Raw genomic sequence first — 576,716 nt, 5'->3', positions numbered from 1 at the left:
TTGTTGAACTATTGCTATATTGATTTAGAGTTGTTTAGTGATACATGTATTTAGTCTACATATTCATATGGTCTTATTTTTATTAATTACCTTATCTTTATCCCTCTGTCTTCACAGCTAGATTCCTCAGAAACTATACCTGAGGTTAAAAAAAAAAAAAAAAATCCTCATTCTGATGCCTTTAGATATAATTTAGTTGTTTTTTTTTTCTTCTTGAAATTGTTGGGTACTTAGATGCTTGGTTTCTCTTCATGAGTGTTTGTGCTCACAAATTTTTTTCAACAATCAATTATTTTGCATGTGATTTTGGAGGCATCTTTTAAAACTGAAGCCTAAGCATTCCATGATCAGCAGACTTGGATATGTATCATGAGGTGCAAATATTCCAGGAATTTCCTCAGCAAGACTGATGAACTTTCTGTTTGTGTACCTTTGCAGTTTTCAGTGCAATGATTTCTACTCCCTATTTACTGATTCTGGATATAGATTATCCTTATAATTGTCTTTTATTGGAAAAAACTCTGTTTTAATAGTCTCCATGAGAAAATGAAATCTTCTTGTGCAACTAGCCAAACGGCTCTTTGCTAGAATTGTGTCTATGCTATATCTGTGAGTCCACTGGGAAAAGCAGTTTTCTATCTTTCTCTCTTACCGCCTCAGTGCTGGCTTCTGGATTCGTGGCATGGAGATTTTTTTGTCTAAAAGGGGATTTTTTTTTTTTTTTTTTTTTTTTTTTTGTGGTTTGCAGAACTCTCATTCCAATTTGACACTTTCTGTGACAATTTCAAAGGGTAACTTTCTGGTTGTTTCTGGTATAGGAAAAGAGACTCTTCTTAAAGGGAAGGATGGTATGGATTTTCTCAATATTTTCTCAATATTTTCCCAAGCTTTACAAAATTCTTTCAACTTTTTAATCCCATTGATACTAATCAAAAATCAGGTTTCCCATTTCTTTTGTTATTTCCAAGTTAATTAAGAACCTTTTGTTCATGGACACCTTCTAGAACTGAGGCATACGGTTACTTTTTTAACTGATAAATGATACCCCAAGGCACATCTGGTTTAGAGCTTCTCTGCAGAGTTTAAAAGTGCACCCAGTTCTAAACTGGTTTTCAGAGCCTGCGGAGCTCTACTGAGCACACAGAAGTCTCCTGGCAAGTGCTTGTAAATGAAGAGCTTGCCTTGGACCTGGTTTCCTATTCAGGTCTCACTAAAGGCACTGGCAGTCTTTCTACGGACTTCAGCAAAATTGAAATGAGACAACAGTATTTTGTCTGTTGCTCACCTCCGATATACTACTTGTGGAATAAAATGTGTGACCGGGAACAAAACACAGAAACTTGGCTGGGTTCTGCCCTCTGTCCTCCATGGCTGAAATTGGTTGTCAGAATAAATTCAACAGAGAGAGAGATCAAATTTTAATCTCAATTAAGGCTTCAATATGCTGGTGTGTTAAGAAGTGTAAGTATCTCAGAGTGGTGGTGGTGAGCTAATTTAAGGGGAGGAGAGGGATGATTCACTTAATCTGTCATTAAAGAAGAAATCTCTGGTAGGAACTGCATGCAAAAGGAACTGTAAAGAGAATGGAGAAAACATGAACAACTTTTGTATCTCTCTTGCATGTACCAAAAAAGTAATGGGATGTGAAGTGTCAGCAGCATTTGAAGAACTAGCTTTTTTTCATATGTGGTTTTTTTTTTAAATCTTCTTTAATGCTTTATCTTAAAAAAGTGAGGAATGCATTTATCTGTTTCTAATATCAATGTTGCACATTTTTATTCACATCTGTGTAAACATTTGGATAATTGGCATCTTTCTGACCTGCTCACTTTCAGTATTGGCATCCAGAGCAGTTGTTGGGATCTCATATAAAGGAGAATTGCCCTAGACTAGCAACTAGACAGATTGAGTGAGGCACTTGGGTGGCGAGAAATATAAAACACTTTGCAAACAACAAAGCTTAAAAAATGGGGAGGGAGATGTGGGGGGGAATCACTCTTCAACAACTGACTTTGTGGGTGAAAGTCAGTCAAAAGAGATTTGTATGAACCTCAGCCATTCTTGGATTATTTGTCTGCTCTTATATGAGGGGGAAAAAAAAAAAAAGAAAGAAAATGTCCTGACGTTCATTCAATTAAAGCTGTAGAACTCAACAACGGAGCAATAATGATTCTCAACCGTACTTCCAGTACAGCTGAATATTGGTTGGTCTTTGACAGCCTTCATCATATGCTCTTTGTTATATTCTCTCTGCCTGTGTGACCATACTCTTTCCCGCTCCTCAGTGCCCTTCTGCATCCTCAGAGTTGTCTTATTAATCTCCTGTTGATTTCTTATTCCTTCTTATTATCTTTTTTGGTTTTAATCTCAATTCTTCCTTTTTTTTCCTCTGTTCTCTCTTTGCTAGGGATCAACTCTGCCTGGCAGTAACATGAAATGATATTCACCTCCCATTTTTCACTGCCCATGAGGAGAGCTAGGCCAGTTACTCCCAATGTGATAGACAAGTTGATGTGACTGACAGGATCAAGTCCCTATAGAACATCATCACAAGAGCATTGCAGTGCTATGCCTTGCTCAGTTTTGGCCTTTTAAAAGGGGATAGGAAAACTTTTGCTTTGTGGACATGATGGAAAGATTTTGTTATTCCTACCACTTTTTTCCCTACTGGTAGAGTAAATGTTGATATGTTCATTGAACAGGTATGCTGTGTAAAGAGGGGCTGAGGATTGGATAGACCCCAGATTTCATGAGAACAGCCATTCTAACAAATTTCCATGCGGAAGAAGGAAAATGGGCCATTCTTGGGTTTGTTTCCCAGGTGGAAGCAGGGCAGTCAGGACAGACTTGGATCTCAGACTGAGTCCAACCATTACTCTGTTCATGCCAACCCCACTGAAATGTGAAGAGGCTCCAAACCACTGTTTCACATTTGAATCTTCTTTTACATACACTTTTAAGTTGGTAGCTTCGAGAATGCGCATTGTGTACTTTTGTAGAACATAGCTGAACAAATGTGATGTGATCTAACTAACTTACTGCAACCCTCTAGTTTACAAACCCAGTCAAAAAATATGTAAAAACTTTTTTTATGCAGTAAGGTGTTGGAATGTAACAGGGCAGTTTCCTTATGTTCTGAAAATGGAAATATCTTTGAAGGCATTCATTTCTTTGTCTGCATGTCCCACTCTTTGCAGTCTCAAATGAAAGCTGTGTTCACTTGTTATCAGAAATGGACATTTGGCTGAGATTTGCAAACTGCTGCTTAAGTAAGATCAAACCAGATTCTTCTGTCTCCCTCCTTCTCACTAAGCTCTGCAATATTAATGATTTATATATTGATATTGTCATTTTCATAGGCTGATTTTTTTTCACCTTATAGCAGTTGTTTCTTTTCAGATTTATAGTGTTCTCTACAGAATAATAGTTTTCTTGATGGCCCATATCCAGCATGTGAAAGTCCTATATTGTAGTCCAAATTTAACATCAATTGTCAGATGAATCATAGAGTCATGGGACTGGAAGGGACTTCAGAAGGCCATCCAGTCTTTCCCATGTCCAAGGGTAAATCAATTGTACATGTCATTCCTGACAGACATTTGTATGGCTTCCAGCACTGAAGACTCCGCAGACTCCTTGAGCAATCCCTTCCAGGACTGCTTCAGTTCTTATTAAACTTTTTCCCTAATGTCTAAATTGTCCCTGGTACAATTAAAAGCTTTTGACTTCATATCGTGTTTCCTATGTACATTGAGAATGAATTTGTCTTCATTTTCTTTGCGGCAAGCTGTTAAGTGTTTGAATATAATTACCACCTTAACTTCTCCACCTAGTGGGGCCCATTTGGGGAATTATTCCATTTAAGAATTTATAAAAATGCTACCACTTTTCGTTTGCTTGTTTCCAAAGTCTCCAGCTGGTTCAGGCTTGGAGTGAAGTGTGCAGCACTGGATGTGGAACCTTACAAGCTGTGAGAAGAGCAGACGGATGGCTTCAGTGTTAGGAGTTGGTCTTGTTTGGTTACATCATTGCTAAAACCTGGACAGTAGAGGTAAAGTAGAAAAGAAGTCTCTAGCTCAAAGGATGCATGTAGGGATTCACATTTCATCGTCTGGAGACTGCTTTAATGTCTTGATGATCTCTGGTACAGCTCTCCTGGATGGCACTCTTAAAGCTATCACTTCTTTCTTTCTATGAATAGAGGCGGGAAGAAGGTCACAGGAAGCTGTCTGGTGTCAGATAGGTTATGTGGGGTTGAGGGTGTTGTGGGCCAGCCATAAGCTTGTTCTCTGTAGTAGACATTGCTTTATCCTGAAGCTTTGAGAGCTGTTACCCCTGGAGAAAAATTTCTTCTGCAATCTAATTGTAAATGTTCTTGTCAATGCTGTAACTGTCTGACTGTCTGGAGCATATTGCAGCAATAAGTTTTGCGTGCTATCTAGTGTTTTTTTGAAATAAAACCAACTCTTTGTTAATTAAGAAAAAAAGATATTGTCATTGTATAGCTCCATCTCGCATCTAGGTTATAACTTTTTCAATAAGGCGGTGTTTCTGTTTGCTTTACAGTGCCAAATACATTGTTAAGGATTGATGTATAACCAATGATTGTTGGAGTATGCTGTCTTGCATACATGAACAAAACTGCTGTTTCCAGAAAAAATAAACTTGCAGGAGAACTTATGAGCTAGGTTTTCTTCTGACAGTTAATGGGACTTCATAGAATGGAAGGCAGCACAGAATTTGGCCTTGTGCAGAGTATCTCAGCATGAAGAACCAGTGGCTCTTTCAAACGAAGAACCTAATTCCTTTAGTATTAAGTATTTGCAGTATAATTTGAAACTTAGTGATGTTTATCCATGCCCCAGTCTATCTCTGATGAAGTCAACAGGTTTCTTTCCAAAGTTACCCCAGGGTTCACACACCTCAGCCAGTAGAGTGCATGTGTTCATTTTCCCAAATGGCATAGGACTTGGCAGACTTGGGTCTCTCTTTGTTTTTTGAGTTCTGGCTATATTTGAAACTAAAGCACAAAGCAGAATTTAGAGGCTAAATATTCTGTGTTTTATGAACCACAAATCTTCCATGACTCACCTTTCATGCAATTTTATGGCCCTACTGGCTTGGAAATGGGCAATAGCAATTGGCCACCTGCAGCATCAAAATCAAGGGAAGTTAATGTTGTGGTTACTTTTTGAAATGTTGAACCTAAAAAAAGAAAAAAGTAAAATACAAAAAAAAAAAAAAAAACCCAACAGACAGCTTCACTGTAAACTGCTGATTTAGCATAATGTTCTACCACCACTGTGACATCGCAAAAATATGACTTTTTCCATAAAACTTTTTATTTAAATCAAATGGCAAGCAGACCTTTTAAAACTTGCCCCATGCTAACTTGCTCCAGAATTAAACTTGTTAGCTCTGCTAGAAGCCTTGCTGAAGCCTGCACTCAGATAAAAAGAATTACCTTACAAAATAAATAGGAAATAAGATTTTTCTTTCTTTTTAAAAGATTTATTTTTTTTTTTTATTCAGCTCTTGGATCTTTGACATCTTGATTTTACTTTTTTTCTTGTCTCCCAGCTCTATAGCCTTATACAAAATCATTGAAGCACTAAGTCATTCTTCCTCAATACTGAGAGAGTTAATACATATAAATGACTTTTAAGGGGCTTGGACGGAAGGTATTGTTTAAGTGCTAAGTACTGCTGCTAGCAAAGCAGTATTATTGGGCTTGTGATTGTTGAGTATTAAGGTCTGAAGCCAGAGCTGTACCTGCAAATTTGTGCTTGCGTACTTGAAATTTCATGCTTTTATCAGCTTATACTGATATGCTTCACCTCCACATGGTTGCTCCTGGCACTGAAAGTTATTCTAGAATTGCAAGTTACATTTCAAGGTTTCAAGAGTCTCTATTCCAAATGTTTCATCCAAGTCCTCTCAAATCCATGGTCAGCTGGGATTCCCAGGTGATCCTCAGGTATTCTGTGGTGTTCAGTCACTGATGCCACATGGATGTGAGTTGGAGAGAGGAAACAGGCTGGAAATTCTCACCTGCTGTCTGAAGATGACCTGAAACAAGTGTCTTCCTACAGGTTTCTCTGCTGCTTGCATCAGTGTATTTCCTGAAAGGCAGCACAGCACTGGGAAAATTGTTTTCCTTCCTGAAAAATAGGTTAGTAGTCCCGGTCCTCTTGTTCAGTGATCAAGGTCATACCCGCACGCAGAAGTCTCCCTGAATTTTGGATGATTTTTGACACATGCATGTTTCTATCATAAACACCACCTTCTACCAGTTATTTTCTGTACTTGTAAAGCATAAAACATAAGGTGCAAATTAAGTACAAAGGTTTATTGGTAAGATGAGGACTGTTACAATTTCTCTCTCTTCAGATATTATAAGTGCATGCTCTGCATATCCTGGAAATCCTTCTTTAAGGACTCTAAAAAAAAGGTATTATTAGATGTTTGTTCCTTTATGAGGCCAGCTGTCAATGATGAAATTCAGATTGAGATTTTTAGTCCAAACCTTCCCGAGACTAAGGTGTTTGGAGTTTGTTATATACTGAATACTAGAAATGATCCTTTAAAGGAGAACCAGTAGAATTTTATTGCCAGTGACGTGCTGCTTAGTATACTGAAAACCTTTCTGTAGGTCTTGCCTTTTTTTTTTTTTTTTAAATGTTGCTTATAAACTAGAATTGTAGCAGGTTTTGAAGTCAGATTGAATGACTCTCCCCAACGTGCTTCTATAGGAAGCCACTTTGGAATCGGCAGGAACAAGCCCAACTTGCATCCCGTTTGCCATCTGTGTTTCCCTCTGGCTTCAATTTGCTGCTATAAAATAATTCTTAGGTATGGATGCCGTACTGAACCTGCTTAATGCATGTCACATTTAGTCACTCATATTTCTTCGAAGATAACAGCTGCAAAGAAGCTGTGTTTCTTGTGGTCACTCCTGATTTACTGCTTCTTAATCTGACGTTTCAAATTAAACATGCAAGGTTTTGAGTCTTAAAATGTCATTGCATTCTTTTAAGACACATGTTCAGCTGCTTTGTAATGGGCATGTTTTTTCTTGAAGTTTAATGCTCAGTGGTTATGGAATAATTGAATAATGTAGCATGTCTGTTTATAATCAAGATGAGTATATGTTACCAAAAGTATACATCCATTTCTCTTTATATGTTTTTCCACATCCTTCCTTGTACCTGAAATACCCTTTGCAGCTACTTTAATATATCAATAAACCATTAAGGCGCGATTGTGCAAGGGTACATATCAGGGCTCATGTTAGATGTGTTCTCTTCCAGGAACATGACTACTGACAGTAGGTGAAGTTAGATATCTGTACAAATCCAGTGGGCCTGGTATCTTTAGTACCCTAAACAGCACTGTTAGATTGAGGATGTTAAATTAGAGGATGTTTCCAACTGTCTATATCTGCAAGAAAGTCACATCCTTGCTAGTGACTTCTTTGCTAGGCAGCACAGAAGGCTAGGGGGAAGGCATGATTTTCTTTTTTTCCTTGATAAGAACACATGGGAATTTTTTTTTCTTATATGATTTATATAAATAAAGGTTTTTGACTACCATCTTTCTTGTGCTCTAATAAACCTATGTTTATATAAATGTAGGTCACTTAGCACCATCTTGAGTTATTCTTTTATACAAGATCAGGATGAAATTCCTCACCCAGCTATGTGATTGTACCATGGAAACCATTTCAGGTTAAAGCCCATGCTGCATTAGTTATGCAAATATAATAAAAGCACCAAATTTGTTGATTAGACAAATAGATTCTCTTCTTATGTCTCTCTCTGATCTGCTAAAAGTAATTCAGTTCTGTGTCACACAAGCTGCATGACAACATCTTTTTTTTTCTCTTTTAGAGACTTGTCAGCTGAATCTTAATTATGAAGCTACTATACTTCATAGCTCAAACTATCACAGTCTCACATGCATACATCTCCTTTGGAGCTTGACACTATTTCAGTCTTTAAAGCAGCCTGGAGAACGTTATTGTGTCAGAATACAACATAGGTGGTGCAATAATACTTTGTTAAAATGAGAATCTGGAACAGTTTGAACCTGTTCTTTCCTTTTTCTGTGTGCAAACATGATTCTTGCTAATGCAAAGCCTCATGGCTGACTTGCTGAGTGTGAAATCCAAGGCACTGAAGTGATGGGATTTGAAGAACTTGCTTACTACTGGGAAAGTCTTTGACATGATGATCCCAAATGAAGTTGTAATTTAGTTTGGAATTTTTTTGCTCTCACCTTAGTAAGCCTAAGCTTTAGCACAAATTGCAAGTTGATCTGTAATTCCCATTTGTGTGGGACAGTTATGCAAATGCATATTGTGGGAACATACCCAAGGATTTTACACGCATGGTGTTGCCAAAACTTAAGCTTGCAAAATTTTTGTATCATGGAGTTGTGTGTGAAGATTTGGCATCTGATTCTGTTCCTACTGCCATGTGTAACAGTTGCTATCAAATTATACTGGGAAAAGGACAGGACATTTAGGGGTCTGGGTTGAAAACGCCTTGAAAATTTTTGTGATGAAAGGGCTTTTCTAGAAACTAGGTTTGTAGAGAACAAGTGAGATTATGATGATCATTTATGGATGAGATAACAGAGGAAGAAACCCCAGTCGAGTCAGGACTGATACAAAATCTCACTTGCTCCATAGTGTCAGAACACATTCTGAGGCTCTGCTTGACCACAACACTTGGCAAGACCTACAAATAGCAGAGCACAGGCACAACAAGATCTGAATGTCACAAAAGCATGATTTGTGGACAGCATCCTGTTGTTCCCTTAGAAAAATAAAAGATCTATTTCTCTTGTCTTAATAGCACGGCCAGTTCAAATTAGTCCTACTTGCAACAGCACAATCTTGTTGCTATTCCTTTACCAGAGGCCAATACCTGTTATAATTGTTGGGTCTGAAGGAGAAGCTGCCTGGAATAGTATGGCTACAACTGGTGGGGTTACAAGTCCCTCGCTTCCTGTTCTGGCTTCCAACTTCTTCACATCTGCTAAATCTATGCGACTTCATCACCTTTGCTGATCCTCTATGGTTTATTGTTCTCCCTACATGCTGTTTCTTGGGTACCAGCAGCTGATATGTGGCAGGATACTTCCTATTGTGGTCTTGTAGGGCAAGACTGAAAAGATAGTCACAAGTCACATGGCTGCAAAAGTTAATTTCTGTAGTTCTGCAGAGAATGCGTTCACTTTTATAGATTTGTATAGAAGTATGGTAACCACATGTTAGTCCTCATGGTAAAGAAAGAAGCTGTAGGACAGGAAATAAGGTGTGTGAAAAGGGGAAGCTGTCAAACAGGTTTAGAAATGAAAGAAACCCTTTTAAATACTGCAAGTTTTGAAGCATAATGGATAACATTTAGTTCCTAGCAAAACTCTGTTGAATTTGGTGATTTGTGTAAGGGAATATATTTTACATAGTGTTTTAAAATGTGTGCTTTTTGAAAACACCCCCGATTGATTCATAAGTAAAGAAATCTATAATGAGATCCAGTTTCCTTTAAGTTTATGGTAATTTTGTGCCTTTTGCTAGTTATGCTATTATGTGGTCCTATAACTGTAGCCTGACTCCCACCCTCTAATATAGTTATCCTCACAGCACTTCTTTGTGGTAACGAAGTACATTAATCCCCACTTTACAAATGGGGAGCCATGGCAAAAGAGAGGCTTAGTGACTTGCCTGAGGTCATGCAGGCAGCCCATTATGGAGCAGGCAATTCAACCAGGACTCCCAAACAGCAGACAAATGCTCCAACCCCTGGGCTGTCTGTCCTTTTAAAAATAGAGGCAAGAGCTCAAAAGGTTCTATCCAGATTTCAGAGATGATTGGGAGGTTATTGAAGGCAGTCTGGCTAAAATAACAAAATAGCTGGACCAAGTGAAAATGTGCTGCTTAGGTGTAGAGTTGCAATATCAGTATGTCAAATAAAAGTTTTTCAGCTGGCAGCTCTGATTTCCTCTCACTTGTGTGAGCTTGCTCTCTCATACACACACACATGCCCTCTCTGCAACTCATTTTTCTTCTGCCTCGGAGGAAGGACTTGGTGAAAGGAAATTAGTGTAATTAAATGGTTATGTAGGAAGCTGATGGTAAGTATTTACTTACATAAAATAAGTGGAAGAGAAAAAACTATGAGGTGGATTTCTTAGTATTTGCTTTTTTGGGTTTATTTTCGTGAGCAGAGTATTGAGTGACAGAGATTTGTTCCCAGTAGAAAATGCTTGAAACACATTAGTCTGCTTTGGTATTAGAAAGATTAGAGGGCACACTGTGAGAATTTGTAAGGATTTATGTGCTTTTTAGAAAGGATTAAGAATTTTAAAAAATCCAGATTAGAAATGCTGTCTAACCACATCACTAACCTAGAAGCCAACATTTGCATGGTGGTTTTCTACGTTTAATACCACAATGTTTGTATTACAACTTCAGCTACAGTTGGTTTTGTTTAAAGACCATAGTCTAGGTGCGCACAGCATGTGAAATGAAATGTTTTGAGTTCATGTAGCATCCTTGAAATCTTATTCAGCAGCAAGCTTGAAATACCTAAGAAAAAGGCTTTAGGGATACATTCATTCTAGAAAGTTGCTTAAATAAAAGAAAAAAAAAACAAACAGATACATTCCATAGCTTTTAAGTGTCTGCTTTCTTCCTGTCTATCAAATTTTAAGCTTGAACAAGATTTGTTCTCTGGAACATTATTTCTTTAAAATATTTGGACGTGGTAGTTTCATAGTAACACCAGACTGCACAACATGGGATTGTTTCTTTGTTTGGAAACAAAATCGTTAAACATCCTCTAAGCTGAAAAAAATGACTTCCTGATTATTTACTAGAAGCATCTTCAGCATACATAACTAATTAAAGTCACACTGCTAAATGTGGATGATTAGAAGCTTATGTTGCTAGAAAACTGCTTGTGCCGATTTGAGCTAATATTAATTTATAAATTCAGTCCCGTTTAGACACTTTATTTAGAAAAACATAAATCCGTGCAAGATGTGTGTATAGAAAAGACTAGCTATTACTTTATTTTATGCTTTACAGTCTCACTGTATTAGGTATTAATTTGTTGACAATTTTTGGCCTCTTACCAACATGAAATAGAAATGTAACCTGACCAGTAAGAGTGGCTTAGTGGTTCAGGACTTTTTTCTTTCTTTCTACTTCCCTCCCTCCTGTTTCTTTCTTTTCTTTTCTTACTTTTTTTTTTTTTTTTTTTTTTTTTTTAAATTTCATTTTGTGTAGAGCTTGATTGAATAGCCAGAGAAATCAGTGGAAAGCTGGTGTTGGGCTTTAGGTCAGTCTTTTCATTTTTCCTAGCCACAGGACTTTTTGTCCAATGCAGTCCCGACATAGCTGAGCCCTGTGATGCTTGGAGGATGAGCGTATGTTGAATACAGTCTGTTTTCCAAGCGTGCGCCGGTAGCTCTGTTTCAGGTACTTGGTGAGTTTGGTCTTGTAGCATACCCAGTGTGGAGGTTTCTATGTGTAAGCAGGTGTTGTGCCTAACAAGTTCCTTAAAGTCACCCTGCATAAGCAATGCGTTGTACCTAAGGACAGATACCTGAGCATTTGGTCCCTACAGAATAGTCCTGTGAGCATCTGCAGTGCACATCGTTTTCTCTCTTGCTTGTTTCAGCCATTATAATGGCATTGACCAAAATGGAGTGCCATTTGCATGGGTGAATATCAAGTTTGAATTGGGTTCTGGATGTTGGTTGTTGGGGGTTTTGTTTTGTTTTCAATTTTACTACTCTTACAATATTATTTTTAAAACAAAATTTAGGGTGTATATGCTTTTTTGGTGTTATTTTGGTTATGTAAACTCTCTGCAAAGTTGATACAGATGTATGTGGAAGAATAGGTTTTGTTACTGGCTTCTTATGGAATCAAATGCATTACAGTGTCTTCAGACTGGAGAAGATTTTCATAGCAGCTGTATTATACCTGGCACATTATTGTCACTACTGGTGGTCTGAAAATTTTATTGCAAGCTTGTATTGGCAGACTGATTTGTTAGTTAAGAATTTCACAGCTAGAGAGACATTGAGGATTTTGGCATTTATAGACTATGGAAAGTTGTAGCTTAGCAGAGGAGAAAAATGTGGGAAGAAAAACTGAAGACTGGGTTAGTTGAGCATGTAAAAAAGTGAAGATCATCTGTGGAAAAGAGAAATTCAAGGAAGCACTTTGAGAAAGAGGACAGAAAAAAAGAAAATTAGAAATAAACCTTAGACCAATTCAGAAAAGGTAAGCACATACAAAATTATCAACTTCATATACTAAAAGTGACAAAAGATCACAGTTGATATTTATGGCAATTTGAGATTTGAAAAATGTTTGTTCTTAATCTCTAAAGAAAAATAATTTTTTAAAATGTGCTGGCAAATATGGACTAAGTATGCATCAGTTTACAGCTGTGTAATTGATTGAAAGCCTGCTGGGATAAACTGCGGTTTTAGCTGAGAGGAGGACTGAGTTTGGAGTCTTGTCCTTAATGAAAGAACAATTAATTGAAAGAGCAATTCTCTCACTTTTTCAGGCAAACGGTTGTTCATTGCAGTGACTGTAGCTGTGAGAGACATTTGCCATTCTTTGTCTGTTAGGGTGCTAAGTCCATTTGTTAGAAAGAAGCAAGTCTTTGATTTCATCTCTTGTCTCTGGAATACAATAAATTTCTTCCTTATTTAAACTGTATTATGATTTCATATGGTTCTTTGATAAGTTAAGGTACAAAGATAATTTTTTTTCCTGTTTGTGTTTTAAAGAGTTGCTTATACTGGAAAAGGGAGACTTATGCTGTGCTCTCAAGTGACTGGGTGCCAATACAGAGATTCACTGCAAGACTAATTCTCATGCAAATGAAGGCAGAACTTCTCAGTTTAAAGCTTTGCGTCATGGTTAAGGACATCATCTTTATTCCATCTATATGTTTGTCTCAGCAATTCAATTGTTAGAAACGCCAGTGGATTTTCTTGGTTTTTTGCATGTCGATATACAGAAATGCTAACAGAACACCATTCCAGAAGAAATCCAAAGTCCACATCATCTGGATTCTTATGAATGAGGAAGGAGATTTCAAGCATTTTTTGAAAATCTGTGTGCATACATAATGTAACTGATGTCTTGGAAGGATTTACCTTCTAAACCATAGCTCCCGACAAGTGCATGCTGTGGAGCAGAAAGCTCTGTGGCTCCTGCACCTTAGAACAAAACACCCTCTGGAGGTGCCTCTCTCTCTGTGACTCTGAGGGAGCCAAAACTTCTAGTTCAGATTAAACATCTAACTTTTAGACTAATAACTTCCATGAGAGGAGCTGCCCTCTTAAACTGTTTCTGATCAATGTAGAGAAGATGTTTCTGTATGTTTATGGAGCATGTCAGGTATGCTATATGGAAAACTGTCTTCTCAGACTGGGTTTTCAGATGCAAACATGTGACATTTGAGTGTAAGTCCTGTTTGGAAATGAATGAGTTTTGTGTTCCCCTGCTCCCCATGTAACTGCAGCCTGTTCTAGGAAAAGTATCCTTCATACAGTCAGGAATAATGTGGCCCTGGTTTAATTGACTTTTCTCTTGTTCAAATTGAAGTTTCACTGGTTCGTCAAGTATTACTTATTGTAACTTTCATCAGAATCAGATGAATAAATACATAGTCTGTCATGGATTAGTGTGTATGGCAGAGGATTATGACTGTAGGCCCAGTGTTCTTCCTTGGTTCCACATGACCTATTGGTGGGTCGAGCCATTTCTCAGGTATTTTTCTTTTTAAACTTGTCTATTACATAGGCATTTTACCATGGGGCTTCTAATTTACATAGATGATTCAAGGAATTACAAGCTACTACTTTTTTTCTGGAAAACCTGACATTTTACTTTTCAAAAATACAATAATTTTTGCTTTCTGTTGGGAAGTATGAAATGTGTAGCAGAAGAATCACCTCTGAAGCACATATCTGTAATGAGGTCTCTAAAATGCCATTTTTGTAACATTATGAAATTTGGTCTCCATGCTATTTTACTAGTTATGTGCTGTAGAAGGTTCTGCAGTAAAGTAGAGACTTGGAATTTCTGCAAAAGTATTTGTTATGTACTAGCAGTACTTTGGAGAGAGATATCCAGATATTTCTTAAGATCTTGAAAGCATGGTATGAAAAATCAGATTTTCCACATTCCTGCTTGCAACTTAAATCCAGTGCAAACAGAGGTCCCTCTATTTCATAAGTACTTGTTTAACGCTGGCTCTACTTTTGAGACTTATTGATTTTGGTGTATTCCAGGCCAGGAAAATCAAAGTCACATTGTGAAAATATCCTCCTGAAATAAGTTATTACCTTTTAATGCAGTTGTAAAGGATGACTTTTTGGTTAAGGCTCTGGCCTGGGACTTGAGAGTTCAAAGTGAGTTCAGCTCAAGGCTGTGACCCTGACCACAACTGTAGGCACACCAGGCAATCTTCCTGGGTCTCAGTTCCCCACCCAGAAAATAGCACTTGTCACCTCAGGCTGAAGGCTCTTACTATGTATACGAATATAGTGTTCATATAGAACAATCGGCTCCTCATCTGATTCTTAGCTGTTACTGTAATGTAAATAATTAAGCATCATAACTTCTGTATTACCACTTGTTTCTCTTTTACAGTCCACATCATGGGGGATGTGAAACTGGTGACATCTACTCGAGTCTCCAAAACCTCCCTGACGCTCAGTCCCCCCGTCCCTGCTGAAGCACCAGCATTTACTCTTCCTCCTCGGAATATCCGAGTGCAGCTGGGAGCCACCGCAAGATTTGAGGGGAAGGTAAGAAACAGAGATGATGGAGGGCTTCTCTGTTTGGTTTTGCCCTTTCCTGAAGCTGCCTAGTAGGCTGCAAAGGTAGTGAAGTTGTTTCTGCAGAACAGGACGTTTACTCAAGAAGAATACACCAGGGTTTACCCTCCTGAGGAGGCAGGAGCATTACAGGTCTCTTTCTGAGTAGAGGAGAATGTTGCAAAACCTGAGTATGTGCTAAGTGTAACCTAGTTGAACATGGCAGGCACTGAGCTTAGTATCAGTGGAACGCTGCTTCAAGAACTGTCTCTAATCAGAGAGTACATATTCTCCTACTACATATGCATCTCCCTGCATCCCAAATCTGCCTGTTCGTCAAACTTCATGTGTAATGCACATCTAACCCTGCTATGGCATGTTCTTCCTAGTAGTCAAGCTAGGAATCTGTAGAGAGAGTTGTGACATTTTTGTATCTGCACCACCTGCCATACATGTTGTTAATCTGAAAGCAAAAAGAGCATTTTCAGAGGAAAGATTGATTTATTTAAGGAAAGTTGTTAACCCAAAGGGTTTAAAAGGGTGTGTAGTGGGGGGGTAGATCCCAAGTTCTTCCCTTCCCCTCATGCTTGGGACATTGAATTGTGCTTACTGGCATCCATATTTCTTTCATGCATCAGTCCTGGTATGATATCTTCCTTGTTCTAGCTGTCATCCTTTATCCTCCCTTGACCCAGATCTTCGTCCTGGAGCTGCCAGTTTTCCCCCTCAGCTCTTTCAGCTTCCTTCTGTCCATGTCACGCTCTGATTGCATGCTGACAGCTGTATCATCAAACTGACCGCACTTTTGATCTTTGAAGTGGTGGGACTTGTCTGACAGAGGCAGGAAACTGCAACTTTACTGTAACAAACCCAAGGGCTAGAAGGAATTTGGGAAATTCATAACTTCTGAAACTCTAACTTAAACAGAGGGCCGGTAGAGGGCATCTGATATTTATCTTATTTGTTTATGCAAGAGTAGGCCAGGAACTGGGATTTTTCAACAGGAACTGGGCAGAAAAACAATTTTTGGAGTATGGAAACTTTTAAGTGCAAAATCAAAACTCAGAAGTAGTTTGTGGATTTGACTTTTTGAAGAAAAGTTGGCATTTTTCAAAAAAGCAGATAATTTCAATGAAAGTGTTTAAAACAAAGAACAGTTTTTTTATCAAACCTTTAGAAAGATTTTATTTTTTAAAAATCAGCTTACTTTTATTGTGATTTTAAGGCACCAGTCAGAAGCCCTCTGTGTATATGACATTGGCCAGTCCCAGTCAGCATTCCCTTTCTTACTGTTTTTATCCTTTTCTTTTCCGTTCTTCCCCCCCCCATTATTTCACCTTGCTTTGTTGTGGACACAGTAGAAAAATGGCAACATGTTGCTACTTTATGCATGTGACACCTAAGCACAATACTATTCCAACTCTGACTGGTTCTTCCAGACAACACTGCAACTGGCAATAACAGTACAGTGAAATCAAAGTTGAAGCATGTGATGTTGCTAAGATTTGGGTTTACATTTCTCATGTTTCCTAATTAAAAGCTCGAGTGGGATATTTCCAATTTTTACTGCACTCTGCAGACTTTTTATTATTAATCAAATGGAAGCAATTGTAAAATATAATGACCTACAAGCTAGAGTGCCATCATTGCTTTGCATTTTTTTCAGATCTAGTTTTAATTTTTCAGGGATACTTATCCCCTTTTTAAAGTGGCTTTAAAGGCTGGAAGAGTAAAGTATGAGGGTTTTTTTAGTAGCTTGGAAAAAATACACAAATTCAATACTAATTAAACTGGCAGGCTTAAGTTTCTTGAAGGAACAAAGCTTTGATTGAAGTCCTGGATTGAACCTACTTGATGAAAATCTAAATTCCAGTTCTGACCATTTGGTATATGAGCGTGGCTGAAACCTCTAATTTTCCATCCGTAAAATGGGGATGATAATATACTAGTTGCATTGCATGTCGTATACTTGAAATAAACCTTTAGTGCTCAAAGTGCTTTTTTAAGTGCCAAACATTAAGAGCACAGCTTCACTGAAATACATGCGAGATCTGCAATTACTTCGTGGCAAGTAGCCTGCCTTAATGGTTTGTCAAACCAAGATGATGCAATTACAGCCACTGTCTTTGGAAATTCAGCCTCTTGCTATGCATGGAGCATTGCCTGGTTTCTGTTCAGTCCAGCTTGCTTCCCTGGAGGAGCTTTGTTTTACCTCTCTCAGCTAACACAGGTGAGAAGAAACATGTAACGCAGCTGAAGACATAAAACAGCCAATCTTTATCATTGTGAATTAGTTCCGAATTTCCTGGGATCCACTCTAGCTGGAGGCTGAGATAGATACAAACTTGCAATTTTTAATTTTTCTTTTTTTTTTTGGGGGGGGGGGGGGGGGGGGCGGGGGAGGAGGACGGGCGGGGAACAAGCTACATTATAGTAATTGGACATAGAGAGTAATGGAGCACAGCGTATTCTATTTATTATCTTATGCAAGAAAAATGAGGTTCTTAATTATAATACTGTCTATTAAAATAGAGCCTCCGTGATGTGTTGTTTATAATGTAGGATGGTTGGGGAGATTGTGCTTGGTTCTGTTGTTTATAACTGGTGGGCTTAAATTAGTATTTTGTTTGTGCTCCTAGTCTAGTAACATGGGCAGGGTGAGGGGGAACGCAGCAGTACAGTTTGAAAGCATACTGTCACTTAACAGCTGCAGCCACCTGCAGAGCTTGTATCATCTGGGTCCATCTTCAGCTGGCCAGTACAATGTTGCTTCTTCTATCACTTTAATGTTCCAGAGGTTCAGAAGGACAGTGGACCTGTTCAGAAGGACAGGTTCAGAAGGACAATCTTAATAAAAACAATTTATTAAGATTTAGTAATAAAGTAGCTACTGAACATACTTAGGATTTTCTATCCTGAAAAATAGGCTACAGATGTTACAATGGATTGTTGCTGATATTCTGCTTCATCACACAGTATAAATATTAAACTAGACTCAGGCTAAAGAAAAATAAAAAGTTTTAAAAATGGCTAGACAGGAGATTTTCTTCAAAGAGTTCCTCTTCAGTGGAATTTATCTTATCAGAAAGAACAAACATTTTGAGAATCCAAGACAGGATATAAATCTGATATTGTGATGATCCTGTGCTCTCATTAAGTGAACAAGGAAGAGAGGGACCCAGAGTCAAACTTGTTGCTTTTCTTTCCAGTGGCACGTAAGATAAGTTGTGTGAAATGGCAATTCAAGAGCAAGGAAAGTGCAGAAGTTGTGTGAAATGGCAATTCAAGAGCAAGGAAAGTGCAGAAATTGAGAAATAGCCCATAAATGTAGGAAATTGGAGGTAGAAAGGAACTGGAGTTGCCATTAACAGGAATTCTTTTTTTTTCTGTTCCTCCCACTACCACCGTGGTTTTCTTAATAAAATCGCAGCAAGTTTATCTATAGATGAGATCTCAGTTTTCCAATGTGTCCTCAGCGTAAAAAGCTAGCTCATCATCTTTCAAGTGTCATGAGCATGATTTTGGCCTGGATCACCGACTGAGGGGTGGAACCACTTAGTAAGGCAAAGGCAAGGTTACCTTCCCTAGATGTTCCCCAAACGTCTGCTGCATGGACATCTCAGTTGTTTATCAATCAATTGCTGAGGTGATTTTTAGGGAAACCATCCCAGATTACTGTGAAATTGTGTTGTGGGTTCCCAGCTTGTTAGGAATTGATTGATGTGCTGTTCTTCAATTGCACACCATGTGTGAGGTGAACAGCTCAGGGTAGTAATCTTCTGCCTTGTGCTAAGGCATTGTAGCTCGTCCGTCAGAGCCTTTAAGATACTCTTGGAAAAGAAGAGCAGGCCAAAATGTTACCAGGCTTTGTTTTAAGCTGTTTCTTTCTCTGTTGTATTAATCACCGGAATATTTCTCAGCGCTTTGCAACATTAAATTGTGATTGTATATCTTTATCTTTCTAATTCATCTGAACATCACTGGATTTTATAATATTCAATGGCGTACTAATGAAGGAGATTCCTTTCTTTGTAGCAAATACCATGGGGGTTTCTGTGGCAAGTGTCACATGAGAGGACAGGGAAATCCTTTTCAGCCATAGTACCTGAATAAGCATCTGTAAGTTATCAGGCAAGGTGGTATTTTGATGCTGCTGATAACATTTGATCAATTCATAATCCAAGCACAGTATCCTATCAAATTCTTTCAGATTTTGAGTGTTCCTAAATTTCACTTTCTGAAACTGTGCAGGGTACTTTAATTATGACACAGAGCACGTTACTATGCTGACCTACAAGTACAAGATCATTAGCCATATATCTAGTTTAAAATTTCATTTGTTTCAGTCTCTCTCGTTCTCTGAAACTCAGCTGCACTATTCTATAGCAAAGGTTCAAACCATCACAGTAAACCAAGATGGACGCAAAGAGTATAATGTTCCATACAGTCAAATGAAATAAAGCTTTTAAACATTTCCATAAATTTCACCAGCTTTTCTAACTCTCATGAGGATGGCAAGTATATATTGAGTGCTGGGCAGAAGCCCCTAGAAAGATTTCTCACTGGCATTTGCAAATCTGTACACATTTCCTTTTCTTGTGATGAGCAGAGGGTGGCCACAGATTTCCATAACTTTGCATGTTTTTGTGCCTACCTGATTTCTTAGTATCCTGTTTACTGGTCTTTCAGAGACTACAGGCTCAGTGACTTAAGACTGAAGCCTGTCTTACATCTCAAACTCCATCCTTTTTGAGAAGACCTCCTCCTTTATATTTAGAAATTTGACTTCTAAATATTGGAAACTTTATTTGTCCAGCTCTAAGTTCCCCCTGTGTAACTGTTTGGAGAGGAAGATATGTCTCCATTGTAGACCCTAGCAGTTATTTAAATGTCGCCCTGACTCCACTCTGCATCCACCTATACCCACAGTTTAAGCGTTGCTCAGCCTGAATTGGCCCATCCTGGTGTTAAAGGCTCACGTTCAGCTTTTGCTTGGGTTTGTGAGCCTTGCCATGTGTGTATAAGATGGCAAGCTAATCCTCTGTTTCCCTTTCTGCGTTTAGAAGCACTGGGAGGTTCTTTCATGACTGTCGAGGGAAGTCTTAGAAAGCAGGTTGGCTTTCTGCGGCAGAAAGAAAATACTGGGACCCTGAAGTCCTGGTGATGTGCGTAGGTGGACAGAGCAGCAGGATAGACTGACCGCAGCAGGGCTCCGCACTGTGACTGCCCACATAAGGAGGCAGTGAATGTTGCTGCTCTCATCCAGGTTTCCCTAGTCCATGTTAACTTCTGTACAGAAAGATACTTCAAGGCATAGAGAGATTTACTTAGGTTTCTGCAGCAAACTGATGGAGAACCTGAGAACAAAAAAATGAGAATCTTTACTGTTCTCTAACCACTCAACCACATTCTCTTGATCTTTCCCTCCCTATTTTAAGCTTTGGGTTCTGAGACCAATAAAATAGTCTGCAGCAAGGTTGTTGCTTTAAAAAAAATTAAGGTGGTTGCCCAAAACAAGCATTTTTAGTTGATAACTATGTGATTAGCTGCCCACACATAATTTTGCTGAACTTAAATAGCAATAGGCTCACTACATCATAAATACAACGTGAACACTTCTGGTTCTTTACTGTAATGTCACTGAGTGTCAAGCAGTAAAAAATGACAAGTCAAAGAACCGTCGGTTTCCAACAAACCTTTCCCTGTCCAGAGCGATATTAACCTCTGCATTTGATTGCGGCAAGCAGTTAACTCAACTGGCTTTGGCTGCACACATGTATAATTTTTGAGGGTAATATTGACGGTCATTAATTTTATGAGCATAAAGAATACTTGTGCTACAGCTCTGCTTGAGAGGAACAGCCAAATGTCATGCTACAGACCACAGACTGATTGCCTAGGGGTCAGGAAAGAATTTTTCTCCTTGGATAAAGCATTGCATAGTTGGCAACAGTACAACATGGGTTGTTTTTCTGCTTCATGTGAACCATCATATATGGTCCATTGCCAGAACCAAGATATCAAACTACTAAATCTAATCTGGTATTCTAATCCCAGGGAGCTAGATTTCACGTATCGACCGACACGTAGTTCATAGTTTGAGTAGATGTTGGGGTACTTAGTTCAGTTTGCTGCCCATTGAGTAGTTACTGTTCTGCTCTTCCCCTTCCGTCCCCCTCCAGGTAAGGGAGCCGGATGGTAAATTTTAAGGCAAGACAGGTCAATGTCAAATCCTGCCCCTTTTTAATGTGCTTTCTGGTTGTCCTTTTACCACCCTGCTGTTGCAACACCCTATCTGTATCTGTTCGAATCAGTTAAGTCCAATGATGTTCATCAGTTTGCCAACTTCTGAGCTGCTTTTGCTGCTGCTGCTTGCACAGGTACTCTTTGAAACATGCCTGAGAAAATAAACTGGCATCGGGCAATGAGAAAAAAGAGGCAATGCGAAGACTGACAGTGATTCTGCCATCTGTTCTGAGATAGAAGGGAGACCCATTTATGTGGTGTGTTAAGAGATAAAGAGTAGGGAAGCGTTAAAAGAAGCATTGAAGGGAAACACTCCCACAGCATTTGTAAATCCTTTCAACTACCTGCTAATGGAAAAACTGAGATCTAACCAATTTGTTTTACTGTGGCTGCTGCACCAGCTTTGCATGGCAAACCTTTGTTATCTTCCCTTTGCTTTGGACTTGAAGCAGCGATGTGTGCTCCATTGCCAAGCCTCAGTCAGCAGGCACTCCAGAAGTATGCCTCAATTACATCGTAAGTCTAGATTTGAGATGGCAGGATCTGAAATGAGAGAAGCCCGTATAATGACAGAGGATGATGACATGGCACAAAATCCTTTGCTGTCGGCATGAGATGTTTGCTGTTACAAAACGTACTGGGCAGCTAATTGCATGAAGCTGCCAATGGTTTTGGACCTACACTTTCTGGAGGGGTGCCTGTTCTGAGCCATATGAGGAAGAAACTCAGGAAAGATCCGTGTTTTCATGGGAGACAGTTGTCTGATGAAACTGAAGGCTGTGGGAGGACTTGTGCTGATCTGTAAAACTACCATGCACTGTGATACTCCCAGAAACCTGATACAAAACACTGAGGCATGTTTTTGGGAGCAAAGAATTGAAATAGTTATCGATTTTACTGGAGATTTTATTTGATCTTTCTTTCCACGTACCAGTGAGCGTTCTTGGGAAAAATGTGATGTGTTCAGAAGTTACTGAAACATTTTGTATCAAACAGACATTGGGGTATAGACAGCTGAAATAAAAAAGAAAAATAAACAAAAGTTAGGTGGCTGTGAACAGCTTACTGCACATCTTTTTTCTGTTTGGATCTTCTACTGCTGTTTCTTCTTCCTTGGTGTAATTGACCTCCCATTATATTCACTTACCACAGTGCTGTTTTTTACCTATTTACATGTTCTCATGAGTAATGCATGCATTATTTTATTTGGTTTTATTTTATTGTCTAACTCTGTATGGGCATATGGAAACAGTTGCTCAAAAGAGCTTCGGCTTTAGACGAGGGCAAAGTGGGAGTGGCTGCTCTGCTGGGAAGAGGTTAAGGTGGGATTCAGTCAAAATTGCTTCCCCACACAGTGTCATCTACACCCAGAATTATTCAAAGACACGTCCCTTCATCAACTGACGCAAGCACCCATATGTTGACCCCCATTTTCCCTGCCTTGCATATGATATGTCCTTTAGGAAAAACCGCAGGGGTGCAAGGTGCTGCTCGAGACATTTCTAGGCTTTAGACAGCAGTGGTGATCTGTGAGCCCCAGTTCTGTCTCTCAGTCTCTTTAACTCATAAATTCACTTCATACCTGTCTCCCTGTCACCTATAGCCACCATAGTTATACTTGGGACTTTCCAGGTAGAAGTATTTAAGCACTCCTTGCGTAGCCTGTGTGCAGTGTGTGTGATGACTTTCAAAAGTGCTGGATTTAGTACACCGTCCCATGCAACTGATCTGTGCATGCTCTGAGGCAACAGCCAAGATTTCTGGATGTTTGGCAGCAAAGTTTGGTCAGACCTTTTGCAGAGTTGCTCCAATCTGCCAGACGTTCAGAAATCCTAGACAATGCTGAATATCCTCAAATTCCCCCCAGACAAAATTTCTAAGCAGGAAAGAGGCCATGACTGGGGAAGACTGTCATTTCTTTACTTTTTCTTTAATGTGTTTCCAGTTATTTTGGATTTTGATACGGAAGCAATTAAAATCACATGAGGAATCTGACAATAAAATTCTGTGTGATTTAATTGCATCTACCTGCTCCTAGTTCGAGTTGGGGGAACCAACAAACTGTTGACTCTGAAAAGTTTATTGCAGATATCTGTTTTGTGATCACCCACTACTGTGATGTATCATCGTAAAGCATGGCTTTGTGTCAGCTGAAGAAGGCAAGTGTGTTTCTTTAAGGATTTATTCATAAGGATATCCCTAGAGTTGATTTTGAAGAAAATTTACTTCATTAGTAGGGATTTCTGGACTTGCTATTTTTCTATAATCCTTAAATAGAAATCAGAGAAAAATTTCTTATATTATGTATTGACAAATTTGCAGAGAAAAAGGAGATGCAAAATATTCATATTATGGTGCAAAGGAGGTTCAGTCTTTTTCAAAAGTAGTGATAGAATAAATACCATGACTAACCATAAAGTCCACCATTTAGGGATGATAAGATAAAAATGTCTGAAAAAGGAATAGAAGAAAATCTAGCTGTTTCCCAAGAGAAAAACAGCTGATCAGCATATCCTAAATAGCTGAACAAAGATATGTTCAGAAATTGAGTCAGTGTAAGGCAGGATAGAGGCGGTCAGTATAATTCTTCTTATTTTTCTTATCCCATGATGGTTAATCATGAATCTCTCAAATTTCAACAAAGTCTTATTAGATTCTTCAATTCTGCTTTTAATTTGAAAAATATCATCATCTTTTCCAGGCTAGTCTCCCTTGTTCCTCAGGGCCAGCGCGTAAGTCTTCGTTGTGGTCAATTCCACTGGTAATAAAACACATCACGTAGCATTGTGCTTTCTTATTTAAATAAATGTTCTTAGTAGTACATGAAACATGAATGCAACTTATCATTATGATGTTTTAAATTTGTTTTTTTGGGGAATTGTGCATTTGACTCCTTTCACAGTCATAATAGGTTTAAAGGTTAAAGATGACCTAGTAACTGGAACAGTGTGAGCAGTTAACTTTCTTTTCCTTCTGCTGCAATCACCTACAGTGGAGTGAGAGGGATGAAATGAGGAAAAGGTTTTTTTGTTGGGTTGTTGGTTTGTTTTGTTGTTTTTTTTTTTCTTGCAGAAATATGCCCCTAGCTGGAAAAACTTTAAATTTCCTTTTTCTAGCTGACCCAAAAGGTAGGATGGCATACTTATCATCAGACATGCATTTGGCTAACTAGTAATATATTTGCCTTCTCCCATCATAAGCAAGGCTTAAACTTTACTCCAGCACCTTGCCTTCATCTGGCTGATGAAACGACAAAGGTCAGGGAGGGGTTCAGTGCCATACGTAACTATGAGAGCACGTAAAATAGCAAAGTATGCATTTGACTGTCTATAAATGTGTCCCTGAGAGTTTGACCTAAATTACGCCAAATGACACCAAATCACACTTTTTGATATAATTCTACTTTTCCCCTGTAGGAAAAGAAAGTAGTCATTAATAGACAGCAAGCATGATGCATTCAGAATCTTTGCAGAAGGCCACATGTGGAGAAGGTTTATAATCAAAACACATCATTACTCATTGGGGTTTTGCTCAGTCCACACTCATTCTAGCACCTAGACTCCAAAGCTAAAAATTTCTGCTTTTGACATGTTACTTGGCTCTGTTCACTTATGGATACAGTATGGATTTTGGAAACCTACTGTGCAAAACCAGACAACATACTTTTTTTTTTACATGTAACATCTGGACTCCCTAGCATCTAAGTGCATGCTGAACAGAAAATAGCATTGCTGTGAATCGTGTACAATTCAACCCATTCATGAAGGAGAGAAACCAGTCTGTCTGACAGGCAGCAGCAAGGGCTGGCCGCTCCCCAAAGGAAAGCGAGCCAGGAGCCGAGGGTGAGCCGTGCATGGGCCGTGCCATCACCAGTGGGCCGCAGTCCCACAGGCTCTGAACACAGCAGGCAGTGCCGTGTGTTCTAACAGGGTCTACTGATGGTCTCAGACATGGCAAGCAATTAACCAGGTTTAGGATCCAACCAGAGGGTATGGTCAGGAGAAATAGTAGGCAACACCAGATTGTCCTTCCGTAGGTGCCCAGTTCAGTTTTTAATGTGCAGTCTGTAAGACATTATCACAATGTTACTGGAGGTTACTGAATCTCTAGCAAGTTAGTAACCTACCTGACCTCTGGGCAAGCCTTCCCGCATTAAGGATACGTTGTAATGAGATTCTAGAGATGATCCAAGCTCTTATGCCTTTTTTCTTCAGAGGAGTTTCAGGAATATACACCACTCTGCACGAGAGAGTGAAAACCTGGAAATGTTCCATTTTTAAAAAAACAAACAAACAACTTTTTTGAGGCTTTCTGATGATGAAGATGGCTTTATTCTCTGTAAATCAGTGCATTGCTGTAAACCTGCAGCCAGGCAGAACAAAGTAATCCTTGTCTTTTGAAAATACTGTGGCTAAAACTGGTACAAATTCCAAGTCAGCTTTGCATGTTTTTATTGCTTGTATAGAGACCTTTGTTATTCATGTGCAGAATGAGGTGAAACGGAAAAAGAAATTATTTTATCTTTCTTTTTGAATTTTCCTTGCTTTTCTGCACCTTTTCAAAATACTACGGTAGATGTTACTCTATGGAATATTTATTATAAATACAACAGCTGAGCCTACTGAAATACTAATTAAAAGTCATACTGTATGCCAATGTGTAATGTATACAAGAACTTTTCATTTAAAGATGACAAAAATCTGCACATGTAGCCCAAACAAAATGGAGAAGCAAAGACTGAGAAATTAAATAATACTGTTCATGGTTACTTGGCTTTTGGCGACAGAATATTGAGCTTATTTCATTCGGCTCTGTGCTCTCTCAACTCATGTTGAATCAGAACGGTAATTTTCCTCTAGCTGCACAGTAGAGTCAAATTGTAACTGTGTGGCTTGAGAGGTTGCCATTCTTTCCATGTGCCCCATAATGCACAAGCAAGCCTGTAGTTATGGTGCATGTATTATTTAAATTGTTTTTGCAAAGCTTAGAATATTAGTGTAATGCACTCTATTTTCTAAAAGCACCCCTCCCACACACACACAGTAGTATCTGGTATCTCATATCTGAAATCTAACTAACTCATTTATATTACATTCCCATACTCATCAGGCAAACAATGAATACAGAAGTTTGCTGTTCTGTGAACACCCTGGAACAAGAGTTCAATATACTTAAGCTTGATGTTTTTGTCTACATAAATTCTGGTGTTCCTTCATAAAAGAATAACTCAACAATTTGTCTCTACAGGGAGGCAAATATAAATATTTCAAGACAAAGTTATGTTAAAAGCCAGGGCACTGAAGAAAAATGATGATAAAATCTTGGAAGTACAGATTAAAGAACTATGGTAAATGGTATTGATTTTTGCTTATTTCGTGGTACCACTTAAACAGCTTAATTCAATTGGAGTCCTAGTGTATGTTTGCTGATAGTATTTAACACATATACAGGCCAGACTAGAGTTGGACCCTTCTCTGATGACCTTCCTAGCTAAAACAACAGAGGAATAGTCATCGTTACCCCCCTTGACATTCATGTGGACTACTGAGGCACAGTGAGATTTATTGGTTTGTGCAAGATCACACAGAAATACATGCCTGGGTTCAGAACTGAACTGCTGTCTTCCAGAAGTTCAGTTCCCATCCAGCACCTTAGACAGGAACCTATCCTTATTGGAGATAAATAGCTGCTGATTTTGGAAGAGAAAGTTAAAATTTGCAATAGGTGCAAATATCACGAATATCTAGGTGACTGCTGTTGGAGCATCACTTAATGAAAACACAATGCCAGCATTAGGTCCTCAGTGCCTTGACAAAAAAGATGGTTTGTTTGCCTGTTGGGATATGCTAATGGACAGAAGTGTAGACAAAGATTTGTCTGCTTGGGAGACTATTACACGGTCATAGGTTTAATGGAAAACATTATGCTGGATTTGTTCAGATCTCTCAATAGAAATGCCAGCAACTGCAGTTAAGTGGAGCTCTATTGAAAGCATATGCAGAGTAAGCACTTTTTCCACAACCTAAACAAATGTAGCTATTTTTGAGTGCACGTGTGTGTTGCTCTTACCAAGATCACAGCAATTTTACTTTTGAGAGAAAGCATTAGAAAGAAGAGGGAAGCCCACAAAATTTCTCTTGAACTCAGCATGTCTATAAATATTTATTCTGAACTGTTGAACTAGAAATTTATAGCCACATCAATTTATACTTAGTATTTCAGTTAGCGCTTTGAGGGTTTTTTCTTTTAAACAGTTGTTGCTCAGCCCTTGATTTTTATTTTTTATTTTAAACACAGCAGTTTGTATATTGCATTGTATGAGTTATCTCTGCTAAGCTGTTATTAGAAAGTATATGTGTGAAGCCCGGAAAGCTTATAGATTTTATAGATTATTACAGGATAAAACCATCACTGACAGTTGCTAATGAGCAGCTGATGTTTTGCAATAGGTTTATTATGGAAGTCTTAATTATTTAATGCATAGCAGTAAGTTGCATGTAGCGGAATAAACAATGCAATGAGAAATGCTAGATGTTTCGTTTAATGTATTCATATCTTCACAATCCAACTTTGCATTTCATACCTCTTTGTAATCACATCAGTTCTACTTTTTAATGAAATTTAAAACAAATGACATTTCAGCCCAGCGTGCTTGCCAGCCCTACCAAGTAGCGTTAACAACGAAGCAGTACACATAACTGGGGAGAATTTTTATAACCTATCCAGAGCACTGCCTTTGCCAGCAGCATTCGTCACTATCAGCAGACAGTATTTAAATGAACATAAAACTGTGCAGTCAACTCAGCAACAAAATCCAGTTTTAGCGTTTTCTGTGGCCACTGCCAGACTCCTAAATTGCAGGAAATAAACCTTGTCTGGCTGGAAATTGATAAAGTACGGGCATGTTCATTCAGAGTAAAGAGTTTCTGTTACCACCTTACATTCCAGATGTGAATTGTTGCCCTTAATTATGAATTTCATAGCTCCAAATATATTTTCCAGTAGCTATGTGTTTTGGGCACAGAAAGAAAGCACGTATTTTCTTTTATTATTGATTTTCCACAGTTGGTCACGCATAATGTGTTTGCTCATGTAAATTTATAGAGACTCCTTACCTCTTGATAGCATGTATCGATATTGAATTCATAAGAACAGCATCCTCAAGCTAGGAAAGTATGAAGCCCTTTTGGTCAGTGACCTAGCTCCTACAAGAAGACAGGCCCACTAGTATTCAGTGACATGTAAAATAAATTCACATCCTATTAAGACAGAAACTTTGCATCAGTAAGTAAAAAAAAAAAAAAAAAAAATCTTTCAGTCTTCCAGAAATAATATACAATGGAAAAATTAGGTTTTTGCAAGTGTTATTACAGTGAATGATGATCATTCTCCTGAGAAAGGAAAGAAACAGATCTGTCTTTAAAAACTGACTGCCAATTCAAACCCCAAATATTATTGTTATGAAGGGATTGTTGCTCTGAAAATAATTGACGGTGTTTAGTTTTGCTTCTTTCATGTGGTATCAGCAGAGTTTTTTGACCCGATGATGTCCCAGGCTCAAGCTGTGGCTCAGAGTGTCTGGTTTCTATGATCAGTTCTGTAAGCTAAAACAGCTAAATGTTTACAGTTTTCCTTCTAAGTGGGGACATACGCACATTTTGCTAATGAGAGAGTGAATTCTTGGTGTTAATGTGATCCTCTGCTTGTCAGGAGGCTTCCTAGTGCTTGTGCTTGGTCTAAACAATCTTTATCCACCTTTCTGAATTGTTACTGAATGAAGAATTCACAGCTGAAAGTAAAAATCTTTGTCAGGTGTTAAAAGCTAAGGTTTTTGTGGTGGGAAGAGGCAACACAGTTTCCCAACAATTTATTTTTATTTTGTTAAACTGTTTTATGCTTCAGCCTTTCTTCTAGTGCTGCCAAATAAAATTTATGAACAAAAGTAGTGGCAAACACAGTAAATCAGGCTGTCCTGTTGAAGTGGAAATGAATGAACTGCTCCTGTTCTGACAGCTCTCACAACACAGTGAAACTCTGGTCTGAGTTTTCAAAATCTTGTTTTCCGTAGTAAAGACTGCTGCTGCTCTGAAATGAACACTTGTCCTATCAGGAAACTTCTGCCATGCTCCTAAATGCATCGCTACTAACTTGAAGCAGCTGCTTCATTTAGTAATATTTGATAGATATCTTGATTCAGAATTACCAAAGATGGGGAGGAAGAGAAGGATAGGGAAAGAGAGCACATTTTAGGGGCTTACTGGGCTATGTGGAACAATTAGCAAGAGCCTTATTTCCATTCAGCAGCCACAATTGTTTCCCTTTGAACTTATTTACATTCTTACTGCATAATCCTAAATGACCCATAACCATGCATACCGATCAGCTATTTCTTTGCATTTTTTTGGCATTTTAAGCTATTCAAACTATTCAGCACCTCATAAAATTTAACACTTTTAAAAAGGCCTTAACATCAGTTGGTCCATGGGAAGAAAACTTCCTCTTTGCAGTTTGCCTTTTTTTTGTCTTGAAGGAGACACTCAGAAGCAGAGAAAATTCTCATTAAAATTGATGAGAGTTTCACCCAAGAGAGGGCTGCAAAGTTTATCTTCCCTGTTTTGTTGAGAGCTCTTGTGCTTCCCCTTGCCTTTGAAATCTTTTTGGCCCATTCTACAGACACTTCTATTCTGCAGAGCTGTATGGCGGTATTGAAGTTATTGAGAGCTGACAGAGTTGTTTCTTATGTTGCTCACATTATTCTATAGTGGTGAGTTAACATTCTCTTATTTGTAACGCTATTTTACATGCTTCTCATTTTGCTGCCAAGACTCTGGACCTATTCTGTCTGGACCCTCTTTACTGTTACTCAATACTATGCACTTTGATACCTGTATACAAACACACTAATATGATGTTGATGGCTTCAGTCATTATTCAGGGTAAGAAGAGCAGCTGCGCTCTGGTGCTGCAACTTCAGTTCAGTCTTTGCATTGATTGCTGCAATAGCAAATTTGTTGGCAAGGAGGAAATATGGTCAGATTATAACCTAACATTACTAAATATGGAAAGCTAATTTCCTTTTAGCGTGAGTTTGGCAAACTCTCTGAGTGTCTCCATGTCTCAGCTCCTCAGCTATGAAGTCAGAGTGACACTTTCCCACGTGACAGCTACCTATTTTGGAACTGAAATTGTCTTCAGTTTGTACATAACTCAGTATTCTGCACACTCCTCCTTTGACAAAGTGTCGGAATTTCACCACTTTGCAGAGGCCTTGTCATCTTTGTGTGCCAGTGTAACTCATAGAAATGTGCAACAACTACAAGGGAGTAGGAGGGAGCCAGGACAGCATCTGGGTGGCAATGGAGGAAACAAATAGCCTAAGGTTTCTTCTACACTTTATCCAAGGTTTATGGCATCTCACTGTTTTTGAATTGCCAAGCTAGATGAACTTTTTTAAAAAGGGGAAAAATTGAACAATGACTAAGTATAAATATAGATCTAAAGATGGACAGAGATTCAGTATACTTATAATCCCATCTTAAGTTCAGAAAACTTGTATTTACAGAAAAAAAAGGGTCCAGGTAAGCTACATGGGTGGTTTGCATAAAACTCTCCTCATGCGCTTAATGGCTACAGGTCAGCTAGCTACAATGCGGGGAAAGTAAAAAGGCAGATGTTGCTGCTGGTAGAATGATTTATTAAAGCTCCATCAAAAAACCACTGCCACTCAGACTGCAACGCCTGTGTGAAAATGCCCCCACTAGTGTAACAGAGGTTTACAACTTCTGATTCACTTGCTGATTGACATTATAGCTACACAGAAATGTGTTTCTCCATACAGTGTGTTCCCCTCACGCCCACTATGCTGGAAAGGGTAGAGTCCACCTTGGAAGTGTTCTGTATTTCACCTGAATGATGTTTCAGGTTATTTTGGGGCTGTCTGAAGACTCCTATAACAATGTTACTTTAAATGCAATAAATTTAAGCTTATTCTTTAAATGAAATAAAATCTAATTTAGGAAAAGCACCTATGCATGTCATTAATTCCAAGAGACACAAGTAGGGCTTAAGCATTTTCTTAAGAGCTGCATTAATTGGGGCTGGTGTTTGAACTTAGAAATTAAATAAACTCAAAGCAGCTTGACACCCAGTGCTGCTCTGAGATTGCACTTGAGTCCTTCAGAAATAATTTAGGACAAATGGACTTGTAGATGTTATGGTACCTGGGAAAGCACTGCTTTATTCAGACAGCTATACTCGGGTGACTGAGCACAAAGCCAGTACTCTGTGCACCTCTGGGAACTCTCCACACTGAATTTTACAAAAAAATATGATTAAATGTTGAAGACTGAAGAAGAAATGATCTGCAGCTGCTGTCTGCTTTTCAGTTAGCAGACCATGTCTTCCATGGATAAGTCATAAATTCTTCCCTGCTGGGAGTACCATAAATGCTGATTCCCCTAAAGAACTGTGGTAGTATGTGTAGTGTTCAGCACCTTTGCAATCTGCAAAAAGGGGTTGAATAGTGAGATAACAAAATTTGCAGAAAATGCAGAACTGCTTTAAAGAGTCAAAACTAAAATTGGTGGGGTGCCATCTGCAAAAGGATCTCATTCTGTTTAGTGCCTGGACTATAAAACATAAAATGCCATTTGGCATTGATGAGTACAAAGTAGAAAAATAAAATATACTTAGTTCAATTTTCATTAGCTATTACTATTCAAAAGAGAGATCTTGCCCTGAACAGCTCTCTGACTAATCAGCTCAAGGTGGGAAAAATAGCAAATAGTGTTAAAAACACATTTGGAAAGGAAAAAACTGCCAACGATCTGAGGTGTCAATCTAGAAATCTGTGGGTTCCCACCTTTTGGATGCTACATGCAGTTCTGATCTGTCCTTATCTCAGGCTAGAAAAGAGATGGAAAATTTGACAATGATTATCAGAGGTATTTCATGGCTCCTAGTACAAGCACAGATTAAACAACAAGGGCTCTTCAGCTTGAACAACACAAGCAGATGAGGATTTGAAACAAGTTTATACAACCATGAATGTCATGGAAGTGAATAAAAAAAATGTTTATTTGCTGTTTTTCAAAATATAAAGTGTAGGAAGCCACAGTAAAATGTCAAACAACAAAGTTAAAGCAGACAGTGCCTTGCACGCGGTGTGGGAGGGCTGCTGAAGCCTGCCCTAATGCTGTACTAAGGTACTGCACTTGCTCAGGCTTGTATGCCCCAGAGTGTAACTTCTGGCTGTTCTCTAAATTCCCACTGTATCCATGAAGTGAGTCTGGTTTTGTCACCGTCTCATAACTTGACATTTTCAGATGGAAAATCAAAACCAGCTTTATTTGTATCATTTCTGTAAAGCTTCACAGAAATGTAGGGTCCAAAGTGTTCTCCTTACAAAGAAGGCTGCTGTTTTTCATGAATTCTCCAGTGCATTACTGTTTTGAGCACCTTTCCTTTCTTGTAACATCTTTCGCCCATGACTACCATAATGGCTATGTTTGTGTATGCATTTTCTGTGTGCATGTTTCTTTATGCATTTTAAGATGAAAGTTTTGTCCTTGGGTACCTGAATTCCTACTTAGAAAGTTAGGAATTGTGAAGTGCACTAGCAGTTCGCTAGACCCGGTTATGTATGTTTCTTCTAGATTATCTAAGTAGCGTGCATGTAATGCCAGCTGTGGTTTATGATCTGAACTGAAAGCATGCTTCCAGCCAAATGGAGCATTGCAGAGTTAATGAAGCAAGATCTAATGAGTTTTCATCAGAGTCAAAGAATTTTGTATAAGATAAATTTTTGTCTTTTTGCTACAGAATTCTAGATTGTCAGTACTGGTGTCAGGGAGGGAATAAGCACAGAATCAGGGCAGAAAGTTATTCTTCCACGTGATCAAATCATTCCACACTTTCTAGGGTGAATGGACATTTTGCCAAGCTCCTGCAGAAACCCTTCCACATTGCCAGACAGCAAAGTAAAACTCTATGAAAGGGTCTCTCGTGTGAAAATTTAGAGAATTCTTCAACTCTTTACTTTCCCCTAGCTTCTGTCTTACCTGAATTCTGTAATTGTATCCTATGATCTACAGATTAGGTCCAGGATCCATAATCTGAGCTCGATCCATGTAGGTTTATGATATTGTGGGGGCTTTAGTGGACTTTTAAAAACAAATTAAAGTATACTGTTTTTCATTCATATCCCCATAGTTGGGTACAGCAGTCAAAATGAGCTAGAAGTGCTCAGCATTCACTACCATGTTTTAAGTCAGTGAAAACTAAACATTACTTGGATTGTTCTGAAACTGGGCCACAGGTTTTTCCATGGGACTAGGAAGAGGTAAACTTCATATGGCACACTAACAGTTGCATTGAAATAATAATTCTAAAGGAACAGCTTTTAATAAATAGGAGGAAAGTGCTAAGACTCTCTTTACCTTCTGGGTCTCCTTACCCTTGCATTGAATTCTATGAATTGCATCTCCAGATAATTCTTCTCTATCTCTCATCAGGGCAAACAGGACAATGACAAATCTTGCAGCCTTTCTATGTTAGTGCTGTGGCATGTGATCTTTCTACTCGAGGCTAAAAGAATATGAGATTTCCTTCACTCACAATGTTAACATTAGCAATATCAAGGAGTTCAATTTGGCAAAGGTTCGCTTTTCATTGCCACAAACGAGAATCAAGAAAAATGTGTATGGTTTGAAACTTTTATAGGTGAAACCTTGAGAAGGAGCTCAATGTAATTATGCATGGTCTCAGGTTGCCTAAGAACAGAATGCAGTGATTGCCAGGGATGGGTGCCTGAAGAATGAGTTGTAGCATTTGCTGGTGCTTTGCAGATGTTTGATTCTACTTTCGATTCTTTTTTTCATTGTTGCTCGTTTTGGTTGGTTTTCTGGTTTTGTTTTTTTTTGCAAGGCAACTGTCTGTTTGGAGGCCTGTATTGTCATTTTTCAATCCCTGCTCCACACCATTTGGGAGAAGAAACAGATAATTGCACGCACCAGTTGTGAAGACTTACGTCTTCAGAGTTGTGTTCCAGTTAAGGTTACGCCCAAAGAACTAATTTATGAGGACTGTGTGCATGTGGAACAAGAAACCTAAACACCAGATGTAGTGTACCAGAGTTCAGCACTTAAACAAAAACATACCCACATTTTACAGAAAGACCGTTATTGTTTCTTGTATGTGCAATAGGTAATGCTTTGAAGTGAGCTATGTTTAGTCCTAGTATGTATTCCATTTTTGCTTTAAATCAGGCAATGGTAGATTCTAGACTGCTCCGTAGAAGAGGCAGATTATTTGCTTTGTTTGCAAGGTCATAGCTAAGTCTCCTTATATTTAACATCTCCTAATATTTAACGTTTTCATGTTTGACCTTGCCAGGCAAGTTCTCTGTTTTAGAAGCAAGCTTTTAAAATGGATAAACTATTCTTGAGATATGGTTTGTGTGTGTTTAAAGTCTCAGAAGGAGCTTAACAATGTATCATCATGTCCACTTTCCCTTATCAAGAACATCTGCTGTTCATTTGTTAAAGCAAACTGCAGCTTGAGCCTAACAGAAGCTTTGTTACATGACTTATAAAAGAGCTGCACTGGCCAGAACCACGTTTCCCACCTGCACTAACCAAAAAATTTAAATTAAAATAAAAATCTTCCACATATTAGGTGGGGTTGTATTCACGATGTTCATGTTATAGTCTCCACAGTTTTGTAGTACTTTTTTCCTAAGACTGACATTAAGAGTTCACGTCAGTATGAACTATTACAACAAGATGTGGCTTTTTTTCTTGTTAGAGAGCAGAGCTCTGTCCACATGGATAGAGCATGTGTTATGGTGTATCCAGTTCTTAGCATCCTCTGCTAAGTTTACTCTCAAGTATTTCATTCCCCTCACAATTCTTTTGATCAAGGTCCAGGTCCAAAAACTCTTGGCTCTTGATTCAATTGAGGAAGATAGAGGACACTGGCTAGAGTCTGATGACTATGGGAAACACCTCTTTTTTTGTAGGACCTAGGATGAGCCACATCCACAGAACAGCTGTTACTGTCTGGATTGAAGCTCTTGGGGCTGCATGAGAGCCTTCAACTGTATGACCGTCAGATGAGCCCATCTAATACATAACTTGCAATAAAGTGAATAATATTCCATTTTTGCTGATACCTAGACATTGGAAGAAGAGGTACACTATACAATCTCTACCGCGTTTCGAGTGTAAGTGCTATACATTGTTTTTTCCCTATGTCTTCACTTCTTTGAGTAGAATTACACTTACTTACAAAATTTGTCATGCTACTTAATTGCACTTCTGCTGCTTTCTTGGTAAAATCTGATGGATCAATAATCTTTAAGTTTTGCAAAAGGTGCCAGCAGTTTACGCCCTGCTAGTAATGAGTATTTGCTAGGCCAAGTCCCTTCTTTTTTTGTGTCAGGCTTTTGTTTGCAGGCAGCAAAATAAAGGTCAAAGTTTGTCAGATATTCTGAATGGTTTTCCACATCTCCCTTGATGCCTCCTCCTGGTGTGACTTCTAATGATCTGCCCAAAGCATACACTTTGGAGCTCAATGGTAACATCTGGCAACTATAACTGAGGCTATTCTCTTTTTATTCCTTTGCAGCTTCTGATCTCTGTGGCCTTTTCTGAGTTGTAGTTCCCAGAAATGACTGGTTTCTGGTTGAAGGTGGGCATGGAACAGAGGATAGGCTACAAACCCTTCTCAAAAAGTTACCTCACTCTCTGGCATTCCTTAATGTTAAGATAGGCAGGCAGTCAAATGCGCAAAACACCTGCTGTTCTTAAGGAGGTCGCTGCTGTCAGACATCATCTACCAATCCACTGGCCAATTTCTCTTAAAAGTCTATTGCTTGTCCTATCCACTATGGATGTGGGAAAGAGTTTAAAAACTGAAGAAGTTTTAAGAATTTTTAAAACTCAAGAAGTTTAAAAACTACTTCTTTGCAGGTACCTTTATGCATTAGAAAACATTTCTCATTATTGCCATTCTTCTTGTAAGACTTGTTACCCAGGTCATGCAAACTTTGTTTTCATGTTGTTTTAATGCTTCCAGACACTACAGTCTAACTAGAAATGTGCTAGCTACACTACTAACCATGAGCGCTTTTAATAAGTTATTTCTCTGTGTTGCAATGAATGAGATACAGGCTAATAGCATCACTTTTAGTATCCTCAAGGGCTGCATATCCCTAAAAGTCTCAAGACAAGTGGAAATGTCTATTTTTGTATAACACTTTATCAGTGCATATGTTAATTAAAACAACAAAAACTTCCAGACATTTTCTCTAAGAAGTATATTCTGTATTTTTCTGTCTCAAACATAAATGGGCAGTTATGATACCAAGTTGTTCTCACTGAGAACCAGGTGTCGAAAAGCAGTGTCACTTAGCTGCAGGAACAGCAAACCTGCTTATTTTAGGATGTTAAATACTACCTACTATACCCTGTTATTCTTTAACAGCCTACAAAGGGAATAACTTTCCTCAAAAAGCAGCAAGGTATGCAAATTGGGTTGAAAGCCACATTTTAAATAGCATGTGAAGTATAAAAAGTTGAATAGAGAATATTTCTGTCTTTCAAAGGTAAATTCAAGATCAGTTTTCTTTACATGGACTGAACCACTCAAATACAACTGATTCTTCTCTTCAATGATTGAATACTTTACATACATAGGTCTTAATTCTGGATTTTGTGGAATTAAAGGCAAAGGTAGGCTACAGAAATAGCAGCACAACTGAACGCTGTGTGCTGACAGAATCTGGATGCTTTAAAATTCTGACTTCATTGGAAAAGGATTGTTTCTACAGGGGAATTTTACTCACTAGTGGAATTCATATTGCAGCATATGAAATCATCTCTGTGAGGGGAGTTATTTTGAATAGCAACTTCATAACAGTTGTTTCATTGCCAGTCTTAGTACAACTTTTGATGTGCCTGTCTATATACAACGTAATTTGGCGGGATTTTGCAAACCAAGACATCATTTTGACATCTGTTTTCTTCCTGATCTCAATGCTTGTGTGTTGATGTGACCTTGAGCAGCAACATGGGACATTTATGTAGTCCTTAACGTCAAGCACTGAACACCTCAGCCAGTATAATGAACGTAATGCTAGAACATGTAATGTAATGTTTACCATCATTTCCAATAGTCTTAAGGTGTTCCTGTCAAAGTGAGCAACACTCAGTAATAGTACACACCCCATCAGTGTTTCACAGTTACTTATGCTTCGGTTTATTGTCATTTATGGCTGATTCCTTTGGAGTGCTGTGGGTTTGCATTCATTGTTAACCTCACTGGAGCCAGCAACAGTTATTACAAAGCAGGATATGACTTTGGAGTTAAAAGCATGAGCCAAAGGAGTGCATCTCATTGCCCTAAACTGCTACTGCAACTGTGACGCATTTAAGTAGGCAAACTTATGGTTTTTTGAAATTGGTATATAAACAGCTCTTTGATGGAGCATAGATACAGGCCAAGTTTTAGAAAATCTTTCCTGCACTTTCAGACAAGAAAAAGAGTCACTGAATATATTTGGCATTGGTGGTCACTGATGCCTTTAGGTTTGTGACAATGGGGACTAGTTTGTAGCAGCACATTTTTTCATAATACTATCATTTAGAGTACAGTTTGAATAGATTTGTTGTATTTTTTCTGCTTATTTCTCTTCCTTAGGAACCTAGCACCATCCCTTTTCAATAGCATTCCCCCAGACCGAGATGCAGAACTGAATCTTAACTCTGGAAGTTCCACAGGCGACAGGTTCTCTCTCAGCTCTTTCCACTTGCTGTGTTGATGCATAGAGCAGAAGGCCTGTTTTACCGTAGCGGACTTTTCCAGGAAGACTTTAAGCAGTTGATGGGTCCAGACAAAAACTCAGAACTCGTGTTTGTGCTAATACAATGGTTATTTGCTGCTTGCTGTCAATTTTCCACTTGTTACTGTTGTAGAGCAGGTAAAGAAAAGCTGTAGCCTCACGGGGACTGGCAATACTCACACAGGCCAAGCTGTAAATAAAGGTTATAGCCTTCTCTGCTGGGCATTAAATAAGCAGATAAATTTCTCTTTGCTGTGGATTTATTCAAGGCAGATGTTTTTAGTGAGCTCTGGAAAGGTTAGGGAGGAATATAAAACCTGCTGCAGTTCTGGAATTGATCCATTAGGATCAAAACCTAGTAACCAGTGATTCGTTTAAGGGTCCCTGACACTTTTATGGCAAGACTATGTATTTCAGAGAGGGCTGGCTCAGTTTGAAACACATTCCAAACCCAAACCTGAAATAAATCCTTGGAACAGAGCAATTCTGTATCCCATCATGTAATTTTTGACAAAAAATGAAAGAAAAAAATACAAAATTTGGGAAGGGAATGACTCAACCTTTTGAAAGGAAATGGCATGCTGATTGCCTGTGTTTGTAATTTTCTGTGTGGCATTTCCTCAGTGTAGAGGTGTGGATGAACAAAATAATACAGACATAGCAAGCATAAAATAAACACATATGGAAGAAATGGAAAAACACTTAATGTAGGCTCAGCCATGTGATACTGGAAGGGCATGTATAATGGTCTACCAGAGCTTGAGGAGTCAGGTAAAAATGGCCTTGTGTGGTCCAAGAGGGACTTAAGAATATGATAAAACAGAAAGAAAAATGGAAGGAAGGTGTTTCCTGTTGCTTCAACTCCAGTTGTTCCCTGAGATAAGTGATGGAAGGTTTATGCTTGGGACCTTTGAAGCTGGGTTGAACAATACATAGAAGAAAACACCAGAAGGAATGATTGTGAACTGGAAAAAACGGTAAATATGTTAGGTGATGGGTAACTGATGACTTGTATTCACAGGCCAGAATCTCAGCAGCTGTAAACAGATGTGGCTAGACTAATGTTAGTAAAGAGGTTGTGATGTAATGCACTGAAAAGGTAGTTCTTTCTTCACACCAATTCAAGTGCTACTCTGTCATTTTACTGTATTGTATTACTTGAAATAGCAGTTTCAAAGCCATTTTGCCTCAAATATTTCAAAGTCAAGGAAATCTTAATATCCAGTGAAGCAAAAATGAGAGGTAGAAACTCCATTCTAACATACTCTCTGGCTTTGGGTAAGTCACTTAATCTCTCTGTTGGTTTCTTAAGCTAAAATGAAAAGATAGGTAGGAAGGTATAGACAAGTAGTAAGAAACTGTTCTTTGATACAAGTCATTTTCTGTACCAGTGAGCACATTATCAACTAACAAGAGTTACACTACTGTGAAAATCTCATATTGATGCTTCACAACTCCCTTTTTCTGAAAATGGGATGTGCTGAGAAAGATCTCCCTGCGAGCCTGCCCTCTGAGTAAGCACTAAACCAATATGCCGGAGTAGTGTTAAGGTGCATGGCTGAGCAGGAGCTGCCATTTTTCAGAAAGCACAGGAAAGAAAAGACATGGCAGCAAAGAGCTTCAGAAAGATGCTGTGGTATTTTTAAACAGCAATCGACTCCCCATTGTGCAGGATCCCACAATATATATTCTTCACAGAACGTGGCTCTTACTTAGGTAAACATAGACTCAGAAGGAACTTGAGAAGTTTGTACCAGAAGTGGAAAGTTTCTCCAGCTTATTCAGCATATTCATGCTCTTGGCAAACATTAATGTCCTCTCTATATATAGAGTAAGTAGTGCCAGGAGGAAGGGGTCACCACATCACTGGCAAAATTAATTTGTCTGAACTGATACCCAAAGAATTAAAGGAAAGAGAAAAATTTCTGACAGCTGTAGGTTAAGCTCCAACAGATGAGAAACCCAGCTGGAGTGAGGTGGGGCTGGATTAAAAATGAAAGGTTTTGAAAGAAGAGAACCTAAGAATGGGTAAGGTTGGTTGGCTAAAGATTGTAATTTGGAAAGTAAGTGCTGTGCAGTCAGAAGAAAGCAGAGCTGAAATGCGGGTTGGAAACTGAGAGGGGAATGTTGGGAGGAATTTGTGCAAGCCACAACCAAGCCTTCTTCAAGTCAAGACAGATCATCAATATTTTGCCCACCTGGAGGTTGAAGGGACTTCCTGTTCAGTTGCCAAGGTTTGATAACGTAGTTCAAAATGCAACATTGCTCCTTTCCCAGTGAGCAAACACAGCCACAACTATTACTCATCCCAGCTCATCTTGATCCACTCAGTTACTTCATGAGATGTAGGCAAAGGATCAAAGAGTCCGAAGATGGTGAGCTAACATATCAGAGTGGGGAATAGGAAAGAAGGGGGAAATACTGTAATCGGGAGTTGTTATGATGACTGGGGAAGTGTGCTAACAGTTAACACATACTAAAGTGACCTTCAAAGAGGAGGGCATCTTTCATAAAGCAGAGGAAGAACCTTTGCCTGAGGAGTTAATGCTTTGGTGGAAACTGGTGTATGTCTGCTTTTCCCATTTTTTAATGAAAGAAAGACACAGATCCTCAGCAGGTTTCAACAGCTCTATTGAAATCAATAACTCCATTCTCAGTTATACCAACTGAGAATCCGCCTTCAAATCTGAAGGTATCATTAATGCCATAGCAGGCAAGGACATATTAACATGGTTGCTATTTAATGAGCACAGGACTGGTTCATTTTGTTGAAAACTCTTCTTTGGGCTACCAGTAGACCACAAAGGTCTTTGGGCAGTGTGTTTATCTGAATACGTCTAGGTCTTTACAGTCCCCCTACCACCATAACATGAGAAACACCCTTAATGACACTTTCTCAAATTGCAACTCCTTATCTTCTGCTTTTAAAGATCAAGACAAAATTTGAATGTGTCTGCATTTCTTGCCTGTATATTGTCAGGAGCTACTATATCTCAGCACATTTGAAAACTCGATGGCTCCATACAGATTTACAATATAAGCCTAATCCTTGGCAACCATGCTAGAAATTTTTGGTCTGGATACCTTGCAGTCTTGCATACTTAGAGACAGAGTAGCACTACCGTCTCTGTCTCTGAACAGTGGGGACCCAGGTGTCAGGATTCTTCGTTGGCATCATCACTATGCTTCTGCAGGTAAACCATTCTAGTGGGAAACTTTTCTGTGTAGGTATCTATCTGCCTGACTAGTCTTATGATTTTAACAGTTTGACTCATCCAAGAGTTTTTTCGTTTCATTATGTTCTGCCATTTGGCTTGCAAACAGTATATGTTTAACAGCTCCTGTGTCAAGAACTTTCCACTGCATTGCTAAACGTCCAACATTTCTTCCTAATACCATCATCTGTTATGTTTGCCTTCTTTCTCCACTTTTTCCACATCTTTCCAGGTCAGAGGCTACCCCGAGCCTCAGATCACGTGGTACAGAAATGGGCATCCTGTCCCAGAGGGAGACCATTATGTCGTGGACCGCAGCATTCGGGGGATATTCAGTTTGGTAATCAAAGGTGTGCAGGAAGATGATGGTGGTAAATACACCTGCGAGGCTGCAAATGATGGTGGGGTTCGTCAAGTGACCGTTGAGCTGACAGTGGAAGGTGAGAGGATACTTACACTGTTATTGCAGTGATTATAGAGTTTAATTAAATGAACAAGCTGTGTTAAACTATCTGGTTCAAATCACAACTGTACACACATGCTTTCTCACTGGTGCAAGACTAAGATTCATTAATTGCATTTCACAGTTTAAGACATTTTGCAGGGAACTACATGTCTATAGCTAGATAAAGTTGTGTGTTCAGTTTCAGATGTGTATGATGATGCCCAGGTAACAAAAGACCTAGCTTTAAAGACTTTGCTATAAACTTTGTGATTTTCATGGAAGCCACCACTCAGGACAGAAACAAAGGCCTGGAAAGTTAGCATTTTCTCTCAGGCAGTAAAAACTGTGGCGATCTTGGTTGCTTCACAGCCTATCAGATAGATAGGCACACTGAGGCAATGGGTTTCTGGAGTTCTCCATGCATGCTTCCATTTGCTAAGCTGAACGCCTGGTTGTAATTGCATGCTTAATGTCACACAGGGAAACAGCCAAGATCAAACCCAGGAATTTTTAAGAGAACATCTGCATATTAGATAGTTGCAAACTGCCAAATTTAAAATGTAGAGAGTGACACAAAGCCAGGGAAGGATGGAAATCAATTGTACTGCTTCTCTCTTTGCAATTCGGTCATGTCAGAGACCTGTTGAATATCAAAGCTCCTCAGGTCACAACTTTGTGTTGAATTCTTGAAGCAAAGCAAAAATCTGCAGCAGTCCTGAAACAATCAGCATTTGGGTTTATTCAGAGTCAAAATCTCCAACAGATATCTTCAGAGTACATACTGAAATATGCATGGATCTAGCATGATTGTTACTGCCTTCTGTTGTAAAAATTATGCAAAATCTTTTTTTCCCCTAGTTTTAAGTTGTGACAACTTTTATGAGTGACAACTTGCATGGAGGTGGGGGATTTTTATATCAGCTATTTTTATATCAGTTTTTCTGACCTGGACTTTGCTGCAGTTTAAAAGCAATTCCATGGTGCCCAGTGACTGAATTTCTCAGAGTTTAAGAATTACATGGTCTTTATTCTAAAAATCCCTCTATGCATCAAGACAGCAAAGCGCAGATTTTTTCTGGTCTCAGCAAAGATATCTATGTGGGGCTGACTGCTACTTGAAAAAATGAGTAACTGAAACACAATCTAGTCTTTCCATCCTGAATGGCTGTGCTATCTGACAGTATTGTAAATTCTTATAAGGCTCTAGAACAAATTTTTTTTCACAGCCATGAGAGCTGTTTGTTTCGTGCTGCCCCTCTGGATCTACCCCAGGTCACTAGCCTTTTTTAATGTGCCAAAGCTACCAGGATTGCTGTGTGCAGTAGATGGCGCTCAGCTTACACGACTTCGTACGCATCTCCCTATTGCTCACACCAGCAAGCATGAGTTATTGTGCTTCAAAAAGAAAAAATAATATACATTTCAGTTTGTGTATATTTAGGACAGCCATAAACATAAACAGCAAGCATGATGAACTACTGTGCTTCAAAAAGAATCATTTTACAGAAAAGGTAGTCTGGGCTAGCACAGGACTAAAAACCAAACCAAGTAAAGTAAGATGTCTTTCAGAGTCCAAAACCCTTTTTTTGCTATCTTAATTTGAATTAGTGCTGCACTGTAGAAATTAGACACAGTGTTTCATTCAGTTGTTTAAAAATATTTTTGCATGAATAATCTGCAGTGTTGTTACTACTGAGGCCAGGGGTTAGATGGTAACGCTGCTAAAACTTGTTTTTGAAATTGGAGAGCCTAACTTCGGACTACAGATGATGTAATCTTATACTGCAGGTGTTGCATTCCTCCTTTATGTTTGAAACCTGGAGAAATGCATATTTTACATAGCCTTTAGTATCTGTAATTCCCAATAGTCTTGACAAAACTTCTGACTTTCTGTCCTATGCTTACAGGAAACTCCTTGAAGAAATACAGCCTGCCATCCAGTGCCAAAACCCCTGGGTAAGAATTCCACTGGCTTTGATATTGTTTAACAGACATCTAAATATGTTTTGGTAGAAAAACAAGTAAAATGACTCTTTCTAAAGAATAACCACTTCTCCCCATTTTAAGTGCCTCTTGCATTTTGTCTTTAGCTCTGATTTACTTTGAGGGCCAGTCAAAAAGGGTTGGATTCTTGTCCAGTTCTCAGTAATTCCTCACTGGAAATGTATCCCCAAGGCTCCTTACCTGTGCAAGATTCAGAGGGAATGGACGAAAGCAAAGCCTGGTGGTTAATGACTCAGTTCTGCGCAGCATTGCATCGGAATAGAGTAACAGCTTGGCATGATTTCTCACACTTGTGAGATGGGGATAGCAAGAATGGCTGGGCTCACAGAGGCAGGGCAGTGCCAGCTACAGCAACATCTGAAAACAAACACTTCAATATTTGTGAACGCAAATGCTCTAAGTCCAAATCTCCATTTATCCCAAGCAGAATAGCTTCTATGAGAGCTGCTGTGTTAGTAAAATGGTTGAGGCTGTCAGGAAAACATAAGTAGCTTGATACAGCTACTGCTCTCTCATACTGGCAGGAATTAATCTGGCTGAAAACAGAACATTCTGCTAGTATCTCCAATATTGCACCCTCTTCTGCTGCAATATTACACCCTCTTGTCTCTGCTCTCTGATATTCAGAAATCCTTCCCCACATATTCCATGACCTGACAGTCTCCTTAAAAAGCCAGAGCAAATACTGCTTTAAGAGTCATCAGTAAGAAATAAAAGCAACTGAAATCAGCATTCTCTCACATATAATTTTAGTATTTCCAAGCATCACAGTGGGTAGACTGTAGTCCAGAAGAAAGAATTGTTTCAGTTTGGAGTAACTGTTAGCAAGAATGGGTTGACAGAGTGATCTACACTGGCACACAGAAGAGCCTTCTTGCTGTCATGTACTTTCTGCACTTCAGTAAGCATTTACAATTAAGTGAATGCCACTGTTTTAAAAGCCCCAGGCCTAATCCTTCCAGCAGCTGAATTAATTTCTTTATAAGTAGCTTGAATTTAAGCAGAATTATTTCTGATTTATATCCCTGGGACTGAATCGCCCTGAATGTAGACAAAAATACATATTTCTGATTATGTTAGTGATCAGAATACAGATGGTTGAAACTGAAGATTTTAATTTCGTCATTAATATTAATATTAATATTATTAATGTATGTTTTGAATTTTAAAATTAACTGAGATTACAGCAGTAAAAATAGTAAGTGAAACTGAGTAATCAGGAAGGCTTTTACATGATAATGTCTGTATCGCAAATGTGCTACAGAAATACACACATGCTACATAATCAAAGCAAGAAAGGACAGTCAAGGTTGCTGTTAGGTTTTGTTATACATTCAGACTTTCCAAAGCACTATCCTAATCCATTGCATTGCATGGAGGTAGAGTGATTGTCCTCATTTTTCATTCTCGTGTTTTACTCCTATTCAGTATTAACAATTTTATGGTATGGAAAGTTTATGCCTTACATAAACAGGGAGGAGGGAAAAGAAAAAAAAAATATACATTTCAGTTTGTGTATATTTAGGAGACAGCCATAAAGCTGCAGGCTAGCTGGTAGTTGATTTTCTTTTAATGCATTAGTATATGTGTATAGATACATAAATACAGAAACACCACCTAAAGATGGTCACTAAAAGACTTCTTTAACAGACATTTATGCTCATCTTTAGTGCTAGCATGAGGAAGATGACATTAAAAGCTATCAGATATTTAATTATATGATGAAGTGTTTTCCATTTTAGCATATTACAGTCACCCTTCTCTCCCAAGACTTTTTGCTGGTCCTCTTGTCCATGTAAATCCTCTCATTATGATATTGTCTCTTACTTAGAAACCTCGAGCTGCCTATATGGCACCCATCATGTCTTGGCAGCACCTTGGACTATGGCAATGTGGTCTCTGTTAGTATCTGACACCTGGTAGAAATGGTGAGGTATTGACACATCTTACTTGCATGTGGTAAAAGGCCATCTGGAAAAAAAGGCCTTGTAAATGGTTCAGTTTGCTTGAAATTAAAGGTTAAAAAAAAAAAAAGTATCACCATCTGCCATCTGCTAATGTGTCTTTGTTGTACCAGGGCTTCCGAGCAAAGAGTGTGAGTGTTCCCTTTGACATTAACAGACCTGAAGTTGCACCTTTTTTTTTTTTTCTTGCTGTAATACTGCTTGATGGTTTATGTTTTATGGCTGTGTAACTTGAGGGGTTTGGACTGCAGTCACTGATGCCACTCTATTTCATTCCACGTGTCATTTCCCAGCTGTGCCATCCATGTAAGCAGAGCTGGGCATTTACACTTAACAGACATTCACCCGGGATGGGTGTACTTTGGTTTTGTGCCCTTTTCATGTTTGCTTTGCAAACATTGTAGTGAACGAGATTCCAAGCAGAAGCCTTCCCCAAACGAAAAATCTTTACCAGGACATGTCAGAAATGTTGCAAAAACAAGTTGCTGATTCATAAATCAGAAATTACTGTGTCATTGCACTCAATCTCAAAACAAATTACATGATAAAGAACTGTGAACAGTGAACAAGCATGCACAAATAATCTATTAGGAGGCAATTAGGAAACAGAAAACAGGAAAAACTAAATGCATGCAGTGTTTCCCATCATTTGGTTTGCCCAGCTCTGCTTATAAGCAACTGAAATTGTCCCCAAGATCTGTTATGTGAGTTATGTGTATGCTGGATGAGGGTGTGTAGCATCATACTATTCAGCTGCCTGAGGAGTCAAGAGCAGTCATCACCAGCATTTCCATTTCTTCCATTGGCCAAAAAAAATATTGTGGAATATTGTCTTGGTTACCACCGATTATATACCCTTGTTGGCAGACCACTGGTCTAAAACGCTTCCTGAAGTGTGCTCTAACCGCAACAGCTTCCAGTTCTTCTGTAAAACCAGGATGTCAATTGCCTTTTCAGGGGAAGACTGACTGTTCCATCTGTGGAGCACAGGCCAAGCATCTGGGGAGAGAGTCCACCCAAGTTTGCTACAAAACCCAATAGAGTTGTTGTGCGTGAAGGCCAAACAGGCAAATTCTCATGTAAAATAACAGGACGACCTCAGCCTCAAGTAACTTGGTTTAAGGTATGATTTCCCAAAAAATTGATGTTTTCTTTCTCTTTTAAAATTTGGTGACTTGAAAGGATGAAATGCACTTGCCACTGCAAATTATCATGGTGAGAATTTACGTACAAGGAGAGCCATATTCTTCCTTGTTTTTATGCTGAATAAACTCACAAAAGACAATAGCGTTCCTTCTCAGTATAAACTTCTCCCTTATCTGTCTCATTGTTGAAAATATTTGTACAAAAAAATCATCTGAAAGCACCAAACAAGATCCAGGTTCCATTATAAAAACAGCGAGTATGTGACATACTTGCCAAAGATAAGAGAAATAGACAAAGGATGGGAAATGTGAATATTATCATCATCTCTGTTTTATAGAGAAGGTCTGCAGGGATTTAATGCTTTGACTGTGGATACAGAGGAGTCTCTGACAGCTGTGAAAATTACAGCTGTATTTCCCAAGTTCCATGTCAGCGTCTCAGTCATAAACTACCTTTTCTGTATCACTCACATTGGGTTTTACCTGTACGTTAGAGCGAAGATGATGTTTGCAAAGAAATGAAATTGAATTGAAAAGAAAATTAACTGTTTATGAATTAACATTATAATTGTGTTTTGGCATGTACAATTGCTTTTTCCAAATAAAAAAAAAATTCAAGGCAGGTGAACAACAGTTCAATTGTTTCAGTCTGACCTCTGCTAAAACAGTGGTAGCAGAAAAGTGTCTGACATAAAATAAAGGAGACCTGAGCTGTCAACTTCAGATCTGCATTAAAATTGGGAATTGTGAGCATCTGTCATTTACAAAAAAGCTGTGTAAATGAGCAACATTTAAAATTTATTAGACTATTAAAAAAGCATTGAAGACTTAAGTCCTAGTGCCCCCTTTGGGCATACACAAGATATCCAACCACTTTTTTTGTTACTAAGGAGAGAGCTTTCAGGTGATAATTAAATATTACACTGATTAGGCCATTTTTACTGACACTATTTGTATTTTAGAGAATTACAATTTCTTTCATCTGGAAAAGCAAACGTATGACTGGTCTGTTGGCATCGTGCTCCCCTTCAGCCTTCAACAGACAGTTGCCTTATGTATAGTAAAAAAAAAAAAAAAAAAAGCTTTTTTCAGAGCTTTTATTTTCTTCTGGTGTCTCCAGGTCTTCGGGGGGGGGAGGGGGCAGGCGGGGAAGAAACCACAACAAAACACAGAAAACTGCTTGTAGAGCAGGGAAATGCTTCCAAGTCATTGACTGCTTTATTCCAGACTTACCCTTGTCTGTAATACCAGAATGCCAGGGTACCTCTCAGAAAACAAGCAGCCTCATGCTATGCAGGCACTCACTAAGACATCTCCTTCAGTTGGTGGCTCCATCGAGAGTCTACTTCTCCCTCCAGCTGCCATCAGTTCTTTTGGGCCTGCTGGCTCTCTAGGCAGTCTGCAATGCAGCCACTCCACAACAGCCTGCTTCCAGTCCTACCAGACTCGCTCAGGTTTTCCAGCCATGCAACTCAGTGCAGAACAGGATTTGTCATTCAGTTCTCTTTGTTCAGGGCTGCGTGGTAAACAGCAATCCAGCAGCTTGGATCTACACTTTGGTACTTCTTCATACATGTTTTTGCAGTTTATTAGAGGTTATATTATATATTTTGCTATTGATTGTCAACTTCTGTAATGTGTTATTCTATAATCTGGCATTCATTGTCTGATCAATTGAATGAAGTATGCAAAGTTCTTCTTATTAGCAGCTCCATGAGTTCTGTTCATGTTTATGTCCTTAAAAAACATGTTTCAACACTTGCGGGTCTGCATATATTATTCTGTAAAATACCACAGGTATGGTATTCAGAGGTTCAGTAGTCATACCATTGCTGGCCTGCAGACACCCAGTCCACTCTCTTGAACTTATCCTCAATCCATCACTTTTGGTTAAATTCGTTTTCTTTAGTCTTTCATAATATTATTTTAGCACCTATTTTGAGCACCATGAAGCTGTCTTTCAATAATTCATATGCTCTGTAAAGTGCAAATGTGTTGTTGCTCTTTATCAGAGTTTTATTGGCATGTTGTTGTTGTGGAGCATGTTTTTGCATCCCTATTCATAAGGCATGGATTAACAGGTAATCATGCATGTGCTTTGGCTAGCTGCAAACAAGCTCAGGCCCACAATGCTTCTGGTCATGTCAGGATGGCGCTGCGGGGTCCTGCTGAGTGGCAGGCATTTCAGCTCTGCCTCAGCGTCACGGAAATGAACTGACGTGGCTGCTGGACCACATCTGGCTAGTGCAGAGCCAACATATGACCACCTTCCATACAGCATGGAAGCTTTATAAACAATAAAAATTGCACTTTTCAGAACTAATTAATAAGCTTTTGTGTAAATGTCTTATTCTTTTCTTTCCCCTTTTTTTACTTGTTAAGTTGTAAAGAACAGAAGCTTCTCCTGTACCACCAAACCCCTAATGTGAATTAGCTTTTTTTATTCAAATAGGACTTACAGCACCTAGATAGCAGTAAGTTGATAGAGACTTCAGGAATGTCAGTGTCTGAAAACACTGTAGTGTTTCCCAAATGTTTACTGACCAAAGCCCTACAAATCATAGATTTGTATGCTTTCCCTTCCTAAACTTAGGGTAGGAAAAGCTGTGGTGCCTGATAGCCAGGGACTCCTCTTTAATGGCTGGTGCTGAAGCAGAAGCACTGATTTGCTCACAAATGAGGTGTTGGTCAATTATTTCATAGAATTTAAAAGCAAAAATTGTCATTCTGATCATCTAATCTGTGTAACAGAGAGCACAGAACTACATGCATTGTTCCTGCCTCAAAGCCATACCTGTTGATTTAACTCCAGTGTAGCACTGCAAAGGAGCTGTGTTGCTGCAATGCCCCTCTTAATGTATGCCTAGTGCCTTCTGCCACCCCCACCTAGCCATTGATGAGGTCCTCTTATGCAGAATTTTTTCCAGTTCCTGAAATGATACAGGACAAAGGAGCTATTGAGGGATAGAGAACTACTCCCCAACTTGGATGTTTTTGCTTAGAAAGGATGATGTATGAAAGTATGAAGTATGATGTTTGACTTCCTGGGACAAACATGAACGGAAAACTGGTTTGAGCTCACATACAGTGAAAATAAATTTTCCTAGGAATGTGGATATGGTAAATAATGAAAAGCCAAAAACAAACTGAGACGAGTGGGTGGCAAAATGCAGGGAAAAACAGCCTCCTGCAGATATGAATTATAGAACTTTTGGACACAGTTTTTTGTTTATACCATCTTAGTATTATTCATAGAAGGAATTTGGCTAAAAGATAGGAGGAAGGCATTTTGACCTGATGTTTTACCAAAAAATTTCTTGTGCCCCTTCTCTAACCAATAGCTAGGTGTCTCATGGTGTCTTGTGATATTTGCAGGGTGATATTCAGTTGCAGCAAAATGAGCATTTCAACATGTTTGAGAAAACAGGCATTCAATTCTTGGAAATCCAAAATGCTCAGCTTGCTGATTCAGGAATTTACACGTGCACAGTGATAAACAGCGCTGGGAAAGCATCTGTGTCTGCAGAGCTCACCGTTCAAGGTATGGCAAAAAGTTTACAGGAGAGAGCACAAGTGAACCACAGATGTTCCTTTAAAATATCTTTGGTTGTGTTCTCAGCATAAGCATTCACTTTTTCCCATTATCTTCCTCTCTCTGCATTAAATGATACTGTGATGGCTTGGAGCGTGCTACAGCTAAAAACATTGTGTTGGTTCAATGGGAAAAAGGCTATCCAAATGCTTTGTAGCAACTTTCTTTAAAACCAACTTTTCACTTTTCCTGTGATTTTGACCTCCATATGTTTTGAACGTAGATTTTAATTTCAGCAAATGGAAACATTGCACTTGTCATTATTATCAGTAATTAATTTTGTGTTTGTTGAGTACCAACACCAGATGCACATTTATACCAGCTCCCCGTTGGGAAAAAAAATTGTATCTGCAGGGTGACCTTTGCTGCTGTCTTTCAGTACTTAAAGGGGGCTTCTAAGAAAGATGGAGAGGGACTTTTTAGCAGGGCCTGCAGCGATAAGACAAGGGGTAGTGGTTTTAAACTAAAAGAGGGAAGATTCAGACTGGATATAAGGAAGAATTTTTTTACAATGAGGGTAGTGAAACACTGGAACAGGTTGCCCAGAGAGGTGGTAGATGCCCCATCCTTGGAAACATTCAAGGCCAGGCTGGATGGGACTCTGAGTAACCTGATCTAGTTGTTGATGACCCTGCCAATTGCAGGGGGGGATGGACTAGATGGCCTTTAAAGGTCCCTTTCATCCCAAAGCATTCTATGATTCTAGGATTCTATGATTCTATGATTTGTAGAACCAGCAAAGTAAAGGAGCATAACTCTAAACTGTAAGAGAGAAAAAAACAGCTTAATGAGATTAAAATTCAGGCTTCTCAACTCCCAACCCTGCCTTATTTCACTGCTGTTAAAGGAAATAAATGTCTTTATATAAATAATTTAGGATGCTCTATTCCATATATGCATTGCTATATACAGTTCATTTTGCAGTTTGATGCTTCTTAGGATACCCTTTGCATCAGCCTCAAAATCCTACAGCCTTCAGCAACCACACTAAAGAGGAAGTTTGTCAGTCAGTGGGTAAGCAGTCACTGGACCCAATTAAATAATTAACAGCTGCTGGCTTCAACAGCAGTCATAAGATCAGTGGGTTACATACGCACCCAGCAGTGAATTTTTTAATGCAAGAGTTTTAGGTTCACATCAATGCTGTCACTCTGTAAGATATCAAGAATATAAATAACAAGAGGATGTACATTTGGGATCAGAACCACAACTAGCCTTTGCCACTTAAAGCTGTACTTTTTATCTGTAAGTTCCAGTCTGATTAAGCCATTGTAGAAGGAGCTTCTACAGGTTGCCTATTCAACTGATGTTTTATAGAAAGGGCTATTTTGTTCAATAAGCCTTTTTTTAAAACAGGAAACTTGATCCTTACTTGCTCTCCCTGAAGTGGTGAGCTTTCTGTTGTGTAATGGGTACATCTGCCTTGAGAGATGATGCGGAACTGGGGTCACAAAGTCAGTTGTGGTATATGTTTGCCTCAGATGCTGATCACATCTCTGAATAATGTGAGCATTCTTTCTTGGATTAGTACAGGTCAGTAAAAAGGGCACTCTCTTGCAATGTACTTGACTAATCAGATGATTCCACTTACCTAACCACAATATATAATACCTAATTCTTTCATTATCAATTAAATCAGGTCATAGGACTTGCTGCAAGATGCTAGCAGACAATCAAGTGGCTCAGAATTACTACATTTTCTTTTAAATCCATGCAATCTCATATATAGATAATCTTGTTCCAAGAGCTACATTTTTTTCCCCAGGTTCCCATAGTGGAAAGTGGAGAGGGAGGGGGAAAATGTTTTAATTGACAGGGTTGCATGGTATTGTCTTGTCTGCAACCAGTAGTTGTTCAGCTTCCTTTTCTGCATTTATCCAGTCTCTTTTCATCTTTAATTTTTATGTGAAGAATTTCTGTTACTGTTTATTGACAGGTTTATTGTAGTGAGGTCAATGGGTTATTTCCCTCTCTCACTGCAACTTTTGTGTGTGTGTGTAAATAGATTCTTTTGGTCACTCTGAATGGTGTGGCAAGTCCAAGCATTTGGATGTGGATTTTTGCTTGCAAAACACAGTGGAAATCAGAGTATCATCCATCACATGTTTTTGTCTTTTCTCTGAGGCAAAGACTCTGAAAGCATTTTTATGGAGTATTTGTTGATGACTTGCTAAATTCATTATCTTGCAAATTCATTATTACATGTCTTTCTACCGTAGTTTGTAGTCTCACAACTGACAACAGCATAGATGCAACTTTGATCTGACCAGGAGAAAACAAGCTGCATCCTGTAGTGTTAACTAGGGAAAAGTGGAGAGATGTGGTTGGTACTTGATCTGGAGTGGTATTTCTCTCCTCCCAACTATTTATCATCTCATGTTGCCCCCTAAGAGAAACAAATACTGTCAAGGTTTGGGAGAATGCATAGAGGATTACATACATATGAACTAAGAGACTGACTATGGGCAAGTATGTGCTCAGTTATATCAATGCAGCTGATGAGGAACCTTGGCAAATCAATATAGCTCAGCCATGTTCCCAGATCTCCTGGTGGTGTTGCAAAGTGAAGAAATGTTGTATATTAGGTTTTGTTATTCATGTTAAACATGATAATACTTGCTGCACAGCAAATGAGTTGGTAAAAGTTTACAGGTGGGCTCAGGTTTTGGGAGTTTTTACTACTGTTAATTTGGTTTTGTGTTTTAGCCAGAGGACAGCTGCAGTTTCACTGTGGACATGCTCAGGTGTAGTAATGACGGTCTGTCTTTCTTCACTTCTACAAGCTCTGTGGAGTTCCCATAAGATTTGATGAGCTGCCTCCCAGTTGGAATCTCTTCCTTACTTCTCTCCCTCAACAAGGAGCCTTTGAGGCTCACAGAACCTTGAGAACTTAGTTGACCCAGCAATGTCTCAAAATGGACCAAGACCTCTTTGTGTTTCAGCTGAGCAGCTTGCTGTTGTCCATATCAAATTTCAGGTGTGGTGACAGTCAGTCTTGACTTCAATGGATTGAAAATATCAAGAGTGGAGGTTCTTAAGTATACTCTTCACTTAAAATCTTTCCAATGTATGCAATTGTGTGCAGTATTGTATGTGTAAGTAAGTTACCTGTTTTTTCTTTTTTTATTTCAGGTCCAGATAAGACTGACACATATGCTCAGCCACAATGGTATGTTTTTACTGGAATACTTTCTCAGAATATTTAATTGCAGTGCACTAGTTTTGACATTTACTGCATGCGCCTTCCTCACAAAGTGGTCAATCTTTTTGGATCAATCTGCATTTGGAAGTTAGAAAATGTTTACTTGGAATGAGATTCTCTCTTACTGCCAAATTCAGCTGTCCTGGTAGACTCCTGTGAAACAGCTGGTGGAACCGGTGGCAACACTATGAAGTACGGAGTTCTGGTCTGCTTCAGGAAAGCAAAATTCAGATGGCTTTATGTTCACTTTTCCCATGTAATCAAATAGTTACATAATCTGAACAAAAACTATGTGAGGAAAAATTATACTGTGTACCAATTGGTCAAACTTCCTTTTTGGAGTCAAAAACTTGCATGCGTCTTGTCAGTACTGAGCTGGTTATTCTTTGCTGTCATAAGCAAAATGTGGTATGGCCACTGTCTTTGCTGTTGTCTGAAAATATATACAAAAGTATGGGTAAAGTAACAAACAAAAAATTTCATATTTTTGGGCTTTATTAAGATTTTTAAAGTTAAATGACTATAATTTAAAAAAAAAATGTAAAATGGCTTTTCTTCTTGAATAGAAAATGCAGGAATGAAACGCTCTAAGCTGACTGTGTAAGACACTTCCATGAAAGCCAGTTATTTTACAGTCTTCAGGGTGTTTAATCTGTCCTCACATGCCCTGGATGGGATTTCAAAATGGCATGTTTACATTGTCCTAACTCCATGTCCACTGCAAAGTGGATCTGAAAAACGCTGTGCTACCCTGTTTTTCAGGTCTGTGTAATTTTTAGGAACATACTTTAAAATAAGTTTAGTGTAAATGTAACTGTGCAGCTCTACAGCCAGAACTCCCCATGTACTGGGTTCTCCAGAGCAGTTTTGCCTCCATCGTTTATTCACAAAAAAGGAGATATTTTGTAAAATGTAAAAATCTTACAGTTGTAACTGCAAACCCCATAGGCATTATTTCTCTAATACATATAACTCTGGCTGAAGAGAGTACCACAGTAAATATCCTGAATCTCCCTAAGAGAATAAGTCAATGGCACTAAGTATAGCAAAACAGAGCTGAGCTAGAAATTGCTTCCTGTATTTCAAATATGTTCCAGTTCTGCCTTGGAATCATACTTTGGAAGTGTGAGACACAGCCAGTGCTCTATGGGTAATAGCTTAGTGGTCAGGGCAGTCAACTTCAATGAAGGAAACATATCAAGTTAGTCAGCTACTCTTGTGCCCTCAAAGTACTGAGCAGCAGATCCATCATAGTTCTGAGAAACTCTTCCTAATAAAACCATGGCTGATATCAGTAGATCCAGTCAATAGATCTTTTATTTTTTTTGACAACACCCCTTCTCTCTCCCCTAAACTTTAGCCAAGTTTCCTGATCAGTCCTCTTTTGAAATCACCTAAATTACAAGACACCATAATTAGAAATAATACATTCACTGCACAATTTACATTTTCATTTCCCTTTAGGGAACTATTTTATTTGGCATTTTGAGCTATAATTATACGTGGCCTCAATTTATTAAAGCATGAAGTAGTGTTACATCATGGTCGTTCCAGGGTCTCGCATAATTGCTCTCTATCTAAAGCAGTGCAAGGTTAGTGTCTGACTCACAAAACAGAACCTGAGCCATGGATTTGTACCCAGAAACTCCTCAGCTGAGACAGTGTCTGAGCACTGGTCACATTTTATGAAGCTTTTCACTTCACCTCTTTCATCTGTGTTCTTAATCTGTGTGAAGGAAACTAAAGGCTAATTAGTTCACCTTCTGGCTAAGGTGTTGTAAATTTATATCATTGCTGATAATAATAATTAGTTTTTATACAGTGCCATATATCTGTAAACTTATCATTTTCCTTCAGCATGCCATCAAAACCAACACTTGCTGTTAAAGCTGTTGAAAATTCAGAATTCAAACAGGCAACTAGCAATGGGATTGCTAAAGAGCCGAAATCCAGCAGCACTGAACTCACAGTTGAAACCAAAGACAGGGTGTCAGCAAAGAAAGAGACCTTTTACATCACCAGAGAAGCCAAAGACAGTAAGCAGGGACAGCACCAAGAAGCCAATGCAGTGTCTCCTCAAGAACCTAAAGAAGGAAAAAAGGGATCTCAGGTGTTGCAGAAAACTTCAAGCACCATCACACTGCAAGCTGTCAAACTGCAGCCAGAACCAAAGGCAGAACCCCAGGCCGCTTTCATCAGACAGGGTGAAGACAGGAAAAGGGCTGTGCAGCCCCTGATGTCAGCTCAACAAACCCCATCTCTGACAGGGCAAGTCAGTCCAAGGAGTAGAGAAGCAGAAAACAGATCTGGAGCCCGGAAGGCTGTAATGGAGGAGAAGAGGGAGCCTCTGGGAATTCCCCCTCAGTTTGAGAGCCGTCCACAGAGCCTGGAAGCATCAGAAGGCCAGGAGATTAAATTCAAGAGCAAAGGTAAAGGGATGAAAGTTATCAGAGCCCTGGGGTTAGTCAGGTTCCTGTTCCGTGTGTGGAAGCGGGGAAGCAATTCCTTCATTGCAAGTTGTCCTCCTCCTAAAGCATTTTGGAAATAGATGCAGAATCTCATGCTGTTTCCACAATACTCTTCTCAATGAAATTTTCAAATCATTCCATACTGTAGTGTCCATCCCTTCTCTCATCTAGGGCTTCCCCAGATATAATCAATGCCACTCTTTCTAGGAGGTAGTTTTAGGGCCTCTTACATGAGGGTGCAAGAGAGAAAATGGATGGTACGCTTTCCAGAACTGTAATTAGCTATATTGCCCTTGAGCCAAAAAAAAATGATCAGATAAGAAAATACAGTCAGTCACTGCATTTCCCTTGCGGCATCTACTTTTACCCCTCATATCTGGTCAATCCAACTCAGATCAACTGAGCACTTCCTAATAGCTGAAATGATAGAGTCAGAATTAAAAGGGAGGTTTAGAGTTTGCTCCACAGAATTTAACTGAGTTTTAACCTCTCAGAAGAGTAATGAGAGCTGCATTTTGCTGAATCCAGGGAGTAGATTTGGAACACTTCTCTTTTTTTTTATTACAATTTTAGTAGAAAATAATTTTGAAGCATTTTTCTGCTATTTTTTTCAAATAACATTCACACTTTAAAGTGCTCCCACAAGTGAAAGAGAAATTGGGTTTTATGTCTCTGGAGGAAAAAAAATCACAACAAAACCATGGTAATTTATTTCATTTCTTGATAGTTCTTGCCCCATGAGTAAAAAGTACAATTTATATCACAAGCCTAGAGAGTAAGGAGGGGAGAAAATATTCCAAAGATCCTGGCACCTTTTGAATAGCTTATTTTTCAGGTATATTAGTACTAAGAACATGGATTGCTTTCCATCAGAGCATCTCAAAAACTTTGCAAGGTTTAACTAATTCATGGTCCTGTTTGGTAGCGAAATGTAGTCCCTATTGTACAGAAACCAAGGAGATCATTCAGTTCTTATTGAAGCCAGTGAATGCCTTTTCATTTGGCTTTGGACCCAAACCACAAACTCTTACATGCAAAAGCAAGGTGTCTGTAGGGAAGTTACAGTGCAATGTCCCTCCTGTGCTTTAACAAGTAATCTGAGAAACTCTCTTTCCTGAGAATCCACTCCGCAAAGGGTGACCAGGGTTGCTGTCGCAGGCACCTCTGCTTCCTGGTTGCAATGGACAATGGAAATGCTATCACACCCTTACGGAGGCTTCTACCTGCCAGGCTGTCAGCTCAGCATGCTTCTGGGTCTGCGCAGTTACTACAAAGCATCCAGGTTCTTTGACACTTCGGGGCTTGATTTTTTTTTTTTCTCTCCAGCTTTTGGAAGTTCTCCCACCTCCACTGTTCTTCACTAATTGTCTGTGGATTCCAATGTGCTCTTTCTCTGCTGAGCTGGAAAAAGAATCTTTTCTTAATAATAACTTCTAGTTTCTAGTGGAGAAAATCCACAGAAAAAGGACATTTCTTGCTTTCCAATGTATGCAACAGGCATTCCATTTTTTGTACCCATTTGTGGGTGTAATGGTAACCTGCTCCCTTCCAAATTTTTTATGGATTTGGAGCTGGATTTAGGGACTGCTCCCCCCCCCCGCCCAAGAAGGAGTTCCTTGTTTTCCTATTTCTAGTCACTTTTATCAGGTGGGGTCCTGCTTCTAGCGAAGGGTTCCTCTTCTTGTTTTCACTCCCCTATCCTTGTATTTTCTCCATTCCGAAGGGTTTCCTGCAGTATATCATACGTCTTTGTTGCAGATATTCCTGCCATCCTTTACTGTCTGTGCCTTCCTCTGGGGCTGAGCGCTCTTGCTATAATGAAATGGGTAGAGCTGGGAAGGAACATCAGCAAGGTGGAAGCCCAGAGGGCCTTGTTTGCTGAAAATAAGTGAAGGATGGGGTGGATGACCTTTTCTGGCATTCTTTCCTAACCTCTCCTCTTTGCTCATCATAGCAACTGCCCCATGAAGCCCAGACCTCCCTCAGCACTACTAGGAACCAAATCTGGTTTTCTAGAGCTCTGACACAGGCAAAGCAGGCAGTGAAGCCACAGCTGTTTTGCTTCTGCTCCCTGAAAGTTTACTGTCCTAGGAAGCTGTGTGCTTTGCCTACACCTGGACCCTAGTCTGGAAAAAAATAACCAGCATCACAGAATGTTTGAGGTTGGAAGGGACCTCTGGGGGTCATCTGGTTCAACATCCCTGCTCATGCATCGTCACCTAAAGCAGGTTGTCCAGGACTATGTTGAGGCGGCTTTTGAATATCTCTAGGCAGGGAGACTCCACAGCCTCTCTGGGCAACCTGTGCCAGTGCTTAGTAACCCTCACAGTAAAAAAGTGTTTAGGTTCAGACAGAACCTCCTGTGTTTCAGTTTGTGCTCATTGCCTCTGGTCCTGGCACTGGACACCACTGAAAAGAGCCTGGCTCTGTCTTCTTTATACCCTCCCTTCAGATATTTATGTACATTGATGAGGTCTCCCTTGAGCCTTCTCCAGGCTGAACAGTCCCAGAATAAACAACCTCAGTGGTAGGTACCGTGGATTGCAAAGTACTGCTAGGTGCTCATAGAAACCAGTTTAGCAGGGTAGGAAGGAATGGGGAGAAATTTCTTTCTTTCTCTTCTAATATCTCATCACATGCATTTTGTCTGTGACTTTTAGAGGAAAAATTTTCAGAAAGAAGTGCTTGGGATTTTTCAAGTTACCAAATATTTGTTACTTTAAATGATGGACCAGCCAAGAGGTTTTGAAAGATCAAAAATATCAAACCATCTTTTTGAAGATAGTTTTGTGTATTACTTGCTCATTAAGGTTTATGTAATTATGTATGTGTAAATTATACCTAATTTACACTAAAGCAAATAATGGAATTACACTAAGGGGAATACCTCTTCATAAAAATTCAAATACCTGATTGTCTAGTTTCAGGGAAACCAAAACCAGATGTGGAGTGGTTCAAAGAGGGTGAACCTATTAAAGCTGGAGAAGATGTCCAAATATATGAAGAAGATGGAATTCATTGCCTATGGTTAAAGAAAGCCTGCTTGGGCGACAGTGGATCTTATAGCTGTGTGGCTTTCAACCCCAAAGGCCAGACTTCCACCAGCTGGTTGTTAACTGTCCGAAGTAAGTATGTTCTTGTGAGCCCATCTGCACTTTGAAAACTGTGGCTGGGCTTTTCTAAGCTGTCAGAGGGTGGCGACTACAAAATTTCTGTTACAGCTTCTCAATGCAGGTTAATTCTGATTCCTAGCTCTGTGAATAATGTGGTGTGGGATAGCTGGCAAGCCACTTTCTGCATCAGTTTCCCTTCTGACCTTTTGTTTTTGTTGTTTGTAGAGCTGCAACCATCTCATTGAATGTTTTGTACACAGGAAGGCCTGTTCTCCACTGAGGTTTTCTATTCATGCTTGTATTTAATACAGGTTGCCAAAGATTTTATTGTTGTTCTGCATTCAGTTCTTTTGGAGTCACTTAGCATTTCTATAGGACACTGCATATCTGAAATGTTTTGTGAGCACAAACCAATCCTGTGCAGTAATGCAAATAAGAAGAAAAGTAAAGGAATGAGAATTGCATTCTGCTAAATTCAAGTACACTTCCCAGTGACAAATTACTTTGAGCTTGAAGGCACTGTCTCACTGGTCTGGTTGAGAGATTTGTTGGGCTCTTAGCAAACCCTGTCCTCAATTCTAACGTTTTCACCTGGTTTTAGGTTTTGTCCTGGAGCTATGATCATGTTTATGCAACATTTCTCTATCTGCTGAGCCTGAGGTTAAACCAGGATACCCAAGACACTCTCTGTCTCATGAGAGACCTGTAAACTGCATCCTTAAGTCACCCTGTTTCACTGCCAGCCAGGGGAAATTTGGGAGAGGGACTGGGAGAAGACAGACAAGAAGAATTATCTTTTCTGTTCTTTGCGCTGAGCTCTCTGGTAATATGTTGCATACAGTTCTAGTGGTTGACTGCAAATGGTGGATTCTGACATAGAAAACCACCACCTAAGATTGTCAGCTTGAGGGCTGACAATGCCTGCTTTGTAGATTATAGAAGAACCCCTTCTTTATACCAGTCCATTGCTCAAAATTATTTCTGTTTTGCAATAAAACATTTCACCATAGTTTTGATTTTATTTTTTGCCTGTTTGCATGGGATGAATCTGTTAGCCCAGCTATGTCACCTAAGCATACGTAGAAAAAGTCAGTAAGTGGTAAAGATAATTTTTTCAATTTGGGTTAAAGGAACTGTTTTCATTTTGGTTTTAAAGGGCCTAAAGTTCAAGAGGTTGCTCCATGCTTTTCCAGTGTCTTGAAAGGATGCACTGTGAGTGAAGGGCAAGACTTTGTGCTGCAGTGCTGTGTAGGAGGCGTACCTGTGCCTCAGATCACATGGCTTCTCAATGGTAAGGAATCCCCTGGTCTGCAATACATGCATGCACGCACTTACATCCACAGTCTCAAATGCCACTCTGATTAGTACATAGCAAGGCTGTGAATACTGCACAAAGCACTCTAAATCACCGTTATATAATCCACTAGAATATTTGAAGAAAATCAGTTTATATGCACACAATATGCACGAAGGGTGGTTTTCTTGAGTTTTCTGTCTTACTGCAGTTTTCCAGTATGTCCAGCAGGGGACTCTGGTGATAAGATTGTACGCGGGTGGGTGTCCTGGGTTTTGTTAAACACAGCTTTTCATCACGCTGCCACAAAGCCTGTGTTGCTACTGTATGCTGGATCCTGTGCTACTCCCACTCCTTTGGCAGTAGCCTCTGCTCTGAGAGTATCGGGTTGGCATCATGATCCTTCAGGGATAACAAGTTCTAAGCAAAATAAGTGCAGTACATCACTCTTTACGGTAGAAAGGAAACCCATGAGGGATTCTACCCTTCAATCAGCTGGGCAGGTCATAATTGGTATTAGCAACTATGTCCCCAAGATCTTAAAATCACAGCTTTTCTGGTTGCTTCTCTACTAGAAATATGTTCCTTGAGATTTTAACGCTTGCCCAAAGATGACTAAAAAAAAGGATAAGTAAAATATTTTTTCCTTTTATCAGACTGTACAATCTCCTACCCTGCCCTGATTACACAACTGAACGCGCGAGTTTCCTTGACAGTCCCCTGTTAATATCAGAGTTGGGCCCAAGCATCAGCATTTTGCTTAGATTCCAAATGATTTCAGAGATCCAGGGACCACATGCTTTGGCTAAGGGCTCTTTCCATTTAGAGCCATATCTATTGAACAGTAGGCAGATTTATTCAGCTTAATTCTTGATCACCTCTGTTACTCCTGAAGTGCAACTGATTTTTTTCCAGACTCTCCCAGGCTATCTGTCTCTGTCTGTGTGTGTGTGTGTGTGTGTGTGTGTGATTTAAAGCCAAGGAATAGCATACTTTGCCATAAAGATGTTCCCTCCAGGATTGTTTTAAAATTATTTGCACATGATCTCTGTTTTTTTCTTTAGCTATTCAGAGTAAAGGGGATAACTGAAAAAGGTGGCAGGGCAAATGAACCATGACCTTGAGATTGGTATGTTCCCACAACCTGGTCTGTTCCCCTTCCCAATAGCTCCATGTCTAGAATAGAAGGGCCACTGCTTTATTTACAACACGAAACATGTGAGTAAAGGCTCTGACAATCTCCCATTGGGAATAATTTGTTTCTCTGTCTGAAGGCTATTCTCCAGTTCTTCTTTTGCAGATGTGAGTAGAATCACTGTTTTGCTATGCAAGAATTGTGTCTTGCAGCACAGAAGGAGCAACTCCAACCCATAGGGTCAGTCATTTCATCTTCGTGTTCCAGGGGTACCCCCTGCTCATAAAGGGTTCCCTTAGTCATCAAATGATGTAGTTATACCCAGTTGTCTTCCACATACAGAGCATCTTCCTGTATCAGATGACTTTCTGTGTTTCAGTTCATCAGGCACACATACAGCATCTCCATTGATGTAACCAGACATCAATTTTTGATTGATCTTTGCTAACCAGAAAACCATTGTCTCCTGAAAAATACAGCCTAGAGATCAATAAGCAACATGTTTCTGTAGGCCTCCAGCATGCATTGCGCACCCCTGGCTTTTTTCAGGATATTTGTTCTGCAATGACCTTTCTTCTCACTAATCTTGGATGAGTCTGCCCCTGTTCAGGTACAACCATGTTTATATTGCATCCAAGCTTCTAACTGCAATTGGATCAATATCACAAGGAGGCAAAAGCAGGTGGGTTTTTTTCAGATGCTTGGATTTCAAACCATTAGGGTTCTGTAAGTGAAAGCCAGTGCATTAACTCTGCTCTTACATCAAAAGGCACTGATGAGTCTGAGTAACAGAAGCACAAGAAACTATCCTAATAATAAAAATTAGGGATATCATATATTATTCTAAAGACATAAGCACGCTACTTTCATTCCAGGCTCCTAAAACGTACTGCTATAGTTTAATGCTTTTCTGTCTTGCATCTGATTGTGATACATAACTGTTTATATACCATTTTGATATGAACTTGAATGGATTATAAACAGTAGTTTAATGCTGATAATTCCATGTGCGCTCCTGTCATTATTTTACCTAAGGATCAAATTGCCTATTGTGATATCCATTTGAATGCAAACATTTCCTTCCTGTCTACCAGCTAGCTAGATATTACAAACTTCTCATATTTATATCCATTATCAAATAATGGAGAAAGTTACTTTTCTGGTCCTGAAATATTACTCCAAGCAGACATAACAATGCTTTTAGCAAAATGACATGATGGAGTCTTTCAACAACTGGCCATATGAAGAAAACAGTATATTCACAGTATATAATTTGACACAGGCAGACAAATTTCATTTTAAAAAAAGGTGTGTTACAATCTGCTGTCCATGCTTGGAATTTAAAGCTTTTTATGTTCACAACTGATAGGCTGTGGCAGAGAAAAAAGCAATCTGCTGAGAGCAATCACGCTACTGTTCAAAATATAGCACTTTTGCAGAACTCCATAGAAATAAAAATCATATGGGGCAGGATGTGTAAAGTTCAGAAGAAAATATCAAATGCAAATTGTCTTCCAAGCATGACAATGATAACAAACTAGAATTAATTTTTGAAAGGAATAGTGAGAAAAATATGTATATCTCGGTGAAATAATGAATATAAAGTCCAAGTTATCAAATCATAAGAAACACGAACAGACGGCTGCTTTGAGAAACAAATAAAAAATACGAAAAAAGCAGAACAGTCTCACTCTTAGGCTGACCAGCCCTTGGTACTGAACAGCCTGTATGCTGCCCAGTCTGCCTTGCCATGATCTCCGAGGAATCCACACCACCTGGCAACTAAAAGACTTGCAATAACTTCTTGTACAATGTTACATACAGGTACTACTTTAGATACTGAGCATTTTTACCAGCTGTGACTACACACAAATTTAAAACATCTTCCAAGCCGCTATATAGATTGACCTCTCTTTCAGGTCAACCAAGACAAAAAATAGATGATGTATGCTGTGCATTGTCTATAATTACTTCTTAGCATCTGTGAGGATGAGTAGTTTTTTCCATATTCATAGAAACTGCACAGATAAGACCTACCTAACTGAACTATGGATTTTATTCAAGCTCTTACTCTTCTCTGCAACTCTACTGTCTTCAGTTTCTTTCGTATACTTTTTCCCTATTTTAATGATTTAAAGCTTTTTTCCAACTTTTTCAAGATGGTTCTTTTGTCTTGTTGCTCTCATTCTGCCCTTTAAGTTTCTTTTGGAATTTTCATTGACTTACTGGCAAATTCCCTGAAAGTAAACTTGTGTTTCAGTTCTAGCCTCACCAAAGCCTTATAAATAACTTTTTACATGTGCTCTCTGTGACAATACTTCAGTATGTAACTCCAATTTACTTTAGCTTCTTTAAATACTTTATTGGTAACTTCTTTTTAAATTGCAGGAATAAGGCCTATATGACTGTACTTTAAATATCTTCCTTTTCATATTGCTTTCCGTATGTTTTTTTTTCCCCAAAGTTGAATTCAACCTCTTTCTTCTGAATTTAAAAACAGTATGACCATGACGGTAGCATAACAATTCTCTGAGTAGTGTTTGGTTTTAGGATAGCTTTCTGATCTGTCCAGAAAGCTTTTAATAAATGGGCCAGGGGAAAATTTCCTTTCTTCTGGCATAACGTGCCAGCAGAAAGGTATTTTTTGTTATTGTTCCTGCTGCCAAGCTGTCATGGAGATTTGACTGTTCTGCCTCTGGAGAAGGGAACATTTCACTACTGGGAGAGTTGTTTTTATTAGATCAAAATATAAGTACAATAGACATAACTTAGAATGTTCCTGCAGGTTATTCCTCAGGGCTGATATACTTGTGTTTGTTTTCTGTGGTCTGATGAAAAGGCTATTCTGTAAGTGAACTCAGTATTCTGTGAATAGTGCTAAAAAATAGTCACAGTTTTGTTGGGAGCTGGAGTGAAAAAGAGGATGCCCTGACAAAATTTGAGGACATGGTGAAGGAGACCAAATTTTCTTTTTCCACATAGAACACTTACCCTATTAATTTGCTTAGTTACAACAGAAATAAAAAGGCATTGTTCTGTTTTTGATGATGCAGCTTTTACCCTGAGTGTATTTCTGATGTGGTTATCATCATAGCATCATTCGGCACCATTAACAGTTTCAATGTCAGAATCCCAGACAGCATCCCCGTCAGGTTAGATATCCTACAGTCAGACCAGGAAGGCAGTCCAGTGCCCCATGTCATAGAATCATAGAATCATAGAATCGTCAAGGTTGGAAAAGACCCTTAAGATCATCGAGTCCAACCATTAACCTATCACTGCCAAGTCCATCTATACCATGTCCTCGAGCACCACATCCGTCCGTTCTTTAAATACCTCCAGGGATGGAGACTCAACCACTTCCCTGGGCAGCCTGTGCCAATGCTTGACTGCCCTTTCGGGGAAGAAGTTTTTCCTAATATCCAACCTAAACCCCCCCTGGCGCAGCTTGAGGCCATTTCCTCTCGTCCTGTCACTTGTTACTAGGGAGAAGAGACTGACCCCCACCTGGCTACAGCCTCCTTTCAGGCAGCTGTAGAGAGCGATAAGGTCTCCCCTCAGCCTCCTCTTCTCCAGGCTAAACAGCCCCAGCTCCCTCAGCCGCTCCTCATAAGACTTGTGCTCCAGACCCTTCACCAGCTTCGTTGCCGTCCTCTGGACACGCTCCAGCACCTCCATGTCCTCCTTGTAGTGAGGGGCCCAAAACTGAACACAGGACTCGAGGTGCGGCCTCACCAGTGCCGATGTCCTCTCACTGAAAGCTTTGTCTGCTTGGGCTTTAGCTCTACATGTACATATTTGAATGTAATGTTATTCCCACATGCGAAAAATATGTGATTGGACCTAATAGTTACAACAGTCTGTGTGTAACTGAGTGAAAGGCAGCTCAGAGGAACCAGTAATAAGAATACGTGGCCTGTGAAGAAGGTGGAGAGAGCTTATTCTAAACTTGGAGTCTTCTGGGCAGTTGATTAAATGTTCATCCTATTTTTTCATGTGGTAGAAAATTTACTAACTTAACAAACAGATGACTTATAAGATAAGTAAAGGAACAAGACCATCTACCACATTTTATAATATATATAAGTATTGGATCATGCTGATTTTGGCACATGTTTGTATTTCAGAATGAAACTTCGTATGCAGATAGATAGTGCATAGATAATGACTGCCTTCTGAGTTTGCTAGTGTTAAAAATAAGAGATGAGAGAAAAATCTGTCCCATCAATTAAATTTTCCTGCTCATAGTGCAGAGCTGGTTCTTAGAAACCCCAGAGCTTTTGTCCTAAGCTTTTAAAATGATTTTAGCAATGAAATAAATTTTGATCTTTCCTTTTGACCATGATTTCCCAAGTGACAGATGTCTGCTTCAGTCCTGCACAATTTCTCTGCAATTTCACCCTCTTCTCTTAGATGACCCTAATTTCTTTTTCCAGCATGGTGTTTATGCACAGATATCAGGCCCTCTTAAGCATTGCGTACGCTGGGAAAGCAACCAATGATGAGTCAGTAGTGGAAACTATTTAATATTGGGAAAACAGATTGCAGAAGAATTTCAGAAAGTAAGGCTGAGATTGATGACAGTTCCTGAAACAATAGCAAGGCAACTTTAACCAGTCTACACAAATATTTAAGCATGTTCCAAACCAGTTCAAGGAACCAGTTTCTTAAAATGAACTTCTTTAATAGTCACATCACCACAGATCAGACTGTACCTGTCTGTTACCAGACTATACATACCGTAGTGTAGATTGACTGCTTGTGTAAATCAGCCTCTTGGCTCCATCGTAGATTTTGCTGTCTCTCTTGGAATGCCTTCCACTACAAAGTACTTGATGGAAGACTTCAAGTGCTTCTCCATGCCCAACAGTTTCTGCACATCTAGACAATATTGCTAATATCTAGTTTCAGGCAAAGTACAAGATGGAGACAATGTCTGAAGCAAACACACAAGACATTTCTTATCCACCTGAAAGAGAATCTATTCAAAATACAAAGATAAACCTTTCTCCTCTTGCTGCTACTCAAGGTAGCACCCAGTGAACCAAATGGCAAAATTTGTCTGACAACCATATTCTGCTTTGTGCTTGGGATGCTGCAGTTTGTTGTCACTAGAGAGCAGTGGCTGTGCACCAGAGAGCAGGATTTGGGTCTGCACTTTAGTATACTGGCTGGTGTTAGGCATCCAGATTTCACTGAAAACAAGAAGTGCTTTCAAAACTTGTGGCTTATGTATTAAGACAATTTTCTTCCTTTCTGTCTGCAGACCAGCCAATTCAGTATGCCCATTCCACTTTCGAAGATGGAGTTGCAAAACTGACTGTCCAAGATGCCCTACCAGAAGATGATGGCATTTATACCTGTCTGGCTGAAAACAACACAGGACAGGCGTCTTGCAGTGCTCAGGTCACAGTCAAAGGTGAATATCTCAGCCTGCTGTAATTACTGCAATGATATCAGCTATAATCTTTTTCAAAAAAAATCTTGTATCCTTAACAGAGGTGGTTGTAAGTGGATTCCCTGTTTTTTCTAAGCTGTTGTCAGCTGGGTACCTCTTCTCCCCCTTAGAGGCGTGTGCAACTTAAGGGCTTGAGGACTGTGAGATATAAAGCAACATGCGTGTTTCAGAAAAAGGTATTAAAGCTCTGACCTTACCAAGAAGGGCTTAGTGTGGTACAGAGCAGCGAGGCAAAGTTTTGGAAGAGGTGTACCACCATAGGAAAGGACTGTTGCTGCTGAAAGAAAAATAAGTGCGGTATCACCAGTACCACCCATCAGGCAGAGTGTTATGGTGAGGAGGCAGATGCTACCCCTTTCTCTTGAAAGGCAGAGCACAGAGACCAGTGCCAGGGACTGCAGTTATGATAGCAAATGCCAATATTCTTGTTCTGCCACCAGGATTTATCAGAGAGAATTCTGAAGAGGTATGTATCAGCTAATGGGGAGCAGTATATCTCTAAATAAGCAGAATTTTGGTAGTGAAAGTACCAGAAGAACATTGTAGTAAGCAATTGAGGTGATCTGTTGTCTCTGAAATCTAAGAGCACCCTCTTTGCAAATATCAATAATTTGATACCCTCAGTGCTGATTTGACATAGCTGATCTGTCCATGAAAGCCATAATTCTACACTAGGATCTGAACAAACACAGTGTAAAAGACCAAAGATTGCAACAAAGTCAAGAGATGACAGAATCCCATGGATAAATTGAACAGTGAGGTAGTATCAATCACTATTGTCGTCTTTATTCTTATAATCTCACCTGGCATCAGTTTATACAGGTGTTTCATTTTATGGCCTGGAGATGATCAGCCCCCTCCCTCTACACTCCGCCTCGCTCAGGCTCCTCCTCCCTCTACAATCAATTGTCATCTGCAAATGATTTTTTCCCAAAGTTATAATAGTTTGGCACTGCCTGTCCAACAGACTGCTGAGTGACAGCTGCCATTCCATTTGTCTATGGCCAAATACTACCTGCCCCAAATTTGTACACACAGCTTGGTGGGAAATGTACCCTGATCCCTGGGATCCCAAGATTTGTCTTTGTTTGCCAATGTTCTGTGGTGTTTGTCTACAGCACTTCAGTGATATGCCTGCCCCTATTCTGTCTGTATGAATCCACTTAAAAGCCTAGACAAGCTTAAAATTAAAATAAAGTAATTCTGGTAAACCTATGAGTTAATTTCTTGATTATCGAATTGGAAATGCAGTCATCCCTTCCCTGCCCTCTCCCTCTCCCCCTGAAAAAAGGCACAAAGTAGGAAAACATTGATTTAAAATAAGCCTGAAACTAATCTGTTCTCAGAGCTGTCATTTATAATTTTTCTGAAGCATTTCATCTGCATTAGCTAAGGGCCAATCAAGAGTGCTCCACCTCAAGGGATCTGTCTGTCTTTGACATGGGACCTGCTGATTCTTCACTGGGACACAGAAACCAAAAAGACAGCCCCTCTCTTACTAAGCATTTCTGAGTTATTTTAGGGTTAACATACAATGCTAACGTGGGAGCAACAGTGACCTAGCCTTTCCCTAGGCTTGTGTACTCTGCTGAGCTATTTCAAGCTACGTAGTCTCTGTTGCACTGAGTTGGATTCCTCCTGTACTTCAGCTTGTCTGGGGCTAGAAAGCTGCATTGCCACTATTATGGGGGGTTAGTTCCTCTGTTTTGCATCCCATTCTGTTTTCTGGGAGTCATGGATTGTGCGGGGAAGAACAAGAGCAGAATTAAGAACATGCGTGACAGGCTGAAAAGCCACGTGTTCAACATTTTTACAGCTTTAGCTGTCCCCTCCACTTCCTCCCTAAAACTCATTATGTCCCTGTTGCCATGAGGATTACAGTAACTTTCCTCAAGACTCAGATCAATGTGGATTTGCCTGCCAAAAATAGTACCAAATTTAAAATCATGATTTCCAAATCTCTTATCTGTTCATATATTTTTTCCATCAGACTCTCTAGCAAATGTTTATTGGCATTAGAGTTCTCTGAGACTCTGAATGCTGCTGCTAAGGCTTCCCTAAATGCTCAGCTTTTGCAGACAGATTACAGCAGGAAAGCAGTGTACGTGCAGAAAGAGAGAAAACTTCAAAAATCTTCTCCTGGCCAGACATTGATTTTTGGAATAAAGTCTGTAAAAACTGTTTCTGAATTGTAACCCATCTCTCTCCAGTTCCTTTTTGTCTCCAAGACGATTTAAGGTTTTCAGGTTTCATGCAGTGCTCAGTTTGTTCATTCATTGCTAGAGAAGTATTTTCCTTTTGTATGTGAAAAGTAATTTGTATTTAATCTAAGAAGGAATGGAAGTTCTTGGCATATCATCAGTATTGGACCAGTGTCAGAATTCAGCTTTTCCTTAACTTGCTGCTGTGGTCCTTGGACACATCCCTGAGTCTGCCTGGGTCTACATTTCACTTCATATTGCCAGTTTTGGCTTTCATGTTCTAATGCAGCAAGGGTCTCATGGAGGGGCATATCTGCTGTGATCACTGGGGAAACTTTACCTGGAGTGAATTGTCTGTCTTAACAGTAAAACTCAATTTTATTTTTCAAAGGCAAAAAGCTCCACCTTCTAAATTAAATTAAGCTCACAGATAACTCTGAAAAGTCCCATACTGGCAGCAAGGATAGTCAGTGACAAACTGTTCAAAGGAAAAAAAAACAACAACATAAGCCTCATGTTTGAATTATAGTACAAGATAAGACTTAAGCCTGCTAGTAGATTACAGGTGTTATCTGGCCACATGTTGTATTTTCTGATCATCTTCTGTGCATTCTTTGTCCTTTAAAAGATTTGTTGCTTTGTTTTTGTCAAAGGAAATTTTCTTTTGTGGGATTATTGCAGGAAACAACATTCTAAAGGCCCTTTGCCCCATAAAGGGCTACTGTTCCAAGTCCTGTTAAACACAAGGCGGAGGATTTTTTCCAGTACTTTCAGTATGCTTTGCATTGGGCCCTGGATAACTAGCTAGGCTTATTGTGGCATAGCATTCCTTCTAAGTCATCGGTCTCAGATTCATTTACGGTTGTCTTTTGCTTCCTTATTATGAAGCAGGATAAACTCTGCTTAGCACTGAGCAACCTCAGTCCTTCCTTGGTTTTGTATGAAAAACGCTGAAGGTACTTAGCTGTTTGCAGAATACTTTTGGCACTGTGTCAAAAAAGTCCCACACTTCATATGGGTGGGGCATAAGAAATGCAATGGTCTTAAAAAATTCAAACTAATCAGTCTTCTGCTTATTTAAGACAAGAAAATAACATCTTCAGATCACTTAAGTAAGTGATCTGAAAGCTGAGTAAATTGGGACAGATCCATTAGGTAGCCTGTGGAGAAAGTAAGTTAATCAAGGTGAAGCTAATTTTGGCCTTGTAAAAGACTAAGTAGACTAAATCGAATCCTGACAGCCGTCTTCCCTGTGACAGCAGTTTCTTACCGCTGAAATACAGGTAGAGATGAATTACAGAGAATGAGCAGCACTTCTTTGAAAAACGAGCCTAACAAATGTCTTCACCATGAGAACTTTTTCTAACTGAACTCTCCAGTGAGTGGGGTGCACTGGATAAAATGCTGGATTAATTATTCTAATGCAAGAAAACCTGAGAGGTGAGAAACATGGTCCAGGTTACTCAAACATTCAATGATAGATGTTCCTGAAATGGTACCATTTGCTGCTCTGCAAATGTTAGAATTTTTTTCCTTTAAACTTATGCATCATTTTCTACACACAGGAAAATCAGATTTTGGGAAGCTTTGGGGCTGATGTACAAATTTTTTTAAAAGTTTTTAAACAACACATGCATGACTGAGTTGTTTCTCTTATTTTATGTGCAAGCTAGGCAATTGGGTTGGCGTTCCCATTGAATATTGTTTTGTGATATGAAAATAAGTATATAAGCCATTTTTAAATACACCAGGCATCCCATTTGAAAAAAAAAAAACAAAAAAACCAAAAAAAAACCAAAAAACAAACAAACAAACAAACAAACAAAAAAAAAAAAAAAAAAAAAAACTAGCTCCTTAACAGGGATATGCAGGGTACATTCAGGTCATCTGAAATATACAGTGATTATATACTGATAGTGAGCGTAGATACTGAATATTAATATTAATCAGCTTTTTATCAGGATGGCTGAACATTTTAATCAGTTTTTTATTAATAGGAAACTGAGGTGAGGAGAAGTTAATTGACTCTGGAAGTACCTATATAGTGAGTCAGTGTTAGTGCATTGCTGTAGCTGTGACTACTGGTAATAACTGGTATAGTTGGAAGGTAAGGCCAGCTCCCAGGCATAGCAACTGTTTTTCAGGTCTGCCTCATACCTGAGATAAACCTTCTGATATGTGCTTGTCTCTGTCAGTTAACTAATCACTGACAAGGAATTATAGGTCAGATCCACCTGTAGAAACGATGTGTCAAAGGGATATTTAACCACCTGACATTCACACCAATACCTACACAAGATTACAGGCGGAAGGGGGAGTGGGAATAGGGATAGGACATATGATGGGCTCAATCTACTGTTGTGCCAAACCAAATTAATACTGTGTGTAGGAAGCTTTTGTTCGTTTGCAAACAGACTCTGCATGTAATAGAGGCAGGTAATTGCTTTTTTCCAGCTTTCTCTAGGTATGGTATCAAGCTGGAGTGCTTGTTACTTGAGGGCTGACTCCTTCTCGCTTGCAGTTCTGCAGTTGATGACAAACAAAACATCCGACCCACTGCAGGGCTCCTTGAGAGTTCTCCAGCCTCCTCCCACCAGGCAGCAGCATCACTGATTGATTTCAGGAGGGAGGGCATGAAGCGTGGGTAGTGATAGCAGCAGCACAGGCTTGCAGCCAGGGTACTTTTGTGGGCTCTAATGCTCTGCAGCCACCCATTTTGCTGATGCTTGTCTTCCACACACTGCTTTTTTGAATACAGTCCTAATGCTGCATCCCTTGGTGAGCAAACACTACTCAGCAAATACTGCTGCTCCTGCTCATTGGCTCTTGACCTCATTCCTCCCTCCCTGCCAGCAGTGCACTTTCCTGACTTAACATCTGTTCCCCTTTCTCCCCCACCACTTTCTGTTCACACCTTTGCTTTTTAGTGCAGCCTCCCCAGCATAAGTGTCTATGTTGGGAAGCCTGTAGCCCTTACAATCCGATTACTGTAGTCATTCATTGATCATTGGATGAGCAGATTAGAGTCACCTGAAAGCCTGTCAGAGTCCCTGCTGTAGTCAGTTTATCAGAGCAGTGAAGGGAGATGCTTTCTGGAAAACCAGTTCGTTTTGTTCCTGTCACTCTTCCATCTGGTGTGAGTGGGACCATAAAATATAACCAGGTGGAAGAAAGGCTTTCAGGTAGGAGTCTTTTTTTCCAGTCATGAGAGATGCTGTCTTTAGGTTGTGGGTTGGTTTTCTTTCTATTTCAGAATGACCTCTCTCAGACATTAATCTTTTAAAGAAGGTTATCACTACAATAAGCAGCCTCTCTTTGAAGACTTAACTGAGAGGCTACAGCTTTGTTTCTCTGAGAAATATATTTCTGCCTAAGGTAAACGAAGTATGTCTTGCCTACAGTGATGAAATATTTGTGACAGCTTTTCAAAGTCACTATTCATTTGAAAGCATTTTGCTGCATTTCAAGCGTAACATAAGTATAAAGGACTATAGAAGACTTTCCAAAATATACAAGTCTAGTCTTGTTAAATGTCCAAAAGGCATTCCAGACCAGTAGCCTGGTGGAACCACTTGGCTATGTAAGAATTGGTTTCAGAGCACTAAGGGAAAGGGAGAGGTTTTTTTGTTGCTGTACTGAAAGGTCAGAGGTAAGCTGTCGTGAGCATCAAAGAAACGCTGCTCCAGTGCTTTCAAGAGTGTCCCAGAGTTCCCAGTCCAGTACTCTGCATGGTCACTAACAGCTGTAATACTTCTAAGACTGAGCTTTTTTTTTTTTTTTTTTTGCCTTTTTTTTTTTCTTCTTTTTCAAAATTGCCTTTTTTCAGCACCTCAGGACCAAATGCGAAACACAATGCTGGCTAGAGACCAAAAATGAAGGACAAAAGCAAAACATGTGTGGAAGCTTTTAATGATATAGGAATTGTGCCATCAATATAAACAATGTTCTCTAAAGACAGCTTCTTGATACAAATCATTTCCAGGAAAAGGGGAACCAAGTTTGGATACAAATGAGGGATGAGTGTTTGCAGAATGAGCAGAAGTTAAATGGCAAGAATTGCATTAATATTTCTTATAAATGAAAAACAAAGATGTGATGCTGACAGAAAAAATCTTTAATTTAAAAAGAAAAGAAAGAGAAAACCCACCCCTACATGTGATGGTCTTCTTAACTGTGAAGCGATCAAATGCTGTGAACATTAAGCTATTATGTACCAGAATGACAGAAAACAGGTGGTTATTATAACAGTCTTGGGAATGGCCCTGCATTGGCCAAGCGGCAAACTGTCCCAACTTGGATTGCCAAATTCTATAATGCTCTAAGTTTCAGCTGAAAAGTGGAAGTCATCGAAATACATATAAAACCTGTTAACTGAATATATGCCTGAGTAATTCTGAAAGCATGGACATGATGTTACCCCAAAGAATGTTTCTGAGAGCAGCTGATGTGGATTAGCTAATGGGAACTCAAACAGCCATCAAACTGTCTCATAGGATTAGCTCAATTTATAAAACTCTCCAGAAATTACTCTTGTGCAGGTAGATTTGATGTAGGCAAGCTGTAGGATGGGAGGAAGCCCTAATCAGAATTAATCACTGAAAATCAGTCCCGAAGCATCTGAGAGTTGGATGTAGCGTGTGTTTTTCTGGAGGAAAATGGACTTGGTTTCTGACACTAAGCATCGTTTCTGTCTGTGTTCATTTTCTGGCCTTTTTCCAGCTTTTTGTGTGCAGTTATGAATTCCCCCAGCTTATGTTACTTCTATGAATTGACTTCCAACCTGGCTTCACTGAGCTTCCTTCCATGACTACTAGATTAACTTGAATTTATTAAAACACAGTCCTGTTGTGCAAATATTGCTAAACAAATGACAGAGAGCAAATGCATATGTTAGTCACTTGTGTACCATCAGTCATGATACATCAGATGGAGTAGGCACCAAAGAGAAATTTAATCTGTAGAATGGTTATGTAACAATTAAAAAACGTGACGTCACAGGTAAAATGGCTAACTAAGTGCTAGAAGTGACCCGTTTTAACATCTAAGTTTTTCATCTCTAGTGCCTCATACTTAGGCACAGTGAGAGTCACCAATGGAAGAGTAGCTGTAGGATTGATGTTTGCCTTTAAACTACAAATCAAAAGTTGAAATACATCTTTAAGCAAGTTGTTTCCAAATGTTAGAATTAAAATTATAGAGACAGCAAGACAGACTCTAAGGATATATCTGCGCCTACTTTTTTCACTTTTATTTTTAAAGATAATTAGCACTTCTGTTACTGTGAGTTCTGTCCCTTTCTATTAATTTCTCTTGGATTTGGGAGCATACATGTTGACAGTATTTAGAAGCCTGTTGAGTACCTTGCATTACCAGCTGATGTAAAACATAGACACAAACAAACATATATATGCTCCAGTGCAAAAATCTCATGGAAGCGTCACTTACAGAAGAAAGATTCTTGCATAAGCAGAGGAGCACGGACAGTGCTTACAGAAAAGCAGAGGATGTCAGGGTGTCACAAGTGGTTTGTCATGTGTTCAAGAAAATAATAATTAAAAAATGGCTTTTAATCAAAGGACTCAGTGAACTAAGGGGATTGGTTTGAGAGCAGGGTGATATGCATGTTTCTTCTCAGTATAAATATTTTTGTGAATACCACTATCAAAAGTATAGGGAAATGGGAGGACTATGGAGAAGAGTTGTGAGCGTATAAGCAAGAGATATTCAGCACCAGCAGAAAGACAAGAGCTGTAAAGGTGAGAATTAAAAAATTGCTTTATGAACAGCATATGCAGGAAGTAGGGTTGTAGGAAAGGAAAGTCCAAGTAAGGAAAAGAGGAGATGGTTTGCCTAAGGGAAGCATCTGTCTTTGAGTGAGGTGACTAAAGAGAAATCTGAAAATTTCAAACACATAATCTGGTGTATATAGAGCCAAGTAAGGATGGCAAGTTCTTAAAGGTATGTTTCTTCAGTTTAGTCTTAACAAATTTAACAGCATGTTTCTCAAGCATCTAACTGGGTTGTAGCATAGAGTCCCTAGGTTAGTGTGGCCAAGCATACTGAAAACAAAGCTGAAAAAACAAATACAGGGCCCCCATGCTGAAATGTAGCAGGTCTTGCCTTTTCCTTACTTCTGCAAGCCTATACAGTTGTTTTGCTCTAAAAGGCAAAAATGTTCACATAACAGAATTTGTAGTATGTACATTTAGGATAGAAAATATATCTAACTAGGCAGATATACCACTCTGACACCTGCTTTAGCATTTCTTTTTGAGATCTAATTTTGTCAAGCAGTGATACCTCACTTTTAGAAGAATAAGGTTTCTATTTTAAACAAAAAATTAAGACTGTATATGTGAAGGTGAAATTCTGCCTTAGCAGTATGCACATTTTCACTGCAGAGCTAACCTGGCTTGATCTAGCATGTATGAAGCACCTTTTCTGCTGTTCTCCATGTCAGGCTGGTATCTAATGCTGGGGAATTTGTTAGCAGTGAGCCAGCTGAGCTGCCTTATAAATGCATTTGGTAGGTAGACACGCTCTCAGGCCTTCCATGGAGTTGCTGCCTGTGGCAGTGACAAAAGAACAATTACTTGATGTAAATAACTTGCAAACAGCGTTAGTCATTAATAAGGCAGACAGTTCTGAAGGCAAAAGCAAACAGCACTTTGGCTGCACAAACTTCCAGTGAGGCTGTCGCTGAGGAATTCGGTCTGCTGACTGCAAAGTGATCTGCCTGAGCTCAGCTGGGTATTTTGTATCTATGTCCCCTGCACTCTAAATTGAGATGTTTCCCGAGGAGGGGACGTGGAGAGGGAGGTGCTGATCTCTTCTCCCTGAGATCCAGTGTCAGGACGTGTGGGAATGGTTCAAAGCTGCGCCAGGGGAGGTTCAGACTGGACATTAGGAAGCACTTCTTTACCGAGGGGGCGGTCAATTTGGACAATGCCCTTAACAACATGCTTTAACTTTTGGTCAGCCCTGAAGCGGTCAGGCCGTTGGACTAGGTGATCGTTGTAGGTTCCTTCCAACTGAAATAGTCTATTCTGTTTTGACTCCCAAATCATGATTCTTACTGGTATAGTCAGCCTTTCGATAGTGGTATTTCTGGGGTGGCATCTCTTTCAAATGCTGTGGGTTGCAGAACAAACTGAGTAGACAGAACAGAGGTTAAAATGCTGATGACCTGGTGATATCCCATACAGAGGGTAAGACTGGGGAAAGAAGGAGTGCACATGGAGCTGCAGGATAGGGCTGGAAGACTAGCCTGCAGTAAAATAAATAGACTGCCAGACTGGATAAAGTGGAACTCGGCTTCCTTTGTATATCCCTAACCACCTTGACTAGTATAGGTTTAGGGCATTGTCAGTCTTGGGTTAACAGTTCTTCTGTGTAATGCAAGGTACAACATCCAGACTACAACCTGGCCCAGCTCTACAGTGAAAGCATCTCCCAAGGGTTTTTAAATCTTGCCTTCCAGTTACAAAAACATATTATAACTGCAGAAATAAATGATGGGAGGTAGATGTGTAAAGAACACTGCTAGGCTGTTAAACGTCTAGTTCTCATGACCTAAGTTTGCAAAATGGCATACCAACCTGAGATCTTTAATAAAGCAGAAATGTCCCTACATTTCTCAAGAACATAGAGGTCTCATATTTTTTTATGCCAGTATAAATCAAGTTTGGGATTCTTGGAAAACTTGCAGAAAATATTTTGACCATATCACTTCAGGCCTGAGACAGAAAAATACTGTACAGGAAGAAAGACAGATGAGATGAGTGTCCTAATATCAATTTTCTGCCTTATAAAATTGTTATTTTTTGAGTTGATAGCATTGTTAATGTGAGATCTGGTAACAGCTGGATTTATTTACATTGAAAATATTTGGAGAGGTGAAACTCTTTTCAAGATCTGTGTGTGAACCTGAGTCTTGCTTTGAGAGATTTTAGTGCTCGTTCTCTCTCTGAGCTTGCTCACACAGAGAGCTTTTTGAGTTAAGCATTCTCCTCAGCTCAGTTGACTTATTAGCCTCTGAGCCAAAATGATATTTAAACACCATAAATGGTAAATGTTGCTGAGGCAGTCCTTTCGCACGGCTCAGACTAGGCATTATTTGGCAGTTAACCACATGATTCTGGCAAACAGATTCCTCGAGTATAATTAAATCTGTTATAAGACTAAACACTGTGAGTTGTTTGCACCGTTCTGAGCATAAGGCAGCAAACTCTCTATTCTTTGCATGTCCTTGACTTGTAACCAGTTGTAACCCTGATCTTGCGCAGCTGAGTTATTGCCCTGAAGGTGTATATGTGCAGTGCTGTAGCTGACCCTGCTTGAGCCGGCGGCTGGACTAGATGATCTCCAGAGGTCCCTTCCGAACTTAATTATTCTGGGATTCTCTGCAGTGTTGAGCATGCTGAAGTCCTGATACTTCAACAGGAGATGTCAGCATTCTGCAGCTCACATTAGAAAGTCTTCAGTACATCTGGGTGGGCAAATGAACAAAAAAATTTACTAGGATAGATGCTGTCCGTAAAATGTTAACTGTTTTGACTATAGGCCAGGTAAAACCTAGGTCCAGTCTTTGGAAACCTTCTTAAAGTTTGCATCCTGATCTGGATTTTCTTCTTCACTCCAGTTTCAACAGCAAATCTGGGAATGGAAATACCACAGTGCAGTTATTGATTCCTTTTTTCCTTCTCTCCGAGTGTATAATTTACCTATATCTTTTACCTTAGAAAGTAAATAGTTGGTTGCATACTTGCAGTTAAACTGGTACATGTGTATTTTACAATTGATTTGTAGTAGGTTAACTGTTCAGTGCAGCATTAATTTTCCGATTTTTCTTATACATATAAAACTTCAACACAATAACTCACTCTTGCTTATCAATATAAAGATGTTTACATTTGCGTTCAAGCACTGAGTTCTGATCCAGGTCTAGGTTCTCAAAAATTCAAGTGTATTTTGGCTTAGGCCCACAGCTAATATTAAGACTCCTCTTGCAATAATTTCCAGTCTGCAGATATGTGGAGGTAAATTTATGTAAGGACTCTCTAAATCCTGGATTGAGAAAGTCAAATAATAGGAAAGCATTTTTTATCACCTTAAATTTCTATTAATTCAGCTTAATAGATAAACAGATGTTTCATATGGTAGCTGTAGATGGATTAAATTACTATTGATTACACAAACACAGGAAAACAGAATAAGAGATTAATAGAAATAGTAGTGTATCAGAGGCAATATATCTCTTTTCCCATTGCCGTGCAAATATGCTGAGAATCTGTATTTTTCTAAGAAACTGGAAGAGTTTAAATTCTCCTTAATCTCTGTGGATTTAACGCACTAAGGGGCTTTTTTAAACATAGATTTGGATGCTTATTAGAGTGTATTTCTAATGAAAAAAAAAGGAATCCTTAGGGGTAAGGCAATGCTGTGGGAAAAGCCTATATTACTTTTGCTTTGTAGAAAACATATATGGGTATATAAGGTACCCTTTAAATACTTTGCTTACTGTTCCTGTTCTCCCACTGAGCTGTGCATCTTATTACTTGCTGTTTGCCGACATTCATGCATATTAAAGCCTGAGGAAAGGCAAAACCCATAGGAACCATATAAGTAGGGTCATTGTGGTGAACTTTTAAAACTATCACCCTGTGTAATGCCTTATCAAAAGCCTGTTGAAATAACAGAGACCGCTGCTCACCAGAGAATGCCCCAGCTAGGCTTATGTATTATGCCAGACCACAGCTCTGTGCAAAACTTGTTGAACTTCTTGATCTCATAATTTTATAAGAGCCTTTGAGAATTCAGTGCTCTATAAGCAGCCTTTGAGAAAATCATAGTATCTTCTATATTATCTTGCGTGGTTTGACCTGCAGGAAACCAACAGCTGTCTTTAAAAAATTGTGGCAGCTTTTAAAAACTACTGTAAAATAAAGTAGTTACACAATCTGAAAACAAGTTATTGAGATGTACCAGTGTTTTATCAAGCCCACCCTATGTAGTGCTTTCTGATGTTCCTCGTGAATTGCTTTGACATGATCCACCTGGGGGGAACTCAGTGCAGCAGCAGCAGTTGATTGGGGAAAGGAAAGGGAGGGAGAAAATTAACGGCCTGGGGTAGAATTTTTTTAGTCCCTGTGGCAGTACTGCTATGTGTTAACTCTTCCTTCTTTTCATTCTTAGAGGTGACCCTACTCCTACTTGAAAGTAATAAGAAGTAAGAGTGGTGAGGGAGATATTAAATGGCTATAGGCGATTAGAGCTCGTTAACATAACAGGAAGAGATCGGATCCCCTCTTTTTCACATCCAGTTGATTAAGCTTGAGGATGCGTAGATATATAACAAAGTCATGCCCTTATGCTAATGTCAGACAAAATTTTCCTTAGGTTCCAGATTTCCTTTCTGGTGCCAGATGTGCCATATTTTTATTGTCTGTAGTTTTGGCAGCAAAAATACCCTGCAGTGTTACGAAAGAGGTTGTTTCAGCCAGAAGCATAGTGACTTGCAGTATCTGAGCTGGAAGCTGTACCTATGCTTTCTTCTTTCTCTTCCTTCCCCCTGATTTGGGCTCTGAAGCCATCTGTCACTGAAAAGCATATGAATTTTGAACCCCAGCAGAGTTCATCTGGTGAAAGGGACTTTGGAGGAATGACGGAAAGCAAGCCCTAATACTGGCCTTTCGTTGTGTGCAGCTTGCTTATTTGTGCCCTGTTTTTCTTATCTCCTTGCCCTCCGTTTTTCTGGTGCAAGTGACAGATTTTGTTCCTGATGTGTGAGACTAGCTAGCACCTAGCTATGGCCAGGGAATGTGAACTTCTACAGTTGTTACACTTTCTGAAGCTACCCCTTTGCAAACAGCGCCTGATTTTTTGTGTATGGTTTTCCTTGTACTACTTTCCTGGCAAAATAATTAACCAAGTGTTTTCAAAAAGAAGTAGAATCACACAGTATCTCTTCACCATAAATGGGAACAGGAGTTATTTACGTAATCTTGAATGAGCAATGATGTCCCTTCTTTTCCCAAGTACCCTCCAAAATCAAATTGATTGCTGTTTTTTCAAGCAAGAGCTGTAAAGGCTAAAATTGAAGAAGCCCTTAGGTATATTAAAATAAGCTGTGGAAATGTACAGTGCTGCTATCTCATGGTAAAATTGTGAAATGTTAAGGCCTTCATCAGAGGAGCACTGAGTCACTGCATGGTGCTGTGTAATAAATAAACAAGTAAAAGCATTTACAAGCTTTGGAAGAATTTGAAAATAGTTAACATTCAGGCTTTGTAACTTGGCCTCTGCATGGCTGTATCAGTCCCTTCTGAGAAAATGCAGTGATTTTAGACTAAGACTAAATAAAACCAAATAACGCATCTAAAACTGGGTGTGTTGTCCTGTGTAAAACATCTGCGAGAAACTAAAGTTGTCAGTAAGTCAGTTTAATTTTTTTTTCTAAGTCTACAAGTCCACAGTATCAAATTCTAAGTAAAGGAAGAAATGTTACATGAAATGAGCCCCTATGGTTTCTTAGTGAACAAATAGCATTTATGGATTAGAACTTTAGTCTTTTTAATTGTTGCTGCCAAGTCAAGAAACATTAGACAATTTTCGTGATATTCTGCTTAAGTTGTTGGTACAGTAAACATATGCTACTGATCAACATATACTACTGAACAACAGTACCATAAGATTAGAGATCCCCTTTAAAAAAACCTTAAAAATTAGGGGAGAATGCCTGTGTTTTGAAGAAAGCCTGTTCAAGTTGCCATGGACTCAATCTTTTTAGCCATATATTTACTGTATCCTGGATGTCGCACATTTGAAAAGGAATACTGGTTGCCTTAGCCATGTTACCTTCTCATTTTTGAGCTCTTACGTACAACAGATTTCATATCTGTTGGTGAAGAAATGCCTTCACTGCCCCCGTGCTGCAAAGAACATCAGCAGTAGAAAAGGAGACGTTTCTACTCCTGCTTTGTAATAGGTATTGAGAAATCAGGTAATTCTTCAGGGACTAAATCAAAGTGTAGGTGCATTGGTATATGATTACAAGGACAGGAATGTCTTCAGAAAGGTTATGATATATAAAGTTGCCTTTGTTTCTGCCCCTGGAGTAATCCTCAAGCTTTCAATATTTCAGACTTAGTAATCCATCTTAATGTTCCTCTGCATGATTACATTCAGTTTCCCCTAATGAAATAACTCTTTGGTCTCTCCAGTAACTTTTCTTACTCTGTTGAAGCTGTACCCTTTAAAAAGTTTTCTGCTACTCGTGTACCACATAATTCTGGGTTTTGATACTTACTATCATGATTTTCTGTTTAAGCACAGAACTGGTCTTCATACAGAGATCAGCATAAACCTATGCAGTGCTTAAATTTAGTGTAAATGCTGCTTTTAAGATTTGTGCGATAGTGAGGCAGGTTCTGGCCCCTTCATTTCAATTTGACAGCTTCACTTACAAATAGTGAGCACTGATTGGTAACAATGGCAAGTTGTTCTTCATCCTTTAATCCTGCAGGTCACTCTTTTAGGGGTAGAGGCCTGCACCCCCAGTAAATCTTCTTAATGTCTCTCGTATCAGTAGGTCTCCTCACCAGCGCAGGATACATCTGCCTGAGATAACTTCAGAAACTGAGACTTAACTTTTTTGTAATGTTGTTGGGTTTGTGCTTCATATATGCAATTACCATGAATTATTTGCTTGCTTCCTTTTAATGTTTATGCAGCTCTGTGCAAGAAGGTGGTTTTATTTCCGTACATGAAACTTTCATTTCTGCAGCACATATTTTGGAGGAGTTAGCGTTGCTGAAAAATTCCTTTTGGGAAATGATTTTACTCTCTTCCTTCTGTAGTTGCTCACCCATTTCTTTTTAATAAGCTGAGGCTGTTACACTGTATTGTCTTCCTTGATTACAGAAATCTATTTATTTAGACTACATGGAGCAGGCACATCAGTCTAATAAAGAAAAGAGCCAGTTGCGAGGGGTGTAGAGTGCTGCTAGTACTTAATGCTGTTTGTACCAGGGCTCTGCTGGAGGCAGCTTGGTCTGTTCTGGGAGAATTGCTTTTAGAACCACTACTAGCAAATTTGTTTTCTGGTCACTGTTAACTCTCTTGTGGGAGCTGTTTCAGCTCTTTTTTTGTTATCTGTCCTTCTCTGAAGGCTTGAACTTCTCTGATCATACCCCAAGTCTGTTTCTTTGTTGGTCTAGAACTACACCTCTGCTTTTACTCTCCTTTCCCTGCTCTCCTTTTATTGCATATCACCTTCTCAATTTGCAACGTTATGAATTATTTCAATAAAAGGGATACCAGAAACTTTATCATTTCAGTGTCCTTTTCTGTTTTTTCTATGCCTCTTTGCTGTCTTATTATTTTCTTGGTTTTTTTTTCTTTTTCCTCCTTTCTTCTTCTTTTCCTCCTTTTTCCCATTATATGGATTTCTGCTTTCCCTCCCACATCTGTTTCAGTTTGAGGGACAAAGGGATTTTCTGCAAGGCATTAGAGCAGTGAAGGAGCATGTGCTGATATTGCTTAGTCCAGCAGTTGCTTGAAGCTGTTTCTCTGAGTAAACAGTACAGAACAGAGGAATATGGTGAACCATAGCTGTTTATTACTGTAGATGGGTTTGACCCAACTTCATGGCTATTTTCTATACAGCATTAGTCACGTACAAGCAGGTGCTATAGGAAACACCAAGACTGAACAATGTGGCCTGATGGTGAATCAGGCATTTCAGAGTAGTCCATAACGCCAAGCTGAGTGGGTCTCAGTCAGATCCCATATTTCCATTCTCACATGCATCAATGTCTCATTGCTCAGTGCCAAGAAAAGACCTAAGACATAAGCCAGCGAGACAAGATTTTGGCTAGAAAAAGCTTTGCTAGAGAAGAGGAAAAACTTCCTCTCCAGGCAGCTTCCAAATTTACATTGAGCTCAAATAACCCTGGGACAAGCTTAACTTTTTGCCTCCAAGAGGTTCAGTGGACATGCTCAGTGAGGTGTTTTCAGTTTTTCTAATGACCATCCTTTTATGAACAGTGAGTTTTTTCCAGCCTGGCACTTTGTGTTCCTGTAATGCTATTTTGTATGATCTTGATATACCTTTGAAAATTTTGAAGGTAGGAATAAGCAAAATGAAGCTATTTTCATGTATGGACAGAAAGAAGGGTTGGCATTTTAAAGGCAAGATGTAAGAGGACTGAACTCAATCTAAACAAAACAAAAAGTGTATCCAAGTGACCAATAAATATTTATGACTTCTTACATTTGGTCATGATCACTACTTTGGCTTCAGGAGTGTCATTGCTCAGGTTTTTAGAGCAGAAGTATCTTTCCTGGTCTAGTGTACCATACAGGTAGCAGTTAAATGATTTTACTTCATAGCCTCTGAATCCAAGACAGAGGAGACCACTGTGGATACTGGAAATTACACATCTGTCACAGATATATGTTATCTTTAAGAGTGATTAATTTAACTCCAGCACTCATCACTCAAAAAAAAAAAAAAAAAAAAGAAGCCCTAATCCAACAATTTGTTTTGTGATATATGTTGATAATCTCAGGTTTCAACCTTTCCCTCATCAATCAGTTGGCTAAGTGTAATACAGGAGAGGAGTATGGTGACTCAAACCCATTTGATATTGACCATCTAACAAGCTAAAGGGTTTGTAGTTTCATACAGAGTGGCGAATCCTATATTCCTGTGAGTTTACATTTTTAACTCATCAATCATGAGAATAGCAACCTGTAACATATCTTAAGATTTTTATGTGAATTTAGCAGTGATTAAAGGCATTGAATTGTTGGTTACAAGTTGTTGGGGTTTTTTTTTGCACCTGAGCATGTGTACTTGGGGAAAAGGAGTGTAAATTTCTGTGTGATACTCTATGATATCTGTTAACAATGATTTCAGAGGATCCCTGGAGGAAGGACAGTTTCATTCCCATTTCGTGCCTTTTTGCTTGGACTACTGGCAAGGCAAAACAGCTATATTGGGTGGTTTCAGTGATTTTTGCCTTCTGAGAGCTGAAACAATACCACTGACTTGAAATCAGTTTGAACTTAAGGTCAGTTAAAATTTGTCATGAAAATTCCAATAAGAGACCCCTTTTGTTCTCTTCTTGACTTCACAGAAAAGAAGAGCAGCAAAAAGGCAGAAAGTGCACAGGCTGCCAAGTTAAACAAGACTTTTGCACCCATCTTCCTTAAAGGCCTGACTGACCTCAAAGTAATGGATGGAAGTCAAGTGATAATGACTGTGGAGGTATCAGGTGCGTAGCTGTAGAACAGTATTGTTTAAAAATTTTAAGTCCTGCTTCAAAGTATATGCTTTTTTCCACTGTCCTTTTCTTTTAGCAGGTGTCTTTGCATTTGGAAATAATATTTCAAGGAACCACTGTTTAAAAGTTAAAGCTAGGTTTGTCTAATCTGATCTTCAGGGTGGATGAACATTGTCCAGTGTTAATGTGTTCAGACCTGTACAAGTGTTTCTTGATTGGAATAATAATAAGAATAAGGCTATTATTGGGTCCTGCTGTTGAACTAAAACTAAGTCTCAGTGGACTTGTTATAGCTTTTGTTGTGAACCAAACAAGATTGAATTCCTGTCAGCTGGGGTAAGATTAGTGCTGCAGAAAAGAGCAGTCCTGGTATGAACTTTGGTAACAGAAACCCTTGATAACCACCTTCGTGGGATCTAGAACTCATTCTCCCTCTCTATTGTATACATGCTTCCCTTATTCATTTGTATTTTAGCTGTAATAAGACAGACTTAGAACTATTCCACATTACACAGCATTGACAGAGTTAATGAAATTCCTGAATGTTTTGAAGATGAAATCGCAGAATCAGGTGGCAGAAAACAACCAACCTTGTTCATTTTCTTAATCAATATACGGTGGGGTTTTGTGTGTGTGTGTCTGATTTTTGTTGTTTCCTATTTTTCAGCTAACCCACCTCCTGAAATTATCTGGCTGCACAATGGGAAAGAAATCCAGGAGACAGAAGATTTCCACTTTGAGAAGAAAGGCAATGAGTACAGTCTGTACATCCAGGAAGTATTTCCTGAAGACACAGGCAAATACACCTGTGAAGCCTGGAATGAATTAGGAGAAACTCAAACCCAGGCTACCTTGACAGTACAAGGTATAAAGTTTTTCTCCACCTTAGGAAATGCTAAAAGAAAATAATTCTAATGTGCTGGAAGAGTGTCTATTTAAAGTACATTAGTGTTTATAAGGTCTGTTGTGAAGGATGCTAGGAGTTCTCAGTCTCTGCATCTGAATTAAAAAGGATATTGAGCAGAAGCAACTTTAAAAAAATCTTTTCACTCTGGAACATTATGTTACTATTTCAAAAATGCATTCCTGAGTCCTATTCCTAGGGACAGTGCAAAAATTCTGCTAAATGCAGCTTCAGATTATAACTATAAGGCTTACTTAGCTATGGATTTAATGTAAACCATTTAATGATGTTTTTCTTTCTAATTAAAGCCCTGAGTATTTGGAAAAGCTGTCTAGGAGCCAGGTATCCTGGCTTCAGTATTAGCATTGTAGTGGTAGCAGGTGAGGAACACATGATTTCTGCAATTTGAGAACTAGCTGCAAAAAATTTGGCTTTGAATCTCCACGTATGATGTAAATCCCACAGTAAACACTGAAGTACGTACAAACTTCCTGTGATTGGGCATTCACTACCTTCATGACAGGGGACTTCATCTAATCTTTCTGTATGCCAACATTTTCCCATAGTCATTAATGAGAATTATTGGAAATCAATGGGATTGTTTGTAATGTAAAGGATCTTAACCCCCGGATTTCAGAGAGCTGTGCCTCCAGGGGTGGGTCTGTAGTCTGTTCTCACTGTCTGCTCTGAATTCAGACCTTCCTTTATTCTCTAAGCTCCCCTGAGATCTAGCCTCAGGGTCAGTCTTCTATATTAAATGCAATTTTATGCAATTGTTAATGATGATTTATTACATGAGCTCTCAACTGCACAGCAGTCATAGTACTGTCACTTGCCCTTAAAGCTATTCCTACCCGTATTCTCTAAGGACAAATCTTCAAGATTCCTTTTAGGGCAGCTTTAAAGTCCCTTTGTTTTGCTCTTAATATAAGCCTGGATCAAGCCAGTAAAGTGCTAAGTAAATGATTAATTTTAGTACCAACACAAGTTACTTCCAAAATTAAAGCCTGACCTATTTTCAGATTAAAAACTCACACCCTGCATGTTCAAAATGACTTTGCTTCTCTGTGATTGCTTCCCCTGAAATTAGTTAGCTTATTAGTTACATTGAAGGTTGGCATTTTCTCCTGATTTGTAAACTGTGTTTGTAAACTACAGAACCTCAGGATGGTATTCAGCCTTGGTTCATTAGCAAACCGAGATCAGTGACAGCAGCTCCTGGGCAAAATGTCCTTATATCCTGTGCCATTGCTGGAGATCCTTTCCCCACTGTTCACTGGTTTAAAGATGGGCAAGAAATAATGCCGGGAACAGCATGTGAAATCCTGCAAAATGAAGACATCTTCACACTGATCCTGAGGAATGTGCAGTCTCGTCATGCAGGGCAATATGAAATTCAGCTCAGGTATGTTTGCCATGAAAAGAGCGTTTTCCCTTGGAACAATTAGTTATATTTACCCGCAAGTTGAAATTCCTGCCTGAAGAAGACAAGACTTCCCACCTATTCGCACAAAACACTAGGGTACTAAAGGAACAAAATACTTCTGAAGGATGAAAAGAACTAATAAGACTCAAAGAGGAAAGAGGAAACACAAGAAGAGTCAGAAAGAAGGACAAAGCAGTACAGAGTTTCTTTTTGGGATCCTGAAAAACAAAGCTTTGTGGTAGCAGTATGGAAAGTAATTTGGGTTTCTAGCATGGGAAACCACAATTATTGTCTTGATTTTGGAGCTATTGTTTATGTTTGGCATCTCTCTGGATATTTGTAAGGATGCCTGCTTTCCATGGGAACAACCTGACCAGGAAGGGCCGTTCCACAAGATTATGATCCATACCTTTAAGGGGAGAAAGTGTTTCCTGGCCATGTTTGAAATGTCTGAGTTTTATATGGAAGTTGTAGTCTCCTTTTTCTGATCTGTCTTTGAAATGAGGCATCCTGATGCTCTGAACTTCTTGTCATTCCTACAAAATTTGGAAGAGCTGTTTTGAATTCTTTTTTTTCCTGGTAAAATAACTGTCCTTTAAATGAAGAATCAGATTTGCTAGTTCTTTACCTTGTAGAAAGTGCCACAGCATTTTCCACCTCCAATGGTGAAAATTGGGTGTAATTACATATCCCCTACGTGGCTATAGAAAACTTAGTGTACAACTTTAAACTGATGTTATCATTCTATGCTATTTACTGCGCATAGATGTATTGCCTTACTTGGCTAATATTTGTGACTTTCTTTATTAACATTTATTTAACCATCATGGACATTTGAATCCATTACACTGGAAAAAAATTAACTGCTCTGCTCCACACGCTAGCTTTTTAGTCCAGAAGGACTAGTCCAGTAGGCAGTTTAGACAGATACTGCCCAGTATTATGAAGTGTTAGCGTTGCAGTTCTGCACCGCTTGCACTTGCCTGGTTTACAGTGTTTTTTGTCTTTTTTCATGCTATAAACAAGTTATTTTTGTTTCATATACTTCAGTCTAGTACAAAATTTTAAAACTGAGTGTCCTTTGTCTGCTTGTAAATAAATCGCTCGCATCTTCCTAACTCAAGGAGGGATGGTATTTCTTAATAAATTTAAACCATTTAGCCTCTAAACAGTGAGTTTAATTTTTTATAGTTATAGTTCCAACCAGCGTTGCCCAAATGATGGAAATCTCACTGTGTAGATGCCTAGTTCTAACGTATGTTTCCATAGACTATCACAGGCAGCCACAAACTGCTGTATATTTTAGTATTTAAAGTCAGACGAGCCATTCACTTTTCACCAGAAAAGGGTGCTTTAGAAAATTATAGCTGTTGTATATCGATTTCTACACTTTATTTCAAGTCTTATTACTAATATTTATGTGGGTAGAGCCATACGTGCCATGACCTTTTTGCAAATAAGCTCTTCAGTAGGCTTAGACCCTTTGTACTCTGCAATAAATTGTGAACTGACTAATTTCAGAACAATTGGCTTGTTCACAATCAGCCCAGGTCATCTAGGGCATTCATAATGCTGATTCGTGCACGCCATGTCTACATACATCCTTGCACCTAAGAAAAGTCTCTTTGGGGATCAGTGGCGTTTCTAACACTCAGTACCTCTGCCGCGATTAGAAATGGCAGTTCAATTTCATTAAGGTCACTGACCTCTACATGAGAGAGCAGGCCAAACTGTGAGAATTGCTACCTTCTACTGGTACATTTCCACACTTTGGTTTGTGTGCCCTGGACATGGGCATCTTCTCTTACGATATGCTGGTGGTTTCACTTGAACTGAAGGAGAATGAGATATTTCAGCAAAACTTCAGGGATGGAGGAAGGAAACAGAAAAGGAACAATAAAGGAGAGCCAAGAGGGCTTTGTGGAAGACCTTGTTGTGGCTGACTTGAGCAAGTTGATGTTAATGATCAGGTGTAGTTGGTGATCACCCAGGCCCAATTAACCACTGAAGACATTTGTCAAAGTGGAAGCCTGACAATATCAAGACTCTAGAACATAACAGAATGTACACTTATAAAATTAATTATTTCAGAAAATTAGCGGAGGAGAACAATTTTGGGGAGGGGGTAAGAAGAAGTAAAGTTGTAGCTAGAAAACAACACAGCAGATTACATGCTAGTTTCAGTTATTCCCTAATCCTTTTACTGGAGAAATAGCTGAGGATCCCACAAACATCAGTGCATTCATGTTGGCTTTTTCTAATCCATAATGAGTAAGGCTATGCTGCAATTAGAGAAAGGGGAATGCTGACACCTCTTTTTACCCTGCTGTCATTTGTAAAATTTCAGTTACTGTTTGGGGAACAGAAAGCCATATGCTTTTAGGCAATTGCTTATATACTATGAATAACAGAATAACTGCCTCAGGAATATCCAAGGAGCCAAATGTCAGCTGTATAACTTCAAGATTGCAATAGAGCTAAAATAATTTTCAGCAGCAAATAGTCTTGTCTAAATAGCTTTTGAACTGCCTGCATTTGTCTTGAGTACTTGATTGAGAATTGTTTATATATTCAGAAACAGTCTTAACAGTACCTGAGAGGAGGAGAGCTGCGTTTAGTGTCTTTCTCTCAAAAACTCCTACAAAGTCCATTAAAAATATGGAATAACTGAGAAACCACAAGTCAATTCACTGAAGAGTTTATAGAGAAGTTGACAGTGGGCTATTTTTAAACGTAATCATTTTCTTTTCAAATAAAATGTGCAGCTCCTTTTCATGTATTAATTTTAGAAGCATGTTGCATAGCTGCTTTTAGGGAGTCATTCCTTCTCCAACTCCCTTAATTTAGTCTGGGCATGGTTTCCTACCAGTGTTAATTATTTTCCAATTTTCTTCTCCATTATTCTTAAGCTCTAAATTCTGTCCTAATACCTCCACAATTCTCCTTTTGTGTTGGCTGCTCAGAAATTGAAACTCTGGTCTTAAAAATTTGGGTTTAACAAAAGACCTATTTGTCTCTTCCTAATTCTTTCTCCTTTCATCAGACTGAGCTGACAAGAGTGTGTGGCCCAGTGTGATCCTAGTGTGATCCATCAATGATTGCTGGTTGGCTTTCTGTCTTTCCCTCCCTCAACATTATTTAGAATAAGTGTTTGCTTTGCCTTTTACTATATAGCAGACTACTAAGCCTGACTTTTAACAGGGTAGTCATTGCAGCCTCTCCTGGTCCTTGTTTTAAACCTACTCAGACCCGATTCCTCTACACTTGCATTCTTCATTTTAATTGTCCTAATAATGTTCCATTGAGCCTGTTACTGCTCAGACCTCAAGGAATGGTGTTGCAAAAATATACAAAGAACAACAGATTCACCCACTACTGCAGTTCATCTATTGAAGTTTGAACATTTTACAGCCTGCAAAATGCCAACCCGTGCAGTTGAGGGATAAGAAATGAGTCAGAGTCTCTGTGAAACTGTTGTGATTGAAATTGGAAATAACAATCCTTTTTTGACTCAGAAAACTGGACATCTTTTTCTCCTCCTGTCCTTTGCACCCTCCCAGTGATGCAAGCACTGGTATCTTTTTTTATCTCAGTATGACTTTCCCATGTTCTTTCAGTCAGTATGCACATCGTAAACGAAGAGCTAGGCAAAGAAATTGGGAGTACTGGACAGAGACTGTTGAGCAAGGCCTTTATCTTTATAACAGCACAGTCAACATGAGAGACCTCAGAAATCCTCCTGCAGTTCCTTAAACAAATCATCTGCTTTGTTAACCTTTGTCTTCTCAGACACTGAGTATTTCTCTTCTCCCCCACTCCACCTTCCATAAAAGATTGGTTAGTGTTGATTAATCTTATTTAGAGATTTTGATAATCTGATTAAAATCAGAAGTAAACATTCGTCTTATAGATCAGTGGTACCTCGAATACTCTGCAATTCAGGTTATATAAAAAGTAGTTGTAAGATTACATTCCATTAAACCAGGCAAAAAATATAGTTCTGTCTTTCTGTAAAATACAGTTTGCAAACCTTGCTTTCTGCTGTCAACACATTGTCTATTTTTAGGAAAGAAAACCATGACCCCTTCCCGTTCCATTCTCCCACTCAATGCTGTAAAATGCAAATAAAATGATTGGTCTTTCAGGTATAAAAAGCTTTTGGCCAAACCCTCAAGTGAGGTAAATCAGTGCATCCTCTTTGAAGCCAGTAGAACTGCTCTGCTTTATGTCAGCTAAAGTTGTGATCCAGTAGATTAGTTGCTTTCTTTGGGGTTAGTGCTTCATGGAGTCTGGACTTTCTCTCCATTTAACTAACTCACAAAAGAGTTGCAAAACCTTACTCTGAGGCTTTGCAGTTACCTGCACCGAAGCACCAGCTATAGCTAGGGATCAACTTCTTTGCCCCTTTCAGTTCATTCTTAAAAATATGTAATTTACTCTGCAATACTTGTTTCACACTTGGTAGGCCAGTAGGAATTTTCGGTGTCCTCACACTATAATTAACAGTGCTTTTTTTCCTCTTCCTCCAGAGAGTGCTTCCTAGGGACACACACACAATAAGTCTCATCTAAGGTTCAGTGAAAATATTTGAGTAGATTCTGCCAAGAAACTAGTATTTCAAGACATTTCGAACATAAAAGCCATTCCCGGGAAAACTGATCCCACAATAGGACAGAGAGCTATTTTTAAAATTGCTTCAGGCTTTGCAGCTGGGGTTTTATTTGTTTTTGGTGGATTTTTTTTTATTATCATTCCTTGACATTTTAAAGATAAGTCCTGTGCATGGGCATTCTACAGAACAATCCTGCAAAAGTCAACACTTCCAGACGCTTTTTTACAGCATAGCTACAGCATAGCATAGTTTTATCCATGCCTATCATTATTCCACAATAACAGAGCCACTACGATCTGTCTTTGTCTGGAGTTTTGTTGATAAAATGCCAACCTCAAGTTGCAGAAGTAGAACCTCAAGTTGCAGAAGTAATATTGTTATTGCCAAGACATTGTTCAAAACAGCAGAGATGTGAAAGACTTGAAGAAGTGCTTGTGTACTGCAAAGGTCTATTTTTTCTAACTGCCCCTACATATCTTGCCTTGCCTAGATTCTGAAATTGCGTAAATGTAAAAATATTTACAAAGTTTCCAGAATTATTCTTGATTGAATTTAGCATCTAAACCATCCAGTCCTTCTTAATTTTTCTTGGCCTGTTTCTCTTTTTCCATCTTGTGATCTCCAAGGTGGGTCAGTGTTATTAACTTCACCTTTTTAGACTCAGCAACTGAATTCAGAAGACAAATTTATGTTCTCCCTGCTCCTAAAATCATAACAAAACTCACTTTGATTTCATTGGGAGCAGGACTTGCCCTGAGAAGGTTGCACTTTTGAACGGGGGTATGTTGAATCAGACACAGACCCGAGGTTTGTATCCAGTGGTCTAGTTTTCAGCCATTCACTTGAATCAGAAATCATAATTAAGATCAAAAAACTACCTTGTGAATCATTTTTCCATCTAGGTACTTCTATGTCCCACTGTTGCCATAATTTATAAGTGCTTCCCAAGGTTTTAAAAATAGAAAGAACAAAATGCTCTCCTGCTTTCTTACCCCCTCCTTTATTTTCCAAACCCTGTGAAAAATAGCTTAGTTTAGAGAGGTTTACTTTGCGTTCCTTATTTGCTTCTTTGCATATGTGAAGAATTTGCAGAGGAAAGATGCATTGCAGAAATGCTATTATTCTTCACAGTGGTCAGGACCACATTTAGTATCCCTAGATCCCTCTCCTGGGAGAGTGCTGTCTCTGTTACTTTAACCTCTCCCACTGGTGACACAATTCTTATGGGCAAATATTTTTGCCATACAGTCATGACAGAAGCTGAGCTGTGGTGCCTCCCTATTTGATGTATGCTGTAAATTGTCTATACTTCAGCTTGCAAGGCTTCTCCTACTTTGTCAGCTTTGGATTGGTTTTAAGTCCTAAAGGAAGGGTAATTGAGCTCTAGGAGACTTATGGGAGGGATCTTCTGGTAAACCAACAGCCTGCTAACAGCCCTGTAGCACTGGTAAATGAGAAAGTACTTGAGCAGTTTCAGAGTGTGTCTGCTTTTCTTAAAAGCTGAGAAGCAGGAAGAAAATTCATGAGTTTCAATAGTGGCAAAAGGAGCCAGTTTGAAATGCATTGTTTGAAGACAACAGGTTTTCAGCAATGTTGGTACCCTGCCATCATTTGATGCCAATCAGTACATTGGGAGGAGGTGACATGCAATTCTTTCTATTTATCTTTCCATTTGTCTTTCCTTCTTTCTATTTTCTTGCTTCCAAATGGAGATCATACACAAGAGGAAGTAAGAATGGCAGGTCTCCAGTGCAGGACTGAGTTAAATACCCTCTGCATTGACTTGGATGCTCTCCTGCCATTTGGACAGTTTCTGTTGGGTACGCAGATGTTCTCTGGTCTTTTGTATTGAAGGAAATTAGGGTTGTGGCTTTCAGTGCTGTCCTTATGGATTGCCTTCAATAACAGTTTCTAGTGTACATATTCTGACTTGTGGGATATAAAATGTTGAAAACGTTTCTATGGCTTCTTGTTGTTAATGGTCTTAAAGTCACATAAGATGTGTTCCTACCAGCAAGGCCTTTACTTTGCAATCCAGTTACTTTGGTCAACCCCACCAATTTCTTCTTGGTGTTAAAGGCTTGATTTTCATATTAAGCTGATCCACTGTTTCATTTTCTAAAACAACAGAAAGCAAGGGAAATCCACCTGAAAAGATGATAGCACTAACTGCTATTATAAAGACACAACTTAGTGCTGCATCTGTGTTAATGATCTTGCCTACTGTGTGACTTCATTGCAAGTTGCAAAGGGGTGAAATTATAGTTTATTCATCCAAACAGAACCATATCTAGGAATGTATTTCCATGCACTATTTAAAAAACAGGCCAGACAATATGTTTATGGCAAACTAACAGAAAGGCATTCCTGAGTCTGTGTTTTAAACTTCAGGGCAAAGTGGACTTGAAGCTGCTCTTATCTAGCAAGTCTTTTGAAAGGAGAACATAGCTGGGAAAACTCACCTCTCTTTCCTTCCTCCCCGCAACGCATGTGTGTTTTGTTCATGTCCAGAAAATGTTTTCAGTAGCAAAAATTATTTTTGTTTGAAAAAGAAAAATCATGCAGGATTTTGTAGTCCATTTACGAGCTTATACTTAAACTGGAAAGGATGAAAGTGATTTCACTAATAAAAGATATCTCTAGTCCTTAATTCAAGTGTTTTCTTAATAGCAGTTCAGGGGAGTGGTGGCAACAGTTACACAACTGCTGCCCTGGGGGAGTTAAATTTTGCTTTTGGCATCTCCTGTGTTAAGTGGAGAAGAGCTGTTTGGGGCTAGAAGAATGATATATATCTGTGGGAGGGAGGGAGCACTGGGGGTGGGGAGAGCGCTTTAAATGAATTCTTTAATGGGAGCCCTTTCCAGAAGGCATCCATGGTATTCCTCTGCAAAAGGAAGAATAAGTACTCAGCACCATATATGGTGACACTTTTATGTTTTTTAATATAAACATGTACAGGCTGGAGCAATCCATGTAGATGGGTTTTGCTGATTGGTTGGGCTGGGGGGGAGGGAAGGAAACGAGACCCTGCTTTTAATATCTTAACATTAGAAAACTTAAGAGCTTGGGTTTGAATAAATAAACAGTAGGCAGAGTTGGAAAGATTTTCAACTTTGCAAAATAGCCCCTTCTTCTGCCTTGATTTTCCAGCTTTTGTATTTGTTTTCCTTTAGCTTGTTTGTTTGCAGCTGTTTCATTCTGTAAATTGCTTTGATTTTTCTTCAGGGAGTATGTTGTTCCCAGTGTAGACAGCAACAGATCAGTAAAAGCTATTTGAGATATCTTGGCTCCAAATATAAGGGGACCAAATCCACTCAGTCAACCACCACAATGCTGGGCATAGGAAAAGAGGATGCCACACTGGTTTTGAGCTACTTTAGTGCAACACACTATCACTTAGCTCAGGCAAGTTACAGTTTTGGAGGGAGAAACCTCTGCTTTTCTGATTTCACGTAAATATTTCAGGAACCAAGTTGGAGAATGCAGCTGCCAGGTGTCTCTGATGCTGCGGGAGAGTTCAGCTTCCAGAGCAGAAATGCTCAGAGAGTGAGTATTTTTCCCAGGGACTTGCATGGGTGGGTTCTATTTTTTGCTCCGTTAATTCCCTGCCCTTACAGACCCAGGCTGGCTGCTGTTCAACCTAATCCCCAAATGTGACCCAACAAATTGTTTTCATCATACAGGCTAAGCACGTTGTACCAAGCCAGAGTAGAGAAGATCTTTTTTGTTTGTGCCCTTATATGGCTCCTGAAGTCATCATTGATGCAATAAACTAATGGAGTGTGCTCCTCTAATCAACCTCCCCTTCTATAAACACATTTTGTTCCTGCTCTGAGATTGTTCCCTGACATTTTTAAACCAGCCCCTTTCCTGGCTCTCTCTTTCTTTTCTTTTTCGGATTGTAGTGGGAGGGAATCAGCCAGCTCTGGAGAGCGAAGAGATGGTGGAGATCATGGTAAACTAACATTTGGTAGAACAAGTGGCTTCAAAAAGAACAGCGGTGAAACCAGAGCAGCTGAGGAAGAGCAGGAAGACGTCCGAGGCGTGCTGAAGAGGCGAGTGGAAACTCGGGAACACACAGAGGAGAGCCTGAGGCAGCAGGAAGCTGAGCAACTTGATTTCCGTGACATTTTAGGCAAGAAAGTCAGCACCAAAAGTTTTTCTGAGGAGGAACTGAAAGAAATCCCAGCCGAGCAAATGGACTTCCGAGCAAACCTGCAGCGGCAGGTCAAACCCAAGACCTTGTCAGAGGAGGAAAGGAAAGTTCATGCTCCTCAGCAGGTGGACTTCCGCTCTGTGCTGGCCAAGAAAGGCACCCCAAAAACCCCATTGCCAGAGAAGGTGCCAGCTCCTAAACCAGCCATTACAGATTTCAGATCTGTGCTGGGCTCAAAGAAAAAGCCACCTGCAGAGAATGGTAGCGCTAGCACCCCAGCACCAAATGCCCGCACCAATTCTGAAGCCCAGAATGCAACCCCCAATTCTCAAGCCCCTGTTGCCAAACCAGCAGTGAAAAAAGAAGAGAAGAATGACAGAAACTGTGAACATGGGTGTGCAGTGGTGGATGGCGGAATAATTGGGAAAAAAGTTGAAAACAAGGCAACCGCAAGCAAACCACCGGCAAGCAAAGGAACAGCACCCTCCTTTACAGAGAAGCTTCAGGATGCTCAAGTAGTAGATGGTGAAAAATTGGTCTTACAATGTCGGATTTCCTCTGATCCCCCTGCAGCTGTCACCTGGACTCTAGACAGCAAAACCATCAAATCATCAAAGTCCATTGTCATCTCCCAAGAAGGTAAATTAATTGCATTACAAGCCAGCTGGATGGCACTGTTATATCCAGCTCTTGATTAATAATATTTAGCTCATTAAAGGTAATGCAATACTTTATTTAAGTCCTGTGCCAGTAAGTGTTTCCAGATGCAACTTTCTTGTTATTTCAGGGGAGTACACAAGGAAGAGTATTGTTTGACATTTCTTGCAGATTCTCCTTTAATAGCCTGCAGATGTAATTTTTATAAAGTTGAACTTCTTGCTTTTTTAAATGCTGTTTACATTGCTAACACTGCTTAAGGAGCTGGTACATGACGTTTGTTTAAGCTGAACTTTAAGGATTTAGAACATTGAAAACAGAATAATATTATTGCTGGTTTACAAATTCTAATTTAATTCTTCTGTATGTTTAATATTTCAGGCTTTTTGTTGCAATAAGAAACACAGAAGCAAAGAGGGGTTGTGTTATAGAAAGAAATTACTACAACTTCAAGTTCCATAGTTAAGATCAGAGTTGAAAATTTATTTCCAGTGTATTCAATGCCCCAGCACAGATGCTTCTGTTGCCTTTACAGACACTGAAATATTTGAACCCCACTGGCCTGATGACTTGTAACTCATTTCAAAACAGTACGGAGTTTGGTAAAAGTCCTCAGAGAGAACACTTACTGTTGTCAAATTGAGTGATTTCTTTACATCCCACACTCCGGATAATCAAACCCTACTAGACTGGTGTTGTATGAAAGTTACTATTATATCTAGACAAAATATTTTTTCCTTGGGACAAAAATAGGGAGGATAACTGATAATACAAAGAAACTTCTTTACTTCATATTTGTTTCATAAAACACTGGGGGAATTATATGGAGAATGCCACTGTCCTGCACATTGTAGTAAAAAAGTTCATGTTCACAGTAAGAATTATAGCTTGACACAGGGGTCTGCACTCTTAACTGTGAATCTTTCTTCATTTAATCCAGACTGTTTTCAGTGTTATTAAATCAGAACCAAATGAATACACACAATGGTTCACCACGAGTGAATCCTTGTGCAGTGTTCCAAGCACTGAAACATGAGTATTCCTTTAAAGTGGATGCAGTCAGAAACAACATTGTCTTCAGATAGGGTGGGGGGGGGAAAGGTACCCGAGTAGTACATTAAGGGGATACCAAAGTAAGTGGATGGAGAGAGGGAAATGGTAGCAGGTGCATTGTGTCTGGCATGTGTCTGGAGTAGCATAAAAATTTTATGAGTTCATGATGATTTTCACCAGAGGGGACTGTATAGAATAGGGATAACTGTCGTGTACATGAGACAAATTTGACCAGTGGAAATGCCATCCTTGTAAAAAGGACTGACAGGATCAGGAAGGTGGGAGAGTGCAATTTAATCAGCCTTACACAGAAGCAAGATTTCAAGGGTTTTCCTGGAGTTGCTCAGGGTGAAAAGAAGTTATGCATCTCAGTGTTTCATGCCTCCTATCAAAGTACATCAGATAGACAGCATCTCTGTATCAAAGCTTCTGAGCTATGATGGAGCCTCCTGAAGTCCTAAAGCATTAGTGTTGTGGTGCTGCAGAAACCTGTTTTCTTGACTTAAATAATCTGACTAATTGACTGTTACAATCCCCCAACTCATATTCACTTTATAAAATGGTACTGGGGAGATGAAAATCCAGTGTAGTTGTGTTTACAGTGAAGTGATCCTCATGTACAGAGAAGTTCTACCACCTGCCTGAGCAGGGCATGTGACTTATCCCATCCAGTTTGTCTGGGCTAGGTGACACTCTTGGTCAAAACACCCCAGAGCTGGCATTTTGTCAGGATGTCACACCTTAGCAGTGCTTTCCATTGAGGTAAGGAACAAAGGTCACCTCTGGATAAGGAATCCACTGTTTCAGGACAACTTCTTGCAGGGAGTGAAGAAACTGTCCTTATGTTTGAGTTGTACCTGCATTATTGCACTAGGATCATGCTTAGGTAGTCAGTATTATCGGTACTTCAAAGTTACACTTTCTTTTGCACATATTTGCAGAGGATCTTAGAAAGAACTATTACACAGGGAAGTAAATGCTACAGTTTTCTCCTTTAATGGAAAGAAATGGAATGATGATTAGAACTATCTTTTTTTAACCTTATCACATACCCTCTGGTACACTGAGGGGGATGCATTGCATGATGGTCAATTTAGGTTTTTCCTGACAGCACCTGCTAGCTTTGGCACTTGGAGAACAATGTGTTGCTGCTCTCCCACTGTGAGATGCTTTCATGCCAACTGTTAAGTAATTAAACAGGTATGCATGATACGTACTTTAAGTAAGTTCCAGTTTTCTTGGAGATTGAATTTTTTCCTCTAATTAGGAATACATAAATAGTTGAAGGAACCAAGGGAGGAGAAGGAATAATTAGAGCTGCAGACTACAACTGAGAAATAACAAATTCAGGATGAATATCAGGAAATACTGTTCAATAGAAAAACTGTATGGATTAGTCTCACAGCAAGTGTTTGGAGCAGCTTTAAACATAGAGAGCAGCAATAAAACTTGATGCAGTACTCAGCCGCCCAATGCCATCTTTTGCTCCAAACGCTGAAAAGGCAGCTTCGTCACGCCTGCAGGTGTCATGTCCTTCAGCAGCAGTGCCTTTGGCCAACCTTGGAGCAGCATTTAATGGGCTCTGGAGATAATCCCCTAGAGTCGTCCTCAGCTGAAAGAAGGTTGAGTCTGTGGGGAAGGAGAGGAATTCAGAGCGAACAGACTGAGCTCACATTAATGGGCTTAGATCTTGCAAAGCCATTTTTTATTTCTTCACTATGACCTTGCTCCTCTTGTGTTCAGCAACAAAATCCACTATGGAAGTAGATAAACTGGGTCTATTCTTAGCCATTTCACCAACTGGTTTTGTGCTGCCATCATGTTTGGTGGTGACCACTGTTTCTCACATGTGGAAAATCCTCCAGAGGTATCTCACAGAAGAATAACTTACTTGTTCTTAGTGAGTTGGATAGTGCAAAATCTTCTGTCTAGAGTGAGACATGTCCATCTGCTTCTTATCATACTATAAGCCCATCTTAGTATGGGCCACTGGCCCACAAACTGTTCAATGTAACACATGAACATGCAGAATGCCACATATTTGTCTTTTGGAAATTAAATTAACCCTCTCTGTCATTGCCAGAGAGCAAAAAGAGAGAGCAGTTTGCTGATCTCCTGGTGCCAAATATATTGTGAAGATAAATAAATAAAATCTGGTTTCAGGATCATGCCCACCAGATAAAACAAGTGGCATATTTGGCCAGGAAGGTCAGACTGAAAAGTATACTTGTGTGTAACAAGTTCACAGGACAGGCAAACTAACTAGTCCCTTTATGTAGTCACTCACTGAAAGTAGCTTTCCATGGCATATTTGTCCTAGCCGATAGTGAGGCCCTTTACCTGTTAGAAACAGCTCTATTCACACGTCTCCTCTGTGTTTGGAGAGGCTGACACTACATTGTCTGTCCAAGGCAGTTTAGCCATTAGCGTGCAAGAGAAGGGGGGATGTTAGCCCCACTTCTGGGCCATCGGAGAAGCCTGAATTCAGACACCAGGATCAGAATAATCACTGATTGGTAAGGTCTTTGGCAAAGGAAAAATTAAATCCTGCTCCAAAAAAGACCTTCCTCTTCAGGCATATTTATGCAGTATTTGTGCTGTGTTCTAGTACTTAATCTAGGGCTTGCAATGTATTCTGTTATTCCAGGCTTAAGTTTACATTAGCAATTAGAAGTCAGAATCTGGGCAGCACTATACTGACTGTCACAATCACAACATATCTAAGATCAATCTAATTCCTTCCATTTTACATTTCAACTATTAATACTGTTTTGTTTCCCTTTCAAATCGTGAATATCAGTACTTGTTTCTCTGTTTCTTTTAATAATTGCCCAAATAGTATTCTGCCAGTTGACTGGCGTGAGTGATTTGTTGTTTAAAGTATCATTTTTATGACAAAGTGAGCTCTTATACCGTTTTTCTTTTACGAACGTGTCTGACCTGGTAGGAGTTTATTAATGGTTTGATTTTCTATTTTTCTTCTTTTAAACACTTGTCACAGTGTGGTTATCTACATTCCTGGGATAGATATTAATGTGGTTTTTGCCTGTGAAATCTCAAAATAAATGGTAACTAACTGTAACAAACAAACAAAAGAGGATACTCATAGATTAGAGCGTTACGCATTTATATGGGCAAGTTAGATGGTGTATGGTTTAGAGGCAGTTGATTTTCATATGAGAGAGTTCTTTGTTTGAAGTTATGGGGGGCTTTTTGTTTGGAAAAGTTTTTAAGAAGGCTCTAGCAGACATTACAGTGGAGTTAGACATATAAGGACTGAGCAGAAGAAGCTTCCTCACACGGTGAACTCTTTAGAGCAGGAACCATTTTGTTTTACATTTGTATAGTACTTGGCACAGCAGTGCCCTGCGCTTGTGTCCCGCTATGTGACTCACTCTTGGATAGAAAATCCAGACAGAAAATTTTTGCATGGTTACAAAAGCTGTTCTAGAAGACAACAGTGAAAGGGGTTTGGAAGCTGACATCCTTACGAGACTGGAGAATTGAAGTGCACAGTGAATATAAGTCAAAACTGGCAAACTTGCCATTTTTTAAATCAGCTTGCTCGGCTTTTTTTTTTTTTGGCTAGATTTAGTACCATGTGACTATATAGATTGAAGAGGAACTACTTAATATAGGCTCAGGTAGAAGTGATGGTGTAGCTTAGAAAATGCCCAGAGTTTGTATTGCTTTGTGTAAGACAGCATTTTTTTCTTCCTGAGTGTCTTGGCAGCACAAAGAGTTGGTAATCTTGTTAGCAGTAATGCCTTAACAACTTTCTTGTGACTTAACATAAATCCTAAATCTTCCTATCAGTTGTGCAAGTCTGTGTCTGTCAGTCTAACTAGATCTGCCATGACTTTTTTTGATTTCTTTTTAACTAACTTTGAGCAAGAGTTTGGTGTGTAATTAACACAACTCTATGTACTGCTGAAAGCAGATAGATTCTGCAGCTCAAAAAAAGCTTGTTCAGAAAGTTTAAGGCTAGGGAGATCGTCTGAGCATCAGTTCTGACACAACTCCATGTTTGTCATATGCCACAAAATTTCCTTCTGTACTGCCATTTTTATCTGAATCTTCCTTCTTCCAGAAATGCATGTAGTGTAGGTTTAAATGTAGCAAAAGAGAGACATTTGCTATAATCACTGGTGATTTATTGCAATGTCTAATTATTCTTATAAGTGTTTTGTTTTTAAATAAAGAAACAAAGCAATGTCTTATTTCTAATTTGAATTTACCTGGTTTCTTCTTCCATACACTTGTTTCCTTTCCCTGCTAAGCAAAAGCGCCTATTTGTACTTGACAGAATGGCTTTGACTCTGTAATCAAGATACTTCTCTCTCTCTTTTTTTCGAAACTTCACAAGTCAAGCTCTTACTAGCTTTCTCTCCATAATGCACTTTATCCAGCCCTTGGAGACTTGGGGTTGTTTTGTTTTGTTTTTCTTTTGAATACCTTCTCTTCAGTTGCTGTTTGTTGGTTTATTATCCTATTTAGAAAATAAGCAGCAGAACCATATGTTGGTATCAGCATCAGTGAGATGGAGGTCACCTTCCTATTGCTGTGCTTCCTGGAGGTTGTTGGTCCTCTTTCTACCTCACAACAGTGGAGCTCATGTTTGTTACTTCTGTATTAAACCTTTAAACCTTCTGAAAATAGAGCATTCCTTGCTATTCATGGATGCTTGTCATTTCACTATCTTAAGCCCTGTTTTCTTTGAGTGAATAGGACTCAACGAGTAAATGAGATTGTTTATGAGGACTGCCCTGTTTTCTCTCTCTCTCTCTTGTCTTTTCCCTTTCCAACATTCTTTCTATCATCTGTAAGTTTATCAACATTAATTTATGAATACTTCTACATCACAGATTAAAATATTTAATAACTTTGCTCCTAGCCTGATCACAGAGGAAATCCACCAGAAACATCCCAAGTGATGATTTCCTATTGTCAGCTTCTTTATGAGATCTTTAGTTTGGCAGCTCTAACTCTTCCTAACATGAATGTCATTAATATAGTAATATAGCATTAATGGCAAGCAGAATAATGTGAGATAACACAAATATTTCAGTACAGACTAAGAAAATGACCTTTACACAGATACATTTGCCAGTTAAATGTGTAATCTCATGGATAATGAAAGTAGGTTTCTTACACTGTTTTCCTTAAAACTCTATCAATTATTAGCAACAATTAAATTTGACATTTTTTTCTTCTTTGAAACTCATGTGAGTTTTTTCAATACTTTGCCTGTTGTCATTGTAACTGTAGTCAATATTTTCCAGGTGAACCCACTTGCCATTTTTAAACACAACTGTGCCATTAGCACATATTTGCAGTTTCCCAGCCAGTTTGTGGTTTATTAGAAAACTAACACCAGTGGGACAACGAGTTTCTTAACAGATTTGTTATGACTCCTAGGCCCAATTTCTCATGGCCTAGTATTTATTAATATTGCTTAAATACTCCATAGTACTTCTTTGTCCCATGGGATACAAATGAGAAAGACATAAACTTCAGTCTGCATCACGGATAGGAGTCAGGAGGTTGGCCAGCTAGATGCCAGTGCGGGGAATTAGACTCAGGAGCTGGTTTTTGTTGGTTTGTATATTTGTTTTATACCTGAACTTGACTTTCTGTGGAGTTTCATGGAAAGAATGCAGAAGCCTAGAGATATTTTAAACTGGCTTGCGCTATTTTTGAGTAAGTCAGAAAATCCTTTAATAGCTCAAAATGCAAGGGAAAGGCTTTGTGTATCTAAACCAGAGCCTCCAGCCTCCACTGTCACCTTCTGTGGCTGTTAAGGTCTTTTCTAGAGCTGCACCAGTTCCCATGTCTAAGTGGAAGATCCCAGTATTCATGTTTACTCCAATCCTGCCCTTTCTTGACTGTGTTTTAAAGACTGTCTGTGGGCTGGTTCCTAAAAAAAAGTAGAGGGATGGGGGAACAAAACTGATAGCAAATTCTTTTAGTTGACTGGGATTTGTGAAGTGCCAGGATTCAGAATACCCAACTAGAGTTACCAGTCTGGGCTTTCTTGCAGTTATGAGAAAACAAGCTTGTTTCAGGTCATGAAGGGTTTTTGCAGAGGAAATACCAAATACTTCTTTGAAAGACATTTGGCCTTCTAGCCCCGGGAATTGACTGTAGCTCTAGATCACAGAACATAGGCCTATTGGGGAGTTTCCTGTCCTTAGGAAATCTCATCAAGTTTTGCCTGTTTGTTTGGTTTTTTTTTTCCTGGTTTTCTAAGAAAATGAGGTTTCTACAGCCATGTGCTCCCTCAGCCTTTCCTTACGCTCCTGACCCAGCCTGGCTAATACTTTTTTGAACCATTGGCCAATTTCACACTAAGTCCTAGTAGTCCACAATTTCATGAAAACTAGTGGCTAAATAAAGGAGAATGACCCAAATTATCTCCTTTCCCCTTCACCCCTCCACTGAGGGGAGAATACCTCCATTGCATCTGGTGGTAGCAACAAGCCCAGCAATCCTCATGTACTTTGTGTGGGCTGTTCCAGTGTAGTTCCTGGGGAGTATGGAGAAGTGGAGGGAAACAGGATACAGATTATTGATGCAGGGGCGTGGAAGTCAGGAGAAAAAGGATGCAGCCCTTGAAAAAACAGATTTCCTTCATCCTCCTTCTCACAAAATAACTTCATTAAAATTCAGCACATATAAATATTCTTTTGGAATGAGTAAGACTGACATTATTTCATGAGGACTCTGCTTCCAGTGGAACAAGCCAAATGCAGCTTCGATCAGACCCCTGCCATGCAGCCTGGCCAGGCCTAGATTCTAAAAGCAAAACTAACAGAGCACTGAATGCACATGGCAAGTTGAGGATTGTCATGAGAAAACCCTAGGATTTGCTTCTAAACTTTAGTATAAGTGTGGGGAATGACTTATTGTTCGGGTGAGATGTTTCTGTTTGTATGTGCTGCATAAGGAAGTGTTTCTCCAAAGGTGTTAGCTTATAATGCTGCAGTACGCTGTATGGACAACACTGCAACAGTGTGAGTGGTGAGGCACGACCCTATGTCACATTAGTCTTCAATGAGCTGCAGGTGAGGAAGGGCTTTTGAGCAGGTAGAAAACTCCAGCAAAAACTAAAGTAAATGCTGCTTTGTTCCAGTCTGTTAACAATCCAGTAATCCTCCCAAGCCAGACTCCTTCCCTGCAGTAAGGTGGCCAGAGATCTCCTTCATATGTACGTGTGTTTGTTCCACAGTTTATGTTGTTTTGCAATAGCATTTTTAGGTTCTAATGTGTGATCTTTTCTAATCATGTTATATAGTTTTATAGAAATTCTTAGACTGGAAGTTGTCTTTGGCTTGCTCTCCAGTTGTCTCTTTAAACAGCAGAGACATGTGAATTTATATTTGCCAGATGCCTGCAAGAATACTTTTCTAGTGTCCCTCCTCCATTTGGAATGGAACTGCAGCTCCTGACATTTTTGGCTCAGCCTGACTCATGGAGATGAGTTGCCTCAGGGAAGGCACGTGGCTTTTCTTTTCACCCTGTGGTTGGCTGAGCACAGCACATGTGACTGAGGGGTCAGATCTCTTCTGAGACAGTTTTCACATTGTTTCTCAGGGGGAAAATTGTCATTATTTAGAGCTTCTTGATTTTGTGGAGGATGAGAAGGTGGGAAAAATTTATTTTCTTCTAACCCTTGTGTGTGTCTGGCAAACCAAATTTGTTGGGAACCATTTGAGTGGTTTTTATACTATTTGTCTTGAATAATAACATCCAGCTTTACAATGAGGGAAAATCTGAATGCCAAAAGCATAATTGCCATGTCAGAACTGAGGTCTAGTCTCCAAGGGGAGCCAGTAAACTCTCAAAGTTCTTCTGATAGAGGGGTATTCTTTTCAAGGACCTTTCGAGGTCCTTTTCAAGGACCAGTGTCACCTGTGCCATCTCCCACATCACAAGGGATATATTTCATGGGGAGCCTGGGATCAGGCACTCTGGAAGGCAGAAGGCAGCCTCCAGTTAACATAGAGAGAAAAGTGGCAAATAGCGAGAGATGCTGGGAAATTTCCTTACGTCTCAGGACACGGGAAATTTCTAAAAAAGATCATCTATCCAATCTTGCCATTAATTAGGAGAGACTGTGAGAAAGGTAAATGGAGGAGGGGGAGAAGGTATTACTGCGGCTGAAATAAGTGGAGGGGGGAGGCATTCTGGACAAGCTACCGGCAATGGGTAGAAGTGCGCAATGTCTCAGGCTGTGTTTAGGGGACAGGCCAGGCTTTGCAGTGAGGAAGGAGAAAGTAAGCCCACACTTCACCCTCACTTAATGAGGGATATTTGGACGGGGACAGTCTGGAGTGTTTTAATTCAGATTCTCCCCGGGGAGCAAAGTACTTCGTTGTTCCAAGCAATGCAAGTGAGTGTAGGGGATTAGGTAAACCACAGTTCTCCTTCCTCATCCCCCAACTACTGGGAACAGCTTATGTTTTGGTTCACAGAGTTTTATTTTTTAAGAGGAAATGTATTTCCCTTGGGTCATACCAAGCTTCCCTTGGTAACTACAGAGCTTATGTCGCATCCTGTTTCTGCAAACTCAATGAAGTCAAATTTTGCTTTTTTGTTTGATAAGAAATGGATTTGTTGCAGTGACAAATTTGATTGCCGCTGATATATTGGACTTCCTAACAGATGTTTTACAATATCAGACACTTGTTCTCTGAGTAATTAAAGCAAAAAGAAAATGGCTCTCAGTGTCATTTTTAAACTTGAGCACTAAGCTGAAGTTCTACTTTTGCACGTGGATGCTCATCGGAGTGATAGAGATAAGGCTGAATCAAAATATTGCAGATGGACACTTGACAGAAGCCCTCTTATTTACAGTCCTACACTACTAGCACTTTTAGAAAAAGATCATCAGAGTGAGGACTTCTTAGCCCTGCTGTAAGACAAAGAACAGCAGCAGAAATTCTGCTCTGAGTCTACTTTACCCTCATCCATTAACCACTTTAGGGCTGCAGGGACAGCTTTGAATATACTAGGGAACAGCAATAAGACTCAATTTATCTATCAATGTGTTTTTATTTTATTTAGCATTAATAGGGTTCCAATTCTGATGTTGAATTTTTAAGGACAAAACATCTTTTTCTAGCAGTGAAGATCACCTGTTGTAAAGGATTGGATCATTCGATGCATTCTGTTTCTTAATAGCACTAAGGTTTTTGTGAACTGCAACATAACATCCATTTGGTCTCTCCTTCCTTTGTATTAGGGACACTGTGTTCACTTACCATTGAGAAGGCCATGCCTGAAGATGGGGGCGAATACAAATGCATAGCTGAGAATGCAGCAGGAAAAGCTGAATGTGCTTGCAAAGTGCTGGTAGAAGGTAAGTACGTTGCTGGATATGAGAAAACCCTTCCTTAGAACTTCCTCCTTCCCCCCTTTATTTCCCAATACCAGCCTTTATGAACCACATACACAAAAAAGAACTCTGCCCCCTTCCCTCCGGCACTTTTTGGTCAATACGTACTTCAACGTCTACCATAAAGGAGCATGAGCAGAGAGACAGCACAGAGCCAAAGGCTCTGGCTGCTTTGTGGAATAATCTATGTTCTCCTGCTGCCCACTGTATTTCTACAAGGATTTTAGAGCAGTAAGTTGAACCCATGAAGATTTGCTTCTGAGCTGTATGCATTCCTTAAGAGCATGTAAGAATTTGGTGTGTGAGCCTGGGTACCAGTCTGCCTCAGAACTATGTATGGCACATTTCTCAGTCTAGAACTTTTCAGTTCACTGCATTCAATGACATTTTGTCATTCTGTTTTTTCTACTGGAAGTGAGTAAAAAATAAACAAATTAGCAGCTCAACCACCCTTGTATGCCATAGTCTTAGAACAGGGACAATTTGCTGACTGAGGTACCCGTTTTCAGCCTCAGTCATTCTGATGGCACTGTACTCTTGCCAAGTAGTCTTGGCCTTGGGCAAATATTTTGTCATGAGGTTGAGAGCACAGACTTTTAAAACTGCTATGGACTTTAAGTTACTCAAGAGACTTTAAGTAACCAAATGTGCTTCCTATCAGCTCACCTTCTAGTGGGCTCATCCTTGAATACTCTGATACTTTCCACTGTAACTAAACACAAAACTAAACAACAACCCCAATAACATAGATCTTGGGTACTAAGCCTTCACAACTGTGTTGCAGATGTGGTATTTGGGGCAGGAGGTCTAGGAAAAACTATTATTTATTTTCCTAATATAGCATGACACAAGGTAAGAACATGATCCTGTAACTCCATCAGTAAGGGTCAGTCTTCATGTAGCCGGAAAAGGAATTAATTATACATATAATTACAATTAATGTAATGGGACCCTCCATGATACTATAGTCACAATGTAGGCTGGCTTAGATATTTGATAAGCTATTGTTTATATTTCTGTAATTTAAAGTAATACATTTTACCAGCACCGAAGTTCAAAGATGACTATGAAGAAGAGGCTTTAAGCAAAATCCAGTACTGTGTAACACCTTAACTACCACAGATGCAGAGGGTTAAAGGATCAGATCATTAAGTGCCTAGCACACAGTAGTTCTCCAGAGCCGCCCTAGCATCTTTTAAATGTCTCAGTCACTGATGTGTTTTTTCCTTTGTCTTCTGATCTCCTTCAAGTAGTTGCTTTTCTTCCTGAAGTCTCCCTTAGCGTATTTCCCACTTCCACTTTCCGGCTGGGTGATGCATGTTCTAGGAGGCTGGAGGTAGACTTTGGCTTTCAAAGTCTTCATCATGGGAGGTATGTCAGCTCATGACATACTCATTGTATGATGACATGAATGACATTACATCATCTGGCTGGCTCACCCTGGTAGTGGCACCCATGGTGTTAGGAGCTATCTGCTCATTTAAGATTGGACACCAGAATGACCACATTCTTTACCTTAATACTGGCTGCCTTATCTGTCTTTTCCATTCCCTACTAGCATGCTGCTTTGTATGGCTGAGAAGAGTTTTTTGAGGAATGGCACTATGGCAAACTCTAGCTATTTAGGAGAGACGCCATTTGATATCCCGTGTCTGTGACCGGCAGAGGGGATGGCTGTTATTTTTAAATTAGAATTGTAATCTAAAACAACAATTAAAATTGCTCCCTTCTACTCAGTCTGCTCTCAGCATCCCAGATGCTGATTTTTAGACTCAACAAGTAACCATAAATATCATTATATTCCTTTTGGCCCCATGGACTCAAATCAGATTGGAGGAGTATTTTACTTCAGTTGTCAAATTAGCTCAGGGACAAATCTGTAGAATATGAGTGTCTGAACTCAGATCTAGCACAGCCTTCTGCTCTGAATTGTTTTCTAGGAGATTCTGTCTTCCCCTGTTAACTTTTTAGGAAACTTAGAGAGACCAACTTTCATGCTCTGGCACCTAGAAGTAGGTGACTGAAATAGGTGGTTCCATAACATTTATGTTATCTTTTCTCTGGTAACTAAATTTCAAACAGCTATCTCATGCACAAATCCTCTGAAAGCTGAATATTTGAAAGCTATAAATTGATACAGCTGTTGCTGAGATCATAATCCAGATTTGGGATCTTTCCTCCAAAGAGAAATGTCAGGATCAAACAGTCTAACACTTAGAGCTTGTTAAGATTTGCATTATATGACGTGCTCGACCTGGGATAACCTTGCTGAAAAAAGGTTGCACCTTCAAGTTATATGTGTCTATATGATATGGGATGCACATGGAAGAGAGCTTATATTGACTCTCAGCTGTCGGTGGAGCCTGCAGTGCTGAGTAGTTGCTGGATATGAGCTGTGCAATCTTGAGAATAATGAAATCCATCCAACTTGGGTCCTGCGGTGGCCCTTTTGCCATTTTTCTTTAGGAATGAACCAACGTGTAATAATATCTTCTTGGAAAGATTTAAACATACAGAGGAAATACTACTTTTCAAAATGTGTTTATCTATATAGATCACATAGACAATGGAATAGAAGAATGACATGGCAAGAGATTCTTTTGGACAAAGTGATGCTTCAAATATACCTTTGTTTCTCTCTTCCATGCACTGCCTAAAGCAGCTTTGTGCACATTGTATTTTGTTCTATTCAGTTAAAATAGACCTATCAGCTCAGATGGTGCCTCTTGTCTGGTTCTTTCTCAGGTTCTCAGTGCAGCTGCTTTCACAGAGGGCTTCTCGCTCTTCCTTTTAGAACGTGACATTCTCTAGCACGTCTGTGCAGAAGATCTTTCTGAAAAAACAGAAGGACAGCAATTTCCTCTAACTTTGCAGAAAGATCCAAAACAAACCGATGTTAATAGGCAGCTTTTTCATTATTGGTTTTTAAATAGGATTTGTATTTTATTATTCGTTTTGATTGCAGATGCCTCATCCACAAAGACCTCAAAGCCTACCGAGAAGAAGACCAAGAAGCCTAAGACCACACTTCCCCCTGTGCTGCCAACAGAGAGTAAGTGATGGTGATTTTGATTACTTCCTTTTCACTGGAAACAAGAGTGCTTTGGGATTCTGTGGTCATTCCCCTCTGTGTGCAGGCATAGTATCAGAAGCTTGTACTGTTCCTTTAACCCTTGCACATAAGTCAGGTGAAATGAGTTTTTGCCTTGTGGGGATTGGAAGTGCGTGCTGAAACTGTGAATTCAGACCTAGCCCACTCTATTCCCAGTTTTCCATAATGGGGCAAGAAACAACACAGATTTATTTTTGGCTGCCTCCCAAAGAGCACAGGAATTCTCAAGTAGTTTGTTTCAAGTCGTGTTGTGTCCTGTGTAGACAATATACTGTCTTACCATTGGTAGGCAAGGTATCTTGACTGAAATGTCCTTTTTGAAAATTGTCCTTTTTTCCATGACCGTGGGGAGTGCTTTGGTGAATTTTACATTCCTTGTTTTAAGCCTAAATGCTTTACTTGCTTTTAATGCTTTCTGAAATAACAAATCAGCTATAAATTCCCATGTTTGCTACCCTGCATACATGCATTTGATTAAGAGGAAACTTTAAATGGTAAAGGCAGCACAATAATGTCAATTTAGAAATTCCTAATACCACTACTACTACCACTACTACTTTTGAAATTCAGTGTCCATACAAATATCTCTTAAATGAAACACTGGACTTTAGATCTAAGGGTCCACCACGTCAGTTCCTAAAAAAGATGTAAAGACACGGTTCTAATGGAAACATGAATTATTTTACCCAGCTCTCTCTCAAAAAAAAAAAAAAAAAGAAAAAAAAAAAGAAAAAAAAAAAAAAAGAAAAAAAAACTATAATCTGATTTTCCAGCATGGAACATTTTCAGCTGCTTTCAGCAGGACTCAGTGCAGTTTTGATGATCAGATTGATGATCACAGGTAATAATTGTGCTTCTGGAATTGCTGACTTCCATAGAGCTATGCCCTGCGCTACAGCTATTTCTGAGTTGCTGGCTGAGCATTATAACTTTCCCTCCAGCCAGTCATTTGGGGGTGTGGGAAGGGTCACACCAACATGCTCCACGTCTGCACCTGAGCTTCAAAGGCTGTAAATAATAGCAATTAAGAACAATCATTTTGTTCTTGAACATCAATAGAAAAGAAAGTTTTAAAGCCGTTTAAAGCTCCACGGGATAGTGTTTTGAATAGTGTTTTCTATGCACACAAACGCATACATTTCCTCTGATCCTCCCAGCAGCGTTATCAATTGCAGGTTTCCCAGGAGAAAGTGTGAGCTGGGAACTAAGTCTAAATATGCGGATACATGAGCTGATCCACATCCTGCTGAAATCACTGCTTGTCTTGCTGTTGAATTTGGTAAAAATTGGATACACGTAGCAAAACAGAAGCTAGCAACTCTGGATTCAGAAATCATTGGGAAAAGAAGGTTGAAATAATGGTGAATGGTTTTCTTAAGGTTGCTCCATGGCATATCATATCAGTGTTTAAAGTTCTTGAACTTCTCATAAGCTCTTTTTTCAAAATACCTTTAAAACATCTTTCCTGTTGCACTGAAAACATCAAGGTAACCAGAGAGAATGTTAGGGAGCTGGGCTTTGGAAGAGCTTTTGGAAAACTTTAGGAAAATACATATTTAATTTTAAAAGTATTTGGCTGCAGAGATTCCACAGGTGGTTTTTAACATCTCAGCCTCAGTCTCTGAGGACTGTGGGTATTTGTCTGCCTGAAATGAGTGTTATATTTGTATGTTTGTCACGGGCAAAATATACAAAACTGATCCAGTAGACTTCACAGTTTCAATTTAAACTGAAATCCCTTTCAGATGTAGAGATTTTAAAGTTCCTTTCCTGAAAGAGAATGGGCTTAACAAATCAGATATTTGTGCATCTTTACGGTATTTCTCTCGAAAAGGTTAATAAAGAATGACTATGAAGTAAGATGTCCCAATCTAATAAGGAGATAAATTTTTACTCTGATCTCTTCTAGTCTTTGCTGCCATATCAACTCAACAACAGTCCTAATGGCAAGTAGAGTGTAAGGAATGATATTGAAGAAATAGAGAACAAAAATTCCTAATAATCCCACTGAATAAATTCTGAATTTTGAATAGTGAATTCAGTCACAACGGTATATACTGTATGGGGTACAGAAGCTATATACTCTCTGTCATTTTTAGAAATACTTCTCAGGGGAAAAAAATCCATATTTTTCATTTTCTGTAAGAAAGTGCAAGTCAAATTTCATGATTAGCAGCTATGTCAACCTTTTCTCTCTTCAGATAAATTATAAGTGACACTTGTTTTTTTGCCCTAGTAGAAATCTTCCAGAAAGTAATTAACTTTTAGTTCCCGAAAGCAAAGAAAGATCAATATTTTTTTTTTTTTTTTTGTGAAAGAGAATGCATGTTGTCAGTATGTTAATCTGTAGAATTTGTCTCACTGTGAGAACAGTTGCTGACCCGGGTAATTTGACTGCTCATTCTGACAACGTTATTACTGGAAGCTTGGGTTTTGTAAGCTACAGAAATCCAATAGTAAATAAAATTTGGGGCATTACCTCTTTTGAAATGCAATGCATACTAGACTCTGGTTTAGAATAAGCAGTTATTCTCAGAAAAACATCTATGAAGGCAGCTTTGTAGCATTCAACGTTTAACAATATCTCTGAATGGATGCTTGCAGTGTTTACATGCAGAAAGATTGTTCCCATGCTAGCAAATTAGGAAAATTATGATGTATTTCTTTTTGCTTACAATTAATATTCTGTCACCAGAATTTAGTAATAATTATGACTCTGCAGAATGCAACTCTGTAATGATAAATAGAATAAATAATAATGTTTCTGAGAATAACAAACAGATCCAGCTTTGAATCTGAGTGAAATCGATCCTGAAGAAGAATGGAGGAAGGACACTTCTTTTTTTAATGTTGGAATTGGTTCATTCTTCACTGACTGTACTGACTTAGGCTTTGTCACTTGTTTCTTTGTTAGGTGGATGTGAAATGCTACTGAGTTAGAATAATAAAGTGTTACGTTTCTTCTGCACAGATAAAAAAGACTAGAAGAGGCAGTGGAAAATTGGACCCTTTCATTATTTATCATACTGTATACTCCATGCCAGAACAATCAGTGGATAATATAAGGGTCTTCTAGTTTGACATAACCCTGCAGCAGAGGCACTAAGCTAAAAATTCTCACTACTTGAATGTTTCTCTAGGGACCTTTGAAAGCATTGAAATTAGAAGTTACTTTAAATTAGGCTTAAAGGGAATTGCTTATTGAAATTAACAAGGCCACCTGCAAAATCTTCGGTCGCTATTAAATAAATGTTTTTGGCCCAACAAACTGTGGAAAAAATCAAAGTGCTGCTTGAAAATTTTAAGAGTAAATAAGGATTTGATGGTTTATAAAGAAATATTCTCTTTTTTAAAAAAATCCATTACTACTCCGCACTTCCTCCTTAATGTGTGTTACACTGAGGACCAAAACAGCAGTAAATCATAGCTTGAGTAATTAGCCCAAGTTCACACATTCGTTTGCAGACCTAGAACCCAACTTTCTTGATCCTCAGTCTTGTGAGTAGTTTGCACGCCACATACAAATTACTATTGATTTTTTTAAATTGACATCTCAAAAATTTACATTAAACATGAGTTTTCCAAAAGGCAGATTTTTTTTCAAAGTTTTTTTTTCAAGATGTACTGGGGGAAAAGGCATACTACCACAGTTAAATGCTATTTCTTAAAATTCACCAGGGCTGAGCAGAGCAATATAACTTTACTATAGTAGGAAGAAACTTTATCCCAGTCGTTGCTACTGAGAAAAGAATTGGCTTTAATGCTTTAGAAAATAACCCTCCTAAATCTAAGCATTGGATTAAAGTGTTTGGAAAGAAACGCCCAGTGTTTTTTGTAGGGCTAATTCACAGCACTGCTTCCAGTAAATATTAAGAAATGGCAACTATCACCTGTCATAATCAGTGGTATGAAAACCTAACAGGATATCCTGGATTCCCTCATCTGAGTAATACACTTGTTAAACCCACTGTTCTCATATCCAGACCACATGCATTGAAGGGATGACCCAGCACAGAGTTTGATTGCACAAATATAAGTTCTTCTGCTCCATTAAAAATAAAGTTATGTCAAAGAAAAAAACTTCCTCCACACACCTTCAAGTAAAGGGGCCCAAAATACATTACTTAGCAATATTTGGTATCTTGCTAATATAAATCTTTTATATCTGCTACCATAGAAAATCTGTTTGATTTCCTGTCAAACACATTTTTGGTTAAGTAACGATGCATTCTCTTGCTGACAGTTGTTAACAAAATGTTACCACTGACACTGTCCAGATCAAATCCTCTGGAAGGCTGCACTGTTATCTTCCCAGATCTGATTTCTCAACATTGTTGGAACTTGAATGCAAGGCTGAGCAGTGGCATCTCTGAAGCAGCATGTCACAAATGTAAATATGTCAGACAGGACTCCTTATCATTTTATACATAGTGGGTGGGATTCTAAGCATTTTAATTACCATGGAAAAATTACGAGTCAGTGGCCAAGTGATTAGCATGCAGTTCTGTTATTTACTGTTCAATAAACAATCTTGTCAGAGAATCCAAGTCTACAAGCACCATTTTAAGAAAATGTCATTAAAACATTAAACTTGATGTGTCCAGTTTAGATAACATATAACTAAATCAGTAAACACTTCAAGTTTTTTCTTTATTTCCATTCTATCAATATAATATGAAACACAGCACTGATGAGCATAAAATGTTTCAAAACTGTCCTTTTATGTCAGATTGTTTTTTCCTCACTATAAAACTTGCCACTTTCTAAGGGAAGAATTCAGTTATTAAGGAAGTAAATAATCAGGTCAGAGATATTCTTTTAATTGCAGAAATAAGAGCACTGTATAGCAGCTGTGATCTGGTGACAGTACTGCTGCAGTCCTCTTTGGTCCCTGGGATAGTCTGAGATGCTTTTGAGGGTCAATGAGGCTATTCCAACCTGTTCTCTCAGTCCCATTCATTTCCCAGAAGGTCCATGCTGCTCTACTCCTGGCTGTTGCAAGAAGAACCAAGACATTTTTCTGCACAGGGAGTGCAAGTAGTTACTGTGTTGGAACAATATGAGTTGCATTGCCAGGGAAGCCTCTGACCAAACTTTATCAGGGAAAAAAATTTAACCTTTTTTCTTAAGAGAAGCTGAAAGTTCCTCTTTTAGTATATGTAAATAAAATTGCCATGAGCTATTTTTAAGACCTAATATGATTTCTCTGAAACTCTGAATAATGAAAGGTGCTGACTTCATTCCTCAGGACTGAGGTCCAAGGTTAAATAGCTGTGGCACAAAGCCAACCAAACTAGCTGAAGTAAAAAGGCAATGGAAGGTTTAACTTGGTGACTCTGAAGGTTGGTTGCCTCCACAGGTGAAAAGAAAATTCAGTTACTGTACGTATAAAGAGAGAAATGGAGAAACACTAATTTGTTATATAAATCACTTCTCCTTGATGCCCAGTTCAGCACCGTTTAGCTAATTGCAAGTACGCGTTTTGAATCTCTGCCAGGTTACTTTACAGCTCACACCACACTGACATTTTCTGAGTTAATGTTGGCACAGAACAGTATTTTCCATGTGTTTTTCATACAGTTCATCCTACATAGCTGTGTGTTGACAGAAGAAGACAGAAATGTTTATTGACTGTCTCATGCAGAGAAAAATGAGTACAGTTTTTGCAACATGGCCTTGAACTGAAGAGGTGCCACGAACCATTAATTCCCAGTTAAGTTATTGACTAGAGATTGTGGATCTGAGGCATGTAATAGAAGCATTGACCAAAGTTTCTTTTCTATAAAACAGGGACGTAAATCCTTTGGTTTAATTAATGTGCAAAAGCACATAACACCTAGCTTTTCCCGCTGAAATAATTTGGAGCTCCTGAATGTCCAAATGACCTGACAGTATTTTCCTACTTAATAGACTGGGTAGCAGGCTAGTAACCTCGTTTAGATTGCTGTTCTACACACTTGGGCACAGCATTTTAACATCTAATTGTAGCTATTCTCGCAGGACATGAGAAATATGAAAATTAAATCTATATTTAAGAAATGAACATTGTTGTCTTGCTCCCACCAGAGCTTTTAGGGGAATTCACATGACCTGGGTTGTTTGTGAGCTCTATTTGATACTGCATCTCTTCTGCGCTGCTCAGAATTGCTTTAATTGCAGAAATTGCTCAAGCACGGTGCTACTAAACTGCTATGGGATTGTTTCTTTCTCCAGCTGAGCTTTTTTAAAATACCGAGTTACTTTTGGTGTACTATGTGGCATTATTGAAGCTCTGAGTGTGCTAGTATATGCTAGCTCTCTCTTGACTGGAATGCAAGAGTGAGTATTTCCTGCATTTTTATTTTTATTTTGAGAAGGAGGAGGCTGGATTTTTTCAATTAGTGGACAATCTCTGCACGATTTAGAAACTAAATATGGGATGTTGCAACAAAATGACGGTTGTTTTTAATGAAAAAAATAAAAGCTATTAAAAACTGCCCTGAAACACGCAAACTCAAATAACTGACTTGTATGGCATTTAGTTTTCTAATTTCTGCTTGTCATCAAATTTAAGCCAGAGTTGCTTTCTATTTTATTGTATTTAGATAATAAACAGTTATTTGGAAACAGTATGAGGAATTTGCTCTTTGAGAAGCAATGAAGCAGAACTGTTTAAGCTTTCAAACCTTGATGAAGTGTTGAGGCTACTGGTGCTAGTGCATTGTCACTGTCATTTTTCTCTGTAGCAATTAGCATAGGTTCATGAATGTATGAATAAATTGGTAAGTAATGATGTGTTGTCTTTTTCTACTACAAATGTAGCCATCACCTTTCTCCTATTTCACCTTATCTGTGCTAAATAATACCTGTAATAAGTTTTTGTACCATCAAGGAAGTCTGTGACAGAAACAAGGATAGAACTGAATAATTCATTGCCTTGACCACAAGGCCAAGTGTTTTATTTTTTTTGTACTTCTAGGTCTCAGTCACTCCATGCTTTTCAGTATAGCAGTGAGTAGTAAAGGTTTACGGACAACAGTCACCTTTGATTCAGACCCTGATATCCATCCCCAGAAGGGTCCGAAGCAGGTTAGACTGTGATTCATTTACATGTGGGAGAGAGAGACTTCAGAATGTCACATCCCACATGTCTGAAACATTCAAGTGAGATGGGGAAGAAGGAGCAGGGACTTGAATCTGGGTTCTGCATCTCCTGTATAAATATTCTTGTTACCATGATATCTGACATGTTACGGATATGACTTCTTTTTTCAGTTTCTCTTAAAGGAAACTCTGAGAAAAACAATTTAGTTCCTCTCAGAAGATGAAATCTTGAAAAGTTTTGCATGAGGGGAAAATGGTTTCCTATGTGACTGTAGTATTAGAGTATGTCATTAGCCCTTCTCCTATCCTGAGCTCAAATGAGGCTGTTCCATAAGCAGACAGAAGCAGGAAAATATCTTGCTCTTTATGTTAAGGGAGTTAGGTACTTATTCTGCTTGTTTACCAGGTGCTGAAATCCATCACTATAGAAGACATGCACATAATTTTAGGCATGTCCTTCACGGAAGACAGTAGGAATTATCGACTGGTTGGAGATGTTATCTTGAATACTGATGTTTTTTTCAGACTGTAAGAGTTTTACTTCATACTTTATGAAAGCAAGTTGTGCAGAGAGCCATTTCAGGGGAGGGCTATGCCTATTTTTAGTAAAATTCCAAAAAAGGGAAACAAAAAAGAAAGACAGAGGCTTCTGAACATATCTGCTCTCACAAATTCAACATCAGGGCAAAGAACGGCACAACCAAATGTCCCACAGCTATCAGCCTGTATGGGATCTTTCCCTTTTTTAGTTTATGTCCCCCCACCCCAGACACAAGCTGTCTAAGAGGTAAACCTGCCTATAAAGTTACATAAATACCAGCCTTGTAATGTTTACATTAAGTTGTTTCTAGAAGGCAGATTCATTTAAGGAGGGAATATTATGTCCTTTTTCTTCCAGGCTGGTTTTCAGCTTCAGCCTGTTTCAATGTAAGTATCAAAAGAGAGACAAACTGTCTTTTTTAAAAAAAGCGGCAGAGGCAGACTTGAACTAACATTTCCAAGAGGCTCAAATATGTTAATGAAAACAATCATTTGACCTTGTCAACTTTGGGTAATCTTATTAGATTTTTTTCACTAACTGTCTCCAGTAGCTTTTGAAACAACAGCTGCATTTCAAAAAGATGCAGGAGATGAGCTGGTATTCCTAAGGAAGATCTAAGAACAGTGGAGTGTACGCCATTAGCCAAAGAAGTCAGCTTCACAGACCCAGAGACACATCCTTGTTCTTAGCCCCTTCCACACTGCCCCTTCCGTTCATTTCGGCTCAGGGCTATTTGTGTCTGCAAAACAGGATATTCAGCCAGCCCTTCCAGCAACCCTTGGCAATCTGCATGGTTTGATGAAGTCCAGTGACAATCTGTATATCCTCAGTCAAGTGAATGTCATGTCCTGGTGGGTAAAAAATAAAAATTAAACAAAAATTTTGTATTTACATATAAAAAGCAGCACCCTAGCTGAATGAGGTGATGGGTTCATGTTCTTTGCTTTGCTGCTATGGAAATCCTCATTGAGGTGAGAGCCTTTTAAACCGCCTTAAGCATAGCCCTTAGTTATTCCAGGGCTAGGAGGGACACCATGCATTTTTTCCACTGACAGGATAAATGTAATACCTGGTGGTTCATTATACACCCTAGCCTGTATAGAAACATTGTTCTTCAACAGCGATGAATTGAATGTCACTGACTGTAGTTGTGAGTGAACAAATTATGTTATTGGGGTCCCTTCTGTGACGAACTGAGAGTGGCTGACAGCAGGCAGAGAAAAGTGAGAGAGGTATCTGACTATATAGATACCCATTCTGTGCGTGTATTGCGCAAAGGCAGAGAATGACATTGTCAGCCAGGAGGAAAAAAATCTTGAGATATTAAGAGTCAGAGTGAAACATGAACATTTGGAGAATGGGATGATGCCACCACCACCTTGCTTGTTAACTAAGATACTGCAACAAATATACAACATAGGCCAAGAGGTGATAGCTGAGTGAAAATCATGCTGGATTAAGGAATTTGCTTTTCCTGCTATTTGTCTGCAGTGACATTTCTGAAAAACAGCAATAGTGTCTGCAACCCAAGATGGCACTTGACAAATGGTGCTTTTTCCTCATTGTTGGTGCTCTTTGTTCATATCAGGCTTAACGGAGTGTGAAAGTAATCAAATTCATGTCATTGCTTTAGTTTGTATTAAAAGCCCTTATAGTTCTGAGGAGATACCCAACAGCTATTTCATTCTCAGTTTAGAGCTAAGAGCAGAGAAGCTGACATCAAATACAGCATGCGCACACACACACACAAATATTTACATGTTTTAAAATCACATAACTGAGTTAGTTTGCATGGGATTATGCATCTAATGAATAACTAATGGATTACTTCCATTAATAGGGATGTTTCACAGCAGATGATAGGCCAGACTCTACAGCCCTTCCAGCTGGCACCTAATCATATAAGTAGTTTCATCCCTGTAACTGTGACTACAGCCTGAAATAAATGAGTTTCAGCTCAGGGTGTGACTATACAATGACAAAGAGAAAAGCTGCTTTGAAAACACAACTTGTTGCTCATACAGCTTGGGCAGGAAAAAGGAGCTGGAAATATATTTGCTGTCACTTACTACAGCAGCCAGGGTACATGGCAGTCTGTTCGTGACCTGAAAAGTAATGGGTCCCTTTAATGAGCAGTAGTGTTCTCTGAAGGTCTCCATTTAAATAGGGTTACGCCCACATGGAAGACACGGCAGGACAGATACCTAGATCATGTCCAGTTACACTAGGATAAACACCTCACAAGTACTAATCTAAACCTTCAGTTCTGCTGAGCTGACAGTCATAGAAGAAAGGCTTCCTTGGGACATATCCAACTATTCTTTTTGACTCAGCCATAAGTACTGCAAGAATATCCTGCCTCTCCAGTATTGCGTTTCTGGTTCCAACAAAATCAATAAAGACAGAGCACATAAAAGCTAAGCATACCTCGAGAGAAAATTACTATGAAATGAAAGTTTACAAACAGAAGGTGGCAACAACTTCTGTATTCAGTGCATGGTGAAATATTCCCCAGAATGAACTGAATAAACACTGGTGTTAACAGCTAAACCATTATATATTTATTAAAGCATTTGGTATTTTAACAACTTATAGCATATCAGTTACTATCTCCAGTGATTCTAAAACTTAAAATCAATCTTCACATCTGTCTGTTGCTTGAGCTATAACATTAGACTCCCATGGTGGGTTCACAACTCATGGCTCCTTATTCATGCACAGCTTGTAGTTTGCTGTAGCAAAGGGGGTTAAAATAAAAGACTCTGTATTGGTTTGGTGGATTTTTGAGGATTTTTTTTTTGCTGCTCAGTGTCTTGCTACTTTGAAATAACTTAAGTAAACAATGAACCAAAAAACTCAAATCTTTGAGACTATTATGGCTATCACTAGGCACGTATGTATATGCTGCCAGATATTCAAAAGCACTCAGCAGATACTGCCTCTGTTGGAGGCAATAACATCTTAAAAGCCAGACTACTTCAATCAAGCTGCCTACCTGAGCGTAAGAAAATAAGAAATGTCCTTTCACAGCAGAGGCCATCCTCTGACAAGGATGCTTAGGACAGCAGATAAAAAGAGAGTGCTCTAAAAGGAATGAACCCCTGCGCTTCTGGAATTCAGTGGTTTGAAGGCATCCAGACTGTTACATTTAATGGCCACCACTAGACCTAACTCCTATGAATCTGTCCTTTTGAACCTGTTTATGTTTTTGTCTTACAAAACATTACTTGTCTGTGAACGTAGCTTATGCATGCTATATTTTAAAATACTTCTTTTGTTTCTTTTATGCTTGCTGCTCGATAATTTAATTGGGTGGCCCCTAGTTCTTGTTTTGTGAAAAACAGTTAAGAATCATTTTCTACCTTCCTCTCTTCTCTACTTTATTTCTACCTATTATTCACAATTTGTCTTCCCAGTATTTATATGCCCAGATTTCAAATTCTGTTTTGACCCTTTCTTTTGTGAATTTAGCAAAAAGTTGTCCCTGCCTAGGGAAGAGGATGAGGCAGATGGGCAATGCTAGTGTTTACTGCCTGTATATCGCTGTTTCTTTCCTAGCTCACAAGTGGTGTAAGAAGTAGTATGTGGTGTTAACTACCCTAGTTTTAGCTGACCTCATTCAGCACTGATTATACTGGAAATCTCACCAGAAATTCAGTATGAGATGGATCTTGGCCCAGTGTTTTCACCCCAGTTAAACTGCTATAAGGAATGAAGTATGACAGAGTATGGGAGATGTGTAGCAGATGATTGCTTTGATTCTTTTAAAAGTTCTGGCTTCAACTGTGAATATTCTGAGGATCATTCAGGATAATAAAAGTGTTTTTAAAAATTATTTTTAATTTTTTAGTTTAATATGCAGAAAGAACATATTAGATTTTCAACTGCCAACAAAGCATCGCTTTGTAGTTAAGCTGGTACCTTCCAAAGCTCACCATTGAATTAACTTTTTTTTTTTTTTAACCTAGGCGAAGCAACAGTGAAGAAGAAACCAGCTCCAAAGACTCCTCCAAAAGCAGGTAATTTGTTGCATGTGTCATCCTGTAGGAAAAAATAATAAACCAATACAGTTTTAAAGAACAGACACCACATTTCTAAGTACAGCTGCTTGCCTACTAAATTTGTTTGCATATGTGATTAAACATGAGTATGACGTTCTACAAGAAGAAAACTGGAAAGCAAAGTCCATTTTTCAGACTCGTTCATAAGGTTACATTGCGCTAAGACTTAAATTATGAGCATGCAAAAAGTTACTATTGAACAAACTATAGCAAGATCCTACCAAATGTCAGCAGTAGTGTTGGAACAACACACCTTAGCCTTCAGTGAAAGATTTTTCTATGCATCACAGAATGCCACCTCTGCAGGAGTAACTACCACAGAGAAGCTGATAGATTCTACGTTTCCTCATAACTGGCATTATGGTAACCTGTTCATGTATTTGCGTTCTCCTAGGCAAAGCTATCTATATTTAAAGTTACCCAGAATGTTACTTTATAGGAACCTGCTTTCAGTGTGTTAAAACTTTGTCACACTTTTAAACTGTTGAAGCTGTTTTCTTTGCCAGATATGTGCTTCAGCCTAGTTTCATTCAGATATTTCAAAACAAAAACACTTTTCAAAGAACAAGTCTAGGGGAATAAAAAAAACCCACTTTGTTTTAATTACATTGAAAAGAAAAAGAAAGCACTTTTTTCATGCCCAGTAGCCCTGTGCTTTGGACAGGAATGTTACATTTGGCAGTGAGGTCATTCTAATGTTAGAGAATGCCTTTTACTGTTTCTGTCAAAGTGTCCTCAAATCTGCACACATACACCCCACCTGCCCTCCCCCCCCCCCAGTATTTTACTGTGCTGCTCCTGTAAAGCAACAGAACAGGTTTCACCCTGGAGTTGTCCACGCTGTGATATTTCTGGCATCTGTCCCTATCAGCTACCAGGGGTCTGGCACGCTCCGCATCACACCAGAGTCAGGAAGTATCACTATTAGCAGAAGAGATGTTCTGCCATCTATTGATACCCAGGCAGTGAGAGGGAAGAGGAGGTGAAATACCTGACCCAGACATGGAGGAGTATGCATAGGACTGCAAGATTTAAAAGAAGCACTGTAATACACAAGCAAGAAGATCTGTCATTGCTTAGGGGAAAATTGAGTGTGTTGGAGAAAGACATCAATTTCCTTCCTTGTCTCTCTTAATAGATGTCCCACATGATGTTTACCTGGCTACTGAAGCTAGAATCTTCATAGGCAGGTGTTGAGTCAGACCCCTCAGCACACACAAATTGATATGAAGTTAGCTGGAGCCATTCTTCAAAAATAGGCAGTGCAAAAGAAAAAAGGAGTTTCTCTGAAAAACTCAACACAAAATTTCATAAGCTGTATATTTGGAATTAGTGGTATGTCTTAACACTTTTGGCCCTTGGATTTCTGCACCTTGGTCTTGCACGAGCAAACTTCTGACGGGTAGATTGTTATTGCTTCACTACAGTGGAATTAACAATGTCCACGGAATTGTTTCATTGCAAGCAACAGACAACTGCTAATCTGGATTTGAGATGCTGCTCTGAAACTGTTGAGCTGAGAGATGTATGTGTTTGGAATTTTAAGAAAAATAGAAAGTACAGTCACATTAAGAGAGATTTTTTTTTTTTTTTTCATCAGCTACTCCTCCTCAGATTACTCAGTTCCCAGAGGACAGAAAAGTCCGTGCGGGTGAATCAGTGGAACTGTTTGCCAAGGTGGTAGGAACGGCACCCATAACTTGCACCTGGATGAAATTCCGTAAGCAGGTAAATTGTTTTCTAGTCTGTTTTAACAGTCACTGAAAATGTAGAGCTGGAAAGGAATTCCAATGACCCATCTTGTCCATCTCCCTTCCCCAGGAACTGGCAGAGTCCATGTCATTCCTGCCAGATGTTTTCCTCACCTCTGCTGAAAACGTTCCAATGACAGATTTCACAACCTCCATTAGCAACCTATTGCAGTGCTTAAATATCCATAGAGTTAGAAATTTTTTCCTAATGACAAACCCAAATCTTTCTTGCTACAGTTTAAACCTGTTGCTGCCTGTCCCCTCCTATAACAAATGACTGTTCCTTTGAGAAAAGCCTTAGACCATGTAATTAAAGGATAGGTGATGTGAAAGATACAGGTATCTGAAAACTATCTGTCACAGGAAACGTTTCTCTCCTTCAAAAATAACCTCTTCCTCACTGATGCTTGGTCTAAAGTTATGTCAGAGGGGCAAAACGCCATATAAGAAGCTTGAGTGAAATGTCTTACAACACAAATGTCACCGTGCAGGGCACAACAGCAGTTATGCTGCCATGAGTGCCCTCACCCCCTCGGTTTAAAGTTCCTTCTGCTTGAATTAATTTCCTTGAACATGTGTCCATAAGGGCAGTTTCTAATGAGAGTTGCTTTAGCGAATAATAAAACCACTTTAAATCAAATAACCCAATATGCAAGTACAAACTGGAAAAAGAAGTGACATGTTAGGATAGAGCAAATATAAATATGTACTGTAGCTTCTATTCTGTTTATTTCATTCTGAACTCATTATGCACTCTATAGAACATAAATAAAAACATCTCCTCCTACAAGGAAGTTTAGACTCTAAATCCAGATGTGTCAGCATTTAATTGAAAGAATTCAAAACAGTTCGCTAGTGCAAAGGGTGTTCCAGAGTCCATCTTTGCTAACCCCAAATAACCTGTTACTTTAGGGGAAAGGATGTTTTTTCCTGAAATCCTATATTTGCTTAAAATTCTTTCATTTCAAGACTGGAGTTAAAAAGTGGCCTACTCATTTCTACAAAAATAGGTCTCAGAAGCTCCAGTGATATTCACTGTCCTGTTTTGCTGAGCTCTGTTTTAACACGTAGGTAAAATGTACCCCTCAAAACTGAGTTTCTGGTTTGTGCAGAATTCTGAGTTCATTGATGAATACAACAATCCTATTTACATAGATTTCAAGGCCATTTTTGTATACAAAATCTATGTGATAACAGAGACCAGCAACTCATAATACCCGTATCAGATCCATAATCTGTGATTCTACACCTTTTTTCCTTTGTAAAATGTTTTTTTTTACCATCTTTATACTTTCTTCTTTAGTTATTCACTATAAAACAATCTAAAAGGTTGCAAAATCGTACATTAAAATGACATAACTTTTTAAATGGTTCATTATGAATGAGGTAGAAAAGAAAAAAAAACGAGAAAGGTTAATAAACACTGTAGGAGGACAAGTGAGGGCAGCAGTCTTTCATTTATTAAATTAAATGGGGAACCAGTTACTATGTACTGTGCTGCACCATTATTTTGCTTTCTTTTTCACTTATACTTCACCACACATTGTTTTGTTTTTAGATTTCTTCCTCTTCTGTAAATGTGGTTGATTTCAACTCTGTTCCATTCACAGTCCTAAAAGTAAAAATCACCTAAGTGTTCTTACAATTTTCCGGGGGGGCTATTTGTAGTAGTTATTTGAGCAGATCCAGTAAGCGGTGAGTTGTGATGTCAGCCCTGCCGCTGTATGCTGCAGCATGCAGGAGGCACTTGTCATCTCCATGTTCCTTCCTCACATCCCCTCAGGTTCAAGAGAGCCACAGTGGCCTCTCACAGGTATATTCTGGACAAATACCTTTTGCTTGAAGAAAGGGAATGTCACAAAATTGTGACCCATGCTGTTGTACATGATGGCAGTCTACTGGAGGGATGCTGGAACTGTGCTCAGTTAAAAAGGAGAAAGCCTTTGAAAGCCTCTTCGTTAGCTGAGGAACAAAGTCCATAGGGGAAAGCCTTTGAAAGCCTCTTCATTAGTTGAGGAACAAAGTCCATCATTTAACATTGCCAATTGTTGGAGCTTCTTAACTATGACCAGTGACTTTCTTTTGGGAACACACGGATCCAGCTTCCTGTTCCCCACAACCACTGCAAGGGCTTTCCCTGCATACTTTCAGGGCTTTCCCTGCATAATGCAGATCTAGGGTTTTTTTTGATTTTTTTATTACTATTACTCTTTGACTAATTCTAATGAAGCAAAACATATAAGCCAGCGTAGAATTTCAGAAGAATAAAGTACGGGGGCAGAGGGGAACAACTTTCAGTATAATTTAAACTGTAATCCTACATAATCCCCTTTGCTAATTTTCTATTCAAGTTACTGTAGGAGCATCTTTCTCAAGTTACTTTTGGGCATGTAGCAATGCATGTGTTCTATCTCAGTTGAGGAGAAAGCAGAGAAAGTCCTGCTCTTAGCCTTGTAATTTCTTATTCTCTGAATACATGAGACAAGATAAGGCAAACTAAATAGCCTTCATTTTTAATGAAATTCTGAGAATGAGTTGGAAGCATCACTTATCTAAGAAGGAAGTGGTGGGAGGAAGAAGGGCATTGACATTATGTTGTCTGTTTCATAAGAACACAGTGTACAGCTTCTATAATTGCAGTGTAGTATTATGAGGTTTTTAAATAATCTGTCATGTCTCAAGCTAATACTGATTAAAATCTAAGTCTCCTTGCCATTTATGCTATGATAGCTTTGTTTCAATTAAAAACTAGTTCATAATATGCCTATGGTATTCAGCTGAGATTTTGATTTTTGCCTCTCCAGAAAATAAAAATGCTGTACGAAGGCTAAATCTGCTCTTTGTATGTCTTTCTGCACAGCTGTAGCATTACATCTCCATTTCAGGCAACATCATCTTCAGTTGTTCAAACCCAAGAAACTATTACCCTGATTTATGTGGAAGTACAGAATAAGGCTGGTTAAGGCGAGAGGGTAAAAGTCACAGCTATGGATGATTTGCACATTGGGCCTCTAAAGGAGAATGGCAAATGAATTAGGGTATTTAGAGCTAAACCCTTGTTCCACTGTGGTCGCTGTGAGATATGTGAGACCAAACTTTGTTCTTTTGCCAATTACACAGTTTGCACTTTCAGCCTGTCAAAGAGGGGTTAGAAAGTGAAACTCCTGCTCCTTTGGTGAAGTCCCAGCAACACCAATGCTCCCTGTTGCCTTTGCAGAACTGGAGCCATTATAACGTTCCGCTGCATTTCTAGATGTTTTGTGTTGATTACACTCTTTACCAGCTGCACATATTCACTGCTGTAATAGAGTTATCTGCAGATAACGCTCAATATGATAACCTTGGATTGTAATTTGAGCTCTTTCAGATACAAAGAAATTTATCGCATAAAATCTTTTCTTTTTTTCCTTTTGAATTTGGCAGATTGAAGAAAATGAATATATTAAAATTGAGAATGCTGAAAACAGCAGCAAGCTAACAATATCATCAACAAAGCAGGAACACTGTGGATGTTACACCCTAGTCGTAGAGAACAAGCTTGGCAGCAGACAAGCACAAGTCAACCTTACAGTTGTTGGTAAGTCCATAATAATGTTTTAGATATATACTCATTCTTTAGACATGACTCTACATCTGCCTTATATATGATGATGTGCAAAAAATTAAATAAAATAATCAGATAAGTTAAGAAGACTGAAATGAAAAACTAGTACTTTTGAAAATATCTGGACTGGACAGTGACATTGTAGTAAGGACTATAAGCAAATTCAGTAGGGCTATACTGTGTTTTATTTTGAAAAATCACTAATTACAGATGGAGGTACAAAATAGCTCAGACTTTAAAAAACCCACAATTTAAAAAACAGCTCATTTCTCCATTTTTTGGTTAGCTACCACTTCTTTTTCCCATTTAATGTTTGCAGTATCCAGATGTTTGCTAGACTGCAAATTTTAAAACTGTTCAGGAAGTATTGAGGTGGTTTCTATTAGACTGTAAATTTGAAAACATTCTGTTGCTCGGGGGAGGGAGATTTTATCCTTTTAATTGAAATACCTACCATTGTCTACTGTTTTACAGTGGCAGCAGTGAATAAAGGCAGCCTGTTTTGAATATGGAGCCCTTCGTATATGGGCTTTTACACACATGTATTTTAAAGCTTCAAACAGCCTTGTCAGATGACACGTTCAGGCCATCAAGTTTGTTGTAGCAGGCTGTGGACAGCTGCAGATAGTTGTAGACTGGTAGTTGCAGTATGTTTGCAGATAAAAGTGCAGCCTAGATCTAGACCAGCTAGCTTGAGCATCAGACAAAATCTAGAGCTGTGACATCTAGCTCTGAAATGGCTAGTGAACCCACCTTGGTGTGGATACACAGCAAATGGTTTCCAGGGAAATCTAGGGAAGTTCTATAAGCAAAGATGGTGATTTGGTTAAAACATTAGTCTGCAGGATGGGTCTGTTTCTAGGCTCTGTTACCTATGGCCTGCAGAAGGGTTTTGACACAAGGCAGGGGAGGGCAGAGCTTGCCCAGGCATTGGGATGAATTCTAGTTCAACCAGCAAGGCTGCATCCTATCACACACTCATAACAGATACGTGGCCTAGTGAGCAAATAAAGAAATGCGGGTATAAGGCCAAAGATGAAAATCTGACTCCAATGAAATCAATGGCAAAATACCATTAACCCAAGTTGGATGGAAATTTATTCCAGCAATACACTGAATAACATACAAAGTTTAATGAGTAGAATCACACCTTCAAGCACAATATCCACTGCTAAAGAGTGAATGTCCCTCCGTTGCATACTGCTGTACACATTGTCAATAGAGGCCTCCTGGTTATTTAAATGAATTTCTTTCATCTAATCTGTGGCTTTCGTTGCAGTTAAAAGGTAACTGAATGAATGAGTATAAATATCAAGTAGATTCCAGCAACGTGCCAGAGAATTCAAGAACAGAAGAAAATAGAATAAGTATTTTTCACATGATGCATAGATAAATTGTACTACCCCTTCCAACAGTGGGTTGTGCAGGTCAGCAGTATAGCTAGGGTAAAAACAAACACCATGAAAAATTGTTCCTTGAATAATGATCGTATACATTGTTCTGGGCACAGCTTTTGGCTCCAAAGCCCCAACTCAGCTGATTAGCAGCTAGAAGAATGGCAGGAGATTAATCGCTCTTTACATTTCCCTTTTTTCACTCTTTCCTAGGCAACTGCTGCAGGCTGCTAACTGTAGCAGGTTATTGGGCAAGGTGGAGTTTTTTTAGCTGAACTAGGCCGACAGTTCCCATTATCTCGTCACTGTGTGAGCCTTGACTCACTATTATATAAGTCACTGTTTTATATCCTTTGGAGTTAATTGGTTTGCAAGTCTTTGAATTGTATAACCTTATAAAGCTACATCTCAGCCTCCTGCATTGCTCTTCCATAAGAAATGTGCCAGAGAACAGTGGGATTCCCAGAGATGCTTTTGGGACAGTTGGGTGAAGAATCCTTACAATGTGCTGGAGTTTGCCATGCGTTTTGGCTGATGACAAGCTATCTGTTTCCAACTGAAAAGAATAAATTCCCTCTTGTAAAATTGCCAAGCTCTTCAGTGAGACATCTTGCTGATGTCAGCACTGCCAAAGGCATGAGAAAGCCTCGAGATTCCTAGTTTGCTACACATGTGCTTTAAGGCCAGATTCTTCTATCTGGGTACTCAAAAATGTGGGAAAAGGGACCAAAAATGCCTTCCTTCTAGGAAGTGGGTTAGAATCTCACTACTGAGATAAAATCCCTCACCCCATTTGCACCTTTGAAGGTGTTAAATGTTCATGCAAGTTGGAAGGTACTTTTCTCCAGAGCCTGCGCCAGTCACAATAGGGAAACTATGCATCTCTACATATGCAGAATGTGAGACCTCTTAGTCTACCAAAGCTCATCTTTAGCCCTTGATTCCCACTTGTCAATTCTCTGCTCCATCCAAAGTATTGGGAAGAAACTTGCCCTCCCTGCCCTGACCGTGCATTCATAACAGGCGTTTGTGGAGTAAGCCCTGGTCCTGAAGATCAGCTCTGTTTGCCTCAGCTATTTATAATAAGGCTCTAAACTCCATGTGAGCTGCGTCCCTATGAGTTTACCGGCAAGAGGCACATCTATGTGTATGCTGTGTGCTCAAAACACTGCTGACTGACCACAGCCCACAACTAAGTCTTGAATGTATTGAGGGAAACTACAAACAGAGAACATCTGCTCTCTGGAGGAGTGTGTCTGAGCCAACCTAGAGCTATGTTGCTCAAAAAGGTAGCTAACAAGCTTGTCTGTTCTGAATTCTAACAAATCAAAGGCATTTGTTAAAATATAAAATGAAATAAATAAGGAAATAAAGAAGTATTTCTTTTATTATTACTCCTTACAACCATGTGGGTTGCAAAGTCTTCATGCCGATGGGGAAGCTTCTCATGTGAAAGACTCCAATAAGCATTTCCCAAATTAAATTTGGACTGTAACACATGTGAGGGAGCAGGTTGCCCAGAAAAGTTGTGCAGTCTCCATCCTTGAAGGTGTTCAAGTTCAGACTGGATAAGCATCTGAGCAATCTGGTCTGACCTTATTGCTGATCCTGCTTTGACCAGGAGAGTATTTAAGATCTTGGTTTTATGCTTTCAGTTGTCAAAGACCTTTCTTCACAAAAAATAACATTACTGACTTACCTCCAACCGGAGGACAGAGGACAAAGGACAGAGCTTATTTGCCAGATTCAAATCAGAAATAATCCTGCTATGATTTAAACCCTGAGTCCTAGACTGTAAACTATAGCTGGGTATGATTATTATAAATGATTTTTAATAATTTTTAATTTTAATAATGACTTTTAGGGGAAAAAATCTACCCTGCATTCCTTTGAATTTGGCTCCTAAAGTCTTAAATTTAACTGCTCACACTGTCAGGCTCAGACTTTAAGTGCAAGCTTAACTGAACTGAGCAGGGGTTCTGACATTTAAAGAGTTTGAATAGTACATGATTCAATGCAGTCTGGGCCATGGGAAAAGATGCTCTTTAAAGAAACCCAACTTTATTCTAAGGATTTTGTTTCCTTTGCGATTTTAATGAATATCAATGAACAAAACGTCCATTACACTCAGCCTCCAGTGTGAGCTGTTTGCAGTCCACACCCCAGATGCACAGATATGTAGTCAAGTTAGAGGACGCTTGTGAATTGATTGGCAGTGCAGTGTGGTGATGAGTACACAGCACTGAGCCACAAGGACTGAGTCTTGAGTTTCACATTGATTCATTGTGTAACTTCGGTTGTATAAGCACTAATAATACTGGAAGACCTGCAGTAGAAGTAAGATATCCAAGTTAAGCAATGTCCTCTTTTAAAGGGTTGACTGGTCCCAAAATGTCCATGTGAGCTCTTCTCTATTGTTATGATTAGCTCTCTTAAATAAGCAATTTCATTAGCTAAGTGATCTCTCTAGGGAGATTTTGCAACATGTTTCTGCTCCAAAACCAAAATGGCCCAATGTGGGACTGAGCTAATGATTTACAGCAGATACTGTGTCAGACTGAAGTGGACTTCTGTTGCCAAAGCTATATTAAATGAGCCAGTGATGAGCTTAGTGTAAGACAGGACTGATTTAGGCAAAGTAGAGCCCTCACTCTACAGTGATAGCAAGGAATATTCATTCCTTTCATGCCATTTATTAGATGTATATGGGTAAATTTATCAAATTTCTGATTCTGAACATTTTAGCTATGTGACAGGAATACCCCAATCTGTAACCACTTTTGAAAAAGAAACTTGGTTTTCATACTGGCTAAAGCTGGATGCTATGACGAAGAGTCAAAACAATAATGGAGTATTCAACAAGGAGAATTTGGCACTAGAGAAATAATCTGTTCTGCAGCTATGCCACAAGCTTCCTTCATGATTTTGGGCAAACTGCTTCATGTTTCCATGCCTACTATACAGGGGTTTTGTGATGATCGGTGTTTGGTGAATGGATATTAGTGACATCTTTTCCTTTTGTTAATAAAGAAGTAAAAACACATGGGGACTGATTTTGATCAACTTTGTTTGTCTTCTATAAATCCTTTAGATTTGTCTTGTTCCTGGTGTGGTATTGTATTAAAAAAAAAAAAAATTATCATGGTGATTAGTGAGCTGTATGATAGATATATGCAGAAGAATAAGAGCAATATCATTATACCCTGAGAGGCCTAAAGATAATTGTTATGGTGTTTTTATACTCCAAGCATTTGTGCACATACTGTGTCCTGTGTGCTCATGCACTGTTGGACAGTGATAAACCAAGTACTTAAGGACACATATATAAGCATGTTGCACACAGGCATGCAAGGAGTATAACATGAATTCACTAATACCTGCTCCTCTGCATAAGGTTACGATTCCATACTTGAATTGGGACAGAGAAGTTAGTTACTTTCTGCGAGGAAGCGGTTACTTCTATGCCTTTAGCAGAATCTGTATGAGCAGAGTCTTTCCAAGCAAAAATGAGAAAATACACGTTTAGCTTGAGAACAAGATCTGATCATTACTAACTCCAACAGTCATTGAATATAATGGTAGGATTATTAATTGCTTATATGAAGGGCTTGGTCCTGGTTCAACAAGTGACATATATGCATGCTATGTTAGCATTAGTTCTGTGCCCTGAAACTCTTTTAGAAGGAAATGTGGTAGCATAACCAACAGTTCACAATGACACTATCAGCATGTTTTGTGAGTGCCTGAGAAGGCTGGCTCAGTGCTAGCCGCGCAGACTGAGCGGATCCAGCGGTGGTCAGAAATCGTGCGTTCTCCCTCTGGAAAAGCGAGTGCAGACATCTGTAAGCAGGTAATGAAGCAGAACAACCATAGACACTTGTACAGAGAATACTGCAGCTCAGAAGTGCTAATGTGAATGCTTCTGAAACTTCGTCTTCTTTTGAGAAGCATCAGATTATATCTTGTAGTATTCATGTGATTGCCTGTTTACAGTTAGGGTCGAGAATGCAGTGAATTTCCTAAGAATATGTGGGTGGACTCGGCCTCTAACCTTTAGCCTTTTAAATTCCTCTGGATTGCTGGAGGATTTTTGTCACCAGTTTTATGGTTAAAGGGCAACTAGACTGGTGGTTAAGGAAGAGATGTCTTACATTGCTGTTGTTGCTGCTGCTGTTGCAGTCAACAGTGTTGTAACCTCCGCTGTCAGCCTCCCAACTACTGCTCGGTGGCAAAACTCTGCAGCTGTACTAAAACTAAATTTTCACAGCAAGATCACAATGTATAGAGGAAAAACAGCTTACGTTGCCCTAGGCATCAGTGCCAGTACACTGATCTAGAATTATTCTTTGGAGGGCCATCTGGTTTCAATGTCATTTCTTTTAGGAGAAATTCCAGTAGAACTCCCTGCTTAGTTATTTTTCCTGAGACTTGCCTTCACCTTTCTTCTGATGAAGAAAAGGAAATGTAATGACAGTATTTCTCATAACAAAATTCCTGTATTTTACCTGCTGTTAAATGCTAGGAATGTCTTAGTTACTAAGAAATGATTCATCACGAATCCTGCACACAAACATGGGGTTCCTAGGCCCCAAACTCACCCCAGTGGAGACTTGGAATCTGCTGATAGTCTTACTGGGGAAAGTCCTAACATTTATTCTGCCTTTCAGTGGACAGGTATCGGAGCTCTAATTCAATCAGTTATCAAACCAGATGCCTAATGTGTAGCACATGAATAAGCCGAATAGCTTGTTGACTCAGGCACAGGAGCAGATGGTTTAGAAAAAGGGCTCCTGAGAATGCATTATATATTTGTTTGTTCCATTAGGCCTGTGGCAGAAGGAGATGTTCTTGTGCTGAGGGCATTTGCGTGGGAGTGGTGAGCTCTGGTTTCGTTCCCAGCTCCATTCTCCTGTGTGTCCTTGGGCAAGGTCATTTTACTCTTTTATGCCTCAGTTATCCCAACTGGCAAAGTGGGAACAGCAGCACGAAGAGGTGCTCTGGACCTCCAGTATTTGTGAGCTACTTTATCCACAGGTCTCAAAAGGGCAGTTTTTAAGTAGCTTAGTTTTATGTCAGAGTTGTCGGGAGGGGCACTGTGGTGAGGGATCCCACTTCGAGGAGGCTAGCAGCAGTCCGCAGTGTGTACTACCGGGAGGGGTGAATTTCAAACTCTGGTCCCCTGAGCTAACTTAACCTTGTCCTTGTGGTCCTCGGCTCTGCTGGGGAGGCTGTTTCATTAGGAGAAAATTTCTGTTCCTTTCAACTTCTCGTTTGTTGTTTTGCAGGAGAACGCAGGCAGTCTTTTCTAGTTTAATTTTATGCTAAACCTGTGGTACACTAACATCCAGAAGGGTGCTAATGGGAGTTACAGGGTGTTAAGGGCTAATAATATCTCTACTTATAGCACTCCTCTCCCTTGGAAAAAAAGCCGCAGGGCATAGTTTTCCGAGCAAAGCAGAGAGGTCTGCCATGACCCCGAGCCCTGTCAGCAATAATGCGGAGTTCAGTTATGGCCTTTTATGGTTTCGCTTTTCTCCTGCTGATGAATTTCAAACGAAGGCTTTGCCAGTGCTGTCGGCATGGACAGTGTTCAACTGGCTTTTGCAGCATATTAAATACCTTCTCTGGCTAAACAGTTTGTGGAATGGAATTAAATTGTTTCTTTCTGTCTGTTCTTTATCTGGCAGACAAATATCACAATAGCTAATAATAGTGTTATACAGTAATATGATAACTGGATTTAGAAAGAAACCAAACCAATTTTGAGACCAGATAAAGAAAACTACTTCAGAGACATTGCTTCAGTGCTGTCTCTGTTCGTAAAAGAGAAACAACTTTTTTTCAGAGGCTGTGGTTATACTGTTCTCAGTTTTCAGAGGCTTTCTACTGACTGGAACAGCATTGCTGCTTAAGAGCCCGCCAGAGCCCTGCAAGCTCTTAATGTGCAGCAAGCCCTATCGCCTTGCTTTGGCTCAGCCTGACCCTCACATCACGTAGCAGAACAATTTCCATTTCCCTGCGCTCAGAGTTAGATAAGGAGGTTGCTGCCTTTTTTGGTCTCCTGGAATGGTGCTTGCGTTCTGTGAACTCTGTAAACCGGGCCATGTGGAGAAGGCAGTGAGATCTGGATAGCACGGTTTCATGTTATGTGGGTGTCCGGTATGGGTTCACCACCTATGTATGCAGAAAGACAGAAAGTCCTTTCCTTATCAGGAGGAATTTTGGGTTACACACCACTGAAAAAAAGGCAAGGACCTCAAGTCAAATTTGTCTCATAAATAGCAATGATTTAAAGGCTGAGTATGCTTATGCTTTATGCTTCTCAGAGTGTACAAATACAAATTAATTGAAGGTTACTCCAGGCTGTATATCAAAACCTGTTTACCAAAATATTTCTGAGAATTTGTCTGAGGAAGGAGTGCAGCTGAATTCAATTTGGGAGTAAATAAGAAGTGCACATTTCAATCCTGGTAGGGTCTTAAATGTGGCTTATACATTTCATGTGAGGCCAGCTCGTGACCTTACCATCTGCCCTAAGGAACGCATGCCACAAAGAATAAACTGGAATCTGACCTCCTTGCTCTGGGGTAGTGGTAATTTATGTCTCCCTTTGTTGGGAAATAGGTTTTTTTTAATCTGTGCCTAGTTTGCTGGAGCACAAAGGGAGGAAAGAAGTAGAGCCCTCCTTCACATCACCTCCACTCCCTTCTTACTCCACTATGCATGGCATATACCACGTATGAGTTGCTGCTGCTGCTTCCTCGGTGCCACTAGCGTCAGTGACTTGATGCAGTCTCTGTGCTGCTGTCCAGAACAGTCCCTGAGGCAGGCTTGAGGCCAAATCAGCTGCTTGTCCATCTTTGCCTGCCACTAGGCTTTGGGAGCCAGCTCGGGGCAACCCTACTGATATTCCTAAAGAGATTATGTAGGGAGCTTTGTGCTTGAGACCCCCTTAGCATTTAACTGTCCAACCTCCAACTATCTTGTTAGCGTCTGCAGTCATACTATTAGACAAATGAGGTGATCACACATCCTAGTAAAAGAGGTGTAAATACTATTTGCTACAAAGGAGGTGGGGTTTTTAGGATTCTGACCAAGTTCAACAGGAATGTGTGGATACCGCCAATTTGACCGTGACAATCTAGAATATCATAAAACATAGCTAAGTCTTGATTTTGGTATTATATGCATGCTGTAAGTTAGCCAAGAGTGGAGTACATGTAGTTTCATATAGTTAAGACATCTCATGGTGCAGAATATATAGATGTTTTCTTTTGTTGCATATAATAGTGAAACTGAAGTTAGAGCTCAATATTTTAAATTCATTGTTTCCCCTATAGAAATGTTCACAAGGAGCAGTGTATTTTTGGATGCACTCCCCTTTCTTCTCGTTCACATGCTGGCTTGTGGCTACAGTTTGGTCCAGAACAGGAAGAACCAAATTGTGGTCCAGTGAAGCCTATGTAAAGCCCTCATAATATAAGCCTAAGTATGAAGTATGTTTGTGTGTGTGAAAGACCGCATGTGACATGCAAATAAAATATTGAAGATGGACAGCTCAGGGACATTAATGGTATACTGAACACTAAAACAGAAGGACAAAATAGCGAATTGTGCTTGACTTCCACACCCCTCCTCAACCCACTGGATATTTTTATTGGAAGCAGCTAATTGTGCTGATAGCGATTTCATATCCCAGAAGGGAATGTAGTTTGGCAAAATATCCTAGCTTTCAATACAGACAGATGAATAAAGGGTAACCTTTAAAATCCCCATAGAATAAACTGTTGAGAAAAAAAACAGACACATGGAGAGACCATCTGCAAATTCTCTGAATGAACAGAGCTGTAGAATACCATCCAGTCTGATAACAAATAATTTTTAAGCATGGTAAAATGGTACATATACATCTGTCATATTAAGAAAGAGGAAAGATTAGGCTTTCGTTCTTGTTTATGATCTCCCATAGCAGCTACTACCCCAGTATTTATACATTGAGCAGATCTGCAAGCAGCGGCACATGGACTTCAAACAAAAATGTGCATCTTTCTGGCTCAAGAGAATCCAGCCAGGGTTGCAGGTTTCCATCTTTGCCTACCCGGAAAAATTTATTAGGAAAGTAGAAATATTCTCAAGGCTGGCAGATATTAGACTAAAACCATGTTACATTTTCTTTACCGCTGATGTCCCCTTGGCCATGAATGTTTTCTCTCCAGTGCTCACATACCTAAGCCTTGCTTCTGTAAACTATGCTGGCCAAAGGGACTGCAGTTACCTAGGTGAGTCATGGAAAGAGAGGTCACTAAGGTAACTGTGGCCTAGGCAACTGATAAATCATGCCCAGAGTTTCATTTGGAAACAGAAGTGTATTGAAAGTCAGCGAAGAGAGACTGTATTTTCATGTCCTGCACGGGAAGCAGGCTACTGTGCTCTGCGAAGACCGAAGCATATGCATTCTTTCCTCCTTCAATGTAAAATTCAGTGCAGAGCATTAGAGCAAGCCAACACTTTCTTTTTATTTTTAAAACAAACACATACCATCCAGACTTAGCTGTGTGCATAGCAGATGTCAGAGAATCTGCACTACTTTGACAAACCCGAACAGATGCCTCTGTAAGGTGATAGACTACTGGCTTAGCTTTTTCTTCAAAGTATTTTCCTCTTGCTATCAGCAACTGCTCTGTTCTGTTTGGATTTAGGATAAGTCAGCTGTTACTTATCCATGTTCTTCTATCTGCATCTTGAGATGATGCAATGATGATTATATAGTTGGAAAACAAGAAACAGAGCTGAATATTCTTCTTCTGTACAGATTTTGAAGAGGACAGAGGTAGCATCATTCCTTACAATGTCTGCATGGATAAGAAGTTGTAGTGAAAAGAAGATGGCTATCGCTGCTGTTTGACTAAAACCATACAATCCATGTGTGTCACGCAACCAGCTCCCTGCTGGCTGCTGTATTATTGTACAAGGGTTCTGATATTGTGAGTGGCGCGAGCATTGAACTCTCGCTTCTTGCAGCTCCAAGGAGGCTGGGGCAGGACTAGTACAGGGAAGAGGGGTGCTGCTGTTTGGGCACCAGGAGATCAAGATTCAGTTCACATCTTTGTTACAATCTCTTTCTAATCTTGGACAAATCATTTAACTTCTCTGTGATTCAGTTCACGATATCTACACTATAAATTCATGCTTGTTAATAGTCCCTTTTATTCTGCCAGAAAATTAGGGGAGTAAAATGTGACAACTAAGCAGGGCAGTAAGCCATTCCAGAGCTTAAGGACATCTGGTCTCTGATACTTGTGTTCAACAAGAGATGTACTGTATAATGATGACTCCTAGTGGAATGGTGGTTTAAGTGTTGCCAAAATGAATAAAGATAACCTACGTTCTGGCAGTCTCTTTTTCTTCTTCTGGGCATTCTCATGCTGAATGCAGCAGCAAACCCTTGGTGTCCATCTCCCTTCCTCTCTCCCAGTCTTTTCCTTCATACTTAACAAGTTCTATTTATGTATCTTCTAATATGGTGTGGAGGGAGATGGATTTTCCATCACAACTGAACTAAAAGGAATTACAAAAGTCTTTTCAGGGAAATCATTGGTCAACGGAACTTGCACTCTTCCAAATAGTGAACTGATATTTAACTGTCTTGATCAGATCCCCCTGTCCAAGAACTAAAGGCATGTTTGTGGCAGACTGTGGCTATTCTGTCTGCTCAGTCATTTTCCTAGGAATGATAATTTGAGTATGGAGGGATAACTGATATAGTCTGCTACAGTAAGGCTTTGATCAAAGTCCACGGCAGTTTTCTCCAGCATTTGGATGTTTTTATTGCTGAGAAAGTGGCTGTATTTTTTGGCTGGTTTGCCAGCTCTGCCTTTCTTAAGGAGAAAGTGATAATGTCCATTAGCAGTTTTAACCAGCAATATGCGACAAGATTTTATCAGTCCATGTCCAGTGTAACCGCTGTTTGTAGCATCTCACGCTTTCTATCTTTTTCTTTTCATCTTCTGTCATTTTATCCCATCCTTTGATTTCTCATTCAACCTTTGGCCACTAGTTCATCCAGATCAACATCATCATTATTTTGTAGGTTTTGCTAGATTACTTCTGAGAGGATTATTCCCAAGGAAGATATTTGTTCCCTTTAAAGTCTTTTGAAGTGCTTAACTTCCATAATTATTTTCTTAATCAGTAATTTTTTTAAAAAGTCAACATTTTTCTGTCTTAGGAAAACATTCATTTCAATAACTATGTAATCATTAAACTTCATTTTGAAAAAGTCATATAAGTGCAAGGGTTTCGTGTTTTATCGGATGTTTGCATAGTTGGCTGCACATCTGCACACCAGGTTCTGGTAATAGTGGCTCTATTCATGCAAATAAGGACTACGGGAGCAAGCCTCTAACTGATGAAAACCAGAAGTTTCTATCGTCCACCTCCCCAGCGATTTCCAAGATGCACATGAGATTAAAAAAATCTCACTATTTAAATGATGTATTCTAAGTTGAATTCCTTTTTACCAAAAAGTGCACTAGGCTTCCAAAAACTGCACATAGGCAAAGTTGTTCACTAAATTGTTAGCAGACAAAGTTGTCACCCTTCAAGATCTGTGTTTCTGTGCCAACAAACTGGTTTTAGTATCTCAGCTACCCAGGTATAGTTGGATGAGTGGCACATTCTGAGGCGGTGAAGCGTCAGTAGTGGCCCTGAAGTATGGAAGCAGATGAAGGGAGCTGGAGAAAGAGCGTCACAGCTACGGTGACTGTAACAGGGGTAAACCTCTAAGGAAGTTCACCAAGGAGTGGTTTGCACTATTGTGGGAGATTTGATTTCAGTACTTGCAGGCATAGCTGTGACTGGTTTTAGTCTCCGTAGTTTCTGTAATGACAGCTGTGAAGGGCATTAGGCTTCAGCATGGTTTAGCAGGATGCCCAGGGAAGTGAACAACCCGTGCTTAGGCCCATGTGGGACTGGCGTCCATGTTAGCTAATTCAGGTACGTCTGTCTGTGCCGCAGTTGTTTCTTCTCCCTGTAGTACAAACCTCTAAAGCAGAGCAAAGGCATGAAAAGAAGAAGGCTGTTAGGTAGGGTCAGTAATACCCTAATGGAAGTCCTACCTCTTACCCTCATGATTTCATCTAATGTGCTTTGCATATGTTTTCGCAGATAAACCAGACCCACCTGCTGGAACACCTTGCGCTTCAGACATACGGAGTTCCTCCCTCACTCTCTCATGGTACGGCTCCTCTTATGATGGTGGAAGCGCGGTGCAGTCCTACACTGTGGAGATCTGGAACTCAGTGGATAACAAATGGACAGATCTCACTACCTGCCGCAGCACCTCTTTCAATGTGCAGGACCTGCAAGCTGACCGGGAGTACAAATTCCGTGTGCGAGCTGCTAACGTGTATGGCATCAGCGAGCCCAGCCAAGAATCTGAGCTGGTAAAAGTTGGAGAGAAACAAGAAGGTTAGTTTTTAAGAGGAAAAAAAAAATCTAAATTCCATTAAACAGTATTTTAGCAGTTCCCCAGTGAGGTCAGGCAGCTGTAGATACTCCTTCACATGTGCCTCTGTGCAATGAATGCTTATGCTGGCTGCAAGTGTGCTGAAGTCCCTTTGCAGACATCATGTGGGTGTCTGAGCATATAAGTTCTGCATGCATCCAGTGTGGAAACTTGGCTTCAGGGATCCCAAAACCCTACCTAGTGAAAGCAACCAATAATTCGACTTCTGGCTTGCTGTGTGAGTGCTGGCTGACAGACGTCTGTAGTTCAGTGCACAGGTAATGGGAGATGAAACCTTTTACACAGAGGTTACACATTCAGACCATGCCCAGTCGGCAAATGATGTTTGGTGGCTTACCTGAAACATACTGATGGATTCATGACAGTTTATACTGGACACACCATGGAAAAACAAGCCATAAACACTATCCCAAATTTGCTTTTGGAAAAAGTAAATATGCTTGCCGCTAGCCAAGCACTGAATATGCAGCAGAAACTGAATTAGCCTCTCATACCTACTTGTAGTTCCCATGCTTCAAATCCCAGCACAGTAGAGCACCTCAGTCCTGTTGCCCCTAGTACACCAATCATCTTGTGAATTCAAGGCTATCCTACTTAGCATGTTGGTTTTGCAGTGCTATGGGTGCTAAAAATATTTTTTAGGGTTTTTGATTGCAGTTGCACGTACTTGTAAAAATATTTTTCAGTATCTTTTGCCTCTTACTTTTTGCTTATGATCTTCTCAAAGGACTAATGGGAAGAGCTGGAGCATTTTAGAAATTATTCAGAAAGTGGTACCAAAATTTTAAACAAACACACACAAAAATCAGAATTATTTTTTAAATACAGATATTGAATGTGTATTTTTGTGTGCACCCACATCTACCTACTGTGCAAGGATCACTTCGATAGTCATATCACACCGAAAAGCCCAGACCAAGAATAATGTATTCTGCCATTTTTCCTGTCTTTGAGGAGTGGACTATATGTGTTGTATCTCTCCCTCCCTACTTATGCATGCAGGGCTTTGGAGTTTTAAGTGTCTCACATAATCCTTGTGATGTTATCTTTTATTGCCACAGCAAGACAAAATGATAGGAAAGTGGTGCAGCATCACACAACTGTGTAAGCCTCTCAACAGACATTCCAAACAAAAGTAAATCATATTTCTTTTCAAGTGCTAAATTGGATGCATTCTGAGAAATTACTTTTCTCTATTGTAAAGATTTAAAACCTGATCTAAATCAAGATACAGCTTCCCTTCAAAGGGGGGGAAATAACATTAAGAGTAGCAATAAAATTGAAAGGAAGCTAGATGGTATTGGTTCAAAATTGCTCAAAATTCCCTGGGCTTGAATGCCCTCTTTGTTTAGTTGCAGGATGAGCACCTTCTAGAGCTGGGGACCTGACTCTCCCCTATATTTTGTTTTCCTAGAGCAAGCGCTACTTGTACTGGACCAAAGCAAACAAGCTATTTTTCTTTTTAAGACTGAGAGTTTTCTTACATAGATTTAATTCAAAAAGGCTAGAAAGGGTATGAATCATTGTGATACATATAAAAACCAACAAAAATACCCTGTTTTGAGTGAAATGAAAATGCATTCCGTTTGCAGAAGGGTGGGTTGTCTTGGTGCTCTCAATGCCAGGGCTTTTTGATTTTAATTCTTGATACTGCGGCTGGCGTGGAGAAAGGGCAAGTCATATAAAGTACATTTTTTCAAGTGTGTGAATATAACTGGTGCTTTAACTAAAGGCAGTGGAAAATGCATGTGTTCAGCACCTCTCAAAGCCAGGACTTTAAGCTGCCATCTATGTAAACACTTAGCTGAGTAACTAGGGATTTTCCGTTGCTGCCAGAAAGACTGATTACTGATTTTCATACTGAGGTGGCCAGTGAAATCTCAATATAATCTTAGTGAAGAAAGGCATGGCTAACTTTTCACTTGCATTTAAAGAAAACAGCTACTAAAATAAGGTTGTAAGTCATAATAGGTTAAAGTAGGCATTGCCATGTTTGAGGAAAACTTGGTACCATTAACCCGCTTCTGAGAAAGGTTTTAGTGCAGCTACTCAGCGCTTACCAAGCTCAGATATGTTCCGCTTATCTAATTTAGGCTTCCACTGGCAGGCTAAAATGTTTCTAGTTCATGGCTTCAATATAGTGTCGCTGCAGAACTGGGAACTGACTTCTTTGTCTAATCAGTATTTGGCAGACATTAACTACTGGCGGTGTGGTTGGGATCAGCTCCCTTATGCAGCCCTTAAAAGGGGAGGAAAATGTGATGTGCTCTATGCAAGTGTGGTTTCTAGCCGAGGAAGATCTGAGGACAGCCACCCCTGAGTGGGGAGGGCTCGCTTCCCTCCCTGCTCTTCTGGTAAATCACTACAAACCAGCTTGTCTGTGCTGGGACATACAAGGGTTGCAAATCCAGAAAAAAGAGAGCAGGGCTTCAGTAACAGATTATATCTACTTGATTGGCTTTGCTACCAGAACACAGACACAGCATTATGTGTTGGATGTGAAAAGGTGATGCCCGTGCATCAGACCAGCTATCTGCTCACCCCACACCCTTTTTTTCTCTTGTTTTCTTCTCATCTGCTGCATATAACTCTATACTCTAAAGCACCTAACAGCGTCTACAGTACCACATTAATGTTTCATAACATAAATGTGTTGACACAGTGGGGATAAATCACTTGGTTAGGCTTGCACTCTATGATGGCCAAGTGCAGCTTCAGCAGCTAAAGGGAGAATTGTACAGGTCACTGTGCAACTGCCTTTGCCGTTTCTCAAATTACTGCTCATAGCCACAGGTCTTAGGAGCAAGCCCAAGCAGTGTCAGTAATATATAACAACATTCCAGCTACAACCCCTTTCCCCTCATACCTGTAGGCAATGTAGGGAACAACACACAAACCGGTGCTACTGACAGTTCACGCGCAGGAAAGTTAAAAATTAAAATCAAGACACTCAGGCCAGCTTTTACTTTGTCTTATGTCACCGGGCTTGCCAATGTCTCTGCCTGCCTTTGAGTATGCCTGCAGAACTGAGGCTCCACTTAGACCTCAATGATTTCAAAATTCAGCCATGCTCAGGAAAGTGCATGCTGTCCAAATTTTCTAGTCCTCTTGAGTCTGAAAAATTTGTCTGGATGCTTGCAGGAAATTTTTTAATGTACAAACTTGCTTTACTTTTGGCTTTGCAATCCAAAAAATGCATAGAAAAGCCAGAAAATGATTTGTCATTGAACCAGAAGTGTTATTGATTTTAATATTTTTAATTTATTTTCTATTTCACTAAGGCATTCCTAAAGCTATTCATTAGATGACTTTGAACTGATTCAGTATGCTGATATTTCTGGTAGGCAGGTATAATAGACGAGTACTGCAAAACACATGAATTTGATTTATTAAGAAATGGTGACCAGATTGTGATTGTGTAGTCAATAATCATGTAGAAGTGGTGAAGAGGTTTTAATTACGAAGTTAATGCACAAACTCCCTGACTGCTTTTTGCTGCTTAGCCATAGGGTCTACCAGTTGCCCATGTTACTGTGAATAATTTGACCATCTTATGTAAGTACCGTATGCTATATAATACGTTATTCATGTCTTTTTATTTTCATCATAGAACTTAAAGAGGACGAAGTGGAGCTATCTGATGATGGTAAGAAGTTCATATTTTAATCAGGACAAATGCAAATCTGTGGTTTTAATTCATGTTTTATGGAGGTTTTAATCATGGTCCTTAATACTTATTTGTAGAAGGGAAAGAAACAGAGGTCGACTATCGGACGGTTACTATCAACACGGAACAAAAAGTTTCAGATGTCTATAATATTGAAGAAAGACTGGGATCGTAAGTACTATATTGTGCTTTTGAAGACACGGAGTTTTCAAGGCTACCAGTCAATTATAAAGATCATGTGCATTCATTCTTCGACGGTGTCTTGCACTTTCAACATTCCAGCTGGGCTCCTCTGTTGCAGTAAAAATAGATTTTAACATATGTTGGCCTCCACTCCATAAAAATCCTTTATTCCTACTAATTGATAATTTTAAATAGGTACTACATGCATTTCTGGCAAGGAAAATGGAGCCCACAAATGAATAAAGCTAGAGGATTCATTCGTTGTTCAGTGTTCTAAAAGCTAGCTGAAAAAAAAGGTACACATTGTGTACTTGCATTTCCATTATATCCATTAGTGGTAATAAGATTATCCTGCCCGCGGGCTAGAATCTCTGTTGACAGCGGTCAGAATCCCAAGAGCATTAATAGTATTGCTGAGTGAAGGTCAGTGATTAGCCTGGCTGTGTTCCTCAGTGCTCAAACCCGTGGTTATGTGAATTGCGTGCCATGATAATCTTTCAGCGATTGCTGCTGCTGGTGGTGCTGAAGGCCAGGGGATCCTGTATGCTGCCATTAACAAATCTTGATAAGTGTATGATAGAGGTAGGATTGTACATATACAGCAATGTGAAATAATAGTACTGCAGCCTCTGCATTCAGATTCTGATTTCACCTATATCCTATATCTGAGACGATGTCTCCTATCTGCTGCCCTTGCAGAGGTATATGACCTATAGAAAACTGTGCAGAAGAACTTGAGTCACATGAATTAAAGCCTAGTAAGGGTCCATTTTTTTAACTGTCTTATATAAAACTTGCTAATTGGAATAGCGGGGTATCTCTAAATGTCATATTCATGCAAAAGTTCTTGCAGATTACTCTGCACAAAATCAGTACAGAACAGTACTTGATATGAAGACATTTTTATTTCAGAATGGAGTGGTTGGGCTGGAATATTTAGTAAAATGTTGCTATTCATTGTGGCCCATACATTGCAAAAACGTTTTATGGAAATAGTTATATATTTTCAGGGGGAAATTTGGACAAGTCTTTAGGCTTGTTGAAAAGAAGACTGGAAAAGTTTGGGCAGGAAAATTTTTCAAAGCATATTCTGCTAAGGAAAAAGAAAACATAAGGGATGAAATCAGCATCATGAACTGTCTCCATCATCCAAAACTTGTCCAATGTGTAGATGCCTTTGAAGAAAAAGCCAACATCGTTATGGTCTTGGAAATGTAAGTATAAAGCAGATCGCACTAACAAAGCTAATAATGTTGAAAATAATTGTGCATACAAAAGTAGCAACTTACCTAGACGTGGGACTGTCGAAAGCTTCAGCATCTGCAGGGCTTGGATGCTTTTCACATCTTGCAAGTTTTTCCAATTATTCATCCAACTTGTTTAAACTGTGTAAGTGAATTTGTGTTGTGTGAATCTGTGTTAAGTGAATCTGTGTCTCTTAAAAATCAGTGAAGATATGTTACAGTCTTTATTGTCTAGTTTGTTTGTTTTTAAATCAAGTACATGTGGTGTTTTTCTGCAGCTCACTCTTTTATTGCCAACTTGGGAGGGGACAGAAAAAAGTTCGCTGCAATTTGGGCTTGCATTTAGAACAAAAAAACATGTTTAAGGAGGAGAAAAAATATTTTTTCTTGAGGCAGTTCTAAACACGTATTGAAGAAGCTTATGTCAAATTTCACTTAAACACTGATCAGTTGTGTCATGCAGAGAATTGAATGTTAGTGCGCAACAGATAGTAGAAGAGAAAAATATGCTTGAGAATGCAAACATCTAAGGTACATTCTATCAAAATTGTTGAATTTCCATGGAAAATTCACCCACGCAAATTTATAGTTCCCAAGAGGTGTTGGGAACAATTTAGTTTTCATCAAGTGCTATATCCAGGTTTTATATTTTTAAGAGACCTTAAAGGATTAGTCTGATGTTTTTTTCCAGCAACAACATAAATACTCTGATTGCAAAACATTTATTTATAATAAAGGAGTGCTGTCTGAAAAGTCTCCACAGGTGAACACAGTGAATGTTCTAAATCTAGATCAGTAGATGCAGAAAGATGGATTACACCGACCGTTTCCCAAAAAAACTAATGTTGCTGTCTTGTTCTTGCTAAGACAGCAACACTTATTTTTACCTCCCAGGAAGTGTTCGCCTTGAGCTACTTACTCCACACCACTGTGGGAAATACCGGAAAAGCACCATAAAAGCAATGCTGTAAACCGTCTCACAGGGCTGTGACTTAAGCATCTTTGTATTTGAAGACAGTAGATATTTACTTCCAGAAAAGAGTAAGTTCAGAACACATTCATGCACCAGAATTCATTATAAGAAAAGAATCTGCACAACATGGGATGCAAAGTAACGGTCAGACTTCAAAAACAGTAAGAATGACCAACGTGACCAACGTTTGCATCATCCATAGGGGCCCTGCTTAGTGTGAATCCCATACTTGTGGCAGTAGCAGCTGGAAAGAAAATGAAATCCTCATCTGTGCTGATGTTTTTCCCAAAAGGTTGCATCAGTCACTGTTCTGCTGTCACATCTACTTCATGCGCAGTCTGCTGCAAGAAGGAGAAGCAGGTTTTTTGCTGGCTGGAAGCGGCAAACAAGATATAAATTGTTAGAAGCAAAAGAGACTATATGTCTATTTGCTTGCTTGGCACTTGCCTAGATTATGTGCAAACTACTATTGCACTAGCATGTTTCAGAGACTGGATCGCCATTATACAACCTTGGTACTTATGTGCAAGAAGGTGCTTCTATTTTTAGATTCAGCAGTTGAGCAAGCTGATGACAGTAAGGGAAGGGAGCCCTACTTAGCTTGGAATTGGGAGCTGGCAGACCTAATGGAAAACAAGGAAATGTATAAAGAGTTTTGAATAGCATATAGCTTTACACTCCATTAGTTCCTCCCTGCCAACAAAGGGGTTTTACTTTTTAAAAGTACAAAGAAGTGCAATCAAATTTAAAGTAGTTTTCTTAACCAGTCTAATTAGGATGTGATTTTAGTTTGAGGTGGCCACCTTTTCTGGCTTTTGAAACCCCACACTGAAATTCCCAGGGTCAAGAGCCATAGGATTTTTCTTCCTGATATTCATCCTAAATTTTTCATTTTAATTTTATTCCCGTATCTTTCTTAGAACTTTTTAAACTTTGCCCTCTCTCCTTCTAATATTTGTCATGCCACTATTTTATATGGTTTGATTTCATATTTATAATAAATTTAGACATTTTTATCATTCATTTAAAATCAAACACTATAAAGATTCAAATCATTTGATGTACCTGGAAACCCTCCCATCTACCATTTGCTGGAATTCAGAGGCAAATCTCAGGCATTTCATTTTCAAATATAGCGATGTACCTGTTCCACAATATGCATATCAGTGGAAAAAGAACATCTGGAAAATAGTAGCACGTTGTGAATGGCATTCAGCATTGTGAGCTAAGTGCCTTAAAGTTTTTACATACTTCAGATAGTCAGTTTATTTTGACGTAGATCAGAAGATTATTGTATTGCAAATTAAGATTATTAAGGCAAAATTTCAGCAGTAAACTCTGTGTTTCTCCATTCATTTGGTGTGATTTAAGTTGGCACATGTCACTAAGGTTGTCTCTTTGTTTTGAAGGGAGATTTATTAAAATACAGTGAGCATTTGCCTGGGCAACTCCAAGGTACATTCTTCTCACTGTTCCTCCGTGACCAAAAGCTTATAATAAAATATTTTAAAAATGTGTATTCTGTGACTCTATACACAGGAATATGTTCCTCTGTGACCCCATCCAGAGAAGACTGGAAAGAGGAGAATCAAGAAAACAATGAGACATTTAGATTCTGAAATAGTTGTGACTGTGTGAAGAAAGCGTACTTCTCCTTCTCTGTGTACTTAGAACCTAATCTGCATTGGTTCAGTTCAGCTTTCTAACCTCACAAAAATTAAACTGCATTTGGTTCAGGATATAAATGCAAAAACATGCATTCTATAAATGCAACTGCAGTTTAATCTGATGGTGTTACCAGTGTCTAGAGGTCCCAGGGTAAAAACAGCATGCAGATGTACTGACAGTAGTTAATTTCCAAAGAATATGCTAAAAAGCAGTGCTTGAGACAATGGTACGATTCCTGAAAATTTTTCACTTTAGGGATCTGAAAAGTATGGCACTTTTATACTAAAAATAAGTCGCCATTATCTGTGTTAAACAGTCAAAAAAAAAGGTACTTTTTATTGTTAGGGTGGTTATCATTTGGAATTGCAGAGTGCTCCAGATACAAACATTTTGCATGCAGATGTTTTCATAAACACCTCCACACTGGTTAATGTCTTACTGAAGTAACAAAGCACTAGATCCCCAGCTTACCAGAGCTGTTTATTCAGCAGCTCTAGCCATGTTATTGGCTTTATGTTACAAATGTGCTATAATCCAACGTATCCTCTCAGTTTGTCAAGCTTATGCTATTCTTACTATTTTCATGTTAATAGGAAACTGCAGTAGCATTTCTAATTATATATTTTCTGAAATCTTATAGCCAAAGCAACAAATGTGTCCAGAACTCCACATGTTTCAATTTCAGTTTAGTACCTGAGGGATATACCTTAAGGGTCTTTTCCAACCTTAACGATTCTATGATTCCATGATTCTATATATCAGGCAACCTGCAAACATTGCAAGGCCAGTTTTCAGTTGTGTGTTTTCTTTCTGTGACTGAAATGTGAAATTACATTTGGCAATACGCATGAATGCTGCAAAATATTAAGCCATATAAAGACCATGGAGCATTTAATTTAGAACAGATTTCTCAAAGCAAAGTTGCTGTTCACCATTTGCTCCTCAAACCACAACTTAAATTTTGCTGTATTAAATCTAGGTTAAAAATGTCCAATTAAGTTCCACAAACAGTTCAGTCCAGGAGATTCTACCCCGGAAAAACCAATTATTTCACATCTTAAATAAGCATAAAAATGGAATTGACCTACATGGAGTGTGATGATGGCTCAGCTAAAAATACCAGCACTGAAAAAGTTGTGCATTATATCCTTGTCCTGGAGGAAATTCCCTCTGAGCTCGCTTGCATCAGTAATTTACTCTTTGAGCTTTGTGTTCCAATTAACCATATCATTTGAATTCTTCCTTCTTCAGCCTTTCTTTGTCACTCTCAATCTCTCTTCTTCCCGAATTTTTGCTCACCTACTAGAAGTTTTGCCCTCTTTTCATGGGACCCATCCCATGCATTTTAGTTTTCTTTATTTCTAAATTATGTTATCTGCGCTTGTGTAGTGATGGAGCATAGGAGGGAAGGAAGCAGTGAGAAACGAGCTCAGAGTCTGGAGCGGTGTGATAAGCACATGTCAGCGGGGTGACAATCACACGGCACACGCTTTACTGCCAGCCGCAGGTGGCTGAATCCTAAAGGCAGGATGTAAATCCAGCTACATCCCTGCTGCCTGGGGTAACGGTATGAGCTAAAACAGTCCTAACCTGGGAAAGAGATACAGAATGGAAAAAATCTATTGATTTACACCACACACAAGAGGTGATTCTTCCTATCTTCCCTTGACCTATCTGTATTTCTGTAAAGGAAATCGTTTCATTACTCCCAAAATGAAAATGCTACAGAAGTCCTCTTTTTTATTCTGTCTTTCATAGGGTTTCTGGAGGAGAACTCTTTGAACGAATCATTGATGAAGACTTTGAACTGACAGAGAGAGAGTGCATTAAATATATGAAGCAGATTTCAGAAGGAGTTCAGTACATCCATAAGCAGGGTATTGTTCACTTGGATTTGAAGCCAGAAAATATTATGTGTGTCAACAAGACTGGTACAAGTATCAAACTCATTGACTTTGGACTTGCAAGAAGATTAGGTAATGACTTTTCTGCCTGTTTCAATATGACATGGGGAAAAGGGCAGGACAAGCAGTAATTCATACTTACTATCATATTCTTTCATGTATAAAGAGTAAATAGACATGTTTCCTACAAATAGTTCTGGTTTTAGGAAGAAATAGAACAGGGAAAAAGAAGACATTCAAGAATGAGAGTAGGGCACCTCATCTTCAAGAGGAGTTTGCAGTGAAGTGTATACAATCTACCTATCTGTTTCTATCACTAGGGTATCCCTGTAGATTACAAGGTAAAATACACAGTAGTAGTAATGTTAACAAATATTTACATTTGCTACAGGGAACCATAAAACACTAACTCTCTAACTGTAAAAAATAGAACAAAACTTGATCTTCATGAATACTTGAAACTTTTGCAGCAGCAGGAGTTAAGGTGATGTTCTAGAAGCCTTTCAGATAATGGATAATTGCATTCAATTTACATCTCCCCATTAGTTTTATCATTTTTTATCCTAAACAGCAGCACACTGTCATACATGTTAAACATGGGAGGAATTCTGTAAAGAGCTGTGTTTTGGTCATGATCAAAATGATTAATAAATAGCACTACTTAAAAATAATGCAATGGGATGGGGTGGGGGGGAAGTTCCATTTGACAAGCTCCTCCTCTTCCTAAGCTGTTTTTAGCTGCTTCCTATCATTCATTTTGGACTAAGCTTTCTAACATTCTCTGCAATTTGAAAGCCAAAGACCTTTGAGGATTCTTGTCTTCATATTGCTGAGCATTAATTCAGCTCTAAAAAGCAGCCCTCCAGTTGTATTTGCTAAACAATACCAACATCACACACTGATCTTTTTTAATCTTATATTTTCACAACAGAAAAAAAATCTAAACTAAAAGCTAAAATACTTTATGAACCTGTTATACTGGGAGAGCTGAGATTTGTGGCTCTTCTGCCATTAAATTGATTGGGACAACTCATATGAATTGCTACTCTAGATAAAAGGGCCCACAGCTACATTCTTAGTTGTAATCTTTTGCCTTCCCTCTTTAAACAAAATTGTATTTAATACTTATTAAAAAGTAGAACAATGAGTTTTGTAAGAGTACCGTTTGGAATTACAAGCTTCTGGTTTTTGTTATCTGCCTACATGCTGCTCATCCTACTTCTTTTGACACTTAAGTGACAGACTACTGCATACCCAAGAATATAATTTTACTAAAACAAACCAAAAATGGTATGTTGAATGAACAGGGGAAAAGAAATCTGCTTTTCAAATTTTTAGAGTATGTTCAACTCCAAAAGGGTATTAGTCACATGGACACTGTGAGCTCAGAGATAAGGTGTTTATTTCATTCATTAAAAAAAGAGATCACTGCCATTTATGTTCCTTCACCACTATGGAGCGAATAGTTTTCTGGGAGCATGAACTGGATTTTGTTCTTGTTGAGGAAACAGATGAACTGTTAAGTAAAGTCCAGTGCTGAAGTTTTTGTTATTGGAGGTGTGTGAAAGGCTTCATCCCATGACGTTCCAGCTGTCAGCCTGAAAACTATACATTTACTGCTGAGCTGAGCAGATTTCATCAACAAGAGATATAATGTAACCACAGAATGGCCTCTTTATAGAAAATTTCTTCAACTACCTTTTTAACTTCAAACCACAGTCAAACCTACGTTTAGCAAAAGGAAGATCCTATTTTCAGTAGCCTGTTCATATCCATCAGCTTCTCCATTTTTCTGTTAATCTTGTGGCATCACTGTATATTGCACGGCTGACATTAGCTTGTGAGCTGCTACAGTCATGCCATGTGTAGTAAATCTCTAACCTATGTATAACTTTTCTTGGTGTAGAAGGATGAGAGCTATGGGCACTGGCACTGATTTTGATCTTACAATCCTGTACATTCATCTAGCTTAATATGTTGCTAATTCTTGCAAAGTTACAGTGTGGGTATTTGCTGTTTCTTTCATCAGCCTGCCGTTCTGGTGTGTGTGGCATCTCCCTAGGAAGAGAAAGTGCCCTCCCGTTCCATGCCCATAAAGCAAAAGCACCGTGTTAATCATGAAGACGTTTGTAACATTTTGGCTGAAATGTTTTCCAGAAGTAGAAAACAATTTTTACTGTTTCATTTACTTACAAAAGTGGCTAAAACCACTTTTCACTAAGTGCGGCCTTCCTGCCAGGTGTCTTACGTGGCGCACTGAAGGCACGTTCCTCCACTTGTGTTCCTTCAAGCCTTGTGATTTTGAAATTGACTGTCAAATTGACTTTGGCTTTGATAGATGTGGGGTTGGAGCCCTCATACTATGGACCTGACCCTGCCTGAGCAGAAACCGTTCAACCAAGGGTCTGCTGAAGGGAAGTCTGACTTTGCACTTCAACTTCTGAGATTTACTTTTAACTTTTTGTAACTAGCACAAACTAATGCCTCTAAATATTCAATGTTTTGATGAGTTTTAAAGAAATTAGAATCAGCTCCTTCTGCAGTCATCTTCTGCAGCTAATTAGTTCTCTTACACTGTCAGGAAATACCAAAGCTGCAGTGGGATATTTTCCTGACCTTTTTTGGTGTGCTGAGGAAGACATGTAGAAAATTGTTTAAGATAAACTTCTTGAGGAGAAAAAGAGAATGGATTTTGAGTACTGTAAAGATTTTTTTTTTTTTAATCAGTTGATTATACACAGTGTCGGCAACAGTTTCCAGCTAGCTTGTCAGCTTTCTATCTGAACTAAGGGATATCCAAACACAGATCCTACTTGTGTACTAAGCTTGTAAACATCTGGGTAAAGATTTGACATATTATTGCATAGAAAAGGTCTTATTCTTTTCTTTTTCCTTTTATACACAGAAAATGCTGTATCAGTTGTTTCACACTGTATGCTTGCACTCAAGTGCCATGTTTTCGAAAAAACATTTCTCTGACCTATGGGCAGCACATTTCATACACCAGCCTTTTGCATACACAGTGGCTCGTGGTAGTTTACACAGTGCACAGAAAAGCCTCCAAACTTGGATGTGAAAATCTGAGCCTGAGATTTGGACGATCATGAAGAAGCTTCTAGAAAATAGGTTCTTTGTGACAAATTTCAGTGATTTTTCATAAGGACAGTTGGAAAAAAATGCAGGTGTTGACCTTACAACGAAGGCAAATGGGAAGATGGGATCTTAGGCTTCTCGTTTGTGCTTGGAAAAGGAGGGTGATCTCTTACTCCTCATGGCCACTGTGGAGAAGACATTGCCCTTGTTTTAGGCTATGTCAGTTTAGGTTGGATATTAAGAGAAGGATCCTACCTTTTGGGCTAAGAAAACTCTGGTTGTAAGAATATAGGGATGTTGTGGAATAGCTTTTGAATATGCTTTTTAAAGGCTAGTCAGACATCTGGCAGGAAGGTCTTGATGCTGGTGAACTATGAGGATCCATGTGATTTCTGGGGCTGCTCCCAGGCGTTCTTCTGTCTGTTTCTGTCTCTAGAAATGGGTACTCTCTGCATGGATGGGTCTCTGAAAGCAGGGATAACATGTGAAAATGAGGTTTCTGCAATTAATTTACTATCACCATACCTGAGCAGAGCAAAAAGGGTTTCACAGCATTTAAAATGGGAAACTGGCATGACTGTGAGTGAATTACTGTGGTAGTGCTTAAAAGTTGCCTCACACATGCTGTTCAATCCTTAAGCAAGTTATTAACCCCATATATCCTTCAATTTTCATTTGGTAAGTTGGGGATTTGCATACCTCAAAAGAGTGTTCACTAGGTGTATGATTACATTTTATGAAATGACTTAAGAGCTTTCAACGGAGGTATCTGTAGGTGTGGAGTCAGTACTGGGATCAGCATTTATGTTGCAAAACTTGGTAGTGGAAGCTCTGGTAAATAAAAATATTCTGTAGCGAGGTGGGGGTCGGTCTCTTCTCCCAGGAAGGGACCGTGAACTGAACGTGAGCCGGCAGTGTGCCCAGGTGGCCAAAGAGGGCCAATGGCATCCTGGCTTGTATCAGGAATAGCGTGGCCAGCAGGACCAGGGAGGTGATAGTGCCCCTGGACTCGGCACTGGTGAGGCCGCACCTGGAGCACTGTGTTCAGTTTTGGGCCCCTCACTCCAAGAAGGACATGGGGGTGCTGGAGCGTGGCCAGAGAAGGGCGATGAAGCTGGTGAAGGGTCTGGAGCACAAGTCTTATGGGGAGAGGCTGAGGGAGCTGGGGTTGTTCAGCCTGGAGAAGAGGAGGCTGAGGGGAGACCTTATCGCTCTCTACAACTGCCTGAAAGGAGGCTGTAGCGAGGTGGGTGTTGGTCTCTTCTGGCAAGTAACAAGCGTCAGGACGAGAGGAAACAGCCTCAGGTTGCACCAGGGGAGGTTTAGATTGGACACTAGAAAAAATTTCTTCACCGAAAGGGTGGTCAGGCAGTGGCACAGGCTGCCCAGGGAAGTGGTTGAGTCTCCATCCCTGAAGGTATTTAAGAGATGGGTAGATGTGGTGCTTAGGGACATGGTTTAGTGGTGGGCTTGGCAGTGCTAGGTTAACGGTTGGACATGATGATCTTAAAGCTCTTTTCCAACCTAAACGATTCCATGATTCTGTTCCTTACCTTCCTTCCTGGTTGCTTATTCTTTTCTTCTTCTTCCCATGCTATTTAGAATGAGTATCAATGAAAATGAGTGCATTGAGATTTGCCTAGTAAGTTCTATCTAAATGACTTGTGTTGTCTTTCACACTATGACCAGAAGTCAGACATATCACTCATAGCCACACACTGGCAGCATAAACCGGCAATACTAGCTTCTATACAGGTTGTTATTCTACCTTAATCCCTGTATTTTCCAGTAGAGTAATACTGGTGGGTCAGCACAAGAAAGATGAAGAGCGAGTTCATGCATCCCATGACCTCATTCTTTCAGTTCATATTGCTAGCAGTAGCTTCATTGTAGCTCATTTTAAAAGCATCCACATGGCGTTTAAGCAGAGCCAAATGTAGGACACCTGTGCTGCAGGGCAGCTGAATAAAAGTTTGGAGTGGCAGCTGATGACTAAGCATTTGTGGGCCCCCTTCGCCACTTTGGAGCTCCACAGATATGCTTGTAGGCAAGCCTGGTTTTGAGAGCAGCCTTAAACCCAGTTTTACTGACAAGGTAGTGATCTGACAGCTGCCCGTCATCTGCTGCTTTTCTTGTTTCACCACCGACCTATGCCACTTCCAGTTTCAGAGACATGCAACCTAGTATTGATTTTCTTTCCTGTTTAAACTATAAAAAATGTGTTGGATTAAAATAGATATTTCTTCTTATTATAATTTTATCATGACTGTTTCTCTTTACAGTAGAATCCCTGAGCAGATCCCTGAGCTTTGATAGATCTTAGATAATTTGTGAAAACTTCAACTTCTTTCTAACACTGGAATCCTGAAGTCCTCTTGCGCAACGGCTAAAGTGATGGAGGCTCAAACACTTTTGTACTTCAGGACATCCAAATCTGAATTAAACACTAAAAGTTCTGCTCTTTCTTAGACTTGGTCTTGTGGAAACCCCTCGCAATAGGAACCTTCTTATTATGTGCCTTGTACAGTGCTGTGTGCTTGAGGATGCTTAATAAATAATTCTTTACTGCTGTACGTGTATCAGATAAGAAAAGAGCAGTCCAGGCATTATTTATTTCTTCTGATAAGGATCTTTAACAGAATCACAAATATGAGGACAAAACTGGTTTTCCTATTACTGGGGAATAAATCTTTTTAAAAATCTGCATGCAGCAGTTAATGGTTTTATCTTTCATTCTTCACAGAAAATGCAGGTTCTCTGAAAGTTCTCTTTGGGACACCTGAGTTTGTGGCTCCAGAAGTTATCAACTATGAACCTATTGGATATGAAACAGATATGTGGAGTATAGGAGTTATCTGCTACATTTTGTGAGTACCTTTGCTGTTCTTAACACAAATCCTGACAGTTGCTGAACATATGAAATTTCCATCAACTTTTGAATTCTTCTCCAATTTTCAGGCCTTTTGTATTCTCATTAGCAGCTCCAGCTTGTTTAATAAAAATTCTCTGTTCTCTGAAGGGTGTAATTGGTAAACTGCAGAACTAGCAGTTCTGGAAATTCAGCCATTTAGTGCTGTACATCTTACATCATAAACCAGCAACACCTCATCTTATTTAAAAAGACAATGTGACAGAATTTTATTATTAACTTTAAACTATTTTTCCTTCCCAGATGTTAAAGAGAAATGTTTGGGCATGACTAATAACTGATAATTTCCATTCTTTTATTCCCAAGAGAGAAAATTTTTGTGAAATTTTGGGGTCTTCTTACTCAGATTGTATCCCTCGCGGGACAGACTAAAGTATCCCAGCATTCCTGCATCTGTTCACAGTGCATTTTAATTTATTACTAAACACAAATCACTGGATAGATACATTTTATAAGCAGCAGGGATCAAGCTCATGGAAATATTTTAGAGGATGGTTGGCTGCAGCTCTTCGTTACATATTTCGGTATTTGATTTGATCTTTATATGTAATTTGATAACACGTGATTACAAACTTCAATGGGTCTAGAGAAATGTATATGGAAATAGGATCTCCATGCCTAGAACAGCAAGCGATCTTCTTCCAACTGTGACTTTACACATTTGATGCCATATAAACAAATGAAAAGAGAAGCTCAGTTTCCAGCATGGTTCTTTCTCCCACGCTCCAGTTTCAACAGTAAGTAAATGGCAGGCCTGCTTTGCACTCATTCTTTTAAAAGGCTTCTCTCAATACGTTACTTTCTTTTGTAAGAGTCCCCTCCTCCCTGGCTACCCTCTTCCTTGACACCCGGCAATGCACAGTTGTGTGCCTCATCTTCACTCAGTCTTTCTGTGACTCTGCTTGCCTTGTCAGCCCGTATGTGTTCTCATAGTCTGCTCGTTTCCAAACTAAGCAACAACATTTTCTTTCTTGTCCTGTGCAACAGCTACTACATCAACTCTCTTACTCCCAGCAAAAATTCTGAATATTTCTGTTATCTTCTGTTTCTTATGTGAAGCATGCTACACTCTTCAAGGTCACTTTGCTCTGCCAGTTTATTTACAGGATCTTTATTTTCCATTCACTTCCAGCATTTCTTTCTAGATCTTGAAAGCTCGTTTGGATCATTCAGTAGTTCAAATAATGTAGACCACACACGCAGTACTCAGATGACAAATTCATTTATTCTCTAGCTTTTGAGGCCTCCTGAATTACAGAGCACTGGAAGAGCGGTATGGAGATCCCAGAGTGCCTGCACAGCAATGGAAAACCCAACCGTTACCTCAATGCTGCATTGCCCCCTAGAGGCCTCTCACACCTCGAGGAACACAACATTAACCACAGCCTGACACGCGCATTTCGGGGGGTTAACGTCTTTTGCTGTCATTTGTTACCGAAGGATATGTGAGTTTTTGTGTGTTTGCAGTATAAGCAGTGACATGTCAGCCAACCAAAGCAAAAATTGGTGACAGTAGTTGTGTGTGCTCCTAAGGCATGCAACCAGGGTTGCTGCTCCGATGCGGTACATGCAGAACACCGTCATCATCTAAGTAGACAAGGCAAAGGGAGCAGGTGAAACGGCTGGAGGAAAGGTGAAATGTCTTGCCAAAGACCAGTCTGCTGGCAGTGGCAGAACTGCTTCTTCCCAGTTTCTCTGTGCCACCAGAAGCAAGACGTTTGGATGCTGTAACATTCAGCTGATGGGATTGGGGTGCTGTTACACTCGATTCAATGACCCGATATGCCTCGTGAAATATATTATGAAATTACTTGTTTGCCAAGGTGTCTTTAAGCTCATTTAACTCCTCATGAGAGGAAAATTACATTACCCAAATGCAACAAAAATCTTCTTTTTGATGCATAGCTATTGCCACAATAATGACTAACAGTAATAATCAGCTTTTGTCTTCCTTGCGATAAGAATAAAGTAATAGAAGTTAGGGCAGACCTGTGAGTCATCGCTTGGACTTTCCCTCTCCACCCCAGAGTGACAGGCTCCCAATCTGTCTTCACCTCCTTAGACCCCAGCTATTTTTGCAGACTCACAACTGTGAGCCGTTATCCAAAATGGACCATCACATCATCATTACAGAATGCAAATAAAAGTCATTGAGAACTGCATCTCTCTTTAGTTGTAGCTCTGCTTTCCTGCTTTGATTATAAGCTCAGAACTGCCAAATCTCATGCACAAAATATAAGAGTCACTCATTTGGCATCTGTCTCACATACCACCACCATGCTTGTAACGTAGCATTTGCATCCCCTCTCCCCCTGACATGGTGAGTGGGGCCGTGAAGGAAGAGGTGAGCACTGCAGCAGCACTGGACTTAAGGACAGGTCTGCTACAGGCCAAAGCTGCTGTGCCCATCACATGTCCTAGGTGAAGCAGCAGGGAGCATGCTCTTGCATGACTTGACATAACACCTCTTTTAAGGTAGGATTCTAGAGTGTTGAGAGACCTGTAACCTGCCTAGAAAGAGACTGTAATTCCATTAGGTCCTGTACAACAACGAATACAAACCAGGTTTAGCAAAGAGCTGCTAAGGAGATCTCGGTGGGTGAAGGGTCTTACCCACAGAAGAACAAACGGGTGGGATGTAATCTCCAGTAGGAAACGGGGTAACAGCGCTCCTCCGAAACCCTGCAGCAAACCCTCTCTCCCAGCCTTCTGCTGTGCAGGCGTAAGCACAGATATCTCGCTCTCTGTTGGGATGCTGCATCTGCCTTCCTTATGGCGTGACTGACTTAATTCCATCCTACAGCTCATGGGTTCCCTTTCCACATTTCTAAGCTACACGTTAAATCCTTTTAATCTTTCTGGGTAACTTATTCAGCCCTGTCTCTTCATCAGCCTTTGTTCTTCCTTAAAATTTCCCTGTTTGTATTCTCCACCTCATGTTTTTTATCTTCCACTTTTATCTTGTTCTCTGTCCTGTTCTGCGTCACAGTACTGTCCCACATACTTAAGTTGATCTATTGCCTTTGAAGTAACAGGCCACAAATATTATAGCTTGTGTATATCATCTCCATTTATGTCTATTTCAGTGTTTCTTTTTGCATTTACAATAATCTTTATCTAAGTAAGGTTAAACCTCCTGAATTCTTTCCAGCTCTTTCTGTCCCATTTATTCTTCTGGGCATTGCTGAATTTATTTATTGTTCTTCCTATTTCTAGTTCTTTTCTGATGATTCATTTGGATAGTCAGTGGTTCCAATATTTAGTAATCTGAAACAATTTCTAAATTCTATTTTTATTTCAAACCAAGTTTCGGTCTAAGATTCCAGCGCTGCATGCCCATACATTGCAAGTGGATAGCCCTTCTCCTTCTGTCACCATAGAATCTGACCAGTTTCAGCGAGCAACTGGCTGTGGCCGATTCAAACCTCTGCTTGCTTTCCATTAGTTCTTCTTGCTTTACCCGTGCCAGGAAGTGCCTATCTTTTCAGAGTACTTGATTTCTGTCAATTAATAATTTCTTAATATGCTATATCTTAGGCTGGTTTTTAAGATCATATTTGATCTTGCTGTATACTCTTTTCCTTCAGCGCCTTCCTAATAACACGCACCCAAATTTTTCAAACGTTCCCTTTCCTTTTCATATCTTGTGTTATTCATCACTGCTGTTATTCCTCCCTTGTTTGGCAGTTTGGGTTGGCTGAAAGATCTTTCGGCATCGTTCATCTTTTGGGTGTGCTGACGTGGGACTTTGATAAGGCAAGACAGTCACGCTGCTGGCTTACACTTGGCTCCATGTCGTATTAAAAATTTAAGCCTCATTAATATAAAGATGAGAGAGCATTCCTTGTTCTTTCAATAAAGCAAGTTAGGAGGGCTTTAATGTCACTGGCAAATTGTGATTACTCTTTAATCCACTGGGCACATGAAACAAGGATGAGGACAGAGTAACACCCTTGCTTCAGCGATGAGCTGTCTTGCTTTACATGGGTCCAGTGGTCTGTTCCTTCCTTCAGACGACCTGTGTGGGAGTCAGTCAGCCCTCAGCAGAGGAAAAGGTGCTTTTGTCCAGTGGCTGCATGTCCCCACAAAGTAGCCTGAGACTGTTTATTTGTTTTATTTCACTTGTAAAAGAATTGAGGTGCAGGCATTATCGTGTGCTTATTTGACGTGACCTGCACAGGTTTATCAGGAGCAGATAGTACTCTTCATGCTGAGATCTGTTACTTTTTTTCCCTGCTAATGCAATGCAAAGACTGTAAGGAGGAGCTCAGTGTCATCAGCCCAAACCAGCTGCTGCTGCAAGCACTGCCTGCAGAGGAATGCTCAGAGTCAGAGCTGCAGGAATGCAAAAAGTCAGAACTTTTTGAGACATGCAGCAAACTTGTCTTTCCTGGATTAGTGGCAGTCTTCATGCAAAGATTCCCAAGTGAAATGCTATGGTGTTTGTTACATAGGCAGCGAGACTGGCGACCACGTTGGACCCTTTTGATCTGAACATTTCTAAATCTGCACTCAGAGCTTTGTTAGAACACACCAATAAATGTCAAGGAACTTCCAGAGGATAAAATCTCTTTCTTCTTTATTTAGAAGTGGAAACTGTGAAAGATTTTCTAAACAAATTGTTCTTAACGTGCCAGGGAGATGCCTGGTTAAGTAGCTGGAAAAATGTTTTCAGTAAACATCTTGCTGCTTGTCTAATAGTAACTTTGCAGTGTAAGCTCAGTATTAATTTTCTGGAGCGGTAGCTCATCTTTATCACTTAGCTTCAGCATTCCAAAAAGAAATTGTTTCCATAATCTGCCAAAAGAGTTGCTGGGCCATTATTACTTTAAATGGCTATTAAGAAATGAACAACCAAGACTTAGGTCAGTGAAATCTGTGCTAAAGATAAGAATGTCTGGTTATAATCTACACTAATTGCTGGATTTTGTTTTCTGACTATAAACAAGGATCTAGTTCCCCTTACAAGTATTTCCATGACAAGGCAACTGATTCACAGTGTAAAACTGTGGTAGAGAGAGAAAATTATTTTAGCCTTATACATTTGCAACAGCACATTCAGAAACACAAAAATAGTTTTACTGAAACGTTTGAATGGGTACTGTTACACTGGTGTTTGGAAATGACAAAGTGAGTGGAGGCTTAACCGATACCCATCTGGTAATTTACCAAATGCAAGGGATGGGGCCAATCCTACCACAGCATTTCAGATTTTATTAGATAATTCTGTATGCAATTCTTAAAAAAGAAAAAAAAAGAAAAAAAAAGCCAACCAAAACAACCAAAGGTTTTTTTCCTCTCTAATCTCCTTCTATTTATCCTCATCCCTCAAAAGCTGTGTGTGACATGCGGTATCCCTTTGCCCAGAAAGCTAGATGTCTTTATAAGCACTGCCTCTTACGGCAGTGTGGAGCAGTGGTGTTTCCACATGAAGCAATGCCTCTGTATCTGTAGCAGTCTTTTTAGCATGGAAATGATCTCTCAATACTGCAGCTTTAATCTCTGGAAATAGGCCAAAATATTATCTAACGTAGCACAAGAGCTGCACAATACTATTTGTGGTAATACTATGCAGAGGTCACCTTTGCCATACTTCGATCAAGTATTGAAGGGAAATGGGATTGTTATTGCTCCGGCTGCCCAAGTGTGTCCTCTGGAAGCTTGACTGGATGAAGAGAAGACGTGCATCTCCTATACTGACAGTGAACCAAAGAAATACTTCACAGACCCTTCATTCGTACAAAATGTGAGCCTTTTTAGCAGCCGCTGAATTGGCTGAGATATTATTGTACTTGCTGCATAGTCAAAAAAGAGACAACTTAGCAATCAGTATCCGGAACCCAAAACTTAGAACTGCAGTCTGGATGAGATTTTTTCACTTTCTAGAACATTATAGAGAACGATGACATTGTCATAAATAGGAAAATGCTTAAATATTGGAGTGGAGATAGGTTTAAGGCCCTGCAGGAGTGCTTTGCGGATTCCAGGGCAGAGATTTTGCTTCAACTGTCTACCTGGCCGGGACGGCTGATGTGCGTGAGGGCAGAACAGAGTCTCTCACTGCGCCGCAGCTATACCAGCTCCCCAGTGCTATCGGGCATAAACCTTGTCTCTTCCAGTAAAGAAGGTGCTAAAGACAGAGAACAGACGTGGCAAAGTTGTTTTATGTGAGCATTTTTTGTTACGTTAATCTTTCAGCTTTCTGTAACTCTTGCCTATTGTATGTTCATAAATGGGTTTATGCCACCTTATACATTTATAAAGTCATGCTTCACTGTTGCATTTGAATGCACCCCATATAACGGAAAGTAAGACAGCAGATACCTTCTGTTCTGATTCACCTCTTTCTGCCTGAGAAGAAACAAACCTTTTATCTTCAGCTCATGTATTATTACTAGCAAGTTTCTGAAGTACACACGTAAGATTCTAGACTCTGCTGTACTGCACACAACTCCAGAAATGGTAAAAGATTTAGAATCTGCTTTGTCTGAGGCTTCAAAGAGTGTGTGTTCTGCTTTGCTTATAGAAATATAATCCCGAGGAACAAATTCCAAATCAGATTTTGAATGTAATTAGTAACAAAAGAGTAGCAAAATAACTTTGGAGGAGGAGATTACACTAATATTATTTAATCTAGTAGCTCACTTTATTTGATCCCAATCTCTTTTTCTACCAGTCTGTTCTGTGATATTCAGTAGCATCACGATATTCATATAGTATTATATCCATGTAGTATTTTCAGAACCCTAGTAAGTTCCACTTATTTTTCCATATTTAAAAAAAAAAAAGTACTAGTCAAAATGTAACTGGTGGTTGTAACTGGGTAACATGACTGTACAGAGAAAGCAAATAAAGTCTGTAAAATTTCATGAGGAATAGGTTATTATGTAAATTGCATGCCAGGAAGAAGACCTGGAAAACTGAATAACTTGCAGTTCTAAAGAATAAGCAACCTTTCACATGAAAGATTTTACTGAAAGGGTGATATATACAAGAATCCAAAGTATCTGGATGCACAAAGGTACAGTATGATAAAGGACAACGCTCAGCCGGAGAAAGATACTCTGCAAAAATGACACCATGATGTTCTGTAATTGCCTTTCACTGGCAATGTATCAGTTATATTGAGTAAAAAGCCTTGGAAGCTCAACTTAGGTTATAAAAGAGTATTATTTCCATTTCATGCATCATCGTGACTGATTGAGAACATAAAGACCAAATTACTTTTGGATGCATCTGCATAACTCTACAGCCTGCAGTGATGTAGCACTGTTTTATCTGGCTACATAATTCAGGGTGGTTTTGTTTACCAAATAGCCCTGTGGATTTCATGATGAATCTTTCTTCTTGGGCTCTCTCTGCAGGAGTAAATGGAATAAAATGTACAAAACCCTTTGGTTTGACAGTAAAGGCAGCAAAGTCACTCTGAAAGCACCAGAAAAAAAAAAAAAAAAAGCTGTTCAACTGCATTTGGTGTGAAAATTGCAGTATTGTTTATGCAGAACTAGACATGTCATTTAGCAAATTTATGCTCCATTTTCACCTAATTCTAGTTCTCTCCTCAAAAATGTCTTGGGAAAACAGAAAGAAACAGCAAAAAAAAATTCTTTCAGTTTTGCAGTCAAAATTCTGGTTTCCTTCCTATAAGAGTATCTGTAGTTAGCTTTGAGACCTTTTCTTTTTTTTAAAGGGAGCTTTTACTGATAAAGATCTGCAGAGCATAGGAGATGCCACACACGATTTTAATTTGCTCCTCTGATAATTTGCAAATTGACACTGTTTGCTTTGCGCCTGTCCGTCTGTTCTGTCCCCAGGGTCAGCGGACTTTCTCCTTTCATGGGAGACAACGACAACGAAACCCTAGCCAATGTTACCTCAGCAACGTGGGACTTCGATGATGAGGCTTTTGATGAAATCTCTGATGATGCCAAGGACTTTATCAGCAATCTACTAAAGAAAGATATGAAGTAAAGCTGTTGGACTTGATACACTTTCTATGTTTGCATTTAGCTGAACTTGTCATTCTTGTTTCCCCACTGTGACTCTCCACGTAGATGCGGGCACCTCTGGCGATACTTCATAAGGAGCGCTGTGTGCCCATCTGTCTGTGTGCACCTCTTGCGTATTTTACCGTGCGGGGTCTGAATGGAGGCCTCCTCCTAATCGCCCGCTCATTCTGCTTTTCCCTTCCCTCGGGCAAGATGCACCCTGAGGTTTTGTGTGACTACTCTTATCTTCACTGTTGTGTGACACAGATTCCTGCATGACATGTTCTGTCTTGATCTGAATGAGTTGCAATTTTGCCAGATTTATTTCCTGTGTTGCTTTTTAAGCGCAGTACCTCTGAGTAGGCAGCTCTCCTATAAATGTAGTAATTCAGCAAGAAAGAAAAAAAAACAACAGAGCTGGAAGCCCTGTTTACAGCAGACTGAACAAACCAAGGAAAGAAAACGTACTTCTGCAGCTGGGTGGATGGAGAACAGAGGGTTATTTATCCATGTACCATGAACAAAGTGAAGAATGGGGGTGGCTCGATTAGAGATTTGGACATTTCTGTTTTGTTAAATGTTCGGTGCTGCAGGGAAGGAGGGTATGAAGTGCTGGGAAAGGGGAAATCTCTGGAAGTGAAGGAAAGATCTGGGACAGGGTTCTGCCAGCATGAGGTAGCTGAATCATTGCCATTGTGGCTCTGCTGTATGTGTTCCATGCCTAAAACATATGGCTTTTCGTGCTTTGTTTTTTAATGTTTTATTAACACTTAAAAATGCACAGTTTTCTCTCAAAAAAACCCACAGAAATTGTGAAAGTGAGTTTAAGAAGTAAGCACGGCTGAGAAAGCAGTGCCATGTGAGCTATGTTGCTAAATTTAGGAAACAGAGGAATCAGCTCTCAGAAAAAGAGAGCGCAAAATAATGTTAAAGCAGGTAGGTTCAACTATCATTAATGGTAACACTGACCAGTCTTTTTATATAAAAACAGGAGTCGCTTTAATTGTACTCAATGTCTTCAGCATCCTTGGCTGCAAAAAGACACCAAAACCATGGAAGCCAAAAAACTTTCCAAAGATAGGATGAAGAAATATATGGCCAGAAGAAAATGGCAGGTAATGAAGAGGACATAGAATTGGGCTAGTTATCCTAATAAGTCTCTTTATTTCTAATGTTTAGATTCTGAGAAACATGTCATGCCAGGTGGTTTCTGCTGCTGGTGAAAACTCCAGTGTGGCCAGTGTACGAATGCAGTAAAGCAGGTTTGGTTTCTACAGGCGAGCAGTAGGAGGGTGCACGGCTGCATAGAGATAACACGCGATGACTCCATTTCAGGCTACTAAAAGGCGTATGAGTTCAAGTACAGTTTTTCCTATTCCTTTGGGGGTATGACCATCTCTCATCCCTGCCCTCTCCATGCCTCTGAGGGCCAGGGGATTATGTTATCCTTAACAAACCTGAACAGCTAGGGAAAAGCTTATCTGCCTGGCCTCTCTAAAGAGCCCTCATTTTGTGGTAGTTTCATTCTCCTAAGCCAGCAGTTCTGTCCTGTTGGAGCACCAAGCTTCTCATGGATTCGGTCAGATCAGTTTAATAATTTTCTTTGACATATTTGTCTCCGTATCTTCTTTTTTCTTAATGCCGGAACTGTTGTAGCAGGTCCATCTGTGCCGTTCTGATAGCAAGGGGAGCTGATGTATAAAATCCTGGATCCAGCCTTTTGAGTAGCCTACAAAATATTCATTTATGTAAATCTACCTTATATTTCCTCTTACGTTCTACTGTACATGTTTCTTAGGAGCTCGTACAAGCTGTACAAAAATACAAGTGTCCGTACTAGAGGCAATGTAGTTTGAGCATATTTTAGTATCCTGGTGGTTGATTCTTGAGCCTGTCAGAGGTCTGCTGCCATCATGCAGATGGTACTTTCTCATTCATTTCATATTAGCTGGTTATTCATCCCTGATGAAACTCAGTCCAGCCCATATGGCTATCGAGAGAGCCGTCCGCCACCAGAGTTCAGTTCCAGTTAAACAGGACATAGCTTTTTTGCTGGCCCTCCTCTCGCACAGTGCTTTTTATCCGCAGCTAACAGAGACATTCATTTAGGTATGAGTTCATCAGGGGAAGTTTATATCTGCAACTAAATTTGGTAATTCAGACCAGCCTGCTCTGTCTCTCCTAAAACAACAGAACTATATATAAGCAGTTTTTGTGCAACAATTCCAGCGAGGTTTGCAGAGATCCCAGATAATTTGTCCGAAGCACGATTGTTACAGAAAATCACATGCCTGTTGGATTGGATTGATCAGAAGCCTTTTATGTTATGTCTTAGAAAACAGGCCATGCTGTCCGAGCAATAGGAAGACTGTCATCCATGGCAATGATTTCTGGTATGAGTGGGAGGAAGGCCTCTGGGAGCTCACCTACCAGCCCTATAAACGCAGACAAAGTAGAGAACGAAGGTAAGGAGTTTTGCTGCACCATATTTTTACCACTCTGTGAATCAGTCTTACTAAAACTTTTAGCAAAACGCTAGAGACCAGTCATCAAGTTGGTTATTCCTGCGCTCTCTCTCTCTCTGTTTTTATCTTCCTTTTTTTTTAAGAAATCTATAAAAAAATTGTTGTTTTCATATTGTTCTGCTACTCAAAATGCCCCAGTATAAGTACGGGCAGTAGAATCTTCTCTTTTTAAAGCCAAAGAATTAAGACAGATTTGTCAGTTGCGCTCTCTATCAGTTTGGGAATGCATGTTTATACAACGATTACAGTGATGTATTGCCTTCTCATGCAAGCGAGCAAGCAGTAAAGTATTAACACTTGCTGTAACCAAGACATGTACGCTGCATTAACCATGCTCCTCAGACAGCAGCATTTAAGAAAAAAAAATAATGTGTCTACATTATTCCCCTACATCCCCATTTGAAATGTGGATTTGTGGTGTGTAGCAATCAGAGGTGCAGATGTTTGACACTTCTGAAAATCAAGCAAGTCATTTTGACATATCCAGATAGACTGCGGGCCTGACACAAGTTGAACTGGTTTACCCCTCTGACTAGCAAAAGTCCAGGTTTGGTTAGAAACAAATTCAGGGAAAAAATAAAGATGATTTGTAGCGTGGTGGCCTGCACGTTGATTTCATTCTATTTATGGCCTGAATCTTTGTCCGGCTGCGAAAGACTGGCACAGAACTAAGCAGCTAACGTCCTCACTGTCCCATTAGCCTTACAGAATTAAGTGAAATAAAAGATGCTTTCATTACCATCTGTTAATTAAAAACTAAAATGCATCTTTTGAGAACATGCCCTGTAAAATAATTGACTATCTCTTCGCTCTCCTCCAGATGCTTTCCTTGAAGAAGTGGCTGAAGAAAAGCCCCATGTAAAGCCATATTTTACTAAAACAATCCTTGACATAGAGGTTGTGGAAGGAAGTGCTGCTAGATTTGACTGCAAAATTGAAGGTACTTTTTTAATTAGCCTATCTGTTTCTTTCCTCCCTTCCTTGCCAGCTTTCTGCACTGTGCTGTTGTTTAACTTTTTCATTTTTTTCTGTATTATTGTTGAGTTGGTGCCGTACCAGTATCTGCATGTCACAGCATGAATGTGTTGCAATAACAGCAATTATTTGGAGCTGCATGGGCTTGTTCTGTGCTTGCCATAGAACAGAAGTCTCCAAGAGTCAATGTGTGAATCACTAATTCAGAATAGCCAAGTGGGAACAGTAAGATGATTTTTGAGGGTAGAAACAGTAAAAACAAGACGCAATGTAGCATCACAAATTGCAAGAGTACGCTCTTAGAGACTGCTGACCAGAAACCAAGAATAAGTAGGAAGTCACTTGTCTGAAATGACAGACAAGTTTCAGGTGACCTCAAGATAACTTGAGGCCATACATACATTGTGTTAAAGGCAAAGAAGCGCCTAACAGCGTATTTGCATGAGAAGTAATGATAGTATCATTGCGCTGGTTACGAAAGTCACATCTAGAAAGTACTGTATTGTTTGTTTTTTTTAACTTAATGAGTTCAAGAAAGAAAACTCAGACTGGAATATGCAGATGGAAGGAAAAAGTTTATGAGAAAGCACTGAAGGAGCTCGGGCTTGGTCAGCCTAACAGCCTGAAGGCCAAGACCGCTAGCACTTCCGTTGCCGTGAGATTGAACCTTCTCTATCACAGCTGTTGAGGAAAGCTAGAAATGAGGAAGAGAAGAGCTGTTAAGACAAAATGGATAAGAGTCGGTACTGTACTGCATGTGTGTAAGTTAGACAATTTCTAATCTTAAGATGAAGTTCAGAAACTGCCTCACTGACCTTCTGCTTGTTTGTTTCTGTGCTCCTAATCTCTTTCACTGCCTGTGTTTCCTACCTCACAGCGGAGATGTGAGGATGGATTATTGTTGCTGATGGATGCTCAGCGTGAGGGGTATGTGCATAAGGACTGCATGCAATAAAATAGATGGATGTACCACAGCTGATGTTCCAAACTTTCCAGTGTATCGCTGTCGTGTTCGTTGTGTATTAGGGATTCCTGCACTTTATTTCTGCTCAGTGGGAAGTCATCCTCCCGTCACAGCCCAGAACTTGGCTGAGACAACAAGCCTTCAATTTGTTACAGCAGCCAAGAGTACTGTATAAGGGATTGTTCTCCAGCAAGCATCGTACAGCCCTGCTCTGGGTGCTTCCAGTATAGCAGAGCCATTTGCTTCACAAAAGGCTCCAAAACTCCTGTTGAGATGCATCATCAAAATGCTTTTCTTAGACTCCCTCGCTTATCCTAACAAACACAAATAGGAAACAGGAGTGCCGCTGTCACCATACGGGACAGGCTGGTGTCTAAGGAGCAGATTAGGAGGAGGAAGATTCAGAATAGCCACAACAAAGCAACCTGTGAAGGATATTAAACCATAGTTGTAGCAGTGTTGGGAACTGTGGTTTCCACAAAAGCTGCAAGGTAAGGTAAGCCTCAAATACACTATTGGGAGTCCCTCGCTGGCCGATGTCCGAGACACACAAACAGCTGTCGGCAGTCACTGCTCAAGTAGTGGAAAGCGGAACCTAGTGAGTACCTCAGTGCTAACTTCCAATTTTTTGGTATTGATGATAAAGTTGTTTCAGGTAAATGTGAAGTAAAAAAGCCTCAGATCATCTACATTTATTTTAAGAAGAATTCAATGAAATATTTGTATATCAACGTATCGGCATGTCCATAGACAGATGGGGAATTAAAGCTTAAAGTAATTACAGCTTCGTTAATACTCGTTTATTGCAATTGCCGTTCTCTCTCCCCTGTTGCAGGCTATCCTGACCCTGAGGTAATGTGGTACAAAGACGATCAGCCTGTCAAGGAGTCCCGTCACTTCCAGATAGATTACGATGAGGATGGGAACTGTTCTTTGACTATTTCTGAAGTATGTGGGGACGATGATGCCAAATACACCTGCAAAGCTGTTAACAGCCTTGGGGAAGCCACGTGCACCGCAGAACTCCTTGTGGAAACAATGGGAAAAGAAGGAGAAGATGAAGATGAGGAGGAGGAAGAATGAAACAAGGCTCAAAGAAAAAAAAATTGAAAAAAATATATTTAAAGACTCTCCTTATAAGGCTCAGAAAACCAAGTTATCAAAAGCACCTTGTGTGATATGTAGGTCTTTGGGGGGTTGTTTTTTCAGCATGATCAGTTGATACCTGTTTGCTTTATGTACGGGCATTAATTCAAATCGGCAGGCAATTTTAAGTTGCTAGGATGATTGGATTTACTTTAAGCAAGCCATCAACTAAGTTGCCCAGTCTATTTTTAAAATCAAATATATGGAAAACACGTCTACAGTTATATTCTGAACATCTTAAAGAAAAACGGTCTATTTACTGAGCTCATTGCTCTGTACCGGCACTGTCCTCAGCCAGAACTGCCGCTAAGTTGGCTCCCCAAGATCTACTTTACAAGGAATCGTTTGCCAGACACGCAGTGAATCTCTCCCGTCCTAAGAAACAAACAGGCGGCTCCCCGAGCAGTAGCTTCTATAAGGGAAGGTCCGACACAGCCAGCATTGCAATTTGTATGTTGGTACGGTTCATTTCTCATTTGTTGTAAACAGAGTTTCACGGCCCTAGCTGCAAAGCCCTGCCCTTTCCCAGTGCGCTGTTAGTGCCGCTGTAATACTGGCTGAAGTTGAACAGCCAGGTGGTTTCCTGCGATACTCCTGATCTTGCTTTTAACCAGCTGATCACGCCGTGTCACCTCGCCCTTATAGAGCCTGCCACTTCCGTGCAGTGACAGCTGCCTACTTAACAAACAGACTGAAAACACAAAGACTGAGAATATTTTCTGTTGTTCTGGTCAGTCTAATAATGACTTATAATTCATATATATGCTGCTGTGATAAAAACCAGGTTATTGCACAATCAATGACTTCTATGTGCATGTGCGTGAATGGAATCCCAAGTTAGTTAAAGTTTTACTTGCATTTGTTTGGTGATTGCAAAACAGATTTCAACTGATGATAAGCTGGAAACTCCCACAGATTTTTGGAGTAGCCAAAAAGATAGTAGCCTGGATTACAAACTCCTTTATACTTAGCAGTTTCCAAAGAATCTTAACCTATATAGGACCTGTTTCTACCTTATGAGCTTGACTGTCTTGTTTTTGTCTTGAACCTTCACCAGTAAGGCTGTTGCGTTTTTTAAAAATGCAGAAAAACAAAACAAAAAAAATCCAGAACCTGTTTGTTTTTTTTTTTCTCAGAAATGGTTAATGCACTCAGACTTAGTAACTTTGCTTTCCTTTCACAGTATTGGCACTTTTTAATTTTGTTGTTGTTGTTGTTCGGAGGTTATATCAGAGGCTGCAAGGTGATATGCATAATCCAAAACCAGCGTGTCTTATATCTATGTATCATTCCAAAAGTGATTCTTTTTCTTTTCCACTTTTTGTGTGTAAAGTGCAACCGTTTGCATTTCAAAGGTTACCTCTTTTAAAAAAAAAAAAAACATTACCTTAAATCCTCACCATTCAGTAGTCAGTGTACTTTAATACAGGTGTGTACAATATCAGCCTTAGGTTGTTTGATATTACCTAGTTGTGTATGTTTCATATGATTTGCTCTTCTACATTCAAAGCTCAACTGATGTGGGTGACACAATGGTTTTTAACTGCTTTACTCTTTGTTGCTAAGTTCAGATTGCCAGCATGTCTTTTCCTTTTCAATTGATAAAAACCTCTTGTTATACTAAACACAGTATTGCCACAATTCCTTATACAGAAAGGTTTTGAATCTGATTTAGAGCATACAGAGCTTTTCTCACTTTTTAAAAATGTTTTAGGCAACAACGGGGTGTATTTTGTACCTTAATAAAAATATGCTAATGTTCTCCCAGTTTGTTAAACCATCAGAATTGCAAAGATGAGAACGCTACGGCTGTAGTTACTCACAGTTCCTAAATAAATACTACCACAAAGCACGCTCCTTGTATACTCTGTTGCAGCCGTCACCGCGTTCACGTTGGCTAAGCGCATCAGTCACAGCGGTCTTCTCCTGTTCTGTCCCGAGACCTGCTTGGCACAAAAATGGATGAGGTGGCAACAGTGAAACCTCCTTGATCTTTGCGGCACTGCTGCACGCCTCCGACCCCGCCAGCGCAGGCGAGCGCGGCGCGGAGGCTGCTCTGCCCGAATGCCGTCAGGCGCAGCCTGGGGCTGACCCGAGCCGTAGCCGCGTGCTCTGCCGCACGTCTCCAGCCTCATCGCACCCTTCACCATGAACAGAAGCGTAAACGTGGATGGGGCACCATGACAGCTGTGGTTTTCTTTTACAGCTAACTCCCTTACGGTGGGGAAACGTAGAGTTCAGAAAGACCCTAAGGGCAAGAGAGAAAAAAATTCAGGGAAATCTAAACGTAGATGTGTAGTTCTACCAATGTTCCTCAACACTGTAAAGATGAAGATATTTAGCAAATACGCTTGCGTTGCCTTTGTGCAGACTTATTCTAACGTGCAGTCCAAGACACCACGGACCATGCAGCACCACGCAGAAACTCCCTAAAGCAAAGACTGAGAAACGTCCTGCTTGCAGCAACACATTTCGTGAACAAATCTTCAGCCCTTGAAATAGACATCTTTGCACGATGTGCTCTGCCCTCTTGTGAATGTACCTAACTTTACGTGTTGGCTGCTGTTTTCTGTTCAGGTAGGCAAATGCATAAAGCAATAAAACATCCGGCTCTGATGGCCTGGTCTGTGGGCACGGCAAGGTCTGTGGGTTCGTGTACCGGGTAGCAAAACCCACAGGCTCCATCTTGGTGTTCCTGCACAGATTTTCCCTTCCCTCTCCTTCTTTACTAGTCCTGCCATGTCCCACAGCCTATAAAGTGCCTATTTTTCTTTTTCCCCAAGGATGTAACCAGCTTACCATCTCCCTGTTGCCTCCCATTAACATCCCTTCTAGTCTGCAGGAAACAATGATCTCTACTTCAAAAATGATGCAATAGGTATCTAATTCAGCTCTGAGCAATCGACTCCAACCTATACTTGACCTTGAATCTTTTGTTCTGTTTGAAGAACAGAATTCTATTTCCACTGAAGAAGGATATTTTATGTACTTGAAATCCTGTCTCGTTTTGCCAGCCATCCGAATCGGTCTAGTAGAAGGTATTACTGCTTCCTATAAACCTTGTCTTGCTGTACAATGCTTGCGGAAAGCCGCTCTTGGGTGTGGTAGGGTTGAAACGATCCCCAATAGCAGAGGTTATGCAAGACATTGGTACTGCCCAAGATGGACCGCTTAATTCTTCCTGTATTTCTTTTGTATAAAATTCAGTCTTCTCAAGAGACGTGGATAATTTGGGACTGGCCACTGGTTTTCACTACTCAGGTTTCTGGATTTGCAGAAACTTAATTTACTTAATTACACAGGCCTGTCCAACCACCCAAGCATCCTGCGCGTATTTCTGGTTGATGAAGAGACCTTTGCGAATTGTATGCGTGGCACGCAAAGACTTCTGAATCGCCGTTTCTCTTTGCTGACAAGGAAGGCAGCACAGGACTTCATAGCTCTCTCCTCTGTCCTGAGTGTCAGGCTTTGAAAACGTAGAAAATTTTTTTAGCTGCATACATGAATAATGAATGATCTGTTTCCCTAAAATTTCTTGGAGTATTTATTAGAAAAGTCCAGAACATTGCACTAAAACACTGCTGTTTGAAATTCTCATAAAGCTTGGAATTTTGAGCCCTACTGACGGGAGGAGGTGCGCACGTACCGCCCCGCCTTCGCTAGGCGCACCAACGCTTCGGTGACAGCAGAATTAGCTGGGAGGGGGAGAGGCTTCTGCTGTTGCTCTGCACTGCTCGTAGCGGGACTGCGCCGCAGCCAGCGTGAACCATAAATGAGAATTCTTTCTGGAAGTTGAGAAGTGACTTCACTGAATATTTACAATTTCTGTAGGGAAAAAAGATTTGTTTTCATCCTTTCATTGTAGCTCTTCGAGAAGGTGGTTCTAGTTGTACCTCTCCCGAAGAGTATGCTTCCGTTTGTGCTGCTATCAAAGTAACGCTATCCAGGTTTTTGCTATTGTATAAAACTTCAGCAGAAAAGGAGTTACAGCTCCGGCCGCGCTTGGCTTCAGCAGCTTATTAAACTACAGAAGTGATGAAAACCTACTAAATGTTCCTAAAATAACCTCAACTTCAAAACTAAGGCTATTCATTTCTCTGAGGAAACGACAGACCTACTTCTCCCTGCAGGAGCGAGGCCGCAGAGGGGCATTTTTAGCCTGCTTTACGACGGGGAGGGCGGCCGGCCAGCGGGCCGGGAGCGCCAGGCCCGGCCTCCCCTCGGCCGCGCCGCGCACGAAGGGCAATTCCCCAGGAACCCGCCCCCGCTCCCGGCTCACGCTGCCGAGCCCCGCTCTGCGGGCACCGGGGCACCCGGCTGTGCCCCGCACCGCCCCGGGGCCCGGACCGGCGGCGGCGGCGGCTCCGCCCGAGGGCTCCCCCCGCGCCCGGGCCGCCGGGCGGGAGGGCCGGCACCTGCGCAGAGCGCCCCGCCCGCCTCCAAGATGGCGGCGCCGGCGCCGGGAGGCCCCGCCCCGCGGCCCCGCCGTACGCTGAGAGCGGGCGGAGGCCGCGGGAGCGCCGCAACATGGCGGCGTCTGGCAGCGGCGGCAGCCGGGCGGACAACGGCTACGGCAGCCAGCAGCCGCGGCGCAGGAAGGGCCCGGGCGCCCTGGCCACGGCCTACCTCGTTATCTACAACGTGGTGATGACGGCGGGGTAAGGAGGCGTGCGGGGCCGCCGGGCGCGGCCGTCGGCGGGGGCTCTCCCGGGCAGGGGCGCGTCGCCCGCCGGCGCCCAGGCTCCCCGCTCGCCTCCCTGGGGCGGGGGCCGCCGTCCTCTCTCTGGCCGCCGCCGCCGCCTTCCCCCGCACCGGGGAAACTTTCCCCGCAGCGGCTGCCCTCCGCCTGGCGGGGCTGGGGGGCGGCCGGGCGCCGCCGCCTCTTACGGCCCCTCTGCCTGCGGCGGCGGCGCTCCGGGCTCCCCCCGGCGCCCGCGGGCTCGGCGGAGCCCGTCCCGTCGGAGGCGGCGCGCCCGGGGGGCCCCGCTCGGGCGGGCCGCGGCCGTGGCTGTTCCTGTGCGGGTCCTTGCGCCTGCCCCGGTGCCGCGGCTCCGGCCCCGGCGCTGTCCCGGCGGGCGGGAGAGGAGCCGGGCTGGAGGGGCCGCTGCCGCCGCGCCCTCCCCTCGGGTGCAGGCAGCCTGAGCCGAGCCCGCCCGGGTGTCGGCGGGGACGCGGTGCCGGTCCCTCGTGCTGTCGCTGACGGTGCCTCGCACTTGCGATGACGCCAAAACGCCACAGCCAGCGCCCGCCCTTGCTGCCCCTCCTGCTGGAGAGGGGCTTCTCGCGCGCCTCCCTAGAGCCGCTGCGCTTGCTGTCGCGGTCCTCGCCGTCGTGTGCCGGGACGGTAACGCGCGGCGGTGGGGGCTCGGGCCTGGGGTTCCCCCGGAGCCGCTCCCCTGCCCGGGCCGGGCGCCGGCAGCTCCCGGGCGTGAGCCCGCCGGGCCCCGGCCGGGCGCCGCTGCGGCCTGTTCCCCTCCACCTGCCCGGCCGCAGCCAAGGAAGCGCAACAGCACAAGCGCGCGTTGTCCGGGAGCTGCTGTGTTTTATAATTGACACCATAATTTGCTCTGCAACTGTTTTCTCATCTAGGTGATTGTGCAGATCGCTGGTCTCGCCTCACCGCGTCCGTGGCGTGGGCTCCAGCGCTTTTCAGTAGAGGTGAACCTAAAGGCAGGGAATTTACCTGTGGTAGCAGTTAAGAAGGCAGAGCTGCCAGCCTCTAGAGCCCTGCGAGGTGTCCCCACAAACCCTTCCGCTGGCACGTACTTGGGGTGCAGCTGAGAGCTGCTGCTCGCAGCGTGTGCGCTCCTGGGCCCGCCCGATGCTCTGCCCTTGCCCTGGGTGGCAAAATGGAGACTTGGGCCGGTCGGTGCATGCTTGGGCGTTCTTAGGCACAAAAATGAAAATAGTGACTATTGGGGACTCTCAAATTCATGTAAAGGAGACTTTTTTTTTTTTTTAAAGGCTGTAGAGTCTGAGTGGAATCCAGATAAAAATAAAATCATCTTTTGAAAGACTGAGGATATTTGGGTGGGAGGAGAAAAGAGCTTTTTAAATGGATCCTGAATGAGCCTGTTTTCCGCTAGATAAATCCTGTCGGGTGAGGAGTCAGGCAAACAGACTAGTCTCAGTATTTTGGGGGAAAAGTAGGATAGAATTAAAATAGACACGGTTTATTTCATTAAGGCAATCGGACTTGATGATTCTCATCTTTGCTGGTGACAGCTGGTGCTATTTCAGCTTGTAAGATGGTTACACCTGTGTGGAGTGCTCAGTTCCTGTAAGGTGCTCCTTACGCCCATTACCCGATAGGCGTGTTACTGTGAAGTGGAACTGCTCAGCAGGTTTGTGCCTCTGGATGACATTTGCAGGGTGTTTCACTCAGAGGGGAATGATAATTACCCACCAGTTTGATAAAAATTAATCTCTTGTTTCAGAAATACTTAATTGCGTGAGCAATACAACACAGTACAGGCAGTCAGGATGTCTCTTCAGTTTTGTTGTGATGTCTCTGCACAACATTAAGAAGTTAACCTCTCTGAGCCCTTAGAAGTAAAAACATTGCCTGCTCGTTGAGCTGCTCATATTTAAATCACATTTTTAAAAGATCTCAAAAACCTGAGAGAGAAATTGTGGTAGAAATGGAGAGTTTCTTTAAAGGTCCTGAACTTTTTATCACGGCAGGCAAGTTCCTGAGCAGGTAGAATTTCTATTTCCTCAGAAGAAAAAATTAAAATAAATCCAAGTGTTAGAAACTCAGAAATAAATAGCATAAATCCGTATTTAGCTTCCCGTTGTCATGTAAATCTTGATCATGATGTTACCTGTTCTCCTGACTTACACCAAACCTCCTAGAAAATTCCAGTCTTGGGTGGGATGTGGCTTATGGTGCTTTAACGTGAGCTGCTTTTTTCTGGATGTGTTTGTGATAAGATGGTTTCTGCAATTTGGGGAGCTACCGTAGGAGTCCTGGGTTCAGGGTTCAGATCTCTGCGTTGTCACTCACTGCTGTTCTTTTGGGGTAGGTCACTGAGGGCTCTGACTGGTAACTGGTCTTCGAATGGATGAAGATTTTGCACTTCCCCTGGACACTGCTGCAATTCCACAATATACAATGTTGAGCTTAGGAACAAAAAAAAAAACCTCAGTCAGTTATTTTCTTCTTTTTAAAAGACTTTGTAATAAGGTAGTTTTTCAGGAGTTGGTTGGCAGAAGCTCAGTTGTTCATATGAAAAGACTGATACACAGTTGGTGGCAGTAATTAGTTACTGTCCCCGTGTCAGTCAGAGCACTCAGTTTCTCAGCGCTGCCTTGGAAAGAGTGAAAACACTAAAAATCTGAAGGTGCTCAGATGATGAAGTGATGCTGTAAAAGCACATGGGATTTTGAAATTTTTAAGTTGTTTTTTTGGTTTTGTTTTACAAAAAAGTGGCTTTTAAACTGAAGCACACAACAGCTTTGTCGTGCAATAAACAGGTAGTAGAGTAAATGTTTTAAAATCATAGTTGCATTAGCTATTGGCTTTATTTAAACTGGATCAAGTAACAATTGAAAAATCTTGGCATAATTATTATGTTTACTTGGCATTTATCTTGACTTAGCTAAAGAAAACTTACTGATTCTAAAAGTAATAGACCTTATTTCTAATTTTATGCTGCAGTGCATGTGGTATATGGATTCCTAGTAATACAATGGCTTTTGCAAGAGCAAAACAGTAGAAAAAGTATACGTACCTGTGGAACCCTAAATGAAGCTGTGTACACTTACTGTTTGGTTCACATGTTTGGGTGTTTTCTTTCAGAAAAGGGACTGACATGATGCAACAGGGATAACCAGTTCTGCAGCTGGTTCTCAGCTGTACTTGCTGAGGTTTTTTTGACCATGGTTCAAAGCATTATGGTGTAGAAAGCATTGCATCTTTCTTCTCTTGCATTCAGTCGAACTGTTATTTTCCCATCACAGCGTGAAGTCATGTAGCCATGCCTGACCTGGCATAGAAAGCTCATTCTGGAGGCATAGATGCAGCATAGAAATTATTTCCGAAAAGCTGGGGTTGACTGAAATCACTGGATAATGGGGGGCTGGGGGGCATGCTGTTAGAGCTGGATGTAAATGTTTGATAAGCTGCTTTAAAATGTGATTATGTTTCTTATTTTTAGTCAAGTGCTGTAATTGACTAGTACTTCTGGGTAGAAGTAGCTGAGGGTGGTATAAACAATGAATTTCAAAAGGATTTCACTCAACAAGATAGATCTTAATGTAATAGCTTTTGAATTCACAAGAGCTGGTGTTAGCAGTGTTGAGCGCAGAGTGTTCTGGGTTATAAGTTTCATTGTCCATGTCTTCAGTGACTCGTTGAGAGTCAAAGTACACTTGTCCCGTTTCAGGTTCATTCACTGCATCGCTTTGCTGTATTCTCTTGCATAAATGATGCAGAACCTCAGTAAACTCTGCTTAAGGAAACACCTTTTTATCATTTGTAAGAGAAATAAACAGAATTGAATTGAGGACCTGAGCGTTAACCTTGCTTATCAAGTCTGAGCAACTGAAAGTAAAAAAATTACATTGTGTGTATGCAGTATTTATTTTCCTTAGTTTGGCTTCATCAAAGAGTGTAAGAGTCTAGCTTAAAGTTTACATGCATGGCAGTGGTAATTTAATGAAACGTAACTCCAGCTGGTATGTCAGGGAGACTTTAGTGTCTTGGTCAGAGAAAGCTGGAAAAACTTACAGCTTAGCTTCCGTGTGACAGTGGTGCCTTTTGCTGCCCTTTTAAACTTTGCACCAAGTTTCTTTTTCAGTTGATCTTCCTTGCTTTCACCTACTCCTATTCCATTTTCTCTAATCGTAGAGGGTGAAGAACTATTTAAGAATCACAGAAGCAGGACAGAGGTACTAAAAGCTTCAACACAAAGTAGGCACAGCTTTTAATTTTGTGCAGATTAATACTTTGATCTGTATAAAATGCATTTTGAAGGACAATACTTTTATTAGTAAAAGAGAGATGTGGTCTTTGGCGATGGAAAGTACAGCCTTTCTGGAATCGGTGGTCTGGCAGGGAGGGTGGAGATGAGCAAGGGGCTGGAGCTCCTCTGGGAGCCATGTACTTTACCAGTCACTCGGTTAAGGTGAGAACAGTTTGCAGGCACAACCAAGAACTGGTATCTTGTGCAGCCTGAGAAATTGCTCAATTCAGCAAAGTTTCTCAACAAACACAGAAGATAAGGAGACACAGAGAAACTTGACAGATACAAACAGGACAGTGCCAACCTGCTCTGATTTACTGTTCTAAAAGAGAAGCAGTTAGTGTTGCAAGGGAGTGTCGTTAATACTATAGCACTTACTGGTTTATTCTACACGGAAGTCCAAATACCAAATATATCTGATTCTTTCTTTGTAAACAGCAATTACTTGGCAAATGTTTGCTGTTTGGTGTCACAAGACCATTTTAACTGAAATAACTTGTTACTATTGAAAAAAAGGGAGGGCTTGTTTCTCATTCCCCATTTCTCTTCCCCACTCCTGCTGCTCTTCTTTGGTGCTAGTCTTCTGAGAAGTCCAGGCAGAAATGAAATAGCTTTTTTTTCAGTTGTACTAACAAATGTTGTTATGACCACAAAGTTGCATGCCAGAGTTACTTATTATTGAAAAATCTGAACTTTACACTGTATTTCAAACAACTATTACATTTGGGACAGTATTTGTATATACTTCGTAATACCTAAGCTAATGTGGTACTTTTAAGCATCTAATATCCTGGAAATGAAGGGAATTTCTTCATCTTCCCTGTTACAAAACCACAGCTGCAGATTTTTTTCTGAAGGGTAAACAGCTGTTGCATAGTTAGGGGACTTCCTACATGTCTACACACACTTCCACTGAGGTGCACCATTGTTAGCGGAGACGCTTGGTGACTTAGCACAAGCTTTGTAGCAGCACTTCGAGGTTTGGAGGGAGGTGGAAGTAAAGCGGGGTGGCATTAAGAGTAGCTGAGGGCAAGACAGCCCAGATGAGCATGTTAGTGAAAAGTTTGGGAGCCTCTGGTAAGGATTCCCACTTCTTGTTGACCAACACCTTCTCCTCATGTTTGCCACAAGCAGTTGGAAACTAAAGTTAACTGTAGATACTAATTTCAAATTAAATTGAAATTTCATTTACTGGGGTGTAACTGGTAACCCAGTGTAACCCAGTTTTACCGGGGTGTAACCACCTTAGCTTTGTGGCTTGTCCTAGACCTCACTGAAGAATGTGTGAGGTTGTGGGCAAACACCGACTCTGGACAGCTGTGGTAGTGAAAGATGTTACTGCATCGGCCAGGACTGGAGGAAGATTTTTTTAGGGTTGATTCCTAAATTACCTGAGGGGAAAATCATCAAGGTTACCCGGTCACGTTGTTTATAGTATAATTGCAGTTATATAGGCACTACTTATATAGGCCTAGATATATCTGTTGCTTAAAAAGGAAAGCTGGTACAGGAATGGCCATCGCTGCCTTCGAGGCTTTAGCAGGCTCAGTTTTCTTGCAGTTACTTATCCGTAACTATTTCTCATAAAATATATGCTAGCAATTAAACTGGATGGTCTATCATAAAGACTAAGGGTTTACTCTGAACTGAAACATTAAAATGAATGCTTTCTGAATCTGAATTGTTTGTTATACTTCTTTAAGTTGTGGTATGGTAAGAGATCTTTGATGAGCAGTGAATAGTTTTCTGCTGAAACTAAACAAAATGTGATGCCAATCTTATTTAAGATGTCATGAATACCTTCCATAACTAAATTAAATACAGCTCACTGAAAAATGAGACATTAAAGATATTGGTATCATGCTGGTGCTGAAAGTTGTTTTAAAAATGCATATCTTTAACTTTCGTAAATTTGCAGGGAATCCAAATAGTTAATGTTTTCAGTGTTGCAGAGGGTAGGCAAAAAGTTAGTATCTTTCAGGACAGTTATATGCCTGTTGCTTTCTTGGATACCAAACTAAGGATTAAGGATTTGTTTGTGTTTATGCTCTGCTTAATGTTTCCTTATCTTAGACTTTTTTCTCTCTTTCAGATGGCTTGTTATTGCAGTTGGTCTAGTTCGAGCATACCTGGCTAAAGGTAGCTACCATAGCCTTTACTATTCAATAGAAAAACCCCTGAAATTCTTCCAAACTGGAGCTTTGCTTGAGGTAGGTGTAGTCTTCTTCCCTGGAGTTACTAATACTTGCATGAGTGTTTTCTGTAGGAGAAATAAGGCAGTCTTTGAACAGTGCTGTCTGGGTACCTGTTTTGTCATTAGCGTTTATAGAGTGATTTGAAGGTAAACATAAGAAATATGCCTTGCACAAATGCTGAGTTTTTCCTTTTAGCAAGTGGTAAGGGAGCTTACTGACTGCTATTTAACTTGGGGAGTAGAGCTAAATATTAAGCTTACTCTTTGAAATACAAATCCTGAATCTTAAGCTCTTGTGATAGAACTAAATGTGTTTCTGAATTGCTTCATTTAAAATGTGATTTGAATTTTTCTTTTTCTTCTAGATTCTGCACTGTGCATTTGGTAAGCTTGCAAATTTTCAGTTTTATTATTTTTATGGAAGACTGAAGTCTTAGCAATATATTAGCATTAAAAATGTTATGGTCTATGAATTGCCAGATTTAATTCTTGCATAACTCACTGATTTTTGCTTGGAGTACATTCCACTCTTTACTAAATAATTTGGCAAGCTAAATCACAAAAAGGAAAATAGTGTAACAGATTTTCAATTACTCGACATTCTATTTTTATCTAGATCCTTCCAATGCTACAAATCTTAGAGCAGTTTATAAATGTTTTACAGTAGATCATTACTCTCCATCTCTACATCCTATAATATTCTTTCTTTCCTCAAAAAAAAATCTCTAGCTGGAAGTAATGTAAATTTTAATAAAAATAATATTTCAAGCACTACAACTTTGCCCACATCCATAGAACATAGATACACATTGTAAAATTAGGAAGGGGTAACCGCTCTTTCTCTCAGATTCAGCTGTGCTTTAATGGAACTGTTTAGGAGAGTAAGAATTACTTAAGACTTCACTCGACAATTCTTGTTAGCCTGTGCTGTGAGGCTTGTTTGTTAGCTCGGTAGCAGGAACTCAGTTGTGTATACATGGCCTGGGGTCTGTAGCAGTGTCATGGTTCAGGCAGCCTGAAGAGTCTCAAGTCTGAGTGACAGGATTGCATCTTGTCTGGTTTGTTCGTCGTCATGAGTGGTGAACGGTTTGGCCTCAGCATTTGGATGGTTTGTTCATAGAATAGATGATGTGTCACAGTCTCTGCAAGATCAAAGCCGATGTGCTATAAAAGGAAGCAGTGCCTGTCTGCGTACCTTTGCTTAACCTTGATTTTTTCTAAACAATCCAGTCTTCACAAAGAGACTGTCTTATGTTCAGGTAGTTGGTCTTGTGACTTTAAATGTGTTTTTGCTCCTGTCTGAATGTTTGCTAGCTACTCTTTCAAGAGTAAGGTGGCATTAAGGTTCCTAAAGCTGCAGCTACAGACCTGTTATTTTTCATGTATCATACAAACAATCTATGTATTGGAGGGTGTATCGCTGTGGTGCAAGTAGGTTTGTGTTGAATTCCTGTGCCAAAGATTTTTTTTTTTAATAACCAAATGTGGTAGTTGGAAAACTTAAAAATCATATACATAAGTTTGTCAGCAGAGGGCAGTCTAATTCTGTAGTTGATAAAGTAGTTCTGACCTTCCTGAATAATTCATTTACTCTGAAAATGTTACCTTATAAAGGGCAGTTTGTAGACTGTGCACAGATCATCCCAAGAAATAAATGATCATATACTCCTCAAATTAATGTAAAGGCTTCTCAGAGTAAGCGATACGTATCATATAGTTGCCTGTGCTGCCAAGGCAATCCTTCCAATACTGTTTTATTTTCCTAAATATCAATTACTGTTTTTTACCAGAATAAACCATACTTCTAAAAAATTTGTCAAAAATTAATAATAAAATGTGAAATTTTTGAAGTCTTATTTAACAAGTGGCAAGAAGGACAAGTTAAATCTCAGAACACTGGGGAAAAAAAACCTTGCAAATAAAATGCTTTTTTACCATCCTAAATCTATAATGCTCTGCTGTTTTCTTAAGGTAACTTGTGTGCAGATGCCAATGTTTACTGGTACTAAATCTAAGAAAGAGTGTAAAAACTTAATTGGATTATCTTTTCCTCACACTTTAGAGAATATATGTCCACACAGATCGGTGAATAGCAGGAGAGAGTCCTGTGTTTCACCTTCCAGGCTGATGCAGAACAGCAAACAAGATGACTGTACCAGGCTGTCTGTGTGCAAAGCTAACAATCCTGACTCGGTTGATTTGAGGTGTGGATCCATTTAGCCCATGTTATCCTCAGTCACACAATTTAATATTAGTGAAGAGAGACATTAGTGGAATGTTGCAACATTTTATGCCATTATAACTCCATCTTTTTGCTTTCCCCAACAAAGATTTTTACAAAAAAACCCACTTACTTTGTAACTGCCCATAGATTTTTTTTTTCTTCTGTTAATGGCAGCATTTGTCAGCTAAATAAAATGAGGGTTTTTTGCACAGCTGGATATGCTGCTGTTGTCTGCTGTAGTCCTACTGACTCTGGTAAAAGTTTCTATGCAAGGAGAAACAGGAAATTTGCAGATTCCTTTGCCCCTGCTAAACTAATTGCTATTAACTAGAGCTGTAATTCTCTGTCAATAGAGGAGCTTATCTGTGACAGATGGCTGTGTGTATCAGCATAACTTTTCTCTCCACATCTTTTCAGTAGAATCTGAAATGTTAGCATCTGTGAGGCAAGTTCTTCAAAATATGAAGATTGATAGGGGAATGTCTCTGTCAAGCATGATTGAGAACAGAACTTTGGCATGTGTCAAAAATTTTAAAAATGAAGGAGAGCTCCACATGAAGAGAGGAGGTAACGTGTAGGCCGGAGACCAAGAGGAGAGACTGAAGGACAGGCAAATGGAAAGTGAACATGCAGTTCCTTGACTTGTGTAGCAGACAGAATCTACGTGTATGAATGGCATTGATAACGTGGAAGAGCTTCTGCCTGGAGAAACTTGGTATGGGAAGAGGTGATAGGAGCCACCAAAATGAAGAAGCAATAGTAGTACAGGGAGTTTGTGGAGGGAATGGAGAAGAAAAGTAAGGCGGCTTTGGTGAGTACAGGCCCAGCCTACAGAATCACTACAGTACCAGCCTTCCTACTGTAGCGATGCTTACCAGTAAACCTCGGGTAAGCCGAAGTCGGCACTGGTTGACGTTGCTTTAGTGTGCTGAGTTAGGAGGGGTACGAGGGCTCTGCTTGTAAGCTATGCATCCAGCCTGTTCTCAGTCGGGGACTCCCGGGGAGGGAGGAGGCACTCGCTGGGAGCTGGAGGGTTTCCTGCTGGAGGTGGGAGGCTTGGTCCAGGATCTGGAAGAGGTCTGGGCACGGCTTACTTACTGCTTGCTTCTGGACCTGAGCCCCCTGTCAAGCACTGCTCTAGTATGTGCAGTGCTGGATAAGCGGTGACAGATGTTTTTAAAAATACCAAGTTTAAAATTGTCTGTCAGGTACATTTTCAGTACCATGAGTAACTAATTAGAGGCAAGTAAAGTTTACATAAATTGTAGCTGGTGAGTCGCTTATTTGATCTCCCGTTTTCAGCATAGATTGGCATTGTCTTGGCTGCAGTGAAAAACCTTGTTTGTCTTACTTGTGAGAAAATCTTGGATGGTTGCTACACAGTCTTTTTGGCTTATTTATAGTGTCTTTGCAAGAACATTAGTTTATCTTGCTTAGGAAGGGATGATCTAAATTGTATAAAAGAAAAGGTCTGTTATATTGTAGGAGTGAGCCTTTAATGGGTACAGATTGTGGGATTTTATAGCACCCCCTTTTATGTTGTCTGAGTAACAGAAATTCTGCCCTGAGGTTTTACAACAGAAATTAGAGTATGAACAATACATGACAAAACTGAAGAGAGCTGTGTTTGTAGGATTTTTCCCTCTTTTTCCTCTGAAAGAAGACTAACATAATGACTGTGTGACTGAAAATAATGAAACTTGCTTTTGGCTTTTCTTATTCTTTCTTCCTCTTCCACTTTCCAGTTTGGTCTTTACATCTTTCTGAGGCTGTTGTGTTGCTTGCCGTGATTTGCGTTAGTTTTAGAAGCACTTTTTACTGTGTATTAGGAGCTGCAACTGCTCTTGCATTTGTCTTCATCATGCTAGTGGAAGAAAATAAAACTTTGTACTGTAAAGTTTAGAAATTTTGCGTAATCTTGCAGTCTAAAACTATCCTGCTCTGTCAGACCTGGCTCTGTAGGATCCTTTTAGTGGCAGTTTAATCAGCACCTCAGAACTTGCTTAGAAGAACCAGTGAAATCTGCTTCCTTGAGAAAAATCTTACAATTGTTTCTGTACCTACCAATGCATCAGCTATTTCTTGGGTTTTGTTTTGTATTTTCAAAAGGTTGTATTCCCAGGAAGGAATTATAAACTTTGCGTCTATCAGAATATGGGCTAGATCAGTGTTTCTTCAAAGTAGTTGTACTTCTTGCTTGCTGTTTTTAAAAATCTTTATTGTTTTTACTTTTTAAATCACAGTAATGAAGAGTATCTTGGATATTTTAATTAAACAGGGTTTATTTGAAAGACTGTATGCCAAAAGCTATTTGATTGAAGTTATCTCATATAATTCAGCTGTTTTGTGTATTAAAGAATGTGCTGTGATTGATTACTTTTATTTGCATTTTGATGCACAAAGTATTGCCAGGGGATTGCAGTGCATTAGGCTGTATAAACATACCACAGGACAGACTTCATACTCTCAAATTAAAAAAATTAAATTGTTTTCTTCCAAAAATTTCAAATAATTGGACTTTGGCTTAGCTGTGTTTTATTTCCCCACCCCCACCTCCCACCCCAATAGTCAGGAATATTTACTAATTGCAAAATATCTTCCAGGCATTGTTCCCTCTTCTGTTGTTCTGACTGCTTTCCAAGTGATGTCAAGGGTTTTCCTGACGTGGGCAGTAACGCATAGTGTAAAAGAGGTAAGTTAAGCTATAAAATAGATAGAAAAACTAATGACCCGTGGTGAAAAGCAAGTGTTGATCGCTGTCTTATTTTCCTTAAAATGACTTCTGTTTGTATCCCAGTGTCAAATTGTTTATGTGAATTTCTGTGAATCAAAAGAAATAAAAATAAATCTGAAATCATCTTTTCTTGACAATCAAATAGACTGAGGTCTGATTCTCTTACTGTAAGACATCCAGCTCCTGAATAGATTTTGCAGTCCTGACTGAAAGTTAGAGGTTCTGATGTGTGATGTGGAACCCAGAATTTGGGACACTGTTCTAGCATTGATCTCACTAGTGCCATAATTAATAGCAAAATCTCACTGTCCCCTCTTTCATACACAATTTGCTTTCTTTACCATGGGATGTGGAAGCTTCCCCTCAACTGTTTGTGCACAGCAATGCCTGGATGTTCTCTGTTATCACTTTCTAGGATAATCTTCCCTGTGTCCCTCATTCATTTTTTCTTACATTCAAGCATAGGTGTGTCTTTGGGCCTGCGTGTATTTTCTCATTGCTTACCACACCAAATATTGCTGTACTTTATACAAATCTCTGCAGAATCTTTTGGAAGCAATCTTATTTGAAAATTATTCCTGATAGTTATTTTAAAATCTCAACATGCTTTAATTGATACCGATCATGCTGACTGGCTCTTTCAGGTCATCTGAGTACCTTGTAGTAGCCCAGATATGCCGCATCTGTGCTGTTACTTTAGCCAACCAATCTTACTGGTTTTCTTCTTACTAAAGAAAGAAATTAAGTCTTGATGCCAGTGTTGGCATGGCTGCCTGAAATAACTGATGGTCATCTAGTGTCATCATATGCGTAAGATCTTTTGTGACTTGACATGGAGAATGTCTTAAGGAGCTTGTCTCATTATCAAAGTCTTCAGAGAAGCTGCTTTCTCTTCCTTACTCCAAACCTGTTATCAGAGCATCCATCCACATGTAGAGTAGCATAAGTCACTGTAGTTCCTAATAAATAACAGCCCTTTCTGATATTATGATGCTTGTTCATGTGGAGCCTTAGTTTCATGCTACTTTAAAGTGGAGGAATGTTATTTTTCTCAATAAACTCAAAATCTTGTAAATACGTATCTTCTGTAAGGATTTCACTTTTGGTGCAAATAAATGTACTCCAGTCTCTGTTAATTCACGGGAGATACATACTAGATTCTGACCAAAAAAAAGCTGTAATCCCAAGACATTAGATTTTAGATACATGTATAAAATATTTTTAAAGAAATATGCCTGTAGTTTTGCTTGTTACTTGTATAATGTTGGGGTATGTGGTGCTTCATAAAGAACAGCAATAACCTGTTTTTATGAATTGCCTCCTGATTTTGAAGTAACCCAAATGTTAAAGGTTGGATTGCATGGATTAGAATTATTCCATGTGTTGTCTGTTAGACATCAAAGGGAAGTCTGTAAAATGATTGTGGGTTAGGTTTTTTGAAACTTAGGCCCACATTCTCACCAGAGAAAGCCAGCAAAATCGGAGAAAATGCAAGCAACAAGTTCAGCCTAATATTCAATTTTCAACAGGATTTTTCTAACAAGGTTTAGTTGAACAATACTACACGCAGTTTTTTTTCCTCATGTTTGTGTGGTCTTTTGGTTAAAGTCTTGTGAGAGACTGTATTCTGTGTTACTTTCTTTTAATGTCTTAGAAAGTGGGCATAAGAATGGTAAGGATGAGGAATCCTGTGATGAGTTTTTCACCTGTGACTTAGAACAAATTATCAAATGAAGAGGCTGTATTCTGACCCCTCCCCTTCCCCCCAACCAGAGAGCATGCAGTCTCACCTGGGGAGATGTACTGAAAGTGTCACGAGTGTTCTACTTTTTCTAAAGGCTGTCTGCACAAGTGAGCTCCATGGTGAAGTCCAGGAATAAATTCTCACACAGCTTTATGGAACTTGTAAGCGATGCAGTTGCATGATGAGGTTCTTGTAAAATAAAATGCAGTTTTCCTCTTTAACTTCTTGAGTGAGACTTGTTCTTGCTTTTCCAGATGTTTTCATATGTAATACAGTTAAAAGAAGAAACATGTGTATTGCATCCCTCCTTTCTGTCAGAATACACTTCTAGATATGTGATGTGATTTGAAGCATGCTTGTTGCCACTAACATGTTTGTGCTTTTTGTTGAATTTAGTGCTGATGTGTTGTTAAATTCAATATGGAAGTATTTATAATAAATGTTAAAGCATGGCAAATGTTAAAGTGCTGCACACTTTGGGTAGCAATGAGATTCCCCTTACCTCCAGCACATGAGTAGCTGTTAGCTTAGTGGAGGAGGGCCTGGCATGTAATACAGTACTTGTAATCATTCTGTCATTGCATCAGAAAGGAATCGGTTTGGTGAATTTTACTGTTTCCCCTACAAAGGAGGGAAGAGAATGAGCAGACTGGTGTGAAGGGTTAGAAGAAAGTAGGCATAGGAGAACAGAAGGTGCCCTTCAGTTCAAAGTCGTCTTTTTGAATTTGTGTGAACAATGAGATCATCTGGTGACATCATGGCAGGCCTTCATAGAGTTCTGTTCTGATAGATTAATTCTGCACCCAGTTCTGATGGGTAATTAAAAAATGGTGTCAGCAGTGATTTAATGCTTATTCAATTGGGTGCAGTTACAGATAAGTTGCAGATAAATATAGTATATATTTAGAGGAAGCTTTTTAGAACAGTCAAAAGGGGTGGTGCGAAGATGACATGTACAGCATATTGAGCTGGTAATTAAGACTCCTGTATCTGCAGTTGTGAACTGACACCTTCAATCAGTAGTAAAGCATAATTATAGAGGGAAGAGCATCTTAATTTATGATATTTAAGACTAAGTTGTAGTAAAAGAAGTCCACACTGGAAAGTTCAGAACTCTAAATGGGTGAGTGCAGTTGAAAAGCCTGATTCATCACTGCTTTACATCTATGTAAAATCTGAGTAATACTGTATAACACAAATGTCTGTCAGGCCCTTTTTGCCTACTGTGAAGGGAGATGTGCTGTTCCATCATTACAGTTGCATAGTGCTGTTGGTTTTACTCTTCCGCACAGCATTGCTTAATTATGCGTTTAGATGAATTTTTCTGCAAATAATTTGTCAAACTGTTAACTCTTAACGTGGGGAAATCTATAGAATTTCCCTTTTCACACATAAGGAGAACAGTAAACACCTCTCAGGCTTTGTCAATTCCCAATTCTCATCTTTGCATCTTAAAAGGCTATGGATTCTCTTACGTTTTAACAAACATTGTCTGCTGTTCATAGTATTGAAGATAAGCTAAAATATAGTCAGGACCCTCCTTGATGATAAATTGGTTTGAAACACATGCCAAAAAATTATGCCTGTGGTATGATCGACCTTATTAAGGCAGTTGGACAGATGAGTTGTAAATAAAGTGTAAAATGTGCTTTGACTTTGTTTAACATCTCCTTCAAAGACTGGCATGAAAAAGTAGAAGAAGAGAAATTGAGTTCTGAGGGCAGCATTGGGCTTAGTGGTTTATTAAGGGTCTACTGTTTGTTGGCTCTACTACCCCCTTATCCTCAACCTGGAAGAGGAATGATACAAATGCAGCATTAGCAGTGCCTAAATAAATAAGACTCAAGAGACTGTTTTGTAAATCAGTTCCCAGGGGCTTGATAATGTGCATCTCAGACATCTTTATGTGAAGTATTGAAAAATTGTCAGTCCTCAAAGAGATGTTCTAGTGTGACAGACTTCTGACGGATCTGTTAGTGTGCAAGAAACATACTTTTTAATGATGAGCTGTGCAATGTAGTTAAAATATGATGATAAAATGCAGAGTAGTCTTCTGTTCCTTACTGCACAGAATGGAACTATTTACAAACTGTATAGGTCACTTTTGTATGAAAACTACCACCAATTTCCAGTGTTCTTTCTTCCTTAAATAGAATTACAAGCTATAAAGGCACAATCAGTAATTCTTTAAGTGGCCTTAACAGGGTTGTGTGTGTGTGTGTTACAATGGTGTGAACTGTTTTAATAATGTCTAAACATGGTTCTAAGGTTAAAGTTGATGGGAAAGACTAGACCTGAGAAGGCAGTGTTACAGAAGTCTTGTGATAGAAATGGATTCCAACTGCCAGATTTTCTACTTCTATGTGTATCATTCACTGTTAGCTTCACATTTTCTTGTCCTTGCCCATGTCCTTGGGTGCTACTTCAAGCTATAAATTTTTGATTGTTGGTTTTACTGACTTCCATAGTTAGGGAAAGTGGGGTTTCAGAGTACAGGTTGAAGGCTGTGGCACATAGGTTTAGATGAACTCACTGAGCTGCTACTCCTGATTTGACCAGAAGATGCAGCTCTGGAGTGCTTGTGAAGCATGTTGCTCCTTCAGAACAGCATCATCTGTGAAGTGCTGTTAACTTTTCCAGGTTGAGAACTAAGTCTTGCTTGTAAAGCAAACTCCAAACAAGATTAGGATCCTGTAGCAAAGTCAAAATAGATTTTGTTTCTTCTCTGAAAGTCTTCAAATAAATTTTGGATTTTGTTCGTTCTTGATGATGTAGGGGAGATTAGTATATAAGCAAATTGTCGGAGTTTCATATGGGAAAAGGACAAAGTGCATTTGCTGCAAAATGCAATGAAAGTGACTTGAAATGCTATATGTGGCAGAATATAGATTAACAGCAGCTCTACATTCCAGGATATCCCAAGATTTCTGTATAAATCTTTCTGGGTTTTGTAGTCTGTAACAGGAAGCTTTTCATGGGTAATCCTCATGACTGTTTTTACATGCAAATATATGATCAGTTCCCTCCTATTAAAAGGTTCTGATTGCCCATGTATTTTCTTGTTCCTTTTTTGTTTGTTCGTGTGCTTTGCCCAAATAGCGTGTACCACCCACACCTACGGACTACCTCTTCCCTTTTTTTCAAGAGCTGGAGGTAAAAAGAAAATGCGGGCCCCTGTGGTTGAGCTCTTTTTGTTCCCACGGTCTGCTGAATTTGGGCTCGAGGTACTCATACAGCTGAGAATTCTGTTGAAGGAGGGGGAGGGCTGCATAAAAATCATGTTTGCACTCTCAAGAGTTTGTAGCGTGGGTATGTGACCCCATATACTACTTCATCAGTGTTATTCCATCTGAAACTTAAACCTCGCAATTATGTTTCCAAATCTAATAAATCTAATAATTAATTTTAAAATACATGCTTTTGAAGATTAACCTTCAAAATACGAAGGGAGTAAAAGTTGGTTCAGTGATATGTGTCTGAAATAAAAGCTCGAAGAGGTGTAAAGCAGTGAAACGTAATGCCTTGAGTGTAACATTAGAGGAACTGTGCCGGATACAATAAGCACAAAAAGGAGCAAGGAACAGTGAAGCAGGTAGTTGTTAAGCTTACCTGAGGTGAGACAACCTGAGCTTCTGTTTCTTCTCTCCTCCCAGCCTGTGTCCTGGTGTTAGCTGTTTTGCTGCTGCTCAAAATTAGGACCCAGTTTCTCATCTGTAGAGAGAGGAAACCAGTGCTTCTACTCACAGGTAGCACAGACTAGGATTGTAATATAAAGTCTAAACCAAATATCAAGTGTTAGACTAATGTGTTAGCATCTTTTCTGCACTAGGAAGCAATCATAGGACTGAAATAGGAGCTGGTACTGTATAGGAATGGGAAGAGTTATAAGTTGTTCTCAGCGTTTCAGGGATTTCTTGTACTAATTTACCTTGCATACAACGGGAGATCTTAAGTTCTCTGATCACCAAGCAGAGCTGTTTTTAAGGAACTAGAAAAACATGGAGCATGATAAGAAGGGGTCTTTTTCTGTTGTTACTAATGTTGCTTTTAAGCTCATTCTTGGAGTGTGTTCTCTAAAATGATGCAGTAAAGCAATGTGTGGGACTTGATTTCTTTGAGGTTTTCTTGGGTCTGGTGAGTAATTAGTAACACTTGAATTCATATTGAGCATTTTTTTCTTTCTTACAGGTACAAACTGAAGATAGTGTCCTGTTGTTTGTGGTGGCCTGGACAATCACTGAGATAATCCGTTATTCTTTTTATACGTTTAGCTTGTTAAACCATCTCCCTTATCTCATCAAATGGGCCAGGTAGGTGGCGTAATACAAATCACAGCCTTAAAACACTGATTTGACGGGGGTATTTACCTTGTAATATAGTTGCAGTACAAAAATTTAGATTCTACCTAGAGGTAATTGTCCTGTTTGTGAATGTAACTTCCTAGCTTCTTTCCAGCAGATTTCTGGGTTAAAAAAATCTATTACATTGTAAGTTGAGAGAGTAGTTTGTCAGAACTCAGTCTCATTTACAAAGTGATTGTGTTTATCAGAAACTGACATTTGACAGTAAGAGGTAACAGTACGTAAACTGACATTTAACAGTAACCCTTGAATCCAGGGGTTGTATTTGAAACAGTCTGTAAGCTTATTGATTAATATCAACTGTGTTTGACCCCATTTAAAGTAATATAATGACCTCTACCAAAGAGTTCAGAAATCAAAGTAACAAAGGGGGAGGGGTGATGGGGAAGAATAGTTTTAAAGATACTTTTCAGATTCTCAAAGGTAATCTTTAAATAATTCAAACTGCTGGTTTGAGTACTTATCTTGCAATAATGTTCACACCTTGCCAGGCTCTAATCAAATAAGAACTAAGGGAAATAAATAGACTTGGGAATTTAAAATTTGAATACCCATAATAGCATTTAACAAATACTTTGTCAGAGTTTGTTGTAACTTTTAATCCTTTCCGTAAATGTTTTGTTCTAGGTACACTTTGTTTATAGTATTGTATCCAATGGGAGTCTCAGGCGAATTACTCACAATATATGCTGCATTACCCTTCGTCAGGCAGTCCGGCTTGTATTCCATTAGTTTACCTAACAAGTACAATTTTTCTTTTGACTACTATACATTCCTGATCCTGGTTATGATCTCTTACATTCCAAGTAAGTATGAGTTTATTAGTTCGTTTTTTTTAATATTAAAAGCTGTAACAGGAAAAACTAATAATTGTGGGATTAACATACATAAAACTAACTAATTTTGCAAAATTAATTTTGACAATTATCTAAAGAAAAAAAAAAGAGTTAAAACTGTAGAGATTGCTTTCTACCAACACCTGCAAAACTAATACATGTTTTTTCTCTTACACTTGGAATATTAAATAACTGTGGTTGTACTTGGCAAATGTTGATGTCTTCATATTTTTTTCCCCACACTTACAGACTTTTAGGAGAACAAAGTTCAAAACAGCTTCTAAAAATTTAGTTCTTTATCAGGATTAAGAATGTTGCTTTTGCATTAGTGGGCAGGGAACCATTTCTGAATTAACATGAATTGACAATCTCTGGTTGATGTTTCTATAGATGGAATGAAGATTTGGTTTTGCTGCTTTGAAATGGGGAATAGGAACACAAAAGCCTTTAGCAAGTTTAAATGTGCAAATAAAGTCTAACATGCAGAATAACGTAGTGATGATGTTGCTGCTGTTAGCTATCTCTGCAGCTGTCTTTATATGAACCTTGTTGTTTGTGCAGAATGATAAACCATATTCAAAGTTTAAATTTGAGTAGTGTGGCTGTCTCTGTAACAAGCACTTACACTTTCAGTGAACCATCTTGTAATTCTGACATCAAGGCTTATAAGTTTTTCCAGCTGTTCTTAAAAAAAAAAAAACCCACTTTTCATGCATTTGTTTCTTCTTGTCCCTCTCCTCCGAAAATGGTGATGTTGCTAAGTCCAAGCAGCCAGAATAATATCTTTTGTTTTAGTCAAAATAACCATGAGTATTAATTACTTCTTGTGCAGTAGCTAGGTCACAGTTGACAAGCCATGTGGAAGAGAACGCACATTGAACCCAAATAACAATTTTAACGTGCTTTCTCCATTAAAATTGCTGTCTGTTAAATGAGGTATTTTCTGTGATCTGTTACCATTTGCTGGATGTGTAACTTGAATGTAATTTTTTTTAAATTATTTTTTATAATTATTATTGTGAGTTGGTACATTAACTCTGACAACCAACTGCTAAGCAGTCTTAGGTGCCTTTTCACATGAAGTTTTTCCTGTGGTATTCCTGAGATACAAGAAAAGCAATGTTCATTGCAGTCATGGATTGCACCATAGTTCGGTTGTTCATTCATAAAAGCTACCTATGCAGGAGTTAAGCCTTCTGAACCCACTGAAGATCTTGGAAATTTTGGGAATGTTAATATCACAAGGAAAGCAAGCTTTGAAAACTTGTTAAAAATTGAGTTTTTACATTCTTGATACTTGCATCTTACCATTTACCTCAGTTTAAATCTAGAATTTAGTATTTGTCAAAATTGACATCTTGCTAGAAAAGATGTCATTAAATTCTGTGCATATAATGGATCCCCATAACTTAGAGTTCTAATGGAGAAACTACATGGCTCTGTATTCTGCTATGTCTCTGGACAGCTGTATTCACTCTTTAACACTGGTGGAGTGAATCAGGATGGGGGGACACCATCAGGAAATGAAATACAGGGTAAAGAAACCCAAAAGAAAAAATGCTCAGCAGAAAAAAAAAAATGTAGTACACAAATTAACTAGACCTTGGCCTATGTTTATGACAAACGCTTTGCATGTGTAACTGATAAAATTTAGGCTGATGTTGACCTTGTTTAATTTTCACATGGTTTACAAAGGTTTAGTGTCTCGTGGCAATTTTAGCTTTTGCTGTTTATGTATGTATGTTTTCCATCCCCTGCTTTGTTGTTCTGCAAACATACTGTGTAATGTAGTCTTAGAAATAGGAGGAGAAAAAGCTTTGCATGGACCATAAAGAGAGAAGAGATGAAAGAGTCACCAGTTCATATAAAGTCCCTTAGACCCTGAAAAAGTGACACTAGAATTATAAGAAATGAAACAAATCTGGAAGTTTCATTCTTTCAGAAGGATTTTTTTCCTCCCTGCAGTGTGTTTTCTTTCTATCGTGTGTGTGTAGTTCAGGAAACTTTTGTCATCCTGCTGGTACATGCAGAGTTAAATAAGGCATTTTGCATTTAATTAAAAATGTGATTGCTGTAGCAAAAAATAAATAGTACCTGAACCCTAAGGACAATATCACTTACTCTCTTTAAAGAATAAAAGGCAATAGATGAGCAGGAAGCGGATAAGCGTGTTTTCTTTTAATAGAGAATTGATGACCTTGAGCATGTGACTGCATCTTACATTGACATGTAAGCCTCACTTCAAACTTTATTTACTTAAGTCTGTTTTCTCTTCAGTCTTTCCTCAGCTGTATTTTCATATGCTACATCAGAGGCGAAAGGTACTCTCCCACACTGAAGAACACAAGAAGTCGGAGTAATTCCAACTCTTTTTCAGAACTTTTCAAACATCAAAATGCTGCAGATTTTCAATACCCAGCACATTTATAAAGAATGTACCAGGATAAAATAAGTCAGAGGTAAAAGACCAATAATTTAGCAAGAATAACCAATAAATCTGATTTCACTGAAATTCCACAATGTAAAACATGGAAATAATTTTCAGCTTGCAGTGCTTCAGAAAACTTTTAAACTTTATATGGCTTGGCAGTTAGCCTTTTCCTTTTCCTTGAATGATGTGCTAAATGGTTTTCATTTATTACTAAATGCCTGAAGGTTGCAGAATGAGTGATGAAGTTGTACCCACTAAATGCTTGAATTGGGATTATATTACTGATACCTCTTTTTTTAAATGCTTGACTGCATGCCAGAAACTGTATGTATTGCTGTGAAAGCAAACAATATGCTCTGGAATACTTTAGGATTTTGTCAGAGACTCCAGTGGACAATGTAATCCGGGCAGTGTTTGAACTTAGAAAGGTAGGTTGTGGATTTAAAAGGTGATGGGAACAAGGACAGGAAACGAATTATGGGAAATGAGGAGAATGTGGTTCTTTAGGAATTTAAACAGTAGGGTGTCTGACCAGAGCGTGTTCTCTGAAGATATTGCTTAAGCTGATTACTCAAATGCTAATGTTAATTCAGAGGCTATAATGCTTATCTGAAACATTAAAACTCCTCTAAGTACTGCATCCCTGGATACTTTTTTAAATATTAAAAAAAAAAATTAACTGTAATATTTCTAGTGATATCAGTAATGAATCTAAACAATATAAGGAGGCAGGTCACCCAGGAACAGGTGCAGTTCTCCCTTTTTTACTTTAAATTATCATCTCTAATCACTGTCCACTATCTCAGTGGTACTCATCTTTCAGTGTTGAGGACTATTTGGTCTACTGTGGAATCATTTGAGGGCCTTATTCCTCAACCTAACTCTTCTCAAGTGACTAATGCGTATCACTCTGGCATATCCAAGCAGGCAGTTCCAGGCACTCAGCTTTTGAAATGTTGCAAAGTCATAAGCTCCTTCTTTGAAAGCAGATTATCTCATGTGTTACGTGCTGCTTTTGCAGATTGGACAAGCCTTCCCTCATCTGCTCTTTTGAAAGAGCAGAAGACCATAGAAAGTTAAATTTTCCTAGGTGCTTTCTTTGGGTTCTCAGGCTAAGCCTTCCCTTGGGAAGGTAAAATGGGAAATGAAAGAACTGAGAAAACCTTGTGGCAAGGCAGAATGCACTAATGCTGTGTGAGCAGTGCCCCAAGTTATGAACAAACTGTGGATTGGCGGCAGAGGGGGGAGGAATGGAAGGGACAAAGGGAGCAGGGAAATGAACAGATATCCAAGCAAAGGCAAAAGGAAATGTAGGTTGTGGTCTTTGCTCTGTTAGAAATTGGTAGTCGAATAGTCGTGTCTTCACCCAGTCAGAGCCACTAGACAACAACACAAGGGCTTCTCTGGCTTCCTTCGTGTAACATCATGATTTAGTGCATAAATGAGGTGTGATCACTACCATGGTACCTGCAATACTAGTCTCCTGCTGTGCCTGCCAGCACCTCCCCCTGGATGTGGCCCATATCCGTGTCCCAGTTACTTGTGCTTGACGCATCGCAGCTCTCCCTAAACATAGCCAGTAAGTACTAAGGGCACAGGTTCTCTGTTCTTGCACTTGGAGAGCTGGATTTACAATTATTTTCGTTTGTTTGTCAGAGCTATATTTAAAAACCAAACCTTTGCATTCTTCAGTAATTTCCTTTGGCTCCATCAAAAAGTCTGACTGAATTTTCCTAGTGTTCAGTAACATGTATAACACCTTTCCTGTTCAACACAAACAGAACTATTGTAAACAGGGAGAGGGTAAGAGACAATAATGATATTTGCTTCTATTTCAGAGCTTTTCGAGACAGTTATTGGCTGTAATCAAAAACGCTATGGTCATGTACAACCTCAAAGTGGTTTTGCATTCAAAGATGCAACAATTTCAATTCATTTTTCCATTAGGTTATGTGGTGCTTTGTAGTGATCTGAGAAATGTTGCATTATATTGAACTCATTGTTCAAAAATATGAACTTCCACATCTGAACAAAACATCTCCTTTTGATTATACTTGCTATCAGAGGAGTTAGTGTCAGTATTTCTGAAGGATGTAATCTAAAAGAATTGATTTCCTGAGGTACTCAGGTTACTGGATATTGTCGATGCTCAGCTCCTGAACTTTTCTTGATTTGATTTCTGTGCCGAAATAAAAGATTTGGTTTCAAAGTTGTTGGTCCAGTTTGGAGGAAAAAAATGGCTGTGTAATATTCCTATATGAAACAAACTCATAGCTCTATTGATGAGAAAGATGTAGTACAGATCTATATTAGGTAGCATTGGCACTATGGAAAAGCAGAGAGAGCTGCCAGTAGAGAGGAGGCTTGTACAACCAACGTCTTTACTGAATAAGCTTTGTTACGGAATATTTACTTGAATTGAAAATATTAATTTACCATACACATGCAAATAAACTACAGCCTTTTAAAAGAAAATGGAGTTACTTTTGCTTTTAAAAGAAAAAGAAATTGCTTTGATAGTAAGAAATCTTATCAGCAAAGTTGATTTAAAACTTATATTCTGAAGTATGAACATGCAGTTAGTATGTACAAGAACTCCAGCACTTCAGCTTGCAGTGCTCTTTCAAGTTTAGCTTCCATGGAAATCACTGGAAGGTGATCTTGACTAAGAACTGTGGTGCGATGCCCTAGTACTGTTTGGGTTTTTCCCTAACACCGACTTTGGTCACATGTATGGGTTTTTTCCTCCTCGTAAAATAAGAACAAACTTCCCCTCATCTGTCACTGAAAATGTAATGTGGTTTATGTGAACTTTACAATAGAAGCTTTGGTTAGTACTCTTTGTCACAAATCTAGAGGGTTGGGTTTGTTTTCCCACAGACTCCTTTTCTGGCTTGCATTTTTTCCATCAGCATCACCAAACTTCTGCAGCAGGCCTCTTTCCTGCTTTGGTAGTCTTTATGTTGTGTGCACTGGTTCAGTCGACAATACTTTACGTTCTACCATGCTGGCTTTGTCCAAGTTAGTCATTAGCCTCTAAAGACCAAGGTTCTTACCAGTGTATAGTTTGCAGCTGGAATTGTAGAAATGTTCATATTGTAAATTACAGTAAGATGCAGGTTACAGTGCAGGTAAATTGTAATTTTTCACAATGTGATGTTTCTATCAGAGTTGTTTGGGTTTTTTTTATTTATCAGTAGAAAGGTTGGCATTTGTGTGGACCAATCTGCAGTGTCATCTTAAAACCTATCTTTCAGCTTAAAATTTTCATGAGTATACATCAAATCGTACATTTTGGTGTATATTTATGTCAGTGAAATTTGGGTGAAGACTATATACAGTCATTTTTGTATTTTTTTCTATGTTGTGAAGAATAAAATTGTAATTTTATAAGTCTGATTCACTAAGATTATTATAAGTTAAATGTATTTTTTGTATATTTAGGAATCTGGTATTACCTGGAGCTCTGAAAGATTAAGCATAGACTTTTTATGCATGTTTGGAAGATATTTCTACTTGATAATGCAGTGAAATGGTTTGTATGCTAAAACACTAGTCTGTGTTGTTGCCTTGTGAAATTGATTCTGTGCTCTCTGCCTGGATTTGGCCTACTGATCAGTGATACTAATTGCTATAATCCAAATAAAATAATTCTGAACAAAATATGTTGTATTGTTACTGTTTAAGGAACAAAAGCAGATACTTCATAAATGTGAATTAGGGCTGTATTTTTATTCATTTGTATATAAGATGTACCTTGCAATTTACAAGATTTTTTGGCATACCTAACTTTGAGCTCAAACAAAAGAATTAAGCAACTTGATACTGTTACAAATGCTCTGCTTTTCACTTTTAAAAGAGGTATTCATAACAATGTATTAACTGACTGTGTTAACATTCAAACTTAAAACTTCCTGAAGTAGAATGTGAGCTCTTTGTTCTCCTGTTCTTATCTGTACTCTAGATGGTGATGGTTTTCTCCAAAAACAAAATCATTTGAGTATTATATAGTGGAATGCTTAACTAATGCCACAGAATACTTAAGAGTTCATTTACTAAATATAGTATGTCTGCTACCACGGCAACGTTCTTAGCATTTTTAACACTTCCTGAGAGAGATTTAAATACTGTGTCTAGATGCTGTTAATGCTCATAAATAACAAGTTACAATCCTCTAATAGGAACTGAGGAGTAGTTGCAGAGTTAGTGCTGTTATTCTAGGCATATGTTTGTCGTAAGATAGCACAACTACAGTGATTTTTTTGTTTGATTGCAGATGAGATGAAATAATGTTGTCATGCCCAGCATCGGCACAAGTCCTACGCATGATAGCTGTGACTTACCACTACTGTGTAATTAAAAACTTCTCTTTGAAATGTTATGCTGTGAAGAGTGGTGCTGAGTTCCATTTGTGCCTTAGAACAACTATTACTGGTTGTTTGTGTTTCCTCTTTGCATTTTGAAAACAGTATGTGTGGAAACAATTTTAGCTACCTAGGGTAACATTAAAAAGTCTGAAAAGCATAAGGATTCCGTGTTTGTGAGTAAATTAATTTCACAATAGTATTTAAGGCTCATCTTAAAGAAAGCATTGGTAGTTCTTGACGTAAAACTCGAGGAAGGATCTGTGCTGGTGTGCTGAGTATAAAATAAAAAGGTGTGAATATCTGTGTGGTTTAGTTTCATTTGGTATGGACTCAGCATTTCTAGAGTTGGGATTGATTGATTCAAGCCACCTGACTGCCTAGAACTTCCATTCAATATCAAGTGGCTTTTAAATTCTGCTTCCCATCTCCTAAACAAATACTCTTCCACACTTGTTAGAAAACTTTTAATATTGTAGTGAGAGAATTAATAAAGCTTCTGTGGTGGTTTCTGAAGGCTACCTTGAAGCAGTTGGAATTAAAAATGTGGATGGACAATTTAAAACTCTTTTAATACTGTTGGTCACTGATTTCCAGAACAATACTGTCCTTTACAGATGTGAAAGATCCTAGAGCCCTTTTTATGTCTTCACAAATTAGCTGGGCATTAGCATGGTCAGAGGTGTTTTTCTCTTTGATGTAATGTGCTAATATTGGGGAAAGAGATGTTACTGTCAATATTATATCTTAATTTTTCTAGTGTTTTAAGTAGATGCATAGTATTTCAATCTTCCACTATAAAAGCATAATTCACAATATTTAGAAACATTTCCATGTCTAGTTATACTTGCACAAATTGTGTCACAGCAAACTGCCTCTCTGTAGATTAAATTAATTCCGTATAGTTTGTACATAGAAATTTTACATTATCTGGTACTACATGAGGATGTTGTTATTGGGAAATTCATTAGTGGAAGTTTTGCAGAGGCTTGTTCAGCTGAAGTGTGAACACTGAATTGTATTTTGTCCTGTCTTTTTGACTCCTGCTTCAGACAGTCTGCACAATCTTCTGCAAACCATCTGTAGCTGTCATTTAGGCACTGTTAAATATTATAGTCACCTTAAATATCACTTACAACAAGTATACATTAAAAACTAATACTGACATTTTCTAGTTTGAACACTTGAACTTGCAGAATCATATTTGCTGTGTAATCTACATTTAGCCTCTTGGGCACTACAGTGGGTTAGTCTCACTCTAAAAACAGTGAGTGATAATCTGAAGAATATATATATATATATAGGCATTTCAGGTATCTTCTTTAAAATTAGTTTTAAGTTGATGTCCATTTAAAGGTCAGCCCTTTGTTTTCTTCTGCATCTAGCATGCCTACAAAAAAATTAATTTGCGGAGAGGATCTAGGAAGTGAAGGGCCTTCCAGTCAGCCTAACACTAGGTTGCTTTTATGAAATCAGTTTGCCTTGTAGTTAAAGATTTCTTCAGGTAAAATACCACCTCTTCACTTACTGGATAAGAAAAAGATACTGAGTGCTGGTCTTCTCTATTGAATGACAGTCAATAAAATGATGAGATGGAAGAAGAGAAGTACTGGAGAATACAGAGCTACCATTGTGCTTCCCAAAGAATATTTGGGAATTGACAAAACATGAAACTTTCTTCCTTTTTTCCTTTTGGTATCCAGTAGTTGTTGGGGGGAGGGGGGGTGTGGTGTTGTATGTTTTTGGGTTTTGTTTTGTTTTGAGACAGAATAACAGCACTTAATGGAAATGCTGCAGTGCTTTGTCTGGTGTGCTGATGACATGAAGTTCCTTCCATTCTCCACCAGGTGTTTATTGCATGGTTATGGGGAACTGGATGCACTGGCTTAGGTGCTCTTCCTCTGTTCAGGTGTATAAACTACTTCTGGGAAAGTTACTGGTTTGAGTATTAAATATGTTTCCTTACTCAGCTCTTCGATGCAATTTTAAATTAAGTAAACAAAGCACTTTAAGCATTCTGACATTAGCAAACTGGAACAGTGGAAAAAGCTTTCTTGCATCAGCAAGAAAATGGATGTGAAATTGAAAGTAAGACATTGCTAGTTAGTTTACTTAGTGAGACTGGAAGTTAACAATTGATATTGTCAAAACCCTACCAGAAGTAAACTGCAATCTGAAGGTAATTGAATTATTCTTCAAAAAGTATTGTCAAATCAAAGGATATGTGGAAATCTGCTCTAGGCATACGGGTGTGTACAAACACGGGGCAGACATAAGCATTCATGGGCCAGTGTGCTCCAGGTTCCTGGTGGTATGTGACTGCAGATCAGGCCATAGCATGCCAGATTTTGACATAAACAAACTGCGGGTCGAAAGATGTAAAACGACTACGTACTGCTGGTGTTAAAAATCATATGATTTACTTACTATCAGTTATCAGTTATTATCAGTTATCAGTTACATATTTTAAACTAAAACTTGTTTGCATAATAAACTATCACTGGATCCTATTATATGAATTCTTAAAAATAAATGTGCTGTACAATGTATTGTTATCTGCCCATTGAAGCTGTGTAACTCAATAACTTTTAAATAAAAAAAATTGTATCGTTTTGTATATTTTTATTTAAGCTTGGCTTTCTTATGAAAACAGGGTAGGCAATATTTTTTTTTTTCTGGCCCTGTTCTTGACTGGGACTACAGTCACTAAAAAAGTACTAGCCAGATTTGAAAGAAGGCTAGAAGTCTCAGAAATTCCTACAACTTGTGTCTGTGCTTAGCTCCAGACCATCTACAGCATGTGCTAATATCATCTCAGGGTAAATAAGGAGGGGGGTGGACACAGAAAATAAGATAAAAACATTTGAGACTAGTTTTTGCTACTCTTGTGCACAGAATAATGGTTTTCCATGCACCCTCTTGTCGTTCCTTACATAATTAGGACAGTATCAGTCCAGCTTTTTCAGTGTAAATTTGATGTGCAAAACCACCTGACTCTGGGCCCCGTTTTCAGGTGTGCTGAAGCTAGGCTTCCTGGTAGTGACTGGTGTGCTTAGTGCTGTAATGACAAGGCCTATCACCCACTTCTGTTTTAGGTATGTGTGACCTTAACTGTTGGTGTCCCTTAACTATTTGTGCTTGTACTGCAGATAAGTATAGTAATTTTGTAGTGGAACCTAAGACTACAGCTTGTGTAACAGTATTTGATAAACTAGCTTAAAACTGTATGGCTGATGTGCCAGAAGCATAATTGTGCTGCTCTGAGCTTCATACAGGCTACAGGATTCCACTCGGGACAAATACTTCAGTCATGCTAACATTGCTTTGATGTTATCCATAGGTGAGCTAGCAAGGCTGAATACTGAGTAGGTATATATGGGCTACAGTTAACAAATGAGCTGCTGTGTTCATAATCTTTGTAAAGAACCGGAATCCTTGGCTACTTTTTTCTTAACGTGAGGATTAGGTGAAATGCCTGTGAATGACCACATGAATTATTTGCGTTATGGTGAATTTCATGATGCAATCCTCCTGTATTGCATACGTGCATATGCATGTGTTGCAAATCTGCATCCCAGCCCTAGCTTGTCCTAAACAGCATAGGAATGCAAATATTTTTAGTGCTGCATTTGGGGTGAAATTTTGTGGATGCTGCTGTGGAAACTGATAAACTTGATCAATAAGCACCTTGTCTTGCTAGGCTTTTAGGTACCCCTAAAAAAATATAAAAGTCAGTGATGAGTCAGGTTGGTTTGGGCTGGGCTTTTTGTTTTGTTTTGTGTTTTTTTTTTTTTTTTTTAAATGGCTGTGGTTTTGTATTTTCACAGTTTTGTACTCACTTTTGGTTCTATTCCTTGTGAATCATCGGGGGGGGGGGGGGGGGCAGGAGAATATATACTAGCAGCTTGTTCAGTTTCAGTATTTCATGCCCCCAAGTTGGATTCTTTTATTAGCTCTGGGTTTCAGAGGGCTGCTTTGGACTATGCAAAGATAGTTGGTGAAAGGACCAAGAACCTGTTTTATAAAAGCTTCGCTAATGTAGGGAGCAGAGATATTTTAGAGTTCTAGATTTAATACTTGCATGAATCTTGTAGTGTATGAAGGCCACGAAAAGTTACATGTGTGACGTGTGTTCTGAGGTCACTATCTAGATGTTATTCCCTGTTTTAAGTAAATAATGCAAAGAAAGAATGCGAATGTTTGTCTACTGCACCTGTTGTAATAATAATAAAGTAAAAAATGTTTTGATACAGATTTATGAGGCTACATCTGAAATCAGAATTTGTGTGAACTGATTGTGCATTGAAGAACTTTAGATCTGTGCTTCGCTTAGCTCTCTGACTATACTGCTAGTTTCTCTCATGGCTTCCTGAAGGATCTTGTGGAGTTGATATCATTCTAGTAATTTTGTGCTAGCGTTCTCTGAATCTTCCATGTGTCTACTTCCATTTAGGTATTATTTTAACCAGAGAAATACTATTTGAAAAAGAGAGAAGCCCAAAGAGGCAGGGTTCAATTTTAATCCAGAAGTTGATTAAATTATGATTGAAGGTACCTAACGGAAATTTGCTGCCCGCCCCCCCCCCGCCCCCCCCCCCCAAAAAAAAAAAAAAAAAAAAAAAAAGGAATAGCTTTTATGATTGGGTGAAGAGAATTTGGGAAGGCTAGGCTAGAGTGGAAGGTGGAACATTAGCCTTTCTGGGTAAGGAATAGTAAGTTTCTGTGTTCTGGCACTACACAGTCTTGTGATATTTGTTGATCTCTATGAACAGAGCAAATAAATGTTCTCATTTGACAGATTAGAATACAAAGAATAATTGTATTGGCTAAGGTCATAGTTTGTAAATAGCCGTTTTGGGACTGAGTTGTGGAAGCTCCTCACTTCTACAGTCATTCTTCAGAAATTGGCTGGACTAAGTTATGAAAGGAAAAGGTAACTGCTATCTATGTATAATTTATTAACAGAGAATAATTGCCTGACAGTTCTTAGAATAAATGTTAGACATTTTTAAATGACTTTACAGCCACTCAGGATATGCAGTTGTTTTGCTTTCTCGCATAACTCTTGGGTGAGACAAACGTAGTTCCTTATCTGCCATTTATAATCGGGTTCCTGAATTAGAAACAAGAGCCAGGGCTTGAAGAAACTGCGTGTTAGAATGAAAGTTGTAGGTAAGCTCTCTGTATTATAATCTGTATCCTTAATATTACAATATCCTACTCACTACCTTTCTTCTAATACTGTTCCAAGATACAAGATACAGTAATATGATCACCTAAAAGTAGGCATTAGTTTTAAGATTTTTAGTATCCGTGTGGAATCTTAGGTCGTCTTTGTCATAGCCCCATATGTCCTCATTGTGTGAAGTGCCCGATTATTTGGCACCACTCTTTGCTTCTAATGCAGCATCCTTATTGTTTTCACAAGTTACAGATTTCTTGCAGAATCTCTTCTAACTGCTCCTTTCCCTTTCTTTAAACTCGCCACCTCATATTTATTTACCTGTTTTTAAAGTTACAGACTTTTGGTTGAAGACTTGTTTTCCCCTCTAGCAAGGACAAAGCTTTTTTTCCCCTCTGGCTAAGGAATTTTAAAAAAAACAAACGACTTCGATGTCTTTAGCTTTAGCATCAATTATTGTAATATTAGAAAAAAGCAAAACTATTCATATGGCAAACAAAATGACATAGTGAAAAGAAACATGAATGATACTCTAGAATTGAAACCACTGGTTGCTGGTACCTGTATATGTAGACTTTCTGGAGAAGGGGCTATAGTGTACTGTACCGTGGAATTCTGCCTTGGATTCAGCCTTCCAGAGGCTATCATGATGCAAAAGCTAAGTAAGACCTGACTTAGTCCCAGTGGTGAAACATAAGAACCTTAAAATTATTTGGCCCATTACCTGAGCAATGCTGCTTTGATACCCAGAACTAAATGTAGTAAGATGTAGATGTGGGATCTGGAATGTGCCTCATTCTTACACATACCTACTTAGTAATTATCTGTCAAGCACAATTAATTTTAAACCTTAAGTTGTTGTGTGTCATCTTTCTCCCTTTACTTGGTTTTACAGTTGCATATTTTTTGTGAAAAAGTGAGATCTTTTTCTGCTGGCTTTGAGAGAAGAACTCCAAAATGGGACTTTGTGTACAAAACAAAAAGACCTGTCCCAATTTACAACTCACTGAAGAATCATTTCACTGTCTTTATCCCTAGAGTTCAGGCACTGTGCAGCTAGAGTAACCAACCACAGAATTCTTGAGTTTTGTTCTTCTCTAGTGTATGGATAGTGACAGCATTGTATAATATCCCAAGAAAAGATAAATTCCATCTGAAAGACAGTAATAGTTATATATAAATATGTCTCCTCATGAAAAGGGAACGGAATGCAATCCTGATCAGCTGCAGTATATAGCATCTGGCACAAAAACGCCACATAAGTGAGCACCACTGTAATAGTTGCATGCATTTTTTTAGTGAAAATCTTTAACTGTGTATTCGTGGTAAGTGAAAGATGCTCTGTGGAAGCAGCTGCTGAAAATTCAGCATATGATTTTTCAGACCTTCACCGAAATGCAGAAAGGCCTAAATTGCTGTAGTTTGTGGAGTTACTTGCAAGTGTAAAGGACACGGGAAAGGCTTGTGTTTGGAAGGTTATCTGTTTTTTCCAGCTGTATCCACCAGTGCTACCTCTCTACAAACCTTGCCTTATCTCTATCCCTTGATAACCACAGCTTCAGCACTACTACTACTAAGGGCTACTTGTGAGCAGGGATTTCTGATGTTTGGACAAACATCTAGACAATTATCAGTTTCAGCTATGTAAGCTAAGCAGTTCCCTGATTTGACAGTTTGTTTTTAATAAAACATGCTACAGAACATCAAGCGATAATATTATTCTTAGTACATATGATGCTTACCTTTAAAACAATGTAAATCATTAATTGGCTAACTCATATCTGCAGAAAGAGTGGATCATCTGAAAGAACATTGTAGAAGAGTCTCGTGTTTGAAACATGTTGGGAACTGCTGTGGTATCCTCCCTGTGCCCCCCCGACCAGTCTGGCTAACCAGGTTAGAGAATATACCCTCCAGTAAGACCATGTCACAACACTGTCAGATGAAAATGTGGGCTGTAGCTTAGGTGGTTGATTAAAAAAAAAAAAAAAAAAAAAAAGCCTGTATTTCTATTTTAGCTTTAATTGCTGTGTTAGTAGTAGGTCCAGTAATAGGTACTGAGGTTGGGAGAGGTTTCTTTGGGGCTTTACCTTCCTCTGTTCACCAGTGTTTTGGCCACTGGTGCTTGGTGTCAACATTTCTGTCATGTTTAGCAGGAGGCAGTTCCCCTTTCCCCCCATTCTCCAGGGAAAGTTACCACACACAAGCCCACAGCCTTGAAGATCACAGAATCGTTATGGTTGGAAAAGAGCTTTAAGATCATCAAGTCCAACCGTTAACCTAGCACTGCTAAGCCCACCACTAAACCATGTCCCTAAGCACCACATCTACCCATCTCTTAAATACCTTCAGGGATGGGGACTCAACCACTGCCCTGGGCAGCCTGTGCCACTGCCTGACCACCCTTTCGGTGAATAAATTTTTTCTAGTGTCCAATCTAAACCTCCCCTGGTGCAACCTGAGGCCGTTTCCTCTCGTCCTGACGCTTGTTACTTGGCAGAAGAGACCAACCCCCACCTCGCTACAGCCTCCTTTCAGGCAGTTGTAGAGAGCAATAAGGTCTCCCCTCAGCCTCCTCTTCTCCAGGATAAACAGCCCCAGCTCCCTCAGCCGCTCCTCATAAGACTTGTGCTCCAGACCCTTCACCAACTTCGTTGCCCTTCTCTGGCCACGCTCCAGCACCTCCATGTCCTTCTTGGAGTGAGGGGCCCAAAACTGAACACAGTGCTCCAGGTGCGGCCTCACTAGTGCCGAGTCCAGGGGCACTATCACCTCCCTGGTCCTGCTGGCCACACTATTCCTGATACAAGCCAGGATGCCATTGGCCCTCTTGGCCACCTGGGCACACTGCTGGCTCACGTTCAGATGAGGCAGAACACGGAGATAACCCCGTTTGCCTCCCGTTATGGCGGGACCGGCAGCCGGGGCTCTCCCCGGGGACGCCTCAGGGAGCGCCCTGGGGAGGCGCCAACGGCCGCCGCGGCGCGCGGGGCGCCGAAGGAGTTAAGGGCCGCTCGGCGGCGGCCCGCCCCTCGGCCGCGCGCATTGGCGGGCCGGGCGGCGGCGGCGCCCAATCCCGGCGAGCGGCGGCGGGGGGCGCGCCAATGGGGGCCGGCGGGGGGCGGTGGCGGGGGCCGGCGCGGCCGGCGCCCGGTTGAATGGGGAGTACAAAGAGGCGCGGGGCCGGGGCGGGCCGCTGCCGCCGTCCCTGACAGAGACGCGCGCGGGGCCGCTGCCGCCCGTAGCCCCGCGCGCCGTTGCCGCTGCTCCGTCCCTCTGACAGCGCGGGGGAGGGAGCGCCGAGCCCCCGCCTCTTTTTCTTTTTTTTTTTTTTTTTTTTTTTTTTTCCTTTTCCCTTCAGATTTGCTCGTTTCTCCCCTTCCCCGGTGCCCGTGGAAGAGGCGCTCCCGCCGCCCGAAGGCACCGCGGCGTAGCGGGAGCGGCAGGCGGAGCGGCGGCGGCCGTGTGCATGAGCAGCGCGGCTGCCGCCGGCTCTGCCTTGCCGCCGGGGCTCCGCCGCTGGGAGGCGAGGCGAGGCAGGGGCGCCGCCGCCGCAGCCCGGCCCGCCCCGGGCAGCCCCCCCGCCGCGCCCAGGGCCCCCCCGGCAGGGGATGCTCCCGCCGGCTGCCGCGGCCCTACGAGCCTGAGCCTCCGTGCCCTCCCCGCCGACCGGCCCGCGGCGAAGCCGCCCGCCTCCCCGCGGGGCGGCCGGTGCCGCCGCCCGCCCGCCCCGCACCCGGCCCCGAGCGGCGGGTGCCGGGCCGGCGCGGCGCGCTGCGATGCGGCTCCCCCGCGGCGCCCGGAGCCCCTGCGGCCGCCGCCGCGGCTCGGCTGAGGGCGAGCTGCCGTGAGGCGGGGGCGTCCCGGCCCCGGCGGTGCCGAGCTCGCTCGTGGGTGTCGAAGCACCGGGGCCGGCGATGGCGCCCGCCACCGCCGCGCTGCCCTGAGGGCCCCGCCGGGGAGACCCCGGCTCCGGAGACTTCGGGGGCGTTTGCGGGTTTTGCCTATTTTTTTTTTTTTCTTTTTTTTCCCTTCCCCCTGCTGTCTTTTGGGGTTTTCTCCCAGCTGCTCCTCCCCTCTGGCGGCGAGCCCCCCGCGCCTGCCCGGCGGTTGTCCCCTCGCCCGCTGCCCCTTCCCTCAGGGCATGTCCCGGTCCAACAGCGTCAGCCCCCCGGGCTTCGGCGGCCCCGCGCCCTGGGCAGGCACCGACCAGCACCGCTCGGCCTGGGGCGAAGCGGAGGCCCGGGCCAATGGCTACTCCTACCCGCCGCCTCCCAACAGGTCCTCGGGCAAGAAGGCCTCCCGCATGTCGAGCAGGTGGAGGAGCGAGGAAGACTACGAGCCCCAGGCGAGCAGGAGCCGTGGGGAGAGCGGCTGCAGGATGATGAGCTTCAGGTCCAAATCTGCCTGGCAGGAGCATGGTGACGACAGCCGACGTCACCGGTCCCGCCACCCGCCCGGCGGTGATTCCCCCGCTGCCCCCAACAATGCCAGCCCCCGGCAGCTGGGGGAGCAGGGGGAGGTACGGCCCCGGTCTGTGGAGCTGGGGCTGGAGGAGAAACGCATCAAGGCCAAGATTGAGGAGCTGGAGGAGGAGGACGGGGACGAGGGGGACTCCGAGGCAGCCTTCTCCATGGGCAGCTGTTGCAGCAGCCTGCTGCAAATCTTCAGGTCCAAGAAGTTCCAGTCGGAGAAACTGGAGCGCCTCTATCAGCGCTACTTCTTCCGACTCAACCAGAGCAGCCTCACCATGCTCATGGCCGTGCTGGTGCTGGTCTGTATGGTCATGCTGATCTTCCATGCCGCGCACGGCCACTATGAGGTATCCTACGTCGTGGTGCTCTCTCTGGCCATCCTGCTGATGGTGGTGCTGTGCATAGTGTGCAACCGCAACGACTTCCACCAGGACCATATGTGGTTGGCATGCTACTCTGTCATCCTGGTGATCCTGGCAGTGCAAGTGGTAGGGGTTCTGCTAGTGTGGCCCAGGAGCGCCTCGGAGGGCATCTGGTGGACCGTCTTCTTTATCTACAGCATCTACACACTGCTGCCGGTGCGGATGAGGGCCGCGGTCATCAGCGGGGTGGTGCTCTCTGCCATCCACCTGGCTGTCTCCCTCAAGATCAACGCGGAGGATAAGTTCCTCCTGAAGCAGGTAGGCGAGCCCCGAGCCGGTTCGGGTGTGTGCTCGGCAGCCCCCACCTGCCCGCTGCCTTGAAGGGCGAGGAAAGTGGGGCTGTCTGCCTTCCACAGGCCTGCCTGACGCTGGAAGGCTGACAGGGCTTTCTGTCGAACCCCTAAGTTACCTGCCACAAGATGGGATGTTTTACAATGTGGTGGCTAGCCTGTAATCTTGCTTCTTTTATAGCTGTGGTGTTTCCTCGTTGCTGCTTTTCATTAAGGCTCTAAATGTTTAAGAAATGTGCCTTACTGGTTTCCCGTGACCGCTGCTCTGGTGCTGTCAGCCAGCCCTGCTAATGCCCTTCACTTGTATTTAATGTAAACAGCTCTGTGCTAAGCACACCTGTGGAATGGTATCCATGTGTGCTGCCGTGTTACTGAGAAATGTGTGGAAAGTCTTGCCATTTTTATCGGCTAGAGGTTATCCTCGTGTGTCACTCTCGAGTCTGGGTTCGGTGTCAGCGCAGTGCTTGCTTAGGCATCGGAGAGCATGCTCCACAGGAATGTGGAATAAGCTTTTGGTTTAGCAGGAGGGTGTTTGCTCCGAGATGTGCTGGAAATATCTATGGTGAAGAAGCCCGGAGTTCATATACAGACAGAAGTAAAAGTTTAAAAAAAAACTATAAATGCAGATTATTATTTAGCTGTGATATCATGTTTAACTGGAGCAGCTCAATTCACGGGAACAATAAGACTATTATTGAATGCATTACAGTGCAATTTTTAATTACCATATCTGTATAAACAATGGCAATACAAGGTGTCACTCTTCTTTTCAAGTGAAGCAAGCAGCCTTGGGGCTCATGTGCTTTAAGCTTACCAAACACCTTTCCAGTTGGGAAACCATTGATTTAAAATGTCGTAGCTATGTGGTAATCACCACCCCTCTGATGAGCAGGACTCTGAACAAGGATGAGCCTGTCGCAGAGTCATCCCTGATGCTTGTATGTAACTGGGAATTGTTTATTAAAATCAGGTGTTTGGTAGCTTTACAGCCCTATCACATAAAAAAAAAAATAAAGCTTTGCGCTTGCAGTGGCTGCCTCGAGTCTTCCTTCTAAGTTGTTTTGAGTTCCACCTATTGCAGTGTCAGGAAAAGTTGTAGGGCTTAAATAAAGCTTCAGTAGGATGGGGCTGTTGCTGCTCTGCTCTACAAAATAGCCCATGAAATTACTCTTTCTTTGCTTCCTCTATTCTCGCCCCCCCCCCCCGTTAAGCCTGTTTGGACAGTTTCTGGCTTTGTTCTTAGTTTGTTACAGATATTTTTATAAACTGTACATGGCATATTTTTGTTATGCTTGATATAAATGGCTTTTTGTACATTTCCAGCAGAGCATACGCTGTAAGCGGGACAGTTGCTGTTTTTCTGCTTGACTTGGAAAAGTTTGCTAATGGCCTCAGCTCTTCCTTGCTGGGGCTCTGGTCCTGCAAAGCCTTGTGCGTGCTCTTAACTTCATAAACTGAGACTTGTCCTATTGAATTCACTGTATTTGGAAACTGTATTCTTACATATGAAGGCAAAGCTCATCATGATTATGGCCAGAAGACTTAGCATCTATTACGAGCAAAGTTGAGTTTGGAGGATACTAACGAGTGCATAAAATATTGTTATGTAGGAAAGTGTTGGTAACTGTATTTTAATGGAAAGGAGCCTAAATCACAAAGGCCAAATGATTGACTCCCTCAGTGGAGAACCTGGGATAACGATGGCTCCCTCACTTTCTAAATGCAGCAGGGTTATTTATAAGAGGTTGAGCTTGTGTATAAATGTGCACTTGTTGAAGGTAAAAGCAGGGGCAGTAGGTGATGGTACAGTACGCACAAATCTGTGCATTCCACAGTTGCTTTCCCTTTCATACTAGCTCTGGGTTTTCCTGCAGTTTGGCAATAAATGTTCAGTTAATGAGGAATGTCCTAGGAGTACTCTTACTTTGTTTTTAAAGGCAGAGTGTCTCTCCATATTGCATATTTATTTTTCCTACTAACACCAAATGCCGGTCTCTATCTTGCTGTCGTCTATGTTGGCGTAGCTCTGGCTGAATTCAGTGGGGTTGTACAAGGCCAAGAATCGGATTCCTTGCACGTTTGCGTATGAACATGAGCTGCTATCTCTGGCTGTCTGATAGAAAAATCTGTTTCTGCCGAGCACGTCGCCTCACAGCTATTAACAGGCCTTCCTTGCTGGGACTGTATCTCATTGCCATGGAAATGTGTTGTGTTCAGCTCTGCCCCACTGATGCACGCAAGCCCTATTTTCCCCCCTCAAACTAACAGGGGCAAAGGCAGACAAAGACCAGCTAAATCAAGAATAGGGGGTTAAGTTGTTTTTAGTGACTTCACGCTGGCAGTCACATCAGCCTGGGTTTTGTGGAGCAGGAGTGGATGTGAATGCATTTGTGACTACGTGACCAGATGGTTCTTTATCCACGGCAGTCACAGAAGAAAGACTGGTTAGGATGTGTATCCCCTTTCCTCTCTTTTTCATGGCATTTTCAACTATAATACTTAAATGAGTTCTTCTTTGTGTGGGCTTTTTTCTTTTAATCTTCTCCCAGTTGTTTCCAAGCCAGGAAAAATCATACATTCTTGTTATGATCCACTAACATTCAGCGCTGAGTGACTCTTGTGTAGACTCCTGAGCACTTTTGTGAGGCTCAGGAGCCTGTTAAAAACCTCGCTGCTCCTCTTTCTCAAGAGAGTGAAATTCTTGGTTGTAGGTCCCTTTCGGGAGAAAGGCAATTTGTTGAATTCCCTTGCTGAGGATGCATGATTTTATTGTCTGAATTACCTTCTTCTAGCACTACTGGGCTTCTGTCACCAAACTCTCTGGTCCGAGGCTATGCTAGTCAGGTTTCATGAAAGGGCTAAGGCAGTCTGCTGCTTCTGAATCGGTAAGGTGACAGGAGTAGAGGTAGTTGTGATTGTTCAGCCTTAACTGAGCTGCTTTTCACTGGACTTCAAAAGTAGGCTCTGACTTCTGTTTGCTACCTGGAGGAGTCTGGGGTCTGTCTTTCAAGAGCGCCCTGAGCACCCCTAGCAAAAGCAGCAGATATACTTGGTACCTCTGTGAGCCTGATCGGGTAGGGGCAATGATCTTGGCTTCTTGAATTCATGTTTGATTGGAACAAAAAAATGCTAATTAATACAAATTATTGCATTATATTCAAAAGCTATCCAATGCTGAGAGAGGGGAGAAAAAGAAATCGTGTGTTTGAGAATTTACTCGCATCCAAAGACTGCTGCTGGAAGCAGGGCACATTAAATGTATGAGACTCTGCCAACTACAAATCTTGATGGCTTAAAGGTTTTTCTTGTGTGCCTATGAAAAATTAATTCTAGAGAGACTGCTTTTGGATTTATTGGGGAGAGGATGACTGCATTTGTCTTCAAGTTTGTGTCCTTGTGTTATGCTGGGACAGTTTGGATTACAAGTGCGTTTCAATGCACACAAGTCTGTGTCGTCTTCTCTTTGTATATATAGTGCATCTCTTTTTAGGCCAGCCTCTTCCATGTGTTGGTTTTGATACGCTTTCGGGCTCTGAAAACACATTCAACTCCAGGATTCATATAAGAAGTACTTCGCGTGTGAATGAGATTACCTAATACTTGACTGAGAAAGAAATATACTATTTATCAATAAACTGTCTTGCATTCACAACAAACATGATCCTGAGATTTATTCTGTGTTCCGGTAGAAACAAACTATGTAGCTGACCCACAAACTTGTACAGGCGCATGGGAAGAACTTGCAGCGCACGGGTTGCAGATGCTTAACTGAAGTCATGTGAGTAGACCAGCTGCCCTCAGTGCAGATAGATAGTCTTGAGTAAGCACTGGCATTTTTGTAAGACTAGGGGCTAAGGGACAGGGAGTTTCACAACAGAGTTTATGGGGCTCTGAATCAGACTTAAAGAGGGATGGGGATTGTGTGTGGGAGCAGGTGGGGGACCGGGGTAAGGGATCAGAATGCCATATATAAACATCAAACAAACCCATGGACTGAGGTTAAATTTACTCCTGTTTTCCCATCCAAACCTGTTTTGTTGTAACTTTCTGAGGTTCCTTGTTCAAGGATACAGTTAAGCCTTTGTAGTTTATTAACTCAGTGCGAGTAGCTGACTGTTAAGGTACCACGAAAACAGAAGGCTGGGAAAGATAAATACTTTTTTTTTTTTTCTTGTGTCAGTAACCTCATCGAAAGAGAAACTGAAATGCTCTGATCTCTTGCCTTGCCAAATACTACTGCAAACCTTCTGCAAAGGATCTCTGATAGCACAGTTCTGAACAGCTGCCGCAGCACATGGCTCTTGTTTATGGCACTCTGATTCAAGGCTCCTGATGTTGAGCTCCTTCTTGCTCAGCCCCTTTCCATATGCCTCCATCATAACAACATTACATTAGTACTCCTCATCCTTCACTGCTGAGAACTGTGTATGTGTTGGCCTTTCTCCCTATCTGTCCATGTTAATGGTACATGATTGATCTGCAGCTGCGTGGTGGCTCTCTCGAAAGCGTAGCGTTTCAGTTTAACTATTTCTAGGAAGATGTTGGTATGAAAACATATGCAGTGTCTTTTTCCTTTCCCTAAATAAACTGTCACTTCAGCAGGGCTAAAGCCAACTTTTTACTGTAATAGCATATCGACTTGAGTCTTGTGGCTATCTTCTAGCATCTCATAAAGATGCTTTTTAGATGCAATTTAAATGGCATTCAACGAGGAACTAGTCACATAGCAGGAGAAATAGTACTGTATGTTCTCTCTCAGCCTCAGTGTGCTTAAGGTAAGTAGGTGATGACTGATTTTGAGACTAACAGATTCTCAGAAGTGTGTTACTCAAGTCACTGTATTGCACTTTCATTGTCTTCAAGTGGCCTTTATTCATAAAGAAGGAAAGATGAGCTACCTGAAATGCAGATAGATCTGTGTGTCACTTTTCTTATGGTTGTTTGCTGCCTGTTTTATTTTTGTCCACCTGGAAAATAAATTTGAGTAATGTTCATTTAGGATGTGATTTCTAAGGCACTCGGCCACATGGGGCCAAATACCATGTGCCTCAAACAGCACTTAATGCCCTGTTCTGCATAAACATTGATATCAGTAGAGCTGTCATACAGTAAGATGTGCTCCAGCACTGTTAACAACTGAAGAATCTGCCTGAGCAGCAGTTTGACTGAAGTTAGTAAAAATTGGCGATTTGCGGTCTTTTGTTCAGGGAAAAAATGGCAACTCGAAATATTCAGTAACTGTTGCGTTGACAGTTGCCTCCCTAGTGTAATTCTGTAACAGAGGTAATTAATTAAATCCCTGAGGTATTGTATATCAATTAGTCCTTAGTAGGAATATTATCTGTATCTCTTGGGAACGCATGTGTTGCTTGAGGTTTACAAAGGCGTATCTGTTTTTCTTATCTCCTAAATTACCCTATGATCCTGCCACCTCCTAATCTCCCCCACTTGCTTTATCCTCCTTCCCCCCACCCTGCATTAGATATTTCACTGTAATGTTCACTGGTATCAATAACTGTTAGTGTAATAGTGTTTGAGTGCTGTGTGTCTTATTTCTCCGCGTTCCTGGATTCTTAATAGGTTCGTTGTCTCAGTAAACTGACCCATTTGAACTCATTTCTCAGCCTTGCAGTAGCAATTGCAGTCTTATAGCTGGCTTGGATCTTGGTGAAGACAAAATGTGCTGGGGAAGATTTAGGTGCATTGCTTTGCCAGATGCACTAATTCTAGCAAAAGGCTTGTCCTTCTAGGCATTTTTATGACATGCCTGGAAAGGCAGAGTGTGCTAGTTCTGTTTATTTCTGGAGAGGTGAAGATATTTCAGCAAAATGTTGGGATTCATCAAGGTGTGTGAGGCAGAAGGATAGCTTCCCATGCCCTAATCTTACAAAGCAGTCATTGACTTTTCTTCAGTGTCCTGGGCTCGATGGCTTGGTTTGACACCGATGTGACCCCTATACTCTGTCAGAGACCTGTCCAAGGCAGGACATCTTATTTACATGGTCTTTTGTGATTAACTGCATTCAGATGATTTATAAACCTGAACAGCAGTGGAAACAAAATGCTGATTATCCTAGTGCTAAAGGCTCGCTGGAACTGGTTGTGCCCTCTCAGAGCCTGAATCGGCTCAGTGCTTCCTAAATGCCCTTTTGCTCCGAGTTCGCTGTTGCTTGGGCAGCGCTGCTGAGGTCTGGGGTGGAAGAGGACTGGGACTCTGCGCAGCTGGAACGTGAACTTTGGGCACTAGACTTCTCCAAATGCATTCAATTTGTGTTTGATTAGCTAATCTTTCAGTCATGCACCATAGCTCCCTCTCAGTCTTTTAAGAAAATTGGAACAATTGCTAACTTTTTGGCCATTGCAGTAGTTGGAATAGTTACAGTCTTTTGGGAATAGCTGGTTTTGTCTTCATATTTTGGTACTGGATATTACTCTCATTTTCTAATCAAACTAAAAGAACTTTCCTTCTGTCCTGGTAGAAGATGCAATGAAAAAATCTCCAGCAGCAGCTGAGACACCGAGAGGTAAAAATTGAAATTATTTTGACAGCAGCTTCCATGTGTGTGGTAAAGTGGTCCACCCTGTAGCTGGTAGTGGCTTCTGAGAACCTGTGCTTTGAAAAATTCCTGTCTTCCTCTTTTTTCTTTTTTTTTTTTTTATTCCCCCCTGTGCAGGTGGGTGCGGTTCAGAGAAAATTCCCGCTTTTGTTTGGGGAGGTAGAGGACAGGGCTCCAAGTTTTGCTAGCCTTGGGCAACCTTTATCTTCCCGTCTGCTTTATGTTGCAGGATTTACATGGCACCTTGCACAGATAATATATACCCAGAAAATGTAGTGCGGACGGAGCTGGAATGCACCAGAGTCTCCCGTGAGCCTTCCAGCTGCTACATGATTTCATGATGTGCTACATGTTTTTTTTTCTCATGGCCCAGAGGGATAGGACAGTGACAAGTGTGTGCAAGGAATGTGAAGATTCACAGCTTCTGGGAAGCGGGTGGGGTTCCTGTATAACTGCTATGTGACTTTTTTCATTTCCTGTGAGTCCTGTGTTTTGATGTGGGATATACTCAGTGTTAGTTCCTTCCCTCCTTCTGAAGTCTAGCCTAGTGATCTGAACTTGTGATATCTTGCATCCAAGGGATGCTCTTTCTTCTTTTTGTTTTGACATTGATGATACTTTAAAAAAAAATATTTTTTGTCTTTACCTGAGATGTATCCTGCTGCTGCCAGAAATTTAATTTGATTCATTATTATGGAGTCCTCAGGCTAGGTAAAAACCCAAGGGGAAATCTCATGTGAATGAAAAAACACAACCCCAAAGATATTAAAAAGGATAATCTAGTTATGAGGGGGTGTGAGAAACAGACAAGAATTTTAATATTTGTCTCCTGAACTCCAAAATGTTCTCACCTTATCATAGGAAAGCTTGAAGTTTCTAGCACTTAATAAGATCACACATAAAATGGCTGTCAGGCCAAGACAAGAGTCAAAATGCTTTTTAGCACCTGCAACTGGACCACTCCCAAGGAAATCTGTACTTGATGTTTTACAATGGTGATAAGTCTTGCCAGCTTCATTGCTGGCAGGTACAGGAATGGCATCGTTGAACAGATCTGCGGTAGAATTTAGCATGAGATGGTCTTGTTCTGACCCTCGGAGAAATGGAATGAACACAATTTAAAGCTCTGCCTTCTGCTTTCAACCTTGCGTTGGAACATTCAGGAAGCCCTTCTCCCATCAGAAGCCTGGTAGTTAGACAAGCTTGTGAACTCCTTCAGCCAGGCACAGTCAGTTTTGCACCACAAAATGGTGCATTTACAAGTGGTAAGAGACCCCACAGTTTAAGAATTATGGACAGTGTTGGCATCACCAACAATATTGCTTGTAGTAGGAGGCTGGCCTCACTGATGTTGAGTAGGATTTTCATTACAGGATTCACTACAGAAAGTTTCCTTGTACTTTCAGGCTTTGTTCGGCAAATAAAATATCTTTATATACTTTTTTCTTCATAATTATAAGTCACTAATGCAATTGTGATGTATCCTTACTCTCTTCCTCAGACATCAAGAACACAAATCATGTTTGTGTGTTTTAGATGTTATCCAGACTGTCTGCAGTAATAGCATCAGGCAAATCCAGTGTGCACTGTATGGTCATCATTTGTGGCTTCTCCTACTTCATAGTAGCAGAAATACCAGAAGAGAAATATATTTCAAAGCATCCTTAATCCTGCCCTGATTTTGTTTTTAACTCCTCTAGCTAGACTGCTTCTTCTGTAGTTTGTGATGAGTTTTCAGGTGAAATATTAAACTTCCTTTTCTCTTCATGAAAAGTTTTACACATCTGTGCAACACCTATAAAAATTTTTACTGTGAATTGGGCCTTTGTGGTACCTCTGTGCTTGGCTATGATCCTCCCTTTTTCTGGGCAACTTTGCTTTTGGGAGGTTGAGTTGGGGATTAAAGTTGCTCTACAAATTTAACATATGCATTCCACTAGTATCAGAGTGCATCTTTGCAGACAGTAAACAAAGGATTGTGCTCATGCAACAGAGGGGGAATATAAATGAAGAAAGGTTAGTGTTTTTTCTTTTTTCTTTTCCCCCCAGACATTAGAAATTGATCTCTCAAAGCAGCAACTTACACAAACTGTTTATTCCTTAAATGTGTTTGCAGCTTGTATAAGACATTCTGTCTCACTTCATAGTCAAAAGAAAAGGCTATGACATTGCTTGCAAGAATCTGTCATAAAACATTGCTAATGCAGACGGTTCCCTGGCTGTATTTTCCCCTCCAGAAAAAGCCATGGCTCCTTCCCTTTATTCCCTGCTGTAGACTAAATGCTACAAGCACTGATCTCTGTGTCCCTCAGACTCTGAAAACTGAATTCTTAGAGCTAGTGATGTGATAAGGGACTACTCAAATCAGTATTTTTAAAAACAGTAGTTTGCTGATCAGTCCACGGATGACAAGAGCTACTCAGACATGCTTGCTGAGTGATGAACTCTTTCTGTTTGCTGGGAGGTACCCAACAGCAGCTTTGCATGCACTCTTGCCTAATGTGTGGGTATTTATGCACAGAGTTGCACAAATGGGTGGACCAAGGGATACATTATTAATGAAGACGTTTCCAGCTGAATGGGATTTCTTTTTTTTTCAGGCAGGTGGTTACTAGCAATCTCATAGAGGAAAGGAAGACATGCTCTGCGGTACTAGGAAAGGAGGATACTCTGCAGTGTGGTGGGAGACTCTGTAATTAAAATGTCAGTCTCACTCATGCTAAAAGCTAACTGCAGTCTTTAAAACCATTAAAGATGAAGTAGGTTACTAGTGTGGGAACCACTATTGTGTGGTGAACTCTCTGGATCTTAGGGCCAGGAAGGACTACTGAGCTTGTTTAACACTACTCGCTGAACAATTCTTCTCTTACACTTAATGATTTCTTCTGTTCAGATGATATGGAGGAAAAAATAGTTGAAATGCTGAATTGCGCAGCATTTGTCAGTTGAAAAAGCAATCTGCAGTGATCTCTGAACTGAAGGTGAACTGAACCAGTACTTTTTTTCCTCTCCCCTCTTAGTAAGACAGGATTATAACACCCTGTGATGGAACATATTGGGGGTATTTTCCTGCTCAAGGTGGCGGCATCTACTTAAAACAGAACACTGATGGTCACGTTAGTTTGTGAAGGGTATCTGACATCATGCCCAGATTTTGTACTGGGTAATTGCATTCTTGCCTTCTTAATTGATGTTGAATATGGCATTTTTCTTTGCTCCATTTCTATTCTGCACTCTTTAGCGGTACACCACCAAATAGCTGCTGTGCGTATGTGGGTTTTACTATCATATCTGAGACATTTGAAAGGCTGTTGACAAGCCAGAAAAATGAGGGAATAGAGCTCAGGCTTGTATCTTCTTAGTCATGTTGGTGTGTTGGGGCAACTGTCACCCCCCTGGTATGACAGATGCACTGATAACTTTTGAAACCTACAAAACCAGAGATGATATGGTTGAAGGATACTTCTAGAGGTCAACTATGCCATCCCACTGCACCAAGACAAGATCAAGTCAGCATAAACCATTTGTGGAAGGTACTAATCACAGATACATCTGAAAAAAACCCTCCTTTCTATATGTGCTCTTTGGGGTCACAAAGGTACTGATGTGCTTTCTTGTTTGTTTGTTTTGTTGGCTTTTTTTAAGCAAACAAGCAAGCACAGGCCTGGATAGGAGCAGATAGGAAAGAAGAGATGTCCATGACTAGAGCTCTCTGGCTGCTCTTAAATGAAACTGGCTCGTAGTTTCCTTGTTTCACCTATCTGTAGTTCTCACCCAAAGCCTGCAGTTCTCTATTTGTCACAAACAGTGCATTTGTATGGCATCTGGCACAGCTGGGACTCATTCCTGAATGAGGCCTTCTTGAAAGCACTGCAGTATGAGCAATAAGCTTGAAGTTTGCGTCCTTTCACAGGTGACTTCCCTTTCAGTGCCTAGTCCTTCTCAGGTGTTACGATAGGTGTACTCAGTTAACTTGTTAGCACTCCAGGGCTGCTCTGGGGGCTCTGAAAAGTGTATGCTTTTTGCAACTGTGGTCAAAATGACTGTGAACAAATACTTAAGGAAGTATTTCCTGAAAATACTTTTCATCTCTCATTAGAGAAAGTTAGGAGACTGCATTTATTTTTTTGTTTTCCTTCTTCCCTAACGTAGATAATGAGTATGTGGCTGGAGTCATGACAGTAAAGATTTGTCCAAGTAATGATGTCTAGGAAAGGTAACCCCGGGTGGATTAGTTAAACCACAATATAGAGCCCACTATATAGAGACTGTAATCCGCTGCTGAAATCACCTTACTCTTCTGTTTTAGATGCAAATGGACCTAGTTAATTTAATTCACTTCCAGAGGGAATGCAAACTAAATAAAGTAATGCTTGTTAAGAGGAGTGTTCACACAGGTTTAAATAATTTTCTTCAATTTATTTTGATGAACTTTTCTGAACAGGCCAATCTTTACTGTAAAATATCTCCAGGGTAAGACTGTAGCTTATGTAAGTCAGGAGTACTTTATATTATTAACTTAGAAAATGGCACATGGGCATTGCATTATTAGAAGAGAGAGTGTGACCCTCTGTACTATGTGCTTACCCCCTTGGCAAGGGCTGGGGCCGGTTGTGATAGGGACAGAGTCAAGAGAGGAGCTTATCTATCACTTTAGCCAGCCCTTGGCCCTGTTACCAAAGCTGCTTCTCAGGAGCCTGGTCACCAGTGTCTCCTTGGCATGACTGTTTCTGTGCTAGAGACTGCTGCGACTGCTCACGACTCATCCTTCGCAGAGAAGTGATCTGCTTTCAAAGCTCCTGGCCTCTTGCTTCGGGCCGAGAGTAAACTTTTTCATTGCCATTTCCTTAGCAGCTGTGACTGTGATAATATACTGTAATAAGATGTAGGTCTAGGATCCCAGGTTGTTAAATGCTGAAGTGGCAGGTGATGCTCTTCTGTGCCTTTCCTGGGAGAAACTCCTTTGGTTTCCATCAGCTCTTCTTCTGTTTAAGCCATTTGCAATACAGTGTGTGCTATTCAGCCAGTGCCTTGCCACAACGTGAACATATCCACTGCATGTAAAACTTCATGGGGAGAGATATTGACAGCTCCCTGCCCGCCAAACCTCCTGATGAAGGTTATTGGAGAAATATTGTGCTCCGTTCAAATGGGTGGCATAGTAACATTGGCTTGCTGGTGGAAACTTAGCGTTTGGGTCTGGGCAGAGTGGGAGAAAGTGTTGATTTCCTTTCAGTAAAGAGGAAAAAAAACTGAAAGGTGCCTTCTGCACAAAGCCCTTAGGCAGGGCTGCAATTTCCTGGGCTGAGTTAAACAACTTTTGAATCTTAATCCTTCTCCCTCTGCTATTCCCTGTCCCAGCGAGATCTAACGGGAATCTTACCCCTGTTCAAATCCTTGTTGCCTTGTCTGGTTTTTATTTAGTATCACAAGAAATGAGTTGGTATCTAAATGTGTTCTGCCTATCACCAAAAATACCTTTTTCCCTCTGGCTGCTTGCAAAGTGCCTTTAACTCCCCTCGGGGCTTTTCTGTATGAAGGGACAGCTGGTGTAGAACAATAGTGACTGATTTACACTGATCAATCCTCACATTACTGAAAGGCATCTGTCTTGTACTAGCCACCCTGCAGTGCACATTTTTCAGAGAGATGCTGGTGGAAGATGTGTCTGCTGTGTCTCCTGTCTCTCTCCCCAGCCTGACTCCTCTGTAGGTCCTGGGAAAAAAAAACATGAGAAGAAACACTGTAAAAAAATTTAGTAGTGAGAGATGCATTTTCCTCCTCTTCGCCCATGTAGTAATGGATCAGAGGCTCTGGTTTTCCAGAGTTCTTGTTGTATGTACTTTAGCAGCAGTATCTGTCAAAGCGACAGTCAAACTCAGTTTTTTGCTCCCAGCCGGGTTTCAGCCCAACTCAACCAAAGTTAGTTTAGTCCATTTACTTGGACCAAAATAGTCTAGGAGGTGCAAATATGCACCTGAGCTGGCAGATCAGAGGGGTGGGTATCATCTAATGAGAAAACAGTGTCAAGGAGCTAGGAGCAAACATAGATACAGCTGAAGGATGTTAAGGACGACATCCTGATAGGGACAGATGCTGCTTTCAAACTTTGCTGGAGGGAAGGATATAATGCCCTGTTTTCAGGAAACCCTTAACATAACAGGAGAGAGGATGGCCAAGCATGGTCTTTCCACCTGCTGCAGCCCACCCTTCCTCTCCTGTTTTCTTGCTTTCACCTCCTCAATGATGTGAACAGCTGCAGGAGATGGCCCCAGGCAGTGCAGCTCTGTGTTCCTCCTGTTGGTGCTTATTTTTCTGGTGCACTTTACCTGTGCAGTTAGCTAGGATGAGCCTTGGCAGCCATCAGCTTTCACTGACAGCAATCAAATGGTGTTGCTTACTGACAAAAGGAGAGACAGTTGCATAAGGTACCTGCAGCTGCAGAGTGGATCTCCATTGCCCTGTACCCCAAAGCGACAGCAGAGAACAGTTTGTTTCAGTGGCTGTTACCTCCTCTTACCTTGGTAAGAAGCTCCAGCCTTTGTTAATGTCTTGAATGTCTCTGGTGGTCTGGTTGGAAGTTTTCTCTTTGGTCTGTAAATAAACTGCAATGGATAACTTTATTAAAAAAGGACACTGCCCGTATTCCCTCCATTTTGCTTTGGTACGAGTGGAGTGTGTGGTGAGAGCATGATCCAACAAGCATTACTTTGGAAGCCTTACCTACTGCATGGGATTCAAGTAGTGCCCGCTGCCTTGCACTTCATGTGAGGCAATTAGCGCACGTGCATGGCAATTAGTGCTGCAAATGAAGTCAACACGGGTGTATTCTGCCCCTTTAATGGCTTGCTTTCCTCTTCTGCCAACAGAGCAACCAAGCAGTCTCAAAGGAACCTGCTGCCTTCTGATATTTAATTTGCTTCAGGCTTACCTTGGCGTTCTGCCTCTTTCTTCTGCTGCCCAGCCTGGCCCACCTGCCTGTTCCTGCTACCAGCGCTGCAGAGGAAGCGATACCTATTTCTAGCAAATCAGGCCATGACTTGCCCCATGTGCTGCAGTTGGGCCTTGCAGACCTCCAGCACTCTCTCTCCCTGATGTGCTTTGTCACTCTCCATTTCTGACCTCTTTTCAGCAGAATACCGGGCTGTTTTCTGATGGGCTGCACTGCAAGTGACATCGCCTGGGAAAGGAATGTGCTGGTGGGAAATTGCAGATCAATTCTCCTGTTATCCATCTTTTTGATTTAGGTATCACAGTGACAGGGGCTGTAAAATATCCGTGATACCTGGTGGTTTTTGTGACCAACGGTGACTCTCTGTAGTGTATATATCCTGGAGTATAGATGGCGTATGTATAAACTCCATATATATGGAGTTACCTGATGTGATTCTTACCCAGAATATTAACTGTTCCAAAAGATTTTTAAAATGAGACTGGATAGGAAGGGTCTGGCAAAACAAACTTACAGTTGAATACTCAATGATTATTGAAAAAGTGAGGGTTTGAAATACTAGAAGAGACCTTACAAGTCACTGACAGTAAGAGGAGGGCATGGAACTGTAGATGGGGCATGTTAATTTGATCACGAAGTTTTGGTGCAGGCCTCCTTCTATGGCTTTTCTTATTGTAGCAAAGCACCTTACGCCGTAGACCAGCCATCTAGGTTTGGTTTTTGAATGCCTGGCAAATAGTATCTTTACAGTATCTCCTAATATGTCTCTTAATAGGAAGCTGGTAGTTTATGAAATATATTTTTGAGGCAGAAGCTGGTTTTTTTCATGGAGCAGAATTGCTCTGGACGGGAGCATGGAGTAACCAGCTTTACTTTGAGTGGTTCCTGTAGGCAAGAAGAAAAAGTTCAGCATTAGTCCCTGCAAAAGAAAAATTGCCTGGGAGAACCCCTCCACTGAAGATGATACACTGGGTTAATGGTGTTACTTTGGGAGCCTTTTTCTTATGCACCACTGATTATTGAGACAGTTTAAATGTGGGCCAGTTTTTCTTTCTTTTTAAGTAGGGTTTGCACAGAGCAACAAGCAAGCTGATGTTTTCTAGGTAATGTGTGCCAAGTGCTGTTTTGCTGAGGAAATGGGGAGGTTTTTACTCAGCTAGCATTAATACTCAAGTGTTTCCTAACTTTCTTGTGCTGAGGTCCTACATTGTTATGCTGCTAAATGTTTCTGTAACAGAAGCGTGCATCGAGCCATGATTTTGTGTCATCAGGACCACTCGCTTGTGTGATTTACAGAGGTGGATGTAGTTTACAAAGGGTGTGCGAGCCCCATCGTTGTGGCTGCCTTCAAAGCCAGTTCCAAAATTAATGAAAAGCAGCTACCACAGAAGTGCTTGGTGACTTTTGGGAGAAGCGGGGACAGGCAGACAGAAACTGTGTGTGGACGGGACTGTATATCCCTGCTCATGAAGTAATGAACATATGGAACGGACCATGGTTGAAGAAGTCTTGGGGGGCGGAATATTAACCGTGGTGAAAACAATCCTGGAGGAGCACATGCATCCGTGTTGGCGCTTCGCACGTGTGTCGTCATGGAATTTCCAAAGAGGGCCCTAAACAAAACAGCTTTATGGAAGAACAAAACGGCATTATCAGCGGTGGCCAAGCAAGCTGCGCCAGCACCTCTTTCCATAACCATGCTCTGAACTGGTTCTTGTTCACAGTGTTTCTGTGGCCGTTGCATGCACAGCTGTATGTTAGCATCTGCCTTAAAGGGTTTTATGAAACTGTGGTATAGAAAACGGTGGCTGGGCTTTGCTTGAACTTAGCTACTTTTCCTAAAACTGACTTCTTTTTTTTTTCAGTCCAGAATAACTTGTCCTAAGGGAGAAGCATATGGAACAGTGAGATTTTTTTTCGCACAGCTGTGTTTGTGACTGTTCCCTTACTTTGAGTCTGGGAAACTGTATTCTAGCCCTCTGCAGTGATCATGTGTCTGACCCAAGGTTTTGTTTGCTTGATCAGCCCCCTGAGCCGGTAGGATCCCTCTCCACGCTGAGGTGTTTGAGGAGCGTGATGAGGACAGTGACCTGATCCTCCTGGATGAGCGTGCACAGAGTGGTCTGTCTTGATCATGGTGGGGACATGGTGCCGGCAGAAAGTGGGTTTTGGTATGGTGTGCAGCATCCCATACTTGTCACAGTGAACCTGTGGGACAGCCGGTTTGACCCATCTACCTTGCAGGACAAGGGGAATGGTTATGGCTTCCTAAGGTCCTTGGCTTTCCAACCTTAGTAATGAGGGAGGGGAGGAGAGGTCTGAGGAAGGAGTAAAACCTTCTTGCATTGTCTTCGGTTGGTTAACCTGTGAAACAAGGTTTCCAAAGCCGCTCTTTTCTGTAGCGCCTAGGTACTCAACATGGGACGCCTCAGGCATCTGAAAGCTCCCAAGTGGGTCTTCTGAATTTAGGCATCTAAAAATCTTCCTGAAGAGCATTTTTCATTGACTAAACAGTGTGACTGCCTCCTCTTTCCTCTAGTCACTTCTACAGAATAAATAATAAGCTTGCGGGCTCCCATATTTTGTACTGTTCAGTCAAGCTTCTGGATGTAGCTGCACTTGAATAGGCATGAGCTCCCTGACCGATCTTGCGTACCGCAGCACGCTGATTGCTTATGTGATCAGCAGTGGAAATTGGTGTGGTAGAGCAGAAAGGATTCTCGCAGCACCTTTGTCTAAACTCTGAACAGCAGACTTCTAGAAATGAAAGAAAATACAGTAGACTCAGAGGCTAGGTGTCTGTTGGGTTTTGTTAAAGCACAGAAACATTTTCAGTGGGAATACAACTTTGAATTTGAGTGCTGGGACAGCAAAAGGGAAGAGGTTACTATTGAAAATACTTCGTGTGTTGGCCTGAAGAGGAAGGGCATGGTCTGTGCTGTGCAGGTGAAGGGCAAGCACTTAGGGATGCTAATGATTGGGCTACAGCTTCCTGATTGAATTCGGTGCCTGCAATCCTGCCTGCCTGTTTTCTTCTGTTCTCCACTCCTTCTGTGCCATCCATGGCAAGGGAAGGCAGTGGCAGCTCACTGTTGAGAAGTGGTGAGATATTATATGGGATGGTGGAGTTAGAGGTTTGTGGGACCCTGGGGAGGGTCAAACTGAAAATGGGCTGTGAAGGAGAGCATGTGTATGAGGAGACAGCAAGCACCATGTGTGATATGGAGGAGGCTCGTGGGCCTGTGTGGAGGTGGTGGGGGCAGCAGACTGGAAGAGAAACCAGGAAGATCAGTAGGGTGGTGCATGGAGCTGAGGAGAGGCAGCTGTGAGACATCACTTGGGGTTGTTATTTTTCAGAGTAAACTTGTTTCTGTTCTTTTGAAAGCAAGGATGACCAGTATTATAATATAGACCAGATCAACCAACTCTTCAATTTTCTTCTCTCCCTCGAGCAAAGGAAAACATAACAAAGAAGTTGCAATTAAAATGAATTGTGCAGTGTTATCTGGTGCCTGCTGAGCAAAATCTCATGAGCTCGCTGAATTAGCAGTCTGATAGTGTGCGGTGTAGGATGTGGTGAAACACAGAGCCTTGGCTGTGGCAAAGAGGAGGGGCACCAAAATGGGCCAAGTATGCCCAAGGCCTGCTGCTGCTTTGGAAGGGGGCAGTGGGTATATGGCAACAGGCTGGGCAGGTAATGATTGCTCAAAATTGTCTGAAAGAGGCTTCAAAGAAGAGGGTGGAGGGAGGAGAGAACAAGGGGCTGGCTGGATGAAACAAAGACAGACTGGTACCGAAGATGAGACCCAGAATGTCTTGCCATGGATCTTATGTTGGGAATAACACTTATTGAAGTTTCCTGGCATGCACGTGCTTGTCCTCTTTTTCACATGTGACCTCTCTGTAACAAATGTCTCTCAGCTGGGACTGACAAGGGAAAAAATTGTAGGAAACTTTCACCAAACAACTTGGTGGTAGGGCTACCTCCTGTTTTGTTCTTGAGCTTTTTCTGTTTTAAAGGAACCATCTGCTGTATAACTGTAAACACAGCAGACTGCTAGCAAGCTTAATCATCTGAGGGTCAGTATCCAGCTAACGCAAACTGCTGGCAGGCTCCTGTGGCCTGTCTTTGTTTTGCTGCCACCACCTCTTCTTCCAGGGTCTGAGCCTGTGGAATTGGGCAAAGTTAACTTTGCAGATCACAAGCTTCCCGCAGCGTGGTGGTGGTGCCCTCCTGCACATGCAAAATTGCTAGAAGCAGACAGACCCATGAAGCTGGTGTGTCACTTCAGCCGCACCCATGCTGGATGTTAGTGTGGCTCTGTGAGTGAGTCAGGCTCAACAGCTGAGCGGGGGCATTTCAGTTTCTCTTTGCAGAATGTTTTACAGTGTCTACTCTTGTCAGGAAATCTTCGGCAGGCAAAGCAGAGCACTGCAGAATCCCTTTTCCCTCTGCATGCCTTGCCCGGCAGCACAGGTCAGCAGTTCAGTGAAGAAGTGTTACTCGGAGGGAATGGGATCTTGCATTATAAGTATATGCTGACTTTGGAGCCTTGTGGCTTTGCATAGGGTAGGCTTGACACAGCTTTCTTCACATGCTTTTACTGAAGTTATGTTTTACCTATTGAAGCTTCTTCCAGAGAACATGAAGGCATGGAGGCTGCAAGGGCTAGATGGAGGGAGAGAGAGAGATGCTTAGGCTGAAGGAGTGTGTGGGTTCAGTATGAGTGAAACTGGCCAGAACACAGCTCTTGAGGTGGTTATTTCTGGTTTAATGCATGTAACAAACGGGCTCTGACCTGGACCACATCGGAATAAAAGAGAAGCAAGCCGTTAACACTTCCTCTATTAACAGACAGGCCAGATCATAGGGCTTGAGAGGGCCCAAGTCCTGACGTGTGTCTTTAATTTAATCTCTGGTCTCTAGCAACTCATTTTAATTTATCAATCTCATCTTTGTTAAACTGATGAGGAAATGAATGCATGTTTATAGAGACCACACCACAAGTGATATGAGGAGCAACTAGTTAATGTTTAGCAAGGTTCTCCTGAAGATGAGGAGTGATATACAAGCACTGTTCTGACTGTATCAAGATAACTCTTGAAAGAAAAATGCTATTTTAAAGCATGCTTTTGTCCCCTTAATCATTGCCCTTGCAAGTGAGCTTAAAATATAGCCATATATTCATCCATTGCCCAGCTAATGACATATAGAATTACAAAAGTGGAGGTGTATATCCCTACAGCCTAGAGAGAGATGTATGTCAGGTGAATGAAGCCAGGAGAAAGCCAAGCTAAAAAGCATGCAGAGCAAAGTGACTGAGATGGTAGAATGCCCCAAAGGAAACTTTCAACAGGGGTGATTCATTGGCAGTCAAACAGTCCTTTTTCTTTTCCTGCCCTGCTATATTTACATTTTGAAATGTGTGGCTTTGTCAGAGCGTGCTGAAGCATCATTATATCTGTGAATCCTTTTGCATCCAGCAATCTCACTGAAACCAAGGGAAACGTCCTACCAAGGGGATACGCAGAGTTGTATGAGCCACGTGAACTACTGAGACCCACGCTCTAGTCCCACAGAAGAGTGGCTGTCCAGTAGCAGCAAAAGTGAATCTCTGATTTCTGCATGGCACTCCCAGCGGTGTGCTGTGTCATGCTTGCAAGGCTCATGCTGTTAATGTGCAAATACGATGAGGTTTCCTGCATCAGTGTTGTGCTAGCAATAGCCACCAGCTCCTGATTCAGTTAAACCCAGGCATGATGTGGGCAGACTGGTAGCTGTGATTTACAGGTCTCTGTTGGAATAGAAAGCCTGTTGTCTATCAACACATTGTCCAGCCAGCACAATAGGGCAAGGTGAGGACTGGAAAAGCAAGGTCAAAGAGCTGACAATACCATATTGTATTGCGTGACCCTGAGCGAGTGGTTTACATGCCTTACTTCTGCTATTCTGAGTGACACCAGACTAGTGCTTGCTTTTAGAAAAAGTGCTTTACAGTCTGTGGGTGGAAAGCATTCATCTGAGTGTGAAGTATTTCTGTTGTAGAAAGAATTAGTCTCACTTACCATAGTTTCCCGTTCCCAGACCTGGTTTTCAGGGAGATCAGATGCACTGGTTCCTTTTGAAGATGGAAATCTCTTTGTAGGTGTTCTGTATTTCATTCATCGCGATCCATCTGGAAATGCATTTTGGAACAATCCATATTGTTTGTGGCTTTGGCTGGATTTGCATTCTCCAAATAGCAGAGTGTGGTCTGGACTTTGTAATGGGATATATGGCCTCTTTGGCTTGGTTCCAGCACAGGTTGGGAAGGACTGAAAGGAATTCTCTTTAGGTCTGTAAGGCACTAGCAAAACACTAGGTATCTAGTAGCAGAAGCTGAACTGAAGCTGGACTGAGTGCTTAGTTACAAGCAGCCTGTGTGGTATAATTTGGTGGTCTCAGGCAGCCAAAAAAAAAAAAATGCAGAGTGCCTTTCTTGTAGAGGATCCCAGCAGATAAAACTGATTCGTAGTGAAGAATCAGTTATTGATTCAGGTTACTCCTTAGAAGTTGTCTCTCTCTCCCTTGGTATTTGGTACAGTGGATTGCCAGCTTTCATGGCATTGCTTTCTTGCTCTTGCTAGTCCATGACCTTTCTCCAAATTCATAAGCTGTTGCCCAGTCTGCCAGTCTGTATGGAAATGGCACGTGTACCTGCCAGGTGAGCCATCACCTTCTCTTTCTAGGCAATGTGGTGCCTAGAAGAATTGCAAGAATTTAAGCCTGTTAAGCCACAAACTCTCTTAGAAGTTTTTTTTGCTCTTCAGTGGGACAGGACCAGATATTATAATTAACCTCTCCCCCTACCTCCCAGCTAGCTTTCCACTGAGTGTCTGCGTTTTTAGATTCCGTCTGTCTGCGGTCCAGCCCCAAGACAGTTAAATTTAATAAATAAATAATGATAAAAATAGTCTCCGAGGACTTGGCAGGCAGCAGGCCAGGGAATCTGGGCAAGTTGCCAGCAGCTCTTCCACTTGAAATCTAAAGTTAACTCAGGCTATGGTGCTCACATCGGTCTGTTCAGATTATTTCTTTGAAAAGTGCCTTTCCCTTCCCCACCTCAGATGGTACCCTGTGTCTGCTGTCTTCCAGCATGGGCTCCAGGGCTTTGGTGTGAACATGGGGACTCAGCCCAGCAGTGGAGGGGAGTGCCCGGTCGCAGGCAAAAGGCTGCGGTGTCAGTGCTCCCCTGAATGAGGGCTGGGGTATCAACTCAGGCCAGACTTTTTTTTAAGTGCCAAAACCACAGAAAAGCTTCAGCTGGAGCAAGTGGGTCAGCCACAAGATGCAAGGGTGGAGGAAACCAGCCCCTGTGAGTTCTGGCATTTGCAGTGCTAACTGCTTGGTCTGTTCAGTCTGCTCTGATTTTTTTTTTGGCTGATGCTATGTGGGCTCCATTTTAATCCCTGGGGTGACTTTATCATTGTATGATGTCCCACCCCAATCTCCAAGTTATATCTCAGGGTAGGAGCTGTCATGCTGCATGCCTGTATATTCCCATTTCCTATCATGCCATATATTCACAGCATATGGTTCCAGGAGCTGAAAGAAATCCATCTGAATCCTAGGCAGGTGGTTACCACTATCAAGAATATCTGGGAAATTATGTATCCAAGAAAATGCATGCCCTCTGGTGAGAAACAGCCTGCCAGCAGGTGGGAAGGTTTAGAGTAAAAGAGTTGAGATTTCCCCTTTAAGGAGAAGCAACGGGGCCCAGAAGAGCAAAGCTGTCTGGACTTATCTGCAGACAAGGATCAGCACGGTTCCTGCAGCATCGCACCTACAACAGAGAAGTCGAAAGTACAAATGCAAACCGGTGCCTTCTCACACAGCCCTGCCAGGAACACTCCCCAAACCAGCCCTGCTTTGCTCAAGTTGGTTGATAGCTATTTTAAACCCTCCAAAAGGTTCAGACTTGCTTTTCTTTAGGCATGTATCTGAAAGAGTGCTCACAGTAGGAACTGGTGGCAATGGGGCTTAACTGTAGCTCCCACGGGCTTTAAAAGCCCTTAGTGTGGGATAATCAAACATCCCCAGATAGGCACACACCTGCTGCACTGGTATGGGCACAGAAATTCCAGCAAAGGCCGGTTTGGGACATGGTACCTTTGTTTCTCTGGCAAGGTTGGGCATGGTATCTCTTCCCCCCCCCTTAGCTTTATTGTCTGTGTTAATAATGTGTGGCCCAGAGAACTGTCAAGGTAGCCAAGATACATGGACTTTTCACATTTTGTATCATGTAAGCCAGTCCCTGGGGATGTGTCTGTCAGTAGTCTCACCTGGAGCTGGGAATGTAAAATAAGCTGTTTGTGGCAGGGGGGAAGTTGGCCAGCAGGCTGATGAAGAGGAGGTACCTAAAGTATTCCTGACCCCAACACCAGGGAAAGTCTCAGGTGATACGGGGTAACTAGGGAGAGGAAATCTCTTTGAATGTCTGAGATGTCTGCTCCATTTTGGGCCATCTGGGGATGCACATTGTTTCCCAAGGAGGCAGAGTGGTGAATCAGGGAGCGACTGCAACACCAGCCCATCTGTCCAGGGCTCTGGCTGCAGGAATACACAATTTGGGCTTTCATGGCTATGATGGACCAAAGGGCCTCTAGAGGAGGGGCACTGAGAACATCTAGGGAAGATCTGTGATTCAGCATTGACTAGAATTACGGTTCTCTTTATTTGTAGGTTTTTTTCTTCCCTAACCATGCATTTAGAAGCTCACCACGCCCACTTTCATGGATCTGTCCACTGTTTTTATAAAAGCCTGTCAATCCGTAGAGGACCATAAGAGAACTCTGGGTAAAACTGTGGTGATTGATCTTTCCAATGCAAATGTCTCAAACTAAAGCAGCCTTAAAGAATCAGCAGTCTAATGTGTGTTGGGAGATGCCGGCGAGCAAAGGGCTTCTGGGGTGCCTGTGTTGTCAGCTACCAAGTTTAGGGAGGGGATTTACTCTGGCAGGAGCAAACCAGCACCACACCTTCAAGGAGCAGATGCAGAGAGAAAATCAATGGCTTTAGTTGCATCCCTGGAGCCTCTCAGTACTTGGGAACTCTATACTCCTTTGCAGGGTGACAAAAAAACCAAGTGTTAATTTTGAGCGCTTTGTAAATGCTCTTCTGGAGGGGAGAGCCCTTAGTTTCTATTACAAAGCTGAAGTGGCAGGGCAGGGCACTCTCTTTTCCCTTGGCACCAGATGCACATTCTACGTCAGTGAAAAAGTGAGACCTCCTTCAGGACTTCAGTGTAGTATTGATGGGGTGAGTAAATGGCAAGGGCTGCTTTCTAGCTGGAGCAAATCCATACAGCCCAGAGCTCCAAGGGAGTCTCATCTCAGGAAGAGTCTTTGTCCTTCTTGGCCTGTACCATTGGACTGATTTGACTGATTTGTCATGGAAATACATTAAGTTGTATAACTTTGGTCATGACCTGTGACCCCACATAACCTGGAAGATGATGGATTTCCTTTGGTTCAGCAGCCATCGTAGAGGAAATACTTAAATACAAATTTTCAGAAGACTAAACTACTTTTTGTAACAGGCTCTTACTCTATGTGCTGCAGCAGCCCACTGGGTATTAACCTGGACATAGGGCAACCCGGCATTAAGACAGCTGGTTCATTTCAGTTAGTTGATAGTTAAGTACTCAGGTCCTGCTGCAGTAACTGCTTAACTTAATAGTTCATTGACTTCAGAGGGTCTGGGGTAATGCTGATAATAGGTACTTACAGATTCTATTCCCTGCATAGCTGGAACAAAATCCTTTGTGTAGGTGTAGGAAGAAGGGCTGGGTGGATTTTTATACCCAAATATAAGGTAGTTATAGAAGTAGGAATCATAGGAGTAGTTTTGCTGATTCAGTGGAGTCTATCTAGTCTATAAGGGCTTTAAATAAAAATACCCGTATGCCAGGAAGGGATGGAGAGGAGCTCCTGCCAGGTCAGCGTGCAGGGCAGTAACTGTGAGATCAGCAGGCTGTCAAGCAGAAGACAAAGCAGGCAAACTAATTACATCTTGGCAAAAAAGTGTAATTAGGAAAGAAAGGCCGTTGTTTAGCTGGCTGAGCACCCCTTCCCCTGCCGTGTATTCCTACCCTCTTGGATGGCACTCCTTGGAGATTCCCGCAGAGCAGCCCCCACTTGACTTATCTCTTTACCAGGAGACATTTGCAAGTAGACAAAAAGGGAACAGCTTGTTCTGACTTCAGCTCTCTGTGCCTCAGGGAGGCAGAGCCTGCAGCTCACAGTGGTGATGAAGGGCCAGTTAATCTCTGGGATAACCCCATCAAAACCAATACCACGCTCTGGGGTCCCTTGCTGTTTAAAGAATGGTGGTGGTCGTCGGCTCCTTGAGCTGCCATCTTCACCAAGCCAAGTCATCACTGCAAAGAAACAAACTTCATAGCCTCTGGCAAAGGCTTTTCAACTGCAACCAACAACAACTGTCTGCATTTCCGCTGACAGATCTCATGTTGTTTTCTTGACAGAGTTGCCACCACTTTCTCTGATTCAGTTAACTTTTTGCCTTATTTCTCTGCTGTTTTTACCACTCTTCTGTCCAAGAGACTGGTCTGTTCTTTCAGCTTCTGTCTCTTTGCCAAGCTATTGCTGCATACAGGGAGAAGGGAGTGTATTTGCTGTGTCCCATCACTTTGTTGTTTTTGTTGTTGCTTCCAGTAGCTCTAACTCCTTCCCTGTAACCAGCTGGTTTTGGTTAGTGGTCATCACCTTCTCTACTTTCATTATCCATTTTCCCTGGTTCTGTCTTTCCTGTCCCAGTGTGTCTTCCTGATACTTCTAGCCACCATCTTTTTGCATTATTGGATTTGCCTCTCTTGACAATTAGAAGGCAGGTAGAGTCCATAGGAGTAGGGAAGACATTGAAAGTTTTATTTAAATAGTTATAGTTTACAGACCTGGAAGGAGGAACTGTGGCTTACAGTGGCCAGGGATGTGGGATGAGACTGTGGCTCTTGTGCTGGCTGTCACTAAGCCACTGATTTACATTGGGTGCATCATTGCTCAGGGATCCTTATCCATAAAGTGAGGACACTTGTAAAACCTTTTTTCTACTAGTGAAAAGTACCGAGTCCTACATTTGGGAAAAGCGTCCGTTTTATCTTATGGTACACTGGCAGTGGTGGTAGTCGTCCTGTTTAGCTTAGAAAAGTAGGAACTTTGAAGAATGTAAAAAGTTGGCATCTTGTAAAAGGCAGCTAGACTGCTGCAGCTGATGCTAGATACCAGCAAACCTATTCTTCAGTTGATGGCATTGCACGAGTGAAATAATATCAGAGAGTCAATGAGAGTCTCTGAACATGTGTTTGAAAGCTGCAATTAAAGCTGTTTACCTTTCATTAACTTGTTTAGCTTTTACAAGTCATGTGAAACATGAAAGTGTGTATATGGAGAGCAATACTTTTAGATATGTAGTAATCTTTGAATGTTTAAAAAATAAAGTAGCTTTTAAAAATGTTAATGTTGAGGTAAACAGAAAATGTTCTTGTAATCTGTTGCTGCTTTCTCTGTGTGTTAGATTTGTTTTTGACTTTTTGACTTGGCTGCTTTTACTCCAAAATTTTTGGCTCTCTGTTAAATATTTCCTTCTTCAATTAATCTTCCCATTGTGAAAGAAGTTGCGAAGTCCACGCTCCGAAGGAGTGTGCTGCACAGTGATTCCATCTCATGTCAGTGCTCTTAATTTAATATTTGAGGTAGTGTTAACTCTTCCAGAGAAATGAGATGAATTTCAGTAACCTAACCCTTACGGCATGGGAATTTCCTAAAAGATTTTTTTGATAAATGTCAGTGTTTCATGAAGTCTATGTACCTTCCTTTCAGTCTATTTGCTTTACAGAGAACAAGAAGGGAAATTGGATGAGGCTCTTCTGTCTGTGACCATGACATTGACTGAGTTCCTTCCCCTCTTTTCACTTTCTTTTCCATGTTTCCACTTTTTATTTTCCAAATTTATTTTTCATGTTTGTAATCAAAGAACAATATTGACTGATTTGAGACACAGTTGATTTACCTTAAAGGCTAAATGAATTGAAAAGTATTCTCAGATCCTCTGATAAGAGGTGGGGTGACAGAGTTCTCTAGAATCCCTGAATGTCATATGAATTTAATTTCTTTACTGTTGGCGACTTATACCCAGTTACCATTCTGCTCTCGGGTATTTATGTATCGCCACCAACCACACCATTGTGTCTAAGGGTCAGGAGGCAGCAATCCTCCAAACACCTAACTGAGAACTAAATTTTGGCTGGCAGCACTTCACCACTTTCAGTGGAGGGATAGGGAGGTACCTACAATTCCTTCTGGTTTACAGGGTAGCTTGTCCACTCTGAGCCTTGTAGGAGAAAGATGATAACAAACTAGTTAGTAGAGACTGTACTGTACAGAGTCTCCTTTTCCCCTCTCCCTATCTCCTGCGTCAAAAAAAGAAATTTGGAATTGTATTTATCAACATCGTTGTGTGGCTCGATGACCTTCGTAATAGTGATAGAAAGATACACCAGGAAATAAATAAATAAAGACTAAGTTTGATCAGCCTAAAAAAAAAAAAAAATGGGTAGGAGTCCATGATATCAGTACAGTTTCTGATATATCAAATAAAAAGGGTCAGACACCAGAAGAAACCTTTTCTATGTGTATAAGGTCTGATCTGAATATCTTTGTATAGGATATAGGCAGATGTGAGGCTATGTATTAAAGTTTCCTGAAACTGATAAACTTGCAAAAAGCTTTCCACAGACAGGGCATGTGCAGATGCTGTGCAACAGCTTTCACTCTCTTAAGCCAGTGTGCGTCTTGCATGGGCTGAGGAAGTAAACATCCGTGGAGTTATTTCAGACTTACATGGATGCATTATGCAAATGTGATCTAGTTCCCTCTTGAAACCATTAGGAATCTTTCCATTGCCTTTGTAGGAAATTGGGCTAGCCTGCAGAGCCGAATAGTTCCTGTTGACAGTTCCCACCCTTTACTATTTCTGAGGTTCATTAGTTTTCCCGAAGGAGCAGTATGCTGGAATGGAGATGGAAATTTGGAACTCTGCTGAATACCGTAGGTGCCATTTCCCAATTTAGAGCTCCTGTTTTTGGCTCTATCTCTTAATGGTTGCACATGGATGTAAGTCTACCTTAACTGTCCTTTCTATAATAATCTCTGCCACAGTAGGTTGACCTTTGGGACCTTCACCTAAAACTACCTATTTAATAAGGGCTTTTTCAGAAGAACGAAGCAACTTCTATCAGGAGCAAAGGACTGTCTATACGACTGAACTTACAGGCTTTGGATAATGTCTAGTGTATTTTATTGCCTTTGTGGTATAACCAACAAATGCTATTGTTGTGGATTGTGACATTTTAATTCCTATGGTTCTTAGGCCCAATGATAGGAATATTTTTAAACCCAAAGTACGTAAAATAAATGAGGAAATACTGGAATAATAGAAGTACTCTTTATGGAAATGTCTCAATTAAATATCAGAATCTGTCCTAAAAACAAGGTTATTTTAATACAGTTGCATTCTTTCAGGAAAAAGAATGATGCGAAGGTGAAAGCTGGTCTGATGCCTCAAGATTAAATTGGATGACAGTCTTGGGTACTTAAGTGTTTGCTCCCCAGAATGGAATCAGGAGCCTAGATGTAGGCATCATGGGCTCCTTGTACAAGGAAAGTTGCAGGATGATGCAGACAAGCAATAACATGGTGAGCAGAATCTTACAGAGTTTTCTGTATTTAAATACCTAATTAAGGAGATGCATTTAGGCACTTGCTTCAGAGCACAGAAACCTTCCTGAACCAGGCACCTATACGTACTCTTTAAAGCATAGGCAGGGAGAAGGTAGTAATTTAATAGTTTGAGGCAGTGGCCATCCATATTTTTTTTTTTTTCAGGGCTTTGAGAAAAGCCCTTGCTTCCAAGGGAATTGTGGAGGGATTTTAAACGTACTAACAGTAGGCTTGCATTTCCTAGATGTCTTTTCCATAGCTCACCAAGGCAAGGCTGCCTCAGAGCCAGAGCAACATCAGATTTCTTACAATACCAAAATCACCTCTTCAGTAACTTTTTGCATGTCTTTCAAAATAGCTTCTTGTTTGTGCAAATGGTTTTGTACCAGGCACTTTTCCTCAAACTTTGGTTGTTGTTTAGGTATCTCTAATCTAATTTAGGTGCAAACCTCATGAAGTTCAACAAGGCCAAGTGCAAGGTCCTCCACATGGATCGGGGCAATCCCAAGCACAAATACAGGCTGGGTGGAGAATGGATTGAGAGCAGCCCTGAGGAGGAGGACTTGGGGGTGTTGGTTGATGAGAAGCTCAACATGACCTGGCAATGTGCACTTGCAGCCCAGAAAGCCAACCATATCCTGGGCTGCATCAAAAGAAGCGTGGCCAGCAGGTCAAGGGAGGTGATTCTGCCCCTCTACTCTGCTCTCACGAGACCCCACCTGGAGCACTGCCTTCAGCTCTGGGGCCTGCAACAGAAGAAGAACATGGACTTGTTGAAGTGAGTCCAAAGGAGGGCCATGAAGATGATTAGAGTTGGGATGTTCAGCCTGGAGAAGAGAAGGCTCTGGGTAGACCTTATAGCAGCCTTCCAGTACCTGAAGGGGGCCTACAAGAAAGCTGGGGAGGGACTTTGTACAAGGGCGTGTAGTGATAGGACAAGGGGTAATGGCTTTAAACTGAAAGGGGGCAGATTTAGGTTAGACATAAGGAAGAAATTCTTCGCTATGAGGGCGGTGAGGCACTGGAACAGGTTGCCCAGAGAAGTTGTGGATGCCCCATCCCTGGAAGCGTTCAAGGCCAGGCTGGATGGGGCTTTGAGCAACCTGGTCTAGTGGAAGGTGTCCCTGCCCACGGCAGGGGGGTTGGAACCAGATGATCTTTAAGGTCCCTTCCGACCATTATATGGTTCTAGTTACCAGGGAAACCAGTTAGGTTGCTGTCAGCCTAAGGTGTTCTAGATAAGCCCAGGATAACTCATGTACAAAACAATTTATATTTTCATCTTCTCCTAATTCTACCCCCTAGGACAAACTCCCAAATGGATGTGCGAGCTTCATGAACTCTGAGATAAATATTTTTAAACTTCCTCTGCTGGAGGAGGAGGAGTTCCTAAATATTATAGTTGGCAAATTGCTATTCTTCTGACAGCAAGATTAGGTGTGAGTTTTCTGCAAGTACTTCATTGCAATCAGTTTGAGAAGTTTTATTTTGTTCTTTTATAGATATGAAATTGGACACAACGTATATATCCATATTAAATGGAAGTGTTAAGAAAATTGTGGGAGTCTGTCGTCACAGTTAAAAGAAAAAGCAATCCACCTAAACAAATAATTTAAATGTTGCTTTTGGCTGTGAGGCATGTTAGGCTTGGCTTATACCTGAGATTTCTAGCAGTTGAGTATTTATTTTGAAGTATGATGATGGCTTATATCAACATGGCTCTTAGCTTGTATTCAGTTCTGTGACAGTATGCAGTACCTTTTACAGAGAGGCTTGTGTTTTTGTACATAAATAAAATGTTTTAGGTGTACTTAGAGTAATGTAGTTTCATCCATGCTAGTGAAGTTGTACTGCTTTTCATGAGAGTGGTAGGGCTAGATACACCACACCAGGATGTTAACAAGGCTCTTATTCCAGGCTATTGGATTATCAGGGCTTTTGTTTCAGGAGCAACAACATGACCCTGTGTTACATTCAAACCTTTGGTGACCCTCTCATGTGATAAGAGGAGGTTGATGAAACTGCCAGAAAACTGTTTGTCATGCCCTCAGGCTGACAACCTGTGCACCAGGCTTTGGAGCACTGGTGCTTCTCTGTGTTGGTAGGAGCCATTTTCTTAAAAGCTGCATTTGCTGCCAGGAGAAGGCCTGCTAGAACACTTAAAGAAGTGGCTGAAACCCCCTTGTTGCTGTACTGGTTATATTTGAGAGGTCATTGAGGTAGTGGAAGAATGGAAAGTACCAAACATAATGCCTGCCTTTTAAAGAAGGGGAGGCGGGGAGAAGTGTTGGGGAATTGTAGATCCATCAAGCTTCACTTCAGTTCCTGGAAAAATCTGAAAGAAATAATAGCGCAGTGTGCAAGCAGCTGGGACATAATACAGAGATGAGTAACAGCTGAAGTGGCTTTGCTGAGAACAAACGGCATCCAACCAGTCACGTTTCCTTCTGCAACTGCAGTAAGAGAAATGATAACCGTAGTAATAATAACGTCCTGCATCTTGCAGGTTGGCTTTTGGCTCTGTCTCATACAACAACCTTAGAAGCAAACGGCATCTAGAGTGTGTTTTCCCAATATGGGGTCAAGCAGGAGAGAGAAAAATGATTGTATATCCTAGCATGGTTGTAAAGGATTCATTGTCAAAAGAAAGAATGCATTGAGTGAGGTTTTATAAGTCTGTTTTTTCCTGGGTCTGCCTCTACTTAGTGTTTAGCCCAAGAGATATACCTATCATCAAATGTGTAGATGACAAAACCCTGGGAAGACCTGTAAGCCCATCAGTGCTAGTGGTGATACAGCAAGTCTCTCCTTGAACCTGAGCTGTTGCAGGAATGAATGTCTCCTCTGGCTTCTGTCTGTAAGGCCAGAAATAAAATCCTAACTGGTTGTAGTCACTGACAAATATCTGTTGATCTTGTCCCAGGAGAGGAGTAGAGGTTTGGAGCCAGACCTGCTTTCTGTCAGGAACTGAGGTGACCTGGAGATTACAGAACTCTTCGGTCACCCCGTTCCTTCCCCATGTCACCCCACCAGGCTAATGTCTGGCTGACCCAGCAGACATCCCATCTCATAACAGAGGGCACATCAAACAAGCCACCCCAGTAGACAGAGAAATACAGTTGTAATAAACACTTCAGGCACAGATTTGGTCCTTAACTTCTGATTATTTTTTTTTTTTAAGTTCCAAGTTGTTTGGTTTTGTTAAACAGCTGGAGTTTTCTTTTAGTCTGCAGCTGGTCCGGACATGCCTTAGTTAAAGCGATGTAAGCATCATCACGTGGGCTGTTGGAAGCAATTACCGTTTACAGTTAGTGACAGTCACCCTTTCTGACAGTTTGATCCTTAAAGCCATAAATTCAGTAGGGACGGGAGAAACCAGTCAAATGCCATGTATTTCTTCACACCTTATATGACAAGCTAGAAATAGCTCTTTCACATGCTGACTTTGTATTTGTCAATTTTCTTCAGCATTTGGGGAAAGCTTGAACAACAAATATAGATGGGTAAATTAATTTTGTTCTAATTGCTTCCACTCTAATTAGCATATTTGAAACAAGATGCTGAAAGAAATGCAACACAGCATGGATTTCTAGGGCATTCTTAAAGGATGATCTTGGGATTCAGAGGACCAGCTTACAAAGTTAGAGGTGATCTAAAGTATAAAATGTTAATATGAATAGTTTTGTGCTATTTTTGGCCTGGCTTCCAAAGAAAATTAGGCTCTTTCTCTTCCTTTCTTCCTCACCATAACTTTCAAATCTGTTGATTATTTTCAACTAGATATGACAAAGATACAGCAGCAGTCTCAGATAAAGTCTCATGAACTTAGGCAGGTGGAGGACAAGACACCCCATGCACTGCTGCCCATTCAGACAGATGATAACACTGGAAGATTGACCTCTGCCATTTTTGGAGAATACTCAGAGAAGAAAGAGGTATTCTAAATATCCCAACTGCAAAAAAAGCTTGAATCAACAACTTCATTAAATCTCAGAGAACCAAACCATAAAACTATAGGAAACCATGTTTACTTCCCCTATTCGTGGAACTGCTGATTAATTTCTATAGAGAGCTGGCGTGTACCAAGGCTCCCCTTTCAGTGTTTGCAGGGCTGGTACCCGAAAACCAGAAACTGGAACAGCTCTGCGAGTGCAACCGAGCTCCCGGTTGCAGTTTCCTGACTCCAGAGGATTTGCATAAAACCAGTGTCTGAAACATGTTTATCACCTGGCATTGCTCCTCCAGCCATACAGAAGAAAAGAGCAGAAAGTGCAAACTCCGTCTGCGATGCTGATCTGTGCGTTTGGCTGTCTTTAACCGGACTCCCATGTGCTGCTGTCAATGAAGAATGCTTAAGCAGTAGTTGTATTTCTCAATGGTTTTAATCATGCTTTGGTTGTTTCTCTTGAAGTTAGTGGTGAAAATTCAGTAGGTTGGGAGCAGCTCAACTCCTATGTTAAAAGTCATATGTAGGCTCATTTCTTTGTGTTTCATATGGTGCCCAGTACAGTGACTCTGTAAACTGTGAGTAGGCTCCCAGTCTTGCTGTTAGCTCAGAGTGGTGTCTGTTAATAATGTCTATGTTTTACTGATAAAATTACCTTTGAAGAAGCTGATATGAAGATATAGGAGGGATTTCTGTGTGGATCACTTGTTCCCCAAGTGCTTGTTATCTGTTGTTTTTTTTGTCCAGACTTTGAGGACAAGCTGCTGTAGGTAATTTAAAGGTATTTCTCTGAGCCCTTAATGTGCAGTGCTATCCTGTTGTGTTAAAACTGTTCCCTTTTCTTTTTTGTGTAAAGGGGGAAGGTGGTATTCCTTTTGTCCTATAGCTTTGTCTGCACCTCGAAAATGAGTTATGTTGGAAACATCTGTAATACATTTAATTAGGGCATTGCTAATCAGTACTGAGTGCCAGTGTAAACTGTTTCAGCTTGGCAGAAGTAGCCTATAGCTGGTAGCAGTGAAACCTGGTATAATGTACCTTTGCTGCTTCCGTTAGGTTGACCAGCGCTGAGTTTAACGTGGCTCTCTGTCTAGCCTAGGGATGTCCAGCAGTTGCTAACAAAGCTGAGAACTTCGTCTCTGCGTTCACCCAGGTCAGTCTCTGGTACAGGTCACATCTTGGAGCACAAGTCTGTTAGGTTTTCTGTTCTGAGAGTCTCTGTCCCAAAACCCGTGAAGCTTTCCTGCTTGAGCTGAAAGATTTGGTTTGCCAGATTTTACCTCTGGAATAGGCACTGTGAGACGGGGGCAGAAGGACACCGTGGGTGTGCAATGTCTCTTTTACTTTCCTGTTGGCTGACCCAAGGAAATTTTACAATTTATTTTGCTTGTGCACTGTAATCGCAAGCTGCCTTCCCTTCTCTCAGAGAAAGGCTGGGGTGAACTATGCAAAGGAGAAAAGGAACCAGAATTAGGATGCCTTGCCTTTCTTTACTTCGTGCAGTTTTAGGTGGTTGAATGTGTTGCAGCTACCTAGAAAGAAATAAGCTTTCAACTTTGCCATCTATAGTTGTTCAGACTAGATTTTCTGCAGCTGCAAGTTTCTTTTCCTCTGATGGCTCCTTGTGGGTTTAGACAACTTTTTAGCAGGTAACAATTCATACTGAAGACTGATGGCAATAATGAAACTAAATTGCTCATACTGAGGTCCTAAAAGCTGTGGACCATGACTTTAAGTGATAGAGGGAGGAAGCAGAGCACTGGTGAAGTGTGGGGAAGAACTTACTAGGATGGTGACTGAACCAGAGGTGAGGTTAAAACAAACCTGTATTTACATATGAAGAAGATGGTGACTGAGTGAGATAAGGATTGAAACTAGTTTTCTTCTCTATTATTTCCCCCAAATTTTGCTATATTGCTTCCCTAGCTATTTAAATTAGGAATTTGGGGTATGTTTCACTTGAACAAACCCAGATACTTGGCGGGGCTGGAATATGTCATTCTCTTAATCCTGGGCATGGTGAATTCGTGCACCTGCTTGGTAATACAAACTGAGAGGATGCATATTGCAAAATTTAAGCTCCGTTTATGAAGTGGGGAAAAATAGATGCCACTTTCTGAGGACAAGCCCGAAGATGAGCTAGCATTGTTCCTATTAATCTACAAAGAGATCTTTCCTGTGTATTAAAGCAGCAAAAATGCGTAACTCATACCAATGCTGTCTTAATGATGCTGCCTTGGCACTCAGACTTTTTCATGCTTCCAGTCAGTGGCAGAGCTGGAAATAGTCCATCATTTCTGGATTCGGTTGTGTATTGCAGCTCTTAGTGGCTGCTAGCTCCCCTTATTAAGATTTCTAAAATATGTTGTGTTAGTGGAGTCTGGATAAAAGCATCCCTGAGTTCTAGCCACACCAGTTAAGCTAGCACTTTTACATATTTATTTTAGCATGTTTTCCTGAATGTCTCTTTCTTCACCTCAAATCACCAAGAGTCTCTCTTTTCAGGAGGGTTCAGGCTACTCAGAGAGAGTGCAAGGTGACTCTGCTAGACAAGCACAGAGGCTTTAATAGAGGATGAACCTGTTTTTTCCACAGCCATCACTAAGGCATTCAGATCTTTCACACATGGACAAAGTTTCCATCTCCTAGAATTTTACTTTGGAAATTAATTTAGTCAACAAATGCTGCTTCTTTCAGGATGCTGGATTTCCACTTGCATTTAGGTCTTGTTTTTCTCTGGGTAGGGAACCAGGACCTTCTTACAGGTCTTTAAACAGCTTTGATAGAAATAAGAATTGAGCCTTCATGTTTGAGTGGTGATCATTAAGGTTCAGCTCCATATAAAACTTTTCTGAAGCAGAAGCTTTGTTCCTTCAGCAGGAGCTGGTTTTCAAGCTGGAGTGTAAATCCCACCTGGTGGCAAGGGATATTTCTGGATCGATAACTTGTTGCCAGGGTTGAATTTCTTTAGACAGGGTTGGTGAGACCCCTGTCTTTAAGGCACAGATGTGCTTTGCTTTTGAGGGTTCAGTTACTGGGAAATTTGTTATTTCTGCCTATCTTGCATCCAGAATTAAGTAATGTGAAGGGGGGAACAAGGTAGTTGAAAACACCTCATTGAGGACCTATATCCTCTCGCCTATCAGGGTGAGAACAAGTGGTAAATAGCACCTTACTAAATAGTACTGATTCTGACTAAATCTTAGCCAAGGCATTTTGACTTGCAAAACAGAGGCTGTTGAAGAATGCATGAGTTAGGCAAGCTGGAAAAAAAAAAAACAAAAAACAAACAACCTTCACTTTTGAAATAGATCTGATCATAAGATTTAATTAGGGCAGGTCATTTCTTTGGCTTTCTTAATTTCAGTGTATGATTGGATTTTATTTCCTAATAATCTGTCATTTTGTAAGGGTGAGGAATGTTGTAAATGGAACTTCTGAGCTGCCAGCATGGACAGAGACCCGTTTCCCATGCTGTGGTGTGGTGAGATGGCTCTTTCATGCATGGGTACTTACGCTTTCCTCTGAAATCCAGAAAAAGCACCAGCTCCAGTCCTTGCTGCAAGGTCAATGAAAGCATAAGTGATGAATGTTATTATCCTTAAGTGCACTCAGCTTTTCCATTTGTTTTTAACTTTGATGGTAGTTCAGCAAACTCTGCCTATATAATGACTCTTTTGTTGTATAAGCAGATGAAGGACGTGTCTGGCACTCGCATGGAGAATTAGCGGCAGTCCTCAAATTATAAACCACCCAACTATATATAGGGTTTGATTCTTTGTTCTGTTGCAGACTGAAGTGTCGGTGTATTTTGCACTTGCTTTGTTTAAAATTGTAGAATTAGATTTGTAACGCAAGACTTCAGCTAAAGACCCTTCCTCGCACTTTTGTGGATTATCAGTTATTATGCTTTTTTTTAGGAATTCCTTGCTGTACTCTCAGAATTGAGTTCCACTGGACACTTCAAATGAGAACAGAACAATCTCCACCAGCTGGCTAAGCAGTGCTCTTTTTCCAAGGTCCCTTCTAATATCTTCCTGATAACAGCACTTTCTCTCCCTCTATGAGGAAAAGGTCACAGTGGTGGAAACGGTGTGTGTTTGTTCTCTTGTTTCTAAGCTGTGCTATTCTTTCCTTGTTGTTGTTGCTTCTGACAAGATGGTTGCCAAGCCACTTTGTCATCACTCCTGCATCTTGACAGAACACAGGAGCTGTCCCAGATAACAGGAGAATACGTCCTTCCAGCAAAACCCGAGTGACTTTATCCAATCCCGGATTTAAACAGACCTGACATGTTCTGGCCCTGTTTACAAACAGGATACTTCAACAGGATTCTGCCACAGAAATAGCTATGCTTCCCTTGCTAGAAAACAAATGTTTCATTTTGGAAAAACCAGAGCTCAATGCTGATGGCATAATCGGTAATGAATCTTTGTAATGAGCCCATGCTGTTTATCGCTATCTTAAGCCTCTGATATTGCATTGTGCTGCATGTTGAAAGACAACATACTAAATAGAAAGTCTCTGCTGGGGCTAGACTAAATTCAGTCGATATAATTTTGCATTGCATTATGCGTATAGTCACTCTAATTGCGGGAGGAGAAGGAAGAACAATGAGTGAATATAACAAACTGCTGCCATCATTATCTTCTGTCCACAGCCCTGTGCTACAGCCAATTACATTAATGCAAATGGTAAGAGCCTCCTTTGATGCTCTTATCAGTCTGCCTGCAGTTCCTATGCCCTGACGACTCCCAGCAGTCCATCGAAAGGTACACTGCGTGTGTTGCTTATCATTTGGTGAAGTCATGAGATCCTTCACAGTTTCCTTCCTTCGTGCACATACATTAGTAAAATATTACTTACGTGTGGATTCTGGGATTTGTCTGTTTGGCTTTTGGTAACTTAATGCTCAGTGAAAATGGCATTTCATAAACTTCCTTGTGTATCTCAACCAGGACAACACAACTGAGATGCTGTTTCCATGCTGAACAGCCATGCAGCGCTACTGATGCTCTACCAGATGCTCTAGGCAATTTTATGCTTTTTTAGTCTCTCAGCTGTGCTGCCTCCTTATGTACAGGTGCCAATCCCAGAACTATAAGGTGCGTTTAATGGCATACTTGGTGTTAAGAGATTCATTTCACTGGGCAACTGTGGCAAGATATGTTGCAAATCATCAATACGGCTTATCATGTGGTGCAAATCATCAGTCATAAGGCTTATACAAAGCCTTATTTGTCCCTTTGCTTCTGCTACTACGAACAAGGGAACAGCTGTCTTTGAGGTAAGACAGACGTGCTAAGAAGTCTAAAGAAAATCTAGGTTGTTTTTTACAGAACAAATCATCTTTTCAAAATTAGAATATTTGAGACAACCATTTTGGATCACTTGTTAAGCATAACTCTTTCAAAAGCTTGTCAAAATTCAACATCCAGTTGACTCAGGTTTCTAAAATTGTTTCAGAAGGTTTTAGAGAGATTATCAAATAAGAAGATTTGCACTGGCAAAATGATGAGACAAATATAAATTGAAGCAGGGGAGAGAAGAGAAAATAGTATTCAGTAATGCTTTTGGAGTGGTTTTTATCTTGGCATCTCATTAAAGTAATGTAAAGATCCATAGCACTACAGAAGAGTGGAGAGAGCTCCGTTTAAAAGATGACGACTCATCACATCCTAGTTTATTGCCATCATTCATCAGAATTGCATGCTTCAGTCCTGATTTTTCAACAGCCTGTGCTATTGCAATAACCACATCCCTAGAGAGGAGAGCTGGGCGAACCTAAATGTAGTTCCAGGCATTTCAGATGTTTTATGCGTCTAGGAATGAGACCTCACACCTAGCTCTGCTGCTTCCATGAGAGTGTTTTAACCATGGGGCTGTGGTGTCATGTTCTCCTTCTGCTCCCATGGTGTTTGCTTTCCAACTGCACTTAGGGAGCGCCTTTGTCCAGATCAGCCTGATAGTGCAGGGAGGTGGGTACAATGAATTTAAGTGTTCTTTGACTGAGTAGGGCATCTTTCATTTTCCTGGCTGAATACTCTAAACCGTTAATTAAAGCCGAGCAGGGACAGCGTGACCTCCTCCTCACTCGACACACGTGCCAAAAAAATCTTGAGGGTAAACCCTGCTCAGTCAGGCATCTCTTTAGCAAGGGCCTCATGCTCTATGTCCAGCTACATGAAGACATCCAGTGCTCAGCCCTCGTTCTGTGTGCTAGGGAGAAATAGGGTCTTGGAGATGTTCATGTACAAAACACGTTCTTTTAGTGGATGTAGGCGAATCCCTGTTATGGCATGAGGGTCTGGAGTGCCACCTTTCTGAGATGTTTGATTCCCCTAAGTGACTGTGCCAGGAGCCTGACATCTGGTTCTGTTGTCTGAGTTGCCTGAGTACAGGGCTAAGGGCTTATCAAACACGCTTGTCTCCTTCGATGTCAAAGAGGACAGATAAAGGAAATCCCAGATAGCGATTACTTACTTGACTTCACTGCCTCATGATGACAGAGACCTCCAGGGGGAATCGGAAGTGGTCTGAAATAATCTAATGCTGAACATTAGGTGGGGAGGATCAGAAGTGGCAGAGGCTGACATGGCATTTAGGAAAGTTTGGGCTTGCAGGTATGAGTTTGCACATGAGCGAGAGCAGGTGGGCTCTGAGCACTCCAGAGGGGACTGGCGGTATGCAGCCTCAATGGAGGTTTTGTCAGTTCTCTCCCTCTGAATGTTTTAGCGCCTTGGCTTGTTTGCATCCATGCTTGGGGGAAAACCTGCTCCGTTGCGGATCTGAGAGTCCTCTCTAGCAGTGGCGTGGGTGGTGTGAGCTAGTGAGTAAGTGTCACCATAGAAAGAAGACACCTTCCCGTTAGATGACATGGAAACTCAGGCTTTGTGTTTCAGAACGGGCTCCAGCTAGAGACCTGTTGTTTGTCTCAAAATCACCCTGGGGAAAAGGACGTTACTTTTGTTATGATAAATGCACTTTAGAATCAGCACTTGCTTGTCTCCTACATCCAGATGTTTTAAGTGGACAACTGTCCTACTTCTCTCCTAGACTATCCTTGCTCTGAGTTATCAGTTCTCGGTGGCTGCAATGCAGAGATTGGCCTTGGCTTACAGATGACTTCTCTGTTACCAGATGAGTTGGTGGATTGCTCCTAAAAAATGTGGTTTGCTGGGCAAAGAAATGAGATTTGTACAGGTCTTTGTTTTGTCTGACTAGGTGAAAACTTATTTACTTACTGACTGAAAAAGCTACACAGTTCCATGGTAAGATTATAGAATAAATTAGGAATAGCCTAAGATCTGCATTTTGACAATGTGGATGGCTGAGAAAAAGCTTAATCTTTGAGGAGAGATGGGTGAATATGTGAATTACTATTTCTATTGGAAAATAAGGACCTGTGTAGTTAATTGGCAGTGTTTATGTGTCAGAATGGTGTCCTTTAACTTTCCAAGGGGGATATTGAGACCGTATCTTGGATAACTATTGATTGGTGGGCAGGTGGAATACATCTCTCTCTGGAGTACAGCATAGTCTCTAATGAGAAGTAATCTGAAATTACAAAAAAGAAACAACAAAAAACATTTGTTTTGGCCAATGACCAGAAGATTGGTCATCTCCTGCCCATGAAGTCCTTAATAAAGAGGTAGGAGTACTTCTGGAAATATGATGGCAGACTTGATTGTAGGGAGGCATCGCAGTGTTTTGCAGTGGAAAATGTTATGCTTGCAACTCAATGGTGTTTGGTGAAGCTTGGAAGATAGAAGGATGATGTGGCATTGCCTAGTAGCTGGCTGAATGGAAGTCATGATTTCCCTCCAAAGGAAAATTTCTCTCCATTGCCAAAGAGCAGCCTTTCTTTTCATATGTTGGGAACCGTGTGTTGAGAACCAGTACTGCAAGATCCTCTTTCAGAGGATTTTGCAACCCTGTTAGAGCACTGAAGCTCTGTTCTTGGACAAGATTTCCTTTGCAACAAAGCAATTCCACGCACGCTGAAGGTGTTTCTATCTGTCTAGTGGCAGATCCCAGAGTCTGCTCTCTCGTGGTGTAAAGAAGGCACCAGCAAAGCTGCCTTGTGTTGGGCCCCAGAGAAATGGGCAGTAGATAGCGGTCTCTGTCCTGAGCAGATGAGCAAGTAAGTGGTAGATCTGGAAAAGGCAGTTGCTAAGCTGGTAAGTTACTTGACTAGAAGTAGAGCGAGGGTCTTTTAAGTACTTTCTGTCTTCTGCTGTTGATTTCACCTAACAGACTTTTCTTTTAGCCCATGTAAGATGTTTGAGCCTTTGGTGTTTAGCTTAGTTATCTGCCTGGTGAAGTTACTGTCTGTCTACATATGGATAATTTAGATGGCTTCTTGTGAGTGCTGAAAAACAGAAATTAAGTTATTTTTGCAAAGCTGCCTCCCTAAAAGCAAGTTATATGTATTGGATGATTAAGAGCTTTACATGGCAGTAAGAGCAAGTGACTTAGGAGGGGCTTGGAAAGTAATTCTTTTCTTCTGGGTTAGAATGTGTCCGGCTGACTTAGAATGATGCTGGTTCATCTTGACATTAAAAGAAGTGTCACTCTACAGAGAAGTGAGCGGATGTTTGGAAATGCAAAGGCGTTTTGAACTTTTCCTATTCTTTCATATCTCTGAGAACTGTACATGTTGGCAAATGGCAACACTTGGCAAGCTTAAATATACAGATCTCCATATATTTTCTTTTTACCCTCTCCTTTTCTGTACTATGCATTGTTTATATATGGCAACCACATCAGTGAGGAGCAAGCTGTATGATTTCTGCGCAGGAGATAGAATAATAAAAAATCTAGACCATCCAGTTAGACATCATTAATTTGTCTGGCTTTTTAGCAGCGCTTCAGTCTCGGGGTATCTCTATGCTAACAGTGTGTTCAAAATCTCGTGACATCTACTCTCTCTCCTTTCTCCTCTCCCCGTTGCACTGCCATAATGCAATACAACATGAAAAAAAGGGAACAATGCAATTATTACAGAGATTCCTGCTTGAGACAGCGAAGGACAAATACTTTCTGCTGCTTGAGGTTTCTCTGTCATCTTATGCTCTGAAACCGAACTGGCACTAAACTGCGTGTTCATTTTGTAATGTGTTGGGTTTAGCCTTGTTTCCATAGGAAACAAGCCTACAAGATGAAGCTGGTTCTGCATATATTTTCCTTCTTTTTTTCTTTTCCCCTCCCTTTTTTAACCTGTTAGCCAATCAAGGCCAAATTTTACAGACCAGCAGAAATCTCAAGGGTAACTCTGTTACTACAGATGAGCTTCTTCCTATGGACACTAGAGAATCTGGCCAGGGCAGAGCCAGGCGACATGGTCCCGGCTGTGGGAAGAGCTTTGCTCAAAGCTTGTGCTGTGAGACGTCACTGAGCCCGAGACGCAGATTGGCAGGAAACCACTTCCTTAATTCCAGTACTCAGGGAATTACATGTTTTATATCGACAGGCAGCAATATCTCTGTTCGTAGCTCAGCCTCCCTTACGTGATCCTTACAGGATTACATTTATATGCAGTACTCTATAGGGTGAGGATCTCCTGTTGGAAACTAGACTGGAAGCCACTGTTAACCCCAAGGCTGGGGTCTCAGAAGGGCTTCCTGGGTCTGTTTGTGCTGCCTCTGTGTCATTCAGACAAACAAATAAATAAATCCTCCTTCAGTTGTTCTTACTGTTGACAATCTCTAATTCTTGTTATGACATCTTTATTCTTTGGAAACGAGGAATACAGTTGAACAATTTTTCAAAACAGAAGCAATCCTAGTTACACTCCTGGGCTTTACAGTCTCATCTCCATGATGTATAGCCTCCAAGTGATGTTTTTTTGGTCTGTTTCTCCCCCACTTCTCTTTTGGTATTTTAAATAATTCCTGTGATGGTGAGGTTTTCAGCCATCCTCACTGCCTTCAAGTGTGAGGCATTTGCCTGAAAAAGTAAATCTTGCAGTGAAGGTAGAAAAAAGCTATGGAATATTTTCTCTAGCTTTTTCCTGTAGTTTCTATCTACTGAATTATGAGTACTTGGAGAGATGTTTTCACTGTGCTGTGCTTCAGGCCTAAAATGGTATGTAAAACTAAGACTTCGTGATGAAAAAGCTGGTTTCGGTTACAGTGTCTGGTGGGGTTTCCATTTCAACAGTGTTGGTAGCTCACTGGGATGCTGGTGTGAGCAGATCTGTAAGCCAGTGTTTAGTGCCTACCAAATACAGCATAGTTGGGGCTTTAACTAAAGATGCTGTTCATATTTACTGCGACCCAACTTTATTTTTTTAGTCTTCCTTCCTTGTGTTTGTTTCACTGTAATCCCTGTGACACCTGAAAATCGTACAGATCTAAGCCCATCCCAGAGTGGATCACAGATGGCCCGAGTCTTCCCTTCTGGACTGGTAAGGAGAAAGCAGCATCTTCCTTCAGTTCATTAAATCTCAGTTCTCTTCTTAGCTTTATTTTGATCTCCCCTTACCGTTGCTTCATCATCACTCCCAGTCCATGTTGACTAAATCCATTTTCAGCTGTTTTTCCATCCTGACCACAGTTTCCTTATGTACTAGTTATGTGACTTATACAGCTGCCTCAGGATGCCCTGGCTGTGACGGGATTAAACAGCCTCTGTAAGAACGTAAGGCTCAGTAATAGGAACATGAATTTTGAAAGACAAAATTGGGATATCAGAATTGCGTTAAATTTAAGGCTAGCAAAAGTCTGGTACGTATTGGGATTGCTCAGCAGGGAGATTCTTCATAGTGTGGTGCGCTGTTGCTAAAACACACCCTTAATTTTTACCTTTCCCATCAAGAGAAGGAAGGTGAAGGAAAGCACTCAGAATATCAGTGAGAGCTGGTTAAGTGCTTTGTTTCTGGTGATTTATCTCCCCTGCCCCCTCGCCCCCATTGATAATTGTATTAAAGATGGGCAAACTTTCTCAATCCCCCATTACTTTAATTGGGGTGAAACATCATTCTGTTACTGAGCTCAAAGTAGATGAAGTTCCCTGAGCCTCACATTCTAAAAAGTCATCCCCACGCAGGGGTGAATGGGAGACCAGATTTTGCATAATCTAAACAGCCTTCCCTCTTCCTTCTGCTTGGACACCACTGGCCTTGCACAGCCTTATCCACTGCTTCCCTGATTTTGTAAGACTCTGCTGATCTCTGCTGATGGAGAATCACGGCGTTTCAGATTGAGTCATCTGGTGATGCTCTGCTCCTAGTCGTAAGAGGAGGACAGATGGATTTCTCCCTTTGGCCACCCTGGTGAGCTCCCTGACAAAACCCAGTCTCACTTTCTCTCCGTCCCCCAGTTATATTCTTCTCCTGCGTGCTTTACCATAACTCAGCAGAGATGTCCTGAAATAAGAGTGAAAGAACTAGTGTTTCTGCCCAAGCACATGTAACTGTGCTTGCACATGCTCAACAAGCTGTGTTAAGTTGCTTGTCTTTACATCACTGGTACAAGCATGAGTTGTTTCTGTCCCACAAAAGAAAAAAACATTCTTGAGATGCTTTTTCTCTGACTTCCATTGGCAAGAAGCTGGGGCTTGGAGAGATCCTATGACTTCTGTGTTGTTTTTGTGACTGAACAGCAGCAGGAGCAAGAAAGGCTAAGTCTTCTGACTTGCAGTTTCTCTGCATTTGTTTTAGTGGTGAGCTCTGCTACATGTTGTCAAGTTGCATGCCCTAACTTGAAGTTTCATCTTGATAATGCCTAGAGAACAGCCTTACATTAGGACCTACAGGCAATACAGTCTTTGTCACACCTTGTTGACTGCCTATCCACTTCTTCATAACTACTGTCCTCTCCTAGTTCACAGGAAGGCATTTATTTTCTCTATTTATTTTCTCTAACAAATGCCTCAGAAAACACTGCATAGTCTAGTGTAGTGGGGGGACCTGCCAAATTATGTTATTTAAGCATGAGAGATTTTCAAATGCAATGTTCTTATGCTGAATGAGCTGGATGTTTTTTCTCTAGAGTTTTTAATGACTATGGCTCTTGAAGTTTTAATGGGAAACCTGTTCTAGATAACAATTACATTGAAGTTTTCAGAGAGAGAAGGTCATGGTTTACTTAAAATGTCAAAATCTAAAATACACTGACATTTTGCTTTAGTTTTTGATGAGTATTGCTCTGTTTCAGCTTTCAGGGATCTTTTATTTTAATTTCAGTGTCACTATGGCTGGCTTTCAGCCAGCTTTCGCAATTTCAAAGGAGTTATTAAGAAGAGCATCCTGAAGATAATAAAATTTGAGATAAATAAATTAATAACAATGTGGTATAAAGCTTTTATTGCAGAAAGTTTGAGTAGTGCATTATTTGCCAGCAGCAAAGTTACTTCAGTGTAGCATATTCTGAATGACTGCTAATAAAAGGAATATGCACCCCACTACAGCACATTTAGCTTATAGCATGGATATGTACAGTTTATCCAGGATTTAGAAATGAGCATCTTTTAGTGATGCTGTGTTTTTTGTCATCACTTCTTGGGCAAGCTATATTGCCCTAGTTCTGTTATATCCTGTTACTATAAGAAATCAGCTGTACAACATAAGCAAAAATACAACCTTGTTCTAAAGGCCAAAGACTTCAAATCTGGGCTTTCTGTTCATATAAAATTGGTATATGCTATTTTGCATCCAGGTGTAAATTTTAGACATTGTTCTGACTACAGGATGTTGATAGTATAGAGGCCATGGCCTTCACCTTCAAAAACATGAGACCTTTCCATTTGACCTTCTCCTAGGTGCCTTGGCCATGCTTAGTGAGTGATTGTGGGGAAAAAAAAATTAATCCATAAAATGAGGAATGTCTTAGAAACCTGCATCGCTTTGTGTTGATATAATTAAATTGAGCATTTATGGCTACTGCAGCAGGGAAAGAGAACTGTGCGTTGCTCTGCAGATAGCCGTGGAGGAGCAATAAGCTCTGTGCAAGAGGAACCGTGCGTCCAGTTCCACTGCCTCACCTCATCTCAAGGCAGGATGGGCAGGTTTCCCTGCATGTGCCAGAATCCAGCCTTGCTCAACAGCCATCTCTTCCACAATGAAGGGAATGTGCCCGAGGATGATAACAGCTTGTTTGCATATCCATGCAAAGTAACTTGGATCGATTTGGTTCATACTCCAAGCTGGGAAAGCCCTGCAAAGATTAATTCATAGTTTGTCATGGTTATGTTCAGGTTTACAGATTTACGTCATATGTGACACGTTGTGTGACTCCACCAACTAATTCTTGCTTTAAGATGGGCTGTGTACTGATGAATTAAAGGATCTTCATGAAAAATATTCAGTCTTGATTAAAGTGGATCCTAAGTGACAGTTAATTACTGTTGTCCTCTGTAAGCCATCACAATAAGGAATTAACTGTGTGGTAAAAAGGTGCCTTTTGTTTCCAACTTGAATATCTTGTTTCTCTAATTCTGATCACTGGAATGTTTCAATGGAAAACATTCTGACCATGTTCTGCCTGTACCTGCATGAGTAAGAGCTCTGTGGCATCAGTTCTCTTTTCTGCATATGAATAATTGCCTCTCCATCTTGCTTTTGCTAAGCTGCGTAAATGAGCTCCTTATGATCTGTTCTCAGGATCAGATCATGCTATAACTTTTCCTTGAAACCATTTCAGATATTCAGTCTTTTTTTTGTGCAGGCTGGGCTTTAGAGTAGGATGAGGCTTTCTACTAAAAGACATGCCAGAAGTGTCCTTCCAGGATGCCAAGGCTGCCAGGGGCCACTAGGCCAGACACAAGACCTAGATTAAGCCCAGATTTGCAGTTCCCTGCATAAGGCACACAGGACACTTGTCAGGGCTGAGATCGTCAGTGCAGAGGGGGGAATACTACATTTCCAGGAAAGGTCGTATGCATTTTCGTGGTGGTATTTTCTTTTAAAAAATAAGTTTCATTGCATCTTCTGCACCCTGCTTGAGGAAGATGTCACCTGCCTTACCAGTTCAGCGCAGAAATGGGTGTAATGGGTTGCTTCAGCTGACTGCGGGTTCCCAGACAGTACGTGTTTCTCATCACGATAAAAAGTTGATCGTGTGAATTGTTGCAACTTGGAGAAGATGCTTGATTTGCTAAGAAGCATTATCTCCACATCCTTCTCATGCTTCTCATTGCTTGGGACAGTTCTGAAAAGGCACAATACTGATCTTGGTGAATTTGTGAAACTCTCTTATAGAGTAAGTCTGTGTGTAGTTGCGAGCCCTGTTTGAGAGGTGGAGAAAAATCCTCATGAAAAACCTACTTGTCCATAGCCCAGTAGGTTTACTGAAGAATAAAAAGCAGTTTAATGTTGGTCTCTAGCATATTGTCACAATTATACAGCTTGGAAAACCTGTGTTAGATTTTTTTATTTTTCTTTTCTATTTCTCCCCTCCTCCTTTCCCCGCTCACTGCTGGCAGGTGGTCATTTGCCCTATGGTCTTTATCAAGTATGGAAATGTGTGGGTGACTGCATTTCCAAATGGATGCAGAAGAGAGCTTCCACCCACTCAGAAATGACAGTTAAATGGTTTTATTAGCCTTTGAGTTGCATGAACTTGCAACCCCTAGTGGCTTAGAGAATTGCTCTTTGAAATAAAAAGAAAGGCATTAGGATGTTTGGCTAACTAAGTGATTTGAGCGATTGAAGGTGTTTTTGTGCTTCTCCTCCCCCTCTCTGTCCTCTCCCTAAATAAAGGAGCTACTTATTCCACAACTATATTCTAGGCTTTTAAAAATCTCTGTGGGGTAATAAGAGCCAGTGCTGCCTTTTATGTGTGAAAATAACACAGCAAACAATTGATTCTAAATTAAAGTTTGGAAGAATGAGTCAAATCCCTGTAGAAAAATAACATGTGGCTGAAAATGCTTCTTTTGTAACAAGGTGATGTCAGAATTCAGAGTTCTGAGTCAACGAAATTGTCATTGAATCAAGAAAAAAGTGCCAGACAAATGTGTAGTTTTACTGCTTTCTTGCCCTGATTTCATTGGAGATGCATTTTTGAAAGCAAAATATCACCTCCCTCCCTGATGGCTATATTTCTCCTAAAAAAAAGCTTATATTCCATTGCAAGCAACTTGCTAGGCCAGCTAACTGGAATTAATTTCCTAAAGTGCTAATATAATTTTTAAAGGCGGTAACGTTCAGGGAGAGGCAGAATCTTTGACAACTCTTGCAACTCTGCTTCTTATTCTGAGAACTAGGAGAAAGGTGTTTTGTGTCAAGACTAGGTAAGTAGGATGTTGAACAGATGGTAAATGCCGATGCATTTTTAACAGTTCTGCAAAGGAAGATTTAATCCTGGTTCAATGGGTGAGGGGAGACAGATCCATGGATAAATAAAGCCCTGCAGCAAATCAAGGTTATGTTTGAGATTCCTGTTCTGTCCTGTGCTGTTAGACTGTATGGCTTCCACTGTTCAACACTTGTTTTTCCCCAAAACAAGGTTTTCTATGAATAGTTTAATCTTTCCCCTTCTGTCCATAGTGCTTTTGCTCTCTCCAGTTAAAATAGTTGCTTAGAAATTAATTCATTACAGCGCTTTGTTTTCTGTGGTGGCAAAATACTAGGGAAAGCTCCTGGGCAGTTAGAGGTAGGCGTACCCCAGTTCATGGGGGAGCTGCACGGCAGGGAGAGGCTGTGGCTCTTTCAGTCCTATGGAATTTTGCTAGATCTCCAGGCGTTCTCTGTTGCATATTTCGGTACTCAGAAAGTGTCAGGATGAAAAATATGTTCCACTGGGAAGAAGAAAAATGAACTCTCTGGCACTGAAATAGCATGCCTTTTGCTGCAAAATCTCCCTGCTCTGAATTTAGAGATTGAAATAAATGTCTTCATAATTGGCAAATAAAACCCTGAACCCCTTCTTACAACATTTTTAGATGTAAAACCACTCCTTTTATGGTTGTGCCCATATTAATCTTCTAACAAAACATGGAAACCTTTCCAGATGTGAACTTAGAGCCCTCTCAGCTTTGACGAGACTTGGTCAGCTCTCACCATCCGTTGAGTTCCCCACTTGACACTGTACTCTTGTAAGGAAGGAAGAGAGAAGACAAGTGATGGGGGATGTGACTGCTCCCTTGGAGCCACGGTTGGCACATAGGTATGTGAGGAGGCCAGGCAGCACCTGCAAGTCAGCCACTAGGGGTGGAGGATTCAACTAATATCCCTCTTAGGAGAGAGCTGCTGGCTCTTGCTGGCAGGTCGCTGCACTGTCCCTGTGCTACACTGCGTGCCTACTCACAGCTGTTTGGACTGGCAAACAAGGAAAGAGGCAATAGCTATGTCTCTGCTGTCATCTGCTCCCTACCTGCCACCTCAGATTCTCCTGAGGCCCCGACATGCATAGGCTGCCATTCCCTGCCTCCAGCCTGCACCTTGTGAGATGGAGATGGGAGGCTGGAGGTGATGGACAGGCTGCTTTCCTATCTGCTGCTGGCCCATGGGCTCGTCTCTGCCAGGGCAGATACAATCTGACACTTCTTTGTTGTCACTTACATTATGTGAGTCTTCTGGCTGGCATGAGAAGTCACAAACCCCACCTGGTTAAAGCTGGTGAGGAAGCATTGCATCTCTTGAAGAGGGGAGCCAGCCCCAGCTGGGTGAAGAGCTGTTTCTTGACCAGGGACACCTAGCAAGGCAGAGGCAGGTTAGCCGAAGGAAAGCAGTAAGTCAGGCTTGTGAGGCATTGAAGACAAGTAATACCTTTCTTTTTGCAAAGCTTTTCTAAAGCAGTTCATTCCAGGTTGGCTGTGCTCACCTCAGAGTAGGGCAAAGGATATGCATGCTGCATATTGTTTCATGCCTTTAGTATTTTATGATACCATACAAATAAATGCCGGTCCCTGCATCCTGACTGCACACAAAATATATCCAGTCATGGTAGTATACAGATAGTTGCTGATGCATTTCTCCCCCATCCTTTATGCTGTTCCCTCAGATGAAAATGTGACACTGTAAAAGGGGCTGGTGACTTGAAGTACGTACAGCTGTATGTGAGAAAGCAGGTGCAGGATTGGACCTTAACACGAGGCTTACAGAGGTGTCAAGGACACTACAATGCCCTTGTGTCAATTTATTAAAGTATTTGCTTTTCCAAAGTTCAGGCAGCTGAAACAAAAACAAATTGTGTGAAAGGAGTAGGCTGTGTCCTGATGAATAATAAAACTGCTCTTCTACCTCATTTTTCTTTGAATGAAGTATACCATTGCTTGCAATTGCTAACTGGCGAAGTTCTTCTAAATGACAATGGGAAGGACAGCAATAAAGTTAAAATTATTAGCCGTGTTTGTGCAACACGTCACTGCTGCTTCGTGATTATATTTTGTGTGCATTTCTCTCAGGTGACGATAGGACTTAAATTATACAAATAACTAGTATCCTTAAGCTATAAAGCATGTGTTGCTGGTAATTCTGCTTATCAGCAGAGGACAGTTATGACTTTATTTATTACTTTAGCTGAAGTTGTTTGGCAGCAATGCTGAAAGGTACTGTACACACTTGCCAAGGCCCCCTAAATTATGAGTATCATAAAACAAATCTTTTCAGTTACTGAGAGAAATAATTGGAAAATGAAAAGGTCAAAATTATGGCATGCAAAACCATGAACATATTTTAATAGGTTTCATGTGCTTTAGTGAACAGGCCATCCTGATATTTGCTCATAAGCCATAAAACAGGACTGATCCTGTTTGGGGAATAATTCACTGTAGTCATTTTGAGAGTAACGGATGTATCTCAGGCTTTTTATATGGTAAAGCTTGAAAGATATACCAGTGGTGGTTATGGTACTGAGAACATATGTTTCACTGTAATTCCAAATATTAAGATGGGAGAAGGATGCATAGGAAGAAAAACACCCTCTGTTATCAGTGAATATGGAATTACGTGTCTGATTCTATAGGTTTTGCCACAACATGTATATATTAAGATCTGTGTTGTCCCATCATGCACTGCTGTCTCCTAAATTTTCTGCAGCGTGGCCTGAAAAGGAGTAGTAGCTTGTAAAGAAAGAATCTGCTAAAGTGCAGTTAGTTCCTATTGTTTCTCTTCAAAAGCTTACAAATACCGAGTGTTTTTGCAAGAAAGCCTAGATAGATGGTACTTTGTTGGTTGTGATCGAAGGCTGTGAAATGGAATTTCTGGCGTACAGTAGAGGAGTTATTTCCACAGGATGAGTCTCAGTTGAGTGAAGTACTGCAGACTTCCCTGTGCTGATCAGCAGCATATTCTGCTGGAGGTTTTGCTTCTCAGGAAAGAGGTTTACAAGATCAGACCATTAACTGCTGTGGCAGAGAGGGTGTCTGAGTGCTTTTCTTACCAATGAGATTAAAGTCCTGAAGTCAAGTGGATTTACTTGGAAGTGACTTAAGATTCAGTTACTATCATACGGACCATCAACAGCCTCAAAATGCCAACAATTCTGGTCACTGAGCCAATGCTGTAGATAATACACCCACTTTTTGGTTTAGTAAGCTGTAGTTGTAAATGATTGGGAGCGTGTGTGCATGCAGCAGTACAGTGATACGGTTAGAATACGTGATGCAGACAACTGTCAAATACAATCTGCAAAGATCTCTGGTTCATTCTGCTGCATGTTTTGTATGTTATTTTTCCATTGGTTTTCTTGTCCTCATCAGATTTAGAGTTGTTGAAGGCTGTTTCTAGAGAAGTAAGGCAAAATGCACACTCTTTGTCATCTTTCTTTCAGTAAGTGCACTGTCTTCTGTGCATGGTCAGTCTTAGCTGGTAACTTCTATTAGGAACACAAACCAGCCAGTAGGATGGAAGGGACTGAAGCGAGGAACAGTAGGAGGGGGTCATTTTTGATTGAAGCTGCTCTTTTACCTGGAGAAGCAGATAACTAACTCCCACAACTGTACTTCAAATGAAGCTTGAGGCATTGGGTTTCCTATTAATCTCTCCTGTGTACAGCTTTAAGCTGAGCATGTGTGGGTTCCAGGTGCTGATGGAGAATCAAAGAGGACTGAATAGTTCCTGAGAGCCTCCTTGGACCAATTAGTCACTGTGTTGTAAACACATGCCAGCATGTAAAGTTGTGTTGGGCTATTTTTATCAAAATGAGAACTTGGTATCAGAGAGATCAGAACATTCAATGATTAAACTTTGGTAGCTGAAAATGCAATACCCTATTCCATGAGACAGATTGTTTGTACTTAGTGGCCTTTATATTGCTATAATAGAGATACATGCCTTGTATCTGCATGATAGAGATAGATATACATGTCTTGTTCCATTTAAACATGTAAGATGTAAGACGGAGAGGATCAAGAATAAGTGTTCAGCTTTCTCTACTGGCATTTCTTTCAGTGTAAAATTCACCTGATTTGGAGAAATCTGAGATTAATGTGCTGATGCAGAGAAAGTCTTGTAATGAACTCCTCTGTCTCACTTGACAATTTAATCAGTGCAGCAAGATTTTCTTAGTCCCTGTTTTATATTAGGGTTTTTTTGCCAGTGTCTCACTGGGTTTATATCCGCGACTTTTTACCTGGGGAAACCGTCTCAAAAGCCATTTCTAACATCATGTTTACAAAGGCTCCCTTGGAGTCACAAGAATGTTGGCAGCAGAAAAACAAGCCAGAAACACGGCTGTATCTGGAAATGCGCTAAACCTGAGAGTCTGCCAGCGCACAAGCCCACTGGATTTATTGCTTAAGAAAGGAGAATCCTGAACAGGAACAGGCATCCAAGGAATGGACTGGCTCATCGTTGCAAGGGAAGGCACAAAGTCTCTTGGGTATAAATTCAGTAGATTTATGTTCTTAACTGCAGTACTGGACTTGGTGATTAAACTCTGTCCTCTTTTGCAACGCTATCCTTTGAAGGGTTTGGATGGAAAAAACCTGTGTCCCTATAAACTTCCTTTCTTGCTGCCATTTTTTCATTAGGAGCCTCTCTTGTTTTTTACCGCCAAAGAAGCTAAGTGGATTTTTTTCTTGTTTACTTCCTTGCGTGGTATTATCTATGCCCGTAGTTTTGGGAGTGTAGCTGAGCTAACTGAGCCTGTGTGGGTGAGACAGAGCATCGAAGAATCCAATACAGAGCTGTCATTTGTATAAATAGTCCTGACTGCCCCAGCTTGAAGTCTTTATAGCTTACAGGGTGTGTCTGTGTAGAGAAGAACGGGTTCCCCAAGCTTTTATCAGATCACTTTTCTGCCTCGGTGCCAAAACTCCTTTCTGAAAGGAGCCTTCCTGGTTTTCACCAGGAAAAAGTGTGAAGTTGTTGTTAATGTTTTTATCAATGCAGAGAGCATGAAGATGCTGATGGAGGTGGAACACAGCAGGACTGAGCATGGTTCTCCAGGGCTGGACGAATCTGTGGTGGTAGTTTTGGTGCAGACTCCTCCTGCCATTTTGGACAATTTCCTTGAAAATCTTTACCTTTTTTGCTTTTGCTTATTTAGATAGTGAATTCCCCAGGCCATGAATGATCTCATTGGGATGATATGTTAGATAGGAAAAGTTCCTGATGTTGGGTCTGTCTCTTGGTGCAAACAATTGATATTTCATTATGATCCACAGGTGACTGCGAGAGAGCAACATTAAAGAGGCCAGATTTGAGTTTATGGAAATGTTTTTCAGAAACACTCGTTTTTGACCCTGCTCTGCTCCCACTTGAAGTCAATGGGAGGTTTGCCTTTTATCTACATAGGAACAGAATTAGGCTCAAGGAGCGTGAATTTTAAAATGTTGCCTTTTTGCAAGATAGAAAGACTCCTGATGGTTCACCTTGTGCCTAGAAGACAGCTCTGTGATGATCTACTGATGTGATGGCATCCTTTTTATCCCCCCTTAATTTATCTTTTTCTTCCCCACCCATCTAACCAGAACTCAGAGAAATTTCACTAGTTTACTAGAAATGTGGGTGTAAAGAAGTAAGCAGCATTTGACAATGGTAATTACACCCCTCCCCAAATAGTAGTTGTATTAAGAATATAACTTCCCTAAAAGCCATGTCTCCTGTCAGTTTTAAATGTTCTTCTACTGGTGGCAAACAAAAGACTGCTTAAATTTATTCAGTTGTTGCAATATCTAGTTATAACCTTTATTGATCTTTCATGTTGCAAACTTATTATCTTATTTACAGTAGGTGGAAGTACAAGTGCAGTATGTCACAGCATGCATCTTGTGTCTGGTGGGTATGATAAGAGAACAAAAAGATAATCCTTGGTATTCCTGAATGTGTGTGTGTTTAAAAGCGACAGATGACCAGGAAGAAGTACATGTTTCTTTGGAAACTGCAATTTCTTCACACCGTTTAAGACAAAAATGAGGTGGAACAGGATACTTTTTTGGGGTGTGTGTGGTAATCTAGTTTCTGATACAGTTTTGACAGTATTGCACAATTATCAGTTACAGCTACGCAAAGCTTTTTCCAGTATTTGGCAGCTGTGGTTGTAATTTATTTTAATGACTTTTTCTTAATGTTTGTGACATGTATTGGACCGACTCCTCTGGCAAGTGAAGTTTAACTCTATTTACGTGGCACAAATGGCAGGAGCAAGGAGACCATCTCCAGGTGCCTGTGACATGATGTGTGCTCACCTTGACCTGGAATGACAAGCCCTGCAGCTTCAGTTTCCACACCCACTCATGTCTTGGCCAGCCTTGATAATAAGAATGCCAGAGGTTTTTATGGACAAATTACCAGGGAGAAATAGGCCACCAGACCAATGTCAGAGATCAGCTTTCTGAGCCGTCCTGCATCTTGTCTGCACGGAGGAATTGCACTGGGTAATTCTGCTGCATGGGGCAGCCCTAATTCACTTGCTGGGATTCGGTATCCTTTTTCCATGTTGTGGGGTTATTTTCTTTCAGAGGAAAACGTAGTATAAACACGCTTGAAGGAAAATGCAAGACATTGTTTATATTAAGTGTGTTGCCAGCAGTAATACAAGCCTATCCGTTTCTCTTGACAAAGTGCAGTCTCTCATGAGTTTAGTGCATTTGAAGAACATATTGTGCTGTGCAATGTATTAAAGGTTTCCATGGAAATATCAAAATGCAAAAGGCAGTTGCTACTTTTTAAAAAGTTTTCTTGATGACTTTTGCCTAGGAGATTTCAAGGTTGGAAAGAAGGGAAAAAAGTTAAAATCTGAGAGTATTGGAGCTTCTGTTGTTGTTGGAGCTCTCTGGGTTGTTAATTTGCAAGTGTGTGCTGCAAATAACTCTTTGCTATATTCAACCAGATTCTCATTTAATAGAGCTCTGCTCATGTCAGTGGAGTTCAGCCAAACTCATCATTTGTATGTTTTTAATCTGTGCTAAAAGCATCCTTTTCTGTGGCCTGCACTGGGGCTGTCAGCCAGTGTCCTGCTGTGCTATTTCATCTGCTACTTGAATGAGTTATTGATCCACAAAACGGTGTTACGTGGTGTGATTGTCCTCAGCTCCTTGACTCAGCCATTTTAATGTGAACTGGTCACCCCATGTTAAAAACATGGGAAACCCCAGGGTAGACTCAGAAATGCCGATTCAAATCTTGCCGTGGCACAAAAGGTACCCGGCTAGTTAGGTAGGCTTGGCTTCGAGTAAAGCTTTTAGGCTGCCCTGATGAGCTGTGTACCACGTGATGAGGCTGGTCTCTGCAGAATTCATCCCTTGCTTCCCCGCATTCCTCTGCCTTCACTTTACTGTAACTGGCAAACGTTTCACTCAAACTTCATTCCTGTACAGTGTTAGGATGGTGCAGGACAGTGACTGCAGGGGGGAAGCAGAGCCAGCTCCTAGGATTGGCGTCCAAGGTGACCGAGCTCTCTGCACTTTGCCATGTGAATCTTCAAAATAATGTAGGCATTGGAAATAAAAAACAATTTAGTAAGTTTTAACTTTAGCAAGTACTGAAGCATCCTGTCATTACTTTGATCCCTGTTGCCCACTTACCTCTCCTCTGTTGGTCGTATAGCCATATATATTAAGCTATAACTTATTTCAGTTAGACGCTGTTGTTATTTTATAATCCTGCAGTGTACAGTAAGATCCTGGCCTAGCTAATGGCTTCTCTACAAACACTGATTCACATTTCACTTCTGGGTGGTATTAAGGATCCCTGAAAATTAGGTCATATAACATCTGGCTAAATGTAGTATTCAGATATGGTCTTGCATATTATAAGACATGTTTCTTACGCTCAGTCTATCTTGTGTCATGATGCTTTATCATCTGATTTTTGCATAAGTGTTTCTAATGGAAAGTTTGTGTGGGCTGTGTGATGGGTAGATCTCTGCTGACAGCAGGAGAGAAGGCAATCAAATGTATTACAGATTGCGCAGTAACAGCAGATGATAATACACCCATCGTAAAAACTGACCAGTTGTTTGCATCAGCAGTGGCATAACAACACCTCATGAAGATAAAGTGTGGGAACAAACAGTCCACTGCTATGGAAAGCGCTGGAGGGATGGGGAGTAATTATTGCTGGTTTTAATCTGTGGGGCAGTCAAAAGGAATATGGTGACAAAGCAGTTAATTTTGCCTGGGAACCTATCAAAATAATGAACCCAGCAGGAGCAGTTTGGCCTTGCTGTACAGACGTTTCGTATGCCATGTGTTAAAGAAACTGCCTGACTGCTCAAAGCAGGGACGACGCGTTGTCTGAAGAAATGAATACCACATCTGCTTCAAACTGATGAGCTATTGGAAGCTTCTTTAGCAGACTCCTTTCTGAGCACATGTTTAACTTCACAAGACAGAGCTATCGGGAAATATATTAACAGGCAGGAAAAAATGCTCCTCAGAATAACGCTTTACTATTTTTACCCACTGATGATTTCCAGAAAATGCTTATGAAAAATGAACTTTGTCAAAGTTAAGGAGCCCAGAGTAGAGTGGTTAGCCTCAAAGAATGATACTAGCTTAAAACAGCCCTGTTCATAGCTGCATTTAAAAGTAATGCTCAATGATAACTGTGATTATTGCGATTTTAAAGAAGGATGAAAGTGGAGGGCAAAGGTTAATGATGGATTCAAGCTCCATCATTATTATTCCACCGTTTCCCAGGGAAAGATAGTGGTTTAGAATCTACTCCCAGCATTTTGCATTGCCCGCTGTCCAAAACACCATCTGCATAGAAATGTATTGATGTTGTGGTTTGCAGCTCCTGTGGGGTTCTCAGTTTTTAGCAGCTTTTCAGTCAGCTGTGTTTCTTCAGCCATTGAAGGATCTTATGCTCTGGTACTGCTGGCTCAGGAAGGTGAAAAAGTAAGAAGAAAAGTTTCTGAGGAAAGAGGAGCCAACTGAAAAAGGACATATGAAGATGGGGTAAACAGAAGCTAAACTTAGTGCAGAGAAACGGGAAAACAAGGAAAAAATATGAGGACGGGAGAGAGTAATCTGAGCACCACGTGAAGAGAAGGATCTTGCTACTGGGTGTAGCTAGCATAAATCTTGTATCATGCTGTCCTTTATTCAAATTCATAAAATGGAGTAGTGCCTTTTAAGCTCTTTTTGGGTACATTCAGAGAAGTATTTCCTAAATAAATAAAAGAATAATTGACATATCTCCTTTAAAACCTCAAACCAGCAAGCAGGAATTTAACATTGCAGTTCCCGTTTTACCGAAAGATACATCCTGCATGAAAATAAACAGACCAATCCAGATTTTGCAGGTCTTTGGAAAGCGTACCACATATTTCAACACAGATTAATCTTGGTTATCAATCTGTAATACCTTGAAACATTTTTTTTTTACCTCTACAAAAACAATAGCAATCCTATTTTGGTGGCCTACAGATTTGGCTGGAACTTAAACTATCTGAATGAGGCCTCTGGAGGAATGAGTATATTTTAGGTATACATTGCTTGCTGTATTGAGTTTCATCATTTGTATAGGGAGGACTACTTACAGTGATTTTTGGGAGTGAATTATTCAGATACCAAAATGACCTGGAAGTAGTAAGTTCTAAAAACTTTGAAGTTCTCAAAAATAAATGTTGTTCAGAAAAAATTATTGGAGCATCATTCCTTTTGCACCTTGGTCAGTTTTATATGTCTTGAAGTAGGTTGACTTAATGTATTCAAATATTAGGAACATTGTAGCTGCTTGTCACTTGGAATGAGGATGCAAACTTACTACCTTCTGGATGTCAAATAGAAAAGTCCCATGGCTGAAACTTCTTATGGTTTCTCATTGGTCTATGGTTTTAAAAGGATTCTTCAAAATGCTTTCCTTTTTTGATTGATCCACACTGCTAAGGTCAAATATCATCAATCGGTTTTGATATCAAAAGAACTTTTGAACACTTAACAATCCCCTTTATCTCTCTCATAAATGTCCATTTCTCTCTCCAGTGATGTTTGTGACTTTTGCAGATGAAAGCTGTGGTCTTTTTATTATTTAGAAAATGCTGTTTGATATCTTTGAGACATGTGTTTGACTTCCAACAAATTGCTGCTCTGTTAATCTAGTTAACCATATTTATACCAGAGTGGGCAAAACCCAGTGATTATATGTTGCATGTAAATGAATGTTTATCCTTTAACTAGAGAACAGAAATTGTTTGATAATCAGGGAAAAGTTGTATTTGACATTTTAATAAATATATTTTTGTTTGACTAGATGACTTCTAGATAAGGAAAAGTTACAGTTAAAAATAATTTTTTTCATTTAGAAAAGATTCAACAGTATTTGGAATAGAATCTTTGAGATGAATTTCTAATCCAAATTAAATCCTTGATACCAATTTCTTTAATTTCAAGCCTTTCAGCTGGTTAAGATAGCAAAGATTCATGGATAACAGTCTGTGAATCTAAAATTATTCAGGGATGGTAACAACTTTGGACAGGTAAACTTTTTGAGCATATGGAAGCCTTGTTAAGGGCTCACTGGAGTAGAAACTGTCACTGTTGTGCTGAAAGGATGATTTCTAAACACCATGCTGTTGTCACTCGAGTGCCTCAAGACCCTAACTGAAATCTGGGCTTTGTATCTTCACTGTCAGCAATATCATAGAGAGAAGCTGTGTATGCTCTGGCATATTTATACTTGAAATAGAGGAGAGAGAGTATGATAGGCAGAGAGTGAAGTGATTTGCCTGGAGGTGCAAGCAGAGCTAGTATTCAATTCTAAATGTTCAGTGCCCAGTGCTTTATTTGTAGTGGGACTCTAATTCAGTGGTGCTTGTGAGGTAGACTTCTGAAAACTATTTTTCTAGTCGACTCCTTGTTCATCAGAACTGCTTCTCACAGACATGGCAGAGTAGGGCTGCTGTTTGGGAGGTTTGCTTTGCTTCTCCAGAGGACAGATGGCAGCCAGGGTTATGACAAAAACCTCGGTGACAGTGAAATGCATCCCGGTGTTCCAGTTCTAGATGCCTGTCTCCATTTAGCCGTAACTTTTTTGGTCTTTGCTTATTTTACTGAAAGTGCAACTTCCAGGTTCTGATGACAACTAGTTTTGGCTTGGTGGACTTGGACACCTGCTGATTTCAGGGTGTCCAAATTCTGTACTGAATCAGAATAAGAACTGAACATCTGCCTACCTCAGGAGACATACGATTTACTGGGTCTGTTCTTATTTTTAACTACATTAGCAATAAATTTCATTAAGTACATAGCCCAGAAAGGCTATGCTTGTGTATATGCAGCTTGCATATATGTTGTCAGATTTGCATAGGCACGTGTGACTGTATTCCCTGATGCAGAGTTATAATAGTTTTTAATTGTAGCTTCATCTTGTCCTTCAAGTGGCAGACTGAATGAGTCTGAGCACTCTGCATTGTGTTTGTAAGTGCCACTTTGTTGGCACTTTTGGATGAAATCCTTGCCCTTTGATACTCCTCCAGTCTCAGACTGCTACTGGGAGCTGTAAATGCCCTAAGTCCTTTTGTGGCTGCAGCAGGATCCCTCTAGCAGAAAAGCTTCAGAAGGCAGTGATTTTGTAGGCAGGGCTGATGTGATTAGGCACATCTATAATCCATAATGCGGTACAGACTCTGAACGGTGCTGTGGCCCATAGGACATCCTCGCAAGATTACCGTAATTTAGAAAGGCCCAAAGGTCGAAGCAGCCAAAGGAGAGCACAAGCAAGAGCGCCAACAGGTGACACTATGAGTCTCTTTAGTTTGTACTGTCCTTAGGCTCTGAATTCTGAACTGTTCCTCTTTGTGGACGTAGAATGTAACCTTGCCCTTATTTCATTCCCAGAATAATGCATAATGCTGCAAAATTACATCAATTTCAGTCCAAAACTGTTGCAAAAGCCTTATCTGTGATAGCAGCTAGAGAGTACATTATTAAAAACCTCATCCTGTGCACAGAAAAGGCAGGAGTTCATCTTGTATTAGCAGCTGTAAAGTGACTTGTATGACTTCTTACTATTTAATTAACTTAGTGTTTAAGTGCATGTGAGAAATCAAAGTATTTTTCTCTGACACAGGTTTGTTTTTTTTTGTTTTTTTTGTTTTTTTTTCCTAAGAGCTGGACCATTATTCATGTGATAAGCTGTAACAAATCTGTAATGAGAAAGATTAATATAGAACAGTTCATTAGTTTCCTTTAAGAGCACCTATACTGTAGATATTTGTTAATTTAGACTGAAAAATTATTCTTGAGCTCTGTGCAGAGAAGACCAATGTAATCAATCTTGTGCCTTTGTGCAGGGCATTCCTTTCAAAGGCAGCAGAGCGCAGGATCCAGCTATTCTGTGTCCACAGCTATATTTTTCCTTCTTCTCAGGTGTCAGTTGCATCCCCTGGAAATGCCTCTGTATTCAGTGCACATGCTGAATGTTGCTTCTCGAAAAGACCATTCCAGTGTTCAATGAAAACAATCATTTCATGTGCAACCAGTGATCACTTGGGTATCAGGGACAGGTTCAAAGCGCGCACTCTATAAAACTTCAAATCTAAACAGTGGGTTGGGAATTTTAGAAAGCTCAGAAGGGTTTTCCCCCGTGAGAGCCTCTGACAATGCTCTTCAATAATAATTAAAGGATAATATTAGAGACCTGCAGCTAATCTTGACAAGATGATATTTTTTTTTATTCACGCTCTGTGAGCAATTTGAATGCCATTCCTTTCTCTTCTTCAAAAATTATTTTTATTAGCATTTCCAAAATATACATTATAGGAGACTGTAAACATTACAGGATACCAATCTAACTGTGATTTGATACAAACTAAAATTACCATAATCAGCAGTAAGCAGAGGGGCCACAAAAGGGAAACGAAGCAGTGCTGCATTTTTGCACAGGGACAAGGTCAAACATGAGAGATGTCCCAGCCTCTCTGCTGAGGAAGAGGAGGTGACTGGAAGGGTGAGGCGCTGGGGTCAGGCTCCAGTGAATTTTTGGAGGGAAATAAAAAAAGGCAAAATAGTTGCTCTGCTTAAAAGGGAGCATAATGCAGGTGGGACAAATGGCCAGTGGGTTATGTTAGGAAAGGTAAATTGTTTGATTTATGAAGGGGATAGCATGACTTAATGTACAGGGGAAAGGCCTGTGGGAAGCAGAAAAACTTTGTCATGGGTCATCTTTGGTTTTGCATTGACCGACTTGATATCATGGGCAGGCCTTTTGATGCTGCTTTGTAGGGCAGGATGTGTGCAGTATGCGCCGTGAATGGAAAGCACCGTGGGATGATATCCGCTGGCACTGCCTGTACCTGCAGCAGGCTGGGAAGAGCTGGCGTTTGCGGGCAGCACTGCTCGGCCCACGCAGTTCATCTGCCTCGGGACTAGGGACCGCATCCTTGGCGAAGGCACAGCTGCAACCCCTGAAGCTCTCTAAAGCTGCAAGTTAGGGGTCCTCACGCTGAACTACATATGCTGCTAGTCACGTGGAAACCATTTAAAGGCAATGTGCAGGACTTTTCCCATCCATGTGCCCTGCCACCTTTGCTGTGGAGGGTATGGAGAACATCTGTTTCAGCTTTGCGTCCCACTGTGCAAGGGAAGACAGGGGTTTCTGCTGCCCTACTGCTCCCACAGGCTCTTCTCCTGCATACCTAGAAAGGGCTTGGTGACAAATGGCTGTGGATGGTGATACTTTCCATTGCAAGAAGCAGATTCTACGAGTTGGTGTCTCTTCACAGACAAAGTTTTGAGACACTTGAATTTGAACTAGGGTTTGAAGAAATCTGTTCTGGCATGGGAAAGGGGAGATGCTTTCCTTCATCTTGTTTCCTGTAAAACTTCAGCAAGTTTGCCTGCAAGGGGAAGCTGACCCAAGTAGTTGTTGCAAAATAACCTACTTTGCAAGAGTAATTTTCTTATTTCGTATTCTGAAAGGGGCATTGCACTTTAAAACTATGCCTCATTCCAGAATAAAGGCTTTGTGTAGATAAACCTTCCAAGGGAGAATAACCCTAGACATACTGCAATTGGAATAACCAAAAACGACACAGAGGAAAGCTGGGAAAGCAAATGAAACAGACTGAGACAGCAGTCCCTGGCACGAGAAGCCTAATGCTCGGTGGACCATATTCCACTGTTTATGCTCATACTGGTTTGCACTACAGTCTCCAGCATCCTGTAATACGATGATGAGAGAGAACCATAACAATCGATAACGCAGTTATGTCTCAGCCTGCGATAGGTAACTCATCTGAAACTGCAATTTCATCTTTGTGTGCAGGTGTGCTCGCCAGTCTCGCTAGCTAGGGGCCCTGTGGGCACGTTACCAGTGCTCTCTCTTGAATTTGCACTCTCTGTTTATTTGCTCGCTGGACAGCTTGATGGTCTTGGGATAGTGGATTTAAGCTCTTCTTTTTCTGAATATGGGGTAAGAAAAATATTGGGAGAAGTGTATGTAAAATGGAATGCAATGGATGTTTTCAGGTCATCTGTTTACAGCTGATTGATTGCCACTGCTCTTGAGAAACATGGCTACCTGAAGACCTTTTTTTATTTATGGGCAACCTCATCACTGCTTAGTTTGTGGCTTTATTTTACTGCACCTGTCATCCATCCATCTGCCCACACCTCCTCCCACATGCAATCACATACAAAATGGTTCTGTTACACAGACCCAGACTGCATTGCAAACAGCTACGCTAAAATTACAGTTCAGCATGGTGCAGATGATTTGTAGCTACAGTGCAGTGGTCTATCATTTCAAGTTACTCTAAGTGTGTGTTGCTGGAGGGGATTTTAATTAGGGAGCAGTCAGGCACACCTTTACTGCCGACGGGGACTGTGTGCATGCTGAGCTCTGTAACCCAAGGGAAAGATGGACCTGGACTCCAGGTGCCTGCTTTGATGGCCTTCTAGCAGCGTAGCCAGAGTGTGAGAGCGCAGAATAGTATCCAAGCAGCTGCACCTACATCAGTGTAACTCACCTTTTACAGTCAGAACCCCATGGCCAGGCTCTGCAACCATCATTTCTTACCCACAGTGGAGAGCCAGGGATGCTAGGAAATAGGTTGGAAAATGCACAGCAGCTAATGTGGTTTTATGTGTGGCATACTCAGCTGGTTGCAGGTGGGAGGATCAAACCCAAAGATGCATTACAGAGAGCTTAAAGACTGGGCTTTCCACTTGCACAGGTGTTCCACATTCCTGGTGGATTTCCAAGGTCAATAGATTAACTTAACATATTTTCCCAAGACCTAGAAGAAATTACAAGTTTAAAATGTCTTCACTGTCAGTTGCAAGGTCAAGCTAGCCTAGGGGAGAACTTAAAACTGCCACTGCTTGTGATGGACAGGGGGGTTTTATTTTGTAGAGCTGTCAGTATCGTAATTTGTTCTATCACACACGATGCCAACAAAAGATAAAAAGTAGAACTTTGAGATTTTTCTTAAATATAGGCATATTCAGGGGTCCGGGGAAGATTGCTGTTGATTCAATCTGCTTCTTTCAATTGTTTCAGTTGTTTTCCTAGGTTTAATCTGGATCTTCTGTGCTTGAGTACTGTGCTATAGTAATAATATACTAACTATACTGACAATGAAGACAGGTGATTGATGCTGCCAACTTCCGTTGGATGTCTTACAGAGATGTGCGAAAGACTTGTGTTGTTGATGGTTTGCTAATGTGAATAGATTTTCTTTAAACACTATAAAACCTTCTAATTAGCTTGTAAATAGAGCACTACATTTTGAAGAAGGGAAATGTTAAATAAACCATAATATTTAAACCAGATTTTATTTCTGGCAATTACCCAGACTCCAAAGAGAAATTCACTTTTATTAAATTACAATGAGGGCCTATTATTGCTAGCCTTTGTGTAAATGTATACTTACCTATAGTCAGAGAAAGATGGGCAGGAGAGAACAAGAGAAGGGTGAGGTGATGTGTCTAAGGCGGCAGGGCTTGCTTCTGAAAGAGAAGAGTTTTGCTTCGATAATAGTAGTCCTTGAAGGTTGTTTGCATTGCTGCTTTGCACTGAATTGACCTCACATTATCAGTCAGCTTTGGGTAGAATTAATTCCCTTCTTCCCATATGAAGGTGGCTTTGAAAACAGAATAGCTCAGATAATCCTAATTCTTCTGGACCAGGTCTGGCAGCTGCAGTGTGTTGGCACCAGGTTTGCATCTGCTTCTGTCTCAAAGGAAGCTGGTGCACACACAGTCCTTCTAACAGAGAGATGGTAGGACCGCTGCTTCCCACAATTTGTGTAGAGCCTGGTCATACTGGAAATATTGGATTGTTAAATGGGGAAAATGGGACAATGTGTAAAATGTACAGGTGGCTCCATCACATGCTTGGAATACCTCCATTGTCTCCTGCAGAGCAAGGCTCTTCTTCTCTTAGAGGTCAGAAATACTCGAATTGAGAAAAATCTAAGTGCACGCTTCAGAGATGCTTCAGAGAAGATCTTCATTTCCTCCCTGCTCCTTAGGGAGGACGAAATGTAAAAATTTGTGGGACGTGGAATTTTTTACAATTGTAGCACGTACAAAGTATCAAGTGAGGTTAAGAAGGGAAAGACTTTGTGCAATAGTGTAATTCCCCTTTCGCAACTCATTTGATTTCTGAGAAGCAGGTGTACCTGACCTGCCTCTCCACGCTTGTACAGACCCATGTAGGTGCACAAGTCTGGAGCTGTAAATGTGGGGAACCGACCTGGCACTTTACAGGCTGATTAGATACTAAATAATACCTTTGGAACAACCTGTAGTTTCATCAGAGGTTTTGAGGAGGAAAAGGTTATCCTTGAAAGTAATTTCCAAACATATTTCAAAGATATCATATATCTGGAGGTAGGATTATTACCTGGTTTCTGTACAGTTAAGTGATCTCCGCTCATTGCACATTGCACATAACAGTAGTCTAGTCCTCAAATATAACTATAATCTAAAAAAGCAAGATACTGGAAGAACTGAATAGGGCAACTGCAAGAAAAACATGAAGAAAATCTTTCCCTGTTAGAAAATTGCGTTTTAGAATCTGGCTTGCCACAGGAGAAAAAGAAAAAAAGATTGGAAAACACTTCTGGGATATTTTTTTTTTTTGTATCATGGAATTTTCACTGAAATCAATATAAGTTTGTTTTAAAGTTGCCTTGTCAGAAATGCACACTAGCTGCCTTCACCAGTATGTGCCAAGTGTCTCTGCAACTAGAAAACAGCCACTTCCCTCCCTCATCTCACCCCAAAAGAAATGTAAAATTTGGAGAGGTTATTTTTTTTTCTTTGTGGTCAGTCTAGTGACTATGAAGTATCCAGCGGCATGAATGCAGCGAGTGGGATTTGTTGATGTGAAAGGCCTTTTTCCCTGTGAACTACTCAACCAGGTGCAACCGTTATCCCGTGGAGTGATAAAGGCTGGAGTCTCTCCATACTCTCCATCATTTTCTGTTACGTATGTGGAAGTACCTGCCAACTACTCCACCACTAGTTTTGCAGTTCATTTAAATAAATACATAGTTTGCTGTATCCTGTGTGGGCTGAGCCAATGCTTTTTTAGCTGAGCAGTCCCTTCGCAAAATTTTACGCGTTCACAGCTCAGCACTTCTCGCTCTCGTAGGTAACACCTCTCACAGACTTGTATGTCTAAACAGATGCTTAATTCTTCAGTGGAGTAAATACTAACTTAATCTCTGTTTCAGACAGCTCTTGCTTACTCTAATGCAGAATAATTTAAGGTTAATATTGCTTGCTTGATTTGAGAATGAAGCAGTTGTTCAAGTTAGGGTGAAGAATTAATTTTTCAGAGTTCTTCTAAAGGGTAGATGTTAATATTGTTAAGCTGCAGCTGATGTTACAAAAGCCATTCATGTTAAGAGAACAAATTGCCACTTGGCATGCTGAAAAATTAACCCAATTTACAGCATGGGTGAAGATGAACGCTCTCTGGCGAAAGCTATATTTAAACCACCAATGAGATAATTGTATCTTGGTCTTCCAACACATCCTTATGTAGCACAGATGTGACTGCTTTTTCTTCATAAATGAATACAGCTCTAATAACTTCTAAAAAATTGTTTGTGCTTGTTTTTCTAGATTTTATGCATTTTTATCTGGATAGTCTGGAAATACAAGAAATAAACAATGTAAGACATGCATACATAATGTGTCATCTAAGGATTAAGCCACAAGATAGACAAAGCAAAGCCAATGTGTGCTGTTTGTATGTGGACAAAACATTGGGAGAATTAGTGCAAGTTTTGTTTCCCAGCAGGATGAGTATCCATTGCGGGTGCAGCTGCTTATGAACATAGTTGGTGACTGTGCAAATTAATCTAAGGGGAAGCCTCATCTTCTAATTTCTGTTATCTTGCATGGAAGAGTCAGGTAGTTGCAGAGGCAAACTAGGCTCACTTCTGTGTGATGTTAAAAATAAGGCCTATGAACTTTGTGTCTTGCTCAACATAATTTTGAATGTGGGGTTTTTAACTTTATCCGTTTAAAGCAGCTGCAGGACCTCACAGCAATTGCTACTCCTGCAATTGAGCTGAGCTTTCCTGAGCAAACAAATTATCCACCAAAACAATGTCTTTGTGTTTCTAATAGAATTGGAACAAACACATCTCTTTTGTTCCCTTGTTTGTGCATGATCTGTATAGAAGATGACAGTGCAGAGCTGGGAATGGCTTTCATCTGCTAAAATCCCTCCGCCCGCCAGGCTACAGGAAGATCCTGGAAGCGCCCACCACCTGTATATCCTTTTGCCTCCCTGCTGCCCTGCCTTTCTCTAATTTGGGGGAAATGGCGGTCCAAGTTTGGTGTCTTGTGCCAGGTGAAAGCAGTGGGAAGGCATTTGAACCCCGTGGCATGGTGTCACCAGGCCAGAGCCATCCTGCCCAGCTCAGCTGAGCTGTCACTGATGGTCACAGGATGAAAAGAGTGAGGAGGGGTAGGATAGAGCGGAGCATCCCCAAGGGAAGTGGTATCTGCTTACTGTCATGGTTTTTCCTCTCACCTTTCTTTCCGCAGCTCTTTGGTCTCACAGCTGCTCTTCCATGGGTGTTGGTAAGCTTGATGGCTTCCAGGAGCTCCTGAGCTGCTTCTCTTCACCAAGAGGGGCTGTCACTGTGTCTGGATAAAGGTTGTGTTCAAGCCTTGCCCCTTTCTGAGATTTTCCTTTTTGGGAGGAACTAGCTAGTATTTAGACCATAGATTTATACATTTGTTGAGGAGAAAAGAAGTTATAATACATACCCACTTGCAGAATTTAAGCAGGTTAAATAAACAGATTATCTTCCTGTGCAAATGACAGCCCTGTTGGCTTAAGCAACCTGGGATGCAATTGCAAGAAAGAAAAAGATGCTGTGTTCTTGTAATAGTATCCGGTCCTGCCTCCAGTGTGTCAAAGAGCACTTTCTGTACTCTGCATACCTGCAAATGTGCCCAAGATCCTGGTGTTTGGCCAGTGCTTGCATGCAGGATTTGTGGAAGGGCTTTTGTAGCATGTCATGTATTTACAACTACAAAATGTTACAAATCTAAGGGTTTCTGAGAAAGCTTTGGGTAGCTGTGATGCATTAAGATACTCTTAATCTCCACATGGTGCAACTACATAGTAGCTCTTAAGTCACATGCACCTAATTAAATGCTGATTTGTCTTCTATCTAAGTAGACAGGTAAAATTGGGCAGAAACTGTTAGTGAACTTCTCAATCTCAAAAGGATGATGAAAATGCAGCTTTTGAGTTGGAGCTGTTGAGAGCATGAGAGGAGATGTAAATTCCATTTTCTGTTTTGTTTTGAAGTGGTGTCTTTACCTCTAAATTGGCCTGAATCTTAAAAAGGGATCTGGATATCTGAAGATGATAATAATAATAACAATAACAATAACAATAATAATAATAATAATAAAGCAGTCACTTTGTGAACCTCAACAAAAAGAGAAAAAAGAATATCTTTGGGTAGGACTTTTGATTATTTGGTTACAGCTTTTTCAAAAAAAGAGAAGTCTTTGATTTGTGCAGCTCTATACATAATTGAGTGCCTGAATGGCCAGGGGTCTCTGAAAAGCAGAGGAAGCTGAATTTGGAAAAAGTGTTGTTCCCTCAGTTTTTATTAAAGGAGGAACAAACACAAGGGCAAAGCAGTATATAAAAAGTCGCACCACAAGTTGGTGACCCAACTGAAAATGTCATGCATTTGAGTGTCCTGATCACTGTTCCCTCTTGCCTCTGCAGCAGAGGGAAACACCTGGCTGTAGCTGATGGGCTGAGCAGAACTTGTCTTTGTGCCTATGCTAGGCTTTAGTAGAAGGGTTGTATTAAGGCTCATTTCTCATGCCATGGTACCTCTCCTACCTCCTCTCAGCCACGGTGCATTGGCAATCATTTATGCAAAACTGAGTTTTGTAGTGGTGCTGACTTGTTATGGTCTCTCAATGCTATTTAGTGGCTTCAGGTTAGGAAGAGAATGAATATGCTAGGGTTATCTATATGGTGTTAGGTGTTCTCCATTAAATGCTCATACTGACTGCAATTATGGGAAAATCACATTTCTGAGGCTTCAAATGCTAGTTCTGAGACTTGCCATTCAGTGGGATATTGGTGTAGATTTACACTATGGGGAATGCTTTGCAGTTCCTAGCTGTCTACCCATGGGAAATACCAGATCGTCTAAACTTCAGTCAGATGGTTCATCCAAGCATGAGAACTGATCTAATAAATAAGGATTAAATATATTACTAGTAGAGTGAGTTGCTGGACAGATTTGGTGGCTGGGTACCGGAACTCTTCTTTGACCTTGAGAATGTCATATAACTGCTCTGTGCCCATAAAGTAGGCATAATTACTCTGTGCCCATAAAATGGGTATCAGAGCTATCTCACAAGGCTAATTAATGTTGGTAAAGTGCTCTGAGGCCCAGAGATAAAAGGGGTCATAGACTATTGGTGCTAAATACTGACATCTGTTTCTTGATAAAGTAATTTCCCTCAGTCATTGTGCTCCTGTCTTATTGTCTAGGATCAGACTGTTTCTTGCTTAATAATTTGAGTGTTTGTAGGTCTGGAGATAGATAGCTCATCAGCTATAAATCACTACAATTAGTGATACTGAATAATCATTTTCTGTAAGGATTCCCTGAAATGGCTTCTTTTTCAATTTTAATTGTCCATGCACCTAATTGCAATTTGGCATAATGAAGAAGTTTCATTGTGATGAACAATTGGAATGATGGTCCATATCTTGTCCCTCACCAATTGGCTTAGTCAAATGTGTGATGTACGGTCCTAAATGAACTAGACCCACTGTGCCATGGATAACCTCTCCTCCCCGCCCCCAACACATATTTCCAAGCTTCTAGGTGAACCGTGCTTGTTTCCAAATAGGACTTGATGTGTGTTTAAAGCAGAAGGTTGTATGGATTTAAATACTTCATTGATTCTTGCTCTAATACATGATGGTCAGGGGACGGTTGCTACTCCCAAATGCCATAAATTTGCCCTAGTTGTCTAGAGATTCAAAAAAGGTTTCGTATTCTTATGATGATCGTCAGTTGGGAAAGTTTCAGGCTTCTTTGCAAGAACAAGGTTGGAATGTGCAAAAAGGCCTATCAAGCTGCATTTCCTTAGCTAGCATTTTAACCCCCTTGACTTCCTTTGGAGAAGCTGTGGTTGTGGTGTCCTTAAGCTGAAGTCAGATGGTTAAAATATAAACCATTTTCCCTCAGCCTTGCCCTTGCTTTGTGCATAGCTCTGGCTCTACTGTACTTGTACATCCCAGCCAGTAGCAGCAAGGATGCAGTAGTTCAAAGTGCCACTTATTTTCCATGGCTGTCTTCATCAGCTCTGTCAGGTCTCTATGTGCATCGTTCCCAGCTCTCTGGCCATGCTGCTTCAGGGGGCTGGCTGGGGGCTCAGGATCTGAAGGCAGATGTATGCCAGTGGTGCCAAATCAAGCAAACAAACAAAGTCCCCAAAACCCACAAGCCCTAAATGCTGCGATAATTTAACAGGATGATGGGCTCCAGCAGCTTCCATCTGTGGCCAGGAGATGCTATGCTTCCCTCCATCTCCTTAGGAAGGGAAGAGCACTGGGTTTGTGTTCTGCACAGCTGAGGCACAGAGAGGCTGAAATGACTCACCTAAAAAGAAGTGTCAGGGAAAGGAAGGAGTCACCCTCAGCTATGCCAAAGATCAGATTGGAATCAAACTACTAAAACATCCCTTTTGCTTAATCTATCTTCATCTGTCACAAATCTGAAAAAGATTCAAGCCTGAGAAAGTTGAAGTGGAAGGAGGCAGCCTGTCTTGCACACACCTGGCCCAGGGGAAAAGCAGAAGAGTCAGGCTGTTGTCGGCCTGTGCCTGCGTGTGCATGCACGCTTCTGTGTGCCCTTGCAAGAGGAGAGGGTGAACTGCTCAAAGTAGTTGTTGTTTCAGGATGCTGGATTGCATTTATCGTGGTTGATGGGAGATTATGGTACTGCAGGAAGATGTGTTCCCATGGTAACCGAAAGCTGTTTTACCCAGAGCTGGAGTGGAAGCTGAAGGTGTGCCTTTCCTACGGTCCCTTACTACAACTTTTTCATACAACATTAAGGGCTTATTATGTTTGAATCATATTGATCTGGATGCAGGGATTTTTCAACATGAGGAGGAGGAAGGATAACCTGGTCTCTCTTAGCTGTGAAGATGCTGCTGGAAACAACATGATGCTTTGTGGGCTTTGGGGGTTTTAGCAATAGAACCGTATTTACAGTGAAGCTGTAGGGCGTGCAGCGTATGTGTTTCTGATGATTTGCTTAGACTATGAAGTAACAACTCAACCAATATCTTGTTTGAGCCTGGGAACTTTGCACCATGACCTTTATCTGCCTTAGCATTGTGCTTTCAATATTTTAATGAGTAAAGTAATCAATTATGCTGTTTTACAGATACCATAAAATATTTTGTAGTATGCGCGCCTAATGTTTCAGGACCTCGGCCCACAGAGGAATTAAGACAGATATCGGGCTCCCAGTCTCCCCTGCGTGTAACTTTGGGAAGTGAGGCCTCTGAGAATGAGCTCTACACCATTGTCATGCTGAATATGGGATATCCACCTCCTATGAAAAGCTATGGATAGTGTTGTGTCTAAGTAGCATCCTTCCTTTGGAGGTTGGGAACTGGCTGCCCACACACTCCTCTCTGCATCCAAGATCTGCAGCTTGAAGCCCTCTTGAAGGAGTGGTGTGTGCCACCATCCCTTCACAGATCTTAAACTCCAGGTGGAAGAACCAGAGAAGGTGGAGTTGGGGTTAAGCTTCCCCTCTTACATGAAAAACCTACTAATAGAGCAGTTGTGCATGAAATGGCTTTCTCAGCCACAGTGGAGTTGAAGTCGTCTCTAAGCAGGAAACAGGATGGTAGGAAACACTTCCACATTTCTGCTGGAGTGTGTCACTTCCCAGAAAAGAGAATGGAGACATGGAATGGGCAAAGGAGAGTTATTCTGTCACACAATGTTGAGGAGACTCACCTGGCCCAGGGAAGCATGGGATTCTCATCCCTTTTGTCAGGATTATCCATTTTCAGTTAAAATGGTTGTTAATTTCTAGAATTTTCTTGTCATCCTCGCTCTCACTGGAGGCAGTATGCTGATTACACACCCCAAAATCACTCCTTTCCCACCACCAAAACACTATGCTGTGTGTGGTGGGATCTGACAGCCGTTTAGGAGTGCTGAGCCGCAGTTTGCTGTGCAGCTACTTAGGATGGGGAGTGAAGATGAACAACCTCTCCTGTTAAAGCTGTAGGGAGGTGGGATGACGTTAATGAGAAGTGAACACCTGGAATGCAACCTCGGTCAGGAACGTCTGCTTTACAAGGATTCCTCTGGCATCTTTGCCAATGAAGCTGTTACCTTGTGGGTACGTTCATTATAGCATCCGTTTCCCTCCTACCTTCATCTCCCTCTGTCGCTTTGCTGAGACCACATTTATATTGTGAGAACTTTCAGTGTTGCGTTGGTCAAGATCAATTTTAAGTTAATCTGTCTCATGTATTACAGCTTATTTTAGGGACTTGCTTTAGAAACCAACCATGTTAATTCTTTTGAATGCAAATCTTGAATTTAAGAGCTATGCTTTCATGGTGATGTTACATTTTGCTTTGTTTTGTATGTATTTTTCCCCCACAAATGTTTTGTGGAATACATCAGAACAGGGCCCTCTCCAGCCTGTCTTGGGAGGAGTGTCTAAAAGAAGTAGAGTGGACACTTTTCAAAAACTGAAAAATCTAACAAAAAGTTGTAAAAGGTTTAGTGCAAAACACTCTCACTTCAAAACTGTCCACCTACCTGAATCTCATCTTTCCTGTTTTTTGAAAAAGCAGAGGAGGAACAAATCTCACTTTGATGAAATTGCTTCATCTTGTTCCTTAACCAGCTGAATAACTCAGTATGCTAAAACTATGCTAGGGAAATATTAAACTAGAAACAGAAGAACTACTCAAAAAGTTGACAGTGATTTGCGCAGCCTGGTGCATATGCATTTCTGCATAGCCTTGAATTATTGATTAGGTATTATTTCAGTAATTGATTTTTCTGCAACTTTACACTGCCCTTAGAGAAACTTGCAAGAATGAAAACGTTAGCTTGTATTGTTGAAACAATCTAATATGTCTATAATGGCTTTAATGAGGTGATCCTGCCCTTCTCCAGCACTGCTGATCTATGGAAATTCGGTGCAGTTGATTTAGTTTATACTGATAAATGTGAAAGAAGCTGGGGCCTTTTGTTGCTTTTATACATCTCTCTCCCTCCAAGCAATAACTGTTGTGCATTTAACCAGGTATTTTTCTTGTGCATTTAAACATAGAAGCATTATTGTAGTGTTGTGTAAAGCTTTTGTCACAAACTTTCAAGCAGCAGTAAATTCAGCTGAGTGGCTTTTAAATCATGTAGCAATTCCCAGAATAAGGACAATCCAAAAGTATGAAGCATAGGTAATTGCATTACTTTAAATAATTGCTGTTTGTAATATTTCTGGTAATTTCTGGTCACCCCCTCTTATTACAGGGAACGAACTAAATCTGGATATTAATAAACATCAGATTCTCAAAGACAGGTAAGTCCATTTCAGAAGAGCATCAAAACAGCTATACTGGGCCAGAGGAAAGACCCATCTAACCCAACATCCTGACTCAGCCCATAGCTCGGTCCTTCACTCTCTTTTCCCAAAGCATCTGCTAGTGCCCAGTGTAGAGCAGCAGCAGTATTTCTCCCCAGCTTCTGGTAGTTGGCCGTTTGGGTACTACTTGAGCCAGAGGTTGTATCTGCATCACTGTATTTAATAGCCCTTGATGGAACTTTCTTCCATGAATTTCTCTAATTGCTTTTCTTTTAATCCATTTATGCTTTTGGCTTTCAAGACATCCTGTGGCAATGAGTTCCGCAACTTAATTATGTAGCGTATAATAAAAAACTCAAAATTGGCCCCTCTCAGCTAACTGTCTGATCATTTCATTTGGTGCCCCCTATTTCTTGCATCATAAGAACAGTTGTTCCCACTCACTATCTCTATGTTATTCATGATACTAGACCATAATCATATTCTTCTCCACAATGATCTCTCTTGCAGGCTGAAAAGTCCTCCTCTGGATAATCTCTTCATGTAAAGAAGCTGTTTTATACCTCTCCTATTTATGTCTTCCCTCTCCCTCTCTTTTTCTAATTATCCCAAATCCATTTTAGAACTGTGCGTGGTATTGAAGCTGTGGGCAAAACTTCAGTTTATAAGCAGAGATTATGTTCTCTGTTTCTTTTGTAATCATCCCTGACATTGTTTTTCTCTTTTACCATCCCCGAGCATTCAACTTGATGCTTTCAGAGAAGTCTGTGTTATGATTCCAAGATCTCTTTCCTGAGTAATAATGGGTAATTTAGATCACGTAACTGTGTATGCTCAAACTCAGTGGGTTTTATCCATGTACAGCCCATTGCATTTACTGACACTGTATTTCCCAGCATCCCAAAGCAGCTTTCTTCTTTTCTGCTGTTCATAGTGTTTATCCTTGCATAATGGGTGGAAATGAGCAAATAATTTCTCTGAAGGATTTTTGCCTCAGTTGTTGCCTGCTTCAAGTAAATCGCAACTTTTTCAAATTTGTGTTTTGCCATTGCTGTAAAAAGCAACGTCAAGTTGTAAGGAGGAAATGAGACATTTGCTCAAGCAGAGAACCACACTGATCTGTTTATGCTTTTTCTGGTACCCAGGCTAGCCCAGGACTTCTTACATAGCCCTGCACTGTGCCAGCATGTCTGTGCCCATACAGAAACTGGTCGGAGAGGAAAACTCTCTCTCAGTAACACTTTACTACCTCAGTGATAAAAATTACAGTTAACAATAAAGTAAAAAAAAAATATTAAAGCTTATGTGGCACATATAGGACCATAGTATGCCCATGTAAATTCCTTAAATAGAGATGGAAAGTGGATAGAGGCTTCTTCATGCTGTCCCTCACAAAGGCAAGGCAAGAAATGCCACCGGGGCAGGAAGAGCAGGTTCTCAGCAGGACAAAGGGTGCAGCAAGGGACCCTTCTCTCCTTCAGCTCCTTCCTTAGCTCCTGGTGCGCCGGCAGGACTGTGCTCAAGGGCTGCATTGTTCATCGCTCCCGTTCTGCTTCCAGTTTCTGTATCAGTGTTAAAAACAAACCAATGCAAAACTAAACGCAAAGGTGAAAATCCATTCTACTGGCATCTGAAGTGCTGAAAGAGCAGTATTTCTGAAAATGGAAAACTTGTGTGCTGTGACTGTTTGATGGAAAATGTAAAGGCTGAATAGCTGGGTAAAAAAATCCAAATAATCTATTTTCTCTGAAGCGCTGACTTTCCAAGTAGTAAAGCAGTAACCAAATTTGGTTCCTCAGAGGCTTGCATGGCCATTAGGTATTTAGTATTGAGTAAATATTAGCTTTCACGGTCTGATGGATTTGTGGCACTGTGTGATTATCATTTTTTATTAAGAGGTATCTTTAAACATCTGTGTGATAAATAACTGCACTGTTATGTCAACTTGTATCTGTCATGTGAGCTCAGACACAACCAGAAAGGCAGTCTTTCTTCCATGGCAAACGCGCATGTTTTTGATGTTTTTTCTTCCGCAGAGAAACAACCAGACTCTTGTGCTCTGCAGCTCTGTGTTTATTGTCCTTCTGTTTCTTTACACTAGGGGATGAAAGCAGAGGGAGTGTCTTTAAAATTATTGTTGCTGTCTATTAATTTATTTTTCCACCTGCCCCATTATTATCCAGAAATAAAAGTTACGACTTCTTGGGTAGGAGTGGAGGGCACAAGAGAGCCATTAAATGCTGCTGGTATGAGGTGACAGCGACTGCAGCTGGGCTTGCTCAGGAACCAAAACTAAAACTGATGAATGCATAACTAAACCTGAGACAAGGCACAAAGGAAAGCAGAGGAAAAGTCAGTTAATAAATACAGGAGAGGAAATATCTGGCAGAGAGCCTTCCCTTTTGCCTACCCGCCGACCTTCCCAGCACATCCACTGAAGATAAATTTAGAATCTCTGAATCTATTTATTATATTATTTTTGTGTGTGTGAAAGTTGATATTGGGGAAAAACGGGAATGCTTGCATTTCCAGGTTTTGGATTGCGAAAGGAGGAAAGGAGGGGCATGGTTAGGCATAACTGCACGTGAGAACAAAAACAGTTTGTGGAACCCAAGAGTCTTTCAATAGCGTATGAGCCAGCTAATCCCTTGTGGATATAACTTGTATTGATCTCATTAATGGACCTCTAACAATGAAACTTCCCAGCTGCAGATGGCTTACAGACAAGTGGAGAATATACAAAAGAGATTTACCTTGTTGACTGTATTCCATTATATTCTAATGTATTACTATATATAAACATAGGTGGATTTTTTTTAAATCCTGTAACCCTTGAACAACTAAACTGGACTTGACAAACTGGTAGAGGAGATTATTTGTCGAGGAATGCTCTTGTTAGATTATTTCTGAATCACCAAAATTTTACAGTAAAGATAAGAAACTTAAAATTTACTTTTATGAGGGATGGCACAGCTAGTTTGTATTTTAGCCTGATAAATATTTAACATACCCTTTCAGAATCATAATAATGTGAAATGGAAAAGCATATGTTGAGAACAACTGCAAGGAAAAAATCAGCATCATTTTGTACTTCAACAGGTCTCTATATAGAAGATGAATAATTTCGCCCACCTCTGAAAAGGAATGTGGCCATTTACTAGAAGCATATTGCACCGCTGTGCAGCAGTTCAGGGCAGGTAACAATATATATGTATATATACCAGGCCGCAGCTACAAACTGCTGTCAAAGTTGGGTCCCCCTCTCCTGCGCCTGCTCTGGTAAGGACCCACGGGGAAAGTTTGCCCTCTGCAAACAGAGCATTAGCTGCAAACTTCAAGCAGAGGTTTCCTTTCCATTGCCTTGCAAGATCAAAAGCTTCCCAATCTAAAACTCAGAGTAGATATGCTTTTCTTAAAACAAAAACCAAAAGATGAAAGAAATTCTTCAGCTTTTGTTGACTGCTTTGTCTCTGATTGCTAGGCCAAGATTTCATTTCACATGCTGCGCTGACCGTCACGTATTTCCTCTGAGTCAAAGTAAATTAGAAAGTAGAGAAAAATGATACTATTGCAAAAAGTAAGATTAAATATGCTCCCAGTCATGCTTATGGAAGCACTGAACATGCTTTAATATCTGTGCTTTTCTGGTCCAGGCTAGATTCACAACTCTTCATCATTTTCCTCATATTAGGAAGAAGAAAGACTCTGATAACATCAGAGTTAAGAAGTGGATAAGCTATCTTGAATACAGTATGGGAGAGAGTCCTTAAGAGAGGCTTCAGAAAATCCTTCAGCTGTGGAGGAGGTTGCATTGGATCCAAAGATGATTAGCTGCTGCTCTGGGTCCACCTACTTACACGTGTTCCTGTGTATTATTGTAATTCAATGCATAGGAAAGCATCACCAGGGCAGCACTGTTGGGCACTGAAGGTGAAAGTTAATGGGATAAAATGTGACTGCATTACAGTGTGAAAGTGAGTAATGGTCGGTTACTTCAATCCTAGCCACAGATTTGTAGGGAAGATTTCTGCCTAAGTGAATTATGTGAAATTATTCACAGAGCTGACAGTTATTAGTAGCAGACCTAATTGGAACATCATGGGAGGATTAGAAATTTTTGCAAAAGAGGCTGAGTGGTTTTGTCAGTTGTATGCCAGTAAAATGCTTACAGTTTGGGGATCCAAGAGAGCATATGCTTAAACAGCAAATGAAGCCCTGCTAGCGTGGCTGTATTTCTGTACATAGTCTGTGAACCCCTGGAGCTTCACCCTGTGTTACTTTTGAGTTTTTTCTAGTACACTTGTTTACTACTAAAAGCAAGTCGCCATTGTGCGTTGTGCATAGTCCGGTCGGGAACGCGGGCGCAGCAGTGCTGGTGGTCGGGGCTCACCTGGGCCCCGGGGGTCTCTTCTTACCTTTTTCTGCCGAGAGCAGAGAAGCGCGAGGAGGGGGCGACCCTGCAGAGGGTGAGCTCGGGGGGCTGGGGAAAGCAAAACTGGAAAGCCCCTCTGCACCTGCTGGAGCATGGGGTGCTGCTGGGCTTTGTTTTGAATTTCACTTTTAGAAGGGTGAAGGTAAGTGGATTATTTATATATGGAAAAAAAAAAAAAAAAACAAACCCTGACTGTTTGGAGAGAACGTTGTTTTTTTGGCTCTGAAGAAATGTGGTTTTGTACCTCAGGAGGGGCCTGGTCAACTTCTTCCCTGTGGCTGCTCATTTTCTGTTTAATGCGCAGAGCCTCCTCGGGGACCCGGACCCCTCTGCTTTGGGGCAGGCCAAGGGGGCCACATCCCCTGTGTTGCTGGTGAGGGGGGAGATGCATTTACCTTTGGCCATAGCCCTGCCTGTGGGGTGGGGGGAGGAACCAGGCCAGCTCCTGGAGCTCCTCCTCACACCCGACACTCTCCTTGAAGTACATCTTAGAAACACCAGGAAGATCTTTGACAAGCTCTTCTGTTTATATTTGGGTTTTTCAGCCTGCTTTTCCAAGGAAACAAGGCTGTGTGATCGCACTGTCTGCGAATTCACCCCCCTCCCTCACCAGGATAGATTTAACCTAGCCTGCTGGTTTTCCACCACATTTGACAGGGCAGAAGAGGTCTCAAAGGTTAGGAGGCTCCCAGAAGTTGCGTAGAACAGCATCTGGGTAGAGGAAGGTGACCCAAATTCATGCCCTGCTGAGGGGAAGGTAGGCGTAACTTGGGACCAGAAGCAGCAGTTGGCTGCCCAGTCTGAAGGTGCGTGGTGGCCCAGCCGCCATTGCTGCAAGCCGGGCCCGGCAGGTTCCTTCCTTGCCAGGAGGCAGAGGAGCAGGGGTACCACAGTAAGAGGAGACAACAGGGGTTACGTGTAGGTGTGTAGATCAACCCCTCCTTGCGTCCTGAAGTTTGGCTGTCTCCCTTCCTTCTTCAGCTCACAGAGTGAGTGTCTGTGCTTCTTTTATACAGAGCTTTTAAGGAGCTGAGTTAGTGAAAATCGGGCTTTGGCGCTTACCTCACGCGAGGCATGGCCTCATGAGGGGAAAGGAGGTGGTGAGAAGCGGGGTTTGGGGTCCTGCTCAGCCACCTCAGGGCCTCACAGTGCACACCTCTCCGATCACAGTTAATTCACATAACCAGAGCCTTTGAGGCAGGAAACATGTTAGGGTGATGGAAAGTGCCACGGTCCCAGCCAGCCTCTAACTGACCCCTGTGTTCATAAGATAAAAATCCTAGCTCGTGCAGGGAGGTCCCTGTGTCACCTTGCTACCCAGCTACCCGCTAGCAATAGGGTAAGGGTATCTTAATAACCCAGGTACACAAGGCTTCTTTGCAGCTAACCTGCTGAGCATTGGAGGAACGCAGTGGTATCCTTGCTCTTAATCTGTTCGCATGACATCCAATAGAAGGTAAAGTGTTTTTCCCTGGGACATGAGACAGTCAGATGAAAGCCCTCTTTGCGGCAAGACTTCTAGCAGAGCAAGCATAAACCTTCCTCACGTGTTCCTGGAAAGCTGAAAGCTAAGTTGTCATTTGTTGTGTTGCCTGTGGCTGCCTTGGTACTGTGAGAGTTTGTCCCTGGCGGTCTACGTGCAGATGCATCCCCTGGGGGAAGGTGGATGTGTCCCAAAAACGCTGTGGTGGCACAGAAGCAGGATAAGGTTATGAGATGGGACCGTGGTTTTCTCCTGAGGCTCTCAGCAGCTTGCTTTGAGCATCGCAAAGCCGCTTTGGTGCAGCTCTTTCTCCAGAAGTAACTCTCCCTTGCTCTGCATGAGGGACATGAGACTTCTTAGGCAAGTGTCACCGTGGGGAAGCACCCTGCTAGCCTGAGGATGAGTGGCTTCCAGGGGAGAGTGCAGTAGGAGGAAGCCAGGTTTATAGGAGGTGTTTTTTAACTGCCAGTTTCAGAAACTTTTAGCAGCTGTTTTCCACCAAATTCTCTCGAAATTGCAAAGACCTGGCAGTTGTTTGAGACCAAAGTGATGGAGGGCCATCCGTGAGCAGCGTTGCTAGTGAAATCAACTTTTTCAAACTTAAGGAGAGAATACTCTGCTAATGCATGGCTATGTACTGTGTTAGCCAGAGAGGAATGTCTTTTCTTCAGCTTAAGTGGTTTTTTGCGAAAATAAGCAATGTGTCTTGCGAGTGAAGCACGTAACTGAAAACATCTTCATCTAGATTTTGTTTGTAGCCTCACTTCTGATTTTTTTCCTGATCTTGGGGAATGCACAGAAAGCTTTCAGAAACAATCATTTATTTTGGAAACTCAAAGTAATATAACTGTTACCACTGAATATTTACAAGTAGTGAGCATCTGCATCTCCCAGTGGCGTGACTTGAAGGTTAAGTTACAGCACTCAAAGCTGACAGATTTGAGGAAACAATGTTGAATTCTTCACTGGGGTATGCTTTTTATATGCAGCTGTAAAAAGGAATTATATTGACCTAAACTTTTTAGGACTTCTCTGAGATTAGACGTGTAAACTACTTGGAAGTCATTTGATGACAGAAAGCATTTATAAAAGTTTTGTTATAACTTCAACTTTTTCAGACATTGTGATTGATAGTAGAGTAAATCTGGCTTTAAGTCTTCTAATACTCTAGTATCAAAGCCACCACGGTGATGCTGATAGGATGCATGTACTGTGTGCTGCGTGTTAAAGGAAAGGTGACGTGGACTAATTTTGCACCGGCAAACTTTCTAGATTAACTACTGAGGGATGGCCTCAGTGGATCCCACAATGATGTTTATGGAGTCCCGGCCTAAAGTGTACGAAAGCATTTATCAACTTCTCCTCCTGAGGGATTTTTAGCACAGATTTTAGAATACGGAAGAGCCTGAAGGTGTTGATTGTAGGGTGTCATTCCTCACTGAATTGAACTGCATTTCATGAGTAGGGCTTCTTTCTTTAATGCCTAGTGTCGCCCCAGAATATCTGCAGTTGGGTTTTGTACATTGTGTGAGAATTGTGAAAATTTACTAGTTCAAGAAACTATAGTGTGAGCTCACTTCTTGGTAGGCACTTCTTCAAGATAATATTATACTACAGATAAAATAATGGTATAGGCGGGTAGGAGCCACTGTAAATGGCTATTGCAGGAACGGAGCTCCTTGCTGGGTTTTGATTTGATTCTTTCCTTTGACAGAGGTATTCGGTCTACTGCATGGATTAACTTAAGGTTTCTGTTATGCTGTTTTGTAAGGTATATGCTTATAATTCCCATTTTTCCTTTTAGCCAAACAACATACTGGAGAGCATCCTCAGGAAGCTCTTCTAAGCATTTCTGTTTCAGGACAACTACGGGGATATGCAGAGCTGCTGATGGCAATGAAAGTATACTGGCCATCTGTTGTATTTGTAATAGCATAGTAAAAACCCAGAGATGCAGCTTAAGTGATCCAAAATGAGATACAGATCTCAAGTCAGCCTATAATTCAATTTTTCTTTCAGTTCATTGTGTTTCACAATAAGAATAGTCAGAAGAACGCGAACACAAAGCAGATTTACTTGTAGCTTAATGTTCTATCTGCATACAAACCAAACATGTTAAACTTGGCACACAGTCTGTATTCACCACACTGTGTTGTAGCTGTGTGGCTTCATAGAAAAGTATTTACAATACATCGTTAGCATTAAATTATCAAAGCCTCAGTCATCTGGAATGTGTTCTTCTTTCCACATTAGCAATCCCGAAGTTAAATTTCCCAAAAGATTGTTGTTTCTATGCCTTATTAATTTCATGAGCAGCAAACTAACTATTGGAGGACTGGTTCCAATTCCTCACTCAAAAATACCTTTGTATCAGCCTCACAATCTTACAGCAGTTCTTGCTGAGCCAGTTTCACCCTATCACTAGATCATGTTTCTCCAACATTTTAATATGTATAACTAGTATAACTGTTATAGCAGACAAAGACCTCCCTGCCCTGCTCCAGGGTTTTTTTTAGCTATTATTAGAAACATTTACTAGTCTTGGGCAGAGCGAAGATGATCCCTGACTCCTAATAGTAGTGCAGGCAGGAGCTGGTGGTGTAAGCAGTGTTGTTCTTTACTCAGATACAAGAAGCCTGGCTTATTGCGGGTAATTTTACTGTAATAGTATAAGGTGCAATGTCTTGCATAGATGTGCCTCCTCCAGTTATAGGAACCTGCCCCTGCAAAAACACTTGTCTTTTTTTATTACACAGAAAGCAAGAGAAAAATTTTTCTTCACTGTGTTGACATTCTTATTTTGGGAAGGGAAAAAAAATGGTTCACTTTAGAGTCCATCCACCAAAGAGTATGTCAGTAAATTTTGTTGTCCGGCTGATAATAATTAACAGCACATCTCTGTCCAGATAGCCTTTCCTGTTTCATTGCATCATCTGCCGCCTCTGGGAATGTCATACTGTTAAAAGCTAAAAGGACATTAGCTTCTCAACAATATGCCTACTAAACTTTAAGAGCTGAATTTAAGTATAGACTTTTCTGATTTCCTAGCTGTATTTCTGTAGGCGGGTGCAAGTTTACCTCAGGGCAAGGATATACTGAGAGGCCTGCAGAAACTCCAAATAATGTGACAAGCAAGCTCATGGTTACCTGATGTGCAGTACTTTCTTCCTGCAGGTTAAGTCATTACATCTAGCCCTGGTAGCTGTTTGCCTTGATTTCTATCCCATTTGTCCCTAGTTACATCCAAACAAACGAAGCATCCATGTTCCTCCCTCTCTTTTTAAAAAAAAATTCCTATCAATTGAGTTATTCAGTGGTAAATCACCATGGTTTAGCACTGCACCTTACAAGCTGCATGGTTAATTTTGCCTGTCTCTGCCCTTAGTGTGCGAGTGTTAAAAGGCAGTCCTTGCTTCCACGGTTATCGACTACAAGAGCTGTTCTGCAAGTGGGGGACGGACTATGAGAATCCGTGATAGACAAGGCACGCAGTGAATGACGAAAGGCTATCTTGGAACATATTTTGCAAGTCATTCCTCTCAGTGGCAAAATGAGTTTCTGTTCAGTCGTTCTAAAGGCCGCCCCGGCTATGGCACAGAAACTGCTGGTAGCAATCATTGTGCAAATTTTCTTCACACCACTGCGCGTTACTTCAGGATGCTCAGGCAAAGGAAACCTTTCCCCAGCTCCAGTAGTTGATTAAATGCAAGGGTCTGTAAGCTGCTGACAGCTTAGAGAAGGAGAACTTTGGTTTCATGTGTGCAGTCCATGTCTAATATAGGTCACATACATTATCCTGCATTGCAAGCAGGATTTTGCTTGTTTTTCAAGTGAAGTAGTTAACATTGTTCTAAGATGCGTCGTTGTTATCAAGAGCTGAGAGTAGTATTCAGGAGGGTTGATTTAGCTGTGAAGGCTGTTTTCTCAGCCTAATGAGCCAAGTGGGAGGCTTTTCTGGGGGCAATTCAGAGCACCTACAGCACAGCTTCAGGTTTGAATCACCATCCAAAAAAAGCATATTCTCTGAATCCTTTTGCAAAGTCATTTCAGTTTTTCTAAAAGAACCAGAAGTTGAGAGACTAGCAGCAACCTGGAGGTGGGCTTTGCTTTTTGCTGGTTTGTTCTTTTGTTTTTCCCCTCCCTCCCAATGCCACCTCGGCTTTGTTTCTGAAGCCCTAGGGAATCACAGAAATGTAATGTACCCCTGGAAAGGACTTCAAGAAACTATGTACCTTTATTTTTCATGACTCCTTCCCTTTTTCTGTGGCACAACTGAATATCCCAAGGCATTCCTGATATCTGTTTTCTTATTTGTGAGCATCTTCAGTGAGGGCAGTTCCACAAGTATTCCTGGGACATGTTCCCATCCTTAACTGTCCATACCTAGGGAAAAATTCCCTAGGGTCTGACCTAAATAAACCTCCTCTTTTGCAAATGGAGCCAATTACTTTTCTTTTACTTTGTAAATGTGATGAACAACTAATTGCTGTCTTCTTTAAATATCTCTAACATATATCAAGAGTTACCGCACTCCTCTCATTTTCCTTTTTCCTAAACTAAACTAATCCAGATCTTTCACCCTTTACTTCTAGTAATTATTCCCCAGTACCTTCATATTCTAGAGAATTGCAGCATTTTACTTTCCCACTTTGCTGAGTCTTTAATGTTCACAGAAGATTCTTGAAGATGACTGGCAGTGGTTCAAAGGTTTGTGTTTTTTTGATTTAATTCAGTACTGGATTTCTCCAGAACTGCAGGCTTGACTACATTTAACCTGTTTTACATTTTTCAGTTGCATCTTTCCTTATTGTAGTCTGTGTTTTTGACTCATTTTTAGAATGATGTGACGTTTCTGGTCATAGCTAACCTTTTTTTGTGAAGACATGGAGCAATGAAAGCGTGGATTACTTTAGTGTCTCTCAGTCATGAATTATTTTCTCTTTCCTTATTAAGCAATAGGGCTGTACCTTCCTTCTGATATATTTATAGAATATTCTCTTTTCATCTTTCACGCCCCTTGGTACTTGTGATGCTCTTCTTGTGACATAGGTTCCGATTTTGTCACAGGAGAGTTTTGCTGTTATTTTACATTTATTCTTATAAGAAGTTGTTTCTGTGTTGGATTTTCAAAACTTCTGATTTTTAAACAGCTAATGCCTTCTTGTCTACTGTCCTGCTTCCAGCCTTTCTCTCTGGCAGCTTTTCAGTGTTTTCCCGCTGAAGTTTCTGTTCCAGGAGCCCAGCCAGCTGGTTCCCTGAATTTACTGATGCTTTTTTAAGTCCATCAACCTCATTCTGTTGCCTTTATTGTTTCTCCCCGCACTCAGAGGATAACATCAGTATCAGTCATCTTCCCCTTCTGAACCCTCAGAGGGTTCTTCCCTGTAAATCAGAATTACATCTAAAACAATATCACCTCTATTGTAATTTCCTGCAGTTTTGAAACCAAAGTTAGTCCCATTGTAAGCGAGTCTCCTTTGCATAAATTGTCAGGAGTTTGAAATTCATTTTATTTAAATGTGGATAGTGAAAACTGTAGATACCTGAAGTCTTGGTGCAGTCTTGGCAGTGCTTCTGGGTGGTCCAATGGTAAGAAACAGGTACCAGCAGGGCAATTCATCTCCTTATTAGAGGAAGAAATTTTGCTGGAGGTAGGATGGTCCCAGGGCAGACACAGAAGAAGTGAAGAACAACAGTTTGCGTGTCTGAAAGCTGCTTTTTCTGCTGTGTCAGTTTAATAAAACATATTACCTCAATTTACAAGCCTTGCTTTGTCTTAGAGATGGACTTAATTCATCCCACCCCTGTAGCAGCCTATAGTGTTGCTTCTGGGTAGGTGGTGGGGAGGGGGCCAATGTGCATGCGCTCACTGGCACTGTAATATAGCCCTGTGACACCTGAGAAAAAAATTCCTCATGCACATTGTAGCCTATCCATTTGAGGAATTGTTTAAAGCAAAATAGCTGTTAGTATAAATCACCAGAGTAAAAATCTGGACAAAGCTTCTGCCACTGTCCAGACTAGGAAAGCGGCCAATGTTTACCAACTGCTTTAGCTAAATCGTAGGTTCTAAGTGGTGTTTAAAACGTTAGCTAACACCTTTCCTAAACATGCCTCATCTGGTTTGTTTAGACAAGACTGGCCAGTATCTCCTTTCATTGGAGATGATTAGTCACAACCCAGAAAAACATTAGTTATTAATTTCTCTTAGGTCTGAGAGTGTGGAGACACAAACCTCAGCCCCAGGAATGGGTGGATGGTGCTTACAGTTGCCCTCTTAGTCTTTCCATGCCACTTGTGTGGGTTTTGCTTAAGTACAAATTGTGTTTTTTCATTGCTGGTCTGCCTGCACCTTGATGGTATGCCAGGGCCCTTCACTCTGCATTTGACCTGTTGAAGAACCTTTTCAGAGGGAACTTAAATGTTTAGACATCTGACAGCAGGCTTAGAAAATTTTCAGGCAAGCCAGCTTCTTTGTTATCTTCTGCATAACTTATGGAGAGAGTTTACTGTTTGTGGAAAGGTTGGTTGTTTTGTTTAAGTTTGTGTTAGTCCATAGACTGGAGCACAGGAAAAATGGAATATGGGGTGTTGAATAAGTGCGGGAACGTGGGCAGACTGCATATGCACACAGAGAGATCTGTCCCAGAACCGCACGCTTAAATGTTCAGCTAAAAGTTTGGCGTTTTTCAGAATTGTTACGGGATTAATTTTTTTTTTCTGGGTTGAAAGCAAACCGAGAAAACTGGCTTAAAAACAACCAGGAATGAGAAGAGTGCTGATTTTGTAATATTTCTTGATTATTTTTATGAGGTTTCCACCATTTTTGGTGTGAGAGCCTGGTGACTGTCATGCACAAGGATTTGGCTTATTCTTAATGCAGTTTGCCACCAGCCTAATTATCTAGTTCCCTGCTTTTCCAAAGATTCATACAAAAGTGAACATATTCTTTTCTAGAATAACAATAATTTACTCACTTTCTCTTTACCTCTGAAAAATTGACAGTGCAACCTTGGCCGCCAACTTGAGACTTTCCTCCTCAAAGTATACAATCCCTCTATGTCATATGTCTTTAGTTAAGCTTTTTTTAAAAAAAAAAAAAAATCCCATCATATCTTCTGTAGAATTGTCCTGTTTTGTAAGTTCTATCATATTCCAGGATCTTTGACTAAACATTTGTCGAGTATTGGAGACAGTTGTATGTTATCAGATAGAGCAGGCTGGGTGAGTGGGGGATGTCTCCCTGCAGCTTGGTGCTGAAGCTTTTCATCTGAAGTAAACCTGAAACCCAAAGATGAAATTGTGTTGAAACTGTGAAGTGTTGCTTATGTTGTGTCCTGATGAGCAGAGGACTAGACTGCGATAAAGGATACCTGGGTTTTGTTTCTGTTTTTGCTGGTGGCCCATTGCATCACTGCAAGCAACTCCCTTCCCTGATACTCCCCCAAAATGAGGTGGGCAGTGATGTTTCTTTCAATGTCGATATCAGAAGTTGACTGAAATTTTCTCAAGTCAAAGTCTGCAGGTAATGAAGAGCCCACCACCTTTTAGTGAACTCTTGCAGGACTTAAACTTTTAGTTGACAACAACAGAAATGTAAATTTTAGGAGGAGCGGGGGAAGTGGGAATGTTGTTTCCCAGGCCCCTACCTTCCCAGCGTACATGGATGTGTTTGTGAGTCGCTGATGAGAATGTTTTAATGATTTGCTGAACATCCCAAGTTATGCCAAGTCCGAATGCCTCTCTCTAATTTTTCCCTGCAGCTGCCTCGGCAGGATTATGCTTTCTTTTCATCCATCTTTCAGCAAGTGTATTGTGCAAGAGTATGTAAATATCTGTACAGAGAGGGTAGCACAAACTGCACACATGGTACTGTTTAGGCAACTCAGACAGATGGTGCGAGTGCAGTTACAATGAAAACAATTCCTTAAACATGGGTGGGGGAACGTTTTATGTCTCTTTGATTGTGTGGAAGCTGTAGCAGGATCTGGGCCTGGGTTCAGAGTAATCCCTCAGCTCGGGGTTCTTGCTGGCAGAAAACTGCATCGTGCCATTCCGGGTAGCTTGAGTCCTATAATATTTCTCACCTCAGCAAAGACGCAGGATGAAGGGGTAATGCTGGCTCAGCTGCTTTTCATTCTAATCCTTTCCTATTGTTTGGCTTCCAAGAAGCATTTTTATTTACCCTTCCCCAAATGAAAACATGAAACAATGGTGGGATTGGTTTCTCAGGGCTTCAGATCCTCCGTTAGTCATCTACGCTGCTGCAAAACACTTCCCACACTGCAGACGTGTCTTGTCTTCTGCCTTCTACATTCCTGCTTGCACAGGTGAGGTGGTTGGTGAAAACAGAAGAGTAACCAAGAACCCCTTTTGGGAACAAGAACTGACAGCGAAGTTCATCAAGTCAGACTCCCCGCATGCGGTGAAATGGGTTGTGTCCTTTCCATCCATCCATCCATCCCTGCCTGCCTGCCTCATCCCCCCGCACTGGTTTGTTACTCACCATTTGGCTGCATTGCTTTTAAAATGGGGGCTTGGCAACGTGGAAACAACTGGGGCAAGAGGAAAAGCAGAGGGGACACGTGTGTAGCAGTAATTGCAGTAAATCTGTGCTCAGCCTTTTACTTGGTAACTCTCCTCATCGTTTGTCTTCCTCTGGCAGGGTGCCTTCGCTGCCAAATGCTGCTCTGCAGATGCTCCCCCAGCACTCCTCCAGCTTGCAGCTTCCCTCCTCGCCTTCCTGTCTTGGCCGCGCAGGAGCACCATTTCCCCCGTCCTCCCAGCTGCTTTCTTGCTGGAGCTCCCGGATGACTGCTATGCAGAAATATGCATGACAGACAAGACCTTGCTCAGTCTAGCAGCTGTTGCTAGGGAAGGATGTGACATTTAGTGCTAGTACAGAGGGTCAATTAGATAAGAGCCCTAAGGATAATTTCTATAATATGGGGTTCAGTGATTTGGAGTGGGGAAGACAGTGGTAAGAATTATGCAGCTACTATTAATCTGGTTGTTTTGGGGTTTTTTTTTAACCTTGTCTCAGAGAGCTCACGGTTTCAACCAGACAGATGTACCACCTTCAGATATTAAAAACATGCTTAATCTCTATGGAGACATTTGCTTCACCTAATGAAATGAGCTGCAGCAATCAATTTTATTCTGCACCTATTGATCATGTCTGTTTTAGGGAGACAACTACAAGACAACTTTAATGAAGAGGATCTATCTCTTCCTTTAGCAGTGCTTTCCAGCAGGACACTTTCACATCTCGTATTGTACTTTTTGATAGAAAATCTCTTTTCTTTTTGAACCAGGAGTAAATCAAAATCAAAAGCTTGTATTTCTATCCCCTGCACTGATTTTAAAGGAACAAAGTGGTCTGTATTTTTAAAGTACCTAATTCAATTTATTTAGATTTATTGTCCCATGGGAATTAGAAAATCAATAACTTTAGCTGTTAGGTGCACTGTTTATTTATATATATTTTTAAGGCCGTGAATGTGGATGACATCTATCTTTTCTGAATTGAGTGGCTTCATTGTAAATAAATAAAAAGCATAGGATTATTTTTTCTTTAGCATTTAGCTTGAGGATATTCTCCCTTAGCTTTTTTCCTTCTCTTCCTGGCCATATTCCACATACAATACATGCTGTTTTCAAACTAGTTTGCCTTTAGCAAAGTCCTCAAAGAGAGGAGCTTCAGGAAATCAAATAGGCGTCGTGAGTGGTGTTGAGGGAAGTCTAACTCAACAGCAGTCCCATGTATTAAATGAGATAATGGTACCACTGATGTAGAACATACTCCTTTCACACCTGACCTCTAAATGTAAGTTAAAATATTGTGGTGCAATTTCTGAGAGAGTTGGTGCTGGACATAGGTTCTAGAAGGCATTTGCAGGCAAATCTATAAAGTGTTTGTGGCTGGTGTGTGGCAGTGACGCATGGTGCATGGTGAGGAGCTGGCTTGTTCAGCCGACACTTTGAGCAGCACCTCACTTTTTGCAGGAAAGGGGGAAAAGATGGTTGTGTGCGATGGCTTTGTAGCAGGAGCAGCACTCTGCATCATTTCCCTGCCAAAGCAAAGCGCTCCTGAGCGGACAAATGTTTTCTTTGCTCACAAGACAGCTGTGGAAAATACACACAGGAATTATATTTAAGGAAATATTTGCTTCTGTGAGGGTAGAAACATGAAAATAGTTAACTAATGGCATTAGATTGCTCATGGTAACTAATCATAGTAGTGCATCTCAGTATCGAGCAATGAATGTACCAAACACCCTATCAGCAGGGAACAATTGTAGAGAGCTTTGCCAGTAGTGCTTAGTATGTGCTGTGCTTCTCACCCTCTCCAAGCACATGCCATCCTCCACAGGAGGTGAGGCTTATTCCGTTGCATAGCATGATAAACTCGGGCACGGTGAAGCGTCCAAGCTGAGGGCATAGCAAAATCGGGAAGAGTACGAGAGGAACCTTGTCCTTCATCCCCTGCACCTCCAAATGTAAAACAAGGAGGACTTTATGGTCTTGTCTGGCAGCTCAGGCCTAATAGGGCTTTCTGCTCACCTTGTTTCAAAGCAGTTAAGCTGGGCACGGCATAGAAACCTGATCTCCTCTGGCACACAGGTACAGAATATCAGTAGGGTTAATCGGTCCTGACTTCGTTAGAGGTGCTGAAGCTGCACCGAATCCCATTGCTCTGTGCGTTGGAGTCTCTTGGATGCAATAAGGCTCTGTGTGGGCGGCGTTAATCCCACAGCAGTTTTGTAAGAGCAGTGCTTTCACCCGAGCGCTGTTGGTTGAAAACTCCTCTTCTGTGCAGCTCAGCCCGCCATGGTGATGTCCCATCATCGGGAGAACATCAGGTCTCATCCTGAAATTTGCGTAGCATCTTCTGCTCTCTCAGAGTTTTGCTGCAGGCACTTCTCAGGTCAGGGTCAAAAAGATTTTTTAACTTCTGAGCTCAAGTTAGCCAAAGTAGTTTCCTTTTATGGGAAAGCTATGTATGCCAGCTGGGGAAAAATGGGAGTTTAGCACATTGCTCTAAACAAAGGGACTAATTTGATTCTTCAGTCTTTGAATCCCCACCTTTTGTAAAGCTGATACCTCTGTTCTTAGAGAATAGTGCTTGAAATGAGTATATGTAGAAAGCATCTGCTCAAAGCAGTAATTCAAGTGTTTTTACTTAACTGACTCTGAGAACTTTTTTGTGAACAATGATGTACTTAAGTAAGCTTATCTTTATTTAGACAAAGTTCAATAAAATAAGCAATTTCAATCTATTGATATTTTCCTCCTCCCCCCCCTCCTTTCTAGGACATAAACTTGACTTCATTTGACTTTCTTAGACATTTTTTGCCCCTATAAGGAAGTTCAGCATCTCTCAGCAGTATGCTTTGCTTTGTTTTAGTTCTCTGCTGGGTCTCTGGGTGAAGTCTGGTGTCCTTTAGATGCTGCTCAAGAATTCAACACACCAGTTTGTTTGTTTGTAGGAAAACAGTTGTTGCTGGACATCTGCTGCTTGTGGTATTTCATGCTGGAGTTAATACTGTTGCACTGCTCAGCCTGAATTAGTAATAAATACAGTTTGACCTACGTGCCTTTGAGAGATGGGACCTATCCAGGGCCTTACTGAGAGTGGTATGAAACATTATATGAAGATCTGCATTGGATTTCTGAGTCCTGCGATGATGGATATTGTCCAGCCAGCATGAGACCACTGCACTTCAGGGCTCTTACTTTTCTTACTGTTATTTTTCTACTCAGACACTTGCTTCTCGCAAAAAACAAACTTTAATGATTCATTAATTTAATGATTCAGCCAGCCCTATTGGCTCAATTTAGGCTGCACAGATTAAAGGGTCGCAAAGTAAATCCTGTTCAGTTGGTCTCGGACAGACAGGCTGCAGAAAAACGAGCTCTCCAGGATGATCAGCTTGAGGAAAGGGGACTCTCCAGGGCTCTTCTAATGAACTGGGACCTCTTTTAGGGGCCTGCTGGTAAGACAGGAGCCCCTTGTGCTTTTCCGTCTCCTCCCTCTGTCTTCCAGCTCATCATTACAATACGAGTAAACCAAACAAAAAAGCCATGATTCATACACAAAAGCTTTAGAGGGATGTATTTTACAGCTGAAGACAGTGTTTTATATCCTTTGAAATACTGATGCTCGGATAGTTTTCCATCTGGCATTTTTCTGTTTGAAAGCTTGTCAGTCATGCCAGTAGTTAATGACTTTTTAAAGGCCAGTTACCATCTACAGGAGTTTGTGGGGTATTTTTTTTTGTCCCAAGTAACTTTTTTCCAACCTTCAGAGTGGATAGACTTTCTTTCTCTTCGAGTCCATTTAAATACAAGACCAATCTATTCCATAACAGAATGAAACATGGGAGTTCTGGTGTATGTGGAATAGGCAAAGTCTATTCATAAAATTGTATAATGGGAGATGTTAGACCCAGTTAAGTACCCGGTTGCATTCAAGCTACCTAAATTTCCACTGGAATTTCCCTTGGAGATGGTGCTCTTCAGTTCCTCCTCTGCTGTCCTGTGCATGGTTGAGCTGCCTTAGCCTTTTCCAACAGGTTCACCTGATGGCACCAGGTTGAGTGTGTGTGTACTGCATTTCAGAGAGCAGCAATTCCTGTACTGGTATCTCTGCAAAGCCTTTGGGATAAGGGCACTCTGCTGTTGTGAAATGTTTTCTTGGTTTCATTACTGCAGTGATAACATCTTGCATTGCTTTTTCAGTGGCAGTATTGCACCTGAGAGGGCAAAGGGTTCATGCATTAGGAGTACTACTAATTAACACTACTCTTCCCTTTCTCTTTAAAATAAGGAAGTAGAATCCTTTTTTGATAAACAGATGAATTTGAGGCAGAATTAAAATTTCATTTAAAGGACACTCAGAAATGCTATTGCAGTAAGGTTTTAAGGACTCAACCCAGACGGCAGTCTGTCATTGCATCTGTTCATTCCACAGGATGGGAAACCTCTTTTTAAATTAATGAGGGTAGTTAAAATAATATTCACCCATACATAGCCTTAGGTATCAAGGGCTCACTGCTAATTCCAGCAAGGTAACATTTGCTTGTTACATGGAGGTAGCAGGCTTGCCTTTGAAAGACCCGTTCCATCTCGAAGTGCAGGAATCTGCTGTATGGTAGCAGGGGAGGAAAAAGCCTTTTTCTCCTTACCAGTAGAAAACGTAAAATCTTCCTGCAGTTCACTTGCATTACACAGCACAAGTCAATTTGAAATTCATGGATAGAGTGTGTGTTGAATGCAGCTGAGTATCCCACATTGAAATAAGTGGTGAGGGTTTAATAATTTCGAGGTTGGTAACCAAAAATGTTATAACACCACTTAGTATGCAGTCACAAAGTAGAATGGACTAAGTCATTTGACATGTGAACTCTGCTTACATTGGAGATGTTATTACAATTTCAGCTGCTTAACTTTCTGTTTAATGGTTAAATAATAGGAGTAACATTTGATTATTATAATGTTGCATTGATTTTAAACCATGGGTTTATTCAAATGGTAATGATTCAGCTTTCTTTTTGAGGAAACTTAGCAGAAAGACTTTCTTCTTTGAGGAAAAATACAAGTAAGTGGGCATTTTCGGGGCATCTCCATGGCACTGTTTCTGGAAACAAAGCGTGGGAAGCAGCATATGGTATTACATCTGCAGATTGTTTGACAGTAACCAGTCCCAAGTACTTCAGAGGTCAATTTACAGAACCCAGAAGAAAGCAGTTAATCTGCCCAAGGAAGTTGCTTCTCTTAAAGCCAATAGCTTGGAGGTTAACATAAACGCTGAAGTGTTAGACATGTAACTCCTCCACCACTCACCCTAGACTAGCAACTCTGTTTCTAGACACCTTTCTGGACACCTCTCTGCACAACCATTCAGAGATTGGTCCAATTTTTCCTTGAACCTTGATCAGACTTTGGCTTCAGTAGCATCATTGACATTTTGCAATTATGTAAGCTTTACTAAGAACCTGGGTAACTTTTGAGTAACCCATTGAACTTGATTTATGAGAGAGAATAGAGGATTCTGATATCCATTCTGCTGGTTATTTGTGACAGTACATACTTCTGTCAATCACCTTCTTATTTCAGGAAAACAGTTCCGGTCTTTCCATGTCATTTTGTGAGAAACCCTTCTCCTCCCATGCCCTTCATCATTGTCATCTGTTTCTGAATCCTTTTCAGTTCTTCAGTGTCTTTTAATGGAGGGAATACTTTGGCACGCAGTCTTCTAGATGAGAGTGAACCACTGATTTATAGAAGTCTTTGCTACAGCTTTATGGAAAGGGAGCATTTATCAATTGCAAGGTAGATGGGTTTCCTTATCCATAGCTCTGTCCTTAAACCCTGCTGCTATAAAATTCTCATTTTAGATGTTCTGTGATTAAATATGAAGATCTCAGTGAAGCAGAGTCCGGTCAGAACCCAAATTGCAGGACTGAGATTGCTTTAAGCAGATGAATGACTTCTGTCCTATCAAGGCTTTGGTGTCTGAAGAAATTACATTTTAGCAGTGAACAAAACCAGTGTTACAAATGATGTGGTTAGGAAGATGACCAGGTTTTTCACTATAATGTGAAACTGGCACATGAAAAAGAGCCTCAACATTTAAACTAATAGAGTCATTCTTATTTTGCACGTGTGTCTTATTGTTTCACATCTGTTATGTTTGTGTAATTGACTTTTGTAGTAACTCCACAATACAAGCAAGTTGTCACCAATAAAGCAGATGGAATTAAATTCCTTTTGAATAATGCAATTAAGAAAACAAGCACATCGTAGGAAGGAGCTAGTACGTTGCTCTCTCTCATAGAGCAGGAACTCATCATCCATGCCAACCTCCGCTGGCAAAGCACGAGGGTGCTTTTTCTCTTCTTAAGCAAGAGATTGTTCTGCTTGGTTTTTCTTTTGATTCTGTTTTAAAAAGCCTTATATAGATGATGATGTTCATAATTACTGCTATCTCATTGAAATTGGTAAGAGTTTTGGCCTCTTTGGGAACACTGTTGAATCCCATAGTTATACAAGCAAGAGTGTATTTTCCTCTTAATTAGGAAATAAGTGTTTCTAATAAATAAAATAATTTGAGCATTTATTCAGTCTGTTTCATTCTGCTTGCAGAAGCCAACTGAAATGTATAATCCTGAGACATGTTAATTGACGCACCATATTTGTTAAGAAACTGTGCCATTTAAAAAGTCATGGTTATAAGATAATAATTCAAAAAGCAAGATGGAAGGATTAAGTATCTGCTCGTGTCATTTTTGACCTGTCTAAATTATTATGTAACATCTCTGGAGTTTGAGATTTCCCAGCTTCCCTAGGCAATCTATTTCACTGCTTAATTATCTTCACCTTTAGAAAGTTGTGTTTGTTCCTTAAAAAAAGAAAAGAAAGCTAATTATGATGATAATCTGCTTTTTTTGCAATTAACTTCTTGTCCTGTCTAACAGTGACAGGAAGAACAGATGATTTTCCTTATGTTTTTGCAGTAGCCTTTCATATATTGAAGAATATATTATTGTGTTGCTCTTGCTTCCCTTTCCTAAATCGAGCAACTGTAGTACTTCTTCCAGGATGCGTTTTCTATCTATCTCTGTAATCATCCTTGTTGTTCTCCTGTTGGAGCAGTGGACAACAAATGCTGAGTAAAATAACAGCATTGCTGTATGTGTCATGCAGACCATATTCCTGTTTATATACCAGTACGAGAGTTTCTGTTGTTTTATTAATATTTGACTTCATTTCATCTCCTTTTATGTGATGAAATGTACATCAACTACCTCATGTTGTTGTGCTTAAAAAAGAGAGGTGGAGATACTGGGCTTGGGTGTATAAAGGGGGAATATTTTCCGAATTCAAATGCTATTATTTCTAAGATTACAATTTTGCTGTAGTTCTTTTAGAGAACATTGGTAAATATTGACCTTCTGTTATTTAAATGAAAGTTGCTTGTGGCCACTACAATAAATCAAAGAAACTGCTTGTAACTTTGCAAATGGTTTATTTATCTTGTTGTCTTCAGGAAAAAATTAAATATAAGGCTTAGCCAGTCTCATTCAAAGTAAATCACATGAGGTTGGAAGTGGAGTAGGAACAAAGAAGCAATACAGAGCTAGAATAGAGGAAAGCTAGTAAAAATTGTAGCAACTGTGTTGTTTACAATTTATGCTGTGTTTTATTAGTTCTGAATGTGTTAATATTAATAATTATAAATTACTGTCTCACAGGGTCTTGTAGTATTGTGGTTTTGTTTGTTCTTAATGAGGTGAAGTGATTCTTTCAGCAAAGATCTCTGAATTGTTTTCAGCACATTTTTAATGCTTGGCCTAAAAATCTGGACCTTGATTTTGTTGAGCATCAGAACATTTTTGCCATGTCATTTAGTATTATGGCATCTCAGTATTTCTCATGTTCTTGAGATGTGTTCAACTGGAATATATAAACCCAGAAGGCACCACAGCCTGAGTTGATTGACTTCATTGACTTGGAGAGAATGATAAAAACTTTTAAGCTTAAGACTTTTCAGTCTGAAGAGAGATTAACTGTAAAACTGCCTATCAGTGCTGCCACTGAAGACATGAAGAAACGTCATTTCCATCCTTCTGACAACTTGCATCTATTTGTGGCCATCTTCTGACATCTAGCGCATTCCAGTCCACAGCTTAATTTAAGCAATCATTATCATTTTACAGAAAGCTGCAAACTGTTGGATGCTCTGTCATATGCCACTGTCCCAACAGGAGATGTAGAAAACCTTACAGTTTGCTTCTGTTGAACACCGGGGTGTTGTTAGTTGGAGGAACTGTCATATAGGCAAATGTTTTATTCCTTTATCTAGTCTTGGGAGTTATGTAGTCGAGTTCAGCTGATGTTCAAAGGATTCAAACTTCAGAAAGGAATAGTTAATTACATACCATCAGCCATGTGTTCAGAGTAACTGAAATGTCTTAGGTAAGTTATTTTTATAACATGCCTAAGAAATATGAATGTCAGTTATAGTCCTGATCTTTTTATGGTTTTATAGCTTAAGATGCTGAAGATAACTCTTGAGTGTCACTGTTTTTTTGATGAGATTAGTTAATTCTAGGTGATGTAGAAGAAAATTGCACTGATTGTGCAGAAAACAGAACTAGAGCTGGTATTTTCTGTGTGTGTGATGCCAACACAGAGAAGAATTCTGTGCCATGGCCATAAAAAGCTGAAAAAATATGAAAGTTTAATGTATAGCTGTTGCACACTCTCCTCGTAAACTGTGTACATGTCTTCACATTTTTTAAAGTGATGATAGATGTCAGGGAGTCAGTATGGACTAGAATTTAAGGGATACAATAGTTGTCGTCTTTCTTGTTTCTTTGACTTTGGAAGTTGAAGGGAGAGTCCCGCATAGCTTTATTTCCTCATCTGTCTCTCATTATTCCTGCCCAAAGGGTGTCAATGTGGAAGAGCTGAAAAGTGCTGCTCTGGTAGAAAAATTGGACTGGGCATCAAGAGATGATTTTTTTAATCCTTGCTCAGGCATTGATGGATGTTGTAACCTTGAGGAGACGCTTTGTTTCCCCACCTAGCCGATTTTTGGCTCTTAGCATAAGGTGCTATGGTTCCTAATAAGAAATACACGGAAATTAATAGAGGATAGGAAATGCTGCATCCCCAAAGATTTTCTAGCTGAAACCCAAGGCAAGAGGCATCAGTTGGGTACAGGTGGGATGGGGAATGTGAAGGAACAGTCAGGCTATTCTGTATGACGGGCAGACACACTTCAGTCTTGCTCTTTTGGACATGTAGCATACCGAGGGCTCCCGTGACATTAACGTTTGTGGGGAAGCCAACAAAACCGAATCTGAAAATGGAGAGTCTGAAGGGTAGGGTTTGAAAGAGGCCTGTGATGTGGCTTTGCAGTTCATTCTGGGAAGTGTCTGCCCATATGTGGGAGACAGGAAGGCGCAGAACATGGGGAAAGCAGAAAAACATTTGTTTGAAAAGTACAACAAATCATGAGGTGAGGGAGTGGCTGGGTTGAGGGTGGATAAGACAAGCTTGTGCAGATAGGACAGGAGAAGTCTGACATGGTAGAGTAGCTGAGTTTTTTTGTGTGCTGTGTGGTGAGTGTAACCATTTTGCTCCATTAGTAGTAAGGGCAGTTGGAAAATCTGTGGTAGTTCTTCAGCCATCGGAGAGCCCAAATCACAGTTGTTAAGCCTGACGTAGAGACGAAGCTGAGGATCCCAGCAGGCAGTCTGGCTACATAGGTGGAACTCTTAATAGCAGCATTTGCCAACACATCCAAGCATACTTTGTCTCTGTTGACCTTGCAACTAAAGTGTTAACGAATTCACTGCAAAGACACTTGGGCTGGCTGGTTGCAGTCAGGTTGAATGTCACTGACTAATGAACTCCTTAGAATTAGCATTAGTGCAACCTAATAAACTCACTGTATCTTAAACTAGAGTTATTAAGACTTACATGGCTTTGAACTATGCTATGCCAGACTTACTGTCTTGAGCCAGCACTAACTTAGGTATCACTGCACTGTCGGGTTGGCATGTGAACTTGTCCACTGCCTCACAGATGTCTTAAAAGAAGAATGAACAACTTAGGGTTTCTATGTACTGCCATAACTAGAATAAAACTCCCATACATTTTTATTTCATGGCATATCTAAAGGAGATAAATGACTGCTTGAAAGCTGTGAAAAAGGAGCTCTTGGGAGAGTTTGGCAGCATTGCTAATCTAATGCAATCTTGAACCTATGTGACACGTGCTGTCTTCAGGTAAAGCAACATTCAGGTCCATGTGCTAAGAAGTCCATCTCTGCAAAGAGTATTTGCATGACTAGCACTCTGTTGTTTCACAGTTGCTTATTACTCAGTTAATCATCTTGTTTTGTGACTTCCTAAGCATATTCAGTCTGAAAGGTGTCACACCCACAATACTTCAGTTTCAGGTAGAAAAGTTGCATAGAGAAATAGATAAGAATAAACCGGAGAAACAAATGAGAAAGTTCAGACTAATAAAGTTTTTGCTTATTATCTTAATAATATTTGCAAACAGTGCTTCTGTATTAGATCTCACTGAAAATTTGCCATAATGCAAATGTCCCTCTTAATTCTAAAAAATGCAAGAGAAGGAAAACAGAGATAGCTATAAATGGATAATTTTTTAAAATAGAGCAGAATTCAAATTTCCTGTTAAGGTATTCCTTTACAATTTTATTTACTCCTTTTCCTATAAGAAATCCCTCTGCATAAAACTACTTTGGCACCTCTAATTCAATATTCTTTTCCTAATGAAAAAGTCTGCAAATTGAAGTTCACATTGATAAGCATGTAGATCTCATGATCTAAACTGAAAGCAACTGAAAAAGGTTTTTCTCTTCTCTCCTTCATGGTGCATCTTGGACCACAGGCAACATGGAGATTATTGAAATAGGACAGATTATATAGATATAATGGATTAATTATTAATTATAGATTAAAAACAGAATTTGAATGGAATTGGGCACATGTTCAAGCTTCATAGAATTGCTTCGTTTCAGAGTTACGTCCAGATTACGATCTGTACTGTGTACTGGTAAAGCAGTCAAAGAAAAGGGTGTTCAGATCATCTTTCATCTGAGACCAAAACACTTACCAAGATCTGAACCTCACAAAGAACAGCTGCAGGACTGAAGGCTGTCATGGTTTCTCAGGAGATGTAAAGCTCTAGGATGTGTGCAGAACACACTGTGGTTAAGAACCAGGCTCAGAAGCCGAAGTAATGTATCGTACTGTCATTTTGTAAGAAAAAGGCTTTTAGAACCCGGCAATCCAGCGTAATTTGAAATACATTACCACTTAAGCAGGAAAGCAAAAGCAGACAGGCACCCGCCGTCCTTATTGTTGAACCCATCTCTGAAATGAAAAGCCTCAGAGTATAACTGAAGATTTATTGGGGAACAAAAATCTACTGACATGTGCGAATTTAAAAGAGATAAGAGAAATAACATGGCTAAAAAACTTGTCTCATCCTCAGGAGGAATAGCAGCTGTCATTTGTATTGCAATGAGAATTTTAAGGAGGTGTTCACTTTCATCCCTGCTGCTATTTAGTGTAGTGGTATGTGCAAAAAAAGCGACCAGGAAATTTCTGGGCACAAATAGTGGTGCCACACCCAAAGCCAACACTTGGGAATAAAGAGGATAAAAGGAGTAGTCTAAGCTTCTTATGTTGTTGTGAAATAGCACATAGGAAAATGTGGGTTCCCTGGTGGGGGAGAGAAAGGGAAGATTACTCTGTAACCTACCCTAGGTTTTTGTTCCCAGGTCAACTTAACACCTGAGGTCAGTATCTGACAGAATTGTTGTGGAAAGTTCAGCATGATTTATTTTTCAGTGAAGAAATACTGCTGCGTATTTTAGCCACTCATGTGAAGTCTAACCCAGTTTAGCCCCTCACTAAATATGTATCAATCTTAGCACCCCACTCATCACAAACTCTACCCATAGGATAGGCTTTGTCAGGGAAAAGATGAGGTCGAAGGCCTATGTTTCCTTTATGCTCTAGGTATCTCCAACTACTGGGAAGCTGAGCGAAGTTTTCATCACCCAGCTGGCCCTGATGCCACAGGGCAGAAAGTTTCCTTAAATATTGGATTGCAAACATCATTGTTCTCTGTTTCCCTGAAGCCAATAACTGTATAACATGTGGGGAGTCCCCTAGGTCAGAATATGCTTGTAAAATTACTCACTAGCATTATTATCCTCTTCTCTGAGCTGCTGCTGTTCCGAATGGTGGGATTACTTTGACCATCCTGCCAAGAAACAGGAAACAAAGGTTTAGGAATACTTACTTTTGTACAAAGTAAGTTGTTGAATGGTTGGGACTTCAGTATGGTATTTCCTGTTGTGATCCATGGATACTATGCATATAACTGAGAAAATGTGATGGAGGAGCGGTAGTAGTTGAATATGGCAGGGAATTGTAGACGTTAATGAAGATTAAAGACGACTAGGGCAAAATGAGGTGAATGGACATGATGGCACATGAAATGCATTTTTGTCACAAGCTAGGCACACAACAAAAAGTAACAAGACTGATTTGTGTGTGTTGCGGGATTTTAATTAACAGCCATTGTTTGTGGGTGGAAAAATATTTTTGGGAATAAAAATATTTATTCCCACAGCTTCTACTGTGGGAAGCTGAATGAACATGTCTGCTCAGTGTGTCATAGTGATCTAACAGAACATATGTCAGAATTACAAGGAAGAGGACAGCAAATAATACTTCCCATTATTATTAATAGGCATTTTCTGTCACTGATCCCATTCTACTGCTGCATCCCTTTGCAGACAAATGATGAGAACTGAACAAAATAATGCCTACCCAAGGTTTGGAACATGTCCACGGGTAGGTTCCCCCTTTTTTCTTTATAGAGAAAAACTTCAGACCATAAGTTATGGCGAGTGGTGGATGTTAGGAAGATGCTTCCTTCTGTATGCAGTTCATCACCTAATTTTACTCTGAAGAGTTTCTTGCACCTTCTACTCTGTTACCATCCATGATCAATTACTGGATAGGGGTCAGACTTGCATTGATTTTTGTGTTGATTATGTATGCTTCTATTACAAGTATTTTCATATCTGATACAACACAAAATCAAACTGCCTTTCATTGGTGATCAGTTCTATACAGGCTTTAGCTCCCAATCTGGACAAACTTGAGTACTAAGGAGCAAACTAAACAAGGAAAAATTAAAAATGGATGCTATTCTACAGGTACTCTTTAAGCAAGAGTAAAAAACCCACGAGGTTTGCATTCAGTGCTGCAAACTCTTTTGGCAATAAAAGGCGCATTTACGTCAGTGCAAATATTTAAGACCCTAACAATTTTAGAGAGAGAACCTGGGAGTCAGTTAAAATAACTTGGTAATGAAAAGACAGTGGTTTTTAGAGGATTTTTGTAGATAGATAAATTGAAAAAGTAACAGCAGAGAATGGCCATAAGAATAACTCATGTTGTGAAACAATCTTATCCCCACAAAATGTGTATTTGTCTCTGTTAGGTGGGGACTGAGATAACTACTAACTAGTTCCGTACAGACGTTCTTTTTCTATTACACTGTAAGAGTGCAGTTAGGGATCAGGACCTTAATGTAGCGAGATCTGTGCAAACTCCTAACAAAACATCTTACCTAGCCCATAGGAAGGTAAGCGATGACTAGTAAGTAGTGTTAATGTTCTATTTGCTCTCGTGTTCTGAACACACCTTTGAGAGCACTGAATTCATCTTAGTGTCAGATTTTTCTCATTTAAAGGTTTTAGTGGGAACTCATAGAAATGAGAGCAGCTGTGCTTCAAAACTGAGAGTACAGATTATTTCCATTAAAAGTAGCTATAGAAATAGGAACTGGCTCATGAACCCTTCGGGTTCATTTTGTATTACCCCACATTATACAGATTGAAACTTGGGCAAAGAGGTAAGGACTTTAACTTTCAAATGTGTCAGCCCTTTTGTTTGTGCAGTGCTTAATTCGAGATATGGATTACCTAAAACTCCCATGGACTGCAGGGTTCCAGCAGGAACAAAACTGCTCCAGACAACTTCACATGGAAAAATGAGATTAGGTAAAAATAACATGGAGTTCCTTCCTGACATTTGTTTGCAAGCTTCACTTGCTAACTCCCACTGAAATCCATCCAAGCTTGCATTGCATAGGACAGAGCAGAATCTCTCAGAAAAGGTACTAAATGATGTGGAAATCATCTCCGTTTTTCCCCAGCAGTGTTAGAAAAAATGGTTCCTCAAGGAGAGATGAAACATGGAGTCACTTAATGAGCTCACTCTGTTTGTAAGGATCCCTTCCTGCCCTTTGGCATAAAGTAACCCCTTTCTACATGCATTTTTCCTTGAGGAGTGGTAGTTAAAAAGGCATGTCCAGTTTCCAGTTTTATAAAAATATAGTTCATCTTGCCATGATGCTTGGCCATCTAGTTTTAATTTTTTATCCTTAGAAAGCAAGGCATGTTAATCACTTGCTGTTAGAGCTGCTTTTCTATATAGGTAGCCTTTTTTCCTCTTGTTGCACAAGTTTGCGCTGCTCTTCTCTCTCCTGACTCTAAGGGCAATCTACCATCCCTCCTCTTTGGTCGAGATGTCTTCCATAGCCAAAATTTTCATTTCACGTGCCTTACTGCTTGTTGTGAAGCTGCCCAATTTATTTGGGACAACGCTCTTTTTCTTTGATACTCAGCTTTTTTAAGCTTCATCCATGAATTATTCGTGTTTGATTCAAATATTTGCTTCTACCTTTTTCCCAGCCTGCCTCAGTTCTAATGTTTCATTAAGTTTTCGCTTCAGTTTTTGGGGACAGATCTATGTGGAATAAATATTGACAATATTTTGACAGGTTGGCATATTATATTTCTTGTGTAAACATGATTATAATAATCTGTGGCCTGTTTTAAACCAGTGTTTGGAGCTCAAGGGCTGTAAATGAAAGTGAGTCATGGTGGTCTATTGTATGTAAACATAATAGGAGGTTGATTGATTTCCAAGATCAGTTAGCATTACTTGGTTGGAAAGGGTTGCTATGTGAGAAGGAAGGTGATAACGAAAGCAAGCAGCTAGTTTCAGAGCACGATGGCAATCACAAGCTCTCATCACACATAGAGTAAAATCTTCAACGGGGTATTTTTAAACCTTACCTTAATCATGCAATAATGTAAACATTTGCTGGAGTTCTGCCTCAGTGGAGCAAGAAGCAATATTTGCTGGAGAAAAAGGAGCAGGGGGCAGGGTCAAATCAGCTATTCCTTGGCACACCCCAGCCGAGATGGCTGTCTGATGTGCCTCCCAGCCTACCAGTCCACTCTTGTTTTTCCTTTCAGATGAATGATCTCCGAGGCAGCCAGGTTTCTGTGATCTCTCAGCGGGGGTTGTGTGGCATTATGTGTGTGAGGTTTTATGCTTGTTTTGGAAAAGGCTGGCTTCACATGCCTTCTCTCTCATTTTGGCTAAGTCCCTAGAATAGAAATGTGTCCAGTAAATATTTAATTCCAGAGACACTGCCAAAAGATTCCATGCTCTGTGATTGCTTCGAGGTTCGTTAGTGTGAATCAGGTTTTATTATTTCTTAGAACTGACCTTACAGAAGCAGAAAAAATAGATCTGAGAAATAATCAAAAACACGAGGTGAACTGCCAGCCAGTGATTTCTAACTGCACACAATACAAGTGCACTACTTGTACCCCATTATTTTCTAAGCGGGATACCACGCTTGTGGCACAGCTGTGAGCAATACCTCACCTGTCTCTGGCTCAGCGTTTCTGCCTCTCGGTTCAGTTCTGTGCTGGGTTACAGTAGATGAGGCTCTGAAGTGTTACAGACTTTGACTTTCTTCATTGCACTGTGTCATTTAACTACCCACCTAATTGCAGCACTTCTTATTTTGCCTGCCTGAACATATTTACAGAGATAAAAATAGAGCAAGGAAAGAACAGCAGCTGCCAAGGCTGGGTTTAAGTTAAAGACCACCTAGGAATGGATTAAAGGTGAATAACTGTTTTGCCTCAGGACAATACTGCTGAACAGCAGGGGAGAGGGAGAAGGGGAGAAAAGGTGAAAGGCGCATTGCTAAGAGATACGGAGAAGTGATGCTCCAATTGCCACATTTAAATGTACGCAAATTTTAAGCATGCTTAAATGGAGGGAGGGGTAAAAATGAGTAAAGAAATCCTAAAACAGGCAAACAGTGGTACATTAAATTGCAAGGAGTTTTAATGAATGCATTATATTGGAGAGGATGCCACAGGTCTGAAGAACAGCAAATATAGATGGTTATTTGAGAAAGCAAATTCATCTAAGTGAACTGTCAGGCTGCTCTTCTGGGTGATTTCAGTGGTGATGTCAATTGACAAATAGAAACCTTGTGCACAACTGTAAAACAAGATTTGAGCCCTCTTTCTTCTTCGAGGTAGGGTCTTACCAGTTGATAGCTGTTAAATCATGTTAGATTTAATTTCAGCTCTGCACTTAGCCTTCATCAGTTGGAAATGACAGAAAAAGAGACAGACCACGGTGCATGAGTCAGTCCAAGAATGACTAAGCTCCTGTAGTGATGCAGCCATGAAAGACAAGTACAACCCTGGGATGCATTCGGTGAAGTGCTCCCAGTACGAGAGGGGATTAGTAGCTCTGTCATACAGTGAGTGAGACCTTTCAGTGTTGGGAATACTGCATACAGCTCTGGTTAGCCAGGCTTGGGAATTAATTACCTGAAATTAGATGTGTAAGAAGAAGGGCTTCTGCGGTTAGCAAAGGAGTGGAGAGTCTCTCTCACATAGGGAAATTAAAAGAAAGTAGCCTCTCCTTATTTATAAAAAACTAACTCTCGATATTTTAAAATATAGTTGTTACCCTGTTTCATATATAAATATGAGACAACTGAGAAAGAGGGAAGACTGAGTTAAACCAGAGGACAGTGTTCAAACCAAAAAACTCCGGCTGTGAGTAAATTTGAGGTGAAGATTAGAGTATTGTTTCTACCTCTTCAAACAACATTATTTTAGGATAGCCTATGCTGGCCCTTCCCCAAATATCTGCCCTTCAGCTAAAGTTCCTCGGTCCTTTAGCCACAAACAGAAATTCATACCGAAGTTGTCACTCAGTGGCACTGAGCTGGCCAGCAGCTAGAATCCAAGGACTATTAGCAGAGATTAGATTTGTATAGAGCACACATTATAATGTTTCCAGCCGCTTCTTACTTGTATGTATTCACTACACAAACAAATTCATCATCTGTCAACATCATGAAAACATGCTTGCTTGCACGCGTACTCAGCATATTTAGGACTACTGCAGCTTTGGGGCAATCTTTTCAATTAGTGTATGCAACTAAATCCAAGTCTAACTTGGATTATGTTAACATAGAGCCTTTGCTCCTGTTTGCCTGTCAATATGAGCGTTACTCCAGCTAGCATGGGCTCCCAACAGGAGCTGTTTCTATGCTACTTTGATGCATAGTATTTATGATCAGTGAGAGATCTGTGTAGTAGAGACGAAAAAAGATAATTAGATTCAAGAGTCACCTACATAAATCTGAGAAAGACTGCCTGTGACACCATGGTGCCAGTTTCTAAACATCTATTTTACATTCTTGCAGTGCTTGAGTAGCAGGATGGCTGTAGCACTAGCTTATCGGACCACTTTTAAAGGGAACACATGCTCCGTGAAAACAGTAGTATTGCATTGACTATTGGCAGCAATTCTCTTTCCTCCTACCCCTTTCCTTCAGTTATCTTCATTCTGATTTGATACGTTGATGTTCTTTTAAGAAAAAAAACAAACCTGAAAAGTCTCAGTTGATTCAAGTCTAATATGTACTGTCAGAGTAACAGCTTTTTTTTTTTTTTCCAGCTTTGTCTTTTTAGTGCTGTTTTAGGTCAAGTTCTGTCATTTTACACCTGTCCAACCTTGTGAAAGGCTTCACTGGGGTTGTACAAGGACAAGCGTGGGTGGAACTCAGTGTTCAAAACCTTGTATGGCTGTTGACAATGTGTGAGAAGGGAAGAGCCCTCTGCTTCCCAGACCCCAAATTAAGCCTGCAGGGCTGACAGCAAAGCAATTCTTGTAATGGTACATGAAGCTAATTTGTTATGAAATCAGAGAAGCAATAAATTTGGAAAAACCCCCATTCCAAGTTTAGAGTAGTCTGGAGGGAAATTACACTGTGAGCTCCGCACTGTGCTGCCGCTAACTTGCTGCCTTCTAGACTTGGGCAATGATAGAGTGTGTGGTAGGTTCATCCCCTCACATTTTCCTTTCCCTGATCTGGGGAAATGCAGATGTCTCTACTACAACTTAAAACTAAGGGAATTCTCATGGGGTTTTCCCCAGCAGGTTCTCAGATGTGTCGTTCATTCACAATCCAGAGTTGCTAGTCAATGCGAAATTGTTGTGATTTTTGCAGAAGGGGAGGCTCAGCTGGTCAGACCCTGACATTTCTTGTTCCTGCTGCTCAGGGTGTCCTGCTCAGGGCCAGCTGTTAACCGACAACAGCGGAAGAGCTCTCCGGCCTCGGCAGAACTAGGCTACATCTGCAAGATGTTTTGCAGGCAGATGTGAGCCCCTCGGGGCCAGCTAGCGTTCACGTGGCTGCATTAACAGGGTCCCGAGCTCCGTTTAGGAGGGTCACTACTGTCGTTAGGGCACCCGCATGGCTTTCTGCCTGTCTGCATCATCCGTGGTGCTCGCTTGTTCTGCCTGGGAATACCCTGTAGATGTGCTCAACACACTCAATACCCTTTGCAGATGAAGGGTAGGGAGGAAAATTTGGGACTGGTGATAAGGCTGGGTTCAGGGCAGTACAGGTTTTGTGAGATTTCTGAATAGTAAGTACTTGAGTTTTTAAGGCATCTCCCATGCCAAGCTTTTTCTGTACAGGCACCAGCCAGGAAACCCTGGTCAAATGCAGGATTTCTACATCTACTATTCATCAAGGCGCACAATTTTATTCAGCTCTATCATTGTTTCTGAATGCATGACCAGAAAGAAACAGAGGTCCTGCAGATAGTGTAGGCTATGGGAAATTGCAGCACTGCTGAGATAACATAGTTGGTACCAGTACGTCCTGCTCTCATGCTTTCCGAATTACTTTTGTTAAAATAAACAAACAAAACAAGAAAACTCGACTGGTCTGGAAACCCTTAGCCTTGCTTTCCTATTTTATGTTGGAAAGATTTAAAGAAAAAGGCATTGCCTGTTTGTTGTTTTCACTGCTTCATTTTTACAAATTGCTTTAAAACAAAACACAAAACAAAACAGGTTTTATTCATTGTCATAGGAAAATACGTCTCTGGGGAAGACAAGGCTGGCCTGGAAGGAAGAAACAATACTTCAAGTTGCTATTTGAAGGTAGCCTTCATGGCTGCATATTGCGACTCTGCAGGTTGGCTGGGGTTTGGGGTGGTAGAGTGGATTCAACAACTTGAGGTCTTAGAGGTACATAATAGGAAACAACTGTTCTTTATGCTGCTGCAAGGGCATTGATTTATTTTCTTAGAAATTAAGGGCTGACTCTGACCAAACTCCCACTGAAGGCACTAAGATAGCCTTTGCCCAAGGGACAGGACCGCAGGGTTAAATCATGAAGAGTAATTGCGCTGTGTATGCTGTGCCTTCCACCAGCCTTTCTGGGCTGCCACCAGCGGGCCATGCTGTTTGTAATAAATTGTTATTAAGCTATTCTCCCTAGGACCAGGACTGGAGCTGCATTGTGCTAGATGCCGTGAAGCTGCACAGTAACAAACTGTAAATTGTTCTCTGAGCGGCCTGATTAAATACGAGAAGGGATATGAAACAAAAGTAATCCACAACCAAGCTCTGGCACATGGTGATATTAAGTGAGTAGCTGTAGGTTGTATAGTAGGTCTGCTGCAGAGGTGGAAACTGGGCTGAAGTTCCCTGTGCTGTCATTATGTGCTAACAAATAAAATAAAAAAAATATTTTCTTTATTATTTTTGTTCTCACTTAAACGCTCCAATTTATTCCATCAGCTCTTGTCCAGAGAATGGTGTAGGTGTATGTGCAAGTGTGGCTGGCTTACAGCCTTGTCCATCAAGACCGTTTGCCCTCAGTCCTCTACTATCCCTATTACCATAACTGAAAGATTGCAAGATGCCTGGATATTGCACTGGCAGGAATGGGAAGCATCCTTGAGTGTGTTTCTTTTGAAGTTAAGCTTTTGTGATTAGCATCTGCATTTATGCAAGATACTTTTATATGCGGACTTATATTCGTTCTGGTTTGACCTAAACAAGAGTTACTAGGTCATTTTGAATGGACACTTTGAAGGCATGAGTCAGCTCAGCCATTTGTTCCTCAGTTTCTTTCCTCTCCCTGCGTTCCCATCTGTTTGATGGAGAATTGGAAAGGACGGAGGGACTGTTGTCTGGACTGATCCTTCTCTCCACAGACCCAGCAGTGGCCAAGGAGGTTCAGTGTGGCTATGTTGTTTTTAAGTACACAGGGACAAGAAAGTCTGAAAAGTAACTTTTATGTTTGTGCTTGTTGGAAACACCATAATAAATTAAAAGCTCGGGAATGCCTTGTTCGTGTGCAGTCTGTACCAGGACATCATCAGCATAAGCAAGGAATCAATCTTTCATCCAAGTACATGGTAGTCACGGGGCTCAATCCCTTTTTTGGTGTTATTTTTTCATTCTTTCCCTGTTCCCTCTAACTGTTAATTTTCTGTAGTTGAGCACATGGACGTGCCAGTAGTGCTTAGGCTGGGTGCAGTACTGACAACGCAGGGACTTGCGCTGCGGTTGATTTTCAAAGGTGGAAGGACTGGCAGTATTGACACGGCGCAACGTGGTGGCTGCCTTGTCCCCCTTTGCCTTTAGTCTCCTAAAGTTACCAGTTCACCTGGACCCTGGCCTGTGGCTCCAGTTCAAGGGAAGGGTTTCATGAGGCTAAACCAGGGATCAGGGCAAGCCACCCAGTGTCCACAGCGGAATTCAGGGAGTCCCCGAGGCTGTGTGTGATGTGGATACAGAAACTCAGCCTCTGTTGAAGTTGATGTGCAAAGCCATGGATTAAAGTCAGTGGGTTGTGAAATATGCACGTTGGAGAAGTCACTTTAAAAGAGGTTTCAGGCTTGTTTTCTGTGAGTGCTGAACTTGATCAAGCCTGGTAGCACAAACTGTAATAAAAGAGGGGACAGGGGCATAAGAAATCCTTTGTGACAAGCCATGCAGCAGTGGGGACAGATGGTCCTCACTGGAGCGTATCGGAAGCATTTGTAAGATCATGTCTTGCAACCACGGGCTCTCTGCATTTACTCACCCCACTGTTCTTGTCATACGTGTGGGCATTCAGGCAGCCGTGTTGGAAACTGCATCCCATCTTATTTCTGTTATTTCTTTTTATTGTTTTAATTCATTTGAAGGTAAAGAATCAAAACAGAATTCAGGACCTCAAAACCTCTGTGACTGCAGGAGTTGGCACTTAATGGCAGCTTTGCCTCTAGTCGTGGCATCGAGTTACTTTTGAAGCCTTTGAAGTCAACAGAGCTGGAGGGAGAAAGTGTTGTGTTGTTTCTTTAAAAAGAAACATGCTTCAGTTATATTTGCAGCTGGGGTTTTAATGACTGAGAACTAAAGCATGTTTTATTTGGCCTTTGTTTTTAGTGCCCTTTTCTCCCCTTAGGGGGACTCGAAGCCAAGGCACAGCTTGACATGTAGCGGGCTGCAGCACGCTAACGTAGCCATCATCAGCCTCATCTTCTGTTTCTCTGCGGAGCTCAGCACCCAGGATTTGTGTGCCCGATGACACAAGTCTCCTGACCTGCCCAGTTTACTCGCCTGGCATCTCTTTGCATGCACTCAGTCTCCGCTCACACAGCAACAAGCAGTTTGCGGTTGGCTTTGTGGCTTGGAGTGAACTGAAGTAAACTTTATGTGTTGGCCCTGGAGACCTTCATTTCTAATCAGCTCCTATTAAATTACTATGAATCTGATAAAGGAAAAGAAGCTCAGTTTAAAAAGGTGCAGATAGGCACTTAATGTGATTTAATGTATGTCTAAATAGTTTAGCTGCTTATCTGCACATCTGGCCTAAATACTTGTGCAAATCTGACCCGTAGGTTTTTTTTTAAACCATATTGGTGTTGGAAGGAGAGAAGGTAGATTATGCAGTTAATAGGTTACAGCTTGTTTCCTCATTGATCCTGGGAGCATCAGGCTTCCTGCTGACGGTGCCAAGTACAACAAAAGGTGCTTGGACAGCAATGGCAGTGGCTAAGCAAAGTGTGCGATGCTGTAGGTTTTTCCAGGAGGATTTAGTTCCCTGCCCTGCTGTGTTTCTGCAGGAACCACTGCTGACACAGGTACAAGTGTTCTGGGTAAATGTTTTGAATTAGCCTTTTGGCTTGTCCTAACTGTTGTGCAAAACTTCTGTTGCGCCTGTGTCCTGTTAGGAGGGGTTTAAGAGTACTCTGACATGAGAAAATGGAGTCATCTTTCCAGCCACACATTCGATAGACCTGTGTGGTGGAATCTTTACCAAATCACATCAAACTGGTGGCCCAGGCACCAATAAATACTGAGCAGCACGGTTTTTGTCCTTGTTTTGTGCTCCCCGCCTGGTTATCAGTGTTGGTACATTTTGTGATTAGCAGGCCAAATCAACTCACTCAGTCAACTCAGTCAAGCAGCAAGAAGATAGGCTAAATTTTATTCATTTATTTATTTATTTATTTATTTATTTGTGTGTTAGAAAGCCGTAATAGAAAGTATCATCTGCAGTGAGAACTTTTTAAAGTAGGGTAAGAGGGGATATGATTTTATTACCACGACTTGTGCTTGTGTGGTAGATGATAAACTTATGAACATCTCAGCTCAGACTGTCTTTCTGGAGGCTAATTTCAGTGTTCTTTGAAAAATTCACAGAATTATACTGTGTTACGTGGTGCATTGAATTTTTGTGAATATAATAGTGATCATTTTGATCCATGGTCCTTTGGATACTGAGGACAAACTGCTTTATGGTTTTGTTGAGACCATGAAAAAAGGCCAGTGAGGTTCCTACATGTACTCCTCACTTGCAGATGAAAGCTCTGTCTCATGCAGGATAGAAATAATTCTCTGGTTCTTTTTATGAAGTTGTTGTTCTTTAGACCAAAACAGCTTTATTTCTCCTTATCTGAGATTTTTACAGCCCATTATGAGTTATGGGCCTGGAATTGCCTTCCCTTCTCAGAGTTCATAAAGTGAAGATTATATGGTTAAGGCAAATTCTTTGTCTTTTAACATTACTGACTTCAAGGGACGTAGCAAGAATATTTTGCTTAGTTCTTCCTGTATAGCTGTTCTCTCAGAGGTTGAGACAGAGAAGAAACTAGTAAATGCCTTTGTTATAGTATTGGGCAATCTGGTGCTTGAGAAATCTGTATGCAAATCCTGGCTTTGCCTTTGGTTTCTTCTGTGACCTTGGACAAATACTTTGCTTGCTCTGTATATATGAGACATGAGGGTAGCATCTCTCTCATTTTCAAGGGTGGTGTAAGAATAGATCTGTAACTACTTGAGGAGTCATGGAGGCAGGAAATGTCGTCAACCAAACTCATGCCATTTTATCACCGCACTTGTATACTGCCGTAAAGAAAGAAGCTTAAAAAGAAAAGATTTTTCTTATATCTCCTGAAATTTGGACAGCCTGTATCACTCATCTACTCAGTATAGCACCACCATCAGTCTGCCCAGCTTCTTGTACTGGGTCCTTGAGTGGGATGGTGCCCTTTGGGTGGCTGGGTTTAGTTTTGATTTTGCTGGGTTTTTTAATTATCAGGACACATGTGGGAAAGCTTGCAGTGTTCATTTTTTCTGAACATTGCCATGCCTTCTGCATGTGTTTGGCCTCTTTAGCTTTTTTTCCTTGTCAATTTTCCCTCTGAGTAAGAGTGGTAGGGAGTAGTAGAACATTTATGTTTTGTAAGGCATTTCCCCTCCCTCCCTGTGCTTTCTGTGCCTGGGAATATAGTGGCCTGCAGCAGATTCCCTGCAGCATCTGCATTACTGCATACACATGCTTGTGACACTTCAATAGCAGCTGTCAGATAACATTAACATATTCCTGCTACAAATAAATCAAGCAGGGCTAGAAGTGAAGAAGTGAATGAATGAGAAAGCACAGTCTCGTCCATCGCTATCAGACAAGGCCACCGTAAGTATTGTCTGCTCACTTCACTAATGAAATTGTTGGCTGCAAAAAGATGTGCTTAGTGGGGATACCCAGTCCATAGCCAGAAGCCGTCCTTTCCCTGAAATACCCACTGAAAATATTATTGCTGCAGCAGGGTCCCAGACCTCATGGTTTCTATCAGGTGATTCAGCGTGATTGCTGTGCTAAATCCTGTGGCAGCAGAGGATGTTGGTAAAAGACTATGCAGATTATGTTGAACGGGCACTGATTGCCTGGCTCGGATGAATGGTCAGGTAGACCCTGAAGCCTGAAATGCCTGGCTGGCCTCCTGGCCCTCCTTCTAGGAAAGCTATAGTTAACAGAGCTAGCCACCAGAAGAAACAACTGAGGGAAAAACATTTACACTGAAATTCCTCCCACAAAATTATAGCCCTCATTTGTGAGTGTGCTACCACTTAAGGATCTCTGTTCTGTGGCTCTCTTTACACTTTGGAGAAGTTCATTAACTTGGTACTGCTTATAAAAGGCTCTTTATCTGATAGTGCAGCTGTTTCCAAACTCAGGAGTGCAAACTGTGCCTGGAATACTGTCCTCCTACTGCTTGTGGAGATCCTGGAGTTATCTCTTGCATTTGAACACTGTATTAGAAAATCAGCCAGCAGTAACTTGCTTACAGCTTAGATTGCAATATACTCAATGCACTGCCTCTGCAGGCTCTGCAGATACACTGGTAGTAGAAGTTTGGCATTTGCGAGCTGGCATAATGTGGCTAGAAAATTACTGTGTGTGTTCTCCCTCCTTAAAGCTTGTTGACATAGTTTTATTAGGTTGTGATAGACTACAAGGAAATAGAGATCATAAACTTCATGTACACCAGACCATTGCCTGGTTCCTGAAAAGCATTAAAGTGTCACTTTGAGTGACTCTGTGATTCAGATGAGTTCTTTGCAAGACTGAAAGCTCAGAAAGTTTCAAGAAATTTAAAAAAAGAAGAAAACTTTTTGCAGAAGCAGTTGCTTTTACTGTGTGAAGGTGGAAAATGATTTCTTGTGGATTCAGCTGTAGAAAGTAGCATCATTACTTTTTTTTTTAATTTATACATGATTGTCATGTTCTTAAAATTCTCTCCGTGACAAGTCTTTTGTATTTCCTTAAACTGGTGAAGGGTTTATTATGCTGAATTTGACAGGTTAATGATCAAGTAGGAAACCATAACACTTGTTAGTGCAGTTTCTGATGATACAAAATTAACTCTATCCTTTCTACAGCTAAAATCAGAAACTAAATCTAGAGTTTGGAGGTAGGGGAGAGATGGTAGCAGATAAGTACCAAAAAGACTGCCTAAGATCAGGGATCCCTCCTTCCCTACTCACATGTTGCATTTAGGATAGCAAAAGAAACATTAACCTTCATGCCAAAGAGTCCATACCGAAGTAATGGGGTTTTGGAGGAAAATTGTGTGAGTTATTCTAGCGATAGATTGGTCTAATGCAGGATTTCTTGTAGTATCTTTCTCTGAAGTATCAGGATTGGAGTTTTGCCTGTCTGACAGAGCTAGTGATACATGGTGGTTTGTATGCTGGTTTGAAAGTCTGAGCCTGTTTGAAGTGGACTGCCATCCTTTATTTATTCAGTCATTAGCTTCCTTGCTGGAACCACTATGAAGGATTGGTTTGAATGGAAATGTCTGTGATATGGGCAATCTCTGATAGTACGATGAGGGAAGCAGTACGGACAGCAATACTGACATGCCACTGCTAATAATAAGAATAATACTAAAAAGCAGTAAAGCAGTAAGAAGAATAAAGGCACTTGCTTTGACCAGCACTAGTCTGGATTTGTGCTTGTGATTTTGAGAGCAAAAGACCTCACAGCCTGTTTTCAGTCCTCGTGCTCTGTGTATGTATTTTAATAACTTATGTTTTTCCTGTTTGAACAGAGCGAAGCCTGGAGAACAAGCTGTTCTTCTGGAATCCTGTAGTTCATTTACTCCCAGTAGATTCCAGTGGGAAATAAAATCAACAGCCTCTCCACTTCTGAACAGCGACCCTCACTGTGTTTGCTAATGCCTCTCAGTGTCTGTCTCCATTGAAACTCAGGATATAATTGCTAGGCCAGAACATGCAGGGGAACAAGAACTAAGATTTTTCTGAAATTTAAAAAAGTACATGAATTACATTTGATTTTGGGTGCCCAAAGACTATGCTTTACTGTAGGAGCAGCTCATTTACTTAAACTGCTTTTAAAAATCGAACTTTTTATACAGATACAGAGTTTCAGCTCCTAAAACCACATCATCACAGCATCTTAATGAACTGGTGACAGCTATACACCTGAAAATCTTTGAGTGTGTGGGCACAAATGCCAAAAATTGATTTCCCTCTGGGGCCAGGAGAAAAAAGCAATTTTTTTTAGCTCCCGGTTGAATTTGCATTTGACTTTCCTATCACTTCATGCTGCTTAAATGGATTAGTGACTGAGTCCTGCAGCACAGGATCTGGAGAATGTTTCCAATGTGCATACCTTGAAAATGCACAAAATGGTTTTAAATCAGGTGTTGAAGGGCAATTAAAAATGAGTTCTGTAATACACACAGTGAGAAAGGGAGGTAATAGCCAAATGACAGAAGGGAAGGACCGATTTACCAAAATAAAAATGGAAGGGGACCTAGTCTAATGATATCTGGTGAATAGAAGTTCTCCTAGAAGTGCTAAAATCCTGGCTGAATTGTAATCCTAGAAGCTGGGACTGTACCTCCATTTTCTGTATGGCTTGCCAAATTGAGAAGGACCAGAATTATGCTCAGGTGGGCAGAAAACAGTGTCGCTGGGGCCTACAGATCAGAGCAGGCTGTGGTGGAAGGGGGAATATATGAAAAAAGTTCTTTTCAGAAACATAATAGTTTCTTTAAAAGATAAAAAACCCCGTGATAGTTGTAAAAATTAGTGGAGATAGCTTCAATGATTAAATAAATTCCGTTCTGTGTGAATAAAGTAGTTGTGATGGTGTCAATATTTCATGAGTCTTACCACAAACTGCTTGACTACATGAGGTAAAAGGTAGAGAGAGAATTAATCAAATATTTGTTGTTTCTCTGAAGACTCATATAGCAATCACACTGTGGGGAAAATGATAGCATATACTGGCAACACATCTGTTAATTATAAGCTACTCAATGGTGGAGGTTCTTTTGCCCTGTTTTGAGAAGACCTGACATAGTAGTCTTGTGGTCCTGACCAGTGTCTCAAATAAGAACAGTGGGAGTCAATGTCTAAGTAGCTACGTACCCTTGCTGTCCTTGCTTGAGTTGTGCAGGTGCAACAACAGCAGAATTCGGCCTTTCTCAAAAGCTGGTGGGGCCTTAGGATGTAATTCATGAGCTGGAACAAGGCTGTTCTTGGCTCAGCAGGGGAGTTCTGCAAATCTGACCTGCTCTCCATGGGAAGCAGGGCATCCAGCCTTCCTTGGGTAAGCAGTTGCAAGGATTCAAGCTTGGAGTTGGAGAATTCAACCTTCTTCCTTGGAGAAGGAGAAAGGACTTTACTGTAAATTCTTTGAAGTGCGTCTTCTGGGGAAAGGAAGTTGTAACAGAGGAGCTCTGGCAATGCCTTACATCCTTGGGATCCCCTCAGACCAGCCTCGCTTCAAGCTGCGGCACAGTGTAAAAGCAGCATTAGTTCCTTGATCAGTGGTGATCTCCGCACATTGAGCAGGTTTAAAGTGTGGGTGTCAAAAAATATTATGGACATGCCCATGGTATGTATAAAGGACAGAGGTAAAGGTAGGAAAAGGTAAAAGTAGTCTGGGACCACTGTCTGCTTGCCTAAAACCTTTCTCATGAATAAGGTAAGTTTCCACGTTGTTCATCTCCTTGCTGTGCCTTCCTATGTTGTGTCCTCTGTCAAGTATTCAGAAGTTGGGCATGGTGAAACTGGAAATAGTTTAGATGGACCAAAGGTATTTAATTGCCTAGTGCTTGCTGGTGATGGATTATTGTATAAGCTATGTCAAGGAACACTGGAATACAGAAATAGAAACCTTACATACTTAGATGAGCAGAGATGTAGACTACCTGTCTTTTTAATCATAAGATAGCATGAAGAAATGTGTAGTCTGTTTAGTACAGCTGTTACAGCCAGAGTAGCTAAAACGGGGCTTGATTAAACACCTGGTGGGTGAAATTTAACTGTAGTTGGACTGAGGCAATTCTGCAGAGCTGGGGGAAAATTGAGTTGCCATGGCATAGGGTTATTCACCTCACCTGAGGGAATTGCACCTGGTGTTAATAAGACACTTTCCCATGTTGGAGATCTTTGACTGCTTCCAGACACTTTAGGAGTTGGTGTGCTTGAGCACATTTTCCATCTGCATTCAGACCAAGGGACGACCTTTTTCTCCCTAAAGTGGAAGGTGTTACTGCCAGGTGCATCCTTTGTTCCTTTGGTGCTGCAGCTGATGTTAGGTGCTCAAATTGAGAAGCAGGAGCAGAGCTGAGAAGGCATGCTTGCAAGAGGCACTTCATGATCAACCAAGTTTCTTTACTGTTCAGTGTCACCTACATTGACTTCCAGTTCTAGTGGCTTTTGTGATAGTATATAGGATGGTGGACTTAGGACAATGTACTCTTTAGGTCTTTCTTTTTCTACCCTTCCCCTCCCCCAGGAAATCACCCTGCTCACATTGCTTGAATTCAAGAAAGGCATGGGAAGTCACCCAACCTTATTTTCCTGTTGTTTCCAACCTCTAATTCCCTTCCTTAATTCTTGTGGATAGAGAACTTCTACCATTTTAATTCCTGTTGTTTAGACCTGATGCGTGCATAGTTGGATGAAATCATGATTGGATGCTAGCATCTGACCCATCTGTAGTGATGGGAAACAGTGGGGAAGGTAAATATGCTCCTTGGAGTCCAAGTCCTGGATATTTGCTTGTATCAGATACATATTGAAAGACCAATAAAACTTGGTGCTGATTTTCCAGCTAGTTTCTCTTTGAAAGGAGCACAGCTTGCTCTGAACTAATTAATCAGCCATTTGTAAGATAGTTCTTCCTTCTTCTGTTCAGTGCTGATAATCAGATATAGCAATATTACACTGTAAAAGTGATATTTTAAGGGCAAATTGAATCTGTGAAGTTGGGCACTCGTGCTAGGAAATGTGACGCGTTGCCTACTGAGCCTTGTTTGAAACTGATAAAAACTTGCCTGGGAGCTGATGAACATTATTCAGCATTTAGGTGGCCTCTGCAGCCTCAATTCACTTCCCTTGTTTAAGACAGTCCCAGGACAAACACAGTGTTTAATACTTATATTCTCTGCCAGCAAGGTGTAACAACAGAGACCATTTGGTTCTTTGCAGACCTGCCAGGTGAAGGGACTGTACGCGTAGTTTGTTATTGAGCAGAAGTTATTTTTGTGGCAGAAAAAACAGTGAGGAAAAAAACAGTGGTTTGATTTCAGGTTCTGTAAGAAGGAACTGTGTAATCATTCCAGAAAAAGTGCAGATGTTTGTGCTTCTCTGTCCATAACTTACTAGCCCTGGCCCTCTGTTCTGATCTCTGCTTCTCCATCTCTGTTTCCCTCTTCTGTCCCATTCGGATTGGATTCTGCCTCTTCTGAGGTTCCACCACACTCTCCCTTCTCTCTCCCCCCCCCTTTTTTTTGGTGTGTTTTCCAAAACTACATAGACATTGTGAACTTTTCAGTTAAACATGAACTCAACAAACGGATAGATAACCACATGAGAAATTTCTGCCCAGGTTCTGGTAATAACAAAAGTGTTAAACAAACTTAGCTCTGGTTGGTAGTCTTTGTGATGCCTATGTAGTGCCTGGCATTACGGCAATGGCTTAGCATCAGATTGTTGAAATAGTTGGTTTTAGCAGTTGACTTCTGCTACAAATTTCTGAAAAAGTTTCTTAAAAAGGAATAAGAGTTTGGAGGTTTTTTATTCATAAGCAAACGATACATCTGAGTTGGTGTATTTTGTGGTTTGTCTTTTAAGAGTTACATGACTTTTCTGGAACTTCTGATGGAACCATTTTGAGAAACTTTTCTACTCTTTGTTTAGGAAAGGTATTTGATGTGCTCAGAAGAGCAGCTGGTTAGTTTTAAAGACTGTTTTGGATACCTCAGTGGATGAAGGAAGTCAATGGCAGAAAAGACCCATTTAAGTCTTTTGTTCTAGACTGTTCTGTTTCTGTGTTCTCCTGCCTTTGCATTGCATATCTGGAATTATGACTTTCACCATCCTTTCCCTTTTTCTTCTGTTTACTGTTATTTTACCAGCTCTGGAGCAGGATCTGTATTAGAGCGTTTGGGCCTTCTGTGCACCAGATGATATATCAGTTACCACTGCTATCTGCCAAGGACCCCTTGCTTTGTCTTTGAAGGGATATCTCATATTTGCTTAAGACTGATTATCATAAAGCACTAAGAAGTGTTCGATGAGATAAGATCTTAAAGATATAATTAATAATTTTCTCCAGTTCTATCTGTCTTAAGTTGATAGAGTTAAACTGATAAGAATAGAGAACTGGATCAAATATCTTTATCCTATCAAAAGCGGGTTAGGAGTTCCCTATTGGATTTAGACTGACAAATGCTATCACATTACCGTAGCATGGCAAAGAACCAATCTATGATTTCAAACCACAGTCATGGAACTGATTGCATACTGAAAAATTTACACCACTTTGTACCATTTTTTATTATTATTATCTCTTGATAAATTCTTTATTTGTTTTTATGTGGCTCTCATTTCCCAGACATAAAGGCAATAACTGTAACTGGTTTTCAGTAGATGGCAAAGCCTCTCTCAGCTATGTTTTTCCTCTTTAAGCAATTATTTGTCCAGTTACCTTCCACATTTGAAATATTTTTCATAAACTCATTTTGTTTTGAAGTATACTAATAAATCTCCACATAATACAAGTGCTCATTTGTGAAGGGCTTACTAGGCAAGGCCAAGTGCACAGGTACTGTATTCTTGGAAATGAAAAATCTAATGCCATGACTAAATATTTAAGCAGTGATGCAACAGACAATGATGGCGGGGAAAGTAGATTGCAAGCTAATTTGTTTGTGATCAATATTGTCCACTCCAGGAAAAGTAAGTGTGTTTTGGGGATATATTAAGAGAAATACTGTATATAATATAACAAAAGCAAGTACTGCTATTCAGTGCCCTTTAAACTTCAACAGAATTGTTGTATCAATTTTTGGGTACGACAATTTTTTAAGAGGCAAGTGGGGAATGAACTACATAGTCCATGAGGTCTCTTAGGTCCTTTACTGTCTTGTTGTCATATTACAAAAATTTCTGAAAATAAGTACTCCCTATTTTTTTCTGTCTGTCTTCCTCAGATTAGGTTACTTTAAATATTCGTAATTCACTGTTTTTCAAAGTCCAGTTCTGTGGTGTACAGTATCCTCTTGGGGAGGTTAGTACGATATTAGGCCTATTTTAAGTTCACCTCAGAAAACCTATTCAGCTGCGTAATCTCTGGTAATGATCTTTGGGAGAATAAAAGTACATGCTTAATTACAGACTCAAAATTTTCCACTACCTACAGAAATTTGGATTTATTTTCTTTATATCCTGCACAATTCTCAGCAGACCCAGCTTATTTCAGTTGTCAGAATTCAAAGACTTCCAAACTGTTTATCTCCAGTGAAGTGAGGTTAATTTGTTTGTTTCTGTTAAACATACGAATTTTTACAGTATTGTAATACCAATATTTTCAGTATATTCATCTTACACATTTGACAGCGTGAAAAAGGCAGGTTTAAGATCCTAGCAAAAATAACTTTCGGCTATAGCATATCTCGAATCAAGAATCCAGCTTCCTGCCATTTGATAATGATTACAGAAATTAATGATGCAGTCTAGCGATATGGGACTTGGATAATGTTTTCAATACATATGCCTCGAAAGTATACCTTGAAATGTTTTCCTTCAGATGCTGCAAAGCAATTAAAACTGTGTCCTGTAATGTACACTGTGAAAACCTCATGTAGTAGTAGAGTAACCAAATTGTTGCATCTATCAGAAAAGAATGAGGTTCATCTTGGCTAATTTAAAAATATTCATTCGGTTTGATCCTGGAATTGTGAGGCCGTGTGTTTGTGTGTGTGTTTGTGGGAAAGACAGGACTGGGGAGCTGAGAAGAACGTCCAGGGTGGATGATAACGAGAGTTACCGTATAGAGAAGGCGGAATGAAAGACACATGAAGAGTGGAGTAGTGCAGCTGCAAAGGCAGAGGGAAGAGGGGTTGTGTATAATGAAATAAAGGCAGCCTAAATTGTGTTGTGTAATTTGTATTATAAACAGAGCCGGTCGTAACCGTTGTCGTTAGGTTGTCTTACGCTTGTCTTTATAAACAATTCTGAAGAGTCTTTCAGAGCTTCTTTATAAACTCTTTATTATATTACTGCAGACCTTTGAAATACAGTATGACGAAGCTGAAGGCTAAGGAATGTGCCTTCAAGCTGTCCGTTTTTCTCAGTTAAAATTTGGTTGGGAATTTGCCTACTGATAGTTTTTGTGTTGTTGAATCCAAATCTGTTTAGAGATCAGTATGCTCAACTGCTCAAGCAGCCAGACCATAATATGTGATAACAAATCTTAGACTTCTATGCAACCTCTCTCATTCAAAAGTAAGCATAGTTTACTGTAATAGCTGGCAAAACAGCACATCAGCTTTTTAAAGGAGAGTATTCAGTTGTGATCCAGTCAGATCCCTTATAGATTGACTTATATATTACTGCTGGCTATGCACAATCTTTGCTATCTGCTACGAATACTACTCCTTCACCTCATCTGGTACAAGCCACTGCTTCACTTCAAGAGTTCAAACTTTGCTGGTGATGCTTGGTAAATTTTCTTTATTAAAAATGCATGTTGTGATAGGGATGTTAATAGAAAGAAGCATAGCTTGTGGGCAAGCTGCACCTGCTTGATTTGAAATCCAGCAACAGAAGAAGAAAGGAGGTCTTCTTTAAATCAAAACCAAAAAATCCATCTGTAGTCCATTCTTTCTGCAATTTTACATTTCTTCCCACACAAACAAACAAAACCAACCTAACTCACCACCTCCTAAAAACACACATTCTAAATGCTTGGGAAATAACGATTTTTATATCTTAGAGACCATATTTAGGGCACTCATTTCTGCCTGCTGAGCAATTGGAGAACGTTCTTTTTTTCCCAGAGAAATAAGACTTTCATGTAACTAGATAAATATTTTTGTTTTCCCAGTGACCTGGAGGTGACGCCTGTGCTCAAGTGACTATGGAAGATAAGGGGTGATGCACTGCCTGTATCTGAGTCCAGGGCTCCCAGAAATATTCCTGGAAACCTGTGATGGGGGGGAAGCAAGGGGGTGTTGATCTTCATGATTTTGCTTATTTAGTGCGGGTATTTTTTCTCATAGCCGTTGAAAGCAACCAGAGGTCTTGGGAACGTACTTCTCTGTGAAATGTGTTTGCTGGCCGAATGTAGGCTGTTGGGAAAGGCAGAGCCACCCCTTGCCAGGAGGATGGAGAGGGCAGGTAGTGGCAGCCATGGAGGTGACTGTGAAGAACTGGGATCCTGCAGGATGGGCTGCAGAGGTCTCTTCTGCTGAGGTCATGTAGGTAAGCACTGGCTGCCAGGCACAACCTGATCCAAACAAAAAAAAATGCAGAAAAGCAAAGTAAACAAAATCCTGCTCCCATCATGGGTCAAACCAGCATATGTATTTGCTTGTTGAGTTAGTTAGCATATATTAAATGGAGTTTCATGTGTTTTTCAGTGTAGTGGACTGATTTTAAGAAGGCCTGATAGGAAACCTAAGCATTTGGCTTCCTTCCCTTGCATCCCCTCCACCAGACAGGGAAGGAAATAGGATATAAAAGATGAATCAAGCACGTTTCTTGACCTTTATCCTCATTAATTACAGCTTCGTTTAGCTTCAGAGGCATTGTGGAGAATCTTGAAAGCATAACCAGACTTCTTAGTCTAACTGCTATTCAATTACAATGTTTTCTATTAACACATTTTAAATTAACACCTATTGCATCTTCTTATCTGAACAGCTCCTCCACCTTGGGAGCACACGGGTAGATGGACTGGCATGAAGACAACCCAAACTCAAACATGCTTACAATCATTTGCAGAACAACTGATTTTGCTGGAATATCAGAGCTTTGTTTAATTTTCCTAACTAAAGTCATTGTCTAAATTGCCTAAGCTATCATGCATCTGGGCAAATTTTGTACAGTTGTCAAAATTATCTGACATACCTTCTGTGTGAAGATGTTTACCCAATGACAGCTGTGAGTCATGCACAGAAAGACTAGGAGCTTTCATCCACTTTCGTGACCTCAAAGAGATGTACCTAATGTTTGAAGTCCTGTTGGAAGAGCTTTTTATTTCAGTAAGATTGTATTTGGTTGCTGAAGTCTTTGACACATAGATACCTCTATGGATCGGAAATAAACACACTTCCAGGGGGATGAATTCACTCATGGTACACGTGCCTTTACATTAGGGTCAGGTTAAGTGAGCTAGAGTGTTAAACGTGCCTCGACTAACCCGCTGCACAGTATTGCTCGTGAGAGCTGTGGCAATCCCAGCCCTCCATTTCTAGCGTGTTGTTCCTTCTGGAGGCTGCCACAGCAGATTTGAAACTGGCCAGACTTGCAGCTTGTGCTCAGTTCTCTGTGCTGCTATGTACATGATGCAGAGAGGCATCTGGTTGGTGTGCCATCTCTTAAGATAAGAAGCCATTGGAGTTGAAGGAGACAACCTGCTTGCAAAGACTTAAGAGACGGTAATTTAAATAATAAAGCAGGGGTTGAACTGTTAACAAGGGAAGGGAAAGGGGAAATGTCCCTGTTTCAGTGGAAGAAGCCTTCCCCGAAGTTGTTTCAGGGTCTCACTCTTGCATCCAAGGGCCACTGGATGAGTGGCAGCTTCCCACGCGGCTGTCTCGCCCGCTTAGCCACAGGCTGTCGGCTTGCTTCATCCAGTTCACCATCAAGGATCTTCACATGAAAACCAGTGCTGATTCATAGCTCGTAAGGTATGTTAGTGTGAAGATGCACAGAAACTTGGTTGCCACGGAGATTCAGTGAGGATGGACGATAGGACCCGGGAATCTCCTTCCCGACTATTTTATTGCTAGCAAGGGCGCACTTCCTCCCCACCAGGCTGTGCCACCATGCAGAGGATCCTTTGCTGGGATCGTGATAGAGTTCCAGGAAAATTTAGATGCAGAAATAATTCTTTTAGCTGGTGTTACGCCAAGATTTGGTCAGGACAGTATATTCTCCTCTTCTTAACCTTATCGCTCATTAACCAAAGAAAATAGGATCTCACTGAAATCCCAGCAGAAAAATTAATTAATAAAACAGTGACGGGGAAGTAGAATTTATCGGTTTGATGTAGCAATGTTTCCTCTTGAGATGCTTCCTAAAAATAAAACATTGTTCTTTAATAAAAATCGGTATTTAAAGGTTTTAATTATAAAAAAATCCAAATCATAAATACTGTATTCTGTATGACAATAAGAATATCAGTGGGAAAGAATGCATGGAAGGTTTGCAATTCCAGCAATCAGTAAATGAATTAAAATGTTGTATAGAATAAGGTGTGAGGCATTAAAATTAAGGAAGCAGCATCCAACATTTTGATGTCCCCTGAAACAACTGGCAGAACTGAAAAATATAAAAATCTTAATTTTTTGCTCTGGATGGGGGATGTAGAGTTTTATGTCTCTACCTGCAACTATGTATTTAAAAGGTAGATTAGATAATTTTTTTATTCTAAAGAAGGAATGAACTTATGTGGGGCAAAATACTTGTTTGGCTTTCCTCTGGGAGAACAGAGCATCACATCTAAGAGATCAACATATACCGGGGCTGGAAATGTGAGGTGATCACTGAGATACACAGCGTGGATAGCTTCAGTATAATGTTTTAATTGACTGTAATTCTTGAACAGAGACGTTCACAAGTGGCATAAGGGTTCTTTTAGTGTTTTCAGCCAAAATACCACTGCTTCGCTCTCAGCAAGTAACTTTATCCTGAACATAGAATCTAGTTGAAAGATAACAGTAGACAGCTTTTGCTCCTTGTAGGCTTCCCAAATAGAAGGAATATGCAAAAAATTTCAGAAGTATTTCTGCAAAGAAAGGTTTTGTTCTCAACATCAACTGAAGAGGTTTGCTGCAGATCTAGAGCACCACTCTAATAAATTCTGCTACTTTGGGATCATTAAATTATACTATGACTTAGGGAAGCATTTAAATTTTCAGAGCTGGCTTCAGTAGCACTAGTCACGTGCATAAAGCGCACTTAGAGAAGTCTTTGGAAGATAGTGGCTGTAACCAGTTTTCTGTTCTGCTCGAGATCCGTGTAAGTGGTTGCTGCACAGAGGCAGCAGAACAGAAAGGGAAGGCACCATATAGCAACTTCAGAAAATTTGGTTTTAGACTCTGGTGTATTGATGTAGTCTTTTGTTGTTGCAGTTATTTCAAGTACTCAGTAAAAGTACTTGTCACATTTAAAATAAAAAACTCCTCCTAATTTCTTCACTAGCACTTATCCTGTTCTTTACTGGCCATACACTGGGAGAAGACCATATGACTGTAGTTGTTTGATTATCTTTCTACCATAATCTGCAAGTTTTCACTATCTTAGTACTCTGCTAGTTGTAGCTCTGGGAAATGAAAGATGCTGTTGTATATACAGCACGAATACATGAGTAATTTGATCTTGGAGCCAGCTGATGTTGTCTTTCGTTTTAATTTTCATTATGCCTTTGGCTCTGTAGCTGCTCTGATTTTTTTGTTAGATAGTAGTATATAAAGAGGCAATAGAGGGTTAATTGCTGTTCAGGGAAAGTGTCTAAAAAACAACACCAGCTATACCTTAAAACAACAACATATTTTCATAATGTTTGTACTTTTTTGTCTTCAGAATTTATCCATACTTCCAATTCAGGATTGAATGCATAGGTGCTATAGAAATATCTTGGATAGTTAGAGCTTTTTAGTCCATCATATTTTAGTTCTTACATCATTTCAGGTAAGTATTAAAGACTGTATAATAATTTTTCATGGTTAAAAAAAGGAACTCTTGAAAGTAAAGCTAATTTCAGTGTCTGCCCCTGCAATTAATAATTGGACCAATTTGTCAATTCAGTATACAACCACTATGAAATGTAGTCTAGAAACTCAGTTGTTTTCTGCTTTTAACCTAGCTGTTGCACGGATAATAGATTTAACAAAAAATTTGCTACTGGATGAGTGTGCTGAGAGGTAGAAAGCAGCGGTAGAGCAGTGTCACACGCTGGAAAGAAGGGATCTGTAGTTTGTTGTTTGCTCTAGATTGTTTTGCATTACTTTTTAATCTCCATGTCTGTGCTTTCTTTCTCCTTGTGACAGTTTTACTGCCCTGCAGTAAAAGCTTAAAATGTAGTTGTTTTCAGAATGGGACTTTATGAAAATATCAAAACAATATTTTGATTTAAATGAAAAATAAATAGAAAAACAAAGTACTGCTTAGTGGTGTTGGAAACAAGCAGAGAATAGCCTAGTGCTGTGATCTCAGAACAGAAATAACCCTGAGCCTCTGCAAGAGAAGTGGACCAAAGCGGAGTAACTTGACAAAAAACAGAAGCTGTGATTTTTATAATAAGCGGTGATATTCTGAGGAATATGGCCCACCTTCTCATGTCAGTAGCCAGCCTTGTTTGCTCTGGCAGAGGCAGGGAACTAACAAAATTTATCTCAACGCTATCCCTCGTAAGCATGTTGTTGTCTCTTAATTACATATTGAATAGCATCTGGTGTTTGAAGAACAATTGAATAGAAGCACAGCAGGGAGAAGCATGGCAATATTGATGGAAGCTGATACTTTTTCTGCTTATGGTGGTCTGGAGGCTCTCCCCTGGTCACTGAGCCGTCCTGCTTCTTCCTCAGCCTGGCCTGAAACCCCCAAAACATCATGTTTGTAACAATAGTGTCAGGCCAAATGTAGCTCTTGATTTTGATTTTGTAATACCAGGTTTTCATAACTCCAAGAACATGTGGAACTAAGCTGTTTCCATCTCTCTCGTTTTTTCCTTCAGTTACCAAGGGAAAAAAATATTGAAAACAGTTTCCTGAGAGAGATTCAACAAAAGCATTGCAGTGCTCTGTTTGTGCGATGAAATCAAAGTGACTAGAAACTGTCTGGTCTGTTTTGTTGTCTGAGAATGAATGATCTATTATTTCGGTGGAACTAAGAACTTGCGGTGGTTTTTGAAAACCCGTCATAGTACATAGCTTTTCCTTAGGCACCGAATTATCTTTAAAGAATTCTGCCTCGCTAGCATCAGGATAATAGCATTTCTCTGCCACACGCAGATGCTGTAAGAGTAACCGTATTAGTTTATGAAATACTCAGATATGGCAATACTGCAGGCAGATTTAATAGCTTACCTAGGAGTTCTATGTAAGTGAAATAGTCTTTTATGAACTATTATTTTCCAAAATCAGAAAGGTAGGAATCTTCGTCGTCTAAATGTCTAGCTAGGCTGGGAGAGGAAATCAACTACAAAATAGACAACTATATTTTCCCATTGCCTTGAACAGCTCTTCAAGCACAGGTTGTCTGAAATAGTTGCCATAATATGTTTTTACTTTTCAGGCCATGGAGCTTAGGGAATCAGTTTTTTAATATCTACATCATCTCTTTCCTCCTGGGACTGAAGCTGGTTACCATAGCAAAATGGCAAGGAAGCTGATAAGCAAGTAGTACCATTTGGCAAACAGGATATAAATTTATTTTATTAAGACAGAGGACTGTGAAAAAAATTAATGAGATTAGAAATATTTTTCCTTTTTTTTGCTTTAATATATTTAAAAATACATGTGAAGGAAATTATTGTGAACAGATATTGAACAAAATGCTCTTGCTCACATTAATATTGTTGCTGCAAATAGTAGGAGCTTCAGTTTTAAATCTCTGCAGATCTTTGATACTTTCAACATTACACTGTAATTTCTCCCCTTAGGTTTCAGGGTGTTGCAAAGATACCATACTGTGAATTAAATGAGATTCTGCTTAACAGAATAAATACAGATGTCTGCGTCTGTCCCCTGCTACTTAAAAATTTCATTGCAATATAGTTTTTGTTCCTACTTGATGAAGCATGGTCATCTGAGTCTGTCTTGTAAATCAGTCTGTGAAGTCCCTTGGGTTTGTGTAAAATGACGTCAGTGAATGCTAAACAGTTAAATCGCTTTGCATTCCACAAACGTTATCAATAATGGCAAGTCTGATGGTGGTTTTTGTACTCTCCTTTGACAGTGTTGGTCTCGATGCCCAATATGAATCGCGTGCCTTGAACTCTACAGCTTGGCTATTTAAGGCATCGTCACAACAACAGTGTCTTCATGCATGGGCCCCACTGGGGGAACTTTTTGTTGGCCCCGAGATATACCCAAAAAGAGCTTGTTTTCAGGACGGAGGTGTTCCTCTTTTCTGCTCGGTTAACTCCTGATATGTTGCCTGCCATCTAAACTGTGTGTTGTCACCTGTTCTCGGTGGAAGAATTGACTCACTGTTTTGGGGAGTTTGTTCTGGATTTGTGCTATTGACTGTGAGTGAAATGAAGTCTCAGATTCTTGGGATTGAAAAAGAAAACTGCGTATTTCCTTAAAATCTTCTGCGTTCTCAGTTTTACCCATTTCAGATATATGATGTGTGCTTATGCTGTTTTATATGCCCTGACAAATTTTCCACTTACTGCACAGCTGAATAACTCTAATAGAGAGGATTTGGGAGTCGTCTTGTAATCCAGACATGCAAAAGATGCTATTTAGTGTTAACCCCTTGGAGCCCATAGTAACAGTATTGAACTTCTTGTAGAAGTGGTGTTCACAGGCTGTGAGTTGCAATCAGTGCAGCTGTGGAGCAGGAATCAGAGTAACTCCCAGGAAAACCCTATTTCTGCTCTCTTTTTAGGCTGTTTCTGCATTATAATAAGCACTAGTGTTTCTTTATACTATGGGGGGATTTTTCGTCCTTAAAAATTATTATTATCAGCAAAAAAATACCATCAAATGCCCATTGGATGCAGCACTGGGTTAGGGTAACTGGGCAGGATCTGGGTGGAAGTTCGCTGGTGTGTGATCAGCTTGGGGGAGAGATGGAGGACCTTGGATCTGGTAGGATCCAGCCAGCCTTAGAAAGAGCTGAATAAGAATATAATTGTGAAGGGAATGTGTGAGTTTAGGATCAGGGCTTATTTCTTGTTCGTGTGTATGACCTGCACCTTCAATAGCCCTGTCTCCGTCAAAGTGTAGACCCTTTGGATGGAGGGAGCAACCTGTAGGGGATGAGAATAGTTTCCTCCTTGGAAACCAGTTATCTGCAAATACATACAGCTGGCATTGATGCTAATCACCAGTGGGCATCTGTAACCTGCAGGTTGTTGTATTGTAGTATGATACATAAGTGTGGGAATTCACTGTGGCGACATAGCCCAAAACGCAGCACTTTGATGCAGCAGCTTGGGAGGTTGGAGTGTTGCCATCTACTGGCAGCTGTCCACAGAGAGGAGAAGTCCCTCAGCTGGATGTAGCTTAAGCGATTGCTTATTTTGAGCTGAAAGATGAGGTTTTTCTGCCTAAATCATGTTTCAAGGCAGAGTTGTTAATAAAATAATTGTCGCTGTCCTTAGCGCGTGGATGTAGTCAAAGAGTTAAGAGTAATCCCAGTGGCGTTTCTCAGAGAGGTTGTCACTCTTCGGGATGTGGGTCCATGTTTGACACAGGGGTGGCTCCTCTCTCCTGCACAGTGACCAAGTTGGCTTGGGGAGTCCTGAGCTCCCCCTGTGAGGTCGGGGCTTGAGGGGTGCCCTGCACCCCTCCCGCCCTTCAGAGCCTGGCCCTGTATTTTCAGGGAATAGGCTGGTCTGGAAATTACTTTTTTTTTTATTCTGCAGTAAAAAAGTAATAAAGGCGAAGGGTATATTTGGACTCATTAGGGAGTAGACCAAAGATCCCTATTTTTAAGAATCGTGCAGGTCTGACAGTCTTTCCCCCTAGAAGAGATGAGAGGTGTTTCAAATAAGCCTGTCCTCACAGGGAGATCCAGTACAGCTTGTGCAACTCTCAGAAAGTTACACTGTGACTGACCTCTGTCAGGGGAAATGTTTACATGATACCATCAGAAGTGGTTTTGAACATTTTGCATAAACCAAATGCCACCAATGGGCGTGGATTTTTTTTTTCCTTTTTATTAAAAAATAGTTGAGAAATAAAAGATTGCAGCACTAGTTTTCAGCAAAAGTTACGTGACTGCTTCCTTACTGAACATAACCCACGTGGCAGCAGAAGAGCTGTGTAGCTTTTCTTTCCTGCTTGTTCAGTCCAATATGCTTCAGACTTAACAACTCTTTCTTGTAGTCATGTTCACAGAAATATAAAAAATGTATTTTTTTTTAATCTAGTAACATAAAATTTTGAGTTGGAACTAGATGAAAAAAAATATTTCAGTTGCTCTTAAACCTTGTGAATACCAATATTTTCCTTTCAGTATTTTAAGCACTATTTCAAAATAATGGTTTAATGTATCTTTGATATGATTTCAAGCCAGATTATGTAGGTATACAAACATGGAAATATTTGTGTTCCTCTGTCAAATCTGTCTGCACAAGTCTTAGCTGACTCTTAGCTGACAGAGCAATGATGCATTTTTAGATAGATTTCTGTCACAGTAGTTCCAAGATACTGGATTACCAAAAGCAAGATTACAGAATTACCAGTGGAATTGTATGTTTTACCAGTGAAGTAATATACAGTGTTAAGAACATATATATCTGAGGCCGTATATGGAAGTTTTATATTTTAAAGACTAGAGAGGTAAAATACACTGGAATTAAGATCTTGCGGTTTAAGCGTGGCTTGGGTTAAGGAATCATGGAAGGGGCTGGGTTCTGGCTGGTGCTTTGTTACTGATGGCAGGTTTCCAAAGTGTAACCAAGTATTTTTCTCTTTTTTTCTTTCTTTTGTTGCAGCTGGTCTCCAATGTTCTCATCTTCTCCTGTACAAACATTGTAGGCGTGTGCACCCACTACCCAGCAGAGGTGTCCCAAAGACAGGCTTTCCAGGAGACCAGGGAATGCATACAAGCCAGGCTGCATTCTCAAAGGGAAAACCAGCAGCAGGTAAGAGCAACAGAGGGAAATAAAAAATGAAATTGCTGAAGCAGAATTAGCATGCAAATTGTTCCTGTAGGATGGGATTTGCAGGCCTCTTGCTTCTTGACTAATCCAAGCAAGAATAGGTTGATGGTAGAGGGCAGGATTTTTAAAGGTTTGAAAGAGAGCTCAGGGGAGTACTTCTTCCCCAGTAACCTGATGGACTTCTCCGCAGACATCGATAAATCCTGTGGTCTATGCTCTGCAGATTAAAATTACGCAGTACGCAGAGAGTCTGCCTAGTTTTTTTGCACCCATCATTGAAGCCACGTGTTGGATGCAGATGCAACACACAGGCTTCAGATTGACCCTCTTTGTAAGGCCAAAGGGTGGTGTGTTTGTCAGCAAAGCCACTGCCAACAGGTAGCTGTAAGGTGGGTTTCAAAAGTGAAAGGTAAAAATTGGTCCACAGAACATACTGTCCCTTGATGCCTCTGAAGAGGGTCCTCTTTCTGCCTTTCCCAAAGGTTCCTACCTGCTTGCATACCTCTGTATACCTTATAGGTCTCAAGTGAATTGTATTTGTTCAAAAAGTAAGATTTATCACCAACTTTGATGGTTTTTTGCTATAAAAAGACCTGTTGCTGCCAGCATACAGCCTGGTCGTCAAGGGTACCAAAGGTATCCACTCCCCTGATTCATTTGTGGATTCTCTTGCAACGAATGTCTTGTGTCGTCGGAATTAGATACAAAAGACCTTTTGGGGCAGCTTGACTATTCCCTTACTAACACCCATCTCTGCCCTGCAGTGCATCTCGTAGTGGTCTATCCAGTCCAATTTGAAATGAATCATGAATAGCGGCTTCCACTCTTCCCTTGGGATATATCTCAGAGCTTGGTTGTGGGTTTGGGGAAGAGATCAGGGGAATGAATCAACTGGAGTGTCTTTGCATCTCTGTGGCAACACAGCTTAATTTTCCCTCATGTCTCAGTCCATCTGCATCTATGGATTTGTCTTTTAGCAGTGTTTCATGAGGTATTTCTGGCTGATACACTTGCTGTTTAACCCTTAGTGTACACATGCTTTATTTTGATAGTATATGTATGAAAATGAGATTCACGCTCAAGGCTCCTTTTTCCTTTGTAACGAATGTAGTCTCAGAAAGATGAAATGAACAGCCGCTCCTCCTTCCACACCCTGAATGGAGGAAAGGATTGAGCCAAGAAAGTACCCCATTTTACTTACTGATTACAGCTCTGTCCTCCCTGCTGAGAGACTGCCTTAGCGACATGGCCCAAATGCTTGTGCTGTTCTGGAATTAGCAGCTTCTGTGTCGGAAGCAGTTCATGAAAAAAAGCCCTGACAAATGCCCTAGCTTCATGCCTTTTTCTTTTCGCCCTCCACAGAAGGTACTATACCATACAGAAGAAAGCCAGGACATCAGAAAAACATGGGTCGAAGCCAGTGATATAGAGGTACCCTCCAGTACTTCCAGCACTAACTGTGGGTCCTGGCAGCTGGGAACTCCTAATAAGATTATTTGCTGCTACAGCCTGCACCGACATTGATCTCCAGGTTCAGTTCAGATGCATCCCTATGCATAATGCATTGAGATAATCTTGAGGTGACAGCAGACACAAGTAAGGGCAGCTCAGCCTGCATCTGGGAGAGCCAGTCTCCAAACAGAGGTGGAAGGAAAGAAAACTGCACAGCCCAACACTGTTATCATTGCTTGCCTGTTTCTGGAGATCTGATGGTGCTCCTGTGTGCTGTTCTCTGTTAAAGGCAGGCAGATTATCTCCAGCAAAGGAATATGTATTTTCCTTTATTAAACATCTACAAGCACCCAAAATTAGCAAGAAAGTAAATAAAAATCCAGAATGTCCCATGCAGAAGAGAGACTTCTTATGATTTCATTATTTGAGATAACCTAGGGCAGAGCCATAACAGGAATCACTGTTGCTTGCCCAGAATAAAATACTCTTGGATGAAAAAATAGGTGTTCTCCACAATCTGTAGTGAGCAAATACTTAGGATTTGAGTAAGACATGGGTTATCGGGACTGAACAGTTTTACTTCTAGCATTTCTTGTCTTTTGTCTCTGAAAAGAGTTATTAAACCTGAGGACAAATGGATAGTCATAAGACATTAAATATTTGTAGTGCTTTGGGGTCATCTTGGGAGAGTATGACATAAATAGTTAAAATTCCTATGTAGTGCAGAGTTGTTGTAGGGATGTGTGGCCCCACGTATACATATATCTATGTGTACGTGTGTAAACAGAGTAGATCTTTATTGTACTCTTTCATGTGTGCCTATTCTAGAGACTAGTGCTCCTCAGGATGCATTTGTTTAATGTATAATTCAGTGGAACTATACTTGCATCTTATTTTGAAGTGAGAATTATATATTAATTTGCTCTTGTTTTTTTTATCAGGTCAGAATGCTGCCTTGTTATACTTGTAAAACAGCAGTCCCAGTCACCTCGCTGGTGCATAATAAGTGATTTTACAGTGAGGGCTGCAGTACTTTCTAGTCATTATAGCAAAATGAAAATTGTACTCTAGTGGAGACTTTAATTTCTGTGCTCCATTTGAAATAAAACATGGGGATTTTGTTGTTTTGAAGGTCTTTTCACATGGCTGGTGCTTTGCTTGTTGTACTTGTTACAGCCTCCTCCTGTTAGCTTTAGAGGTTATTTTCAGTGATTGTGATGCTCCCAACAAACAGAATAAAGATAATGCCCAGCTCTGTAACATGGCTCAGCTTCCTAATTAGTTGCTGCATGAAGGGATGTTGTGCTACATGCATTTGTTTCACTTGATAAGCCTATCTTATTCCCCAGTTGGTGATAGTTCAGATCTGGAGATCTCAAGTGTCTTGAAAATATTGGTGATTTAATCTGGCAAGTGCCTATGGTGTCAGGAAGAGTAGGGCTGGGGGCTCTCAAGCAAAAGTTACACAGAAATGTATGCAAAAATCTCTTGGAGTACTAGTAAGAGAAACTCCGTCCCCTGAATGTGTCCCTATTTTGCAAGCAAGTAAAAAAACTCATCCCTTCTCGCTCGTGCGCCTACAGGGAATGTTCCAAACCTGCGGGCGCCCCTGAACCTTCCATTAAGCTCCAAGTTATTTAGAGGATGTGTAAAATCACACGTAAAATAGCAGCTTTCACACATTCTAGGATGCCTATTATAATATGCAAATGACAACAGCATACACACCAGTTACTCTGGAAAGCATACAAATGTGTTGTGCTTGTGTGCTCAAGGAGTACACTAATAGCTGACAGAAGCCTGAGGACATGTGAATGATTCATGATCTTTTTTAAAAAGAAATGTGAATGTGTAACTGTTAGCACCTGCCGTATGCTAGTGAAGGTGAGAGTACTTTAAAAAACAAGTACCTTGTGAGGACTGCTGCAGTTTTGAGCAGAGGAGATAGAAATCCCTCTAACAGATCTTCTTCTGTGTTATTACTACCTCTTCAGAGACTGGAGGCAAGAATCAATCTCTTTAAGGTACACATTGAAGGGGGAAAAAAAGGAAATACTGGGCAGTGCCACAGACTATAAAATGTCTCATTGCATGCTGAGCCCATTTCCAATGAATTAATCTTCCTCTGGTTCCCCCAAAGTTTCTCTCTCTCCTTAGAGGAAGAGATAAATGGGGAACTTTCAGTTAAAACTAGGAATTAGAAACCAGGAATGTGCCTCTAACTATACTATGGGCAAGAGGTTTGGTGATGTGAGTAATTAGTACAGGATCACTGACCCCTCTGACTCAGGACTACGTCTGAGCCCTAGTGTTCCCTGTGTTGTTGAGAATTAATGAGCTGTTAGATGAGGTTAGGGACCTTCATTTATGCCACATTGTGTCTGTGTCGTCGGGAAGGAAGGCCTTTTTCTTCCCTCTGCTCACTGCAGGTAAAGAAAAATAATAAAGACGAGAGCGGCACAAGCTTTTGGGATTCTTCAGCTATTCCAGAGCACTGCCTGCTGGTTGGACCACAGCGGAGCTGATCCCAAAGGAGATGCTCCCCACCTTCTTCAGCCACAGCAAAAACTTCTCTTAAATTGAGCGGGGTGTGAGTGGGAATAAAATAAAGGTCTGGGCAGAATTTCTCAGGTGTGATTCCTGAAATACGCAAATGCATCCCTGGGCCGCATATTACCTGCAGATGTAAATTCTATAGCTTCTGCATGAAATTGCCACCAAATTTAGACGAATAACAAGCACTGGCTTTTGTGTGAGTTTTTAGGAAAATTACCAGAAAGTCAGCATTTTGTCATGTAACTAATTTTTGCCTAACATGCAAGACTATATACAGAACGGCTTACAAAATGATGTTATGAAAGTCACATTAAAGCTATTATCAGTAAATAAAAGTGCCAAGTGAGGGCGGAGAGCCGTGAATTGTTAATGGCAGAGGTGGTTATTGAAAATACTCTTGTAGGTGAGTGGGTGGGTTTACAGGTCTTAATGCAATTGGGCACTAATAGCGGGTTTAAGTGTAGAAGTATAATGCCGCATTGTATAGTTGGGCTAACTTTTCATTCTAGTTTTATCAGGGCATTTTTAGCTGCTAAGAACAGGTTTGTGCCTGTTGGGAGAATGTGCTTAGGAAAGGAAAGAATTGTAAATGGTGTGCAAGGGTGTTGGGGTATCAGTCCTCTGGTGTTATGTGAAGGAGGACTTCATGGTGGTATGGAGAGGCTGTGTGGGAGGTCAGACAGTATCGTTTGTCAGAGTCCTTCCAAGAATGGTGCACGGGCACGTTTTGAGTTGCATGGCTCGTTCATTTGCAAGAAATGGCAACCATGAATCACAAGCCCAGTGCAGCTGGGATGAAAAATCATTTTTTCTTCTAAAATCATTGAATTCTTATTGTGGGGTTGGGACAGAATTGCATATGACTTGTTAGGGGATCAGCTGCTGGGTTTGTGGAGACCATTTCGCTTGGTTGTACTCATCTCTCACCAAACTGATGACTCATTTCTCCCCAGTAAGGAGCAAAGTGTGTTTGTTAACTGGGCAGCAGGTGTTTTAATTGGTTCATCTGTCTGACTCCACAGGAGCGTCTCCTGCTCTCTGTACTTCCTCGACATGTTGCCATGGAGATGAAAGCTGACATTAATGCCAAACAGGAAGATATGATGTTTCATAAGATCTACATCCAGAAGCATGACAATGTCAGGTAAGAACAGCAGCCCATCTCCCAGCTGCTGGGGTGGAGGGACCCTCCTAGTGCTTGGCACTTAACACCCAGGGACGAAAATGGCAGCGACACATAATCCAAAATAAGGGTAAAGACTTTAAAGTGTCACCAGTTGACTTCTGAAAGTTTGTTTATAGGATGGGAAGAGGATTGCCACATTCCTGCAACATCTTCCTTTGAGAAGCAACTTTAACCGATCTCTTTCCTTAGATTTTTTTTTTCCCTTCCTTTTCTGGAGTGAGTCTTAGTGATTTTAAGAAGCTGGTGTATTTGGGTTTAGTTATTTTTTGACAGTTACAAGCACCCTTCTGATAAGCTATGATGGGATGCAAGTTAAAGACTGGCAACACTTTCCCATGGTGTGAATTGCAGAGCCCAGCTGAGGATAAGATCACCTGCCAGTTTGGAATTACAGGCAGGGAGTCTGTTACGGACAGCCGTTGGCACCTGCTCGGTCGCCCAGCAATGTGTTGCTCCTTGGTCTACCTGCATGAGCGGAAGAAATCAATATGCAATCTCTGGCAAATCATGCAAAATCAAACCCAGTCCGTTTTGCTGGGGTAGTCCAGCCCCATGAGCTTCTGAACATCACCAGGTTCCCACTGTCTACTTCCCAGGGAAGAGGCAATAACGTAGTACTTTAGTTGCTTGATATCTTTATGGGCTGCGGTTACAAAGTTAAGTTTAACTTAACCTTGATGCATTTTACCTCTGCTGTTGAATCTGACCTCTTTGGGGATCACTCATGTCTCTGCTAAGCCAGGTCCTGGAACTGTGTAACAGCTCTGTCAGTCTGTAAATACTTCTACTGAGACACAGGAACTGGGGACAGAGAGCTCCCTTCTTCCCCTCTCCGTTTCCCCTTCCAACAAGAGGGTTTGCTGTAAACTGCTTGTGTAGCCTTCTCTCTTACGTAGCTTGAGGTATGTTGGTGAATTACATTTTCTGATACTTGGTGCTCAACAAATAAAAGTGGATTTCTTACATCTCTAGTATACTGCACCCTGCATAATCTCCAATAGATGATGGGTGAAATTCACATGAAATTCTGAAGCATTTGAAGACATTTCCTTAGCATTGAGGGTAGGGGGGGAGGTAATGTACAAGCAGAGAACTGGGGGAAGGTTGCTCACTGTTGAACGTAGAGCCTGATATAAAACTCACTGAAATCAGGGCAACTCTGTGTGCTGGCTCGGATGGACTTCAGTCCTTCATATTTTGCTTGTGGTGGCTCAGTAAATGGATAAAGATCCACCAGCAATACTGAAGACAAAAAACATTATCAGATATCAAAGACTATAATGGTTCAGTGAGGAAAAATAAAGAATATACATATGGTGATGAAGGTGAGGGGAAGAGGGTGTCCAGAGTACCCTCAGCAAAGTACGTGCTAGAGTAGATGAGGTTAGGTTTGTATCTTTACATTCATTTTTTCCTTAATAGCACTGAGCTTGTTCAAGAAGGTGTGTAAATTTTTTGTGATAGATGCTGTTTGTGAATTTTCTTAATAGAGAAATTACTTTTTTCCAGTACTCAAAGGTCAGCTTGACATTAAAACGGAATGCAATTTATTAGATATAACATGAGACTAGTCAGTATGGTATTGTAGTTTTTCACATCAATGTCCATATGTCATTATTTGCAGGTTTGAAAGTTGTTCAGTACAGTCAAATCTTAGTAAAGGTGATAACCTCTTTAAGATGATACTTATTTGAAATTTTAACTATATCACTAAATAAACAAAAATGAAATAATAATAAGCTAAATATACAAAAGAACAATTTTAAAGGCAGAGGGGAACCTGACAGAACGATTATGATGGGAAAAAATAGCCCAAAGATAATGGCTGGCATGGAGACGTAGAGATCTCAAAAAATAAAACAAGAAGTGATGCATGACCCAGAGTAGAGAAAGAGAAAACAGTTTCCTATGATTTTCAGTTATGGCTGTGAAGTAACATGAAAGGTGAAACATGGATACATAAATGGGTATATGCTCCAATCGGTTCCTTGGACTGTCCTGATGGCTAGCTAACAGGAAGCTTGCAAACATTTAGTTTCCACATCTTGCGTATTTATTGAATAATATGAACATTTCCATAACAGATTATCTTCCGCAGCCTAAAAGTAATTTTAACTTTGTTCCTCATGGTAATGAGTGTTTAGGAATCAAGCCCTTGCAGGTGCTGACTGTCTCCAGTGCAAAGCGAGGCTGAGGTCTCAAAAGATCTTGCAAAGGGAAACAAATGGTATCTTCCTCAAAGTATGGACTTTGTTGCCTGTGCCTATGAGGTCCTAAATCAAAGCCCACTGAGATCATGGAAAAGGCTGGAAAAGGGAGATAAGAAATATGAATAAAATAGTATATGCACTGAGAGCAAATAGAAGGTAACTTAGGAACATCTCATCTTCATGTACTTTAGGGAAATGAATAACTAAGTACGAATATTGAAAAAAGGAAACGTAGTTTGGAACAAATGAGTCATTTCACACTAGGAGTTCAGCATGGAGGCTTTGCTCTTGCCTGGGTACACTGAAACCACCTCTAGTGGGAATGACTGCGGATGATTTTGAAGCATTTACATGCACACAGGAACACACTGGTGGTGGGGGGTAGCTTCTCGATGTGGATTAATGAACTGGCTCAATAAAAGCGAGCGTGCTCTTTACTTTTCATGGGGAAATGCGCAAGGGGAGGCTTTTGAGATGAGAACGCTCCAAGCAATTCTGTTTTGTTTTTGTCAGTATTCAAAAATGTCATAAGATCTAAGTTTTTATGAGCTAAAGGTTATTGTGTCAAGGCAATTGAGAAGTATGTGAAGTCAGTGCAAGGGTGCTGTGCCCAGCCATTGAATCTGGCTTCCTGTCGATGATTTATGAGCAGGAGCATTTCCTCTGTGGTTCGTAGAAGTGGGAAGGTCTGTGTGTCTGCACAGAGGTGTGGGTTTCCCTCCTCCATCGGCTGTATCCAGCGATTCTTTTTTCCTGCTCTCCCAGATTAGTTAAAACAGTAGATTATAAATGAAAGTGTAATGGATGGGAATTACCATTAGCTATTGATTTAAAAGTTTGATTGCCGTTGTAATGCCTGGAGCCTGAGATCTTCACTTCTACTGGATCTTGAGGGTGAGGTTGCTCACTGATTTCACAGTCAACGTGGAAATAATGAGTCTCACTGACACTGGAGGTTTCCATCCAGCCAAGTTTAACTTTGGCCCTTTGAACGCGGGAGGCGCAGGAGCACAGCCTCCTGCACTTAGCCTGGTTTGACATTTTGTGTGCGAGAAGTGGTTTACTAAATTCTGTTCCAGACAAGATTAAATATTTTAATTTTCAGGGATGATTGGGTCTGGGCTTTTGGGACCACCTCTAATTTTAATTAAAAAACAAACCCAAAGCATTCTACCAGCAGAAAATGTTATTCTAAAATTATGTGAAGTTAACTGCGTGGGGTATTTTTTTCTGTTTTAAAATGAGTAGTCTTTAAATGACCAGTTCTGCTGTGATATGCTTGGGTTTAGATACTAAGTTACATGCTTCTTTTTTTCTTTTAAAAAAGGTTACATGCTGCTTTTTTTTTTTTTTTTTTAAGATGTTAATTTAAAACCTATGCAGAAAAGACATCTTCCTCAGGTGCCAGTAGTAGGTCTGTAAAACACAGTCATGACCCTTTAATAAGGGGCAGTTCTGCCATGATATTGCTTACTGTGTTACACTTCTCTTAGAGGGTGGGTTATCTCTCTGTTCAGGGAAAGATGATGTTTTTATGCAAAATACAGTGGTCTTTCTGACCTGAATGGGTAAAAGCAAATCTTTTTAGAGCCTTATCAGGACTTCCTGTGAATGAGTTCATAATCTCGTGCTTATTGTTATGGAAAGTAAAGTTCAGAGACTAATTTATCCACAATGAAAATATAATTTCCTGTCGTTTTTTTGCAGCAAAATTTGTTTCAGGATTATGTTCTTCTGAAGAATTTAGGGTGATTATGAAACTAAGATCAAGAGGTTTGGGGTTAATACATTCTTTTTTTGATGCAAACGAGCAGAACCTTTTAACAGAGAATGCAACTGTTTCCCATCCTGATTTATTGAATGAGAAGTAACTTTGACAAATCCAGAACCTTAGAGCGTGATTTGACCTTTCCCACATGTGTGTGTTAAATATAAAGTCTATTGTCAAATGCAATCAGGAAAGGAGTTCCCAAGACTATGCAAGTAATTTTGGATAAACAACAAGGTGAATTATGTAACTAAATTGGTTCACGTTATCATGAATGAGATTATGTCTGATAGACAAACCCTAAAATACACATAGATAATATTGTTTATCTATCATGCTTCCCAGGCAGAGTTTTAAATGTTTTACATTACTATTGCTATATATAGTATCTCACTGCAATGATAATGGCTTTAATGTTATCTAGGTTTGGCCAAATATAGTAATCTCTGTGCTATAAAAAGAGGTTTGAAGTCCTCTGTGAAGGGATAAAGGTTGGCTTTGTCATTGAAATTCCTTTGATGAACTGTTTCAAGAAGCTTATTTTAGGGCTGGCATCCAAGCACGGTGAAAGTGACAGGTTCCTCTCTTCTCCCCTTCACATAATTCTTATGAATCATGTACTCAACAACATTAACCTGATCTCAAAGTTTTTTAAACATCTTGACAACTTGAACTAAACCATTTGCAGAAACAAAACAATCCATTTGCTTTCAGCTTTGTAAACAAAAAACATTTTTAACTAGTTTTCTGATTTAATTACATTCTAAGACTAAAAATTCCCCTCTTAAAAATGGCCAAATAGTTGCACTTTGGCTGAGTGTCAGGATATTCAGACCAGCCATGTCAACTTAACCTCTTTGCCTTATAGGCGTTGTGATGCTTAATTAGTTGCTTGTGAAGTGTGTTAAATTCTGAGATTGCAAGGTGCTACGTAGTTGTGTGCTATGAAATTTGTGAAAATTTCCACTAAGCAAACATCTTTTTCCTTCCTCCTCCCACTGCTCTCACACACAGAACATCTAGTCTTAATGTTGCTTGGTGTTAAAGGAGTTACCAATATAAATAGGGGTACAAAGCTCAGCTCTGGTCGCGGCTAGTAGGAGGGTTCCCAGGATATAGCTGTAACTGGACATATTAGCGCTGTGGCTTGCCAAAGCAGTGTGCTGCTTTGTGGTATATTCTTGTTGGTGACTATAGGCGCGAGACTGTTTTTTCTGGCTTGCTAACAGTGCCTTTTGAAATGCTAAATGGGTTTATAATGAGGCGTACCCTACCAAGCCTGGGTCAGACAGCGGGTTGCCTCTGGAGGTAGTTATGCCAGTGGGCTGGTTTTGTTCAGGAGCTCATCCCGATTTTGTTTTCATGCTTTTTCGTGAGAGGTTATTGAAGCTAAGCAGAAACCAGTTTAATTTTACCATCTTTAATAAACAAAAACGCAGTATGGTGTATATAAATTTCTGACAGTTCTTCCATGGATGTTTTCAAAGATTCCCCAAATCTCTTGTCTCAGCCGAAGTTTATGTAGCTTTAATTTCTGTGGAAGGCCTCATCGCCAGGAAAGGGCAAGAGCAGTAACTCTTTTTAATATTTATTGTCTAATCCATCTCCCTCCTTGTCTTCTCCCCTTTTTGGGAGGAGGCAGAATGAAAAATGATGGTTTATGTTTGAAGATGAGGAAGAGCAGTATTAAGCAGGAGGAAGCCTAAGAGCAGGTTTTATCTGTGTCTTGCTTTCTGGACACTGCTCTCCTCACCACTCTGTGAGCTTCAATCTCCTCCCAAAATGTGTTCATGGTTTGGTTCATTGTTTCTCATCTTCAAGTCTTAGCAAGACCTCTGCCTCCTTTTCTGCGTCCGAGTCATATGCCCACAAGCAGTAGAAGGTTATTTTTGCAGGTCTATGGGGGAAACTGTGTGGGTTTCATGTGGGTTCCGGGGCCCCCTGCATTTAATTGCCGTAACTTCTGATTGAGGCTGTAGGCTGAGAAAAGTGAGTAGGAGGGAAACAATCAGCCTTCCCACACCTTCCCCAAATGACAGCCGTGAATTTTACCTGCATGGGAACTCTTCTCTTTCCCTGTCAAGAGCTGGCTCCTGGGAACTTCACATGTGTCTGCCTGGAGTGAATCTTGGCTTTTTAATTTTCCAGAAAATTTAATGCTTTTTTTTTTTAAGTTAGCAATAGTTTTTAGGAAGCATGGAAGTAAGTTTCACCCATGGGTGAAGGTGAATTACTCTGCTCTTACTACCACTAGTCTCTTGACTCTTCCTAGCCAATTTGTTGGTTTTGAGAGGAAAAATCAGTGTCTGTTGGAGAAAGGCATTCAAGCTAAAATCCATGTGTAAAAGAATTTGCTTATTTTGCAGCCATTGTTACACCTGAACTTGACATCAAAGTTCTGCAGTAAGTCTAGCCGTTAATATTATGGGGTGTTTCAACCCAGGATCACTCCCTCTTTCCAATGCGTGTGTATCGCTGGTGCAGTCTTGAAAACTTTTAAGCCAAAGAATAGAGCGGGTTTGTATATTTTATCAAATCTACCTCTTTGCGCATATGCGCGACACCCTGCCAACTTCTTTAAGTATTCAGCTGAGTGTCTGCAGATCTTTCTTTTTGAACTGGGAATATATTGTGATCTTGGTCTCTACTGGGAACTCCTGGTGTCTTCAGGGGCATGAGAGCACCTCGTACCCTCCGAAGAACAGAACAGATAAATAACTATCTGCAGGGCACCCCGCTGGGTGCATTACTTAAACACGTGTGTTGTAATAAAGATAACATCCCAAAAGTGCAGCATGCCAGGTGACTGCAGATCGGCAGCCACCAGCAAGCCATCAGCAATTAGGAAGGGCCTGTGATGTATAATTCACACCCTGCTATTCTGAGTTTACACAAGGGTCTGTAAAGTTCACAGGGTGATGGAGGAAGACTGTTAGATGTTTTAATGATGAAATACTGTGAATAGTAATTTGGAGAGAATACTGAAGGTGCCTGCTGAAGTTTACAGAGCAGTATTTTAACTCTTCAAGGTTATTTGGATTCTCTTTTTTTCTTCAACAGTACTAAAAATAAATTATTTTTTTTTAAAAATTTAAAAAGTCTGACTGCTGATTGGCCTGATAGTAAAAACAAATGTATCAAACTTAGAGTAAAAAAGTGTATCAAATTATGTTTATTAAACTAATCCACCCCCAGTCTTCTCTATTCTGGAGTAACCTTGGCAAGAAAAATTGAGTCTTCTCTGACCAAAACTTTACTTTTGTAAAGACTTGCTTGCACAGACTTGCTTTCCTCTTGTAAAGACTTGGTTAAATTTCAGTTAACGAAATACTTTGTCATGTAGTTAACGTGCAAAGTGGTTTTAAGAACATTGAGTTTATATAACATTTGAAGATGTTCTTGTTAAAATCATCCTACCTTTTTGCTTCCTCCTTAGACTATAATGGCTGAAAAGCAAAAATCAGTTGAACTTTTTATTCTGTAATGCACTGAACTTTGCAAAACTATTTAAAGCCCTCTTACAGAAGCTGTAAAACAGCGGCACAGTTTTGGATGGGGATGGATTAACTTCTCTTGTCTGATACTATATTTATATCCCTCAACAATTGTTGCTAATTTGTGCATCTGTTCTTACTGGTTTATATATAATTTTGACACTGGATAAATGATGAAGAAGAGACAAAAGCTGAACCCAATTAGTGGAGAAGAGCTCTCGAGTGGTCTGGTATCCTGTGACTCGAGTTAGTGCATTGCTAACTTGAGTCTATGTCCTCCAGACACTGAAAGTCATAGTATATTTTTTAAATTTCCTCTTCTTTATTAATTTTGCTTGATACTAAGTGGTTAAAAAGTTAGGGAGAGGCTGCTACTGACTGTGCAGACTGCATGATTCCGTAAATGGTGGTTCTATAAGAAACCAGGCTAAGAACAGGTTGCTTCACAAACAGAGCTAACAGAAATGAGAAGCAACAGAGAATTGCACAAAACAGCAAAGGAGAAAAAAGACCAAAGAGATTAATTTCTGCACACACACACCGTTGGTAGGGCATTGGCCTTGTGGAATGATAGAAGTGCTCTTTTTAGAAAATAGAGATTTTTCTGTGTCCATTTGTGTTTCTGTTACAAAGCCCTAGAAAGATGCACCCAGTTTTAAATAATGGGAATAAGGATTTGTAAGACCACGTAGGTTCTGAGAACTTGGAAGTTTGCAAATAGTTTTCAGAAATCGGAAAGAAGTGTATGTGTGATACATTTTAAAAAGCAAACAAAATACAGGAATATAGATATTGTCTTCCCTGATACCATGGCCAGCAGGGATCTTTGTCTGTGGCTGCTGTATGTGTGTTTGGCAAATATCTGAGGCTCTAAAAGGCACAGAGAAATTCTAAGGATGTTCGTGACCAGTAACCATGTCCCTGTTTGAGCCAAACTCCTAAATGAATCCCTTAAATATATAGGAGGATCATCAGGGTTTGAAATCAGCTCCCTTAACTCCAGTTCTACAGAGCTGACCCCCAAGCCCAAAAACCTAGTGTAGTGAAACTTGTGAAACTTGGATCTGCATAACTATCAGCAAAATATTCTCTCCTAGCCTGCTGTTGCAGGGATCTCCCCAGTAAGTGGCATGCAGAAGGCTGGATGACCGTGGCTTTGTTCAGCTGTAAGATCATCCGTAAATTCATATTTGTCCCCGTCAGTAGCTGTGCGGGGCATCTGGAAGCACAACCTGCCTTCCCACATGAAGAGGAAGGCTGAGTGTGTGAGGCAGTGAGGAATTTTTCCAGCAGAGATACAGTAGCGACAGTTCATTGATCCACCATGTCAGCTCATTTGTTTGGGGGTTTTCTTGTTGTTGTTGTTGTTTTAGGTGGGTTTTTTTTAACTTTAAGAGGATTCTTTGCAGAATCTGATAATACATTGGCTCCATTTCCTACTCATTGTGGGGAATATGTTGCTAATAGGACATTACTAGGACGAATCTCCTTCTGACAACTACTTAATTACGGTTATCTCCAAGGCCTGGCAGACCCATACACCAATGCTGAATGTAGTAGCAAGTTGGAGATGCTTTGTAACATCCTGGACCATGAAGGAGATGAGAGACCTGTGTTGCAGAGCTGATGGGATGTTTGTGGTGTGGGGATGTAGGCAAAAAAGATGGGAAAGACCAAAAAACCTTGGAAAGCAAGAAGCAAATTTAGCAATTGTTAGTAATGACTGGAGGAAAGGAGATGAGAGAATGGAAAACAGATGCATACAGTTTTAGATAGGGGATGGTTATGTGCCAGAGCGGTTCTGGTGGAGAGCATCCCATCTTGGGAGCATGCACACCAATGCAGTGCAGCTTTCTGCCGTGGTTGTTTCCAAAGAATGAGCTAATAAGAATCACTTTGTAGAACAAAGCAAACAAAACTTTGGCTTCTGCTCAGGGGTACTTGAGCAATTCTAGTTACAGATCAGGCTTCAACAGAAGCCAAATGCTGATCCGTAAAAGTATAATTATTCTGTTTCATTTGGAACCTTTTGTTCTGGATTGCATTCAAAACTACTGTAAGCCCCTTTGTGAGATTCTTTTTCTTTCCAGGCAAGAGAAAAAGAGGCCCTTTGATTTAATAGTTCTACTTTGTTTCAATTAAAAAGGAGAGAAAACCCACATCGTCCTTGCCTTTCTTTCTTAAGAATCTTCCCTTCTGCAGAATAGCAGCCGGCAGGTCACAGTTTAGGATGACAAGGCTAATGCAGAGACAAAGTTGTGTTACAGAATATAAATGGTAAGTGATATTCTGTTTTTAAAATTTAGTTCTCTCTGTCATTTTCAGCTGCAAACTGAATAAAATTTTGTTAAGGAAATTGGAAGCGATTACAAATTTCTTGCAAATCCCAGCAAGCTTGAAATTGCAGATGTGACTTACCTGCTGAGCTCCTTTTTCTTGGAATTATGTAGTGGTGGAAGGAGTAAATTGAAAATGGTATCTTCTCTGAAAGCTTAAAAACAACTGAAAAAAGAGAGAAAATAGTACTAGAGAACATCTGTACGAAACTAAAACTGTTTAAGGATGAAATGAGTGATTTTTGAGGGAATCTCTGATTCTGAGAACAGCATAGGATGGTGAAAATATTTGTTCATCCGCTACAAAATGGCATGTCTGCTGAGAATCATCCAGGGCAACACTTTTGTAATATAGAAGCCCAATATGGACTTCATTAGCATTTATTAGATTGGTGTATTTCACTTAAATATATGCATTCACTGGCTTATTTAAATGTCTTTTGTGTATTCTTTCATCTCTTTTTAGGTTATTTTTCCTGCAGATTCAAGGATCATTTCTAGTGGAGGATCATAAAAGCTGTATTTTGTTGGTTTGTCATGTCCCACAGCTTTTTATTTTTCCATTATGTATATCAGACACAGCATTTATTGTATTACTAATAACTGAACGAATTCTAAGTCATCTTGCTGGATAATGGGCACTGCCTGGAAACACCTTCTTGCATTTTTAGTGCCTTACACTCACAAACTTTTGTATAAAGTATCTACCAGTCAGCCCCTTGGGGGAGATTAGGGCAGGGGAACAGAGAGCTGAGATTGACAGTGATTTCTTTAATTTGACTTGGTAGCGAGGCTGATTAGAGCTCAGAAATGCCTGGCTCCCATTACAGAACTGTCCTAACGACTAGACCATGAAGGGTCTGCCCTGCCTGCGCTGCAGAGGAATTGTGCAGAACGAACAAGCAGGGAATGTGCACAAACACACGCGGTCTTTGTGCTGGGGACTTGTCGTGACTGCTGGCTGTATCTGCAGGGGGAATTCGTGCTACATTTTGGCTGGGCTGCCACACCAAACGGACATCTTTCTGCTCCTCACTAAAATGAAAACCCAGAGAAATTAATTAATTCAGTTGACATTGCAGGTGGCAGAAAGTAAAACACAAAGGTAGTGAAGACCTGAAGAGACACAAGTGATGAGGCATGCCATGCTTATCCGGGAGCACGGAGGCTTGACCCACATGCTGGTGTAGGTTATCCAGGTTCGGTTTTCCCATGTGCCAGAGGGCATCTGAGACCACATGTCCTAGGAGAGGCCCTAACTGAAGAAGGCATACTCATTCTCTTTTGTTAACTCCATTTCATTTTTTGATATAAAAGAATCAAATCCCGGAGTAGCGGCTTGAATCCCACTGTCCTGTGTCACAGAGCATGCCGCGATCAGCAGGGCAGAGCAGGGCATTTGCTGTCTTTGCCTCTAATTGTTCTAAGTATTTTATACAGCTGCAGCATGAGGTCCTGAGGGCAACCCCATTCCCAGTCCAAAATAGCCCATTGTCCGTTTCAGGCTGGATTCAGGCAGAGGAAAAATTGGATCCATGTTTTCTCACTTCTCAGGCAGAGGGTCTTAAGAGACAGTTTCTTCACTTGCATTCTCACTCCATTTACTTATATATAGCAGGCATTTGCAGAATACTAAGGAATCAAGGATGCAAATTTCTTTGTACATTTTTGTTCCTTAAAGATGTGCTAGTCTGTTGTGACAGGCCAGTGGTATTTTAGCTGGCAGAAGTATGGGCTCCCAGCACAGATTTGGCTACAGTCATGTAGCAGGCAGCGCAGATGTGGTAGGGATGTTCTTAAATGCTGGACACATATCCTTTTTTATTGTAGCTGCTGACTTAGTCTGAGGCCTGTCTGTATTTCTTAATTAAAAAAACAAACAAACAAACAAAACCTTAAAAAAACCCCAGTCAAATATTCCTGTAAGATGCTATAACGAGGCTCAAACTGAAGTGAAAATTTATCTGCTGGGTTTTCTAGCCTCAGTGGTCCTTGATTAACCACAGCATGTCTGAAGTAACCAGGAGGGGCGGAGGCCGGTGAGATCCTGGGGATGATTTGCTTTTGCCTTTGACTGCTGTTAACTTTTTTTCTGGTTCCGTTTATAAGGATTCTGGTGACTGGCTGTTGTCAGCAGGATTTTTTTTCAGTTGCATAAGGACTGAGAAAACAGTATCTGTCTGACTCTTCCACAGTGAATGGCTTTCAAGTTAAGCCATGGCTGCAGTTATTGTGCTCTAGCTGTGACACTATAAAGAAAGTTATTAACAGCAATATGTAAATGGGTTTCTATTTTTGTTCCCTGTATTGTTTGCAAAATCTAGGGCAGTTATTCACTAAGAATCATCTGCTGTTTAGCACTGAGCCTACCAGCATTTGACGCTGTGTGGGCTGCTGCTTTTTTTTTCCCCTTTCTTTCTTTCTTTGCACTGGCTTTTAGAATCCAGCTCCTTTGCAAGTTTGTTTATTGTGGTATATAAGAAATAGAGTAGCTGTGCTAAGCATTTTCAGGCTTCCGGAGAGTGACTTGGTACTTAAAAATAGGGAATCATCTCTGATATCTGAACTACAGGAGCATTAAAAACAGCTACACGAACATCAAATACCACAGCTGCTATTTGTCTTAGTGCGCGTCTTACAAATTCCAGTTTATTCAAAGATCTTTATGGTTTGTGTTTTGTTTGAGTGCTCTGTTTCCTTCCGCTCCCCTCTCCATCGCTCCAGATCTGCCTGACAGCCCTGGGCCCTGTTCACGCTGGAAACTTGTACCACGTTAGTTTGTACAGTTACAGTACAGCCCCCCCAAGGGAGAGCACGGATATGTTGTTTTAGAAACACTTTACTATGGTCATGGCTACTCCTATCTGGAAGAACAAATTATTCTAATCCAAGGCATCTGTTAAGAAACCTGAATGCATCTGTGCTAGGGACGGGAGCTGTGTTGCTGTTAACATATGTACTCTATAAGACATTTCACATGAGACAGTTTGTTCAAACGTCTTCCTGCTCTGCAAGTGAATTTAGCTCTGGCTTCCCTGAATCCCCTACAGGGAAAGTCCCAACCTGTTCGTCCTGTGACTCATTAGCCACAATTTTATTGCCAGCTGTCTTAGCCTTCAGATGGGCATGTGTCCTCCATGGCACTTTAATTCCATTTCACGCGGCTTTGTGAAAGGCCACCGTAGCGTTGGGACATCAGCAAGCTGTGTCTCCAGTTTCACTCCTTGCTTGAAGTAGCGGTTAGTTTTATGGAATATATAACAGATGAATATACAGAAGTGTTTTGAAGTTGTGACACCCGCTGTTCTGAACTGAACTGAACTCGTCCTTTCAAATGCCAGGCACTTTATTTCATTTTTTTGTTTTTAATCTTCAAGCCAAAATTGCTGCTACTGTAGTGGCATAGAAAGTAAGCAGAAATCAGCTAGGCTGATTTTGCGTAGATGTAGGAAGATCTGACACAATGACTTTCCTCTTATTTTTATGGTCTAAGACACATTACCATAATACATATTTTAAGTGCTCTCTAAGGTGGCTTTCTATGCTATAGAATAGATCTGGTCAAACTCTATTGATTTTATTGGTATTAGTTCAGTGGTAAACTAATAACTGTTTACAGGAACTTCATTGGAGATAATACTTTGCGAATATTGAGAGTAGCAAGCAAATGGCTTAGTGAAATATCTTAATGCATTAACACAGAAATTAAATTTTCCAGTGGAAAATGCAAGAGAAAAGCCATTTCTTTATACACAGATCTATTATTCTGGTGGTGGCAATTACAGTAATTCTCTTAAAATCAAGTTAAAATTATACGTCTGCTTCATTATGAGAAGAAACCACTGATTGCAAAAATCAGGGGAGATTCAGTGGAAAGTTAAAAAGACTTACATATGCAGTGGGCAGACCTGCCACACTACAGTCCCTGCTCCAGCATCTCAGGAGTAGGTTTTGTGCGGATGTTCCCTGGATTCATGAGGCCAGGATTCACGAGGCCAGGATTCACATTCCTGCTTGGCCATGGTTTTTCCATGTGACCTTGAGCCCCTTTATATGTTTACTTTATATACCATGCTGCTGTCTCTGCAAAATAGTGTGGTATTGCTTTTCTAGCACCAATGACATTTCAACAATTGCTTAATGCCAGTTTGAAGACTTCATATGCTTAAGAAGCTAGAGATGCAATGGTCTATTTTATTTTACAAAGAAAGAAATTTGAGACAGAGCAGGCTAAGTAACTGATCACAGAGTCAAATGATGGGCTGTCAAAGATTAAACTCAAGGTGTCCTGATAGCTAGTATCTTGACCAGCATAATAAAACAAAAGTGATGTGTTGTATGATCCGAATGCCATAAAGTAGATTTAACACTGCTTAATATCTATGAAATAATGGACATATGCAAAGTATTTGGAATATGAGGTAGGTTAGGGACTAAAGAGTTGCTTAGAATTTAATATTCCCTGTTCAAGGATGATATTTGCATAGAATACTCATTTAGTGATCTCACCTATACTGCCTTCGAAGGGGGAGTGTTTTTACTGCTGATATTGATTGTACAGAATTTCATTATATTTACATTGTTTCTCCATGGCACCTGGAGTTTTCTGTGTCAGCAAAGGGAACCAAAGATACATGTCAGCTCAAGTGCCATTGATCAATTGCAATGTGATGGTAGATCGCATCTTAAAAAGGAAAGAAAACCCTTAATGTTAAATTGTAGCCCTTGTAAAGGTGGGAGAACTTTACTCATGACTTGAGGATGTCTATTCATTACTGGTTCTTATCAGGTAAGGAATATTAATGCAGTGTACAATAACCAGATAACGAGTTCAATTTCCTGTGGGATTTTTTCCTTTTCATTTAATTCTGAAATTACGGCCAATCTCCCTTCTCACTGAAAACATCATGTGTTCTATTATTAAATTTATTATCATGTTTGTTTATTAATTAATAACAAGTTGATCCCTTAGTTAACGAGCTGTGCCATTTTCTTTGGCCAGCCATTTTACCTTTCAGAATAGCTAACAAAGGATTATGTCTTCATTTTAAAGTTATTCTCCACTGCAGTTGCATTGGTGTTTCTCAGAAAAGTGGTTGTTATGAAGTGTGCACAGTTAAGTTTCTGTATATGCTTTGGGTCCATCTCTCTTTAGAGTTTCATCGGTGTCATTTTGAAAACACAACTGCTCGATTACATTTAAAAGTATAGAAATGAGGAGGCAGTGAGTCAACTCACGTTGACTGTTCCAAAAAGGGCAGTAAGACTCATGTTCCTATTCTTCAGCAATCAGTTTGCCCGGCAAATGGCCACTTCAGTATTATTGATCTAGTAATCTCCCAAACACAAGTGGTAATTTTGTATACAGAACATCACATCACTTGTCCATTCTCAGCTTATCCATGAAACAGTCTGCATATTTTGGTGCCTACTTTCCTTGGGAAAACAAGATAACTATATTAGTTGCTCCTTAATGTTTTAAATTATGACGTTTATACACTAATGTAATGTTTTCATTATGTAGTGACTTTCCAGAGGGAAAACCCTGACTTACTGAAATTGCGGAGTAAATAAATCACAAAAGGACAGGACACTGGGGAAGCTATTGGAGAGAGTGAGGAAGAGGTAAGGTTAGGTTGAAATGACCACTGCATGCAGAATTACTGCAGCTTTTTGGGTAGGGAGTACAAAAGCATCATTGTTTGACTGAATATCCATGATACCAGGGGAGAACATACTGAATGCAGTTTGCACAGCTATGAAGAGCTGATTCCTTCACCACCAAAGACAAAGACCTGAGCAATATATAACAGAAAGCATCCCAAACTCGATTAGATGCAACTTACTCAGTCTCTATCCTGTGTCCCTGACCCAGGATATACATGTGAAACATGTTAACTGTCTGTGCCAAAATTTATTACTCTGTTGCCTTCTCTGACGACTGATTGATTGCTGGCACACAGCTTCTATGCAACAGGTTGTCTTTTGGTTTAATACTTAAGTTTTTAGTTGTTTCTCTTTCCTATTGTGCTGCTTCTATGGCTTCAGTCACTTTTGCAAGCCGTTCTCTCGAAGGAGGGCAGGGAGGAATAGTGCCAGACTCCTACAGCTGTGGTGGTAATGGATAGTCCCTTCTTGCAGAGTTCTCTTAGCTCTGCCTTCCTTCTTGTTGGTTTTTGGCAGGATTTTGACATCAAAGATTGCTCTAATGCCAGAAAACAGACTGCAAGAATGCTCACAGCAAAAAGCATGCCTGAAGTTTGAAAACCAGAAAATAACATGGGTTTTCCTTTTTGTTTTATATGCAGTTCTGGATTTCAGGCTGTCTTGTGGGACAAATGAATCTGATATTTATTTTGGTGTGGGCTGCTCCAGTTTGGACAGACCTGCCAGCTCTTTTGCACTGGTCAGGCAGACCTGGGTGAGTCTGGGCTTGCTCGGAGCCAAAGCAAAGAGACACTGTTGGGGTCAGCAGTATGCATGGTTCCTTTGCGCCTTTCTGCAAAAGGCCATGTATGTCCTTCAACTTTGCCTTCCTAAACTTCCTTGGAGTTGGAAGGGATTTGGCATCTTTCTCCCTTCCATGGGTTTTTCCCTGACCGGAGTGATTGGAACACTTTTCACATTCCCATCGGTCCCTTCCTAGATACATGAAAAAGGTCTTGAGTCCCTCCTTCTTAATACCCCAAAATCTCATTTAGGCGGCTTGGATTTCTTTTTTATGTTTGGCAGACAGCAGCATCTAATTTGGCTTGCGATGATGGAGTAATAAAATTCCTTCCACGCATCTCAAAGACATCTATAACATGTTCTACCTATAGTTTGGCTGGTAGCCACTGCATATCTATCTTTATTTGTTTTGCCTTCCCCAAATAGTTTTTCTTCCCAAAAGGCTATTTATTACTCCTGTTTCCAGTGAAGAATCAATCTGGTTAAATATAGCCTGCTGAAATAGGAAAATCTTTTAATTCAAGATGTTTAGAGGGACAGGGTAGCAAGTTTTTTGTGTTTAAAATAAAAAAATGAGTACTGATGCTGCTTAGCTATAACTAAGTTCCAGTAACTGGGGTTACTACTCATGCTTGTAAACTGCAGACCTAGGAAGGTCATGGAAAAACTTTTCCCTGTATGACTGGTGCAGTCTTCCCTTTCTGGTTGGTGATCTCAGGATCTTAATTTCTTCTCATTTCCTGCGTTGACAGTGAAGGACAGACCACAAGCATCGAGGTGAGGAGCACTCACCATGATGGAAAGTATGGTGCCACTTTTCTCAGCAGCTCTTGAGTGCCAGCAGGGTCAGACACTCTCAGCGGGGCATTCCCAGGAGCACATTGCTAACGCAGACAGAGCTGCAACCGCAAATGCTGAGAGTTTGTGCTGGAGATGTGAATCTCCCAACTGAGTCCCCCAGGCAGTTCTAACCTCCAATAACACTCATTTGAGAGCAAACATGGGAAAATCAAGTAAAGGCAGGGTTCTGCAGTTTATATCTTTGCAATGAGCCTTGCTGTCGTCATGCAGTGGCTCTGCGGATGGCAGTCTGCACGTTGCCACCAGTGTCTCTGAGAGCCGTCTGGTCTCCTACTTCTTTGTCGGTTATCACTCTGTCACCAGTTTCAGTTGGTATGGTCTTGCAGAGTGAACTTCTTCTCAAATATGGGATGTGAGTTTGGTTTACATTTTTGGTTACTTTGGAAGAGGGACAGGAGGCTTCCTGCCCTTTGCTGTAAAGAAGAAGATGAAAAGGCTCACAGTTTTCTGGGCTTTTGGCTTTGTAGGGGTTTTGTGTGTATTTTCTCCTGTTTTGTGTTATTCTTTCTCTAAAGTATTGCTTTGCTTATCACAGCATTTGTGTACATATGTGCCTTCTCACCCTCTTGAGCAAGTGGGAGCCAGCATGACTGATCTTAAGATGGAACACTGTCACGGTGCACGACGGAGTCCCACTTCCCAAGAGGTTGCTGTGCCAGCTGATGTGTCACAGAAGTGGTAGGGCTCATTTGAAACAATAGGTGATTTCCAATAGTGAACGGATCTTCTCTGAAATGACCATATAAGTTTAGGAAAGAGAGTGTATCTTTTTATTATTGGGGTTTTTTTCCCATGACTGTAGGAAAAGGAAATATTTTAACCTCTGGTCTGTCTGATGTCCTGCTGTTTTGGAGAACACTTTTTGTATCGCTAAGGCTAAGACCTTAGCCTGTCATATAGACATCCCTAGAGAGCAAGGCTGACGTGCTGTTGAGACCTGAGTTAGTCTGGAAGTAGCTTGCAGCCTTTGCTGGACCAGTCGCCAGGCTGTCACTCAGCACAGTGATTTGTGTGGGCCACTTCGCTCTCCTTAGCTGGGCTTTGCTGCCCTTGCTCACGTTTGTGCTGCTTTACCTAGACGTGCTGCCTGACCGCAGTCACTGTGCCACTGCTGTGATCTTGTCCTCAGCTTGTTTTGGTTTGTCCTTTTGTTGTTGCTGCTATTAAATTCAGGAGGGAAACAGCATTATGAGATGTTCCCACTTGTGTTTCTGGAAGCTGAAATCCTTTTTGTGTATAGGGTGGGTAGAAGAGAGAGCAGACAGAGGACCTCCTTATCATCCCATCCGCAAGTGGCTACAGCTAGGAAAGAGAGACTGGGTGTATCTTAATGCCATGTCTCTTCTGGGAACTTCTAGATGAACTTAACACTATGTTTATGCTGCTGGAGCTGGAAAATAACTTCTGGGTTTACAGTGCTGGCAGGGAACTGGCTTTTAAACAGGTGTCCAAGTGTGAAAATTGACTCATTTACCAAACTGCTCACGAGATGCTCCCACCTTGGAGATACTCAAAAGCCACCTGAACATGGTCTTGGGTAACCAGCTGTAGGTAGCCCTGCTTGAGCAGGGGTGTTGGACAAGATGACTTCCAGAGGTCCCTTCCAAACTCAACTATCCTGTGATTCTGTGAAAGCCTAGTTTGGTGTTAAGGGCTTGACCCAACCCTTCAGCTGAGAGTTTTGTCATCTTCATCCCAATCCATCCTTCTTCTTTCTTCTTCCTTGTTCATAATGACATGTTATGTCCTTCCTTGACTTAATGACATGTAACACCAATAGCAGTGGATGGTGTTAAAAAATAAGTAGCACCCTGAGACACTGTCCTCACCAATTAGCCTAGTGAATTTACTGACAAGGGCATACTGTGTCTACAGCAAATGGCTTTCTCTTGTTACACATTTGCTTGTGAATGCAAATTAGTGAGCTTGTATTTAGTGAACAATGATTATTTTATTATGGTACATTAACTTTTTCTTCCCTTGTAGGTAGCATTCATTGCAGTAAAATACCATGACTTTGATTCACATACAGTCAGATGCACTTTGCTGTTTTTGTAAGTCATTAAAGCTCACCGAGTCTGGGGTTTTGTTCTGTTTCCCATGCAGTGCCTGTGGTGTTCGGTTTCCAGTAACACATGGTGTTTATATTCATGACTGGCATTACCGTTGTGATGGTGATAGGGTTTGTGTTTCTTGCCTTGCTTGATTTATGTTGTGGCTGGCGTGCATGGCACGCACATGTCTTGAAATAGAACACGACTGTTTTTTTGTTTTTACATTAGAAGCACTGATGATTTAATTTAGCGTTTTGAATAATCCTGCGTTTGCAGGGAAACCTGGCTGTGTCATGTCACTCCTTTGATAACTCTATGAGCTTCAGACATTAAAGGCTGCACTTCAAAATCCCTCTCTCTAGGTGTGTGTGGTTTTTAAATGTCTCATGTGGGTTTCCTGCTTCCCACCTTGTCCTTAGCATTTCCTCCTCCTTACGTTGTTCTTTGCTTTCTGCCGAGATCTCTCCCCTTCCTGCACTCTTGCTGAGAACCTTCTCTTTTGCCATCCAGAAGGTCCTGTGATGCTTCTACCTCAGGGTATGTTAGTGGTGCAGTCACAGCAAGGATCACCTGAATTACAAGAGCTAGTTTTAAATGACCTGCGGTGGTAGGACCCAAGGTGCAGTGGGAGGGACCTGAGCACAGGCTGTGAAAGCAGCCCAAGCTGGGCAGGCTCACACTGCTGACCTCTGGGGTGTTACACTGAGGCTCCTGCTGGTACCTGAGCTGCTTGTCTGTGTGTATCTTAACTGCTCTGTGAATGCGTTACAGACCAAAAAAATAGGAAAGCTAAGTTCAGCACTTTGGGAATTTTCTCCTCTTGGCTCTGCATCTTAGCTGCTTCTCTCTTCATTTCACCTCACTCTGCCTTTGCAGCTATGCGAAGCACTCTGCAGAAAGCATCTAGATATCCTGCTCATGAAGGATCTCACTCACAGTCCACAGTGGTGGTGGTGGTTTTGGTAAGGGCCGAGCTCAGGCACAGGTAGGCATCCGAGTGGCAGTGGCAGCTAGACCTGTGTGCCCAGCCTGTCCTATGCTGCCTGGCAGCCCGGGGCTATTGGGCTCAGGGATGCTTCATTCCGTGCATCCACCTTTCCAGCTCTCCTGCCTGGGTCTTGGGCAAGAGCAGGCAAGTACCAGCCTGGCCCCTAAGCAGAGGGAAAGATGGCAGAATCTGGAAGCTACCCAAGCTCCTTTTCGTATTTCTTTCCTGTCAGCTGCATGAGCCACGTAAGGCAACAGGCACAAAACTGAGTTTGCCTTGTACAGCTATGAAATCTTGAGCCAGTCCTTGCTGGAAATAGGAGCTGAAATAGGAGCTTAGGAAAGTATTCACCTCTACCCTATAACACAATTTGTGGTACTTTTCAACCAAAATTAAACAGAAATAATTTTTTAAAAAGTTATAAAATGAATGATAACTCCCCTTTTCTTGTCTGTCTTTCCCAGAAATAAACAATTTTTTTTGTCTTTTTTGAGGTCATTCTCTTGTTACTGCTGGACAAAACCCAATCAGATGGTAAATTTGAAGGCAGTGACGGAGTGGAAAATATATCAAGAGCTCTGAAGCCATTACAACGTTTTAATTACATGCTAAACTGTTTTTTCCATAAAGCAGTAGCCTTCCAGATGAAGGGACCCAGGGCTGATAATAGTTGCTGATGCCCAGGCTGCAGATTGTGTGGTCAATCCCTTGAGTCAGCTTCAGCTAATAGTACTTCTAAACCACTGCCTTACTTATCTCACGATATTTTATAGCTATAGTAATTATTTCATTTGACCTTTTGTTGACCACTGTCGTTTACTCCACATTTTGGCACAAGGAAGGCCTATTACTGGCATTGTGCTCCCACCAGCAAGGAAATGCCTTGCCCTCTGGAGACTGACAAATAGCTGGCTTGAGATGTGCCCTTCATCACAATCATCCATCACCATCATCCTTTAATAAAATCTTTTCATTGCTAAGGGTAGTCTGACATGAAAGACTGAAGTGGGAAGTGAGGATCTAAGGGTAGTGGGAAGCTGTGTGTTTACACTCCAAGACTCCTAGTCTGGATAAGATGCACTGGCAGGACTGGGAGATGCTCCTGCAATCCCACTGCATGCATGTTTTGTGTGTAAGGAGATATAGTGGGCTTTGTTTTTAAAGAAAAGCTCTGACTAAACACAGGATGACGATCATGTGCTGTTCCCTGATGGCTATTGTAAGAGAAATCTACTTTTTTCCTAGTTGCTTCTGGACTATTGGGTATTTTACGGGGAGAAGGCTGAATTTAAGGATTACTGGGGCTAATAACAAAAGGAATAGAAGTGGCACGACACAGCACCACGTACACTGGACCCATTTCTCCCTTGCGGGTCATTAGCAGGGTTGGGAGCGATAAACCTGTTTGTTGTCTCTGCTGCTGGAGCTGCGGTGCTAGCAGGGGCATGTGGAGGGAACAGATTAGGCAGGAGGAAGAAAATGTGATTTAGTGGCTTCAGAGCTCTCTGTTTAGAGCGGAGGACAGAGAGGCTTCAGGCTGGGTTCCTGCTTGCAAGGGTTGTTTCCCTGACGGTTATGTGCTGTTCTTTCTCCAGTCTCCTGCCACAAATCTGTCTTTCCCGTCTCTGTCTTCAGTTCCCAGATCACTGCTCTGTCCTCTGCCATCTCCCACATGGTCCTTTCCGTACCGTGATGAGGTTTTCCATTCCCTGCAGCCCATGTGTCCCAGGCAGTGTCTTCTGACAGCTCAGTGGCGTAGCTGTTTGGCTGCAGAGCAGATCACACAGCTGTCTCAAGCCTGTAATGGAATATGTTCAGGTGCTGCAAGAGAAGAGGTGCATATGTTACTTGGTTAACTGACATGGAAGAGGGGCAAAGGGATGGACCCTTCAGGTAGATGCCTTCACGTTAATCACAAAGTGTGCAAAAACTAAGTCATGCAAAGGACTTACTTAGCAGGTAACCAGTTCTGAGTAGGTTTTCATATAAAGAGGAAAAGGCATGCGCCAGGTGAAGCTCTTCCCCTTATTGCCAAGAGTCATGTCCACGTTCAAGAGTGAGAAGACTTGAAGCGTCTTAAAAAATACTTGTAATTCATTCCTTTAGATAAAACCAAACTTCTTTTTCCTTGACTTCCCTCTCCAAAATTATCAAACTGGCTTTGTTGAAATTGTTTCATGCATCCCTCTTTCCTCAAACAAAACACTCATTCCAAGAAGCATCTCATGTACTAAATGTTGGCTTCCTAACAAACAGGGCCGTCAGACAATGTTAACTTCCCAATATTGCTACCAGCTGGTGTGCAGAATGGATTTCTGATTCCCATCTTGCAGCTTTCCAGGTTTTATTCTCATAATAAACCCTTTTGTAGTGCTTACAATTGTAGTTTTCTAGAACTCTGCCAAAGAGGTGCATATGGAGCTGCAACCATGCTGTCCTTGGAAGTGCAAGGCAAGGATCAAGATGAAAGAGATAGATAGCTGCTGAATTTGAACAGAGAGCAACTTGCTGGTCACCCGTAGAAGGTTACAAGTTTGAGAAAATGTTGTAATCAAGTAGTTCCAATTTGAAAAGGCATAAATCTGTGCATAAGTTGGCTCCATGGGTCTCTGCTGATTACTTAATTTGCCTGGTTGAAAATATTGCGGCGATTTAACTTCTAGGAATGTCTGATCCATTTATCTGGCATGATAGTAATGGGGAATGGAGGAGGCAACCTTCAGTCATTTATCCATGTTGATTAGGACTCTATGCTAGCACTAATTTTCTGAATCAGGCATGAGCAGAAGGCTCAGGGCATCCCTGTATAGTATTTTCAGATATACGCATTGCTATCTGAATGTCAGAGCAGCAATTGCTCTGTATTTCTCCTATTATAACACATGGCTGTTACAACACGCACACAAGCAAAGGGTGTGAACATGTCCACAAGTGAGGAATTTGCAATTTGCCCCATGCTGGAAGAGGAACACGCTTGCAACAAGATATATTTTGTTACTCCACAAGAAATGGAGACGTATCCTATTTGTACATTACATATTAACACAAACTTAAGTTGCTTAGCAAGCAATACAGACATCTCTAGGATTTCAGTTGATTTCAAGTGTATTTCTTTGGGAGGTTTACTTTTATTTGTAAATATAGAATCATAGAATCACTTAGGTTGGAAAAGACCTTTAAGATCATTAAGTCCAACCGTTAAACCATATATGTGAAATCTTGATGTATTTTTTGTGTATTTTCTCAAGTGTTTAAAAAATGGCAAAGTATATATTAATATACTTGCCTTTTTCTTGTACATTTTGGCTTCAGCCTGGCTAACAAAGAAGTATTTAATGCAATATGTTTGGTTGATGATTTATTGGAGCTGAAATGTAGAAGGAAAATACAAAAAGCATTCCAGAATTGAAATGCGTTTCAGGATTTTTGCAGAAAATGCTTGTGAAAATGTTTTTGTTGTCTTTGCTTTCTGTCTGAAGACATTGCAGGGAATTCCAACTGAAAATACAGCCTCTGCAATTTGCCTAAAACGCGCTGGAGTTTTATTTTACAAAGAAGAAACAATTCCAAAGTGCTCGTTATTTACACTTTTAATTTCTCTTCCTATTCACGTACAGCTTGATGCAATAATCAACTTCAAAGAAGAAATCAACCACTTGATAAATGTTCCAATATACAAGTATAGCTTATGAATTTTATATTTGTATAAATATGTGTGCATATATACATTTTATCTTAGATCTATATAGAGATTGTCCGGTGCTTGTTTTACTGAATAGTTTTAAATTTAGCATAATGGCTGTGCTGATTGCAAATCAATATTTTCAATGTTGTAATTATCAATTAGAATCTTTTTCCAGTTAAAAAAAAATATCTTTGCAGTACCACATTAAAATTAATTAATTAGAATCAAGGAATCATTATTAATACTTGTGATTCAAATAACTGTGCTTTCAAAAGAGTCCACGCTGCTTTCAGAGGGCTTTCCCGGTCTGGCCTGGGCAGATGGGAGCGATTCCGTTTCCCTGTTGCAATAGCAGAGGTTTGCCTCAGTTGGCAAGGGCTGCACTTGTCATTCGGCAGAAAGTTGGGCGATGCCTGCTTGCGGCCTTACTGAGAGGAGCTCTTGCACGCTGTAGGTGTATATTTTTATAGTGTTTCAGGGGCTAAGCCAGCTGGAAGGGGTGGTGCAAATGGGAGGTTTCATTTCTGTAGTTCTTTAGAAGCTGAGCAAAAAAAAGAAATAAGCAATGAGTGAGAAGCGTGCACAGCTGGGAGATGAGTAGAGTAGAGTAAATCAGTGTAGATTTCCTTCTCCAGTGAATGAAGAGTATAAAAGCCGGATGCTAAGTCTTCACCAGGACAGCCGAGTGTGTTAGGGCATGTGCAGCCAGCCCTGCTGCGCCCAAGCCTTTGCCCCGGCAGCGCGCGGTGCCATCGCCCCTGGCTTTGTGCATTTATAACATTGCAGGAGCGTGTCTGCCAGGCACACGGTACAGGGCAGCCACGGGGCTGGGGTGTGCGCATGGAAGCAGACCACCGAAGTGAGAGTGAAAGCTGTGGTAGGCAGGTTGAGGTTATTCACTAGAGAGGGACTTCATTTTGTGGCTGCACTTTGGCAGCGGAGGAAGTGGGCAGAGGAGTGTGGTTTTTCTGCAGCGGAGTTAAGACGCAGGCGATGTTATTGAGCTCAGAGGTTGAGGATTGTGAACAAAATGGGTAAGTGTTGATTTTATAGTTGGGCTAATCTGGTCATTGTGAGGGAGAGCATTGTTGTTAATCATGGCTGATAGCATTATCATGCTACCACCAGCTCCCAGCATACTGTAAATTTTCTGGACATGGGGCCAGGGTGGGGGGATGAAAGGCTTGTGGGGTTTTCTTGCCCTTTCTAATCTCTGGAGGGGATGAGGCCGTGCCCCTCAGGGCTTTACGTGTGATAGAGACTGTAGCATAAGGTGGCATTGAGGGGTGCTCATCTCCTTGCTGCTATAGGGCTGGGACACCCCTACATGCCTCCCCATCCCTGGACTTCTACCCCAGAACTTACACAAATATCAGCAACAAATTTTGTGATGCTTTCATATTTTTTTTTTCTCTTTTTTCCCAAGCATCCTCTTTGCAGACATAGAGGGTTTCACAAGTCTGGCCTCCCAGTGCACTGCTCAGGAGCTGGTCATGACGCTGAACGAGCTCTTTGCCAGATTTGATAAGCTAGCAGCTGTAAGTTTTCTATTATAATTCTGATATATTTTTTTTCCTGTTGCAAGAATGACATACTGTGCTGGTTCACTGGATTTCTGTAAATATTCACTGCCCTAAAAGGCAAGCTATTGCAAGCATGAATATAAGCTGAATACTTCTCTCTCCTTTATTATTGTTATCATTTTTTTAGGAGAACCACTGTTTACGTATCAAGATCCTGGGTGATTGCTATTACTGTGTGTCTGGGTTGCCAGAAGCAAGAGCTGACCATGCACACTGCTGTGTTGAAATGGGAATGGATATGATAGAGGCCATCTCGTAAGTACCATGTTTCCCATGGAGAATTTCAGAACAAACAGCAACTAGATTCTTTTTCCCGTTAAGTCTTCCTTACATTAGTAGCAGGGTAGCCAAACCAGGGAACTGATGCCAGCAAAAAGAGAGACCAACTGGAACAAGAAGGCAAAATGCAGTGAAGGTTTGACAGCAGAAAGACAGACACTTGAGTCCACTACAGCCACATGGATAGCAGAGCTCAGTCTTCTGATGAGAAAGGCAAAGGTTACTGTAATTACTAGAAGTCTCATTCCCAAAGGAGGATTCCAGTGAATTACAGAAATGTGAAATCAGAAAATTAATAATAACTTTATTAAATTTCAGTCACTCTTCACTTATCTGTCTTTAAACCAGCTTTTTACTCACCTTACAATTCCTCTGTTAAGGTCTGTCTTGTCTAGTTTAACTAATCCTTCTCCATGTGTCCCTATGCCAAAAAGGTCAGATTCAAGACTTGCTTACTTTAGTTAAATTGATTATTGAAGAAAACCATAAAGTTGATCTGGCACAGACTGGGACAGATCCATGGTGCTTTTTCCTTTATTTCACTTACTTCCCCATCTTTATTTTTTTCTTTTAAAATCTGTTCTGAGGCTTTGCCTGCTCCTGAGGTCAGACTAGCAATCCTGTGTTTGTGCAGACAGTTTCTGTCTTTAGAGAGTAACAAATATGAGACCCATATCTAGTTATATTACTTGGAGGATTGCAGACAATGTTGAATATTGTTTGCATCGGACATGAGCTTTCACAGGCCAATTCTTTCAGAATTCCAGGAGGGAAGATTTATTTGGTCGTCTTGAGTGTATGCAAGTTTAGGCACAAAGTTCAGTCAGTTTTGGATGGTAACTGAGCTGACCTTGATATCTACACCATCCCTCCTGCACAGAGACTCTGCTTCTTTTTCCCTTCTCTTCTAGCTTTTTTTTTTGTGAAAGCATCTTCTAAAGTATCAGTGGTACCAACAGAGAAGTAGAAGATCTCTATGCATTTCTCCTTTCATCCTGTTCAGTAAATTGATGGAGTTTCCACTTCATCTCGATAAAAACTAGAGCTACCTATTTGCTGAGCTTGATACAATACATCCTTACCATCTGAGTTTCTGCAAGAACATGAATACACACCCACACTTCTCAGCCTCATTTTCATAACACAGATACATAGTTTGAAAAGCAGTGTTTTCACCCAGGAGACCCCATTGAAAGAGCAGTACGCAGCAGCATTCCGTTGCTTTGTATACAGTGTCCACTGTCAGGACTTCCTACCTTTACTTTCCTCATTTCAAACTCTGTTGCTTTGCACCAGTCTCCTTTTGGGGTTTATACGCAAAACACATAATGAAAGGAGTCGCAAGGAACTAGTTTTCAGTAGCCCTTGAAAGGATGCTATTTCTTCCATGTGAAGTACAATTAAGTGGCAGGTGACAAAGTGTGTTGACAAACACAAGAAGCAGCAATTCTCAGCCACCAGCCCTACAAAGACGATACTATGTACATTGCCCAGAAAAGTCTCGCTTTCTGCAGTAGTTGGCCTGATGAAATCCAGAGACCTTGACACGTTGCTGTGTAATCCCCCACAAGGCTGAGTAACACCAGGATGTCTAGACTTCATTGATTAACTGTAACCCACCTTACCTTGAAATAAACATGGAGCTGAAGTGCACTCAGTGTTTGTTTACAAATAGCTCTTCAGCAGCCTTTAAAACTTGTTTCCCACTTGATGCATGATGAATGCATTTAACAATCTTATCTCTCAATAAGTCTGGAAGGTGACTCTGTTCTCACTACCCCTGCTTCCCCCCCCACCTTCTCCTCCCCTAAGGATCAAGATAAGAGGTTTCACAATTAAGGTAACCAACAGCTACTGAACATTTGATTGCAGGTAACAAATAGCTACTGAACATTTGATTGCAGGCTTCACCAACACTGGGCCCTGCCCGTAGGCTGATTTCATCTGTGCGCAATAACAGCAGGGAGTGTTACCCCAGATCAGAAAGATAGAATTATATTCACTGTACAGCTGGTATAAATGAACTGAAAAAAAGGAAGGTAACAAAGGATATTTCATTTGTCTAGAAAGCATAACCAGACTCATTTGTTTGCTGCAAAGTCTGGAGAAAGTCACCTTCTCATCAACAGCTCTACTGGGAGAAGTTCCTTGGTCTTATGTCAGTAACATGGCTTGGCAGAGGGTGCAGTAGGGTTTGTAGCACTCGTGCAGCATGTTCTTCCCTCCCCTGTGCTGTACCCACACTGCAGCTGCTGTTGTCCTTGCAAGGGTTATGGCTGCAGCTGGATTTTCGTTACCCCAGTTCCTGTTGTTTGCCCAAGTGTGGTGGTTGGAGCCCTTTCAGTTTGTAAGCCTGTGGCACCTTACCCATATGCACCTTCCCTTCGCTGCTAGAGAATCTCTGCTGTTTGTTAATAAAAATAATGAATGTCACTTCAGCGAGTAGATAGTTAAACATAAGATAGGGACTGTAAGGAAAAAGGAACTGTAAGAGGGTAGGAGCTGTTTCAACAAGAAGTCATGTTGAACAGTCTTTTAAGGGGCATATTACACTGTGAGGAGTGAACTAGAGTCCAGAATTGGTCTATCTTTAATCATTCATTTTCATTAATAACTAAAGCATAAACATTAGATCTGTGTTGATGTTAGGAAGTTGGGAGGACCTACCTGTCCAGAGGATGTTATCTGGAAAGGACTAGATGAACCTGAAAACCAAAGAGGGTGAAATCTAATAGGTATAAAGTACAACTTCATGCTGCAAGGAGCTAACAACTCAAAGGAAAGGACTGTGCCGTATGATGTAGGTGAATTTGCCTGTGAAACATGGACATTCTGGGAATGATGTGATCAGCAATAACGAGAAGCAGAGTTGTTCTGGTGGCCTCATCAAGGCTTTCCCCTACCCGCATTCCTAAATATATTTTCCATGTGAACAGCTCTTGAAGTTAACTTTTGCCCTAAAAGGGCAAAACCCACAAAGTATTCCAGCAGTCATTTTGGGAGTAAGCAGAGCATCCAAAACCTCATTAAAATCAGAGCTTGAGTATTTGTAGCTGCCTGTTTGGAGTGACTGCAATAGATGTGGTTCTCTGGTTTTGCTGCTCTGACTGCAGCTGTAAGCCCTGTTCAAGCTTTCCAACTGCAGTGGGGTATTTCACACACATATCATATTTCATCTGTGGAAGAGCTGATGCTTGGTGCTATACAGACAAATTAAGATCTCTGAAATCATTTCCTTTTTCTCTTTGCAACATGCTATTACTCTTAATGAGGCTGAGTGCTTGCAGGTTATGTCCAGCTTTGGTATGGAAATCAGAGACCAGCACTTTATTCCTTTTACTGCCCCAAAGATTTTTTTTTATGAGTTCTCAACTTGATCATGAGTTTAGAGTACATGGATTTACTCCAAGGGCTCCCTTTTCTAATTAGTACTCTGCTTGGCCAGCCAGGCCATCCAAGAGCGGTACAGCTGGTCTAGTTTTGCTTTGTTGTCCTGTTGATGTGGATGAGCAGCACCATATGTACGTGTGAATAATTTATGGGTCGTGATGGATTTTTGTGTTCTGGGTGCAAGTTTGTGCCACCGACTACAACCATGCAGTTCTTAGTGATGTTCTTTTTCCCATATCTCTTTTCAGACTAGTCCGGGAGGTGACAGGAGTAAATGTCAACATGCGGGTTGGAATCCACAGCGGGAGAGTTCACTGCGGGGTCTTGGGCCTTAGGAAGTGGCAGTTTGATGTGTGGTCCAACGACGTTACGTTAGCCAACCACATGGAAGCAGGGGGCAAAGCTGGGTAAGTTGCTTTATCAAAGCTGTCGTGTTAATCCGTGTGGTGTTTTGTGTCTGACATGTCACAGTGAGGTGGGGAAATGGGGTACTGAGGTCGAGAGAGTCTGTACGTCTGCTGTAAAATGAACTGTGGGTGTAGTGCTTTAAGCACGTAGCAAGGTTATTCTATTCCATGTCTACATGTCTTTGGTTACAGAAAGTCTACAAAATCCCAAGATGGGCATATCCTTCTGTGGTAAGAACTGAATTCCTTCTCTGTGAAACAAAGCTGATAGATGTAACAGAAATGAGCAGGTCTGTGTGAATACTAGCAGAGCTGGTCATGGTTACAGAGAGATGTGACTGTATGGTAACAGTGTTTGCTGGAGAGCATCCCAGCTATTGATGGATTTTGTATGAAGCGTTGTTTCAGACCAGCCTTTTGTTTTGAAACATTCCTGTGAGAGAGCAGAGATGGTTCTTGTTTCACCGCTGTATGGACAAACTGAAGACTGAGTTGCTGCCAAGTTGACTCCATGAGATAATTTTTCTATGTGCCTTTCCATCTTTTCTCAGCTCTGGAAGAAAGCATAACACTATGGTACTTGATAGGATACCTCAACAAGGCGCTCTTGTATCACAGTGATTAACGTGATAAAACAAAAAAGATACATGCTACAGTATATATTACATGTGTCTGCTGAGTAGACATGTCCTTATGAAGTGCCTGTGTTTGCCAAAAAAAAAAAATATATCTGCTGTGTGTTAGAGCAAAGTGAATAAAAGAATGAGTGCTTTATATCTGAGATGCTTATAAATGGATGTGTAAGATGCTTAACATGAACACCTCTCTCTTTAAGAAGATGCCTCCTGGCCTGCATCTTTAAAATAGATGAAACTCCCGTACTACATCTGTAAGAGTAGTGGCATGGCTAAATAAATTGGGTTTTATTGTTTGTTTGTTCCAGTACATGGAACCTGTCACTGACAGGAACTAGCTTTTTAGGTGATAATTTTTCAGAGCCTATAAAACTGGCTTGTCCTTTGTCTCATTCAAGGCGCATCCACATAACAAAAGCAACCCTGAACTATCTCAATGGAGACTATGAGGTGGAGCTGGGCTTTGGAGGGGAACGCAACGCTTATCTGAAAGAGCACAGTATTGAAACCTTCTTGATTGTACGGTGCAGCCAGAAACGGGTAAGACCAAACAGACTAATGCAGGTTTAGATACTTTTAATAGCTAGGTGGTCTCCAATGCACCAAAGTGCAGTGAACACCAGCCTTTATAGATGAGTGAGTTGACTACCTGACCTTCAGTGACAAAAATTCCTGTTTCTCTCTCCTCTTCCTGAACTTTTGCATGCGTAGAAGGGAGTGTAGCCACCTTCTGCATAAGGTTTCTGTACCAAGTACTTTCTAGTTCTATCAAAGAAACTGTCCTGAGTTGTTTTCAAAATAATTTTGAAGAATGTCGTTAATATAGATATATATTTTTTCAATTAAATTTTGTACTTGTACAAGTTCTTAAAGCAATAGATTAAAACCATAAAGATCTCTTCTCTGTCGAATTACAGACAGAGGTGACTTTTTGTCCACCTGCTCATCATATTGCTATGAACATGAAGATTAGAGCAATTCTTACCATTACCTTTCAGCCTCTGTTTCTGAAGCTGCGAAAATCTGGCCCACTGCAATGATGGATGATCACTGTGACAGTGGGATGAGATCATACCTACTGCTATGACATGGGTCAGGATGCACAAAATAAGGCTATTAGAGCATTACTGACTTGAACTTGAGTCAAGTAGATTTCAGACAATATATCTTCTTTTTGTGACACTGCCAATAACAGAAAATAGGTTGATGTTATCACTAGTTTGTATTCTTTTAAATAACGGTAGACTGCAATACTGGAAAAGGACCTTTTTGATCATCTAGTTGAGCCTAGCCAATAATATTTCTTTAGGTAATTTCTGCACTATAGACAATACTTTGCTATTCACAGTATGGGTGAGCATATAAAGAATGGCCTGAATTGAAAATCATTTCAAGTGTTTCTGAATCTAAGACCAATTAAACCTTCCCACAGCTGTAAATATGACTACCATGAGATTAAATGAATTAGTGTTTGTGACATGGTCCATAGCATGGTTGATTTGAATAACTCTAACACCTATACAGAAATACTTTGCTACCATTGCCTCATTTCCTGAGAGAATAGAAGTCTCAAATCTCCTTAATGGATATTGTGTAAAAAATCTCCAAGAAAATCCCTTATCATCTGCTAAAGAGAGAAGCTGATGTTTTGGTTTCTATCTGCTCATAAGATAAATCTCATTAACAATTGTCAATCTTCAAAAGAGGATTAGAGCTTGCAGTGCAAGATTATTGCTTCCTGAGCAGCACTGCCTGTCAGTGGGCCAGCTGATGTTTATACCTAAACCACTTCTTCTTTGCTGGGTAGATTTAAGAACATAAACCCTTATGGTCAGGCCCCATCTCCTGTGGTAGAGGAGCTATATTGACTTCTTTAATCATGCACTCGCCAAGTTGTCTGCATGTTCTTGTGAAGAACTGAAGGTTTCTCTGGAGAGAAGAGGAAGACCTAAGATCAGGATTCTGCTCCTTGCCAGTGTAGACAAAAAACTCAACAGCAGAGACACAGAGCACTTGGGACTTCATTTTTTAACGCAGGGCTGTCTTTTGACTAGGATCCTGGACATAGACTGAGGAGAGATGTGGATTCCATTCCAGACTTAGATTTTGAGGAACTTGCATCTTTGTGCCTTGACTTTCCATGGTAACATGAAATGGGTTCTCTCCCCCCCCCTATTCTTTCGCTGCTTTATATGTATTTATTGCAGCTCTGTTACACAGTGTAGCCCTTAGCTGAAGTCCCTAGGCACTACTATAATGCTGCTCTAACGTGCTGCGTCCCAGAGCAGCTAGGAATTGGGACATGCACATGGCCTCTGCAATTATTGTGCTAAATTGAAACATAAAAAAACTGCTACCCAAGGTCATGGATATTAGTGTTTAGAGTTTGAGGGGCTCCTGGTTTGCCCATACTGCTGCAACTTTCTTGCTCCCATAGCCATTTTCTGTCCCTTTGTCAATAAAGTTCTCTCCCGCTTTAAAAACTCATTTTCACATAATATGAAGATCAGAAGTGAGAACAGCTTTCTTCCATAGTGAGCTCAGTCAGTCTTAAATATTTGCCTGATGCTAGGCAAAGTTCTAGCACTTCACTTTTTCCTTCCATTTCTGCTTGGTTTTAATGACTTCTTGTGATGTATTTACCCAGGTTTTCAGGTCGGTCTATTCCAGTAATGGCCATAAAATGTTCACCGAACTTAGTAATGGGTTCCTGTGAGTTGTGTCTGGGTTCCTGCGATCCTCACACACAAGGCAAGGGATTTGCATTGACCTGAGAGCAGATGCATAGTAGCAGACCCAAGTAACTGTTCACCTGAGCTATTCCTCAGTTCACACAGGCAGACTTGAATTATCTGAATACCTGGTCTACCACTCCCACACCCATCGAAACTCAACAATACCAAGAGTTACGATGAAAGTATAAAATATAACAGCATCTTTTCCATACCCTTTCTGCTCACTGTTGCCATGGGGAGCCATAACTTTGAATTTCCTCTCTTTTTTGATTATTTGACTTTTTCATAGTGTTAATGCCATTTCTTTGGCACAGAGTACATGGAAGAAACATTTATCTAATATTTTTCTTCCAAGAACTCAGACTAGCTCCTTCTTTGAAAACACATTTGTTGTTTTTTTTTCTTGTTAAGGATGCTGTTAACTGGAATATATTTAGTTGAGTTTTAGGGGGAAAAAAGCTAGATTCTGATCACTCAGTTTTTAAATAACATCCCCAGAGCTGAAAATGTAGTCCTTATTTTCTATCATCTGGTACACAGAAGACTTGCTCTCTGTTGAAAGAGAATAAACTGCAAAGTTTTAAAATCCAGTCTGTTTAGGTTTCTTCATATTTACCTCCAGATCCGCTTTCATCTTTCTGTTTTCCCTGTCCTGTGATGCTGCTGCTTTTGGGGGTGAGCACCTGCCTGTGATGAAGGCAGTGCTCAGATACCCCGGAGCAGTGCAGGAGTGACTTTATTACTGCAGTTACGTTCCCCCAGATAAAGTTTTTGTGGGTTTTTTTGAAAGCATAGATCCAAAGTTCCAAATTGATTTTCCTTGTGTTTGCTTTCAGTTCCTCAAGCTAGAGTTTTGATAATTAAAATATAAAACAGTCTTAACTGTGTGAGATACAACAGGTGCCATGCATTTCATTGTAATGTGAACTTATATATACACACACACACGCACACACATATATGTAAGTGTGTGTGTGTATATATAAAGTAATTCTTGTTGTAAAATTAGCAGGCTCCACCATAAAGGTCTGGTGAATCTTTTGCTGTGGTTTGTTTGCTCCCATTAGTGCTAACAGTGGGCTGCTCTGGTGCCTGGTCGCTCTGGTTGTCTGGAGTCTGCTGTCAGACAGCAGTTGTATCCCCTCTCTCTCTCTCAGTGTTTTTTCTCCTAAGACAAACTCTTCAAATGTCTTCTCACAATGAAGAAGAGACAAGCACAAGCTCTCACAGCAAGCTCTTAATTTTCTTGATCATCAAAGGAAACCTTTACCTTTTGCATAGTTGCATTATCTTGGTGTCTTGATATTTATTCTGTGATGAACCACTGTGATTCTTCATAATGAAGTGAAGTTTCTGACTGTAATCTCTCAGTGAATGATGATGGATTTTGTACACTTGAATGTCTCAGGTCCCATTTCTATTATGTCAGTTCTCAAATGTGAGGTGCTAATACTCCTTTTTTTCTTCTCTATCAAATACTACCTCTGCTTCTCTCATTAGTAAAGTCTGTCATTGCTACAGTTGGTGCCAGATGTGATAAGAAAAAAATTAAACAAAATCTGCCCCGAGACTAACCATTGAGTAACTCTACTAGTAACTTTTATCCAGCCTAATACTTCCTCATTCAAAACCATCTCTTGCCATTTCACTGGAAACCAGCTCTTTGCCCAGCTTCGTATTCCCCATCTGTCCTAGCCATTAGTCTCCAGCACAGCTCTCTGTCAAATGCTCTGTGGAAAAAAGAAGGCTAGAGAGAGCTACTGTATTTTTTTCTGTTTAGAAAAACTTGGATGCTCTCAAGGCTGTTAATCCAAGCCCAGCATTTGCTGCTCTACAAGTTCTGTGTCATGATCCCTGACTAGTTATTAAAAGTATCTGTTACCAGAACTGAAATTGCAGTTGGCAGTTTTGCACAGATCTGGGATGGAGGTTGTCTTTCTGACTTCAGCACATCACATTTAAGTTTTGCTTCCAGCTTAGTCATGTTTTCCATTTATAACCCTTTGCTTATGATCCTTCTTCCCTTTTGCCTCTGCGGTGGCAGCAGTGATTATCTGAAGAGAAATAATCTGTTCCTTCAGTTCTAGAGTAATGTAGATTTTTAAGTTTCTGTTATCCTCACATGATATAGGGTGACTTCCACGGGGTGACTTCTGTCCTTATTCAGTATTTTTCTCATTCATTTGGATATGTGTTTTTAATGGACTTAATACCTTAGCATGAAAAAATACAGGAATTCTCCAAGGAGATCTTTCCCTTTCCTCCACTACTGGCTTTGCATCTTCATTCTTTATCTGAAAGTCTGTGTTTCCAGATAAACAGCAAATTATCAGCTAGAATTACTAATACTGTTACCCAGATCTGTACTGATTCCCAGACTTAACCCTGAGGCATTGTAGCGAACTACCCAGCATTACTCAGTACAATGTCTTTATCCTTCTATAGAGTGGTTTTGTTTTATTCTTGTTATACTTTTTTTTAAGTTTACCCTGCAGACTGTAGCATTGCTAACACACAGCTCTGTACCTCCACCTCCACAACTTTTATATCTGTCCTTCTGCATTTTATTGAAAACGCCTGTCCCAGTCATTACTGCTCTCCTATCACATCCCTGCTGTTCTTACAGCACTCAGTTTAATTATTGTTGTAGTATCCAGTAGTCCCAGTTCTTGTGCTGCCCAAGTTCCTGGAGTTTGTATAGGAGCATGTCACTTGGTGGTTGTTGGCAACTTTCTGCTCTTCTTTGAGATCAGGTGCTGCACTAATTCACCAGAACCATCACGACTACTCTTCTCATCATTTCCAATCATTGATAAAAGCTTTACTCTGAAAAGGGTGGAAAAGTATGTGTTTGGAGGAGTGGAGAACAGACCTTAAGGTGAATAGGATTTTAACAACACATTAGGTTTACAGGTAGTTTTATTGTCCTCAACGTTGTCAGAAGTCTGGGGAAATGCTTTGCTTTGAACACAAGTGGAAACAAAATGTGACTGTCAACAGATGAGCAATACTGCTGACTAAACACGCTGTGCTGAGTGCACAAAGTCGGCAAACTGAAAAAATGTTTATTTTTTTCTAGTGTCTTTCAATTGCAGTAAACATGGGTGTTTGTTTTAACAATAGCAGGTACACAACAGTTTCAGAAAGGATTGTTGATGGTGGCCTTAAAACAGCTCAACAAAACTTTGGCCATAGCTCCTAGAAAAACAATTCTCATTCTTTTCTAAATAGTGTCCTGGAACTGCATCCAGCTGAAGAAACAAAATAGTCCTTTAAATATTGTGCATGTGACTCTCCTAAAACACAATCAATCTAATGTGATGATTCCTTAATTTAACAAATTTAATCACAGCTCAGCAGGGTTCCACTCATGTAGATTTATGAAGGCAATGGTTTGGAGCATGTAGCACTGCAAGAAATCTCATTCACACGTCAATAGGACTTCAAGACAATTTAAAGAATAATATGTAGCCGAGTCTGAAATGGCTGATCCATGCTCAGATTTCACTGCTTTGTTGCACTGATAGTGATCAATATGTTGGAAAATCCTATCACACACTAAAGAAGTAACAGGCATTCTTGATGCAATTGATAAGTATAAGAAAATCCCTGCTATTTCTGCAGTTTTGCTATAGCATTACTGTAGCTCAGTGTGTGGGAACTGGTGGTGGGAACACAATAAAACCTCTGGGAATAAGATTTACAGTCTCTTTGCGAATCTAGATTTGAAACGTTCCCACAACAGCTTTCTGGAGTTTAGCCACTTTAAATCTGAAAAACTCATTGTTGTCAGAAACTTTTGCACCTGCTCCTGTTGGTAGTACCTGTAATGAGTAGGACTGAAAGGTATCATCTCTTCATTTTCTTTGTTCTCCTTTCCAGTCTTGTTACGGCTTAGGTAGCTCTGGGTGCAAGTTGTCCTCACGCTGTCACTTAGCCAGGAAGAAACAGAGGAGCGATCCTCATAAATTTCCGTAGAGGAGCTGTGATCCTTCTAATTCTTCATTTTTAGAGTTTGTTGTTATCATCACCCACTGAACAAGTGATTTTTCAGAAAATAAATTAGCTCAACTTTTAAAAATTTCAGGTTTGAAAAAACAGTTTTTGAACAAGTATTGATGTTAAAAACAAAGTCCTATTGTTGAAGATAATATAGTAGCACAGTATGTAATGTGGGAAACCAAAAATCCACTATGCTTGTATATATATGTTTTAATCTGATTGGAAATATTGCTGAACGGTAGTTCACAATCCAGTGGAAACCTTCTACAGGGGGTAGGGGGAAATGCTGCCAGAGTTCATGTAGCCATGGAAAATTTATGGTGCCTGACCTCATGGTTAGAAACGATCTCAGAAGTATATATTTACCCATTTGTCCCGCCCTTACCTCAACCCAGATGTGTCAATAAACAATGAGGTCTTTTATTCCCTTCAAATTAATCAAGTGATGCTTCAGAGGCACCAGCACCAGCAGCAGCTAGAAGGATCACTCACTGGCTGAGAGGGGTTAGTACATCTGCTTGGATTTTTGGCATTAAGGCTTTTCTCAAATTCTAACCAAATTTACTAATGCATGGGGGGAAACCTGCTGAAGGTATCTTTTATCATCTCTTGATGTAAAAGCATTTGTAATGTAACCAAATAACTTTGCTTTTATAGGTCCCCAGACTAGTTTCAGCATCTGGATTTTTTGATTGCTTTTGGTTGAAAACCCTTCACTAAGTTGTAATAAAATGGATTGACAGTGTCATTTCTATTATTGAAAACAATATATATTTTCTTGGAGATAATGAAACTGTATTTCCTACCAGTTTTCTGGCATCACATCATAAAAGAAAGAAGCATAACTATGAAAAAGATTGCATAATTGAAAAGACACAAGAAAGTGCTACAAATGATGGTAGAGACCGTAAAGAGCAGTGACTTTTAAAAAACAAAACCTCAAACCAACTCAAATCTGGACATCAGCATTACATCATATTAGAGTATTTTTAGAAACATTTAAAACGCAGCTCTCCTGGAGGTTATCCAGTGGCTCTGTCATGATTGCTCATGTGAAATTCAGCTCGTGCCAAGTGATGGAGTTTTCAGCTCTTGCAGATGAAACAGTGGTGGGCTCGGTGTGGGGAAGAGGCGACGTGGGAGGCACTTGCTGTCCTGGGGGCGTGCAATGTGGGAGCATGTATGGTTCTCCCCCGCAAACATCCCAGGGAGCTAACAGCTCCCTTAGGTTTGCTCCCACTGAGTTTCCTTGTGATCCTACACTTGTCATCCTGGCTGGGTGGAAAAAGATCTTTGGTGGCAGCCTGGAGCTGCAGTGACCACTGCTACTTACTGTCACGGGGCCAGTTGGGTGTCCAGCACAGGGCTCCTGTCGCAAGTGGCACCATGTCCCCAGCTAGCGGCCATGAAGCCTGCAGCACTGCATTCCCGGGAATGTTTGGTGCCTGTGTGGTGAGCTTGTGGTCTCATGGGAAACGTTGTCATCGTAGCTGTCTCTTCTTTGCAAGAAAAGAGATGATGATTTCCCATGCTTGTCAATCAGGCAGCTTTCTCCAGCACTGAATTTTAGCAGACTTCTTAAAATTTCTTTAAAAAAAATAATTTAAGGCAGCATAACACTTGACATTTAACTCTCTGGTTACCATGGAAATAACACCAGGTATTGTGGAAACTCCTGACAGGTACAAGTTACAGTGAATAATGGGGAATCAAAATAAATAGGTAGGCAAAGCAGACTCCAGGCAAAAAAAGATGCAGACCTACCTGTATTGTCATATAACACTTGAACCAAAATTCTAGAGTTTAAAAAAACTGATGCTTTCTTTTTAAAATATTCAGTTGTCTGAACACTTTCTGAAATCCAAAATTAACTATTATGTCTAATTTTTTCAGTAATCTCATGGAAGCAGTAATTCTCTTGAAAAAGTTTACACTCTCAAATAATAAACAGCCAAGTTGTAGCTGTCCCTACTGTCTGAATTTTCAAGCTCTCCAGAGTTTGTCTCTTTTAAGCAAGGATGTAATGATTGCCACCCCTCTGCCTTCTGAGTCAGTACAGGTAAATCGCACAGTCCTCACTGAGCAAGTCTCCAGTGCAGTCCTTGCTAGAGAAGATTAAAGGGTTTGATCTTGTGCAATAAACTCCTGTCTTTCTGCAGAAAACATTCCACGTGGAAACCTGCCTGTCTTTTTAGCTAGAGAATATATTCAAAATAAGGAACTAAACAGCCCGTTGTTTAGCCTAGTTACGTGCTACACGTCTGTGCTCTTGTAACTGGCATTGAGATTGAATGAAACCTTTCCGACAGATCCTGTGCAAACTTTGCAGCAAGCTCCAATTACAGCCAAGATTCAAAACCTGCTCTAATAACAAAACCAAAGACTTTGTCCAAACTTCAGGAAAGTTAGTGTCAATGATAAAATTTGCAGCTAGAGTTAGGGTAGAGGAGACCATTTTGTCCATTACCTTTAACAGATACACAGTTAAGTTGTTTGCAAGATTTACATGCTTTCCTTAGCATGTCTAGGAAGATGCTCTTGCAAGCGTGGAAAATTATTTGCTTGTACCTACAGAGAAGGGCATCCTTTATTCCCATAGCTTCAAGGATCTTCGAGGCTCCTGTTCTTCAACGAGACTGCTCTGTATGTTTCTCTTGCAGATGCACCAGTCTTTTTTTTTTTTTTTTTGAAGACCCTCTATGTAGGTGCTTAGGGACAAGGTTTAGTGGTGGACTTGGCAGTGCAAGGTTAATGGTTGGACTTGATGATCTTAAAGGTCTTCTCAATCCTAAATGATTCTGTGATTCTATGTAGTATCTCAGCTTGGAACTGCAATTTCCTGCCTGAAATTATTCAGTTTGATTCAGTTTACTAAAAATAAAATAGATATCTCCATTTTGGAATGCTCCCTGTGTTTACACAGGTTATGCTGGTTATTGAAAACAAGCAAAGGAGTGAAATGCGGGGCACCACTTAGGGGCAAGTGTTATAAAAAAAGAGAAGAAAAAGAAACGGTGGACTGGGACTGCTCCTGGTCAGCGGCCACTCCGTGAAGTTCAAGGCACAAAGCCAACTTCTGGAGTGAGAGATCAGAAGTGAGAGATGCTTACAGAATGACTGCCATGTAAATGTTTTAAAATTTATTCTGCATTTCTCTCTCGTTTGTATTTCAGAAAGACGAGAAAGCCACAATAGCCAAGATGAACCGTCAGCGCGCTAATTCCATCAGCCATAACCCGCCCCATTGGGGTGTTGACCGGCCCTTTTATAATCACCTTGGAGCTCACCAGGTCTCCAAGGAGATGAAGAGAATGGTAATGCCTTGCTTTATGGACCTTAATTTCTTTTCTTCTTAATACAGCATTATATATCCCTCCCTGCTTTGTCTGAAGGTTTTTGCAGCCCCGAGGGTGTTTTCCAAATGGGGGTGGTAAATTCTACTTTGACTCCAGAAATAATAATAATTGGTACATCTAGAGGTGAGTGATTGTGAGATGAGGCGCAAGGTTGTTTGAGAGGGAAAAGGAGGCTGAATGGCACAAAGAAGGCTCTTTTGTCTGACTTGTCCCACGTTCTGAAAACTCATCCAGGCTGTGTGAGAAGATGTGATTATCTGCAAAAATTGCTCTGTAACCCAAGCATTCAAGCAGCAGCTGACATACATTTCTACTAGATCATTACAGACTTCAGCACCTGCAAAGGTTTCTTGCTTGCATTATAACAGACAGATGCTGTTCACCTTCTATAAGCTACATGCCCATGTATACTCATGGGTCCTCAGGAATCATGCCACTGTTTAACTCTTGAGAATACATTCTCGAGTACATGGATTAATTGGCCTAAAGTAGCAGGCATCTTCATTTCTTGCTTATACCTTTCAGTCCTTCTAAATTAAAATGAACAAGACCCAGTTACCAACACAATTGGACTGAGAGCCCTTTTATGGCTTATTTTGCATAACGTTGTAGATGATATCTTTGTTTCCAGCAATAAAGATGAGGAAAAGAGAGTTTCTATTATATTGGCTCTTCAATATTTAGCACCTCTATAATTGCATGCATAATCAGATTGCTCTATGACCTTATTAATGCTGTTTTGACCCTTCATGCACAGTCAAAAGTGTGTATTTGTTGTCCACTTTGTTGCCCATAGTCAAAGTTCTGCTCCAGGTCACCAAAGCCTTAAAGTATTCAAAGAACTTTTTAAGATGAGATTCACTCCCACAGCTTAAAACTTTTGGCATAGCTATAAGCAACCGCATATGGTGTCTTCTAATGGGAAATGCTGGCACATTTATTAATAGTTGGTGCTAATATTATTCAATCATAATATTATTTTACAGTGCTAAACCAAATTTCTTAATCTCCATAGTAATGTTTCTTTCATTTCTCAGATCTCCAAATGAGGGCTTCTGACATAAGCATACAGATCAGTGGAACTGTGCATTTTTCATGTGGGCTTTTCAATAGGGCGCGCTCAATAGGCATGACATTATTAGAAGAGCCTAATCACACTAGCACATAATTATAATTATAAGTTTCTCTGAATAGCTTTTAAGGGGTTCTTGCAGCCTCCTGTTCAGAAACAAGGTGTAAGCATGCCAAATGGTATTATGCTTCTTGGTGTTAATTACAGTTTGCCGTGTCTAGCTGGTTGTTCAGTTGGAAAAACATAATTATTTATTGAAATATCAAGCTGAGTCCTAAAAACTTCACTGCCCCTCAAGGAAAAGCTTGTCTTTTTTTTTTCCCCCCTCCTTATCTCAAACCTTTCCCTGTAGTGGTATTTACCTTTTTATAAATTCAGCAGCTCAGAAAATCTTTCCCACTCAATCTGCTTCTGTACTGCCTCTTGTATTAAGCTCTTTTTTGAGAGGCTGATGTTGCACGCATCAGGCTATTTCTTGAAAACCAATTTAAGCCTGATTCAGATGTATCATTTTCAGCTAGACTTTTTGTTGTTCTCGGGGACTGTTTTTTAAAATCTGTTATTTACAGTATTTCCCACTGCTTTATGTTTGAGATGCATTAGCGAAAATGAAAACATGCTGCTCTCCGTGGCCTAGAGACCATTTTAATATCTGCTAGATGGGCATTTTATTGATTAGATCATAGGAACAATTTCTCCATCTCCTGTCTCAACTCCTTCTCTCTGTGTTAACTTCTAATTTAAATATGCATTTCTTTGTGCCACCCAGCTTGGCACAGTACTTTGTCTGTAATCTCTGACATTGTGTTACATGGATGCTATGTGTGCTTAAATGCATGCAGAGTGCACACTGGCTGCATGCACATGCATACTGTCGGCAAACTGCCTGCTTAGAAATACAAAATACGGACAAACAGAAGGGGAGCAGAACTACAAAGGCTTTTTTCGGTGCTCCTCTGGGATGACATGTCATTGATCTCGGTAAGCTGCACCAGCTTTCAAAGCTCCTGAAAATGTGCTCTTTGTTCCACATCACCCACCTTTCCCCCAGACCTCTTGCATGTAATTATATGTAGCCTTTTTTCTTGGAAACTATGAACAGGTAAGGTTGGATTAATCAAAGTAGTATGCCAAAGGCAGGCAGTGCAACGTTGCCTTTCTCTTTAAAACCTGGAGCTCCTTAGCCCTGTAATTTCAAAACAAGTGTTTATAAGGGTAGTTGTGAGATAGTCCTCAGGCAGGAGCCAGGTAATATTGCAGTGATGTGCAGTTACATTATATTGATATGTAGATATGAATACATTGTGTGTAGGGAGTAATATGGATGGTTATAAAGGACACATTTTTTTGTCACAAACTTAGAACATTTTGCATTATGAAGACAACCATATTTCCAGAATAGAGAGGCAGGTTTTTTTGTGGTGCTACTTACAATTCCCCAAAAGAGAATATTAAAGTTCCCTGAATTGATTTTTTGGGAGGGAACTGTTATATTTAATAGAAAACAGAATTATTTGAGCCATTTTTCTTTCCTTTGAACTTTGGCTCTGATAGCTGTCTCTATTCTTAGCATATATTAGCAGTAGTCCTGGATGAGATGGATTAGTATCAAAGGTAGCCATATACTCTTCCCCCGCCTTTTATCGTGGCATTTCAACACACTGCCGTGCCAGGGCACACTGGCCATGCACCTGGCGGGGTTTGTGTGGGAGAGCAGCCCGGACGGCGGCATGGAGAGGTCTTTGGTCCCTCCTTCTCTCCGCGTTGTGGCTTGGAGCTTAGCCTCTGCTGGGTCCAGCTGACTTTCCATGATGCTCCTAGGCTAAGTTGTTCCCCTGGGCACACAGGAGTTTATTCAGGCACTTGCACACACATATAAATAAGACAAAATACCCTACATATGTCCATGCAGCAGTATCTCAAATATCCTGGAAAACTGGAGTTATTTTCCTACTCCTACCCTAGCTAACTGGGGTCCGAGTCAGCTGGGATTGCAACTGTGCTAGCTCATCCCGTCCTGCCCAACAGCCCCTCCGTGTCCCTCATGCACAGGTCTGCTTTCCAGACCACCCCCAATCCTTCTTTTTCCCCTCCCATTGCTTAGAAGTGGCCTTTCTTGCTGTGCAGAGCCTCCAGGGAGGCAGCAGGCAGGAGACACCAATGTTGCCCATTGCTGACCCTTATCCCCATTAGCTGGTGGAGCCACTGCCTAGAGAAAGCCGGTCCTGGGGACTGTGCTGAGTTGCACTGCTGGGTCAGTGCCTGCCCCTAAAAAACTGGTAAATTTGCAGCAGAGGAAGATCAGATACAAATGGCGAGGGAAGGCAAAGAGCCTTGCTCTGAGCTGGCAGCCTCTGCTGCAGCCCTGGCCCTGGGAGCCCGTGTTGTTGGACAGGGTGATGCTGCCGGCATGGAGCGGGTGGAGGGCTGCCTTGCTCACCCTGGGCAGGCAGAGGAGCCTGGACAGGATCAGCTTTGTCACTGTATATAGAGTACGAAAAGAGCCAGAGCACGGCAGAAAAGCAGCACAGCTGCTTTCTATTTTTATTGCTTTTTACAGCATGTTTTCTTATTTCCTAAACAAAAGTGGTCAGTCCAGAACCAGTGACTGTGTGTGTCTGGAAATGCAGACTTTTGTGCTTCTCATGATGTATGCAAAGGAGCAGCATTCCCCCAAGTCTCCATACACCAGCCGTGTCTTCCCCACTGTCTCTCTGGTCCAGTTTTTAATTGCCAAAGGGTAAAAAATAAACAGACTTGAAAGCATTTGTGAGTACAGGTATATTTATAGCTATAACAATATTTATACAGCACTAAGAAACATTTTACTTTTCCCAGTATAGATTTCGGAGTGCTTTCATAAATATTGACGGATTTTTGACTTCTGGAAATAATACTCATGTCTTAGTTTTCATCAGCAAGACAAAACTACTATTAAAAAAACCCAACAATTTGGGGATTGTAGTTGACTGTAAACTGAAACAGGTTTGTTGTAAACAGCGATAAAAAGGCAAATGTTGATAACTTCCAAAATTACAGGGCTGTTCTAGATGATAGATGATTCTCTTGCATCCTTTACCCTGCTCAGCATTATTAAGGTCATAGCTGGAAAACCACGTCCAGTTTGGGATTACAATCCTTTAGGAGAATGTGGATGAATTGGAGGTAGTCCAGTGGAGAAGATTACAAATTAGGAGAGTTTCAATAGTGTGACCTATGAAGAAGTGTTGAAGTATTGGGTTTGTTTAGTCTAGAAGGGAGAAGACTGATCAGAAACAAAAGTCTTCAAATACGTGAAGGTTTGTGAGGACAGAAAATAATGATAAATCATTCTCCATGACTGCAAAGGGCAGGATTAAAAACAATCATCATCTTAATTTGCTGCAAGGAAGATCTAAGTTAAAAAAAAGCTTAGATGCAAGGAACAGGCTATATAAGAAGCTTGTGGAATTCCTGATTTTCCTGGAAGCATTTTATTTATTTTATTCAAGGCTTTTCAGTCTGGAGGGGCATCACAAAATCCTTTGCAAATACAGAACAATAACGTAAAAAAATATGTATTAGGAGAATTTATAGGGACTAAAGAATATAAGAATTACATGAGATAGATTTAAAGATGTTACAAAATTTCCAATCTAGGCTGCACAGAACTTCAAGGCATCAATCTTCTCCCCTTCTACAGGAGCAACGTTTCTGACAGATATTTCTCTAGCTCTTGTTTAAAAACCTCAACGGATGGAAATCTCACAGTCTTGCCGGGCATCCTTTTCAACAGTTTGATTATTTTTCTTAACGTTTCGCTTCATATTCCCTCACCTCAATTTTAAAACACAGTGCTGTGTGAGCTATTCACAGTAGCTAGAGGACAGTTTAATTTTCTCTCCTTTACAGTTCTCTTCTCTGTATTTGAAGACTATTACCATGTCTCTGCACAGCTCCGATTCCCTCATCAAGTTTGTTCCCTAGTTGGTGCTTTCCAGCCCAGTGGTTGTTCTTGTTCCCCTCTGAGCGCTTGCCTTTTCATCAATAAGAGGCAGCGCCTGCACTGAGCCCAGCACTCCTACTGAGGTTTTAGTAGTGCTGCCCAGAAGACATTGGTCATTGTTGAGGTCTTTCTTACAACCAGACTTGACACAGCCTAATGCTGTCTGGCTTCCAAAAAAAAAGCATTAGTTGTGTCATGAGATCTACTCAGCTATGGAAAGTCCCGCTGTTGGGTCTTAAGGCTGCCATACAGCTATTATATTTATTTTACACTGGCTAGTAGGACTGAGCAGCTTAGCTCTTAGAAATGGGTGCCTCTGAGTCCTTATAATCAAATGTGAGCAGAGTAGCTAACGTGGTTACTAAGCCCGGTTGTAGATGCCTGGCAGATTTCCTTTTATTTTTTCAGCTGCTGGAAGGGTTTAACATTAGGAAGTTTAGGAACAGAAAGAGGAAACCCTCAAGATCTGCAATACTGATTTCAGTCTGACCATGCTGCTGTCATGAGTCTGAGTACAAGTAAAGAAGCATTTAATTTGCAATGAAATTGTGTATGATATCAATGTTAGTTACAAAGTAAAAACCGCAATAAAATCAAATAGGGATTATACATGTGTAGGAAATATGACTGCATGCAGATGCTAAAAATGTGAGACAAGGTTATAAAAATGCATCCTGGATATGGCCGGTGCAATAAAGAACAAGCTCTTCTTTCAGGTAGGCACTGCCTGATTCCTTGCGGTGCTGCTCAGAGCTCTGCACAGTCTTCTACATGATATTTGATTGCTTGGTGTTTACTTTCTAATGAAACAACACTCATCTACAAGCCTGGTCATTCAACCATAAAATATAATTCTTTGTCCTATTCACCCTGTCCTAAATCAAACAATTCTCTGCGTGTTGCATCGCCAATACAGCTCGCTTCCTCCCTTTATGTCTCCGAGTTGCCCGTACAATAGATTTTCTTGTTACTCAGAAATCAAAATTGGGGAACAGGTGCATCAGAGGAACAGATGCTAGAGCTGGTTCTGTGCCAGCTCTACCACTTAAACATCAGAAATGATTAAAAAATTAAAATAAAACTCCGTAGGGCAAGTTTTCCTTGGTCAATAGTGCAGCCCCATCAGAGAGAAGTGGATTTGAGTCCGTGAGTGAGGCACTGAGGGTTCACCCTCCTTCTAAAGGTTTCATTTAACTGAAGGTCACCGTTATCCTCTTTTCCAGCAATCATGTGCCAAATCTGGTAATAGCAACATTGACATCAGCGGAGCTGGACAGGGGCACCCAATGGAGAAGAATTTGATCCATTATTTTTTTGCTGCTATTGTAGTATGCAGAATCCCCTGAACGCGTAATCAAGCAGGGAGAAACCCTTGAGCAATCCTTTCTGCTGTAATCTCCACATATTGCTATAGACCTGGGAGGAAATTGTTAGTCTAGTCTGGGTTTTGTGTAGGCAATTTGGTTTAGATAGCTCACAAACAGAAAGGGGAGGAATGCTATCCTGCAGTTATGCTATATAATTGCTTCAGTGCTTCTGAAAAGAGGATTTGTCTGATTCACGTGTTCTGTGTGATCTCATATAAACGAGTGGGAGCCATATAAAACATTGTATATTGCTCAATTTGTCAGAGGTTTCATACAGTTTTGTATCCTCATCTGCAAAGCTAACTTTTATTCTAGTTGATAAGGGCTTGCAATCATCCTTTATTAAATTCTTTAAAAGAGGGATGAGAGTCAGTGAGATGCAACAGCTGATCTGCAGCTGGCTTTTGTGAAACTTAGGTAGAGTTTAATAGTTGCTTGGACGTCTTGCACTGATAATTTTTCCACCATGCAATACCCTTTTCTAGAGTAAATCGTAGTCATATGGGAAAAGGTGGTTTGGATCAAGACACTTCTAAAAAGTGTCAGACAGTTTCTGAGTGGGACTAAATTAAGCCTACAGAAATAAAGATACCAATTCCCCTTTATTCACAGAAACATTTCCTCTGATGTTCGTGGCAGCGTTGCACAGGTGGATATCAGAGGTGGAGTTGTGGCGCTTACCAGAATGATTTCCAGAGCTTCCTAAAGCAGACAGTAAGCTTTAATGACAAAAGGATGGAGGGCAGCAGGTTTGGGTCTGGTTTTCAGAGAGGGTGAGCAACTCCGGCCAGCGCCAGTGGGCGATTTCAATTAAGGCTGGTTAGGCTTGGATTCAATCTGTCTGCATCTGATTAGAAGGCTACTTGACAGTAGTTTCTGTAGAATTTTTTTCTGTTTATCATTGTTTGGAGTGTAGAGATGAAAGGACAGAAGGGGGAGCCAGGAACTGATTCAGAGCATTTCTAGGACTACCTATTTTTATGCCTTTTTCTGTTTTGCAAGTTCTGGTAACTGTTCACAAGTGAGGTGCAGAACGACATACCATTCCACTTGAAAACATGACCTTTGAACTGAAGAAATTTGGATTCAGAGTTCACAGAAAACTGGGAAGTGTGAGCAACCTGCACTTCTCAGAGGTGTGAGTTCAGAGCCAGAAGTTAAAAGTAAGGGGGAAAACATATTTCAAAAGCAACTGCTTATGTTCTGCAGATATAAATCTGATGGGCCAAATAAATTCATGGGTTTGGCCAGGTCCGGTCTACCAGCTGGGGGCTGTGTACGAAATCATTTTGAGGAGAACCAAGTAGAGGGTTTTACCATCTGTGAGCAGTGCAGAGGAATGAAAGTCTATTTGTCAAGTGGGGTGGGCTGCAGAAAGGGAGCACTTCAGCTTTCCTTTTTGGAGCTCATTAGTCTGTGTTCCAGCTATAGCAGACACACTCGTCATATAATCTGTTTCATAAACTGGTTTTCTGCCAGTTTGTTGTTCTGCACTTAGATACTTGTTAAATATCCTTCCTAACAGGCTTAGGATTTTCTGTGCCAGTTCTTTCTGGACTCTGGTATAGAAACGGTGTTATTTCTGGCTTGAGTGCTTTGAAGTCCTTCAGTTTTGTTTCTGCTTTTACACCTGACAGCATCTATCTTCATAGCCTTGTCTTGTTGACCACAGGGACAAAAGCAGAATGTATAACACTGCTGAAAACAGATGTGAATAATTAGTTTTGTGGTGAGGCCAAACCAGGTTTGTTTTTAACTACATCCACTCTCAGCCTGTCACTCTCCTTTTCTGTTTCCCATGGTCGCTGTCTCTGTGAAGCACCTTTGCTTTGCAAGTTGGCCTGACGTCTTACAAAGCTCATTTTGTCCCTAAGTCTAAAGTTCTTTTGATTTCTGCTTTAACATCATGTAAGTCCCATTTCAACTTTGTTCTAGAGGTGAAAAAAGGGGAAAAAAAAAAATTAGTTTCTCTGTCATTTTTGTTCTTACAATCTTTGCTAGAGTTGCCAGTGAAGATTTTAAGGTGGAATCCATGCTTCCCAGCCATGTTGCCATTAAGAAGGTCATAGAGTTCATCAGCCTCTCTACTGTCTTATTTTTGGAGCTAAATGAACAGTTAAAAGGATGTAAAGTCTATTCCACTTCTCTTTGCATATTTACAATATGTTAATAATTGCACCTAATGTTCTCAAAGTTAGAATTATTATTTCTAATGGTGCTTGATTCGAAGCATTATCGTATAGCAGTCAGCTTGTCATGGCTTTGACAAACGCTTTATCATTCTATTTAAGGAATCAGTTTTAATCTTCAAAGAAAAGGGCTTAGTTAATTTAGAAGTCAAGCAGAGAGATGGCAGTCATATGAGCTTTTAGCACAATATATATTCATAGAATGTCCCCCATAAAATAGTAAGCCTTAGGGACAGATGCAGTAATATAACATTCCCTCTTTTTTTCCTTCTGCACATGTCTACTCCCACTGAGGATGGTCATTAAAAGTAAGTGCTATAAAAAATACGTTTTTCTAAGAATCTCATGTAGAAAAGAAGAAAGAGCAGGGCTGTTCTTTGGTAGGTACTAGCGCCTTTAAGGGAGCTGATTCAGCTAAGTTTGGGTTAATATTCCTGAAGTCAGAGAGAGAACTGTATTAGTCTCAGAGCAATTATTAAATGCTATTACCTTTACATTTGCAATCTGATGGCAGAATAATGCAGCCTCCCGGGGGAATGGGAAAAACTCCAGTATCAGGGATATTTAAAATGAGACTGAATAAAAATTGCATGAGATCCTATATGCAGCAGTCCATTAGTACTGCACTGCAATAAGACCGATCTCATGCCTTATGCTCCCTTCTAGAGAAAAGGAATTGTGGCCTTAACAAGGGCTACTTCATCATCACGATTATGGAGCTATTCTTGAACTCCTGTGAACTGCTATCTGTCTGATTCTTGTAGCCGTCACCACTTTTGCCATTTTCATCCCTGCTGACAATTCCCAGCCTTTTGTTCTCAGTACCCTAGAAAGCCATTGGCACTGCTTCAGTCTGCTGGGCACAAATCCCTAAGCAGTCAAGAGGGGATTTATATACATAACTCCAGGAATTGGCTCCTTCTCTTCCTACGCCCCTTTCCCCCCTCTCCTAAATGACAGGCACCTCATTTTTATCAGCGATTTTTTCTGGGAGTTCAGATTTCTGTACGCGTGTGTGCAGAAATGCCAATCTTGACATATCTTTGTGCTGCTCAAAACCTGCTCTGTACCCGAGCAGGCTGGGTACAGCCCCAGCCCAGCTACCCAGCCTCCAGCGGCACGCACAGACAGGTGAGATCAGGGATGCTGTTTGTGGCTTTATAGGCACGCTCGCAGTAGCAGCCCCCATTATTTCATTTTCCTGCTTGAGCTTGGAAATTTGTCTACTAGATCACGAGTGTGTTAGTCCTTTAGGAATGAAGGCAAATCCATGTAGACCGTATTTCTGCAGGATTGATTGTGCTTAGTGTTTATCCCATGTGTAACACAGACCGTTGCAATTCATGCGAGCAGCCTTATGCTGAGTCAGAGGGCTTTAATTGGAGCAAAGCATCTGACTCCTAAAGAAACTAAACTATTTGCCAGCTGCGGAGAAGAAAAAAGACCAATGTGTCATAAGTGCCCAAGCCTCGCGCACGGGGAAGGAAATAATTCAGGTGCAGGTTTTTCAACGGACCAAGCATGCCCACGACGTAGGAGGAGGTGAAAACACATTAACCAAAACCCAGGGGCAAATTTCCGTCCCAACCCAGCACAAGGCGAGCAGCGTGAGCCTGTGCGTGCAATCATCTCCACTTAAAAGGCTTCTTGGTATGTGATTGAGACATGGATGCTTTAGTGGATAGGGAAGAAAATCTCTGGTCACAGCCAGATCCTAGAGGTATATTTGCTCTGTATCCTGGCAAAGTCTTTCAGTGAAAATAAGAAGGATCTCCTGTAATAAATGGACAGTTTTTAAGAAGCTGTGTTTGAGGGTTTTTTTCCTAAAATAGTCCTGCAGACCTTTCTCCATAACAATTCCATTTTTGGCAGTTCTGCTTGAAAAATCTTTCATATGAAATGGGAACATTTGAAGTGAATCATTTAATTTGCTTAACTTAAAGAGGTTCCTACTACATTTAATTTTAAGCTGATTCTCTCTAATTAAAGTTCAAGTCACTCTTAAATATTTAGCCTCGTTAAATGAAGATCCAGGAAAGAAAATGTAATAATCTTTCCCTTTTTTGCTTTACCTGAAATATGCCTTTTTTGAGTTTTTAATTTTGAAACACCAATTTAATTTGAGCTACCAGCATGAATAATTTCCAGGGTTTCAAGCACAATTTAGTATTTTAAATTGAAAAGCTAGATCAATTAATTCCATATTATTTTAGAGACTTTCCTTGTAACAGTTTTGCTGGGGGAGAGAAGCAGGGGAGCATCAAATTCCATGTTGATCAAGTGATCACCCATGTAAGTGTCCAGTTAAATATGCAGCCTATGTATTTCTCCATGCTTGAAAGATTGGGGAATTTTTGGAGGATATGCTTGCTGAGGTGTTTTGGTAACTTGACCTGGTTGGCCTGTATCCTTAAACTTGTGCAGCTAGGAGGCTGGAGTATGAGATCTGTGTTTAGTTTCAGGATTTCAGTGGGATAAATGGTTACGCAGCTGTCCGTGAAAATCAGACCATTTTAGGGGACTCTCCCACTGCAGTCAGTCACCAGTTCCCATGTGGCTAAGCTTGAAAATGTGAACTTGATGTCTATCTAATAAGCGAGTACTGGCTGTTTTCTCATCAGTTCCCTCCCCTTATTTCTTAGCTGGTAGCTATTCATGTTCAGCTGATTTTCTTTTTTTTTCAGCCTAACTGACTATGACACCAGACAAATTAGTGAGCATTTTGTCTCCATGATTAATCAGTGAGCTTTTGGTTTTGGCACTGTGTTGTATCATTGCTTAGAGGATAAATAAATAAATCAATCAGATATTCCTGACAACTGTAAAATGATTAAGCAAAGGGGAAAAAAAAAAGCCACGCAACAAAAACTTGAATGATCGCTTCATCACTCTTTAATAGGAAATCAAAAAGTACATGTTTTTTTTGGCTTGGATAACTTGACATGCTAACTTTGAATCAACATTACTATTTCCTTCTTCCCACTGGATCTGCTGGTGGTTGTTACATGGGACCAAGAGACTTCCTTTATCTGAATTTCTGATGGGTTAAGTTGGAGTTGCAGTTTCTATTTTGAAATGTGGTTTAAGTCTGAAATGGAGTATGTAAAAATGGAAATTGCTCTCGCAGTGAATCACAGTCCAGGCTGTTGACCTGAGTGACAAAACCCACTTTTTCCCTGTTGCAAAGCTGGTGCTGTTCAGGGAGACTGTGTTGGCTTTACTTCTGCCTCTCACCATGTCGCGACATTGCTAACTAGTTGCAAGGGCAAAATCTGTTGTCGTTTAGTATCATTTGGTCAATGTTCTTATTTCTGATGGTGTTGGACAAGGCGGCTGTGGGAAGACTTTTGCCTGAAGATTTTTACTTTTTTACAGTCAGGATGGATCTCAGTTTGCTGCCCCCAGCCTGGTAGTGGCTGCAGATCCAGCAGCTGGAATATCCTCACATGCTCTGAGCGGTTTTGGCTTGAGGTCTCTGGGAGGAAAACAAAAGGAATTCTTCCTATCTCCCAGCTACATTTGGTTTATGTTTTGGAACACAGGGTACAAACTCTGTGCCTGAGTATTTGACCCTACTTGTCAAACATACAACTTTTCTTGACTTCAGTTAAATTTAAGCCAAGATGTCAGAGGGCAGATTTTGTCTCAGCCCATGCAAAATGGCCATTTTGATGCAATTTGGTCTATTAGGTATGTTAATGCTAAACATATAAAATTATGCCTCCGTACGCATTTTTCTCTGAGGCCTTCTAGCCACTTAAACTATGGATGACCCATAAATACATACACTTACTCAGTTCGGGTGGTCCTGAAGCAATTATGAACATTTTGGCTATTACAAATATTATAAATAATTCCTGAAATCTTATTCAGGAAAACATGTTTTGTGCATGCGTGCATGCAGTGAGGGGAGAAGGAAGGAGACCCCTTGAGCTTCCTCCTGAAGAGATGAAAACCAAAATGCATCCAGCTCCCCTAGCCAAGCCCTGCCATAAAGAGGTGCAACCTTGTTGAATACAATAGTTGACCTATGTTATCATTCTGAGTTTTGTTTCAAGTAAAATACATCCTCAGTTATCAGCATAATTTCCACTGTATCATTTGTAACAGCGAGTGCAAAAAAGAAGACACCTGAAGTAAAGCATGCCAGCAGTCAGCTGAAGCATTTCCCTCATCTTGTTTTACTAAAAATGCTCTGCCTGCCTGATGATACGGCAGCACAAAATATTGGTGTGGGTGGGTAAGGCTATCCATCCACACCTAACAAATGAGTGCCCTGAAAACTCCTCTGCGAAATGCTGTTCTCAGGATACTTTGTGTTCTCAAGGTCAGCCTGTTTCCTAACCCTTGTGTCCTTTTCCTTTCTTTCAGGGTTTTGAGGACCCCAAGGACAAGTAAGCAAATTTACTTCTGTCATGTACTGTTATGTTTGCACATTTGGGATTTTTTTCTCATATTAAAAAAAGACAAAAATTAATGCCCAGCAGCCAAGAATAATGCCTGGACTCCCCAGAGGTTTCTCCTGGAGGGACAGCCAGCCGAGGGCATGGGATTGACTGATGTGCATTCAGAACTGCCGCTGCCCTCAAAACATTTATTCGTTTGTGTGGTTCTGACTTGCTTTTGTAATTAAAATGCTTTGGCTGCTCTTCCCCTTGCCCCCAATATTCTTTGCTATTTGCTGCTTTGAAAATATCCCAAGAACAAAATCTTTCTGTAAAGTATGTCTAAGTGTTGAACATCTCCAATAAGAAAAATTTATATGTGTATTGAAATACAGATGTAGTTTCTGAGTTTATTTATATATATTTTATATTACTTATTATTACATGTTACTTGTTTCTATATATAAAAATGAACTCGGAAATGACAGCTTATTTGAAAAAGTAAATTCAAATTTACATGCTCTAAAATACAGCCACATTAAAGCAGCGTTTTCTTTTTTTTCATATAGAACTTTAAAAAAGAATAGGTTAAATAACAATTTAACAAGAGTGGTATTTTGAAAAATTGCTTTTGGAGAAAAAAACCCAACTGTGTTCACTTTTTAACTTCTACAGCTGGACATAACAAAAGCATTTCCTGTATTGAAGGTGCTTGGAATAATTTCACATTAGGTCCCACTGAATGGCGTTAATTGTAAGCTTGCTTAGAGCAAGATAGGTGACAGTAGAGGAGACTGATGCCTAAAATATGTTGCTGTTGCTCCTTATCATGCCGGTCAGGACTAAGCAGACCTCTGTGAGCTGGGACAGCTAAATGCTTCTGTGGGCCCTGAGCATCTGGCTTTGGGAAAATTCACATTATGGTGGTTGAGCATTGAGAGCAACTCCCTAAAAGTAAAGGGAAGCGATAAGTTTGAACATGGCAATATTAAGAATCATTCTCTCCTTCCCTTGCCCTTCACTGAAAACCTGATTTTCATAACATTTAGCTCTGTGTGCCCTGGGATGTTTCGCTGATGTGACAAGGTGTCTAGGGGGAGTCACCAGGGTTTCTTGTTGCATCCATGGCTGCTGGGAACTCAGTGGATGTTAGATATACTTTGGACAGAAAAGAGCTAACAGATTACAACAAAATAATTCTTAGGAATACAGAAATTTTAAGTATCCCTCATGAAATAGCATCTCTCCTCATAGTTTGTGCAAGAAAACATAACTTCAGCTGCCTCAGTGTTGGTCCACAATAGAATCACCCAGGTGGTGAGGAAAGGCATCTCCACTGTTGCTCCAAGGACCATAATGTCTCTCCTCTGTCCCATAGTTTGAAAAGGTTACTTGAGCTGTTACGGCCAATAGCTAAGAGCTGTGTATTTAGAGTGCTGATTCAGTATGACACCATCTTATTATACAGATTGCAGGATTTTTGCATTTCTGCTCAGCACCAAAAGTAGCTACTACTTGCCTCAGATTCTCTTGATCCAGAAATCTGTTTAACTCAAGAACAAAGATTCAGCCAAAAAATTCTCTAGCAGAAAATGTTCGTGGTCATATTGGTTAAAATCAGATACTTAAACCATGTCAAGCACTCAACCTAGTGCCTTCACATGCAGAAACGCTGAGCATCAATACTTTTCTCTTACAGCAGACATAGGCACCATGCATCTTTGAAAACAGGACCCAACACTTAAGTGCCTAAATGCAGATTCAGTTCTTGAATCTAGGCATGAGGCATTTGAAATTATGGCATACATGTAGTTTTGGCAGTGGTCACACTCTTAATTTGCAGAAAGTAATTAAATCAGCAGAACATTTTTGGATTATTCTGAAGCCAGCATCTCTGGGTTAATTGCTAGCTTTCAAGTAGAGTGCAAAAGTTGCTCCAAGCTCTGTTCATGCTGTTTCTGTCCCTTGCAACAATTTTCTGTTGGCTGCATTTGGAGAAATCTCAGCAGTACTTTTAAGAGGTGTTCCTGGAAGTTTCACGGTGGCCTGAAATCCTTGGTTTCCCTCCACACACACACAATCAATATATCAATAAGTATTTTCACATATGAATTTCATTAGTCTGTGGCAGTACCTCAGCTCTGACTTACAGACACTGCCTCCAGGGCACTCCTTAGTAGGGGGAGAATTTAAAATTGCATTTATGCAAATGTACCCAAACTTGCTGTATGGTTACTTCGTTGGGGTACAACTGGCTGTGAAAGTCACCCGAGCAGCTAGGTATATGCAAGGTGACTAAGCTTCCCTGCAGTCTACGTGAAGGTGGCTGCTTCACGGCAAATATCCCAGCAAGGCAATTTAAAACCTGCAGGGGTATTTCTACACAATCTGCAGCCACAGAAGTTATTGTAGTATTAGAGATACTCTCAGCAGTATAATGACCTATTACAAAACTGGAGGCAGCCGAGGCCAAAGCCCAGGCAGGCAGTTTCTTCTCTTCGTGTCTTCCTGAGTGATGCTTTTAGACTCGAACTTGAAATTTAACTGACATTCGCCAAGATGCTGAGCCGACTCTTTTGCTTCGGTTCTAGGGGAAAATGTATTGCATCTTTCATATGTGGTATGAAATGACTAGATGTGAATGACCCAAATGTGTAAATAACTCACAGGATCTTGGAAGACATTCTGTAAATACAAAGCCTAATGATTTCCTTGCTCATTTTTATGAGTCCAGAAGACATTGTGAGCACTGAATGAAAATAAGCAGCATTGTCTTGAATGCTCAAGCAGATGTGTTTCCCCTAAGGAAGTTTTCCCCTAAGAAGTAAATGGAATGTCCTGTCCTTCCAGGGACAAAACCACTTTTAATTTCAAAGTGGAATATATGAAGTTCAATGAATTAAATAAGTCTAGAGCCCCAAAATAAAAAACTCTTTTCCCCAACCCTACTGAAATATTAAGATTGTCTAAAATACAGATAAGACCTTGAGACAAACTAGGTTTGCAATTGCCATATGGTTACTAAATAGATGGTGTGTCGTCATGACCCAGCTGAGGTGCGAACACATTGAACTCGCTGGCTGGGGTGAAGGGAGTTGGAATGGAAATGAGTAGATGGACCCAATTTATTTTTCTCTTGGCAAGAGGTACCTGGTAGAGTTGGGGTACAGAGGACTTCTTGAAATCTGGTCCAGTTTTGCAGAAAGCTTTTGGAGAGCCTTTCTTTTGGAAAGAGACCTTTAACTTTTAAAACAGAGTCACACTCTGGTCTTTAAGCTGCTTTGAGCGGTCTCCGCTCTACAGCACAGTCGTACCGGTAGGGGCCTGCTGGCTGCAACACAGCGTTTATGCATTATGCACTGTTATGCAGTACAAATAAAACCAAGAAAATAAAGCAGTGTAGCTTTCCCTCATGCTTGTCAGACCTCGGGATTTTTTGTCCAGAGTGCCTAAGTGAAGGTCACACAACATGAGCCGTGAGTTGCTGTGCCATCATGGGGTTTGCACATAGAAACAGTTATCCACTGGAATATGCCCCAGTGCAAGTAGAGGGCGTAATCCAATGGATAACTATTGGCATATCCCATGGATAACCTTGGCAATCATGAAAGCAGAGCAGAAAAACAGCACTAGAGGATTAGCTTTTAATTTCTGCCTATAGCTAGGTTTAAAGCAGGCCATTAAAGTGACAACATCAGGTCATTAAAATCCTGTTAGGTTTTAAAAATAACTAGAGAGTTTGGGGAGGTGCTTCAGGTTTCCTGATCCCCAGTGCAAAATGCCTCAGGGTGATTAAGTTTTCAGTGTTATTTTTTTCAACAGTTTTTGAAAATCAGCCTCATTTTTCTGAAGCTGTAGCTGAGCATCACAAACACACTGATACTAAAGTTTATAAGCAATTTAGAAGTCTTGTTCCACATAGTTAGAAAGCAGAATCTAATTTGCATTTTCTTCTTTTGCTACCTTTTTCTTTTGCAACCTTTCCTTGACTTAAGTAAATATCTTGTAAACAGAAAACTTTGTCTCGTGCTTTATGCTCATAAATAACTGCATGAAGGGGAGGCAGTGGGGTGTCAGGCCACATTTTTTTCCCCACATGTTCATTCTGTGGACAATTTTTTCTCAAAAATGGTGAATTGTTCAAGTTCAGAAATTTTCACAGAAATCTTTACAGAAATTATTATTGGGAAGCAAGAAATATGACTGGTTACATAAATCATTTTGCCAGTTCAGGCACTAACAGCTACAACAGCACGGCACTGCAGGGAAGAATAAGTCAGAGGACTAGTGGAAGGAGAGTACTGACCAATTTTAGAGAATGAAGGACGATAAAGAGACTGCAAGGCAAGAAAACAGATGGATGTAGTATTGAAAAAGGGCAAGTAAATCAAATCCTTTCACTGGTGGACTCAGGACTGGCAATGAGCTTTAGAGCTGATATCATTTTCCTCTCAGCTCATAATCCGTTTCCCAACTTGAAGCTGTCATAAGCAAAATGCCATTAACCTCCAGCTTGTTATACAGTGAAATGATAACATATGGTGAGGAGGGGGAAATTATCTTGTCCTCTTATGCTCCCTTTTTGTGACATCCTCAGGAATACACAGGAAAGTATGAACCCAGAAGATGAAGTGGATGAGTTTCTGGGCCGTGCCATCGATGCCAGAAGTATTGACCGGTTACGCTCTGAGCACGTGCGCAAGTTCCTCTTAACATTCAGGGAGCCTGACTTGGAGAAAAAGGTAACGTTGTCTAAAAATCATTGCAATGTGTCAGTCAAGCTTGTTGTGAATTTTAATACTTGCACATAAGGTCAAGCTTTTATATCTATAGGTAAAGCTAGGTTTTAGGTGTTGGAGGTGGGATTGTGATCTTAAAAAATCCATGCTTCTTCATGTAAACCTTAATATCCATGTCCCTAGAAAGCCACAGGCATCTGAAGGGAGCACTGGGCAGGAAAACCAAGCCATTTGTGTCAGACACACGTGAATATACAATGATGAGCTGTAAAGGGAATCCAGAATAAACCAGATTTGTGTCTCTGACCTTGAGCCATCCAAACTGAGATTGCAGTCACCCCTTTTCTCCCTCAAATCACTGGAGAAACCTGCTTCAGCCTGCCTGAGCTCCGAATCACCTCTGGAGGGGCTTTACTCTGCCCTTTGCATCCCCAGGGAGCCCCAGGTTCTACTAAGCTTCATTGGGATGCAATTTGTGCTCTGGTCATTTTTGGGAACCCATTTTAAGCAATAAGTAGAGTTCTCTGTCTCACAAATGTGAGAAAGAGGAGTAACAGACTTAGGGCTCCTGAATGGCTGATTGCTTCCTGATTTTGTTTCAGATATCATTGTTGTGAGGCAAAGATCTTTTCAATCTCTCTGTCTGTGTAACAGAGACAACATCAGCTCTAGATGGCTGCAAAGTTCCATTCAGTTAAGTCCAGAGGTACCCAGATGCTTTTATTAAGGGTACTATATAAACTGCTGTTTTTAACAGCCCAAAGTTAAAGTCATCTTTTTTCTTTTTCTTTATCCAAGGACAGATCCTTGGTATACTTGAGTGATCTTCAGGTTAAACTCATTATTCAATGGAAAAAGCTCCAGTAATTAAGTTTGCACTAGCTATTTTAGCATTTTATTTAGAAATCCTCTTTCAATGACATGAATTGCAACGTATTGCAAAGGCATACCTTTGCAGGATTTACAGCTATTCTATGAATCAGTGTGGGACTGGATAAAAGCTTAAGCATGTAATTTCCCCCAACTCCTTCCCTTCAATTTTATAGCTGAAAACTGCTAGGGAAATTAGCGGTTCACCTGCTCTGAGCACCTTTTATTTTGTGGTTCAAACATTGAGACCGTCTGTACTGAGAACTGTGCTTCAAGCTAAATAAAGCATCTTTGGGAATCGGATGGAGCTCCCATGTGACCAATATGTTGACAAGTAGTTGGAAGGAGTGACTGTGTGAAAACCGCAGCATCCTCGCACTATCATTAGAACGAGCCAAGCTGTCTCCACAAAATACAAGGTTTTCTCATTAGCAACATTCATCCCTGTTGGAGGAAACTTCCCATGGAAGAAGTTTAGGTCTGACGATGGTGACCTAGAATCCTGGTCCCAGTTAATCCATTCCTGTTCCTCTTGTGCAAGGGGCAGATGGTGAATCCTCTCTCCACCCAGCTGTGTGGGTTTGTTCCCTGGCCTTTGGGTCTGTTCAAGCCCTTACAGCTTGCCCAGAGAAAAAAGGAGTTTGCAGTGTTAGTCGTTTCCTACCAGCGCTGCTTTCCAAGGACGTAAATGGAAGCCAAGTAAGAAGTTTTTGTGGCAGCCAGCAAAAATTCCCACTAACATAACCCTGTTTGCGTTTTTGCAGTACTCCAAGCAGGTGGATGACAGGTTTGGAGCTTACGTGGCTTGTGCCTCCCTAGTCTTCCTCTTCATCTGCTTTGTGCAAATCGTAATCGTGCCACAGTGAGTATCTTTTCATACCTTTGCTTCCATCTGCTCCCCTCCTCTATTCTGGCCTACTTTTCTTTGTTTTTTTCTTGAGAATTCAGAGCACCAAGGGGAAGAGAAAAATCCTTAAATAATTCATGCTCAAGTGATGCGTGATGCTTATTGTTTTCACTCATTTCTAGTGCAGATTAAAACCTCCTCATTGGCACGTGAGGATTTATGTTTTCCCAGCGTGATTTCTCTTACCATTTACCTCCATCTTAGGAAATGCAGCTCAGCACATTTATAAGCCTGTGGAAAACAAATATGACTAAGTAGGAAGGATTGCCTACTAAGGCATAGTACACATTCACAACATGAGGCTAGGCTGTCCTCTTATCTGAACGCAGTGGGACAGAGAGGTGAAAAACCCATCACAGCCTCATTGCTCAGAGCACTGACGTCTCAGGGTCTGCTTCACAGATGAGGCATAACCTCTCATGCATTTATTCTTCTGGACTCAGAGTAGCAGTGCAAGAAGAAAGGTACAGAAGGAGTTGAGCTACACGTGCCTGCACTTTGGGTAGCTCCCTCTGGGTTTAGGGGTTGCAGTCATTTCTTTCCCTAGGCAAGAGTGGCATAAGCTCCTCCAGGCTGTGGGACACAGTGCTCTTGGACCACTGCAGTGCATTGTTTTTTCTGAAAGGCACAGTGTAACCCACTGGATCTTTTCCAGCAGTGAGCTCTGCAGACATGGTATTTCTTCTCAAAGAGCTCATAAAAAATCCCTTAAAATTAAAGCATGTTGGTATTTCCTGTGCTCTGATTTAGTAGCAATAATATATCATTCACTGAGCACTGCTGTGTTGGAAATGAATTTAGTCATTTTTAATCTGAAGAACAAGATCACAGAAGCTCTGAAAACAGTCCAAATTCATCTTCTTTACAAGAAGACAAAAAAATTGTTTAAAGAGAACTCCGATACTATTATTTGCCATTACAACTGCTTTCTACTTCTGTTCACACCACAGATCTTTTCAAAGTAGCGATTGGTTTGTACCATTCAGATCAGATATTCAGAAGGTCACAGAAACGACGCATAGTCTGATGTTTGAGGTCATTCCTCTCCCAGGCAAGAGGACATTCACTTCTGCTCACAGAAAGATTGAATCAGCAAATAACATCAGTACAAATGCGCTGTGTAAACAGACAGATCCACTTTGGGTAACTGGAAGTGAAGCTGAAAGAGGCTCAAAATTGAAACTAGATCAATCCCAGCAATTAACGTATTGTTAATTGTGGCCAAAAATGTTCTTTGAGAGTAATTGATTTAGTGAGGGCTTACACTTCAGATCTCTGGATATTGCTGTTGTGACTTCACACCTGCAGAGTCCCTCTACTAGCCTTTGTGTTGCTCATCAAACTCCCTAAGCAGCCACTACGCTGTCTCCATAAAACTCAGTTTAACATTTAAATGACAACTTGACAATTTCTGATCTGTGGCAACCATATGGCTGACTCCTTTGTATTACACGGGAGCCAATCCCTTATGGCAGCGTGGTGTAAATGTCATGCTGCTCAGTCTCCTTCCCCGCCGCCCATAAGGGTGGTGGTTAGGTTTTTTAGTAAGTTCTGAAGTGTCCTTAGGCAGCCTGGCCTGTCTGAAAGATGATTTGGTTCAAGAGTAAATAAAATTTCATGTTTTAACTGCAGGTCAGATATACTTTCCTTCATCTTTTGATTTGTTTTTCCTTATATTTCAGTTGCCTAGTTTTGGTCTTTTGTTGAAGGTAACAGTTAAGCAGCAACTGAAACCACAGGTGTATATGTGTCACCATCAGAGCTTCATGAAAGACACAACATGGAATTTGAATCTGAAACTAGAGACAAAATGGCAGTGATAATTTATGATGATAAAGAGGAATAGCTTTAATGAATTTCGCAAAGGCTCAAACAGTGAATTAGCAAGTACAATTATCTTAGTAATCATGAGAGAACACAGAGACCAGCTGGCTTTGGTGCGGTTGGCCTCAATGTCACGTCACGAGAATGCTTCCTTTAAATTATGAACAAGGCTAACTCCTGGGAGGGGGCCTGTCCTGTCACACTGAGACCAATCACTGGGAAATTGTTGTTGAATATCTTCATGATCAAAACACATGAAAATGCGTAGTCCGAAGTTGGCCCTGGGGTCCTGTTTGTACTTCAAAGTTGGGAGGAACAGGAACCTATCAAGCTGACCAGGCTCAAGCTGTTTTCCCTGACTGTCCTCATGCCATGGTTGTTCCCATCCCATGCACGAGACAGAGCACGGAGGATGGTGCAGCGCAGACATTCCCGGTGCACAGCAAGGATGGGTAGCTATTCCCGTTGAGACTATTCCCACTCAGCTGCACTGCAGCGTTCAGCACGCTTTCCTTCCCGGGGGTCTCCTGCCCACAGCCAGCCGGGGGCCGACCCGCTGTAACAAATTGTTCTATCGAAGCCTCTAGCATATGAAATATTTCTCAGTCCCTCTGCTGTCACTCCTGCAAGAAGGTGATTGCTATAAAAGATGCAGTATTCTCTGCTCTGCAGCCTGTGTGAGTAATTTGAAACAGGACAGAATATCTGTTGGTATTCCAGACACTTCATATCTCCTACTGCTATCCTAATTGGAAAGCCCGTGCAGTGTGTCATAGCTTGTACAAATGTCATGTTCTGGAGAGCAGAGCTGTAGCTATTCTATATGGTGTGCATTTAAAAAAAATTCTCCTTGATTTCAGCTCTACGTTTATGCTGGGTTTTTACCTGACCTGTTTCCTAATCCTGACCACAGTGGTGTTTGTTTCAGTCATTTACTCCTGTGTAAAGGTGAGTACTGTGGTTTCTTTGTAGAGTCCTTTGCCTAAGCTAACTGGATCAGCAATCTGTTTCTTCAGCTAACAGAGCATGTTTTGTTAGCCACCCTTTCCACACTATGTGATAAGGATTACAGAAAAAGCCTTTGATAAGACAGAATGAACTGCAAACAGATGTTAGGGTTGGCATCTCTTTAGCTCATCGAGAAGTAATCACTGTGTGGATCTGCATGTCTATTAAGTCCCCTGCAGGCACCCTCATATTGATATAAGAAGAACACATTTTCCAATGATGTGGAACAAAACATTGACCATTCGTTTCCTCCCTGTTAAACTTCCTGCGGAGTCGCCTGTGTCCCGGCCCCTGCTGCATATGCATGTTTGGGTAGGCAGAGAATCAGAAGCAGAATACCATCAAGGAAAAATGTCCTGGGAAGAAGTAAAAGCTGTAAACATATAGAAGTTGATCAGCCTTTCTCAGATGAGTGTACAGAGCTTCCAACGTTCAGTGGGCTCGCTCTTGTACCTGGTTTTGATAAGCAAAGAAATACGTTGTGAAATCTGAAAACATATTAGCTCTTCTTGGCATTCTGTGGTAAATTGACAGTCAGTGCTTTGGGAAGGGTGACGTGCTCATCTTTTTCACTCAAAGGTATTCGTATTAAAATGTTGATGCTAGTTGATTGTAATTGCAGTTTTGGGGATCCTTCCAGTCCAGCAGTGTCTGAACGTGGAAAATGTTCAGATTCAGGCTCCTTAGCCCAAGCTCAGCTTGGCTTCTCAGAGCCTGGAATAAAATGGCTCAATAGCATTATGTTTCCTGCAGAAGAAACAGTGGGGTAATGGATTATGTCAGGCAGGTGATTTGCCTCACTTTAATTATCTTCTCTGTGTCATTTTCAAGTTGAATGTGGGTGCTCTTGACAGACTTGTACCTTTCATGTCTTTTTGATTTTTGAAAGTTAGATTTGGAGAATTAAGCTTTGCCTTCTTGATGAATTAGAGCTACAAACCATTCCCAAAGAAAGAAGCTTCAGGTTGTATTTGAACCTAACAACTCACTCACGGGGCTTCCCTTGGGCTTATGACAATTTTAAAGGGAGCCTAGTTCCTAAGGACAGCATCCCATTGGTCCTGCTTGTTTACCAGCAATGAGAATTACAAGTCAGAAATAACAGTGCTAATAGGAAGGCTTGGGTCCCTTGAGCTGGGAAATGGTACCCAGAGGTGCCTGGTTATACTTGCTGTGTCCATTGTACTTGAGGATGCTACTGAGTGTCGTTAGTTTGTAAACAGGTATCAGCAGTTAATGTGATTAGCAGTTCATTACCAATGTGGAAAGCTTTTGGTCACAGCCACAAAGGACTTGGAAACTCGGTGCAGAGCTGTGCTGGAGCCTCCTTATGCTGCGGTGCCATTGGCAGCACCATCCCAGTGCACTGCCAGCCATGCAGAGCCGCACCAACACACCAGCTCTGCTGGTGCTGTGCAGATATTGGGGCAAGAGCTGTGGCAGACCCAGACCTCCGAAGCATCCGAGCTGGCTGGCTTGCAACCAGACGGATTTCAAGGTGCACAGCTATTTGTCACCCACTGGCTTTTATGGGCTTAGGTTGCTTCCACATACTGACAGCAACACTCATTTCTTCTGTCATCATTCAAAGGTTCTGGTTTTGGTTTGGACTTTTTTATTATTCCTGATCTTAATAAACAATTAATTTAAAAGGCACACAGGATTTTTCAGTCCCTGTGACCCTAGACAGATGTTTAGTCTTGCTTTCTTTGCCTTAATCTTCCAAATTCCTGTAGAAGAGCTCTGTTCAGTGGTGCCTGCAACTGTGTTTAGACTGGCCTAGCCTCAGCGCACAGGCCCTGGAAACACAAGACATCAGAGGAAATTCAGACTAACATCAGAATTTCATGGGATTTTATGAGGCTCCTGATATTTCCAAGAGTGAGTTTTCAGCATGTTGGCCCAGACCCACAAGGTGCTTATGTATAACATTGGGTGTGTCTGGTGCCTTCCGTGCACAGATTGCAAATATCGAAAATATCGGGCCTTCTAGCTCCAGTACCTTTTTGATTACCCCTTTTTCAGTGCTCCAAATCAGCCTCTGCTGACAACATCTGATTATGAGATGGCTTGTTTAGGGGACGGGTACTTCTAGCTTGTCAGCTGCTGTCTGATGGCAGCAGCTCCCATTAGCTGCAGCCTGCTTCTGTCATTAAAGATTTCGGTGTTTCAAGTCAGAGTTTTTTAAGCAACGGGTTTACCCAGCCCTTGGTTAAGGGGTGTTACTTTATTTCTGTACCCCACATTGCTCCAGGAAGCATTTTTACACATATGCACAAGGAGGGCACTTTTACAGATCCTTCAGATGAAATTTCAAGACACAGGGATGTCAACATTGTTTGTTTTGTTTCACACTCGGATGTGGGATAGGAGAGCATGTGTTTTACATACAAATGGTTCATTCCACACAAAGTGGGAAAGCAGGTGTCCACCCCAGGATATCTACAGCAGCATAACTTTTACCCTTTTGCTGTGCTGTTACATGATAAGTGGCTCTTTCTTCTTCCTCTTTCCAGCTTTCATGTGAGATTTTCCTTCCCTGTTTTGGCCTCACCATCTCTGGCTTTGACAGCGGCCAGCAGGCTCTTTCTGGACAGCTTGATCATGTTTTATTTTCTTTTGCTGTCATTATTATCTTCCACTATAAAATTCTCCACGGACTAGAAGTTGATCCTGGAACTGCCAACGCAGCCAGCTTGGCTTTCCAAGTTTCTTCAGCTGTAATAAACAAGAGAGTTCCAGTTCTTCACTTTGATGCTCCATGAAGACTTGGCCACTGTGAGATGGTGTTCCTTCCCAATAGTCTAAGGTCATGGGAACTAGGGACCCTTCGCAAATACTCCACTGACAGACATCTGTTTTGCTACTAACTTATCAAGTTTGTGTTTCTTCTTAAAATCCTTCTGGTATCTACACTGCTGTGTGGAATTCAACTTCTTGCATGTTCCTGGGAGCACATATGAGAGACATTTCAAGTTTTTCTTTACAAGAAAATAAGTTTTTCTGTAGCTTTACATAGGTGCAGCTTGCCTACCTGTTTCTTTGCCTCCCAAAGCTGGTCTAGATGCTCCTAAAGTGTTTTTTTTTTTCTTCTCAAGCAGGAGAAAAAATACGTCTGAAAAGTGTACTTTTTAATAGACTAATAAATCACTGTGAAATAAGTTACATAAATGGACTCGCAACATCAAGTTGCCTGGAGATGTTGTCATTTACTCCAGAGGCATCTTAATGTACTTCAAAATGACTCAAAGGCTTTTATTACAAATTGAAAAATCAGAACTTAAAGACCTCATAGTCTTTTTCATCTCACGACACAACAGCAATTATCTAAGCAGTTTTCCATGTCCATGATATATGTTAAGAAGACAAAAAGGAGAACTATTACTCTTATGTCTGTGATCAGCAGTTATTGCAAAGTACAGTTTTTATGTCGTGTATTTTTGTCATGTGAATGACTGGCGTTTGTGGAGGGTGTGTAACACTAGTACTTGTTGGATCGCTTTTTAAATTCAGACTTTCACCTGTACAACAGTGCCCTACCTTCTCCTTCTATATTCATTAGTACCTGCATGCTTTCTGAGCCTCTCTCTTCTGGGAGATAATGTCTTCCAGCAGCATTTATGCATTTCAATTCAGAATGAACTGGAATCGACTGGACAATCCAATTTCCTTTTTCCCACTGTGGTTATTTTTCTTTGCAAGGGGATTTTAAGAGAGCTAATTAGTGGCCTCAAGCTTGTGTGGCAACCCAAACGTGAATCTCGGCTGCCCACAGGGATCACATCCTTTCTTTCAGCCCCTGTTCTCAGTAGTGCACGCGCGGGCTTAGAGTTGCCATTTCATCAGACCTTCCCTTGTCCTGTTCTTCACTCAGGCAAGATTTGAGTCTTATTAATAGGAGTAAACGGTGTTGGACAGTACAAACCAATGGGCTAACCAGCAACAGTACAGGGCCAAGACAGGTCCCCCATCTCTGTCATAGAAGTCCTCCAAGCTGCAAGTATTCCTGATCTCTGTCTGCCTCTGTGAAATGGGGAGAGCATTACTTATGCTATAGAGCCACCATGAACATTGTTTATAAGGAAGAGGTTCCTCAGATGTGCGGCATGGCTGTGCCATTGCGCTCTCTATCGCAATCCTGACCTCCTATGGTTTTTGGCATTTGTTTCCTCTTCAGGACTTTTTCCAGCTGTACTTGTTTACTGACCTAAAGTTTTCCCTAGTTTGCAAAGTAATGAGAACCAAGATTAATACAAAGAAAACATGTTTTCATTAGAATTTAAGCATCTTCTACTGATAGCTTTGCTTGATATCTCAGGCTTGGTTCAAAGTCAGGCTTTTTTGGGATCGTTGGCAGCAGGGGCTTGAGCCAAGATCCACAACAAACCACTCCTGAGTTTTATTTAGGTGCCTGATTTCCCAGAGATTACAGAAGGAGGTTAGGTCTGTGCATACATTTGTGGAGCTTGGCCTTGAGGCCTAAACAAAGGGGTGGCAGAAAAACCTGTCCTGCTCTAATTGAGTGAGAAAACTGTCTATATGCAGCCCAAATCCTCCTTCTCCCTCCAAATCCTGTAAAGGTTAGAGCGGAGGAAAGCCCCATGGCATTTCCCACATCCCTGTGCTGGTAGGGATCTGCTAGCTGATGTCTGCATGCAAGCAGCTGGACATGGTAGGGCAAGGAGATATTTTGATTCATGGCTTATCAACAGAGCCAAGGATTTCTATATCAACAAGGTTTATTTCTGAGAGAGGTGTTTTGCTTTGTTTTACAGTGGCTGCATGAGCCTGAAGGATTGCATGAGCTTTCAGTGAATTTCAATCCATCCTTATTTAGTGCAAATAAGTCATAACCCCGATTTCCCCTTTCCTCCCGTCCCCCACAGAGCCTTGCCCTCTCCTCTCGCCTGGAGTTAGCTGGATTTTTGTGCATGTGCTGGTAGCAGGTGAAATCAGTTCTTTCGAAGCTCTTGCCGCAACCTCTCTTTCCCTCTGTAAAAGTCACCAGCTAATCAGTGCTTTGGCCGTTCAAACACTTCGTAATTGCGTTGTAGGACTGCTGTGTGGGAAGCTGTGCACTGACAAAATGTTGCATCTCTGAAGATGTAAGAGTGAAGGATAAAAGGGAAAAGCAAGACTTTTAATAGAAACATTAGTCATAGTTAAATTGCAGTGCCGTGTCGCTGCACTGCTAGCTTCTTTGTGTCTCTAAAAATACCCTCTAGCGGCTTGGTTATTCACGCAGCATGCTGGTAGGGAAAGGAGAGTTGGGTTCTGGAGAAAACTTTGGCAGTCTTCAGCAGAGCCCCTCTGCCCTGGCACGCTGGCGTGGAGGGGGAGGGCACTGCGGGGCCGATGCTCTCCAGCGGGAGGGGGTCAGTGCGCAAGGGTTTCCTGGCGTCCATCTCTCGTTGCTCCAGCCCTGAGCTTGCACTGGGACGGTGGTGGCACATGAAGAGAAAGGGTTGGTGTCGTTGTCTTCTGGACTAACACAATGCCGGAGGCCTCATGTGATGCTGAGGGGTGACCCTTACTGCAAAGGCCACCTGGTTAGTCTCCGTGTTAACACAGAGACTCTTTCTACCCAGAATACAATGCAGCACCTAAAGCAAAAACATGCTGGTGGCCTGCAGTCAGAAAGCAATTAGAAGAAAGCTTCTAGCTCTGATAGTAGTGAATCACTGGGACAGTCTGTCTAGGGGAGCTCTGTGATCGTCCTCACCAGCCGTTATTTTTAGCCCCGTGTGTCTGTGGTGCTGAGTGCCATAGACCAGACGAGGCCAGCTGATTCCTCCAGCGCCTTTCACTGAGGGTCTGACAGATCACAAGACTAGCCTGGGCTTTTTAACAGTCTGTTCTGAAATGGCACCAGCAAGTCCTACAATACACCCTTGTGATCAAAGGGATATGACATGTATTTTTTAATTTCTGCTTTCTTTAGTTTTTGATCCAGTAATTTACAAGCTCGAGCTCCTGGCTATTTCAGTTACAGATGGCTTGTGGTTTGCTTTTCACGACAGGGTGAGCACAGCCCTGCAAGCCATGCTATCTCAGCTCAGGAGTCATCATTCCCATTAGGAAGGACTAAGTAGATTTGGTGAGCCAGCTGGGCCTGCTGCCACGAGGCAGTCACGTTCCTGCTCGCCCTTGTCCCGGAGCCACCATCCCCCACCACCATTCTCTAACCCCCGTGCAGCATCTGCACAGACGCCGCGCTGAAGGATGTGGGCAGCTCAAATGCAGGTTGTAATCTGTAAAACAAGCAATGATTTTACATGTTTATTCAAGCTTTTTTTTTTTTCCCCCACATGCAGCTTTTCCCAGCTCCACTCCAAACTCTTTCTAGGAAGATTGTACAGTCCAGGACCAATAGTACCTTAGTTGGAGTCTTTGCCATTATCCTGGTTTTTCTATCTGCCTTTGTCAACATGGTATGTACATTATTTCCTTTTGACCACTCAGTTCTGCATGGTTTTCTTATTGGTGCTCTGCAGCATCGTAACCTTTATAACCACTGGCTTTAATGTAATCCTGCCTAATGCTTACAGCATCTGAGGTCAGTTCCCTTTTGCTTGTCGGGCACAGAAAAGAAATGGGAGCCTGACAGCTGCATCCCTATAGCCCATTATATGCCTGGCACCAATTTGTGCCCATGTTCTTTTCTGATTCTTTAAATGCTTCTGCTCCAAGTACATAAGCCAAGCCTGAAGCATACCCCTGTGTGAAGGGCCAGCAGAAGGCCCATGCATCATTTAACTCCCACAATATTAAGCGGGACTTAAGTGTTGCCTAAGCTTTGTGCCAGCCTTCTGCACAGGACTGCATCCTTCTCCGAGTACGGTAATCACCCAACAGGGACTGTGAAGACTTTGCTTTGAGTTGCACTTTTGGGACCAGGGTGGTCTAGCTTTGCATTCAAACGCTGCTGCTGATTTCAGACTCAGAGAAAGATGGGCTGTTCCCTAGGACCCTGCAGCTGTTGGTTTCTCACTTGTACAAAAGGCTTGAAGGCTGAATGTATTTTAAAGAAACCACTTGAATATTCTCTACCCTGCATACATCTATTTCATTTTTTAAGGTGGGGGGCGAGGTGGGAAAGGAGAGATGGGCCTGGGGTTAAAGCCCTGAGCTTGGAGGTAGCTGCAAAGACTTCACATGGCCCTCTACTCCTCTCAGTTATGGCCTCAGCTGGGGCAGTGCTGACTTCCACTGGCATGGAGAGGCTTAAACACCTAAAAATCAGACCACTACTTGCTCTTGCCTCAGCTCCCCTATACACATAGTGGAGATTTAGGAACAATGTTATGCTCTGTTGAGGTACTTGAATGGGAGGTGCTAGCTCAGTGGCATCGACATCCCACCACCTTCCCCCATAGTCACCTGCAAAGAGCTGGTGTGGGTTGCTGAGCACCACGCAGAAATTAGAGCTTTGTTTTTCTGCATAATGTGTGATTCTTTGCATTCGTGAACTGCTTAGTGTAAAAATTAGCAAAATGGACAAATGGAGCAGCACGTGGAGGAGATCAGAATGGGCCTCTGCTGCTTCCTCAGCATAACATAGCACATCAGCCTTGCTGCTGAAGTCTTCCCTGTAGAAGGACCCACAGCAGAAGCTTTAGAGGTGGCAGGAGAAAGTTATCAGCTCAGAAATTCCCATCAGCGGAAACAGAGCAACACCAGGACCTTATCACAGACAGTGGGATATATTTGTATGTGTAGTATCTACAGCCCCTTTGCCTGTGAACCTTCAGACAAAGTTGTACGTGAAGTTGAGCATGAAACTAGCTTTCTAGAGTGCACAGCCTGGATTTTGTTAATTAATATTATGGGGTAGAAAAAACACAGCCATTGCACATGCAGTAAAACAGAAGCTGGTCATTTCATTTTGCATATTTTGCACATTGCTGCAGCCATTTCCAAGGGGCTTTTTAATTCATGCAAACTGTTTTGTTTTCTTCTCCTTGTCTATGCCATTGAGTTTAATACCATCTTTTTCTTCAGTTCATGTGCAGCACTGTGGATCTTGCCAGCTGCATGGCTGCAGAATACAACATCACTCCTGACCGGGTGGACATATGCCTTATCAGCAACCTGACTTCCAACCACAGCCTGGGCACCTTCCAGGGATCCTGTGACAGTCCTTTGCCCAACTGCAACTTTCCAGAGGTATTGCTTGAAAAAAAACAGGTTGCAGAGTTTGATCTGAGAAAGGGCTATAAAACTTTTGTGATAAATCTCAGTGATTCAGAGGAAAGCAAGGTTGCTCCTGACTGTCGTTATAGGACTGACACAGGCTGCTATGCACAAATTTAAGTGTCTGAAGTTATTATCGTGAGTCCACATTAATGTTTAAGTTCCTCCAGGGCTGAATAATCAGTAGGCTTTTGTAATTGTTGGATCCTGCCTGTAGTAGGATAAATGGCCTTTCTCCATGAAATCCTTAATGGCATGCAGAACTGCAAGTCATTTCAAAGGAATTTGTGGGTGCTCAATGTTACTTGAAAGTCAGTTCACTGAAAATCAGTGTCTAGTCATAGATTTAACCCTTCCCTCCATTGTTTTATGTCCCAATGAAAAGCTTTGCTTATATATTCTTTCACTAGGTGTAGCAGGTTCTGGCCTCAGGCAGGTTAGCAGCCCTAATAGTGGTCTGCTTCAATTAGCAAATGCAAATCCTATCTCTTCAGAACAACTTGTTTAAAAAGAAATAAAAATGCTTGTAATGGCAAAAAAAAAAAAAAACAAACAAAACCGCAAATATGTTTCACATGCTGGTAGAATACTTTGCCAAAATAGTCATTTTTTTGTATAGCTATTCAAGACCTTTCTCTGAGTTTTTAGGTCATGGCCATTACATGTGTTGTCTATTGGAAACTGAAAATGAAAAAATCTGTCTAGGATGGGGGCAGAATTTATGTGAAGGTCATCTGGGTTTATGGGGACCTGACAGATTTATGGCTGATCTGTTATCATCCAGATGTCCAAGGTGCACCTGAAAGCCCTGGTACCCCACTGAACCTATTTCCATTTAACCTAACAGGAATGTGATCCCTATCTGATTCAGTGAGGTTTCTGAGACCAGCATTACTGTGACTTTCAACCCTGCAAAGGCTCTTAGTATGTCCGCAGAAAGACCCAGGAGCAAAATCTGGCGCAATGGAGAAGTAGAGGCAGTCTGTGCCCCTCATGAGGTTGTCAGGAGTGCTGGTTCAGGACAGAGAGGGATTTTAAGCAATGAGGAGCATCCATTTTTCATGCTGAGGATGCTATGGCAGCCTTGAGCCAGGTCCTGCTGGTCAGTGGGCCAAGAAGTGAGGAGTCCCTTCCCTGAGCTCTGCCGAGCAGATCTGGTTGGATCTGGTACAGGCGTTGTCTGTTGCTGCCAGTGTGCTTTCAGGAGATGGTGGGATCCTACCCCTCAGCCGCAGGGAACATCCACCCATTTTCTAGAAACTGAAGAGTCAAGTTACAAGCTGTACAAGTTATTTTCTCTAATTTCATGTATCAGCGATGAACTATTAATAAATGAGCTCAGAACATAAGCGTATTTCTACTTCAACTAGGGCTTGCTTCTAACTGAAAGGATGGCTGGCCTCAGGCATCTGATACAGTTTTTTTGTCAGAAATAAACCTGCCCGGACAGAGTGGAAGCTTAAATCTTCACAGATTTGATAGCAGGAAGGTGATGAGCTGGATAACATGCCTGTCTTTGTTTTACATCCATGCTAGCTTTCCCAGGAGCCATAAATGGCATCTGCAGCCTGCAATCGCATTTGAAAGCACTGGCATGCTAAAAATTCAGCTCTTAGATTGGCAGAAGTTGCTGGCCCACCACCCGGGTGTGGAGAGGGCTCCACTACCACACAGGTGCACACTTCTGCAGCTGCTGGCAAAAAAAATGATCGTGCTGTTGGGCACTGGCAGAAGTTTGTCCAGGCTGTATCTTGCCAATGGATTCAGTGTGTCACATCATCAGGGGCAACACTTTCCAATTGGCCTCAAGCGGGTATTTGTCCTGGTGGTGTGAATTGCTAATACCCTTGGTCCTGTGTATTGTGCAGATATGCGAATTGGAGTCCAGAGTTTGACCTTACAGCATGAAGTATTCCAGCATAATGGGTGATGCTTTCTGCTAATTCAGTAACCATGTCCAGGGCAAACCTACATCACAACCTTGGCTATACAGCTGTGGGCCCTGTGCCTCTTGAGTGTAAGGCAAATAACACCTGATGAAGAATGCAAGAGTTTTCCTCCCCATCGGTTCAGTTTTAACACTTAAATCTCCTGTAACGTGGGAGGATCCCACAGGCAACCCCAGGTTTACATGTTTGGTCAGCTCAACTACATAACTCCCAATCCCTTTCTATCCCTCTGTTTAGTTTCCTTTTTTTTCAGTTTTGATTTGTTCAGCTGACATTCATCTCTCTTCTGTTTTCCCCTTTTTATCTTTATACAGTACTTTACCTACAGTGTCTTATTGAGTCTCCTGGCCTGCTCTGTGTTCCTTCAGATCAGCTGTATTGGAAAACTGATCCTTATGTTAATCATCGAATTTATATATGTTCTCATTGTGGAAGTGCCAGGGGTCAACCTTTTTGACAATGCAGATCTCCTCGTTACGGCTAACACCTAGTAAGTGCCTTTCACTTCTGAAATCTTCACCTAATTTCTTTCACCCAATAATTTCAGTGTAGCATTAGGTGGACGGGAGCGCCGAGGCTGTGGCGCAAGGGAAGTGCATGATACCAGAGAAGGCATGGCTGTAAACTAAAGGCTTTGTCAATGCTGCTCTCCACCTCTGAAGAGCAGGAGAACACAGTTCCCTTTAAGATCTTTTTAATGTGGAACTTGACTAATGAACAATCTATTAATAACAAAATATAACTGGAATCAGAGTGGATCTGTATTTCTTTTTCTTCCAGAAATGGGGAGCTGTAGTTAGTCATTCTCACTTCTTCTGGTATTACACTCTCGATATAGAAATGTCTTTTCTCAAAAAAGGAAAAAAAAAAAAAACACTCCAACAAACTTGAGCTGGCTCAGGGATGTGATAATGAACCACCGAGATGTTCTGACATCTGGCATATCAAACCCACGTTGGAGTGGTGGTGTGTTTGACTAGTAGATCTCCTGACAGTTGCTGTTGGACACATGTCTGCATTCGAAAAGCCAGTATCACGGCTGGTCTCAGCACAATTCCCAGCAGAAGGGCCTGGGCTAAGCAGGAGTAGACAGTTGCCCTTTTACTTATAAAAGGTAGTTTGTCATCACCAGGTCACACATTAATCATGGTGGCAACCTCCTTCCACTGACATGGTTACCCATCTCCTGAAGGTCACGCCAGGGAGGGAAATTTGGCACATCCGCAAACCCACCCTCCTCCACAAGTTTCATTTCTCACTGGGAGTTGTGTTGTTGTGTTAACTACTTGTTTTGATGTTTTTCCCTTGTAGGCAACAATTGTACTTGAATGTCAGTCAATAAAATCATGGTGTTTTCTAAAGGTGAACATGATGCTAGGATGTATAATAAGGAGAGTTGCCTGTAAGACATGAGAAGCAGACCATTGCTCTACTCAGGAGTGGGAAGGCCTAACCTGGAATATGTTTTCCAGTTTGGGGCAATAAGGCAGTTCACAATAAGGGAGAGTCCAGAGCAGCAAAGAACAATCAGAGATCTAGAAAGCACCAGTTTAGGTGAAACATTTGTCAAGGATGCTAGCTGTGGTTGCTCCTGTCTTGGACAGGAGGGTGGTTGAGAAGTTTCCCATGGTCCTTCCTCATGCTATCTGGTAGGTTATGAAATAGCTTGTGTAGTTGCTCAAATTTCTTGATGGTCATTAACCCCTTCAAGCCGGGTGCACCTGGTTACTTCTGTCCTTCACATAAATATTCCGTGATTTAACATTCCTGTGTGCCCAGTAATAGTAAATGGAAGTATGGCTTTTACTGCCATTGGCAGTAATCACTTAAATTATTTTCTTAACTCAAGCAAATGAAATTGTGTAGGAAACCCCATGGAGCTTTCTGTGGAGATATGGGGAGAATGAGGTTTCCTTCCTTTTTTGGCAGATGTTATGTATTCCAACAGGGGAAGCTATTTAGCATTTTCTAACACAATTAGAGAAATAAAAGCATTTTGTATCCCAAATATCATTTCATTCTTGTAAGTCAAGCACCAAGCGAAATTACAGCACTTAGAAGTATAATTTACGTCACTTCACAATCAAAATGCCAGTAATAAAGTGGAGAAAGTTAGCATATTTTCCCAGAAATAGCTTTCTGTGATGCGATATTATCCCTCACTAAATAATATTTGTTTTGTCCGGAGAGCTCCATGGACAGCTATTTTTTGTCCCAATGTCTGGCAGTCCATTTGTGCGTTGTGGGAAATGGGAGCTCAGCATGTAGCACGTAGTTCAGAGACGTACCTTATTGTCCAGCTGATACTGAAAAAAAAAAAAACCAACATGACTTCATACTACTTTAATTGGGTGCCCGTTGTAGCTACATAATTACTATCTGCTCTGCAGCCATTATGGTACTCTGACTAATTAGAAGTGATGCAGATGTCACTTCACACTTCTGTGTACAAACCAGCCCAGCATGCAAGCGACTGAAAGGCTGATTATAGCACGTTGGGAGTTGCTAGACTTGACTGCAGCGACACACCAGCATGGTGACACATGAAGTATAACTGGATGCACAGGGCTACTATCGTATTACCTTTTCTCTTTCTTTCCATTTAAATAGTGTTTTAAAAGGTCTACGTACATGGTTCTCAGCCACCTAATACTCCACCCACACTTGAGAAGAAGCCCAGCAGCATTAAGCAATCAATCAGTCAGAAACTCAGACAGCTACTACCTGCCAGAAAGCTCCTTTCCATCCTTTTGCTGTAAGAAAAGCGCACCCTCCATCTTCTCCAGCAGCTCTGCTTCATACGAGTACTTTGCAGTATTGTGAATAGTAATAGCAATCCTCATAAGGGTTTCTCTTAGTGCACTCATATGCGGTACCCATAGCTAGGCACAACACTGGAGATGAGCAACTTGCAGAAGAAGGGAGTAGTGCTAGAGTTAAAGGAATTAAACGCATCCCCATTTGCCAATAAATGGGGAAGAGAGGTGCTATCCCTCACAAGATACTAGCCCAAAGCTTCCTTCTTTAGATCAAATTTTCCAGCCTGACCTAATGAAGTAGTGACGGATGCCCAAGCATTTGGTAAGCATCCCACACTGACATTAAAATCCCACATGATTCTATGCCTCTTAATGCTTCGCAGATATTTTAACCACATTAACCATGTTGCACCATCACTCTGGATTTTTGAGTGGAGCTCAAGACGACCTTTTTTCTCCCCCATCTCTTTGTAGTTTTCTGCTTTAAAAGGGCTATAGCCCCACACAGTGTTAGAGGTGCCACATTGCAGAGGTGCTGTTGAATGATGTACAGAAGGACGAGTGCTGGAGGGAGCCAAACACTCTACTAACCTTGTGTTTGTGGTTTTTTTCAGCGTGTCTGCAAATGCAACGTTACCATGGTGAGTCACTTGGGCATGCAATATTTTTATGGGTTTTTGTTGGTAGGCGTTTTCTGCTCGCAAGCTGCAATATCAGCACGTTGACTCACCAGCAGTGTCTGGTATTTGACTATGTGTTGCTGTGAGCTGGTGCAACACAGTGCAAACGCCCTAAGTGGGCTAAGTATTGCCCTTTTGCATGTATAGCTACTCTCAGAGCATCCTCTTCCCTGCGGGACTTATGTCAACTTGCTTTATAGAGCATCTCATAGAGCTTACTTGTAATTACAAGTCAAAGGTTTTATCAAAATAATATTTTCATACTGTATAACTCTGTAATTCACATTTAACAGTTTTTAATTGCTTGCTTGTCAGAAGGGATGGGAATGTGTCTCAGTGCTCTTTTCAGCTTATAGAATACTTACAAAACAAGGGCCGTTAAGAAGTGGCTATTTAGAGACGCAGTAAGTGTAGAAGTAAGTTCCAGACTTAGGAAGCTGGGGAAGCCAGTGCAGGAGACACAGGGCATACAGTGTGAAGAGCTGACAGCATTTCAGTTCTGCCAAGCATGATGGTGGCTGAGCATGTATGGCCATTCTCCAAAAAAGGGCTTTTATATTGATGTTAACCCTTTTTAAGAAGTCGGATTAAATTTCCAGTTTCAAAGTCCTGTTTTAGAAACCAGCACCTATGAGCCAAAGTCCTCAGCTTTTTGCAGGTATTGTTTGTCTCTTTACCAACGTGTGCTTTGGGGGGAAAGAAAAAAACCTTTTCTTCAGAGGTTGGTTAGCTTTAAAGTGGGAACTGTGGAGCATGGCTAAGCTATGTTCCTCCATGCTGAGACTAACTGGGAAACTCTGCTCTTTCGTTGGCTGCAGCTCTCCAGCGATGACACGAGTCGCGCTGAAGATTGTGACCCCGGTCATCATCACTGTCTTTGTCCTGGCGCTGTACTTGCATGCCCAGCAGGTGGAATCCACTGCAAGGCTTGATTTCCTCTGGAAACTCCAGGTTAGCGGGTGTTTGCTGTGTTGGAGGAATACACATAGTCATTGGTGTTAATATAAAACTACTGAGCTATTCACTATCGAGTTGAGGAGTGTTATAAAGTGCTTTTGAATTGAATCTGGATCTGGCATATAACTGGGCATACTAGTAATCCTCTGCTCTTCTTTGGTACTTTGCATACTCAGTGCTTCTCATCCTGATTCTTTACTTTAACCCCTTGTTTTCTTGTAAATGCACTTTGGATGGTGCCCACAGTAAAAGGTTATAGATCTGAAGATCGAGGTTAATGAATTTGGGCAACTGAGCCTGTCACCATTGCAGGAACCTGTAATATAACACAATTTGTAAATATTAAAAGCTCATACTCACTGCTGAATTGTTTCCCAGAGTTCAGTGAGCTTTAGTTTGCTGTGTTCAGGGGTGTGAAAGATTCACATTTGCATTTTCATTCACTTTTTTGTTAAGCAGGGGGAACTGGCTTGATATCCAGCCTTCATTAGCCCCTAGGCAGCAGTACTGGATAGCCAACACAGTGCAGATAAAGCCACACTGTGCTCCTGTCCCTGGGTTCAGTGTTAACATTTTCACTGCTTGTGCCCACGAGTGATGCTGAGGCATCGTATGTGATGCTCGAGCAAGCAGGCCAGGTCTCAGCAGTCCCCCAGGACTCATAGCTGGGGGACCGCAGGACTGCAGGTTTTATATATATTATTTACCTTCTGGATGGCAGGACATCATTCTAATAATAGGTCTCAGAGGTTTGAGTAGGAGGCACTGAGGAAGCACCAATGAATTAAAGCTCCTTGGGAAGCAGATAAACATTGTTATCCTCATTTAAAAATGGTAAAACAATGGAAGGGATGAGCCGACATGCCTGTTCCAGGTCTGGGCTCAGCTGGCCAAAGCATTTGTTTCCCCAGGCAGAGCCAAGTGTTTTCCTTGTTCTGTCCAGACATATCACCTTCTAAAGGGTCCTTCCTTGTTTAGCTTCATTTCCAGTTTCAAATGCCCTGTTTCAGAAACCAGCATCCACGAGCAAAAAGTCGTGAGTGCTTTGCAAGTATTGCTTGTGCCTGTACCAACATGTACATGAGGGATGCGGGGAGGTTATCCCTTCTCCCCTCACAAAGTGAGGGCTGGAGAGTATGGCTGACCTGTGTTTATCCACACCAAGGCCCAAATGTGCCAGGAAAGTCTTTTCTTTTTTTGGCTTCAGCTCTCCAGCAATGACAAAAGTCACTGGAAAAAAAGATTTGACGAAGACCCTTTTCAAAAGGCTGTACGTGTTGCCTGGTGCCTCTGCTGAAGCGGAGGGTGCTGTACACAGGACAGCTCTTCGGGGCTCCCGTAAGCTGAACCGTTCTGTGCGACCCCTGTCTCAGCTGCGCCTTCCCCAGTCCTTGCCTGACCCTGTTTTTTCTTCTGCTCAGAAATATTAAAAATGGCAAAAAGTAAAATAAGGGGGGAAAATACTGCTGCCATCAGGTAATGGGGGAGAGAGAGGTGATCAGTACACACACCTCTGTATCTTTACCTGCAAACCAGAAGCAATGAATTGAGGTAGTGCTGGTACTGTGCAAGTCTGCAAAGAGAAATCAAATGTGGTGCTGAAGTCTGATTAATCTAGTGAACTCTAAATGCTTGTGTTATTTTAGTCACCTAGGCCTAGGTACATCCTAGGTGTCCGAGGTACCTCCTAGGTACGTCCTTCCTGAAGCCCTGGTTCCATCTGAACATTAAACCCAAACCCACACCCATCAGCACAGAAACAAGACAACCCATCCTCCTCGTGTTGCCCTTTGCCTGGACATGCCCCCACTACCACAGGAGACAGGGGCTTTAGAGACTGGTGAAAAGTCCTCTCCAGAGTGTCGGACCGGCCTGTTTCATGGGCTCCATGGTAACTGTACTTCACGACCATCATTGCACCGCAGCAAACCTTGTGGAAAAGGAGGGTCCTTTTATTTAGCTACGTGAGCATTTGGGGGTGCAGGGAGAGGATTATAATTCAATGCCACTCATGCAGTCAGAGTTTAGCAATGATGAGCTGTCTTTGTCCTCCTGAAATCTGTTGTGCTTGACCGGGAAAGCCAAATGTGTGTTTTTGTGGATGGTAGGATGGCGGTAGAATTCCCCAAAAGGAACAGACCTTGTACAGGTTACCCAATTCAGGGCCCAGAAATATAACAACATTGGATTTTGGTGTTATTCTGTGCCTGCTTTTACATGCATGTGTGCACACAAAGAGATGGACCGTCTTCCACAGTAAAACACAAGTTTCTGCATCTCTCTGGTTCTGCCCTCCTTTGCAGTTCCCCCCTTTCTTCTGCTTCTGTCCTCCCCGCAAGTTCATTTTCAGGTTTTTTTTCCCCTCCGCAGAGCAGTTACCAAAAGAGTAAGCACATGACTGTCTCTCCCTCCTAAACTAGGCCACTGAAGAGAAAGAAGAAATGGAGGAGCTGCAGGCCTATAACAGACGCCTCCTCCACAACATTTTGCCGAAGGACGTGGCAGCCCATTTCTTGGCTCAGGAGAGGCGAAATGATGAACTGTACTACCAGTCCTGCGAGTGCGTGGCTGTCATGTTCGCCTCCATAAGCAACTTCTCAGAGTTTTACGTGGAACTGGAGGCCAACAACGAAGGGGTAGAGTGTCTGAGACTGCTCAACGAGATCATTGCTGATTTTGATGAAGTAAGTTGCAGAAAATCTGGGCGGACAGTGAACCGAATCAATGAGTTTAGTTGGGCTTTGCTGAGCTTCTGAAGGAATGTGGCATGTTGAATCCTTGTGCCATGGTTTGTTTCTCCTCGCTCTACAAGTCCTTAATTCTTTTTTTTTTTTCCCCCACATTAAAATCTCTTCTAATCCCTTGTTGCTCCTCTGAATATCTAATCCCCTTTCTTCCCCTTCCCTTCCTTAGGGTGGACATTAGGAAAAGTTTCTTCACCCAGAGGGTGGTGGAGCACTGGAACAGGCTTCCCCAGGAGGCAGTCACGGCGCCAAGCCTGACAATAATTTAAGAAGCATTTGGACAACGCCCTCAGACATACGGTGTGAATTTTGGGGTTGTCCTATGCAGGGATGGGAGTTGGACTCAATGATCCTCGTGGGTCCCTTCCAACTCAGGACATTCTGTGATTCTATGTTTCCTATACTTGGAGTAGCAGAGGCTCTGTCCAGTACTTTGTAGTGCTTGTACCAAGGCAGGATACGTGGCAAGGACATCATTACCAGCATGTATGTGTTTGTCAAGGTTTATTCATTCTTTTGCTCTTGTGAAACAGATAATAAGTGAAGACCAATTTCGGCAGCTGGAGAAGATCAAGACCATCGGCAGTACATATATGGCTGCATCCGGCCTCAACGATTCCACTTACGACAAGGAAGGGAAGACGCATATCAAAGCTCTGGCTGATTTTGCCATGAGGTTAATGGACCAAATGAAATACATTAATGAACATTCATTCAACAACTTCCAGATGAAGATAGGTAATGTCACTGTGTTTACAGGGTTACGTATAGGTAGTGGTCATTCTGAGCTGGGGATTTTATGGAGAGTAAAAACCATAGATGTTACTTCAGCTGTACACTGATGTTAATTGTCTCATGCCTGGTGAGCACGTTGGCCTCTCTGAAACATCAGAGCAGTTTTGGTGCAGAGAAGCTCTTACCACAGCGTGGTCTCACATGGCGTTTGAGCTTGGGCTCATACAGCTTGTGATGGGCTCCCTGCGCACACCCCCTGTGGCGCCCAGCTCTGCCTGTCTTGGACATTAAATTGTCTGTCAAGTCAGGGAATAAAAAGAGACAGAAAAGGAGAAGAAGAAGTGTGAGGATGTCAAGTGTTGTATTTGTTCTGGAAGGCTGCCGGGCTGCTGCCTCGCAGGCGCTCAGCATTGCAGCAGCTGTGTGCTGACTTCCAAGTGAGCAGTTTGCTTGGCAGCCGGATGGCAAATAAACCTTATCCTGTTATCTGGTACTGGAAAGTAGCTTTGGATTGAGCAGATCCAGCCCGTCCTGCCAGTCAGACAGGCATAATGGATCAAAGAAGCCAACTTTTCTTCAAAAGTTTCTTTTCCCCCACACTTTGGCCATAGTTTTACATGTCAGGGCAAAGCACAGCTAGAACCAATGAACCTCAGGATGTTTTTTATTATCTGAAAAATAACTTGCCTCAAGCTTCGCGTGGTTCACGCGTGATGGATCTGAGCACTGTGGGATTTCTCCTCTCCTTCCAGGCCTCAATATTGGTCCTGTCGTAGCTGGGGTGATAGGAGCACGCAAACCCCAGTATGACATATGGGGCAACACGGTGAATGTAGCCAGCCGAATGGACAGTACAGGTGTGCCTGACAGGATTCAGGTAAGGAATATCACTGGAAAACTTACTTACATTGTCAGCCCTGGTCACTTACGGGTTTTGAAACTTAATTAGCATTGGAATTTTGGTTTCATTTATTCCTTTATGCCATACATTTACTTAAACAGTACTGAAAGAAAAGCCAACTGGGGAATGCTAGTGGCACCATCAAATTTTGCTGTTTAATCTTGACCAACTTTGCAACCTTTGGTCAAAAACTTGCAGCTTAGTTCTGGGTGGAAGTGTTCAGCCGAGTTTCCTTCCCCGAGTGCCTCGCTGGCCCTCTGAGCACAGTCCTGCTGCGATGCTGACTCGCTCGTGCTGCCGGCTTTGCTGGTTGGCTACGCGCAGCTGTAGGTTGTTTTATTTTCCAAGGGCTTGTTTCAGCTGCGCATTTCTGTAATTCACTTCTCTGTTCACAACGCCGTGTGTGTTGTGAGGCTAGCAAGGATCCAGGCATCAGCGGGAGGGGGATCTGTAACTAGAGAAAGAGGACAGTTTAAGGAGTTAGTTAATGGAAACTGTCCTGTAATCAAACATCTCCTTGGCCTTCAGACAGTGACCTTTCCAGTGATTCAATTCCACTGTCCTGCTTTTGCCGAGCCAATGTCCACAGTAACAGAGTGTCATTCCTTGGGAAAGCACTGAAGGGATATAAAAATGGTTAGCGGAACTGATGGAAAACCCAAGAGGGGAAGCCGTGCCGTTTCTTTCCAATTAAGCTGTCAGTTAACTGGATCAATATTTATCCAACACCCTTTAAACTTTCCTACGAGATGGTCTGTGAACAGTTTTCGTTCCAGTTAAGCAAATCAGCACAGCAACATTACAGCAATAGGAAGCCAGAAATGGGAATATTTAAAGCCACCTGAAAAAGGGTGAGAAAATACATTGTAATAAATAAATATCTCAGGAAATCTGGCCTTTAAACTTCTGTTCTTCTGCAGCACAAGTGATTATTTTTAAATGGCATCTGCAGAGAGAATTTGGATGCTGGCTAGATTATTCCATTCGTTTGGTCATTCTGCTACCATCTCCTTCATAAAAACAAACCCTGTACGACTCCTTCTAAATTGAACATCCACTGTGTAATTTTTAAGTCATTTTTGAGGGCTTTTTAAGTATGTTTAACCTGTTTTCCTGCTACCACTCCAGTGATACAATGAATGCATCTGAGTAGACCGAACTGCCAGGTGTGTTTTGAAAAATGTGACTCATTTGTTTCTTTTTATCCTGTGACTGCCTTGAGAAATGTGGGTTCCCCCAGTTGTGTACAGTGTGTGACTTGTGTAGTGTCTCACTTTCTGTGTTTGTTCTGCAACTTGTGCCAACCTTTTAGTTAGTGAGCGATATGCAAAAGTCGTCTGACTTTTAGAAAAAAAAATAGTTGATACTACTTTAATTTTTTGTCCATGGATTACTCCAAAAGCAAATGAAAAGACTGTGTGGGAGGCACGACAAGCACCTGCTCACTCATGTTTATTCTGCAGGTAACCACAGACATGTACCAGGTTTTAGCAGCCAACAACTATCAGCTGGAATATCGAGGGGTCATTAAGGTCAAAGGCAAAGGAGAAATGACCACCTACTTTCTAAATGAAGGGCCTCCAATTAGTTAGCACCGATGGCAGCGTCGCTGGAAGATGGAATTTGCATTACACAAGATTGTGAATCGGCGACGAATCACTTTTTGGCAGTGAAGCTGAAAACGCAGCGCAGTTGAAATTTCACACCGTGACTCTCGAGCTGGTATCAGCCAGCTCTTCGGCCACCCATCGGGAGAGGCAAGCGAAGGAAACCACCTTGGAGGGGTTCCTGGCTGAGTGCTAAGTCGACCAAAGATGTGTACTACAGAGTTCACTGATTGCTAAGACATGAATTTGGGATTTTTAAAAAAGGCTGCTACCACAGGATGCTATAAGAAGCTATTTAAGTATTTATTGACGCAACACAACATTTACTTGGTTGAAGGAATGTATGATTCACTACAAAGCATTATTTTGGAATGGATTTGCACTCCCATAATGTTTCCATCCCATACTGCCAGCTGTTTGAAGTGTACCACTGTGCTTTTATTAGCTGTTTTGAATGGGCTTTCAAAATTGACACCCGCTGTTGCAGCACACAAAAAGGCCTTTTAGAAGGGCATCGGTAATGTTTTAGCGTGAAAAGACGTTATAGCCCTGGCCCCCTCTTTTTCCTTCTTCTCCATGGCGAAATGACTGCTCTTCTGAGTGGGGCTGGCACAGCTGATGAAGGGGAAGGCCGAGATCAAGAAAGATGGCTCTACAACCATATTTATTAAAAAGTCTTCTGTGCTCTTCTTTGGTATATATCGGTTTACATGGGAAAGACTAGATGTAAACAAGAGACACTTTGTGGGGGGAACTCCCCTGAAATTTGTTGTGGTTTTTTTTGTATTTTTTATTTTGTAATATTGAAAACATGGAGATCTAACAGATATACCAAATTCTATATTTTGTAAATTATATATAAATTAGAAGGCAGGCTGTCCACACCAAGGTGTGGTGGGAGGTGTATATAACCTGTAGACTTTTGTGTAATTTTTTTGTGCATAATACTCTGAACACAGACTTGGCAGTTTTCAGATTATCACTATACAATCAACCAACAACAAACAGGTGAGTTTCCAGGCTGAATCAGGTGAATTTTAAAATGAAAATCCAGAAAAATCTACAACCCCAAAGAAGCGGAAAAAACAAAACGCGGTAGTCACACAGTTGTTCCGTGCAGCATTCCAGCGGAGGGTGGCGGCTTAACGAATGGAAACAGGACCTTTGAGTTTTAGCTCCTGAGACGGTATCAGTCAAACCTGTCAAAAAGAGCTCTAGGCAAATCTTCTAACTAACTCTAACAGGAGCTCTTATCAGAAGAGAAAAAAAAATAAGCTCATTTGAACTTTTCTTTTAAAAAAATCATTTTTCATAGATGGTCTTCATAGAATCCTGCTGATATGAGAGTTGTCTGATATTGTAACTGCCATTTGACATTACAAGGACCTACGTACTGCGGCATCGAGTTGACTTTCCTGTAGTAGGCACTTATTTAAACTGAGTCACAGATTTTCAAGTTTCAGGAATTAGGTGATCTTCAAAAAAGGTTATGATGATGGCAAGTGTGTGTATGAGGCGGTCGACCTTCAAATACAGTGCCATTGATATTGTGTTGGACATCTTTATCGCTAGTGGGGGGTTTATGAATAGTTCACTGTTATCATTTATGTACCTTTTTTAACTATTAAAGAAAAAATCCCTCGATATTTTATTAAAAAAAAGAAAAGAATTTTAAAAAAAGCTATATTTTTTATATTCTATGAGGGGAGAGTTTTGATATTGAATTTGGCTAGCACTAAAAATGACTCCAATCTTTTGACATTTAATAAAGTTCTTTTCCACTCTTCTCAGGGCAGAATTCTTGTAGTACTAACAGCTTAATGATTGCACTATGGTGGTGGTGATTTATTTTTTCCTACTCGACGACGAGAATAAGTGAAAATCCATGGGCCTGTCTTAATTAATTTGCCATATTGCTAAGCATAACCCGAGCATTAAGCCATTTAAACGTGAGCTTAAATGGCGTCGCCCCTTTCCTTCTCCCTTCCACTAGGAAACATCTCTGAAAAGTATAGTATATTGACTTCTGTAAAACTGCCAAGTCTGCCCTTGTACTATACTTTTGCTCCTTTACATCATTCCTGGTTTGCGAAATATTTCAGTTGCATCACGCTGTTATGCCTTTCTTCCCCCCCCTTCCATCCCTTCCCCCCCGCCCTGAGTTTCATTACCTTCATGCCATACACTCGGTTTTTAGGTTTGCTTTCTGCTTTACGAAAGTCTGCGGTCGTCTTAACTTTTGATTCATCTTATGAAGTTGTGTTGTCAATGAAATTTCAAGTCCCCAGTATCTCTAGCTGTGATTGTTGACAGTGTGTCATGATCATTTCAAGGGGTATTCACACACTCTTTACTCTGGATCTTGCGAAAATGGATACAGTTATGATTTCCCATGGAAATTGAAATCTATTTAAGTAATTTAACTATATTAAACACTGTTTCACTGGTAGAGTGTCTCTGTTTTATTTCAGCTGCATCTGGCTAGGGAGGAGATCAGACGTAAGTTGTGTGGGAGGTACTGAATCTGCAGACAGAAACATCCCATTCCTGACTAGCGATGGGTGGGTGGATGAAGGGAGGGAGGGAGGGATGGCCGGCCGGCCGCTGGGACCGCGCTGGCACTGCGCAGTCCCCAGTTACAGAGCCTCGGGGGCTTGCTTGCATGGCAAACATCCCCTGGGTCCCTCTTGTGCACCCTCGTGCCTTGAAACCTCTGTCTCAGCATAGCTGACAAAGCCTCATTGTGGCACTGTGGTTAAATATATTGGTGTAACTGAACAGCTTAAAAAATAATTTTTTTTAATGTCCCATTTAAAAAAGAATTGTGTGCATTTTAAAAACTACATCACCTTTGCCAAAGAATTCCCCAGGTGCCTCGGCACCTGTCCTGGAAGGAGGCAGCAGGGCTGGCCAGCACGACATTTTCAATCTTTATAGGTAAGAGTAAATACTCCACATCGTAACACCAATTAACAGAAGCCTGAAGTATAGCTGAGAAAGAAAAAGCTGCAGCTTTCAACGGACTTTTTTAGTTGAGGAGACACTACCTGGGCAACTAGGAACCGAATGACTGACTGACAGTCTGGTATTTGTTAGGGGGGATTTTATAAGCGTAGTGAGAACACAGCCGCATTAACAAAAAGCCATGAAGTAAGTACTTAAAGTATCAGTCTTTAAGAAAGATGGTGAAGAACTATTGAATACTTTGCATGTGCTCCTACATAATCACCCAAACAGCAGTTTAGGACATGAAGCAATTTCTGAAACTACCTGGAGAAGGGCGGTCCCCAGGGGAGGGAAGCCAGTAGCCTCCAGTGCTGCGCCCTCTCGCTTTAATTGCTGTACACACTGCCTGGCTGAACTATTTCCCTAAATGCATCTTTTTCCCATCCAGAAAGCATTTTCATGAATTTCAAGGTGTTTGGCCACTTCTCCCCCACACAAAGCCGGCTACATCAACCATCTGCCTGCACATAATAAAATGAAACATTTGGGACACATCAAATTTCTTACATGTGTGTCCTGCACTGCCAGCATCCCTGGCATTGCACAACATACACGGACACCAACATCTGGCCAAAACCTATGTCCAGTGGCAAATATTTTCATTCTGTTAACCTTCCCGACTGCTCCTCAGGGCACCATCACTTCTAGTGTGAAGTTTGGGGGCTGGCAGGGAGAGGGAGCTTGGGATGCAGCCTGGAAAAGGGCAGTTCGGCTGTTTTAAGCTGAAAATCTCAGTTTCCATTCTCTTGCCCCTCTCTGTCCCAGGCTTTTCAACTGAAGGAGCCAGAAGCCCCTGGGTGGGGGGCACCAGGCCTGAGAACACTGCATTTCAGGCGGGACGGGGGATGGCAGCAGCAACATTTTCCTGCCCTCTGGCAGCCAGGTAGCTTACTGTAAAAAAGCAGGGTTATATTTTTTAATTTCTGTCCCTGAGCACCTCACAGTCCCCACCCGTCCTGCTCTGCCCCGGCACTTTGCTTGAGGCCGCGCTGCTGGTGCCAGGTGCGGCTCCCGCTGGAAGCCGGTGCGGAGAAGAGCGGGTAAGCAGGCGCCGGCCTAGGCGGGCATCGCGGCGGCGGCGGCGCAGCGGGAGCCCAGCGTTGACAAGCTGAGAGGCCATGCTGGTGCAGCGCAGCACGGGTGCCGTCTGAATAAAAAGCTCCACAGGAGAACAGCTAGAGAGAGCGAGCTTCCCCTGTAAGCAGCTGGCCCCAGAGAATATTTTTTTCTTTCTTTAAACACAGAATTTCAGCTGAAATACTAGCTATTGCCATCTACTGGAAGCAGACTTGCACAGCCGTAGCCAGGTGCTGTTAGCACTGCTGCTGAGCAGTCCCGCAGGGTCAGGCTGAGACAAAACCCCTTTCCATCACGGGGAAGGGCATCACAACCTAAAGGCAGCCGCTCCTTCCAAAGTAACCGATTATACACAAACTGCCAAATGCAATTTACAGATAAGCACAAATAATCATCCCAGGCCGTGCGTGCCATCATCCACCCCCAGCAGCACAGCAGTCGATGGCGCGACAGGACAAGACCCTGCCATGCTGCTGCTGCTGCTCCTCGCTACCAGGGTGCCCTTGAACGGCTCCAGAGGAGCCTCCCCACCTCATGGCAAACAACTCCTTGCGTGGTGCAGCCCAAGTTCCAACAGGCACCATAAAACACCTGTTCTGTGGCAGCCAAATCTGGCATTGAGAACCCTGAGTCCCACCAAAGCTGTTACCAGCGACCCTGCCGTGGGACAACGGTTTCAGTTCCTTCCTTTACCTGAGGGGCTAAGAGCCGAGAACCTCCCGCTCTCACCACTCGGGAGTGCTTCGTGCTCTCCTGTCCTTCAAGTGACTGTTGCCCTTCAGTCTGAACCCAAATACAGGCTAGCGAACAGCCCCCCTCTCCTTGCCGCCTGCTGAGCGCGGAGCGCCGCGCAGCGCAGCACCGCGCACAGCCGTGCCTGGGGGCCGGGGAGGACAGCAGCACAAAGCGAGCCGCAGAGTGCCACCTCGATGCTACGCAGCTCCTGCGCAACCAGGGCTCATCTCAAGCTGCCTGTGCAACACAGAGGTGCAGCTGGTGTCCTGAAAAGGGCAGGAAGACGACAGATTGGAGCTGGCTCTGGAATTATTTAATGTCACGTTTCGTGTTGAACGCAGGCACGACGACTGCCCCGCCGAGGTGCGCACAGGAACGCCCAGCTGATAACGTCCTTCCCTCTTGCCCTCTCCTCTCACGGCATTTCTGCAGCAGCTTCAGTACACGAGATGGAGCACGTTCTCATTTGCTTTCAAGCTTTGCACGGTGCTTGACAACTAGGGAGTGTTCCTAAGCCCTGCTCAGTATTACAGGTGAGGGGGCTCACCCCGCAGTGTCACTCGCAGGTTCCTAGTGCGAGCTGAGCTGGACGCGCAGGGCGGGGCTTTGCATGCCCTACCCGAGCCAGGTACCCGCACCGTGCCTACGCAGCCCCGCTAAGCGTACCCGAAACCTCCTGAGCATGCCCTTGTCATCGACCTGTCTCAGGAGGCTTCGCCTCCGAGGAAGAAAGAAATGTTATCCAGGAACACACAGGCTCCATAACTGCTCTAAGAGGTCTGAACAACTTCTGGATAGCTCTATAAAGTCAGGATAGCAAATGGGGGTGTACCAATTGACAAAAGCGCTCCGTAAAGTTCGTTAGCAAACAACGTGATCAATAAAACGGATGCACCACAATTTTGTTAAGTAAGTAAGAAAGAGAAGCTGGCGCAGACAGCGCGAGACCATTTGGCCTTACCAAAATAAACAGTACCTGGAATATCTGACCAGCTGTGACGGGAACCGCCCCCGCAGCCGGGTGCTCCAGGGTTCCTCGGGCGCCTGTCGAGAGATCAGCCTGGCTCTTGTCAGCACAGGGCTGCGACTGCCCTTGACGCAGACCCCCTGCTGCTACCCTCCTCATCCGCCACCTCCAACCAGGGAAAATCCCCTCCTGTGACACACCCCTTTACACTAACACCACTCAGAAAGCATGGATTTTTGCAAGCCATAACACATATCTAGAATGCTATTTATTCCAACAAGAAGCTGAGTCAAAATAGCACGTGTTTAGTGTTTGCAAAGGTTAACGGGCTTCTTTTCTCCGTACGAACCATGAAAGCAAAAACCAAGCATACCATAGTACTTGCAGTGGGAATGGGGAACGAAAGGCAGGAGGCTGAAAGGTAATACCCCTAAACACATGCTCCTTAGTCTTTTGATAAAGAGACTATCGGTATATTAAAGAATCCACAGCGAATGTTAAGTAATCACGATTTCTGCCAAGGAAGCCAGTTTCCATCCTCATCGAGTTCTCTGCTAGCTTTGATATGGCTAAAAATCAATCCAATAACACAAACATACATTCCTTCATAGAAGGCTGCACGCTTTTCTACACCTCTCTCTCCCTCTATATATTCTTGTATATCTTATACACCTGTGTGTCAGTCTTCCTTGAAGTGGTGTGAAAGGAGAAGGGGTCTACACATTTTCCAGCGTCTGAAAAGTTATTTCGTAGCAAAATCTGACAATTAGCAAATGAGAAAAGTTCTTATCCCCAGCTATTGGCCCAGACCACTATGAAAAAAACTCAGATATTGAAGAAAAATATGCAAGGAAGAATGTGATTACATCTCTAGAAGCTCAGATAGGGGACTCTGAGGTAATCAAACCTCAAGCAGCATTATATATACTATATATATTATAAATACTATATATATTTTTATATATATTATATTCCTTGCGGAAGTCAGTCAAACTTTTGGCCATCCCTTCCTGAAAGTAAATGTAAACAGTGACACCTTGTTCAAAGAAAAATACGGTGTTGTGGGTGTTGGATGGACCCATTCCAACCTTAAAGAGGGCTTGCTTACTTTATAAATACAGCATGAAGCGGGCTCTGCTTCTCCTAAATCCCACAGAAAAATCAAGCAACCATGAATGGCCTTGTGCAATTCAAATTACATAAAGCATGCTGTTCAAGAGAGTAGTCATCTTTCCTAAGTTCATCTTCGTAAGTCTAATAACTCAAGTATCTGGTAAAATCAGCAGTGAAGCACCTACTGTTTCTCTGAATGCTGAGTTTGTATAAGCAGATGGGAAATCCTGGGAATTTTCAGCAAATTTTCACCTCCAGCTTGGCCTGGCATGTCTTGTTTCTTGTCTCACAAAATTTCAGCAAGTTCCAATATTACAGTCAAACTAAAGTAATATGTTCAAGCCATGGTTTTAGCACCTAGTAATATCAGGCAATGAAGAAGTGTCATGCTCATTAACTTTTCATTGTGCAACGGGATTTTTATCAGTGCTGTAAAAACAAGCAAACAAAACCCCAACTGTCTGCTATTACGCCGTCAGTTGCATTTGTTCGTTATACCTGCTAATCAGCAATTAGCTTCATGCCAGCGTAACTGGAATGGAATAACGGCTCCAGATGCTAGGACAAAGGAAGTCTTCATTCCTTAAAAATGCGTCTTTAGGAATAGCAGGAAGGGAAGGTGTCTCAGAGAAAACAAGATTCTCTGCCAACATGCAAACTGAAGGAATGATGCAACAGAAAACTCTTCGTGTGCACAGCACCCCGAGTTAAAAACTAGCAGTGCTTCAGGCATTCATAATTCATTCTGCCCTGCAGATCAATGGAGGTGAAGTGAAAAGAGAGGTATAAGGACTCTTCTAGACCTCACAAGCAAGATAAAACCTCTTCTTATACTTAAAACATGAATAGCTACAGTTTTCAGTCATTGACTTAAGATGGTAAAGGACTGCTTTTCACCTTTTCTGCTGTCCAGAGTTCAGAAAGGTGCAGTGAATGCTAACACAAGCAAACTTCTCCGTGCTAAACAAAGGCCGTTTTCTCTTCTTCTGGATTTTTAAAACATTCGTGATATAAACATTTCCTAAAGTTCTTGTATGCTTCAATCCAGTCCTCCTCTTTTCCCCATCTTCTGGATTCCCAAAAGAAAAGCAGACCATGTTCATGAATGCATTCTTCTTCTCTGTCTCAGAGTGGGGAGGGAAGAGAATTAACTGCAAAGCACATCACCTCCCACACCGCTCTTCCAGGCTGTGCACCAAGGCATCTTCAAGGTCTTGATCTCAGACATCAGTCTGAGAAATACATTACGAAGAACAGAATACATATTGCTCTTGTTCACTTCAGATTACAATTCCATTCTCCAGTTCTTCTTGGTTGTATTATGCATAATTTTCTTGACTAATACCACCTATTTAAAAAGAAAAGAAAATATCTAGCTCCTTTCTTCTTCGTCATAATCTGACACTAAATAACTTACTGAAACACGTAACATTTTGGTATGAAGCGCCCAAAGAAATTTGCCTGGAGCAACAAGTCATAGCACAGAAAAGCTCTGCCAGTCACCAAATCCAACAGCACAAGCAGCATGGCAACCTCCCTGCCCTTAAAGCTTGCTTTTTTCCTTTTTTTTTTTTTTTCAGCATTTCAGTGAACTCTTTCATTATTCCAGGTCACATATAAAAATCTATCTATCTGTACCTATCTATTTGTACATCTATATCTATTTGTACAGTATAAAACATCATATAATTGTAAAAAAAACCCCTGTGTAACTGATGGTGGTACTATATGGTTGCTGTTCTATTTTCTCAGTGTTTGGGGGCTGCGAGTTGATTTACCCACTCCAGGAGTAAACAACGGTTCTCTCAAACCCAAGTCTAGATCAAGGAAGTTCTATCCCAGCACAAAACCACCCAACCCACAAAGCCAGAAGAATAAACAAAATCCCTGGTCTTTTCTTGTTTAAGCTAATCAGACGGATTTATTATTTTCCTGCCACCAGTTGTTTATCTCAGGTTTGAGCTAATTATTCATCCATTTCTAAAAGTATATAAAAAGAACAATAGTCCAACAAGTACAAGTCACTCCATTTACTCACCAGTCCATTTCCTTTCAACCTTTCCAGAGTTCAAACACAGGAAGCGTGCAAAAATCCTGGGTTAAGTGGCAGAACTTTCTGAATAATTACTAAAAAGAAACCTTGTCCACACAGAGCACTTTCAAAGGATAATCCAAAGGAAATCATAAATGAAAAAACGCTGAAGTATTTATAGCACTGGACAGAGGGCCACAGGTGCCATAGAGCTGATCCCCAGAAACAGAGTTTCCAGGTTACATTTTAATTAAGAAAACATCCACATATATGTCAATGTGAAACAAAACATTCCAAAATGTAGTCTTTTACATATTCCAAATCTAGTTTGCTAATATGCAATAGCATTATTATTAATATTTATTTAGCCTATCCCCTACTGCCTCACAAAGGCAAAACTGATTTTGGAAGTGAAGAGCTTGCATGATATGCAGAACACATACTCTACACATTCCTTCCATGAACATACTTTTGAATGAAGCTTTTTTATGCAACCAGTCAAATTCCCCAAACTTGGTGTCCCTACATACATTTCACCGCATGGATATGACCCGTTTTCCTCCTCTAGTCCCATATTCTTTTGTGTCCTTCTTTAAAAAAAAAAAGTTTAACCATTAAGTGAAAAATGTCCACAGGCATCTTACACTGCTTTATTTAATTAAAAAAAAAAAAAAAAAAAAAAAGCCCCATCCAGACAGCTTCTTCTTTTGGAGAACAGCTTTACATTCCTGAGTGTGAATAACTGTTGGAACAAGACTGTCGCTAAATGTTCCAGGACTTGTCAGACATTGTAATCAGGGGACTTTCCCTGTGGTTGTCTCAGTCGAATTTGTAAGGTAGAAAATGCTCCCACAGTCACATGAAAGAAGAGCTGCCACAGGTTGCGCAGTTCATACAGATACATGTTACACAGGCAAATTAACCCAAAAGTCAGGAAGGATTTGGCATTCCTCCAGCCCGTGTAGTATACAAACAGGTAACACTGTCAAGAAATAAAAAAGAAATCAGATTACCACATGGCAAATAACTTCCACTGAAGAAACACTATCAGGTCATTGAGAAATTACAAACCCAAAACAAGTAAAAGTCTAAATCAAACATGTAAGAACAGTATCAATGTAGCAGCCATGGAAGGGTGAAAAGTACCTGACATCAACACAAGGTTACATTTTGCTTCCATTAAACCCTCTTGGAGAACAATTCTCTCATAATAACTGATCACAAGCTGCAATAACGAGCAGCCCATGACAAAGGAAAGTGGATGTTCCTGGCAATCTCTGGTCCAAATACACTCTGTTCCACCCGAGCAGTGGGGAAGGAACAAGAGCCAGTGTTAAGTCTTCTTCAGGCAAAGCAATGGAAGGACAGGGAAAATACCAGGGCCCTGCAGCCGGGAATACTCAGCACAAGGCAATCCCCCAGATACCAACCCAGTGTCCTGCTAGGGTTAATGCAGAGGATTAACCGGTGGATGCGGAGTGGTCCACATGTATCCGCTGTCCTTCAGGCGGTGCAAGATGGATCACATTTGGAGAGAAATACACAACACCTCTACCGTAGTTCTACCATGTTTTAAGGGTCAGTTTCTGCACGCTGTGGTGTAACACACAATGTCAGGACGGGCCACAGTTTCCCACTCTGCCTTCTTCCTACTGCAACTGGAAATCTGTTTGAGTCTCTCGCCTCAGTTTTCATCTCTAGAAGAACACTCCAGTACTTTTTTGTGGACATTATTTTTACTTCTCCTGTTGTTCAAACTACTTCCTCGACTTCCACAAGACAAATGCTTGCCCGCTCTGGATTCTAGCCGTTTCCATCTGATGAAAAAAGTTTTTGCTGTGCTTCAAGGTAGATAAACAACATCACTTGGGCTTACTTTGTATTCCAAGTCTGTTCCCAGTAGATATATAACCATGCTCACATAATTTTTTTTAACAGCATTCATCATCAGATTATCTAAGTGTCATTTTGGTTCTTCTTAGGCATTTGCCACATTTTATCAGAGTCAGAGAAACTCTAATTTTTTTCTTTTCATTTTTCATGTTCCTCAAAAAAGGGGCAGAAGCATTGTACGCTCGCAACCAAACAATCCAATTTATTTGGGTCGGTTTATATTCTGTATTTGAAACAACCCCTTATAAAGCATGCATTTCCACTGTAGCTGTGGCTCAGATTAACAAAACTACTTATGATTTCTGGATATCTAAATATCTTCAGAGACGTGAGTACTGACAATATCAGTAAGATTTTTATGTCCTTCCTTCAAAGCAAAGTAAAACTAGAGATAAAGCAATCCGCGTGTTTCAGAATCTAGATGGAATTCCTCTGAACCTGCTTGGCCATTTTGAGCAGAGCAAATGCAACGTACTTGTGCTGACAAGTTTTACAAACCATATCTAAAAGAGCAATTAGTTGGTACTAGTATCTCAGCAATAAGAATTCAGATAATTTCCTAGCGTCGTCGCCTCCCCTGACAACATATGAAGAAGTGTAACTGCTTCCAAGATTAAAATAAGAGTCAGGATATGCTTCATCAAAATGATTAATAAATATGAAGGGTTTAAAAAACAAAAATACTACAGAATTTTAAAAATGTTACTGCGACATGATGTTGAATGACTGTGAATTTTACTGAAGATCTGTTTTAAATGAATTCTGAGGCTTATCTTTTCGTTAGTCTAGGTTTCAGATGCCAGAAGATTTGCCACTTACAAAACACAGCACCGTTCAAAAGGCCAAAACACTGTGGTTTTAACACCTTACTACAACAAGTGCTGTTATAGTAAATCCTGAGGGTTTTTTTTCTTCTATTAAAGGGAAGTGTTAGCATGGCAATTACTGAGCATGCTTTTATGTAGAAGGCTCCTCTGTGCTACTTCAGAGAAGATTTTTTTTTTTTTTTAATACACGTTAAGAAACAACTGAAGGCTCAGCTCCTGACACTTTGCACTCAGGTACAACTGAGACAGTTGTTACTTTTGTACATTTTCTTCTTCAGTAGAGACTAGAAACCATGGAGGAAGGCTAGACATATCAGCGAGCCTAAAACATCATATTCCACGTTAAGTCCCGTTTTTTGTCTGCACACCTAGGTTACAAACATTCTCCTGGAAACCAGAAAGAGGAACACACTGCTATGTTGTTATTAACTGAACAGGACAATGCAGCATGATGGATGCCTTGTGGGTGAACGACAATGAAATGTGCTGTCATGCAACATACGGAATTAATCTCCCGAACTCCTAAGCGTGGCAAAAGAACATCAGAACATGCCAGAGAACTGACAGCCTTCTCAGTTCCGAAAACTGACCAATTACATATTGTAGGAATGATACCAGAGGGTGCAGAACAAGAGTCCCAACAGATATATTTTGAATATTAAGAAAAAGCCTACATTCCGAGCTGCATGGATTCTTTCTTTAACACAGCTCTATTCAACTCAGACAGTGGGGGAAAGACATATGTCCTTATGTCGCAATGCACAGACATGAATACTTTATAAAGAATAAGGTTTCTAATTTGGGAGAGGAGGGAAGAATGTCTATTTTTCAGACAAAAAAAGAATGGAGGAGCTCCACTTTATCTGATATGGAACAGATGGTTAGCATGGAAAATTAACACCAATCTGAAGAATTATTTAGGCAGAAGCTGACGGAAAGTCAACAAGTGGTGAAGAACACAAGTTGTACTGTGACATGTTGCTAGAGATAAGTTAAAGAGAATGGAGATTACAGGTAACCTGGACAAAAGGCTGACTGATAGAAAGGCCGATATAAAAGGAAAATCCTGAGACATTATTTTATTTTATGGTCTGACACTGTACTAGACATTGGCACATGGAAACAAGTAGAAACTGCATACTCCACGAGTGCAAGAGACTAAAAGTCAAAAGAATTATAATAACAGCAACTGCGCATGACAGACATTATAGTCATAGCTAAATGTAACAGCAGTGTCACTGAATGACAAATGCCAATGGGCACCAGAGTACCTTGCTACAAATTATACAGGAAAGTCAAATTCAGATGCAGAAATGGAAAACCTACAGACGTGAAATGGAACGTGAAATATCAGACAGGAGAAGGAAAACATGGTGGAAAGTGGCTGAAAGCTCTGAAAAGGAAGGAGATGCACAATAGTGTACGAAGTGAGGAAAATTCTGGGGGTAATGCCTAGAGGTATTACTGTATTTACTTCAAATCTCCCCAAAGGAAAGAAGCAGTAAGGCATTTGTTCAGATGGTTAAGTTTACTTGAACTATGAAACTACTACTTTAAGGAAATTCTATAACCTCCACTCCTTGTCACTTTAGAGATACGCTGTAAGCTCCAGACAGAAGAGTACACCAGATCTCTTAACTAACTGGAGAAAAATGCCAGCAAACAGAAGCTCTTTGTATCAATCTACTTTATGATATTTTATGCTTAATGAAATAAAACAGAGCAGAAATTATTTTTATAATCACCCTATTCAAGTATCTGTGACATTTGAGAAAACATGATGACATTTATGCATGACTGGGTAATGTTTCTAAACTCTAGTGAATTATTTGAGCAGAAGAACACACCTGGTACAAACAGGCTGCTGTTCCAAGAAAAAATGCAATAACATAGCTGAAATCTTCACCTTCATTCTGTGAAAATAAAACAAAAAGCCATGTTTTACAATGCTCCAGTGAAACACCAGATATTTCCAGTATGAAACTTACTAACTATTGTATGTTAAAACAGTCTCACATAGAGATTTATAATAATTCCTGTACTACACTAAACCAAGAAAGTTAGCACTAATCAGTGCTTACTTATACATCTGGTAAAAAACCACCGTGATCTGGAATCTGACCAAAATGTTTATTCACAGCAGACAACAAATGCTGAGATTTTCCAAAGCCTTAGAGGAAGTCCAGCTCTAACACTGGATACTTACCTTCTCCAGACGCCTTTGAAAATTCAAGGCTAAACTCTTGCAACTACCTTCAATATCAACTTTGTAGAATTGCGCCTTCCTCCAGCTTCACAAAATGGAAACGAGACAAAAGGAAAAGACACAAAGTGGCCACTAGAGTGTGGTAAAATTCTGCACAGCGAGGAACGCAGGCAGCTCTGCGTTCGTGGCAGTGAGAACGAACAAAAGCACATGAATTTATCAGAGAGAGCTTATTGGAAAATTAAGTTTTCTTGAAGGAAAAGATGGAAAAATTTACCTGAAGTGATAGATGTTTCTACTCTGTGTTTAAAAAACAAAACAAACCAAAATTCCTTCTAACTTATTCAAATGGGTTGTTAAGAGTTTCTATAGAGCTGAGCAGAATTAATTTACATGTTGAGTGATTACTCTAACTGCATCTCCAACAAACATCTGCGACAATCAAATACTTTCCCAGGAAAATAATGGGTACTCATGCAAATGGTCTCAAAATGATATTTGCTTTCAAGGAAGAAGAACGTGGTCCACTCAGAACTACAACTTGTTTCTGCTCAGAGTATGTTCAGTGTGAAGCATTTCCATCTACAGTGCTGACTAGGAGAAAGTTTGTATGTCCACACACAAAAAACTTACCTACACGATGCAGCACACTCCTAAACCGTATGTAAATCTTTGCCTCGGTACCACTGCGTATTTTCTGGAGTATAGCTACAGATTGTCATAGAGTTTTGCCAACACCCAAATAAAAACACTGATAATAAAGGAAACACTAATTCAGAGAGAAGCTTTTGAATGGCTTCTCAGAAGAAGTTCCATTAATCACGTTTTGGATTATTTCTCCCTAAACTTTGTGGATTTTTCCATAATAAAGTAAATTAAGAGAAATTTTAATGGATTTTTAGTGTGCCTCATTTGTCAGAAATGAAAAACTGTCTTCCATCTGTACTGCCATCTATTACCTCCAGATGCCATAACATATAGAATAAAATCAATTGGCTGGCCTGTCATCACTTAAATAGGTTAATCTAACATTGGCATTCCTCTTTAAAAAATCAGCTGGAGAAAGGTAACAAAACAAGTTCTAGAAACATGACACTAAGTGGCAGGAATCTGTTCAGAACTATTTGTACTACAGTGTACTTTAAATTCATTCCTATTTATAAAGCGAGAGAATTGTGCATAACACAGAAAAATCTAATTAGGGATAAAGTAGAGTTCACTGTTTCATTCTTGGTTTTTCTTTAAAAAACAAACCTAAAACAACTCAAAAGAAGGACCTAGCATGGAACACTTTCATTAACACCGCTGATACATTCATTAGTCTTCAGGAAATGCTGAGACCTCAAACATTACTGCTTTATTAAATCTTCACATGTCTCAATAATTACGTAAGACAACTGGAATACATGTCATCTTCTTTACCTTAATTCCCTAAAAAATCAATTAGGTACGAAAAGCATTGCAGTTATAAAGTTTGAATAAAAAGATTATCTATTAGCCAAGCAGGAGGATTCCCATTTTCTTTCAGAAAACTCCCACGGTGTTTTTAGTTTCTACCTCCATCACAACAGCAGAGCCATTTAATCTTAAGTAAGTCTTTTTTTTTTTTTGTGGTAACACACACGAACTTTCTGTGCGTGCTTGCAGGGACTACCAGCACATTCACTTGAATTGCTTGAAATCATTAAGCACTATTATTTTCACTGTAGCAATGAGAATACAACTAGCACAAGAAATGGAATACAAAGAAACTGAAAGGCTATAGGGAGGGTCAGAGCAGAGAGTTCACATACATAAATAAATGTTTGTTGGAGAGGTTTCTTGGTGGGAGAGGGTGGTGTTGTTTGGGTGGGGGGTGCTAGAAGAAATCACCTGACAGTTTCCCTTACGTTGATCCTTTCAGCACACAAAGAGAAATAAGCATCCTACTTAAGAAGGTCTATTAAAAACAAACAAACAAAACCAAAAAAAGTTTCTAAAAAACAATTTTACAAAACCTGTTTAAAGATCCCTGCTCTGTGGACCTTTCAAAAAAATTGGCCAGATTTTCAAAGCTGTTCATCATTTCTCTCAAGTGTTTTTAAATAACATCTATTAAAATTAAGCGTCTCATATCCTGGCATAAATTTAGAAAACAGAACATTATGTTCACATACTCACTGCCACCAAGGTACCTAGGGAAGGAGTCAGCCACCCACCCTCTACTGCTTTAGAAACTCACAGCCTCAATGAATGATGCACCATGCACCACACTCAAGAAGGATGCACAGATCACAAACAACACAGGTTTCATAAACAGAGGTCTGACCTCGCAAACAATATCTCTGAAAATAAAACTGGCAAGACGTAGTTCATATAGCAAGCATCTTCTAAGGTGATGTTATGATTGCTGTGATGCATAACTCTTCAATTCATAAACGTGTACAATACCTGGAGAAGACTTTCTATGGCATGAAAGCCACGAATTAAATTCAAAGCCCCACATAACAGACTAAGCACAAATGAGACAATCCCTGGCAGAGTCACAGGTTCCAGACGCTGATGAGGAGCTGCAAAGCAGAAGATCAAAATAAGATATCAAAGGTCAAAGCAATGTCTTTCAAAACTTAGTGAAACAGTAAGCTCATTTCTCAGTGGCTTCTAGCTCAAGAAGAGATCACTGAAGCAAACAACAAAATGTTAATCTTTTTTTCTAAAAAGAAGAAGAAACATTTTAAGTATTCCAACACAAGGTTTAACAAAAAGTATACTTTCCTTCAATTCACATATATGGTTGTCTTATTATATTTAGTCTTTAACTCAATATATTCAGTTTACTCAGTATGGTACTGAAAAATGCTCAAATATGCCATGAAATCGATGGCAAATGCTGCATTTGCTAGTGAAATTTGTCCAAAATTAGTAGCCAGCCAATAAGTCACGTACTTAAGAGCTCCTCTCACAACCTCCCCTTTTTTTTAGCACTAATGCATTAGCAGAGCTATCGAGACTGATTTAGCTTGTTTGCTGAACAGAACACTATGAGGCAAAGCTATTACAGTCCCCTACCTTAAAAAATACAGCCAGTGAGTGCTACCAAAGACACAAATAAAAAGACAGCTCTGAAACTAAGCTAGTATCTGTATTACAACCTTATACAGACCTTCCAGATAGTGCTGAGAAGTCTCTTAGAAAACACATGAAAATTAAAAAACACTTTCTTTCCATGCACACCCACTCTTTCAGGCTTAGCTAGGGTCACAAGTACATAACAGTTGTGTATGTTCCTCATTATCGTCCCTTGCCATAATTAATAACAGAAAGTAAATATGAAAAAACAATGCAAAACTTAACAGTCTAGGCAACACTGGGAAAACAATAGGACTACTGAGCCATACTTAAATCATTCTGTTCAAATCAACGAAGTGTAAAGATGTGAACAATGAGGTTAATGAACTGTAACATTAATAGAGAGAGAGGTGTCAATCCTGGTTGTTTGCATTGCACAGATTTAGGAAAAAGGCTTTCCAGTTTATGAAGTTACAGAACCTAAAGACAAAATGACAAAAGCTATTTCACGATGATAAGCAGACAGGGCTGTCTAATTATGAGTGTGTGATAACTTAAAAATAAAGCACAAAATTAGTTCAGTTAACTCATTTGTGCTGAATATAATAGTGTAATCAGTATTTCTTTTTAAAACAAAAGCATAACCCACGTTTAATTTTCAGAGCTTATTGCTTTTCTAAACCATAGTGCATATTAGAAGAACACTACCAACAATCACTCAGTTAAGGTTACATATGGTCTTTGCATACCAAACCATTCATTTCCAGTGACTCCTAACTGGTTGTTCTGGGTTTTTTTAAACGATCTCATCTAGACAGTGCCAAAAAGCTGAAGGTGTACGTGACTGTTTTTAGCCAAAAGTCACTGCATTTCATTAACTGGTGGACAAAATTATTTCACTGCTCTCCATGCACAGTTCTCCAGACAGTTTCATTTTCCCCATGTATCAGGGTAACTTCAAAACATCATGTGTTAAAACAGGATTGAAAACACCTCTTTGAGAACCATGAGGGGAAAAGTAAAGAGTCTTTGTCAGCTAAATCAAGACAGTCTATGAAGGATTATAAAATAGCAACTTTTCTCTCTTATTAAAATACGAAAACAAACCCAGAAACCTTAAAGGACATTGCATGCTGCTCCTGATGTCATTAAGCTCTCCAGGGCTTAATAAGTTTTAGTGTTACAGTCAAAGCAACAAGAGTCATTTAAATACAAAAAAAAAAATAAAGGCAAAACCAGAAGAATGAAGGAGTGTCAGAGAAGGCAGGGTAAAGGACAGCTGACCTTGAGTCAGTACATCCATAAACCTTAGAGAGATCATAACTGCCATATCAAAAACTCTCTAACACAAGCGAAGGATCATATAAGGCACAAGTTCTGAAGTAAAATGTTGAAATTTAAATAAAACATGAGGAAATCTGCACGACATAAGAAACTGCACTACTTGTAAGGACGCTTATTTAAAAATAAAAAATAAAAATCAAGTACACCATCAGGCAAAAAGTAACTTTGATTTGAGAACTGTCCCTTTGTTGAAAAAAAGCTCAGAAAACAGTAAATTTATCCAATTACAAGTATAAGTAAGTAACAGACAATGCTTCATCAGCATAGCCAAAACTAACACACCGAATTCTGCTATTCCATGTAAGAAAATAAGATTTGTGTCTACCTAATTTCCTACTTTTGCATGCTATCCAACTTGATTGAACATACTTAATTCACTTATAGCAAGTCATATTTTTTAACAGCACAGCATATTCAGGAAATTACACTAGGCAAACCACATCTTTTTGTGAGAATTTGTCCTTAGAGCAAAGGAGAAACTTTGAAGTCTAGCCAACTGAGTGGGTAGCAAACATCCAGAGAAAGTTCTTTTCAAGGATGGAGAGAAGTGATGAATGTAAAGAATTACAAAACTATTAGCAGACTTGCTAAAAAAGACACTGTTATTCAATAGCATCTAAAATTTGAAGAGGTGAAGGAGCAAAGTGCAAACCTCTCATAATGTACAGCCCTTTGATGGTGAGTTTCTACGGCAATTCAAGGAAGGAAGCAGATAACTCAACAGAAAGATCTATGGAATTCAGAGGAAGAAGAAAGTTAAAAGTAACTGAAAGAGGGAAAAGAACAGAAGAAATTCGACACAGAAAGAAAAGAGGACAACAGAACCGCTTCTGTAAGACAAGTTGTGGAGAGATAGGTAAAAAAAATTGGAAGATCATCTGCCAGTTATTGTTTAATTTTACTTTATAGTAAAAAGGGAAATGGTCCTTACGCATTTTAATTTAGGCCCATATGATCTTCCAACACTTTTACTCAGAAAAGTGATAAAAACCTCATCTACCACTACATGGACAACTTTAAAAACACAGCCAATTTTGTCACAGGCTAAATTCTCTCATGCCTATTGTTTTTTCTTTTTCCAATTGCAGAAAGTTTGAATCTAGACAATCTTCAGAGTTGACCAGTTGCCACTTCTGCCACCATAGCCCTTTCCACAAACCAGGATTACACTAGAACATTAAGAGGTAACAACGATGTAAGCATCAAAAGTGGCAAAAGAATGCTATCACAGCATTACATGCCTTTAAACACAGCCCACACATATAAGCAGTAGATGATTAAAGGTATGTACAGTGCTGCTTAAAAGATTCCACTTCTCTAAACAATTTAAACATCCTCACACTTTTCCTGTATTAATTTTCCAGAATCTATCTCTAATACTGTTAAATTGCAAATACAGAGATAGTAGGCTATTTCTACACTGTCTCACAGCACCTAGAATTCTCCGGATCAGGGCCCCAGCAGCACAAACAGGGCACCCTATCAATTTTGTTTGGTTTTCATCTTCAGCAGAAAGTAGTTTTCAATCTTCTAGAGGAATCCCTATGAGTAAGTAAAGTAATTAGGATAATACACTGGCAAAGAGATCCTATCTATCTATCTATCTATATAAAATATATATATAAATATATATATAAATAAATACATTTAATAAAACATTTAATAAAGTTTTATATATATTTATATATATAAACTACACAAAATTAAGTTGATCTCTTCTATCACAGAACTGTAGGAAGCATTTACATGTAAAATTGCAATTTTCACCCTGACACTGTGAAGTGAATGGCATCGGTGCATGTCTGCCCAGGATAATTAGCCTTGTAGACAGAGGTACTTTTGGGAAAAAAGGGGAAGATATTAACAAATTAAAGTCAACACTTCCTGTTATTCTATTTATGATTTTCCTCCACTTAACTTGGAAGAGTGAAATCAGATTATGTCAGTTTCACGTGTGGAGTCCACATATTAGTGCAAGGACTTGGTGAGTTTTATGTTTTCTGTCCTGCTGGGAAACATCTAAAGGCGGGCCTCGGACTGATTCAGAGCATTCACTTAATAGCACAAACCTTTAACCCAATTCAACCACACAATTCCATATTTACCTCCTACATGAAACAAATTAAATTTTAAAAAATTAATAATTATTTAAATGAATGTGGCAAGTATATACAAAATTGCTATTATTAACATCATACACAAGGCACCTATTTTAGGGAGTACATCTTTTAGCCAGCACAGCTCTTTGGGTTTTCACCGTCACAGATGCTACCTAAAGCGATGCTTCTCCCTCCACCTGCTCGAACTCCTGACACTATGCTCTTAGCTTATGTCATGTTTCGGTCTTACTGGGCAGAAATAATAAAAATTTTCAGAAATCTTAAAGGGTCAGAAAAAGAAAGAAGATCATCTTGTTAAGTGCTCAGCTTCATTTGCCTATTTTCATGCAGATTTTTTTTCCTTCAATAAAGCAGTCCACTGAATAGACCCAGTTCTCTCTCCGAGTGCCTTGGGAAGATAGGCACGTTGAGCAGAGGACAAAACAGATATCTAAGCTAAAATACATGTAAAGTCATGGCAGCGTTATACTTTAAGAACATCACGGTGAAAAAGCTTTTTATAAAGGAAACAATATCAACATTAATTCTGCCACCCTGCATCTGTCTCATTTAAAGATACAAAACCAAAAGACTGAAACTTACCTGCAGATATCTTACCAGTACCCTTATATTCCACCACAGATAAATGTGCGAAGCCATTAGCTGAACCAAGTTCTGACATGGAAATTTGATAAGGTGGTCTCAGTTTGATTTCTGTCTGCATGTCAGCAAGATTCATCTTTGTTGACAAAGAGCGTGTGTTGTTGTATCTCTGTTTGGTCCTCTGAATGAAATTATCTGTGTAAAATTTAAAATAAAAAGGTATATCCTTATGGACTTTCGTCAATTTTTGTTAATCCAAGACTATGCAGCTTTATGTACTACATACTTCACAAATTGAAAGATATTGTTTGAAATGCCTGTATGTATCTTAGATTTTTTAACAGTATTTCTGTTTTGTGACTAATATATCACGGGCTATTTAATTCTGCAGTAAAAAAGAAATAAAGCTCTAGAAATCTAATTACTTAATAACTGTGAATAAACTAATGACTTTTCACCACACGAAACTGAATGCATTGCTAATACAATGGATTTACTGCACTTACTTATTCTAGCTTTCCCGTTAGTTTAGTAAATATCCTTATGAAAAAATTAACTCCTGCATTCAAGTATAAACTTACTTGAGTATGAAACGTACTTGCAAAATATTCACGCAGAGGAAATTTATACCATATTATACAGATATAAAGACTGTAATAGACCTACATTCTAACTTAATTAGTAGAACAAAGAAGGCATTGGGGAAAAAAAAAAAGAGTGTTCATAGAAATCTTCTTAAGGAAGACAACAACGTTGTACAGAAATTGTTAAAAATTATAGACAGGAATTAACCAACTGGAATATCTTCCCCCACATTTCTAAAACTGCAGTTCTTTTTGCTTTAATGCATTTTAAAAGAATGTTTAAAATAACTGCCTAACATATAGTATTAAAGCAACAGATATTAATGGAATCCGCAACAGCTGTTATCTGGCATAGGAGATTAGTTGTATTTGGAGCCTGCGTGACAGAAGACTAAATGCTTCACTATATCATAAGACAAATAAAAATCTCTCCCTTTCATGTACTGAACAAAAATTACAGCACAGCTAAGAGCAAACATGAAATTGCAGTCTTTTACTTGAGAAATTTATGGAGCTCAACGCCTTTACAGGTTAAGTATTTCATCAGGTATGAAGTCAAACAACTCCTAGTATTATTAACTAGGAGAAGATGAACTCCAGACTTGGTCACACAAGGAGTAAACCAAAACCTACTGGAATGAACAGAAAGATTATAAACAAGCTTGGATAAAACTCTGGTAGCCTAATTTAATGCCCACAGAAGTATTTCTTTATTGACTCTAATGGGAGTTAAATCAGATTCTAAATCCACCTGAAATACAGTTATAAACTGCCTTGGACATTTTTGTTTTGTGTGCATTAAGTTGCACATCTATTTAAATGCTCATTTGTCTTAGTGTGAGAATCAAGGAAAAAAAAGTCAGATCCTTACCAAACTCTATAAAACAGTACGGTCTGACAGCAGTATTTGTCTTCATCATATTGTAGGTAGTGATGAACTCTTTCTGAAGCTCATCCAGGAAGCAGAAAGCCAGGACACTGGGATAATTTTCAGTGCACAACATCATATAGCTTACTCCCAGAGAGCTTATAAAGCTATAATTGAGAAAAATTCAAAATTTCAAATTTAAATCCAGGTAATTCACTGCTTCGCTAGTCTGATCTCATATTCTATAATCAGAAAAGCAAAAACTGCTCTGGGGTAGCAAAGGAATTAATATTTACTGAAAAGTCCAACACTATTCTAGAATAAAAACAATTTACTTCTGGGCAATGTTTTACTTTAACGCCACATTGTACAATCATAAGAGAAGCTGCATTATACATATATGTGTATGTGTATATATATGCGTGTGTTTACACATATGAACACACTCTCACATACATGGAACAGAAAATAACATAAAGCTTTTGGGATACAGAAACACAGCAGGTTTGTCCTGTAATAGCTTTTCATTCATCACAAATGCAGAATATGTGATCTGGAAAATCCCCAAAATGCAAAAACTCATCTTCAGATTGCAGGGGGGAGGGCAGTTGGTTCTTTCTAAAATATGTGAGGAAATAAAACTGTTCCGTAGAATACGGGATTCATCATTCTCCAAAGATGGTTGCAAAGATGACCAGAGATGGCAAATATGAAATTAGAAAGGGACAGTTTTCAATATACATATCCCTATTGCATGTATGCAATTTATGAAATAGAGTTCATGTTTTCATGACACATTCAAATTTCTTCAAAATCTTGACGGATAACTTACACTATTAAAAGTAATCGAAGACCAAAGTAATAAAAAACATCTTGACTAAGCCTTATGTCTCATTCTTAAAAGTTTCTTTTAAGCTGATCAGTTTACAAGCCAGCTACAGCTGAAGTTTTAAAAAAACATCGACAGGAAAAATTTAGTCCATGCTGGGCCTAATCCTGAGAAATGCTGGAAACTCACATATACCAATGGGAGATGGAGAAGGCTGAGCACTTTTGAGGCTCATTCAGGTGGTATACTTTCCACCACTGTAACTTCTACATGTTTGCTAGGGGTTAGGACGAAATTACTACCTCATTTAAAATAGCATATCTAAATTAGAATCAGAATTTAGCTCAGCTAAAGTGCACCTGAGTTACCAACTACACACAGGTGCTTCTAGTGACCAATACTGAGGAGAAAGGTCACATATAAAGCAAAATTCTGAGTAAACAATAGATTCAAATAATTATTTCACAATAACCCAAGTTTCATGCTGCAAATGGGAAACAAGAACATTGTCTGAATTATTACTTAATCAGTGTTACTGATATAATTACTTAATCACTTTGTCATGCAGGTACACTATCAAATTGACTAGCTCAAAAAATTTAGGAATAGTTATTAAAAAAAAAGTCAAAACACAAAAGTGTGAAGAGAAAACAAAAAGCATTGTTGTGAAAGTGCTGGATGGAGCAGTAGGATAGGCAGGCTCCATTCAACCATTCAAGACTTTACTACACACTGCCTTCACACTAGAAAAATCATTCCCACCCCCTCACTCCCTGTGTGCCCTATGAAGTAATTATTGAGTTATGCTTGGTTTTTAGGGCATGTTTTCTCTGAAGTCAACAGAAATCCTGAAGGTACAATACAAGGGCCTAATTCCATAACAACCTAATCACAAGTTTTCAGAAATACTGGGTTATGAAAGTATTTGGGTACTTTTAAAAATTTGTGTGGACTAACAAGAGAAAACAAATGAATACTAGTTGAACGAGCATAACAAAGAACAAGTCTGGTCATTTTCATGTAGGAAACAACTTTGACATTTAAAGAAATATTTCTAGTAGGTCAAGGACTTTGATACTTATAAAAAGCTGTCTATTTCAAACTAGAACTTCCACCGAAGTTTGAGTAGGTTTCAAATCTTTCCACAATTTCTCAATTTTAAATTTCTGATACATAAATACTGCCAAGAATTAATCTTAGTTTGATTAATCATTTCTAATGTGAACTGTTAACTTTTTAACTTACAGACAGACACAACCCAGGACATCGCAAACAAATACATAAGAGAGAAGTCTTACTTTATATTATACTGCCCAGTTTTCAGAGTACATCTATCAGGAAGCTGAGAAAGTTTCTTTGAGAGCATTTTAAAATATTTCCTACATTCTTGCATTCCCGCGCTCTGGTCATAATCAGTCGATGCCGACAGTGGGAGTCCATCCCTCACTCGGACCACAGAAGCAGATAAAATCATAGACATTGCCAACAGAGTTAAGGACAACCTACAACAAAACACAAATCAGGAGGAATCAGAATTAAGGTAAAAGCAAAAACGACAGAGTCAACTGTGATTAACCAAACTTCCCAAGCTGTATGCTGGACTCAGGCTTAAACTGGGGCACGAGGAGGATTTTCAACTACAACTCAGATTAGAGTCCTAACTGAATAGGACCTATTACTCTACACAAACCACAAAGCAGCAGCACATCTGACATCAATGTCATATTTTCAAATATTTTTATCTGAACTGCCATAAATCCTCACCTAGAGATACCTGCGGAGATTGAAACGTTATCACTTAGCCTTAGTACTACTGTAGCACTTGCACCCTTCAAGCTGTGAGTCTTCTTGTTTAGTGAGACAACAATTATAGTCTAAACAAACAAGAACAACAGCTGGAGAGGAAAAATGTGTATTGTAAAGATACGCCAGATGGAAAAGTGATACAGGTCTTGATCAAGCAATAGTATTAATGTGCTTTCATGAGACTGTGTTACTGAGTACATGCTTAAGTACCCTGACAAACAGAGACTTACACAATTTACGTGCTATCAAATTGGAAATCAAGGATCAGGACAGCAAGGAACGTAATCCAGCTCTCCCAACTCACAATGGAATTTCTTAAACACGAAATGTCTTTTTTCTTATCCGGGTCTCCATTTTCTTTAAATCTGCACAATGTGTCTGTCAGTATTACACAAATACTGAGCACGTTGAAATGGTGCTCTGAAGGCCTACATGCTTTTACAGCATTTAATTTTCAAAGCATAATAATTAAAGCTTTATGGAATACAGTCACTTAAAAAAGAAAAAGTTGTGTATTGAAACATTTCTCGATCAGAAGAAGAAAATTTATAGCAGGCATTTAACAGTATAAACACAGAGCCTGCAGAGTCTTTCAAGACTGAAGACACATTTTTAAAACCTTCAAGTTCTTCAAAACTTACGTTAAATCAGAACATCCAAAAGTTTAGCAAGACAAGCATTAAAAGGATTATTTATTTGCTAAGTATCAGTACACAAATTTGTCCTCTTGCAAGTGGGCGAACTGCGAGAATTTATATGAAGCCAAAAGCAAACACTTCCTCAACTCTTAACACTGCTCTGCAGACTCCTACCATACACTACACCTATCACTTAAGGGATTATGAAAAAAATAGATTTTTGCCTCCCTCAGATGATGCTACTCAAGTTCCATACAGTCACAAACTGAAAAAGAAAACAGATTTCTGAATACAGCTGAAATATGCTTTCATGTGCAATACTGACATGTTTACAGCACCTTTCAAACTATGACATTAAGGGTGCTTTACAAGCCTTAGCAACTGAAGGACCATATTCTGAAAAGACAGGAATCCAAATTTTCCCAAATTAGCACTGCCTCTTCATAAAAGAGAGGAAATAGCTATTTTTCCCCTGAACTCTCACCTCCCCTATTTCGCACTACCCAAAGGTTATATATACATCAGGATACTTATTGAATAATAATAAATATTCAGGTTTTTCAAGGGTATTTACTCCTGTCCTGGTTTCAGCTGGGATAGAGTTAATTTTCTTCCTAGTAGCTGGTATAGTGCTGTGTTTTGAATTTAGGATGAGAATAATGTTGATAAGACACTGATGGTTTAGTTGTTGCTGAGCAATGCTTACACTAAGTCAAGGACTCTTTAGCTTCTCATACTGCCCTGCCAGCGAGGGGGCTGGGGGTGCACAAGAAGCTGGGAGGGGACACAGCTGGGACAGCTGACCCCAACTGACCAAAGGGCCATTCCATACCGTATGACGTCATGCTCGGCATACAAAGCCGGGGAAAGAAGGAAGGGGGGGATGTTCAGAGTGATGGCGTTTGTCTTTCCATGTAACCGTTAATGTGTGACAGAGCCCTGCTTTCCTGAAGATGGCTGAACACCTGCCTGCTGATGGGAAGTAGTGAGTGAATTCCTTGCTTTGCTTTGCTTGCACGCATGGCTTTTGCTTTACCTATTAAATTGTCTTTATCTCAACCCACGAGTTTTCTCACTTTTACCCTTCCAATTCTCTCCCCCATCCCACCAGAAGGGAGTGAGCAAGTGGCTGTGTGGTACTTAGTTGCCAGCTGGGGTTAAACTATGACAACTCCTCAGAAAGAAAGAGGTATATAATAATAAAAACATTGAAAATGTGTTGTAATTTTCAATTTAAGAAATTCAGCTTCATCAGCAGTCAAACGTCAACCTGCTTTGAGATGCATCACATTAGCTAAACACATTCCAAATTAATACCCTCATATTTTACTTGTACAGCATGTCAGACTTTCACCAAAGTCATAACACCAGTAGAAGCCACTGTTGCCTGTAGTCTGCTGAACACCTCTGGGCTTTTATCAGGTACGCTTGTTATTTCAGCACTTCACTACAGAATTCCCTATTGTACAAAGTGCTTTGATCAGCTGGACACAAAAACAGAAAACAAAACAACTTTAGGACTTGCTCTAGATTAGCTTGCTGGAGTGAAGCATTCTAGAAATTAAACCTGCGGTTCTAGAAACTTTTACCTATCTCTATTTGAGTTCATGCACGTGTTCCCAGCAGGACAATTCACAAAACTGCAGAGGAGGTTTAAATTGTAATGGTTCTCGAACAATAACCACCTCTACCACTTGGAACTAAATCCTGAAAGGGACTTTGGGGAGCTATATCAATATAAACATAAGAACAATGATGTGATAGAAAAGTTTAAAATTCCTTTCATTAACTTACTTGCACAAAATGTAATGTCATGGATCTGCATTTCCTCTGATGAAGCAAATAACTTCATTAGCACCTAACGTGAAGAAAGGAACATAGCTCCATGTCCTGTTTTAGGAAAAGGTTGTGAATAGGACAGCACTGCAGGAGAAACTCAGAATCCTGTAGCCAGCTCTCAAAAGGAAGACTATTGTTCTGTTCACTTTTTAAATGATCTTGACGGTTAAAGTTCATGTTGCGCTATCTGATGAGATAAGAATAAACAGAAAAAGTTAATAAATGTATTTACTGTCTAACAGTATTCTTCAGCTCTTTTTGTGAGGGCATGCTCATTGGAAAGGCCTGAACACACCCCAGTTAAGAGGTACTCAAGTAAAAAGAAAACTAGAATAATATAAATATTAAAATGTTTCTATGTTCTTTAAGTGAAGTCCAGGAAATCCCATCACTTCAGCCATTTAAAATGGGAAAATATGTTATCCATCTGCACAGTACATGAGTAACTTGAAGTAACACAACCTTTGACTCTGAATCCTATCATTCACCTCATACACTAAGTTTAACTAATCTATAATCTCCTCTGATGAGAAACCTGAACACTTCAGGATCATAACACAACACAACCACAGCTGTATTTCCAAAGCATTAAGATTTTCAGTATTTGATCTAACAACAGTTGTTTTACTCCTACAACTAAGGACAAAGAATATAAGTATCGCTAACAGCAGCATGTATGCACGGACAACAGACAAAGCAAAGGATAAAGACCCTTTTAGAGGTATTCCTTCAAGTTTTATGTCTATTCTATATGTATATAAATATTTGCATAGATCTAGAACAAAAACAGTTACTTTCTTCAAGACTCCTACCTATATTTAGAGAAATCAGACTCTCTAACAGAAGATAAGCCTCCATTAAAACCTGCCAGGTCTCTTAATGTACTATGAAATCACGCAAGGTAAAAATTGTGTTTAGATGAACAGTCTTAAGATCACCAGTCAGCCAGGTTTTGTTACCATCATCTTAAAAACCCACCCAGTGAAAAGATGCACTTTTTCCTCAGCTTCCTAACAGCAGAATCAGAAAGCTATCTAAAATATGAAGCTAATAAAAGAAAACCACTTTGGTTGCAAGATCACAGACGTAAAGAGATGTGCAATACACATACTCTAACAGAGTATTCAGCATTACTTGAAAACGTATTAATATAGAAAATAAGTTTACTAAATCTTCAAAATGAAAGAGCTACTTTAATCAGCTCTCAAAACAATAAGGCTCTACAGAAGGAGCCAATTGGGAAATTTGATATAGACTTACACAGGTAGAGATTGGACACAGAACATTAAAAATATGGTAGTGTTTTTAGAACTATATTTAAATGTCTTTTTCTAAACATCTATTCAAAGTGATTCACTATACCATTACAAATTTCATAGGTTTTCCTCAAAAAATTCCATATCAATCAAACACCTGAAGATGACAAAGGACTGCACTCCCATTACACATGGTCTGTAATTCCATTACAGGCGCAAAGAAACGAACAGGGATTGGCTTCACTATCTCATTCTATGACAGAACTGAGGAGTATCAGATCCAACCAGCAGGTGTTAGGCTCATGGGTACCATAGATGGCTCTTCACAAAACATGCAGTTAGCCAGTGGAACTGCTTGTCACAGGATGCCGTCGATGCTAAAATGTTATGCGAATTCAAGAGGCAACTGGAAAAGCTCACAGAAAAACTACAAGGATTGTTAAAACTAAAACACTACCCTTTGCTCAGGGAGATTCTGACCCACAAACGATGACCAACAGAGAGCACACCACAGAAGCATCACTCTATGCTTGCGCTATTCTTACGTTTCCCTGTGTGCATCTACTTCTGGCCCATCTTTATTGATTTCCCCTTACCCCGACACTATACAGCCCTCCCTGCAAATGAGGGCTGGGAGAACTGACAGAAAAGAGGAATGTGGAGAAAGCTGGCCACAGACAGATAAGAGTCAACTGAAATGATCATTCCTCTGTTACTCCACCCTCCCTAGAGCTGTCCAATTTATCACGCACATGTCAACCTCCACTGCTTTCACAAATAGGAATTATCCCATGTGGCTTCAGTTTCATTTCCTCCCATGAGCGGGAAATCTCAGATGATGGAAACCAGAGCCCGTCTTACTGTACTTTTTTTTTTTTTTTTTAAGACAGATTCAATTATCATCTTGTTTATTTTTGTGTTATGATGGTACTTGATCCTGAGGCAGCATCTAGAAAAGTCCTAGAAAGTAGTATACATTCCAGTCTTTTGTAACTAATTGGTCTTCCAACTTGTGATCTGACAGTAATTGTTTTATACCCATCTGACATCTTCCCATAACTTTTTTTACAAGTGAGTGTTTAAAAGTGACCTGTGAATATGGTTTGCTCAGGATACTTTAATTTTTTAAAAACAGTCAATCTTCACAAAAAATGGAAGATTCTAAGTAGATCTAGTGTAACGGCAAGCCTACCTTCCTGCACCTGCTAGCCTTCAGCACCCACTTAATCAAGGCATTTCTTGCCAGGATGTCTGCCTCTCATGATAACCTTCTACAAAATATAAAATTGGGAAGTGGGTGCAAGCCGCACACCTGCCTGACACAGAAGGAAAATACAATTTCTGCACTTACTTCAAATGTACAATTTATTGTCCCCACTTTGCAGGGTTGTGACAGATGCACTATGCAGGCAGAAGTCTTAATTTTTCCACTCTACAGCATACTTCAGAAATCCGTATTACAAACCAAAGCACTACAGAAGGACACAACTAGTAAAGCCACTTTGACATCATCAGGTATGATCAAACAAGGAAATAATCCTAAACCACTAGCCCATATAATCCTTTCCATAAAGCAAAGGAAAAAGAGACCTTGGAAACAGAATCAAGATTCCAAAAAACTAAGGGAACAGAACAAGCTGCATCCCAAAGTTTGGGAACTTGGCCCTTTCATCTACCACCTATTTATATAGCAGCTTTGACATGATCGTTTGCACTATTTGCAACGGCAGCCAGAGCAGGCAGAGGTGATGTGGTTACTGAATTAAACGAGTTTGCACTGTTTTAGATTGCAAAACTTTATACAAAGACATTGATGGCTACACACACGGCCAGCCAGGAGACCGACAGATCCCCGCTACAACAGGCTTCTGCTACGAACCGACATTTAGGACGAGGCCTGAGCCGCCACCGACGGCCTCCTGCACCTGACCGGCCGCTGCACTGCCAGCAGCAAACCTCCAGCGGCAAAGCCGGCGGCATCCGGCTGACGAGCAAACGCAGGCGACCCTGTGGGTCCAGCGGCCGGGCTGCCACCCTCTAGCCCACGGCAGCCCCCGGCAGGGCGGCGGCCCGGAAGGCGGAGACACCGGTGACAAACCGCTTCGCGGGACCAGATCCGCGCCCACACCGGCAGCCCCCCACCCCCCCCGCCCCGGGCCTGGCACCTTAAAGGGGAAGGCAGGCGGCAACCGAGACGCCGGCCCGGGGAGCCCGGGCAGACGCAGGGCCCCGTGGCAGCACCTTCCAGCGCCGTCCGGCCCCTCGCCCTCCCTCGGGCGGCGGGCGGCGGGCAGGCCCCGGGCGGCGGGCAGGCCCCGGGCGGCGGGCAGGGCCGCGTCGCCTGGCAACGGCACGGGGCGGGAGGGGCTCGAGCTACCTGCCTCAGCGGAGCGGAGCGGCGGCGGCGGCGGCGCGCGGCCAGGGCGGGCGCCTCCCGCCAGGCATTGTGGGTAGTGTCCACGTCTGCCCCGCACCCCCCCCGCCGGCGGGGGAGCGCCCCTCACGTGATGCAGATGCGGACGCGCCATTGGTCCGCGGCTGGCGCGGGGCGGGGCTGAGGCGTCGCCATGGCGACACGGCGGGGCCGAGTCCTCTGAGGGCAGGCCCGGCCCCGCCGCTGCCGCTCCCTCGGTGGGGTGCCTCATGCAGGCCCTCCCGCCGCTCCGAACAGGGCTGCTCGGTTAACCTTCAGCGCCTCTCTGAGCTTTGTCCCCGCAGCCCGAAACGTCGTCTGGGTTACTGGGGAGCTGGGCTGGGTTTGTGGCCGTTGGCCAAACGGGTTGAAGTGTCCCGACACCGCCCGTGTTGTAGAAAGCCCCCAGCGTGTCGGGGCGGGGAGGCAGCCTCGCTATTGCGAGTTCTCTGCGTCATGCTTTTTGGCTAATTCTTAATTAGCCCCATTTTCAAAACTACTGAGGTTTAGTAATTGTGCTCTTTGGGTTCTCCTGCGCAATAACTTTTCACTGTACCTGGCCGATTTCCACCAGGTTTAGTGGACGCCTATAGAAGTTGGTGTATGCTGGATGCTGTATAAATACCAAGATACGTGTGAGGTGTTTTCTGACGGGGCAGCAAACGTGGCTGCCGATGGGGAGGGTGCGTGATGGTGACGTAGCTGTCACCAGAAAACATGCACCGAGAGGACACCAGCTGCTAGACCAATTTCACTCATTTCCAGACAAACCAACCGGGCATGTTTTGACAATAAATGACAATACAAAAATGAAAGTTAGCAAATCTCATTACTAATCCCAGAGTGAGGTTCCTATTTTAAAACTACTTTCTTTACTGATACAAGAATAATTTTCTCTCTTCAAGTTTACTGTTTTCCTACCATATCGTACAGTTTTAGTCTGTTGGCTCAAATCTCAAATGAAGGCAACTTATTTCCTCGCTAACATCTTTTCACGTCTCCTTCCATCTGTTACTCCTTCACTATCCAAGTGCCCGTAGCGTTGCAAAGAGCGCTGGGGTAGAGGTGATACACCTCACGCTCTCGACTTCTGGGCTCTGCTGATCTTCGCTCAGGAGCTGGGTAAGCAGAGGGACGGCGCTGAAGCACATTAACACTCTCCAACCTCAAGTCTGCCTTCTCTAAGCATCATAAACTATTTTAAGCGGACACCTAAGGCCACCCCAGATACCAGTGGGGTAGCACCTCACTCCCTGCCCCTGAGGTAGTGTCTGTGAATGCCAGTGATCCAGATGTGGTAAAATGATCTCTTGGATCTTAGAACCAGGTATAAGTTGCTGTTGCTGGAGATTAATTTCACCCTTTTGGCCTCCAGGCTTTCTGCTCCGTGCTTCAAGCAAAGCTCAGCCAAGGAATCGAGCTCTCTGGGTCAAACAAGGCTGCAGCGAGGGGTACAAGGTTAACTATGGCCATGGAGTTGAGTAACAGAGGTGGGGGGAAGAGTGGCAAAAAGAGAAAAATTGTTTTCAGAGGGGACTTGAAATGAAACAGGGAAGCGGTGAGGTCAGGAGACGCGGCGGGCATGGAGATGTGGGAGAGGAAAGCAGGTGCAGGTCAGCAGAGGGGCCGCTGCAGGAGAGGTCACCTGCAGGTGTTGGGGAGGTAGTTTTGCTCTGAACGTAAAAGCAGCAAGGAAAAAGTGATATCCTGGAGACCCTTTTCTGAGCATCCTTCTCACAGTGAAAGCTGGGGGGAGCTGCCGAAGACGTGCACCACGAACAAGTCTTGCTTAAGCCTCACAAGGGACGGAGGGGCCGCGTGTTTGAATAAGCACCTTCGCATCTCCAAGTTAGTACCTTGGCCTGTCAGGAGGAAACTGTGTTCCCTGCCAGGCTTTTGTAGAGCTGAGCATGGGAGCATTTCAATCCTGACTGACTAGGCACGACTGTAGCATACGTTTGGAAAATGATACATTAATCTGAATGATTTCCAGAGTCCTTATCCTGTATAAACAGAGTGCACAATATTACAAGCTGCTACACAATTTAACAGCCTCTGATAGCATCTACTATAATGCTGAGAAGTAGTGATTACTTAATTAGAGGCTGCCTAAAGGTTTGTGATAAGTGCGTACGTGTGTAATTTTAATTCTTCTAGTTCTTCTGAACTGTTTGTCTTTCAACCCTAAAATTCTCTTGACCCTTTGTAAATGTTTTGAAGGAACAAAGATAAGCATTTTGCATTTACATAAACAGGACTTCAAAAATTATATACACATCTATTAGTTAAGACTTACACATTCCTAGGGAAAATAAAAGATAATTTTTTTTTCAGGTGAACCTGGCCCCAAGAGGCTAAATACATTGCACAAGGTCACTGAGGGAGGTAGTGGCAGAGTCAGAAGTGGGGTTACAGCTCCAGCGCTCCCAGCTCTCATGGTGAACTTAAATCATACCTCTTATCCAAGAATTTGCATGGCTAACAAGCCTGTGACACTTAAAATAGCTTTTTTTTTCTTGTCCCATTGACTCCCCTAAGACACGAAAGCAGTAGAACATTGTTAGAGGGGCACCACGCAGTGAATAAATTAGTGAAAGCTGCAGCCAGAGATAAAACTGAGATTCGTCAGAAGTAAATCCAGCCAGTGCAAAGGGAAACCAAAGCGGAGGAATGCAGGTGTTTCAAAAGGAGGAGGAGAGGTGAAGAGATGAAGAGGAGTACGAGGCAGGGGATGGACAGCAGGAAGAGAGAGCTGGACGGGAAGGACCGGTGCCAAAGAAGCCCCTGTGGCGTCAGACCCCTCAGAGACACCAGTGAGGTGCGGCTTCATGAGTACCGCAAAATAGTGAAGCCGTGTGCTTGCTTAACGTGTCGTCAGCCAGCTGAAGGCAAAACCCAACAGCGAACACGCAGACAAGTTAGGACGCGATTTATCTCACCAAAGCTTAATGATCTGGAAATTGCCCACTGTGAAGCAGCTCTTTGTTGCTGTTTCTCCTCAGTCACTGCAGGGGGAGCAGACATGTCCAGCCGCATTTATACGCCTTGGTTTTAGATGACTAAAGGTAGGGAAGACAAACCCTTAGGCTCTGTCCACTGGATTTAAATACGACTTTTAAATCAAGTTTCCACAAGGAAGAATATCCAGCCTGAGGAGCTGGCAGTGGTTGTGTTCGTCGGCGATGGAGTCACAGGAGCAGCACGGAGGTAAAGATCTGAAAGGACCCTGAGAAGGTCATTCAGGAAATTCAACTTCATTTTTCTTTGCAGCACATTAAACTGTGGAATATATCAGATTGCTGATCCACTTTGTAACCCATTTTTATGGGGAAAATAAAAGCCGCCTCTGATTTAGACTAATTAAACCCAAAGCCTTTCATCTTTTTTTTAAAAACCTTCTGTTTACTAAACCTTTTTATAATTCTGTTGCTCCTTTCTCTGAACCTTTTTTTTTCCCCTAGATCTTTCTTAAAGTTTCGTGCCTGAAGCTGGAAGTATTATTCAAGCTGGGGCTTTAGCTGGAAACCAGACTAATAATCCATTAGCGTGCTTCCTGTTTCTTGGATGGTAATGCCAATTCCCATGAAAAACAGATATGTCGAATCAGTGAATTTATGTTGAGTGCAGCCCAGCTTCATCACGAGTGCTTAAAACTCCAAATCAGGCTCCTGAAATCATGGCGCTGGCTAAGAACCCGTGACTTTCTAACAATTCTGCACCCTAAAGAAATTGCATCTGATTTTAGAGGTTTTAGAGAAACCTGTGTCCATAATCACAAGAGCTAAGATTATATTCGCTGGAATGAACTGTTCTTGCTAACACAGCATCAGCAGAAGTGTGAGCAAGGTCATAAAAATCATCAGCAGCGGTTTATTTCCTTGCTTCTCTTTTAAAAGCCTTCTCCGCTGATTCAGTCATAAGGGCCTGTACCGGGCAGAGGAGTTTCTTTCACGGAACAATAGTGTTTAATTCTCAAGGGCTTTACAAGTCTGAAGCCACCTCGTAATGTCACATAAAGTATCTCACTGGTAATAAATGCAGATGTTAGAACAAAAAACAGCATTATCCCAATGGCTCTTGTTGCAGCAGGGCCCAGCATGATCTCCTGCATAAAGAACATCATATTTCTGAAAAGTAATCTTCACGCTGCATCTCAATTAGTTTGAAAAGCGACATGTTGTTAATGCATTTTTATTTACAAGGCCATCAGCATTGTGAGTTTATGGAAATAACACCAGTGAGCTTTTCTGATGATCGTGTCCCAAGCCATTCCAACAGTAACACTCTCTCTTTGGGGCTTTTCCGCTTACTTTATTCCCTCTCTGGTAGAAGCAGCTGATCTGGAAAGCCACATGAATATACTCCTAGTACACATAATCCCTTTAGTTCCCTACATGACTGTAATTGAACACATTGGCAGACTTTGTTTGTATTTAAATATTTTCATAGAAGGGAAAGTCATTCCAAGCTGATCACTTCACGAAGCCAAGAATTTCATTAGGAGCCATTTAAACAATTACAATAAATAAGAAAATCATTATTTTCTAGTATAGTTGTGCCATAAACACTATAATTTATCTTCAAGAAATTCTTGGTCCCTGAAGGAAATTTGTCTTTGTTTGTGATAATAGCCACAACAAACTTACTTGAGTAAGAAAAAAACCACATACAGCTTTGTAATCCGCAGTTAGGATGTTCTATTTGAAATTTAATTCAGAAGTCTAGAAAGGTTTCTTAGGACTGAAGGGATTATTAGGTACTGTAATATCTAATAAGATTATAAGATGGAGGTGGTAGCTCACTATAATAGAAACCTGCTAAGACATAGGAATATACTAAGACCCAGGACCAGCAGGACTCTCTGGGTTATCAAATCCAGGCCCCAGGTACTGCAGGCAACTGGATCACATAATCCATTTAATACATTTTGTGAGCTTCACGTTAAAACTAGGTATGGTTTTGTCCCTGTAATTTTTACACCCTCACTATGCAGGTGGATAAAGAACACCTAATTGATAGTCTAAATTATTCATAGCCAATTTATACCCCTTGCTCATATGCCAAGATTGCCTACCTTTAATATTTCCCCTACCTGATGTATTTACAAAGAGTAATCAAACTGCATCTCGGTCTTCAGCTGCTAGGCTAAATGACCTGCATACGCACACTTGCCTTTCATGCAAGGTTCTCCAGTCTCCTCCACCTCTTAGCAGCCCTTTTCTGTACCTGTGTCATTAAGAATCCAGCTTTCTTTAACGTGATTGATCAGGATCATGTGTTTTATTCCAAACAAAATCTTATTGGGGTCTTATACAAGGACGTTCATGCTTCCCTTGGTCTCCTGGCAATGTCTCTCCTGTTGCATTTTAGAGTTTTGGTTGCCTTTTCCCTGCCCACACCGCACTGGGGCAAACAGTTAGAAATCTTTGTGTCGTTGCTGGTTTTCTGCAGATTTTTTTCTGCTGCTCGCTCTCTTACTAATTCTGTGGCCTCGCTCTTCAAGGACATTCAGTTCTTGCTGTGGGATATTCTGAACTTTCTCTACACCGATGATACCTCCTAACTTTGTGACTTCGATACATTTTAATGATCAGACACCTCTGTTTTCCAAATGGGCCATTATTGAAAATAACAATAATCAGCCTTAAGACTTACTTTTTAGGAGCTCTCAATAATTCCCTTTCAACACAGCTCAGCTTCTCTTCTTCTAACACGGTGTATGCCTTGCAGTTCCTCTATACATCTCAGACTTCTCCAGGTAGGAGATATTATTTTATACACGGCTCCTCATCAGCTACTTTATTGAAGTCCAGACAGTCAGATTTCCCTTCTTTGTCTAGCTAATTAATTATTGTATCAAAGAAAGCTATTAAATTAGTCTGCTGTTATCTAGCCTTAGTAAATGCCAGTTCCATTTTATTCTGTTTTCTAGTGACTGTCATGACTTCTATAATTCTCTCTTCCCACATTCTTTCCTAAAGCCTGACATAAAACGCTGATGTACACAAAGCAAAATATATTGTGCCTTTTGAGTGAAATCCATGTTTTATTTGTCTTTGGTATAGATTAGTTATTCACATCAATATGTATTTTTAACTAGCAGGTAGGGTTGAGCAGCAGTTATAAACATATTGGATGCCTCACTATATTCACTAGCAGAAATGTATATGCATCCTTTTTTATTCCAAATATTGCTAGTCCCACTTTTTAAAAGGATTGGAATATAAATTCAGCAGGCTGCTCCGACTGAGACATGGCCCCACATGGATCAGGGGCTTTTCCCAAAAAGGTTTGTAGTCCAACTCAAACATGATATATGTTGCAGAAAATCAGAGGACAACGTGTACAGTGACTTGGCTTGTGAGGTGATCACAGGCATTGGGTATGGAAGAAATACAGATTTTGAAGAAACAGAGAAGAGTTGGGGAGGATTTGGCTGAGAGGTACTGGATGATTGTTCCAGATAGAAATAAATTACACATGGTATTGTCTTCTTTGTACTTAATTTTTAATTATGTTGTGGGCAGTACACAAATTGAAAGAAGAGTTGGTAAGAAACTAAATCGAGACTTGAATTTCAAGTCCACCGCTGACCCACAGACTTTGCGTGTCCTTGGGCAAAATGCTTTCTCGTTTTTTTTTCCTCTCGCTGCCTCATCTGTAAAACAGAGATAACACTACTTCTTTTTTCCCAACCTGACTATTTACATAATAAAAGCCTTTCCATGCATGACAGTCTCTTATATATTTGTACGGCATGTAGCATAATGAGGACCTGGGTCTTGGGACTACAATACAAACAATACACAACAATTAAGATTATACATCCATCCAAAATATACCTAATGCACCTAATACTGCGGTACCTCGTGAGAGAGACATGACTTTATTACACGCTGAACTCTGCTGCTGTGACTTCTGCAGTCCCTCCTTTTGTTGTGCTCTCTCTCGCCTAAGGCAGGCTGTGGCAGAGGTGGGTTTTAGGAAAATGAGGAGTCCTGTGCAGTCCTCTGCATAAAAGGAGACCTTTTATGGTCTCCTGCAGGTGGAAGGAGTGATGGACCCCAAAGCCCTGAGGGACTTGCGAGAAGCTGGGCAGCATCACGCAGAGGCTCTGCGTTTCCGCAGCAGCTCTCCTGTGGCCCCATTCTCCTCCCGCTGTATCAGGGAAGGTCTGCCTTGAAGGCTGCTTGTTCCTCTTTGAAAAGGGGGAAAAAAAAAAGGCCTCAGCACTCATTGTCTTGTTGGTGTTGTCACCGGGGAGGACTGCGTGCCCACTGCAGGCCAGCCCAGGCACAGAGCTGTCCTTTCCCTCTCGGTAAGCAAATCCTACGCTCTTGGAGAGGTCTCGGTACGTTCTGGGGTGCAGTAGGAAACGTTGGACCTGCTCACCCTGTTCCACACTCGTGGGGTGGGGTACAGTAATAAGCATCCCCTCACCAGCAACTTAGGGGCTGCAGGATGGGAGCTTCATGATTATGCTGCACGTTTTCCTAGGAAATGTTATCATCTCAAGAGTTTATGCTCAGCTTGGAAAAAGATGGCTTCCCACGCCAGAATTTTGGGAATTGGGAAGCTCAGTCCTCGTAACCTGTATGGCCAGGAGATAATGCGAAGATACTGCTCTCGTTGGAGTCAAGCTGGGTCTGCGCTGCAATTTCTCTGCACGCCAAGAGAAAGTAAAAGGGAGCGTGCGTGGCTGGCCCGAGCTGGTGAGTCCAGGCCTCGAGGCTGGGTCGGCTCTGCAGCTGCTTGGCATGGAGAGGAGTAAAAGCATGCATAAATGAGGAGCTCTTGAGGCCAATTTCCTTGTTTTGTCCCAGAGTAACCGACTGAGGGCACTTAATGTTTGTGGCAGTAGACCAGCCCCTCCCCATAGGCAGGTGACATTTTTTACTGCTTCCCTTGTGCTGGCAGATACGGTATTATATTAATTTAATTTAACACTGCCCTGGCTAAAAACCACAGACATTTAAAAAAAAAAAAATCATTTTCCTCCCCTCTTTCTCTCCACAAGTTTTTTACAAACAAAAAAGAGCAAGATAAGTGACGGTAACTGGATTATTAATGATACATAGTTAGTAACCAATTAATTTGGTTTCATGTACTGTGCAAGGAAGATTGCATTGTGTGGTGGCTATTGTTGTTTTATGGGAACTGAGACTGGATATCAGGCGCCTGTTACAAATGTTAGGCACAAAATTAAACACCCACACATACTGAAAGGACCATCAACGCGACGGGAAGAGTTATTCATTTTGCCAGCAGAAAAATGACAAAGCAGAGGAGTGACAAATGCTCTAGAGAAATTCAGAGCTCCAATTTAATGCATGGGATAAGGATGTTTTTTCCCCAAGTAAAGACTCCCAACTCTTGCAGCATTTCTTACTTCTCCATAATTTAGCTGTGCACATATTTGCCATTTGGAGTGTGGTGGATTTACACATTTGCTACCAAATGAGCTGCAAGAGCTAATCAGCTTGCGCAGAATTGCACATATTAATGAAGAAGGCTCTTCTGCATGCCTGCGATGTAGACACCCACTTAACTGGGGCACCAGAGACTAATTTGAAAAGATTTTGTTCACGTAGAAGCTTTTTTCCTATGATGAATGCTTGCAGGGAATCATGTGTTGTAGAGAGGGAGGGAGCAGTATCTGCAAAATCTGACTAAATGGTTCTCATTACTGAGTGATGGAAGAGCAATAGGAAAGATAATTTATTAGTGGCTCAAACCTAATGAGAATAATTAGCACTCTGATGCTTTCTAAGCAAACACAGAATAACTGTTCCTTAAGGAGCACCGCTCCCCTGCAAGAGTGGTGAGTGCCCTGGGCAGGAGGACAGAGGACTTCCAGGGGCAGGAATCTTACAAACCAGGGACCAGCTCCGGCAGCCGGCTGGAGACACCCGGACACCCTCCTGGCTTTAGCTACGGGCCAGCACTGGAGCTGCGATTCCCTCAATTTTGGGCTAGCAAACCGTCTTTTTTCTGACCTCAAAAATAGCTACACCAGGCTGATGAATACACAGAGTTTACAGTTCAGCTTAACTCCTTGGAAACCACAGCCTGGAAATCGCTGCCTGAGATACTGAGATTTTTCGCAACATTGCATCATACAGTGCTTGCCAAAACCTTGGCAAAAGCCGAGCCAGTCAAGGGTGATTCACGGGGAGCAGTTCAGCGGCGCTGGTCAGTCAGACGTTCCAGCAGTGCTGGTTGCCAGCAGATAAAATGGTATTTGGAGTTATGTCCTTTGTAGAAACACCCAGGTACCTTCCTTCCTTAATTGGTAAATAAAAGCAGGACGCACAGAGAAAGCATAGCATCTTCTCATGACCAGCCAAAGAAAATAACAGGAGAAATTTTGGTTTCCAATCAGTTCCAGCACCGAGCAGTTATGTACACAACCAGATTAGCCGAAGGGCTGCACGCCCGCCGTTCCAGCGGAGCCATGAACGCTCAGGGATGCTGGGCTGCCAAAGGCAAAGGAAATGCCAGCGTTTGGCCTCGATGCTCAGCACCTGCTGATAAAAGCTAATTTTCTCCCCCTCTCAGTTTTCAGCATTTACTCCTGCAATCCCAGGGTACCATTACAGACCCAATCACACTAAAGGAAGCCTATTAAATTAAAATGAGGTGCACGTGGACAACAGTCCTCACTCCCCTGAGTGCCGTTCGGAGCGAATGGCTTGTTTCATAGTTTGTAAAATGCAGTTGGCAGGCGTTTAGTATTATTCTAGGACATCCATATAGGCAACATTTCTTTCTCGTAATACAGCACTATCAAGAATACCGACAGTGATTTTGCTTTTTATTTTTTAAAAGGAAAACAGATGAAGAAAACATCTGTAGGCTAAGTCACCAGGTCTTGACTTTTCTTTTGAAAAGAAAGAGGCTTTTTTAGCCTCTAAAATCAAAATCACCCATGAAGCAATTCAATCTGAAACAAGACTCTGCCTGAAGCATTCCCTTAGCGCTTATTCATGATGGGAGTTGCATCTGCTTTTTTACTCCCAATCATAGAATCACAGAATGGTTTGGGTTGGAAGTGACCTTAAAGATCATCTGGTTCCAACCCCCCTGCCGTGGGCAGGGACACCTTCCACTAGACCAGGTTGCTCAAAGCCCCATCCAGCCTGGCCTTGAACGCTTCCAGGGATGGGGCATCCACAACTTCTCTGGGCAACCTGTTCCAGTGCCTCACCGCCCTCATAGCGAAGAATTTCTTCCTTATGTCTAACCTAAATCTGCCCCCTTTCAGTTTAAAGCCATTACCCCTTGTCCTATCACTACACGCCCTTGTACAAAGTCCCTCCCCAGCTTTCTTGTAGGCCCCCTTCAGGTACTGGAAGGCTGCTATAAGGTCTACCCAGAGCCTTCTCTTCTCCAGGCTGAACATCCCAACTCTCCCAGCCTGTCTTCATAGCAGAAGTGCTCCAGCCCTCTGATCATCTTCGTGGCCCTCCTTTGGACTCACTTCAACAAGTCCATGTCATCCTTCTGTTGCAGGCCCCAGAGCTGAAGGCAGTGCTCCAGGTGGGGTCTCGTGAGAGCGGAGTAGAGGGGCAGAATCACCTCCCTTGACCTGCTGGCCACGCTTCTTTTGATGCAGCCCAGGACACGGTTGGCTTTCTGGGCTGCAAGTGCACATTGCCGGGTCATGTTGAGCTTCTCATCAACCAACACCCCCAAGTCCTCCTCCTCAGGGCTGCTCTCAATCCATTCTCCGCCCAGCCTGTATTTGTGCTTGGGATCAATCCATCTTTGTGGATGACTACTGAGAGAATTTTAAGTCAGCAAGATTCGGGGACTTAATTTGGTCTGGGTGGGAGTTTAGAAAAATTCCGAAGGCTGCTTCACCCAACTGCAATAATTTAGGAGGGGCTTGGGGGTCAAGGGGGCTATCAGATCCAGAATGCAGTTTTACAGGGGTAAGAAAGAGAAAATGGAGATTTGCTAGGTTGCTTTTCTTGATTCAGACTGGAAAGCAAGTTTCTTCCAGTCTCTCCTGTTAGAGCTGCTCTAGTTTGAGCAAATAAGGACACAGTTGTTGGGTCAGAGATAGATGGATAACTCCTTTACACCAGAAGCCAAATTATCCTCTTGGGTTGCAGGGGACTGGGATATAAGCTTATGCTCATCTTGGGACTCCAACCTGGGTCTCCCATTTCCCAGAGTATTCACTCTCCTGGGATCTTGTCTGGGCTCCCTTTTCCCTCCTTTTGGTTGATAAAACAAAACCAACATCTCAGGCTCTTTCATTAGATGGGAAAACCATTTCCTCTCCAGCTGCTACTGGTCAAAGTCTGCACAAAACGCTTGGTCCTGCTCCCTTTCATCTCTTGGCCCAACTACACGACAGGACTAACACAGACCTGCGGGCTATTTATATCTTTTTTAAGCCAACACTGAGGAACAGAGTGATACACAATCCTAGCTCAGCCTCTCCGCTGTGTACACGTTTTACCTTTCCTCAACAAGATTTAATCTGTTTAGGGTTAACTGTGTAGCAGATGTCCAAGACCTTTGAATAACACCTCAAAGGGGCTGAAAGACCAACCCCATAATTGCAAGAGCAGAATCTCTGATTCACTGCAAACCATTTGTTATCAGCAATTAAGTTTCTTGCTGATAAATGATTCATGATTTGAAAGCCCAGATTACACACTTTTAACCATGGCAGAAATTCCTGCGTGGTTATGAACACCTGGGCTGTGCATCCACGATGATGGGCTGGGAAGTCTGAATGTGTGAAACGACCAACCGTTTAATTACACAAAAGAAGGGCTCTTACATATAAGGTACTTTTCATTCACAGTTTGTAGAAAAAAATAAAGTATTTAAATTTCAACTTGACTGATGCAAATATAAACATAAACTGACTTCACTAGCAAATATAAACACCAACTTTCGCTTTACTGGAGGCAACAGAATTACAACAGTGTAACTGAGATCCAGCCTGGGTCTACTAATTAAAAAGGCTTGGAAGCAAAGCTCCGAGCTCGTGGTACACTCTAGTTCACAGTAACTAAGGCTTTTGTCAGCCATTTGATGTAATCGTTTATGGTGTTCAAAACTGTATTTTTCAAAAACCATTCAGACTATAAACCAGATGAGTCATGACCCTGTAACAGAAGGTAAATTATTCTCAAATATTTTATATTTGTGCATTAACACATGATTAGCAAAGAAAAAATGAATGCCCAAGTCCAAGAAGTAACTGACAAAAGACTGAAGGGAAAAACGAGAATCCTTAATTTTAATTTTATTATGGTGTAACCAGCTGTAAGGAATTACTGGTCTGAAGCACACTATGCAATTATCCCATCCTAAACATTTACTAAAGCCTATAATTCAGAATGATCCTGACTAGTCATGTCACCATTGGCAAGCCATGTGTTTTTTTCTTTTTTTGAAGACATCTAAATTTCTCAGCAATTAGCACAAACATAGGCACAGCCTATGCACAGCAATGCTCAGGTTCTGGAGACTGTATTTCTTTAACGTCAGCTGCTTTGACTCTGAGATCAAAAAAAATGCAGTAAGTTCTAGACTGATCACACTTGATAGTTTGCTGGTAAGCAAAAGAATTCCTGTTTGAAATCAAATGGCATCAATATGTATTATTTCCTAAATGCAGGGCAGAATGCTTGCTACTAATGCAAGGATAGCTTGAAAGAAAGATTTACCATGATCTTACGCAAAAGTACTAAACACAACATGAAGTAACTATGCTAACAGAAAAGAAAAAACAACACAGTAAGAGACTTAACAAATTAAGCTACTTTCACACTAGGATATTATGTACTACCAGGCAGCTGATTTTTTGAGTGAAGAGACTCATCAGGTGCCTAATAAGAGAAGACACTTGGCACAGCTCCCTCGCCGTTCAGACTGATGTTATGGTTAACAAGCTGGCTACCATACAAGGCCAATCAGGCTACTGGTATTCCAAATTACTCACTAATGGCTTCAGCAGCTTAACGAGTGCCAAACACACAGTGCCATTAATTGGGCGAGACAGAGGAGGAAAAAATATCCAGGAAGGAGGTAAGATGCCATTCACCTCTTGAGCAGCACAGCACCGAGTTGTCCATCAGCATGGCCTTCACCGAGGATCCAAATTAGCAAAAGAAAAGGAGATGGGCAGACTGAGGAGCAAGAGGAAGATTTCAGACCCAAGGCACAGTTCTTCACTGTAAAAAGCTGTTTTGTCCACCTGATGAGTGCCAAGGCAGGTGGAGGCCAACCCTCGCACTGCCAAACAGCCCCCCGTACTGCCCAGCGCACCTGGACACCGGGCTGTCCCCAGCAAAGGGGTGGTGGGCACCCGTCCCGTCTGCGCTGGCTCTTCCTGAACCACCACCAGCTATGGTCATTCACCCAGTGGGGAAGAAGCTGAACAAGGCTGATTAATGATAAAAATACTTGTCTTTTTTAAAATTTATTTTTAGTTCCAAGTGAATCACAACTTCCTGCCCCTCCCTCTCCCCTCCTGTGAAGACATAAGTACCTCCAGATCAATGTCTTTTTTTTTCTTTTTTGAAGCATCAAGAGTGTAACACATTTCAGCTGCTGCTAATACAGGTTTTACAGTGATGATTTTGTCAGAGAGAGATTGTTTATGCAACTCCTTAAAGAGCAAAAAGGAAGAATCCCACATACAAATGCAGATAAACTTTGGGAATGTAAACACGTAATATACATAATTACTGCATTATCAAAAGTATTATGCATTTATCAAAACAGTTGAACATAACACTTTCCAACACATATTTGATAAGGCCCAATCATAATTTGAAGGGAGACTGTATATCCAATAAGGGTAACTGTATACCCCTAGAAGGTGGGGGTATAACTTACAGATGCATTTGACAATACTGATGCCAAAAAAGGAGGGTTTAGTTTAATTTTACCCATGCTCTGCTGATTTTTGATACTTGGCTTAATTCACTCAATACATTCTGTAAGGGTATGTAAACAGTCCTGATTTAAAGACCAGAGAGATTTAAATGAAATCAACAGATCTGGACTGGTCAATGTTAATGTCTTCATTAACTCAGATACCTTATTTATCCCTGAGCACCTTGAAATTGTTCCCCCACATCTCACTGAAGAACATGTAACTATTTCACAAGAATGTAAAACTGCGTTTGGATAAATCTGTCTTACAAGTCCCATTTCCCTTCACTGGCTTAAAAAAAAAAAAACAACAAAAAAAACCAAAACAAAACAACAAAACCAAACCAAAAAATGTGTCCCCTCCCCTTTGTTTTTCACATGTACTGCAATACCTTTAAAAAAAAAAATTCACCCTATCAAACAACATCACCTACAGACACACTAGAGACTACAAAAATATTGCATAGGAGTGTCAGTGGGCATAGTCTCGCAACATGAGAGAAAATGCTAAGTTTTCTTTAAAACATTATGGCAACATTCTAATTTATTTTCCTTTTAAAAATCAAGTGGTTTCACTTTATTTCAAAATTGTACAAAATGGCCATGGCTGTTTATAAAAAAAAGTCTCTGTCTTGAGAATATGTGAAGTCTCAGGTGCATTAACAAAAGACCTGGAACCGTTCACAGTGCAGCGGAAAGCTTCTTTTGAGGCAGAAACTACAATTCATCTTTCTTCTTTCCTACTCTTTCATGGTCTCTTTCTCTCAGGGTTCGCATGAAAGCGGTGAATCCAGACTCCTGGTTTTGAAGAAAGAAAAATATGGGTCATATTTTTACAAACAAACCAAAACAATGCATCAAGAACACTTTTCGTTTCTGTATCCCACGGCAGAGTATAAACTAAGGAGCAGTTACTGCTCCTGCATTGCCTCATCGTGCAGTGCTCTGGTCCAGTGCTGCTCTGCTGCAATGCAAGGGGAAAATATCCATGCAGATTCCACGTCAAACTTTGAAGAGATGTGACACAGAGAAAAAGACCCTAAAACTCACAGGACAAGGTAAAATCTGTCCCCAGAAGTGCCATGGATGCCTTTTTGTTGAAAACACTCAAAGACATTTTCAAGCTGCATTTGTATCCTACATGTGTCATTTTGAAAGCAGTTAGTGGATCATTTGTTGGCTATATACACATTTGCCACTGTTCCTCATCCCTTAAACAGTTTTGCTTGTGATCTTCCTCCTTTTCCACACATTCAGATGATGGGAATTACATTTCTTGAAGTTACTATCAAAATTATTGTCAAACAATTTCAAACCTGGATGCCTCTATTTCAACAGTTTATGATTTCTGATTATCTAAGGCTGTTGGATGCCAGCAGTTTCCTTTTCCAAGGAAAGCTCTGAACACAACTCGCAGGCATTTCAAAAGGCTCAGGTCGGTGGAGGTGTGAATGCCTGTTTGAACACACTGCCCACTGGTACACCAACAGTATAGTTGTCCGGGCAAGTAACACCGATACCACCCAATGTGACCATTTTTACTTTTAAGCAATCACGAAACACACCAGTCAAAACTGGTGATAAAGAAGGAAAATACAAAGAGGTAGAGAACAACAAACAGAAGTCAAAAGTTTTACTTAAAACAAGGGGGACAACAAAACAAAACAAAAGACAACAAAACCAAAGCTCAAAGCTGGGAAGCTTTTGAGAAGGCTGAACAACAAAACACTCTTCTAAAGCTAGTCACTATTCTTCTGCTGAAAAAAAATGAAGTGACGAGGGACAGTATGTCATCTGGAGACATCTGGCAATCAATAGCCCCCAAGAAAGGACTCAGTTTTCAAAGCTGTGTGTCTGGAAGTCATTTAAAGTACACTTGGGTCAGAGGGTGTCCTGACTCTTCCTTGCTCGAGTTGCTTGGGGTGAAATGCCCTAAAATCTCTCCTCTGGAACTGCAGTTCCCTTGGAGGTGTGGAGGACTCCTTACAGGCTCCCGCTGGGGGTCATGCTCTTCCCCACAGCCAGTGCTTTCTCCAGCACTGGGTTGGCAAGGAGCTGAGAGCTCCTGCTCTACTGGCCGTGGCTCCTGCTGTAGCATGTCATGGTGCTCCCACAGCAGCTGACATCGCCTCTCTTCTTCCCTGCCCACGTGAAATAGTGATACACCAGCTGGACCACACTGAACTAAATGCTCATGGACATCTACTGATTCAGTGCCAGAATCAGGGAACGGAAAATGGATTCCTTGGCTCCCACTGCTCTTTCCTGAGATTTCTTTTGCAAAGTAGTAGGTGGTTGGCCAAGGTGGTTCAAAAGGTGTTGTCATGCTGATGAGAAGTCCTTTAACAGCGCAATCCCTTGTTACTGAAACAGATTTGTGAACAGACCTGGAAACTCCATGGAAGGCACAGTGCTAAGCACTGCCTCCAACGTTACCACGATAGGAGATAACAAAACCTAATTTGATACTGCACAAGCAGAAGACCATAGTCCCAGGAGAGGTGGAGGGGGAACACAGTTGTCAGCAGCAGAAAGATTGTGATGTTCCTGTTGGGTAATTTAATTCTACCCAAGAAAGGGTTGGCTGCACGCAGGGGATTAGTCAGTCCACTTTCCAGCATAGGGATAATCATCTCCCAACTGCTGTGGCCTCAGAGCACTCCTGTCTTGCTAAATTCTTTTTATCAGCCACCACAGATCCTTCCTTTCATATATCATTTCCCTAAGTATGGGTTAGAAACACAAAAATTGCAGCTGAAATTTTACTTAATTGTTGGCTACTGTGCCCATCTTTACTTTTAAGAAAAGATCCACAATCGGAACTAAACACAGTATCTGTAACAACGCCTGGATCAGCACCATAAAATGGTAATTACTGGGGTCCTAATGCTGGAGAAAACTGGGAGGCGAAGCTCCATGAAGACTTCCCTAAGATCCTGACTGACAAAGAACCTCAGAATTTGGCCTTTTTTTTTTTTTTTTTTTTTATGCTTCTCTATAATTTGGTGAGCTGTAATAGCAGCAATAACTTTCAGGCAAGGCTCTTTTATCAAAATCACTGGATGGCGTGAAGACGCCAAGTTTTTCTTGCAGACCCTAGCTTCTCCAGGCAATCAATCACTGCTGAGGAGTTACCTCCCTCTACGAGGTTGTGACAAAGAACGCACACAAATAATTGGATTGCTCCCTTATTTTCAGGCACTTTACAACCATGGAAGGCATTATGCTGTTTCTGCACCTTGTACTCATAGCATATAATTAGCTGGCCACAGCAGGACAAAAGAGTGAAACTTCAGCCCATGGGCTAGATGGCACAATTTGTCCTTCACATCCTGAGCTCCAAGAGTCAATCTGATTCAGGGCAAATGAGATATTTAGTTTCTCCCAAGTCTCCAAAGGACAGCTTTGTCCCTGCTATAAAACCAATGGTCTGTCACCATTTGGCAGCCTGGTGGACCCGTAACACGTTTGCAGTATATGCGCGATCCAGATCCAGAACTGATAGGAGTAAGTTCTGTATTTTCTGGCATTTCTGTACCTAGCAGCAGCCCATGCAATAAACCCTTCGCTTTCACTCGGTCCAAATTCACTTGCAGACTTCAGCTTAAAAAATAAAATACACAACAAAGCATTACCAAATCTACTCCCTTTTCCTCTTCTCACATTCCTAAAATAGACCAAGTATGTTCCTAACGCAGAGATATACAGGGGTGTGGTACACAATGATTCATCCATGTAAGACAGTAAGAGAAGCAGTTAAACATCCTTCCAGCATGGTAAAAATTTACTCCGCAGTTTTCATTTGCAAGGCAGTACAGGTAGAGGAGACCTTCCTCCCTGTATCAGGTGACGACTCTTGCTTTCACTTACCCCTCTTTCTCCAGTATATTTTTCCACAAATTTCCCGTAGTTGTAGTAGTTGAAGGTGGGGTAGCCATCAACCCCCTCCTGCTTACACAGGTCGTGATTCTGTCCTTTGGCACAGTCCACTGCAGCGTAGGCGATCTGAAACACAAGAGATCAGCATGAGGCAGGAGAAGACAAAGCAAGACTCTACTTCATGGTTATGCTGCTGCAGCTTAGACTTAACACTAGGAGAGACCCAAGTCTTCTGCCAAAAACACAACGGCTTTTGTAACGGCTCAGCTGTGGAGGAAGATCAGAGGGTGGTCATCAGGTCAAGCCACGCGAATGGAAGCGCAGAAGCCTGCTCCCTCCCAGTGAGACGCTGCGCTGCTCGCACAGCACCTGGCATATGCAGCTGCAAGGCGTGTTCAACTCAGAGCAGAAAATCACCGTCCTGGCCTCCCCGCCGAGCACTGCGTTAGACTCCAAAGAGGAAATCCAGAGGCTGCGTTAGTAAAACCAAATCCAAGCACGGTGCTCACAGCTCTGTCACGCTGCAATATTTTTCCTGCACTTTGGTTATAAGTGGTGAACAGTGACAGGGTGACTTTGATAACGGTAATGACCCACCTCACCCAACCTCCTTCCTGCGGCGGGGCTAATGCTTGGAAAAGTTACCTCTTCTATTCTTGGACAAACATGGCTGGTCACTTATGCAGGCTATTAACAGATTAAGGATTTCTACCCCAAATAGCTTTTGTAAACTCCATTCAATTCTCCCAAGGTCAAACAGGGATGGGTGAGAGGCCAGAGCATTGTCTACCAAGTAACGCATGTAGAAAAGAAGGCTGCTCGCTTGCAATCTCAGCCTGGGTTTATGTTTCCTTTCCTGTCTTTTTTCAGTCTATCCTTTAAGGTAGGGACTGTATGTTATGTGCAGCCATTAGCAATGTGGGCTTTAATTCCTTTTGAAACCTCTAGATGCTACTGTCACACAAACAAACCCCAAGTAGGAAACAGCCTGCCATGCTCTCAGCCTGTTGGCAGCAGAGCAACACCCTCCGTCCCTGCCTGCTTCAGCACAGGCAGAGTGAGGACGCACAACCTCACAGCCCCAGAGCATCGGCTCAGGCTAACCCTAGTTTAGAGCATTTGACGTTTGAAACCTCAATCTGTGAAGTACTGAGGAGGGGCTGCACTTAACATATCTGATGTTAAAGCAAAATGTAATTCATAGGCTTCTACTTAAAGCAGCCGGGCCCTCTGCTGTGATTTCACACTGACTGTTCCTGCGAGCGGCAGTGCTGGCTCTGAACGTACGCTGCTGCTTACGCAGGTTCGCCTTCACAGCCCCATGACATGCTCTGCTGAAGAGCAAGCAGGTTTAAGTACAAGCTGTGTAAAAAACCAAACAAATTAGAGGAACAATTTTTGCAATTGTGGGTTACAATGTATCAAGTGCTAATTTCATAGCAGACACATCTTAACTTGAAATTTCCATTCCACAGCCTCCTTCAAACAATCTGATCAAAATACCTTTTGCTTGCATGACTTTAGGGTTGCAGTTGAACTGTTCTTCCATAATTAAAAGATCACTTAATATTCCACAATGCCCTCCAGTTTCATGGTGACACCGTCAAAACGAGAAAACCTGATCTCATTATCCTAGCAGTAATTAAAGAGATGGGGAAAGCCAACTTCAGTTAATTTGCTTGTTCTGGTTTGGCTTTGAAAGCCTGACAAGACAATATTCGGTAAGATCTCGCTTGGGTCTATCTTCAGATGGAAAGCACTATATAAAGTGAGCAGTATTCTTACCTTAAATATTTGGTTTCTGTTTTCCCATTTTAAACATTAATAAGGCTATTAGAGAAACAGGACTCTTGAGAGCTGTTAAAAACACATATGATCACACTTTTTTTTTTTTTCTTTTTGTAAACAGAAAGACTCCTACTCATTCAGGGCCAGTTAAAATGAAAGGTTAGGAATAATACACTGCAAAAGAGTTTAATCTAAGTATTTATGCCTTCCTGACCTTAGCAGCCAGCCAAACTTTAGAGCCCTCTTGGCTACTTCTGTGTAAAAGAAAGCTTACAATGGAGATAAACATTTATTTCATGTCACAGTATTAATGCAGAAAGAATACTGGAAGTCCTGGTTCCCTGAGAACAGGAAGAATAAATAAAACTGTTTATCACACAGGGAGACATTACAGCCAGAAAAAGGGGAGGGTATATGTGCACTCATCCAGATCTTAGTAGCTGGTCTGAGGCATGAAACTGTTGTGACTGATGACCCTTCTGCTCTTAGATACTGTCTTGGAGATTAAGAAAATTAGTTTTCAGTACACTGGAAGGAAGAGAAGCCCTCTTTATTTGTAACTCTCTGAAAACATCTAGACTGGCTCTGGTTGGAGCAAAGAGCCCAATTTCATTTACAAAAGGCTTTTGTGAGTGAGGAGAGGGTGCAGTGGAGGAACGCAATGCTATAAGCCACTGTTCACCTTGTTGAGCACATCTTTACTTGTTGCCTCAAAACAGATGACTGATGGACTATAAGGAGGTGGCTTCTGAAAGAAATGCTTAGTAGTCTACTTGAGATACAGCACATGGAAATCTAAGCTGGTCCATCTGTGCATTTGTTGTGCACTGACATAATGCACAAAGATTCCAGTCTAAGTCTGACCACAAGAGTCACATTAGCCTAATGCTATGCCTAACCTTACAAGACTAACGGCGAGGGACATGTACATCTGGAGTAGCATTTGGAGGACATGTCCATGGTCTGTCATTCTCTGAAATGCTCCTAATGCAAGCTCCCCCACAGACCCACTGCTGCTCCTGCAAATGTCATTTTGAGCCCAGCTCTTCAGAACATACATTCCCGTTTGGTTATTTTTACAGCCAGTGACAGAAGAGAAATGGCAATTTTCAAAAGCCTTGTAACTCATACAGACCTGAGCAAAATTTCAGAGAGAGGCATCTAATTCCCAAGACTGTTTCCGAGGCTGCATTTCAAATGCCTGCTGCCAACAGTAGCTGAGTAAGAGTACTTAGGAGAGCTTGAGTGATTACTTTAGAGCAGAAATGTTAAGGCAGCCTAAATATAGAGGTTGCTACCATCTCTATGCACTCATTACCATAGCATCATAGTCCTAATTGTCTTGCCTGTCTCACAGCGGAGCATCAAATATAGTGCACTGCAAGAAGAGAAAATTAATGCTGAAAAACACTTGTAGCAAAACGCACTTCTGGACTGAGGACCAATTCCAATCTCAATTCTATCAACTTCAGACAGCTGAACTCCGAGACATACCAGAATTTCAGCAAACAGCACCGATGCCCTTTGCTTCGTTCTGTTTGTGTTTTCATGGACCATGAATATTAAACTCCATTTCTGTTAGAGAAGTCTCCTACAGCAGTTTTCAGTTAGGGTGAATGACTTCATGACTATACCACAAAAAGAAAGGCTTTGCTTGAGTCCTGGCTCAAGTGAGCAGTGATACATTGCAGGGAGGTTTTCCTCTCATTCTCAATCTTCTTAGCAACAATCAGTTTTTCTGCATCGCTGAAGAAGGAAACTGAGTCAGGAAAAATAACAACCCAAAAAACCTCTACCAAAATGTGGTTAAAGACTTCTGGAGAATATTACTCTCAGAAATGATCTTCATATTCAACTAGCAGCAACAAGTTACATGGAAGATCACTGGAAAGCATAGGTTAGCAAGACCTATATGCTTTGCCTTGTCTAACTAACTTTATTCAACCAGAAATTTCAGACAGATTAAGCATAAGACATCCCTGATATGTATCCAGGAGCCACGACACTTGGCATCACCCCTCATGAATTCCCTCTCATCAAGGAAAAAAACCTCTAAAAAATCTCTGAGAGCAAGAAACTCTCCTAACGCTGGTGTAAGACGCGCGCACGTGTGTGTATATATATGTATGTCCATTGTGGAAAAATCCAGTGTAACAGCTTTCTGAAGACAAGATTGATTTTATGGAGATTTTGATTGTTAGGGCTAAAATTTAATTTCTTGAGCTTTCCTAACTTTCCTCTAACCAGAGGGAAAAATCCACTGAAAAAACATTTCAGGAAGAAAAAACCCTAAGTGCAATATCTGCAACACGCACAAAACTCCACGGGGTTATGGATTCTCCATAACCCAAAGCTGCGCTGCCTTAGATATTGACAATACATCATTATATACAAGTTCTCTCTCCAGAGGCAATGCCGTTCAGGTTTATCACCATCCTGTTCAGCAGCTGCAGCAGGAATAGAATAGTTATCAAATGAAAAGATAGTCAATCAGAAACTGTGGGCCCCAGAGGAAGTTCCTTGGAGTACATCCAGCTTTCTTAATGTTATTGGTAGCTCCTCACAACTGGTATGCAGCTTATAATAATTAATAATACCAGGTTAGAATGCATAATAATTATGCATAATAATAAAAATTCAAAAATAATACCAGATTAGTATGCATTTCTCCTTGATTTCACAGTCAGTATAATTTAACACGACTCTAGCAACATCTGGGACTGGAAAATACCTTTATCTGAAAAGGGAAGTCCCACAGCAATGTTTCATGGTTTTACCAAAGAAGTGGGAGCTTAACTACAGAGTTGCAAACTTAACTCCATGCAGCATTAGATCGTGAGCAATGTATGACCAGCTCTGAAGAGCTCTTAAAAAAGGAAATAAAGCATGGCATATTGTTCAGATGAAGTGGTCTGATCACAAACGCCGAGCTGTTGCAAAAATCAGAACTTTTTTCATTTAGGTGATTAAATAGAAGTGGAGCTACACTGAAAATGTGACCATTGACCTCCATGTGCCTCAACTGTAACAGAAGGATGATGCCTTATTTATTTTACTGCTTAAGTGTTAGAAGGAAAAATAAGTACTTGCAGTATCATCTAATCATCCATCAGGAATCACAGTTCCCTTCCAGCAGAATTCCAAAATAACTTTTTGCTCTAGAGGGATCTTGCAGGTAAGGAACACAATTACATCCAGCGGTTCAAATAGATGTGTAGAAAATTGAAAGTGGGATCCCTTGACCTTCCAGGTAACTCCTCCTTTCTATTCTTAAACCTCTTTAATTTTAACAGTTTGTCTCCCAGTCACCATATGATGACACAGCAAAAGTACCCTCTGCAATCCTAGTTGCTCTCCTGTTAAAATATGTACTGCCACACACTGGTTTATTGATTCAAGGAAATAAATCTCTGCTGGAGCTAATATTGACTTTTGTTATGAAAATGGAAGTGAATAACTAACTGAATATTGATTTAAGAGAGGAATGATATATGATAAGCTTAAAAAAAACTAAAATAAAAGTAAAATTGCAGCATGGAAAAGAATGCTTCCAAGCAACATTTTAAAAACATAGTCAATTCCAGATGACAATTACCTGATTATTAGAAAAAAAAAGTCTGTTGTTGCCAAATGTCTTAAAAGCATCTATGAATAAGACAGATGCACATTCTTCTCTATGATTACTCCATAGGTTTCTATTTATATTACCTGTTCTGGATCCTAACGGCAGTTACGAGCTGGCCTCTAAAGCTTGTTGCAATTCAGCTACTGTTCTCAAAGTGAAAGGCCTTGCAAATGGAAGATTCATTATTAGCTGCCCTGATGTGCCATAGCAGCATTACCATAGCTGCAATTCATCAGCTGTTCTCAAAGCAGGCCTATTTGCAAAGGGAAGATCCATCAGTAGGCACCATGATGTACAGTGCTAACATCACCATATTTAATAAGTCTAATTAAAAAGAAATTCAACACATGTTTTTTAAGCAAACAGGGATCAAATTCTTGGCCAAACTAAAATATTAACTCATTTAGATAACTCTCTACACTGATTTGGTTGGTATATGATTTTAAACCATGGTTCAAACCATGGTTCACAATACACATTGAGGACTCACCAGTTTCACTGCTGTCTTTCAGCCCCCCACTAGCACCCCAACTCACCCCCTTAGCTGCACCCTTTCCAGCAATCTCTGCCACAGCTCTTTCTGTACAAACCCACCAGAAACCAGTTGCAGTGCTCTGATTTAGGTCAGTGCATTTGTACAGGAACAGTCTTCTGTGAAAATGGAGAAGATTAGTCAAACAGCAGCCCCTTTGGGGGAGTTCCAGAGATTTGTTACTGAGAGGCCTTGAGGAGTCAAGAGCTTTCCTTCAGCAAATGCAAGCTGGAGCATCACAAATCAGTTCCTTCGAGCTGAACTTTAGGATCAGCCAAAAGGCAGAATGCAGATTTTTTGAAGATTCAGCTGGTGCCCTTTCAAGAGTCTCGGGAGTAGTTAGTGAACATGCCTTCCTGCTCTTCAATCTGTTCAGCAAAGTGACAATCCTCACATTTGCATTTTCTGACGTACACTGGTCATTGCCAAAACTCGAGCTGTGGAGCACAGGCCAAAGGCTTTCCTCTGGCAGCTGTATGCAAAGACCACAGCGCCCCAAGGCAAGAATGCTCCAGATGGCTGTTTTTTCCCCTTTTTCTTTTTTTTTTTTTTTTCCCCTCCCTTTTAAATAACTGAAAGCAATATGCTAACTGCTTCACTGGACTAGCCTCTCCACTGACCTGGTCTTACTGGCACTGAATTCCTCCAGGTACATGGAAAGACATGGAGGCTCTGGTTTATGGGTTACACCCAGGGCTGTGTTTTGCAATAGCCACACGACTGCCCTAGGCAAGCGAGCAGGCTGGGGATTTCTGCTAAAACCACCAGCAGTGATGTGGCCAACAAGAACTGACATTTGGGACCAATGTTCCAAGCATTGCGTTTTTAAACTCCAACTCCAGCAGTGCAGATGATGAAAAAGCACACAGCATTACACACAGCCCCCGGGGAGGGGGGGCTTCTGCACCAAACCCACCCCCCTACAGTGAATCTGCAGAGCCAAAGACACGTATTTAACAGCTTCAAGCTCTGCTCATCTTCAAAATTCCAATGTAAAGACTCAAAGTCTCCCAAAGGATACCTTTTAAGATACCATTTATAACCAATTCAAGGCTGGAATGTTTTTGATTGTTCTTTGGCTCCTGCAGAATTACATGTTTAATTAAAGGACCACCCCTATTGAAAAGATGATAGAGTTTAAATGCTACCATACTCTGTTAAAGTGAAAAAACCTTTCTCCAGGGGGAAAAAAAAAAAAAGACACTACTGCAGACTAAAAATGAAAATTAGTTATCTTTCCCTGTTTTTGAAAGAAGAAATACTTCTTTCCTGTTAAGCAGTAATTTTACAGAAGTTTGAAACCCTACAGAACTATGAATTAGCCAAAGTTTGAAGGCTCAGCCCAGTTTGAAACATGGGAATATGCCCAGTGCTGCTTGTGGGAACAGCCATGTGCCCTTCTGAAGTCTTAAACAGGTTTATTTTCTTTTCTACAAGGGCACAAACTGGCAGCAAGAAGCACCTTGGCAGGTTATGGCTGTACACAATTAAATAGGGCTCCCCAGATAATCAGTCCCTGGCACTTTCGTAAGTCACCGGGGTGGAATAACATCGTTTTCCCTAACTGCACACACCTCTTTGAAACTGTACCAGCCTGAATACTCCCTACTGGCTCTCCTGTTCCAACTCATTACATTTTATACCTCCCCACTTCAGCCTTAAACTGAAGTCGAGAGTTGCAACTGTCAATCACTGCTCTGCTCTTGGAGTCCTTTCATAACCTGCAGTCTGAACTGAAAGCTTCACAAGCCTGCATTTACCACCACCGCGTCCAAGACACTGCGCCATGATTCAGATTGCTTGTTAATATATCCTGGGGCTCTAATAAGCAAGTTTCACATTGTTTGGTACATTTGCTTCATCTCCTCTGACTGAAATTTTAATGAGTTTAGAAAGAGAGGCTTCATTGGGAACTACCAGAAAAGTGAGAAAACAAGGATACTTTCTCAGAGATCTTGGAAACAACCAAGTAACCAAAAGGCATCTGAGCACACAAATTTACGACAGTAAGAGAACTGGAAACTGCACGCCTCTAAATCTTCTGTGTGCCAGAGGGCATAAGTGATGGACTTCTAATTTTATGCAGTCAATGATACAAGAATGATTTGTTTCTTGTCAATCTGATGTATCTTCTGTAAGTTACAGAAAAAATTAGAGGAAAAGAAAAGAAACACAACAGAAATTCTTCTGTTACAGTTGCACGAAGATTAATAGGGGTATAACTGTTACAAAATTATCTCTTCATTTAGAATAGAATATAGAATAGACTAGACTATTTCAGTTGGAAGGGACCTACCACGATCATCTAGTCCAACTACTGGACCACTTCAGGGCTGACCAAAAGTTAAAGCATGTTGTTAAGGGCATTGTCCAAATGCCTCTTAAACACCGGCAGGCTTGGGGCATCGACCACCTCTCTAGGAAGCCTGTTCCAGGGTTTGACCACCCTCTCGGTAAAGAAATGCTTCCTTATGTCCAGTCTAAACCTCCCACGCGTCCTATCACTGGATACTAGGGAGAAGAGATCAGCACCTCCCTTCTCCACGTCCCCTCCTCAGGAAGCTGCCGAGAGCAATTTCCCTATTAAATTGCCAAATCTTTTCCATGCCACACCTAAACACAAAGCAATCGTGAAGTTGGAACAAAATCGGAGATCAGAATGAAATATAGTTCACTCAAAGATAATAAGCAGGTTTCTAGCTAGTTATCTGGTTAAATTCAGTGGCTCAGGTGCTTTTTTTGAATCCCACATATGCACGCACTCAGTCAAAATGGTTCAGCTGATGCAAGGAAATTAAATGGTGTGCCTCAGCCATCAGATTTATTTTCAGGGCAGAAGTACGAGGGTCCTGGAAGGGCCCGACATCCTGGACTCAAGTCATCCCACTTACAGAAATATATTTATCCTATGCAATCAAAGATTAGTTATATGATTGATGTCTTCAGGACTGTCACACAACTTGTGGTTTCTCCACATGCACCCCAACGGCTGACAAAAGTTGAAGGGGAATGGAGATGATGTAAATTATCTTTTATTACTCTTTCAATGAGAAAGAATGTGTTCTGCTTCATAGAAAAGAACTCTTACACAAAGAATTAAACAGAAAAGACAACAAACTAAGGAAAACAGAATAGGTTAAAAGTGTAACTCAGTTTAACCAAAAAAGATACAATCCCTAAGAACCTATTCTATTTGTGTAACAGCAACTTTAGGTACAAGCCTACCACCTTATCAATAAGCAAAGCCTATAAAGTACAAATGGTAAAAAACATTCTTAAGTATCTCAGAAATAATTAACAGCAAGTTACCTTTCGATCTTCTTTAAAGACTTCAGCAGCGGTTGTAAAATGCGGAATGGCATTTTTACAGTGGGGACACCCTGTTTGACACAGGAAGAAAAAAACAGCATAAACATTAGTTGTAAATAAGATACTGGGGCAAACTGAAGACACAAGGTGAATTAGTGGAAAATTTCTATTCAAAATAATTCTAGACAAGAGTTTTCCACTTCTGGGAAGAGTGGGACAAGGCATCTGTAAACCATGTGTCAGCTACATGAACTTAAGCACGCATTTAAAATCCCTCTGACTTGAAGCAGTTTAAGTGTATGCTTACAGTTACACAACATCCCATACAGGGACCACGGTGCAGGGGGCTTCTCTCTATTGCCAGTCCCTTAAGAGCATTTTAAGATCCCTAGCCACAAACGGACAAACCGTTTCCCTGCTGCTGTACCTCCTCGTGGGTATTACCATGTAGGTTATTGCTGCTGTTGCCACAGATACCAGCTACATTTGGACACAGGAATAAAAACAGCACAGTTGTGAACAGGAGGAGGTTGGAAGTTGGGAAGGAAGTCGCCAGGAGCATTTAGAAGTGTTTGGGAATTGCCTGTGTTAGAGCCAAGCCATCGGGAAGACAAGGGAGAAGAAAAGCAAGTCTAATGGGGTACACATCTTTCACTTATGGAGAGCAGAGGTCCAGATCCAGGTTAGGACGACTGCTCCTGGCCTTCCTGGAGACCTTCCTCCTGTTCACCACAAACAGGCAACCCCAGAAGAGTTTTACAGACACAGCACACAAGAACCCCACAGCTTTGGGTGGGAGATGGGCTGATACTTGTTTGTACCAGCACAGCATTGAACAAAAGGCCAGTTCATCCCTTGCTTAACCGTACACTAAATTTACTCAAACATTTCAGAAGAAGCCACAGAAGGGGAACAAGAACCGCTCTCTCGATTCAAGATTCAGATGTGAGTGCTCTTAATTCAGAAGCAATGTTTACTGTCTACAACTGATCTCAACTACTCTCAAAATATCAATACTAAGTAAGGCTTTGAAAAGGAAAGTACCTGCATATGTGTAACAAATTACTTTTTTCAAACACAGCATAAAGAGGTTGTTCCCAAGCAAAGATTCAGGACACTATTTTTTTGCTTAGATGCAGGCAAAAAAGGAATGGACATACTTCTGTCTAAGCCTGTATAACGCTAGCAAAGGCAAAAGAGTTCATCCAGCTATTATTTCTGGATAGGAACAGAACAGAGCACATATGAGTTGCTCACAAGTGCCAATTACAGCTTATGCTACTGTTGTTTACCAGTATTTTACAATTATGAACAAGTGGCTGTGTTACTTTTAAGTCAGTACTGAACAAATGCCTTCTTAGGAGGCTTGCAGCCACCCTCTCATAAACTGCGCTCACTCTTTTAACCAACAAGAAAAACAATATCTGTGCACAAACAGTGCACACCCCTTTCCACAAAGGAAAGGCTGCACACCCCTTTCATCTTCACCAAAATGCAATTTCATTGCTTACATGCACTGCTTTGAATTTTAGAGTATTTTTTTCTTCAGAATAGGATTTTGAAAGCACTGCAATGACACACTTGTATAAATACACAGAGTCTATGCAGTAACTAAGAATACTGAAAGTCAAAGGGGCATTTCCTGGGAAACTGAGGCACTTCTGCAAATCCATCTTAATGGCTTCAAACTCTTTAAGCAGCATAATGACAGTCTATTCTGATGGCAGCTGTTTCAGTGGGAGATAGCGCAGGTCCTCTGCAGCTTGCAAAGTATTCACTTTGTTGAGTTGCTTGGCATTTGCCTGGGAGAAAATGGTCAAGAAAGAAAAGGAGGAGGAGGAGGTGGAGGAGGAGGAGGTGGAGGAGGAGGCGGCTAGGGTTCCAGGCTGCTCCCGTGTCCATCAGCCCACTTCAGTGACCCATTTTCTCTCTCACCACTTGCCTATCCTATTTGCCTGATACTGAAAAGCCTTTGGGTCAAGCCTGACTCAACACGTCTTGGATAATTTCCTGTACTGCGGGGTGACTGCCTCAGTTGACTTGTTAACACTGCTCTATACAAATAAATCAGATCTGGTGACAACATCTAAAAAGAATTCCAGAGACCAAAAAACAAGAAAAATCAGGCACCCCTAAAACAAGAATACTTGTTCTAGTCTACATGCTTACGTGCTGCAGTTTACTGGAAAGCACTTCCAACTGTTACACTAAAACATAAAGGCTCCTAAAAAACTTAAACCTCTCACATTCCCCTTTCTGCTTATGATCTTGAAATTCAGATTTCACCAAACAGCAACTTTCAAAGCCTCAATAAAAGATACTTCAAGAGAAACACAAGACTTCACATCTTCTTATTCCCCTCTAACACCTTATGATACATCAGTCGATGTGTTTCCCACCTCGTGGGTGCTGGATCTGCAGAGGACAGTAAAGCCTGCATTTGGTAAAGCCTCTTTCTAAGCCTCCACTAAAGTTGCAGCAGGTAAGAGCTCTCCATGAGCCACACTTCAAGAAAACCAAAACGTGATTCAGCAAATAAGAAGCATATTCCTTCAGACACAGAGAAGTGCACCGGCTATTAAAAATGCAAGCTGCCATTTTACAGGGGCCAACAGATGGCAGGAAAACAGCCCGAGTGGCCATTTAGCTGGTGACTGCTCAGAGAAGCATCAGCAGCTGCTCAATGTCCCTTCCACCCTAGCGAGTCACCACTGCACATGCTGCTGCACGGTGTTCAATAGGTGGCATTGAGAAGGGCTTTGAGTGTGGTTCTCAGCAAAGACGCACATCTTTTAAGGCCAAAAGGAAGCATACGATTATCTAAACTGTTACAGCATTTTGGAAAAGGCAGGCAAAACCAAACGTGGTTTGAGGTTGTGGTCAACAACACCACAGAGAGGAGAGGAGCACCATGTAATTCAAAACAACCGATAAAGGAACCTCTGCTCACAGTATTTATTTCCTCTTCTCTGTGATCTTCTCATCTTCCCTCTCTAATGGCAAATGACAAAAAGTTACCTTCATATACCGATCTGAAGCTCCATCCCTCCTCCCCTCACTCCTCTCTTGGCCCAACCTCCTTTCTTTACTGCACTGTGCTTGCAAAACTAAAACACAACCATATGGCTTTTGGCAGAGCTGACTCCAAGTCCAGTAGGCATTTTGTTAGCTTTGGACATCCATCCATGGAACAGATGTGAATGCTACGCTGAATTCCCAAGGAGTTTCAAGGAGTTACTGAAAAAGGGGGAAGGAGCACATCATATGGAAGAGCAGAACTTCATCTGTTACAACTTAGAAGAATTGCCAAATGCAGCAAACACTTGGAAGTCACCCAACCCCATCATTCTATTTAAAGCACACGTGCCAAAAAAAAATAAAAACAGAGGTTGATGTCTTCATTTTGACAGACGGAAAACTTGTTCTCCCCATTCCCTCTTCACACGTTTATTTTAAGTGTTAACGCTATCTTCCAGATTTGAAAGTGCAAAGAAAGGAAATGTACTGAGCACTGTACATGAGGATAGGAAGTGTGCAGGTTCCTTACAAAGGATTTTCCAGATGGGCTGCAATGGAAAGAGATTAAACTGGTGGCATTTGAAGGTGTGGGTAAGGTGTCAAGAATCAAAAGGTCCTGCCCCTTCTCAGTAGTACTTATAGGACAGTAAGTCACTATGGACTAAAGAAGTGGGGAGATTCATTCCTCTTCCCTTTAGTTGAATAATTTGGGTGCTGTGGTAGGTGCACAGGCTTCCTACAAGGCCAAGAGGTGGACTTTCAATTGAGCAGCATTGGAAATAGCACTTCTGGGAGCAGAGCCTTCTAGCATAGGTGCAGGGCTTTGCTTTACCGATTTTCTTTCTTCGTTTTTACATAGTTGTCAAATTGATCTCAACAGGGTTAACAGCAGATGTGAACTGAACAGTAATTTCCTGTGCCTGACTTGAGAAATCTGAAAGAAATCTGCTCCTGGAACATCCAGCCTTTCCACAGGATCCCAGCACTGGCGCTCAAAGCCTCTAATCACTTCTGCAAATCTCGAGCTAACTTCGTTTCCGAATGCAGAAACACACGTGCATCACCTGGCAGGGAAGCAAGAGAGCTTGACATCTAATGCACACGCAGTAGCATGTGTTAAGGCCATTCTCCGTTCCGACCTAGCAAACGATACAGCTTTATTACAGCTCTGGCCAGGCGTTCTCACCTCTCTGTGCTCAAAATTTTGCACTCTGGAGGCCCCCCCATGCAGCCCGTGGTGGTCTCTGCTCTGCCAGACCGCTGAAGCCTGCCGGGGATGAGGGCTGCCTGCTTAAACCACAGGTCCATGGATCCATATAAGAACACCTGCAACAGAGGGGTTCTAAGTTCCCTTTGCCTTCGCACTACAAATTTAAAATTTTACATGAACACAGTATTTTCTACAGGCTTTTTTTTCCACCATTCATGCCATAAAGTTGGTAAGGGCTGGGAAGGCACACTGCAGTACAGTCATGGCGGGCACCGTCAGATTCCTCACCTTGAAAACCAAGTAGTTCTTGACTGATCCAGTACGTGAAAAATATGGTTTCTGTGGGTAAAAATTCAAAAGGAATGGCTGACGAACAGCAGACAAGGGAAATCAAGTAAGCAAGCAAGCAGGCTTCATTCCGACCCATTATCACTGAGGGGGAGAAGGACTCAGATTAAATCTCCTCTAATTAGAAAGTCATTTAAAGGAAAGCTAGTGGGTCTTTTGGGACATGAAGTGATGGAAAATATATAGCCCAGCTTATTTTCCATGGACTGAATTTACTGATAGCAGGAACAACCGCACGGTTCAGCATCTTCTTGGGTGTCTTTGAGGAGAGAACCAATGAGCCAGTGTTGGTTTGGGCACAGAAAGGTGTTGGAGAGGCCAGCACAGAAGCTGGCTTCATCCTCAGAGAAACACTGGTTTGAGGACTCTGAAGAAATAAAGAACTGCAGAGTTGAGCTGGATGTGGTTTCCAACATGATGCCACAAAATGTTTGTATACATGATGTAAAACAAAGATATCACACGGGGAAATAGAAAAACTTCACCTTGCAATCTAATTTTTTTTTTTTTAAACAAAAAGCAGACTGAGGAAAAAACAATATAAACCCATTTGTCAGGTAAGGTAAGAAAGATGAAAAACTGATATTAAAAACCAAACATAAGAGTAATTGCCCCAAACGTAAGAGTAATCAAGCATATGTTGTGGTAGCAATTCAATAAATCCACAGAAATAATATCCTGTATTCAGAATGGTAAACATTTCCCATAATTGCAGGGTCCCATGGGATGCAGAAGGGATGCAAAGAGGATTTCAAAGCAATGGAACAATCAAGTGAATAACCTACATATCTTTATTACATTCAAATGCAGAATTTTTCATTGGACAGGGTTTCTTTTTTTAACCAAGTGAATTGTTTAGAGATGATAGAAAGTCAAAAGAAAAATTTAGAGATTCTTAAAACTTCAATGTACAACAGTATTAGGAGCAGATGGCAATTATAAAGATGTCTCCAGAGTAGTGCACGAAATGGATGCACCCGGTTGGACAATACTCACCTTATTACATTTAAAATAAAATTGTGTGAAACGTTCAGAATTGCCTAAAGGAATCAAGTTCTCATTCCAAAAAACACACGTTCCTACTTGCTTAAATATGAAAAACATCCTTTAAGTTACTTCATGCTTTGTTTAATTTGAAACTACAAAGCCCAGTGATATAACCTCTCTACAGCTGAACAGGACAAGGTTAATTCAGTTTCCTTAAAAGAGTGGAAGCTGTATTAGCATAGTACATAGAAGAAAGGTGAAGCTGTTTTTAATGAAAGTAAATCAAAAGCTAACAATTTGTACAAAATAGATAAAGGAAGCAAATGGACATCAAAGCAGTATCTACAGTCAGCAGAGGTAATAATGATGTTTTAAGTATATAAGGTGCTTTAAATGTATTAGAAGCAAAAGAAATCCAAACAATACTAGCAAGATAGCTTTGAACAAAAATTATGGAGTTGTCAAAAGGAACTTCACTGAATATGTAAATATTATGTAGGTATGGAGAGGGCCTCTATGCCTGGCACCTCCAAAATGCTGTTTGCAGTTCTGGGTCCACAATCAAGAACGAGTTCAAACTGGAGGGGCTCAGAAGACCCATAAGAAAAATAACAGGACTGGAAGGCGCGTTTCATGGCAAAGTCAATAGCTTAAATCCAAAGATTAAGAAGTGATAGAAATTGAGAAAAGTCAGTCTAGTTTTCATTATAACAAGCTATTCAAGCTGGGTGCCAAAGGCTAAGTAACCTCCAGAGCTGGCTGCGTGCTGAAGCCGCTCAAATTCAGACACGAAATTCACATTCCCCATCACCAGTGATTTTTAGTGTGAAAGGAAATGGTTTTCTAAAAAAGATGCTTTCACACAGTACTTCTCCACCTGATCAGACTGCAGCCTGTCCTTGACTCACATCACTCAGCTGAAACTGCTGCAGAGGTGATATGGTTTTGCTGTCCTTCTATCACCGTCTCCTGAGCGGCCGGGAGCTGCAGCATGCCAGCACTGCCCCACAGGTCAGGCGAGGGCGACAGCCCCTGCTGACCCTAACCTGAGCATCCCAACTAGAATGGCTCTACACCAGTGCAGATCAGGCATTTCGACTTCAGAAAGCACTACCTTGTACTTTTTGCCCACCATTAATACATAATGATGTATAACCCCACCCATGTTGTTTCCATGCGTGCATAATAAAATCTGGTAAGTCAAATAACAAAGCAGTGTGCATATATTTTACATGAGATTTTTCAAAGAGATAGTTTAAACGTACATATGTTTTAATGTTGCAGACTGTTTCCATATCAAATATACTAACTTAAACTGTCAGTATTTTCATAGCAAAGTCCTGGCCAACTCCTTAGAGAAGATTTGAAAGCCCAGTGATTTGTGAGACTGTGGCATTTGTGCTGTCTGTGCTCTATCCTCAGCATGAGGGAGGGCTCTGCTCCCCCGTCAGCCCCCAGCTTCCTTTAGTACCTCTCAACGGGTGATCTCAAATGCTTTAACTAGTATCAATTAATTATGCTTCAGATTGCCCCTAAGAGAGACAGAGGTGATTATCCCCCTCTGTCATTACAGTCAAGGTTAAATGGAGTCAGGAAGAGGTTAAGTGACTCTTAGGGTTCACAATCCTGCTTGGTGGGGAGCAGGGCTGCAAGGTGCCGACTCCATTCATCCAACTGCAAAAAAACCCCTGAGGGCTCAGCACGTGGCAGGATGGAGCCCTCGGTGTGCAAAGTGCAGAGCAGGGAATGACTTTCCAATTCCCCATCTCTGCTTGAAATCATCACCGTCTAAATAACGGGTAGATACTGCCCTCCGTTATTGGTTTTTAAATAACTGCAATTCTAAGCAAGTGAAAGCAGCACATTGCAAAGCTATCAAAGCAAACCCGGGAGCTTGTAGACCGCAGAGTAAAGCAAAGCCTGTTTCCACTTCAAGAGTTCCAAGTGATTAACTAGAATTAAAAGAAGAATATTACTTGGTCAATCAAGAAAAGACAGGCCACAGACAGTAATTGCACAGATAAGAGCTGAAAATGGCTATACTGCCTAAACCAACACAATTCATGTAGCTACAGAAGTTACTGAATCCACAGGCAGATTTGAGAAAGGCATTTGGAGATGTTACTGAAAGGTTAATTCGCTTTTGTTCTACCAGTAGAGAATTGGAGGGCCTTTTAATTGAATATCTGGAACCAAAGCTCATTTTATGACATGACCTGACACATAGCTTAATCATATTTCCAAGATACGAGATACTAGTAATTGAGAGGAGGGGGATTTGTCCTTTGATTTGAAAAAGGTCATGAGGTTTTCAGTTAAGCACCAGGTCAACCAGGGCTTGCCTTGCTACTCTTAACAACAACAGGCAACCTACTACCAATTTCACAGCCTGCTGGTGGGTTTTGCGGTTTTTTCCAAGCTATCTGAACTCTTGTTTTGTAGCACTTTATGGGTATACAGAGGAGATGAGGGATACAAAAACCAAATCGTTGGAAACCACAGCTTTAGACATGAACAATTGCAATAGCAGCAACAAAGTCATCAGAACAGGCCAAATTGCAAAGGTGAGAAGAGGAGAAAGACTCAGCACAAAACTCCTGGACTGTTTTATCCGCTACAAAAGGCAAGGATATGACTGACTGCAGTGAATTACAAATGACATGACAGCACTTGGCATTTGGCAACAAGCAATCCTTTAAGATGGAAAGCTGTACAGCAAGCCACCTCTGGACAGAAAGGGTTAAAGAGCAATAGTTACATCCAGAACAAAACTTAAGTGTCAGTTCCAGCAGACCTGTTTCCAGATAAACTGTGTCCCTGGCCCGCGTGGCACAAATGAAGCTTGTAATATCAGTGAACCAAGTCAGCATCTGCCTTGGTTAACTGCAAACATAGTTAAAGAGCAAACAAAATCATTTTGCTATCTAACATGCCAGTGGATGCAACTGGTAATCAGAAGATAAACTGCTCTGAGTTAGCAGAGGTCTGGCAGAGGGCTGGGGGAGGCACCGTTGAATTACACCTGTGTTAAGTGAGGCTCAAAAGCAGCCCCTGTTATGATAATGTTGCGTCACCAGAAAAAGCATCTGTCTTATTGAAAATGGGTTTGACGACAGTGCAGAAGGGTGGGTGGCATATTCATAGTTAAATGTCTCCTAACATACCCCACGCAGGCTACATGGCATTGCACCAACCCAGCTGTGTGTCTGCGAGGAGAGAATTTCACGGGGCAAGGGTATGCACTTCCCTCCTCTTCCCCTTCTCACAAGCCTGAGCTGTTTACATACAGGTAATATTCTTCACACCAATTCAAGCAACAGTAACATTTTAGGGTTACGACAGATTTAAAGCATCAATGCTGTTTTACAAAACAAGAGGAGCTGGATCACCCCAACAAATTTAAGTTTAATGCTACAGCTCCACGACGGCCACCTCTGAGCACTTCGGTCGTGGCTACGCGCAGTCCTGTGAAGTGCTTCAACTTCTGAGTTGAGAGCAGTTAGAACTGTTCTCTCGGTGCTAATTAATATCCTCGACACAAACACTGGGGCTAAGAGCAGTTCTGCCAGCCTGATTGCAGAGACCACTCTATAAATCCATCCTCTATCAAAACCAGGCTGTTAATGGGCTCTGTGGCATCGGCACCGTTTACACCGACAGGAATGCACCTCACTAACGCGAGCCTGTAGCAAGAGCACCACTAATGCAGGAGAGAACCAGTTAGCGGCAAAGCTAACATCAAAATTCTGCAGTGCCAGCCCACGCAGGATTTAAAGCCTCATTATCAGAGGGTCCAGACCTCGCTTCTGCCTCAGTCAACAACCAGAAAATCCTTCCTGCAAGGGTTTTTGCCTTGAAATGGATTCTTTCTGTTCAGCATGTTTTTAATAATTTTTTGATAGCTTAAGCTTCATTTACAAACATGCACATTTTGTTCAGGCTCTTTGATACAGCCTCCTAATGAAAACTTAACAAGATGTGCTTGCAAGCGACGGGAAAACCTCTTGGTGGGAGCCAGTCCGAGGCCATCATGGGACTCTGAATTCGTTTGTGCTGCTCCTTTGCTCAGTGCATCTGGACCCATTAACTCAACTGCTGAGTATTTTAGCCCCCTCCGTGCATCCTTCATACAGAACTATGCCACGCAGGTCTGCTCAGCACTGAGACCCAGGCTGGTCATCTCAGGCCCAGCAGCCGCTGGCTGAAACCTCAAGGTCAGTCAAAATTGCTGTGTTACAGCAGTCCAGCTTCGCCAGAACACAGCATTATCTCACCAAACCCTCCTGTGCAAAGGCTGAGATACAGTGCAACCAGCCTCGTCCCTGCTTACTTCAAAAAATGGGAGGGATGAAAAGGAAACATTACCACTTTCTTAAGAACAGCTTTTTGATGACAGCTTGGGTCCCACAAGCAAGCTAGCAGGGCTGGAGGAGCACGCTGGCCCGGCTAGCTGTTAGCATTAATAGCCAAAACACCGTCTGCACCCATTCTGCACACGGTGCAACCCACTCTGGCAAGGAATCTCAGCTAAGTGCTTTTCTGTCGTTGTATATTCCTTGATGCATAACTTGGACAGAAGAAACTGGGTGGGTTTTGTTGTGAAAAGACAGAGAAGGAGCATACCAGGATACAGAATGATTAATATTGTGAACAAAGCCTGCGGGTAAAATTAATGCAAGTTTGCTTTAGCTCTCAGCATTTTATGCACTGCTGATGAAACACATAGGGATGGGTAGGACTGATTTAGTCAGAACTGAAAAATCATGATCCCTATCTAATTTCTTACTGCTGAAGAAATCCCTATCTGATTTCTTTCTTACTTCTTACTGATGGCCAGGAGATGACCCATCAGACAGCGATGATGTCAAGATTCCTGCCTGACTTGGAAGCCAAGAACTCTCTTTGTTTTGCATCGGAACAATACCCAGGTACCATCTCCCACTAACAGCTTAGAACAACACACAGCCTTTTAATGGCTCAAACACCATCCCAAAGTCTTCTGTGATTTTATCAGGTGCAACACAGATTAAGCACCCTCATTCACTTCTTCCAGCCCTGAAAGAAAAACCCTACAAAAAATTTAAGTGAAGAGCCAAGGAGGCTGATGTGTCTTAATTGCACATCCTCAGTCACAGTATAGCCACTTACTCAATACAGAAATACCTCATTAAAATCATCCTCAGTACGATTTATTTCTGGGTGTTCTTTGGGTAACCCCTGTGGGTCAGCCTTCACCAGAAAATAACCTTTTCCAGCTGACAAAAATAATTTCCAGTGAAGTGAAAGTTTCACTGCTGAACAGAGAACCGGAAATCAGCTCCCAGCAAAGTATTTATTAAAAATACCCATTCTGCGAACCCTGTTGTGTCCTGCAAATTGAGGCCATTTGGCAAGTTAATAACATTGGCAACTGCCACCCTTACGAACCATTGAAAGGGAGCATTTTCCCCCTATTATTTCCCATTGCTGCTGAAAGTCTGTATTTTTTTTAAGAACGCTTATTACGTTGTGGTTTTACAAAACTAGGAACTCAATGAATTTGCTCAGTGCCAAGCCATTCCACTAAAAGTGACTGATCTAAAAAATAAGTGCCCCGCCCCCTGTCATTTGGACCTGTTAATGACTGGTCTATTATATATAATTCCTGTTTCTGACACAGTTGATTCATTTGTAGTCTCTTTGGAGGCAGCAATCTCAACCAAAAAATGATACAAATGTGTTTTCATGTGTTGGTCTCTCATTTTTATGAGCCACAAGTGGACAGCTTCTGTTTCTGTGCAAGAATTAGTAGGGGGTGTGTTATTAAGCCTTTCCTATTTAGAGAAAATCAGAACTCGATGGGAAGGGTAAAAAAAAAAAAAAAACAAAAACAAACCAACCAAACCAAACCAAACCAAAAAACCACTGTGTATTTCAAACTCCAGTGTTACTATTCCTAGAAACAGAGCATTGCTGTGGTTGGAAGGCACTTCTGGAGATCATCTAGTCCAACTCCCCTAGTCAAAACAGGGTCAACTAGAGCAGGTTGCCCAGCACTGGGCAACACAGTTGGGCTTTGAATATCTCCAAGGATGGAGACTCCACACCCTCTCTGGTCAACCTGTTCTGGTGTTCAACCACCCCCACTGTAAAACAAACAAACAAACAAACAAAAAACCAAAAAAACCACCAAAAAACAAAAAACCCACTTCCTCTTATGTTTAAGCAAAATTTCCTGCGTTTCAGTTTGTGCTCTTGTTTTGGGCACTGTGGAGAAGAGTCTGGCTCTGTCTTTTTTTACCCCCCACATTAGGCACTTATGCATGGTGATAAGACTCTCCCTGAGCCTCCTCTTCTCCAGGCTGAACAGTCCCAGCTCTCTCAGCCTCTCCTCCTATGTCAGATGCTCCAGACCCTTAATCACCATCATGGCCCATCACTGGATTCACTCCAGCACGTCAATGTCCTTTCTGTACTGGGGAGCCCAGAACTGGACATAGCAATCCAGTTGTGTCTCACCAGTGCTGAGTAGAGGGGAAGGATCAGCTCCCTTGACCTGCTGATGACGCTCTGCCTAATGCAGTCGAGGATGCTCATCTATGGAGTCTGTGTCCCCAGCTCTGAATTCTTTCTACAAGAGCAGAAAAGACCTAGCATAAGTTTGAGGGAGCATCACCTAAAAAGCTAAAACTTGACAGTCACATCACCAAATTATGACATCAAAAAGACATATTAAATATCAGGGATGGACAAGGCAGAAGAGGGAACCATGTGAGTTTTAGTTAGAGAATGTGATGGTCATTAATTTGGTATGGGTCTTTGCATTGGCTCAACAAGAAATCCCATGTAGGGCTCCAAGGGTTTCTCCAGACAGAAGTTTGGGTTAAAGACACAGCACACTCCTGAAGAACTATCTGCATTTCCCTATTTCATTGAGAAAAATGTTCACCTAGCTTCAATCACTTTTTTTTTCCTTAATTCAGTTTGAGTAATGCAGCAAAAACATCTCCAACTGAGAAGACATGTTATTTACTGGAACTTTGTTGCCCTTTGTGATTCTGACAACTAATCACAACCAATTGCTGCTATTTTGCGCAGTTTCCAGTGCTATAGTAAGAGGAGGTTAAAATTTAATGCACTGGCAAAGTCAAATCTCAATTATCTGAGATAATGGAGTGGAGAGAGCACATGAAAGTAAAAATGCAGATAAAACACATTCAGATAAGCTATATGAACAAACAGTGAGGACATAAGAGAAAGAAGAAAGAAAAGTCAGTGCATTGATCCCAGAAGAGCCAGTGATGCAAACTGGTCAGCCCAGGATGCTAGGCATTTAATGCTGCGAGTCTTGAAACAAGCTCTGGACATAGACCACAGACATGCAGCTAGTGTACTTCTGGCCATAGCTGGTTAAGCACTGCAGTCTAACTGGGCTAGGCTGGATCTATTCTTGTCCATTTGGCTCACTTCCCGATTCGGTCCACCGCACCTCAAATCCTGATCATCCACATGCCAGGCTATGTGTGTACACCAAACCATACTCAGACTAGTTGTCCCTTCTCCCCATTTCTGGACGAAGCCAAGCAGTTACAAAAGGAAGCCTGGAGTAGTTGATGGTATCCAGTACTCCAAGGACTGGTCTATGGAGATAATACAGACACAGATCCCACAAACCCTCCCAAAATGCCTCTCAAATGCTGGTGCAATAAGCCTACTGCTTTCAAATGCTCCTCAAACCCCTCATGGCAGTCCCAGGACACAACACAGACCTGTGGCATCATGCTTCACTTCAGCACACTGTATCATCGTCCTCCTCTTATCTGAGGCATTTTGAACTCAGAGATAAAGGAGTGGGATGAGAATTACATCTTAGGACCACAAGAGCCCCACAAGGCTCCAGAGAAGAGCCGGGCCAGGTGCTGTGCAGCACAGATGCCAGCAGCCTGCTGCAAGTGCTACCCCTGAGAAGCACCAACAAGTGCCAGCCTGCACCATGAGCCTGTGTGGCGTGGTGGCCACAGAGGGTACAGACCTTCCCAATGGACACCCAGATGAAGATCAGGTCCAAGGCAGTTATTGGCACAGTAGCATTAGCTTTTCTGCAGCTGGCACTTTTGCCCCAAGTCAGTATTGGGGACCTACCCCTACTGCTGCCTCCTGCCCCAAATCAACCATTACAGTGCACAGAGATGCCACCAGGGAGGAACGGAAACGTGAAATCAATAACATCACCCTCTGTGGGTGTCAAGTCCACAGGAGTGGATTTTTTTTCCAGTAATTTCAAGAGTTTTGATTCTGATTCTCAGTCCTTAAAATATTCCACAGGCACCAGGAATAACCTTTACGCTTCACCCACACTCAGGGTGATGGAGTAATGAGTTCCCCATCTTTTCCACGTGGATGTAGCAGTCTTCTCTTCCGGAGCTAAATCACTGTGAAGCACTGTTCAGTACCATTAAAGCACCGCTCAGCTCAGTCCAGAGTTATTGGCATAGCAGCAGATTGATGGTTCTCCTATACATATTAAGTAATTTGGACTGGAAGCTGCCACAGAAAAGCCAGATCTCATTTTAATTTGCATGTAAGATATATATCTGTGGCCTTTGCCTAAAGGTTTGTCACTCTAACTGAAAGCTTTACAAAGGTCAGAATATTTAACTTTCTGCTTTAAATTCTAATGACAGAGAGATACATTTCTTAGCATAAATATTTATACGTAAACATATTTTATATATGCATGTATACACACACCCCCAATCTTAAAATATCTCAGCATATGTGTAAGTGTAACAGATACTGTCATAGAGTCACAAGTGAATGGAGTAACACACTGTGAGTCTGCACTGACCTAAGATGTGGATCTGAATAGAAAAAGAAAATTATTTGAGATAATGGGGCTCGGTGATTTTAGCAGTGTTCCTTCTGCACTAAAATAAGCAAGTTAAGACTAATTGGCAATGTAAGCTCCAAGAGGTCTCAAGATTGAGAAAATGATAAACAAAAGCTAATCTATCAAATTTAGCAGGAGGCACATTATCACTGCAGAAAAGCTGAAAAATAGAATGATATGTACCGTTCTATTGCATTAATGATTATTTCACAGAAACCAGAGATTTAAAATATTCATCTTCTACTTTCCCCTGCATCCAACAAAGGGCAGGCTCGTTGCACTCCCTTTGTGTGCCTGCTTTCTGCTTTGCACACAGACACTTCCACATTTAGAGAGAACAAATCTGATAAATCAGAAACTGTGCATGACCCACATACTGACAACACAACAGCAACGCTGACTGTCTTAGGAGTCACGGGGAGGCCAGAAGTGGTTCCAGTTAACACCTCTCTGTGCTGTACATAGGTGGTCTCACGCAGCACTGCATCCAAAACAGTGCAAGAAGAACATGTCTGAAGGGCAGCCTCAAAGGACCCAACAGTCTTACATCATGCAAGCCTTGCTTTTACAGCCCGTTCATACAGACAGGGCCAGGCTGATCTTTATTCACCCCTCCTGGTGTAAGGGCAGAAGTCAACCTGCAAACAACGGTATCACAATTAGCCCATCAGGCAAGTTGCCTCATGCTTTCAACCCTGAGAGCTACATACTCATTGCACGTAGTGTCTTTGCTTTAAACATGGCCTTAAAAAAGACCAAGAATTTAAGTGCCTTAAAAAGGTGCAGCTAAAAACCAAAAGGGAAATAAATCTCTCTTCCACAGAAAGTCACTCATCGGGTAGAGAGAACTCAAGAGACGGCAAACTCCTAAATCTTACCATTTCGTATGCAGTCGTTTGATTTTAAAGTTACAGCTTGCTCTTAACCAGCTGAGGTCCATGAATCAGAAATTCCTGGCACATGGGCAATTTTTAGTCAATAGGTGGTGGGAACTGGAGTTGAGAAGGGATTAAGTCCCCTTCCCCTTTCTTTTACAACCTTCCAGAAATCTCCCTTCTGAATTGCACCCCTCCCTTCTCCCACATCCCACATCCAGCAGGGCTTCATGGGAGCCCAAAAGCATTCATGTTTAATTCTCTAATAGAAAAGCAAAATAAGGAACTGCCTGATTAAACATTAAGGACCTGAGCTTTTTCTCCCTTTCTGGAAAATACCTTCAGTTTAATGGGAACAAGTTAGTAACTGCTTATCTGAAGGTTATCCATTAATTGCAGGGCTGGCCATGTGATAGGGAAGAATTTTTCTTGCATCTGGGGGGGCTGAGTCACAGTGCTATAAAAGCAAGTTAATACTATCTAATATTAAGTACCAGGATTATCTTCTCCCCTTGACAGACCCCTCAAAAGTTAAGAACCTGTACTAAGTCTGCCTGTCTCTGGGACAACACAGGAAAACCGAAGAGGTCCCTCCCATTCACCTAATTTATAAAGGGCCTGATTCAAAACTTCTCTAGAAATATTCTCAGGACCTTCAAAAAGAAAGTGTGCGTGTGATGCACGCAAAACAATCTGGGAGGAGGAAGCTATGCCTGTATTCCCAGTGGAGATTTAAATGTACATTTATTACAGACAAAATTTATTCCATCAAAATTTGTTCTCAGCCTCTGGGGACTGATTCCTCCTACACCTATATTGATTTCACTGCTGAAGTGCCACACTAATGAGTCAGGCTCTCCATGTCCATTGTGCTACTATAAAGGATCACATTTTGTTATATGGACCATAAAATGCAGCAGAGGAAAATAAATCTGTTTTGTTTTTGTAGCCCTGCCTGCTTTGGTGTCTGCATTAATGCAATAACTCTTTAAATAAACACTGTATACTGTTCTGTTTCCATTTATAAAGATAGAAATGATGGTGCCAATGATGGCCCCATGCAGTTATATTCAGAATCAGCTCTTCACCCTTAAAAGTCCGGGGACAGCAAGGGAATTAGTTCAGGATTTCATAAACTGTACGGTTTATAAAACCCATCCACGTAGAGAGGTATTTACTCACATGGTGCATAGAACATGACAAGGGTGTGCTTCTTCTTCTTCAAGGACTCCCTGAAGTCTTCTCCAGCAAGGTGGATAACGCTAGTCTGTTTTTCTTCCCATGCAGGCTCAGGGGGAGGTGGTGCTTCAGGACTAGAAAAGTACGGAAATGAGATCGGTTTGAAAATGTTTCTGGAAGCAGGCAAAGGGGCATCACATCCTGGTCATAACCACCACGAGGGAACTGAGGTCGAACAATCCTTCAGGGTACCTGTGCAGTAGAAAAGTGTGCTCGATATTTCCAACATCGGATAACAAAAAAAGATGCAAGTTAAGTTCTGGAACTCAGTAAAAATATCATTTAAGTGATCATACTCAGGCATATGAGTAGGAATGAAGAATAAAGATGTCCTACATTGCATCCACCGTCTGGGTGGAAAAAACATTGCTCTTGTATCACTGTGTCATCCATAGGCATGAACTGAGAAGAACAGCAAGCAGGTGGAATCAAAAGGCAACCGATATAGAACAGCGTCTTCCATTCAAACATCCTTTTTGTACTCTCTATCGCTATCATGCAAACTTCTATAAAGAATTTCATGACCTTCTCTCGAATTCAGATATTAAAGCCAGGATGCAATAATCAGCATCGTTCTACTTGGAAGACTGAGGGTGACTGAACTGGAATATTTTACCTTGATAAAGGGAATGTCAGGTTTCAATTATGACTGCACATACTGACTAGATCAGAGCAATCCCGCACATCTAGAGCGCCTCTAACAAAAATTCTGCTATTCACCAGCTCACAGACTTCTCTCAGACTCATTAAATTCATTCCTGCTGTATCTTAAATAGTGATTACTTATATAAAATCATCAGAATGGTGCCACGGTATAAAGACCTTCATATGTCGCCTTGGTAATAAATTAGCTTTTCAGACTTTCCTGTCACTTTGAATGACACCATTTTAAGTTGTATCAGGTACATAAAAACCAAGTGGAGAAAAACTCGATTTTTAAAGCCCTACTCAAGGTCACTTGGTGGACATTCATCGTATTTCCATCGATACTGATTTGCTAGTTGTTAGCAAAAGAATTAGGGCAGCTGGTCTGAATTTTCACACAAACACAGTCAGTATGAGCTATCATTGATTACAGTTACAGTCAGAGGTGTGACTTCATCTCACACAGACCCATGCTGACCTGAAATGAGCTACCCAAATACTGGTAACAACCTAGTGTGGCAGCACAGTCACCACAGAGGGACCGGAGCCGAAACCCGCATGGCTGCAGCTAGACCACTCATTGGGACAGGCTTACACAAGCTGTACTTTTATCTCCAGGCTGGACCCCAGATGCATCCCTGTTTCCACCAACTTCAGTGCAGCTGTGACAATTTTATCCCTGATCAGCAAACAAGGATCTTACTCTATTGCATCTCTAGTTGGGAGAACATCCAGCAGTCAAGAGCTGGAGACACGTTGTCTGGGTTTTCCCTGTGTTCCTGACTACCTGAGGCTGCAGACAGTCTTCCAGAGGCACAGCAGGATCCAGAAGGGATTAACACGCCCTCCCTCTTCCTCACTGCTTATTCACCTGCCAATATGTACAGGCAGTGTCAACCTGACTGTTTAACTCAATATAAATTATGTAGCGCTGAAAATACTCCAGCAAACTGGTGAAACTAGGACAGTGACTTAACATCCAGTATTGACACAGCAGCCTGAGTATGCAGGGAGGCCAAGGGAGTACTGTGTCTCAACGTAAAATATAGATAAAACTTCCCAACATGCTACAAAGATGCTGCCAGACCATATCTATTACCTGGTTTGAAGCACTCAGACATGTAATTTAAAAAAAAAAAAACAAAAACAAAACAAAACAAAAAAAAACCACCAAAACCAACAACAACCCCCCCCCACAACCTCCCTCCCCCCACCAAATAAGAGGGGAAAAATTAAGATTACATTCCTCACGCCAACTGCACTTAACAGTTAAATGATTTAAAAACTTCACAAAACACTGGCAGTTTTTTTCCCCGTTGAATAATGCAGAAAATACATTAGGCTTACAGTACCTAAAGGAAATGCATATTTTATTCCAGAATACTTAGAGAATTGTACCAGCAATTTACTTCTTTGAAATGAAATTCTTTTCATCATACATCAAACTTAATTCTGCATATTTTAGCACACCACCCAAGAAAAGTTGGTTAGTGCAGATAAAGGTGCTGTTTTTGTTAGTCTCACTGGCTTTCCTTCAGCCCCACGTCGCTGGTATTCCAGGCATTGGCTCTGAAATGCTGGAAAGAGAAAAGTACAACTGCAGAAATTCAGTTACTAACAGTGAAATCTGCTGCTTAGTATAAAGAGGGAACAACAAATGGTCTGTTTATTTTTCAGAGCCATTGCTATTCCTTCTCCAGTGAGAAGCTTAGGGTATATTTGAAAAATATTTATTTTGGGAAAGCAATACCAGGACAACTATGAAAAACCCCGCAGCAAATAAAGGATTTGGTGTATTAGAGACCATAATTAACATACATGTTTGTATGGCTTTGAATACTCAGAATTCAATTTGGTTTTGTTAGCAAGGGATTTAGGCAGTCAGTGAAACTAGGTTTAAGATTTACTTCCTCACCAAAGCAGTCTTCAGGAGCCAGTAAACCAGGAACCCACATACTATCTCAGACCCTCAAAACTTACTTTAGCAGCCAGTCGATGATCTTCTTCTTTGTTCTGAGGTGTGGCAGAGTGTATTTCTCTTCTCCATCCTTAAAATACTTCAAAGTAGGAAACCCTGAGATGTGATATCTTTCTGCCAGTGCCTTGTTGACGGTAGCATCGACTGCTGCAAGGACACCTGGACTCTAAAACAGAGACCACTAACTGTAAATCCCAGCAACATAACACACCCCCCTTTGGCAGGAAACAGTGGACTTGGGGGCAATCGCTCGTGATCTAGGTGCCTTCACTTTCTCAGGTACTCAGCACAGACACACAGAAAGACACAGAGGACTAACGCAAAACCAGGAAGGGACATCTTATGGACTAAATGTAACCAGAGTGTTACCTGTTCTCCTCCCATTTCTGACAGGATTCCCTGTACATAATTCACTTTATAATGCTTAAGAGCTGTTCCCAGGAATGGCATTTCCTCCCACAAATCCCGATTTCTCCCAGAAGAAATGAGCACTGTTAAAGACAAGTTTACTTCGAGGCAAATTGACCTTTCCCTAACTTGTGGGCATCTTTAGATGGACCACCTTTAGAGTCACAGGAGAACAGACACTTACAGAGTGTAATTCATCTGACCTTTTGTTTTTCTCATCTCCTCCTTCTTCTCCAACAACTACAAAGGGAATGTCTAGATGTCTCCAGTGAAGATGTTTAAAGTATGGGGGAGACTAATCCTACTGCTCCTCTTGCATGGCGTACACAGCGTGAGACTCAATCGATAACACTAATATTATTGGATCTCTCTTCTCCAGCCATACTGATGGAGCACTTAAGATGAAGCTAATGGAGTGATGCAACCATAAAACCAGGGTATTTGAAAGAAGGATCAACCCCCTTTGTTTTTTTCCAAATCTAATTCATAAATAAAAGCCTATGTTTCTTCACATTCGATGTGAAGTAAGGGGAAAAAAAATCCATTTTGGATTTGATCATATTATGTATAAGGCCTACAGCAGAATACATAAACATTTTTCGATTTTGTTTTCATTCAAGACAGAATGTTCTTTCTAAGACTTTGGCAGGGCTCATGCATTAGCGATGAGACTGTACTTTGGAAGCACATTTTGAAGGGTCCTGTGGGAGGATGAGAACAGCTGAATTTGTTGTAGGGAGAAAAGTCACTTTTATTACTCCAGTTATTTATTACTGATTATTTGAAGGATATAATAAAGGAAATTAGCTTACATCACTGGCTGCATGTAGAAACTCTGCAGCCTTCTCATATTCTGGCTTCATTTTCTTACAGTGCCCACACCCTGCCAAAAAAAACAAAATCCAATTAAGTTGTACACGCCATGGTTATTCATTGACCCATCTAGCCATTATCAAAATCCAAAACCATGTGGTAGAGATTTACTAAAATTTAGTATGCATTTCACTTAATTTATTTGTAATGCCTTAGTATGGTTTAGGATATTTTCCAAAGTGGTCACTATGGTTTAAACAAAAAATTTAATCTATTAAAAAATAATAATAAACCCCCTGCATTCGCACCCACACCTCCTTCCTCCCAGAAGGTACTATAAACACAGTACTTGTCAAGCCCATCGCTTCTAGCATGCTCTTGGGTGAGGCACAACCTCACCCATTTCAGTTTCCAAATCTTTATCTGCTTTAAAAAGAAACAACACAGGCCCTCACGTGACTTCCTGACTTTAAGCGGAGGCTTATACTAGCACAGCTTAATTGAGTAACGTAATTTGAATTAAACTGCACTGATCATAAGCCCCGCTTTACAGTGGTGCAGCATGTCCCTCTAGCAAGGATTTGCACTGACTTAATCACATCAGTGTAATTACACCACCACATATGTTCTCAACATAAGCAGAACCTGTAAAACCGAGATAATGGTGCTTTCTCGCTTGTGCGAAGTTCTCCAGAGATCTGCCATTACTTTACTGCTAAGTGCTGACATTACAATAAAGTAAAATGAATGCATGAGCGAGAAACACAGATTTAAAATAAATTATTTGGGTGTAAATTAAACTGCTTTCAGCCGGTGCCAATTGCTTCCAGGCAAGCTGAACTTCGGGACCAGGTGAGGTTCCTGCCGTGACGTGAAGTTACGCTTCAGCGCCTACGGCGCGATGCTGGGCCTCCGGGACAGCCCCTTCCTCACCCCCGCGCAGCCCCCGCTATTGCCGCCGAGGGACCAGCGCAACCGCGGTCCCCGCAGGGTCGGAGCAAAGGGACGGAGCGGCAGAGATCGACACCCGGGCAGGGCGAGGGCCGGCTCCTGTGCGCGGACCGGAGACGCAGAGGGCTGTAATAAGGCCCACGGCACGACCCAGGCACGCTGCGCTCGCCTGCCCTGGTGCAATGTAATCTCAACACAATCTCTCGCTGTACTTTTTCCTCTTGTTTGCAGCAGCAGCCAGCTTTTCTTTCTTCAGCTGTTATTGCTGGAGCGAGCACTTGAAAGCCCAGACTTTGCCGAGCTTTTGAAAGTCATATCGGAAAATACAGCTAGAAATCTGTTTCAATGCAGCTTCAGCAAAAGCCGTTTCTGAGGTGTATGGACAACAGGGTTGGGGCTATTTTTACACCACTCTCTAAAAGAAAATAAACCAAGGACTCTGAATCTCAGCGCTGCTTTGATTCCCACTAATGGGATGACTGCTGAAGCCAGCAGTCTGAACCTAAGCCTGAACTCAACCAGACAACCATGTTCTGTACAGCACAAATCAAAGAGTGTTCGCAGCCAAGAAGCAATAGGACATCCAGGTGTAACTCCACCACAGCAAACAGGGACTTCAGCAGAGCTCCAACCACCGCAGCACACCATGAAACGCTTTCAGAGCATGTTTACAGCACCGGGTGGATGCATTTGAATAAAGACTGCAAATCCCACCTGAGAATTACAGCAAATACCCGAATGGTTGATCCCAGACCAAACACCCGTTCAAACACCAGCTAAGGTCCATACCGCTTAGTCACCTGCATAGCGACCACAGCATTAAAAAGCCCCACGGCCTTCTTTTGAGCAAAAACCCAATGCTTTCATGTGGTAGGAGCAGCAGAACAAGGGGATCTCAGCTGGAGGAGGAGGCTTTGCTTTGGTTTTACACCGTGGCAGGAGCATGTGCCACCAAGCTGGGAACCTGATGCGACCGCATCAGAGGTGAATTCAGGAAGAAGCTGGAAAAGGCTGAGGAAGAGTTACTGCCTCAGCACTGCTTGTCTTGGTTAAGAGCACGAAGGAGGCTGGCAAAATGATTTATTTGCCACCCACAGAAAACTTGTAGACATACGGCTTTGCAGAAGGGGCTGACAGCTCCCTTTGACACCTGCCCGAGTTGGATTTATTTCTCCTTTTAGGAGCAGGGAACTTTATGCATTTTGTGGTCTTCCTCACTTCTAAACAAAGGGCATCTTAAGTCCCAGCTCAGATACCTTGGAACCTCTCTGAATTAGCTAGCTCAAATTTGTAAAAAACAAAAACAAAAACAAACAAACAAAAAAACCAACCAACCAAACAAAAAAACACAAACTTTTTCGCAGGGATAACTTCACCTTGGTGGGCTTTACACAGCATGTCTTCCAGCCAGAGCAAGCTCCATACTGTGCTCTAGATAGGGTATCCACACAATTTACGCTATATTCCACAATCATTAATATTAGATCTGATCAACCAAAAGCATCAGACAACCTGGGTTTTCACAAACCTATGCACAGGGGAAAAAAAAAACAAAAAACCACAAAACAACAACAACAAACCAAACAAGCTAGGCATACTTTGCCCAGGAAATAAAAAACAATCCAAAGCATCGGAAATCCATGTAAGTAATATTTTGGACAAAGATATCCAGACTATGAAATGTCACTGTTCCGGGTTCTTTCATGAACATCACACAGACACAGCACTACTGACTGCCACAAAGCTAACTCACTCATGCTTAAAATAAAAGGAAAGCAGGATCAGGTCTTTAAAGGCACTTAAATGCAAACTGAAGTCCTCAAATCTTTATCATGCAATGCTTGTTCCACCCCTGACAGAGGACAGCATGATATGCCAGCCTAGAAAAAAAAGCCACCACATTAAACTGAATCTGAAAGAGGTACAACGAATCTTAAGAGCTTCTCCCATGATAAACAGTGCTTCTTTAGCCATCTTTATGAGAATTTTGCTATTGCATGACACAGCCTGCTTCCACCTACCATTGCAGAAAAGGGGAGATATGAATTAGAAGTCACACCTACATACTGCAAATCAATTAATCTCTCCTATGATTATTTATCCAACCTTTCAATATCTTGTGAGGATTGCCATTCAATTCTCAAGACCAATGAAAAAAGTAATTTAAATGAATTCCAAGGTCACTTCCTCTCCTTTGATTGCTACATTAGGTTGTTCAGCAGCAGCTGTATCCCTCTGTGCTAAGCTCCTCTAGTTTTAGACATTTTCTGTTCATAAAATGAATGTGAAAATAACAAAAACAACCCTACAAGGCCCTTAGCTCAGATACTCCAAAGCGCTGCATAAAGTCTGCTTGGACAGTGGAAGGAAGCCCACAGGTCTGTAGTGGGAATCTGTGACAGATGTGCTCTTAGAAGATGCACTGTCGTGTCAAGTGTATGCTGACATTAGAACTAAAAGACTAAGCAAGCGACTTGTTTGATCCCAGGTGAGAAGAGAAAGGTTGCAGTCAACACAAGGATGCCCCGCAGCCTACTCCAAGCACTGACATCCTCTGAGCCCCTCTGGGTCACAGCTGGTGGAAACACCCAAGGGACCTGGAGGTGTCTACACAAGAGGACTCCCACAGCCTTGGTCTTTTCTCACAGAAGACAAGTAGCTCCCCTGGAGGTGCAAGTCAGAGTTACTCTCCATCCGGCAGCAGAAACCAGTCAGGGTTCAGTGCCTGGCTCTGCTGAACGGTTCTGGACAACCCCTTTGGCCTCTCGACACCTCATCTTCCTCCTCTTGCACAAAAGAAGCCCCAGGCTGCAAGGGCCAAGGTGCCCAAATGGAAAAGAGCACAGGGAGTAAGTGTAAAGGAGGAGTGTGACATGACAGGAAAAAGAAGTCAAAGCTTACAAAAATCTGTGCTAGGACATCTGGTACAAGACAGGCCCTTGCTAACCGTTTTTAAAACAGATGTCTAAATGAAGGAAGGATTCCGTTTTCCCAGTTTATTTATAATCAATCTTCTCATTTGCACTGCGCAGCCAGGCAGATAAACAGTTCCTTCCTCCAGTGCAGTCGCTGTCACACAGCTTAGCTCAGCTGCATCCCCGGAACGACAGCGATCACAGGTCCCCAAATCGCTCCAGCGCAGGGAAGTCACCTCCCTCCAGAATCCCACCACACAGCAGAGGACAACACTCGCTCAGCACCTCACCTTTCCCAGAGTGTGACTGTACTCAAGCGCAGAGGCGAAGGCCAAGCGTGGACAGAGCGATGCTAACGTGCAAGGGCGAGGAGCACATGGACAAAGGGAAGGTTAACAAATGTAGCAAGCAACTTTTTTTTCCAAGTAAATATCTATATTTGTTTACAGATAGCCTGTTTGGCACCACAGCAGACTCACAATACACAGCACAGCTGCTCCAAACATTTTCAGAAGTGAACTAACGCAAACACGTCTACTGTTAAAACCAAGTTTTGCCTGGAGAAAACAGGCAGAAAACCAGTCAAGCAGCTCCAGCTAAGATCCTGCATATGCTGTTTTAGTGCTGTCCCTAGAACATAAATCTCTGTTTCTCTCTGTCATTCACTGTCTGCTTCTTTCAGGTTATTATGGCTATATAAACAAACACCACACTTTTGGTCACCTCCTCTCATTTCAAGACAACATTGTCTGAGGATCTGACGTGCACGTGTCAAGCCAACATCGAGGTGGTTGTGGACAAGGAATTTCTGACATGAAGAACCCTAGAGATAAATTAAATTGCAAATAAATATTTTAAAGAATCATTACATTTCTGCCATCAACAGACTGCTTGAGTACTGTTACCACGTACAAGCTATTTATTGTATCATGCCAGCTCTACATCCATCTATAGCTGCATACCAAAAATACCTCCGTTAGCCTGATGAGAAAACAAATTTGAAGCACAAAGTCCTGCTTTCAGCTAGTGGGTCACTGGCACTTCAGACTACACTCATGAAAGATTTACAGACAACTTCAAGAAAAGAAAGAAAAAAAAAAAAAATTTCACATGCACCTTTGCTCTTTAAGCATTTAACATCTAGGGATACACCTTTGGTTTCTCCATTCCTAACCCCAGAGGAGCAGTGACCTCTCAACACAGCAAAACAGCCAGCCCTTATGCATGCCCTGTTGTTAACTTTGAACGTACACCTGTATATATAAAAGCAAGGGTATGTATATGGGGTGGAGACACAATCCTTGCAGCCAGGGCAAGGATGCACACAAGTCCCAGCCCTCTTATCACCTACACGAGAACACAAATGTATTCTCTTCTGCCGTGGGAGTCTTTAACATGCAAAGATTTCTTATGCATCATGTGAAAGAGTTCTAAGCTCTAAGGTCTAACACGAGGCAGCTTACAGTTCTTTCACCAGTGTAGGAGAGCATAAACTACAGCAGCTGCAGATTCCCTTGCATAATTTAGCTGTCTGCATTGCAGACATCTGATGGGAAATCATCCACAAATTTGGCAGGGAGGGAGGATGACAAAAGCAGCTGTTTCTCCCCGTAACCACAGGTACGAATTTGCAACCATGTTGGCTGCATGTTCACTTAATAGTCATAATGGTCATAGCCATCAGGCCATGCCTAGATCTCCAGGTTTCTGCTTTTTAAAAAAAAAAAAAAAAAAAAAAAAAAAAAATCACCTTAGGAAGGATCAGGACCTCAAAAAATTTTACGCATCCTTTTCCCTCTGGGTACTTACCCCCACCAAACCATTCATCTCCTTCTCACCAGCAGCACTGCCCACCCAGACAAAATTCCAGATACTTAAAGACAAAGATGTTTCAAGGCTTCATGCTTTCTTACAAGATCAGCAGGAGCAGCTTCAACATCTTTAACATGATACTGAATTCAAATTTTCAACAGCCAGAAATGTGTGCACGCATACACAAATTCACACACACACACACACACACACACACCCCGCCCTGCACTTTTAAAGGTAGGTTTGATTTGACCAAGTATTACATTGCTTATGGATCAGTGACAAGCCAACAGCTTTATGGCTTTACAAAAGACAAAGCCTGTGAAAGGTCAGCCTGGAAAAGACTCTGAGGAACTCGAAAAATAGAATTAGAAGGAAAACACTTCAGCAGTTTGGATTATTGCAGTCATGCTACATTTATGCGGTTGCAGCCTAACGCCTCGGCTGCGTGGGCTGCACAGTTCAGCCCAGTGACAGGAGAGAAGTACAGCATCTCGTCCCCACCGTTATCACCATCTCACTGGCATTCCACAAACTCACAGCGCAGTCAATCTGTGCGTGCAATGATCTGTGCAAATCCAATCCCAGCATGTGCACACAGAAGAAAGTCCCTGCCTGCTTCCAGCAGCTCTTCAGTGTGAAGTCAGGGCACAAAATGACTACAAATCGGTCACTCGTTCTCCTATCCATATGACTTGCTGAGGCGGTAGCGACCCCATCCCAGCCACCGTCTCTCTTGGGAGCACCTTATGCGTGTGCTGCAGAGCACACACGGCAGGCACAGATGTCCCTGAGGGAAAGCCTCAGGGCACTGAGAAAAATAGAGCAGCCCGGTGTGGGTCACTACCAAATGATTCAGACAAACAAACTCCTGATCAGGCTACAGGAACAGGCTAAGACCACATGAACTACCTGATGGGGATGCACGCTGAGCGAGCCAAGCCTCACCTCCCTACTTGATCACCTTGGCTGGAGAGGTGAAAGCATTTGAAATCCAATTCTTGATCGTCTTTTTTATGCTGGCATAACTGTTCCCCCCCCCCCCCCCCCCCCCCCCAACACTGAAACTGCTCAGCAGAAGGTGGTTCATAACAGCTTTAGACAGTTACAGTACAAGTTCGGATTATTCATTTATTTTTTAAAAAGACAGTCAGATCACTGCATTACATAAGATAAATCAGATCAAACTTGAGAAGAGAGCTTAACCAAACGTATCGCCTCTGGGAACCCTGTCTGCATCCATGCCATAGTCACAGCGCTCGCAGAAGGGCTACCTTCGGCCAGCAACAGACCTCGGCAGAGGAAGGCTTGGGTCCTGCAGGCTGCCTCCATGGGATTTAAAAGACAACCGCTCTGATGACCTCCTGCGTAACACATGCTTCTGCCTTCATTTCTGGTCACACTGGAGCATATCTTCTTTTGATGTAAAGGCTCAGGGGAAAGGGTGAATATTCTCCAAGGCTAACCTCAGCCACAGGCTGCTGCCTCCCAGGGGTCCCTGAGAGTTAAGGAGGGAGAGAGATTTCTGCTCTAACCTGCCCTCAGAGTGTGCTCTCTCTGCTTTTAAACCCACAGGGAGCCCTGGCTGAGCCAGGCTCCTGAAAGTAGCCTTTGAAAAATATACCCCCATCTGCAACGGCCTAGACTCCAGCGCACATCCAGGAAAGATCTTTAAGCTAATCACCATCTTTAGTTAAAATAAACTAACAACAAAAATCACATGGTTCCTTATTTCCATTCCAAATCTGGCTTCAGCTTCCAGCTATTGGAGATTACTGCACGTATATACCCTCTTAGTCAAAACTATACGGCGCAACCGGTAGAAATCAGTGTTGGGAGACGATGGTGCCTCCTACCATCCCTCTTGGGTGGGAGAAGAAGTGAAGCAAGGTGGATCAGCTGGCATTGAGAGATATGAATTACACTTCCTACACCAGCTTGGAGGAACATGGCCCTGAGTAGGTGTTGAAAATTAATCTTCCCCTATTGAAATGTGAAAGAGAGAGACAACAGCATGGCTGCCTTAAGGTGAAATTGTTGAGAGTTTATAAAAAATACCACCAGAAGGTTTCCTTCTCAATTAAACCATAATTATTCTACATCCAAAAAAGATACGCCTCCCTTCTCCATTGTCAGATGATCAACAAAATTTCGCCTTGGGGAGGGAGAAGAAGTTGTACTGCTTTCCCTCACACTCTTACCCCACTATGGAAGACTTCATACTTTGGATTTAGCAATGAAAATGCCAGAGAACAGAGTTTAGGTGAAATAGCTTTGAATGTCCAGATCAGGAAAACAGCATAGCAAGCAAATTTCCTAGGATGCAATTTGTATAAAACATCAGCAAAATGGATACAATGCAAAGAGATCTTCCTAAGAAAGGTACATCCCAAAGCACCTATGCTTATGGGACAGGGGTGTTAAAAGCAACGGTGACATTGGCTATTACTGTGAAGACACCTATAAAAGCCAAGTATCCAGAAGGGATACTATGCAGAATGCACATTTTTTGTCCAAAATCAGAGCAAAAGTGCTTACCAGTTGAGATGCATTCACCTACTTAGAAATGTGCTGGGATGTTTGCTAACCACAAGCAGTCAGGACCCCAGAAGACACCTCCACCATCAGCACAATACCTCAGTATCAAAGCAATGGATTCATTTATTAATAACTGAGAAAGACAGCATCACTTGCCAACTCACCATCTGAAAGGGCACAAGGAACAGACAGGCAGGCAAGCAATCTTTCACTGTAGGTTTCTCTGTTCATTATTTGCCCTTTAAAGTAAGTTCTCTACCTTCCACAGGATAATAAAAATTGAAGCCATAAAGTACTTAGGAAGATAAACTTGATAATGAAAACTCTACTGGTAATGATTCACGTAGCAGAGATACTGTAAGGCACTTTCCAAATGAGAGCCCTGCACCGTATATTAAGCTTATCCAGGCAAGGAAATTAATTTATTTCAGAAGAAATAAACCTGGTGCTTAATTCTTAAAGCTAATTCCTACTGTTAACCCATCATTAGAGGCAAGCACAGTAAATCTATAAAAATAAGTTACGCTTCACTCCTATCAGACCTTACCACGAGAGCCTTAAGGGCTTATACATACACCAGGGTCAAGCTTGCGGGAGGAGAGTCACTCACTCTGCACACTCAGATGAGGACTTTCACTGGACAAAAAGGGTCAGCTAAAATTACAGAAGTCCTTTAAAAGACCACTCGGAATAACTAAATCTACAACAGATACCCAGAGAAGCAGAGAATGAGGTGAGTCTCCCTTCAGCTGTCCCTTGGCTCTCCAGCAGCCATAGCTACTCGTTTGTGGTAATCTCAGTCAGTCAGTAAAGACTCTTTAGGAGAGAAGGAAGGCAATAGTAATGCGAGAAATGAGGCAGCAAATCCCCAAAGAAACTAATGTTCCCTTCACACCACCTGCCACACGTTCCCAGGAAGATTTTTTTCCTGATTGGAATAGCCTTTGCAAATGTCTTCTTTAATAGAGAAACTAATTGCTCCCTATTGGAGGCGAGCATACAGCGATGCATTTTGAACAAATGCCCCAAATTTCACAAAACCCAAGTATCTACAGTTCAGCTCCTTTCTTTCTTCCTTTACTACTGTCCTGCATACTGCTCCCAATACCCACAACTGCTAGCAAGTAAGTTTTTCAAAGTACACACCGTGTCCCCAGAACAGCACCGTGGCACAGAGCACGTCGAGATCCAGCCCGAAGGCAAAGTAGCCACAAACGCCCCAAAAGTCTGGTTTTGCTACTCTTTCTGTTATGAAGCTGAACCAGAGCAAGCCAAGGCTCCTCCCTTCAAGCCCCAGCATGGGCTGTAACCAGGCTGCAAGTCATCAGCTCTAGCCACGATAATCTTGTCCAAGCTGTGTGCTCACCCAGGTGTGGCAAATGGGGTTTCCTAAACTTGGGGGCCAAAAGCCTGATTGCCTGCCACAAACCAGGGAATGCCAAAGGCATTGTCCAACTTCCTTCGTGTTAATCAAGTCTTTGCAACGTTCAGTTACGATACACCTTCCCTACCCCAATTCTTGCAATATTGGAGCATCTCACAGTTTGGATGTGGCTCGCTACAGAAAACTCCCATGCAAGGTGAAATGTTATATCCACTTCACAGACTGGAAACGGAGACAAATATTTAGCGACTTGGGTCACAATTGTACAAATCAAAGCAAAGCAAGGAACTAAACTTTTACATCTCCAGGCCAAGGCTGTCGCTTTTATCACTGGATCGTCCTTTCTTATGACTTCACCCTGCTCAAAGAGCACAAACTGCTTCAAAAAGACAATCTTCTTACATGAACTATGTGCTCTAGTATCCAAAGACCAACACAAAAGAAACAATGGACTCTGTCATTACTGTCCTCACCCTTTTCATTAGGTATCCTATCAAGTTTTACTGCACAAGCTAGTTATTAGGATTTTTATACTCTCCACACTCCTATTTATATTAAGTACCACTAAAAACCCACATTGATTTTTATTTTTAAACCCTCAAGAAACGTAAGTGGGACGGTCATTAAAGGAAAAATTCATGTCAGGTTCTTCATTTTCCTGGCTTGTTGCATTTTCAAGAACTCCTGTTTTAATGTGTGATTAAATCTCCATTGAAAATCATTGCTGTGATTAGTTTAATGAAGCAGGTCATTGCACTGGCAGGTCATTGCACTGAATTGTTTACACTCCCCGAGATTTTTGGTGATATTCAAATATATGTAACATCAAGCAACATCCTCTTGTAGACTTACGTGCTTTTAAATATTGATGAACCTAGTCTGAGTGTCCCAGTCCTCCCCTCTCTGAAATCAACAGTCAGAATTTGCTCACGTCAGTGGAAGCAGATTCAGGAGCCAAGAATTTACCTGTTTCCAGCTGGTTTATATGAAGAATATATCTGTTCCAGGAGCCTGCCAGTAACATACAGCTAAAAAGTACATACACACAATGAACAGAAAGTTGGCACAATTTACGCTTGTCCAGGGAAGCATTTTATTATACATTCCATTAAAAATGCATTAAGGCAACATTAAATTTAGGCACCTAAGGGATGTAAAGAGTCAGGAAACACAATGCTGAAACTGAAGCAGATCTCTTCTCTTCACTTATCTATCCTGACTCTTAAACAGCAACATTCATCATCCGAGTGCCCTTGCACAACAATTCAATCTTTCAGTGATCAGGGCATTGCAACAGCCCATCCTGACATCCGCACTGTTTCATCAAGATAACCTAACAGAGCTAGGTACTGCCTATGACCTACATAACGGTCCAGAAAGTTTGCGTTGTTCAAAGCTTTCTTTAGTTACTCTAAGAGCAAGGAGAAAATTTTTGTGGGGTCTAGTAGGAACAGGATTGAGCCCACAACAAGCACCTTGACACATTCAGGTCTCCTTCTGTATCGTCCCCTGGACTAGTATACACAACTATATTGCATGGGTATGGCCTCTGCCAAGCTTCCAAATACACAAATACACGACGGGCCTTACACACTACAAACTTCCAGTAATCCTTTCAGGCTGCAGCCAAGGCAGCACAGAACTGCTGGCCTTTGTTTTCTTCTCTGACTACAGCATCACTGAATAACGGGCACGGTTGTTTCTAAAATATTGCCCATCCCATACAGAAAGTCCAATTTAAAAAGCAGAGTTCACTCGTGAGGTCGGATTGTCAAGGCTTATAAAGACCTTTCAGGAAACTCTAAAGCAAACCCTTGACTGAGGGCTACATCCTGCCAAGCTTTCAGCTTCCAGCTCCCTGCCGGCTCACATAGCTACAACACGCTTTGAAAACACAGCTCTTCTCTGCAATTTCTGCCATTCAATAAGCAATTCTCACACAGAGTTATCTTCGACCAAGGACTGATCCATGTTATACAACTGGAAACAATGTCAGAGTGCAGACATGGAGGAATACTGGAGTAGATGCTATTACTGCTGCTGCTGACGCTCCTCCTGGGAAGCCACCTGATAGCCCTCCACAAGGACACCAGCCAGATGCACGGCTTCTCTTCAAAACACCCAATTTGGCTGATGCCAAGGCTGAGGCCCAAAGGTAGACCTTTGGTCATAAAAGAGTATTTTCCACCTGAACTAAACTGATACCATCAATAGAGACAAGCAGAAGCTTCTTCAAACGAGCTACCACTAGATGATGTCAAATAAATTAAGGGGATTCCTAGCACAGGTCTAATAAGAACAGCTTCCCAGCTACCTACTGCTTGTCTTTATCCTAGAGGCTGTACATCTGAAGGCAGATGCCAAAAGCTCTCTATGTAGCCACTGAACACAGTCAACATTTTATTTTAAAAATCACAAGTGTCAGATATGACGGGGACAAATAAAAATTAAAGGATTTTTCCATCCATTCTACATTCAGTGATGCTTGTTGTTTGGATAACCCATAAGCCTTTAACCTCCAGTTAACTGGTGCAACTGCATTGGTTTACATTTAAAAAAAAAAAAAAAAATCCTTGATTGAATCATGAATTAGCATGGAAAAAAACGTAACAGTTTATTTATTTATTTATTTATCACAGGCTGCCAATGTTAGGCTGCTGCTGACCTGTGCTGGAAAGGCTATTTTTTCAGGCTGCACAGTAAATTAATTCTTCAGCCTTTTCAACTTGTGGCCTTTCTGTTGAGGCTGCCAACAGACGTACCAATTAGCACTCACTGCAATGGTAACTTGCTTTCTTAGGGAACCAGTGGGTGTCTGAAAGAGAGACTTATTTATTTACAGTTGTAAAACCCAGTTTGGAAAAAAAAAAAAACAAAAACCACAACATATTTGATTTTGTGCGCACATTTTGGGTTTGCTTTACTTTAAATATAAAGTGAGCAATGGATTCCTACATCCTAATCTCACCACATGCAGCAGGAAGAAACAAAAACAAGTCCACTGAAACCAATGATGGTGCGCTGGCAGGGAGAGATCCAAGTCCGCTGCTTGCTTAGAAGCTGGAGGCCTTCATCTTGTATTGGGCTAATTGGCTGGCATTCTTAATAATGAGTCCACAAAGTGGCTTAAAACCTTGGGGTTTTAATGCACCAGAGGGAGGAGGGAAAGAGGGAAGGGTGTGAAAAGCTGTTTTTCAAAGCTAAATTGATAAAACAGCTCCCTGTGCAATTAAAAACCTGCAAAGCTGAATAGTTGGCTTTGGAAAGCACCAACTGCGTAATTTATTGGGCTGGTTTATAAATGGAGAGAAAATATCCGAGGATGGGAAAGGAATTTCACAGATATTTCAACAACACATCAGAACTATAGCGCATTTTATCATCTCAAGATTTATTTTTGCCCTCCCTTCCATTACGGGGGATGCAAGTATCAGGGCTGCATCTCCAAAGCAGTTTCCAAGAACAAATTAAGGGGGGGGGGGGAACGGACCCAAAAAACACAAACCAAAACCACTGCTGCATTTTCCATGCCTTCCCTCCTTATCAAGGGAAGAAAACCATGATGGCTCCAATATCCCACTAAGGGTATCGACATTTTTTCTAACCCTAAGTCCTGCAACTACAGCTTATATGAAGTCTCTCAAGAAGTCCTATGAAGAGGGCTTGGAAGAAGACAGGTTTAGCACGAATTTAAGCTCATGTACAAGGAAGAAATGTTGCAGGAAGAACATTTTAATAGTTTAATCCTTTAAAAAGCAAATGCACATTCACACTAACAGTACAGCCAAAGCGCCTTTTTCCCCCTCTGTTACCTCTGCCATCAGTACTGGACCACGGACTTTGTTATGGCTGACGGGGTCTGAGGTGGGGGAAAAGCAACCCCAGGCAACCATCAGAGATGACTGACGACCACCGCTCATTAGTAACAGGGACTACCCAGGTCTGTGTTTGCTGCGGGTACTCAGGGAGGCTACAGCTCGTGGTGATGCCAGGACATTATTCTACACGAGGCTGCAGGAAGAGGTACGCTTTAAAATGTTAGCAACATCATTTGTGTTAACAAAACATAATGAAATGTAACTCCTCTGAATGAAAAGCAGACACTTTTAGAACCCATTTCTGAATTGACTTTAATTTCAATCCTAGACTTTAAACACCCTTCAGCAGCATTTGAATTGACTTATCAGCAACTTGGTTAGGCTTATTTTGTGCAAGACTCAGATGTGCTTTGGTGAAAAATGCTGCGAAAAATTTAGAAAGGGAAATTTGTGGGGGTTTTATTCCTGTGACAAAACCAAGTCAGAAAGACTGCAATCTGCACTAATTTGGCAAATATTTTGGACAGATTTATTTTTAAAATTGCATTTGACTCAGCAAGCAGTTTGATGGGGAAACTGAAAACACATACAGGGCTTTTTTGTGCTCAAGTGACTCAGGAGCATTTTAAGTCCCAGCAAGTCCCCATGCCACTAAAGCATTTAACAACACTTGACTGGCAGCATAACCCATATTTAGAGACATTCAGAACCCAACTGTCATCTTGGGCATCTAAATAAATTGATCAGCTGTAGGCACAGGTATCAAGAAGCACATACAGACACGGAGTTTTTATTCTCATTGCTAACAGAATACTATCATAAGCTGCATAGGTGCCTTTATTTATGTTATGGTACAGAAATAACTTTGGTTGGTGCAATACATCTTCTGTTACAGACTTGGAAATAGGCCTGCTAACACAACTGCGATATCTTGTGTTAGCAAATATGATCAATCCAAGCAAAAACTCCAAATCCTTTGTGGGAAAGGGTCATTTGTTTGTTCTTTTGTATAGTGCAGGAGATCTCAGTTCATAACTGAAGTTTCTGGGTACAATAGCAACACATAGAAAAAACACTTCAGATGTCTGCAAGACTCCAGTCTGGATACATCCAGGATAACTCTATGGTCACCACCAGCAATTACAAAATTTCAGCAAAATGCTTGAATAAGGAGCACAACGCTGCACGTTCTTCGCACGTGGCCAGTGAAGGAGAATGTCTTCAGACTCCTGGCTAGTCGGGTCGCTGTTTACCTATGCTAAATATTCAGACTTATTGAACATCCTCTTAAGGGCTTTACAAAGGAGTTTCAGAAGATTAAAAATCCTGCTTCATGTCCCTAGTGACATGCACAACGAAAGCAGGATGAACTCATCCTGCCCACCCACACTCACTCACGTTTCTCACGGCCGGCAGTAATGACTCGAAGCAGCACATCTACCATTTAATGGTTGTGCTAAATTATTGCAGAAAATGTATAAGGTCTCTGATAGCAAGAGGTGCAAGTTGCATGCTGCAGACCTTCCTGATGTGTTTAAATCACACGTAGCTGCTCTAGTTGAACCACGTTATGCTAGGCTGCACTTAACACAAAATGCTGTGATGCCTTTAATCAGGCTAGGAAGTGCAACTGATTGTAAATAATTATAGCATGGTCCTCAGGGATGATCATTAGTAGCCACAGGCATGGAGACCCAATTGGCCACATTCATCACAGTGCCTAATTCTGCAGTTCACAGGTATTTACCAGGGATGTGTTTGGTTCAGCTTTATCTTCAGCACTTCCAATTCCCCACACATCTTTTAATACTACACTCTATTAATGCATTGGCCATCTCACTATGCAACTAAAGCATTACTGAAATAATTCTCCCTCTAGTAAAAGAACTTCTCATGAACACAAGATTGATAGTATGCTAGAAAAACTCCAAGTCACATGTGTGCTGCATGGTGACACAGGGTTGTAAGTACTTGCTAATTCCAGGCCAGTGTTGAAATCTCCTTGGTTATTCTTAGTTACACAGAAGTATATCCTGAGTTCTGGGCCTATTTTGTACATCTGTTTCAACTTTTTTTTTTTATTAATACATAATTTTTAGAAAACAAAAAAAACTTTCTTATCCTAAGCTACCAAGGTGAAAACGAGTAAGATGTCCTCCGTTTTTACTGCTTCTTTTGCTGGAGTAATTGATCTCCTAATATTCATAAGGTGATTCCATTAGCACATTTAAGAAGTGCTAGGAGAAGATCTTTTAATCATGGAGATAACTGTTTATGATAGTTGTCTGTCATTAATTAGTTTGCAAGCCTTACACTCTCTGCTGAGGATGCCCACAGAGAATTCTTACAAACACAGATCTTTTACACATGTACAAGCTGGATTCTGCATGTAGGCATACCACTACCTCCTGAATATAAATAAAATGCCCCAAATATTCAAGTTGCATTTAAAATAGAGTTCTTCTGGCAGGGAACATTCCTTATCCCAATTCTGAGCAGCTGGAACATGTTATCAGGAGATTGCAACAGCCCAATTCAGGCATTTGATTTACTTTTAAAACAGCATTTGCCAAAGTACTGCTGCACCTTAGCACAGAATGCCCCCTAGTACAAAATATACCCAGCTGGAAGTGCTCCTCCTCTCCAAATAGGTCATGCAATATTGTTACCCCTAAGACTGTATTATTTGTGTTTTAGAAAATATTTAAAAAAACTAAAAAATGAACAGAGCCCTGTTCAGATTTATAACTAACTTGAATTTACTATAAAATTTGATCGTAGTTGTGTGTATTTATCTATTTTTAATCTGACTTCCTAAAGGAATAAGGTTTGCAGCACCAACCATTGATTTCCTCCCCCTCTTCCTCCTCCCAAATAGATGACTGGACTCATTTGCTCATTTACAAACTCAAAAACCAGCAAAGCTTTCAAATACAGCTAAATCTCTGTAAATATACAAAAATCTGGGGTTAGAGAGAAAGGACGCTTATCCCTAACCATTGTGCACAGAGATGGAAAGGAGGCAAATTCAGCAGTTACATTTCTGTTTGGCAGCTGTTGTTTAGCCAAACCAGCAAGAGCACAGCTCCCCAGGAGCAGCAGCCCGTGCTGTCGCTTGTACACCAGGGTGCATGGAAATCTGGGGGAAGGAAGGATTTGGGTAACAAAGGATAACTCCTGAGCAAACCAGGCTTCATCAGTTCTGCCACTTGTGCTTTGGTTTTCAGACCAGGCGTTATCTCCGGTCCCACTTTCATTAGTACAAATAATTCAGTGAATACAGCGACAAAACAGCAGCCAGTCACCTGCTTCAGCAGATCAAATCCCTAGACACTCCATCAGGCAAAGGAAATTCATTATGGTATGTTTTTCAAATGAGTCTTATGAGCAGACATTCAAAAAACGCATTTTGGAGCTAACTCCTGCTGGCTTAAAGGGAAGAAGGATTTCAGCCTCCATGCCAAGACCCTCTGTTGTTCAGCTGTGAGCACACAGCCTGCCTCCAGAGCCCTAACCTTCAAATCTCTACCCATGAAAATGAATATCTTGCCCAAGTGCAACTGCCAGCACGGCAGCAAGAGGAGACAGAAGCTGTATACCATCCAACGTAGCAGATTTGAGCCTGAACCTCCCATCACAGACACAAAGAATTGGTACAACCAGCTACATAGCTGAAACAACTTATATCCTAAGCGAATAAAGTGGTTAACGCGCTCTTCCACCCAACTGCGTACAGGAGGATGACATGGCTGGAAGAGCTTTCTGAAGGCAATACCTCTGGGCAGCCCACTGCATTTTATTGCTCACTGCATTTTATTGCTCAAGCTAAAACGTCAAGTCACGAAGAAAATCATCCCAATGTATTCTCAGTCAAACAGTAAGTAGTATCACTACCAGCTCTGCATCAGTTTTCAAAAGTCCTGGGGACTTTCTGAACTTAGATAAAGTTTTAGCATACTTCAGCACAATACGTAGTGACCGTCACCCCTCACATTGCCAGGGAACAAACTGCAGCAGAGGAGTGAAAATGCTCAAAATGACACATCAGCAACCATGAACAAGGACTCAGGAGCTCACGGTTCTCAAGTTGAGTTGCTCAATCAACCAGAATTCTGCTTTGAAAGCAAACACCACAGAAGACAAGCTGAAAATGGGAAATCATACTGTAAAATGATGAGTCCTCAGACTATTTAAGCATCATTACACTCTTCGGTTATGTTTTGACTCAGCCTACAAAGCGCCTCTTCCAGCAGCACGTCTCTGTCCTAAACTTGAAGTCAGCAACTTCACAAACATTTCATCCCTTGTGTATTTAACAATCATCACAAACAAGAAAAGCCTGGACTTTGAGTTTACGGCTCTGTGAAATCACCATTGGTTTTGTTAGCAAGCATTTGGCTCAGGGTACAGAATAGGGAAAAAAAAAAAAAAACAACACCCAACTCACATGGTGCATGGAACATCACTAGCACAGATGAATGATCTTTTATAAACTTGTCGAAGTCCTCATCAGTCAGGTGATAAACTACATTTTCTTCATCTGCCCAGGGAGTCTCCGGAGCCTGTGGCTGAGGTGCCTGTGGGCTACAAAAAAAAACAGACACAGCTGAAAAGCAGCTCTCTGGTGCTAAGCAGTCATTTTGGCAAGTCGGACCGCAAGGAACCACTTTGTGCAGATGTCCATATATGTATGACATACTAACCCTACTGAACAGCTTCCATAATTGTACCCACCCAGAACTCATAAGCACTGAAACTCAAGATAAAACTGGAGGAGCAATAAAAAAATCCACAAGAAGCTCATGAGGACAGATCAGCAATGGAAGGGGATGGAGCAAGGAGATAACCAGACTGCTTGGTTATTACATTATAGAAATCAGATGCATTTTCTGTTACTCTTTTACCCTCCTCAGCAGGATGCTCCCTTTCTCACAGCGTTCACACTCTGTAGTTCACAGGAGCTATTGCAAATGAAAGAAAAAAGTAGCGAGCAGAAACAGCCAATCTAACCTGTCACCCTGAATACTGACAGCATGATTAGGGCTGACAGAGAAAGAAGAGGTGCAGTGTTGGGACCATGAGCTAGCTACACAGACCATTTCCCCAGGAATATAAGGTTTTACCCTGACCAACCCTGTGACCTGAGAACGCATCGTTACGTCCTCACTCGGCAGTGGGCTTGTAGGCCTAATTCAGCAAAGCTACCCAACTGCACGCTTAACCTAAAAGATACTGAAGTCAGTAGAACATGTCACTTATGATTGCACATGAGTTTAACCATCGTTGTTGGATCAGAGCCAGAGAGACTCCTCAAAGACACAGTGGCAAATCTGGAAGCTGAACCCCAGCTCCTCCGGACCAGTTCAGTGCTCATCATCCCGCTGAACAATTGTTCTTGGCTTTTATTAATGTACATTAAAAAGAGAATTTGGCAGATGTGAACTAAACTATGCTAATTGACATTTTATTTATTAAAGCAGCGTTCACATAAAGGACACCCAAACATACGAACATTTGGAGACAGACTTTGAAGCTCTTTTATCCTTGCCAGTTGTAGTAATGAGTTCCAAATATCCCCCAAAATTCCCCAAATTCTTTCGCAAAGTACAGGTCTGGATGTGACCCCATCTCTGGTGAAAGCAGATTTACTATTTTTGATTAAAATGTATTATTGCATTAGCTGCCTGGAACAAGGAATGGCAAACAGATGATAACTCGTTTATCCTGCCTTGCTCATTTCTAGGCTGAAAGCCTAGTTTGATAAAAAAAGCAGCAGAGAGATACACAGATTCAGATAGCAAATTCTGTTGATTTAAGCAATGGGTATGATCCAAGAATATTAAGCAATCCATGCAAAACTGTGATGCACACCTCTCCTGCTGCTTATATGATAAATGAATCAAGAAACAAACATCAAAGCAAAGACTGGAGCTGCACTCAGCCAAGCAGCCAAGAGAGAAAAAGAGGCAGGTCTCCATCCACAAGAGTTTACTCTCTACAAGCTCAGCAGATAATCAGTTTGCCTGTTACCAAGCCTGTAAGAGAGCAATACTCTGCAGGTACGCTGGCAGAGTGAAGGCTTTCCAGAAAACACCATGGCACTTAATGACTTTAGAAGGGGAGTTGGGCTGAGTAGGCAGAGCATGATGAAGACGGACACAGTGGCTACAAAGCACTGGGAGAACGCAGTGTTTAGCAGGGCCTGGCATGACCTATTTCAGTAAGGAATTAGTAAAGCAGGGCACAGGATGTTTATTCAAATGGCCCAATTTAAAATGCTGTGCATGCTAATAAGCCTACACAGGAGCTGGTAAGAAGCACCTCAAGGCCTGGAGGAAGCAACAAGCAAAATCTAAAATGTCATTTAAAACTGAGACAAGGCACATCCAACGCCTGAAGACCAAAAATAGGATGACAGAAGTCTGGAAGAGTTATCAAGAGCTAATTCAATTAAGAACAGAGAACAAATTCTTGATTTAACTGAGTAGCTGGTGCTAAGGGAGGGCCCAAGAGGAGTCCATAAAAACAGCTTGACAAACTAAGCAGCTATTGAAGGCAGCAAGAAGCTCTCTGGCTTGCCTACCATCCAAGCTGATACAGCTGTGTATCAGATTTAAAAAAAAAAAAAAAAAAAGAAAGAATTGTGGTGTGTACAAGATAGCATCGCTCGTGTTAATAATGCTGTGTGTTGGAGTAAGGCTGTGTGATGGTTTCTTCTATTACCTCATTAAAACTTCTGAAACTCTGTAAGATAGTAGTCAGTGTCTATTAGGAAGATAAGAGAGGTTAAGTATCCATAAGACTGATGCATTAGCACACTTCAGCATAAGAAAGAAGCACCTTCAATAAGTAGTAAAAGAAAAGGTGTTGGAGCCCTCCAAACTAGCAGCTCTTGTTCTGAGAGGAAAGAACATGGAATACATCCTTTCAATAATTTAAATAATTCTAACCTTTATGAAGTTCTATCACACCCTCCTCAAAACATTAGCATAGATCAACCACTTTCAGCACTTTACCAGTAACATTTAGAGGGAAAAAACAGAGAAGGGGAGAGGGAAGAGGAAACAGTTGCTTTTCTGCAGTGTGTACCTAGTGTCCACGAAAAACAGGTCATTTCACACGGCTCAATGTCTGCTGGATTCTCTTTCAAGAATCTATGATGACAGCCCATGCACGCACAGTATAAAAACACATTGGCTTTCCTCGCCATGGCCTGCCACGTACACTCTGGTACTGCTGTGCCCCTGCTCTGGAGAGCAACCTCTTGCATCACAGCAACTTCCTGACACGATTTTAATATTATACTATTCTGAAATATAGCCTATACACCCTGCAGCTATCTAATTACACTCTTTGGCTTTCCTAAAGCCCTTGCCATACCATTTGACTACTTGTACTGCAGATTCCTCAGAGTAATATAATATTATGCATGTAGCAGATTTACCCCGTATATGGTTTTAATTGCAACACCAATTACTGGCAAAATTCAAGTACGCATAATTTCTCAACGTGGTTTCCTTAAAAGTTGTACTTATTATACAAAACAGGCGCAAGAAGGCTACTACTCAGATCATCTTTTGGGAAACTAACAAGCATGCACTAACACTTAGTGAGGACAAACAGATGTCTTTAGCTCCGGACTGGTGAAATATCAGCCAAAGCCCACAGTGGCTTGTTAGCAGAGATTATCATTGGAAAGAGCTTGCAGCTGTTCTGCTTTGCCTCCAGTAGCTGTGTTCACTTGCTGTCACAGCACTGATATAAAGGCACTGCATATTACACGGATTATCTGGATATTATGTGGGCACACAGGGGAAAAAAAAAAACCCACCTCAAACATCTAATGTTTCACATGTGGTAGCCAAGGGATAACCACATCCTTGCAAAATTGAAAACCATAATAAAGTGCAGGTGATGAAGTCATATCCTTGCTCCAAGGGCTGATCATCATCTCAGCATTGCTGGAGTTGCCATCTTGATCATTCATATCTGAAGGCTTAATGGACTAAATGAGGCTTAAAGACTATGGCTAAATTCCTCCTCTTTGATCCACCTGGCAGTACTCACCTGCAGTGTTTGTACCTCCTGATGCTAACAGGAACACTGCTGTCACTTCATTTGTGGGTGCCCAATCCTGAAGCACCTAGCCTACCACTGCTGAAGACCCTGGGCTGCCTGCAACCATATGCAGGTCCCCAGCATAGCCCCACTGGTACAGTAAAACACATTTATTCCGAGCCAATTTTGCTAAGCCATATTATCACAATAGTTTGCAACTGTCTGTTCCTTCCCATGCATTTGTTTCATTTTATTAGCTTAATTTCAAGATTATTTCCGTGGATGCAGCGAACAAGGGAGGGTTACAAAGATGACATAATGCCCTAGAGCCGGGGCTAACTGCTAACAGCACTTCTCCATCACCAGACTATCTCAGCTCTCTCCAGCTGCTCTATCACAGCTTCACTGACGATGTGCTGATTTGCACCAGCTGAAGAGCAACCATACATACACTCACACACTTCTGTCTGTCTCTCAACTGCTAGTTCCATAGGCTTATTCAGCCCCCAAAATATTTATAACTGCAAATAGCTCTCTTTAGGTAGAACAAGATGCTTTCAACACCACTTCGTGTCATGACAGGAAACACAGACTTTGACTAGCAATCTGGGGTGCCTTGATCTCCTGTTTGTCTCTGCAAGACACTCTAAAGGCTCGAGCTAAAGGCTGAAGAACCAATGGGAACTGCGCACTTGGTATATACATTTTTAATAAAACAACAAAGTCAGACCTTTTGCAAGGTATTAAGTTCAGGCACCCAAGATCACTGGAAATTTAAGCTGGCATTTTTAACAAAGCTGAGATCTGCGTATCTGCATTTATTTTGGTCCACAGACAGTCTCCTATTACAGATGAAATGCAATTGTAAAATGCAAGGCATGCATACTAAAAACCAAACATTAGGCAATCTGTACTAGTTTAGCCAATCTCAGCGGGGTAGTTTTCTTTGCTCTTCTGAGCAGAGGGAATGAGGGAGAGATGGCTGTTCCTAAACCATTACATTCTGTAAATAATGAAGAGTACATAGACGATGGAGTGCATGAAGTTCAATGCCTTACTTTTTCAGCCACTCTGCTATATCTGCCGCAGTAGCACCATAGTTCTCAAAGTGGAACAGGAACTTTCCTTTCCTGTTAAAGCAACAAAACAAGGTTTAGTCCTTGCCCTGGAAGATAAGAACATGCAATAATAGTTGAGCATATGATTTCTAAATTAGTAGCAAAACATAACTGACTCAAAATAGCAGATTGTAGGATATCCCCGAACATTGTATTCTTCCTTTATCCTTTCAAATTCAGCAGAGTAAACATTCATCCCCGCAAGAACCTGAAAAAACAGAGCATAATTGTATTGATTCTTACAATACAGCAGGAACATTACAACTTTTTTTTAAATAGCTAAGTAAAAACAACTAAGCTCTGTGCAGACTCTGATTTCATTCATACTGCTGTAAAGCAAGGGGATCTCTGTAAAAGCAGTGAAGTTTTTCTGACTTTATGCAAGGGAGAACAGAGCAATATTTGAGTCTAGTCCACAGAAAGCACACACCAATCAGCTTGTCACCTCCTCCTTGCTCTGGAAGTGTCTCCGTTTCTTTTTACGCACCCACTAACAGAAATACCTAAAGGGAATTCTCTCAATCGCACTACTCATGCTCTCTTTGCGTATTTGGGTTTTAAACTACAAGCCTAACTGGATTTTTTCTTCTTCTTCTGCAAGTACATGGCTCAGTTCAAATCCAAACATTACCTAGGACACAAGAAGTTCCACCCTCATCTCTCTGGTTTCCACTCCAGCCATGAATTTACAACCTCAGCTAACGTCCAGAAGCTCTAACCAACCAAGCACTGGTGTTATCTCAGTTCAAAAATGCACTTACTGAATGGCAAGGGGTAATCAGCATTATGTTGATGTGAAAGTAAAACGTGCCCTATTTCCATAAGTCCAGGAAATACCACATGGCACTTACAGGCTTTAAATGTGTTAAACTACCTGACTGGTAGGATACAACGAGAGTTAAGAGTTAACCTTGTCCTACAGATATGAAAAGAGGGGCACAAAAGTATAGTAACCTTCCAGACTAGCAAGTGAAACAAAAAGTCTCTCCTTCCCTTTCCTTACCTCTACCCCAACCCATACTGCACCTCCAGAACCCTTCACCCCGAGCTTCACACTCAGGGCTCCTACAACTTATCCCGTGCCCTGTCCAGTTGTTTTCCAGAAATTTCAGAAATTTCTGACCTGAAAATTTGAAGATGGGACTGATTCTGAATTTCTGTGGGTGTGGGATTCACATGGAGGTCATTCTGTGACCAAACCTTCAACCAGTGAGTTGCTGAGATGCCACTTCATGATTAACTTAGCTGAATGGCATTGATGGCTTAAATCATTTTAGCAGCAGGGTCTTAATCCACACCCCACACCCCCCACACTTTCCCCCTCCAAAACCAGGATTTTCTCCTTCCAGCTGAAATACCACATCAGAATTTAATACCAGGTTCCTGACTGCAGCAAACTGCACGGACCAACCAAATGTGCTCAGAGCCAGCATGAAATAAATCTTAAAGCAGAAAATCCTTGTTTGAAGGTCAACCTTTTCTAAGAATGTGCTGGAAAGTCACAAAAAGATATTTTGTTCTCTCTCCCCTATCCTGAGAAAGGATAAAGGAAAGCTAACTGAGAAGAGTACAGAAATGTGGTTATACTGAGTGGCCAAGTCTCTTACTTTGAATTTTCCCTATAGTTCCAACAACCAGATTGACTTAATTAACATGAGATTATCTAGACCCAATTCTCCCCTTCCCTTACCCTCTATGTCACCACTTAAGGGTGGGTAAACGCAACAGGATCAACACAGTGGTTGCTTTATAAAGTGAGAAGCAGGTTCAATAACTAACTCCTTCATAAACATCAGTCTACCAGGTTTCACATTTGCCGTGAAATTTCAGAGGACTTCCTAGGTTTTAAATGGGCTTTCCCAGCCATTTCAGATACTCTGCTACAATTTCACTGTGTCCACCCAGCCTGTGATGATTGATACAAGTCAGTAACTTGGATTCATTCTGGCATTCATACATCATATGAAGCATAATTAGCAAAAAGCCTACTACAATGGGATTCATTTTTAATGACAAAAGTAACAGCTTTAGCTGGCCTATAATGACAGAATTATGTAATATCAGGCTGTCGGGGACCATCAAAATACACCTACTACCCAAAGCCATATACCTAAGCTATACCTAAGCTGCTCCTGCCAGATGTTCAGCTAATTTGCTTTTAGCAAACGACTCAATGACCCTGACTTCAATTTAAGTCCATTACCTCTTGTAATAGCCACAGCCGACACTAAGATCAGTTTATTCCTTTCACCTCTGCAGTGACATTTGACATATTTCAACACTTATCTGCTCTCCACCAAGCTACCTATAACCTAAACCGACTCTGAACCTTTCCCAGCTGCCCATGTCTTCTGGGCTTCTGACCATCCCTGTTCTACTGCGACCCCTCCCGTGCTTCACAGTTTTCTTGACCGGATTGCTCCAAAACTGGTACCTCACAGCACTACTTGAAGCCTTCCTAGAGCCGAGTTTAATGAACAGATTAAACAAAGGCTTCCTTTATTTGATATCTGAAATAAGTGTAGGAACTTTCTGCTTCCGAAGTCTCATGATTTTTACCAAGAAAAGACTAGCACCAAAGGAGGCAAGCACTTAAGCATACGCTCAAGCCGGTCTTTACTGAGTAAAGCACTCTGGCACATCCATGAAGTCCATGGGCCTTAAGGAGATGCCAAAGTGCTTTGCTGACCACCAGTTCCTCCCTGCACTGGGGCCATAGTGCATTGGTGACAGTCACTCGCCAGAGCCCACCCTACCCACAAACCATGGGAATCTCTCATGCCAAGGATAAAATAAGCCATCCTCTTCTGATTTGAAGCCCCTTTTTTCCTTCTGCACTGGGCATAATGGAATTGCAAGATATAAGCCAAATATAACACTGAAAATGCCACCCTGCCTTCCTCTCAGTAACAGTACTGGGACAAGAAACCACCAGTCTCAAGAGAACACAGCAACCAGCGACAGGTACAGTTCACCTTTTCATTTTTATGACCTATTAAACAGGCAATACTGTACTTCATTTTCCTGCTATATAATAGCAATAATCGCTTTTGAGCCTGGCACATCCTGACAGCTAATGACAGGTCAGACTAAAAGGCCAAACCTTGAGCTCATCCAAACTAATCATAAACTTTCCAGCAAAGTCTGATCTGGGGGTCAACATCGCTCTAAGGTACCCACGGATAATTTACGATGAGTACAGCGCAGTTAACTTTAAAAATGGCAAACTGTGTACACATCCCACTCAGGAAGCTAGTTAGGTCAAATTTAGATGAACAGACTGATTTTTGTGAAAGACACGGGTGGCAGTGGCATAACGGGACTTTCCTCTGAACTGATCCTGCACTAAAAACACTGCAGTGCACAAAGCACCCCTGACCTGAGCTGCATCAAGCACAGGCACTGTCAGTCTCAGAGCTGTGCCACAGCCCTGTCACTCAGCTGTGCAGGATTAGCCCGGATCTACAGAAACCATTTCCAAGCGAGGAAGGAAATAATCAAACTAGAATAGATCTGAAGTTTAAATTCTCCAGTCTGAATTTAATAAAACGAGCTGCATGTGGACAAGGAAGGGATAATTGCAGGAGAACACAGCGCTCTGCAGCATGCCTTCTCTCTGGCACTGCCTCTGTAGGTGATTCTTTACATTCCTAATTCCTGCCCACCCCATGCCTCGCAATGTACCCACCGTGCAAGACGGGAGTGCCTTCCCAAAGACCGCGGTGCACACTCCACCGAGGGGAGAGGGCATTAGAGTGCTGCCTGGCTAGATGAAAACACTCTTGAAAATATCTTCAAGGGTTGTACTGTGTCCTACATAAATCTGAACAACTCCCACTCATTTCAGCCCTAAGCAACCAAGGATTTAGAGAAAATACTTCTGAAAAACAACTAGTTGCGAGAACATGGGGGAGTCTGACAGTACTCGGTGCTCATGAGCAGCAATGGCCAGAGCTGCCCTAGAGATGAACCGCAGTGCTTCATCTTTTCCTCATCACATGCTGTCCCTCCCGAGGAAATCTGTAAACTCAACAGTGAATAATCCAACAGGAAGGATCAGACCAAATCCAGCTAAAGCCGTGAAACAACAATACTATTTCTTTGTCACTCATGCATTATTGGTATCATATAAATTATACATTAAGCACTGCATAAAACCTTGACTTGAGAAGTGCCTTCAACTTGCTTAGAGAGATCAATACGCCTTATTAGTACAAATAGGTAACTAAATTATTGTGACTGCTGTTGATGGATTTTATTATGATCAAAACTTAATTTCATTTCCATCTGGTATGAATGCTAACTTTGTTGACAGAGCTATATTAAGACTATAAGATTTTATTAATGCGTATGCTTACTGGCTAAGAGGATGATCAGTAGCTAACATAAGGAAATCCCCCTCCCACAACACTGTGATTGTCCACTAAAAAAGTGGATTAATTATTACTGTAAGGGCATCCACCTTTGATCCCTCTATGAAACATCAGGCCAAAAACCTGATCAAACCTATTATGGCAAACATTTAATTATCTTTACCAACCTGAGCTCAACAAACCCACAAATTAGAAGCTAAACATAAAACTACATAGTATCAGAGCCCACTTTTCTGTGGCAAGAACTACACCAGAATTAAAGGGCAAGTGACTTAACACCTCATTCTCCAAAGGTTTAAGAATAAAAACCAAGAGAGAGAATCCTGAAGGGATCTGGAACAGTCATTAATTTCTGTTTTGTTTCTACTTGCTTAAAAATTCCCCACCTTGCTAAGTATTTGTGGTTTTAAATACTCAAAAAAATAAAGTGTTATAGGGATTTTTTAAATTTTATATAAATCTTATCTTCTCACTTACATATTTACCCTTCAGTTCTGTGGCTGCCTGCTGGTAAGATGGCATCATTCTCTTACAAACACCACACCCTGATAAAAAAGAAATTATGTAAGTAATACGCCAACAACTCTGTTCAGACTGTTCTACAGGATCTATGTTCCAAAGCATAAGAAACTATATTTTTTTATATACAAAAAATTTTAAAACAAAATTCCTTATCTATTTCACTAAATAATTATTAAATTATTAGTTTCTAAGGATGTTAGTTCTTGTTATATACAGCTATTTTTGCATGGTTTTCATGCTATTCATTTTCATACTCATTTCTCATCCCAATTTTGGGAAGAGTAACACCATCTTATATTCCTCAGGCTCTGAGCTGAGCCCAGAGGGGAACTTCAGATGAAACTCACATTTCAAAAGTCAATGGAAGATGTCATGCTTGCGAACTCAAAAAAAAAAAAAAAAAAAAAAAAAAAAAGCAGCTTTGTGCCTTTCTGGTCTTTAAGGGAAAGTACTTCAGATTCATCCCAGCTTAACAAGTCTTTTCATTTGAGTCACATTTCCTAAACACATTAAACAGACATCAAAAGGTAAACAGTGCTCTGTTAATTGAGAAGACGTAACTCAGAAGAAGCAAAAGCCCTTGTAAGATACAGTAACTTTATGTGCTGCAGAACAGACAAACAGCAAGTGAGGAAGACTACCAACGCATAGCTGGAGCGTGCTAAGAGCGTTTGAGCTGTGTGATGACGCTCTGGAGTGCTAAGCAGATCAGCACTAAATCACCTTGTAAGCAGCAGGTTTCACCCTTGCCAAGTAAACTACGTGCATGCACATTGGAAGGGGCGGGAGTGAAGACAGCACGAAAGAAAAGAAGCTGTGGCCAAGCACTTGAGACACTTTTTGTGGAAACTCTCGGGTCCATCATGGGACAGTAGTCACCATCTCTATTCTGGTGAAAAGACAAGAGTTTTGAAAATATCTTCCAGAAAGGAGGAACAGATTTTGAAGCCACTGGTTTAGGATCACATCAGCATGCCTGGGAAGAACATCCTTTAATCGGAGGCAAGAGAGCTCTCACTTCTGCGGTCTTTCCACCTTTGATCTCTCTGCTCAAATTGCCAGTGAGGTTGTTAAATTAGTGCTGGTCAAAATGACCATTTCTTGGTGGGCACGGACCACTCATTTGTGGCCCACTGAGGTCTTGCAGCTTCATGCAAACCACTGGACAGACATCAAAAGATACCAGTTGTTAACACCATCTTCTGGATCCTCTGTTTCTTCTCTCTTCAGCAGCCTCAGGCCTCAAACTACCCCAGCTATCAATCTCTCCCTCTCTCTCTCTCTCTCTCTCTCTTCCCCTCTCCAACCTCTTCCCGCTCCCTGGACTCCCTTCTGGAGCACAGGCACGTACCAGCCTCCTCCACCCAGCCACCACCCCTACAGTCTTCCCGTTTTGCCTCAAACTTGCTGCTCCCAAGCCCACTTCAGTACAACCTCTCCTGCCCACGCATTTCTGGGTTATACTGTTCAGGACATTGTCAAGTCGCATATATCCCTATACAGGCATAAAAAGGTAACCTCGAAAAACTCATTTTCTTCTGTTCTTTCTTCTTGTATTTTGACTCAAAAGCAGGGGCTTAATTAAACGCATATTAGTGTTTCCACTAGTTAACACCTCCATTTTTAAAGCCCTGTTTTCAATGACATTACAAACAGCTCCTTTTTGTTGCTCAATCCAGACCGTCTCCTGCAGGAGTCGTCTTCGACAGTTAACTACAAATAAATCTGAATGCCTATAAGTGTACCTAATTTTTCATATTTAGTGCTGTCTGACTTTATAATATAGGTCTGAAAGTACAGCGAATGGTCTCCAAATGACAGGTAATATCTTCTAAAGAAAGCATGCCTTTGCTCTGAGTCATTTTACCCAGACCAAGCATTCCTGAAATATTAAAGAAACTACATTTAAGTTTGCAGTCGCTTTCATCTCCCTCTGCGCTGGTACGTAATGAAAGAGCCCATTTCCTATGAATCTGCCACAATGAATCTAAAGCCCCTGCTTCCAACAAAGCAGAGAAATAATGCAGCTGTCTTCCCCATAGCTTCCCAGACAAAGCCTCTGATGTCCTCTCGTGCCAAAGACCTCCCTGACTCACCCCTTACAAGTAAACAAAAGCAGAATTTCCTTTAGTGACCAGCCTTGATTTGCTGCTAGAGTTATGAAAGGTAACACCTGTATGTAACCAGTAACTTCAACTGCCCAAAGCCACTATTTCAATGCAACTGCTGGATGTATTCTGTCTCCAGTAACAGGAGTAAGAAAAGAAAAATTGGACAAGAACCAAGTCAGAAGGTCTCATGTGTTAAATAAAAGATGAGGGAGTTAAGAATTGCAAAATCAGAGGGGAAAAAAAGAAAACTTACAAGTAGGCTTCCTTCACAGCAGTTTAGAAAGCAGCAAAAGTATTACAGCACTGAAGACTAGCAGGTGTTTTGCCACTTCAAAAGAAGAGAAACTGGAAGGAGGAGAGTTTCTGGGGGAACGGTTCAAAGAGAACGAAGGGTTAGATAAGGCACATTTCAGGAAGAGACTCGGTTGTGGAAAACAATTATTCATGATACAGGTAAACTGTGAAAGCACTCTGCAGCTGAACTCTCCCCGAAGGGGCGATTTACAGGCAGAGCAGGCGTATCATCTCCCGCTGATGCTAAGGCAGCAGCGCTGACTGGGAGCAACCATGTGCCATGCCAGGCCACGCAGGACCATCCTGCTGTAGAGTCTGACGGCATGGAGCTGCAACTAATGTAAAGGAAAAAACATTCTCTCAGTGATGCATCAAACTAAGTCTTGGGCAATTCTGGCCATCTTGGCAGTACTCAGATGAGACCAGAAAGGTAGAATGGCATTTCAGGCAGTAATTAAAAGAGAAAATACACTGAGAAACACCAGATAGTGCTGCCATGGGATGCAGTTTTAAAGAGAATCAGCCAGCAAATTGCTAGTGGTGCCTAACATCAATTTCCCTATCAGGTCAGCGCTGGAAGGCTTTTCTAGCTTAGGTCACACGTTCATTCCTTTCTCATGGCTCCCCTGCTTTCCAGCTGAGCAACAACTCCAGTGCAACACTATCCTGTTGGCAAGAGCTGGAAAGCTTCTCACATACCAGTCACCAGGAAACACAAAAAAGCAGTTGTAAATCTGCAAAATTAAGGAACAAGCAGCCAATGCAATGACAAGATAGCAGCAATACAAGGTCAAGGTCACAAAAGAAATGCAATGACTCCAATGTGCTCTTCTCTTTCCTTCCTGCCCCCCCACCGCCATGAAATCCCACTTGCATTCAAGTTACTCCTGCCAATGTGGGTAGGAACACCCAGGGTACCTCCCGGATGGAGCAGGAAAGATATTCCTGCTCCCAACCACTGCACTGTTCCCTCTGCCTGCAGTTAGGGAGAACAAATACATTGGGTTTTTTCCGACTCCACAGTCTCCTCCGGAGATGATCTGCTTGTGTGGAACCAGCTTGTCTTATGCTAACTGCGAAAGTAAAAAGCATGTGCAATACCCATTTGCACTTACAGCTCCGTACAGGCCAGAGGGCTAGGCACTCTCAGACAGATTGTATTAACACTTATGCACTCAGCATACAGTGTGTCTGTCTTGTACAACACAAATCTAGAAATGACAATGGGTAAAGAAATTACAGAAAGCAGCTGCTTAAAAGAAAAATGAGCAACAGTCATCATCACAAGAGAAAGAGGCAAGACTAGGATATAAGCGATGGACAACTAGGGGAAAACTGAGAACAGGCAGAACAACACAAGCAGTTGAATGATAAAGATGGGACAAGATGGTGTTAATGAAGCACAGGTGTGGCTTCTACTCAGATTTGGACATCTCTCAGTGGAGAAGGGAGAAAGAGGAGAGAGGACGTGCTGGGTTACTTACATGGGGCATAGAACATCATCAGAACGGGTTTGTCTTCCTTCTTCAGAAGCCTTCTCAATTCCTAGTGAGTGAACCAAAGAAAATAAAAACAGACCTATATCCCAGGACACTTCTTATTATTTGTGTTACAACTTTAAAAAGTTAATATATGTATTCATAAAATATACGCTCATTTATCTGAGGGAAGAGGGGTCACCTTTTCTAACAGACAAGACTTGAGTTTCTTCTCCTCGCTTAATTTTAACTTGAAAGAAGATGGCAAAAATTATTACAGATTTGAATATCTGCTAAATATCCTAGACCAGTATCTTCACTGTTGAGATGTGGAAGTTGCATGGATTGGTTTATTCTCACTGCAGAATCTCTGATTGGAAACTTTTTCTTCCCTGACCCATCCAAAAAGCCATACTCTAATTCAAAAAGTCAGACTCACTAATAAACAAGTTCGGTTTCCACACTATGAAACCTTGTTGGAGCTATGAGAAGCCATGAGAATACATTTTTCAGTACCAGCATGACAGAGAAGCCAGATGAAGTTTTCAAATTGAATACAACCCTTGGAAGGTTTGTAATAGAGCACAGAGAGTGAACATTAAAAATTAATCTTCCTACAAAAACTGAATGTCAAAATAACTGTTTCTAATATGAAAAATGAAAGCCAGAAAATTGAAAAGGCCCTTTACGAAATCCCAGCTAGAGTCCAATCAATTAAAGTTTTAAAAATCTATAGACTAGAAAACTAATACAAAAGACCAAGCTGATTATATTAGAGAGAAAATAATGGGTAGCTCTGTGGTGGCACTGGCTTTTTAAGGTAGTTTCATCATATTTGCTGCTTTCCCACTTAACACTGAGAGGACAGTTACTGTACAAGGTTAAATCACTCAAGATCTGGATCCTGTTCCTTCCTGCTCCAGACTTCCTGAGATGACCTCAGGCACATGAGGGAACCCAAGGTTTAACGACAACCTGCAGCTCTAAGAGCAGTGTTTTACCTCCTACTTGCATCCTGCATGACTGCATCTTGCCAGCTGCTACACTTTCCCAAGACAAACAGGTCTCTTCTGCCACACCATCCACAATGTTCTGATACTTGCTGTGTAGCTGGCAGACTAATATCATGACCACATGTAGGGGAGACGAAGGCAGGAAGCAGGAGACTTTACTCTATAGTTATCACAATCCACAAACTTTGTCAAGTCACTCAAAACAGTTTGGGTGCTTTAAACTTCCCTTCCAAAGAAAGGAAACAATGGTGCTTCATTAAGAGTTAACAGAAACATACACACTCCCTTTATCTCATGTATTTATAAAACATCAACATCAAACAACATTTATAGAACACCTATCCAGCTAATGTACCTTTTCACTGTCAACATGCACAACATCTTTGGCTTCGGGATCCTCCTCCCACAGTGGAGCACCTTCTGGATCCTTGAGAAAGGCCACCATGGACTGTAATAAACAGGGGAAAAAAGCTTTTAAAGCAAAACGAATGGAAACCATGATACATCCAACCTCAAATCCATGCTGTCATGCAAACCTCATGCAATTAGTGCCTTTGCTTTTCTGCTTATATACTCATCTGCTCTAATACAGATGAACACAAATCTCCCATTGCAGAACCAAGTGATACACTGGTGTGTACCTTCTTCATAACTGATACCCCAACTTACCAGTTCCCATTTCCACTATAAAACTGGGGAAAATGGTGTGGAAGTAGACTAGCATACAGGCAGGAGCTTCAAGGATTCCTCAGAGAGCTGTTTCAATGGTACTAGATCTGCAATACTTCCACAGCTACTCCCTGGCTTAGCAGGAAAGATTTCTCTTTATGTAGAGGTCAGGTTCCCATGCCCTTCACCATATCTGAGTAACCTTTGAATCCAATAGGACTAGTTGGCGGGCACACTGACACTTGCTGTGAGCAAAAGCAATGAACTCCACACTTAAAGATCAAACTCCTTATTGGGTCAAAGAAAGAATAATGCGCCAGTAGTTCCCTCTATGACCCATCTAGCTAGAAATTGCACTCAATGGCTCTTTAAGTAGGAGAGTAAGAAACAAACGTGACGAGAGAACTGGGAAATAAGATACTCTATGATTCTGCAGCTCCCATATTCAATGAGCTGAGTACACGTGTGCATACTTTGTAAGTGCTTTACCTGACTGACATGCAACAAACAACCCGTTTCAGCAGACCACAGATATTCTCTTTATCATAAAGAAATACTCTCTGCTGGTTCCGATTTCAGCCTGAGGGAAAACTTCAGTCCTCCAAAGTCAATGAGATGCTCTCCGTGGTTTCCAGCAGAGTCACATTGCCCCCCATTTCCAGCTGTACATTAATCACAGTTATCCTCAGATGTCTGTGCTCTAGGAAACATACTTGATTTTCTGTATTCATTCACCACTCAGATTGACCCCATTTCTTTCTCTGTGGCATGGCTTGTAGGTACGTGTCCACTCTCAGGCAGGATCGCTGCCACACCAGTAACACAGTGAGGTCCCTGAGGAGCTTCCTTCGTTGTAAGAGTGAGTGGATGATGCCACAACAACACTAAGTGAACTTACTTGCAGTTGGAGCAAAGAAAAGCTTCATTAAAGCTTTTTTCAGCCCATGGGATATTTGGCCAAAGTAGCTTACAACTGAAGAGCAGAACTAACTATATATTAACACACACCATGAACATCCATCTAAAAGCCCAGGTTTGTACTCCACCTTCTCAAGAGCAGGTTAGCAGCACTCCTGGTGACACATGCTGCTGAAACAGTCTCAGACACTTTTGCTGCCTCTCTGCCTTTGACAGGGCTGCTCTGGTACAACATCCCAACAGCTTATCAACAGGTAGTGGAGTTCAGCTCATTTTCCTGCATCTCAGTTGGTACTGCAAGGCCTGGGAGGATTCAGAGCTTACGGCAGGATCCATTTATTGCATTTATGTTTCTGTCTACTTGCACACCTAATATTTAAGAGATTTGTCTTATCGCAAGAGGCAGCCTATATTAGTCACTAGACAGCAAGCAAAGCACTTAATGTACACAGTAAGAAGACCTAAGGGGCGAGGTAGTAGTGTTGGGACCACAAACAGTTCAAGGAGAAGAAATTTGTTTTGATATGGCATTAGCAGAGAAAGGAGCTAGCTAGGAAAAAAAAAAAAAAAACAAAAACCAAACATAATTTATAATGGAGTTACAGTTGCAAAAAGCTCTAAAACTAGAGGCATTAACATCCCAAATGATGCCCTAAGAAGACTTAATAATATATGGGAAAAGGAGAGAAGAGGACAAAACAGGGGAGATGTTCTACATTTAGGAAAACTACATCAAGTTCTGCTCACTCTCGGTCTGCACAGACCTCAACTGTACACTGGAGGGGAAGAGAGAGGGGTCAACATTTTCAACGGCTAATGAGTGCGACTGACTCTGCTAGTTTCAAGAATTCCTGCGTGCCAAGTTCAGTCATGTAAAAACAGATGTGGTTAGAGGATGGGGGATTAGAGAGATTTAATTCATCTAGACTCTCCTTCTCAGCAAAGACAGAAAAAATTAGATGCGTAATGTCTTCTGGCAGGAGCAGGCAGTACGTTGCCCTGCACTCATTACTCCACGCAGTGAAGAGAACTTCTTGTGTGCCTGTAAATAGGACAGAACCCCCCCAAACAAACCACAGCACTTTCTAATCACAGAAATGCAGTGGTCCCTAGGCTGCTGCATTAGAGACCAGAGCAAGGTCCAGGCCACAGCAACCCCCACATTGAAGAATCAGCTACATTCCTGTCCTGTCCTGACGTGGTCAGGAACCGCTTTGATGCCACGGCACCGACAGAGCCACGCTGGGCTGTAACCCACTGCCTGAACCCCTGCGACAGCTTTGAACCTTAAACATCGATTCAGCAGAATACAGGGCATGGCTTGATCCAGCCTATGCTCCTAAAAGCAAGCAAGTTTTATCAGCACGATAGCTGGCTATCATATATGGACATAGGTTTTAACCTGGGGGGGGGAAGTGGAGAAAGATAGATACAGATATACACAGAAACACATCCCTGTACTTTCCACTCCTTTGAAGTATAATGCAGTAGGGATGCTAATAAAAAGACTTCTCTTGATTTCACACACACACATCTCTTACAACAGCAAACTTGAAAAGGATTCAGAGTTTAGAGCAGGACCAATTTATTGGGTTAGTCTATTCCCTCTGCTGAGCAGATTTGTACTTTAACGAGTTTTCTCCATTTCAGAAGGAGAATAAAAATCTCCCTGTATTTTATCCTCCAGAAAAGGCTTCATCATGTAATAAACACAGCCTGGATATCGGCCTTATGGCACTATTGAGGATTAGGACATGGTGTGGCTAAAGCAATGTATTAACAGACATACCAGTTAAGATTACAGACTGATCTAAGCTTAGGTCTCCAACAGCAGCTGACTACAGATACTCAGGGAAAAACATACTAGTACCATTCTTATATAGCATAATTGGTATATGCTCTCAATTTCTGGCAACAACTAATTAAGTTTATGTACTCTGCACCAGCTGTTGTATTTGGACCTCTGTCCTTGCTAACTATCAATGGATCTATCCTTTATGACTATCTAAAACTGTTTTCAAGACTTTTAAATTCTTGGCTTTCACAACATGTAGCTATGAGTTCCACAACTTTTTTTTTAAACGTTGCAGTTATTTGTTTCAAATCAGCCTCTCCAAAATGCCACTGTTTGCACCCAAGTTTGGAGAAAAAACAGGTATTAATTTCCTTATTCGAGCTACTCACACTTATACAAATATCTGTCATAATCTCCTCCAGTTGTCCTTTATTCCAACCCCATGAATCTTCACATAAATATTCAAGCCATCTGTGCCTCTGCTCATCCTCACTGCCCTTCTGCAGTACTTCCACACCTTTCACTTGATGGGGCAACCAGAATCACATACAAGACACAAGATGAAGGAACCCAATGGATTCAGATGGTACAGTAACGCTTCTTCTTCCATTCTCTGTTCCTTTGACTTTTAAATACTGTTAAGCACAGGACCAGTATTTTCAAGCCAACTGCTGTTCTGACTGGTAATTCAAATCGCATTACAACAGCCTGCATTACTCCAGCATAGTTGGAGCTGTGTCCTTTCCTTCCCTCTCATGCTTATTATCTTGCAAGTTCCTACTTTCATACTGACGAGCCACTTTGGATTGTGAGAACCTAAACCCCTCTGCAAGGAGTTGGAAATATTTTTTTTAGACTTGCTCCTAATAATTTTGCATTGCTGAACTTTGTTATCTTGCAGTTCACCTCCCTTTATCAGATACCCCAGCTCAGATCCTAACACAGGTCTCAGCAGCAGGAGGTTCTGACTGCTAACTAACTTCCCCCCACTGTGAACAAAGAGCTACCCTTTATTCCTCATTTTTCTAACAGTAAACCCACAAGGGCATCTCTGCTAATTACATAAGGATTTAGTTACTTTAAGAAATTAAAATCTTTTCTTAAAAACCAAAGTACAGTATCAGCTGGATCAGCCACATCTATGAAATTGCCGATTACTTCAGAAGAATCTTTTTACAGTTCTTCAGAGCTGTGTCCATCATACTCCAAAATGTCATACATACATTAATATGTCTACTGGATGCCTGGAAAGAAGAGCCGAGTTTTACTGCCACAAGCTTGCTGAATGATGTGAAACAAATCCTTTAATCTCCCTGTTCTTCAGTGTGTCCACCTGTCCATAAAATGGGTATGATACTCTACGTAATTGTGTTGCTCTGCTGCTCGTTGTTTGTAATGTACTGGGAGATTCCTGACAAACATAGCTGTGAGAGAAAACAGAAGAAAACAGGGAGAAGTGGTATAGAGGGAGAAATACAGAAAATATTCAGGCAGCTGTGAGCAGCAGAACAAGTAAACACTCAGCTGAGTTACTTGATCACTGCCCAGCTCTGATGCACTGTCCAACCTGTAAATCATTAGCAGCTGGTTTCACAAGGGCAGTTAAATTAAGAAAGACTAGAGCTCCTGGAGGGAGGGAGCTTCAAAACCTCTCTTCCACCCGCCCTGGAATCGCACAGCCCTGTCCACAGGATGCTGCCTCCTTCTCCCCAGCAGGCAGGGCAAGAGGGAAGGGGGAAATGCTCATCACAAAACAGCAACTGAAGGAATAAAGGGTATGGTTCCTGTTGTGCTATGATTGCCTCTCAGCCCAGCACTCCCTGGGGCTCTGCAGGTGCTTTCCAGTTGATCCGATCTGTAAGGAAGAGTCATAGCACTAATCCCTGGATGCAGCACTTTATGGAGGGCAGGAAAGACATTTCACGCAGTGTTCAAGCCACTCAAATTTAGGCAACTAACACGTCTCCCTCACCCCACCACTCACCAAGAGGGAAAAAAATTCACCAGGTGCATTTCCTCACTAAGTACAGAAGCAGCCTTCCCAGCGCCAGGCAAGATGTCTACTGCAGGAGATGGGAAGATACACAGCCCTACTCTCCCCACCTCAGGTGACTCCTGCGCGACGACCCCAAGTGCAGGCGGAATGGATGACTCCAGCCAGGGCACACTTCCAAGACAGTCCTCCCATCAGCTACCCCACAACAACTCTGGCTGTAAAAGGAAGGTCTAGAGCGAGCGTGCGTAGGAACGGCCACTCTGACAGGCTCGGGTTCGTGCAGCATCTCACACAGGCTTTCCTCCATCCCAGGCCAAACCCCTGAACAAGCCAGACAGGGGAAGTGAATGTAATGCCGTCAGCCTGGGGTGGTGTCATCAAGCCTCCACAAGACCAATGATGGTGCAGAGCCCGGTTTGCTGGAGGAGGAAGAGAAATGGGAACTGGGCATCAGAGATGGACAGAAATCATTTCTAGAAGCCGAGTCATCACAGGGCTGCTTACTGCGCTTTTAGTCCACCGTTTCCACAGTCATCAAGATCTACACATTCATTTCACGCCTTCTTCCTTCCATTGCCCTCACAGAACATTGCTTTCTGTTGCTTTGTGTCAAGGTTTGCGGGAGAAAAAGGAAGGTCATTTTATCCCTGCTGCACTCAGGGCACATCCATAGAACTGCGGCTCCATAATCCGATAAAAGATAAGGCCACTCAGCTCTCTCTAAAGTTTATAAACACACAACCTAAAAACCTCAGGGAACTCCTTATCAAAATGCAGTATCAGCTAATACTTTTAGTTATACTGCCATTAATAGCACCTTATAATCAAAACAAGAAAATCCCTACTCGTTACCAGCCTGCAAGTTAATTCACAATTTACATTACAGTTCAACATGGGTTCAATCTTTTTAACAACACAAAATTTTCCTGGAGCTGTGGCTGGAAGACACATACGCACACAAGAACCTTTAGGTCATTCTGACAGCTGTTTATGAAGATTAACCCCCTCCCTTTCATGCCTTAAGCATGAAAAAGTACCAACACCTGTTTTTAATCCACAGATGTTTCCCCCATATCTAGCAAAACCAAAAGAAAAATAATCAAATATTTAAATTTACCTTCAATGTCACCGCTCTGTTATATTCAGTATGAAATGCACCGTCCCTGTTGAACAAGGAGTGGGGAATAGTGTTAACTTACAGTAACGCTGTTGGAAATTGTACAGCTGTTCTCCCTCACTTCTCACTAAGCAGAATAATATTATCCTGCTGAAGCCACAGAACTAAGTAGAATTTACAGTACAGTAATTTAAGGGGGAAAAAGAGAGAAAGGAAAAAGGGAGGGTGCAAAACAGAGTGTAAAGCAAACAGGTTTCTAGTAAATAATTTCCTCCCTGACACTTTAACAAGAATATTTACTAAGGCATGATCTTTGGAGATGGAGCTGCAGCTGCTTGGTGTCTCTTACACTTAACAGCACTCCCACTCCTATTATTTCCAGGAAGAAAATCTATTGCTGTCTCACTACACTTGCCTTTCTCCATTTACTTTACGAAGTACTATCTCAAGTCAGAAAAGCAAGCACAGAGAGGTGAAGCGACTTGTTCAAGGCACATGCCAGTGGGCACATACAGAGAAAGTAAAGAGAGCTCAAATCTCAGGCATCAGCCCTGTGCACTGGGTAGTTTTAGTCCATTGGGCATCTCTCCCAGGCCCTGCTTGTGCTTTTAGCATATTCTGTTCAACAGCAGAATAAATTTATCTCAAGTTCTGTCACAACACATGCTTGCAAACTGAAGAAACAGCAATCAATTTCATATGTCAAAGGATGAAAACTAAGAAGTCTTCATGCTGCAGCAGTATGGAGCTGCAAGGAGAACAAATGGTCCTAACAGGGTCATCAACAATTAGGAACTACAAATCCCAGCCCAGCACTCACTTATAATGGAGTAATTCCACTCCTTTCTCCTTTGAATTAGGATCTACTTTCATCTTCTTGCATAATTTTCGGCTTTCAGTATCACTGCAAAAAACACATATTGGAAGAAAAATGGTTACAAGAAAGGAAATCAAATGCATTCAGTTCTGAAAACTCATTGCTGTGCTTCCTCATCAGCAATTATTTGCAAGTAACAGTAATTTGGAAGCTGTTCAGCTAAGTTTGCGGGACAAGCACTGTGGAAAGCTGCATTAGCCAATTTAATTTCTCTGTTTGCTTGGTCAGGACACAGTGAACTGTGTTAAAACCACATTCCAAAGCCAGGACCTAACCAGTAGAAAAGCAGCCCATTCTAGCATGTCCGAGTACCTCAGTAGACCTTCTATCCATAGGATTAACATAAAATTTAGGAAGCCAAGTTTTCAAGAAGACCATGCTACTGTTAGGGTGGTGGTCAAAGAGCACTGTTTGTGGAAAGATTCAAAGAGAAAGAGCAGGTCAGCTTTTATATCTGGCAGAAGATAACTCAAAATCAAAAAGAAACATCTTCATGGTATCTCCAAGTCCAGATCACAAGTGGCTAGCCTTAAAAAGGTCCTGCAGAAAACAAAAACCAATTCAAATTTTGGAGCCCCAAGCCCAGCAACCCCCTTCACTTTAGGTATGAGGGATGTGTCCTGGAGCCACACCTGACAAGTGGAGGTAAAGACTACCTGCCACAGCTCCTGAAGAAGGAGGCACATAACAGCAAGCAGACCTGCTGTAGGTGGTTTTCAAACTGAACAAGAGTGAATCACTTCCAGCACCAGATTAGGTTGAGTTGAAGAAGAGAGAAGGGTCATGAGAGAAAACTGCATATACATTTGCTTAGGTGGGCAGGTAAAGGGTCTTCATGGCCTAACTGCTCTCTAAACAATGTAGAAGTGAAGCTATCAGGATACTTCAAGCTGAAGCAAATATGAAGTCAGTCAAAGACCTGGGGAGATGAGTGAAACAGTATAACTACAAAGAAAAGAGGATGATTCACGTTAACAAGACTATTCTTCGCATTGACAAACAGCAAGATTAAAAAGCTTGGAAACTTGTTCCCAGCAGAGGACAACACGTACCCTTTACACAGATAAATCAATTTAGAAAATGAAAACACTGAAAACCCATCAAGTTTAAACTGATTAGAGACACCGAGATGCAAGGGTTGCAAGAGCCCCACCAAATTAAGTGCTGCTGCCAGCACTGGTGCTAATTCTCCCACCGTTCTCCAGCTGCCTTTCTGCAAACGGGAGGAACAACAAACAGTAAATTCGCAGCGTGCTGCAGATGAGAGCGCACCTTTGTGGAAATTTCTCAAATGCTTATTGTAGATGCAAATGAGGAGGGGGGTGCTATGGACGCACGCATCAAAATCACATTATGCTGAAGACAGAAAAGAGCATTTTAAGGAACTAACAAAGCATGCAACTACCTCACCAGGAAGGAGCACCTGTAATCCCAATTGTATAGAAGCATGTTTATCTTAAGAGTCTTACTGAACTCACGTCAGTTCTGCATTTTCAGATCATAGCCAAAGCTGGTCACTGTAAACCATAAATGCTTTCTTTGCTTCTCCTTCTCCAGGAGACTGGAGATTTGAGCCTGAGAAGACAGTTGTTTTCCTGCTGTCTGTTGCATCTTTGTTTTCCCCAGACTGCAGTGGAAGGTGGAGCTAAAACAGGTCACCTGTTCATTGAATAACATGAACATCTCTCCTTGTAACAAAACTAGATTATGAAACAAATAGCCTGGATTTGGAGTTTTGCCAGAAAGCTGATTTGCCACATAGAGTTTGTACATAAAGTTTGCTGCAATATCAAACCCAGCTGCCAGAAACACCATGTCTTCTCTCACCTGCAGCCCTCCAATGGCCCCATGGGCTGAACCAAAGCAACTTGAAGGTCAGGGAATCTCAGGTGGCAGCACCAGTTTCAGATCATCCTCCCATCTTACCCCAGACAGACCTAGAGGCATGGAGAAGCCCTTGCGGCCCTGCTGGAGCTGACTGCCAGTTAACTGAAGTCAGCCTGCACCACAGTCAACATTTGTAAACGCTCTTCTGGACACTCCCAAATGTTTCCAGGATACAGGTATAGTTGTGGCCATCTCAGCCTTGCCAAGACAAATGTTAGGTGGTTGACGTGAACAAGTGTAATGCTGAAACCTACCTCCAGCAACAGGGTCTGTCAAACACCGAGATGTGCATACAACTGTTCTGGCATCAGTAGAGGACCAAAACGGGTATCAAGACAATTCTGCTGCCAGTTCTGCCACCAATTTGGGGCAACTTCAAACCACGTGGGGAAAAAATAATTTTTCCTTATGTGTCATTTAGAAATCTGGACACTCACCTTAGAAGAGTGCTGCAAAGTTCATAATTGAAAAAGGCTACAAAACATTACTACTGAGATGTACCTGTGAGCAAGCAGCTAGCAACTCCTACCACTCCAACTCCTACCAATTCATTTTCTGTTTGCATGAGTTTCTATTAAGAAAAAGATAAGAACAGCTGTTTCACCAGAAGGAAACAGGATCTAAGCTTGCCCTGCTTTCAGGATTGCTCCATTCGTAGAGATTCACGTAGCTGCTTGAATGCACATCCATTATCAGACGAAAGAAAGCAGCAGTTTGCTCCAGTATGTCTCTTACCATTTAGTGGGCAGATTCTCTGCACCGCTGCATAGGGAGTTTAGTCTGTTTATGCAAGCTATCTGCACTGATGCAAGGGATGGAAGAGGAACAAATTCCCAGAATAGGAAGTGTCTAAATATGTATCAGTAATTTTTTCATGCATGAGTGCAGATTTTTTGCACATGCCAGACCCACCAACTCAGATGCTATATTAATGATTCTTTGGAAAAAGCGTTAAAGGAGACGTACAGAAATGGCAGAGATAGACCTGTTCTGCTTTTCCTTCTGCTTTCACTTACAGCCAGACAAAAATAACGTGCAAAGAGCAACCTGCTCTGATATCACTTGGTAATGACCATTATCCTTAATAAGAGTAAATATCAACACAGATGCAGTCTCTGCTCTGAGATTTGTCTCTTGGATCTCAGCCAACAGCCTCTCTCTGAAGATGAGCTCCTCAACTCTCACATGGGAGAGGGTAATTAGGACTCCAGTTCTTACAATTTAATTATACCACTTGAAGAGGCAGTGTAAGAGTCTTATAAAGACTAGAAGAAGAAAAAAGGAAAAAAAAAAAAGAAAAAAAAGGAAAAAAAAAACCAACAAAACCCCAAAACCTAAAAAGCCAGAAACCACTCCCAAAATCAGCACTCTACCACCCAGGCCAAGACACTCCAGACAAGGCACCAGGCTCAGGAAATACTGGTTTGAGGATGAGGTCAGTAATGTGCCCCCAGCAGCCATCCTTGCCTGCCTCGTGTCATTTCTGTCCAGAGCAATTCGAACCCTCGCAGGTCCCTGCTGTGCTACTGCTGAAGGAACCCCTGCTTTGCCTGCGGGCAGTCCTACAAATCACCCAGCTTCAGCTCCGTGGAAAAATCATCCAAAACATCAACCTATTTGCAATACCACAAAGGACCTAACCAGCAGCTGTCTATGTGGTAATAAGGTCAAACTTTAAGTGGCACGATGGCACGGCTTCCTTCCACTCCCACAGGCATGTTCCCCATGTTCCCCCTTCCCATCAAATCAAACCGCGGCTCCAAAACGCTCCTTCGGTGGAGAAGCAAAGATATATGGCAGCTTGTTAAAAAGAACGATAAAATGAAAGATCAAGTTGACCTAACTAAGCAAGAAGCCTAAGTAACAACAAAGACAGCATGCATCGCAGGAATACTTCACCCCTTTCCGTTCACATCCCCGTCTCCTCTACTGGGAAACATTTCTGTCATTTGGGGTTATGATGGAGCTGGCAGGAAGCCTGACTGGAGCGCTCCCTGTAAACCTCTGGGGTCCCTTGTCAGTGCTGGCGTGCATGAATAACCACTTTGCACAGGCAGCCAGCTGTTACCGGTGCAGGAGGAGGACAAGGGGCTTGAGAAGGAGATCTGACCTCCTTTGACTCACCACCAGTGAAGCCAGCACCTGAAGGGGACGTGCCACGGGCGCTCCTCAGGAGCGGCACAGGATGCTCTGTCTGTGCAGGGCTGCCCACAGGCCTGGGAGCTCCTGGTCATAAGGATGGAGAAGCAGTGAGAGATACCGATGGCAGTCCCCCAATGGCAGGAGTAACCCAGAGAAAGGTTTTTGCAGCAGTGTGTCAAGGTCATTTTAAGAGAGAAAGAACAGAGGACAAAGCTAGACAGGAAGAACACAAAACAAGATCCACGAGTTCGGCTGCAGTAAGTCCACACTGGTTTCTAAAAAAACAAAACAAGCCCAAGCTGGATGGATCCCAAGTAATAAACAGTGCACAGAGGTGGCAGCGCAAAACACCCTCCTTGGGGTGCATTCCAATATTGTCCTGGCAGGTCCTGAAGGCAGCAGGGTAAAACCGGACATCCTCAGCACCATCCTCTCTCACGAGCACAAATAAGATCTTCTGCAACTCGCTAATTATTTCCCTTATCATGTAATGCTGCCCATTGGCTTCTTATCAAGAAGGCAAAACAACCCTACAACCACATCAGCCTCTGGGGAGGAAGGATCTGGAATGACTGTCAAATCCCCTCTTAGGAAATGACAAAAGTGCCATGCAAAGAAACTTCACGTCTCCAGTTGCCAACATAATAGCAGCGTGTGCTTGTGCTGTGTGGCCATGCCACTGCGATGCCATGGTGCTGGCATCTACTAACACTTTGCAATGCAGACTGGACCCAGCCTTCTTTTTCATCCATACCTACAGTGTTTCCAGGCACAAGAGAAGTAATTGATAAAAACACTGATAGCACCAATTTAAGTAACCAGGTCAGTAAACCTGCCTGCACAAAACCTCTCTCACTCCTCTATCAGCATATCCTGTAACTCCACGTGAACCACAGACCCCACAACCTGTAAACAGATTTTCTCTCTTCTATCTATACATCTCTCCATCTGAAACAGGGCGCAACAATCCACATAAACCATACTTCAGCAGTCCCTTATATCACAGTTGTGCCTGCTGACCCCAACGCAATGGAGGCTCTGTTGTATCAGTGGCTGTACAGACAAACACTGTCACTGTCCCAACAGCTGGAAGAGACAAGGCTGAGCAGGTAAGGAGGAGGAACAGGCTCCGAGAGCAGGGCAATATGGCGGCGTAGAAACAGGGCTGCCTACAAAGCAAGCCCCCCAGCACTAGAAAAAGCTTTGGAAGGTACCAGTCAAAGCTGTCATCTTGTTACCAGCACGCTCTCTCATTATTGTCTCTGTTGTTTAATTGCTTTCATTCTTTTATGTTATGGTGAAAACCATCGTACAGAGAACAACTCCAGTCATAACTTCAGGGAAGTGCAACTGCAATTTCAGACCAGCCCTCAGAAGCGTTTCCCAGCCCAACGCGCAGCCTCTGCAATGCCCTCTGGCTACCTTCCACAGAATACCCTCTCCAGACAACAGACTGATGAACATCCTGAGAAAGCATGGAGTTGAGATCCTGCCAAACAACTAATTGAGCTTGTGACCCAAAAAAGCAGCAAAAGGGGTGTCAATGCCAGAAATTTCCTCAAGCCACCTAAAAATAAAAACCACATTTGCACTCGCAAACCTAATCCGAAAGAGGAAGTCATTAACAGTCAGTTGTAGTTAGATGTGCTCCTACGAGGTTTCAAAATCAAAAATGGAATTCATCAGCCATTGTTGGGGACAATATGGGATTTTGACTACGCTCCTTGCAGTCATCAATCCCGCCCTCCAACAAGGACTGTGTGATCCATTTACACTACAGCAGCTCGTGTACTTTGCTGACCAAACAAAAACAGAGGGACCCCTGCAAAACTCTCCTCCTCTCAGACTGCGGGCATTGCCTCCCTATCGTCCTCACTCCTCCCTCCCAGCCTGGGGCGGCAGCTGCCACAACTACTGCTGCTGACGGTATGTCACATTTGTAAGGCTCCTCATGTTCTGTAACGATCCCAGACCTTTCTGTATCACTCTCTTGAGACAGATCTGAAATCAGAGCAGAAAAAAAAAATTAAAAAAAAAAAAAAATCACTTCTCAAACCATCAGCCTAGCTTGCAAGAGCACTTCTCCAAAGAGCTGTACTAAGCAGCCGCTGGATGGTAACGGCTTACGTCTACTCGAACAGAAAGCCCATACACAGCTCTCCATGCAGCCAGGCACTTTGATAGTACGCTCCTGAGTGGGGGGTTTAAGAACCTGCACACACCAAAATAGGAACAGGACCCAGGAGAGACGGATGCAGAAATAATCAGCGTAGGAAGCATAAAACACAAGATTTGTCTTTGAAAGCAAAGCAACAGTTTGCCACCGTTTTAGGTTCCTGATGGAAATTATCTTACAAAAGAAGTAACAATAGCAACAGGTTTCCATAGCACAGAACAAATGAGCTGCTCAAACAATGCGGCAGATGAAAAGCTTGAATCTTTTAAGGGATGGGGGAGCATGAAAACCAAAACCAGAAAACGTGCTGCTGGAAAGAATTAAAGATTAGGATTAACAGACTGACAGGACAGAGTCTCATCTGAATTTAGGGCCTGATTTTCCCCCTTAGAATACAGCAAAAAGCCTCCCTGTGACCCACGAGGCAATCACAGGCTTCGGCTCCAAATCCTCCCCTGGAACGTGCCAGGAATGCAAACAGAATAATCCATGCGCTGCAGAGACCCAGCACCACTCGGCACCCAATACAAACGACTCCCTGTGCCCATTAGTCAATTAGAGAGGCCAGGAATCTATAGGAATGAGATTAAAAAGAAGTATTTTCTGAAAATTAAAACCCGTGAGATTAATTCTCACTGCAAGCAAGAGTGAGCCAAAGAGCAGAAAGAAACCCAAGACAAAAAGGTAACAGGCATCGTCAAGCAAAAACAATTAAGGGAAAAAAATTATAAGCTCCAGCCCTGCAGAAAGTCAAGACGTTATAATGAATGGTACTTTCCATGGAAATGTAAATTAGTAAGAGGCACTTGGCAGCCCACATACCTGCACAGCAATAGGGTGAACACATTCACAGGAGCCACCAAAGGCTTTGCAGGAACTTCTAGAAACGCCGAACACTCAAACTCTCTTTGCAAAGCAGCAGCTTTCCTCATCAGACTCATCCAGACCTCCTCTAACTCACACAACCTGGTACAGGGGAACCCTGTCCTAACCTGGGACGCAAGACGATTACCACTTTGTCTTTGAGTTCACACCAAGATCCCTGCAAAGGCAGGTTTTGAATATATCACCCACAGGCACACTGACGCTGCAGCACATTGTACTGCTCCCTTGGCGCCTGTTTTATGACCTTTAGCTGCACTATAGGCCTGGAGAGGATGCTAGAGGATGTTTTAAATGAAGTACTGAATGCAGGAAAACGAAGGTAACTTGACATTAAATCTTAGTTCACTTACTCTTCATTTTAGTCTGAAAAGCAGCAACGTTGAAGATTCACAGTTAATGAGCAATTCTAGGCAAAACTCATGGAATACACACAGTTAGGATGAAACTGAGACATGAGCCCAGGCTCGTACACCCAAGCACTACAGTGGAGTTTACTTAAACGCTCTGCATTTTTTAATTAATGCAATACACCAGACTAAATGTTAGGAACTGAAAGCTTACTTAAAAAAGGAAGTTTTTCAGACTTGCATAGCACTTGCTGCATGGTCACTCTGTCCTGGTTTCAGCTGCGATAGAGTTAAAAAACATTCCTATTTATTACAGGAAATTAAAAGGGCTTTAACGTGAATTAGCATTAACCGTGCAGACAGGTAATGATAGAGACAGGAGGAAGGCATTGAAAATCTATGCTGCAAATGCAGTTTGCCCATATAAATTGCATCCACACAAGGACCATGTTGTCAGTGTAACTACTCTTGCAAAGTGTTCCTGATGGACACCTGGTTTACCTCCCCCGGACCAGCTGCAAACGGAGCCCCGGCTGCCTCCCCCAGGCTGGCACCTAACGTTACCTGCCATCCACTCCTGAGCTGCTGCTGCCCTTCGCCCTCACAGCAACTGTAGAAAAAGCCAGAAATCCCAGAGACTGCAAATCTACTTGGATGGAAGGAGCCACATCAGTGCAAGAGCAGCGCTCCTTTCTTCTTCCTTTTTTCTCTCTCCATTAGATCTGGTCATTTTTATTTGCAATTTCAAAGCTTTTCATCAGCTTTAAAATTCAACTACAAGGAAGGAAGATGAGTAGACTTATTCTCTTAAATAAATCCTACTTCCGATGAGCTTTATAGGAATGAAGGTAAAAATTAAAGAGCAAAATGACACTTAAAGCCACCTGTACCAGCAGTCTTATTTCTGAAATTCCTCCCTGCTATTTCAAGGCATTAAACAAATTTATTTATGACTGTGTGTATGGGTAAAGCCCTTCTGTATCAAAGCATTAGGAAATTAGAAATTTGGGAAGGAAGATTTCATTTAGAAGGCAGATAAACACAGAAATTGGGGGAAATCCCAGAAAAGACAACTACTCATTAGATTTGGCTCTCTGCTGAACCAGCACATGTTCAGATGCATAGCCTTGGAAGGGCTGCTTTACCAGCCAAATTATGGTCTTAACCTTTATGCTAACAATTGCAACAATAACAAGTAATTATTGGGGATGGGGACTACAAGAATGACGCACAGGGCACACAAAAGGGACTACAAGAATGACACACAAAAGCAGAAAAAGTGGGATTAAAACCAACCAAAAATTAGTCAGACATTTTAACCAGATGGCATTTCCTCTTCCTAGCAGTCTGATGTGCTAAAGCCAAGCACACATGCTATGACAGCAGATGGAAATCACACAGCTTTGTTTATGTTTGGGACCTACAGTAAAGGGAACCATGCAAGTCTGAGGAGGGAATAATTACCCAGAGCCAAAGAAATGGGTGCTTTTTTGAAAATAATAGTCCACAATTGGGCAGGAGTTATAGTCAATTAAAAAAAATAAAAAAATCGAGACGAGTCAGTAACAAGAAAACCCAGGAGTGTTCACTAAATCGCATTCAGGATGGAAAGAGCTAGTTTCAACCTCTTTTGCCTCCTCCTCAAAACCACACCTGACCACAATGCATTTTATAACCGGCCAAGCACATTTTCTTCTCTTCAACAAAGCCATCTTACTTTCTTTCCTCTTCCACTTCACCCAAACTAGTTATACTCTTCCAAGTAACATTAGTCCTTGGCCAGCCTGTGATCTATCACAAAACCTACTCAAGAAGGCTAGAGGATAACTTTATATTGATAACTCTTCAAAACCAGACCTCAGGGTATCACAAACCGGGACTGGAGCTTTGTCTGCTTTAAAGACAAGCAACAAAAATTTCATCTTTCGCTCAAGCAGTAATTTCATCTTATTGTGTTCCCAGGCACATCACTTTGTACCCTTTACTTGCCACCGTAAGGATTTGCCAAGAGTTTCTACGAGGGACTGTGGGACGCAGAGGCCCCGCAGCACGCACGCAGCCTGTCCGTCCACCTCTGCCGCACACAAGCCCCGCGGCACCCCAGCCTGCTGTCACAGTTAGCGGCACCCGAACTCTGAGATCGCACAAAAGGACAAGACGCTTTTTTTTGAAGACATCTTAAGCTTTCAACTCCCTATGAAGCCCTTCCATTTTCAAAATTTCTATCAGTCTCCTACTAAAAATAATTCAATAATAGTCCTCTGCTTGCTTACATGCCCATCCCAATAGCATCCGAACGCATTAAGTGAAGAGCATTCATTTGTGCTGCTGTAGCATTTTTGCTTTCAAAGTTCTCCAGTCCCTTGATAAACATCGAGTAATGAATCAGGCAATATTTACCCAGCTGCCTAGAAAACAGATACACCTTTTCTAATAGCACAAAGTAACAAGAAATTAATCATTCACAGAGCCAGAACAGAAGCTGGGACTCTCAGCTCCTATTAACACGGTGTCTCCCCAAACACGAGTCTCAAAATACTTGCTCATAAGATGACTGATCCATCTCTCTAGGACACTGAAGATTTACCAACCTGTAACATTGTGCTCTATCCCTGCTACCAGTTAGCCTCAACTCAGAAATGAAGCATCAGATATTACAGGGAGGAAAGAAATAAATAAAAGGTAGCAGAGAGCAATCTGTTCAAACTGACAGCAACAAAAAGTAGCCATCACACAGAAGACTCTCTTTTACCAGGCACTATTAATTCAATATTCTGCCATCTCCCATACCGCTGTTCATTCAACATCAAACGCCTCAGCAAGGACGTCCTAATTAAAACATGGAAAGGCTAGAATAAAACATATTTTTGTCACATCGTTTGTGGGTCTTTAATTCACAATTGAAATAGCTTCAACGTTTAGTTGTGTACAGAGCCACATCTGCTATCTCAGCACACAGGAGCACACAGTGACCACTTCAACGCTGCAAGCAATTCTCATGCTGCCCCTTCATCTCTAGCAGGAGGCGTCTATCTGCCTGCACAAACTGATTGAAATCGCCGGTGAACGAGGACCTTATCTGCAGTACCACACGCAGAGGCGTCCCTGGGCGTGCTGCGCTCAGCGTGGCCCTGCTCCAGCGTGGCACTTCACGCCAGCGAGCCTCCCCGCGCAGGGAAGGCAGGTGCTTGGCGCTTCCCAGCCTCACCTCTCCTAAGCCCAGGCACTCTGGGGACCTCTGCTATCCTGTTGCAAAGTGACAAGCTAAGTGGTAACCTCTTCTACTCCACAGTAACAGTCTCAGCAAGAAATCAAGTAGTTCCCCACATTATGCTGAAAAATTAACCTCCTTGGTCCCCCTGAGACCACTCAACCCAGAACAGAAAGCTCAAGTCTCATACCACAGACCTAACAAAAGCTGAGGCCAAGGAGCGCGGTTCCCATGTAAACCGGCAATTCAGGCAGCCCGCCTGCAGCCACAAACCTGCACGCTCCCCTCCGCTATATGAAATATAGAACGTACTGCCGAGACTTAGCAACCCATAATGTTTTCCATCAGTGGAGCAGTACGTTCTTGCTTTCTCCTGAAAATGAGAGGAAGAAGGGGAATGACAAGAAACAAAAAAACCCACCACCAATAAAGAAAAAGAAAAGAAAAAGGCTGCCGTCATCGCCACAGGGAAGCAAAGACACAAACCACAACTCTGCATGTACATCAGCCTTGCCAATGCTTGGATCCAAAGGCAAAGTCGTCCGCTACAGCGGGATGTGAAGAGCAAAGCCAAAATTCCCTGCTAAATATTGCTGCCAAACAAGCCATTTCTTGTCAATATTTGTAAAACAAATTGAGCCTGTGCTGTAAATATTCCTGCATCTGTGTGCTGTTTGTTTCGGCATGAAGACTTGCAAATAAGCTTCATAGCATACTCGCAGTGGGAGAATAGCTTGAGCAACTCTGGCAGGACTCAGCTGTTCAGGCCCTACAACTGGCCCTTTGTGACCGGTGACAGACAGCACTACTGCAGCCTCTCTCATATTATCACTGCAATGAGCTGGGCAGCAGTTTGCAGCCACCTGTATACACAGCAAAAAAAAAAAAAAAGAAACTAAGCAAAGGAAAAAAAAATCTTTCAAGAAAAAAAAATATTTAAATGTTACCTGAACACTATGAGATTGATTTCAGAATGCTTTAAATGTTTAACAAGCAAATCAACCACAAAACTTGGTTCAGGCTCAAACCATTTGGGTTTTTGCATGCATCAAGACCTCCTTTGCCACAAGCCAGTCTTCCAGTTCACCTTGCCCCATAAGAAAAGTTCACAAATTCTGTTATGACATCCCTCTGCAGGAGGGAGTGATAGAAGAGACATCTCTGACAAATACCCAGCCACAGTTGGACAGATGATCTATTTTTTCCAGGTTCTCCCCAAACGAGTGATCTGAAAGGAAGCACTGCTCAACACTTGCAGAGAGAATCACAGCTATTGCCGTGTTACAGCACCCTGTCCAGTGCCTGTCACTTGGCAAGCGGCAATCTGATTGTGATATTACTGGCATCAAAGCAAATTTTGGGAACCTACAAATCTATTCCCAGGTCTCCCAACCTCTTACAGCATGACCTTCACCAGGCTCCTTCACTCTCTGGGAATAACTCACCATTCATTACGAATACGAAGGTTAAGTATTTCCCCACCACGGTCAGAGGAAAGGCACTCCAAGTACCAAGCTTCCCATAAAATGTATTAAAGCACTACCTGGAGAAGGCTTTAAAATATATTTCTGGCAAGTAACTTGCATAACAAAGTTTTGGTTAGATAACATTTGGAAAGGGAGAGCATATTCGGGTTTGATGAATTGAAGTTTATTTTACAGCAAAACCAAACAACACATTTCCCTCCCCATCACCATCACTTACAAACTCAGGAGCAGAGACTCATCGTTGAACTAAGTGCCAAAACTTCCCTGGATTTCAAATTGAAGTCCTAAACACTGAATCTTTCCTTCCCTAACCCAGAACTAAAATAAATCCTGGAAGTGGTTATTGCTTAGTTGTATTATAGCAGCATTTTGAAGGGTCAGATGAACAGCCTCATCATTCCAGCAGTTGTACACACATGCCACGTGCACACACACACACACACACACACACACACACGGTAAGCAGTAAGTCCCCCAACACAGAGGTAGCCTAAAACAAAAGGGAAACAGAAGACAAAAAGGTAATGACCGCTCCAGAGTCACAAACAGGGCTGATGAGAAACTAAAGCCAAGAAGCTGGCCAGTATCCTATTTGCTAGCCATCATTACTGACAACCAAAAATTGTTTATCAGTGCTTTTGTTGGAAAAGGAGACCACGCAATCTTCTCCTCATCAGGGTCAATACAATTTATTTGTTGGCTTTTCAGCAGGCGGAAAGCGGTGCAGGCTTCACTGACCTCTGAGGAGCAGCCCTGCTTTCTGCCAGCAGATGACTTGGAACACTGTCCCCATCAGTTGGGCAGAGTTGAAAGTGTCTGTGCATTTGGACGAGCACAGCAGAATGCAAACAGAAGGCAGAAGCAGAGGACTCCACGGGAGAGATACCTGCCTGGCAGCAGGGGGAGAGCAAGACAGGCTAACCCACAACAAAAGCATGTTAACTTTGATTTACCAATGACTTATCCTGGGTCACTGCTTGATGGATGGAGGTTGGTTTCAAAAGTATAATTTTAAGGGAGCCACATGATTTTCAGAGCTGACTTAGATTTCTGCACAGTGTACCATTTGTTCATACCATGGCAATCCACCCAAACATACAGGTAGGCAGCAAGCTGTTCCTCTGCAGCGCAAGAAGGGGAATTTGCCACCTGCAGGCAAAGCTCACAAAGCTGCAGAGGCAGAGAGGCACTACAATACACCAGCTAAAACCACAGGCAATGTGTTATTGAGCAGAACCACAGCGGAGGTTTTCACATCTGCAAACCAGAAAGTACACACCTGTTCATTCCTCCTCACACAAGCAACCACTTACAAAAACAAGTTCCCCTGCCTTCACATTAAAAATTGCCATGAACCTACACGAGCACAGAGGAAGTTCTTTAAAAGAAAGGACATTTTATTGAGAAACACAAATGGGTGGACTCTTCAAAACCAAGCAAACCACCCTACTGCTCATGCAACATTTGCTGTCGGAGCAGAACTGCCCTGCCCTCCAGCTGAGACACAGCATGTGGGATTCCTCCTCCCCCGGCTTGTGGGAAAGCCAAAGCACATGCTACGTGCCCCCCATGAAAGGCGATGCTATCTGGGGTCTCCAGCTTCAGGCTGAAAAACACGCTGTCAGAGAAAAGTGACCACAGCCATAAGGAAAAACATTATTCCCCACCACTGGTCCGAAGGAAGAGAGGATGGTAAGATGTAGGCTCCCTATAGCTATGAAGAAACTGCACGGAATGATGTGGGTTCGGTTACAGGCAAAAAGTTTCAGAGCCATCAAAAAAGCTCAGTCAGCAATAAAAGCCAAAAGGGGAGGGGGGGGGGAAGAAAAAAAAAAAAAAAAGAAAAAAGGAGAAAAACAGTGTGACACATACCCACAGTCTATCCAGCCTATAGTACCTCGTCCTTTCACCTCCTGGGCCACGCTGGACAGTAACCTGAGTGAGCTTTCCGCAGCAGCAGCTGGAAAACAAAATAAAATAATAATAAAAATAAATCAATAACTCCACATAGAAAAACACAATGGTGCATTCCTTTGTTCTGAAGCACTGGAAGAACATTTTGTCTAATTTGAAAAAACCAGTATGAGAGGGATCAGTAAAATCTTCTGTAAACTAGAAGGAATGCTGGCTGCAGCTGAAGTTGGGTGGCTCCTTCCCTCCACCCCCCTCAACAACACACTGAAATTCATACCTCCAGGCACGCTCCCTGACCTACAGTCATGGAGCTGTACTGTGTCCTCTCCTGCAAACTGGCTTCCATCCCAACACTGCCTTTTTCCTGTGGCTGGGCATTAACCAGTTTGTACTACTGCCTGCTAATTAGCGGAACTTCATTTAGGACCTTCATCAGCTGCACGGGCAAGTCATTCAGCATCCCTGCCTACCTGCATTCTATCCCTGTCACACACAGAAAATAATACACTGTTATTCTCATAATAACCCTGGGAGATACCCGAACCAACACCCGTGAGGAGCTCAAAACTATTAGCAGAAAGCACCCAGCAAAGGTCCTTCCAAGAACTGGCTGTAATATAAATACCCAACTGAGATTTTTATAATGCCATGCCACATGTGTAGATTTTGCAAAACACTTCCATTCCAAAACAGTCTTATAAATGGTATTAAAAATAAACACAGAAGAAAAATGGGACAAGAGCTGGGGAGGGAAAAATACAGAGGTTCAAACAAGTATCAATTCCCCAAAAAATCTAACAGAAACCGTTTCCTGTCTCAATAAACAGAAAATAGAAACCCAGAGCCTCTTCCAGATCTGTTTAAACTGCTGCTGCTCCACGACTACTTCAACTAATTGAATACAAGAACGGCTATATTGGGTCAGACCAAACGCCTCTATAGACCAATATCTTGTCTCTAACATTTGAGAAAGTGAAGGCCTATATAGGTCAGAGTAGACAAGCAGAGCCAGTGGGCAGTGATAGCCCCCTCAAATAATCTCTACGTCTCCACAATTTTTATCTCAACAATCTCCTGAGCCAGAAACAGCTTCTTTGTGTTTGACAGCCTTTGCTCGGGCCTGGTGCCATCAGAGATGCCAGCCCACACATGTTAGCTTTCAAGAAACTCTCCTACCCCAACACTGATAACATGCAACTGCCACCTCTCTCCAACACAGGGACATAGACGTGGGGGAATTCTTCACATATACTTAAGAGTGGAACAGTTTGACAAACATCCTTTAAAAAAGAAGCATTTAGGATAGGACAGACTTGTCCCAGAAGACTCACTAGTTGAGCAGCCCTGGCAGGATACCCAGCCAGTAAGGTGAACTAAACATATCCTGTAAATGAGGACATCTCTTGAAACCAATGAATTTTCTGCATGAGATTGGAATACTCATCTAGTTTTGCTCATCTGAGAAGCAAAGCCTTTGTTCCAGCAGTACAATTGTCTGTCCAACATCTCATCACAGCTGGGGGATGTATATCTGGGATTAGAATTGCACCTTCAAATTCCTATCTCTTTTTCCCCCTCCCCTCTTTCTGGGTGACAGTTAGGCAAGAGATTTCTAATTGTGCAAGGATCACTGTTCTAGGAAGAAACATTAATCCCACAGTCAGCTCTGCACGCAATGCTTTAGACTGCTAAAACCAACCAATTAAATAACAAAAGCAGAAAAAAGAAATCTCCACAACACGGCTTTTGAACAATGCCCATAGGGCAACATTTATTTGATGAGTGTCAGAGCTGAAGTGTTCTGGTTGTGCTTCTAAAAATGAAAGCAACCACCACTTAAAATATTAAGCATAAAAAGAAATTCTTCCCTTTAAAAAGCTGAATAATACAGATGTCTTTTTTATCTAAAGTGTTCCTTTCAAAATCAAAAAGCGTTAGAAACTCTTTTATGACTTTCACTTTGAACCTGTTACTACAAAACCATTTGGCCAAGTTCGAGTGCTCAAAGTTCCCCACTATAGCAAAACACAAATATTTTAACAAAAATTAAGTCACATATATCATTTTAACTATTTCAGAATAAGCATATATTTAGGAAACTAAGTTACTTATCCCAGCACCTGCACATTTTTGTCTGCAAAATTCTCTGATATTGGGGGGGGGGGGTGGAAGAGAGGATATTGGGTCACCACATACTTCTCCAATTTGCCACAATATAAACCCAGAGCAACTCTACCAACATCATTGTGTTTAATTGAGATAAGACCTTTGCAACAGGTCAGAAAGGGAGGACACAATCCCCAAACAAAGCATTATCTGGTACTGTTTGCCTGCAGGAAGGAAAAGGAAGCAACAACAAAAACAATACAGCACTAAGGAAAAATCATCTGAGTGACATTTTACTTCTTGCTGTCCAATCACTTCCACATCCACAGCAGCATTCTGCATTTGCGTATGGAGCTTAAAGACTGTTTCTTCATTTTACACAGTGTCACACAAAAGAACACACCAAAACAAACTCTGCAACAAAGGAGAAAAAGTACAGCAGGAGCAGAACAGAACAAAAGGAAGAACAGACAGGTAAGAGCAAGAGTAAACAGCCAGAAAGGAAAGCCTGAATGAGAGAGAAGACAGCAAAGAGATTCAAGGGGACAGGTGGCATGACATGAAACGAGCCATTTCTCCTTCTTACACAAGCAACTGATTTTTTATCTTTATGTTTTGTTAATTAAAGTTGAAAGACAACCACGGGACACCCAAAGCTGTCAGAAGCAAAGATGGATTGATTTCAGTACTGTAACTATTCATTAAGCCTTTCAGCATCACCAGGAAATTGAAACTTGCAAACTACTGTGATAAACACACCAGAAAGTTCTGGCTGATAGCTATTATGAGCAGCCAGTTTTGAAGACAAAGCCAGAATAAAGTACATTTTTGCCAATGTGACAGACCAATTAGAAGACCAAATTAAGAAGACTCCAATCTTGAAACATCAGGAGCGTCCAAGTTAGAACAAGGACACCAGTCCTGAAGAAGCCCTTGTAGTCACGTAGAAGCACCTTGCAGTCACATCGGGCAACACTGAATGGAGAGCAAGTAAGGGTAAAGAGCTCAGTCACCTGAGCACGTACACAGGTAACCGGACATGCACACACGTTGCTGGGTACACACAGCTGTGACATAAAAAAAAAAAAAAAAAAAAAAAAAGACGACTTACCAGATTTGGAATACAGCACTAGTACGTTATTCCGTGTCCTGAGAAGCTTCTTAAAGTCCTTGTGGTCACTTATTTTTTCTATGAGTGGAGACACCTTCAACGAGTACACAAACACCGGCAAGAACACCTACAGAAACACAAAGCAAGAAACATTAGTAACAGCTTTCATGCCGAGAAACAAAATACAAACACAAACTGTTTTTGAAATTGCCTTGACCTTTTTCCATAATCTTCAGACACACTGCCTTAAATAAACTATCATATCTATTTGATGAGTAAAAGCGAAAAAAAAAAAAAAAGTCATACACATGACTTATTGGAACTGGACCAAGACCACTCCCAAGCAAGCATCCTTAAGTGGAAAGATGAGGTAAACACAACATCAAGAAATATGGTTTTAGTTAAGAAGCCATCCCCTTTAAAAGTTTGTTCCCTAGTCAGATAATCAGATTAAAATTCTTATGAAAATTTAATATACTGTAACAAGAGAAGCAGCAAATTACCACTTCCAGAGCACTCTTGTCCCTAGATCTCAGAACACACTGCAAACTCAATCGAGTACTTTGATATCTCACAGAAGACAGTGAGAGCCATGAAGTTAAAATAACCAATAAACTAATAAACAGAATTTGCAAATAATCCAGTACCTGCATTATGGCACCAACCACAACCCTCTCTCACCCGCCCTTCCAAAGTGGAACAGGGCTTATGTTTCCCACCGGCCATACCACACCTCACACACACACCAGTGCCTTTGCCACAAGATTGAGTTTGGCTTCCACTGGCCACAGGGAAGGCACGGCATTTCACCTCTCTGCAACTCAGTTCTGTATCTATGCAAAGAAATTTTTTTTTTTTGGTTGCATCTTTTGGTCTATTTAAATCAGGACCACTCCAGACCAAAGTCTGTCTTTCATCTTACCATAAAGTAAAACTCCTATCAAAATACGACCATAACCTCAGCCGGGGCCTTCACTGCTCATTTCTGCTGCAATAATCTTCAATAATAATAATAATCTTATCCATCATGCTATGCTGCCTCCCTTCTGCACTGTACTGAATTCATACTAATGGAATGATTATGGGAAGCTTAGCTGGAGAAATTATCTAGTTTACATTCACCTTACAGTAAAACCTTAACACTTAATTGCTTGGCTAAAAGCTTTAGCTCATTTGCCTAACACACACAAGAGGTTCAACGTTTTCTTAATTACAGAACTAATTTTGATCATGCCTCATTCCAACTGGGCTAGAAAATGTGTCCAGGGTAGATGTGAAAAAGTAAGAGGCTGTTCTTCTTGCATCCCGTGTATTACGGATTGCAGCATTCAAAACAAGGCACTAAGCCAATCAAAGTCAGAACGCGCAGCCCCAGGCAATCCACTTCGTTACAAATTCAGTTATTTGCAAACACCACGTCACTGAGGCGCCGAAACAAAACCTGCACCTACAAAACTTATTTTATAAGTGCCAGAAGTTTTTACATGGGGAAAGGGGAGGGGGAGTTTTGGCATGCACGCGGTAGAGGGGAGAGGCTGAGCTGAAATGAGGGCCATCCTCAAAACAATCTCAAGACACATTTGGGAATTTAAAGTTACTAGAAGATACAGCTTTAACATAAAATATAAAAGCACAACAGGCCGCACAGGCTCAGAGCGAATAAGTTATCCCACTCTGCAGGCAGGGTTCCCACCACCGAGCCCTGCTGACCAGATGGTCTAACTCTAAGAAGGGAAAAAGCACATTTGCAAGTCAGCCCCTACCTTCAGCATAAATGTCCTTGATGCTTTAATTCGACCGACAGACTCACATTCTTCTAAATCCAGATGTCCAGAGCTCAGCCCTTCTACCTCAGGCTGATGCATCTGAATCATTTGTGTATTTTCTGGGACAAATACGTGGTGTTGCCAATCAAAGTAGACAAATATAGTTGTGCTAAGTGGAGTGACACAGACATGCAAATTCCTGCTCAAAACTCATTGCAATCAGAGGCTGTACAGGAAGGATTAATCTAACTGACTTATGAGCAGATCTCTTTAATCCTAAGTATTTTTTTTAAAACTTTTTCTTTCACCTCTATTTTTTTAACTATTCAAGTATCTTAAGGTTTTACTTATGTCTTGAATTATAGAAGGCTAAACCTAAACTTCACTGAAGCTAAGGCTGAACATAGTGGGAAAAAGTGAAACTACAGGTTGCTTCTTTTATAAGTTTTCTTTGTTTAGAAAAATTGGACTCAAATAAGGATATTCTAGTCTATGAACTCATTGCCAAAAAGAAAGAACTGGACTAAAAAAGCCAAAAGGCCACTTCCAACGTGACACCAAATGGTATTATGAACTGTGTTTAAAGCATCTGTACAGTTTTACCGATAGCTTGGAAGCATGTGCATTTCATGTCTTTTCCAGATAGAAAGGCTGTTTAGCCAATTTCAGTGAATTTTCTTTTTTTTTTTTTTTTTCCTCCTCTTTTCTTTTTTCTCTCCTTATAATGGCAGAGCTATAAACCTCTTGAAAAATTGGATTCTGGAAACAGTGACAGCTTTAACTACCGCCTTGTTGGTGTTGCCACTAACAGAAAACTTGCTGCGCTGGTGGAACGGCAAGTGCTTGGAGGGAGAAGCACGTCACGTTGCATATATCCACTGCCACTTTGCCCAATTCCTCCCCAGGTATCAAATCAATACATGTTACTCATTTTCCTGCAGCTTTGCTACAGCAGCTCACTCTGATTTGGTTTAGACCAAAACCCCCTGGGAAAGGCACTGTGCATACAAGTGCACCAGTCAGACCTGCCGAATAAATCATCATCTCCCTTTAATTAAGATTAATGTCACAGCCTTTGTGGTTATAAAACGCAAAAAGTACAAGCTGAAGGCATCGAGTTGGACAGAAACACCCAGCCTGCACATCTAAGGCAGCCACAGCAATACTGAGAGGTTATCGGCTGAGCTGAAAAGTTCACCACCTCCCAATACATATTTGCACTACATGGTGTTTGCAAACTGATAAGAATTAAGTAGTTCCACGCTCTCCAGCTTTCTCCTGCTGCAATTAATGAACACCCCACCCAGGAATAAACGAGAGGCCGGTTTATCATTAAACCTCCCAAAGAACCTCAGCCTTTACTACCAGCTCTACTGAAGGCAAGTGATGCTGAGCAGTCGCTTTCACCCGATGCCAGTCCCAGCCATGGGGCTGCTGTGCCCTGCTCCAGAGCCAATGCTGTAATGACCACACCAGCAGCTACGGCCTCACCAGGGCTACAGCCAGGAGTTCTGGCAACAGCATGGAAGTAAGAGGATGGGAAAAGAGAATGCTATGGAAGCAGTTACACACTCCTTCACAGAAAACCGGGCTCATATTCCTGCACAGCCCACAGGCAAAGCGGCAGCAAAGACAAGGCTCATTTGCATGTACTGTGCTATATGACTTTAATTGTGAGATATGACTCAGGTAGATTTACTCCAGACATTTTGCTGAAGTCTTTGCAGGAGAGCTCATCAGCCAGGCACTGCCCGACCAAGCACACTGCTTCTTGTTTAAATCCAGGGCACAAGAGGAGATGAGCTCATATTAAAAAAAGAAGAGGTCAAGAAAGGTGACAGTCCCTCCTGGGCAGGAAGCCTCTTTTCATATGCGTTAGGAAGTGTGCTACATTCTCACATATGGAACTCTATAAATAAGAAACAAGCTAAACTCTCACTTGAGCATCCTAAAGCTTTAAAATCTATTCACAACCACTACCAACAAGCTAAGAAACACTCCAAACGTTTTTTCTCAAGAAGCTGCCTACCTTGGTACCCATTGAAGTAGATGGCATATTAGGACCACCATATGCAACATCTGTGCCACCCCTGCCCTGTGACAGTTACGCTGACAAGAAATTGCAATAAAACTGAGGGAAGGTCTATTTTATTTCATGCTGCATTTGCACAGCACCTAGCGTAACGGGTCTTCATCGACCATGACTGCCTCGGTGAGCTGGAACCAACACAGCTCTCACCTGATGTCCTTGGATGCAGGGAACTTTGGTGGAGACCTTCAGAAAAAGGCAGACTGCACACGGCAGACTATGAAATGCAAATCTGGTAGCGCTTCCTAGTCTGCAGATTTTCCCCAGCTCAAGATCTCAATCTGAATTTATTTTCACAGAATTTTTTATGGCGTAGGTCGCACATCAGTCATGTGATTGTAGCGTCTAAGATGCACGAAGAATTCTCAAGTAAAACATAAGCGAACCCAAACCCTCAAGACAGTAAATTCAAAACTGCTGACAGACACTGCTATTTGAGTACAAGGTACAAAACCACGAGTGCTCTAGCTCTGCCTCTGCTCTTCAAAGTATGTATTTAAATATATTGCAAGCTAGGTGGAAGAAGTCTGATCAGTCAAAAAGGTTTAATTTTCCTCCTTTTCCAACTCTCCAGCAAGTCCTTGCAGAGCTGCCAAACATTGCAAGTGTTAAAGAGCAGCGAAGCACTCCACAACCCCATTCCCTTAGACTTGGTAGCCAAGAAACATCTGAGCTTTCAGAAACCCAGAGGCAAAGAGAGTTACAGGCAAATAACTATTTGCTAATTATACTTCCAGGACTGACACTATTGAAAAATGTGGTCATCCCTCAGGCCGTGTTTTCTCAAAATCATCAAGGATCTGGGAAAGCAGAGTTTATTTCTCAAGTTTTTGCTCTTCTCTGAATCTCATTTCAGAATGAAAAAAGGGAATATTTTTCAAGGTGCCACAAGAACGTATTTTCATATTTTATATTTATTATTCAAATTAAATGTGATAAATGCTTAGCTGCTGTTCCCACAGAAGCCGGTTCAATTTATGAGTTGCTCCCCACAAAAGCCTCGTGACAGCATGGTCTTTTGCTAAGGATAAGCAGCATGCCTGGAGAATAATTTTTTAATTTATTTTACATCAAGAGCAATGAAAACACATGGTTCCAAAACCAAGAAAATGCAAATCAAAATTAAATAAGGAGGCACTATCAGAGGAGTAGCATCATACACTGGACACAAAAACTATTCCCTATTTCTCCTATTTCCAGTTCAAGAGCATGAAAAAATATATTTCCGTGGACACAAATTATGCATACAAAATATAAATGGATATACAGCTGAAACAGTGCTTAGGTGCCCGAATCCCTATGTCAACATACAACTTTTATGCACACGCTAACACTTATATGTATAATTAGGCAGACAATTTGCACACTATTCATTAAGAATAGCTGGGGCTGACACGAACAACGCTGATTCCAGCACAACTGCTGCTTGGCAGGGACACAGTCTTACACTCGACCACAATTTCAAAAGCCCATTTTTCAGCAAGACATTGACTTTGATTTCTGTCTTAGCTTAACCGCCCACTGATGTCATTCTCATTTTGGGACAACAGCATTCAACCCACTGTAAATATGATCAATGAGTGACCCTGTACATATGAAACAGATTGTGTCTGACAAGGCATTTTATGGGAATCTAGCTGAAGAGCAAACCTGCCTCAAAATTCCAAGCAGTAATGGGGATGACCGAATTTAATTTCGTAATTAATTTCTTTAGGAGGGAACTAGTTCACATTCTAATCAAGGGTCTCCCCTGCTACAGTAAAATGGAAGGGGGGGGGGGGGGACGACACAGACACAGGCAAGAAATCCCAAGAACAAGACCAGATCTCACCCTCCTTTTCCTACTCAGTTCCCAAAATGAACCCTGTGGTGGAATGTACCCTTAACTTCAGAAGGCTGATTTGAAGGAACATCTCTGTACTGCAGTGATGGAGGTCTGTCAACCTGCAGATCAGCCGGTGGCACAGCCAGGTCCTGGTGTGCAGGCAATGTGCACGTACTGAAAATACGAGGTCTAAGTCACATCCAGGCAAGCACAAAAGAAACAGATCTGTTGCTCCCTTCCCCCCCAATTTGTTCTCGCTTAAAAATACAAGATGTAAACAAGGGGGCTTTGGATTTGAACAAGAATCACAGTTTGACTGCAGATGTTTTATCTTCCTTGTTCATCATACAAACCACTCTTGACCTTGTGCAATAATTGCTTGCTTTTCACTCACAAGCCCTCCCTCTGCTGCTATTTACATTCAGGGTTGTGCTGCTTTGATCACTGAGCCATTTGTAACAAATGCCTTCCAAGATGGATAGTGATAAGTAGGACAGTCCCCTGTTTTCATTCATGATTAATATCCAAAATAGCTGTAGAAACATTTTAATCAAATCAGATGAGGGGAGATGGGTTCTCTCTCTTACCCAAAGGTACCTCAAGGAAGCCTGCTAAGAATTTATTATGTGAACAAAGGGGGAAGAGAAAGGGTAGCATGTGGGTCTCAGGCTTCAGGGGTCACAACTGAAGTAGCCCCTGCAATCCAGCTGGGACCACAACATGATCTTCTCCCAACCACATCTGCAGGGGTTCCCAAACTGCAGCCTGCTGAGGACCCCCAGCACAGAGGCTGCAGCACATTTATCTGTGACTGATCCGAAAAGCCATCTGCGGGCCCAGTGGGGAGTGGCGACTCCAGCGCCTACAGCAGCATGGGACGACCAGGTGAGGAGCGCTCCAGCAGACACACCAGAAAATCAACAACTTCTGCATCGGAAGACTGACAGCATTAGAAAACCATGGCATTGCCTGACAGATTTACATTTGCAGACGCTCCCACTGGACACTTCTTGGGTTTTGTTCATTTCCCATGAGCTCCACGGAAGAACGCGTTCTTACTCCGTATATAATCCAGATCAATTAACTCTTACCTCCAGCCATTCAAGGGATAAAAAACCCCAAGCACTCCTGACATTTTATTGTGGTGGGTCATGTCTGCAAGTGGCAAGTGTCATATCTTCTTTTGTTCACAGAGGAAGGCAAATTAAAATCCTGACACAGAGCATCTCGGTATGCTTTAACTTAGGCTGAAGAATGCTACAAATAAGGCATTCCACTTAACGTGGTACTTGCTATGTTCACTTTCCAAATATAGAAGACAGCAAAAAATACCATGGAGACGTCAAGATTTGACTAGACTCTACTGTTCATATTGTTCTTAAACACTGGCTTTTAAGGAACATAAGCTACAGGCATAATAGTTTATACTAAGGGTTGCTCTTAAGGGCTCTGTGTAGCCAATTAGTTGTATGGTTTATCACTGGTTTTCAAATGCTTAGTGAAGGAAAACCTATGGAACTATTTACTAATTAACAACTGATTATAATAGGGTCAATTACTAATACTGACAAAGAACTTCCTCCTTATTATGAACGTGAAGCTCGCTCTCTCTGCAAGCCAGGCATTGGTGCAATATATATTAAACAAGCTGTTCATGAAATAATGTTTCAGATATCACTTCTGAACAAGCACATTTGGATGACTTCAGAAGCTAAGGGCATGAGAAAAGCATATGCCATCTAATCCCCCACTAAAAATTGGGTTTTGAAGAAGTTTAAAGAAGTATCACCTACTCCAGAAGCACGTAGGAGATGCTATAAAAAGAAGACAAAAACACTATTAATGGGACTTATAAAGAAGAGAGGGCAAAAATGACACCTGAAAATCCTTAGCACTTTACATGGCACTTGTTATCTTCAAAGCATTGCACAAATATTAACTAATTAATCCTCACATTTTGCTGCCAGGTGATAGGAGACGAAGCTTAATTTAAATAGTTGGAGTAAGAGTCACACAGAAAGGAAGCGATCTGCAAGAGGCAAAAGGGAGGCAGCATCAGAGCAAGCTGGCATGCAGCTGATCCTAGAGCAGCGCACAACCACACACCCATGGTGTGCCATCTCCTGAAAAGTGAAGAGGGGGAGAGAAAGAGTCTATTTGCAGTCACCCAGTAAATATGCTCTATTACTATAAACCCAAAGACAACAAACAGGACATCATCAAGGCAGCCACAAATGAAACAGCCCTTTGTTATCTGTGTTCTGCAAGCGCACAAATCACAGCGCCCTCCACCAATGCTACCAGCTGCTCTCAGCTAGCAAAGTGCCAAAACTTAAGACCTGCTTTGCTATCACAGTTTTTTGCCATTCACAAGCTTGAAATGGTGGGAGGATCAAGGTAAACCACAACTCACATCCAAAGTCACCCTGTCCACATCAAGAAACTTAAGGCAATGCTAGTTTGTGATTCTGGTGGCAAATTGCATTGAGTTTTTCCATTCACAGACCCCCAAACACAACTCTGAAGAAAGGTCAGTCTCATTACCTCTGTTTTACCTTAATGAAGGAACCCAAGGAACTGCGTCACCAAAAAGCAAAAGAAATGGTCAACAGCAGAACAAGCACCTCTTCCATGACCAATGGCTCACATCGTCATGAACACACCCCTGGGCAGGAACACCACTTCTGATGACCACACCACAATTGTGGCAACATCCCAGGCCCTCTGAAGTAATCAAGCGCTTTGGCACCAAAGCCAATGGATTCAAAACATCACTCCATAAGGTAGAGTTGAGTAACAAAACCAGTCCTGAAAGGCAAGGTTTGATTTGGGAAGGGCACCTGAGGGGACAGAGCATAGCCCACACTACAAGTTTTACAAATCCGTATTTTGAAGAGGGAAAAGACGAAGTAGGAATGGAGAGGGGGGACAGCAAGTAAGGGATTTGCCTCTGCAATACTCTCCCTCTGCCTGTGGCAAAACATTTCCCAAAGCAGCTCCTGCAGTACAAAGATAACTGGATAGGAAGAGGCACTCCTGAATTCAAGCCACCGTGGGGAACAGCACCTGAGCACTGCAGAAGAGAAGCAGTGCTCGCACCCTGTCTGCAAACTCACCGGAGGCAAAGCCACTGCTGCCACACTGCAGGGCTACCTGCAACACAGAGTGAGCCACGTCCAAGCCCTCCCCGCAGGCCTGGATTCACAAGTCCATGTCAGTGATCACCCGTGCATTCCTGTGACCTTACTGAGACTTGAGGAGCTGGAAGCCTGAAATGTTCCTTTCAAGCCTTTCTTTGAAGGCACTAGGTTTGAATGGCACCAGGTCAAGAAGCCTGCTTCCCAATGCCTGTAAGCTGGTCAGACTCTCTTGACTCAGTTTCTCTGTCATTAAGCCAACACTCAGAAGACAAAGTGACCTTTGCCACTTTGGCCTGACATAACATTCATCAGTGTTTGCAAAGCAAACTGATCCCAGATGCGTAATCCTGCTGGAAGCAGCGGCTGGCCTCTGCTAGGGAAAGGACAGTACCCGATACATCAGACGAAATGCAAATCCACCTCAGTGTGAAACTCCTTCCCAATGCCTTTAACAGTAGATTCAGCCCTTCGAGTGTGAAATATAGTCAACCACTTGACATACCAAATAGGGAAGTATCTCTAAAGTTAAACCACAACTTCCCTATGACCCTCCAACTCATTCAAGAAATAAAACTTTACAGCAGGCAAAGATCACTGCAATGTGTGTCACATACACACAGTGATGCAGAAGATAACAACATCTTCCATTAGAAGATACTGAAGTGTTTTCTTCATCCAGCTTTGTAGTCTTCCTTTTACAAATGCAGCAATTCTTACAGAGATCAGGATTTCAATTCTCAGAAGCCACCTCCAATTTTGGGTCCTACTTTAAAAATGAGCCGTGTATTTTCAGGAGAGCTATGCATGCGCGACTCTAGCTGCTGTCCCAGGTGCACTGCAAGCACTCAGCACTTCCAGGAGAGAGGAAAAAAAAAAAAAAAAAAATCATGTTTGGGTACGTAAAAAATGACGGGCTGGAGGGAAAGACAATGTTCTCATTAACCTCTGTCCTACCAAGCAGCTGGCATTACCTTCGCTTTAACTTTACACACTGAGAACGTCCCAATTTAACGGCCTCACTGACTTAGCAAACATTGACTCAAGAAAAATTTAAAAGCAGGTTTTGCAATGTCACAGCTGTAGGCTAGTTTTTTAATCCTGGCGTACAGCAAGTTACATATTTCAAGATGAAAAATCACACCTTCAAGTGCAAGATAATGCAAATTGGAAGAAATAATTTAAACTACTTGTACACAGCAAAGGGGAAAGAATTAGCTGAATCAACAGCTCAATGAAGACATCTGCTCAGCATGCAGCATCACAGAGCAAATAAAATGCTGGGGCAAATTAAGAAGGGGAAGAGAGAATAATGTGGATAAATTATAATGGCTTCGTTACAATTTCACTGACAACGGCAGGCCCACTCTGCTCATCTCAAAGACACCAGCTCTGCAACAAAAAAGGTCCAAAGAAGGGCAACTAGAATAGTTAGGAACAACAAATTCAAATGAAGAAAGCTGGAATAAAAAAAAAAGTCTTTTCATCTACAAAAAGAAATCACAGCAAAATACTTACATTAACATAAAATGAATGTTACAGTAAGATAAGGTCTGACAGTCACAGTGGATACAGAAAGAAATACCACAAATATCTCCACATGTTTAGTTATTTTAAATGAAGGGAAAATTCAGTCCACTTGTAACTCCACTTGGTCCACAGTATATACTTAATCCGAGGAATACACTTGCCACAAGTATCACTGAGAAAAGTACTGTGTATATTAAAGATGAGCCACAGGGGGGAAAAAAAAAAAAAAAGCCACACTAAGACCTCTCCAACATTTTAGGAAGAGTTCAGCCTGACTTCAGTTTCACTTGAAATCAATAAACAAATTGCAGATAGCAGAGGTCTGTGCTTCTAGACCAAGCTCAGAACAAAACAAAAATTGTGCCGGATGCACAGCATTTCGTTTCCCTCCTCCTGAATGAGCTGACAGCTAGGCCCCTGCCAGCGGCAAAAGGCTACATCACGCAGGGCTGATGCTTTCTGTCCCACGATGGCAATTCTAATATTAGTACAGAATAAGCATAGGGCAATTAGCAATTCCACACTTGATTTGTATGAATTAGACAAGCACTCCTAGGTCACACACTTCCAAATACATTTCAGATCATGCGTCCGTAAAACAATTAACTAATTTTTCATTAATTGTTAACTGTATTTGTCCAGGCAGAAGGAAGAACTGTAGTTCATGTCAATAAAGTAAATAAAGGACTGCTTTAAAGCATGCCTTCGCCAATCTTTTGAGCTATTTATGCTAAATTCTGTGGATAAAAAAAGAAAAATCAGACTTTAAAATATTTCTATAAGTCTAGGAGTCTTCCTGAGGTAAGGAGTGTTCTACTTAGTGTAATTTCAATGAAACGTACCCAGATCCTCCGGAATGTGCAAAGATGGAGAGCGCCAGATTTGAGGGTCGCGCAGGCAGGGGCGGCGGGGCTGCCCAGGGCTGCCCAGGGCTGCCCTGCCCGCGCACAGGTGCACAAAGCCGAGCGAGGCGGCTTCGCTGCGGCAGAGCCACCACCGAGGGAAACCCTCTGCCGCCGCGGCACCGATTTTCGCACGCCACTTACTCACGAAGGAAGCGCCCGCCGGCCGGAGCCCCCGGGGCCGGGGCCGGGGCAGCCGGGGGCTCCAGCCCGCAGCCGCTCGGGGAGACGCCGCCGCACGCCGGGGAGGGTTTTCTCTGGGTGTTTTTTTGAGGGACGGAGAGAGAGGGACGGAAGCGGCAGAGGGGCTGAGGGCTGGGGCAACACCCGGGAGGAGAGCTGCCGGAGCCCAGCCACGCCGGGCTGTGCCGTGCCGTGCCGTGCCGAGCCGAGCCCGCCCGGGGCGGCGGCCGCCGCGCCCGGCCCGAGGGGCCCGTCCCGCTCCCAACTTTCGCCCAACTCCGCCGGCCGCGCCGCGCCGAGCGCCCCCGCCCCGGCCCGGGGAAGGGGACACCCCGCTCCCGCCCGGCCCCCGCCGCCCCGGGGCGCGGCCGCCGCCGCCACTCACCGCCAGGCCGAGGAGCAGCAGCGGCAGCAGCGGCGGCGGGAGCCGCCCGCGGCGCCGCGCAGCCCCCGCGCCCTGCCCCGGCACAGCCATCGCCGCCGCCGAGCCGGACCCGCGCCGGAGCCGCCGCCGCCGCTGCGGGCTCCTGCCACGTCTGGCGGCGCAGGCGCGCTCCGCCGCTACCGCCCGCCCGCCCGGCGGCATGACGGGGCTTGTAGTCCGCCCCGGCGCGGGTCGGGGGCACCGGCACCCCCCAGGGCCTGCGCGGCCGCCGCAGGAGCCCGGCGATGGCGAGGGAAAAACAAACCCCCAAACCAGGCGAAGCCCCCCACAGTACGGCCAGCTATCAGCCTCCGTCCGATTGGTTTCAAGAGAGATTAAAAAGAAAAAAGTTCCAGCCCTTCTCCGCTGTCCCGCTGGGCTCCCCTCCAGGATTAGCTTTTGTGCCCCCACCTCTCTCCCAGCGTGCCCCTGACTCTAGAGGCCCTTCTGGCAAATGACCCCCTTCTTGACGCTTTTTGGTGAGGGTCTTTAAAAGCTTCTGCTGGCCTTAGATCTGGGGTAAGAGGTGAATAAGGGAACAAAAAATAAGGAAAGGGGGGAGAGAGTTAACTGGAAGAGAGGCTTAGAAACTAGGACCTGTTCTCCTTGGAAGTTGTTCCCACTTGTTATCATTAAATCCTAAAGGAGAACCCTGCTTTATCCTCGCACATCAGCAACGATGCCAAAGTGCAAGCAAATAAATACACTGAGTCTGACCAGGATCAATTTGTGCAGCCTCCATTATAATCACACCATTTGAACGATCGCTGCATCCAGATGAACAAATCGGTCTGTGCCCCTCGTTAGGCACATTCAGTGAGCCAGCTCTGCCTCGCAAGGACATCCCAGATGTCCTGCCAGTAATCTTAATGTCAAAGCGGGTCAGCCGCATTGTAATTGGCTTCCCACAAAGAGAAGGGATCTTCACCTACCGCCCGGCGGCCGTGTGAAATTCTTCCTTGGCTCAGAAACATCAAAGGAAAATCAAAGGCATCTTTTCGAGTCTGATCCTTACAGCTGACTGTCGCCTGAGCATCAGACTAAGAGGTTGGCTGCAAGGAAGCAATTTGTAGATCCATACAGCTGACTGATCGTTTCAAGCGGTGATCATGAAAACTGAATGCCGTTGACATTAACAAGTCCCCTGGTGGAGATGTAATTTTGCAAAGCAGAAACACACATCGAGAAAGTTATTACTATTAACATTTACACTTTTGTGGCATCTTTTGCGGCAGAACCAGAGCACACTTTCCTGGTCACAGCTGGATAACCTTTAGCAAATCATTTCACAGTGCTATGCCTTGCTTCCCATTTGCAGAAGGCCTCGGTTAGCCCACCTTAAAACGGGGTCAGCAATCCTTAGCTCACTCTAAGATGCCAGTGAACGTACACACGAGGCACAGCCCAGGAGCCGTCAGGAGTCTGGGATGAGGAAGGATGCGTGGCTGGAGAGCGGCTTAGGGAAGGGAAGGAAAAGATAGGAATCTTTTCACTCTACAGCGGAAGGACCCACGCCAAAATATCCTTTGTGTCAAATATCTGTACCCCTAAAGTATATGCTGTCTGCACTGCCACTTCTCACTTGCAGTCCTTACTGGCTGTGCTGGGGTGGATGGAGGGGTGCACCATACTGGTCACCACCGCCGGTGCCAGCTTCCCAGTCTCTAATAATCAGCCTGTTAAGCAAAAGGCTTAACAATTGAAGCCTTCAATCCCCAATTGAAGCCCATTTCAATCCCCAATTGAAGCCCATTACAAATAAGCTCTGAAAACCTCCAGGAATAGGTAACCTCTTCCAGATGCTGTTCACCTTCAGATCCCTAGCCTAGAGCTGAAAGGCTTCTGCACACAACTACCCTGACTCATCCAGACCTCTAATCTCAGTTGGATATCCAGGTCCTCAAAGGCTGTTTGAATCCTCCCATGACTCTTTTGTGTAGAAAACTCTTATATCTTCTGATGCTGCACATCACAGTTACCAGTATCAGGCAAAGCAAAAGTAACCTCAATGTGGTGGAATTTCTGTGCTGTCTCATCGCCGTACAGGATGTACTGCCATTGTGGTAGGAAAGGATAAAATCCTGGGACGCGGTTGTTTTGTCACAGGAGCACATTTTTATCACGATGGCAAGAGGAAACATTCTCAGGAAGGAAGAAAAAAAGAAGACAAGCTATTTCAGACTGTGCTTCTGAAAGGTTATATAAAAAATCCAGTTTGGGAAGCTGCAATTCTTACATACAGAAGAATATAAAAAGGATATCCATGTGGCATCTACAGCTTCTTTCTTGCAGTTCGGCTCAATAATTTGTATTGACATGACAGGCATTGCCAAAACTTAAGAGACAAGATCATCGAGCATGTCTCGGGTCAAAATAATATATCAAGTATCAGCTCTAGACAAGGCTTTACACAGTGGCAACTACTTAATCAGTCCAGTCGTGCATTACTAATGAACTCATTACAGTTGTATCTGAGTGCACCGCTATCCAGCATCCCAAGTTTTACCCTGTATCTGTTTGGCATTAATATCATACACTGCCTGCCTCTCTGTAATTGTAATATTTGTATAATGCACTGCAAAACACTGCGAAAGCATTCATTCGTTCACCACTGAGAAGCAAGAAAGAATTACTGCCCTTGGATTATAGATCAGAAGACAGTAGCAGAGAGATTATATGATTTGCCCAAGGCTATAAAACCAGACAGTTTCAGATCATGTTCATTTCCAAAGTCTGCACTGGGTCTGCTAATCCTTGCTTGCCTATCTATATTCAAACACCTCTTTTACCAAGAATAAAATACAAAACTGGACTGACAGTAAGTATGTCTGTAAGGAATTACACCTTCCACATTTCCTATATGTTGCTGCTTTATTTGACAAGCTTTATTCTTTGTTCTCTTTTTAACCCGAAAAAGTCTCTGGAGGCCTCTTATAAAAGGTAAAATAAGTCACCTTTACCACAAAAAATGACACCAGAGCAGACAGAAAAAGATACAAGCACTTTGCAAGCCATACCGAATCCAGGGGGAACGTGGTCTACACTGGGACCCCAAACTACATAGCATTTGCCCAAAATGAAAGCAGGATTTTCTCACTGCCTTAACTACATCAAGTTCTCCTCCTTCCTTCCAGCAACATCTCTTCCTTCTTTAGTTCAGCTTCAGCCAACTGATTTTGATCTGCGAGCTTATCTCCTGTAA

General features: G+C 41.3%; 5 protein-coding genes across 21 annotated transcripts in view; 3 read left to right on the top strand and 2 right to left on the bottom strand.

The window, feature by feature from the left end:
- The window catches only part of MYLK (myosin light chain kinase), a 220,239-nt gene extending 49,393 nt beyond the window's left edge, over positions 1-170,846 (top strand). For 5 of the 6 annotated variants that reach the window (XM_082311647.1, XM_082311644.1, XM_082311646.1 and 2 more), the window contains 31 exons: positions 14,693-14,850; positions 41,393-41,600; positions 43,513-43,561; positions 46,531-46,696; positions 50,094-50,259; positions 53,443-53,479; positions 55,370-55,941; positions 58,902-59,105; positions 60,250-60,384; positions 66,789-66,941; positions 84,322-84,459; positions 85,136-85,333; positions 86,531-86,777; positions 94,876-94,956; positions 95,316-96,205; positions 106,521-106,637; positions 109,639-109,725; positions 121,378-121,428; positions 123,071-123,198; positions 126,645-126,798; positions 139,386-139,688; positions 143,357-143,392; positions 143,491-143,584; positions 144,607-144,810; positions 149,240-149,457; positions 155,222-155,345; positions 163,222-163,374; positions 164,387-164,510; positions 165,731-165,860; positions 166,741-166,860; positions 168,695-170,846. In XM_082311647.1, coding sequence (XP_082167773.1) covers positions 14,701-14,850; positions 41,393-41,600; positions 43,513-43,561; positions 46,531-46,696; positions 50,094-50,259; positions 53,443-53,479; positions 55,370-55,941; positions 58,902-59,105; positions 60,250-60,384; positions 66,789-66,941; positions 84,322-84,459; positions 85,136-85,333; positions 86,531-86,777; positions 94,876-94,956; positions 95,316-96,205; positions 106,521-106,637; positions 109,639-109,725; positions 121,378-121,428; positions 123,071-123,198; positions 126,645-126,798; positions 139,386-139,688; positions 143,357-143,392; positions 143,491-143,584; positions 144,607-144,810; positions 149,240-149,457; positions 155,222-155,345; positions 163,222-163,374; positions 164,387-164,510; positions 165,731-165,860; positions 166,741-166,860; positions 168,695-168,942 — 5,685 coding nt within the window. In that variant the 5' untranslated portion in view covers positions 14,693-14,700 and the 3' untranslated portion in view covers positions 168,943-170,846. The remainder of the gene's footprint in view (positions 1-14,692; positions 14,851-41,392; positions 41,601-43,512; positions 43,562-46,530; positions 46,697-50,093; positions 50,260-53,442; positions 53,480-55,369; positions 55,942-58,901; positions 59,106-60,249; positions 60,385-66,788; positions 66,942-84,321; positions 84,460-85,135; positions 85,334-86,530; positions 86,778-94,875; positions 94,957-95,315; positions 96,206-106,520; positions 106,638-109,638; positions 109,726-121,377; positions 121,429-123,070; positions 123,199-126,644; positions 126,799-139,385; positions 139,689-143,356; positions 143,393-143,490; positions 143,585-144,606; positions 144,811-149,239; positions 149,458-155,221; positions 155,346-163,221; positions 163,375-164,386; positions 164,511-165,730; positions 165,861-166,740; positions 166,861-168,694) is intronic. The other variant, XM_082311643.1, reaches the window with a different exon arrangement.
- Positions 170,847-173,484: 2,638 nt separating this feature from the next.
- Positions 173,485-201,476, top strand: HACD2 (3-hydroxyacyl-CoA dehydratase 2). Of its 8 annotated transcripts, none has more exons than XR_014228348.1 (8): positions 173,498-173,663; positions 180,064-180,181; positions 180,531-180,549; positions 184,993-185,081; positions 191,056-191,177; positions 191,856-192,034; positions 194,342-194,523; positions 198,772-201,476. XR_014228348.1 is itself a non-coding variant. In XM_082313737.1 (7 exons), exons 1-7 carry the CDS (start codon positions 173,533-173,535, stop codon positions 194,422-194,424), a joined length of 741 nt encoding a protein of 246 aa, XP_082169863.1. In that variant the 5' UTR covers positions 173,485-173,532; the 3' UTR covers positions 194,425-201,476. The 8 variants fall into 8 exon arrangements, 5 of the variants coding, with proteins under 5 accessions (XP_082169863.1, XP_082169859.1, XP_082169860.1 ...); XR_014228349.1 differs by having other exon boundaries at positions 197,940-201,476; XR_014228350.1 differs by having other exon boundaries at positions 194,342-198,030.
- A 6,709-nt stretch (positions 201,477-208,185) lies between these two features.
- Positions 208,186-428,464, top strand: ADCY5 (adenylate cyclase 5; the record flags this gene model as incomplete). 2 transcript variants are annotated; one of them, XM_082314449.1, is made up of 21 exons in its annotated part: positions 208,186-209,196; positions 337,559-337,708; positions 342,757-342,878; positions 368,193-368,304; positions 368,477-368,604; positions 372,267-372,425; positions 373,459-373,600; positions 382,971-383,111; positions 396,138-396,160; positions 400,749-400,893; positions 402,525-402,622; positions 405,352-405,439; positions 411,814-411,930; positions 413,501-413,665; positions 415,956-416,131; positions 419,015-419,041; positions 419,899-420,031; positions 422,458-422,721; positions 423,315-423,519; positions 424,269-424,393; positions 425,881-428,464. In XM_082314449.1, the coding sequence occupies 21 exons, from the start codon at positions 208,186-208,188 to the stop codon at positions 426,007-426,009; spliced, it is 3,660 nt and encodes a 1,219-aa protein (XP_082170575.1). In that variant the 3' UTR covers positions 426,010-428,464. The 2 variants fall into 2 exon arrangements, with proteins under 2 accessions (XP_082170575.1, XP_082170576.1); XM_082314450.1 differs by lacking the exon at positions 419,015-419,041.
- A 7,149-nt stretch (positions 428,465-435,613) lies between these two features.
- Positions 435,614-457,231, bottom strand: SEC22A (SEC22 homolog A, vesicle trafficking protein). Of its 4 annotated transcripts, none has more exons than XM_082313376.1 (8): positions 457,172-457,231; positions 453,494-453,721; positions 450,554-450,757; positions 448,430-448,593; positions 446,975-447,169; positions 442,311-442,429; positions 439,522-439,587; positions 435,616-435,936 (listed from the first exon to the last, which is right to left on the bottom strand). In XM_082313376.1, exons 3-8 carry the CDS (start codon positions 450,733-450,735, stop codon positions 435,736-435,738), a joined length of 927 nt encoding a protein of 308 aa, XP_082169502.1. In that variant the 5' UTR covers positions 450,736-450,757; positions 453,494-453,721; positions 457,172-457,231; the 3' UTR covers positions 435,616-435,735. The 4 variants fall into 4 exon arrangements, with proteins under 4 accessions (XP_082169503.1, XP_082169502.1, XP_082169501.1 ...); XM_082313375.1 differs by having other exon boundaries at positions 453,494-453,725; positions 457,172-457,230; XM_082313378.1 differs by lacking the exon at positions 435,616-435,936 and adding an exon at positions 436,405-436,771 and having other exon boundaries at positions 453,494-453,725; positions 457,172-457,230.
- Positions 457,232-470,665: 13,434 nt separating this feature from the next.
- PDIA5 (protein disulfide isomerase family A member 5) lies at positions 470,666-573,632 on the bottom strand. The gene is made up of 17 exons (XM_082312218.1): positions 573,476-573,632; positions 561,659-561,785; positions 558,400-558,487; positions 544,336-544,419; positions 543,516-543,561; positions 537,376-537,468; positions 536,014-536,074; positions 532,080-532,147; positions 527,346-527,437; positions 527,170-527,241; positions 522,501-522,637; positions 504,635-504,705; positions 503,417-503,580; positions 500,735-500,865; positions 484,246-484,316; positions 474,983-475,117; positions 470,666-471,910 (listed from the first exon to the last, which is right to left on the bottom strand). The coding sequence occupies exons 1-17, from the start codon at positions 573,563-573,565 to the stop codon at positions 471,830-471,832; spliced, it is 1,611 nt and encodes a 536-aa protein (XP_082168344.1). The 5' UTR covers positions 573,566-573,632; the 3' UTR covers positions 470,666-471,829.
- Between the last annotated feature and the right edge of the window lie 3,084 nt (positions 573,633-576,716).

This window comes from Platalea leucorodia (genome assembly GCF_965183815.1).
Source record: "Platalea leucorodia genome assembly, chromosome: 5".
Taxonomy (NCBI): Eukaryota; Metazoa; Chordata; class Aves; order Pelecaniformes; family Threskiornithidae; genus Platalea; species Platalea leucorodia.
This window is presented reverse-complemented; position numbering and strand designations above follow the sequence as displayed.

What these genes read in the sequence shown, in the direction of transcription:
- HACD2 (XM_082313737.1), top strand. Translation starts at nt 173,533, where the DNA reads ATGGCGGCGTCTGGCAGCGGCGGCAGCCGGGCGGACAACGGCTACGGC. An exon ending in AACGTGGTGATGACGGCGGG is followed by an intron (nt 173,664 to 180,063) that starts GTAAGGAGGCGT and finishes TCTCTCTTTCAG; the next exon opens with ATGGCTTGTTATTGCAGTTG. An exon ending in TAACGCATAGTGTAAAAGAG is followed by an intron (nt 185,082 to 191,055) that starts GTAAGTTAAGCT and finishes TCTTTCTTACAG; the next exon opens with GTACAAACTGAAGATAGTGT.
- SEC22A (XM_082313376.1), bottom strand. Translation starts at nt 450,735, where the DNA reads ATGTCTATGATTTTATCTGCTTCTGTGGTCCGAGTGAGGGATGGACTC. An exon ending in CCATAGAAAGTCTTCTCCAG is followed by an intron (nt 439,588 to 442,310) that starts GTATTGTACACG and finishes TTATTTTCACAG; the next exon opens with AATGAAGGTGAAGATTTCAG. An exon ending in CAGCAGCCTGTTTGTACCAG is followed by an intron (nt 435,937 to 439,521) that starts GTGTGTTCTTCT and finishes ATTTCTTGACAG; the next exon opens with TGTTACCTGTTTGTATACTA.
- PDIA5 (XM_082312218.1), bottom strand. Translation starts at nt 573,565, where the DNA reads ATGGCTGTGCCGGGGCAGGGCGCGGGGGCTGCGCGGCGCCGCGGGCGG. An exon ending in TGTCATGTTCTATGCACCAT is followed by an intron (nt 484,317 to 500,734) that starts GTGAGTAAATAC and finishes TGTGTCAAACAG; the next exon opens with GGTGTCCCCACTGTAAAAAT. An exon ending in TCTTTAAAGAAGATCGAAAG is followed by an intron (nt 475,118 to 484,245) that starts GTAACTTGCTGT and finishes CTTGTGTTTCAG; the next exon opens with ATCGCCTACGCTGCAGTGGA.